This window comes from Aureobasidium pullulans, assembly GCF_000721785.1.
Source record: "Aureobasidium pullulans EXF-150 unplaced genomic scaffold scaffold_10, whole genome shotgun sequence".
NCBI lineage: Eukaryota > Fungi > Ascomycota > Dothideomycetes > Dothideales > Saccotheciaceae > Aureobasidium > Aureobasidium pullulans.
Genome location: NW_021941030.1, coordinates 4,996 through 504,880, shown reverse-complemented (window position 1 = coordinate 504,880; position 499,885 = coordinate 4,996). Strand labels below are relative to the sequence as shown.

Genomic DNA, 499,885 nt, shown 5'->3' with positions numbered 1-499,885 from the left:
ACTCAAGACTCTCCCCACACCAACAGGTATCTTCTCGTTGTTGCGCCACGAGCACAAGCGCACTTCGGTCAACCACAGCATCACTCTCAGCAGCGACTACCCTGCACCGCTCAAGTCAAAGGACGAGCTGATTATGCAATGCGGCCCTCGTCGCTTGATCATCAACCCCCTGTTCTCGCAAGCAGGCAACACACCCAACAACGTGCACAAGTTCGACCGCTACTTGCACCCCGGTCAAACAGGCATGGCCTCATTCATCGGTCCCCTGACCTGGGGCAACGTTCCTTGCTTGTACCTCAAGCGCACATCCACCATTCCTCCACCTCCCGCCGACTCAGATGACGAGGACAACGACAAGATGGAAGACGACACAGACGCCAACAAGCCTCTATACACCCTCATCGCCACCGGTACCTCAGTCGCCCCCAGCACCAATCGCATCATCGCCAAGCGCGCCATCCTCACCGGTCACCCTTACAAGATCCACAAGAAGCTCGTCACCATCCGCTACATGTTCTTCAACGAGGAAGATGTCGCCTGGTTCAAGGCCATCCAACTCTGGACCAAGCGTGGCCGCAGCGGTTACATCAAGGAGTCTCTTGGTACGCACGGTTACTTCAAAGCCACCTTCGATGGCAAGATCAACCCCATGGACGCTGTGGGTATGTCCTTGTACAAGCGCATGTGGCCTAGATGGGCAAGAGAGTGGAGACCTGGTATGGAAACCGCCACTCTGGAGAACGAGAAGGGTGATATGATTGCTTAGATGGTTTTATGCCTTTTTGCATATATGCATACAAAACATGATGGAATTGTTGATATTCAAATGGTGTTTTTTTGAGGGTCATGGAAATGAATAAAAGCTCTTTTTTGATTTATAGGTTATGCATGTAGATTTGTTCTATGACCATGCTAGTTTCTGACGACACACCAATGCCTCTTCTTCTGAGGATTACTCTTGCTCTCTTCGAATGACTTCTCCATCCGCTTTGTCTCTCAGATCGCGAGCCATTGCGAAAGATTCGATTTGACCAGAGCGTGTAGTTTAGCTTTGGCTCTCGCGTTTGCTGAACCGGAGGGACGTCTTTTTGAGGACGGCAGGGGCGAAGTATGATCCGCGGTTGGTTCCGCGGTGGCCTTGACGGTATCAGTCGATCATTCGCCTTCTTTCCGTGCGGATATTCGTAGCGCCTCCTTCGAAGGTAATTCCGAGGAAGGCCGAGTGTCCTGATCGAGCCTTGATGCTCGAGAGTGTCTTGCGTCTCTTGAAGTCTGGCTCTCCTTGCGCAGCCAGCCAGCGTGTCTGTCTTCTTCCTGTGTTCCTCGCATCCTCTTCCACATGCCATGACTGACGCTTCCTGGGTATATCCATGCTCTTCTTGCTCTTCTTCCCAAAATCTCCACTCTGCGGGTACATCCATGCTTTTCTTCCACTCTCCGTGACCCCATGCCATGACACTCAACTCCAATCCAACTCCAATCCATACTCTTATCATTCTGTCCCAGACCTCCTCAAGCAACCACACCCACCGCCTGCACTCCACCAGCATCCCCATCTTTCTCCAAGTCCTCAAGGTCGAAAATAACTCTGATCATCAGCGAACAAGACGGACACACGGCGATATCCTCGCCGTCCCTCAAGTCGTCAATGTTGATTTCGAATTTATCGCCGCAGGGGCATGGGTAGGTGTATAATTGTGTTATCGGGTCGTAGGTCATGTCCTGTGTTCGGATATGTTAATGAAAAAGTGAGGTAGAAGTGGGAGGGAGGGGAAAGGGCGCACTTCGATTTCTATCTCGTCGTAGATGTTGTCGGCCATTTTTGGAGGTGGGTGAGAGTGGTCGTGGAGGTGTGTTGGAGAGGTGTGTTGTAGATGGCTTTGAGTCGCGGATGGGCTGAGTGTGTGACAGCGAGAGTGAGGTTCAGGTCAAGCGTTTGGAGAGTCGAGTGTGTTGTTTGCGACACAGAGGGTGGAAAAAGATTGTATGGTCATCAAGGTTTTGGTGGCGTGGGGGAAGGCAGCGAAAAGTTCTGGACCCCCGGAAGCTCCGTGACTCGGAACAGCACCATGTCGATCCGTGGTGACCCTGGCTGTATCGTCCTCATCTTTCACATTTCACATATTCTACTTGTTCTCATTGACATCATTGAACACCCGTGCTAAAAACATATCGGATCAAGATTAGATGGAACGTGAGAAGGTATGTAGATCGTTCCACGAGTCCGGGTCTCGTCGTTGCGTTTCTGGTTTTTGTCGATACTGTAATTGTTTCTCATCTCATGTCGAGTGCAAGCATAGCTCCAGCCGCAACCTCGTTCTCAAACCCCCAACGACGCAAAGCTCTCATCATAACACACGTCATCAGGTCCTGCCATCCTCACCTCGCCACACACCCTGATCGGATAGCAGTTTGCTAGGATGGTCTCTTGAGCTTTCCACCTCCAATGCAAGTCTGGATTCATTGTTCAAACCATCAATCTCGCGACGTGCGTCTTCATCACCTCCTTCGGGATCATCAGTGTAGCGCTGGGAGGGGTACTCGATAACCCTGTTTGCTGCGTCGGACTCGTCCTGAAGCATACGTTGAGGGTGACGCATGCTTTGCTGTGCCCACGTCGGGTGCAAGGCAGGAGTCACAATAATTATGGCCTATTACGGTTGTTAGTCGGGAAGTCGTAAGCTCAAATAGGGATACGCACCACCCAGACAAAGACGCCCACAGCAACTCCAATCATAAGACCAGCCACAGTTCTCTCCTTGTCTCTCCAAGCTCCCTCACAGCCAACATGATATCCGTATTGCATCTCGCACGTATCGACAGCGATTCCATGGCCAGGGAACGGGAATGGCATGTCTCGCACGTTTCTGAAGCCGCAACACTTTAGTGCCTCCTGAATTGTACGAATTTTGCTGCCGCTTTTGTGTTGGAACATGGTCTGCCATTTCTCCCTCAAGGCACATCCAAGGCCACCTACAGGCGAGATGTGGGTGCCGCTGAGTGTTGCCACGACGGTGATGTAAACCAGCAATCCGAGAATGGTCAGGGTTGAAGGCAGCAGAACGGCAGGGAAATTGCGTGCGTGACGGTGTCGCAACTTCGGGTGCTGAGCTAGTGAGGATGCAAGTGCGGTGCTCGTTTCAATGCAGAGTCCTGCGAAGGGTGCTAGTGCCAATGTGAGAGTCGTGAGCGTTGACGGAATAGGTAGAGACAGCGTCGAGGTTTGATGTACAGCATAACTGTGTTTGAGTTATTAGTTGACGGAACCATGTCTATTGAGCAAGCAGGTTCGACGTACGCTGCCATTGCTGTCAAGGCTCCAAGATACTATCAAAATCAGCAAAGAACATGACAAGCGATCCGACACAGCTTACAAGAACACTCAGAATGACCGACACCTGGCGTCTGTTGAGCGACACCATCTTCGCTGTAGTTGTTGGGTTTTTCTTGTAAATTTGAAGGCTGATAAGACCAGGCAGCTCTGATTGCAGCGTGCTTTAATCTGGTTGATTGTCTGCAGCAAAGCAAGCAATGCGAGACGAGAAAGTGAGAGAGAGAGAGAGCAGGAGAAAGTGGATGGATCAAGATGAAAAGATTTCAAGAAAACACCTTCTTTCTCCGTTTGTCCCTATCATGAACATGAAACAAGGAAGTAGCCATCAATGATCAAGAGGATCAATGGCGTGAGTGTGTTGATGCATCCAATCGTCACTTCTCCGCATTTGTAGATCGCTCGGCAGCGCCAGCAAGGGTCCAACGGAGGCAGGAGGAACACCTTCCACCTTATCACATTTAACGCATTTCGCTTTAATTCACGCAGAAAGGCTGATGATTTGTTGGCTGAATGGAGGTGGTGTGTAGTATCTCGGTCTTTAAATTGATCGCGCACACTACAGATGGGCAGGTACTTTGGCATGTGAAAGGCCGTCACGCGCCCGGCGTGCATATCGTGTATCACGGCGCGATTTCTATCAAATGCCTCTGAGCTCTGAAGTATACATCTTTACACTACCAGAATACTGATCAGCATAACGAACACCACCCAACATGCCTGATAACAAGTCCACCTCAGCACTAGTCTCTGCGACTCTACGAGAACACACTACGCCATTGACCGAGCGGACTGATGCCATTATCGCCGCCTCAAAGTCGATAGCCGCACAGAAACAGACTTTGGTTCAGGATACTCGGAAGCTAGCTCGACAGGCCGAAGAACTTGAGAAGACGATAGGTCAGAGCGTCGACCAGCTCAAGGAGATGGGTGATCTTCAGAACTGGGCCGAGGTGGTGTTCCGAGACATATCTGTGATTGAGGAGACGTTGAGGATGGTAGAAGAGCAGGAAGCAGAGGGCGACCAGGGAGGTGATGGTACAGACAGCAGGACAACTTAGCCCTTGAAGTTGATGGAGCGGAGATTCTTGTATGATGCTTGCTTGTTAGATGCTCGATCTTGGGCAAAACAAGAGTGTGAATGGCAAGGAGAAGCTGATTCCCGAGTGACCCTCAGCCTTCTCTTTGAGCTTCTCTGCCACGTTGGCTGTGCTTCAGACTCTTCATGCTTAGTCTGGGTCTGCTCTTTCTAGCATTTGCTGTGGGGCTTTTCTTGCCGCCCAATAGCCAAGCGCTCATAGGGGGTCTGACACCGATGAATTTACCTTTGGGTGAGAACACTTCGACTGTGGGATGAGTGTCCTCTACGATGTGCTCCTCGGGTGTACCCAAAGGCTTCCAGGTTGTGGTATCAGAGTCTGAGAATGCAGACGATGTATCGTTGTCTAGAATCTTGTCCAGCGAGGGCGTGCAAGTGGGCTTCACCTTCTGCTTCCTGCGTACCTGAGCAACAAGTTCAACCCAACCAACACCTTCAACCAGGATGTCCGCTGAATATACAATGAAAGGCAGTTGATCGGCCTTGAGTTTGGCAGCGGATTTGGAGGTCAGTGGGCCTGCACGTTGCTTGGTGACATCCCATTCCAGCTTGAAAGTACCTGCAGATGCCATGTTCTCGCGAGCTTCCTTGGTCATGATTGTTTGCAATCCGGTCATTCTCTCGCCGCTCCCGATAGCCACAGCTTTATCGGTAGAAGTGATGTGTGAACTCAAGGGCAGGAAGGTATAAGAAAGGAAGACCAGATCCGAAGTAGTAGGAGTAATGCGAATAAGACCACCTCCCAGAACTAATGACTGGCCAGGCTTGATAGACATCTGCTCGGGGGTCACACGAGAACGCATGACAAGATCCTGTTGGTGCTCAGGTATGACAAACTCGTCCAGATTAGATCGAGCAACGCCAGGAAGATCGATAAGCTCACCCTTGCCACTACCGAAGGGCACGCGAATAGGTGAAGCAGTGGTTCCAGGCAAGGAGGAGATGACAGGCATCACAGGGTAGGGTACCTCGATCTGAGCTGGAGGTAGCAGCGAGCCTTCTTCTACATCAAAGACATCAGGCTCGTCCTGGGCAATAGTCTCTGGCTGGGTCCCGACCGCAGCATCACTCGAAGCAGTGGCCGTAGTGTCGACGGCGGTAGTAGCACCCATATACTGGAGATCAGGCAAATCCGAGAGAGACTCGCTTGATTTCGCAGGAGCGGACGGCGTGTCCGATTTCAAGTTTATGTCCATCCGTTGGGGTTTCGGAGGCTTCTCTTGTCCCCTGCCTTTGGGAAAGGCGACCTCAAACAAATTGCTCTTGCCCACGTTGACCTTGCCAACCATCCAAGCAGCGCCACCTCTTTCCCATATGTCTTCTTTAACCTGTTTGGTCCACCAGCCACGCTTGGAACTTACGCATCGCAAGCCTCCAAGTCTGACATTTCTTCCAGTGCGACCGAGAGCATCACGGAGGGTTTCGCGCAGATACGGCATCAAGCTGTCGACTTGTTCCTTGTTTGGGGCTAGGAGATCGGAGCGAGTGATGATGAACGAGACATCGGCGATACGGTCGCGCACGTATTTGCGATGCTTGGAGCGACGGTTTTGTGTACGCAGGGCTGGGAGATCGAGGCGGTTTAGGAGGTTGGGAATGAGCGACATGGGAAAGTCTGCGGCGTCGAGAATGTGATAGATGTGGTTGTTTTTGTGAGGCGAGTCCTCGATTATGCTACGGATGCTGTCGATCGAAGGGTGGAAGATGGGTACTCCGACGTGATGGTGCAGGAGATTGTGGCAGCGGTCGCAGATGGGAGTCTGCTTCTGTGGCTGTTCTTGAGCATCGAGGGCCTTGTTGTCCAGGCCTAGCTCTTGCAAGACGTTGCTGTCGACCTTGTCCAGAGTTGCCTGAAAGACGAGATCCTCCTGTTTGGCATCATCTTGAACGAACTTCTTGACAGCAGACCTACCCAAGCTGTAGAAGCCTGCTTCTTCGGGAGCTACTGTCTGACTGGGAGCACCGCATCCTGGACATGACAAGGGTAACTTTCTTGTCTTTTGTTTGATCTCGGACTGGAGGCGTTCGGTCAAGTCATGTTGGTCTTGTGCAGGGGCAGCCGCCTCGGTTGAAGAGAGGCGTTTCGCAGCGATGCTCAATGACAACAGCGACGAGCGCAGGTAGTATGGCGGAGCGTGTATAGAAGTCCGAGCTAACGGCTTCTTTAGCAGCGAATTGCGCGAGCGAATGACCACTCTGCTTAACATTTGGATGTTTTGGCAACTCTCGAAAAAGTTTCGACATCGAAACACGATTTGACATCATCGAGCGGCCAAAATGGTCGGCCCGAGCACTCCGTCCCTTGGTCTCAGTCATGCATGATGCGCCACCATTCCATACCACTCAATTGCTTTGTACCTACTCTGCAAGACTACTCATGTTGTCTACTTTGAAACACTACAACACCTCCAACATGTCGTCTCTCAACCTCGCGCGTCTTGCCGTTCGCTCCTGCTACTCCCCAGCTGCCCGCCGCGCCATCAGCACATCGCCCGCTTTCAGATCATCATGGTCGCCAGGCCCTTCGCCGCCACGCCTTCCCAAGGAGGAGCAAGAGGTCTTCGATAAGCTGATGAAGCAATCTACCGGCGCTTTCAGTACTCCTCAGCAAGCTCCTGAAGAGACCGTTGCCGAAGCCTCTACCTCCAAGCCCCAAGTCAACCAATCGCCCCAGATCAATCAGTCGCCTGCTCTCAAGGCCGACGGCAAGGGCGAAGAACTACACCCGAATGTCCGCCGCGGTGCTCCTCCAGAGTTCGAGGGCGATGTCAACCCTCAGACTGGCGAGGTCGGCGGTCCCAAGAACAACCCTTTGCGATGGGGTCACCAGAGCGATTGGAGTTATAACGGCCGTGTCACCGACTTCTAAGTCAATCCCTATCCACCTCTCTCCAACCGACCAACTTCCTCTTTGACCCTGGAAATCTCGTCCTTCATCCTTTCCATCTCCTCGACCGCCTCTTTGAGTCCTGCGACTCCTTCGAGCCTCTCCAGCCATTGCTCGCGATCCCTGAGTCGTCTGCGTAGTCCAGCACTTCGAGCTTCCAACTCTCCTTTCTTGCCCCTGAGCTGCTCCTCGGCTCGTTCGTCATAGACTTGTCCGGCTACCGTCTTCCTCGCAACCAGCAGGCGCTTCTCCAATCCTCGCGCGACTGTCGCGAGATGCTCTGCTCGTGCTCGGGTGTGTCGTCCTACGCTTCCGTGTACCACTTGCTCCAGTATCCGGATGGCCGTTTGTATCAGCTGAGCATTTGTCTTAAGAAGTTGCGTCAATGTTCCTGCCAACTCAATCCGTTTGGCACCGAGCTGCCACTTCGCCTCATCGACATCTGTCTGAAGAGCTTGAATTTGAGCTGGAAGTGTCGACGGGTCCGCCTGCTGCTGCGTTGGATCTGTATTTGTACATGAAATTAGCATCTCCATACTTTTCAATGATACCCTCTCCGTTCTTTTCATCCTCAAACGAACCTAATATCTGACAAAGCAACACCACATTTCGCTCCATATGACTCTCCACCGCCGTCCTGATGGTATCGATATTCTTCATGAACTCCTTCACTTCCACAGCAACAACGTCTTTGTCTTGGGGATCCAATTTCCCATCCAATTGCGCAGATACGATTTGAGCAGTTTCTCTCAACTATACCTCTCTGTCAGCAATCCAGTCCTCACCAATGTTCCCTCCCCATGTGCTAAGCTTTGTCCACGCATGAAGCTGTAGGAATGGACAATGTTTTTTGACATCAGCGCAGCCCTCTACGGAGAGCGTGAAAAGCCAGCGCTTCTCAGTAAGGCTGCAGCTGATATCATAAGGATCATGCATTCCCCCAACTCCATGCGTGACAAATAAGTTCAGCACACGGGGATGCTCTTATCTCAATCATCACTCACCTCCCCACTCAACCCTTCCTCCCCAAATGCAACATGCCTGACCGCATCCTCGAGCACTTCCCTCTCCGCAATTTCCACCCGTTTCTGCTTCAGCAATTCTCTGGTTTTCACTGTTCCTGCATCCAGAGCTACCGGTTTTGAAACACCGTTTCTTTGTATTTTTGTGGTCGTGAGATCTTTCCAGAGGGCTGCGAAGTGTGGGTTTGAAGATAGGGTTTGGGGGTCTGGTTGGGGTAGCATTGTTGTTGTTGTGTTTTTGTAAGAGTTTGCTTTTTTTGGGTTTCTGCAGTTTTGTTGGTGAGGTGGGTTTGTGTGCGATTGATGTTTTGTCTTTCGTGTTGCGTTGGGTTTGGTTTGGTTAATTGAGGAAGTCGGTATGTTTTTGTGTTTATGGATGGAGATGCAGATGGAGGATGGACGTGGATGACAACGGAGAGGTTGTGGAGCAGTGACCACCCAGCCCAATTTACTTGTTGCCAACATGGTCCATCGCGCTCCATGAGCTGAAGTTTGTCACGCTTCACTTGTGCTCTCTCTCCTCCCCATGTGCTAAACTTTGTAGGATTGCACGATTGTAACATTTTCAGAGGTAGCCTCCGTTGAGAGCGTAATAGTTAGCGCCTCTCTGGGGACGACTACCCCAATTCAAAAAAATTGTGTTTTGACAGACCGAATAACCCCAGGCATGGCAGCGGGAGATGGCTAGAAGTGACAGATTTTAGCACACGGGGAGGCTGGAAGGCGTGCTGCTACTCGATTATATCGTGCATTCTGACAGGTGAATCACTGAATCTAGAGCTGATGTGGTAAAGAGTGAATGCGATAAATCGTTCTTGTCTCAGAATCTGTTGTCATCAATTTGGAAGAAAGACGACTACGGATAGTATAAGCTGAGACAAGAGACAAAAAGTGCTATGGTACAAAGAATTTAAAAGGGGCGGCCTCCGTCTGCCGATTATCTTCACACCTCCTCATCCTTCAAGCAAAACTGCCCATCCTCCTGCACTCCTTCCTCTGGGTATCTCTTTTTGTGGGGGGGTGGTGGGGCAATGCGATCCTTGAGTAAGCATGTTTTTGGTGAAAGGACGACTGAGGTAGGTTGGTTGTGCGCACCACTACAAAGTGTTGCAGAGGTACGTCTTGTTCTTGTCATTCATCATCATCAATTTCGCCAGCTGCTTTGCTCGCTTCCTTGCATTCCGGGCTTTGGTCTCGTTATCATCCAACGCAATTAATGCAGAGTATTAGATATCACTTCTGCAACTGAGCAATTCGAGCTCAATCTGAGCAAATGATACGGTTCGAGGGGCGAGTTTATTCCTCCTCACTGCTCTCACTGTCGTCATCGTCGCTGCTGTCAGTACGGCGCGCAGCTGAAGGAGCTGCACCACCGCCATCGAGTGCGTCGGCCTTATCGCCCATAGCAGCCATCTGCTCCTTGAGTTGTCTGATGCGATCCTCCTGCTCGTGCTTCTTCATGGGCTTGTGCTTCTTCTTTGCAGCTCCTCCAGAACGGGCTGATGGCTTCTCGGGTTCGTAGTCATCGTCGATAGCGTTGGCATCCATCTCGACCGGCTCGGCCTTGGGGAAGATGCTGCGCACGTAGCGAAGCAGCTTATGCTGCACTTCGTTGGGCAGATCGTCAATCTCCAGCTCGACATCGTCACCGGCCATGTCCTTGTACTTAGCAACGTTTTCCGTGATGATGCTGGTAAGTCTCTCAACCTGCTCGGCACTCATATGTTCCGTGGCACTGCTGATTTCCTGCTTCTCATCATAGGTGACAAGACGTTGCTTCTTAGGCTTCGAAGTTGACTTGATGGTGGGACGAGAAGTGTTGGATACACCGCCGGACTTCTTGCTGGGCTTGCTCATGACACCGCTGCCACTCTTGCTCTTTTTCTTGCTACCAGAGGCCTTGGGGGATGCACGCTTGTTGCCAGAAATTGATGCGACCATATTCTGCATAGCGGCCAGCTGCTCCCTGAGAAGGGAGATTGTAGCCTCGTTGCTATCATGCTCGTCATCTTCATCGTGGGCATCATCGGAGTCATCACCATCGGATACGTCCGACACAGGACTAGCGCGTTGGGACTGAGGTGTGTGTCTCTTGATCCAGCTATCCTTCTTGGTCCATTCTCTCTCGAACTCGGTTTGGAAGTCTTTGCCCATCTGGTGGACAATGTTGTCAGAAGGATTGAATTTGAAGCAGTTCTGGAACATCAGGTCGAAATCATGCTTAAACTCGGCTGCGGTGGCATACTGTCCTCCCTTGAGTCTCTGAGTAATTGTAGAGATGTCCATGGGTTCCTTGATGACGCTGAAGTAGTTGGGGATGTTGAGGGCGACGGGGTCGACGGGAATGCGGAAAGGTGCAGCAAAGCGGTCCCACTTTGACTTGCGGAATTCCTCCAGGATGTGCTCGCAGAATTTCAGGCCGGTCTGAGCTTCCTTTCTCTTCGGCTTTGATGTCGAGTAGGGAAGATCGCGTGGAGCGGGAGGAATGACTGCACGCTTGGGTCTGCCAGCGGTCGAATCCCTGCGGATCATAGGGGTACCATCAGGTAGCAAAGCGAATGTTTCGTTGGCGGGAGACTTGGCAGGTGCAGCAGGCTTTGCTGGCTCAGGGCGTGGGATAGCAGCGGGCTTAGGCGATGCCTTTTTTGCGACAGGCTTGGACTTCGGCATAGCGGCTTCTCCGGTAGGGCACATTTGCATCTGCTTCATGAAATAGGCTCGGAGGTTCTGTGCCGATATAGAAGCAGCGTGGTTGATGCCATTGAAGGTGAAACAGTTGGTGACCATGAGCTCGAAATCAGAAACCAGATCGTCTACTGAGGAGTATTGATCGCTCTTCAATTTGTGCTCGATTGTGGTAAGATCCATAGGCTGTTTGACGACGGTGGGGTAGTGAGGAATGTTCAGTGCAACATAGTCGACGGGCTTGGTGAACCAGAAGGCTGACTTGACTTTCTTTGTGTTTTTCATCTTCTCGATCAAGAAAGCCTTTTGGTTCTTGGTGATAGGACCAGAGCTGATCTTGGGCGTGTGGTGTGGGCGTACAACACTGACAGCAATACCATTGGTGTTACCGGGGGTAGGAACTGGTGCAGATTGAGGTGCGATTGACGGGGTCTTGAATTCAACCTGAGCTTCTCCATCGAGATCGTCTCCAGTCTTTGTACGCTTTGCGGAAGGCTCACCAGTCGCATCGTCTTCTTCGCGCGCGCGCACAGTTCCAGCCGAGGGGGCATCTGACATTTCCTGGTCGTTGTCGACTGGGAGTGTCACGGATGCTTGCGCAGGAGGGGCGACCATGACGGGCTCACTGTTGCCGTTGGGTAGATCTGACTTGACCGTGATTTTCTCCGAGGCAGGCTCTGTGTTCTCTGAATTTGACACGTTGGCAACACCGTTGGTAAGATCTGTGGCGGGTTGATTTGCGTTGGGGCTGGTGGCAACAACACTGTCAGTGCCGACAGGCTTTAGATCTTCAGATGTCGGAGGCTCTGACACAGGGAGTGCGGGTTCACTTTCAGTTGCGAGTGAAGGCGCGTCAGTAAGCTCAATGTCCTCAGTAATGCGCGCTTCACCGTCACCAAGCGGCTCCGATGGTGAGACGAGAGGTCGTTCGAGGTTTGCGTCAGAGGGAAGGTATTTTGCGACACCTTCAATGCCAGAAGAATTTTCCGTCACTTGAGCAGCATCTGACGTGGGCTGCTCGACGGATTGTGAGTCGGCAGGGGTCGGCGGTCCATTTTCTGAGAGCTCCGTGACAGCAGGCACCGGCTTCGACGCCGCGACATCATCAACAACATCTTTGACGGGCTCTCCGGCGACATCGTTGGTAGGCTCCTTAACGACTGCATCGACAGACTCTCCTTGGACCTCTTCGCCAAATAAATCATCACTCTGACTTTGCTCAGTCGCGATAGGCAGGTCATTGGGTCTGTAATGGATTCTCAATATTTACATTCAATAATAGATGACGGGAGGGACGAGTGTAGGAAATGTATGAGAAGTGGAGGGAGCATGAAAGATGAGATGCGACAACGACAATGACGACAGTGACAACAATAAGGAACATCAGGGAAGAATAAAGAGTAAGACTCACCGGTCGACGTTTGCCATCTCCGGTTGTAGTCCTGATTCTGCTGACATCTGAGATGGTGATGAGTTGTGCAGTGTTGTAAAAAGAATAAAGATGGCACGTGAACGGCCGAACAGAGAACGGGAAACGACAATCAAGCGACAATTTAGAGAAATGGCCCGACGCGACGAAACTACAGTTGTATTGGAAAGAACAGGTCCAAGTTATTATGCGCGTCGTACAGATGAAAAATCCTGGAGCCGAGATGGACTTTGGTGTGGGATGGTGAAATAGCTGGCGAAGTTTTTGGAGACGTGTCGCGCGAATCGGAAAGCCGGACGGACGTGGAGCGTGTTTCGACGCGATTGGGACTCGCAAGATTATTTAACAAGTTCTGAAAGTCCGAAGATTTAAATCGGGGAAGGCAGGTGCGTTAGCGCCGCACGTGACCGATTTCTAGGCTACGCGCTGCGCCGAATCTGCCAGCATCAAACGCAGGGGTTGAGCAAGATTTCTGAGAGCACATGGTGCAAATTCGAGCAGGGAGCTACTACAACCCTCTCTCTTCAGATCTAGATCTACCTTGGAGATGTTCGTGCATTTTGATAGCTAAAGATGATGGTCCTGGTGGGCAGGAAGATGCTTCAACTCAACTGACGGAGTGTCGTACTTGCCATATTACTCAGCCAAAATGACTGAAGTCTTGGTTTGACAGTCGCCTCCAAACCGGTACGGATGCGAACGGGATGCGTGAGGCAACAGCATAGCAAAGAGGAGAACTTTGCAGAGGGCTGGAGGTATGGATACAGTTGTCGCATTCCGGATTGTAGAGTTAGCGGTTTTCATGTGGTCGAGCAAAGTCTTTGCAAAAAAGAGAGGAGATGCACAGGCATGTCCAAATTGCTCGACTGGTCCTTCTCAGCGAGCGGCGGATAATCGGGGCAGGTACACGGACCTCCGCTAGCAACTTTGGCAAGTGCTAGGACTTGGCGTTCCTAACTTTTTTCTCAAGAAAAGTGACGCCCTGGAAGGAACGAAGCAGCACACGACGAATTAGATTATATAATATCTCACAATGAGCACGGCAAAGCGAACACGAGCAAGACAGGCAGAGGCAGGAGCAGCACCATCGTTGCCTCCGTCAAAAAAGGCAAAGACTTCACAACAGGCAAGCTCTGGACTTGGCTTCTTGACCGATGAGAACCAGCGAGCTGGAAAGAAGTTGCGCGCAAACTACACCAATGGCATCAAGGACTCACGGGCAGACCGCGTCGACGAGTCCAAGGCCCAAGTCGAGCGACACGAGGCCGATGCACCCGAGGTAGTCGAGATCTCGAGTGGAGAGGAGTCGAGCGCATACAGCGGATCCGACGATGAGGAGGAACAAGACACAAAGCCCACAACCAACGGCACCCACGACGCTGATGCCGTCATGGCCGATGCCGACGAGGACATGGAGGAGGGCGCAGAAGGGCAGTCGTTTGGCGACATGCTGCAGGCAGCGCATCCCGAGACGATCGATGTCCAGTCCGCCTTCGCCGACCGCGAGCAAGGCACCCAAGCTCTGGTGCCCATGAACCAAGACCGCTCGCTCGCTGTACCTACCGCCACCTCTCTCGGCACCGTCCTCACCCAGGCCCTGCGCACCAACGATCGCGACCTCCTCGAGACTTGTTTCCAAATGACCGACATCCCCAGTATCCGCTCCACCATCCAAAGACTGCAATCACCACTCGTTGCTTCCCTTCTCCAGCGTCTGGCTGAGAGACTACACAAACGCCCCGGCCGTGCTGGAAACCTCATGGTCTGGGTTCAGTGGTCGCTCGTCTCACATGGTGGTTATCTTGCCAGCCAGCCTGATGTTCTCAAGAAGCTCAAGACCTTGTCGCGCGTTATCAAGGAGCGTGCCAATGGCCTCCAATCTCTCGTCACACTCAAGGGCAAGCTTGACATGCTTAGCGCTCAAATCGACCTCCGCAAGAGTATCCAAGAAACAAGAGACGGAAGATTCGACGATGCCGATAACGTAGACCAGGATGTCATCTATGTCGAAGGTGAGGACGACCAGTCTTCAGACAATGACGACGACCTCATCAGCAACGCTGTCGGAAGCGATCTCGGTGACCTCTCCATGGTCAATGGCGCCGACCAAGATTCATCTGACGTCGAGGAGGAAGAGGCTGGAGAGGGCATGTTCGACGAAGAAGCCGAAGAGACCTCTGATGATGAGGGTGAAGAGCTATCCGACGATGACGAGGAGAGTGATGAGGCCGAAGAGGAAGACGACGACGACGAGTCAAGCGACGACGAGGCACCGGCACCTGTTGTCAAGCCCTCAAGGACACAGCAACGCGCTGCTGGAAAGAGAAGATGAACGGCTGGTCAACGGCCGGTTCTCTTGTAGATACTACCCTCGAGACGAATAACCATCAGCAACGACCGCTACAGCGAAGAGGCTCGGTGCTTAGGCTGTTTGGTCCTCTCGAATCATCTGGTGGTTGCCGTGCGCATGAAGAGATGAGTGTACATGCATGCAAAGCCGCGACGGAGTCTGAATCAGGGGTTTATTGAATGTGGAGCAGGAGGCGTTCAAATAAGTGTTTTTTTCCATCTCTTTTCAATTGTTGGATCTTTGTTCCTTTTTCTGCATGGCGCGTACACTCAGGTCTTCTAGACAAATATGGCAATGGCATCACCTCATGATCCAAGACAACTTCTCGCTCTTCAGCTTCTGTGGTTCTCATACTTTTGACAAATTCGAAGCTTCGTTGCGCGGGGTCACCCTGCTCTTTCACTATGTCTCGCTCCAACGCAGCAACGATTCCTTCCTGTGTCTCGAAGTACACTCTGTATGTTCAGTAGTACCATGAGGACATCGCTATATTCGTATAATCTATTGTGAATGCCTGAATCTGTTTTGGGCCTCTGTGAAAGCCCCTCAAAGGTTTCGCACAAGAATCATACATCCTCATTCAAGCCTTCACAAAATGTAAGCAACATTTACTGAAAATGCAGGTGGACGCCGCAATGTCCTTCAAAAGCATACCAAACTCTCACACACTTACTAAAATTATACTAACAAGGGGTTAAAGGTAGAAACGACTCAGGGGTGTCAATATACGTCGTCGCATCACGATCTGACTCTAGAAATGCATTGCTACAGGTGTCACCCTGTCATGATGATCACGATTCCAAACGCGAGAAAATATCGCCAAGTCAATTGTCTTGTATTAGTTCGTAAGCAGACTCGTGACAACCAGATCAACAGAGCCTGACTGGATCTCAGAAAGTATCATGTACAGGAGTCAAGGCAGGATAGCGTCATCCACCCTCTGAACTGGCGAGGAAACGATATGGAACCAGCGCCATGAGAAGACAGTTTTCTAATCGACAGTTGTACATTTTTTGAGCAGAGAAGCTAGAGACCCACGACTCCGGAACTATGGAAGAACGTATAAGGAAAAAAAACAAAAAGCCTGAGCCCATATATGCAGTACTGTATCCACAAGCGCTGTCTGTTACAGTGCCAAAAGCTTTACCACCATCTATCCACAGCAGCCGCAGCTTCTGCAATCAGTGCATCTACCTCTCTCTTTTGTGCCTCGAGGTTATCACGCATCCAAATGGAGATCGGGTCGTTGGCTTGGGTGGCCTCGAGTTCCATAATGGAGGTGAGGAGTTCCGCACCATCTTGCTCCAACAAACGTACCAGGAAATCGCCGTCGACATGCATATCACTAGGTCTATGTTTCTTTGACCTTTTTACCAATTCTCCGTTTGCGCCAGCTTCAGAAGTGGTCGAATTGTCGAACCCAGCAGGCGGAAGCATCACTGGTAGCTCTTTGGTCATTCCGTTTTGAGTCACGGTTGGCGGATTGCTGTAGGTGAACGGACAAATATCAGGATTGCGCTGGCAGAGTCTCTGGACCCATCGGAGACGATTCGTGGTACGTTCGTCGAGAATGGCGAAACCGTAGACTGTACCGTCTACGGTGATGCCTACTAGATCATCCTTGAGCACGCCAGGAGCAGTCGCAGGCTTCCAGGGTGGTCTTATCTTGGCTTCGACGATGCGCATGACAGAGCGGGGGAGTTCCGCAGTGAAGAGCGTATCGTGAGTCGCGATCATGGGCGGCTGACTAGGATCTGGAATCCTCAGGCCAACTAGTTCACGTTCCAGGGTACTGGTGAGGTTGAGACTCATCGCAGTGTCCTGGTCGTGTGAGACGTCAATGGTCGTATGGCTGGCAGATTGTCGTGCTCCATCGCCTCTACCGACATTGTGCAGTCTTCTTGTGCCAGCATCGGCTGGACCGCCCATCAGCTGAAGTGTAAGAGTCGAGTCCCGCTCGGTCGTGATATGGACATGTGGAGGTGAAGTGGTTACACGAATGCCAGGGCTGTGCATGACGAAGTGACACACTTCATTGAATCTGTAGATTTGATCAGTCGATGGCCCTGTAATCGTACCAAATAGAGATGCAAATTGCGTACCTGGATGTCTGCGTATCATACTCGAGGAAATATGCCTTTGTTCCGGAGCACACCACAAGATCGGTTTCACCATAGGTCGAAATGGCGGTAACTGGAGATTCGAAAGGTTTCTTGTACGAAACCTCAACCTCAACCTCAAAACTCGTAGCTTTGTCCTTGTTATTGCGCACAAGTCGAAGCAGATATATCCATCCTGCGTGTGATCCGGCCGGTGTAAATCCATCCAATCGAACAGGTCGTCCAACGGCAACAGCGATGAAGACATGGGGCGCTGATTCGGGTGTTCTCCTGAAAGACCACTCGGTCATTGCATAAACCTTGAGACCGACATCCAAATCGTAAGTAGATCTCGCGTCAGGCAAGATGAACTGGATAACGTCATGTACGGTTCTGCTCGTTGCTGAACGCAGCCGTCCGTACGAAGATGCGCTGACGAAGCAGTTGAGTGGCTTGGATTCGATTAGGATGTGAGGCGAGCCTCGAACCTTGTTTTTCTTTGGTACGATGCCACGTTTCTCGGATATCGCCGTGATGTAACAGGAATCGTTTGAGAAGACGATGAGTGCTTCCGACAAGGGGGATGTCTCAGCATACGGAACCATTGACATGGCTGTCACTGATTCTTGCTGGAAGGCGCGTCCATCAGCACCTACCTCCGTCAGGTACACATCTGAGATGTTAAGAGCGCTAAGCTTAGGGCCAGTCAACTTCAGGCCGAAGAAGCCATCGCCGCAAGCCGCAAACGCAGACCAAGGGGTCTTTCCAGGCCTCAGCTTAGCCGTTGTCAAGCCCATGCTGAAGTGTTGATGCATCTTGATCTGAAGCGAAACTATATCAAGGTTAGTTGTCCGACTAGGAAATAACAACTAAACATATCAAACTTACAATCTTGCTTGACTTGAAGCTCAAGTGCATAGACAGATCCACCACGTAGACCACAAAGTACCACAAGGTCAACAGGGCCCTCTGGTCGCACTTGCTCACCAAGGATGAGAATGTCTTCGCATGCGTTCAAAGCCTCGAGATTGTTAGGATCCTGCGAAATATCATGCTCGAGATATAGTTCCAGACCGTTTTGTGGCGACACTCTGAATATGTGCAGTGTGCCGTCAGAAGTACCAGCAATAACAAAGACCAAAAATGAAGTGCGATAGATGGCCACAGATATGATCTCGGCATCAATCTGTACAGGCTTCCCGATTGGTGAAGAGGACACTGTTCCATCGTCTTCATCTTCATCAATCTTCAGCAGTTCGATTGCTGAATGCTCGTTCTTTCGTGATGCGATGACTGCACAGGGGATGGTGTCCTCGATGGCTGCTGCGGTGGCTCTAGACTCACTGGGCCACTTTGTGACCAGCAGACTGTCTTGAGGGCTGCGATAAGCGAATAAACCAGACTCTGTGATTTGGAGAATATAATGATCGTTGATCATGGTCGCTGCGAGGGTCGAGTGTTTTAGGTCGAGACCGACGGGTTCTATGACCTGGATGTGACTGGAATCACCGTCAGGCGATTGGGGTACTGACAAAACATGCGTCTGACCCGGGCTGGAAAGCAGGAAGAAGAACAAATCCTCTTGCTCGATCTGCAGGACCCACGCGTGTGATATATTCCCGAAAGGCAAGTGTTCTGAGAATTGGTGGCCGATCTGCGCTTCGAGGCCCATACGCAACTCTGTGACGTGACCGTAAGGTTGTCGACCGCTAGGCACGAACAGAGTGTCTCTTGAGTTCGGCAAGAGTCTCTTGCGCGAGGTTGGTTTTGCTACCAAATCCAAATTCTCGGACCAATTAGGTAATGCAGAAACGACAAATCCGTGCATGCCACCATTTGGCTCCGAATCAGAGGCAGGGGCTTGGCGACATTCGCTCTACAATCAGATATCAGTATCGTACAAGAAAAATGCAGTCGATGCCAGGGAACACTCACCATCCAGACACAACCTTCACTTGACGCACCCTGGACTATCAGGATGTCACCTTGGTCGGATCTTCCAAAAGGAGCACATGCCGAGTCCACGTGGCAGTTCACACTTCCTACATGGTTTATCAAAACACCTTCCGCAGGCAGATCCTGCTCGAAGACCATATAGTAGACATTGCCGTCCTCTGTTACCAGGTAAATGTAATCCTCTATCTGGTAATCACCATCTCTTCTTGGTCTTACCCAGCAAGCCCAGAGTGGTTTATGTGAGGAAGGTGGATAGTCTTTCGGTGGGTCTGCCCGATCAACACCTTGACGAGTCGACAAAATTGAGGTGGTTAAGATATGTTCAAAGATGGTTATGCCTCGTCTAGTGGTAAGTACAAATGCTGCATTGCCTTTGAGAGGTATCAAGAGATTCGGTAGTTCACCAGCTAACCTGATTAGTGATGTGAATTGGCTCAAAGTAAAGCGATGCTTACGTGAAAGGATTCGATGACATTGCTTGATGTCCGCAGACCTGACTTCATCACAATATGACCATTCGACCCAGGCTGGTCGCACGCTTCCTTGATGCAGCACTATCATGAGCAATATGACACGGTCTGGATCGTGTTTCGGCGGGAAGAGAAAGTCCAGGAGCAGAATTGTACCTGGCACACGGACAATACGGGAGCTAGAGACGGGAATGAACCCATCGTCCCATTTCTGGTTCCCTGAGCTCAAATACTCTGCTTGGTTCGCATAGCATATAAAAATCTCGCGCTCACCGGCAGCCACAGCTAGAGCTCGGGAGCGTGAATCAACTGCGATAGCGTTTCCGAGCAATCTGGATGGTCTAGTAAATTTTGGCATGGGTATGCAAGACACTCTGAACGTGATCTCACCGTCCTCAGTTTCCAAGGTCGTTAGAAAGAACAGCTGATCTGTGCCCTTGAGTGTGAACGTCAACATCTGTGGTCCCATGGGTTTCTCAGAAGATTCGCTGAGGTTGTCCCAATCGTCAGGATACTCCCTGAATTCACTCTCGTACGGATCGAAGTAGCCAATAGCATTGGCTGCACCGATCTCGCCATCAAAGTCGTTCTTTGTCGCGATGTGAGTGATGCGAACCTCGGACTCGATTTCGAAAAGCTGGATATAATCTTTGCCGACACAGACATAATCGTCTTTTGTCGATGATCGCATCCGTACTGGTATGATCTGTCGAAGGGTAGGAGTCGAAGCTAACGTCTTCGAAAGCAGACCGACTCGCTTCTGGAGCTCTTGCTGGCGAGCATCTGGACTGACTTGTTGTGGACCCATGGTAGGGTAGTAGTCTCAAGGTTGCGGTGTAGAAGAGAAGACAAGAGGAGGTGAGAGAAGTGGTGCAGGTGCTGGACGAAGGGATTCCGAGTTGTAATATATGTCGAGAGCCAACACGGGCAAGCTGGAAGAGCGCGATGTGCACACTTACTGTCCGCAATGCAAGGACGTAATACGACCTGTCGCCGTAGACATCAAGATAGGGGAGTTGTCTGAAGCTGATCCTGCATCGGGTGCTTACTGCATGCAATCACCACGAGCGTGCGCAGATGGCCTACATGTTGAATCAAATGAGTAAATGACGTGTGACAGGTCACGAACTAGCCAACTAGTTTCGTAGCGGGAAGAAGACTGACAAGGTAGAGAGGTCAAGGTTGATGGCAGTGAGGTCGATGGCACTGCCGGGCCGGCAAAAAGTGCTCGGCTCGGCAGCAGCGATCCCTGCGCTCGGTGTGCGCTGCATGCCACGATTGGCCGACCATGTTACCAACACAACATTGCTGTGGCACAATCACAACTAACGAAAACCCATGGCTAATTTCCAACCAACTTATAATTCCGAGCACTTTTACATCGCAGTATAACTGCAACAATAAGGGGACCTGTTGCACAGAAATTCACCGACAGCGCTGCCGCGGGAGCGTCCAGCACAGCACTACTACTGCACGGCGCTTGATGAGCCAACAAGCTGGAACCCAGACCGACATTCAGCGACCACTCTCCCTGACCGCGATATAGACATGTTGGAAGACAAGCCGCAACATGATGGCGAGGATTCTGGCCATGTGTCGCCAAACCACGACGCGTCTGAGAAATCAAGCTCTGGCCAACCGTTCTCCAATTCATGGCGAGACGAGCCTTTGACACCCACCGAATCAGCAAAGGTCACGCAAATTCTCAGAGCATGCGAGAACAAAGACACTCAACAGATTGTTGCTCTTGCCACAACCTCGGGTGGTCTCATCGAAGACCACGTTAGACGTGTCGCATGCACGTAATGACTCTGTCCTCATGCGACCTTACATCGCTAACACTGACCACAGGGCCCGTACTTTTAGGCGCATCTGAACAGAAGCCTGATCAGACGGTTAATTGGCAAGCATTGCCTGTGCATAGAGATGAGGAGCAAGTCAAACTGGACGTTCACCGTGCTTTTGTATACTACCCAACAGGCATGCAGCATATGGGATTGAGACACATGCATTGTGCTAACATTGGACAGGCGAATCTGAAAACCAGATTGAAGGCCGGAAACATGAATTGTCAAATCTCATCACTGGTCTGTTGCGTCAGCATCCGTGCCTGCATTACTTCCAGGGCTTCCACGACATTGCGCAAGTGCTGTTGCTCGTGTTGGGCGCCAACCAGGCTGCACCTCTTCTGGCCCGCTTGTCTCTTCTTCGGATCAGGGATTACATGCTTCCTACCTTCTCGGCCAGTGAATCACATGTACAGCTATTGCCTGCAATAGTGTATGCTACTGACCCGAAACTATGCCAGCATCTATCGGGGTTGCAGCCCTATTTTGCCATCGCTGCTACCCTGACGTTGTACGCACACGACATCGAGGAATACGGTGGAATATCTCGGTTGTTCGACTTTCTCCTGGCACATGAAGCTGTGGTGTCGGTGTACATGTATGCAACAGTAAGTCATGACGCCCAATAAGTCGGCGGAAACCGGGGCGACCCTCCCGGACGATCATATTGTTAACCAGGTTACAGATCATCATGCTGCGAAAAGACGAGCTCTTGGAGCTCGGCTCCGATGAAGAAGACATGATGTACGCAATCTTGTCTAAACTACCCAAGCCACTGGATATTGAGTCCCTCATCACGAGGACGACCTTGCTCTACTCTCAGCACCCGCCAGAGACACTGCCCTTCAGGGCATGGCGCCAGGTGTCAGGTTACAGCGTGCTCAAAACCACGCGTGATCCCAACGAACTCGCAAAGCAAACGCTTGAAGATGGAGAACAACTTTATGCAAAGCATGCGGCCCAGATTGAGCGCCAGCAAGCCCTCCAAAAAGCGATCGCTCAGTCGCGTTTATTGGCATACAGATACCGCAAGCCAGCAGGAGCATTGACTCTTGCAGTGGCCGTGGGGGTCCTCTCCTTGTATATCGGCAAAAGCGGGAACGGATCTTCCGTATCATCATCAGCCATCCTGCTTGACGCTAGACACAAGCTACTGTGGGTCATCAACAGGGCTTGGGCAGCTCTACGCCTGTGAGTGGTTGGAGTATTCTGGACAGTAATTCAACGAAATAGGTCTAGGCCGCACGAAATGCATGAGATTTATGATTTAGTTATGTGCACATTCACAAGTGACGACTTGTCGTTGTAGGAATGTGGATCATTCACTTCTCCTTGTAATACAACGTGTGATACAAGCATATAGAGATAGCACCAAACACAAAACTCACAACCTCCTTTGGGTCGGACCGGCCGCTGAACTAGCTATAGAAAGGCAAATTCTTGATGTTGGTGCAGTTCTCTAGGAAAGCACAAAAGAACACTCACCCGCTCTCAGTCGACTCAAATTCAATGGGAAATGTCATGCCTTTCGATACCTAGCTAGTCCTAGGAACACCCAGGAGGCTGTTATGGTTACTTCCGTCGAACAGATTCTCTGTTCAATATAACTGACATAGACAGGCAAGATGCTTTTGGACTTGGCACAGCAGTCCGATGAGAGTGTGAATTTTGACGCCCCCCTACACAGTCAAATTCAATCGAGAAGCATGGAGCGAAGTTGACCGTATCTCCCACAGGACAGGAGGAACCCGAGTACGGTACAATCTTTCTACAGCTACGTTCATATTAGTGATGCATAAGCTTCTTCGTGTTCAGCCTTCGAGAAAATTCCTCGAGTCAGGGCTGAAAGGGTGCTACTGCATAGGTTGTCAAAAACATTTGCATCACGCGAAGGACTAGAAGCTACAGAGAAGAACCCAAATTATGACCGATTCTCGTATCACGAAGAGAAATTTATCTTTTCACCCTTTGCACAGCTCTTGAGTTGTTGATTGTGTAATACGGAAAGGCCCGTCCGTCATTAGCTGCCTTCTCCCCGACCAACTGTCCATGATGCCGAAGTTTTTGTGGAGAAGAGCTTTGTCACTCTAACAGCCCTTTTCAACTTGGTGTGGAACTCGATTTCTGGCCGGACACGCTACATGTGACCCGTCTGATGCATGACAAGGATGCATCCTCTACTCAGAAGCCTCCCCCTTGCTAACCCTCTCGCAAACATCTTTCAAAATGTTACCCGCCCATTCCCAATCCTCCATGGTCAGGTAAACCTGCGCGCTGAGTCTGACCCACCAAGCACCCGCATGGAAAATGATGGCGATAAATGTGCTGTACTCATCGACCAACTTGTTCGCAATCCATTGGGCGATCTTCACGGCCTTTCCGGTTTCACCACCGGCAAGCATAGTGGAGTCTAGGGGTAGCTTGACGTTGGCGAAGTTGCAGTTGCCCAAAGTGCCTTCTGCGTTTTCCAGGACCTCGGTGTTCAGGATTTTAGCCACCAGCTTGCCTGCCTTCCGCGCCTGATCCTGCGTGTAGCTCATGATTGCGTCTTCACCGCTTTTACCCTGCCATGTTATGGCCTTCCTGAACTCGACGGCAGCAGGCAGGCTAGTGTACGGTGCATTGTCGACTGTTCCTACGAACTCGAAATTGACAACAAAAGCACTTTTTGTGCTGGGAGGCAAGGGGTTGTTGATCGGAGCCCCACCAGTAGGGAGGGGAACGAACCCATGGCTGGTTGGCAGAGTCGACCTGATGAGACCCTGGTTCCTTTCAGGCACATAGAGCAAGGCACAGCCCCTTGGCGTGTAGAGCCACTTATGGCAGTTCGAAACGAGAAAGTCAGGATCCAGCTGTGTCAGATCAAAGGGTATATGCCCGATGCCGTGAGCCGCGTCGACTAGCGACAAAATACCATGCTGACGGCAGGCAGAGATCAAGCGCTCGAAAGGAACGCGCACGCCAGGGAGCGAGACGATGGTATCGAATATGGCGATCCGAGGGTTCTGGCCGGCGGCTTTGACCTGAGAGACTGCCTTTTCAAAAGCTTCGCAAAGAGCGTCATCTGACACGGGATAGGTATAGTCGATTTTCAATGACTCAGCAGCAGTTGTCTCACAGATATGTGTAACGGTCTTTTCACATGCGCCATAGATCGTGGCAAAATACAAGATAATATCTCCCTTGGCGAAGGTGATATTTCGCAAGACGGTATTAATTCCAGTCGTGGCGTTAGGGACGAATACCACAGTCTGGACAGGGGCATTGACCAAACTTGCAACAGCCTCTCTGGCCACGTCTAACGCTTTTGGATAGGCGTAGCGAATGTAGGCATCAGGTCTTGCCTCGCATTCGTCTTGCGACTGTCGTAGAGCATCTCGCACCGAGCGAGGATACGTGCCAAAGCTGCCTAAAGAAAGTTGTCGGTCAGTACCGAGAATGAAATTGTCCTTCAAACGTTCTTCTAAAGAAGGTTGTGTGTGTGGAGATCCCGAGTATGATCATGATTGGTGTTCGTTTGATGTTCGAGAAGCACTGATGCTCTGGGAAGGGCTTGGTCACATACCGTGGTTCAAGTTGCGATAGGCAGGGTCGAAGAGAAACTGGTTTTTGAGCAGCTCACTCCCACATTCCATGCCAGTGGTCTTGTCGTAGGTCTCCAGCATGTTGATGGTAACAAAAAGACAAATCTTTGAACCGAATATGGATGCTATGAAGTCGAACTCGCGGCAGTTATATGGACTTCGGCATCGGTAATGGAAACGAGTATGCGCGCGCTTATGACTCAAATTGTGTCCGTGAGGATGACTCTTTCAAATCTTTATGACTCCAGGACGTTGGACGCCATGTGGTACTGGGTGGCTTGAGTCATCGGCACTGTTAGTAACGCAGGTTTCGCCGGGGCGTCAGCAACGCTTACTGATTGTGTTGCGTACAGCTGGGACTTCGGATGTCAACAGGTTCCAATGTTCCATGGTGGAATTGTTATCTACTCTCAGAGACGATAGATTCCGAGGGAAGTCCAGAAGTTGCACAGGAATGTTTGTAGGTTTGTAGACTCCAATCCTGGCTGGAAGCTAGGATGGCTGCTAAAGGATGTATTCGCGCTTGATCGACTTGCTGCAGCATGGAGAGATTGGGCATGTTGCAATCGGTGGAGATGGCCAGATCCGTGTATGCCATGAGAGAGGTCCATTAGGCACGTCTGAGTTCGGCTTCCGGGGAGTCACAAGATATCTGACAAGAAGGGAGATGGTATGGCGAGAGGTAAGAGACGCCGCAAGTTTCAGAAAGTACGAGTTGGAATCGGGTCTTGCTTGTACCGGGGGTCCGCCTACCTGCCCCCTTACCGTACGTACTATTGAGCAACTCCTGACATTTCGACGCACAATTTATTGAGAGTGCTCTATCTGGAGATATATGATCCTAACCGAACTACTCAAGTTCCAGAAATGCCAAGTGCCCTCAAAATCTCAGAGGTCCTGCTTGCAAGGCTCTCCCTGGAAACCAGAGTCCTCCAGTCCAAAAGAGTCGTGCATCTGTACAGAGAATGCGTGCGAAGGCTTCAGAGTGTTCCGTAACGCGGAGGTCTTCAATCTGGATTACCGTTCGAGAAGTATCCTTGTGAGTTGTGACCGTGTAGATGAAGCCGCAGACGTGTTGGAGAAACTACGAAGTACGCCCGCCCCAGGGGCCTCCGCCCTCGATGCCATGTTTCGTCTAACAAGTTCTCTGGTGACACGCGTAAAGTGTTGCTCGTGTGCCGCCTGCGTCATATCTGTTTCTCATGCGGAAGTGCTCGCCGTTTGACGGATGAGCTTATTCTCGTCCCACGAGCTTGCCCTCGACTTACTGCCCTTGGACAAAGCTTGGATGGTATCTATCGAATTTGGGAGGCGTGGAAGGGGATTTACGACTTTTCTTGACGCTTCACTACCTGCCATTCAGTAAGTGCTTACAATATGGCTAAAGGCAAGGCTCATTTGTAGAGGCGATTGCCTTGCCGTCATCGTATTCACCTCCGGCGAAGGACCGAATTCTCAGGCTCGTGCCATTGTGCGGGGGAAGGCACTAACTCCAACTTGTGTCTCCAGATCGACAGCCTTAGCTCCAATCCCATGCGATCACTGTTCGGGGACACTCTTGATACTGCATGAGTACGAAGAAGAGTATCTCCTTGAGTCGTTCTCTATGCTGCCATTGTGAGTAGGAAGGACGCGCTCTTGCCTGTTCTCAGTGTCAAGAGCTCTGTCCGGACTGAAAACATCTCCGGGCATTTAAACAACTCCTACATCTAGTTACGTGCGACTAGACCGTTGTTCTCGAAGACAGCCACGCGCGACGTCATGCATGGAAGGTGCGTCTGTGCCTTTGCTCCAAGCACCCGACTCATGGCAGGATCGAGCATTCTTTGGTCTGTATGAGACCGGAGGAACTGCTAGCGACCTCGTATATAAACATCTGACTTTCCCCTCGTCAAGATGCGTCTCCTCCAGATCTCCACACTCTTCCTCCACACCAATATCCTTCTGACAGCAAGATGTCTGAAAAGGCCATGACAAAACCAAAGTACTTTGGTATGACCGGTACTTGGTTGACAGTATGGGTCACTGTTGCCTGTGCCACTGATATGACCCTATTTGGTTACGACCAGGTGAGCAGAAACTGCCAGTCTAAGTGATGGGATACAACTAAGAGTTCAAACAGGGTGTTTTTGGTGGCGTTGTGGTTACCCAAGATTATATCAACCAGCTTAACCTTGCCGACAATGCAAGTCTGCTCTCAACCATCACCGCCATCTACGATATCGGATGTTTCTTCGGAGCCATTGCAGCAGTCATGATCGGCGACCCTCTTGGACGCAAGAACTCAATTCTACTAGGAACCACGATTATGTCTGTCGGAGCTCTTCTCCAATGTACAGCATTCGGAGTACCTCAAATGATCGTTGGCCGTATTGTCGCTGGTATTGGCAACGGTATCAACACATCAACTGCACCCGTATGGCAAGGAGAAACATCTAAGGCCTCGTGGCGTGGTAAATTGGTCATCATCGAGAGTGAGTTTCATTGGGTCCACCCTATTTTACCTCGCTGACAGCCTTATCGTGATTTTGAACATATTCGGTTTCATGTTAAGCAATTGGGTGACGTTTGGCTTCTCTTACCTTGACGGAGGCGTCTCATGGCGTGTTCCTCTTGCCTTCCAGTTCATCTTCATCGTCATCCTCTATGCAACTGTGCCATGGTTGCCCGAATCTCCTCGTTGGCTCATCAGCAAGGGCCGCGTCGAAGAAGCTAACCATATCCTGGCCGCCCTGGAGTCAGCTACCCACGATGATCCCTATATCATCACTGCAAGCAACGAGATTCAGTACGCGGTCGACTATGAACGCGAGAACTCACCTTCCTGGGGTGAGCTTCTTAGGGGCAAGACTGGCAAGGAGGGAGGCACCTGCACCATGCGTCGTCTCTTCTTGGGAATGGGTGCCCAAGCAATGCAGCAGCTGGGTGGTATCAACGTGACAAGTTACTACTTGCCTACTGTGTTGATCCAGTCTGTCGGTCTCACTGAGAAGCTGGCCCGTCTTCTCGCAGCTTGCAACTCGGTTTCCTACCTTCTTTTCTCATTCATATCGATCCCTAACGTGGAAAAGTGGGGTCGCCGCAATATGATGATTTATGCTTCGCTCGGTCAAGGGTGTTGTTATCTGTTGATTACCATCTTGCTGCGCTTCAACGAGATGGATGGCTATGCTCACAAGAACGAGGTCGCGTCTGCATCAATTGCCTTCTTCTTCCTCTACTACGTAAGTCCCCTGTTTCATATGTACTCACTTGGATCTCCGTGTTAATCGTAGTACAGGTCTTCTTCGGTATCGGATGGCAGGGAGTCCCTTGGCTGTATCCCACTGAGATTAACTCACTCTCAATGCGTACCAAAGGAGCTGCTCTTGGTACTGCCACTAATTGGATCATGAACTTGTGAGTCCTACCTCCTCTAGACTGATACGAGTTGTACTAACCATAAGCTTAGCATGGTTGTTGAAATCACCCCTATCGGAATCAACAGTATCCACTGGAAGTTCTACATCATCTGGACAGTTTTCAACTTCAGCTTTATCCCTGTCGTGTACCTGTGGTATCCGGAGACAGCTGATAGAACGCTTGAAGACATGGACCGCTTCTTCCGTGAGAACCACGATGTGTTCGTTTTCCGTCACAAGGACGCTATCAGCACTAAGCGTCCTTTGGCCTACATCGAGCGTGAGCAAGACGAGGTTAGACGTACTTCCTCTGTTCATGCTGGCATGGCCATGGACGCCGCTCGCAACAAGAGCAACGCTACTGAGTTTAACGAGAAGAGGGAAGGTACTGGCCGCAATGCTACTCTTAGCACTGATGGTAGCCACGATGAATTCAAGGAGGACGTCTAGATTGAACGTCTCCTCAAATGTCTATTCTAAGGGGGTTTGATATGGTATGCCGTTCTGACAGGCTTTGGTAGATAGGCTGTTAGTTCCGCACCGAGCCTTTACCCTGTTTTACATATATATACGATTTCATGATACCACACAATCTTTCAAGCACACCTAGTAGCTCAGACTACCTTCAAGCTGTTTTTCGTACTCGTCCAACCGTCCACTCTCCTTGTTGTTCGAAAGGCATGAACAGAAATTACACAGATACGTGGCTCTCCTCTTGACTGAGGCTCCCATCACTGTCGAAAGGCAAGAAGTTTTTAATGTTATCATGCCTGTCCAAAGAGAGCGCGTAAATTGCCTCTTTCGACAGATCCCTGTGGGAAGATCATGATCATCTTGATTGGTATCGGGCTGATGATAGACAGGGTCGCGGCCCATCTCTTGGCGGATATCGCGCGGAGTTGGAGACAGCAAGCTGGAGAAGCTCCACCACAACTCAGCAAGCAACCTGTACATTACAGCTCAACTCACACAACAAGATGATTGATCAATTGCTAGCACCTCCGACCCAAATCTCACACACCGAGTCGCTGCGACTCTCACAACTGGCGCCAAAATGGCTCCGTAGCCAAGCACCCAGCAGTCTCCCTTACCCGCTCTCTCTCCTCACGACTTCCGAATCGGCCGAGCAATGGCAAGCAAACGAGAACCTGCTTGTCGCCTGTCTACGCACCGGCGACGATGAAACCGCATACATCTGCCTTGAACAACTGTCCCAACGTTTTGGACCCGACAACGAGCGCGTCCAAGCATTACGTGGACTCTACGAGGAAGCAACCGCAGCAGACGACAAGGCACTGTTGAACGTGTTGAAGAGCTATGACGAGTTGCTTGAGGAGAAGCCTGCGAACATCCCGGTCTTGAAGAGAAAGGTTGCGCTGTTGAGAGGGTTGGGCAAGGTGGCCGATGCGACAAAGGCGTTGACCGAGTTGTTGGATAGCTCGCCTATTGATGCTGAGGCATGGGCTGAGTTGGCTGAGCTTTACTTCTTGCAGGGTGCGCATGCTCAGGCTGTCTTTTGCTTGGAAGAGGTGTTGCTCATCACGCCGAATGCTTGGAACGTTCGTACAACCTCCTCGAACATACGTGGATGTTCGGCCTGCTAACATATGCTAGATTCATGCTCGTCTGGGTGAACTCCTCTTCGTCTCTGCCAACGCAGCAGAGGATGCTGGAAGCAAGCTCAAGCTACTCGCAGATGCTCAACGCAGCTTCTGCCGTAGCATCGAACTGTGCGACGACTACCTCCGTGGCTACTACGGTCTCAAACTCGTACGTTTCACCCTTGGATCCTGCTCGCGTTAGTCAGTACTAATCCACAACAGACATCACAACGCCTCCTTGAAGCCTTGTCTCAAACGAGCAACAAGCCCCAAAAAGCACAATCATCAGACGCAACAGTCGGCGACCTGCCACCACCATCCGTCGCTTCGGTGGAGAAGCTGCGCGAGCTCTCGACCAAGAAGCTTTCGGAAATTGTCAGACGTAGCATGAGTGGTGAGAAAGGCTGGGATGGATACGACCAGGCCGAGCTCATCGCCGTGAAAGAGCTTCTCAATAGAGACACTCAGTCAGTCCAACGATGAGGCATGTCATCCTCTAATCCAACCCACCAGAAGCCATGTATAAAAGCAAGCGAGATACCCAATACAAATTCAGCAAATGCACAGTAGTGGTGGGAAATGTTCATTGATAGGGGTATTGCATGCGTCGTGACCGTCCTCTCCAAAAACCACGTGAGACCAAGCCAATTAACCAGTCATAAACTTCATGATATTACAGCCGCTCAGCTAATGGCGTGAGCGAAAACCTTGGTTGCCAGCTCGCTAAGCAGGCGCATCTTTGCTGGCTGGTCCAGTTCTTGGTAGACAGAGTATACACTCTTGCCTCTGTTGTCTCTGACAGCACCGAGTCTATTGCCGGCTACTGCGCCTGCAATGGCACCTGGAGCGTTGGCGATGATGAAACCCATTGCGCCTCCGCTGACTGCACCGATCATGGACCAGAATCTGCCAGTGGGTGAGTTGTTTTCGCCCTCAGCCATACCTTGCTCCCTGTGAAACTATTAGTATCAAGATACGAGCGAACTCAACAAACCGAAGAAGACGTACCTGAGCATCTCCTCAAAGACGTTGCCGAACTGTTCGCTGCTAAACTTGTTCGCATCTTCTTCCGTCTTTGCCTGGCCACCGAAACCAAAGGCGCTCCATGGGAAGCTGAAACCAGCTCCTTGCTGGCTACCAGGCTCTGGTCTAGGGATCTCCTCCTCTGGATCTCCGTATCCGCCTGGAGGAGCTGTGTTGGAGCTTGAGCCGCCACCGAAGCCCGAGCCAAATCCGGAACCGAATCCGTGGTAGCGTCTTGTGGCATCGTAGTCTCTTCGTCTTGTTGGGTCTGAGAGGGTGTAGTAGGCGTCGTTGATCTGTTGGAACTTTCTGGTGCGGGTTGTGCGCTCGGGAGAGTCGGCAGGGACACGATCGGGGTGGTGCTTCAGTGCTTGTCTGGAGGAGTGTCGTTAGTCGCATATTCTTGATTTAGAGGCAAGATAACGTACTTCTTGTAGGCGGTGCGGATTTGCTCCTGTGTTGCCTTGGGGTCAACCTCGAGGGCGGCATAGTAATCTACTGGCGGTGCTGGTCTTTTGTTAGAATGACACCTTCTTAGTCTGCCACATGTTCACTTACCGGACATGGTTGCGATTAGGTGCTATAACGTGTGAGTTTAGGACGAATGATCGATGTGTCCTGTCAAAGTGCTTTCTCCAGGTTCTCACAGATCCAAGGGTGTGGATGCTTTGGCTGGCTACGTCACAACGCGTTGGTGGTTGCGCACGAATCAGGGATCGATCTTGGTCCGGTAACCCACGCGACAGCTGCTCAAACCATCAATCAAACCTTCTCAACTCTGCGTGACTTCAGCCTCTCTACACAGAGCTCAGACGACCTCATCGCATCGCGTCAGGTGAAGACCTTCACTTTCTGTTGCTGCCATGGACCTGCCGCAGTGGTTTCTCATCGGATGTTCCCCTGAGCTCGACCCTCTGCTCATGTATCTTGCTGCAAGGCGTACTGCGGCTTTATATACCATCGACTGTTGACGTGTCATCCATTCTCTTGAATGCACTTTTAGGGATGCTCCTCTCAAGCCCCATCGCTAGCACTATTGTCTTACTGCATGCACCAGTATCTTCCACATGCTGCCGCCTTAGACTCGGAGATTGCATCTCGTAAAAATTTCTCAACCTTCTATGGGTCTCCAGCCTTCTGGCTTGAGGTTTGAGTAATGAGATTTGATTGTTGAAATCTCTGTATAACAATGCACTCTCGTACGCACGTAAGAGATGTGTTGACTCGAGCCTGAAAAACGCCAGTTATCACTATTGGGCCAGGAAGCTTCTGCTAGGTCACCGTCTGGACCTCCTCCGTTTGAAAGGAGGCATCAGCAGACTATTCGTTACGCAGCATTTGTTGAGTATTGAATAATGATGATAGACAGAAAGGTACTATACATGTACTGTAAATTGGACGGCATGAAATTGTATATATATTCCGAGAATATGTCTTGACGGGTTAATGAAGAGCGCGCGCTACTGCAATGCCGGCATGGCAGTCGGTGGAAACTGAAGGGTCGGTGGATGGTTTCCTCTCCCAACGGCAGCCCTCTGACAAGCCATTGCCGTCGCGGTACCGTGATGGTAGCGAAGTATCCAGGGCAAGAATCGACCCAGAAGTCCAGATGACAAACCGTCGTGGCTGTCATCGGGAAGAGTTGCGCCATTGCACTGGGCGCGAGTGATGGAGTGAGATTGTCTCAGATTGGAGAGGGCCTGCAGGCAACCTGGTTTCAGTCGAGATGCAGCAATCAGGTCAGCCACGGCGGACTTCGCTTGCGCGATGAGGCAGTTGAGGTTCAAACAGAGGGTTTGCGAACAGTTCCTCGTTCATTGATTGATGGCAATAATCGAGAATTGAGGTGGTTAGGATCCCCTGGAGATCAAGGCACGAGGATAAAGATGGCGCAACAACGGTCTGGAGGCATCCGATTCGTTCCCGGGCGGCCAAAAAGGTTTTCGGTACGCTCATTCGGTACAGGCTAACAGGCCCGAACCCAGCCTAGTGGCGGTTCTCTATCTTCTGACGACGAACCAAAAGATGATGGCGGGCGATCCAGGTCGAGTTCATCAAGGCTTGGACGCGCTGCTCCAGTATTCCTTCCTGTTCTTTTCTCCACTCTGCTTGAACAAGTGTCGCGATTGATCCTGTGCCTGCCTCGTGAGCCCCCGAGTTTGCTCTGTCCTCCCTGTTCGGCGTCTCAGAAAACACCCTCTCAAGTCACTCGCTCCCCGCGCTCCCGCCGCTATACATTCCTGTCCTCGATCGAGTCCGAGGCTAGACGCATCACTCGCAATCCGTGTATATCGGGTCCAAAGGCAACTTCCCTCTACAGCTTCTACTCGATATCTACACGCCCGTGTTCGCTTTCTCAAGGGCGCACATCCTGAAACGCACGGCCGCTGCAACGTGGGCGCTTTCTCTCCGGTTGGTGTAACGCGCGCGACTGCCATCTAGTCGATGCGCTCGTCTTGACACAGGCCCAAGACAAAGTCCTCCACACCGCAGCTCTCACTGCAATCTTCTACACCCCAATCTTCTGTGTTCCATCTCTCGGATCGACCCAGCCCTCTTCTTCAGGTCTCTTAGCCCTCTCCAAGCTCTAGTGCCCGCACTCCTGAGCTCCAATTGGTAGCCCATCTTGCACCGCAGGACGTCTCGAGATCAAATCACCGTTTGGCTACCACCACCATGGCTCAGACACAAAACCTCCCGCCCGCCTATGGCGGCCACCCAGGTTACCCCGGACCCCCTCATCCTCAGTACGATCACAGACAACAACTGTCAATGCAAGCAAACGGACAAGCAATGCAAGCAGCTCCACCGGTGACCCAGACTGCTCACATCATTTCTCAAACCAAGGACAATTTGAAATATTCTTTGGTTGTCGTGCAGCAGCCCATCCGAGCGCGCATGTGTGGCTTCGGAGACAAGGTAAGCAACCACACGCGTGGCACAGAATTTGGCCCATCTGAGACATTTGCAGGACCGAAGACCTATCACTCCTCCGCCATGTGTGCGCCTTGTCGTTACCGATACGCGGACACAGCAGGAGGTGCCAGCAGAGTATGTGCTTTCCAATCTTGTGTGCAGCAAGCTCGACTGAACTGACGCCTGCTACAGCCAGCTAGACCCCAGTTTTTTTATTCTCCAGGTCGACCTCTGGGACGAACATGGCCATGCCGAAAAGAACATTGTCAAAGCATCGACCAACTCTCCTGCCACGTCCATCTCGACAGCCACAACCACCTCGTACCCTCCGCCAGCCGAGCGCCCGACCTTGTATGCACCTCCTCAAGTCGCTTACCACGATCCTCGAACCGGCCAGATCACTGGCTATGGGCCCCCACCAGGTTACCCTCCGCAGTGGTATGGCCCACAACCTCACATGCCCATGTACATGTCTGCTCCTGCTCCTGCTCCTAGCCATTACGCACAGCCTCCGATGGGCCCCGCCTACGGTCAATACCCCGGTGCTCAGCCACAAATGTACCCTCCGCAACAATACCAGCCTCCCGTGCCGCAGCAACAGACAAATGGTGGCATGTTCACCCGCAATCTGATCGGCAGTCTTACTGTGAACGCCAACACGCTGCGTGATCCCCAAGGAAAAGAAGGCCACTGGTTTGTCTTGCAAGATTTATCCGTGCGCACCGAGGCGGTTTTCCGCCTTAAGATGAGCTTTTTCGACATTTCCGCCGGAAGAGACCAGACCAACAAGCTTGCCAATGGCTCGAAACCCGTTCTGGCCACCGTCTTCTCCGAGCCTTTCCAGGTCTTTTCAGCCAAGAAGTTCCCTGGTGTGATTGAGAGCACCGAACTCAGCAAATGCTTTGCCGGTCAAGGCATCAAGATTCCTATCAGAAAGGACGGCGGAAAGCACGAAGGCAAGGACGAAGACGAAGAGTAGAGTTGGGGATCTGAGTATATTGCTTCTGGTCAGCAAAGACTGGCTCAAAGTGCTATGACAAACGAGCTCGAGGACGAGGAACCAGAACCTCCGCTCGAACCCGAGGTATACAAACCGTTTTTCCTTTCTGTCACAGACTGGCAGCTAACAACGATCCTTTTGTAGAGCCGTCGGATATTTTCACGAACGCGAACCCTTCGCTCGCAGACACACTCGCCGGGACGTCCAATAATCAATTGTCGCAATCCACCGCCGGGATTCAAATACACACGTCGTCGTGGACCATCGGTCAATCCCAAACAAAGTCCAGGTCAAAAGGCTTTGACGAAGGATGTGGTTCGACGTGTCTTGGATCCCAAACAAGGAAGCCAGGCAGGAGGATCACACGACTCTATTGACGAAGCTCACTCGCACCAACCTTCTTGTTACACCCTTACACTCTTGCGCCCTTTTCTGTATCCTTCCGGCCTCCTTTTCCGTTTTATTTGTATCTTTCGATTTCTATCCCTTTTACAAATTCCCTTCTTTTTACACCATTAGGGGGGAAGTTGCTTTTGCAAAAGAACAAAAAGCAGTTACATGGGTTCAAACGTCAACGATACACATGAGTTATATACCCCTTTGACAAACACCGAAATGAGAGATAATTTTAATCCTTTGAATTTTCCTTCGAGGTGTCTACCATCATCAATATGTGAAATCAAATATTTACGTGTGGACACAAATGCATATTATGGGCAATGAACTAAATGTGAAGATCGATTCACGAGGACGATCGATTTCTCGAGAGATCTGCAAATAAGATGTGTCAAATATCATGTATTTGAAGCACTGTGAGTGTCCAAGCCCGGCAAACGCGCCTCTTTTTATACATGTTGAGCTGCAGGTAGGTTGAGCTGCAGGTCTCAAAATGGTGTCTGAAGGTATTTATTGCATTGCGTTTCGGGCCTTTGTATGTGGTCACAAAACAAGCTCATTAACCAATGCATCGGGCAAGATCGTCTTTCTACTTTTGCTTGAAGCAAGACAACATATGGCAGCAGGATATTGATCCAGATCCATGGCTTTCGGGTGCTAACACGTTGTGGAAACGATGTGCAAAGAGCTAGTCATGAGCTACTCAAGTCTTCACAAAACGCTTGCAAAGAGGATGATTGCAGAGGTAGAGGCGGCTGGATATTTCGTCAACGAGGAGGTGAGATGTAAGAGCGTGAAGTGGAACCAGGAGTGATGCACGACGTTGCGATAGAGAGGTGAGATTGTAGGAAGTCACGATTTATATTTCAGAGGCCGACTCAGGCCGCGGGAGCGTCCCCTTGCTCATCAAAGTTGATCTGCCTCTTCTTCTTCCGCTTCGTTTTGACAGTCGCGGCTTCTACCTCTGCACCTGCATCACCAGCTGCTTCTTCCACATTCTCCTCCTTGGCCTTCTTCTTTTTCTTCTTTTTGGCCGCTGTCGTACCTTCTGCATCGTCACCCGCCTTTTCACACTCTACAGGCTTTTCCTCTTCAGGGGCCTTTGGTTTCGTCTTCTTCTTTTTGCGCTTGACCAATGTGCCTTCTTCGGGGATATGTGTTGCTTCCACTCTTTCTTGTGCCCTTTGCATTTCCAGACGCGCGCGTTCGACTTCTTTGATTGCCTTTGCCATTTCTTCTTCCTCTTGTTGGCGGCGTTCAAAGTCTAGTTGTGTTTCGCGAGCAGTTGCATTCTCTGATAGCGAGAGGGACGAGAGACCACTGCTGTCGACATGCAGAAGAGACTTCTTGGGTCTGCTGAGTAGGGAGGCTTTGGTGGGAACTGCCGCCGCGGCAGGGGCGTCATCGTCTCCTATAGTCTCATCTTGAGCAATCTCAACACGTTTGTTACGAGACTTTTTGGATGCCTTGGACTTTCGTAGACGATCTGCTTCAGCTGCTGTGTTGTTGCTGTCGAGTTGCAGATCCATGATGGGAATCGAGTCGATGTCCAGTTCTTCGCCATTACTGCTCTTGAGAATATTATGCAGTGGTGTTGAGGTTCCTGATACTCGCTCCGAGTCGATGTAGAACGGATCATCTCTATAACGCTCGCGCCTTTCAGCCTTCTTCTTAGCAATGTCCTTTGGATCAATGTTGCGATCCTCGGATTGGTAAGATCCGGTCTGCGTGGCTTCCTTGGGTTCTAGATAATCAGCCGCAGTCGCTGGCTGGATTGCCACTGCTGATGGCTTCTCGAAGTAGAACTTGGAAACGTTATCCTCGTCTGGGAACGACATGTCGTCATAGTCCGCTTGTGATAGGAGTATTTGCAAGTTGTCGTTGATAGGCGTGTCAAGATCCAAGCCGTCAGTGAGTGGCACTTTGCTAAGAGCACCACTAGCAACAGGATTCAGCTCCTGGCCCATGAACAAGGAAGGTATAGCTTGGGTAAGTAGTAGCGGCGGGTCGACAAACCCGTCGTCTTCGCCCTCAACAGCATGAGCTTGAATCGCTTCGGATGTGACGCGCATCAACTCAAGATACTCGACGGCTCGCTCCTGGACTTCAAGATGTGGATGTTGTACAAGTGGCTCCAAGAAGTGGATGATTCTGGCCATGAGCAGATCGGATTGTGATTTCCTGGATGCAGTCCATGATCTTTCTTGGTTAGATGTCAGGCGTGCGAAAACTTTGGGAATAGCTTGGATGTAGATGGCAAGGATACTCGCAGGAAGTTGAGCGCTAGAGGTGTGAAGTAGCGAACTCAAGACCGCTTGCGGGTCGGGAAGCAGGTCAGGGTATTCACCAACCATCCAGGCTACGGAAGCCAGTACAGCCTGTGCTCCGTTTCCAGAAGCAGGGAACAGGTCTCTTCTGCGCTCTACAATGATCAATGACTGTGCTGCAGCAACTGCCTCTGGTCGTACACTCTTCACGCGAACGGCAACGTTCTGAAGTTCGAGACCAATGCTTTGGGCAACATTTGTTGTCGACTTGGTAGAAGAGCTGTCTGATGCTTGAGCGCCCACCGTCGGGCAGTGGCCAACAAGGTCAACCAAAATTCCAATGTACCATTCAAAGTCTGAAATGTTGGCGTACGTGTCTCTTGAACACATATCGAGTATGTTCTCAATGACACTCTGACGGTAGTCTTCAGGAAGAGGAAGGGCTTTTGACGAGCGCGCTTCTCTTCTTCGCAATGATTCGGCAGCCTCTTCATCGTCCGAGTCTCCTGAGGGAACAACACCGCCATGCATGCCTCTGTCGTTGATCGGATCGTCAGAAGCCGAAGCGGGAGTGGCCTCTCTAAGCTGTCGGAGAAGACGCTCGACGATTGGCATAAGGTTGCTTCCATCTACCATGCCAGAAACCAGTTCAAGAGCTCTTGTTCGAATCGAGATATCTGGATCATCGATACATTCAACAACAACATCTGAATGTAGAGCGACAAGCTGAGGATGGGAAGCTACAATCTTGGTGAAAGCGAGCAGAGCGACGTATTTCAGGTTCGGATCGCCTTCGACCACGAGCATCCCACGCAGTTTGCTAACACAGAGACGAGCAATCTCATCACCCTCAACAGTGCCTTCTGCTCCGTCCAGGATGCCACCTTGAATGATACCGTTGATACACTCGTATAACAAACTCATAGCCGGGGTTGTCTTAATCAAAGTGGTTAGTGGAGGCAGTAGCTTCTTGATTAACCTAGGCTCCAGGGGTACGAGAGTAGCGAAAAGCTTGATGATCTTGATAGCCATCCAGTTGTTGGAGCCCTGAACTAGTAGTTCAAACAGACGAGGAGCCAGAGGCAGGAAATCATGTGGTCTTCTCCAGCCAAGTTCACAAACGACGTTGATGATAGCAGCCGTGACACTCGAGTCTTCGTTCTCGTCGAGGAGACGTTCTTTGATCTTCGGCCATGCTGGACGGAGAGTTTCAGGATACACGAGGGCTAGACGGTAGAGGGTGACGATTGTCTTCTTGCGGATAGCGGGCGAGGAGTGGGTAAGGCGTGGCAGGAGATCGGTCAAGAGCGAGTTTGCCATGGAAGGGTTGACGACATGAGGGATGGTGACAAGCGGAAGGCCGATAGTAGGCAGTTGCGGCGAGTTCAAGTCCTTCTTGAGCAGGTTCTCGGCCAGCATGAGGACCTCGGTATCGGGACGGAAAGTCTGGACGGCAGCGAGGTAGCCGACACGCTTCTGCAGGTACTTCTGGCTGGACATGACCTCGAGGACGTTGAACGAGGCCCATGACATGTCGTGGCCGAACATCTCGAGGTAGACCAGCTTGAGCAGGGCGGTGGCCTTGTTGTCCATGTCGGGGCTCCGTACTTCGCGGCGGCATTCCTTCAGGCTGTTCTGGATGTATTCCTTCTCATTGCCCTTGTGGTTCCTCATGCCCCGAATAAGGGCATAGAGGTCTTTCTCGAACCTGGACCTGGTAAGCAGCCATCGCTATACCCATAGTCGCATCCTCTGAGGGGCATACATGATTGCGCTGCGGGCCTATGAGGCGCGAGGAGTGACGGGGTTGGGTCGCGGAGAATTCGTATGGTCGTATACCAATATCAACATTATATTTGCAGCATAGCGGATAGGTGCCGACGAGCGAGCTTGAAGATGGTGAAATGTGTTTGCTGATCAACACGCCCGGCCACCATTCGAACTGCGGGCGGGAGAGTCAACCACGAACCATCGACGAGAGCGTCATCGTGCATAACTAAGCAGCGAAGCTTGCAGTTATGCCGACCTTGTGCATGTAATCCACCATCAACTGTCGCAAGCCAATTCATTCATTAACCTTCTCTCTTCTATACCACGCCTCGCAATAATGTCGGTCGAATCGCTTCGCTCTCTCGAGCAGGTGCGCCAGCGCCTAAACACCCTCGCCAATAGCATAGGCAAACTCCTCCACGATCTAGACACCAACGATCCCCTCCCCTCGTGGTATGCGACAAAGCCAAACCGTAGCTTAGCAACTGCTCACTAATGCGCCAGCCCTTGAAAATAGGCCTTCACTGCAGAACTCGGCCACACTACTCTCACACAACATCGCCTCACTCCATCACACCCTCATCAATGCTCAGCCCCTCCTAGCAAACGCCCACGTCTACCCTCTGCCAGCATACCCCGGCCGCACCCAGGAAGACTTGCTCACTCAACTGCTGCGCAAGAAGTTACAGCCACAAGTTGAAGATTGGATCGCGAATGGAGAGCGACATGCTGCTGCCAGCACTGCCGATCCTAGTCAATCAAACGGCGCGGACGTGGACGGCCCTCAGCCCGCTTCACAGCCTCTCCAGGCCATGACCACTGCACAGTTGACCGACCTCTGGAATTGGGCCGGTCCAGAAGGTAACAGAGTCGCTCGCGATATGGGTAGCGATGCCTTCGACGACGTCTTCACCCTCGAAGAACACGAACTCGGCATCGAGAACGTCGTCACCGGTCTGCGCCGCAAGCTATGGGATAGCGATGACGAGGACGAAGACGACGAAGAAGGGGAAGGCGGCAAAAAGGCAGAAGCGAAACAGGAGAAGATGGATGTCGATATGGTAGACGTCGTGCCCGACCATGTCAGGAGACTACAAAGGCACAACCTCGACCCGTCAAAGCCGCCAATGAGCATCGAACACATATTGAGGTTCTCGCTCACGGCCAGGGAACCCCCGAACGTCGTGCAATGACCGCTCCACTCTGCTGCTCTGCTCTCTACCAGGCCAAGATCAAACTAGTCTTATGCTATTTGGAAGCAAGTCGAGTATCAGAAGGGGTGTCGGGAAAATCAAGGAACAAGACATCTGATGATGCGGACAGATCCTTAGATACGAAACGAAATCAAGCTTTGGTTTCAGCATCATGACACAAGAAGGTGGTTTAAAATAAAATAAAGTGACTTGACTGCCGGGTACCGCGCGTGCTATCGCCTAAAAAGAACCAAACTACCTAGCTACCCATTATTTCAAATGATCCAGGAACCCGTCGTACAGGATTGACTCGCATGTAGTTCATGTCCCTACCCGCCATTCCTGTTCCTGTCTTTCTTGTGTTCTCCGTATCTGCCCGTCTTCACCGCACATGTCCATTGACAAATAATTCCATCTTGCGCGAAAGGGGGAAAACGTGCGTTGGACGGGGAAAACATCCTCCAATCAAAAAAGGTCGCGGGAATCAAAAATCCAGATGTTCAGACGCGTGATCAAAGGGTTGGACAATTCCATTGTTGCAGAGCATGACTCTCGAAAGTTGACCCAAAAATATGGGCTATGATCGATCTTTGGAGGAGGCTCAAATGTTGGGTTACTTGAGATCTTTGAGCCACTGTTGATCGTAGATGCGTGTGTGACACACTGGAGTCTGATGTCGGTCGTTGATGCTCTATCCAGCAGGAAACATGCAGAGGGTTGGATGGTTACGATTGCTCAGTTTCGTTGTAGTTGTTGATATTGGTGCTGAGTGCCGGCTCATCGCCATTTGCGAGCATTAAGAGCGTCACGGGACGACGGCTCAGCGGGTCCGCGTTTCACGCCAGGACCGTAGTTATGAACCGTGGGCTTAGAGCTGGAAACTGGCGGCTTTCCACCAGAGGTGTTGGAGGAAGGCGTCTTGCCGCTGCCAGAGGACTTGGATGAAGATGTGTTGGAAGGCATCTTGAGTATGACTTGGATCGTTGGGTTGACTGAATAAGCTTGTACTGTCGTTGGACGCCGATGTTGATGTGGTTGGCTGTTGGTAGTTGGTATGCAGATGGTTGATTGTGAATTGGAGAGGGGAGGAAAGGTCAATATCTTGCGGCCCAAGTTGGTCTTTTATATTCAGAGAGGAAGCAACAAAGGAAGAAATCAAAGGGCCGGGGCTATGCCGCCAAGGCACTTCCACTGTCTCTGCGACGAGGTGTGCCACGAGGACGAAACAGAAAAGTAGAATCTACTACACAAGCAAACCTTCGGCTGCGCCCGATGCGTCCGCACAGTGGTGATGGAAGGGAGCCGGCTAACCCAAGGCAGAGACATCGTGACCATGCTCGGCCACCGACCTACCAGACACAGCCCCCCAACAGCGAAGAGTCATACTCGCAAGGCACCAGGCCAGTAAAAGCAAGGCCGAAAAGAATGCTGGCATGATTCCAAAGGCAGCGATTGAAGACTAGAGCGTTGAAGACTCAATGTTTCGACCGCGTCACACGGTCTAATAGGGTACCTGCAGTACTCCAGGCACAAGTCAATTGTCAACAATGACGATGCAAGGAACATTGGACCATGAAGAGAACCTATGGTTTAGGCTGCCGCCAACCCGCCCTCAGGTTAGTGGCTGCCTGTAATAGTGTCTCTTTCGTTGTACATTGCTTTGAGATACAACGGCGAGATGCGATGGCAGCATCATCACCATCATCACCGCCAGCACTGCGGTGATGTAGATTTCTCTTGGAGGCGGTGCTACACAATGGTAGAGGCGCAGTTGGATTAAAGGCCCAAGATGGGAAGTCCAAAGGATCTTGCAACCAGACGCCAAGTCACGTTGGTGTCCGTGCATGAGTGAGCACGCGGCCAACACGAAACCCTGTCAAGCCTGTTTCAACAAACCTCTCTGACAGAAGAATTTGATCAGAATAGACACGGGTCGACGTTCCTCTCCACTCGGAATCTGAGAACGCGTTGCACCTGAACGGCCATGCGTACCTGCATGCGTGTCTGGCATCTCATGTCCTCATTTTGCAAACACCTCGTCAGTACTTGTATAGTGCTTTCACATGTATGTAAGTGGACGCGAGCCTGACACGCGCAAGCAGAGACCGACACCGCTATCCAAAGTGCTACATGGGCTCTGGTCATTGAAGAGTGTTTTTAACAGACCTCCAGTTTGCGATACGCAAGTACTCTGCAACGGACAATATTAGACATGCTTGCTCATGTGCCTACTATCTTGTAACAGCTTTGCCATATCACGTATGTGTAGCGCTCCCACAGAGAGCTACTCCTGCCCTTCCAGCTCGCCTAGACATGTCTTCGCACACCCGCATCACCTTGATTTCATTGTTTTGTTTAGCTTCACGCCTGCTGATAGCCGGCCCACAAGAATATCGCAAGGGCGTACGAGGTTTATCAAATATTCAGTTTCGATCCTCATGATCGCAAGATCTGTAGATCCGGCTAGCTAACGTTGTACAAGCAAAACATGGTAGAAAGTACTTCAACTAGATCTTGAGCGCCGCCATGGCCTCCTCTGGATCGTGGTGTAGCTCTTCTCTCAGAATCTTGACCTGTTTCTTGAGCTGCTGCCACAACGGAAGCTTGTCAAGATCAGCATCATGGTGACCTTCCTCCTTGTCGCTAAGCGCAAGAGCTAGCAAAGATGCCACAAAGGCTTCTTGCATGTATGCGAAGGAGAAGCCATCAGTAATTGATGATACTGCCTCACAGAGCTTGTCCGGAAATTCAATGTCTTTATTTTCCTTTAGTTTACCCTGCCAAAACTGTGCGTACTTGACACGCTGCTCGTGATTCGGGTTGGGGAAATAGTATTTGCGGTCGAAGCGAGAGGGACGCTTGGAGATACCTGGGTCTAGGCGATCAAGGTGGTTGGTGGATCCGACCATGAAGATACCATCGTTTGAACGCACTCCGTCGACCTCATTCAGGAAGTAACTACGTGTTGAATCGGTAATTATCGAGTCAAGATCCTCGAAGATGAGGTAGCAAGGGGCATAACGGCGGGCTTCTTTGAAGATGGTACTGAGTGAGAACTCAGGGCCACCATAACTGTAGGTTGTCAGCTTTGTAACTTTGACATGGTAGGATAACATGACTTGCCCCGCCAGCGATTTTACGTAGAGTGTAGGAACGGGGTCCTTTCGCTTATAGAGTGTATGCATCAGAGCCTTGATGCTGATGGTTTTGCCGTTGCCGGGAGGTCCTAAAGCGAGGGTACGATTAGCATGATTCGCGGCAGGCACGAATGGTTGCTACAATGTACCATAGTAGATGACGCCGCGCTTCCATGGCACCTTCAGCTTCTGGTAAGTTTCTCTGCCGTCAAAGAAGTTGTCCACGTCCTTGATGAGAGCTGACTTCATATCCTCGTCAAGGATGACATTTTTCCATTCGGCCGACTGGATACTTTCCCACAGTTCATGGTTCTTCTGCCAGTAACCTTGGTCGTAGACAAGCACCACTCCTTCTAAGCTGCCTGTAAATCTTCCAGCCTCCAGTAGAAGTTTTTCAGTTGCCTGTACTGAGGACGACAAGATGTACTGATTGCGAACTTGTGGATAAGACATTACACCATCGCGACCCTCGGCAATGTAGACGACGTACTCTTTGCCGTCCCAGTCAATCAAGAACTTGCCAAACTTGACATCGTCCACAATGCGGCCGTTGCCTCCGTCAAGGCGTCTGGCAGGCGCCAAAAAGTGTCGGACATACAGCCGATCATTTTCCTTGTCGATAGGGGCAGCAGCAGCTTTTCCAGCGGCAGCGAATTGAAGAAGGTCACATGCGTATGTCGGTGTCACGGTAAGGTGAAGCTGAGGGTACTCTCGTCGGATTGCCTCGATCAGAACGGCATTGGTGTCCACACGAACGCCCGAAGAATGCTCGAAGTAGACGTTGGAAGTCTCGTTGGCGAAGCTCGGATTAGACACGAAGTCGCCGGTCATGTTGAGAAGATTGATCGTGATGTTGTTGATGGGAATGCGAGTTACAGTTGATGCCGGTCTTCGCAAGACACAGAGATAATGGTCAAGCGAAAGTGAATGATCCCAGTGAAGAAGCGATGTCACAACCTGATAGAAGCGTCTTGTCTTTTGAAGTGGATGGGAAGTAGGAAGATAAGAGGTGATAGCTAGGCAGACGCGGGGTATTTGAGGAAGGAGCTGTCGAAGGATGCAGCTTCACCTTCCTCCTTACGTCGATTGTGCAGGAAGATCTCCGTATCTTGATCCAGATCCTGCGATCTTTCTATTTTTACGCTTTTTGCCAGGCACCATATTTCGCGAGCCTCCTTCTTCCAGCCTCCGCGAACGTCAACGACGTCGTTGGTGGAGATGCAGGGTGGTGAACGCGTTGCATGGCTCGACCACAACGATAACCCACTTGACACAAGGTGCCTGTCCCCTGTACACACTCCTGGCTGAGAATTATCATACGTCAAGATTCACACGCGAAGGAACCCGAAACTCGAAGAAGAGCGACATTCACGCTCATGATCGAGCTTCAACTCTAGTATACGTAATTATGGCCAGGGTTGCCCTGTTGGCCAGGCAATGGGTCATGACGTAATGCTTCGGCCATGCCTCCACAGTGCACCGAGTCACAGCATTCAGGACCAGCAATGCACACCTTCCAGGTAGTAGCCAACACGTCGGGGCCCATACATTGAAGGTATATCATCAACGGCCGAGCGAGCAACGTCAAAATAGCTATTTTATTGGCTGGTTGGAAGAGAATCATGAATAAACTTGCGTGCTCGCGATTGTGAATGGCGAACAACGCATCGTCCCCCGCAATCGGGGGGCGTTCCATGCCTTTCTACGGTGCCGTAAGCAGACGAGGCCATGAAGTCCATTACACCACCACAGTGATTCTACGCCTCAATTCAAGAAACACATCATATTTCTCTCCACCAGCTACAAACCCCGGACGCCCAACACAATAACACGAGTACATTCAGCGCGAAACTTATTAACGAATAAACCATGTCGCCAGTCTTGTCGCTCGAAGGAAAGACCGCAATCGTCACTGGCGGTGCAGGTGGCCTAGGTCTCTCAATTACAGATCTCTTCCTGGAAGCAGGCGCAAACGTGGTCGCCATTGACATCAACACCGATCTGGTTCAGAAGTTCGAGTCTTCTCACGACTCGTCAAGGGCAATTGCCGTCGAGGCGAATGTAACCCTTGAGGAAGACCTAGAGGACCTGTTCAAAACGACGATCAAGAAATTTGGCAAGATCGATATTATCGTCAACAATGCTGGAGTCACTGATCGCCTAGGTATGTTTACAGAAGGCATTGGCATCGAATGAAGAATACCGTGGTGCCTAGCTCAAAGAGCTTGTCGGCGGCATGGCAGATGTCATGTATACTTGTACGAGAGAATTTTCGCTGACGATGTTTATCATCCAGATCCGGTCGGCACACTGGAAAAAGATCTCTGGGATCGCATCATTGCGGTCAACCTGACAGCTCCGATGATGGTCACTAAGCTCGGTGTTAATCACATGATGGAGAAGCAGATCAAGGGCTCGATAATCAACATCGGATCCGTTGCTGCTCTTCGTGGCTTTGCTGCCGGTAAGTAAAACCTGTTCTTGGAAATTTGTCGAGATGGTACTGATTGGCATTCCTATAGGTGCTGCGTATACCGCTTCCAAGCATGGTCTTGTAGGCTTGACGAAGAACACGGCAGCGTTCTACACAGACAAGGGAATTCGATGCAACGCTGTTCTTCCATCAGGAATGGAGACCAACATTTCGAAGACTCTTACCAAGGGTATTAACGACGAGGGATACTGCCATATGATGAAGGGACCTGTAACAATGGTCGACCCCAAGCAAGTGGCGCAAACCGTGTTGTTCCTGGCCTCCGACGCCTCGAACACCGTCAGTGGTTCCTGCATCGCCACTGATCTTGGTTATGCAGCTTCTTAATTAGTTCGTTCTCGAACGTAATGACAAACGAACAAAAGTTACTCAGCAATAACCTGTGCAGTGGTCGTAACTCAACGGCAAACTAATGGTGTGACCAAATCTAGCAGTATGGTACTGGCAGCCTCCTTGTTGCACAGCCTCAGCTTTCCCTGGTGCCCATATGGACGCGTTCGGTCAAGATCATTGGACCTCTCAACTATCAAGCCTGTGGTTGGAGAACGTGCGGCAAAAGAACTCGATCCATGGAACTGAAAACACCCCCGTGCCAGTGGCCAGTATCAAATCAGCGAGACAAGGGGGATGTGTCCCACTCGAGGCGTGGTCTGAATGTGAGCGTGCCTTACACGCCCATGATTTGAAAGTTGTTGCCAACTCTGTAGAAACCCCTGCCGTTAGACTCGCGATCTGGACTCGACACGGGTGTAGTTGAGCGCGTCTGTACGAGAGCACAATTTTAGGCAGGACACCCCAAGGGAAGCTGCAGTTGAAGACCTACACTGTTCTAGGTAGAATCCCCCTCGTACCTGAAACGGACTGCGATTCTGATTGTCTTCCTCAAAAAGGAGGAAACACTGGCTCGTTTGAGCTTGCTTAATGACCCGTGACATTGGATCCGGACGCGTGAGCACCCTGAAGATTGAGCTCGCGTAGATATCGTCCGTCTACCTCGCGCATGCATATGATGTGCGCTATATGTTGTTTCATAAGTGGTGAGAGGGATGCGGTAGGATTCAGGCATACAGGGATAGAGATGAGGACGCGGCACAGTGAGCAGCATCAAACCAGTTTGCGATGAAGAAAAATGTCTACTCGTCTTAGGTATGACAGTCATTTCCAGAAGAATGTTTACAAAGCCATAGCATCTGCGTTGACCGGTGACACAGGACTAAGTTCCAAGGCGGTTAACGGGCGTCTGCTGTCGGGTCCATATCCACACGGCTTCTCGGACAGACTGATGGGCGAGAACTCGTTGATCTGTCACCGTGCACGTTATCCACTGGTCTTCCGCTCCGCCGGCCCATTGTCGATCCATGCTGCCGAAAATTACTGAATTGGAAACACCAGCAAGACCCGAGGGCTTCAGACTACACGCGGCTCTCGAGTCCTCGCGGTTGAGACGTGTTCAAAAGAATAGCCGAGAGCCAGAGACGCGCGCAGACAACAAGCCTCTGGAGTCTGGACACAAGCCTACAAGGAGGTCTCGCGGCTCCGCAGTTGCCCTTTCTGTAACCGGCTCACGGCTATTGATCGACGGATAATGGTTCACAGACGGAGAAGATCAGTCGGACTAAGATGCTTGAGTGATTAGCCGAGAGCGAACCCCAGAGAGGAAACTGGATGTTCAGCAAATTGAGCACTTTACGAGCCGGCGCGATGTCGTGAACAATTTCTAGCTGACCGGCCTAAACAGAGGAAAGCTTCAGTTGGTTGAGATGAAGCCTTTGCACGCACAGATGGCGTTGCTTGGCCATCGAGAAGCAAGCAAATTGTCCACGTTTGGTGGCGTCCCGTTGATGCTTTGCTAAGCCAGAAAAGCCACCTGAGCAGACATCTGTCATTGATCTGTGAAGGCAGCGGAAAAGAGGAGATCGAAGACAAGCTCTCGCGATGGCGCACATCATTGACTGGATTCGAGGCGCAAAGGAGCAAAAAAGCATCACGCGGGGAATAGGGATGCCGCGGCTATACAGATCGTCGCCTGGGCTGACATCGTTGGCAACGTCCCAGCATATATGCAATCGTCGGAGAGCCATCTCGTTTCCATACAGCGAACGGACACCATGAGTCCGCGACACCCAAGGACATGGCTCATGCAGGGTATCGCGAGCGCCTAGCGGAGACGGCGGCTTGTCGGACTCATCTTCGAATCCTTCTGTCTACTGACAAGAAGAATGCGGCCAAAGTAGAGTAGGTACTTTTTCGATGTCATACCAAGGACGCCCAAGGACAAGTTTCAAGGGCTGATCGCGAATCGAACCATTTGATCTCAAAGTGACAAAGCAATTGTGCTGGGAAACGAGACAACGGTTCTGTTTTCAAATCAGCACAAGGGCCTCTCACACTAGCATGGAGCTAAACAAACTCCACGCGGAGCACGGCTCTTTCCCCCACACTCCCCATAAACATCGTGTCATCGTCATGAAGCTAGTGCCGAATATATTATGAGCATCCCCCTTGCCGTTCGAGTTTTTTCTATTTCTCCACATTGTCCGCTACCCTCTTGCCTTTCACCAATCTTAGGGAGGCAGTCTCTATCAATTCGCATCCTTACACCTTCGACTGAATCCATATCAACATGTCTACTGCTCAGGATCAGAACGCTATCAATGCCGATGGCTACGCCGGCATGAAGGAGACCAACGGTGTCAATGGTTACGACCACGCGCCGATCAACAATGGAGTCCCTCTCAAGCAGCGCAAGCCCTACGACTATGGCGGCAATCCTCTTGCTCACATCAACACTGGCGAGTCTGTCCGCCTTCCTGCCTTCGGTGGTGAATTCCAACCCGGTCTTTACAAGCCCATCAACGACCGCAAGTTTGCCAACCCTGCTCCCCTCGGTCTCAGCGCCTTCGCCTTGACCACCTTTGTCCTTTCTCTCATCAACCTTGGTACCCGCGGTATCGCTGAGCCCAACATCGTTGTTGGTGCTGCTTTCGCATACGGTGGTCTCGTCCAGCTCCTTGCCGGCATGTGGTACGTAGTATATGTTTCTCTGAACACGAAAGCATGGTCACTAACTGCGCTACAGGGAAATGGCTGTTGGAAACACTTTCGGTGCTACTGCTCTCTCTTCGTATGGTGGATTCTGGATTGGAACTGCCATTATTCTGACTCCTGGTGGCTTCGAAATCGCAAGCGCATATGAGGGTACTCAGTTCGACGACGTCTTTGGCTTCTATCTGATGGTAAGCGCATGATTCAAAATCAGCACTATTGCGGTCTGTTTACTGACTCACTTCTTAGGGCTGGTTTATCTTCACCTTCATCCTGCTCATCTGCACGCTCCGTTCGACTGTCGCCTTCTTCTTCCTCTTCTTCACACTCGATCTCGCATTCCTCATGCTTGGTATCTCATACCTCCAGCATGGCAACATCGCCTGTCTTAGAGCTGGTGGTGCCTTCGGTATTCTCGCCGCCTTCGCCGCTTGGTACAACGCTCTTGCCGGTATTGCCGACAGCAGCAACTCGTTCTTCATCATTCCTGTCGCCCACTTCCCCTGGTCTGACAAGGGTCGCGAGAGACGCGAGAAGGTCGACAACTCTGAGGCTCGTGCTGCTCAGGAGGTTTAAATGACAACTTTGACGAATCTTGTTATGGGTAGTTCGAGCTCACATCACTGAGAGTGATACCATGATCTCGGAATCAGGATGACTACTTTTCGTATGTTTTTGTTATTACTTGCAGGATACCCAGGCTTCACGAAGGATTGAGGGAGCCTCTCAATAGGATGATCCCAGACGGGTCTTTTCATTACCATCATCTCAATTACACTTTTTAATAATTCATTTCAACGTCCACTACAACACTTGAGTTTCATGTATCGTAGCTTTCGCTCACGAACCAACACAGAACGCATGCAAGATCTTGCCACAAGACCCCGATGCGAAGTTGATGTACGTTCATGCACACTTGCATGCAAGTCCAGATTAACATTCCTAGTCACGCCACGAGACCTCCACAATTGCAACCCCGCAGGCAAAGTTCCTTGGCCATGTCTTGTATTCCAGCCTTGTCAACCTCTCCCTCCGCGCCCTTCCATATTGCTCTTTTATTCACTTGGCGATATTCCAATGGAATGGTGTTGCTGTGACACCAGAAATTCGCTTCACAACTGTTCATCTTGTTGTTTTGGTTCGGACGTCCGGACCATGCACGGTTTGTCAAAATCACTAGCGCAATACTGATAAGAATAGCCATCTATCAACCGCGAATGGGAAACAGGCTAATTGTGAGCGAGCCCTAAGCAAAATCCTCCATCGTCGAGAATAGGCGCCTGCTGGTGAGAGAATTGCTTTCTGCAAACATCAATCTATGCTTTTCAGGAGGTTGTCCGGTGGGGGATCGCTACACCACTCCATTGCTTGTGGTTCCCCTTTGGCGGATAAACTTGACGGAAATTCTTCTCCTAAATTGATCGTGCCGCATGTGCTTATTGCCAACAATTTTGGATGCACGAATGGTGTTACTCAACAAGGATTATACGAAAGTGCATGTAGAAGGATCAAGCAATTTGGACGAACATGAGGACGCAGTAGGCCAACCACATCGCTTAAGGTGGTTGGACACATGTTGTTGACGATTTCAACATGTACATCGAAATCACACCAGCTTTATTGTGAACGGCACATGATACTCATTGATCCATTTACAATCTACTGAGAATAACGATGTCTACGGATGAGTCTTCGAGTGGTTGTGGCTCCTGTTTCCGTATGGCAACCTCTAACTAAACATTCTATTCTTTCCTCAGTCTGTCTCTGACTTTCATCTGCGCATTACCGAGCAAATTGGTGCCCCATTCGTTCTCTTTGCCCGCAGCCTCATCTCCCCGGAATCCAATACCCCAGTTCCGATCCGCAGGATTGGACTCTGCCAATATTCTGTCTCCAGTTGCCAACAGGGCTTCTCGACATTCAGCGACTTGGGAGAACTTCAACCAGTTTCCGGTCTCTGCCACCTCAGGTACGGTTCCACGCCACTTTTTCCCATCAAAGTTCTTGACCTGACGGCCAAGTTTCTGGGCTTCGCTGGGCGTGGATGCCACGAGTATCTTTTTGGCTGTTTCCTGGTCGTCGAAGCAGATGGCTTTGCGCCACATTATGTAATGCTCCATGGTCTGAAAGCGAGTGTTTGTGTCCTTGGGATCTGTGAAAGATGATGGATACCAGTTCTGGAGGCGAGCTTCTGGTAGTTGAAGTTCGTGTCCGTAGGTAAAGAGATGCTTGTCGGTGTACCAGACTGATGGACCGTACGCAACCTTTTCGTTTGTGCCGTCGTTTGACGTAAGTGTTTTTGTGACCTTGAATGACATCTTCCTGGATTGAACTGCTGTGACAGATTTCGAGATGGGTGTTGTTCTGGTGATTCGAGTGCAAAGGATCCGGCTCATGAGCTGAATGCGGTGAATAGGCTGCTGAAACGACGGAATCGATGCAGTAAGTTGGAGACGCTCTTAGGAACTCTTCGGACTGTTATTGGGACGACGAAGCATCGATCGAAAGTACTCCTATGTTGTCAAGTATGGAAACAGATTTTGATAGCTCTGTCTTCAATGCGAGTGGTGTGACGACTTGACTTTTGACACCTGAATACCGCATAGACAAGCGACATGGCTACGTCACCAAAAGTGGTCCGAATCTCACGAGGTCTCAGGTACGATCGAGCAAATCGTTACGATATCGTCCCCTCACCGCCCTGCCTACCTTCAAAGATTTTCTTGTAGTTTACAAGGTCAGGCTCGTTGGTCTTCTTATGGTTTCATGTTCATTGAGAATATAGAATCGATGGCTTCGGAATAGAAGGAGGCCTCCTTCTCGAAGCTGTGCGGTTGATGACCATTATAAGACACAGATCTGTTCGAAACAAATATCTGTCTACTCACTGAGAGCGACTTTACAGCTCTCGCTGATATTGTTATTCTGACCACGAAGCTGTGGTGACCTGCGATGAATACATGGCTGTTTCTACACCATTTCACACAGCTGAAATCTCGTTCCCAACCCGTGTCTTACACTGTTGCCAACATGCGCTGAAGATCCTTAGCCTTCAAAAGAGCTGCCCGTGGTTCTAGTGAGCAATTTTTCTCATATCGCGAGTTTTAAGAGTTATTATAGTCTTCGAGCCCCGCGTTTGAGTCATATGAGATAAGTTCGCGCTCTATAATGCTGTATGAAGGGCCATCGCTAGGATATATGTCTAGCTTTTCTACAGACGCGTAAAACACGTCAACCTGACACTCAGAAACCAACCATTTATCCTCAAAAATTGCGAAATGGCTGCCACAGCATCAAACCCCCCGGCTATGCCAGTCGCCGGAGACGACTATCTTGCCAAAGAAATCGAGATGCTTTCTACTGATTTACGAGAAGAATTTCGAACGTACCTCGACGAAATCACCGCCGCTGGCCAATTCGCGACCATGAGAAAGCTGGAAACCATAGTAAAACCAGAAGTCAAGCTGCTGGGAATGGAAGGTGCTCCTGATCAGGAAATCGCGACTCCGTTAGGCTAGAGAGACGCTTCCAAACTTATTGAAGCCGCACATCAAGCCCCATTCGGGAGGGGTGAAGAGACCATTGTGGATACATCCGTTCGAAAGTACGTATAATAAGGGATTGTGTTATCATACCATAGCATACAAGATTCTTTCGTAAGCTAGAACTTTTGCTAATATGACTGCTTACTTCAGCACCTGGGAGCTAAGTCCCGATCGCTTCTCATTGAGTGAGCACTGGCAGCCGTACGTGGACTCCTTAATGGCGCTGGTATGCGAGGAGCTAGGCGTCCGCGGAGATGGAATCCGTGCAGAGCTATACAAGATGCTTCTTTACGAAAAGGGAGCAATGTTCAAGCGTCACGCGGACTCGGAGAAAGTGCCTGGCATGTTTGGAACTTTGGTCATCAGTCTACCCTCAGCGCATTGGGGCGGTGCTGTTGTGGTTACTCATAATGGAAAAAAGTATTCTCTACAGACATACAACCACGAGTATCTTGCTTGGTAAGTGAGCAGTGTTTGTCGCTCGGATGGCGGACTGATATGTAGTAGGTACTCAGATGTGATTCATGAGGTATGAGTACAATTTGGCTGTCACAGCTCGGGGCACTATTGACAACACGCAGGTTCAAGAAGTTACTTCAGGCTATCGGTGGGTCTTGACGTACAACCTCGTTCAGACCGACTGTGAGCAATTCAACTCTGCTGCCAGCGCCGATCGGAAGCTGCGTGCCATACTCACCGAATGGAACAACACAATCGAAGAGGAAGGAGGTGAAAGTGACAAGATGATATACCAGCTAGATCACAAGTACACAGATGCCAGCATTCGTCTCAACTCGTTGAAAGGGGCAGACCTACTGAGAGCACAGCGGTTGTTCTCAGTCTGTGATCAAGTTGGATTCACTCTCTATCTGGCAAGCCTGGAGAAGCAAGTGCATGGATCTGCCGAGTCAAACAACAACGGATACTACGATCGTTATGACGACGATGAAGAGGGAAGTGACGGTGAATTCCACGCTATTGAAGACGTCATTGATGAAACACTCAAGTTGACTCGGGTGGTCGATACTGACGGCAATGTCATCGCGACTGATCTCGATATCGAAGAAGACGACATCGTTCAACCAGACCCTTACGAGGATCGTGACCCGGATGAAGATTCGTACGAAGGCTGGACAGGCAATGCTGGAGCAACTTCTACTCATTGGTACAAAGACTCGGTCCTGGTTTTAGTGCCTAATGACATGATTGCAAACGTCTTCTTAGGATCATATCGTGACTTCGGATACGGCGACGGCGGAGATGCGAAGGTCCTGGCAATCCTCAGGCATCTCGTAAAACGAGCTCAAGGTTTCCCGGGAGCTCAAGCTGACTCGCTCAGACAGAGTGTCGGACAGGTGGGCATCATGATCTCGGACAATCGGATCGATGCGAAACATGCAGGGATGAGAAGCTACAAATACACGGATACTACGGTCTCTGAAGCCATTGTGGCTTGCGCAGATTGCGGTCAGGTCGATGTGTTACGAAACTTGTCATCTGCGTTCAGAGACAACCTCTCCGAAGGTGCCCTCAAATCTTTGAGCGATCTAAGAGGTCGGACGGATTTGAGCATCGCAGAAGACCGCACGAGGCTTGAATATATGTGAGTACGATGAGTTCCGTAAAAGCAAAGTATGCTGATGTAGGTTAGATTCGGCCAGGTCGTGCTGAATTACAAGACCGTCTCGAAAAAGTATGAAACACTTTCTTTCCTTATAGGCGTTGAGGCTTTGACCGTAGCCAACCATGAAGACTGTATGCCCGAAATAAAAAATTGGGTGGTCCAAATGCTGGCCAAGATATTCTCGGACTTGGATGTGCTATCCAACGAGGACGGCGACGTGATTGCTAAAATTGCAACACTGGATACCAGCGAAGCTCTTCTGAGGGATCGGTATGTTTGCATTGACTCTGTGGAACCTATGCTCTAGCTAATCGCAAACTTACAGCATCATGCCCAGCATCCAACGTCAAATGCAAGGCGCAAGCCCGGAGAAGACCACGTTCATGATGAAGTTACTCTCGCAAGCCCTAGATTCTTCAAAGCCACTTACCGCAGAGTTGGTGTCCATCTATGAGCCACTTATGGAATCTGTGGTCCGTAATTTGTCTTTTCGCAAGGCTCAAGCTCCTCCCCCAGCACGCACTGCATCTATCTATGACAGGTCTGGAGCGAACACAGTTCAGCAAGATCCACGCAAGCCTGCATTGGACGGTCGGGTTTTATTGAGCATCCTGGAACACTGCCGAAACCTTGACTTGCATCAAAACGCTCTATTGCTGGAGACCAATATTGCGGCGCAAACTCTCACCATGGACCCTCAGGACTTTGCTAAAACATTGATGCCGTTCTTGAAAGGTATCATGGAACATCTGCGCGATGGGAAGGATGATATCAGCAGGCATCAGGTGCTTTTCCGTACGGGCCTCTCGCAATATATCCTGCGCTTCGTCGGGCAGGAACCCGTCCAAATAAATTGGTCTAGAAACCCGGTCAGGTGCAACTGTGCTGACTGCAAGACCCTCAACAACTTCCTACGCAGTCCAGTCGATCGCGTGAGTCGGATGAGTGTCGGCAAACAACGTCGACACCACTTGCACATACAGCTGGATGCACATACCGACTGCACTCATCTGACCGATCGCGGATACATGGAAACCCTTGTCATCACCAAACAAGGCAAAAGTTTCGAAGACAAGTTTAATGCTTGGAAGTTAAAGGCAGACTTGGCGACGGCTGCACTTCGATCTCTTGAGGACCTTGAAGGTCCAGCAAACCCAGAGAGCCATCTCGCTGCACTTCGATCTCTTGAGGACCTTGAAGGTCCAGCAAACCCAGAGAGCCATCTCAAAAAGCTTCTGGGAGACCAATATGAGGAAATCATGACATTGAAGAGAGTGAGAATTATGACTGCTGCTCAACAGCCATCTGCCAGGCAACCACAAACTAATGTCGCATCATCGGGTACTTCGGGTGCAACCACAGCTGGGGTATCGACCTTGGGCGCAAGACAGCCTCACCCGTCTCAGGTCATTGGGCAGAAGAGAAAGGCAGTCGTGATTGATCTGACTGATGATTGAGTTGCGGTTGGGAGTGGGCCGCTGCAACATGCTACCAAAGCTACCCTGTATATCTCATGCATAGTCAAACTAATGTCTCAATATCAAGACCTAACAGGTAACATGCGACAAAGATTGTATGATATGCCGCATAGCGTGCGTTGTCAAGACCCAGCAACAGAGACCGACATCGAGGGCAGATGCAGCTGTCTGATGCAGTAAGCATACTTTAGCATCAGAGTTGGAGTGGCTGCAGACAACTGAGTTGGAAGCAAACTCCCTTTTCCTGAAAAAAGAATTGAGTCGTGTCAAAATGCACGATGTGCTGTGAGACTAAAGCCGTGTCCAGCGAGAACGGCGTTTTCTCAATGGCCGAGTACATCAACATTATTATGCCTTCTGGAAGTCCTGTCTACTGGAATTGGTGCCGCGAGAGTGTTTGTGCCTTGTTGGCCAACGATACCATTGGGTTCCTTTAGCAGCTAAGAACAAATGAAGTGCTTCTTTGCAAAAGGTATCCGTCTTGGACGTCTACATACCTCTCAGTTTCGGATTGATATATACTCCACAGTTCATGCATTCATGCATGTTGGTGTGAGCATACCGAATTCCCGGGCCTACAGGGCTTCCCCGGCGGTCCGGTGCGTGAAGACCATTCATGGAACATTGCGACGGCGTTCTGGATGCGATAGACTGCGCGTCAGGGCAAGTATATCAGAGGAATGGCCAGGCGAATCACACCATGCCAGCGTGATGAGACCGGAGAATGGAAATGGTCTGTGTTGGCACGTCGGAGATGGTATACATATTCCGAAGTCTCTCTCTCCCAGATGATCAATAGCAATCAGAAAATCGACCAAACTTTCAATCCTCATAACAATAACTTGCAGCAATCAGAGAAAATGTGCACATTCGAATTGGTCAAATCTCTAAAGTGCGGCCATCTCGTCAAGCGTTGTTATCTCGAATGCCATGCGGCCAAGATATCTGGACAGAGATGCGAAGTATGGCCCGCTCAGAAAGAAAGGCCCTTGACAATCAAGGAACGAGGGCCAATGGCAGTACCGGATTATTGCGATCACTGTAAATCCGATGGCTTTCTGGCATGGTTCTGATCGAACTCATCCACGGCACAAGACCTCAAGATACACTGATCGAGCTTGAGAACGGGCTTTGATTTTTGACGCCGCTATTGGAAGATGGACGGAGCAACATGATGGCCGACTGCAGGTGCAAGCCTCGCCAAGATGGCCTCCGGAGTTATCGACCGAGGTACGGAGACCCGTCCACATTGACACACAAAACTATCTGGCATCATTGTTGAGACTGGGCGATCAAAGTAATAACATTGGCTTAAGATCAGAATCTTCCAAGCTGGCGATACCCTCAGAGTCCGTATTGCCTTCAGCTTAGAGCGAGGGTCACGAAGCATGGTAAATAGCTCCATCCTAGAGGGGTCGCGTTACCCCGGAGCAATTGAGCCTTTATGTCCGCCCTTGCTACAGCTCTGAGTCGCGCAAGCAATCCACAAAGCAACGGTCGAACCATACATCCGCGTCTCCTCTCAAAGTCGAGAAGCTATATCAGTGCTGACCGCCCTGCTCATCTTGGTCTTCATCACAACCATAACTTATCAAAATCTAACACGACATCAACTGTTCAAAGCCAAGACCATCTACCAACAGCATAGCTATGGACTACTCATCAATCCTCACCTTCCTCTACTCGCAGTTCTTCATTGTACCCGAGTATCCGGAGAAGTCATGTAAAGGACAAGTCTTCATCGTCACTGGAGCCAATGTCGGCCTTGGTCTCGAAGCATCTCGCCACTTGGTACGCCTAGGTGCAGACAAGGTCATTCTTGCATGCCGAAACCTGGAGAAAGGTGAAGCTGCCGTCAAGGACATCGAGCAAAGCACCAAGAGAACCGGAGTCGCAGAAGTATGGTCATTGGACCTGTCTTCCTTTGAAAGCGTCAAGGAGTTTGCCAAGAAGGTCGATACGCTTCCTCGAATTGACAGTATCGTTGAGAACGCAGGTACGTCCGATTGACAATCCATCAAGGAAGTACCAAGGAAATCTGACCATCATATAGGCATCTCCACCACAAAGTTCCAAGTGTTTGAGGGTAACGAGTCTACAATTACAGTGAATGTGATCTCAACATTGCTCCTCGCCCTTCTTGTCTTGCCCGCTCTGAAGCGTTCTGCTCAGAGACACAACATCCAACCTCGACTCACAATCGTCGCCTCCGAAGTCCACCACTGGACAAACATTCCAGAGCGCAACAAGAGGGACTCCATTTTCGAAGCTCTGGCTTCACCCGAAGACTCGGAAATGGGTATCAGATACCCCGTCAGCAAATTGCTCGATGTCTTCGGTACTCGCGCCCTTGTCGAACGCACACCTTCATCCTACCCCGTCACCATCAACACCATGAACCCTGGCTTCTGCTACAGTGAACTCTCCAGAGAATCTAGCGGCATCGGCTTCTGGCTCATGTACAAACTGCTGGCCAGAACTACCGAAGTCGGCGGCAGAACCCTTGTCGCCGCAGCTCTGGGCTCACCCGAAACCCACGGACAGTACATGAGCAACAGCAAAGTCGAGGAACCATCAAAATTCGTCAGGAGCGAAGAGGGCAAGAAGACGCAAGAGAGAGTTTGGGCAGAGCTCAGCGCAAAGCTCGAGCAGATCCAACCTGGTATTCTGCAGAACATCTGAGCTTGAGTGGGTTTGATCAGTTTCACAGTCTGATGTTTTTGCAAGAGTGTTGTGGCAGATGTTCATGTCAAGATGAATGTGGAGTCGGCCCGTTGCGTCAATTTTCTTATTACCAGGTTTTCGTTTTTTCAGCATCCATTAGGTTGTATAGTGTAATGGTTAGCACATCGGATTCTGATTCCGGTAATCCCAGTTCGATCCCGGGTACGACCTCTTCTTTTGCTCTATCCTGTGCATTGTTTCTGACCAGTGGTATGCAATGATTGTCTTTCACGAATTTGCGACTCGCACTTTTTTCTTTCGTGCGAGGGAAAGATCGGAGGACAGCCGGGACTTGGCAGTGATCGCCGTAATGGTGGAATTACACAACAATTTCCAAATTTAGGGCTTGATTGAAAGAGGAAACATGATGTAGCCGCTCTATCTGGATGACAAGCTGCTGCTTGGGGTTTTTGTACAATTCGGCGGATGATTGACCATGTTTCGCTGTGGTGAGAGCAGACTGCGGTGGTTTTGTGCTGAGCTCCACCGAGGCAAGAGAGATGAGACAATTATGCCGATATTGGCGAGGACTGCTAATTAGAGTGGGTGTCAGATACATGTCACATAGAGGCTGGTTGTCGACAATCTCTTAGGTCGAGTGAAAACTTATAGACCTGTCTATGTAGTCGACAGCGATTCACGAGCTCAGAGCAGGGTGTCCCTAATACCAAATAAGATTGAACGATTTTTTGAATGAGCTTCGTAACAACAGCGATGAGTTGGATATCAGGAGTAAGCCATGGAAAGCTTTGCGGTAATTAAGCTAACGTGCAGTAATAGATCATTTCAACAAGATCTGTCTGACGGTCTGCTGCATGTCCTTGGTAACACCACAACGAAGCAGATAGTCCTCGATAGAACCATACTTCTCACCGATGTGAGCCGACACGCTTTCTACCCATTGAGGATCACAGTCCGCAAAAGAGTCAGGCATACCGATGCTTCTGATCTCGACAATTCTGGCCTCGCGTTCAGAGACAAGCTCTTTTTGTGTTCGCATGTAATCGGAGTTGATGGCTTCTGTCTCGACATGCAGCAGCAAGAGAACAAGCAGGATAGTTAGGCCAGTGCGATCCTTGCCTTGTGTACAATGAACCACGACAGGATAGTTCTTCTTGTCTGTCAGAACGCGAAACACTGCGAGGACTTCAGAGGTACAATGAGCGAGCGAGTCGAAAGCTAGACCAACAAGTCCTCGCTCGGACATTACTTCTGTGCCTAGGATGCTGATGGCTTGAGTACGGTATCCTGCAGCCATAAGAGCGATGAGCTTGGCGGCAGACCAGTATCGCAATTGACGGATGAGCGCAAACGAGTACGAAGAGCCGTTGAAGTTGATTTCAGAATAGTTCAGCCCTGGAATCTTGACGGGTTCGGCGGCCTGATTGTTGGACGGAGCAACAGGTTCGGCTGAAGCTAGAGGGACGGATCGTTTCTGAGCTTGAACAATGTGTTCGGACTTTGTGCGTAGGTCGATGATGGTGTGTATCTTGTAGTCATCCTTCAGTCGTCTGCGGTCTTCGGTTGAGGCTTCATCAGGTCTAGCACTTCGAAACAGCAATCCGGACTTCAGCTTCCTGATAAAAGTGTTATGAGGCGTGACTATCAAGTATCTGCAAGAAGCTCACTTTGAGCCAGTCAGCTCGTTGACAAATGCACCGACATCACGAAAGTTCAGCAAGCGGTCAAACTTGTCAACATGTGCCATGCTGCTTCGTGTCGCTTAATTAAGCACTTTGCGTACGGTGCAGAAGAAGTTGAAACGGTCCGGTTGCGAGGTGCGAGGGGCTTTGATGAATTCGGATGATCAGAAGTTGTACACAAGGTGTTGATTGTATGTCTGATGTTGAGAGAGCAATCAATGAAGAGGATCGAAAGAGCTTGTCACGAAGCAAGTCACTGGAAACAAGGACGGACTGGGCTTGGGCCAAATCAGGTTCTGGACAAAGCTTGGGCTGCGAACCCCGGCGTCGATCAACTGGGGATCAAGAGTACCACAATTCATCAATCTTTGCTCATCAAGAAGCAGGGTCCTGGAGAGTGGAACATGGCAATGCTATGGTTCGACTCGAGAGAGGACATTCTGGTGGAGTTGACAAGATGTTCGCCGAGGCCAAAGGGTCGCACCGTTCCTTCCAAGTCATGGCGGTTGACGTAGTGTGGCAGGCTCGGCATGCAACGGCGGTGACGTAGGGGATATTGCTTCGAGGCAGAGGTTCACTGGTTCAGCATTCTTTGGGCGCATTATTGGCTGTCTTTGCATCATCTTACCGTCGCAAACCCTCTTCATTCCTAGCACCTGATGGAATCTGCTGAAGTCAAAAGCACTGGCGACACGACCTTCCTGCTCGAACAACATACCCCTGATCCGACCCCGATCGAAGAGAAGCAGGCGCCCATGAATGCGAGCAATCCCATTGAGAAAGCAAAATCCCAGATAACCGCTCCTTCGTCCACGCCAGACCCCACGCCATCGCGACCAACCGCGACAACCGACACGACGAGCATGACCGCCACACCTGGTCCTATCAAGACAACAACCAACGTCTACCCAGCCGAGTCTGACAGTCAGCCTTCTACTCAGTCGAGCGATAGGACAGCAACCGCTTCCGCTCCGATCAAGACGACAACTAACGTCTACCCGAGCGAGTCCATCAGCCAGCCTCCTACTTCTCAATCGACTCAGTCGACTCAACCGACCCAGTCAAGGACTGCAACCAGCGGCAAGCGCGATACCAGGAACTCAAACGCCGCCTCATCCGCGACCGCCGGAAACACAAAGTCCAACATGCAGAGCTCCAGCACTGCCCCACTGCCCTTGGCCGACTCCTCCGAGTATGCTCCGTCGACAACCACTAGCTTCATCGACAAGCACGACATTGTATGCCCGGACCCAACTGCCCACCGCGACACCAGACTCCAAGAGCAAGCCTCGACCGCTGCTTTGTACGTTACCAAGACTGGCAAGAACTCGAAGCAGAGAGACGACGTTCTTGATTCTAACAACAAGCTCTCATCACGCAGTAAGTACTGACATTATTGTAATCTAATTCCGCCAGTACTGACAAGCACCAGGTGCCGCAGCTTCGCTCAAGTATGCCAGCCCTCGCGATCTGCCCAGCTACCCCGTCGTCGGAATCGACACGACTAATTCTGCTCATTCCGCCGCCAACCTGGCAAATTCTGGCCACAAGCAATTCGAGCACTGGAAGCCAGACCCCTCCAAGAATGCTGGCATCGCAGCAATGGCAGCAAAGGATTACAAGATGGCTCCAATGTGGAAGCCCGAGCTGAGCGCTGCCGGTTCCAAGGCTGCTTTGCTTGCTCACAAGGACGGACCCAAGCTGAATCTCTGGCAGCCCGAGGCTTCAGCAGAGGGCAACTCTGCAGCAGGCATCGCAATGCGTAACAAGAACCTCGGTGTCAACCTCGATTATGGATACACTGAAGATGGCCATAAGAAGGCTCTCATGGCTGCTACTGGTGCTTTGGGCAAGTCGAGATCGACCAAACTCCCACCCGTCGAGCACCCTAGATATCCCGACTCTGCCAATTCGGCACACAATGCTCTCAATGCTGCTACCATGGCCCACAGACCAGCCACCAAGTCAGTTCCCCAAGACTCGAACAGCATCAGCTCCGACGCCATGCGCGCTGCTCGTGTACAAAACATGGGTAAAAACGTATCTCGTGATATGTTTGGTTCCGCACCTCCAGTCGACTTGGAGGTCGAAGAGAAGAAGAAGCAAGCCGCACTCCGCGCTTCAGCAATTTCCATGGCCAAGCAAATGTACACTCAGACCGAAAAGAGAAGGCGCGATGACGAGGCCGCCGAGGTTCAAGCACGCCTTGGAACCAGCGCCGCTACCGTCTCGCACAACCGCGTTCCTTCGGCCGCCTTGACCCAGCCCGACCTGCGTCAACAGGCTGTGCAGTACATCCATCTGCAAGAGGCTGCTCAGAAGCTTGCCAACGAGCGCCTTGCAAAGATGGACCCTGATGGCGCTGCTCGTTACCGTGCACACTACGGTTACGAACAACAATCACCACGTTCCCGCTTGTCTCTGCGTAATCGCCCTGGCAGAAACCGTGCCGAGAGCAACCCTAAGCCTGTTCAGAACGATGATGATTCATCTGACGACGAGTTCAGATCGCGAAGAATCCGTCATCAGATGTCTTCTCTGAACAACTCAGTCGCTCAGCAGGACGAGAAGCGAACTCAGGACCGCGCCGCTCTACTTGCTGCCGCTGAGAAAAAGGTGCAGGCTCAGATGCACACCATGGATGAGCAAGTCTTCCAGCAAACTGGCCAAGTCACACCTGCAATGATGGAGGAGTGGGAGGCCAAGGCTCGCGCTCGCGCTACAGTCGATAGTGAGAATAGGCAACGCAACTTCGGCAAGGTCAACATTGGCGGTGGCAAGTACATGGACCAGTCTGAGCTTGATGCCATTGCTCAAAGCAGACTCCAACCCACTCTCAATGAGATCAACGACAATGCGGAGAAGAAACGCGCCAGGGACGAAGAGATCCGTCTCGACCAAGAGGAAAGAAGACGCATTCAGATGAGCGAGAAAGAACGTGAAAAGGAAGTCAAAGCCGAATCGAAGCGCCTTAAAAGTAAGTGATTCCAAGCCGAGCTAGGTATACCTTTATACTGACAAAACGCAGATCAAGAAAAGGCCGAAGCAAAGGCCGCTAGACAGGCCGAGAGGGAACTCGAGAAGAGTCGCAAAGCCGAGGAGAAGCAAGCTCGCAAGGACGACAAACGCAGATCCAAGGAGGTCAAGAGAGAGACCGAGGAGGCTACCCAGACCTCTGTTGCTGCCCACGCCGCCGACAGACCCTCAACTTCTGGCGCTGTTGCGACCACTACTACGACTGATGCCCACTCCAGCATTAAGGATGAGGACAGAGATGTCGATGTTGATCGTACTCCTGCTGTCGATAACGAGACTGTTGCCGCTACCGATGGCGCACCTCTCGAGAAGAGCGATTCTCCTGACATGATGACTAGAATCGCTACCGGCGGTACAGTACACAGCACTAAGAGCGGCCTTCGTCCTGAGCTCGATCGTCACGTTTCCACTGTTGTTAGCTCCAGCTCTTCAAGCGCACGCAGCAGTCTCAGCCTTTCGAGCATTGACGAGGACGAGAACACCCACCCCGTGGCTGCTGCGACCGAGCCTGCACCCGTTGCTGAGACCACTGCTGTCACTCTACCTGAGTCAGAGCCCGTCGGTCTCACTTCTCCCGCAACCGCCAGCTCCGTGCCCTTCCAGCGCCGCAAGTCCAGTCGTATGAGTGGCTTCTTCTCACGCTTCAACCGCAAGTCGAAGCCCGCTGAGAAGACCCAGGAGCAGCCCAAAACTACCGCTGTGACCCTGCCACCCACTGAGGCCAAGAAGTCTCTCTCGACTTCTGAGCCCTCTACTACCGAGCCCACCAGTGTCACTGCTGTCGCACCTGTAACCAGCGATGTAGCCTCGGATTCCTCTTTCCGTCGCCACGACACCGACCTTCACAGCATCTCGTCGCTCTCGAGTGACGAGCAGCTCCCTACCACTCGTCCCTCAGCCCGTCGCGGACGCAGCAGCATCAGCGCCATCAGCGGCGAAGAGGATGAGTTCGAGGAGGCCCGCGACCACTTCGACGAGACCCTCGCTCCCCCACCCACTTTCGGCGGACAGCAAAAGAACCAGAGTCCCGCTCGCGAGACCAAATTCCAAGAGGAGTTTTAGCTTGACTGACTCGGAGTGATAAGTCTAGCTATATCAAGAGATAGCGTTGAGCAAGAGAAGGGGAAGGAGAATGAGAAAAGGAAGATCACGAGGACGATGATGCGTGTTGTTGTTTGGTTTCTTGACATACGTTGATGTTGACTGATGCTTAATGTCCTGGGAGTGTTTTCTCACCCCTACGTAATTAATACCTAGTACTTGTTTTGGAATTCTTCGTAGCTAGTCTTTCTGCTTTTATATGATATCCTCGAGTTTGCCATTTTTGCATTGTCTCTCTTCCTCCATATTTGCTTGAGCTCGGCAAGACGTGTGCTTGGTATCCCAACAACTGCAGGGCTTGTTTTTTTATCCAAGACACAAAATGCGGCTATGCTGTCTCATAGCCGGAGGCTGCTTTCTTTCCAGGTAGAACCGTGAAGGCTTTCTCCCGAGCATTTATGCAGTCACGCATCGCCCGGACACGGCACAGGAAGCAGGGCGAATCATGGCAGCGCTGGCCGTCAAGATTGTCGTGAAGACATCGATAGACATTGGACAACGCTAAACCAAATGTCGTTACAGACATTGGCAGCGTCGTTGATCGAAGGATACCTGTGCTGCGGAATGCCTGCGCATTGCTGTGAAAGTCTTGCTGGTCGAGTTCGTAATGTTGATGGGGACGACAAAAGTTTGGCTCAGCCTATCATAGAGCCAAAGTCGATCTTTCGAGCCACCTTGTCACCTCTGGTGTTGGGCAGCTCACCGCCACGTCTCTTTAGGTCTTCGCCCATGGTATCGAGACCACCTCCCTGACGGGGCAAATCCTCGAGGCGAGAAGGACGTGGATCGGAGGTCCAGTAGTGGTGCTCGAGGATCTGTGCTGCAGTTGGACGCTTACGAGGGTCAAGGGCAAACATGTTCATCAACAGATCTGCGCCAGCAGGACCAACAGTGCTGAAGTTGGTCTCCCAGTCGACACGCTTCTTTACAGGGTTGATGTCTTGCTTTGCGACAGGCACGTAGCCACGTAGCTTGCTGACGCCGGGCCAATTGTCTTCTGTAGGAGTACCCACCTGCTCACAGATTTTGGCAATCATTGCAAGATCTCCATCGGGATTTGAGTACAGAAAGGGCCAACGTTGGACGAGTTCGGCGAAAACGCAACCAACGGACCAGATATCGACAGCACCAGAGTAGAAGTTTGCCTGGTAGTAAAGCTCCGGGGGACGGTACCATTTAGTGATAGTGTTGTAGGTCATTGGGGCGTGAGGGTCGGCGAAACTGCGAGCGAGACCAAAATCAGCAAGCTTGACTTCACCATTGGCGGCGATCAACAAGTTGTTGGGTTTGATATCGCGATGGAGGACGAAGTTCTGGTGGCAGAACCAGATGGCGCGGCACAGCATGCCCATCCAAGCTTTGATGTCACTGGCGTTGTAGTTGATGTTGTTGGTATCCTGGATCAGCTTCAACAGATCTCCTTGGGGCAGTTGTTCGAGGACGAGATTGAGATTCTGGTTCTTTGTAGAAAAGACCGAGTATAGGCGGATGATATTAGGATGTGACAGCTCCTGGAGAAACTTGATTTCGCGTAGAGAATCGTGGGAGATGCCCCATTCTTGAACCTCGGGGCCGACCTTGATCTTCTTGATGGCGACGAGTTGTGTAGGGTCGGATACGAGGTGGGCGGAGAAGACATCGGCGTACTGACCAGAGCCAAGTTTCTTACCTATTGGAGGTGAGTGAGTGCAAGGATGGAATCGAGTCAAGGTCACATACCCTTAACGTATTTGCGACGCTCTTGATCATCCAGTTGTTCGGCAATGTTTGTGGCAGAAGCGGCTGGAGCTGCTTGCGCAGGGTGGAGGACTTGAGCAGCCATGCGGTTTGCTGCCTTGGAGTTGGCGCCATTTTCACCCTTGAACATGGCGGGCGATGCGGGTGAAAGACCCATGCCCATCTTGTTTGTGTTCCGCAATGTGCGAGTCGTTCTTGTTCCAAAGTGAAAGTGCAAGGAAGGAGCTTGAGAGGCATGATTGAATCATGGCGATGCGGAGCGGCTCTGCGGCACGGACCACGCGCAACAAGCAGCAGCAGCGACAGCGACTTTTTGGCAGGCGCGCTTCTCGCAATTCGACAACCAGAGAGGCTCTACGCCCACAACTTGACCTTCGCTCCTTCTCAACTCATCGCCGCCCTCACTCATCAACCACTTCAAGCCCTGCAATCCGGGCAACCACATCCCTCGGAGTCAACATGTTCGCCAGGCGGTCCCTCTCCGTCAAGGCTCTGCCTACCACAACCTCGTTTGTCCAGACTCAGCTACGATGCTTGCACGCCAAAGTCGACGCAAAGGACATACCGAAACCCACTCCCTTCGTCCCGGACTCCCAGACTTTCCTCACACTCATTGGCCGCAAAATGTCACAGCACGCCCAAAAGATCCCCGACTGGAACGCTCTCTTCTCCCTCTCATCACCACAACTACGCGAACTCGGCGTCGAACCCGCTCGTAGCCGCCGTTATCTACTCCATTGGCGCAACAAGTTCCGTCAAGGCTCCTTCGGAATTGGTGGTGATTTGACAGACGTCCAGGACGGCGTTGGCGAATTGAAGATTGTCGAGGTGCCCGCCGCTTCTGGTACTGCCACCCTCACCAGCTCTCCCGGCATGCGCAAGATCGTTGTCAACGTCCCTGCCGGTCAGGACAAGCCTTCGCTACCACTTGACAAGGTCAGACCCGTCCAAGGCACAAAAGTCATCAGATCAAACTTGATCAGTGGCCCCTACGTTGAGGCTATCAAGGAGAGGCCAGGTACTGCTAAGATTGTTGCAAAGGATGGTCTCTGGGAGATCAAGAGAGGTCACAAGATTGATGGTGGTGAGAGAAGAAAGGCTGAAGTGAGGTACAAGAGACGTGTAGAGGAGAGAAAGACCACCAGAGGTTAGATGTCATGTTGAGCTTCCTTGTAAAAATACCAATGTACCTTCTATCATGCCCTTTTCTGTATATATTCTTGTGGTCTATGCCTCCTCCTGTTCAATTTCTTAGCCATAGAGAGCGCAGAGCTTAGAAGGGAAATGATCGGCAAAAGCCCACTCTAGCATCATCATCGAATCTTTCCATCTCAACTTCAATCGCTGGTCGAGAAATTACCACTTCGAACGGCAAAGCCAGAAAACATGGATCTGGATGCTCCCACGAATTACCCGGGAGCCTTGATCTTCTGGGCATATATCGTGGCCGCTTTAGGCTTTACTGGAATCGTCTTGAACACAATCAGGCAATCCCATCAACAGAATAATGGCAGATCGAAGATACCTCTGGCCTTGATCATTTTGGCCGGGTCTAGTTTTTCTACACTATCCTACCACATGCTCAATGTTTTGATTCTTTCCTACAAACAATGGTCAACGAATCACAGCATCCCTCTAGGAGCCCTGATAGGTTCGAACAGAACGCCTCTGCACTTGTGGCAATGGTCAACAACCTCTTCGCTCTTCCAGGACTTCGGTGAAGCTATCGTAGCCACCAAACCTCGATATCTTCTGTCTTCATCTGGCTTGTGGTCTACCGTTGCGGTGGCGATCTACATGGGCATTGAAGGCCGAAGACGCAACGTCCCTAATCTCTGGGCCTTCTTTGGACTCCTCGAGATCCTGCCTACTTCTTTTGCCCAGTCGCTGTTCTACATCATGCTTTGCACAAAACCTCAGTCCGCAAACTCGAACCAAAAGCTACTGTCCTACTGGCCAGCCTGGTTCTCTATCCCACTCTTATATCTCTACTCCCTCAACTCAGCGCTCGAGTATGCCGGAGAGGGAGAAAAGCTCATCTATACTATTCTCGCTGCCCGCATTTTGCTCATACTTCCACTCATTCTACCTTTGAGTAGTGTGAGCACTCAACCCTCAGGCTCAACGCCTCAGATGTTCCAGCATGCGTCTACACTACGCCTGTTCACTTTCACGTTGGCGACCCAATTCTTGACCCAGAAAAGCATCGGGGGTTTGGGGTCGTGGGAAGAAATGCCTGTGGTTCTCTTGGAAGCTCTGAACAGTCATCCAGCGGTCCAAGCATTAAGCTATGACTTGATGCATAGTGTCGTTGCTTTTGGATATTGGATGTTGAGGGGCGAAAAGGCCGAGATGGTGGCAGACAAACAGGCACAAGAGTTGCCTGTGAAAGACCAATCTTCATCTTCACAAAAGCGGTCAAGAGGGAAGGCACGATGAACTCAAAGTACTGGAAGGCAGTCATGATGAAGCGAGGCGCAGTTCGTTCTTTCCCAACCTGCAAACTCGATCGACCGCTCTCTGCACAGAGGGGGGAACAGTCAAGAACGAAAGAACGATCTGGTCAATATCAACACAGTACACAATCAAATCTAGCCAAGACCAAAGTCAATAACAGACATATAAATACCAAAAGCCATCTCACTTTCCAGAGTTCGGTGATGTAGCCCAATTGGGTGACCATCACAAAACGCCTCGATTAAACCTCTCCCAAACTCGGAAGTGTAAATAGAATCCAGAGGTTCAGGGTTCAATCCTGACCTTGGTTGGTCGCTAGATGATGAGTTTGGTCATAGAAGATGTTTTCCCAAGAATTCACTTGGTTTTTTTGCTTCATTGCTGTAGTGAGAAAGGCGAGCTGCTTTTTGCTGAGGAGTGAGGGATAGTGGTGATCATGGCTGCACAGTGAAGGTGATGCTTGATGGGGGTGCTTGTTTTGGTGACGGATTGTTTTGTTCAAGAGTCGACCTTTACAGCTGTGTTGTTTTTGTTGTCGCCGTTACTTGGGTGCTCAACGTACATTTTCACCACGACACGAGCTTCCTGATTACCATCTCTTCCTTGAGTACTTTCCACCTCCAAGTCTTCTTGTTTACACCTTCACAATGGCTGTCACCAACCAGCCCCTGATCATCACCCCTCCTGAACAGAGCCGATCTAAACCATCAACACAAGACGTAAAATAACTTCTTCCAAACACATACATACACTCTCACAGTATACTGATCGGTGTTACCACAGTCTCCAGTCATGGCGTCAAAGACAGAGCCCCTGGTGGACTCTATCACAGACGATCTCTCCAACATCGCGCTCGCCACCAGTAATTCCGACAATTTCACAGAGAACCAGTCCAACGATCTCACCACTGAGGAGGTCTGTGTCATTGACCTCGACGATCTATGCGGCAGTTATCTTTCGACTGGAGAATCGAACTATGTCGCCGATAACAAGATCTCCGCTGCCAACAACGAAGATGTCTCCGAGACTAAGGCTTTCACTAACCAGTCTGACGACATCCTGGACACCAAAGTCACCTGGGCTAAGTCTGACAAGAAGAAGTGCACTAACTGCGGTGGCACGGCTCCGAAGTCACACTGCGCAGGCTGTCACCAAGCCCCCAACATTGACGGCACTCTTCACATCAGTGTCCAGTACTGCGGCAGAGAATGTCAGAAAGCCCACTGGTCCGTCCATCGCAAAGAGTGCAAAAACCTACAGGCCAGGAAGGCGTTGTTCAGAGCTGGTTCACTCTTACAGGAGATGTGGTACGCTGTTCGCAGAGAGTCCTTTGACAATGCAGTCGTCAGAGTCGAGGAGCTTGACGGTGCCCTCCTTGTGTATGAAGGTGACTACGATGTTGAGCCTGCCATGAGAGACGGTGGCTTTTATCGCAAATTCCCCGAGGCCATCTTTGAGAACAAAGAGGACGCAGAGTCATGCTTGAGTCTCTTGTTCTGCAACGATTCCTTGAATCACATGCATCAAGTCGTCGAGTGGCTCCTCAAAGGCAAGTGGGCTGCAAATCATTCCTCGAGTCCCATCTAATTTTTCATGATAGACATCTGCAAGAAGATCACAGATTGTCTGGTGAAGGTGATCACGCCTGTGCGCCCGACCCGTTACGCACGCGACGAATGGGACCTGGACTGGTTTCATCACATTTTCAAGGCTGTTCTGCCTTCAGGAGAAACTTACGCCATCGATCTGACTGGAGCACAATATGGCTGGTACGAGCCCATCATTCACTGGGCCAAGTACATGGAGAGGTGTAAGCAGGTCATCACCCCCACAAAGGAAGGAGCCCCACTCGGCAACATGGCTCATACTATGTTGTCTGCGACTTTCTCTGACGCAAGAGATGACCGTACCGACATGCAGCGCGCAATTCCTATGTGCGGTGAATGTCTCAAGCTCCAATTCAACCAGGCTTTTGCAGACGTCAGAGAACGTTACATTCCCGGTTACAATCTGCTTCGACTTCCTCAACCAGCCTTCAAAGAGACGGAGGAGGAGATCCTCTCGATGGCAAAGCGCATCACCAGAGATAGTGCTGAGAAAGTTGATGAGCTGTTCCCTGTGATTCTCGGCAATACACAGAACGCAAATCAGATGATGATTGAGCATCCTGAAATGCCCAAAGGCCAGTTACTTGCATACCACTTGATCCAGCTGGCTGCCGCATTCAATGGTGACTGGGAGAGGGATGCCATCACGGGTCGCCTGGTTCCGGTCACTATGAAGCGAATGGCGGAGGATAACGAGTATATCGACAAACTGAAGAGCGGAAAATTGCCTGAGCAAAAGGCTTGGAGTGACATGACTCTGTTGTATGAGTGAGAGTCACTCATCGACTGACCTACGTCTAAGTATTGGCTGGTGGTTCTCTGGGTTGAAGCGATCTATTGTTGATCAATCCGCGGCGATGGAGCAGCATCAACAGAATGTCAGACATGGGTGAGTCCTTGAAATGGCCTACAGAAAACGCGTTATGTGCTCGGCAGGAACATGGCTCGATGGAGCAGGAAGAGTTCAGGAAGAGCAGACGTGACGGGGTTGAATGCCAAGGGAGACCCCCGAGCCCACGAAGCGCAGCGCCACAAGTTTAGATTAGCTGCGCCACAAGAATTAAAGGCTGCGTAAGCGCTCAATACAAGAACATCTCAGACCCTGAATCTACCAGTATGCATCTGTAATTCTTAATTTCCACGTGAGAGATATGGCATCCAAAGAGGGACCCGCGACTCCCAGCCGCGAGCGACCCGCAGTCATAACAACACCAAGTGCGCCGACAAGCAACGGCAATGGACACCTCGAACTCGATGACATGCCGTCTTCGCCTATACACCCCATCCAGGAGGACTTGATGGCTTTGGCGAGACTGGGAGAGCTACGATCAATACAGAAACTCTTCGACAGCGGGAAAGCGTCAGCAACATCGGCAGATCCCCAAGGAATCACAGCACTACATGTAATACTCTCGGACTGAATGCGCCAGACGATGGGAGCGCTGACATTACACTGCAGTGGGCTGCTATCAACGGTCACTACGCTCTCTGCCATTACCTCCTTGAAGCCGGCGCAAACGTCAACGCAAAAGGCGGTGACGCCGAAGCAACCCCTGTGCTATGGGCCTCTAAGCGCTGCCATCTGGACGTCGTGAATCTGCTCCTCCAACACGGAGCCGATCCTCTCCTCACAGACGATCAAGGATACAATCTATTACACTCGGCTACTCTGGACGGCAATGTCTTCCAGCTTATCCTCCTCCTGCACCAAGCAGACGTACCGGTGGACATCGCCGATTCTCAAGGACACACCAGCCTCATGTGGGCTGCATACAAGGGGTTCCCGGCCTGTCTGGATGTTCTACTCAAATGGGGTGCCGATGTGCACGCAAGAGATGACCTGGGCTTCACCGCATTACATTGGGCTTTGGTTAAGGGCAGCTACAATTGCATTCAAAAACTCGTCGAATACGGTGCCGACCGCTTTGTTGCGAACAACGAAGGCAAAACTCCTGCTGTCACTGCAAAAGACATGAATTCAACACGCCAATGGCATCGTGCACTTGAAGACAGCGGATTTGATTCTTCTGGAAATCCACGAAATTTCCCCCTGACTTTTGTCAAGGACTCGAAAAAGTTCATTGAGCGATTCTTCTTCTGTTGGCCATTTGTTGTCATTGGAGTGACGTTGTACATTCTCTCGATTATGCCGGTATATTTCGGCCTACCGATATCCATGATCACCTCGTATTCTTTGCAACGGGCATCTCAGTTTTTGCTCAAATGGGCACCGAGCGACATGAAACATATGCACAATACTGTACGTATGGATCGACTGTTGTTGCCATTTCATCACTGACAACATGTCTCGAATAGCCATTCTTAGCTGGAGTCTTCGCATCAACTCTCACATGGGTGGGCGTCAGATACATCACCCACATTCTTCCAAGTAAGGCAGCCACGACCTCTACACTTCTACCGGTTGCTAACTTCCACAAGCCACATTCGCGAGCCATTTTTTCCTTAACTTTTTCTTCGTCGTCTCATATGGCCTTTGTGCATATTACTACATTACAGCCATGCGTATGGACCCGGGCTTCATCCCTCGCTCAGCATCCCGAGGACAACAAAAAGCAACCATTGAAGAACTCATCGACGCCAGAGCATTCGACGAACAACATTTCTGCACCATATGCATGATCAGAAAACCCCTCCGTAGCAAACACTGCAGACGCTGCAAACGCTGCGTCGCCCGCCACGATCACGACTGCCCATGGCTTAGAAACTGCGTGGGCGTAAACAACCACCGCGCCTTCGTCCTCTACATAATCTTCCTCCTCATCGGCATAATCTTCCTCATCCAACTCACCCTAGCCTATCTAACCCTTCTCCCCACACCACCGGCCTCGGCCATCCACTGCGAAGTCCTCAAACCAGAATTCTGCGCCCAATGGTCCAAAGATCCGTTTACGCTGCTCGTCAATGGCTGGGGAAGTGTTCAATTGACTTGGACCACCATGTTACTTTTCGTGCAACTCACGCAAATCGCCCGTGCGGTCACTACTTGGGAGGCTATGCGTAATAATCATCCCGGCCCGCTTACCACTGCCATAACCACTGGTTCCACTTCTGCGAATATGCAGACTTCGGGTGGTGGACCTGCTACTGGGACGTCCCCTCGTACAACACCTGAAGGTTGTTTTTCGCAATGGAAGCGTTTGTTGGGTGTGGACACTTTTGTCGCTACTGCTCTGCATGGCTCTCGCGCTCAGGAAGTGCTTGCCCAACGGAGGGAAAATCCCTTCACAAAGGGCATCGTGAGAAATTGCATGGACTTTTGGACTGATGGTGAGGGTTCGGGTGTGAAGTCCATGTTTGGCGGTAAGGAGCCTGGAATGGGGTTGTTGGGTGGTGTGAAGGTTGACTACAGGAAGTTGTTTGATTTGCCGAGGAATGAGGAGGTGTAGAGAGATGGAGGAGGGAATTTGTGTATATAGATGGATGGATGACATGGCTGTCTTGGGGGCAGACCAAGAGGTCTTTTGTGTATAGCATGGACGGATGGATGTATAATGATCAATAAATCTGGACTGTAGAACAGTTCTGTCCATCACTTGTCGACTGTCATTTTTGACTGTCAGAATGCATGGCACGTTCGGAAGTCAGATCCACATTCATTGAGATCGTCATTTCAAGACAGAGCACATGAAATGAATAGCAACTCGGGATGATCAGGCAGGAAAAATACTCTTTTATGCAACTACAAAGTCTGAGCCCAAGAATACTACTCCCTGACGACCAACCCTCTAGCCTCGGACTCGGAGAAGAAAACGACCATGCGCCATACTTTTCTCGCAAGACCTTCAGCTTCCTCATCAAGGGTGTCACTAAGCTCTTCCACAATCTCCTCAGGACGACCATGTCTGCGGACGACACCTTCGATGACCTCGACCAGCATGTCTTCCTGCACACCCAGCGATTCGAAAATCTTCTTTTGGACGTAAGGGCGCAGTTGCTCGCGGATGACCGAGTCGGGGAGGTGTGCCCATTTGACAGGCCAGCCGAAGAGATCGGTGAGGGATGTAGGGATGGATGCGGCGAGTGCGCGAGTGGCGGCTTGACGTTCGTCGTCGTTCATCTTTTCGCCGGCGGCAAGTGGTTTGAAATCGACTGCGCGCAGCAGTGCCTTCTTGCGATCTCCGCTTCCAAGAGTGTTGTCTTCTTCGTCGTCGAGCAGACCTTCCATCTCGGCCATGGTCTGCTGCTTCGCGACGCCCTTCTTCTGTTGCTCTTCCGGTTCCTCTGATTCCTCGCGAGCAGCATTGTTGGCACCGAGACTGCCCAGGTTGAGGGTGAAGGCTCTCGGTTGAGGTTTCGTGGCATTGCGCGACAGCTCTTGTCCAGTTTCGGCCAGGAAGTCGTCGGCCAAACCGCGAGCACCGTCCATCTTGCGCTGCTCGCGTGCACGTTCTTTTCTCTCATCATCGCGGTCCTTCTCGTCTCTTGAACGCTCGGCGTGCTTGAAGTCTCTGCGTGCGCGAATCCATGCCTTGCGATCGCGATAGAAGAGTTCGGTAGGTCTGCGCAACTCCTCCTCGTCATCAAATTCCCGGTATTTTTGTGCCAGAGATTCGCGACGCTGTTGGCGAGCGCTTTGTTCTGCCTCCTCTTCGGCATCAGCACGTGCGAGCGCCTGGATATGTCTTCTTTCCACGTTGAGCCAGCGTCTTTCTTGATCCAAGTAAACCTTCTCCAGTTCTGCATTCTTCTTTTCTTCGCGACGACGTTCGAGTTCCGAGTCAGAAGCCGGGTCATCGTCATCTTCTTGCTTTCCGTTGACAAAGTTGACGCCATCGACATAGTCCTTGGGCATCTGAGCTCCTCTGTAACCTTTGGGACCCGAAGGAGCTCCAGCAACGGTGCGATCGCGAGGACCAACGGGCACACCGTTGACACCTCCAGGACCTGAGGGGGCAGATGGAGGCGGGGAGGCAAGACGACTGGGTCTAGGGGCGGATCTGTTGCGTTCGGCGGCTTCCAGCTCTTCCTCCTTGCGCAAGCGCTCAAGATCACGCTGGATGCTGCGATCCCTGAAAGACTTGATCTCGGCAGCGACCGTCTCGCGCATCTCGGCAGGAATGTCGGATAACTCGTCTTCGGCAGAAACGGGAATAGTGATGACTTCAGCGCCATCTGGTTTGTGACCATCTTCCATGACAATATCTCCGTTCTTGTCTGCGCCATTAGTCAAAGAATCCTTGGAGGACAATTGAGCCAGAACACGATTTAGATCATCCTTTGCCGTGTCCAGGCGGAATTGCAACTCTTCAGCAGAAGGCTTGGACCACTTCTCGATGTATTCGAGCGAATTCTGATCGACAACAACCATGAGTGTAGCCTTCTTGACGTTTCCCTCTTCATCTTTCAGAAGTTTGCCCTTTTCGCGCAGAGGAACCTCGACGTCCTTGAAAATTTCCGTGGCGAGTTGTAGAGCACCAGCGTCCTCGTACTCGGCGAAACCAAAGCGGCAAGGCTTGCCGTCAGCATCTGTCACACGGGTCCAGCGGCGCAGCTTCACAGGACCTTGACCACCAGCACCCAAGATATCCTCAAGCTGGGCATCATCGGGGACACCTTCAACCAAGCCTCCGATGAAAATGGTTCTGCTAACTTCTTCCAAGGTAGGGGGGACGAGTTGAACGGTTTCGCGAGGCAATCTCTGGTCGGCGCCTAGACCTTGACGGGAGCGGTTACCGGAAGCATTATCGGGGGCGCGCGAATCATAGCCGTAGGGAGAGGGCTTGGAGTTGGACTGGCTGACACCGAGACGAATGACAGGAGCGTTGAAATTGATGTCGGGCAAGTTTTGCGGCGGAGCGAAGGGCGCAGCGACTGAGGAAGGACGGCCAGGAAGAGGGGTGGCAGCGGGGCTCATGCCTGGAGGAGGCGACATACCAGGTGCGGCACCTGAGGATACATAGTCAGCCCATGCAAACATGCAATTGAGTGAGGATTGAGGCGCACCCATGGCTGGCGGAGGGCCCATGTTAGGTGGGAAACCTCCATACGGCGGCCTGCCATACGATCCCGGCGCTGTGAATAATTAGCGTGTGCTAGACGGAGAACATGATTAGTTTGGAAGGACCATACGGGCATAGTTATTGTAAGCCATGGCGCACAAAGGACAAGTTGATGAAAAAGGAAGGAGCTTCCAAGGTTCTCTTGTTCGAGAGTCGAGACTGCCAAAGCGGTTTGTCAATGTCTCCCGCAACGCTTGGCATTCAGAAAAGTCGCGGGTCATGAGCAGCAGCGACACGGTGCTGTCCCTCGGTCCCTCTCAAATCACGCACCATGGAATTGTCACAGGCCGCCGCCCGGGCGCTGATGCGCTGCAGGCCACTATCATTATACTCGTCGCCGCTATACCGCTCGCAATCCGCTCCATTCGTCACCCGCTCCTTCACCACCAGCCGCCTGCTGCGTCAAGATCAGCCCGAGGCCTTCATACGCCAGCTCAGACAGGAAGAGAAAGAGACACGGTCCCACGACACTTCTGCTGCCGCTGGAGAAGACGCTGCCGCATCAGACGCCCCTGCTCCGGCTCCCGCACCTGCTCAACAACGCAATGAGACACCGTCCATGATCGATCTGATGGACAGTGTGCTCGATGGCTCAAAAGGCGTCCCCAATGTCGCTGAACAACGTACCTCCCGCTTCGCCACGCCCTCTGCTCAGGACAAAAATCGCGTCTCCCCTGCCAGAGAAAACAAGACCTCTATGGATGACTTTATCCTTGGTTTGAAAAACAGACCAAACGTAAACGACATGCTTTACAGACCCGAGATCAAGCCTGTCAGAGACCTTGACTTCACCCCTAGTCCTACTCTCGGCAAGACCGTCCTGGTCAAGAACGGCGGTGACGTTGGCCGCGCTTTCCGTCAGGTCGAAGCTTTGTGCGGCAGAAACAAGGTCCGCTCCGACTTCAACAAGCAACGTTTCCACGAGCGTCCGGGTCTCAAGAGGAAGCGTCTGCACTCTGAGCGCTGGCGTAGACGCTTCAAGGAGTCCTTCCGTGGCACTGTCAAGATGGTCAACAAGATGAGGAAGCAGGGCTGGTAATCGTCAGCAGCTCTTTGTTCATACCTTACCAATTTTCTCATTGTACAAACACCTTGGCTTTCTTTCATTCTCTCTACGGTACATGTCGATTTGGGTCTACAGTTGTCAACAATGGCGGAATTTGACACACAAAGAATGTCCATAACACCGCCGCATCGGGATCTGAGGTTCATCAGATCAAGCATATGTAAGAGTAAGGGGGCGCTTTTCATACCCATTAACGAAAATACTTTTCCAACTTTATCCCTGTCGGTCTGAACTTCTCCGTTGTCTACCCGCAGAGTTCACCTCCCTTTAGCATCTTGAGAACAGCAAATCACCATGCCGACTTCACGCAAAGTTCGATTCGTCAGCAGCAAAGACGACGACAGAAGACATCTTCAGAGACCCTTGCCGCTGGCAAATCATAAACCAGAACGTCGAGCAAGCAGAAGAAGAGGGCATAGTGATGAGGTACTTTGGTGGTTAGATGCTCGGGGTCAACCACAACATGCACCCTGGAATGAACGTGGTCGCAGATCCGAACAAACCACTCCCATTACCAAACGATTAGCTAGCAGAACCAAAACTAGGGTCAAGTCCAAGAAATCGGAGAGCAAAGAGTAGAAATCGCGTCCGATCATTTCCTTGCACGGATCGACGAAATCGCCTACCTCAAGAAGAGGACGACGAGAGCTTTTATGTGCCCATCCTTTTCTCTGGGCCGGCTCATCAGAGCAGCTAAACAATGTCACGCCCCAGGTTAGCAGAATCTATTCGGTGATCAATCACGTTCGGCTTCAACCATTGCTTTGTATGCGGGGTGACCCTGTTTTCTATTTATGATCAACAAACAGTAAGGGTCAAATCGTGCCGTGCGGCCCCGCTATATGACCACGATACGACGATATTACCATGTTTTGCCCAATATTCAGTCTTGTACTCTAGTCCCAATGCTCTGCAGCGCTTTATGGTGGACGTGGTTGATGCTCCTCGACTCATGTAAATTTGCAAGCCGGAGACGGCCACATTCGGATAGCATTCGGACCGAGCACAACGAATCAGACTGCCCGGTAACTTTACTTCCGTTCTCCAACGAGCAGTGTCATGTCATCAGGCACCGTGGCATGGAGCGAGAAAGATCTGAAAAGCTGCGTAGAACTAGTATAAAGCAATAGGAATCGCACTCAATGTACATCTCTACATCACAACCAAAGCTTCATTCTTACTAGATCTTGGAGAGATCCCATTTTGCCATCATGAAAGGAGCGATCACTTTCAAAGGACCAACCGTGAAGGTTATCGATGCACCAATTCCACGACCCCAGGCCGGTCAGGTTACTATCAAGGTTGCATACAGTGGGTGCAACCCGAAGGATTGGTAAGTGACATTTGAACCGAGTCAAACTCCTCGTGGTGTGTACTGACTGCTTGGTAGGAAACTTGCCGAGGGGATGGAAAGTACTACAACCGAGATCAATCAAGGAGATGATATTGCTGGTACCATCCATGAGGTCGGCGAAGGTGTCACTGATTTCAAAGCCGGCGATCGAGTCATTGCTTTCCACCAAATGATGACGACCGGAGGCTCTTATGCCGAGTATGCCATTGCGTGGGCTCACACCACTGCACGTATTTCCGAGAAGGTTAGCTTCCAGGAAGGCGCTGCTGTTCCTCTACCAGCTCTTACCTCGGTCGTGGGCCTGTATGCGCGACTGAACTTACCCCAGCCATGGCTGCCTCGACAAAATACCGAAAAACCTATGCCGCTCCTGATCTATGGCGCCTCCAGTACTGTCGGATACTATGCTCTGCAGCTCGCCATTCGATCCAATGTTCACCCGATCATCTGCATCGCCGGCCGTTCCTCATCACACGTCGAGAAGCTTCTTGACCGCAGCAAGGGCGACACTGTCATCGACTACCGCGGCGATGCAGTCGACAAGGACATTGAAACCGCACTCGGAGACAACAAGCTGTGCCATGCATATGATTGCATTGCCAACGAGACGTCCTACAACACCATTGGCAAAGTGATGCCGCCCGGTGGCCATATCGCGCTCGTCATGCAAGATATGAATGGGTTCAAGAATATTCCGGCTCATGTCGAGCATAGCACTGTCATGGTTGGGGATGTCCATGACCAGCTGAAGGATCTTGGGTGTGTTAGTCTTCGGTACATTGCCAAAGGACTGGAAGATGGATGGTTCCGGGCTCAGCCACAAGTGGTGGTTCGTGATGGGTTGAACGGTGTCCAACAGGCGTTAGTCGACTTGAAGGAAGGGAAGGCCAGTGCGGTGAGGTATGTCGTCAACATCGCCGACACACCTGGCTTGTAAAGGTACTCTGCCTCTGCTTTTAGCCCTGTAAAAGCAGTTCTCATGATGATGTCCCCATGTCGTGGAAGATTGGAAGTGAATCGATCTTTTGAGTGCCGCGACGTGTTTATCTTAGCCTCGGATCTAAGCGGCGTTAACCCTAAAGCGCCGTGAACATGTGCGAGTTGACACCTTTTCCAAATACTCACCGTACGACATAGTTTTCTCAACCTTTGTCCAGGGGCAGGTCACGTCAATGGATTCGAGCAACTGAGCCTGGAATCACCATCAATATGACTGGACAACTCAGCAACACCGAGGCGTGGTCATTACTGGCCTGCTCTGCAGCAAGCCTTGGCGTACTTTCTAACACCTGGAGCAGCGATGGAGCCCCTGTATTTGCATCGCTTGCATTGAGTGGTCTGGCTTTTTCTTCGTCGTATGCGATCATAAGATGGACTGGAGATGCTTTCATCCGAGCGGGGCGGAAAGGGAAGGACATGTCGAAGAAGCAGCCAATTGAGCTGTCAGTACCCTTCTCTTTCGATGATAATGATACCAACACTGATTCATGATACACAGTCCAGAGATGATGGGTTTGGTTAGTGCACTTGTATATTTGTTGTGCATCATTACCTTCCTACCTTTTGCTTTCAAGCACGATATCGTAGCAGCAACGTCAGGAGGCGGCAACAAGGAGATCGTACTTGAGGCTCAGATTGTCGAGACAGGTCGATTTTTGCATCGCTTCCCTCTCGAAAAGGTGAGAACAACAAGCCGTAATGTTTTCGACACAGACTGACCAAAATAGCTTGCATCATACGGCTTTGCTTATGGAACCCTTGCGACTGTTATCATCCTCGGCATTATCGATGACTTTTTCGACATCAGATGGAGACACAAGTTCTTCATTCCAGCTTTTGCGTCACTGCCTATCCTGGGATTGTACTTTGTTGACTTTGGTGTCACTCAAGTTGTGGTTCCCATTCCACTCAGGCCTTACCTTGGAGAGCTCGTGGACCTTGGCTCGTTGTATTACCTGTACATGTCTGCCATTTCCATCTTCTGTCCCAACAGCATCAACATCCTTGCCGGTATCAACGGCATTGAGGTCGCTCAGTCCATCGTTATCGCCATGCTCATTCTCTTGAATGACGCGTTTTATCTGGTTCCTTCAACTCCTACTCTACACCCTGCGACAGACTCTCACCTTTTCTCGGTCTACCTCTTGTTGCCATTCCTCGGAGTGTCCTTTGCGCTTCTCAAGCATAACTGGTTCCCTGCAAAGGTCTTTGTTGGTGATACATACTGCTACTTTGCTGGCATGGTCTTCGCTGTGGTCGGCATTATGGGTCACTTCAGCAAGACGTTGATCCTTTTGTTCATCCCTCAGGTTTTCAACTTCATCTACTCGGCCCCGCAACTCTTCCACATTGTACCCTGTCCTCGCCATCGATTGCCGCGATTCAACACTCGCACTGGTCTTCTGGAGCCATCAAAGGCCACGTTCACTGCCGAAAAGCCGTTGAACAAGTATGTCGGTGAAGTGTTGAAGATCTTGGATACTCTGAAGCTGTTGCGTGTCGAGACAGACGAGAAAGGAACTGTGGTGTCTACCACGAACTTGACCATTCTCAATCTTTGGCTTGTGTGGAGAGGGCCGAAGAGAGAGGATCGCCTCGCCGTCGAAATTTTGGCCATGCAGACCTTTGTAGGCCTCATTGGTCTAGCAGTCAGACATCGTCTTGCATTGGTCATTTTCTCACAGGACAACCTGTAGTCCTTGCCATATAATCCTTGTGCATACATTGAATACATACATGCAATTCACACGCGTGAACCTTTTTTTGTTTGAGTCATGGATCAGGAGTATCTCATTGTCTTGTTCGTAGTATCGCTGCATTCTTGCATGTGTAGAGCTCACGGCCAGACGCGCATTGCAGCGGCACTTCAAAAACACGCCCTAGGGCGGGGAGCTCGTAGGAGGAAATACTTGGAGTCCGTTTCGATGAGGTAAACTCTACACGACCATACGTAATCGCAGAAACCGGCAGTGAGATATTTTGCACCTTGTGCATTGCTCGAAAATCGATAGGCTTGCGAGATAGGCGAACGAGTGGTCAAGTCTCCAACAATAATTCTGGATACGAGTGTCCAGCTCCTGGATTCGGCAGGTGCGGAGTGACTCTCCTGATAATCTGTGAGTCAAGTTGGTGGTAAACAGATAACCATCACGACAATGTGAAGGTGGAGGGAGGGACGTGTGCGGTATCGGAGATGTGTGGTAGCTTTGCTGACCTTTGGTCCAGAATCGATGGCGAACGCAGAGCAGATTGTAGATAGCGCTGGTGTATTCTTCGGCAGAAACCGTCGTGGGGACGCTGATTAGAAGATGCAGAGCGTTCGATATTCATTCTTGACGCAAGGTTCAAGAAGGTGACGCTGCAGCCCGATCTCGGCAGCAGATCTCCGCAGGACGAAAGTGGCACAGTGGGGGACCGATGGGCCAATAGAGTGTGGCAATTTTGTCAGAGAGCTCTCCAGAGGCCGAAGATCGGAGGCTGGGTCATAGAGCGATCGCAGGAAACTAAGTACAAGTAACTAGAGCTGGAAGCGTTTGGAAGCATCTCCTCTGCCCCATTGCCCCTTCTTCTTCACCTTGATACCCCCATTTCTACGATCATTCAGTATTGACTCTATACGCTATACCTTCCATCCAACCAATTGATCTTAAAAAGCACTCCACAGCCAAAATGCCCGGCGTCGTGAAAGGACCCAGAACCTTGTACGACAAGGTCTTCCAAGATCACATCGTCAACGAGAGAGACGATGGCACAATCTTGCTCTACATCGACAGACATCTCGTCCACGAAGTCACATCGCCTCAGGCCTTCGAAGGCCTCAGAAACGCTAGCAGACAAGTGAGAAGACCCGACTGCACTCTTGTCACCACCGACCACAACGTCCCTACGTCATCAAGGAAAAACTTCAAGAATGCTGCAACATTCATCGAGGAGGACGACTCGAGGTTACAATGTACCACTCTCGAGGACAATGTGAAGGAGTTCAACCTCACATACTTCGGTATGGGAGACAAGAGACAGGGAATTGTTCATATCATCGGCCCCGAGCAGGGCTTCACCCTCCCTGGCACCACAGTCGTCTGCGGTGACAGTCATACCTCCACCCACGGTGCCTTTGGCTCCCTCGCTTTCGGTATTGGTACCAGTGAGGTTGAGCACGTGCTCGCTACCCAGACCCTCATCACCCAGCGCAGCAAGAACATGCGCGTCCAGGTCGATGGCCAGCTCGCACCCGGTGTCAGCAGTAAGGATATCGTCCTTTACGTTATTGGACAAATCGGTACTGCAGGCGGTACTGGCTGTGTCATTGAGTTCTGCGGTTCCGCCATCCGCAGTCTCTCCATGGAGGCCAGAATGTCCATTTGCAACATGTCCATTGAGGGAGGTGCCAGAGCTGGAATGATCGCACCCGATCAGATCACTTTCGACTACCTCAAGGGTAAGCCCCTTGCTCCCAAGGTTGACAGCCCCGAGTGGAAGAAGGCTGTCGCTTACTGGTCCTCGTTGAAGACCGACGAGGGTGCCAAGTTCGACTACGACATCTTCATCGATGCCAAGGACATCGCACCCACCGTCTCTTGGGGCACTTCTCCTCAGGACGTCATTCCCATCGACGGTGTTGTTCCCGGCCCCGATGACTTCCAGGATGAGAACAGAAAGAAGGCCTGCATCAGAGCTCTTGAGTACATGGGACTCACTGCCGGCACCCCCATGGAGGAGGTTGTTTTGGACAAGGTCTTCATCGGATCTTGCACCAACGCCCGTATTGAAGATCTTCGCACTGCCGCTGGTATTGTCAAGGGCAAGAAGGTCGCTTCCAACATCAAGCGCGCCATGGTTGTCCCTGGCTCCGGTCTGGTCAAGCAGCGTGCCGAGTCCGAGGGTCTCGATCAAATCTTCATCGATGCTGGATTCGAGTGGAGAGAGGCTGGCTGCTCCATGTGTCTCGGTATGAACCCTGATATTCTTTCTCCCAAGGAGCGTTGCGCCTCCACCTCCAACCGTAACTTCGAGGGTAGACAGGGTGCTCAGGGTCGTACTCACTTGATGTCTCCCGCCATGGCTGCCGCCTGTGCTCTTGTTGGCAAGCTCGCCGATGTTCGCAAGCTTGATGGCTACGAACAGGTCACTGGCAAGGCCCCTCGCGAGGTTTCTGCCGAGCCTGAGGTCGCAGCACCTGAGAGCGATGCCGACCTCGAGGAAATCATGGACCTCGACGAGACCTCTCAAGGCAACACTGTCTCTAGCGGTGCTCCTACCACATCAACTGGCATGCCCAAGTTCACCCAGCTCAAGGGTCTTGCTGCACCCCTCGACCGCTCCAACGTCGACACCGATGCTATCATCCCCAAGCAGTTCCTGAAGACAATCAAGCGTTCCGGTCTTGGCTCAGCTCTTTTCAACGACTGGCGCTATAACGAGGACAAGAGCGAGAACAAGGACTTCGTCCTCAACCAGGAGCCTTTCCGCAATGCAAAGATTCTTGTTGTACAGGGTCCCAACTTCGGTTGTGGTTCCAGCAGAGAGCACGCTCCCTGGGCCCTCCTCGACTTTGGAATCCTCTGCATTATCGCCCCTTCATTTGGTGACATCTTCTTCAACAACTGCTTCAAGAACGGCATGCTTCCCATCCGCATTGGTGACGAAGCAGTCCTCAAGAAGATCTTCGACGAAGCCAGCACAGGTTCCGACATTGAGGTCGACCTTGAGAACCAGCAGATCAAGAAGGCCGACGGTACTGTACTCTCTTCCTTCGACGTTGAGGAGTTCCGCAAGCACTGCCTTGTCAACGGTCTTGACGACATCGGTCTTACCATGCAAATGGACGACAAGATTGTCAAGTTCGAGCGCAGACGTACCGAGGAGACCCCTTGGCTCGACGGTTCTGGATTCCTTAAGCGCGACCGCAAGGGTCCCGTCAAGATTGAGGCAGCCCCGGTACCAAAGACCAACCGTGGTGAGGAGAAGAGCGAGCCTCTTGAGTGGTAGAGCTCTACGTCAATGCAACGAACATCTGCTTCATCGGAGTTTTACGTGATGCCATGGGGAAAAAGCGAAAGGGGGTTCTTTACCAGATAAGACCATCTGGATTTTGCTGTTGTTTTGATATCACCAGTGGCTATGCCACCTAGTTTTCAGTTCATGTATATCCATATCCTATTAGAGGAAAATCTACCAATGTATCTAAATTCTACGACATCTTCATCTATCTAAGTTCTATGAACGCGACAGTGAGTGTGATGTTTGGGTAGTTGGTGTCACTTGATCAGTGGCTGGAAGTTCTTGAGCCCGCTTAAATCCGAAGCTAAAACGAGCGCGAATCGCAGCACTTCGATGGTCACTTCCCATTACACTCTCAAAGACATGCAAACATCTTCGAACTTCTTCAGATCCAAGCTGTTGTAATTGCATCCAATCATATCAACGAACACCCGATCAAATCTGGATACGTGTTGTTGACGCGTCCACACTCTGGTGTCAACGAAGCGGGCCTGTGACAGTGTTTAGCATGGCTAATAACAGTTCTTTCCACCACTTCAGCCACGGACATCATGACCTTGTTCTGGCTGTAGATTACAACTTCTATGGTACTCGTATGGTGACTGCGTCTTCCGATCATCGCTTGAAGGTCTGGGACAGAAAAGACGATGGCTGGACAGTGACCGACGTTTGGAAAGCTCACGATGCGGAGGTGACAGATGTGAGTTTGCCCGCCGGATGCTGATCGTCAAGTCTATATCTGACTTCTAGGTAGGTAAAATGGAACGGTCCGTTTGTGGGCGAAATCATAGGAAGCATTGGAGAAGATGGCTTATTACGGATATGGCAAGAGGATGTGCTTGAAGCACCCCTCTCAGGCCGTCGCTTCAAGCGCATCTACCAACAACCTTCGGCGACAAGAGTGCCGTACATGTCTCTGGACTTCAAAAACATCGGCACTGAAACTTATCTGGCCATGATCTCTCGCGATGGACAGTTGACAGTTTGTGAGCCCGTGGATCATGACAACCTGTCTGAATGGCAGATCCTATGGCAAGACTACCTATGCAAAACACCACAGAGGACAGAAGAGACTGGTTTCCGATTGAGCTGGCATCACGAAAAACTGCCAGCCTGGCCTGCTATCATGGCTGGACTGGATCGCAAGAGTCTGTCATTGGCTGTCTCGGTAATGGATACCGTCAAGATATTCCGCACCGACAAAGACCGCAAGTTCTACACAGCTGCAGAGGTACGCGGATCAGACGCATTGATACGAGATGTCGCTTGGGCAAATGGCTCAATGCGTGGCTTCGACGTGATTGCGACTGCCAGCAAAGATGGAATCGTTCGCGTGTACGAATTGCACACTCCAGGCATATCAGAGACGTCGGCATCCGAGCCCAAGCGCACCAATGACCCCCATTCTGGTCTGAAGTCACCGACTTTTCCTAAGCCTCATCAATCAGGCATAGGCGCTGGACTAGCTGGAGGACCACGCGGCGGCAGAAATGAAGAACAGGATCGTCCTGGAAGGGTCAATCAGGAAGCAAAACTTGTAGCAGAGCTCTCTGCCCATAGTGGTGCAGTCTGGCGAGTTGGGTTCTCACAGATGGGTAAGTGTTCCTGAAAGAACCGTCGGGGGTGCATAAGCTGATTGCAATGAACAGGCGATCTACTAGTATCTACTGGCGACGATGGTCTTGTCCAGGTTTGGAAGAAAGCCAACAACGACCAATGGATGCAGTACGCGGAAGTCGATGCGATTGGGGACATATGAGGATCCGACAAGGCCGAAATTGCGACTCACAGAATTGCGACGCCTTCTCTAACGGTCCTCAAATTTAGAACTGTCACGTCACAAGTTCAAGTTTTGGAAGCTGCGATAGAAGATAGCAACGCGTCGGAAGGAGCTCCCCCACAGTCAGCTTGGGAATCCAGACCGTTGGCGGTTGCGATGTCAACCAAACCACATTCCTCCCATCCATGGAAGTTAGAAATACGGACATCGTCAGCCAGCGACTTCATCATTTGCTTGCTCGATTATCTGCTCAGAATTCCAATTCACTATCTTTGCAGAACCAAACTTCATCGACCAACACTTCCAAATCCCCAAACTCACACCTTCATACAGAAAGAAGAGCGTGGACAAGAAATACACTCCGCACTTCATCTAGAGTATCGCCTTTACACATTGCAGTTTCGGGCATGGGCATCAAGGGTACCGACGACTATCTCACAGCACGAGCGGCAAATCCTAGGACTGGCCTGTAAGTCAAGCAAGTGTACAAAGACTACAGTGGTCCAGCCTTGCCCATTCGACGAGTCGTGCCTTTGCATCGATTCACAATACTGATTGCACCTTCGCTTTAGAATCAGCCCAAGCGTCGTCACGAACTTGACTCCTCGAACACCCATATCCCCTGCCGAAGCGCTATCACTCTTCGGAGATGGACAAGCATACTCATCCGAGATCCCTACGAGAGTGAAGTCTCCAGGGCGCCGAAGCCCGGTAGTGAGCAGACCGAAACCTGCAGGACCAAGAGGCAGATGGCGTCAAGACTCGACAGGATGGAACATGGAACCAGACACAGAAGCGGGATCTCCGAATCTCAACACAGCCAACTCGTCGGCCACAAGAGCAGATTTTCACGCAAGCGAGGATAGCTTTGTGATACCTATGCCAACCGCCAAAGACCCACAACCATACCGTCAAGAAGATCAGGACAGAGCAGTACAATACTACAAAGACAAAGCACAGCGTCTTTCGCAGAAAGAAGGATTGAATGGAAGAATGCACAGTATCGGTGCCGGTCCTCGTAAGTTTGCTCAAGCGACAAAGGCACTTCGAGACTTTAGCAACCCTCGGTCTTCATCACCCGCTGAGCAACACACCACCGTAGGGCAAGACAAATCAGTTACATCTTCACCAACTCTATCCGAGTTTCCAGCATTCGAAAAGCCACACTCACCACAACTGTCTCGCAGACCTGTATGCTCGACTGCTCCTGGGTATGAGCGCAGAGATTCTGGTGTGGATGTGACGACACCAACATCTTCACACGAGAAGGAAGCTCATAGTCCGACCATGGGTGGCGCCGAACGCGGACGGGCCAACTCAAACACATCACGCTTCCAGGATCTGCGACAATTGCCTAGAGTTCGCGTCGTTCATCCTGATGGCTCGGTCAAGAAAGGACATCACTCGTCTGAGAAGACCGCACATAGCTCTCGCGAGTATACCGCTACACCGCCGCCTCCTTACCCGAGTGACCAGAGCACTCCCTCAATCTCTGGTACATCAGTAGCCGAATCGCTTTCCCCTCTCGAAACACAAGTCGTCGGCTTCCTAGCGTGGGCTATCAACCAAATCTTTTGCAGATCTGCACCTAGGCCTGATGGATCCTCAAAAAGCCATAGCATCGGTATCACACAGGCCATACACATACTCTCCGATTCGGCAACCAAACCTATCGAGCGCTGGCAAGCTATCAAGGCATTGGCGTTCACAGCATTGAGGGTAATCATGATATTATGCTGTATTGCCATTGTGGTTCGCATAGGTACGGCTGTGGGCAGAGTGTTGGCGATAATGCTTTGGCCTGTGAGCGTGGTGTGGACGATTGTGAAATGGATATTAGGGTTAGGGTAGGAGGGTGACGGTACAGTAGAGCATCTTAGGGCAGGGTGTGTGTTTTGGTATTACTAGCCTAGGTAGTGGTCTTGGTAGACATGTGTTATTCCCTCTCCACTTTCATATGATCCTTTCCTAGAGACGAATGAACTTAAGAGTCCCTGTGAACAGTAGATCGATGTTTTTTGTTGTCATCGATTAAGGTCGTTCGTAGATGGACACTTCGAGAGCTTAATGCCACGTCTTCCTCCAAACCATAATCGATGACCTAGTCCTCGATCCCTAGCTATACCACATCGTAGTTACCACTTGTTCGTTCTTGATCAATATGAAACCTTTCTATCCCCATCACTTTGGCATCCATCGTCCGAAAATAGCCATGATACCATGATCACCCACCGCAACACACCATTTTCCATCCGGACTCCACTCGACAGCTCTGCAGGCGAAATCGACCGGACACTGGACCACCGTCGTCTTATGAGCGGCGTGTCGGATGTAATTCTTCATGGCGTGGGTGCGAGGCGCGGTCGGGTCTGTAGCTTTGCCTTTGCCTTTTGCTGGATTTCTGGGAGCTGGGCCGGGCATGGCTGCGGAAGTGGGAGGCGGTGGTTTTGTAGGGGGAGGATTGGTGGAAGTTCTTGTGGAGGGTCTTGTTGAGTTGCGCAGGGAGAGGTCTGTGGAGTTGCGGAGGGCGAGTTCTGCTGAGTTGCGCATTGCCACGAACGCTAGAGATGGATGTTTAGGGGCCGAACGAGGGGCAGGCACTCGGATCGGGACTTGAGCTGGAGAGTCATGTCATTAGTATATCGTTCGAGGCGGATGTGAGGTGGGAGCGCAACTTACCTTTTGAATCACTGCTCCCTTGATCCCTTTCATTGATTGATAGAGTGGCGTTACCACGGGCTCGTATCCGTTTAATCAAGATCCTTTTAGCGAGAGATGTTTTCTTCTTCTCGTCCTTGGTGGCAGTAGCGGATTCTTTGCCAGCAGTCGCACGTTCCTCGAAGCGTTGAAGATCCCAAAAGGAATACCGGGCTCGGATGTTACCCATAACGAGCATAGGACGTTGACCTGGTCGTTTGAAGAGCCCGAATCGCATGTAGAATGGTTCTATGGCCACCATATCAAAGGTCAACAGACGTAAGAAGGTTCCACCAAAAGCCGAGCGCGTCAGATGGCCTTGTCCCGGCATAGGTGGATCTGGTGGGTGGTCGTCGGCAGATGAAAAGCCTTCAATCTTCCAGAGGATTATCTCTCCTCTCTTGACTTTGATGTTGTTTCCCGTGGAGGCTTTGGACATGACCAGATCGCCCCAGAACCTGACACTGTATGCTTGTTAGCCGACTTTAGCCACCGAGTCTTTAGAGTCTTGGTTCGCGATACCAGTCTACGTAGTCGGAATGCATTCCACTGCTAGCGAAATGGGGGTAGACCACAACCGTCGGGTTGTCTGTTCCGGCATTCTCGTCAGATATCTCTGGAACGGACCACTGCATGGGTAAGTAAAACTGCTGCACGTCCACAGTCAGGAAGTACTCACTAAACAAACCAGGGTATCTTGTCCGCCGCTCAAAAGCCATCTACCGTTTTCGTGGAAATCCTGCATTACCTGTCAGGTTTGTATAGAGTGCATGGGTAGGACCACATACGATAGAGAGAATGGCCTGTCTATGACCTTCCCCTGACAAGATGGCCGCGCAGGGCTGCTTGTGATATCTGGGATCCAAGTTCCATACTCTAATCGAGTAATCTGCCGAGCAAGAGGCTAACACATGTGGTGATGCTGGTGAGATGACCAAGTCATTGACATCCTTTTCCATGTCAGCTCAATCCGAGTCTCTATCTTTCGAGGTCACACTTACGCCGCCGTGTCCGTGAAGGTGCTGTTGTGAATACTCAGCATGTTAAATCCTCGCAAGCCATACAATGAGCTTACCCGAACCAGGTCCCCTGTGACCACGTTCCAGATGCTGATTCTCTTTGATCCAGACCCAGCGACGCAGACGAGAGATTCGTCAGTGTCGGTATCAAGCGACCATGCAACACTGTTCAGTGAGACGTTTTCCTGGATGTGTTCATAAGCATCGAACAAGACATGGACTATGCTGGCACTGCAAGTGTGTTGGAGACGTACATCAGGGTCTTCGATGACTCTCAGGGCTTCCAAATCGTATGTCTTCGAGGTGCTCGACTTGCAGACAGGCTTGCAGATGTAGATCTATTACGAGTCACTTGAGAGGTCCTATGCCGGAGTATATGGTTAGGGCTTACTTTTCTTCCTGCCACCGCGGCGAAAACGGGATCCTCATCCGGCTTCAAGTAGGGGCAGAACTTCACGTCGTAGATTGAGACTAGGATATCATCAGGTGAGACCGTCTACGTGAAGAGAGGAATGTTTGCCGACAGGGTTTGTGCGTACGTACGATTATTCTCCTCATCCTGTTAATATGTTTAGCGAATGCTTGAATTTTGTGCAGGATGTACACGAGATATAGGGAGAATAGACACGTACAGGAAGACGCAGCCATGCTTTCACTTGAGGAAACTCCATAGCTAAGGGCGATAACCAGGGCAGTGTGCTGGATTGAAGAGTTGGACAGGCTCGTTGGAAGTATCAATTAGAATAGAAGCTGCATCATGTCGGTCGGGTAGAGGCCGGATTGGGACAATGCACGTGTTACGCAAAAGATTGTTTGTGCCTCAGGGAGTGAAAGTGATTGATCAGTAATTCATCGATTATCGGCTGTCTGTGAGAAGGCAATTATGACTGGGATGCGGAGAGACGGGGCAGAGCGAGCGACTTCGCGTTTGCTGGTGGCAGGTGGCAGGTGTGAGTGGAAAGTGATTTTACGGAAGGCGCGCGGAGGGAGAGATCGCCAAATTGACAATCAACAAAGCGAATTCTCGCTTGTGTTTACTCTTTACAATCATGCGCATGCTGCATACCACGGACGCAGATAGGAAAGCAATTGTTTGATTTGTACGGATACAGAGACGCAGTGCGTAAGCAAGTAGTTGAGTAAGCCACCATTAAACAAGAAGCACAAGAATCAGCGATTCTAACACATTGGAATCGTCGATGAGAGGTCGTCCCAGCAGGGATGCCCAGCGCAGCTACCCAGTACTTAAGTATCCCTGGACCTTATTGGGCAACGGAGCCGAAAGCCGTGTCAAACTAGGGCAGCTGAAAGCGACTGCCGGGCTCTGATTGCTTGCACCACAGCACAAGTACAGCAGGCCTTTTTGGGTGCAGACGCACTTGGCCTTGACGCTGCGACTTAAATGCACATACAGTGAGTAGAGTAGGTTTTCATTCGACCGTTCCATCCATGCAATCTCCCCTACTCGGCATGCGAAGAGAGTTGGGCTCCAGTCGAGGATTGCAAGAAATCGAGACGCCAAGTACGTGGTAGTGTTCGTGTGACGTCGACGACAGTTGTGGAAAGGCAAGCCGCAAAGCGTGATCAGGCCGTGCAAGTGCCTTCTGCCTCTTCTCGGCCGCAATTTTCCCATTGTCTTGTACCATCGCATCGCAAGTCGTCCTCCAGCACTCGATTGTCATCGCTAGTACAGACAGCCGAGTATATCGTTGCGCAACTACGACCACATCCTGTCAGCACCGACACACTACCGCCGAGCCGGTCTCGCTATTGCTCGCATCTCGACTAGTCAGGCCAATATATAAGCCCGAGACCCATGCCTCTCTCAATCAAAGACGACTCTTGCCGCCTCGACAACTACTAGACTTCAACCTCTCCCGTTTCTTCTTCGCGAGGACACACCCTCTTATTTCTCCCGGTATCCACTCAGATTGTGCCGGAGCTTCCTCCAGGACCCTACTTTTGCATTGCAGAGCAGCCCCCCGGACGCTACCCAATACGTGCAGCAGCAGTATCATAGTGGCAACTTGCATATTCTGCTGCCGACGCTCTTAATCCACACGCCTGGTCGAAGCCGACACTTCAATCTCTTATCATCTTGTCCGCCGCCTCCTACCCCGCCAAAAACCGCCACCATGGACTTGACTTTCATCTCCATCCACGGTACCATTGCAAGACGCACAGCCTCAAAACGCAATCGCTAACACCTCTGACAGACCTTACTCCTGACGCTCGCGTCCTCTACTCCTCGGATTCCATTGTCGATGTCCTGGGCTGGACTCCAGATGAAGTCGTCAATCGCTCGTGCTGGGAGTTCTTCTCCGAAGACGAACTGCCATTCGCCCAAGCATTCCACAAGAAGGGTGTACAGATGGACAAGGCCGCTGTGCTATCATACTGCCGGGTGAAAAACAAGGAGGGCCAATGGACTGGTGTCGAATGTTGCTTCACCATTGTCTATGATGTTATGATCGTTTGCACCTCCATCTACCGAAGGGGGTCTCCAAGTCAAAGTAAGGCACGCTGGCCACCACGACGCCACCAATCAGCTAACCCTATTCTGTAGAACGAGCCGAAGAGGCACCCATCATTCGCCGTCTATTCTCGTCTTCACCACGAGACCCACGTTACCACATGTTGTCACACATCTCGGACAAGTTCAGAAGACCTGTCCAGAAGGAGAGGCACGAACCTCGAGCCGCCTTGTTTCTGAATCGTTTCACTCGCACCTTGACCATCATGTATGCGACAGCTGGCCTTGAGGAAATTCTAGGCATTCCTGCCGAATCCATGAGAGGTCGTAGTTTCTACTATTGCATCTCCGAAAACTGTCTCCAAGATGCTATTAAGTGTCTCGAGAACGCAAAGGCGAACGACTCGATAGCCTACCTCCGCTTCTGGTTCCGGGATCCTCGTATAGATGATGACGCCACGACGCCGATGGACGAGGAAAGTGATGATGAGATGACCGCCAGCAGTGTGGACCAGGAAGTTGGCGGTGGTGTTCACATCAACGGCTCCCATTCAGCCTCTGAAAGTATGGATGTTGATCCATCAGACTACATATCTAATTCCAGGACCACATCAGGGAACAGCACGGACGCACACGACACCCACTCGGCCATCTTTGGAGATTCTATGGCCGAGGAATCATCAGCCGCATCATCCGTCAGTTCACCGGATGGCAGCACTAGGCCTCAGATTAACCGCGAGCCGATCGAGCTCGAAGCCGTCATCTCATGTACATCCGATGGTCTCGTAGTGTGTCTACGACGGGCGCGTCCAATGCTTCCTACCTTGTCACGTACGAGACACAACAACGGCCTTTTTGCTGCTCCTTGGGCAACAGAGCCAATTCTTCCTCCAATGGAAGCACGCCCACAGCAAGCCTTTGCTACAAACTTTGCACCGTCTTTGGGACCATTCAGCGCTCATACAGACCATGTCAGAGCTGGTGGCCCTGCCCAGGACGACTTCATGAACTCAATCCGCGAGCAGGCTATTTTCGCATGGGCGCTCACTGGAATCAACGGTGCGCTTCACCAATATGGTGTCAACAAACCCCACGGAGAGTCTTTGCCACTTGAAGGTCTTGAAGTCTGGGAGTCTGATCCATATGCTCAGTCTGAGATATTTAGAAGTGACTCTGGCTCCGGGCTTGACGGCATGACAAAGAGTCATAGTCCGGCACACATGTTCGGCGATCCTGGCCTTGATGGCTACAGGAAGAAGTAGGAGAGCCGAATGCCTGCGCTGGAACATTCTTTTCTCTCTTCTTCTCTTAGGAATTTGGCGTTGCATGATTGGATTTGCTATTAGCGGGTGTTCTGGGTTGGAGAACGATGAAGCACATACGGGTGACGATTACGATGAGAGGGTCTGCATTATTTTCTTCAAACACTTGAGCGACACATTGCTGTAGTCGTAACTTTTCACAAATAGCAGATAATCAGTCGATCTGGCTTCTTGCTTCCTGTGCAATCTGATGTTGAACGCTCGATCACAATTTGTGACAGTGCTGTAGTGCTAATGCTCGCTCGCGAAGAGAAATAATGGTATAGTGAAAGAACCGCCTATTCTTCACGTACGGCCACAGTCAGCTGAAAACTGGGCATCCCGTCCGCTCTGCCATACATAAGCAGTTGAACGGCAGATTAGTACTACGGTGGGTGACCACGTGGGAATCCCTGCTGCTGTACGTTTTGTTCTTTTTGCTCACTGGCATCCATCAACGTGGTATTTTAGCAGTCCTTGTTCTAGCTCGATTGTGCGTTATCCCCTCCTCGATAGGCCTACACTCCATTTTAACCCCGAGGGTCTAGGACATATTTATATGGTTTATAGTCGAAGTCTACATTTATGCGACTCGCTGCAGGCATTCAAACGCGCCCGCTGCTTCGTCAGACCATGGATAACTTGTAGTCTTTTTAGACACTCTACGATTTTCTAGTGTTCGGAGTGAAAGCGGCTGGCGATAGAGCAATTACCCCGTCGATACGCGACAGAGAATCGATTTTCTCGGAAGCAATCAAGATGAAGCTCAACACTGGACTTTGATGCAGCTAGTACGCAGTACTGCTGTCTAGATGCACCAAAAGGGTCGAAAGAAGACACGAACTCTCTCAACACACGCCAAGGCGTCTAGATGCATGCCCATTTGCAGATCACTTCCCATGCCACTATTTTTCCACCCATTTTACAAGTAGAAGAGGATGCCCACCATGCATTGTTTCAAATAGTCTGCTCTACATTCTCTATTTCTCAAAAACCAATTTACGAAAGAAGATATCATCTTTGGCTTTTTTTCAACTGTTATGGCGACACGAATCAATTCTTTGGAATCGTGTGCTTTGTCTCCGGCAACTTCTCCATCTGATCAATCCCGCCGATCATCAACACCAGAACCTGCCATACCGACTTATAGAGGTCTCTCACCAAAGACCAAATCGCTCGCCAAACAAGTTTTTAACTCTGAGAACGACTTTCAAACCGATAGCTCTAGCACTTACGACGGCGGTCTGGACTGGCTCATGAATATGATTTCTCACACTGAAAAATTGGATACGACGGAATTGCGTAGAGGCAGCTTTGCCGAGAGTGTAAAGGCTGCTCATGCTATGTATGATGATATTGAAAGAAGCGCGAGCGAGAGCAGCAACAGCGGTAAAAACAAGAATAGCAGCGGCAGGAGATCGTGAGAGGTATTGGGACACAAAGGCTGTAGCCTTCGCCAGTCGCTAGGGGCTACTCAATTCGATGCCTCCTTCACCTTGGGCAAGTGGATGCACGACACCTCACAACTGCCCTCGAGACACTACGATAGAGGTAACACCTGGATGCTACAAAGTCCACTACAACATTGCGGCGTTCTCTGAGGCCCAGGAGAACGTAGCAGATCCACCAGCGGACGTTCGATCCAACATCACTTCGAAAGCACATTCCAATCTCAAGAAAGAAGAGGCAGTTCTGGTTCTTCATAAACAGTTTCCTCGCGTTGTCAAGGTCGACTATGGCAATGACAAGATTGCGTATGAGACGCTCGCGATCGGCTATAACGACAAGCCGATGCAGTCGGAAACTGGAGATGGTGGAATGTTTTACTGGTTGAATGTGGAAGGCATGACAGTTGGCTACTGCCTGACGGTTGAACTCATCCGAGATTCTCCAAAACATTGGCCTGCCCACAAGACTCCGCCTGTCGCAGAACTCTTCGAGCACTGGAAGGAGCAATTTCGATCAATGAGTTGGGTAGCACTTGCCTACCAAGGCGATGGCGGAGGGGTACTTCAACGCTGTTCGCAGTATTCACAGACATTGGCTCAATGCGCATCGCTGTCAGAGATGCCAGCAGACTTTGTTTCAATGGGACGAAGGGGCATCCTTTCGTACGGTCGTTGAAAATTATAACAGCGTCCTCCTTTTGACCAAGAGATAGTTGTCCTTGATGGCCTTTTTAGGCCCAAGAGGCTGAAGACAGACGCCGATGATCTGACTTTGCCTGAAGGAACGTGGACAAGACATAATTTCGATTGTAGTAGACATGGTTGGCTTGATTGCGGCGCTCTAGCAAGAGCATGGAAGGCGCGCAAATAATTGCAGCAAGATTCATGCAAGACGCGGCCTCGTGGGCAGGGCTTCGTAGAGACGATGAATATGCCATGGATGTCAACGGCACAGCCCAACTCTAAACAGCCACAATTCTTTTCAAGCTAGGAAAAAAATGCATTGCGCACTGAACAATCTGCTTCGGAAAGCATACTGCGAATTCAATTCCATATCTTTGTGTCGTTTGTGACTCCAAATCAATTTCGAGATTCCAGAGCCTTGCAGGGATCGACCGGGAAGGCGAGTCCTAGGCAACAGCGGAGTTGAGTCCGTCTCGCAAACATTACCTAAACAGGCAGAGCAACAAACCCAGTGCGTGCCTAATGCTGGCGTATCAACTGACCGCAAACTCATCTCTTGACAGTTTCCTCGATTTCTACCGACAGGGAGACGAACGCCGAGAGCAAGACGTCCGTTCTGTTGGGTTCGAAACCGCATACTTCCTTCGCAGCGCGGACTCGGACACTTGACCTGTTGATTGCATCCCAACCATTTTCGACCGACCCAATGGCTACCTAATCTTTCAAGGCAGTCGTTTGGAAGAAAGATTGCTCACTTAGCTTTTGCCTGGGATAATACCAGTGTCTGGATCCGTCCGCTGCTTTCTTGGATTGTCACAGCATCAAGTCTGACCACAATGGGGCCCTCAACTTCCGAATACATCTTCATTCGAGCCTGTATTACATTTCTTCACTGGATAGCTCCATTGAGCATCGCCCTCTCAGTCGCCACATTCTGCTACAGACCCAGCAGGTCAGAAGGATTCTCTCTGCAAGCCATCCTCATCATCTGGGCCCTTCTGGAAACCGCTTTCTACGTTGTCGTTTTCCTTCCACTCAGACGGCATCTCCAAAAACCTGCGTCGCATCCTAAGCTCGTGCCTTATGAACAACGGAGGCAAGAGTTCATACGTTGCATGGGAACCGTGCCTGACCTAGATCAATTCTTGTCGAAATGGTTCAGGGACAGTCCGCTCTCAGAAATCAAGAGGGAGAATGTCAAGGAGTTTCTGCGATGGGCGTTCCTAGACATAGATGATATTGACGAGACATACGAGGAAGAAGTCGAGGAATATGTCCAGATGATAGAGAAAACCCACCAAAGAAAGTTTGAACCAGGGCGTGGCAACGCAATGTGCATTCGATTGACCTTCGATGAAGTCAACTTGTTGCATCGGAGTCTTTTCTGGTACTTGGTAAGATATAAATTCTCTTCCAGATAGATTGCAGGAGATAAGATAGACTGACAATGCCATGCAGTGTGTGTTTGTCGTTGACTGTTCGACCTCGGTGCGATTGTTTTATCACGGATTTGACTACCATCGCACGCCTCTTCGTCGCTTCTTCTCGGTGTTTCCTCTCAGACCGCATAACGCTATTGCACTGAGAAACTCGACCTCTGACATCCTTACCTACTGGCATCGGCCGCACAACTCCAAGACTAGGCTGCCCATTGTCTTTGTCCATGGTATAGGGATTGGTTTATATCCTTACATGGACCTCCTCGGAGAGATCAACAAAGACCTCAAGGGCACAGATAGTGATGACGAAAGTGTGGGGATCATCGCCATTGAGATCATGCCCATCAGCTTTAGATTGACCGGACAAGCTTTGCTCAAGCAGGAAATGTGCGCCGAAATTGACAAAATTCTGAAGCTGCATGAGTGGGACAAATTCGTGCTAATATCTCATTCGTAAGTGGCCTCACATCTAGCATTTACACCCACCATGCTGATCAAACTTCCCTCTAGATATGGATCCGTGGTATCCACCCATCTCCTACACACCCCGCATATCGCCGCAAAGATTGGACCCATCATCCTCATCGACCCGGTGACCTTTCTACTACATCTCCCCGATGTAGCGTTCAATTTCGTAAGCCTTCACGCACCCTGATCTTAAGTGATGATACTTATTTTAAAACCTCACAGCTGCACCGCAAACCTAGAGACTCCAACGAACATCGCCTGCAATATTTCGCCTCCAACGACATCGGTGTAGCTCACACTTTGTCGCGCCGTTTCTTTTGGAAGGAGAATATTGTGTGGAAGGAAGATTTTGGTGATCGACCGGTCACTGTCGTGTTGTGCGGAAAGGATATGATCGTCAACACTGAGCATATTGGTGGTTATCTCGCCGGATCTGACGACGAACATTACGAGAAAGGAGCGTGGAAGTCTCAAGCATGGAAGGGAAAGGGATTGGATATTCTATGGTTTGAGAAACTCAATCATGCTGAGGTGTTTGATCAGAGGACGACTAGAGTCAAGATACTGAGAGTCATCCGGGAGTATTGTGTGAACCAATAGATTAGAAATGCCACAATGAATCATATTCAAGGAACCTAGAATCTTGTTCCTGCTCTTTACTACCTCCTCGTGTGCTAAACTTTGTCACGCGTACAACTATAGAACAGCACAGTTTCAGCATTGTCAAGGGTAGCATCCACTAAGAGCGTGATAGTTGGAGCCTCGCTGCGGACGCCTACATCGATCTGAAAAACATTGTACATTTTTACAGGCCAGACGACTCTAGGCGGGGCAGCAGGAGATGGCTAGAGTGACAAATTTTAGCACAAGGGGAGGTAAGAAATCATGCTTTTTGGATTCACGCAGTCTTTCAACAAACCAACTCAGCATGTCGGAGCACTGCTCATGTGCCTGTATCGATCGACTATCTGTGCGACCATTGTACCAATGGTTCTAGAAGCAGGAAACCTCTCACCCAGAACCGTGAACAGTTCGGTCGCGAGCTCCAGATCCTCCACTGCACGCAGACGCTCCAGTGAGGCAGCAAGGTTCTCTGGCTGTACTGTGACTGAGTACACCAAGGCTATGACAGCATTATAGATAGTAAGAAGTGTCAGCCAGTTGAAGGCTAAACGCTGTTGCAACCGCATACTGTTTGCATGTCGTATCGCCATGGCCGCAGCTTCAGTGAGGATGTTGACTCGGTCGACATCTAGTGTTGGGAATAGCGGTGATGGGCGATAAAGTGCCGTGAGGTGGGTATAGAAGTTCAGATCGTACCAGCTAGTGCACCCATGAGGCACCTTGGAGTGCAAATTTGGCAATGGAAAGGGTACGCTCTGCCGCCAGCTCACCAGATCTTGATGAAGTGCCGCTAGAATCTGCTGGCGTTCTGTCGTGGAGTAGCGTGAGACTATACGTTTGCAATACACTTTTGTAGCAATGTCATTGGCGATCTTTCGAAGACGTAGAATCTGTTCAGTGACTGCCATTGGCGGGTGACATAGAGTGCTCTGAGGTGCACCGGGATCGCGATCCAACTCGTCGCATGCTTCGATACTGAATGACTAGCCCTGGTCAGCATCTGCAAGTATCGCGAGAACGGGCGATTGTCGAGATAGACCCACGAAAATGTCAATGTCGTCTTCATGAATGGCGAACGGTCTTCCTAGCGTAATGGATACCAGCCTAGAGGTTCTCACGTTAGACTTGAATAAAAGACGAGTTTAGTATGTATAGCCTCACCGATCCATCATGTACACCGAGAAGAACAGTCTCTTGCGTCTTATAGCTTGAACTCTCGAAAGTGCTTGAGATGTCGAGTCACAATGGAGACCCATACCGAGTGCTAAACGTGCAGCAGTACCTACGAGAAACCACGTGTCTGGGTGATGGTCTGTCAGAGAAAACCTTATGCATGAGCCATCGAGATAAGTGTCGTACTTGGACCGAATTGGTTGAAGAAGGAATATGATACTTGCAGCATGATAGCTTCCAAGGCAACCTTTTACGTATTAGTGCCAAATAGAACTCGGCCAGTATATCTGGAGAACTTACGATATCACCATAGTCCATTGAGGCATCGAAATATGTCATGGCCTTCTCGTAGTATAATCTAGACGCGAACTCCTCGGTCAAAGTAATCGAAGCATGTGCAGTTGAACCAATAGCCAGTACCATCCATATGCGAAACATGCACGGCGGAGATCGTGTCAGGCGGCCATCCGGATCCAGCATGATTGAATGAATGTCCGACATGACTTCTTGTTGGTGGAGGATAGGATACAAAGTGTGTGAATGGTCGAAATAAAAGTTTGTAAGACGTAGCATCTCGGTCCGGTCTGGGAGCTGGATCGTCGTGTCCTGTGTTGGAGCATCTAATGTAGGCAGTCCTTCTGCGAGGAAAGAAAAGTCGATTGCTTGATCGGAATCGAAGTACACATTGTCCATTAGATCCAGATGAAGGATTGTGGCACCTTCGATGGGAACCGCATTTCCATCCACATGTTGGTTGAATACGAAGTCTCGACCATCTGGTGATAGCCTCCGTAGCACTGCTTGTGTTAATTTGGCGAATGTCAGACCAGAGATGGTGCCCAGATAAGGCTCTGCGACGGCCGCGAGTGACACATCCCTGAGATTCTGTGCAAGAGAATCTTGTCTTCGATGGTGGGGGCTCTGATTATCTTGAACTGATTGGGAAGCTGCCGCGGTGGGTGGTCTTTCAATGTTCGCATCGCCATTGCTTCTATGGCCCGATGTGTGCTGATCGGAGAAGCTTGAGGGAACATCTTCCAACAGGATCTCATCGGGCGTCTCGTTGAAGTTCAAGGTTGTATTCACAGCAAGCTGGGAAGCTCCTTCTTCAATCTGGGTCACTTGATGCGTCTCTGTGAATGACGCCAAGACATCTTGGTGTACTTCCAACTCGCGTACACGCCTCTCGAGGTTCTGAACAAATCTGTGCGTGGTCAGCCACAGCTAACATGTTGTACATATTTCTACTGGTGAAACCCTACGCAACCGGATACGTCGCAGTGTCGTGTGCTTCTTCCGCGAGACTGCATGAGTGATGCACAGATGCACAGTTTCCGCATGTGGGAAGGACGCGATCACATTTCTTCTTGCGCCGATGACACCGCGAGCAGGAGATTCGTGCCAACGCCGATATGCGCGACATACGAGGTGCACAAGGCATGTTGATGCTGAGGAAATATCGTAATAATCAATCGCAGACCACACTCGCAGTGAATCCATCGTTGCTTTGAACAGACTCGCATCAATCAGTCCCCGCAGTCATCCATACCCCGCACCTGATAGGCGTACGAAGATAGATAAGACCCAATCACACGGATTTGACATCCTCCTTGTAATGCTCCTCAGTCCGCTTGTACGCCGTTTGCATGCACTCTTCCATCGTCGCCTTGTCTCGTGGAATAAGTCTGACCTTGAAGTCGCGTGGAATCGCGACCAAAGCTGTCTTGAACTGGTTGTAGTCCACATAGTCTGTGTTGGGGGGCTCAGACTCAGACGCAACTATCTTGTAAGAAGACAGGACACGTATAAGAGCTGCGTAGAGCAAGCGTGTAGCAATCAATTGACCACTGCATGCTCTAGTGCCAGCGCCGAATGACAAGTGAGCTTGAGATGTCAGAACTCGTTCTCGGAAAGGACCCATGTCATTCTCTTTTGTTACGGGCTCAAGCCAGCGTTCAGGATTGAAGGTCCCTGCATCTGGTCCGAAGTGATCGATATCGTGGTTGCCGGCTTGCGCGTTCACGAGAATCATAGTCTTGGGTGGGATTATAGCACCGTTCCAATTGACTTCGGTCACTGTTCGACGTGGCAGACTCATAGAGCTCACAGTGTAGTATCGACCGGCTTCTTGGATGATCGCCTTGAGGTAAGGCACCTTTTCTTCTTGGTAACTGTTCTGCCATGCATCGCGGATGTCTGGATAGTAACGCTTGATGTCGGCGAAGGCGCGTTCCTGGAAAATCTGCCCTTCCGGCGTGCATAACGAACCAAGACACGAGGTCAAAGTTCCAGGAATGGTCTCGAACCCACCACTGACCAGAGACAGACAGATTGATGATACTTCGACGCCAGACAGTTTAGTTTCTTCATCCTTCAGAATAGCAGCACTGATGCATGGCTTGTCGACTCCTTTCTTGATCATCTCGCGGACTTTATCGAGCAATAGATTGAGATATGCATCTCGACGAGACCGGAGATCCTTGGAGCGAGCATCCTTCTTATTGTTGGGAAGATAGCGGAGTGCTGGAACATAATCCTGCAAGTTCTCTGAAGCACTACGCAAAAGAGATATAGCAGAGCCTACGTGCAGAATCTCACGAAGAAGCTCGTCGTAAGTATCGTCCATGCGTATCCCGTAACACAGTGTCAGAGTCGTGTTGAGAGCAAATCGTTGGATGTATGGTCTGATACTGATCTCCATGTTCGGATCAGAAAAGTTGGTGTCCTTGTGCATATCCCGAATGATGCAGAAACTCTCCAAATCGAACATAGGATGGTATTTACGCATGGCTGGCCTGGAGAGGGCGGTGCCAGCTGCTTTACGCTTGTTCTTACAGCTGGAGTCCCAAGGACTACTTCCAATCGTGAAACCCTGAGTGCTGCTGATCACTCCATGGAAAGTGTAAAGCTTGGGACGATCAATCACTGCGTTGTGGTGCTTGACCAGGATGTCGCGGCAAGCATCGAATGAGTTGAACACTACAGCTCGAGTATTTCCCAGCTTGATCTGGAAGACCGAATGATTGAGCTGCCGTGACCACTTTTCACAAGAGGAAGCGTGGTCGTCTCCAAGTTTCAGCAGATGACCGAAGACAGGAATCGCTCCCGGTACTTCGGGTATGCCTTTGATATGCTTGATATCGGTATCATATGCCCACTGTAACAAAATCAGTCGTCGCCGTGAGTTTGAATCGTTTAGCACACTGACCAAGATGAGCAGTAACACTATACCGACGATAATTCCCCCGATCAGATAGACTTGATTAGCGTGAAGAATCTCCGAGTACGGAAAGTAAAATAGCGACATGTTGTTCGACTTTGGGTAGTGAGGCAAGTTGTGATCATCTTACAGAAGGGAGCGTTTCCCAATATATGACAGTGACCTACAGAGCACAGATGAACCGATTGGTGAGAGTCCGCTTACAGTCTGCGACAACTCGGTGGACAGGCGGGATGTCCGACAACCGACTACTTGATTGAGCATTGTAAGGTAAGCTGTAGAGCCATGGACGGCCAACAGAGAGAGCTAGAGCTTGCGCTATCTTTCTTGCGTCGGACGTGCCGACAATGTGATTAGAAGCATCATGATAAGCAATGCGCAATGCCAGTTACTTGTACGGCAGCAACCACATGGAACCTGTCGATCATTTGCTGTTGAGTCGTTCGTGAGCGAGCATCGAATCCGCGAACATCTGATGGCTTCAATGCTTGCAGATGGTTAGCAAACAAAAGATAGTGTCGGGACTTGGGTAGGATCACGTGAGAATCAAATCAGCACGAGAAGCTCCGATATCGGTGTCACTGATGTCCTCCCGGTGTACGGAGCTTTGTCACGCGTATAGCTGTAGAAATGCACAATGTTTGTTTTTAAGATCAGTACAGCCCTCCACTAAGAGTGTGATAGTCAGCGGCTCTCTGCGGACGACTAAAGCGATTTGTGCATCTCTACAGACTAAACAACCCTAGGCATGGCCGTGGAAAATGGCTAGAAGTGACAGAATTTAGCACACGGGGAGGGTGAAGGCAACAAATTCATCCCACGTCCGCATGTGTCAATTCATGACAAGCTCTCTCCTCCAGCCGTGACTATGCAACTTCCTATTCCCCCAGTTCTATATAACCGTCGTTTGACTTCTTCATAGGCCTCTTGGGCATGGAACCATTGATCTTGTAAAGCAAGATCATTCAAAAACCTTGTTAAGCACTCTTCCGACTCGGCCAGGATCCCGTCGAACGAACGTAGTCTCATAGGCATCAATCTCCTCTCTCAGACCGCCTAGACTCAGATCCGCTAAGCCCGGTCTGATGTAGGTGCTATTGAAGACCAGCTTCCAGAAAAGAAACATGATGATGAAGAATCCGATCATCGCGTAGGTCAAGAAAAACCACATAACACTCCATCCGCCTTTGAGGAAGACATCATATCCTGCTGCGAGAAGCATGAAAAGAGTGCCTCCCATGGCCAAATAAGATGTGTATGGTTGAAAACGCCCCTTGTACGGAAGTGTGTCTCTGGAGATCCCTTGTTTCTTTAGCGCCGCAAAAAAGTGACGATAGGTCAATGCTGTGAATCCATAGTTGAGCATCTGACAGCAGGTAATGAGATCTACAAGATAGGTCATGACTACTGCAGATGAGCTTTTGACTTGTAGGAAGGCCAGTAAGCAGAAGCATAGTGAGAAGCAGAGAGCCCGTATTGGTACGCCCTTCTTAGTGCAATGAGCGAATATCCTCGGGGCATGGCCTTCGAGTGACATTCCGTGTAGTGTACGCGCAGCTGAGTACAGAAGACCATTGCCAGCACTGAAAATAGATGTCATGATAAGGGCATTGACCAGATGAGGCAGACCGGAGATCTTCAGCCTTTGCATTGCGATGACATAGGGGCTAATCTCACAGTCAGAAAACTTTCTCAAGATTGGGTATGCAGACTCACGATGCAGCGCCTGTGCCGCTTCCACCCATATCACCGCCGAGTATCGCCAGGAGCGTGGGATCGTTATAGGGGATGACAATTCCTATACAAAGTGCAGAACCCACGAAGAATACAAGTAGTCGCCAAACGAAAGACCTAAATGCGGGAGGTAGCACTTTCCGAGGATTCTCGGTCTCGGCTGCTACTATCGCTATATACTCGGGTCCGGTGATACTATAGATCATCAGTATTTGGACTGAAGAGAAGTGGAAAGAACGTGGTGAACGCTTACGAGAAACTTGCTTGATAAAGACAAGAAAGGACGCCTAGGAATTTTCCCGTTCCGCCAGGCGCCAAGTGCTCGACGAATGGGGTTTTCCAGTATCGGAAGCCGTACGCATCATGGAGAGGGTTTCCGCCGACCATAGTGACAAAGGTGAAGAGGAACAACCCGATCATCAGGAGCACTTTGAAGATGGACATGTAAAACTCCGAGATGCCGAAATATCGAACTGTTATCGTGTTCAGGAAGGCGTAAAGAACAATCATGGCCACGATGATCGCCTCGACAGGTACCTTGTCCGTCCAGAATGTGATCATGATGTTCATGGCTACAATTTCGAAAGGCACCAGGATCGCCATGTTGAGAAAAAAGTTCCATGCCATGGCGAATCCAAGCGCGCCGTCTACCCATTCGCTGCCAAATCGGATGAAGGGTGATGGTACCGGAAGGTAGGATACCATCTCGGCGAAGCACTCGTTCACGGCCCACATTACTCCTGCCCAGATTACAAAAGCGATGAAGAGTCCCGCAGGTCCACCTTTGGGTAGAGCAGAGCCCATCTGTACGTACAGTGCTTCAATGATGAAGATCAGCCATCTTTATATCAGATCCAGGTCGATTTGTGATTTTGAACACATACAGGTACCAATGGCTCCACCGATAGCAAAGAGTTGAACTTCTTTACCACGAAGACCTCTGTGCAACGATTGGGATCCTGAGGTGATGTCCGTGACTGAGCCCCTTACAAGGTCTTCGTCGCCCTGTAATACTGGACTAGCTTCCGTCGAGGGTTCTTGCTTGTCTTTCTCCATGTTTGTTCTGATTGTGTTGGTCCCGTTTTCGACGGCGAAGAAAGAGTTGAACTTCTACCGCATGGAGAATTGGTCTCTTCAAATAGACTTCGATTCGCAAGGCTACCCAAGCACGTACAAGCCTCTCGCACTACTGTCTACTGGCAGCTCGACGAATTGCGTCAACCCATGACAGGCTATGCAAGATAAGATGGCCCGTTGCATATACAAGAAGCAGTAGCAGATAGGCATATCGGTTGATAGAAGACGCCGGGCCTGGTCTAGTAGCGGGGAAGGATCGCCCCGTCGGAGATTCCGACGTTCTGTTTGATGAATACTCACGCAGCCATCTTGCGTAACTTCTCGCTCTTCCTCTACGATCAACGGCGAGAACACGGTCGGAGAGCGTCTTCCAGTCTACATCGACTGATTGATTCACCTGGTCATGTCAGCGCTCAGCATCGAAAGGCTTTTTGGAGTGAAAGGCTATGTAGCCGTAGTCACTGGAGGCAGTAGTGGACTGGGTTTCATGATAAGTAAGGTATGATTCTATTCCGACCCATCATGTCCCATCGCTTCCAAAGGAATGCTGTGACAAGAAGGGTTAAAAGTTGCTAATACGCAGATAATAGGGACTGGTCGCAAACGGCGTGAAGGTCTATGTCGTGGCTTTGCCGACTGAACCAATAAAAGAGAAAGTAGCTGAGCTTAATGACATTGGACGTTCTGTAGGCGGCTCGGCGCATGGGTAAGCAGGTTTATGGCTAATTCAGTCCGTGTCTGATGTGAACTTCACAGATTGTCTTGCGACGTTAGCAATAAAGACCAGATTGCAGAGCTAGCAGCAGCGATTAGCAGTCTGGAAGACCACATCGATGTCTTGGTTTCCAACGCTGGTGTAAGACGTGATCCTCCAATCCCTTGCGACGTCCTTTCAGCTCCATTGTCCGAGCTGCAAGCATCGATGTGGTCGTCGCGACATTCCGATTGGGCCGAAACATTCTGTGTGAATACCACCGCTCATTACTTCTTGTCCGTGGCAATGTTGCCTCTCCTGTCTGCAGCTTCGGAAGTCAAGTCGGAAGATGGACGGCTGGGCAGAGACGATGGTCGTGGAGCGATTGTGATGACAAGTTCTTGCGCAAGCATGCACAATGCGACAAACGTGGACCTGACTAGCTACGCTACAAGCAAAGCTGCAACCGACCATCTCGTCAGATTGCTAGCCGCTAAGTTCAGTCGATTCTACGTCCGAGTGGTGGGTATCAATCCTGGCTGTGAGTTGTGTATCCAATCTCTTGAAGGTATCATCAGGCTGATCAAGGCGGTAGTCGTTCCAAGTAACATGAACCCAGTGGGCAAAGCAGGAAACATGTTCAGCTCTCTGTTCGCTCGAGTCCCAGCCAAACGGGCTGGTCGGGACGAGGATATCGCTGGGGCCGTCATCTATCTTATCAGCAGAGCCGGGGTAGGTTTCCTTCTTTGCGGGAGTGTCTGCCTCCTATTGGGTCAATTTGTGCTAATCACCAAGCAGGCTTACATTGATGGAGTATCTATCTCTATTGATGGAGGTCGTGTTCTTGTTGCCAACGGACAAGAGTGAACCATCCATACTCCACGATATGTTGGAAGGAAGTCCACTAGACGGTCGATGAACATTGTTATCTGCTGCCAAGGCTTTGCCAAGACTCGCAATTGTGAATAAAATCGCATCTTGCTACAAGTGTTTCAATGCCTTCCATATATAGCCATCGAAATACAAGTTGTCGACGAGAGCATGAGATCCTCGCTAAGAACCCGAATTCTTTGGTCTCCCAGTGGAGCACTGTAGGATTTCAGCTCCCCCATCACTCTGTAACCTCGGCAATCGTGGGTCTTTTCCAAACCTTGTCGCACTGTCCGATAGTTGGAAACAGATATGCATTCCGCGAGCGATGATAGGCCAAGACTACCTGTATAAGACGGTCTTTACTAAACTCATCAGACACATGTATCGGAGCCATCAGTAAATCAACAGCTTCTTTACACGAACAACCTGTAGCTGCTTGTACCAGCTGTTGAAAGATGCTGATTCTCCTGGTTTTCTCAGCTATCCTGCTAGCAACAGCATATCATTTAGTCATCGAGCCCCTGTATCTGAACCCAAAGAGCAAGATTCCCGGACCAAAATCGTATGCTCTGACCAAATGGCGCTTGGCTCTGGAGGACTTCCAAGGAACCAGGACAGGAACCATCCATGCGCTCCATCAGAAATATGGCCCTATCGTACGCGTTGGTCCTAACGAGATTCATTTCAACAGTTTGAACGCTCTACGCACAATCTACGGAGCTGGCAGTGGTTTTGAAAGAACATGGTTCTACCGCATGTTTGACGCGTATGGCAGGCAAAACCTATTCACCTTCCATTCTGTGAAAGAGCATAGTGACCGCAAGAAGCTCGTCGCAAATGCTTACTCCAAGTCACTGATGCTTAAAGGACCAGCTGCTGCTATGGTCCAGGAAAAGGTCTCGCAGTACCTGGCATTGATTAAGGAGCAAGGAGACCAACCACACGAGATATTCAGCAGTCTTCATTATTTCTCTATCGACGCCATCACGCAGTTTCTCTATGGGAGTCAGGGCGGTACTTCTGCGTTGAAAGGCGATATTCAAGATCGGGCTCTGCTCAACGACATAATCGATCCGACTCGTCGCTATCTGAGCTGGTTCGCGGTACACCTTCCCACCTTGACTAAATGGCTGTACACTCGCCAAGGCCTGACAGAACGTCTCATCAGGCCGTTCTTGCCCATGCAGAAACCTACCACCTATACCGGAATTCGTAAGCACGCCTTAGAGGCCTCCCAACGCTTTCAAACAGCGGTAGAGGCCAAGTCCGATTTACGAACAGCAGAAACTATTATATCACGATTATGGGCTTCGCATGAGAGCGTCAAAGGCTCTGGCCGTCAAGCACTCGATTCCCTGGACATCGCATCTGAGTGTGCGGATCACTTATTGGCCGGCATCGACACAACAGCAGACACACTGCTGTTCCTTATTTGGGCACTCTCGCAGCCGCAGAACTTGTACATACAGAAGAGACTGATTGAGGAAGTGCGTACTATACCCCGGGATGCACTTGATAGTGGCACGCCTAGGCTTGACGCCATCGACAAATTACCGTATCTGCATGCTGTCATTCGAGAAACACTGCGACTCTACGCACCACTACCAGCTTCGGAGCCACGCTCACTAGGAGCTGACTGCGTCATCGACGGATACAAAATTCCTGCACGCACTGTAGTGAACATGTCGCCTTACTCTCTGCATCGCAACGCTGAAGTATTCGAAGATCCACTGAGATTCGACCCCGATCGATGGTTGGGTCAGACAGACAAGGTGGCACTGATGAACAGATGGTTCTGGGCCTTTTCAAGTGGTGGCAGAATGTGTATAGGATTGCAGTAAGCCTGGCATTACAGTAGCATTCCATGCCTCACCATGCTAACCTTTGACGCAGTTTGGCCATGGCAGAAATGACCGCATTGGTAGTTGCCGTCTATCGAGATTACAGCACATCCATTGCTCCGGGCTTCGAGGACAAGTCTCCCGCTATCACCTCACGATTCGAGCTGTTCTACGACGAAACCGTTCCAGAAATAGCAGTAAGTCCACATATGTAGCGTGAACAAATTTGGTATAAGAGGCTAACGGTTGCTAAGGAACACACATGCATGATTAAATTTACGAAAGCATGATTGTGGTGATGGTTAGCGACAGGTAGTCGTGGAACAACAGTCACTTCTATGGACCATACCATGCGCGCGAGGGGTATCGAGACAGAAGATGAGTTGAGACACACTTACAAGATGGACCAAATCAATCACGTGCTGCCATGCATCTGTCTCAACTCCTCTTTTGTCTCTATAACGCCTATATGCCTTGGCTGTGTCATCAAGAACAAGACTTTTCATACAAATACATTGTCGGCCAATCACACTATGTTGTTCTATAACCAGATCTCAAATTTGAGCACGTGGAAGTGAAAATAGCCGATTCTACTCAATGAGTTAGTTTCGGTAGCAGCCTCTTATCAGAGCATGAGATTCTCTTCGCCGACCTTCTGCTAGTCTCGCAACCTTGAAAGAATCATCAACTATCGGCGAGATGTCATCCTTTTTCTCGTCGCTCCCACTGGAGTTGAAACTGAATATCGCCGAACACGCATCACCAGGAGGCGCGGCTCTTCTCGCCCTCACGACCACAGACCTGTACTACAGTCCTAAGTTCAGTCGAGTATGGAGACCATATCAAGATACAAAAGCCTTCCACAGAGAACTGCTGAGTGTTTTGGCAAAGGACGTTCCAAGTCTTACTTATTGCGACTACTGCTGTCGATTCCATCCGCGAAGGAGTACACACAAGATCTGCATGGACCCATTCAGACATTCTTCTTGTCCCGGTAAGACCAGTGGAATGTGGCTGCACTATTTCCCCTGGCATTTCCATATCCAGTTCGAGGATGTGTATAAAGTCATGAGTCGACATCGCTGGGGGCCACAGCATGGAGAAGCTTTGGACTCGTTGACTGTACATACGGGTTGGCGGCCACTGCACATGCGCGTCGGGATTGGTTTGCAAAAACTTGATGTCACGCCTCTGATCATCGACGACTCGCTCGTACTCGAAACGACACAAAGGATATGGCACGATGGTCAACAAAAGCACATGCTTCGAACCAACCTTGCACGCCATCCATTCAGATGCTGTCAACATTGGAATGATGGTTGTCACTCGCCAACACAGGTTCCCTCCAACGCTTTCAGTGACTTCGTCGAGACCGAGATAATGCAGAAAAACCCACATCCATCTGCTCGTCGTACTCGATATCCGCAAAGATGTACCCGCTGTTTGACCGAATACACATTCAGTGCGTGGAACCACGGCGAGCGTGGTATCGAGATAGCAATGCAAACATGGTCCAACTTGGGACCTTGCGAAGAAAGAACCAGCATAGAATGGTCGATTGCAGCAAGCAATAGCAGCAACAACAACAACAACAACGATAGAGACAGGCGCCTGATTTTCGTCGCGCAAAGGCCCAGATACGTTAGTACTCTGACCAAGAACTATCTTACCAAAGAATGCGACACCGAGATGTATCAGCCGATACTGGGAGATGCTAGCAGGGAGTATGAGGCTTTGGTAACAAAGGGATGGGATCCTGTACAGCTCCAGAAACTACTGCCATTGTCTTGGCCATCCGTCGCAAAGATTAGACAACAAGTTCTGAGATCAATGAGTGGGCAATGGGCGGCGACTTGATGGTATGGTCTGTAACGTTTCGAATCCAAGACACACCCCAACTTGTGGATGAGCTCAGGTACTCGTGAGTACCAAAATCGTATGAGCGCAGTACCGGATAATTTATTCATAACTTTTCCTTATGCTTTGAGCTTTCCACTAGGACAACTGCCGAGAGCTGTAGATTCGATAAGACAGAACATAGCTCAAGCAGAGGGAATTATTTGAGATACGTTCACGATACTTAATAGTGAAATTCTGTAGACATCTTCCAAAGCACGACTGCACTGCCAACCCGTCTAGTCTTGAGGCGGCTGGAAAAGCCTATGTTCAGCATGGCGCGGGCGATCATTGCCTGCCAAAAGGTATGCCTCATTCATGTGAGGACAGAGACAAGTCTTCCATCGAGCACCACAGATATAGCAGAATTGTGCGCCACATCGACACCTAGACGATTGTCAGTTTTGTCACTCAGAGTCAAAGGGTGTGTGATACTTACGTGATATGATTACATCCAATCGTGAGGGCGACCACACGGTGGCACTTCGTGTTGTAGCAGCGCTGCCAGCCCTCCTTCTCGGCCATATCGAGTAAACTCTGCGTGTCTTCGTCTTTGGGACAATCACCACGGTGAGCTTTTTCTTTGCAGATTGTGCATGTACGCTTGCCGCAGTCAGAGCATGTTGCAACGTCGTTCTCGATGCTGCTTTCGGGTATGAACGTGTTGCACTTCAAGCCATGGCAATACGTTCTCTTCGTGGGCTCAGTGTCGTACTCGATCTTCTTCTTTTCGTATCTAGCAACGAGCTTGTCGTCGAGCAGTTTCCTCACGTTGTCCAGCGAGATCTCTATATCGCAGCATTTGGGTGGATAGAGCGATTCGTCTCCGATCGTGTACTCGAAGAAGTTTGCCAAGCATTCGAAACAGAAGAAGTGGCGGTCGCAAGGTGCTTTGAAGCTTTGGTGTCTGGTGAACCTGGAGTCGCAACCCGTACAGGTCAGAAGTGCTGCGTCGGCTTCGTGATGGAGGTTAGAGAGAGCCAGGGCGAGTTTGTAGTCACAGTCGAGTTGCCACAGCCACTTGATCGCAAATTGGTGGTCAGCGATGTCGGTTTCAACGATACTCAGCTCTTGGAGTTGGAGCTCAAGCGCGAAGCTAAGTGCCTCATCGTCCCTTGCAACCTCCCCGATATCCTCGCGTTGCAAGCGAATGATGAGGCCGGTTAGACCCACGTTTTCTGACTTGTAGAAAGAGTTCATATTGGTGCGTGGGATGAGAGAATGGTATGGAGAAGAAAGAATACGCTCATCGACCAGGGCACGGGTAGACATCTTATATCGCGTCCACATTAGCAAACGTCCTGCACACAAAGACAATGAGAACCGACCTTGAATCAACACTCGATCTGAGACTTCGAACAAAGGTCGTGTCTAAGACGACATGGTTGTTGCCCAGCCTCGAATTGAAACATATCTCAAAGGGATCGCGAATGTCCGGTGTCTATTTAGAAGCAAACGAGTAGCCGCACAGTATGCCGAGACGGCAGACGCAACGAGCGTGCTTGGTCGTGCCTTCCCTACCTTGACCGGAGATTACATTCATATTCCTGCTTTAATGTCGAAGGAAGAAACGCTTGTCGCATGCGGTACAACCAGCCTTGTGCCAATGTTTTGTGTCGAGCGTACCTTGTCGTAAGGTGGAGTCTTGAAGTCATACGGTGAGATCTGTGGCTACTGACTGGCTGACGCGAAACACGACTGAGGTGATAGGCAGTGGAACTATACGTGCACCAAATCAATACAGGTCTTTCTCTTTGCCTGTTGCTTGGTGTAAGGTTGAGAAGCTTCTGGCTCTGAAGCCTCATGACCACCAACCTCTCGCATCCCGGACAGGAGGAACTTCACGCTCCTCTGCTTGCTTCACCAAGGCGCGACAATGACTCTCACGCGAACTCACCCACACAAGCACCGGTATACGACCGCTGAATCTCCACGTCCCTTGCGCCCTGCGCGCCTTCCGAAGCTCCAACAGGCCCGATCACGGTATGGGTCGTAGTCCAGCAAAATGGAAAGCATGGGTCGCCCCTAAGTCCAAACTCGAGCTGTTTGGTGAGAGAGCGTTCCTTAGCGGGATGATGACGGCCGACCCCGCTGCTCGACTTCCTTGCCCCGCCAAAGACCGAGCCTCGGGAGCGTGAGTATAAAGGTAGAGCTGCTCTCTCTTTGACAAAGTCTAGAGATCATTGAGAGGACTGAGTGAACAATACCAAAATGTCGCAAACTATGAAAGCGGTCGTGTTCAAGGGACCTCACAAAGTGGTGATTGAAGATCGTATGCCTTGTGCTCCAAGAATCTCTTTGTTAAAGCTCACTAACGTTGCAAAGGTCCGGTTCCTAAGATCCAGGAAGATGGAGATATCATTGTCAAGGTGGAATACACAGCTCTTTGCGGCAGGTGAGTGACTGCTGATCATTACTATTGAATCTACTCAACTAACCACTCCTCAGTGAATTGCACGTCTTCCGTGGCCACCAGGCTTCAGAGACCGACTTCATCATGGGCCACGAATTCACCGGCAGAATCACAGAAGTTGGCAAGTCCGTAACCACATTCAAGAAGGGCGACTTGGTAGTCTCCCCCTTCACCACATCCTGCGGCGAATGCTTCTACTGCAAACACGGTTTCTCTTCCCGCTGCGAGAAATCATTGCTCTTCGGTTGCCCTAAACTGGATGGCGGTCAAGCCGAATACGTCCGCATTCCCACCGCAGAAGGCACCATTATGAAAGCACCCGAAGGCGTCGAAGAACAAGCCCTCGTCCTCATGGCCGACATCTTCCCCACCGGCATGTTCGCCGCCAAAAACGGATTCAAGGAATTGAGCAAAGAGGAAGCCGAGGAAAGTACCGTTGTGCTGCTCGGTCTGGGTCCCGTTGGTCTATGTGCTCTGGTCAACATTCTGGACTACAAGCCCAAGAATCTTCTCGCCGTTGACAGTGTGGACAGCAGATTGAAGCAAGCCAAAGACCTCGGAGCAGAGACTTGGAATTTCATGTCCGATAGAGAGGGTTTGGAGAAGAGAGTCAAGGTACTTACTAATGGCAGAGGTGCCGATGTCGTTATCGAAGTCGTGGGTCTGTCGCCTGCACTCAAACTCGGTTACGACCTTCTCAGACCTTGGGGTATTATTTCCAGTGTCGGTGTACACAATGCAGAGGTAAGCAGTTGAGTTGAGGCTTTGACTTTTGATGGCTTTACTGACATATTCTTAGATCCCATGGACGGGCAACCAGGCTTACAACAAGAACCTTCGTGTACAGATGGGTCGTTGCCCCGTCCGTTCGATCTTCGCAGAGGCACTGGAGAAGCTCAAGCAAAAGCAGCACTTGCTTGGATTCATGTTTGAGAAGGTCATGCCGCTCTCAGAGGCTCTCGAAGGCTATGATCTCTTCGACAAGATGAAGGTGCAGAAGGTTGTGTTTGAGCCTAGCAAGTAAGCAAGGGTAGTGGCCGGTGTTTGGGAGATACTTCTTGGATGAATTGGAAGGCTCGATAGCTTTGGCAATTGGCTGCCTGTGTGTATAGTTAGTTTTGGCGGATCATCAGCGAAGTGGCAGGGTGACAACTAATCGTGTGTTCCATTTGTTTTGTTAAATTGTTAAATTGTTATTCGAGCCGAGCAATAACAAGTACTGGCAGCAAAGAGCTCCTATCGTTTTGAGCAGCAAGCAAATTCCACCCAATCCCTAACACCGTACCAGACAAGCAAGCAAAACAGCAATCCATAACAGCTCCTAGCTTTGACACCGCAACTCCTTGCATTGTTCTCATAAATCCCATCCATAGTAAAACGCCTCGTTGACCTTCGTAAAGTGACGAAGTGCCATGCTCAGTTGACGTTGCAGAGCAGTTCTGCTTCCAGAATGTATTTGCCCTCCTTGTACTTTTCAGCAGGCTCGTACGCCTTGTCGTACTTCCACCCGACCGTCTCTTTGCATTGTCTGCAGCTGATGTCTCGTACGACATGTCTTCCAGTAGTCATGTTGCGCTCGCCAGCCTCGCCTTGGTTGATGTTTACGACGTTGTTAAAGAGGAAAGCCTTTCCATGCTGGCCACGGAAGTTCTGCAAACGTAAGCTTGGTGGAACCCAAAACGTATTGCACTCGCGAGGACGTACTCTGCTCACTATGTCATCGTGGTCGGCAAGATGAGTCTTGCATGACTTGCAGCCGTAGATGCGCTTGCAGTTGAGGTAAACGTTGTATGCCAGGCCCATGTTGCTATCAGCTGGGCGGCTGCGTGATTTGAACCGTATCTTGGGCGAACGGGAAGAGGCTTCTCGGGGTGGGTTTAGGTCTCGAGCGGACAGGCAGATTCGTCGTTCAAGATGTGGGAATACGGTGGAACGACGGTATTGAAGATGAGAATGGCACGTATATATGCACAAGTAAGCCCTTCGGGTAAAGGTACAAGTCGTGATTCCTCAGTGGTTTTGCTGGGCGAGCAGAGTGCTACGATGGGTGGGAAGAGTCTGGCCAGGACCCTTGGTTGTGGAGAGCGGCGGTAGACGGAGTTTAGAAAGTGGCAACAAACGGACGAGACGGGCGGTGAGGAGGGGTATGGCAGTGTTTTGACGTTTGACGGTGGTCCTGAATAGCTCGCTGAGATGTGGTAGGAAACACAGTACGAGCTTCAGATGAGACGAAGGCTATCAAGGCCAGTCGTTGCAGAAGGCGGGGCAGCGAGACAAGGTCGGAGCAGTCGTGATCAAATCACGTGTAGACGTCAGAAACACCCTCGTGGGTGGAAACCAGGTTGCCCAAAGAGGCAGGCACAGGACAGACTTGATTCTCAAATGCGATGTGAATCAATCATGTGTCTCTGAAAAGGCAACAGCAAATGTGTGATGGACAGGAGGCTCTCTACCCTGCATGCTTTCGTTAACGATATCGGGAGAAGGAGCGACCCCCGGCGGGCGGCGGCTTGATCAGCCCTGCGCGGCCGAGACACAGCCGTCTCATTCCCGCCCTGACGTCCACGTTGGTGACGCTTTCTCTTTGTTGTACACTTCGCAAGACTGCTCTTGCTGTCGCAACACTTGTCTACAGCCATCGCCACCGTCTCATCTTGCACACCTACAAGTCTCTGGAAATTCTACTCGCTCTGCGACCGCTGTCAAAGTCGCTTTCTCGATCCCATTCTTCCAGGCGCATCCAACGTGACCAATCTCTCTTTCCATCATGGCCTCGGAAACGATCAACTTTGGCCAGATATTCGCTGTTGCCGTCGTTGGCTTCCTCCTATATCGCTGGTTCTCCGGTCCTGCCTTACCTTCGTCAACATCCTCGGGCCGGAATGGTGGACGTCAAGTCAACCCTGAGCACGTCGAAGCGGTAGCACAGATGTACCCTCAACTGGACAGACGAGCAATCATATGGGATTTGCACCGAAACGGAGGCAGTGTCCAAGCGACTGTCGAGAGACTGCTTGGCGGAAGAAGCCTAGAGACAGTAAGTTCAAGTCCCTCGCTTGCTTGGACCGTCAAAGCTGACAGTAGAATTAGCCTCCTCCCTCTTTCCAGCCTCCGATACCTCGTGCTGCTGCCCCGCCAACTCCCAGCAGACCTGTCGTTGTAAACAAGCCCGCCCCTAATCTCATTGCCCGCTACAATCTATCTTCCCGCCTGGCTCCTCAAGAAAGTACTCAAGAGTCTGAAGCATCTGGCGCAAGCACTGGCACCAAGGGATGGTCCCAGAACAAGACAGAGCGATCTGAGATCCTCAAGCGAAGAAGAGAGGAGATGGTACTTGCTGCGAGGAGAAAGATGCAAGAAAAGGACCAAACCAAGGCTGCATAAAGCACATGGTTTTGGCGCGTCGTGTACATATATACCCGATCTCTTTTTATGAATCAGCTACTACTCCTTCACGACATGGAAAGCTTGCCTTTGACTCTTGTGAGTTGAAATGTTGTGAATTGTTGCTGGAAGGTCGTACTCTGAGTCTTTGATGTGAGGAGCAATCTGATTTCTTGTCATGTACTTGGATTTGATTGTGATGTCCTGGATGCCTACCTGGTCGCGTGAGATAGTTGATCGACGGTTATGTGGCTCAATATAGCTAGCGTCGGATCGGCCCTTCGGCACGACCTGTCCTTCGGAGACGAGGCCAACGCCAGCGATTGTAGACCTTCACAGAGCTGTACTCTAACAAACGCACATCTGTCATTGAACATCAACCTTTGACCCACGCCTTTCTATACCGCCGAAATGAATCGCTCAGGTATGCTGAACCGCCCAGTGCTGGATGCGACGAGCCGCATCTCCTTGTCGCCGAGTATGGGCATATTCTACAATGACTATGCGCGTCTCAGGCCAGACAATCGGAGCGGTTGCGCATGCAGACACAGCCAAAGCAGTACCCATGTATAGTATGAGACTGATGAACTGTTACAGCAAGTGGACAGCAACCACTGCGTCAAATGACGGGCAACGTTTTCCAGACACAACCGAGCGCGACTCGCACCACGCCGCTCGCATCGCAAAGAGGGGGACAGACGGCAAAGCTAGGTGCAGGGAACTCCAGTTGGGCTTTCGGTATGCCCATGGGAACGGCAGGAGCACCTGGACTCAGCAACAGCAGCACGACGCGCACACCTCTTGCCGGTTTTGCTCAAGCCATAGGTGGCTCGGCTTCGCAAGCTCCTCTTGATCTCTCGTACGTCAACCATCCTTTTCTAGCACCCGTATCGTTGCACAATTATATTCGTATCGAGCATGAATCCAGGGAGAGGTATCGAAAGAGGCAGAGGAAGAGGCAGGGGAAGGAAGAGATATATGAGTCTCAACCTCGAAAACGACCATGTCTACAACTCGAACGTGCTCGGCATCAGACCCGATCGCCGCACCACATCGGGCCACTATCTCGGGCAATCTCAGGCTGACAACGACGACAACAGAGACTTCCCCTCGCTCGGCCCGCAACCGCACCAGGCCAACAACGTTGCACAAGCGTGGAACAGCACCGCTCTGCGCACTCCTCAGCAGGCTCCCGCTCAGCAGCGTGCCGTATCTCAGCAACAACAGCAACCACCGCCGCAGCAACAGCAACAGCAGCAGCAGTCGCAGCAACCCACCCAGCCTCAGGTGCAGCAACAGCAACAGCAACAACAGTCGCGTTCTGTGTCTGCACAAACCCACGAGTCGCAACAGCAGGAGGCATCAAGTCTCGAGAGTCAGTACGACGGTCAATCGCCCACATCTGGTCGCGCTGGCAGCGAACAGCCTCAAGACGAATTCCCTCCTCTAAATAACCAGCCTCAGATGCAAATGAATGCCCGTGTCAACGGCTACGGCCACGAGGACGCCGCTTTTGGCTCAGAATCATCACGCCCCACAAGGCCCGCCGCTCCACCAGGCATCGAACACCAATTTGGCTTGCAACAGCCACCCATCGGCCAGTCCAGTACGCCGCAACAGCCGTCTCAGCACTCCAACTTCGCTCCTCAGATGGTCGACGCCCCCATTACCAACCAAGCAGCACCACAGCAGCTGAAGCCTTATGATGAGATGAGTGAAGCCGAGAAGTGGGGTCTGCCAGGCCTTCTGGCCAAGATTCGCAGTAATGATGCTGGTTCCGCCTTCACTATGGGTGTTGACATCAACTCGCTCGGTCTTGATCTTGACAGGTGAGGGTTCCTGTGCATCTAAATAAATGCTTGTGCCATGCTAATCCATGTCATCACAGCCCGGAGCCATTGTTCGCTACCTTCTCGACACCCTTTGCCGACAACAGATCGCGGCCCGTCATCCCTGAGTTCACGTTGCCCGGCGGCTACACAGTCACCAACGTTCCATCACTAGCTTCCCGCATGCCCGCCTTTTCGGACGAAACACTTTTCTTCGTCTTTTACCAAAACCCTAGAGATGTTGTTCAGGAACTGGCAGCCGGCGAGCTGTACAGCCGCGACTGGCGCTGGCACAAGGAGTTGCAGCAGTGGATGATGAAGGATGCACAGATGGCGGCACCGCTCCGTGTCAGTGAACGCAGCGAACGCGGTGTCTACATCTTCTTCGACGCTAACAACTGGAGACGCGAACGCAGAGAGTTTGTACTCAACTACGATCATCTGGACCAGAGACATGGCGCCACCCAGCCCCAGGCTGCACTTTAGGGAAGTGTTCTGGCCGCCGCCTCAACTTCCGAAGCTCGTTCTTCTGACATCAATGCTCGCGCCTCCTCCAACTCTTACATCCTTCGCCTTGAGAACACTCCTGCCTCGACTCAGCCTCATTCAGCCGTGTCTTCTATGCCTCGTCCTCCTCCAGCCTTGTTGTCCTCACCGTCTATCAACTATGCTCCGTCAAGCACATCGTCAGTCACCGATCTTTACACCTCTTCATCCTACTCGACCCCTACGCATCGTCCTGGCCCTCTTCCTATGTACCCTCCTGGTCTCCGTGCCAGCACCCCAGTTCCTCGCACTCGTGCCCCTAGAACTCCTCATGCTGTAACCAATCCTCCGCGCCCTGCATTACCTACTCCATCGCCTAGGACTTACAAAGGCTATGCGTTTGGCCACCTCGCCATCCCTTACATGCTGGACGAGATGAAGAGAAAGGATGCTGCAAGAAACAGCGATAATGGTCCCACCTACTGATCGTTGTCTCCTCTCACATCGGGCGGAATGGTTTGCTTTTCGCGATTACAGCGGTTCACCGAAAGACTCTTTCGCTAGTCATCACAAATACAGCTCAGCTTCGTAGCTTCAACTTTCATCATGGAGGGAACATCACATGAAATAACAGCCAGACAATCGCTTTTGCACGAGAAACATAGGACGGAAAAGAATACTGGCTAGAGGAGGCATATAACGTTTTCATCAATGATCACCCTAAGTTCACTTCATATTGTTGTTCCCACTCTGGTTGTGGAGTCCCTGATTTTCCATCGGAAGGCACTAGTTTTTGACATGAAGCGACTACGATCAATGGGGTTGTATTGAACAGCTAGCTTCTCTGTAGACATTGCTGGTGTCGTTTTACAGTACTTCTTTCTTGCATTGCGACAAATTTACTCTGATACTTGCTATCATGTAAACCTCACGACAAGGAAGAAGAGCTAGATCTGCTGTATAGGAGGAGATGGTCTGCTGCTCATTCAAGAAAGGTCATCAAAAGCACATTTTCTCCATCTGATCACACAAGTGCAGCCAACGCAGCCATGCAATGTAGTGTAGTATCATTCAGAACTGGATTTCAAAATTGTGGTTGTATTATCAGAGGATTGTTGAATGGGGTTTGTGATAACCTCTCCTGCTACTGTACCACTTTTCTTGTCTTGTTGAATACTTTGATCAAGTTCAAATAGCAGAATTTGTGCTTTTGGGTAAAATGAATGTGTGAGGTGGGTGTTAGAAACTGTGGAGGATCTACGACAGAGCTAGAGGATGCGGACTCGATGTAGTGGATGTCAAATATCGGATGTCTGGGTTGCGTCTCGAGGGATGGGCCGGTCTTACTTCAATGTGGTGGGAGCAATGAGTGCACTTTATAGAAACGTCCCTGACATGCTGATGTTGCAAGGGCTCTCGGCCAAGTCTTCTTTGCTCCAGCAGAAACAGACTAGACTCCATATATGCATGCATCCTCGGGTGACGTTCGAGTGGACAGCTCGTCTGCGTGTGGAAGTCTTGCGGATTGGAAGCAACATCTTCGATCATCGCAGTGGCGCTTCTAGCTCTACCGGTAGGTGTCCGGCCACTTCGTGCATTTTGACGGGAGTGGGAAGCTCATGTCTGCCAGAACTTCCATCATTGACTTCGAGCTCTGGCTTGTAGCCGTGCCATCCATCGGCTTCTTGCACAGCTGTATCTCCATGGTCGAGCTCCGAGATGCCTTGAGCAGCGGTGTTGTCCTTTTCGTCAGTGTCGTGACGTGTTTGCTCCGTAGAGATCTTGACCTTTCGGGTTGATCGCCGCTTGAACCAGATGGTGGCTGCGATGATTGAAACAAGTACCACGACGGCTGCACCGACTATACCGGCAATAGAACCGCCACTGAGGCCGTCGGGCCGATCATCTCCTGCTTTGTAATTGGGTGTATGGATGGCGACGATGTTTTGTTCAACATTGGTCTGAGGAAACAAAGCTTGCGAGACAGAAAAGTTGCGGTGGCCGTAGTCCGCGACAACGTAGGCCTCTTGCAGGAACACTCTACCGAGGGCGAACTGGCTCGAGTTTTGGGCCTGCTTGAGAGGAAAGTATCGCGTTTCGGTATTCACATACGGTTGCGTAATATTGAGATCGAATGCCGAGTATGGAAGCACGATGTCGACAGTACCGTCTGCACTGTTGCTGCCGTTGGCTATTGTGAATGTGAAAATCGGGTTGCGTGAGAGCAACGCGCTATGCGTGTCCTCGTCGAGAAGGTACAGTTCGGCAGTAGCGTTCCAGGTCAGGTTGAAGGCCTTCTCGAATTGCTGACAGACATTGACGGGAAGCCACATCTGTGTGACGGCAGAGTCTAGGAAAATGTCAATCTCAGATGTCAGCAGCGGTGGGCTCCCAAAAGTGTCATAACTGATGGATCGAAGCTTGACAAGAAGATCTCGTGAGAAGTCTGCTCCAAATGGGAAAGAGACATTGTTCGGCGTGAAGCGAGTTGTGTCGTATCCTCCAAGAGTTAGACTGCCCAACACCGGTGGGTTTTTGTACTGCGCGCCAGCTGTGTACGCCCAGGATAGACTGGGTATCAGACTCTGATTTCGAAGTGTACTCAGCAGGCTTGGTTGAGGATCGTCAAGATCCGTGAAGTTGAAAGGATACGGGCTGAGACCGAGAGTTCCAAGCCAAAAGTCATTGGTGCCAAAGCCAGCTATCACTTGTCCTTGTACAGTCGGTAGACCAGAACCTGTCAAGCCTAGATTTATTGTGTCGAAGCCATAGTATGCATTACCCGTGAGGCCGAGATAGCCTTCCACAAAGATGTTCAAGGAGTAAAGCCCTTCACCAAATAGACGTCGAGTGGACCAAGAAGATGATTCGTTCCGATGAAACAGATATCCACGTTCGTTGTTGCAATTTGTCAAGTTCGGATTGGCGACAGTGCAGCCTTCGTCGATGACGACCCAGGTGCTGCTTCCTGCGCTTGCCGAAGTCGAAGGAAGAAGCCGAACTGTTTGTCCTCCGACTTCAACGTGGAAAGTCGACCATCTTCCGTCAGGTCCATCCATCCCTGCAGAGTCGTCAGTCACGCCGCGAAAGGTTCTGAGATATACTTACCAGTAAGTGCTAGGTGGTATACTCAGCGGGGCGACTGAGTCGTTTCTAGCCTGCGATCGCACAACTACGCTGAAAGTCGTGATGGCGAAAAGCACGAGTGTGCGCATCCTCGAAGCAAAAAGCATGATGAACGTATTAGCAGCAGACGACCCGTTATTGAGTGCCTGAACGAACAGCGATAACCTGTTTACATTTAACTTGTGTGTTCAGAACATGCAGTCAAGCCGGGCGAAACGACTGGCCAAGATCGCATGGAATCTACAAAATATGCCTGCGGCCGCCCGTCTTGAGCGACATGAGGCTTGCAGACTGCTTACTCCAAACTCAGCATCTTCCTCGACTGACTGTATTCAGAGGCATCAGACGCGCGTAGCGATTATACCCTTTAGATGAGGCTGTGCCTGCTAGGTTTGTATCCAGCCTTGTCGGGTCAGCTGTGAATGCAGGCAGGAGGGTTGTTGGTTGTAGACAACCTTTGTACAGTAAGTCTATTGGTCTGTGTCTGCAACTTCTTGTGAAACCACACAAAGGACTGGCCAGCGCGTAATAGGAACGATGGGTCTCAGTCAGTGCGCTCGGACTACCCACAATCACCTATTACCGACATAGCATAAGCTCTCCATCGTATGAACCTTGCCAATGTTTCCGGTTCTATAAGGCCTCTGGCAGCTGCATCCGCCAACTTTGCTCAGATCTACCGTTGATTCCCGTTACCGACAATGAAGCAACAACTGTCACTCGTTACTGCCATTCTGAACTTGTTCTGGGTAGGCGCGTCAGCTGCAGTTTTCGAAAGCTACTGTATGTATCGCTGTCTTCAAACAGGAGGTCATAGACTGAGCGTCATTAGATCCAAACGCGACTACAAGCTTCTTCTCCTCTACAACAGGCCCATGGCTCGGTGTCAATAGCTACACATGGAGTCGATACATCTGGCCCACAACAGTCGGAACGATCGAGGTTATCATAAACACGGATACCAACAAGACGTTTACCACGACCAGAATGAATACCGGGTATTCTGCCAATGGCAGCCTTGCGATCCTCACACGAACGGATACAAATCTTGCTGGAACAGTCACGGGTATTGGGCAGGATCCTTATGGAGCCAAGATCACAGCGTATGCATGCCGCATAACTTCGGACCACTCACAATGATCATGACTAACCCAGACGACAGAGCATACCCAACACCGGTCTTAGCTCCAGCAACAGACTTCACTTGGGCTGCGATGCTTCCATCGGTATATCGCGGCTCTTCCTGCTGCTTTTTGCAAAGCACAAAATCCCTCACACCTTCTCACACACCTTTCGCATCGCCTACCGGTGCTACAGATACTGCCGATCCTTCAGGCTGGCTCTATACTCTGGTTGGTGTTTTGTTCAGCGATCCCGAGACCACTCTTCCATCAAATAACTTCTCGGCCATGTGGACCGGACAGTCGTTTGGATTCCCTTATTCCGGCTGTCCGTACACAATGTGTGATGATTTCACTCCAAGTGCCGCGGGTGCAACCGCTGTACAGAGTCAGGCTTATTTGTTCGCGGTTAGGATCATCACGACTTCTGGCGTCGACCTTTTGTCTCTAGCTAGTGGCATTCCTACATCATCTCCTTCTGTAACCTCTGGTGTTGAAGCCGATCCGACCAGTGCGGCCCCTACCAGCAACCCCGAAACCTCCTCGCTTCCAAGCTTTTCTTTGTTCATGCAGACTAGCTTGCCTCAATCCAGCACTGCAAATGCTCATCAGACTGTGTCGATGGCAGTAGAAACAGCCACGCTTATAACAAAGTCTACGGTGGACATGTCGTTGCCTCCGGGGATATTTGGGAGCCAAGTCGAGACAAAGCCATCAACATACGTGATCACCGAATCTGCTACCGGTGCAGCAACTACTGTTTCCGGGTCCGTGATCAGTCTTGGGAACGGAGCGACAGAGAATGTTTTTGGCACGAGTACAGAGAGTGAAGCTTCTCCGTCCGAACTGGGTGGTTACACCTTGAGCAAGGTGGGCGGCAGCAGTACGGTTCCGTCCAATCCTGACAGCGGCATCTTCCCGAACTCTAGTGCATCGTCTGTCTCTGCATCCGAAGTTGTTGCATTCTCGACCCCTGAGCCCTCCCGCCGGAGTGTCACGCCGATCACCAGTGATGGTGAAACTGCTACAGAGTTGGCGAGTTCCTCAGCTGAGACATTTAGTAGTTCCGATGCTGCGCAGCTAAGGAGTCAGTCTATGGGTTTGGCTGGTCTTAGCATCCTTGCTCTTAGTTTGTTTCTAATGTGATGGGCTCTGCATCATAGCTAGGAAGCTGTGGTGTAGTGTTGGCTTATGGAAATTTCCGAGGGACCTTAAGTAGGATGTCCAAAGGAGAAAAGAGCCACGCACGATATATGCGGAGTACCGGACACATGTAGAAATTGTGAGGCTTAGGTAGCCTTAACCAAAAAAACTGCTTCATCTAGGTCAGATTAGCAAGACCGTCGAATGCTTGACCTGATTCTCATTGAGCACCTTTTGAGCACAGGAATACTAATTTATACGTTCAAACGCGTCCACGGTCTTTAGTGCGCGTGAATCGCGTATGGTTGCTACGCCCGACTTAAGGAAACAGATACGCACAAGCAGCGAGACGTAGTCCTAGATCGTGTTGGTAAATGCCGTATCGTACTCAAGTATGTGGAAGTTTCTGTCGGGCAACAAGAATGTGCGACCTCTACTAGTAGAGGGAGTACAAGCTGACACCGTTCAGCGGAACATAATTTAGGGCCTTTAGGCTCTATCGGGAGCTGGCTCCGCTATGTATACAGTATGGCTGCTTTTTTCTATCATATTTTCTAACAGGCAAGTCTCGTGTTGTTTCTCATGTTGATACTCTACTTGCCCTTACACGAAGCGGGGCACAGACAGAGGTTACAAACAAGTGCTCTACTTCGCAGTCGTAACGGGTCACAAAACTGTTGCTGTTGAATCGAGTTTTTAGATCGAACGATATGCAGGCACGGTGCCACAGCCGAGGGGCCAATCTTCAAGGATCGAAGCTTGGCACAGTATGCTGAAACCGACGAGCGCCCAATAGCCCCTTCAATACCTGTTCATTACCTACACTCGCAGAACGAGATCAACATGACTAGCAGGTAACAGAAGATCAAGCTAATGAATTCTCTATTGCCAGAAACGCTGGCCGACTCTGGCTAAGAAGATGGTCATGGCAGTGTTGGAATAGGGATGGTGGTGGCATGGAATTTGCGGGGTGGCAGTTTTACGAGCGATGCACCGATGGCTCGATTTGCATCGAGATGGAAGACATGGATAGTTCGCGCCAGACGTCCGGTTCGCCAGTCCCATCGAGATGAAGTGAAAAGACGGCTTCACGGTCGCACCTGACTCCCTCCTTGTCCGAATCGACCGATAGCAAAATGGCGTCCTTCCATTGCCTCTTCTCCGAAGCCTGCTCGCTTTCGTCAAGCCACGCTCTCAAAATATCACAACTTCTACTGCTCGAATGTCGTTGACACAAAGTCGCGTTTTCCCTGTCAGCTCTCTGGTTCATATCAACTCGATTCCAATCTCCATCTGGCGTCGGCGCTCCGACGACACTACCCCCGCCCCCCTCTCTCCAACCGAAGCCCACAAGCAGCCCTCGATCTCGCAGAGAGACGACTCCAGCCGAACAAATGCTATCCAGAGCTATGGCGCTGCCATCGGCCTCCAGAAAACTCCAGATGGCAGTCTGTTGGTCTCGATGGCCAGTGACAACTCGAAGGCCATCCTTGGCTACTCCCCATCGCATCTGTTTGCTCTAAAAGACTTCTCGCATCTTCTCGAGAATTCAGAGTCGGATGCATTGCTCGACCATATGAGCGAGGCCCACGACCGCGCCGGCTACTCCAATACTCTCAACGTCTTCAACATGTCCCTCAAGGATTCAGCTGGTGCGACGAATTGTTTTTCATGTGTAATCCATGCCGATACCAATAGACCTTGTCTTTTCGTCTGCGAGTTCATTCCTCAACCCATCTTGCCTACTGCTCGTCCTTACCATTCTCAATCCCGGAGATTGAAGTCTCAAGGACAGAAGAACACACCGCGCCCTTCCATCTCTACAAGAAGCAGTGCTGCCGACACGCTCAACACAATGTCAAAAGCACAAGAGAAAATATCTTACGCTCCAACAATAGAGACCCTAATACAAGCTCTTGTCGTGTCTATCAGAATCGCCACAGAACATGAGGATATATCCGTCCATCGCTTCCATGGCCAACGGAAAGGTCGCCTCGTTGCGAAGAGCGATGATGAACATAATTACAGATATCTTGCCCATTCCTCAGGCCCGGAGTCTTTGACCCTGTCTCCTGAGTGCAAAAAGACATTTGAGACTCTGGAGGTGCAAGTGCACGCCAGTCATCAAGCTTGTACTGCCAGTCTGCTGCATCGACCCGGTGAGACATTCGAACATCATTTAGATGGCGCATGCTACCTGCGAGTCTTGCCTGAATTTTCCTTGCACGACGTTGATGAGAGGGGACTTCAGTCTCGTGTTCTGATCCCATTAATGATTTCTGGAAAACTCTGGGGCGTTGTTGATGCCCGCAGCTTTCAAAACCAAGCACCGATAACATTTCTCGACCGAGGTCTCTGTAGGCTGATAGCCGATTCGGTCTCGACTAAGATGGAGAACATTGTCGCCTCCGACATCTTGGACGCGCGAGGCCCTTTCTCGGCTAGTCAAGGTTCTAACAACGAATCTGGACTTGCCTTCTCGGCTCCGCGAGACCTACTAAATACTCTCAAGGCCGACTATGCTATTTCATATATCAATGACACAAAGGTTCTCATGGGATCTGCAAAAGAACCACAGGAGGGTCTGGCTCTGGTAGAATATTTACACTTTCGCAGACCGGATGAGAATATGATGTCTGTTGACATTGCAGCTGACTTCCCCGATCTACGATATTCGCCAGGGTTTCACTCCGTGAAGGGATTCTTATTCATCCCACTTTCTCCGGACGGCGAAGATTTTGTCGTCTACTTCCAGGAACAGAAAGCTGACCATCTTGGCCTTGGTATCAGCGGTTGGAGTGAAGCCGATCTTCGCAACGCAGCTATGATGCGTGTAGTTTACTGCAAATTTAGCTCGATATGGAGAGAGAGGGAAGATGCCTTGCAAAAAAGCCGCCTTTCCAGGCTCCTATTGTCCAACTCGAGCCATGAGTTCAGAACCCTACTCAACGCCATCACAAACTACATGGAGTTTGCAGGAGAAGGCAAACTCGATGCCAAAGGAACCGGACTATTGGATTTGGCCAGGAACACCTCGCAACAGCTGTTGCTTGCTGTCACAAAGCTGCTTGACTGTATTGAAAAGGGTCTTGCTCCTACCGCAGTGGTTGAGTGAAGAGCTCGTTTTCTTGGTCTCATCTAAATAACGGCGGAAGCCGGAGAATGACACGATCACATGTGCCTGTCAAAAGAGAATTGATGAATTGCTCAGTCTGCCTCGGAAAACCCGATGCCACGCCGCTGGTTGACTGTTCTTGAACTTCAGACCACTGGCTAGAGTACTGGAGATGTACCATGTCGAACGGCGATATCTTTATGGCGTACAGCGTCAAGTTCAACGCCGGGCACACCGTAATCATTTCCGAGCCCTCAGCATTTGGCAAGAAATATCCCGACAGGAGACGACCCGACATTGCGCTGTTGAATTCATGAATCTCTGAGCTCGCAGGGGATGCTCGGATCACCGCTCCTCTTGTTGCGACATCCGAGCATCAACAGCCCCCCTTGCGTTAGAACTTCTGTTTATATTGGCTTTGTCGTAGTCACTCTCTAACTCAAATTGCGCCCGCCCAAAGGCCTCGGAAGTTGCTATGAGCCAGTCTCGCGCGTTTGGTGATACGCGATGGATGAGGTTCTAGTACCACGTCTCTACGTTGTTTAAGCAGCCGCCGGATGTCCCTCGAGTGAAGAAGCTCGGTTGCTGGAATTGGGTGCTGTTTACAGAAACCAACATTTATGTGGCAATTGCGTTGGTGAGTCCTCCTCTGTGGGTCGAGATAAATTGGCATCTCCGTCACATGTGTTGGGAGGCCAAACGTGTAACTATGTTGGCGTGATGTGGTGGAACTCTGGCATAAAAAGGATGTGTGTTACTTAGTCTTGTAAGCGAAGGGGAAAGGAAAGCATGTTCACGTTCTCTTGTAGCTCAAATCACACCTCGCATCATTCGCCGATGACAGCTATATACCAGTGCATCTGCGGTTTTGATGATATCTTTCATCGATGAGTGGCAGACGGATTGATTGACAAGTTGCTTTGTTACGGAGTTTGAAACTTGTCTATCCTATCTCAGTAGAGAAGGTGCGATACATAATGCTAGAAATGTACGATGTAAGATGGAGGGACAGACCGGTGGACATTATCCTGATCTGGATTTCTCGCGCGCCACACGTTCGTCAGGTACGACTTGGTACATGCCTTCTTGTGCTTAGGATATTCGTGTATCGAACTTGCTAGCCAGATGGACTTAGGCCATATTTGCATAGTCCACACCGTACAGGCGCTTTGATACTGCAGACCGACTATTGATTCTAGTCTATTCGGGGAGCGCGGGATGGACATCCACTTCTGTTGTAGCAAACAAGTCGCCAAATCAGATGACCATGCTTCCTTGTCTGTCTGGATTGGTGAGGAATTGGTGAGGAATTGGTGCTTGTGTCTGGTATCTCGCGAGGTAGGAGAAGTGAGGCATGGCCTCGTGCTTCAATTCTTGAGTGAGATGAGAATACGCATATGTGGTAGACCATGCGCACTTTCTGGCCAATCTCGTCGGCCACTTCATATGCGGGATTCTTGAGGCCGATGGCTCAGCTTCCTCGACTCGATATGAGTGCTTGTTTGTATAGATTTCAGGCGAGGTCGTTGACATGCTTAACTGAAGGATCCGTTGCCGGACTTGCTGATCACAAGACTCGGGTATGATCATGGGCGGGCTCTTGTTCGGTGGTACACCTATAACCATGGTGCCGGAAAAGACATGATGGATCGGAAAGTCGAGGTGCCGTCGATCGAAGAGCTGCCGACCTGGGAAGCGTGAAAGACTCCTTAATGAAGCGCTGGTTGTAAGGCTTCACTACATTGAGGGGCATCTTCAAATGGCAGTCTTCCTCATTTGTGGTAGTGCCCAGATGTCAACGACTTCTTCCGCCATGGTATGTGTGTCCGGACCGTGTCCATCGCTCTTCTTTTCAGGGCTCGTCCCCTCGGATCCATCGTGTTTGTCGCATGCCGATTTCACGCTCTCGACAAGGCGCTCCCGGTCTGTTGCGAGCGGCTTTGGGTCTTCGCATTCAGTGACCGCACTCAATAGCCAGTCCATGCTGCGGCTGAATGGGTGGGAGGTATTGTTGGGCTCGAGGTTCTGGTCAGCATGAAGCACTTGTCTGGCGAGCAATTTCGTCTCTAGTGAGAGGCCTCTGGGGACTGTGGGGTCGATGTCTGGTGCTGATGCCGTCGATGTGCCAGTCGTGTGACTTGGCTGTTGTAACAGGTTGGGTCGAGCGGAAATCAGAGATGCGCCCAGCTTCGAAGCACTGCTTTGCGCTGCCATGGTGGATCGATGGAGGTTCGCTGTGATGGACCGAAAGAAACGAGTTCGCTGCCTACCTGGGGATGATTGAGACACATGATATTCTTATAATTCAAGTTGGCTACGGCCATATATTCGGTCTTCTTGAGAAATCGGCGATGGCATGTCGTCGATATTGACAGAAACCTGCGTCTAGACTTTGGGGTTTGCGTCCACCTCCGCGAATCAGAATTTCCCATATCAATCGTCGATTTTGTGCAGGTCTCGGCAAGCTTTCGGATCAGAAATTGTTCTTGACATCGACGTCTTCGCTTTGTCCGGCAAACCGATCTCAATTGTACCTGCAGCCCCCTGACTACCTACAGTCCAACCTCGCTATTGCGGTCCTCTCAATAACGGTATCCTCGCGATAACGGTCAACCCCGACCTCTGGAGCTTTTTTCTCATGTATGAACCGGTATTTCTCCCTACTCCGGTCACCGGCTCGAATCGGTCAGATTAGCGGTTGTTCGAGGGCACCAAAATCAGTATTTCCGCTTATATCCGGCTCCAAATTAGGAAATTTTACCGAGCTAAGATGTGGTTAAGACTATGACCCTGTCCGATTTGGTCGGGCTTGGCGCGAAGATACCGCACGTGACGCCTCAATACACCGATAATTCGATTGACCGGTCAGCCCGAGGGCCAACTCGTTCCTCCGTTGTATCGAGGTTGGACTGTAGATGATATTGCTGTGGAAGGTTGAAGCCTGGACGGTGTTCTTTCCTTCTGGATTCCTGCACTCAACATTCAAATCGGTGACTACTGCCAATTTGAGCCCCTTTCTTCAACAACAAATATCGAGTGAGGTCTAGCTCTATTGGCAAGAGCATCGTCTCAAATCGAAATGTGCTCTCTCCGAGTCGACAGCTCTCAAATCTCGATATCGAAACGACTCGAGAGTTACACCTTCGGAGCCAGGCCCTCCGCCGATGTAGCTGCTGCACGTCCGTCTTACGTCAACAATTCAAACGTCACACCAAACAGACCATCCAGTGCCTTGCAAAATCGCGATTGCATACGAAAATAGAACTCTCAATCGCTGACTTGAACAGGCTTGAAATTCGGAAAGCAAATTGATTGGTTTTGTGTGCTCTGAAGACTCACAGAGGTAATTCGTTTGAATGCTCTGCAAGGGACCAGCACTCCCGGCAGCCCAGACCGTCAGCATCGGCGATGCATCCACCGATATCAGGGTCTGCGTTGTGGTTCACCTCACCATCGATACATTCGCGTTGAATCGGTCCCAATCACATCGAGGTGGGCATATCGAGACCTCGTAGTCCGAGCCTGGAGAGAGCCAATCCTGTGCTCGGAGTAGCTGCCGAGTTGGAAAAGCTCAAACAAAGACCGTGACTGCTCCTTCCTTTGTGACCGAGTCTGCTCACTCAAAGACCTTGCGCATACTTCCACCAGATTTCTTGGCCTTGCATCTCAGAATTGCATCTATCCCGGCGAGAGCGGTCACAATTATCAGAGAAATACTGCTCACTGGATCCTCGAGCTGGTAGCGTGACCTTTTCGGTTTCTCCAGTCGTAGTCTTCAATCACAATTCCTAGACCATGTCTACTTCGGCCAATATCGTGGATGAGTTCAGACAACTTGCGTCACCCGAGGGATCTGAGCGCATGTCGTATATTCTCTCAGAGTTCCAGGAACGGATATCCAAGACTAATCGACTTGTGCTTGATCGTGTATTGGATATGATCGAAGCTACCGACGGCGATGAAAGCCTGCACCTGGACATGCTATCCAGCCACATGAGCAGATGCGACCCTACACACATGGAGTATTTCCCTTGGAAAAATGGATATGCTCTGTTCGACGGAACCTATATCAACTCGATGGACGACTACAGATATTGGTACAGCACGCAAGACGGTCTCTGGTCACACCCCAACACTCCCGATGGCCTGTTAGACAGAGAACACGAAAAGGCGCTTCAGCAATTCCTCGAAAGGCTACAGCTCGCTGTGGAAGACAATGCAGACGAAACTTGGTTCGGAGACACGTCCACTTTCTGGGAGCTACCTGCAGAATATTGCGAGCTTCTCAGACACGTCCGCGCTATCGGCTACGAAAACTGGGACAAGCAGATGTTCGTTCCCGACATCAATGGAGTCGACCTGAACAATGTCGAGAACTTGGCTCTTACGCCAGAGGAACTGTCCGACCTTACATGTACAGATGGCTTCGACGTCGTCGCTGGATGGACAGTCGGGGACAATGAGAATGGCTCGTGTATTTTCTACATACTATCACGACACAGCGACCAAGAAGAGCCATGGCGATGGAGGATTTTCGTCGAAGCAAACTTTCCCACCAACAAAATCTTCGACACTCTTGAAGAGTTTCTGTCTTGGTTATCAAGTGCTGATGACTGGATCGATTGGGAAGGTGTGGAAACTTCCATTGCGGAATTGCACATATTGTGTAGTAGTCATGGAGCACAGCAACAACAAGCATCCGATCAATTAATAAATCAACCAGGAGGCTTAGGACCCATGGACAGTCCGCAGGCTTATATGTCTCCAGGTTCAAGTATTTTGGCGAATTAACAATACTTTCTAGTGCGAACATTCTTTAGCACTACACAAATTACTCAAATTCACAAGGACTATCTTTCTTCTGCTTAACATCATAAACTGGGTAGCAAACGTTGTTTGAATATTACAAAATCTTTGCACAAAGATTAAGGTGGCGAGAGAAGAAGAAAAGAAATGACCAGAGGAAAGAAAGGTACGAGTGAATTTCTAGCCAATTAGGAGAAAAAAAAAAGAGACAATTCTATGATGATAGAGCCTCCCCCGTGCGCTAAACTTTGTCATTGCGTATAGCTACAGAATTACACGATTGTAACATTTTCGAAGGGAGCCTCTGTTAAGAGAGCGTGATAGTTAGCGCCTCTCTAAGGACTACTAGAGCGATCCTGAAAATATTGTGCATTTCTACAAACCAAACAGCCTTAGGCATGGCCCGTAGGAGATGGCTAGAAGTGACAGAATTTAGCACATGAGGGAGGAGAGAAAGAAGGGAAAGCAAAAAAAAAAAAAAGGTCAAAGGCCTAAATTGAGAAACCGCACTGCATGGGTATCAAGAAAACAAAAAATAGGAACGGCGACGAGGGAAGCAGCTACTGACAAAACAAGACAGAACAGTGAAACGAGAGAGAAGATGCCGCTTTTCATCAATTGATCATACATGCTCACCACTCAATTTTAATAAACCATAACCCCTGATAATGTCAAGACAACACAGCGGAGGAACAAGAACATTCTCTTAACAATACAATAAACACGAATGAATTTTGGTTTCGTTTGTCTCGGAAGCTACACAAAAAAAAACGACAGATTTCAAACCCTTTTCAAAAACCGACTTTTCACATCTCCTCTTTTGCTTACACGACATCGAAGAGGCCCTTGAGGTGCTTGGCGATCAGGTTCCACTCCTCCTTGGTGACCTCGTCACGGTAGAATTCCTTCAATGTGTCGATGGAAGCTCTGCTGATGTGTGAGTACAGGACCATCTTGTCTTCGAGTTGACGACCGTAGGTAGGTTGGTTGGAGCCTTCAATCTTGACGGCAACAGAGGGTTGTCCCTTTTTGCAAAGAGGGATTTGCTTGTGCTCGCGCTCGATGGAGGTGACTCTGCCCATGGGGATGACTTCCTTTGCGCCGGTGACGGGGTTGGTCTTGACGGCAGCGATGGGTGTGTTTACGCGGAGAGCGCCATCAATGACATCGACACCGACGACGATGGGGTTGGTCTTGTTGAAGACTTGGATGGGGTTGAGGATACAGGGGAAGACGGCCAACATCTTGGACTCCTCCTTCTTCTGTGCGGCGATCTCGGCCATGTGCTTGGTGAAGGCATCGAAGAGATGGTAAATGATGTCTGCGGTGAAGATCTTGACGCCAACCTCGTCGGCGTAAGCTTGGGCTTCCTTGTCGACCTTGACGTCGAAACAGAGCATTACGGCGTATTGCTTGTGCTTTTCCAACATGGTGGATGCTGTGATGACATCTCTTCTGTGTACGTTACCGATGGAGATGGATCCGACGGGAATCTTCATCTGCTTCAAGAACTCAAGCAGAGCCTCGAGGGAACCAAGGGTGGATGCTTGGACGGTGACACCACGACCAGATGTGGAAATCTTGCTGAGAAGGTTCTCGAGATCTGACATGACATCGTCCATGAGCTCTTCCTCATCGTCGTCTTCCTTAACCAACAGCAGACGAGAACCAGCGATGGCATTCTCGAGACCGTTGGCAGTAATCTTGACACCCAAAGCTGCCTTGACCTCCTTGTTGTGGACGTAGGCAGACTTGACACGCAATTCCTTCATCTCAGCCGGTGTAAGCAGGGCTCTGATGTTGGTTGCGATAGGTCCTTCTGTACCGCACAATACAATACGATCACCCTCCTTCAGACGACCGTTGGTGATGACAACGTCGATGGTGGTACCGAGACCCTCGATGACCTTGACTTCCAGAACAGTACACTCAACCTCGGTGATGTACATGAGCTGACCAGCCATTCTCTCCTGGGTAAGCTGAGTGATGAGCTTAAGCATATCAGGGATACCCTCTCCGGTGTGAGCGGAAGTGGGAACAAGGGAGACATTGCGGGCCATCGACTTGTTCTCGTAGAAGACCTCGGAGTTGAAACCTTGCTCAGCGAATGCGATCTTGGTCTTCTCAAGTCTGTCGGCAAACTCATTTTGAACACCCTTGTTCTGCATGGCAAGGGACTCGCGGAAACCGTTGTTAGCGATTTGCTTCCAGCCGTACAAACGATCAATCTTGTTGAGTGCGACAATGAAAGGAGTCTTGCGATCTCTCAACAATCTCATGGACTCGAGAGTTTGAGGCTCGAGACCGTGCATAATATCAACGACCAGGATGGCAATGTTACAGAGCGAAGAACCACGAGAGCGGAGGTTGGTGAAAGACTCGTGACCAGGGGTATCGATGACCAAGAGACCGGGAATCTTGAACTTGAAGGCGCCATCAGTGTTCACAACAGCGGTCTTCTTCTCCAGGGCTTCGACAGGGAAGTAGGTGGCACCAATTTGCTGGGTAATACCACCAGCTTCACCCTCCTGAACGTTGGTTTGACGAATCTTGTCCAAAAGCTTGGTCTTTCCGGTATCGACGTGACCAAGAATACAGCAAATAGGCGAACGCAGGTTGTCCTTGGAAGCGGCAGCTCTGGCGTCTGCAATGGTCTTTTGACGTCTCTCAGCGGCCTCCTTCTTACGCTGCGCAATGGCGCGAGCGTTTGCACTCTCCTCTGCGTCGGAAGATGAGTCCGAGTCGGAATCGGAATCAGAGTCGGAACCGGAATCGGAATCAGAGTCAGACTCTTCCTTGATGTCAGCCTTCTTGCCAGCGGCACCTTTCTGAACAGGCTTGCCGTTGACGACAGGCTTGACGATCTCGGTATCCTCATCGCCAGATTCGGCGTCCCAGCTGTCCTTGACGCCCTCGTTCTCCATCTTCTCAGCCTCGGCCTCCCAATCGTCAAGCTCATCATCGTCCTCGGCCTTCTTCTCAAGAGCATCGGCCTTGGCCTTCTCAGCGGCCTCCTCAGCGGCCTTCTTCTGCTCCTCGGCGATACGCAACTCCTCGAGCTTCTTCTGAGCCTCCTCCTCAGCCTTTGCAGCCTCGGCAGCAGCACGCTCTTCAGCAGCCTTGCGAGGGTTCTTCTTTCTGCGGTCTTTCTCCTTCTGTGCCTTCTTAGCGTCATCGCCTTCGCCAGAAATACCAGCGACAATGGCACCACCCTCAAGCATTTGCTGGAGACGGGCTTGTTGACGAGCCTCGGCCTCCTTTTGGGCCTTTGTCTTGTACTTGCCCTCCTTCTTGAGCTGCTCGATCTTCTCCTTTTCCTTTTGCTTCTTGAGGGCCTTGGCTTCTTCTCTAGCCTTTGCTTCCTCGGCAGCGTTCTTCTCATCTTCCTCGGCTCTGGCACGCTCCTCAGCCTCGAGGCGAGCGGCTTCCTCCTCTCTTGCCTTCAGCTCGGCTTGTTGTCTCTGGAGGGCGGCGAGAGCAGGGTTGAGCTTCTTCTTCTTACCACCAGCTGCAGGTTCGGGTGCTGCAGCGACGGGCTCAGCGACGGTCGGCGAAGGGGTGTCTCTGATGGGCTGGGGCTTGGGTGCAGCGGGTACGGCACCGCCTGCCTTCTTCTTGGCTGCGGCCTGTTTGGTGAAAGAGTGATTAGCTCCTATTCTTCCTAGCATGGTGTAATGCAGCTCACCTGTTCCTTCTTTCTCTGCTTCTCACGCTCCTTCTTCAGCTTTTCCTTCTCCTTCTTGGTCAAGACACGGCCACTGGCATCCATTTCGTCGTCGTCGTCGCCGTTCTGCTCGGGCTGGGCTTGCTGCTGCTGCTTGCCACCTTTGCCACCTTTTCCTTTCTTAGCGGGCTCGGGGTAAAGGTCCTCGTCGTCCATGGTGCCTTCTTCGGGTGCCTTGGCGGCGAGGTCGACGGGAGGGGTGGAGGTTCCATCTGCGTCGGCGGTGGGATCCTCACCAAGCTCGGCTTCCCAGCCGTTGTCCTGCTGCTTGCCCTTCTTGCCCTTCTTGTCCTTTCTGCGCTTGAGGGCAGCCATCAAACCGCCAGCGGCGCCGGATGATTCTTCCTCTTGAGCATCCTGGGCAGCGTCCTGAGCCTTTGCCTCCTCCTCGGCCTGGGCTATGGGGTCGACAGTCTCGCCGAGCTCGGCCTCCCAGTCGTCCTGCTGGGCCTTCTTGTTTCCCTTCTTCTTGGGCGCCATTTTGTCGGTTCGATGCGGGGACTCGAAAAGTGGTGTGGCGGGGTTTTGAGAAATGGGCGGTCGCACGGTCAGTAAAGTCGTGTAACCTCAAGTAGCATCTGACAGCGGATGGTCAGGTATGTTGGCGCACGTCGACAACAGGTGTGAGGGTGTGATGCGAAAGCGAGGCAAAGTCTAAATCCGAGCGGCGGCGTGTGAAGTGGCATGCGGAGTTCGACTGACGCAGCTTTCTTTTTTTTTCTTTTGCGCACAATCAATCAATCAATCAATCCAGCCCACCAAATCCACAAAGACAAAGCCATCACATGGACATTCTGGTGTCGAGTATATTAACTTAGATCTCATTGTCTCATCATCTAGACATCTGGGGATACACTATTCTACGTGCTTTTATAATATATAAACTGCTCATCGTCCGAATCCGAACCAACCCTTTTTCTTCTCTTCCTTTGGCTTCTCATCTGCTATCACATTGCTCACAGCAGCCTTTGCTTCTACCGCTTGCTTGCCACTTGTCGGATAGTCGATGTAATTCCATGCAACGTCGAAGAACAATGGCTTGACCGGGATAGGCTCTAGCTTGGGAGGATATGAGACCAGGTTTTTGAGATCGACATTAACACCGGGTGTGGGGAAGTCGCTAAGCCGTTGAACAAGAGGAGCTGCAGTAGACATATGCTTTGCTGCGGCGATGGATGCATTGTCGTGGAATTTGTGCACATCTACCAGAGCTTGGTGTCTGTAGACAAGCTGCTGAAGTTGCGTTTGGAGAGTGTCGGCCTGAGATTTGTGGATATCGAGCGTGGGTGCAGAGCTCGAGTCGGATGAGGTCGAGGGTATTGAGCTCGAGCATTGCTTTGCGAGTTCCAATGCGCGGGCCAGAAGAGCAAGAGCATTCACATGCTCGGACAAGAGGGCATGCGAGATTGCGATGTTGAGACATCTAAGCGCTTGGAAGTATGCACGTTTGCCATCAACCTCGCGCACGAAAGACTCGTCTCTCATGGCACCTCTGAGCTCCTTGATCGAGTCGATGCTCTGGATGGTTGAATCGTAAAGTACAACCCTCTCGCGAAGACGAGCAAGTTGACTGCCTCTGGGTTCCGATTTGTGCTGATCACGAGCACGTTTGCCTGACTTGGGCTTCTTCTCTTCAAACAGCCTACCGTCTTCAGATCCGATGAGAACACGATTTCTGCCTACGCGCCAGCTGACAAGGGCGTAGTTGACAGAAAGACTGGTAACACGCAGATCTTGCATTCTGTTGTCGCCCTCGTCCACCTTCTCCTTTTCCAACTCCTCGATGGCCCTTCGTGTGGCATCTGCGGCATCTTGACTAGCGATCAGTACCTCGTCATATGCGCTGGCACGATCTCTAGCGGGGGCAGAGGGGTTGGACTTGAGGTATGAGTTCAACTGAGGCTCAGCAGATGCGACAGCTGCAAGAGCCTGCCCGATCGATGCGTCTACAATGTTGGCATTCATGGATCGCCAAGCGACCGTGTTAGGGATGTTGGTTGTGCCGAGGTTCTGGGGAGCTAATAGATGGTGTCAGCATTCGGGTGTGCAGCTAGCAGCTGGTTTAGTACGCACTGGTCTCGGTGGTAATCTCGCTCAGAGCATTAGGGTCGAGTTGTTGCAGTAGATTAACCAGGGTAGAGTTGTCTTTGGAGAAGTAGCGCAGTGCGACCGTAGAGACGGGAATAGAGCGAGGAAGGCGAGCTTGGTAGGCGGCATAGCGAATAGCGGGATCAACGGCGCTGGCCAGGATCTCGCGAAAGAGGTCCTTGTTTCCTTGGGCGAAGAGAGTAGCGTAAATGATGCGAGCAGTAGAGTACTCGCGCAAGCATACGTCCCATCTTGAAGGGTTCTCGGTGTTTACGCGACCCTCGGCCTGTTTCTCAAAGTGCTCGGCGCCAGAGAGGGAGGCTCGGTAGGCTTCAGCTTCAAGCAAATCCTGGTGGGTGGTTTTGGAGGTGGATGGGTCCTTGAGGATATCGGTAAGATTCTGAGCGATGCGAGCGGCCTTGTGGAAGCGTGAGATGATGTGAGAGCGAGTGGTTCCAGTAATGCCATTTCCTTGGTTGTCCTCGGAGTGGATCGACTTGATGTGCATAGCATGGGCCCATGCGCGTTCGCAGCTGAGAAGCAGGAGATGAGCGGTTCTTTGAAGGGTCAGCTACATGGCACATGGTATGGGAGGTCGAAGAGCAGTACTGAGGGTTCTGAGCGACGTCTTCGGCAGTGACAGTCGACTTGTTGGAGTACTTCTGGCCCTTGTTGGTGGAGCGGCCTAGACGCTTGCGCAGGGCCAGCAATTGTCGCGAGAGCTGCTTGCGGTATGCATTGTAGTCGGCGATCAGCAGGGCGGCATCGCGATTGCCCACGGCGAAGGCGGTGATGTCCATGGTGGAAACTCTTGCGAGAGCGGTGTATTCTGTATTGAGTATTCTGCACAAGGGTGTCGAAGTGTCCAATTGGCGGCGGGGCAGCTGCTCTAGCCTCTCCCGAACAGCGCCAAGCCGATCTCCAGGTGATGTCTACGATTCTACGAATTGCTAGAGAAAGATTGCTAGAGCAAGAGCAGACTCGCCTTCATTCGCCGCCTCTGCTTCTGCTCCTTCCCTCCTCTCGCCCTCGCACTTTCCCCAGTCGTCTACTTCTTGAGTCGCCGTCCTACCGTCTCATTGGCCTTTCCTGATCAACTTTGTCGCCATCACGCCACACCATCTTCTCGCTTTCGTCTCGGGACCTGGCATGAACCATATTTCCCTCCGCTGCATGTGGTAGCGCCGTCGCTTGTGGCACCTATACAAGAGTCGTGGCATGCTAGAGCGCACGTCGGCATGTCTCGACACTGGAGTTCGCCTCTCATTGCGCCAGAAGAGTCTGTTCCCCAAGAGTCGGCGACTGCTGCATTCGTCCTTTTGGTCAACAACCGCTCCTGATGTCGATCACCTCTGCCTCCCGATAGCCTCTCCCTCCCCGTCTCCCTCGACTTTCTCCTCCTCCGCCGTCCCCGCCTCCTCCTACTCCGCCGATACCCACGATGCTCCCTTCCTCGACTTTCTCTACCCTGTCCCGACACAGGCCTTTATGACCCGTCTGTCTCAATGGGAAAGATGGTCCCGCAAGAACAACCGCCCCTCTGTCTTGAGGGGCTACTCGTCTTTGACCACTCCAAAAGATTCATCCTTCTCCTCCTCTTCTCGTCCTCACCAAGAGCTTCGCAATCTGCTCGAATCCTCCGACTCCGAAGAGTCCCTTGCATCTTTCCTCGACGTTGAACGTGTTTGGAATCTTTGTTCCCAAATCGCTCAATCGGAATCCGACCTGCTTCCACAGGCCATCATCTGGTTCTCCAAAAAAGATGACAAGGCCGCACACACCCACGCTGTCCATCTGTTCGCTGATCTGCCTGACAAGTTGAAATCCACTGCCACCTACAATGCTGCCATCTCCTCGAACCTATACCTCAATCGAGAGACGGATGCCATTGCCCTTCACCAAGCAGCCTCTTTACTTCCACTTGATGGCCCCATCGCTTCCAGCCTCATCATGGCTCGCGCCGTCTCTCAGATGGATTGGCCTTTGGCCATCTCTGTGTTACAAGAGTGGGAAACATACACTTCTACGTCAACTTCTCGAGCAGACAAGCCTAGGCTCTGGGATCATGCCACTCGCGATCTGGGTGATCTTCGCAGAAAGCTGGACACTCTTCGTAAACTGTGCCATGTGAAAATTGATCACCGTAGCTCGGATTCTGGCTTAGATGAACCCTCCAAACAGTTGCGTCGTCTTTACGGCATTATGTTGCAAGAGTTCGTCGCGCCTCAGTCGAGAAAGCCTGGTTACGTCAGGCCAGGATTTGTAGGCGATGAATTCCGTGGTCATGTCAAGCGCCAGATTGAGCTGGCATCTCGAAGCGACTTAATTTCCACCAAAGACTACGATTCGTTACTCACCATTCTGCTCACCTTACCCAGAGGCGCTACAAACTACAACTGCAGTGCTGTTGTTGCATTTGTGTATGATCTGTACCGCCGATCGAAACATTTCTCGCCATCAAGAGCGGTACTTATGCTGCTTACTAAACACTGGAGGGACCACAATCTTGCTTTCGCCGGGAAAGGTTCCAGTCGAACATTCATCGGTAAAGACCTGTTATTGCAGGATTGGACTGCTTGTCATGGGAAGCCAGATGATCTAGCCATTGTCGTCATCATGGACACCTTTGCTAGGCGCGGCCTGCATGGTGCTGTCAAAGAACATGCAGATCTATACAAGTCTCTACACCCCGAAGGCTTGACTACTTCCAATTATCTCTGGCCCCTTATATACGTTCATGCGATAAACATGAGACCAACGCAAGCTGCCGAACAACTCGACCGGTTTGAAGAAGAATATGGTGTCTCACCCGGACTTCGTCTTTGGAACATTGCTTTACATGCTTATGAACAGGCCGATGACCTAGTTGGAGCCGACAGTTTATTTCGCAAGATGCTGGAAGCGGATATTCAGCCCGATCGATACACTTACGGCTCATTGTTGAACCTGTATGCCAAGCGTGGAGACATCGATGGAGTGATCGACCTGTTGGATTTCGCAAAGTCGAATGGCGTGCCAAAACCGACTACCCACATGTTGAATAGCATGATTGTCTCCCTGACCAACAACCACGACAACGACAGTGCCCTGCGAGCGCTGAATCAGACCGTCCGAGCAGTGAAAGATGGCGAAGCAGAGGGCCCCCTGACGCTGTGTTTCAATACCTTGCTTGTCGCAAATGCGCACAAACGCGACCTTCAGGCTACTATGGCAACCTACCGTCGCATGAAAGAGGATGAGGTCCCACTTGACGAGCGGTCTTATGGAGCGCTCATGCAAGCTCTCTGCAGCTTTCGTCAATCGCCATCAGCACACAAAATTCTCAAGTCTGTCATGCCTGCCAGCAACATTCGCCCAATGGCCTTTCATTACAGTATCCTCATGGCTGGCTACATTAATCAAGAGATGTTCTCCGAGGCTATCGGGGTTGAGGCAGAGATGATAGAAGCGAGAGTGCGGCCGACGCCGAGCAGTCGTGCCATCGCGTTGAAAGCACGAGCTTTATATGAGCAGCACAAGAAACGAGGAGAAGTAGATGACTCTGGCAAGCAATTGCCTCTGGAACTTGCCATCGAGGACTACAAGAAGTTGCTTGGAGACAATCGCACCTACCGTCACGGAAAACAGCCCTCGCCTGGTTTCCGACATGAGTCGAGTGGAATCGATGTTCTGGACGCTGGCTATCTTATGTACATCCATGGCCAGCAAAGATCTTACGAAGCCGTGCAGCACTTGTTCCAGCTGTATCAGGACAAGCTCGCGCAACCTTCAGTTGATGCCAGCAGAGCTCCGATCATGCGTCTCCTCACGACCCTCATGTCTGCACACTGTCAGGCTGGCGAATTTGCCGAAGTCGACAAATACTGGGATCTTGTAAAGTCTCGAGTTGATGAAATACGTGTTTCGCATATTCCGGCAAGCGAGCTGGTGGCATCTGAGCGACCTGGTCCTAGTGGGAAGACGACACGAGATCCAGAGACTGCCCAGATACCCAAATCCTACCGCTTTATGCTATCGCGACCACTCGGGTACTATATCGAGTCTCAATTTGCGCAATCGTCACCAAGCAAGCTCCAAACCTTGATCATGAAGCTGCTATCACAGGGGTATGAGTTCGACAACAAGACCTGGAACAAATACATTGTGCATCTGTGTCAGACTAGTCCTCCACGCGCATTGCTCGCCTATAGCTTGGTTGAGAAGTTCATGATGAAAGACTGGCCAGGTTGGCTCCCACAACGGCACGGTCTGATAAGTGCCAGGGAGAATGTCTTCCTCAAGAAACAGGCCCGCAAAGAAGGACTCGAGTACATCAAGACGCGGTATCTCTCCCCGGGCCAACTCATTCCGCACTATCGCACTATGGTGTATCTGGCTAGCGCACTGCTGGAAGTTCGAGGCCTGGCAAGTAGCGGTTTGAGTGAGGATCAAGAACCGGGCGTCAGCATGCGCGACATGCGGAAGCAGGTGGGCACTATCCCAGACATTCGGGAAGAGGCGCCTTTGACATTACATGCTGTTCAGAGTATGCCAAGGATCGTGGACAAACTTCAAGCAAACCTGCTCGGAGCACAATAAGAAGCTCGATGTGGACAAGTATTGGGATGATATACGAATGATAGAGTTGGGATTGGAGTTTTCCTTTTTTTGTTCTTGATAGACGATAGCCAGCGCCTTGATGCTGCGCCCTGTGATATTATGTGTAAATATAGCTGTACATATAGGCATGTATGCGTGCGAGCGCCGTATGGGCGAGAATCGAACTGTACGTTTAGGAAGACCAACGTTTGTCTCGGTTCCACAATCCTTTTTGCACGTCAATGTGCATAAATGGTCTATTGTATCTCGGTCATGTCCGATGTCATCGCAAGGACGCCACAACGATCTGGAGAACCCAAGACGATTCACCGAGTGTTTGGTTCAACCACCAAGCTCACCGCCGATCACTGCTGCATACTGCACGACACATTCTGAGGCTCAAATTTCGACATATTTTTTCCTCTATCATTGGACCTGCAAGATATCTGTGTTATATTTTCCGGATACTCTCAGCACGACGCATCGTAGAAGCTCAGAAAAATGTCACTCTCCAACCGCACTAACCTGTTTTCTACAACCCACGCGGTGCTGGTAAGCTATGGAACCTAAATTCGGAGCTGGCCCTCGTCCTCTTTGTAAGTCTCCGAGCGACGAGAAACCCAGGACCGAACCATCGATTTTCCTCTCACCTCACTCGCTTTCTGATCCCGCACGATTGACCTCTGGCAGGAACGTAGATCGCGAGATTCACATTGGAAAAGAGCACGACGCTGCTGAGACGGATAGCGCGAACACTCCTTGGACCCCGCTAACACTCGGTCGCACCTCTCTACACACACGCGCGGAGGCGTGGGAATATGTTCATCTTCGCCAGAATCATTTAGCGAGACTCGGAATACTGCAATCTTGACAGCGGAGATCTCGGATCATGGAATCAACACCCGATATTGATGGCGTATTCTATCGTCGACTGAATCCCCAATGGAATCCCATCCTGATCGTGGCATCGATTGCCATTTCATTCTTGGGGGCGTTCACTTCGACACAACTCATGTGCCATGCCAGAATGTCACTCCGATTCCACAGCGTCTTCCTGTGGTGTTTGTTTGGGTCATTCGTGTTTGGAGGATGTTCTGTGTGGTGTCTCCATGAGGTGGCTATGCTGGCTTGCGAGTTCGATGTCAAGATGGGAGTCAACACGCCACTCACTGTGTTAAGTGCCTTTCTTCCAGTCTTCTTCACATTTCTGGCATTGGGATCTGAACTACTTTGGGATCGCTGGCACAATGGTCGAGGAAGGAAAAAGCGCAAGTCCAAGAAATCACGACAGAAAACTACTACCCTCAGTCCTATGGGTAAACACAGGATGACTATGCAGCCTACTTTGCCACTTCATCCGGTAGCGGAGGAGGACGAGGAGGAAGAGCTTCAGAGAGAAGATTACCAGGATGAGGAGATTGCGCCTGACCAACCACTACTACCACGGTCTTACCAATCGCCAGCTCGCCACTCCGACACTGCAAGCTGGGGCGGAAGACGAATGGACTTCAGCAGACCATCACAGGATGGAAGTGTAGCATCTTTTGACCAAAGTCTACTACCGCCGTCTCCAGGAGTTGGCATGTCACCAAAAGTCATGCCCCGAGATAGTGTTCGTCCTGTCGTCGTCAGGAGCGCTTCTGGAAGGAGTCTTCATAGTCTGAGGCTGGTCACGACGCAAAGTCTTCGTGATGACGCATCGACCGGGTTTCGCGACGATGCGTCTACGATCAGCTCTGGATCCGCCGGTCAATCATCTAGTGATGTGTCTGTCCTTCGTCGAGAGTCGTCTGCTGGATCGAGCACAAGTCTCGGTCTCAGCAGTGCTATGGGTCTTGCGTATCGAAGAGCCCCTGCCTCGACTGTAAATGCGTTTGTGGCGACGGCAAAAATTCTATACCATGGCATGACTCCAAGAAACATCATCAAAGGATTCCTATGGTCGATTGCGATAACCAGTATGCATTACTCAGGAATATACGGACTGGTAATCCCTCAAGGGAAGATCATTCTCAACCCTTGGATCGTTCTAGCTTCAGCCCTTATATCCTGGGTAGTGTGCATAGTTGGTTGTATATGCATGGCTGAGATGGAAGCTAGGCTTTCCCAACAACTACTCTTCTCGGTTGTGGCAACTACTGGAGTTGCTGCTATGCATTTCACCGGCATGCGAGCAGCTACTTTCTGGTCTGCAGCTCCTCCATCGGACGTAAGAGGATACCCGCCTGTGATAGCTGCAGCAGTAGTCTTAATCGCTTTCACTACTTGCATCGCTGCCAACGGATTGCTAGCTCATTCTGCGACAGTATCACGCAACAAGCTAGCCGAGATCATCTGGACACGAAGAGAGTTGTGGCGGACAATTGCTCAGAAGGAAAATGCAGAAGCAGCTGCTCTGGCAAGGAGTGAATTTATTGCAGCCGCATCGCATGAGATCAGAACACCACTTCACCATTTGCAAGGATATAGCGATCTTCTGTCACAGACACCATTGACGGAGGAAGGCCGAGCTCATTTGGCTGCTATACAAAGAGCCACCAAAACCTTGTCACTGATCACAAATAACGTGCTGGACTGGTCAAAGCTGGAGAAGGATGCCAAAGCGGTTTGCAAGCCCGTGTCATTGGATATCCGAACAGTCTGTGAGTCGATCATCATCCTGCTTCCGAACAAGGATGATGAAGCAGATGTCGAACTCTGCGTTGTGGTCTCTCCAGATGTTCCGACGTCTGTCTTTCTGGATGAGACATACATCCACCGTATCTTGATGAACTTGCTGTCGAACGCCTGCAAATTCACTCGATCAGGATACATCATCCTCTCTATCGAGGTCAATGGAGACCAACTAGTGGCTAGTGTCAAGGATACAGGCATTGGTCTCGACCCGACCTTCATCCCTGAAATGTTCGAGCCTTACAAACAAGGCGAGCAGAAAGGAAATCAACGAGGCACAGGTTTAGGCCTCAGCATCATAAAACAACTCATCCAAGCCATGAGTGGCACCATAACCGTCGACTCCAAATTCGCCTACTCGCAAGACGTGGGGCCAGACCAAAGCGGTAGCACATTTACAGTAACAGTACCACTTCAACCATCTTCTCTACCACCACAGTCTTCGGAAGGTCCAGCAGACAGACACGTAGCCATTCTGTCCGAGACGGACAACAGAGCACTCCAAGGCATCAAAGCCTCGTGGGAGAAGTTCAATCACGAAGTCACCATCGCGACAAATATTTCCGAACTCCCTGAGCGCGAGTGGAAGTACGTTTGGGCGGATATGCCTTACCTGCTAGCCAACAAGGACCAATTCCGCCGGCTCTTAAAGCAGCAGAATTGGTTAGTGCTAGTCCCCTACGATACACAGCGCTCCCTCGACAATCTCCCCGGCATCGTATCAGCGCCCAACTTCGTCCTGCTCCCCAAGCCATTGATCTGGCACTCCTTCGCCACAAGAGTAGACGCAGCAAACCGCCGCAGCCGTAGCGCCGCCGTATCACGCACCCTCCGCTTCGCCCCAGTAGTAGAAGTAATGACCGACATCGCACCCGCGGAACTCCAACAAATCACCGAGCAACAAGATCGTCAAGACCAGCAAAATCAAGTCTCTTCCTCCCCCGAACACACAGGCGTATCATCCCCACCGCTGGCAAAACCACAACCGCAAACTGTGTTGTTGGTGGAAGATAACCCCATCAATGCGAAATTGTTCCAGAAAATGCTGGTGAGCTTGAAACACACTGTCATTCTCGCTCCCGATGGTGTTGCTGCTGTGGAGAAAACACTTTTGCATGATGCGGAGATTGATATTATATTCATGGTGAGATTGCATTCCACTTGTCTCATATCTCTTCAACTTTTTCATTCTAACATGCGTTATAGGATCAATCCATGCCCCGTAAAGATGGCATAACAGCCACCACTGAAATCCGCGCCCTCGAAGCCTCCAACAAGCTCAAACGTAAACACATCATTGTTGCATTAACAGCGGTCGTGAATACAGAGTCCAGAGCTAGATTCAAAGAAGCCGGCGCCGATGATTTCTTGGCCAAGCCTTTGAGTCTAGGAGGACTAAGGGATGCTCTTGCTGTACATTGTGGATGTTAAGAATAGGAAATATCAAGGATATAAGGGAGAAAGGGGGATGTTTGTATGAAGGAATTAGGGCGAGGAGAGCATTTGCATGAGGGTAGGTGAAAGGAGGATGGGAGGAATTGTATCAATCATGTATGAATATCTGTTTGTGTGTTTCTGCTCGACACTGGACAGATATATATCTGTATATACGTGCTTCGAGCACTGTAATCATGGGTGTTGTTCAGACGACTGACTTTTGGATTGATGTATTCTCGTTTGTCAATATTACTGTAGCTAGTCTCACCATCTCGGCACATTTTGTCTTCCACAGCGTCAACCATGGCTTCTTCCTAACCACTGCTCTTCTGAGTCTTCAAAGCCATACAAAAGTGATTGATATCTGATCTCTCTAACTCGAAAACTTCGCAAACATCAAGATCATTCTCATCCCAGATGCAAAGCCAGGGTGACACTCTCACCCAATAATAGTTTGGTCAGAATCAACCATCACACTTATTATGATCACAAGACAGGTTCACAAGCATGTCTCCGCTATCCTATGGAATCAAAATGAGCTTGTCGCAAGACTTGATTGGCTTTGAGACCCAAATTCATGTCTAATAAGACGATCATCACCATCTTTCTTCCACAGCATCATCACCATCACCATTCCCTGACACTACTCAAAACCTCACGCGCTACAGGCCACAATGCTGTCGATACCTAAATCGCATCCGATGAAGATCAGCACTCTAAAAACCTACATAATTCTCCAAACATCCCATCCCAGAACATCAATATTCATATCTCATATCTCCCATTTGGGAGTAGGGAAGTGCAAGTAAAACAGCATCTCCCAGCCACAAGAATCAAGAGCGCAAAGATGCTTGTTTCAAAAACAGAGTGAATTCGAAAAGAAGGAGAAGGACCAGTGAGAATTGAACAAGATGCGCCACTGTTTGCGGATCAAGCTCCCGCTCTGAAAGATACGGTGTCATGCTGCAGCTCTATTCCAGACGGGGTTTGTTGATGGAAGAGCAATGTGAAAGTATGCATAGGAGAAATGAATGGTTTGATTGGTTACGAAATGACTGAAGACTATCTGAAAAGAATGTGTCAAATCCGCGAACGTCTGTGGTTGAAGATTCCTCGATCACGCCCTTGTGAACACATCAATCAATTCCTGAAGACCGGCCTTGAGTTCTTCACTTGATGTCCATTCGTAAAAGGTCTGAGGAAACTGTTTGGCCGTCGGGCGCCATTGACTAGTGGGATCATCCGTCCAGTCGATATAGCATATCTGGACTGGACATCGTCAAAGAGCAGCCATACAAGCTTCCAGTTATCCTGCTGCAGGTACTTCAGGAACTCAACCAGCTGCGAATAGTCATCCATATCCGCAACAATGAGCTTGACATTCCGAAATGCCAGTAAACGTGCCCGGAAGTTGGAGAGCTCACGCGGAGCAAATCATCGTGCAGATTTGACAATCCTCTATCAGCACATCTGCCACCCTTGTATATGGGAACCGGCCATGTAGGTCGACGCACCATCCCAAGAAGTTCGTCGTAGGAAACCAAAGCTTTGTGAAAGGGGCCTTCGTCACCATGCGTATGCGGAGATACAGATAGCTCGAGGACTCATCCGTACGTGCGACAGAGATCTCGCTGCAAGTTTGTTCAGAACACTTTCGCACACGAAAAGTGATCGGTATGCGTTGGTAGATATCAAACATCGTTTCCAAAGAGGACAATTGAGTCTCCCGGCTGGTACGGTCTGCCCACTTTTGAAAAATGCCGACAGCGTTTTTTTTTTGTAGAATCACCTGGCGGGTCGGGTCGATTGTGCAAAGGGAAACGACATGGACGGGAAGGCGTAGATGAGCAGGTGTACGTTTGGGAATGGAGATTTGGTCGAGTGCCCCCAACTGGGCATTTTCACATCACGACCCGGAGTCTCGGTCACTAGTTCGCATCACTCAATTCAGCGTGGAAGGGTGCAGTGTGAACAATGACAGCTTCGCTGAGCTCCTCAAGGCAGATCCTTTGCTCGACTTCCTCAATGTACACAAAAGTCGCACTGTCAGAGAAAAGAGCTTACGGAAAGCAAGAAGGCCCGGAAACATTTGAAATTGCGGGAGCTTGTCGACTTCTTTAAGCCGACGTATCTGCTTCCGAAGCAAAGAGCATAGCCAGAGCAAGCACCCAGGTCACTGTGAGCGGTGCTGTGGTATGTTATCTCCGTATCGGACTACAGCATTGAGGTGTGCGAATTGAAGTTACGCAGAGAGGTCCCCAGGCAAAGATGTACTTGTGAGAGCGCCTCCCCTTTTTGATCTCGCATCCGTGTCTGCAGTCATGAGCACCTAACACGTAACACAACAAAGGTTAGTAAAGTGAACAACACATTTCGACCCAATATCTTCCACTTAAGGAGTCCGACCTTCGAACGCTCCTCTACAAATCCTCATCACTTGCCATACTTCACCTAAAATATATGTCACGACAAAGAAACTCATGAGAGAAAGAAGCCTTACGGAACAGCACAAAGGCGCGAAAACACATAAAATCGCAAGATGGCTTGTCGATCTCTTCCGGCTGCATTCAACATTCTTCAGCTCTCACTGTGCCTAGGCACTGAGGGTGGTTGCATCTCTATAGTGGACTTGTGTGTTGAGATTTGGACATTGGAGTTATGCAGAAGGGGGGTGTTGAGCGAGTTGCATGGGTTTCGTTTCGGAGCACTGAAGTACTTTTTTTTTGGCTCTGGTGTGTTTGCGGGTATGAGCATGTGTTGCGAGGGACCCAACAAGAGTTCATAGACGGTGATTGCAGAGCAGTCTATCTCCTGAAGTTGAACGTTGATGTACGTGACTTGAAGTGATGCAGGATTAGATGGGATGACGAATTTGATCGTTGATATATGGTAGTTGAAGTGATGCAGAAATCTTTTCAAGGGACTGAGCGTGATCTTGGAAAGCGGCCATTTTATATGTTCTTTTACTGACCTGAAATGACATCTTCACCGCACTACACGATGTCATAGCATAATGACCAGATGTGCGGTGATCTTTTTTCGTAGGCCCTTCAATCGGGTTGAATAAGGGTTCATCACAATATACGGAGCTGAATTCGAAGAATGACCGCTTCTGCAGGACTGGGTTTAAAGTATTCGGCGCCACCTGATATCGCAACATCATCGATAACGACGACTACGTCCCCAACATTGTCATCCGCTCATACTGCTGGTGCGGCCCGGCCGACTGCTTAATTCAGTGGTACCGCAGTGCCAGGCTGTCGGCTTCAAAGAACCAGGCAAGGCGTTTCTTTACCTGCGACAGACAGCAGTGCATGGATTGAGACCGTTAGGTGAGTCTTCTTCAGCAAGGCTCGACTTCGAAGCCCGACACAAAGTCGACAACCGATAGTTCGAGTTCAAGTTCAAACGACTCCAGCTCGAGCAGCGACAGAGGAGAAGTTTGCAGCCTCTGGGTTGTGAACAAGGACAGCGAGACAGATCTGGCTGGATGTCGAGTGGTCGGGTCACTGTACTCGGTCAATATAGTGGCTCATCTCCGTATCAGACTTGAGCATCGAGCATGACATTGAAGCAATGCAGAATGGTGAGCATGACCCCGTAGAGCGTCTGCCTGGAGGCAAAGAAAGGGGTTGATGGACATCGAGGCTGTACGAAGGCTCCGACAGTACGCGTCTTCCAGGCAGCTGACGAATGTTGAAGGGATGCACATGGCACAGATCAATTGATTCGTGTTGTTGTAGTCATCGCCACTGGTTGGATTGAGCAACAAGGCGAAGCAGTGGAAACGGGCATGTTGTTCAACACAGACCATGAGAAATATACAGAGCCATAGTTAAGAAATGACAACTACAACAGAGGTGGAAAGAGGTCAGTAAGTCGGCATGAACAAATTCACTCACGGAGAGAACAGCGCCCGGACGATTCGGATAGGTGTACTCGTACAGGTACGATAGCAAGTGGTGTAACTTCACCTTCCTTCTTTGACAAGTAACATGTGCCTCTGTTGTGGGGAATAGGCGATTGGGGCTGAGCCGACTACCTCTACTGGAGCATGTCTGGGCAGCGGAAAGGTCACGATAGGGCGAGCAGAGGGGGCTGTGTAGAGCTGAAGTAGTTGAGCAGTTTCTCTTCCAAGCAAAAGCCCAGAGAATGGTCTGTGAGAAGCAAAAGCCGCGCTCGTGTGAATGATGTCGACGGGCAGGGATACCGTGGGGGGCGAACAGCGAGGCTTAGAGGGTTCAAAGGTCCATGCAGCAAGCAGTGCAAAAGAAGTCCATACAGCGGGTTAAGCGATTGTGCAAATGCTGGCCGAGTTCATTCCAGGCGTGCAGTCTTGACTCGGCGGATTTGGAAGGAGAGAGACCGGATAGGAACGAATTGCTGCGGCCGGTGTAAAAGATAAGACAGGCGCAACGGGAAGACAGGCGTGCACAGGCAAGACAGGCTCGAAGCTTCGGCGGCTGAGCGGTATATGCCCGACCACGTCCGTGCACAGTGATGGTGGTGAGGAGGCAGTGCAAAGGTCGCCAATGACCTTGATAAATACCTAGAGGCAGGCGCCTATCGCTGGCTATTAAGCACACAGACTCACCTATCAGTACCTACCGGCTACAGCACAAGTCCCTACAAGACAAAGGCTTTTGGAAGAAAGACGAATTGCTCGGTCATCCAATCTCAACCCCACACTTTCCACCGTCTATCTCCAAGAAAGTCCCGCCGCCGCCTCAGACACAATGGCCGCCATCACATCTCTACACACACCACCAATGTCTCCTCACAGCTCTACCGCTTCGTCGCCAGCAAAGCGCAGACACTCATCGCTCTCCCTCGACCTGAGCAACCTGCCGCAACTATCCGAACCCACTCCTCCTTCCAACACCTTGATCATCACCAACCTCAACGACGTCGCCATCTTCTCCGCCACAAACCTCGCAAGCATAAAGCAAGCACTCGACAGCCATGCCACAACCTACTCCTTTTCACCGCTGAAATCCTTCCGTCGCATTATCGCATCTTTCTACTCGGTCGAAGCCGCCATCGACATTCGCAGTAAACTCGACGGCGAGAATGTGCTCGGTCAACGCATCCGTGTCTACTTCGGCACAGAGACAAAGATTGCTTCGGCAGAGGACCAACACCTGAAGGCTCCCTCTACCGGAAAGCTGTTCTTCATCTCTCCTCCTCCTTCGCCACCTCACGGCTGGGAGTCCCGCCATGAGGACCCTCCTAACAAGGAGGTTCACGCTGAGGACTTGGCCGATGCTTTGCACAGATTGTCTTCTGTACCTGAGGATGAACAAGTACATGCCCAGCATGTCGAACAGATTGAGGAAAAGACCGCACCTGTCTCCGCAGCCGTCACAAGAAGCAGAGCCGACTCAATAACCATCGTCTACTCTCCTATCGAGCAAGGCCACTCGCCTCACTTGCCCGCTATCTCTGTCGAGGATACTAGCTGCGAGGCATCACCCACGGAAGAGAACTTTGGCGAAGATGCTCAGAAGCCAATCACACACACCGCCCGTCCCCCTGTTGAGCTCATGGAAGAGTAAGCCGCTTCACACATACATTATTATATTCTGTTCAAGGCGTTTCAGTTGGGCTAGGTCAGCGGTTCATTATGGTAAATCGGGGGGCAAGGGTACAAGCATTGGGTCAGGCGTATTCGAAACAGCGACAAATTTGTTCATCTCATCATCAGTATTCAGAAAGCAACAATCAGCAATGAAAAAAATCATAAACTTATCAATCACTCAATCGTGAAATCGTGATATCGTTCAACCGTGAAATCGTGAGATCGTGAAATCGTGAAATCGTGAAATCGTTGAATCATGTGCTTTTAACAATACAACCTCACCATGTGATTTCACCAACATCAGCGCCATCGCACTCACTTACCCTGCCGCACCCCGTTCGTCGAAGTATATATTCGACGCACCCTCGCCTCCTCCATTCCTCTCTTTCAACATCGACGACGGGTTCGAATCTCATTTGTGGGTTCGAAGCTCAAGACTTCAGCGAGTGCTTTGATTAGGTCTCCTGTTCGTTTCTTGATGTGTATCGGGGCGACATCAGGTCAGTGTATGTCTCTATGCATGTCGACTCTCTCGAGCGGATCACGTAGTTTCATTGACGAACATGAGGGAACGCATGATATGCTTTTGTCTCTGCATCCACAGAAGGTGGGGATCAGTTCTATCTTGTGCAGTCTCACCTTGTTTAGGAGTTCAGGAGTTCATCGCAGTGTTTGAGAAAAGATAGTTACGGGGTGGTTCCACTATAAACAAATAAACATGGTGTCTTGAGAAAGAAAAAGAGGCGCTGGGGGGGTGTACGCAAAAAAAGAGGCATGTCCTTCCTTCTCCAATAAAATCACAGCTTATTACACTTTTCTGCTCTCTTCCTTCCGTCTTGAACTCGTGGGTTCTCTGTTGTCCGCATTCTCTTGATGTACTTGTGATCCCTGCTGGCGGGGAAATGTTGAATGTCTGGTCCAAATTGATCGCTTACTGAGTGCGACCGGCGGGGGCAGCAGGTCTGGCGGCAGCACCACCCTGGGGACCCATTCTCTTGCTCCTGTTGTTGCGGTTAGTACAATGTTGTCAGAAGGTTCGGATCAGAAAACATACATGAAAGTTCTGGAGAAGAATGAAATGCCAATCATCAAAGCCCAGCTAGGCATGACAGAGAAACCGTAGACGACCCAACCGAAAGGAATGGCAAGACCGGTCTTGGCAAGAATGCCATCGAAGGGGTGGAAGAAGCCCTCGTAGGGAGTGCGCTCCTTGAAGAAGGCCTTCTCGGTAGCGATGGAAACAAAGTCCTGGGCGGAAACGGTGGTGCGGTTCAAGGGGAGGAAGTAGACGGTAGTGGCAGGGGTGGTTTGGTCGGGAAGAGGCTGGGGAAGCTGAATGTAGATGACACTGGGAGCACCGGCACCCCAAGCGTTGCACAATTGAGGCTCCTTCTCACAGTCCAGACGGGCGAGTTGAGGAGCGCTGGGGACGGCGGAGAGGAGAGGAACAGCCTTGATCCACTCTTCGTCGGCGCGGTTGCACATGCCGAAGCAAGTACGGTTGCCGCCAGTGGTGTAGACCATCCAATCCTCAATACCGGGGCTGGCGGTAGCGGCGCCAGGCTTCATGACCTGGAGGTAGTTCTCCTTGGTCAAGTCGGTGACGGTGAGCTGCTGAACCTTGCCGGCGGCGGCATAGGCGGGGTTGGGGACACCAGATGCAGCTGAAGCAGCTGCTGAGCTGGCAGAGTTGACGTTCGAGGTAGCGGCGCCGATGAAGTTGTTGAGCCAGCCCTTGGCCTGCTCGAGAAGAGGGACTTGCTGCTGGGCAGCTGCCATGGCAGGCAGTGCCAGAACGACGGGAGCGAAACGCATCGTGTATGTGTTTGTGAAGTGGACGGCTAGTTGGAAGGTAGGCAGAAGTCAGGGGCTGAGAGAGAATGTATTATTCCTGCTGCAACACGTCTATGTTAGCGATTTCGAAGCTTGGACGTCTTTTCTACCGATTTTCACTGACCTGCGACACTTGGATGTGGAATTTCTGAGCTCAAGTCTCGATGATTGATAGCCGTTGCGATGGACTCGGGCGCGGAGTCGCGATGATGCCAGAGTGCATGCTCAGTGCTTGGCACATCTTCGCGTCCAACTTCTTACACTATCGAGACTCGACCATTTTCATTTCTATCAAATCAGACAAGGTTTACCTTCTACTAATTGACGAACTCGGGCTCGAACTACTCCATCGATGCCTAACGACCCTCAAACTACAGCATACGACGTTTCACATATTCAGTATTTTGCTTCCAGCTGCCTACATCACGGCTCAAAATCTGGCATCGACACATAAGGCCAGATGTCCGTCGTGTCGAAAGGAAACAGAGCTTCCAAGTCAGTATTATCGTATGACAAGAAGTCCTGCACATTTGGCTGGAAGATGGCCATTTCGGTCGTCATCTCATCCATCCGCAGTGGATCCATGTTTGAGAGTTCTTGCGGTGTGACCCCAAGCAATTGCTCGGACTTCTCAGCTTCGAACCTGGATATGCATTCAAGCACAGCATCTAGATGCTGGCAGAACTCTCTTGCGGCGATGTTACCCAGACGATCGAGCTGCTTCATGAGGTGGTGTGCCGATTGAAATGTCTCCTTGTCGGCCATTGCATTAGATCCAACGCAGAGGTTGGCCACTGCAAGAATAGTTGCGGCAGCATAAAGATACTGAGCCGAGGAGTAATCCAGGGCTGGAAGTGCCGTCCAAGCTTGAGTGAGGAGGCGACAGGTATGTCTTGCTGTATGTACGCAAGTCTCGGCCAGCATGAATGTAGCTTGGGGGATCTCATCTCTTCGATTTGTACGATTCGTGACATGGAAGACTTGCAGTAAGGTTGGTCGAGTCGCAAGGATGACACACTGACAGCAATATTAGCCACGTTGATACTCCAGGTAACGTGGTTTGCATTCACGTTGTCTCGAGATACTGATTCAACATACCTGATTGAAAGAGAGATGCAAAGCAACAATATGCCAGCTCGCAGGTTTATCTGGCTGCATCCTCACATTCTCCGGTAGTGTTGCCGACCAATCTCGAAGACTTTTGAAAATGGCCTGTACTTTCTGAATGAATGGTCGATCGCTCTTCTTCCGGCTGTACAGTGTTGAAATTGTTTCGCCAGCAATACTTGCTAACCTCATACTTGCGCAGAGGTAGTCAGCACTGACCACATCACCCTTCTGTGCATCAGTGAGCCCGACATCAGAAGGTGGACTGACTTCTATGTCATCATCCAGAATGAAAGCAGAATGTCCGATCTTACTTGCGATGAAGCGATCTAGAGCGTAGACTGTCCACCATAGACGTGCTCTCATCTGTCTTGCTGCAAGGTCTGGTAATTGGGATTCTGCAATGTTGTGGTGTAGTCCCAAGGTCATAGCGAGTCGCATTGCAGACCCGATGTACCAATATGCCGAGTGTCGTCTGTTCATCGCTAAACAGTAAATTGTCTGGCTCTGTCAGCAATTGGATTGCACCGCACCTGCCTCGACTTTGACTTACGAAACATATCAGAATCTCTACATGATCGGCAGTAGCACGCTCCGGCAAAACAGGAAGTAGCGCTCTAGCTTTCGCAAAATACGGTAATCCTGGAAAGTGCGAGTCCTGCGACTCGGCTAGTCTAGGAGAGTAGACTTGGGCAAGTGCGAACAAGGCGAAAAGTTTGCATTGCTTCATCTGGCTTAGAGAAGCTCGGTCGGTATATGCTTTTTCGAGTATGGCTCGCACACTTGACAGAGAAGAAATGTGGTAGCATTGTCCGACAGTTGCGATCACAGACTCGACAAGCAGGTATGCTTGAGGTCGACTTGGCCATGATGCATTCTCATCTGCTGCTTGCACGATTTGGCTATCTTGGACGTAGTGTGTCCTGGCGATATGGATTTCTGCCTGCGTATGCAGTAGAAGTTGTCTTAGTCGCGACGAGAAAGCAGTGCATGCTGCCTCTCCGATGAAGATTGGGCTTTCATCAAGTGGAACAAACCAGGCATCGTTTCGTACTAACGGGTTGCCGGAATCCGTGTTACCGGAGGGATCCGGCGTATTGCTTTGGCTCTGTAATTGATGGTCGCTTTGTGGTGTGGAACCTTGTTGCTTTAAACGATCAATCTCCTTGAGTAGGTCATTGATATAGCTTCAAACGTGTTAGCTGTGTTATAGCTTGCTTTTCCTGTCAACAGCACACCTTTCTCTGACTGTCGTCTTCCTATCTTTGACAGGATAATCGCACTTCGAGTTATCAGCCACCTTGCAATTCTTACAAGGCTTTTGACCATCGCATTTGATTTTGTGTGAATGGCATCGCTGACAACTGTGTTCGGACATTTGATCAGTTTAACCGAGGCTCTATTGAAGGCGTCCAACGACATACGCGACACTCTTCCTCGGCTTCTTCGCTACCCTGTGCTCAGAAGACCTCGTAGCTCTTGCTGTTTCCATTGTGATCACTTGCAGTTTTTGATTGTTTTGCCGGAAAGAGAGTTGGAAAGGTTAGGAGAGGAATGGCAAGGTCGCGTGTCGTGTGTGACTCCGCCTCGGTGAAATGCTTCGTTTTGCCGAAGCAATTGGCAACGGGAATGAGGTACTATTCGCCTCCATTCTTTCGACATTACCAAAAATCACAGATGTGTCTCGGATCTGTGTAAGAACATTCTAACTCCCTGTGTAATGATACGGATATCTATGTCTAAATTGCAAGCTGCTGCCCATATATATATATATATATCAGGATCTATGCTCTTCTATGACTAGATGCAACTCCTATTGCTTCTGACGATCCAAAAATACTGCGATACGACACCACATCTCCAATGGGTTCGCATACATCGGCCAGTGTCCGCTGTGAGGTATCTCGGCCAGCTCCACTCCGTTGGCCTCGAGATGACCAAGATATGATAGAGAAGCATTCTGCTCTCCATACATGAACATGCGAGGAAAAGGCAAAGACAAAAACTTCGTCATGATATCCGCGTTGTCAGATAAATCGACCATTGATTCGAATATGCCGCGTACAGCACCGACTCGAACCTTGTGACGCAAGCTTGCAGAATACAATGAACTCGAGAATTCTTTTGAGCTGCGAACCCTCTGTACAAAGGCTTCGAAGAACACTTCCGGGTCGTCTGAGTGATATGTGATGACTTGTCGGCTGAGGAAGCAATCCTCAGGGGCGATATTTCCTTCAATGTCGATGAAGCTCACAACTCTTGACGGATCCTGATGCGCTAGCATCAATGCTGTCAGGCCGCCCATGGAATGGCCGCAAAGGTGGAATCTCTGAATGCCTGCCAGTTGGAGTACGGCCTTTGCTGTTTCCATCAAGAACGGTATCGACATCTTTGAGAGGTCGTTGCAAACAGTTTCTCCGCATCCAGGCGCATCATATGCGAGAAACGGTCTTCCAGAGAAAGACGGATGATGGACAATGTCGATGTAGTCTTCTTTTGTTGATCCAAAGCCATGCAGGAATACAATAGGGGCAAGGTCTGTAGTTGCTTCTCGCCGAGTGGCGGCGATTACGATGTCCACTCCATCAATTGTGAGGTCGTACTTTTCGTGAATGAGCTTGGTATCCATGTCTCTATTGGTCTCGGAAGTCGTAGCCATGATTTTGTGAGGAAGTCCCGATGACCCTTGATTCGAGAAATTTAAGACACAGTAGCAAATGAGAAAATGGAAATTTGGCGCTGGAGGAGCAAGAAGAAGAAGAAGACAGGAAGTGAGAGTTAAAGAAACGCTTTACCTTCAGCACAGTCACCACCTCTTGAACATACCAATTTCTTCTACCACCACGGGTGTCGGTCAAAATTGTCACCTTACCGACATATAACGACGTGCTTCTAGAGTGATGTGGACATGTTGGCTGTCTTTGCTGCAGTCATCCATGTTTTATGTTTTCGGCAAGAAGATCACTTTACCGAAAGCCCAGCCGAAATCAGCCATCGGCTTTGTCAACGTCACCTGTGCTGCTCGTTTGTATCGATATCAGGAGACCAGCCTGTTGATGCTGTTCTGTTTTATTTCAAACATCTTTGATCCACGCGCATGCTGCTTTTTTATATGAAGATATGGGGAATCCCATTTCAGAGGCCTACAACCTGACTGCGATTAGCTTCTCCTGGGCTTATATCTCTCAAACAATTCTCCGTAACACGAAACAGTATCCTAGACGACTCTCCTGGTGTTCAGTGGCTATGTACGCTTCTCCATCGCAGCATGACACAAAAGAAACGGTCCCTTTCAGCGTCCAGCAAGCCCCACATAAAAATTTGTACCTCAACCTCCTTTTTGTTTCTCCATCATCCACCCACCCTTCCTCCATCCTCTTCCTGCCCTCTACGAAGCAAAATGATGGTCAGTACGGAGGTCGAACCCGCGACCTTTTTACTTCTAGGAGGTTCGACATGGAAGAACGGAACCAAAAAGACAAGCCTTGAGTTTCGCTGTCGCTCATCTTAAAGCTTTTCTTTTTTTCGTTCCAGGAGGAAGCCCTGGGGTCGACCAACTACAAAACGACATCAAACCAAAAAAGATATTTAAGAATGGTCAGTACGGGCTGGAACATTGTTAGTTGATAGTCGGAAGTTTGAAAGTTCAAGTGTACTTACGGTCGAACCCGCGACCTTGGCGTGCCGTGTATCGAATGATATTAGCACCACGCTCTAACCAACTGAGCTAACCGACCTGTCAGAGGTAATTGCTTACCACGTGATGTGGCGATTTTCGTCAATCCAATCCATCATGCGCGGGACTGCAGTTAGGCTCGAGCACATGAGTTCATAGTAGAACCCTAAGACACGACCTATAATCGTGAAGAGGAGTTGCTAGAAGGAATTCAGCTGTTGATATTAGATAACCAGTCGCACGGCACTAACTAAATGTACCCTCATTTGGTACAATAGGCAGGTTATACTGCTTTAGATTTGCAGTAGATAAATGCAAAGGCCATTAAGACCGAAGCGGTACTTAGTCTATAAGGATACGTACGTCTTGTAATCTCAAAATACAAGCTAATACAACCTTTTGTATCATTGTAGCTCTGTCTTTCGAAACTTCTTAGTCAAACAGATTGAAATTAAGGTTCACTTGCTAAGTAAGAGTGTTGATTGTGCTTAACAGTTTTGGAAAATGAGTTGGTGGTACGGAGTCACATTCCGGGTCGTAAAGCCTGAAGCCTGAAGCCTCGAGGCTCGGATCTCGCCTATATTTGCCACAGACCCCCACCACCCTCGGACTCGAGGATACTCGACCAGAAAACTTTGAGGGATGAGGTTCTTTGATGTCGGAAAAATCTTGTGGTTGGCAGACTTCGCAAATCTCGACTCTGGCGGACACGAATCATCGTCGGGAGATTTCTGAAAACCCAGGCTTCACCCACTTTCTCTCGTGGTATCTTGCTCTTTCCTTCACGTATGATGAAACTAGTTACACTGATGGAAAGCTGCACCTTTCGGGCGTCCAGGAGACGTCTCGTCCTAAGGTCCTCCAGAATGCAACATTCAGGCCAAAATTTTGGTGATATATAATTTTGTTGCAAACCCTTCAACTTATCGGAGTAGGGATAGTAGTTTAGGGGCATAACATCTTTTTCGCATGTCTTCATGGTCTAGAGAAGGTCCTGGGTTCGATTCCCAGCTATTCCATCTTTTTGCTTGTCTAGGGGTCGTTGCTAGGGTCCAGGAAGCTCTAGGGAACTTTTGGTGGTCACCCGAAAACGTTGAAAATTTCCGGGTGACCCCGATTTTTGCTCGAGTCATCGTTGCTACTCAGCATCGAAGAGTACTAGACACGTACACTGTGCAAATTTCAGGACTATTGGTCCAGTGTTGGTTGAGATATCTCGAGTCCAAGTGGGAGGCTTCAAATCGCTCGCTACAGCTGTATCTGACGACAACAATGTCTCAACAATTCTCGCCATCAGAAATATCTGTTGGGACCATGCAAGAGTTATCTGTGAGCCGAATATCCATGAGCACTTGTCAGCATGCATCTTACTTGGGTGTCAAAGCAGAAGGGGCGGTATAGGCCAGGGCTTTTCGCAGACACTGACCTCAATGTTAAAGTACAATCCAAGAAAAGAAAACAGCTTCTGCCAGACGGTCTGTTTCATTTTCTTTGCAGATGACATTAACACTACCTTCTAAAACAATCGAGAAGCTCAGTGTCGGTCGTAAAAACATGACCATCCAATCACCATCCTCCAGAGCATTGAAGGACGAAGCCCGAACTGTAAACGCTCATGTGAGAGACCAAGAGGCTATGGTCAAAGCTTTATTGCAGTCTCTACTGGTGGAATGAGAATGTTTGTAATGCCTACTCAACCTTCTTCATACCGCATGGTCTAACAAAAGCATTCATGCAGTAGAGACAATACGAATCACACACCACTCCCGGGAGCAAGATGGTCACTAAGATTAGCTGCTTCATTGCATAATTTTTGAGTGACACGTCTATAGCCGTTGAGAGCTTGCAGAAGCTCAGTACATGAGGTGCTCTCAATGGAAAGGGTCTCTGATTGTGAAAGCATTGTGCATTGGGACCATAATGAACATGAGTTGGAATGACAACGGGCAGTGTAACGAAGTTGTATTTTCTGATCTAGTTCAAAAAGGTGCTACGTAATGGAAGGAAAAAAGAGCGTAGCAAGTTAACGCCTCTTGAGCTTGGACTTCTTGGGGGCCGATTTTCCACCTTCAGCATCCTCTGGGGTTTGCTCTGCCTTGCGCTTGCTGGGTTGACGTGGAGCGGTCGGTGCAGACGCAGCCGGTACAGCTGGTGCAGCTGGCGTAGCTGGCGTAGCATGTCCTGAAAAGAAAAAGTCTGCGGGAAAATCAGAGGGCGGCTGGTAAACGGAGTCGGCGTAAGAGGAAGTAGTCGGCTGAGTTGGAGGAGATTGAGCTAAGCTAGAAGCTGGGGGTTGCTTGGGTGAAGCTCTAGCATCATCCTCTGTCTTTCGCTTTGAAGACGTCTGGTATTGCCCCGGATGTGAGAGTGCGGTGTACGGAGCTCGAGTGGTAGTCTTCGATTGAGTCGTGCTGGTGGCAGTGCCTTTGAGTCCAGCCTTGGGTGTGGATTCCTTGCCTTTAGCTTTATTCGTAGTACCATGGTCTGCCGGTTCGGTGGCACCGTCGCTCTTCGGTTGTTTACCGGCTTTGGCGGCCTTGAATGTCTTCCCGGCAACTCCTCTTCCGCTTGCGCCAGGAAGGCATGACTGTCCATAGTCTTGGTCGAAAGGTTCATCCAATGCGGAACCTGGAGCACCAAGCTCCCAGAAGATCGGTCTCGAACCACCACCAAATGTCTTAAGTGTGGTGTGTCGAAGAATAGGAAGGTTCTTACTAAAGAGCGCAACGTTAGCTATCTTCTTGCCTTGCAGCTCGCCCTTCCAGAAATCACGGTAAGGGTGCTTGGCCCATTCCGGTGTGTCAAGCATCTCGAGGAACTGTTTCATGTTCTCAGTAGTCACTATTGCCTTGGATTTTGCATTAAGTCTTCGCTTGTCTTTGACTACTTCCTTGTCCGGCGTGTGATAGTAAAAGGTGCCCCCTTGAGGAAAGTAGATCTTGAGGTATTGGTCGAGTGGGTAGAGAGCGTCATTCTCTTCAGGAGGGCGATTTTGTGGCGGTTTCTCGGAAGTTGCAGAGTGGACGAGAGCAGCAACACCTTGCTTCTTGCCCCAATGTTTGGCTAGTGACTCGTCGAATTGAGTACCAAATGGTGGGACATTGTGACCATGTGCCAATCTGACTGCCGACCATAGGGGATAGAGCTTAGGATTGTGAAGCAGTTGATCCAAGGGGATTGTGGCTTGGCTTTGTTGGTCAAACCTGGTTCGGAATTCATCGCCGGTGCCGGAAACAACGTTGATGCCGTGCTCTGTGAAAAGCAAGGTTCTTGTTTCGAAGTCTGACTTGGAAATTGCAGAGACAACGTCGAGGATCGTGGTCTCAGTGATGCCGTCGGATCTAATCCACCGAATACGAGCCTTTCCATTGCTTTCGACAAACCCAACTTGATGACCATGAAGGTTCTTGGCGCTCACTGCGGCATCCGGAAACTGGACGGTGTATTTGCGATCCTCGTCCTTTCTGCGTGAGATCCAAAGTCCTCCTTGGACTTTCGCAATAGCAGAATCTCTCACCTCTTTTTTGTGTACCCAGGAATCGTTTGTCGCCCAAGTAGGGCGGACCGTGTCCAAGAGCTCAACGAGGTATCTGTCAGGGGGCAGTTGGGCAAGAACTGCCAGATAGAAGTACTGATCTTGGTGGAGTGGAAGAAAAATTGCCTTCCAATCATTCTTAAGGCTGTCTTCATGGCCAATGATTGTGTGCAGCTCTGGGAGGTTGAGTTCCCATATTGAATCGAGTTGTTTGTGCCGCTCGGTTGATTGAGGGTCTCCTTTGGCCACGCCCAAACTCTGAATGATTTGGCGACCAGCATGATCAAGGACTGGACGAACATCTTCAGAAGCGGTCTGGCTGAAGTTGATCCTGATGTAGGCGGCACAGTTATCTCGAGCAGATTTCAAAGCGGCCATGAAGGCACGATGAATGGGGTCGGTTTCTGACAACCTTTCCATACGAGCAATGATTGCTTTACACATGTCCAGACGATTGAGAGGCATGTTCGAGTTTTGCTCTGACAAAACTGCGCCAGCGGTATCGACCAAAAGGAAGACGTAGCGCATGCTCAGGTCGATAAGTCTTCTGATCTCAGGGCTATTGCTGCCGTACTTGTCGCGGCCCGGATCATAGAGTGGAACATTGATGAAGGCACTGTTGGCGTCATGCTTCTTAGCGTTGTCGTAATACTGAATACTTGGCTCGCAGACGACTGAAGTGTATGAGTTCATCTTGATACCATTGAGGCTGTCGAAATTTGCTCTTGTGACATTGTTGGTCACAAGGCCGAATGCGACGGCGATCAATGGACGAACAGTTGCAAGATAGCGCTGGAGGAATCGAGCGGCCGCCTCCAAGTCCTTATGAGCTAACCACTGCCACAGATCATAGAACACCCAAAAGCTGCGGTCCATACGGAACGAGTTAGGCACAACATCTCGCCCATTGGCAACAGTCTCGTCATCAACCAACCGATGGATGACGTCTCGTAGGAACTGACCAGCTTGGCCGATAGATCGCGGATTCAGATATGGTGTTGCGTTAATGTATGCACTTTCGGAGATATCCTTGCCGATAAACACGACGGGAGTCACGTTTTGGAAACAATGAGGCGTGGCTTGTCCCAAACTCATGTCTCGCAAATTGTCTGAAAACTCATACTTCCAAGTTCCGGTGAGGTCCGCGTTCTCGTTTGCATAGGATTGAATGTCATCAAATAGTGCTGTGAGGTTTGCAAGAGTTTCGTCTGGGCAGTTCAATCTGTTGTTCTTGTAACTACCCCATGCGTCGGTCCGAAGGTCCTTGAAGAGTTCGACATCTTCATAGAAGGGAACGTAAGATGTGAAGTAACCACCTCTCTGGCGATTAAGAAGAGATTGATGACCGAGAAGTTCGATCAACATGCGTTCTCTGTCCTCGGGGTCGGACATTGTCATGAGCACGTCGTGTTCGGCCACAGATGCGTTGCGAACAAGGAATATCTGAGCGGCTTGGCCGATGTGCGGAACGACTGTATCAACTGCGCGTGTGAATTCTGCAAGAATGCCTGAGGTACGGACGCCCAAGTCTTCCACATAACGATCGTAGGGCCTTCCGGGCCCTAAGACAGTGCCTGCATAACGAATAGTGAAGACGTCCGTTTTCTGACGGTAAAGTTTGGCCACATCAAGCCAGTTGGACACTTCAGGAAGGCGGGCACCGTCTGCACTCATGTGACTGCACAGCGCTGCTAGCTCACTATAAGTGAACGTCCAGGACCGGATGTAGAAGTGATGAAAGTTGTCTTCTGTAGCAGGAGAAGTCTCAGTAGAGAGTTCGAGGTCAAAGATTCGTCCAAGTTCGGCATTAGTGACGGTGATCGGCGTGGCGCGAAGAGCTTCGAAGATTGTGAGCTGATACTTTGTCGATGATCTGCCGGGGAGAAGGAATTCGAAATTCGATTGAATCATGCGTGATGTGTTGAGATTCAAAGACTTGAGGTTGGCTTTCATCTGATTGAACAACTGTTCGGCGTAGATCACGGGATCCTTGTTGGAGACGGTGCGCCGAGGCCCGTCACTTAGACCACGCTTGATGGTTTTTACAACCAGACTGGTGGTGACCGGGTCGACCGGATCAGATCTAGAAAAGACGGTTAGCTTGCTACAAGGGGAAGTGTCGACGATGTGACGCACCGTTGTCTGGAGACAGAGCTCTTCGAGATCGACAACGATGCCATGTTGCACTGATTGATGGTTGATCTATATGTTGCAAGGCTTGTCGAGTCGATGAACTTTCCGCCCAGTCGCGTTGCGCAATGAATCGGCAGCCAGGCTCTTTCCGAGGGAAGTTGCTTGTTGGACTTTGTCACGCGCACGCTTCAAAGATTCACAATGCTTTTGAGATCAGTGCAGCCCTTCACTGAGAGCTCTAAATTTCACACTCTCAATGGAAGGCTGCACTGATCTCAAAAACATCGTGCATTTCTTCAGCCCGGATGAGCTTATCACGAAGATCTCGGGACGTGGCTAAGAGTGACAAAATTCAGCATAGGGAGGTAGGAAAGAGCATTTCGTTCCTTCCCAACGAAGCAGCAACGATTTTGACACTTACCCACCCATATGTTGCTTCATATCGCACTCAGTCCTTCATCATCCAACATCTCCATGAAGTGCTGGTTTTCCGGTTTGGACCTGCAATCAACCCCCAGCTTCCGACTAGCCTTGATCAACTTGTAACGATACGGAGCATCATCAACTACTAACAGTATGAAAACCTTGTTTCCGAACAAAGCAACAGGGAAGGTACTCGAGTAGTGAAGATAGGACACCCCAGCATTCCGGAAGCTTAACGAGCGACACATGGTTTCTTACATGGCGCATGCCAAGTATGGCTCCCTCCGAGACCAGTGCACTCAATGGCACTGTCCATCAAAATGCACAATACTATTGAGAGCTCAGAGGGTGTCCAGTGAGAGGGCACATAACTTGAGCTCTCGAAGAAATCTCTCAAATTTCTCAATAACAATTTGCATTTGAACGGCTAAATTTTCCAAGAGTGTTTGGTGCCCGGAGTAGCACGCGCCGGATAAGCAAACTCCTTGCGCTTTATATCATCTCCTGGTGATCCGGGCTGGCGGCAACTCCCGTCTGCGACAAGGATCAGTCGCAGACGCTCGATTACACGAACCATTTTGCTTGAGATCAACATTGTGCTGAACAATGCCTCTATCTTCACACCAAAGCAAAATTGTGTTGTCATATTGCAAAGTCTTTACATGTCACCGCAGTATTCATTGGACGAGGTAACTTGAGTGGTGAATAATATGCATTAAAAAGGGTATTATTGTATATACAAAAACATGAAACTCGTAACAAGACAATCAAAACATCAAAACTTTCTAATCCGTGCAAGCAGGTGCGTTCTTAGCAGTCTTTGTAACAGTTGAAAAGACGGTGGAAGTGCTCTTCACAGTCGTCGTCTTGGTGGCAGGAGCAGGAGTGACAGTGACCTTAATTGTGCTTCCCTTGAGCGAGCTGGTCTTGTAGACAGTTGCTGTGGATGCAGGAAGTGTGGTCAGGATAGTAGTCGTCGAGTCTGCAGCGTTTGTGATGGTCACAGTTGATTGAGCAGCAGTAACGACAGTGGTGCTGGAAACGAGCTTGAGGCTGGTCACGGTGGCGGCATCAGCGGAAACTGTCTGTGTGGATTTCACAGTTGCGACGCTGTAGTAAGTGCTTGCAGGCAGAGAAACAGTGCTGTAAACGGTAGTGTACGCAAGATTTGTCACTGTCGAGCCAGCAGCAGTCACAGTAGTCGCCGAAGAAGACAGAATGACCGATGTGGTAGTTGCGGCGGCGGCACTCTCAGTGATGAGATCAGTCGAGGTTGCGTATGAAGTGCTCAAGATCGTAGAAGTAGCAGCCTTAAGAGTGCTGGTTCCACCGATAGTGCTGGTGCTCGTTACACTGGTGTAGATGGTTGATCCTGCGCTGGTGACCACCGAAGTCTTGATGTAGGAGGTCAGAGTAGTGCTAACAAATATGGTGGTTGTTCCAGCAGCACGAGCCTCGAGACCTCTTCTGAAGAGTCTAGCAGCAGCTGCAGTGGGGACACATGAAGCAGTGATAGTAGTTCCCTTGGTGGTTGTCTTGACCGAGTAGCTTGAAATAGTAACAGTTGAGGCCTTAAGAGTCGTCGAGCTGGTGACATCTGCGCCTTGAACTGTAGTCACACTGCTGACTGTTGCACCCTTCAATGTCGAAGTCTGGTAGACAGTTACGACAGAGCCAAGGTTCTCAGTGATTGTGACCGGCTTGGGAGAAGAAGTCGAAGTTGCAATGACAGTGCTAGTAGCCTTGACGCTCGAGGTCTTTCCAGCGACAGAAACAGTGAAATAGTCGGTTTCAGTGCTCTTGATAGTCGTATCCTTGCCAGAAACGGTGGTTTCACCCGAGACGGTCGAGATTTGCTGAACAGTGACATCCTTAGCAGAGGCAGTAACGGTGGCAATGACAACAGAAGTGGATTTCACAGTTGCGGTCTTGGCTGCCTTTGTAGTAGTCGAAGTCAGAACGCTGGTTGCCTTGATGATTGAAGTCTTCAAAACAGCCGGAGGAGTGACGGTGAGGCCATCATTCTCTGTGACATGAGTTACAGAAGTCGAAGTAATGTCTCCTTGAGTGAGTGTGGTGAATGTAGTTGCCTTCTGGATGATAGTGGTGGTGACCTGTGTGGTAACGAGGGGCAGAGTAACAGAGCTGCTGCTGGTGGAAGAGACCGTTGAGAGCATGGAGGAAGACGAGGAAGAAGAGCTGACACATGCAGCAGGAGCAGAACCAAACCCAGCAGTGAAAGGCTGGACATCAACAACGGAAAAGTCAATCCAGGATGTGGTAGGGAAGAAGTTGGCCAACTGGAACTGAGCAGCATCAGAATCAGACAACTGCTCTGAGAAACTGGCACGCTTGCAAGTACTGCTTCCAGGTCCGTAATTGTGGTACTCAGCAAAGGTCACACCATCAGTCTGAGGTGATGACTTGCTCCATTGAGTCCATCCAGCAGATCCAACTGATCCATCAAGGTAGCAGCCAGCATACAGAACACGGGCGAAATTGTTCCATGGACGTCCTAGCGAGACATTCTTGAACCCAGAAGATCCAGCAGCAGGTACGATTGTGCACTGATCGAAGACGAATCCTGCCGCTGTAGTGTTGGTTGCACGCTTAGCAGCGGTGATAGAATCACCGTCTTCATTGGGCGAGATGGTCGAGTTGAGGAAGTAGCCAGAGCCGGCACCGAAGATGAAATCGACGTTACCTTCGATGTAAGTCTTGAAGGTGAACATGTTTCCAGAGATGTACAAGGTATCCTGATTACCGTAGATCTGACAACCGTGCATGAAGGCATACTTGCTACTCTTGACTGCGAAACCCAAAGAAGCAATGTTCTGTTGTGTGCCGTTATTGTTTCTGAAGTTCACGTTGTACGCATAGAAGTAGTTTCCAGTGGCGTAGACCGTAGCAGCATCCACATCACTTCCAGTTCCTTGAGTGTCCTCACCGTAGGATTGCTGAATTGTGACCTGGTTCTTGCTGTAATCATCGGTCGAGTCAGAGTAGCCCATGAAGATGGTTGTGCCGCTCTTGTTGACAATCAACTGCTCGTTGTATGTACCGGGGTAGATGAAGATGGTAGCATTTGTCTTGCTCGAGGTGGGTGCAGCGTTGAGAGCAGCTTGGATTGTATCGTAGGTGGTCATACCATCAATGGCGTTCTTGGAAACGATGATAGCACCGGTAGGGGGAACGGTACCGTTGTAAGAGCTTGATCCTGAAACAGTGACATTGTTGGGAGCAGTAGTGTTGACGACAGCAGGCTCAGGAGTAACAATCGAGTTCCAGTAGGTAGAATCAATCCAAGCTGTGTTATCCATAACAGATGCAAGGGAGTAAGTGTCAGATGTCAAAAGAGTGGCATTACCAAAGGCTTGACGGGCTGCAACGTTGTTTTGCCAAGCGCCAGGACCAACATTGGCGAATTCAGCGAATGTAGTGTGGTCAGTACGAGGGTCAGTGGCTGACCAAACCTTCCAACCTGATGGGTTGATAATGTCATCAAGATAAGAGTTCTTGACAACAACCAGTGCGTAAGCAGAATAAGGACGACCCAGGTAGACAGTGCCTGTGAGATCGACTGTTGCATCTGTAGCAGAAGTGAAAAGTGTCTGATCAAAGATGTAGCCGCCAATAGCAGAAGCAGAAGCACGACTCTGAGCAGTCATGGCAGATTTGGCCTTCTTGGCACCAATAGTGCATCCCTTGAAGTAGGACTTGCTGTAACCCCAAATGAAGTCAATGGCACCTGAGATGTAGCAAGACTCGTAGTACTGATAGCCTGCAGTTGCGCCAGTCAGGAGAGTGTCCTGCCAACCCTCGAAGGCGCATCCGTAGAAACCAATATCATTGCCATAGATAGAGGCAGCCAATGTGACGTAACTTGCCTCCAGACCATCAAGGTTATCAGAGTTGATGAAGTTGATGTTGTAGAAGGAGATTCTGTTCGAGGCAGTTGCGAGGGTCGCAGTTTCTGCATCGCTGTGACCACTGGGTAGAGGAGAAACAGAGAGACCACGAGCAAAAGTGACAGTGACAGAGTTGTCTTTGTAGCTTTGTCCAGGATTGCCAGAGGTGTAACCAATAACACGAACAGCACCAGGGCGGTTGATTGAAGGGATCTGCTCGTTGTATGTACCAGCGTACAAGAAGATGGTCTGATTGGTGTTGTCATTGGGCAGGGCAGCAAGAGCGGCGGTCAAATTGGTGAACGAAGCATTGTGCTGACCATCTGCTGAGACAATGACTGCATACTGAGGAGGAACGGTGCCGCTGTCGGGGTGAGCATTGATAGAAGCAGTGCTGGTAGGACCAGAGACACCAGAAGAAGTGCTGCTGGTACCGCTAGTAGTAGTTGATGCAGGGAATTTCCAAGACGTCTCATAGTTCCAAGCAGCCTGATCAATGAAGCTAGTGTCTCCAACCCAGCTTGCAAGGCTGTAAGCTGCAACCTGATCATCGGTCATGTTGGTCGCAAATGAAGCACGAGCGGTTCCTGAGACCCATGCTCCTGGTCCAGTATTGTTATATTCTCCGAGGAAAACGTTCGACGTTTGAGGGTTACCTGTCGACCAAACTTGCCAACCAGCAGCGTTGATGTGCTTGTCGAGATAGCTGTTCTTGTACACAACGGTGGAGTAGTTGCTGTAAGGACGACCAAGGTAACTGGCTCCAAACGTGCTGCCATAGGTGGAGGTGTAGGTAATGTAAGACGAGTCGAAGATATATGCAGAATTCACTCCGACGGTACGGCCTTGAGCAGCAATACATGCACCCTTGGTGTTGGTGGCGATCACACACTTGTAGAAATAAGCTGTCGAGAAGCCCCACACGAAGTCAATAGATCCCTCGACGTACGAGTTCGAGAAAACTTGAACACCTTTATTGGCCAGAAGAGTATCCTGGAAGCCAATGAAAGAACATCCATAAGCAGCCATGTTGTTACCATAGAAATCAGCAGCAAGAGCAGCGGTATTGGCAGTTTGAGGGTACGAGTTGATGAAGTCAATGTTGTACATTGCCAGACCAGAGTTGTCATTGGTCTTCTTGGAGTTGATGACGGGAGTCTGCTCGTTCTGGCTCAATGAGGTGAGACGACCGCTCGAGAATTGAACTTTGACCTGGTTTTGACTGTAGTCGTTCTTGAAGTTGGTCTCACCAATAAGAGTGACTTTGCCGTTTCTGGTGATGCTGATCTGCTCATTATAGGTACCAGGCATGATGTAAATGGTGTAAGGCTTGCTATCGTTGGGAAGAGCAGCGATGGCAGCAGAGATGTTGCCGTACTGGCAAGCCGTGGCATTCTGAGAGACAATCAAAGTAGCCGAAGGAGTAGGTGTGGCACAAGTGCTCGAGCTGGAAACCGACAGGGTGCTGCTGGCAGAGACAAGGCCGCTGCTAGATACACTGCTGCTGGACGCGATGCTACTGCTGCCAGAGACGCTGATACTGCCAGAGACGACACTGCTGGTCGACAAGGATGATGCGGATGATACAGTTGATGAGACTGAAGAGGTGACAACAGAGCTCGAGACTGCTGCAACTTGAGCGGAGTCGGACTTCTGAATCACGCTCAGTACATCCGAGTCAACCCAGGTTGTGTCAAAGGAGTTGTAGCCTGCAAAAGTATACCCAAATACTTGATCAATAGTAAAGGCATTGGCCTGGTCGACAGTCATCTGAATGTCGCAAACCTTGGATCTGCTGATGGCGTTGGCCGAGTAAGAACTAGGTCCAACGTTGGAGAATTCACCGAAGAAATTGATGTATTTGCAAGAGGTGGGGTGGAAACCACTAGAAGCGACCAAGTTTCCAAGGTTGGTGTTACGGTAAACAACTTGTGTGAAGTTACCATTGGCTGCTGCAAGGAAGACGTTGGTGTTGACCAACCCAGCTTTCTGAGCCACTGAACTGGAATCGATAACCACAGTGGAGTTGCCAGCGTTCATCATACCGGCAGCCACACCCTTAGCATACACAATCAGAGCGCTGCTGTTGGTAGGCACAATGGTTGACCCATAGACGTAGACAGTGGGGAAGTTGGTAAAGAGCTTATCCACACCCTCGATGTAGGAGTTGGCAATGAGAGCAGTTCCATAGGAGGAGAAATAGACGCCAGTACTGCCGGAAATGAGGGCGCAGTTGTAGAATCCATGCTTGCTTCCTCTAATATAGACGGCAGGGGCGGTTCCATCGGTGGCAGCATTGGTCAAGTTCAAGTTCTTGAAAGTGACACCCTTGGTGCTAGATGTAGCGATGTTGACGACACCATTGCTGCCGCTGGCAATGACGTTGACCTGATTTTGGGCAACTGAGCTAGCGGAAGGTCCGACGACAGTCACCGTCTGGGTACCGCTGACGGCGATGGCCTCGGAATATGTACCCGCCTTTACGACAACAGTAGGGATGCCAGAGTTTTGAGCAGCAGAGATAGCAGCGTTGATAGCCGTGTACTGACCCGAAGCATCAGTAGCGACGGTCAAAGCAGTGACTGAAGAGGATGCGGAAGAAACGACTGTCGACGAGCTCGAGGAAACGAGAGAAGAGCTCGATGAACGTGACGTAACAAGAGAAGAGCTCGAGGAACTTGTTGCAACGAGGGAAGAGCTCGATGAATCTGATGTAGCGAGGGAAGAGCTCGATGAACTTGATGTGGCGAGAGAAGAACTCGATGAACTTGTTGCAACAAGCGAGCTGCTGGATGAAACATATGCTGAAGATGAGGTTGAGGAACCATCTGTTGAGCTTTGGCAGACTGCAAGAGCTGCAAGACCAGCAATGCTGGACAAGAATGAAGTCCTCATAACGAATGTGATCACCTCGAAAGAGGCAAGATCAAATGAGCGAATGTAAGATGAAGAGGAACTGCTTGATTGAGGTCCTTCTCACACATGGGCAGCATGCTTAATATATCATGTTTGGAAGAGCATATATCAAGGTGTACCGATATCACGGCATCCGGGATGGCCGAACCATGCGGCCCTACACTTGCCAGGCTGAACAATCGGCTAGCCTGATGGACCATGGACCGAGTCTAGTCACCTCGAGTACCAAGAAAGTGTAGAGGGTTGTTCCTGCTGCGGGAAGCGGCTGAGTGCACGTACGTACATTCTCCGGGGTGGAGGCAATCCAATGCAAGCCTCGCACACTAACCAAAAAATATAGTGATACAATCAGGCGCACAGAGATCCACTGTGACTGAGATTCGCACAACTTTGGACGACTGTTTCCTGCTCATCAATTGTCTATCTAAGCGATTAGAAGAAGTTGCTCACGAAGATTGATTTCATGAACAACAAGGCCAGCATGCGTCTCTGCAGTAGAAGTTTAGGTGGCGTATACCGGAGAGAATTCCAGAGAGGGTTCAGGCTGTTGGTTCATTTCTCGATATTTGCCGGCACTTTGCAGAAAGTATAAGCCTTTCCCAACTGGTTTAAGGGCGGCATTAAGGTTCTAGAGCTTTTACATGTTTAGCGAGCATGCGGCATCCTATCTGCAGGACGATTTGGTAAGGACCGTAAGGTGCAGAGGTGCTGCGCCGCGAAGTAGATCCACCTACAATGCATCTCCGAACAGAGACTCAGCTCTGGGGAGCCTGGCACTTCTGCTGTAGATCCATGCAAGAAGATCAATTTGCACCTGTCTCGACCTTGTGCTATGCCTAACACGGGAGGCCTAGCGGACTCGGTCCTTGAGTGACAGCAGAACACATGGTAGCCTTCGGTGGCTTCGACGGCTTTCGAATCTTCATCTGGTTCATTTGCGGAAGGATGCCCACAGCCGAAACTATGGATCGTGAAACCCACCACTGACGTGGAGATGAGAGTTGTGGAAAACGCGAACGCGAAGTGCGAACAAGAGGCGGAGAAATCTCCCGCTTGCGACTCTCGGCTGCGGTTGAAATTTTTGGTGGGCGAGAACATCTCTAGACCCACAATTCCCCAAATAGTCGTTAAGATCTCGAAAAGCATGGTCCACCAGAATGGAGAGCAGCTGAAAACAAGGAAGAACCTCTGATACGAACGGTGAAAAATGGGACGCATTGGTGATTTTTGAAGTCATCCGATGGTTGGAAGATGAGGCTGCTCTCGAGTAGGACGCAAAGCGTATCTGACGAGAATTGATTCAAGCTCTCACAGGGTCTCAAGACATGGAAGAGTACTTCTGACTCAAAGTCCCAAGTCTGACAGCTGCCAAAAAGTGAATCTGTCCAGCAGCTCGGGACATGCAGACAATCCTCCGCAATGCGCCGATCTTCTTGGGGATTGGTATTTCATATTCTGGAAGCACCTGCATGGGTCATGACCGCACACCGCAGTAGTGCCTAGTCACCTTGCGATGTGCGAAAGCGGTATCTTCACCAAAGCAGTCAGGAACGAAAGCATACCAAAACGGGCACGCATGCTCGCTTCCAAACAAGGGCTTTGTACATTGTACAGCTGACGGAAAAATTCCACGAGTCAGAGACGCGATATGGTCAAGGGTGGTGAATGTACCGCGGGTCAACCCGCCAAATCAATCATCCTTCCATGCAAGTCTACCAACAAGCTCAGGACCAAGGTCAAAAACAAGCATTTCTTTATCCATGCCTCTGGATAGGGCGGCAATTCTGGAAGGCGAAGCGAGTTTGCTGGAAAAGCAGAGCTGAATACTCGTAGTCCACCACATCTTCCTCGTCATTCTCTTGAAGACCAGATGTCAGAACAAGATGAATCGGCAGCTCCGGCTCATCGCCGTTGTACTTCCGAAAGATCTAAACGCTTTCCCCGGCTGCCGCTGGTCGCCGTTGTAAGGTGGAGGTCTCACTTTGGCACAGCTTCTGATACGGCAAGTTGATTTGGGGATTCAAAGCATTCGTATGAAGCAAAGGCCACTAAGCTTGACCTGTTGAGTGAAGCAAAGTACGCACCTGTCTCGGGACGCCGTGTCTCGGGAAACAGATGGCGCTATTACCGATCATGTTATGTACAGAGGTTGAACGGCTGGGCTACAAGCAGAGAGAAATCGATCACTGTTACATGCAACCACCTGGTGTTCCTCCGAATGCGTACGCGGTAAGTACGCGGAACGTAAACGAGCCTTCTTGTGGTTGTCACTGATCACCGGTCCTCAGTGGCGAGAGCAATTGTTCCGTCAAGCTGAACGAAATTAGGGCAGAGCCGCAACAGAGTGATCTGGCTGCGGTCGTCATTCATTCCCAGAACATTTCTACCGCTTGTGCTTGTGCTTGTCAGCACCGATCTCGCACCAAAAGGCTGGCGGCTCGGCATTTTCGCTTGATGTGTTGAAGGCTCATCGTCATGCGAGAGAACAAGATGAAATTGAAGAGTTGATTATTATTCAGAACATCTACTATCCGTAGCTAATCTACCAAACGGCCGTCCTGTATGCATAAGTGCGATATGAAATGACATAATCAAGCTAATTAGAATTTAGCAAATGCAAGTTCGAAGGCCAGACCAAGGGTCAGCTTTGCGTGCTGTAGCATATGATCAAAGTTGAGATATTCGATCTTATCCTCGGTGGTGTGAATCTTGTTGTCACTGTACTTGAAATCACTCTCGATCACCTGAAATTTGTCAGTCGTGTCTCGAGACCGTATAAGAAACCATGACTTACGAAAGCACTTGGGTACCCAGCCTTGCTAGCACTGGCATGATCAGAGCATGCGTAACCACACTTGGTAAGGACATAAGGAATGTCGCAGTAGGTGGTGACGACCTTCTTGATGAACTCGGTAAGGCCGGGATCAACGAAATCGGTAATGACGCCAACACTCTCGGGCTCTCCAGCGTCAAGAGTCTTCTGGACGTAACCGGTCATGTCTTGTTGCAGCATAGCCTTGACATCACGGCCAGTCTTCTCGTAGGTCTGGAAGATGGCTTGAGATCCAAGAAGACCACCCTCCTCAGCGCTGTACCAGTGGAATTCGACAGTGTTCTCTTGCTTGCCCTCGATGATATCCTGGTCAAGAAGCAGAACACGCAATGCCTCGAGAATAGTGACGGTACCGCTGCCATCGTCGTCGGCTCCAGGTCTGCAATAGGAAATATAATTAGCATGTTTCTCGAGTAGATAGTGGAGCGCCACATAGTCCCCACTAGTGGGAAGTGATCATTGGCTCGTCATGTTTTGAATGTACTTACGCTGCAAGGAGCGAAGGGAAGAAGAGGTTGATGCTGTCCTGGTGGGCACCGATAACAACCGTCTTGTTGGTCTTGCCGGGGAGTGTGGCAATGATCGAGTTCTGACCCCAAGCATGCTCGAAATGTTTGACACTTGCTCCATGCTTCAGAGCTCCTGCGTGTGCGAGGGTGTCATTGACCTGGCCCAACAGCCAGAATGATGACTTGGCGCCGTATTCACTCTTGTAGTAGCGTGTGTGGAAGGCGGTGAAGGTCTCGAGGTGATCGTGCATGTTCAATTTGGTCAAATTACGGGCAAGGCTCTTCACGGTCGAGTTGTAGTGGGTATGTTCCGGGAACTTGACTGCGGCATTGGACTTGAGCACGGAACCAAGGTCAGGCGTGTCGGTGATATCGAAGAATGAGATGCCTTCCTGTAGTCTGGTCAGCGTAGCCTTGGAGAGTGATTCTACTGTGGCATACTCTTCTCAGAGCCCACTTCTCGGCGTCTGTCACCCATTTGGTCTCGCCTGGGGCAAGTTCGATCAGGTACTGCTCAGGCGACATGAAGCCTTGGACTTGCTGGGCGGCATTTTGGGCGATTCTCGGGACACTGAATGCCTGTACGGCAAGGCCAGAAGCACAAGCTGCGAGAATGGCTGATGTCTTCATGATTGATGGTATAGATTGGAAGTAAGATGGCAGAGAGCAGATGGTCAGAGATGACTGCCTATCGCGGGGAGTTGACCGAACAACGCTTGTATCGAAGGCGCCAGGCACGTCATCACAAGCTTCGCATCGTGCATGTGATCATTGGGTTTCACTTGGTTTCGCAACTAATTCGAGTTCTGCAATTTTGAGCACGGGAAAAGTTTGCAGCATATCAAACGACAAACAGCAAGCTCGAACTGCCGGCTCGCATCACAAGGTTGTGAGGATTGGCTGTCGGCATCGATGCGCTGGGCTTCAAATTGTGCAGAGGATATGTGTGTTGTAGATCGACTTTCTTTCATAACCCGCCTCGATAGTATAACGGCTAGTACGAAGGTCTCATATCGGTCATCGAAATGACCAAGCATGGCTTGGGTAATCCTTAGATGGGAGTTCGATTCTCCCTCGAGGCAGTTCTTTTTGCTCTTTTTCTCATCCACCAAAACTTCGCGGCTGCCTCGCAGTCAAGAGCGCGTCGACAGCTTTCGACTACCTTTTGTTTGTCGCATGCGTACCTCACACATACCTGATAAGTACGTCTCCCTTGTGACTTGCGAAAGTCCAGACATTTTGCTCAATTTCGTCAAAGACACGTGAATTCGCGCCGCGCTGGAGTCGCCTCCTTCCAGAACGCGTCTTCCCAAATTCCAGCGAGCTTGATGCAACAAACTCCATGGATAAACTGCTCGATGGGCTGAATCGAGCCCAGAGGCTGGCAGTGACCTCGCCTTCACTTGCTTTGCAGGTTCTGGCACCGCCCGGATCTGGCAAAACCAAAACGCTCACTGCTCGTGTCTCTTACCTCATCACCGAACGGGGACTTCAACCATGGAATATCATTGTCTGCACTTTTACCGTCAAGGCGGCGAAAGAAATGAAGGAACGAATCAAGGGTCTTGTCGGAGATGGTCTGGAAAAGAAACTCATCCTAGGAACATTCCACTCGGTTGCTCGACGCTTTCTCGTCTCTTATGGCAATTTGATCGGGATTGAGAAGAATTTCGGTATTGCCGACATGTCCGACAGCAAGGCTATCATCACCCGTATCATCAAGCGTCAAGGCTTCTCTATCGAACCAGGAGCCGCAGGAGCCAGGATATCCAGTCTCAAAGCCAAGAGTATGAGCGCTGAACAGTACGCAATCACTCGCAAGGCCGCCGAGCAAGAATTCAGTGCTGTCTATTCTGAATACGAGGAAGCACTACGAACCTCCAACTTGCTGGACTATGACGACCTACTCCTTCGTTGTGCTCAGCTTCTTCGGGAACATCCTCAGTGTGTCTCGAACATCGAGGCTGTTCTCATTGACGAGTTTCAAGACACGAACAGCGTACAGTTTGAACTCATGTGCTTGTTTTCTCGATTCAAAAAGAATGTCACTATCGTTGGCGACCCCGATCAGAGTATCTATGGTTGGCGAAATGCTGAAATCAAGAACCTCGAACGCATGGAGAAACGATTCCCAGGAACGGACGTGATTCATTTGGAGGAAAATTACAGATCAGCAGGAGCAATTCTTCAATCGGCTCAAAAGGTCATTGAGCAAGATGAGAGCAGACCATCCAAGGCTCTCAAACCCACTTTCGGTATTGGAGACCGTCCGGTCCTTCGCAAACTTCCTACTGCAGATGCGGAAGCGAAATGGCTGGTTTCGGAGATCAGGAGAACGCAAGCTTTAAGTGCAGACTTGTTGAAGTTCAACGATTTTGCAGTCTTACTCCGTTCGGCAGCTGTCTCCAGACATATCGAATCAGCGCTCGGTAACTCTGGCATACCATATCGCATGGTTGGTGGAACTAAATTCTTTGATCGTATTGAGGTCAAGATGATATTGGACTACCTCCGCATCATCAATCAGCCAGATCATAACGATGCACTGCTGCGTGTCATCAACGTACCAACTCGCGGTGTTGGCGATGTCACAGTCAAAGGCTTGATGGACGAAGCAGAAAGGAAGCGCAGCAGTTTGTGGAAGATAGTCCTCGACAGCGTCCAAGGAAAAACACGATCAGATACTAAACTCTCCGCTCAGGCATCGAAGGGTCTGACAGATCTGGTCAACCTTGTTCTGACTGGCCAGAAAAAGCTCACTGGCAAGGATGATCAGCAAGCATCTCCGTTCGACTTGGTCGAATATCTCATCAAGAAGCTGGAACTCTCAAAATACCTGCAAAAAAGGTACCCAGACGATTACGAAACTCGATGGGCCAATATTGAAGAGCTCAAAGCACAAACGGCGGATTTGACGGCTGCCATGGCACAAGGCGAGGAGTTTGTTGAAGAGGAAGTTCTTCCAGAGATTGACGGCTTGGAACAGCGTCTTATCAACGCTAACGAGGATGCATTGACTCTCTTCCTTGCAAATATTGCGCTCTCAAGCGAAGTCCAACGCAAGCAAGATGAGAACCCTGATGAGACTCAACAACATGTTACTATCTCAACTATCCATGCAGCAAAGGGCCTTGAATGGCCTGTTGTATTCATCCCCGCCTGCTACGAAGGCTCAATACCTCACTCAAGAGCTGATGATATTGATGAGGAACGACGACTTCTATATGTCGGTATGACCAGAGCCCAAGCCCTGTTGTATCTGAGTTGTCCCAACAAGAACAGTCAGTCAGGAGAAACAACCATGTCTCACTTCCTCACACAAAGAGGAATAGAGGCTTTTTTCGAGACACAAGGACCTAAGCTCTATGACGATGCAGTCAACGAACTCGCCAGGACATTGAGAAGAGAAAAGCCTGACTTGAAACAGCTCATCGAGGCACGCAGTGGTTACGAAACACCCGAAGACACTCACTATCCATTGGACGGCACTTTCCCTAAGAGTGAAAATGCAAGATGGGACCAAGGAAAGAATATCGATTTCAAGGAAGGATTATACGCAAACAAACGACGCAGGACAGATGATCAGTCAGGCGGTCCTATGGTACCTGTAGCTGGATTTATGCCAGCCTCGAAAGTAACAATGCAGAACCCAGCAGGCTTCTCAACAGCCTCGATGTCAATACCACCGAAGATCACCACAGCTGCTTCACGAATGGAGGAATTGGAAGCAGCACAATCAGAAGCCAGACTCCGCGACATCGACGCACGAAAAGCGGCACCAGCACCGATCAAGAGGACCAAAGCCGCCCAAGGATCAGCTAACATAATGTCCTTCTTCGGCAAACCAAAGGTCGCGACGGATGCAGCACCACACCCAGCAACTCTGACCCGCACATCCAGCGTGCCAGAAACACAAATAGCGCCCAAACCACCAGCATCCATGCCCCGTTACGTTTCTAACCCATTAAACGACATCTCAAACGTGTCTTCACGAGACCCACAACGAAACGCAATACCACCAACAAAACCAATCCAACTCCCAAATTTCAAATTGCGCACCACACCTTTAACGACAAAACCCACAACTACAAAACGAGTTGAGCAAGACGTAACAACAGCACCTTCGTTTTCAAAACCGTATACGTTTCTCTCGAGCCCTCCACCACCGGAACCGCCATCTTCACCACCAGACCAAGAGGTGATACGTCCAGGAGGAGGAGGAGAACGAATAGAAACATTCAGACCGGCTACTACATTCCATGCGACCAGTGTTACGCAGGTGGGCAATAAGATTGGCACTGGACGTAGATTGGGTATGGGGAGGAGTTTCAAACCTTGGAGCGCTAGAGGCGGTCGAGGTGGATGATTGTGATGTGAAGGAAAGGTGTTTTGTTGCTTTGTGGCGTTGAAGAAGGCTTGTCTTGATGTTCGGATATGGGGCATGGGTATGCGTACAGGAGGGTGCCTAGGAAAGGTTGCATGCATTGCTTTGGGTATGGGTGGCTTGGTCACTCACGAATATGGTGGATAAGACTGCATTGTTTTGGGAAGGGGTTTGGTATTCTTTTTGATCAACGGCAATAGAATGTGCTTCATGCTGCTGCTTCTCTTTCGACCCCTGTGTCTTGTACTGATAACGTGATCAGGACCTTCTGAGATGAATGCTTCGTGTATGCACATGTATAGTGTTTGAGACCCATCTCAGACGTTCCAAGGCAACGTAGTTCGCTTCGTCTCGTCGCGCGTGCGGATAGCAGTAAGAATGGCTCTCGGTCGCCTAGGCGTGTCCTTCTCGCGATCGAGTCTTTTTCACTCATGATGCTCGTGCTGTCAGTTCTCTTCCTCCTCAATGGCGTGTATCTCGACCTCTTCAAGCCTCGGGCTGAGCAGCATATATCCTCACGGGATACAAGTCCTTAGGGAACCCCCTCTGCAACTCGGTAGACACAATCTTCAATCCCGCCTCCTTGAACAAGGCCCTAAACTTCTCATCCGTCCTCGTAACACTCGAATCCGTCTCATCATAAACATCCTCACCCAAGTGATTGTTGGACAGATTCTCCTTCAAGACAATCCAACCTCCAGGAGACAGATGTTTTTGCAATCTCGTAAAGAGGGCGTTGACTTGAGAATCCGTGCATTGGCCTAGACACCATTGTATCCAAATGACATCGTACGTATGCTCCGGCTCCCAAGCCTCCAATCCCACATTATAAATCTCGCCAATTTTGCCAGCCTCCCTCAACTCTTTAAATTCATGCCCTTCTGAAATCTGGTTTGTGAATTTTTGGACGGGTTCGACGATATCGGTGATGGAGGAGACTTTTGAGAGGAGGCCGAGGGTGATGCGACCGATTCCGGCGCCGCAGTCGACGATGCGGGAGAGTGGTGTTGAGGTGGGGTGGGATTTGGAGGTGCGGCGGAGTTTGGCGAGGAAGGTGGTGGATTGTTGGAGGTCGATGCGGGAGACTTGAGGGAAACCGCCGAGCATGCCTGTTACAGAGGGGTCGCAGGAGTTCCAGTAGCTGATTGCGGCGGTGGTGTCGATGTGCGAGTCTGGGGCCGCTTGGGCGCTTGTGTTGGAGGACATTGTTGCGGTTGTGACGTCTGTGTGAGACTGTGTTGGATGATTGAAAGGTGTAATCGAGGTCGAGAAACGGTTATGGCGCACGGTGGATTAATGCTTGATGTCGATGTCGATGTCGAAGTCGAGTTGGATCAGACGTGTCTCGAAGGCTGGCTGCGCGAAGAAGTTGCGGGAGACGCGTCGATCAACACATCACGTCAGAGGTTGCTTCACCGAGGGGAGGCGCGCATCTGATCATGACAGGAGACAGCGCAAACAGCATGGACAGAGGCGCTTCAACGATAGACACATTTGGTGGATGAGTGAAGTGATCTATTGCTACAGCTCACATGGCGTGCCTGCTACCAGCTCTCGTAGCCTCTCCATCCATCATTGACCGATATCAAAATGTCCCTCCATAGTCTGAACGCGCTCGAGCAGTCATGTCCTCTTCACTCACCACCAACCACCTCGATTCTTCTTCAACCTCCAGCCAACCAGCCAGAGCATCAATGAAAAAAGAGTAATAACAAATATGTTGTTGTTGTTGTGTTCCAAAAATTCCCATTCGACTTGCGCCAAATGGAGCAGTCAGTTGATAGTTTTCAACTAGCAAAAACACGATCTCGGACGAATCCTCACTGATGCGCGTAAAGCCCTTGCACTGAGAGAGAGTTAGCATTGGAAAATGGTATGGGTGATTTTGGGGGTACGAACCTTGGATGGTAGGTGAAGAGGGCGCGGGGGAGGGGAGATATTTATACTTGAAGCTTTCGGAGCGGCTGCTTACGTAAGCAGGCTTCTGGTCACTTCCGGTCAGGGTGTAATACTCAACCACGATTTCACTTCTCCGTCTCAATATTGTGCGGCAACCACGAGTTCTGTTCACTTTTTGCCTTGGTAGGAAGACATTCATTCTCCATAAGATTCGATATAAGCAATATAGATTTGGCTAAGTACGGCGGGTGGGCTGTAAAATGAATATATGCTTGACACAGACCAGCTTGTCTTGGAACCACCATATATCAGCAAGGAACCCGGCATGCTCTCTGTTCTTCATAAACAATGATCACATGGTTTACACATTTGTCACCAATAACTAGATGATGACAAGATGAGTTCAAGTTATACGTGATGGACATGCTCCAGAAGATTGTAGGGGTAGGAGAGCTCGCTATCATGATATTGAGCAGGTGTTTGACGTTTGGGTGGTCGAAGTTGTGGACCGGCTTGGCACGTCATGCACAAGACCTTGATCATCATGATTGCGACAAAAGTTTCCAAGATGAAGTTGCACATTCTAGGACCGGCATTTGGACTGCCCTCGATAGACGCAGAATGCATTGCGGCCGTAGCTCTGGTAGAGCGGTATACTCAGGGCAGTGGACAAGCATGGGCTCTGGTCGCAAGCCATGAAGCCGCGACGGGCACTCAACTGCCTTTTCTTCAGGTCGGCGACAAGACATACTCTGGCTTTGACAGGATAGCTCAGCACCTCATTGAGGTGTCCGGCGGTATAGTTCCTGGTCTGGCCACAAATCTCACAGCCGAACAACAAGCAGATGCGACAGCGTAAGCAAAGAGCGCAACCAGGCCAACCAAGCAGACACTGACGCGCAAACACAGCCTCTCCACATTCATCAAGTCCGAAGGTCAACTACTGCTCGATATCTCGCTATATGTCTCGTTCGAAAACTACCGCAACCGCACGCGCTCGGCCTTCACAAAGATCCTCCCATGGTACGCCAACTTTGTCATTCCTCCCCAACGCCGCGACGAAGCCAGACAACGCACACAGAATCTAGGAGTATCCAGCGTAGATGTTGATGATATTCACGAAGATGTTATCGATAAGCCATCGAGCATGCAGTCCGAGCAACAGAAAAAGCCTTTCGAGCACGAGACGGAGAAACACGCCAGGAGACTGCTGGGCCGCAGAGACACGGTCCGCACATTACTACAACAGCCAGAGCACGCTGCTGCTTTCAGGTTGAATGCTCTAGCCGACAACTTCTTTGAGCCGCTACAAGACTTGCTCAAGAAACAGTCAACCCTTCTGGGTACAGAGGATCCCGCCATTGTCGACTGTCTGGCATTCGGCTACCTGAGCTTGATGTTCTACCCCAAGATGCCCCAGAACTGGCTCGCTTCTACCATGCGACTCAAGTACCAGAAGCTTGTTGTCTACATTGGCTCCCTCAGAGATACCCTCCGAATCGACGCGCACCCCGACGAAGCCTTGAGTGCTGTTTCACAATCAGAAAAGGGCGCTGCCGAACTCCCCTGGGTGACCCCACAATGTTTCAGCCCCTTCGCTGTCATCAGCTATATTGGCCAAAGTCTCTTTAACCATCTTCCTCTGCCGAAGAGCAACGCTGGCTTGGAACAATTGCCAACCAACCGTCAGCCTAGTCTTCTTCAACAGTACCTTCCAGCAGTGCTCGGGTTGACTTCCACTTCTCTCGCCCTGCTAGGCTTCTGGGCATATAACAACCTTACATGGCCGCACGGCGAAGCCGTCCACTTCTTTGGCAGAAGAAAGTTTGTTGACTACGGTGCTGCTGGTGCCACCCTCTCCGCCCTTGGAAGCTTGGGCATGCACATGCAACAGCAACATCAACAAAGCCAATCTCCTGTACAGGTTGATGTAACTGTGGACGAACAGGTTTTGCCGTAGGGAAAGCGTGCTTGACACACTCCACTCAAAGTACACGTTCGTCAAAATGAAAACACTCACCTCGCAATTGGTCTCAGACAAATATGTGACCACTCTAGTATGTGTTCACTCCTCATGACAATTGACGTTATATTCGTGAGGAAGTAAGAAAGATGGTCTTCGATCGACTTCCAACAAAGAATTGAGCTCATGGAAAGAGCATACCTGTTTGTGAAGCGCCCCTCCTTCCATTCATGATCTTTCACATCGGCGACTTGCTAGTCCCCTTCTCACTTTAATTTTACTTGAACACTCCCAATTATTCAGTTCCCACACGCATTAATTACTTCCAAACGGACTTGCTCTTTCACTCTCACCTGCTTCGCGCATACCAATCTCCACAGCCTTCGCGCACAGCAACATTCGATCACAACAACCTTCACCACAGACCTCGTTATTATGGCACCAGGTAGAAAGGACTGTCCCGACTGCGCCATTCTGGAGGGAAAGTGTGCAAGGCACAAAAATGCGTATAGCAGGAGGAACTGCCTTGATTGCGCCGCAATGCCAGGAAGATGTGAAGCCCACAGAAGGTTAGGGAGAAATGCGCGTAAGAGAGAGGGGCATCTGAAAAATCAACGCAACCTCGATAAACAAGCTGCAGATGTTGATGACGAGGATGCCATGGATGTCGACGGTACGGTCCAACCCAACGTCAAGCTCAAGCTCGGTGTCGGTATACCTCTTCGCTATCCCTTGCCCCCGAAGCCGCCGACTCCTTTCAGTCATACAATCCACAAGCGAGCATGTGCAGTTCAAAAGCCCGTCGCTCGTGCCTCGACAACAGAGGCATTTCAGCGGTACGATTTAGTCATACACAACAAGGCGGTTCATAAACCGACATCGGCAGCTGCTCATAGCGACACTGCGACAACCACCATACCCAAGCAGGAAGAAGAAGAGATGCAAGAAAAGTTACCGTGGAAGCAGATAAATAAATTGCCCTTCCGAGGCCGTCAGACATGATTTCTTCCTCAAGTCGACAGACGTACAGCTCCTACAGAACCATCAGTCAACGTAATAGGGACCAGACATCCACACCATTACTTCCACCCGAGCCAGCAACCAAGTAGTCTCCATAGCTACAAGAAATTTCACAAATGGAATTGCGGATTGGATGCTTTAGGCACTATAATTCTCATGTGTGCCATACAATCATACGCTCATGGTTTTCGAGCGGTCAGGCGCGACTGTATATTCGTGCCGCCATTTGACAAGTGATTAGACGGCGTATCTCAATCGCATTGGCTGTCAAAACCAAAAACCCAATAACACTCAAACTTTTTATCTTTCCGTACTTTCGCAATGACGGCAGAAATCGACTCCTCCTCCTCTGCTGCTTTAAGCACGATAATCGTGACGGCTGTAGTAACGGCACCGACACCGATATCAACGGAATTGGTGACGTCGATTATTACCGCGACAACTATAGCTATAGCACCTGCTCTCACTACTACCACGGATCTGGAAACCTCTACACTTATGGCGACATCAATACCACCTACATCAAACTCTACAGCAGACTCCACACCATCACCCATCCGCACAGATCCCTCTGATATATCAGACAACTATGCTTCTCCTCCATGGCGCCCTGGCGCTGGTATAGGAGTGGTGATAGGATTCGTCGCTATTTTCGCCATCGCCGGAGTTGGGTTTTGGTTTTGGAGGAGGGGGAGATTAAGAAAGAGGAGAGAGAAGGGGGAGGGGAGTAGGAAGAAGAGAAAGGGGTGAGGGAGATGAGGGTGGGTGTATAGATGAGGTGGGTTGAGGTTTTAGTTTAGTGCAGGAGAAATAGCGGAGCGAGATGAAGGAACGAGCGAGGTTTGGTGTAATATCAACGGGCGTCCTCTATCTCCATGATCTGACAGTGGCTTGCGGTGCTCTTGTCCAAATGCACAAAAGTTTCCAGATCGGACGATAAAGGTCGAAGAAGGAGAGAAGAGCAAAGGGACAAGACGAGGTCAGTGTATGGCTGATTACATAAATTCTAAAACATCTCGAACTCGTGACTGGCAAAAATCATGAGGCCATGATCCTCCAAACAAGATGTGTGCTCTCAAGTGGGTCGATAAAATCTGTGAACCGCAGCAGGTTGGCCTCTAACGTCACCTGCAACAGACGGATGAGTATATTGAGGACACGTGCAAGTTCTCCAACGAGAACCACAAATATAGCAGAATTGTGCACCACAAACACATCTAAGAGAAAGAAAGTCAGTCAAAGTTCAGTACAAGGGTGGGAGGAACTTGATCATGCTTACGTTATATGGTTGCAACCAGATGAGAGCTCGACCACGCGATGACATTTTGCATTGTAGCAGCGTTGCCAGCCCCTGTTTTCGGCTAGCTCGAGCAACCTTTGTGTACCCTCATCGCTAGGACAGTCACCGTAGTGTGTTGCTCTTTTGCACATTGTGCAGGTGGTTCTACCACAATCGAGACAAAGTCCTGCCTCGTCCTCGATGAGATCTGCGTAGATGAAACTTCCACACGTAGTGTTATGGCAGTAGGTTCTGTTGTTAGGCTCGGTGTCGTATTCCATCTTCTTCTCTCTGTACCTTATTTGGAGCCTGTCGTTAAGAAGTCCTTGCACGCTCTCGAAGGGTATCTCCTGTCCACAACATCTAGGTGGGTAAAGTGCTTCATCGTCAATCGTCGCCTCGAAAAAGTCAGCTAGACAGTCAAAACAGAAGTCATGAGTGCATGGGGCCTTGAAACTTTGTTGATGAGGAATCTCATCTGTACAACGTAGACAAGTGCAGTTTGCAGGGGGCGCAGCTTGCTCATCCTTTGCCGGACCAGATACGCAGGTATGGTCTGCATTAGACTTCTCCTGCGAGTCCCCGTCAGACTCAATTTCCGCACCTTCGTCAAGCTTCAACTGCAAGGCTACCGCAAGATCATGGTCATCGTGCGAATGCTCAGCGATAGCCAATTCCCTAAATTGTAGGTCAAGCACAAGATCAATGCTGCGGGTTGTTCGCCCACTCCCGACGATCGATATCAGAACTTCGCTTTCTGTACGGATGTTGAACCTGGCCCTGTCCAAGTAGAGTAAGAAAGTCAAGATGTTTGGAATCAAGAGAAGTGAGAAAAAGAAAACGGGGAAGAGAATGAGGATGAATTGGACGACCTCGGACAAGTCCATTTTGTTGGGTAATATGATTGTTGTATGGTTAGAGAACACACAATCCGGAAACCGTGGTTGATATATCATAGCCAGAAGAGGTGATTCTCGTGTCAAAGTTCGTTGCGAGACCTTGTAACAAAGACGTGTCTAAGACAACTTCTGATAATAGCTTTTTGATCCAGTTTCAGCACCAGATACATCTAGGAGTCGAGACGAAACGGACTTCTTAAAGCAGCATGTTGTGTACTGTTGTTTGGGTGTACCGAGTTGATCGGTACTACTTTCTTCTGCCGTACGCGCTGCTTGTAAACCCATCTTTCAGACAAGTTAGTGGTTCTCTCTCCTTATCGCACAAAGTTTATTTGATCCACGCTTAAAGCGTGCTAGGTTGAAGTAAAGTTAATGTAACTCTCGAATTTACTTTAAAAGACTCTGAATCTTGAGAACTTCGAAGTAGAGCTCGACGTACTACAGGATGCGAAGTCTGAAGATGTGCGGCGAAGTCCAAATAAGAAGGTAGGTGCATGCAAATTTTCAAGAAATGGCGTACCGTGCTCGTCATCTGGTACCTATTTGGGACTGATCGTTAATCTTCCATGATTCTTGGCGCTTCATAATCTTAACATCGTGTCCCAAGCTATCACGTCCACAGCTCCACTTCATAAAGCTCCGATAACACTTCCGTGGTATATTCTTCTCAAGCCCTTCGCAAATTAGTCTCCCTGAAGTATGTCTCGTCTCTCATGAATATCTATCAGAATACGCGCCGGCTTGGAGATCAGGCTTGTGATCTATTGCGAGCGGTCGCTTCACGCTTCTGCCGCAAACGACTCTCGTAGTCAAAAAAAAAGAACAATAAAGACATGAGCGGGGTACATTGCATTTTCGAAATGTCAATCGACCTCCCTACTCCCGGCAGGGGCGACCGATGTGTGCTTGTCAAAATGCAAGATGATTTTGATATTAGGCAAATTGTCCACTGAGAGTCGTTACTTCCCATGCTCTCACTGGACATGCCTCTTTAACTGAAAACAATCGTGCAGTTTGACAGAGACATTCTCAACGGATGCGGCGAGCGTGGGATGTTTATGCAAAGCAAGAAGGCAGGGTAAGTGTACGATCGATCTGTCATACTATCTCACATTTCCTCGCAGGATCGATGGTTTATACATCAAAATGCACAGCGATTTCGAGATGCGTCGAATGGTCCATTGAGAGCCGCGATTTCTCGTGCTCTCACTGGACATGGCACTTGTTCTCAAAATCATCGTGCATTTTGACAGCCCCTTTTAACCTGGCACCGTGGTGACGGGAGTGCTACATCGCCGATTTGTAGTTCGATATGGAAGTCTCACTAAATGGCAAGAAAGAAGGAACGATCAGTCGAGTTTGGCATGTGAGACGATGAAAGGAGGACAAGAACGATGTCGATAAGGAGAGCTATATTTCTATCTGCTAACGAACATAAAGCCAGGATGCTTCGCGCCGAGTCCAGTGGCAATATCTTGAGCCTCTACGAGGAGTCGCGCAGTGACCATGTTAGCCAATCGTTCATGTCCACGATTCGACCACCGGCGGAGGTGACAGATCCGCGCCAGGCGGCAAAGGAAGGTATAACGGTGGAAAGAACGCCGGGCTGAAGGAACTTTACACCAGGGTCACCTTCGAGCCCAGGCGTCAGGAAATGTACCAGCAGATCGATCATGTTGTCAGACAGCCAAGCTGACATGTCTTCGTCTTTCAAGACCGGTTGGTGAGCAAAGATCTCCCTCAAGGTAATGTTCCTAAGGAGTACATCGCCATACATCTCAACCTGGGACACGTACTGCTTGGTAAGTCGCTTTTGTCGGTGTTCAAGTCGAAAGCGGCACTGAATTGTAGGAGGATGGCGGCGAAAGCACCCATTGGACTCTTTGTTCCTAGAGCACTCTCCAAAGTCCTCTGTGTACTGGTGATATCGCCCATGGCTCTTGTGATGGTGGTTTGTAGTCTCAAGTTGGCTGCTGTCTGCTCCTCTGCCGTTAACGGTGTCAACATCTCCACCTCGATGGAGTTGTCTTCACTGAGCATGTCGTTGTGGGTATCAGGAAATGACAGTGTATATTCTCCGAAGTCCTCAGAGCCGGAGTAGTCGAACTCTAAGTACTCATCCTCATCTTCTTCGTCATCTTCTTATTTGTCTTTAACAGATGTGTGGTCGTCTTGATCGCCAGAACCGGAGTCGTCGTCGTCGTCGTCCTCGTCGTCCGGCGGTCCGAGGTCAGAGGCAGAGGCAGCACCGGCGGAGGCATAGGAAGCTCCAGCAGAAGCATAGGCAGCACCAGCGGAGGCATAAGCGGCTCCAGCAGAGGAATAGGCAGCCCCTGCAGAGGCATAGGCAGAGGCAGAGACAGCTCCAGTGGATGTAGGGATAGCTCTAGCGGAGCTAGGGATGCGGGTCATTGGGTCTGCGTCGTCGAACGTCGGCTCCGTTCCGAGACCAGAAGCAGAGGCAGAGGCAGAGACATCGCCAGAGGGTGTAGAGATAGCTCTAGCGGAGCCAGGGCTGCGGGCTACCGGGTCTGCGTCGTCGAACGTCGGCTTCGTGTTTCCAATTGCTGTCGGCTTCACTCCGATAGATGAGGAGAACGAAAACTTGGACTGCGTTGTCGGGATCGAAGGAACAACCACAGAGGACGTAGCTTGTTGCCATGCAGGAGGCGGCGGCTTGGGTGGTAGAGGATAACGGGGTTTTACCACAGCAGACATGCTAGCATCGGCATTCTGTTTCTTCTCGGCTGCAAGCCTCTTGCGCTTGTTACGTCCTGGTTTACTGCCAGATGGCTTTCTCGGAGCCATGATGATGCAAGCAGAGAGGCGAAGGCCAGTGAGCAGTTGGGTGCAGAGAGGCGACGCGCAGAGAGGCGAAATGATCAGTCAGAAACTCTGGCGGATGGTGCGTGGTGAAAACAAAGCTTTGGTGAGAGCGAAGACGAAGCTCTCAAGAAAACTGAGTGAAAGCAATCTGTCGCTAGTCCGGTCGAGCAAGTGAAGCGAAAAGCAAGCGACGAAAGAGCGCTCAGCATTCAGCGTGTGATATGAAGAGCCACAGCGAAAAAATCAGCGGCAACAACAACAACAACAAAACAAAACAAATTCAAAGAGTAGTGGATGGTAATGGAACAGGTACGAAGTTGTTGTTTTAAATTAAATCCTCCACACACTCGTCTTCACAAGTGATTACCAAAACGCATGTGGAATCAGCAGCGATGAAGGTCGTCGTCCCTCACCGTCCGTCATACTGATATGCTCAATTCACTGTACCAGGAATTATCCTTCACTCAGGCCCCCACACCCACCAGATGCCTTGACGGCTTCATAATGCTAAGTGATGGATATTGCACAATCAGCCTGTCTTGTGTCTGTCCTTAGGGAGCCGAGGTCGTCGTGCTGTGTTCTACGACATTCATCTCTATTTTCAATCATCTCTTGCATCTCTGTTTATCTTTTGTTCAAAGTTCTCCTGATCGTAACTGGAAACCTGGACGATAGTCCGCACTGAAGCCATCACATTTTCACAGTCTGGCGATCTCACCTCTGACCTCTGACCTCTCAGCTCTCAGCTCTCACCTCTCACCTCTCACCTCTCACCCCTCACCTCTTGCCTCTCAGCTCTCAGCTCTCAGCTCTCACCTCTCACCTCTCGCCTCCCAGCTCTCAGCTCTCAAAGATAAACCCTCAAACAAGAGAGATCAAAAGCTGCGGACCTCAGGAGCAACAGACATGAAGTACATGCGTGATAGGCTGCTCGTAAACCGACGTCGGGTTGAGCACGGTCTCCCACCCAAGCACATCAACCAGTCCGACGTGGTCATTGAACGGCTACCTCGAATAGACAAGGAGCGAGACCAGGCTAGTGAAAACCATAGCAAAGAAGGAGAACTCGCCAAGCAGGCTGAGTGATTTCGACACCGGTAGAAATGCACAATGATTTTGACGGTGAGCTCTGTGCCCAGTGAGAGACTATCAAATCACTCCTCTCACTGGAAATCTTACAGGACTCGAATGAGATCTTGCATCTCGATAATGTTTTTTGCAAGGTATAATAGGCAGTCCGAGATATCACCTTGCGGCCTACCTTTTTGTGACCCCCTGTTGACCCTCCCTATACTTCTCACATCTCTGCTCTCAAGACTTCTGTTAGTTATGCATGATTCTGCCTTCCCTCAGGTAAATCAAAGCCATAGTCGTGCTATTTCAGTCCATGTCTGGCGTTCAGCCCATCATCTTCTCCGATAGATCGGTTGCTTTTAGATGTCGCCTTTCGCGAAGTCGACAAACCTCCCTACAACCAGTCTGGAATCACTCAGGAGACAAACAGTCTGCTTTAGAATGTCCTGACGATTCTTTGAATGAACAGATACAAGATTGAGAAATATGTATGGATCCCGACAGAGATACCTTAATCTTGACATAGCACTCCAAACCCGACAACAACATCTCGAACCCGACAACAACATCTCGAACCCGACAACAACATTTCGAACCCGACAACAACACTTACAACCCGACAACAGCATCTTAAACCCGACAGATACACCGTTAAATTTTTTGAAGCCGACAGACATATATATCTCTCTTTAGAACAGAAGATCCGCCTCCAATCCGACGGACAGATGTTAAAGCCGACAGATACACCTCTCTTCAAAGCGACCAAACGCAAATCCAATACCAAAGCCGACAAGACACATTAACGAAAGTCGACAGGCATTGACAGCACAATCGCTATTCTGTTCAAAAGCTTGTTCGTCGCAAGAAAGGTATTTCTGTTGCTTCATTAAGCAGGTTGACTAGTTTTTATAAGCTATCAAAATGCAAGAAGTTATTCAATTCATGTGAAATGTGCATTGAGGGTGATGGCATTACGCTCTTTCTCTGGCCAGGGCTCCATGTGTGAAAAGTATCTTGCATTTTGACAGGATCATCCAAAGGTAGGCTGGCTCTCTGAGAGATACTTGTTACTATGTGAGCCCCTGTGTAAACCCTGCTTATACCCACCTATGCTTCCCAGTTTCAAAGACCGAGCAGGTTTCATCAAGCCTGTCAGAATGCAAGATGAGATTGAAACTGTTTCGACTGTCTAGTGAGAGTGCCAATCTGATTTCATCACTCTGAACACTGCTATATTTGTGAAAAGCATCTTGCATTTTCATATATACTGACCCCATACTGACTCGGGAACAGTAGAGATTGGGCTTTTGTGCCTCTGTACTGCTGCCCCTAGTCGCACCTGTCCTTCTCTTCCAGTATCGAGCCCGAGAAACTTTCAGATCTGTCAGAACGCAAGATGTAATTCAATATCCAGAAGTCGCCCAGTGACGTTAGCAAACCCATATTATCTCTCTGGTCAGGAAACGAAAGAAAAAGTAGAAAAGTAGAAAAGAAAAAAAGAAAAAACCAAAGAAGAAATGCGTCATCACAACTTGATCTCCCAATTCGCCCTCCCCTCGACAAAACTTCCAGCATCCAATTCATACCTCGCCGGTGTAGGAAATTTGATCCTCAGCATCTCTTCCAACCCAACCATCTCTTCCAACTTTTGCTCCTCAGTCATTGCCAGCCCTCTCTCTTGATCTCCTTGCTGGTCACTCTTCTCTGATGCGGGTGAATTGTGATGAGTGGTTGATGAAGTGGTGGTGGTGGTGGTGGTGGTGGTAGTATTGGCAGAATGTCGACGTAATGCAATGTCTAGGCATGATCTCCTTCGGCGGATGAGTGGGATGAAGATGCAGCCGAGGGGGAAGAGAAGGGCAACGGTGCCACCGATTGCGCCGCCGATGATTGCTGCGGTAGAGTGGGAGCCTCTGGCGCCCGAGGAGGGTGTTGTTTCCAGAGGTGTCGGTGTTGCTGACATGGCTATTATGGTGGATGAAGCAGTTGGAGAGATGGAGAGGAGGGTGCTCATGGTTGTTGATGTTGAAGCTGAATCTAAGATTGTGTTGGCGATCGTCATGGTGTAGAGGTTGAAAGCCATGAGTATTGGTGAAAGACGACGGAAATTCATTCTGATGTATGACAGTGGACGAGAGAAGCGGAAGGCAGGAACGTTTTGAGTACATGCCAATACTTGAACTCTCGAGTCTACTCATCTACCCCTCCTGTTTGTAGCACAGGACGCCGAAAGCGACATATATTGGAAGGAACGACTCCAGTTCAGGCTTTCCTACGGCAAATAGCATGGATACCAACATATTCTAGTGTCGACCAAGATGATGGTATCGAAGAGACTCTTGTCGCAATAGCTCGAGCAGCGCATTTACCCACTTTTTTTGTGTTGTCAGAAACTTGTCGCGGAGATTATGCATGTGATGTGTTCGAAATATGTTGTGTTATGTGTGGAAGAATTGTTCCGCTGTTCGAATGTGCTGCTGACTGGAGAAGGTGTCTGTAAGCTTCTGTTGAGTCGATACCAAGGAGATGATCAAAGCTGCAATGCACCTACCCGTCTGCAAAAGAATCCCGCCCAAACTTCGCGATATGCAGGCAATTGATTATCCTTCGGGCCCGGCGAAATTGGCAAGCGCGTGCTCTTTGGTGACACATCTGATCGTTGTTAGTGCTTTTGGACAGGTGAGCCGAGCTCAAAATTACAGATGGGATAGACTGATGGAAATGTCTTATTGGGAATGTGGTCTAGCGCCTTCCTCATTCTATTGGGTGCTTACAGAATCATATTGACCATTACACAAACTGCTCTCTGATAAACTTCTGGGCCTTGATATCGCAAACAACCATGTAAAGTAATGGAGAGTATGATATAGCCAATGGTGGCAGGAAATGCGCAAGTGCGATTTGGTAAATTGCCAAAGGTCTTGACGAGTGGGCTTCCTGCCTATACAAGATAATCAGATCTTTTCCTGCACCCATGGATCTTCTGCTGCCACCTGAGTGGCAATGTCCTCTTGCTGTGTCTTCTGTGTATCCTCCTCTTCCTCGTCTTCGTCTTTGTTTGCTTTGTTGGCAGTCTCGACTTTGTCTCGAGGGAGTGGCGCGGGTTGAGCTTGACCTGTCCTGCCAAGCTCAGAGACGGTCGTGACAGCAGGCCTAGAATCCTCTGCCTCCCAGATCTGGGTAGGAGGCAGGGTTGCGGTTGTTGGCACGGCGGCATTGTTCTCGGGCTTCTGCCAGTTCTTGCGCTTTTCGGAAGCCCATGCTCCCCATGATGATAGATAGGCACCTGCGCGTGAAGATGCTGCTTGCACTGATGCCTGGGCTTGGACCACTGATATGGGTATTAGCAAGTGACTGACAGAGGACGGGCGATAGAAACTCACCCTTGGGAGCACTTTTCTCATCAGGTGCGGGAGGGTTGTTGGCAGCAGCAACAGCGGCAGCTGCCTTCTGCTCCTCGACGCGTTTGCGCTGGGCTTCGCGCATTACTTCGATGTCGGCCCAAAGCGTGTTGATAGCACCAGCGACGCGCTCGCGACCAGTAGATATATGTTTGCCCACAGCCTCCTTACTACCCCTCCAACGCTCATCCAAATGTAGTTCAGAGACCTGAGCAGCAAGTCTGCGTTGTACGTCCTCGATAGTCAGGCCACCAGCACAAGGGTGGCGCGGCTCAACAACATCGAACAGGTGCGAGTCTGTCGTCCGCTCGAAAAGAGCATAGTTCTCAGTCAAGGACCATTGATTCATGAACTCACTACCGAACTCCATAGCTGGATCACCTTCGACCTCTGAGAGTAGAGCCTTGGGGTCGCCTTTGTGGCTCGAGACGAACCGGCTGTATTTGGAGGCCGATAGCAAGGAAAGCAAATACTCCTCGAACTGGAGACGGATAAATTCCTCGCTACCAGCATAGCCCATATCCTTAGGCCTGCTGGGAATATTTTCGTCCCATGTGTCATGTACGGACTGGGTCAGGAAATCGATCCATCGCCTATCGGCTGTTGACAAAGCTAAGGCGTTACGCAGGGAAGGTGAGTGTATGTTGATAGTGTTATCATCAAGATTGACCAAAATATCTGCGTAGCGGTCCTTCTGCTGCAAGAGCAGCTGATTAGTAGAGCCAACAACATACGATTTGGTGTGTTGGTCAGCCAAAGTGTCTAGTTGTTGTAGTGGTGTGTACGGTCCGAATAGACTACCTTTGCCAAAGATCTGGAGAGGCACTCCCATGTAAGCCAGGAGTGAAGCTCGTTCACTTGTCTTTAGCGAAGTAGGCTTCTCTACGTGTGTAGCATAGTAGTCCATGCGAGGATCTGCACAATCGCGAAGATGACGCATGAGAGTGGGGATCAAGGATATGAGAGAGAACTGGACCAGGCACATCTTTTCACAGTTGGAGCCAAAGAAGAGCATCTAGGTCTTGGTTAGTACGTCACTCATCACAAACGCGTAGCAAACTTACCTTTGGCTGTAGCAGCAGACATTTGAACAGCACAAGTGTTTGCCATTTGAACTGGTGTATCAGCTCGCGCATCGACAAGCCTGTCAAAGAGATGTAAGCGGGCCATCACTTCAAACATTCTTCGAGGAGAGTCTCACCAAAGTAGAGGTCTCTATCGTCTTCCTGACTGCCGAAGCCTTTGTTGAGACTCTCTTGGAACCGCTAGCGCAAGGTGTCAGCAACCCTCCTGATGAAGACGGGAGTAAAGCCGAGCATACCTCTAGGATTTCGATATCGCCAAAGTCTCTGGACGAGCATCAGCCCCTGCATGTTTGTATTGCACTTTTTCGACACTCTTTCGGGGAAGCATACTTCTGTGCAAACCAAGCCTTTGTCACGACACTGAGCTTCTCTCTTATGGCGGTGAATGTTTGTGGATTCTCGGTAATGACGACGACTGCCTTCTGTACGGTGCTGCGAGTGACATCGGCGGGTCGGTTGAGCAGTTCTCTTGAGTCGAGTTGGCGAGTGCAGCTTATGCCGAATAGCGAGCGCTCCGGTGTGCTCTTCAAGACGAGCGTGAAATACGAAAAGTCCTCGGTCGCGCTGCAGGGTCGCTTGTTAGCCCGGTCTTGCTTCGAGTTGGTCGCAACCAGGGGGTGCTTGATTTACGCATGAGCTCCATCGGACAGGGCGAGGAAGGGCAGCAGCTGCCAGTCGTTGTCGATGGCGGGATCGTATCCTTCTTCTACTCCTACCCAGCGCTCCACTTCGGGTCCACTACACAAGGCGTGAGCTGACGTCTGACCGAGCTGGCTGTGGGAAGTACTACCGCTGGTGGTGGAAATCTACCACTGCTACTACGGGGCTATATGAGTCGGCCATGATATTATGTTATCGCCGAACTGTCATCTTGCGCCTCACAAATAAAACACTGTTTAGCCAATGCCCAGTGTCATGTGTCGGTCTGGGCCAATTGTCACTGGTCCACCTGTATGACATCTTCACGCGCTTCCACTCAATCGGCTTGGCAGATTACGAGCCTCTTGATTGCACCGGAAATTGATTTTCAACATGATGTCTGTTTTCGATTACGCTGATGGATGCTCCTCTGTGTTACCTCATTCTTTCTATGGTGACTCCTAGCTCCTCCAGCCATGCTTCTTCATGTCCCCCATGCTAACGCGCCGCCTTGTGCATGTGCATCCACCCTAGTCTCATCACTGCAGTCCAGATGTATAGCTAATAGCTGGAGCTTGAGTGAGCCAGTGTGAATGAAACATTGCGCTTTCGTCTTGTATAATCCATAAGTTGAAGGGTAATGCCGGTGCTCTCAAATCAAAACAATAAACCATTTCCATCGTTGCGGCCCAAGCTTGCGTGTCCTCGGGGTTTGTGCTGTATGCGCCTGCTCTTTCTGTATCATTGCAGAATGCCGGATCACGGGCGTCTGCCTCTTTCCTATGAAGTCACCGCGGCGACCTCTTCCTCGTTTTGTGAGTCCACGTTGTGGTAGTCCAAGATTTCAGAGTACCTAGACATTAGATTAGTCGAAATTCTCGTTACCGCTCGTACTTTTCACACGTACATCATGATCTTCCAGGTGTCAACAGGCAGGTCGGCGTCGTTGAACGACCAGTCAAACTTCTCCTCAGCTCCAGGCTCATCGGTAGGGTCGTGGTAAGGGGCGAGGTAAGGATCGGCCAGCGCGTCGGCGGCCTTGACACGGGTACGAGGGTCGAAGACAAGCATGCGTTCGAGCAGTTCAATGGCTGTTGAGAGTGTTAGTCCATATCACTCATCCATTTGTCCGTTCCACATACCTTGAGGGTCGGCGTTCTTGAACTTCTTGCTCAGAGGTTGGCGCTCGCGCTTGGGCAGAGATTGGACGAATCTAAGGGTCTGCAGAGTACAGGTCAGCGCAAGTCCTGCCATCCACTCGAACAGAGATGTCTTACGTTCTCGCTGCAGATGGTCTGAATAACATCATCCGGAGGAGTGCCAAGCAATTCAGTGATGATGGAGAACTGGTTGACGTGGTCCTTGCCAGGGAACAAAGGCTTGCCCTCGAGCATCTCGGCAAAGATACAGCCAACACTCCAGATATCGACCTCAACATCGTACTTTTGCCAGGTGAGCATGATCTCGGGGGCTCTGTAATATCTTGTCGAGACGTAACCGGTCATTTGAGGGTCTTGGATACGGGCCAGACCGAAGTCGCAAATCTTCAAATCGCAGTTCTCGTTGACCAGGATGTTGCTAGGCTTCAAATCGCGGTGGACGACACCAGCCGAGTGGACGTATTTCAATCCTCGCTAGAAACCTGATCAGTCGTGTTTTTATATGTCGAGCAGTTGGGAAGGACCCACCAGGATTTGGTAGAGGAAGTATTGGATGAACTGCTTCTCGAGCGGTCTCGAGGTCAGGAGGCGGTGGAGATCGGTGCCCAAAAGCTCGGTGACGAAATAGCTAAATTTGGAATCAGAGGCCGGGATTGATGTAAGGTAGAGGGGAGAGCACGAACATATCCTCGAGGGGGGAGATGAAGATGTCGCTGAGACTGATGACCTGCAGGATAAAGTTAGGTCAAGTCCTCGAGGCTTCTTTGGTACATATACATACGTTCTCATGCCTCAAATGCTTCAACAGCTTCAGCTCACGGTAGGTACGCTTGGAGAGCACCGGAGTACTGAAGGGCTTCATGATCTTCTTGACAGCAACAGCCTGGCTTGTCAACTGGTCCTTGGCCGAGCATACGAGACCAAACGCTCCCTAATCCTTTATTAGTAACTCTAGAAGACCACAAGGAGCCGTAGCACTCGCCATCCCAACTGGCTGTAGATCAGTGTATCTAGGGAGGGTGTCAGTAATGTTGTTGTAGGTATAGGAGGTGTAGAGGGGGCATGGGGGGAGAAAAAAAGAAAAAAAGGAGAAAAATTGGCGGCGACGACATTCGAGTCATCGCACAAACTGCGCTTACCGTGAGGTGATCTCAAACGTAGTACCGAAGATCTGAGCTCTTACGAATTCGGCCATGATGGATATGTGTGTGGTGTGTAGTTTGGTGAGGTTGAAGTTCGACGGTCTTGGAGGAAGTCGTGCGTGGAGCGCGGAGACTGTTTCTGAGTGGCCTGTGCGCCGTGACGTATGGTTGGCTAGGGGCTGTCAAGCGCAAAGCAGTTGGCGAATAATCAGAATAGAGTGAATGGGTGGCGACTCTGGATGGGAATGTATTTGTCGGTGTTGAGGCCTTGGGATTGTGAGGGTGATCGTCGCTGCGGATGGTGAAGGAGAAGAGAAAACACACAGGAAAGAAGAAAGGAGAATCGCCGGACAACAAATCACAACTTCCAAGTTGTTGCTCGGATCAGGATGGATCGAGCGATCGCTGTGTAAATGTGGCTGACGATGGTGATCCAAAACTTTTGCTAGACCGATGGGAGTCGATAGAAAACGCCGAGGCTTCACTAACCAACGCACGTGTCACTCCAACACTGCCAAAGTAAACTCACTTTGCCATACAATTGCACGAGGAAAAGAATATGTAGATGACATTCGATGATAGATATCATCTATTGAGTTCCTACAGGAAGCTGAGTATCCTGCGAAATCTTTATACTGATTCGGCGACCTGAATCGTAGCAACAACTGCGTTGAGGATAGCCCGCATTTGCTGTGTAACAAGTCTGATACGTTTGGTATCATAATACTCCCGATCCAATGATTTGGCACACAATCGGCGAACAGCTCCGTGTGTTGCCAGGCACGAAAGGATCCGAAACTGACCCCATACGCGTGGGAACAGTTCTGCAGACACATGCTGCGAATAATCATGCATGTACAATAAGTATGTCAATGCTCCTCAGGAAGAGAATGCAGTCGTTTCTTTCAAAATCTTTCACCTTGACCGCTCGTGTCCCCCAGATCCGGGAAGAGCAGATCCACCGGAACCGCCTGCCAAGCACGGAGTGGTCTCTCGATCAATAATCAGCCTCACAAAATACGGGCAAGCGAGTGCGGCTCTTGTGGGGGACCTGGCAGGCTGACTGGCTGCTTGCCTATCTCTCACCAAACGACAGTCGCATGTAACCAGTTCCAAGACATTCTCCATGTACCTGATTGTAGGCACGTGGGGGTGAGGTCGTTGTGTGCGTACGGAGACCTCATATATAAACCGTGAGAAAGTCCAGGTTTGGTACGTTGGACTATCAAAAGGCAAAGGGATTTTTGAATTGGTGGAGATCGTGGAGTTGTCGAATTGAAGCGGTTGTTCTTGCACTTTGCTGAACGTGTCTCTGACTTTCCAAGTGCCGTGAGTTTTGATGGCAACACTGATCAGGCAATGGGTCATGACTGCAGTTCAATCGCCATGCGGCTGTATACATGGCAGACTGCAGTTCAATCGCCATGCGGCTGTATACATGGCAGACTGCAGTTCAATTGCCATGCGGCTGCACCCATGGCAGACTGTAAAATCCGGACCACAAGCACTGTATATACTTTGTCGAGCGTTATGAACATGAGCTTTCAGATTGTTGTTGAAGCATCTTGTTAACAGACAAGGCCTGACCTGCGATTCGAGAGAAAGACAAGGCACATGAACAAAGTGATTCTCGGCAAGTTGTGATTCGACAAGAAGGATTGTACCGCGTGTTCCGCCGATATAATCTTTCGGCCGAGAGGTGGCTCTATCAAAGAAATACAGGTAGTCAAGCCGGTGAAGCTCCACTGCGTGATGGGATCGTAAGAGAGGAATCCCGGTTAGAGATGCTGTAGCTCAGCGGCGATTGCTGAATCTGTTATTCGGAGCTGGGTACGAAAAGAGAAGCAGGGCTATCCTACTGGCTAGAGCAGTCCATATTTGACAGCAATGATTAGGCGTCGGTGTTATTATTGATTCCTCATAGCTAGACGAACCACGCACCCTAGATCTCGATGGCAACGTTTCCACGAGGAAGCAAGTAGGAAGTGGTATGCGAATCGCTAACGTTAATTGACAGAAGACGGCCGAGACTAACCCTTGGGATCCGGATTGGGACAATTGTTGTAGACTGATATAGAACGGTTGTGTTAGCTCTCAGGGCAAAACGGTTGGTGCTCGGGTTTGACGGTGAGTGTGTACAGTTGGCGTTTCACAACGACAGGATATGCAGAGCAGGCCAGAGTTGTGCAGACGGTGGATGGCAACGGGCAGTCGACTGGCACAACGGGGACCATTGTGTGGCGCTTCGCGCAGCGGTTTAACAATTCCAATAGGAACGGGTCGTGATGGTGAGCGGATGGGCATGACATGACACCTACCTACCTGCTGTAGCTGCTTCCTTTCTGCCAATTTTCTTTTGATCTGCCTTTGCTCTCTCCTCGTGCTCACACTGCAAAGCAATCGAGCTCGCGGCGTGTTTCAGCAGACCTCTCAGGCATTGCAAGCGCCTGGAAAGATTAAAGGAAGGAAGTGTCATTTACCCAGTTTGTGGGGAGCGGCAAGCGTCGTCCCAAGGCAGCCCGCCCATCGACTCTTTGTCTCCACCTCGACAAGTCGCGCTTTCGAAGACGCCCGAGATCATCAATCAACATCATCAGCCCGCCCTAATCGTCCGCATTCCACGCACCCCATCGCCATCGCCATCCCCATCTCCAGCTCGGCTCCTGCAGCTCCATCTCTGAAGCTCGAATCCTCGCCCTCTCGCAGCTGAAACCGCAGCACAGCACTGCCCTTGTCCTTGGCCTTGTTGTGTTTGGCGTCGCTCTCGGATCCGGCATCAAAGCGAAGCCTTCTCCACCTTCCAGCCACAGCCCTCCATCCACCGACCTCGCCATTGTCCCGCCTTGTCGTTTGCAGCCAAACGCGCGCCCATTCTGTCCATCCCGAGCTGGACCAGCACCCGCTCTTTCTGTCCTGATATCTTGATCGAGCTTGCGACATCCGGCCGAGGCCGGTCCAAGCACTCGGAACTGTCACCATGGGTAACTGCATGAGTTCAAGAGGAGGTGACGATGAAGGCCAAAAGAAGAAGAGTCAGGCCATTGATCGCGGACTCGAGGAAGACTCGAAGAAGCTACGGCGCGAGTGCAAGATCCTGCTGCTCGGTATGTCAATCACTCCTCGAAGCTTGATGTTTCCACAACCTACTAACACGCCCTGCGCAAAGGTTCCGGTGAGAGCGGCAAGTCGACCATTGTAAAGCAGATGAAGATCATCCACCAGAATGGCTACAGTGTCGACGAATTGCGCCTGTACAGGCATACCATCTACAAGAACGTCATCGACTGCGCAAAAGCACTAATCGGCGCCATGCAACAATTCGACATCTCTCCAGAGGTCTCCGAGAATGTCCAACACTGCGAATTCATCATGCAGTTCACCGTGGATCCCGATCCGAACGCTCACCTCGACGCGAGATGCGCTACAGCCATCACTTCGATTTGGAAAGATCCGTGTATACCTAGAGTCCTCGACCACTCGAGCGAGTTCTACATGATGGATTCAGCATCATAGTGAGCACTGCGTACTCCTGATTCGGGGCAACTAGCGCTGACCTATAGCAGTTTCTTCGATGAAGTCCACCGAATAACCCAAGATGATTATTGTCCGACAGAGGCAGATGTTTTAAGAGCGAGAACAAAGACTACGGGTATCTACGAGACGAGATTCCAGATGGGGCAACTCAGCATACAGTAAGTGTCATGGCCAACGTCGACGTAGAACTTGTTTCTGACCAGCTTGCAGCATGTTCGATGTTGGTGGACAGCGAAGTGAGCGTAAGAAATGGATTCATTGTTTCGAGAATGTCACGTCCATCATCTTCTGCGTTGCTCTCAGCGAATACGATCAGGTGCTTTTAGAAGCCAGTGATCAGGTATGCATCACAACTCTCACTCGCGTGCTTCACATTTACTGACAATCCTTTGATAGAATCGCATGATGGAAAGTTTGGTCCTCTTCGACTCTGTCGTCAACTCGCGATGGTTCATGAGAACAAGTATCATCCTCTTCCTCAACAAGGTCGATTTGTTCAGGCAGAAGCTGGGCAAGTCACCACTCTCAAACTACTTCCCCGACTACTCGGGCGGCAACGACGTGAATCGTGCCGCAAAGTATCTGCTCTGGCGATTCAACCAGGTCAACAGGGCCCATCTCAACCTATACCCTCAGTAAGCCGAGCTCCATCTTTCTGTTTAGCCTTGCCGTACTGACCCGTTCACAGCCTCACCCAAGCGACTGATACATCAAACATTCGTCTAGTCTTCGCCGCAGTGAAAGAGACGATTTTGCAGAACGCGTTGAAGGATTCAGGAATCCTCTAAGACATGGCGAAGGTGCTTTCTGTCTGTCAGAAGCCCGCTAATATGCAACGCATCATGACGACCTTTCTACGTTTCTCGCATCGACACGCATCGTCCACAATCTCCTCCTTACACTGGCACATACGCCGTCACTAATACAATCGCGCAACATGTCGCGCGTATTATGAATTTGATTTCCAGCATAGGCGTTGTGGTGTAAGACTTTTGGCTATCAGGGGAGCGCTGGAAGCGACTCCCGCGTGGTTGGCAATGACCATGTGTGGTCACGAGGTTATTATTGTTTCCTTTCTCTCTGTCTTACTTTTCTTTTCAACAGCGGTGGTGCGCAGGATGCCAGCTATTCCGGCCGTCTCGTACGGAAGTTTCGACGAGCTCGTCTACGAGCAATTGTTCTTCTCGAGCAGAGGTGTGGTTGAAGTGAGCAATAAAAAGCAATGAACCGGCTTGGGGGTTTTTCTATGAGCAGCGAATCGACCTATTCTCGAGGCCGAGAAGGAGGAAAGAATCATATGTATTAATCTGTTTAACTTTATTTAATCCATTCGCGATTTCGCTGGATCGCCAGACCAACACCAAAGATATCGTGTTTTTTGACAGCGGAACGATGGGCGCCTCACCAAGCTAAGAATTATAATCACTCGTGTTTTTCTGTCTTCCTCCAGACCCTGTTTCACATACCAAAGTACCAATAATAGCCATATAGCCACATAGGCAAAGGGTGTCACGATAGAAGAAAGAGTCGAATCGGCTATCCAACATGACCAGGGTGCAACAGTCGCTTACGGTGCATTATGCTCAAAAAGCATTAGACGCATCATGTTGCAAGTTATATCCTGCATCCGAGTCGCCCGAATATGACCCGCAGCAGTAACAACGCAGAATGCTTTTGGTAGTCACATAAATGTCGGCTGAGAGCAGAATTTCTCTACAATTCCTTTTCGACCATTAGATCAATGCCACATTGTATCCGCGTGTCGTCTGTCAGCAGTCGAACAAGGCGCTTGGTCAGGCTGATCCCTAACCACTCATGCTTTGCCCCAGAATCTATACCACATATCAAAGTACCAATAATAACCGTAAATAGCCACATAGGCAAAGGGTGCCACGATAGAAGAAAGAGTCGAATCGGCTATCCAACATAACCAGGGTGCAACAGTCGCTTGCGGTGCATTATGCTCGAAAAGCATTAGACGCATCATGTTGTAAGTCATGTCCTGCATGCGAGTTGCTCGAACAAACATGTCCTCTTCGAAAGCCTTGACGTGAGACGAAAGTGTATGACTGGGTGAAGACGAGGCCGCATATTTAGTGATAGCTTTTGCAAGGTACAATGCATCAGCCATTCCAAGGTTTACCCCTTCTCCTATAATCAGACTGTCAGTTTCGTGTGTCTATTTGTTGGTATATTGCGAATGCCATTGCACCAGGGTTTGATATAGGAACACGTACCTGCAAACGGCGTTGCGAGATGTGCAGAGTCTCCAATCAAAGTGAATCCAGGTCGGTGTGTCCACTTATGACCAACAGGAAGCATGTCAAGATTGGCAATCCAAGGTGAGATGTCGCACGCCTCAATCCACTCCTTGTACAGCGGGTCCCAATCATCGAACTCAGACAACAGATGCGATTTTATCGATGGTACATCGGTACCGTTCCAAGGGTATTGCTTGATCCAATCCGTCGAGGACTCGGTGATCATCGCAGTAATGCTTATGCTGCCGTCGCCCATTTGCTGTGCAATTAGTCCCTTGCGATCACTGAATCCAAAGAAGGTGCCACGGTTTACGCGAGCATAGATTTCGGGAACAGCTTTCTCGGCATTATCGATGCTCAGACGTATACAGCCAACACCAGAAAAGAACGGCTTTTCGTCAGACAGAAGAGACCTCATGCGCGAAGAGGCGCCATCAGCCCCAACGATCAGATCAAAGCCGTTCAGAGAAGTGTGCTCAAACTCGAGGGCCGACTCCTTGGGATTGTCAGGGAAGTTGGTTGTGTTGATCCTCTCCAGTTTATGGCCCCATTTGACAGTCCCTTGTGGTAACCCGCTAAGAAGAATCTCGCGTAAGTTCTTGCGATCAATCTCAGGACGTCCTCTCGATTGTTTTGGGTCGCCTCCAGACAAGTTGATGTATCGTTTCATGTGCTTGTCAGCGAGGACGACAGCTTCGCCATCGAATCGGGCGTGCTTGAGGAATTCGTCATACAGACCGGCTTCTTTCAGGGCGAGAAGTCCCGTATTGGTGTGCAGATCTAGGGTACCACCCTGACCACGTGCGTCCAAAGAAACCTCGCGTTCGAAGACGGAGACTGAGATATCATGTTCGGATTTGAGAAGCAGGTGCGCAAGAGTGGTACCTGCAGGGCCTGCCCCAATGATGGCAATATTGAGAGAAGGCATATAGGGTGTTGTGATGAGCTGAGAAGTGAGAGATGGCAGATAGCGCGACTATATATATGGAAATGTATGATGTGATGCAAACACTACTGGCCGGCGAGGCTTTCACTATCAAAAGCCGTGAGGCTCGGAAACCGAGTACTTTCGCGAGTCGGACGGCTGTCGGCGCCGACACGTCCTGATCCGCTGTGCAAAGATGCGTAATGAGGTGGGCGCCTGTGCTTGTGTGATGATGAACTGAAAGAATACCGGCGTCTTATGCGAGGACTTGATTAGCTGCTGTCGTTGTCGAGCACCCTCCAATTAGACAAGGTAGCATGCTTTTGACTACAGATCTGCATGCAAAACTCATGTATGCTAAGCTGCCGTGCGTTCAACTATGAAAACACTGCTCTATCACGACGTTGTTGAGTGCTGCTCTATCATGGGGAGAAGGAGCAAATTTGCAGCTTTCACTGAGAGCGAGGCAAGGTAAAAGTAGGTAAGGTAGAGTAGGCAACAAGGTGTATGGAAGGAAAGAGCGGCTTGACGAGGACCGTCGTTTAGCCGGATAGCGGAGAGGGAGCGTGCGGCTTTGAACTGACGGACCTTTGAACTCGGGCAGTTCGAATGAAGTCGAAGCTGACTGCCGCAAGACTGCAATCATCTCTCCTCGCCATCCCTCTTTTTCTTTCTTCCCAGCGGTCATAATGCTTCGCACTCCGTTGATTCGGAGTCGGGCTCGCCTGTGCGCCTCGCGCGCCTCGCCCATTGTTTCGCGATCGCTGTTCAGCCGTTCCGTACGTCTTGTCCTCTGAAGCCTATCACATAGCCCAATTGACTGTCGCGTGCTGATTCTTCAACTCAGACTGCTTTTGCCGACATCCGTAGACCAGATGAGGCCGTACTGCCCGGCACACGCAGCGAGAATGCCCACGGTGACGTTCCTGAGCCGCCGAAGCTCGGCGCTGAGACTCCCGCTTCGCCAATTGATGCCGCTCCCATCGGCATTCCCAGAGTCCCTCCCACCCCCGAGGCTGTCGGCGCCACTCCTCCTCCTCCTACTCCTGTCGCTCCTACTGGCCCCAAGCTCGCTGCAGCTCCCCCGTCCAAGCCTAGACGCCGTGGCCGTTTCCGACGCTTCTTGACCACTCTCTTCCTCCTGTCTTCTCTCGGTTTCGCTGGCGGTGTCTACTACTCGCTTCTCTCGGACAACTTCCACGACTTCTTCACCGAGTACGTACCGTTTGGCGAGGACGCCGTCGCATACTTCGAGGAGCGCGAGTTCCGCAAGCGTTTCCCTAGTCGCAAGCTCGAGGACCGCCATTACCCTCAGGTCCGCGGCGAGAACAAGGTCAGCATTGGAAAGAGTAGTGGCTTGACAGCACAGGTCAGCGACGTCAAGTCCGACGATCGCCGCCATGTTAGCGCCCTCGAGCCTACCCGCCCTCTGCAACAGCCCTCAGAGGCCACCCCCGCCGAGCGCACTGCAGCTGTCGAGACAGCTGCTCAAAAAGATGGTAAGCCCCGCCACGATCTGGAGTCCAAGTCGCACCATCTCCTGCCAAAGGAAAATGCCAGTTCTGAACGCAATTCGCAAACAACAGCCTCCAAGCCCGCCCCTGCCGTCCAGGTCGTCCAAGCACCCACCTCCGCTGCCGCCCCTCTCGACCTGATGAGCATGCCCAATGCCGCCGAACCCGTTGTCCAGGATGTCGTCAAGATGCTCAACAACATCATCACTGTCATCAACGCCGACCCTTCTGCCGACAAGTACACATCAACCATGGCTGCCGCTAAGGGCCAGGTCGAGAAAATCGTCTCAGACATCTCCACTCTCAAGGCCCAAGCGGAGAAGCAGACCGCAGACGAGATCTCCAACGCCCACACCCTGTTCGACCATGCCGCCAAAGAGCTTGTCAGCCGTCTTCAATCGGAAATGCAAGAGCAGGAAGCCAAATGGCGCGAGGAGTACGAGAGTGAGCGCGAGAAGCTGTCTCAGTCATACCAGAACAAGCTCTCAACCGAGCTCGACGTTGTGCGCAAGGTTTCTGAGCAGCGCGCACGCAATGCCCTGGTCGAGCAAGAGATCGAGCTGCAGCGTCGCTTCGCAAAGAGTGTGCGTGACCGCGTCGAGGAGGAGCGCAATGGCCGTTTGGCCCGTCTCGATGAGCTTTCCAGCTCGGTCTCCGAGCTCGAGAAGCTCACTGGCGAGTGGAACAAGGTCGTCGACAGCAACCTGGCCACTCAGCACTTGCACGTCGCTCTGGAATCTGTCCGCCACGCCATCGCCAAGCACGACCACCCTACCCCCTTCATCAACGAGCTTGCCGCCCTCAAAGAGATTAGCAACAACAACGAGCTCGTTTCTGCTGCTATTGCCAGCATCCCTCCCACTGCCTACCAGCGCGGTGTCCCTAGCTCTGCTCACCTGATTGACCGTTTCCGCCGTGTCGCCTCTGAGGTCCGCAAGGCTGCCCTCCTCCCCGAGGATGCCGGTATTGCTTCCCACGCCGCCTCTGCCGTCCTTTCTCGTTTCATGTTCAACAAGCAAGGTGCCGGCATGCCTGAGGGTGATGATGTTGAGGCTATCTTGAGCCGTACCCAGGTCTTCCTCGAGGAGGGTGACATTGATGGTGCTGCCAGAGAGATGAACTCGCTCGGAGGTTGGGCTGGTGTCCTGAGCAAAGACTGGGTCGCTGAGTGCAGAAGAGTTCTGGAGACTAAGCAGGCTGTCGACGTGAGTTTTCTTGATTCCATCCCTTCTTTGGTGCCGTATACTGATTTATCCTACAGGTCATTGCTACCGAAGCCAGACTCCAGAGCCTTCTCGTCGACTAGATTATCAAAAAAGCTTCTTGGTGAATTTGTACATTTTTCTAGACTAGTTTTCTTTTCCCGCCAAGCTCAAAGCTGTACGATATCCATATCATTTCCTAGCATATCTTCACGAGCGAGTTGTGACTTGTGTTGTGGTAGTGAGAGGTGAGATGAGGTTAAACGGCTCCGCTCGGAACTTTGAGCGTAGCGCGAACAAAGCGCGGCTCTTCGCGGATATGGCTCGTCATAGTGGTGAGCGGTTTCGAAAAAACAGCAATCGATGAATCGTTAAGAGTGCTTTGAATCCTGTGCCAAACTCGTCCATACCCTGTTACAATCAAAGGCGAGGTCTTGCACAAAACACCGAGTCGAGTGGGCGCGTTGTTGTCTCGGTGATCAGGGAAGCTCCAACAAAAGCTTTCAAGGCTTCGATGCAACTACAACCACCCATCAACATGTCCGACGCGCTTTCTGTCAAGAGCTCGAGCAAGAGCGCCCGAAGTCTCAAAGACAGACTTCGTTCCGCCTTTGGTAGGAGGTCAGTCGATGACACGAATTCTCCTCGAAGAATCAGCAACGGCGAGAATGTCCTTCCAGGCCGCAAAAGCCTACAGAGATCTTCACTCGATTCAAGACAAGATTCTATCCAAGCCACCGCCTTCAAAACTCAAGCAGACCGAATCAGAGAAGCGAGAGAAAATGGACCCAAGATCGACAAGCAAACCGGAGAACGTCTCGACGACACGCTGGTGCTTCACAGTCTTGCTCACGACTCTTTCGACACAGTCACGGAAATCTTGAACAAGTATGAATTGGATCCCAACCGCCCACCTGGAGAAGCTCAGGTTGCGAGCTTGTCGCCTCAACTATGGAGCCGGATCGCAGAACATCTAAGCTTGGTTGATCGTGCTTGCCTTGCACTCGCATCCAAGACTTTGCTCGACCGCATGGGCTCTTCATATTCACAAATCATCAACCACCCCGACAACGCAGAATACAGATTCTCGCTCTTGCACAGGCTTGAGGATCAAATGCCGAATCACCTATTTTGTTTTGTATGCAATAAATATCATGTCCGGACTATGAAGGGCCAGGAGAAGCTCAAGCCCGCCAGCGTACTAAATCCTCTCTTCGATTGTCCGAACGCCACGAATAATCTCATGCCTCAACCGAGGCTTCGCATTGCTACGGGCCGAACACTTCCTTTCAACTTCGTTCAACTGGCACTAAAAGGCAAGAAGTACGGCTTGGATTATGGAATTGACGCAACAACGATGGCACGCCTTTGGAGAGAACAATACGAGCCCAGATGGATCCACAGCTCCCGTTACTTTATATTCAAGGGCCATCTTCTCATGCGCGTTCAGAGCACATGTTATACAAAGCCTGGATTAACGCCGGCCGCCGAGCGTATGCTGCTCTATAGCCGCGAGGATTACCAGCCTTACTTCTCAGTATGCGCTCATTGGCGAGATGGACTGTTGATGAACATCTGTAAATGTGCCTTGGGCCATCTGCCAGTTCCCGCAGAAAAGTCTCTCCATGAAGGTCTTGCAAAGGTGGCTGGCAGAAGAACATCGCACGGTGCAATCATCACACTCTGCTCGAACTGCCGTCCTATGCGTCGCTGCCCTCAGTGCCCTACTGAATACCTGGTCGAAGTCAAGTTGGCCGAAGATAGATCCGAGAAAGACCCAATGAAGCTGTTCAAGCATGCCATCGTGGTAACGCGTTGGAGCGACCTCGGTGATGGTTCCTCTCCGATGAGCCCAGAGTGGGCGGCTGTCACAGGCGCAATCGACACTTACGATTCCATCGCCACCATTGGCACACGAGCCGTTTCGGGCATTTTTGAAAGTCAGTCCGCTGATACTGGTCCTGGACAGAGGATCTTGAATCTCAACCCTAAGGATGAACACAAGGGAGAGGAAGGCAACGACTGGTACTAGAGCTAAAATCCGACAAGCTTATTTGCACTTTCTTACGAGGTCAAGCGTATCGGGAATACGCAAACGAACTCATTCTCGACTTGATATGTTAATACTACACAATTTAATAATTTCGACCTCAGATCTGAATGAATGTCTCTCAAACCTTTCGACCTGGTCTCACAATCACCATGGTGACAGGTGACTCGTATGCGTAGGACCTCACGCTTATTCCAGCCGTTCTATTCGTGTGGGTGTTTTGATTCTTCTTCTTGTTGTTAATCGAAGCGTACGATGTGTATACAGCCTCCAAGAAATTCGGATGGCCAACAGAGGGATTTTTGAACTTATGATTGCACATTCTCTCCAGTGATGAACGGAGCAACGTTGGACTTGAAAGTAATCTCTCTCTGGACGACGAGCCAACATCATCGTGCATTTTTGACAATCTATCATAGACCCTGCCGGTCAAAGATAGAGAAAACTAAAACCTAACCTAACCCGATCGACATGTATCCCAGACTCAACAATTCCCCAGCAACTACAAATCTGCATTGGAAACCCAGTGACCGCCACCCGCACAACGGTATCCATGCGACTGCTTAGTCCAGCGAAACCCCTGTGAGCACCTTCCAAGGTCCCGCAATTTTCTCTGCACAGCTTCCTCCTTTTGGTTTTCCTCGTTCCTTTCCTCACACTCCTTTCTGAGCCGCTCGAGCTTTTCTCGTTCCTTTTGTGCCAGACGTGATTTCTGTTTTTCTAGTCGAGCCAACTCGGCTAGGTTGGCTTGATGGGCTTTTTCTGCGAGAGCGGCTTGTGTTTTACTGTGGCTGAGATTGGCCCAAGTGTAGTCACTCACACCTAGGTCACGGGTGTCATGTCTAGGTGGTGATTTTGACAACTCATTTGATGGCGGTGGTGGTGGCAATTTCTCGGTTTGTGGGATGACAGGTTTGATTGCCTTGGGATTGTTCGTAGATATGGTGTTGCAGTTGAAGATGATTGGCGGGTCACCTGAATCCATTGCTTCTTGCGATTCGTCAGAAATCTTTTTGTCCTGCTTTGACGTGTTTGTCATTCGGCCGACACGCTCGGCAAGCATGTTGTCGACCACATGTGATATAAGTGGCATTGTCAAAGATAGCTGGCCGGATGACGAGTCTTCGCCTTGCATGAGTTGACGGAATACCGAATTGGCGAGAAACTTGACGTCGCGGGCATTGGCCCAGTTCACAGTGCCAGAGAGTTGCTCCAACCTTTTCAAGAGCCGTGCGGAATCACGAGATGACACGGAAGGAACTTCGATGTTAACCCGCTGTAGGAGATCTTGAATTTCATTGCCGAAGAGCTCGAGGCACTCGCTTGGGGTAAAATCTATGAGTGTTAGAGTTAGTGTGGTTCTTATAGAAATGAAAACAGAGTTTACTACCTCTAAAGTTCAGAGTATCAGGGAACCGGCTGGTCAGACCCGGATTCTGTAACATGAGTCGGTTGATGTCTTTGTCGTAGCCAGCCAGTATGACGATCAGACGTCGTTCAAACTGGGGTTTTGTCAAGCAATCAACCAGCTCGTCCAGTGCCTCTTGAGCGAATCTGCCCTCTCCCAGTCGATACGCCTCGTCAATCAAGAGTACCCTGCCCAAAGCTCTCTCAAGCAGCTTTTTGGTCTTCGGTCCAGTTTGTCCGATATACTCGCCGACCATGTCGGTCGCGGAAGCTTCGATAACCTCGGCTTTGGCAAGGAACCCCATGTCATAGTAAATCTGACCCATCTTCCTGGCAGTCGTTGTCTTTCCTGTGCCAGGTGGCCCACGAAATAGCATGTTGAAAGGGATGTAATCGCGAGGATCTAAACCGCGAGCCTTGACGTTGGCAGTTATTCTTTGATAGCCTGCAAACTTGGCGGCGGATTCGTCGCAGCCGACCAAGCCCTCGAACAACTGCCGCGTGTTGGTTGTGGCTTGTTGACCGCGGTCGAACTCAGGGTCCATATCAACGGCTTCCAACAGGGAGCCTTTAGTCGTCTTATTCTTGCTCATTCGCTGCTGATGCCGAAGTTTGGCACTGTTGAGAAGAATATCTACCTCGCCAGCATTGCCGAAGTTGGGACGATTACGTGTGCGATCAAGTACTCCCAAAGCAACCTTGATCGCCTGGTCTGTTGCATTGTAACCTTGCTGTACGAGCTTAGCTAGCAATATCTCCTCAAGCTGCTGAATGGTGAAATCCTCAAAGTCGAATGCATCTCCCAAAGGAAATCGTCGGCTTAAACCAGGATTGACGCATTGCAGCATATCTTCCATCTGATCCTTGTAGCCTATCAGAATAACACAGCGATCATCGCCAGGCATGCTCTGAACTTCAGCCACGATGGTGTCTATCACAGCGGTCTTGAAGCTGCCGGTGTTCGAGCCCGATGCTTTGGGATTCAAGGCATACGCCTCATCTATGACAAGCACCTTGCCAACGGTCGAGGCGATGATGCCTTTTGTCAACTTCTCAGACGCTCCTATAACATCGCCAATAAAGTCTGATGGGTTCTTGACCACGACTTCTCCATCCGAAAGGAAGCCAATGTCTACCAAAATCTGGCCGTAAAGTTTCGCTACCGTGGTCTTTCCGGTTCCAGGTGAGCCTAAGAAGACTTTGTTAAGGTTGAACTCCAGAATCGGCTTTTCTTCGAGCTCTCGGTGATAGTTGTATTGAGTCGTCTCGAGGAATGCCTTGACGGATTGCTTCACAGCATCCAGCCCAGTCATGCTGTCCAACTTCTTCCAGGCTGCGCTGTCTGCGAGAGCTCCGATCAGTTCAGGTCCGAGGAGATCAGATTGGGTGAGCATCATATCATCTGGCTGACCACCCTGGCGTCTGAGTAGCATCAACCTTTGGGCTTGTCGATCACGGATTCTGGAGAGAGCTATCTCAACAGCGCGTGCATTGCCGAAGCCTTCACGTCCACGACCGTAACCAATGTGACGTGCAACAACACGGCAGTAAAGTCCGTTAGGACCGCCCTCTACATTCATCCGACCACCAAAGAGCGTCCTAAGCTGCAACTTGAAGATATGCAGAAGTTCGGCATTTTCATAGTCCTGGAACTGAAATTGATGAGGAAAACGACTTTGAAAACCAGGGTTGTAAGCCATTAGCGTTTCCATCTGCTTCCGGTATCCGGCAAGGATAAAAACGACTTCCCCTCGTCGATTCACTACTTCCGGCAGAAGAAAGTCGAGTAATTTTTCACCTGAAGTGTTGCCGCTAGAAACTAGCTGATAAGCTTCGTCGATGAAGATTACCCCTCCGCCTTTGCGGCAGACTTTTTCGATGAGCGTCTCGAACCATTTGACACCTTCGGTGGCAAGGCGAGCGGCGGTGACCTCTTCAAATCTCGATCCGGGAAGTATCCTCAAAGATATCAAAAACTGGGCGTATAGTCGAGCAGCAGTTGTTTTTCCAGTTCCAGGGTTCCCGAGGAATACTGCCCCGAAGCTTTCATTCCGAAGGTTGACTCCCTGCCGAACACTCGTTTCTACTTTGGCCTTGATCCTCAAAAAATGTTTTTTGACCGCCTCGAGGCCAGCAGCTTCCATCATGTTGTCTAGGTGCACGTTGCTACCACCTTCATAAGCTTTCTGATACTGCCACTCTTCCCATGACGGCGATGTGATAATCCATGAGTTTTGTAATCTTTGCGTTGGTTGTGACATTGGAACGGACAGCGGCTGGGGCAAGGTATGTGGTTGTTCAATGCGAAAGTGTTTGCCTGTCGTTGTATACTCCGTAGAGGCATGCAGCGCCCACCAAAGGCTATGTCTAGACAGCGCAAGCCACAGATTTGTGCATTATTCCCTTGTCTAGCAATCAAAGCTTGCAGCGGGACAAGGGATATTTTGGGGCGTAGAATGGGGAACAGGGTAGTTGGGATGGGTCGGCGTGTAGGACTGATGGCTGGCCCAGAACATGACTTTTCCAAGCCTTCGGCTTTCACTGAGTCATCGTTTTGAGTGAAATAGTGTTAGATGAGAGTTGGTGCTTGAGGATTGTCTGTGCTGAGCTGAGACCTCCTCAGACAGCCCGCTCGAAGGACAAAGAAGATATGGATACTTTGAGTCGACACAACACATTATAGATCGTTCCAATATGATCCTCACGCTTGCCGCTGATGATTCGTAGATTCAATCGTGTCTTTCCGCAGGGGGGAACATACTCAGGGATGATCGGCCATTGTGAGACTCGCAATGGCTACCACGTGGCAAACCACCTCGACCGCGCTTTCCCAGAGTTGGAGCTCAAGGCTTGTCATCTACAGAAACTCGAAGCAATCACATGCGCAGCACTTGTTATGCTTTTTCATGGCCGCACGAACATTTTTAGTCGCGCGCCCCTTCCACCATAGTGTGTGCTTCGAAGAGCACTCTTGCCCAAGTATCAGAGATTCGAAATCGCATGCACAAGACCTTGCAAATTTCAAATGAGACGCCAGACTGGCAGCAGCGTTTTTGCAATGCTTCCTGGCCTGTCTCCGACCTCCGTCCGTGGTGAATGTCTGCTTACAGGTTGTGATGCAGTCCGGCTCAGCGCTTGGGTCGGAGTTGCTGTTAACGCCGTATTGCATCCATAACCTTCCATCATCGAAATTGACCTCACGACTCCAGTAAGGCTTTGATTTGCGATGGCGTTTCCAACCACTGTACGATGGCATGTCGGCGGAAGATGGCTGCCTGGTTGGAAAGTTGAAGCAGCCGCATGAGCAGAGCCGGTCGTGTCGATTCATTGCCAACCAGACGACTTCGGCACTTGCTCTCTTGCACCATTCAGAGCAGCACACGCCAGCCTGGCCCCGCGAATTGTTTCTGATGAATTCAAAGTCGCAAGTACATGATGGACTTTGCCACCTACTGCTGTACCGCTCATCGGCTCGATGGACTTTCAATTCTTCAACTACCCGCTCGCAGCAGGCTTGTATGCTGGCCAAATTTGTGTGCGTCTCTTCTGCTCTTGGAATCAACTTGCATATAAAAGAACAGTCGGGGCCATCGGTATTGGGGCCGCTACTGACGCCGTATTGCAGCCAGTAGAACCCTCTGGGGTGTTTGATGCGGCGGGCCCAATATGATTTGCATCCGTATCCTGGGTGATATTTCCAATTTGGTATAACTCTTGGTTGCATGGATGATTCAATAGTCAAAACAGCCGCATTGACATAGTTGATCGTGTTGTTGCATGCCTTTCCAGACCAACTTCGAGAAATATCTGCTTCCAGTGTGACAGGTGCCTGGCTTTCCTTGTGTATAAGTCCGGATGTGTTCAAAGTCGCACCGACAGAAATGATGATCGGACTCGCTTCGATGAGAATTGAGATCCTCAGTAATTCGCCAACAGCATTGTTCGATGTTGGACAGTGCATGCTCGTCTGAAACCTGGTTGGCGGTTGGCATCATTTTGCAGACGAATGAGCATTCTGGCCCTTGTGAGCTAAAGCTTCCACCAACACCACACTCCAGCCAGTAACTATCGTCGTGTTGAAGAACCCTACGGACTCGAGAGGACTTGGCGCCCTCAGAGGTGTTGCGCCTAGTAATAGGTCTTATCTCGGTTTGATCAGACGACACTACTGTCGGCGGCTTGTTCCAGTTGTTGTGGCCATTGCTATATTCATGGGGATTGACGGTCACACTGTCATTACGCTTCTCCGAGGTTTGTCGTTCAAACATGTCTACGGAGACGAGTGACGATGAGGAAATGCGAGTTTTGGCAACAGCTATTCGCATAGGCTGATCCTACAGACCACGGAAACGCGACGTGAGCGGCCATCTTATATGAGAGGTTCATCTTCAAGGTTATCGACCATTGACAATTGCGTGGGTTGGTGCCAAACTTTGTGTGAGCTCGTTCGCTCGGCGAGCAAGATTGACGCCATATTACTGGCTGAGGTTCAGCTAAGGTCATACGACGTCTTTCATAAACTTCTAGTGTCAGATTGTTTTACTGCTTTTAGGTCATCGATAGGCATTGCACAGGAGCGATGTAACGAGGAAGACGTGTTTGTTGTTCTTCGCGAAGAAGTGCGCCGAGGCATCGGCAGATGTTCGGAAAACGAATCGCGAAACGAGTCCCCATGGAGGGGTCTTCTGTGCTCTGCCACTCTTAATCTATCTTCGCTTTGCTTAATTGGATCATCATAAAACCGTTCGTCCCTCGCCTTCTGTGCGATCATTCTCGGATATCGAGTATGATACCTGAGGTGATGCACAATGTTGAAAATGACTCGCTAGAGTGGCCACTGCACAGACAAGGAAGGACAAGGACGCCTGACCGCGCACCGTCAAAAGCTTCGATACAAACAACAACAAGATGCCATTTTCTATGGGAGGTAGGAAGCTATAACAGATATGGGGCTTAGCTTCTATATCTCAAACACCGAGGGTTATCACCGAAACCGGACGTGACTCGGAGTAGAGTACCAGACTATATTACGCAGCTTAGCTCCAGACATTGAGATTCTTCGAGACTTCTTCACCCCAGCCAATCTGACCTCTTCTGAACGTCACACCTAGACCACACACACAATGTCTCTCCAGGATAAGATCGCGGTTGTCACCGGCGCTTCGCGTGGCATTGGCGCTGCCATTGCCAAAGCCTACGCCAAGGAAGGTGCTCATATCGCAATTGTCTATGCATCGCCCTCGAGCACGGAATCAGCAGAGGCTGTCAAGAAGGAAATCGAGCAGTTGGGTCGTAAGGCCATCTTGATTCAGACAGACCTGGTCAAGGCAGACTGCGGCGAAGTTGTTTTGCGCGAGACACTGAAAGGCTTCAACACTGAGAAGATTGACATTCTGGTCTCTAATGCTGGTATCTTCAAAGAGAACCACACACTAGAATTCGACGCAGATCTTTTCGACAGGTAAGTCGATTTTCGACGCTTGGCAGCTTTCGTGTGCTGACTTGAGATGGAAAGAACGATGGCGATCAATGTTCGCGCTCCGGCAGCGCTGGTCAAGTCGATTGCTCCGCACATGCCTCGAGGCGGTCGTGTTGTGGTCATCTCGTCCATGGCTTCCACATGGTTCAGTCCTAACATGGACATCTACTGCGCGAGCAAGGCAGCCGTTAACGCAATGATGAAGTGCTGGGCTGTTTCACTGGGCAAGTCCCACGGTATCACTGCCAACGCCATCAACCCTGGCTTCTTCCCTACCGACATCAACTCTCACTTCTCGGACGAGCTCCTGGAAATGTTCAAGAACAAGCAAGCTATTGACCACCGTCTGGCTCACACGGATGACTTGACTGGTCTGGCAGTGTTCTTGGCCAGCGAGCAGTCTAGATGGATAACCGGAGAGACGGTCGAGTGCTCTGGGGGTTCTTCTCTGGGATGAATATTTGCTTGTATCTCGAGCGAGTAATGCGGATGTAGAGGCATTAAACATCACAATAGAACCAGGATCCTCAAACGCAGACTGCTGGCATCGAATCAGCTATAAAAAGGCACAATGTTTTTGGTCGTGATCTAACTTTCCGCAGAGATCGCAAAGAAGTCTCGCTCTCAGTGGTCGTCCCAACCCTAAAAAGCAACTTGCCTTCTGACAGCTAATGGACAAGCAGTCTACATACGGAAGCCATAATTCCGGCGCGAATCCTATTACCTTGCATGATTTTTTTCAGCTGTCTAGATGGCAACCGCCAAGCAATTACCAACACCCGATAATGTCTTTCGAGCTCATCGCAACTGCCCTTTGACAATCTGGACAACGCCAATCTTACGAGACCAAGAATGAAGTGGAGAGGAATATGTACTTCTCAGAGCCAACGCCCATTGATCTCGACAAAGCATCACTGCGGTCTTCCAAGTCTATCTTATCCATCTGGGTGGTTTACAACTGAACTGTCTATTGTCACAAAGTACCTTCCAGAAGCACCCCCTTGTTGAATTCCTGCTTTCCCATTCATTGACGTGTTGTGAATGGAACCTTCTTGCTCCAAGATATCCATTCATACATAGTGCGGTTATCCTCTCGATACGATCTTGGATTTCCCCCAACACGCAGGCTTACATTCACAACCTCCTCAGTATGGGTAGTGGCAGAAAGAGCGGTCGCGTACCCACCCTGTTCAGACCAGATGCGCCCAGGAACTCAAAGACAAACGGCTCTGACAAATCGGATCCGGATGGAAACGACCATAATCAACGTAACAGGGATAGCTCTGTTAGGACGCCCGGAAGAAGTATCACAGGTGCCGACAAAGATGAGACTGACGACGAAGTCCGACTATTGTACAACTCGCCTACTGCACAGGAAGTCTGGCTGCTTGTCAGTGAGGTTCCTCCCAAAGCCGTCAAGGAGTGGATGCAGGGGCATCGTGATTCACAAAGTCAGTTGGTGACAAGGTGCCACCGTTCATCCACGACCTCGTCAGAGGCGACGACAACGAGATTTGGACGACATTCAGAAAAGGTGGCAAAGAAAGGAATGGTGAACTTCGGTCCTTTGTTGTGGTCCAAGCCACTACAGTGCCCTTTGATCTTCTTGAAGAATATGCCAAAAGGCAGAGAGTTGTTCTCGGAACGGCTCGAGGCCCTGGAGGCAAGGACATCATCACTCTCTCGCCTGTAGGCTGGGAAATCGTTCTTGCCAGGCAGGATGGTGATGGAAGTATACCTCCAGTCCGACCGGATTGCGAAAGCGTCTCTAACACACCATCATCTGAAGCCAAAGGTCATGCTTACATGCTCGCCCATAAGAACAATGTCGTGCCGCATTATCCCATCCCCACTACCATCAAAGGCAGATGCGACGATGCAACAAAGTCATTTGAGAACATCACCCACAACGACGATGTCGCTCGCTGTCAATCAGGCAAACACAAAGCCTCGAACCCTCATTACGTCTGCACAGACTGTCACCATGAAGACCCCGCCTACAACCTCACCAAACACGAAAGAAACCACATGATCCGCGACAAAGGTTTGTTCCCCCTCTGCACCAAATGTGTCGAACACATATCCGAACACTGGAATATCGAGATCGAAGAAGATCAAGAGTTGGATAATTGCACATGCTTGATCGGCCTTCCACAATGGCTTTGCGTAGATTGTTGGGTCGAATTGGCAAGACTGAGAAGTAACAAGCGTGGAGAAGGTGATAGATGCAGGTGTAATGGACGGACAGGGGGGAAGAGTAATAAGTGGGACTATGAGATCAGTGATACTGTACGTCAATGCTCTGGTTGTGATGAACTTGTCATCAGGAAATGGTGAATGCGGAGTTGGATACATTGCATATTGGCTCACCACATGAACGAAGGATTGACAAGCAGAAGCAAAATACAATGGAGTTCTTCGCACAGCTAGCCAAACAGGAAATGGGTCGCATCGGTAGAACGAATATGTATTGGAATTGAAATGAACTGTCTTTACTTATGATCAATGAGTGTAACAGAATGATGTTAGTGTTCAAAACTCTGCCCACTCGAGCCAGCCCTCAACAACACCCTTCAACAGACCCTTCTTATCACTACGAATGATCTTTTCAAACTCTTGCAGGTTCAACCTCCCACCACCGCCACGCAAGACAATTTCCTTTTTCTCTTCATCGAGTCGAGCAAGCTCTTTTAGTCTCTCTCTGGAGGGTATTCCGGACTGCCCCATCTTCTCAGACTGTCTATGGGCGAATGGAGGGAACACTGCTGACGTCAAGTCTGTGTTTGGAGTCGAGAATGGAGCTTGCAAGTGATTTGTCGAAGGAGAGAGACTGTCAGAATTCGTCGAGGACGCAGCATTCGGCGAATTGTTGCTCTCGCTGGAGGGCATGTCTTCCAACTCTGGCATGTCCGAGAACATATCGTCCAACCGGGCGTCATTCTCAATTTCCCTTGATAGGCGAGGTTCCTCTGCGAGTGACGTTGATGGCGAGTCTGGCCTAGGGCTGTCAAGTTGTGTTGTGGACGACGGATCGACGTCGCTTGAGGAGTCGATGATATATCCTGACTGTGCCAACAGATCATCCAGAGATTGCTCTCGAATATTTGTTTCCAGGTCTTCCAGATCATCGTTGAGTGTTTCGCTCTGTTGTGCAATGTGTTCCTGAAGGTCCATGGCAATCTCTCTTGGCGTGGGTAATCCCTCAATTTCATCAGTAGATTCCACATGCAGCAACGTATTGCCGAGGTCAACTTCATCATGCTCTTCCTCGATGTCAAAGTGCGCTTGGTCGTTCGCAGCATTCGCAATAGCCATAAGAGGGTCCACTTCAGAGCCGACGCTTAATTCTTTTCGATGCGCGTTCGCTTCTTGAACATACTCGTCAATTTCTTTTCGGAAGCGACGGCGCTCCTCTCGAGTTTTTCGTACACGCTCTGCCAATTTTTCTTTCTTCGCAAAGATAGGATCAATCAGCTCGTTGAGTCCTTCTTGGACGACCTGGAAGATTACTTCTGTACCGAAGTCTTTCTCTGCCACAGGGACGTCGTAGGCACGGCCTCTCTCGAGTATACCTTCAGATAGGTCGGGTATTAGATCTCCCTCAACCGTACATGCTCCTTGATCCGAATTTTGCGCTGCTGGAATCATTCCTTGAGCCATATCCATGAGATCTTGATGCCACCTTTTTTCTGGGTCCTCTAACGTAGTTTGGCCACGTGTTCGTCGAGAGTCGGTCTCAACCATGTATCGGTGTACTCCTTCAGTTTCTACACCGTCGACCGCCACACTATCGGATCGGTTGAGATTGTTGGTGAATTCTGTGAGGTACTCCAGGGGCAATGTATCGGTATGAGCTAAGCTTGGTGGCAGAGTACCAACACCATAACGATGAGCCACAGTGCTGACAAGACTTGAGTCTGGCAGTTCCAGCCCATCTGGCAACACTGCCGAATTAAATGGTCCCGCGTCTGGTCGTACTTGGTTCTCCCCAAAGCGATCAAGTATCTTCATGGTGGGCGCTCTCGTCTGTCCAGGGGGAACATCTTCCTGTGCGAAAGCTGCACTGATCGGTTGACTGGAATGAACGACTTTGGCGCCGTAGCTGACCATGTCGTACTCTGCAGCTCTGATCATGTCACCTACAATGTTTTTCTGAACAGCGTATTTCGCACTAAGCATACGCAAAAAATCTCGACGACTGATGTATCCGTCACCATCGACATCATAACCGAGGAATATTCGATCCATCGAGGTCCGCTTACTAGTGCGACGAAGGTAAGCCATGCCTAGTATGTATTCTTTGAAGCCGATGAGCCCATTGTTGTCAGTGTCGTAGAAGTTGAACATGCGGTCGTAGAGAAAACTAGGTTCGACAGGACGTTCCCAGGTCGGAGATGTCATGACCTTGTTAAAAGCATGTCGGTCGACAGCAAGGCCAATCTGCATTGGATCCTAAAGACAGTTAGAGAAAGGCAACTAGATTAGTGCGAACTGCACTGAGCAGAAGGCATCTCCTCTTAGCGTCTGGAGGTAGGAACGATTACATACCTCTGGATAGTGAACGTTGGCTTTGCATTCGAACTGATCATAGAATACTTGGATAGTCAAATCATCAAAGCCTGATTCAGTAGCCAATTCCCTCTTGAGCGAACTCTTCAAAGCTGGCCATTCTGTCATCGAGTCGCCAGGATACCAGGGTTCAGAGACCTGGTGGTTCTGGCCCAGATAAGAAAGAGGGACCTTAATTTTAGTGAAGAGATGAGTTTTGGGGTGCATCGGATGGGATTCGCATGTCGAGCAAAGGTCGAAGTCAGGACAGTTATTGCAGTGCCAGCGGACACCGAGTATAGGATACTGACCACATTGTTCACACCTGATACCAGTGTGGACATAAAGACGACGCATCGCCTCTTCCTGAGCTATGTTGTACACCAAGCTCTTGACTCTATTGCACAGTCAGCCTTTAGCACTTGGATGTGCTTTGATAATAGATACCCTTGAGCAGGCTCCCTGTCGTCCTGATGATCCGAATCAGCAGAGGTCTCACTAAGACCCCGTTCTGTATCGTCGGGGATCATTGGCAGACTTTCAAGGCCACAGATGTCAGCGAAGGCTCTGGCAACAGCCGCTTGATGGAATTTCCATGATCCTGAGCAGAGCATGTGGATCTTAGCAAGCAGCTCATCAATGTTAGGTTGCCGCAAAAGAGGGACCAGCTCCCGGAGATCCCTCGAGGCTTCCAACTGCTCAGTAGACAGACTCTCATCAGGCTGAATCAATATCGCAAAGATGGCCTTGAGAGCAGCCTCTTGAATTTTGATGGTCAGATCGAAAGCGCTTGAGTTTGGGATGTTCAAGGCTTCTTGAATCTCGACTACGGTAGGTGGCGCGGGCCCATTTGGAAATCTGACGAGAACTAGAGAGGTCAGTTATCAATTGTGAGTAATCGAATGAAGATACTTACGGCCTTCAAAATCAACATTCAACAGTCCGAAGGGAAGGGATGGTTCAGACGGGGATGAGGCCCATATCCTTGTGCGATCGCGTGTGTGATTACGAGCCCTAACAGCGCCACGTCGTCGTAGGTTGGCGGAGGTGTCTTCTAAAGGCCAATTTGACCAGATAATATAAGAGCTGTATGCCGCGATGAAGCCTGTAGTGACCAATACCCATGGGCGCGAAAATAACGATGGAGCATTAGAAGGCATGCTTGGAATGAGAAACGGACAATTAACAGAGCAAATCAGTGACCCTCCAACGATCAATCATATTTGATGTTTGTTGCCGAGCTGAGAAGAATGAAGAGGTGTCTGCAGTCGGGAAGGATGATGTGTTGCCTGCGATGTACGAAATCTCCAGCCGCGGTAGTCGCCGAGGAGCAATCAAGACGGCAGGTACTGAGGGAAAAGGCAGTCACAGCAACTCCGAACGCTATTGAACACACTTTCCCATCTTGTCGATGCTGAGTCTGGTATTGAAGAGCATTCGCCTGACCGAGGCCTCGCGCATCGGATGCTTGGCGGGCTTCGAGTCGACAAAATCACCATCACGCATGCGACAGACATTACAGAAAGTTTACAGATGATATAATACAGAGTGGTATATGTACAATTTTGTAGAATAGACAAGCCCAGATGGGACTCAAAGCCAGCCAACGCTCAAGCTCCAAACGCCGTAAGATGGTATGAGAAAAGATGATTATGACCTGGATTGCCACAGCTTCCTGGCAGCGTTCATGAGAGGGGAATCATATCTGCTTTCGCCAGCCTCCAAGACGCTGCGGACAATTCCTGATGTGTCGGACTGAATCTTGGCCTCAACAGCTCTGGCCTTCTCTTCGGACAGGCGCTTCTCTTCTGCGCCTCTGGCCTGGGCCAAACGCTTCTTCATAGCAGCAATCTCCTTCTCCTCATCGTCTCTAGCCTCGAGCTCCTTGATCCAAGCATCACGCTTGTCCTTCTTCTTCTTTTCATCAACCAAATCGTTGTACTCCTTGCGCTTGTTGCGATCTTTCTCCCAGTAAGCGGAACCAGCAACCATGGCGAGCAGAGTGAAACCCTGGGCGTAGATACGACGGCGGAACATGCGGTTCGTCTTTGCGTGGTCACCAGACTTCATTGACTTGGTAGCTTCGTAGAGAGCCCAGACGGTCAGACCGCAACCGAGCGGGATGAGAGGCTCTTCTACAATTCTGCGGCGCAGCTTCTGCCATCTACTCTCCTCGTAGAAGTCGCTGGTACTGGTCAGATACCAATGACGCACAGAAGCAGGCCATCTCTGGTGACTTACGCATCATTGTCAAAGGACGAAGGCGGCGGCGCACTGTTCATGATGGGCGGCGAGATTTCGGACGACTACAGTGGGCTGATACAAGATTCGGAGGGGTATATATGTACGCTTCTCCGTGGCCGGGCAGAGACAAGATGGAAGAGAGTGCTGGTCGATTGACGGTTAACTGTGTGTCGAGCTCGGCGTGATTGGCCAAAAGCTACAACCAAAAGTCGATGATGATGTTGACGGCCCGAGCGTTGCGGGACCTCCGACACCGCCTTCAGCCCTGTGGACTATCTGGAGCTGCTGCTGCCGTTTCCCAAAGAGTCATCCGAGCGACTTCCGCAGCTCATCTCTCACGCCATTCAATCGCTCCTTCCTCGTCGCAATTCCTCCTCCTCAATCCCGTAGCTTCCGTCTCGACAGACATGGCACAAAACGGAACGTCAGGCCAGGAGGCGCAGGAGCCTGTCACGCCCAAGCTCAACTCGCTCTCGTTGACCGAATACGCAACAAACCCATCTCCACCGTCGCAGGACCCCCGACAAAAGGCAATTGACGCTGGAGTGCCCGAGTCCTTCCTCTTGCCCAATGGCTATCCAGACTACCTCCGTCTCATCCTCACCTCGCGCGTCTACGATGTCATTGAGCAGACTCCCCTCACACATGCTGTCAACCTTAGCAATCGTCTCGAAAGCCAGGTCTTCCTCAAACGCGAGGACCTACTTCCCGTCTTCAGTTTCAAGCTGCGCGGAGCATACAACAAGATGGCTCATCTGAGTCCGCAAGAGAAGTGGAAGGGTGTCGTCGCTTGCTCGGCTGGCAACCACGCCCAGGGTGTCGCATATTCGGCGCGCAAGCTCAAGATGCCCGCAACCATCACCATGCCGCTTGGAACACCCGCTATCAAACACACAAATGTCTCGCGACTTGGTGGTGCCGTCGTTCTGCATGGAAACGATTTTGACGAGGCCAAGGCCGAATGCGCCCGTCTTGCTGAGGCCCACGGTCTGACCAACATCCCCCCCTTCGACGACCCTTATGTCATCGCTGGTCAAGGTACCATTGGTATGGAGATTGTACGTCAAGCCGATCTGACCAAACTTGAGGCTGTGTTTTGTTGTGTGGGTGGAGGAGGTCTGATCGCCGGTATCGGAGTCTACATCAAGAGAATTGCGCCTCACGTCAAGATCATCGGTGTCGAAACATACGATGCAAACGCCATGGTCCAGTCTCTGAAGCTGGGCAAGCGTGTCACTTTGAAGGAAGTCGGTCTGTTTGCCGACGGCGCTGCCGTCAAGACGGTCGGAGAGGAGACTTTCCGTCTGGCTAGCGAAGTTGTCGACGATGTCATCATGGTCACAACCGATGAGACATGCGCTGCCATCAAGGATGTCTTCAACGATACTCGGTCCATTCTTGAGCCTGCTGGTGCTCTTGCTCTTGCTGGTTTGAAGAAGTACGTTGCTCAGAACCCCAGCTCGGACGCCAAACGCCAGTTGGTTGCTACTGCTTCTGGTGCCAACATGGACTTTGATCGTCTGCGCTTTGTCGCCGAACGTGCTGCTATTGGTGAGAAGAAGGAGGCTTTGCTCATGGTCGCCATTCCGGAAAGGCCTGGTGCCTTTGCTGCTTTGGTCAAGGCTGTCCATCCCATGTCTGTCACTGAATTCTGCTACCGCTATGCTTCGCCAACCGAGGCCAACGTCCTCATCGGTATCAGTTTGAACGCCAACACTCGCGAGCACGATCTCGCCGATCTCATCCACCGTCTTTCCAAAGAAGGCAAGACTGCTGTTGATATCTCAGAGAACGAGACTGCCAAGTCTCACATCCGTTACCTCGTCGGTGGCCGTAGCAAGGCCTTGAACGAGCGCGTCTTCGCCTTCGAGTTCCCTGAGCGTCAAGGTGCTTTGTTCAAGTTCTTGACAACCTTGCAGCCAGGATTCAACATCTCTCTCTTCCATTACAGAAACCATGGTGGAGACATCGGCAAGGTCTTGGCCGGCATCCAATGCCCACAGGGCCAAGAGGAGAATCTGAACTCTTTCTTGACTGAGCTGGGCTACGGTTATGTCGAGGAGACCAACAACCCAGTCTTCAAGATGTTCATGACCGAGCCTTGATCAATCCGTCTTCCATCGACCGCTTGGCTTCTACTCAAAGCACCGGTCCAGCATACTTTGTGATTAATATGCGATTTGCTGCAGTGCACCACACACTTCTTCCGATACCCAGTCACGTTCACAACTTGTTCTGTTCATTTTCCTTGCTTTGTAAACTACACGATATGATTTCCTACTTCTCTCGCAAACACTATAGACTTGGCTTGCTTCTACCAGCGCACAGAGTTGGACCGGTATTGGGTGTACAAAGGTTTCGAGACCATCGGGTGTATGTTCCTTTCTCCTCATAAAATTTCGCGGATCACGCGCAATTAGAGTATGATTGTATGCATTGATTGATTGAACGAGTTACTCCATTGTCCTACTGTAAGGTGTGTCACCGCCAATTCAGTGCTGCTCAAAGTCCTCACCGCCGGTCTCTATTTCTGTGGAATGCCACGAAACCTTGGCACAATCACCACCTATAAATCATATCGTTCAGGTCTTAGAATAACAAGAGAGACGGATCTGTCAACAAGGTAACCATGAGATGAATGTAGGCAACACTGGAGCTATGAATAGCTGAACTTCTTGGCATCTCTAAGTCACACTTTATGTTCCTGCATGGAGGCGGGGAAGGACATGTGGGTCATCTCGTAACGAGGAGGTTCCTGACCGCATTCGGCTTCTCACCACTTGTCTATCGAGGCAATATGCTCTTCAAGCTCGCCGAGTTCAGCATCACACGTCGCAAGACATACAAGCCAAGACAGACGTACGACGACAGAATCTGTTCGCGGCAAAGCTGGCAGTAACATCGTTTGTTCATCGCGGCTGCCTCTCCTGCTTGTCTGACGCCGATCAGAGGGCAAGATCGTAGAAACGAAAAAAGGCGGGTGTCGACTTGAAGCTCCGTGATCAACATGTGGTCATGTTGCATGCATCCGGCGGTCAGGCCAGGCAGATTGTGACGATGTAATGTTTGCAGACCATCACCATACTTTTCGCTTGCAAGGTTGGTCCAGGATGCTGCAGACATAAAGAGCAATTCTCCAGACGCTTTCCATCGAACCTTCCACTTTGAACGGAGCAACAATTCCTCTCACATCTACAGGTTCGTTCAGAGACTTGTTGATCTTCAACATCATTTTGCTTCTTGTTTCGACGTCCCGACAAACTTATCAATCTGCAATCAACTCCTCCCGACACAGCCACCATGCAACTCCCTCTAGCTCTCGTGGCCGCTGCCGCGACTCTCCTGACTAGTGTCACGGCTCTCCCTCACCAGAAACGTCTGGCCGAAAGCGAGCCCTGGCATCTTTCAAGACTGGCCGTCTTTACAGGATTCAATGGTGCCAAGAACAGTTCCATTGCTTTCAATCTTGTCGACAACAATGCTGGTCTGCAGATGAACACAACCTGTTCGCGCTCTGTGCTTGGTTCGGTCGAAGATCCGAACAACTTCTTTCCTTGTGCCAATAGAGATCTCAACTTCAGATGGGATGGTACCACTCTGCGTCTCCAGAGATACTACAAAGATACGGCGTAGGAGATCACCCCTGGATATAACGAATGTGGATTACTGACGTAGTATAACAGCGTCGGACCATGCCCTCTGTATTGTACCGTCACCGCTTATGGCAACGGAACACCTAACCTCGTCCTCAATTATCTTGCTGAAGAGGGCAAAGGTGAGACATGATCTGCCTTACTCCACTCCTGCTACAGACGGTGCTAACGCTCTTCTGACAGGTACCCATCAAGATACTCTTGACATTCCCGTTACCGAAATGGTTGCCTAAATTCTCGGATTCCAATACGACTTTGTAATGACAAGCCAATGAGCAAAAGCGATAGTGACAGTGTACGGAGTAATGATGTATGTTATTGATTCGGTGGAGAAGGAAGCTATTACGGCCATGGGGTCTTTTCAACTACAGCAACGTAACATTGCGATACTTTTCTACTCGTCCAGTCGACCTGTATTCCCATGAATTTGCCTCGATACAAGACATACATATCCATTGGCTATCTGTCAATATCGCATATATCTCAAGCACAGAGCCATGTGGAGATATATTAGTCGTTTATTTTTAGCCCTTGAAGGATTCGCACAAGTGATCGTGGTCGTGGCAGAATCAACACACAGCTTGGCTCTCAAGGCACCAGGATAATATGCTATGGTATAAACAAGTCAACAGCAATCATGTGAGTAAGTATTATCGCACAGAATCAATTCACAACCGCAACACCCAGTCAATCCTACAGCATGAAGTTTACCACAGTCACCGCCGGTCTTTTGACCTTCTCTACTCTCGGTCAAGCAGCCATCAACTTAACTTGGACACCTGATGAGGTCGGCCGCATCCGTATTGGCGATGAAATCAGAGTCTCATGGGAAACCGATCGAACTTATGTGCGTCCCAATACCTCGCATCACTCTCCTGATATCAAACAAGATACTGACTATTCGATCCTCAGGATCTCGAGTTCAAATTCGTAAAATGGCAAAAAGACGGTTGGAAACCAATCACGACCTCCTTCCAGAATCTCAGACAGCCTGCCGGTGAAGGTGGATATGTATTCAATGTTCCAAAGGTGCCGCACAACAAGTAAGTTTATTTCCCGCTCTTGCAGTGAAAGAAGCATAGAAGACTGACTGGTTGTTGGAATAGGTTGTATGGGTTCTGGCTGGAAGGATCAGAGATTGATAAGAATGCCGGTCATGCTAATTTGACTTCTTGGTTCATGGTCAATAAGAAGGGGTATGGTGAACCTAGGGATCTTAAAGCATAGATGTAGGATCCTTGTCTCCTCAAACGGCCTTGGGATTCAGAAATGTACTGCCATGATTATGCAAACAAGCTGCTCTTCCTTCCTTCCTCATGCGCTTACCGATCTTGTATGGATTTGGGATGTCGTTTAGGAGTGAATGACCCCTCCCCCAAACTCCTACAAACGCGCGTTTCGATCCCCAACCTCGGCAATCGCACTCGATGTAGACGGATGAATTGGAAGCGGGCTTCAACCGTCTTTTCAAAAAGGTAGGAGGTATTGTTTATTGTCAAGGTTGAACTGCTCCAATTGGCCAGTCGGTTTACAACCTAGAATTTGCACGAGTCAAGATCCACAGATCTACAATGGAGATGGGTCCATAAATAGCTACATACCCCTCGAAGGATTCAACCGTCGTCATCACAACTTGTGCTACTGCTAGTTAAGACTATACAAGCCTCCTGAAGAGTGGTTACGACTACTTTGCTTGGCACCGGAATCAAGACGCAAGATAAAAAGCTACCAAACACCTTCAAGAATAGTCCAAGGATACCAATCTTTACCAATCATATACTCAAGAACATCATGAAGAACGCTGCGGTTTATGCAGGCCTCGTGGCCAGTGCCTTCTTCAACCTCGGTCAGGCAACGGTCAACCTTACTCTCGTTCCTGCTGTGAACACTGTACGCATCGGTGAACAGGTCAATCTCGAATGGACCACCGACCAAGACTACGTGCGTTTGACAAACTCAATCATCAGCAGCCGAATAAGCCATACTAACGCCTCACGCACAGAAACTCGAGTTGGAGTTCGTCCAGAAGTTCGACGGTGGCTGGTCCCCTGCCAAATACGTCTTCAAGAACCGTCGTTTCAAGGCTGGAGATGGCAACTACACTTTTACTATCCCCAAGGTCGAGCCTAACCGGTGAGTTGGCTCTACTGCTTTGTTATTGTTTGCGTTGTTGCTAGTTCGGAAGCTGACGCGGGTTTATAACAGCGAGTATGCTTTGTGGCTTTCTGGAGAGAACGTTAGTGGTTCTGGAGGTTATGCCAACCTTACCAACTGGTTTGTGGTCGAGAGCCAGTATGAGGATCTGAAGTAAAGTCATATGTTTGACCTCCGTCTCAGACGGAACTCACGCTCGTTTCGTGCTCCGGATTTCTGCATTGAATTGTTATCAGTGGCTCAGATAGATCGATTTTGACCACTCTTCTTGTCAAGTTGTAGTCGAAAGACTTTGAAATGTTGGCTAGTTTTGATACTGGCCTAAGCAAAAGTGCGAGAGCTCTTCTCAACGAGAAGCTAGCGTAGATGCGTGTAAAAGAAACCTGTACCAGAGTCGCTGGCCCCAAACGCAGACCGGATAACAAACCATGGCAGGAGGCAGTTTACTCAGAGCGGGTAATCCTTTGTGCTCTGTCTGTTGATGGCTTCTTGCAGAGACACCACAGCAGGCTGAGAGGTCGGCTTAGGTTACATTCCTAACCGCGGCGCTTAATCGTCAAGCAGTAAGCATGGTGTATGAACGAAATAGTTGAAGGGAGATTGGCCAGCGGATGCCACCGGTGGTGAGAGGATTGGCAGCTGCACAGACCATGCTGCGTTGGTTCCTCCCGCAAGCGCCCATCTGCAAATCAACCATTCTGCTTACCATAACGTTAACTTGCTGGTCTATGGATATGTTACCATTCGCTGACAGCCTGTTATTGATAAACTCGCAGGTCTCACGCATGGAGACACAGTATATGAACTCCTATTGACGAACAGTCGCGACCAGACCTCCGCATGTCCTTCAGCTGAGCGCAACGACCCGGCTAATTTGGTCAGCAGTAATCCATTGCTATACGACGAAATGATTCTCTGCATCTTGAGATATGCCTTGATTACAGCTGGAATTCTTAGTGCTCTATATTGTACACTTCTAGGTCTTCTCACGACATCACGGTTTCAAGCACATGTGGTATACTTGCACGCCATACAAATGACTTGGGGAAAGGACCTCGATGTCCCAGAAGTTTTTGGCTTCCTTCACAACCAGGTCACTCCGTTTGAGATCGAGTCTGCAAGCGGCAAGGCATTGTACGCCTGGCACGTCCTGCCTGTAGAACTGTACAGGCAACACGAGCAGAAACTTCGGACACAACCAACTGGGCTTTCACCAAACATCACATCTCAACTTGCGTTCCAATTGCTTCGCGATGACCCTGACGCTCTGCTGGTCATCCACTTTCACGGAGCTGGCGGTACCGTGGGATCAGGATATCGCTGCCCGAACTATCGAGCACTTTCAGCTGGTCGACCTGACAAGCTTCATGTTTTGACATTCGATTACCGTGGCTTCGGGCGAAGCGCTGGCATACCCACTGAAAGCGGGCTTATCGTTGATGCCTTGTCTGTCGTCGAATGGGCCATGAATGTAGCAAGAATTCCACCAGCACGCATACTCATATACAGCCAATCTATGGGTACAGCTGTCAATATGGCTGTCGCTGAACGTTTTGCCTTGCAAGAGCCACCGGTCGTATTTGCTGGGCACATTCTGACTGCTCCATTCGTCGACGTAATCACTCTCGTTTCTACCTATAGCGTAGCTGGAACCATCCCCATTCTCGGACCCATAGCCAAGGTTCCGGTACTCTTCAACTATCTCCGCAGATACATCTACGACAAATGGTCAACCAAAGACCGAATTGCCTCATATATCAAGGCCAACGAGGTCAACAGACGCAAATATTGTATCACCCTTATTCATGCCGAGGATGATTATGATATTCCTTGGACATACACTCCTCAACTATTCTGGCATGCTATCAGCGCGACCAGACCGACAGGCATCGGCTTTGGAGAGCTTGAGCTGCTCAAATCCAAAGCTCGGATTGACAATGGTCCCGCAGGCAGTGTTGTTGAATGGAAAACTGAATGTGGCATCATCAGAGAGGAGATATTGAAATATGGTCTGCATGATGTGATTATGGGTAACCCGATCATATCTTTGGCTGTCATGCGAATCTTCAACCCATAGAATCCGTAGATAGACATTTAACATAGACACGGTTAGGAAAAGACAATATGGTTTTTGGCAATCAGACACTAGCCACTGAGGGCAGCACCTTTTGTTCTTCCTCCACATTGATCAGAAAAACTTCTGTTCATATTGTCATTGAATACGGAAACAAACACATACGGCCACAGTCAGCTGAAAACTGGGCATCCCGTCCGCTCTGCCATACATAAGCAGTTGAACGGCAGATTAGTACTACGGTGGGTGACCACGTGGGAATCCCTGCTGCTGTATGTTTTCCATTTTGTTTTGCGGTTTCGCACCTTCCTCCTTCTCCATGGCCTTGTAGGGGAAGTCGATACATCCTCGATACATATCGACCCAGTTGTTATTTTGATCAGTCTTACCATAACTTGGTGAGCATTACATAAATCGACGTCGGACTATCTTGCTTAGCACACTTCAATGCTCATGTATGACAACGAGCTCTTGTTTTCTAATACTGATCAAAGCCTATAATAGCAGCCAATGTGTTTTAGTCATAGGTGCAAGATATTGTGCTGAGTATCAATGTCCGTGGACGGCATCGTGTCTTCCGTCGAAGCGATCCGCTCGGCTTTTGAATAAGCCGTCCGCCGCCTGAGGCACGCACTTCATCATCACGCCAGAAACAACGTGTTTTTGTCGCATCCCTCGATACTTTGTGCGGATTCTGATTTGATGATACCACTATACCGGAAGGCAGGTCTTTCTCACTTCTCTACGTGAATGTCTAGATTATATAAAGTCAGGTAACGATTGTGTTGTTGGTCCGTTGCATTCTACAGAGCTTCCTTCCATCCATACAACAATAACATCAACTCAACGGCAACAACCATGAGCACTATCCACACTGTCGCTAAGCTGATTGGCTTGACATCTGCTGCTTGGTTATCTGGTATGAATACACATTCCGTCCGCGCAGACACGCTATCATTCTAATCAGACCTAGGCAACATCTCAGCACTTTCCTTAATATCTGTTCCTGCTGTTGCCACTGTCAAAGCAGAGTCTAAACTCTCCAATGGTCTAGCCGTCAGGATTTGGGAGCAGAACTACGAACTCGGAAAATCGCAAAACCCTCTCATCGCACTCACATCAGCGACCTCTCTTGGCTTTTTGGCATGGTCGCTTCGCGGGCTTCGCTCAGTGAGCGTGGTTGGTCTGAGACCTACTCCCTTGTTTGCAATTGCGGCGCTTTCGACTTTTGGCTTGATGCCGTTCACTGTTGCCTTTATGATGGCGACGAATAATAAGCTGTTGAAATATGCTGAGAAGGCGAAGAAGGACGATCTTGCGGTGACCGAAACTGAAGACGTGGATGGATTGCTAAAGCGATGGACATTCCTCAACGGTATCAGGGGTCTGTTCCCTCTTGCTGGAGCGGTGGCCGCTGGCATTGCTATCGTTGCTTGACCTGGGATCTGAGTACAACCCGAAAATGACGACATCTGATCTCGGGTTTTGATTAAAAGCCTTGGATGTATTTACATAAGAACAGCATACCTTTATATTCTACCTTTCTGCTTACTTTTACTATCAACTCTCTTGACCTCACAAGTCACACAGGACTCGGTCAGTGCACTCATCCCAAGATGCCTTCCCGGATTGCTCTTCTCGGCGCCACAGGACAAACAGGTCGAGGAGTACTGCAAAATCTTCTCGAGCAAGATGTAGACATCAACATCTACGTCCGTTCAGAGAGCAGATTGATTGACATGTTCCCATCAATATCGTCCAACGCCAGAGCCACCATCTTCGAAGGCGTTATTTCAGACCAATCTCTGATCGTCAAACTCCTGACTGGTGTCGACACCATAATCTTCACCCTAGGCTGGAACGAAAACAGACTTGGCACTCATATCATCGAAGAAGGCGCCAGAGCCATCCTCACTGCTCTGCAAGGAATATCAAAGCAAAGCGAGCAAATATCAGCACCGCCCAGACTTATTTTCCTCTCCTCTGTCTCGTGGAATGAGAGATTGAATCCGATCGACAATCCACCGCTCATGACAAGAGTAATCAGACAAGCCTTTTACTACCCCTACCAAGACCTCCTCGCCGGCCAGAAAATACTCTGCTCACAGCCTCAGCTCGTCAATGTAACCTTGATACAACCAGGCGCTTTGATAGAGGAAGCAGCATCTGGTTACGACATCAGTATCGATAAAGTGGGTGTGGGCATCAGTTATACCGATCTATCAGCTGCAATGGTGGAAATCGCGATGGAAGGGAGATTTGCAGATATTCCTGCTGTTGTGGTGACGAGTAAAGCTGGATACGATTTTGGAAGGTATGCAGGAGTGATATTGCCGAAAGTTGTCAAGGGATTGGCTGCGTCATTTTTGCCTGGATTTTGGATGGTGAATGATTTGACGGCTAGATTTTGGTCGTAGATGCGCGGCGGAAAGAGCGATTCGGCTTTTGATGTGTAATTGTTGATGCAGTATTTTTCTACGTAGATTTTTTCATTTGCTTGCACAAAGACATGATAGCTCCTCATAGACATTGTACATAGCCACGTCGTGCTGCTGCCATCAGTATCGTCGAAGATATGGAAAACGATTCACCGAACAATTCTCTTCGGCTTTAGGAGATGCGCCAGAGTCCGAGGAACGATTGTTATCAACATCCGTCACCAAACCATGATACAGTCGTTAGAATGACGATTGATTCAAACTTTCCATACATCATATTGTCCCGAAATCCATACGATTATAAGTGCTATACTCGAGTAGAGTACACATAATCCGCTCCATCAAAAAAGGGAGAAAACAAGGACAACGCTTACACCAAATTCGCTACAATGAGCTCTCGACCATCTTCCATCAACAATTTAACCACAAACGATACTCTCATCACCTTGCTCTATGCAGCAAACATCCTCCTCCCAATCTTCATAGCCGGTACATCAACAGCCCTATCAACATGGGTGATCCCCATGATCCTCACCAACCCATCTTCCAAATCCGCCATCTACCAATTTAACACCACCGTAGCAAGAGGAGGCAGATTTCTCCAACCGCTGAGTCGCTTTCTCGCCGCTTCTTTCGCTGCTTCAAGATTGCTTGTCTCTCAACATCCAGATCAGTCGGTCGCTGCGCATTGGAAATATTGGGCTTTCGGGACCGTGGTGTTGGTGTCTAATGCCCCTTATGAGATTATTGCGGTGTTTCCTGTGAACGATCGAGTGGAGGCGTTGGGAAAGAGGAATAGGGATGGGGATGGGGATTTATCTGAAATTGAGAGGAAAGAGTTGGTCGCTTTGTTGAGGAGTTGGCAGAAGTGGAATATGGGAAGGGTGGCTCTTGTGTTTTTGGCCGGTGTGATTGCCCTTTGGACTACGTTTGATACGTTAGCGAGTAAGTGATGCGACAAACATGACCGAGGGGCTAGGTTTCCTCAGCAGTCGGTTTGACAAGAGTTGTCAAGGAGGTCGCCGGTTTCTTACTTGGATCCTTCTACAATACACAGTTTGAATTGAATGGTAGTCACATTGATTCCAAGGATGATGGGACACAAGGTACTGAAGATAAAGGAAGTGAATGACTTTCTGTATAGAGATCTATAGGTCGTAAATAAAAGAAAAGCTATGTACAGAGCATAGGCGTATGTAAATTAAGGTCCCGTACACATTAGGGATATGAATTAGAGATCATGAAAAATAAAAATGGAGCATCAGCTTAACGACGGCTGGGCATGGTGCCGTTGTTGATGTAAACCAGGATCTTGTTGGATCCACCACAGGCCTCGGTCTTGTTGCCAGTGCAAGGGTAGTTGCAGCCGGAGGTCAGGGGGTCAGAACCGGCGATCAGGCTGGCGCTAGGAGCAACTGAGCCACCGTAACACTCTTGGTAGTACTCGGCACCACAGACGCGAAGGCCGCTCTTGGCACAGGCGTCAAGGCAGTTGGCAATGGTGGCGTTGTTGGAGCCGCCAGTCATGCTCATGGTCTGAGGCAGAATACGACCGTTGCTGCCATCGGTGTAACAAGCCATCAGGTTCCAAGAACCATAGCTAGGACGAGCGCTGAACTTCTGGGTCCAGGTGTTGTCAACGTAGACGGAGAGACGGTTTCCGGCGCCGCAGGTCTGGGTCTTGTCACCGCTGCAGGCCATGTTGCAGTCAGTGGCCTTTGTGCTCGAAGTGGGGGCAGCGTTGGCACACCAACACTCGCTGCCGTATTCGGTTCCTGCGTACTTGTAGCCTAAGCTTTGGCAGGTAGAGGCACACTTGTAGGGAGTGTTGTCGCTCTTGGAGCCAGCAGAGTAGGCCAGGGCGCGAGGATTGCCATCAATGAAGCATCCGTACGAGGAGAAGCCGGTAGGAAGCGACAGAGCAGATGAAGTGGACGAGGTCGAAGACGATGTGAGCGTAGAGAGAGTTGTGGCCGAGGAGCTGCTTGTCTGGCTTGCTGAAGTTGAAGAAACGATCGAACTGCTTGAGCTGATTGTTTGGCTCGAAGAGGTCGACGAGACTATGCTTGAGCTGCTCGACTGGGTAGCCAAAATCGAGGTGGAGGAGGCCACGCTCGAACTGCTTGTCTGGCTTGCCGAGCTGGAGGAGATAACGCTCGAGCTGCTCGTCTGACTTGCTGAACTGCTTGATTGGCTAGCTGAGCTGGAAGAATCGCTGCTGGAGCTGCTCGACTGGCTTGCTGAGCTTGAGGAAGCGATGCTTGAGCTGGTTGTCTGGCTTGCCGAAGTGCTCGACTGGCTGGAAGAGCTGGAAGGAGCAGTGCTTGAGCTGCTGGTTTGGCTTGCTGAGCTTGAAGCAATGGTGCTTGAACTGCTAGACTGACTAGCGGAGCTTGAGAGATCAGTGCTCGAACTGCTGGACTGGCTAGCCGAGCTACTTGACTGGCTTGCTGAGCTGCTTGACGACGAGACCGAGCTGCTTGAAACCGAGCTGCTTGAAGCTGAGCTGCTTGAAGCTGAACTGCTTGGGACTGAAGACAAGACGTTTGACTTGGCAACCTTGACAGCAGAAATGACATTGTTGCTCGAGGCGGGGTAGTCAGCCATGCTCTGTTTGAGCCAACATGTGCCTGAGTTGAGGCCGTTGGCACCACCAACATAGGTGAATCCTTGACAGCCGGAGGAGGCAGCTGCGTCACAGGCTGCCATACAGTCAAGGTATGAAGTAGATGCCTGAGCGTTGGTGTACGAGCCCACTGAGTTATCAGCAGAGCAGGTGACATTGTAAAGATTGCCGTTCGAATCAGTAATGGTCTGGCCATTTGCTTGGGGGCAAAGGCTAGCGGAAGGAACTCCGGTAGAGGAGGAGACCGTGCTTGATGAAACTGAGCTCGATGAGACCGAGCTTGAAGATGCTGAGTTCGACGATGCCGAGCTCGAAAGAGCAGAAGTGACGGTACTTGACGAGCTTGTAACAGTCTGCTTCAAGAATCCAGAAATGTAGTTGTTACCACCTGCAGGGCTGGCGCTACCTAGGGCATTCTTGAGATAACAGGCTCCACTGCCCTGGCCGTTGGCACCTCCAACGTATGTGAAGGCCACGCATCCTGTGGTAGAGTCGCAAGCGGTCATGCAGTCAGCGTATGTGTTTACAGCCTGGGCATTTGCAAAGGATCCGATGGTGGTGTCTGAGCTGCACTTGATCGTGTAGATTTTTCCGTTCGAATCGGTAACATCCTGCGAGTCTACAGTTGGGCAAAGGTTGCTGGATGCTGAAGCGGTTGCTGCTGACGAGGTCGTCGAAGATACCGAGCTTGAAGATACAGCCACCGAAGAAGAAGCCGATCCACTCTGAGTCGAGCTGAGCGAAGACGATGATGAGGAAGAAGGCTGAGATGCAGCCATTCCAGCCACGTAATTAGAGCCAGTAGGGGTGAAGCTTCCCTTGCTGTTCTTCAAATAACAGGCACCGCTACCAAGACCATTTGTACCTCCAACATATGTCCATGCTTGACATCCAGTAGAAGCTGCGGCGTCACAAGCAGACATGCACTCGAGATAGGAGTTGGCGGCCTGAGCGTTTGCATAAGATCCGATGTTGGTATCCGAAGAGCAGCTGACAACGTAGCCCTTGACAGTTTGACCATTGGTGCTGGGGCAGAGACTGGCGGAAGGGATTCCTGTGCTGCTCGATGAAGTTGAAGTGGCAGTCGATCGGGACTTGACAGTGGCAAATGTCGTTCCAGGAGCAGATGACTTTGTGCTGGTGTCAATCGAACCGTAGAGTGTACAAGCAGAGCCATCGAATGCAGTTCCGACACAAGCGCTGTTTTGAGCGCAGGCGTTCAGGCAGTCACCAACAACAACAGCGGCTCGCTTCTGCGGCAACGATGAAGATACAAGTGTGCCTTGGTAGGTGACGTCGACCTCAATACCGTAGGTAACACCACCCACCGAAGGAGTCGAACCGTTTGCGTAGGTGGTCGCAGCAGGAGCGGCTGACGATGTTGTCGATGTAATAGTGTTCACAGAACCAGACGAGCTCTTGAAGCCCGAAACAAGGTTCGATGCTCCAGCGCTGAATGAGCCCTGGCTGTTCTTGAGGTAACAAGTTCCCGATCCCTGACCGTTGGTTCCTCCGACATATGTGAATGCAACGCAGTTGGTTGAAGCAGCATTATCACAAGCAACCATGCAGTCAAAGTAAGAGTTGACTGCCTGGGAGCTAGCATATGAGCCGATCGATGTGTCCGACGAGCATCCGACCAAGTAGGTAGCGTTGTTCGAGTCAGCAACGGTCTGTCCATTAGTGGCAGGGCAAAGACTGGCAGAGGGAAGACCAGATGCCGAGACGCCAGTGTTTGATGCAACAGGGGCAGCAGTAGTCGAGCCTTGAACAATGGTGGAAACAGGAGCATCAGAGTTGAGCTGGTAAACAGAAAGAGCGCCGGATCCACCACAAAGCTCGAGCGAGTTGCCCGTGCACAGCATAGAGCAAGTGCTATCAGCAACGATCGCACTGCCCGCACCGAAGTACGAACCACAGTAACATTCTCCGGCATACTCGATACCAAAGTACTTGTATCCATTGCAGAATGCTGCACAGCTCTCTAGGGTCATGTTCTTGCCATCAGAGTATGAAGGACCAGAGAGAGCACGGCCTGAAGAGGCTTCGCTGTGGCAACCAGAGAAGTAGTAGTTGCCCACGACTTCAGGGTTGGAAGGAGCCTGACGCTGGCTGGGAGCGCCGTTGGAGTAGAGTGACAGTCGGTTGGACTGACCACAAGTCTGGCTGGAATTGCCAGCGCAAGCCTGGCTACAACCAAGATCCAGGACTTTCTGGGCATCAGGACCGATCTGATTGTCACACCAGCACTGGGTGCCATATTCCATGCCTGCAACAGAGTACCCAGCATTGACACAAGCAGCAGTGCACATGTCGATCGTGTTCGAGGATGACTCGTAGATCATGGTGTTCAGCGTACGAGTACCAGAATCGGTGTAGCAGCCTGCAAAGGTCATGTTACCGGTGTAGACGGAGGTCTGAGAGTTTGTAGTTTCGTTGTAGGCCGGGTTAGGGAACGGATCGTCAACATTGGCTTGAATGCGAGGGTAACCAAAATCGTAAGATCTTGCACCGTCGCCATAGAAGTTATCGGTAAAGAGACGAGCCTGGCCAGCAGCGGAAGCCATCATACCACCACCATCGTGGCCCATAACAACCAAATCAATGGTGTCACAATGACCCGAAGCTGATGTTGGGGCCTCACAAGTAGGAGTCCACCAGTTGATGAAGTAGTAGAAGCGCTCATGACGGTTGCCGCCAGTGGTAAAAGGAGCGCAGCCAGATGAGTCGTCGCCCATGTCGAGTGTGCCACGAGCATAAGCCTTGTTCTTGGACTGGTAGTTGGCAAGCACGGCCGAGGTGCCAGAGGCGACTAGGCCGGTATTGTAGATGCTGGGGTAATCGGCATAAGCATTGAGACCATCACGCCAGTCATCGTAGCCTGCACAGCTAGCACTGGAAAGAGGACGAGATGAGTTCAACCAGACAAGACTGTTGGGGTTAGCAATCCAGTATGTGACAGGAACAGAGACCCCCATAGAACTGAGAGGCTTGCCAACAGTAGCATAGCGCTGGACTGTCTGAGCACCAAGAGAGTGACCAGCAATGACAACTTGGTTGACGTTGGGAAAGATCGACTTGTCGGAATAGTACTGAATCAGCTGATCAAGGACGTCGTAAGAAGAGACATTGGTGTTCTTGACAGGGTATTGGTTAGTACCACCGCCAGCCCACTGCGAACCCTTCCAGACCAGAGCGTTGGACCAAGATTGCGCGCCACCGCTAGCCTTCTTCTTAGCACCAGGAGGATAATCCCAGTATGGGTATGAAGCATTCTTGTCGTCGCCGTTGGGGAAACTGGGTGCATTGATGACAACGGAGTCTTGGTTGATGTTGCTATCGCTCGTGACCTGTGAGAGTGCACTGAGCATCTGGATTGTGGATCAGTCATTGCTCTCTCATGAACAATATGATGTCGACTCACATTACTCATATAAGTTGCAGCGTCACGATTGAGACCATGCACGATGATAACAGCACGCTTGATCTTTGAAGGCACAATACGCTTGCCGTTCGATCCAAGAGACTGGTAATTAACGAGAGTGAGGTTGTTGTTCTTTCCAGCAGGGTCTTTGACTCTGAAGTAGACGAGTTCTGAGCCAGGCACACCGGGGTATGTGACATTAGTGATAACATCTCCGAGGTACTGCTGGGCTGAGGCGTCCTGGAGAAGGAGTGCTGCCAGGAGGGCGATGGTCTTCCAGAAGGAGGCCAACATTATTAACGAGGGAAGCGGGTACGAAACCCTGGTGAACAAGAGGGTGAGAAAAACGAGTGACTAATTTGATAGCAACGGTAACGGCAGGAAGATGGCATATCTTATATATTCTACTCCTTCAGCTTTTGCATATTAACAGGATCCAAGCGGGGGTCGCCTTGGAGAATTCGGTTCCCAAACAAACCACAAGCGGCTGAACATTAGGGGCCGTCGCGATGGAGAAGCCAAAAAGCGTGTTTAAGCGTGCTAAATTCGAGCGCTTGGGATAGGACCAAAAGTGTAAAGCGACCTAAAGAGGAATTCGTGGCCGTGCACGCGAGCTCGGCATGCAGCTCAGCTAGCCATATGCACCTTAGACGAGCTAGTGATATGCGGACACCTGCATTAGTCAACGCCTCGAACGCCCCGGGCAGTCGCATGTGAGCGTCGAAGCATTCTTACCTTTTGTTCCTGCATGGAAGAAATCTCCGTTCAGACGCTCACCTGCCGGTTGTCCGATGACAGATGTTCATGGACATCTGGGCACACCTGCGCCGTCTTGGTGATTCATGCCGTTGAGAGTTGCCGGCACTGAACATAACGTGTGACGTTTGCCGGAAACGGTCAAGCGGAAAACGTTGAGCGCGCGACAGTGAAACCTGGCGAAGCGATCGAAGACATGGAGAGCCTTCGAGAAAACGATACGAATGTCTTGCTTGAAAACCAACATGTACCTTTTGTAAGCATGGCATCGGAGTAGAGATGCGCTCCATTACTGTTGCGCTAGAGACGGGGACACCGGTGGACCGCCGGGGACTACGCAAATTGTAAGCGACTGTGGCAGAGACAAGACGTGAAGGCTTGAAGGCAGAACGACGGGGCCCCCGACCATGTGGCTCGTGTCGGGTGCGCCTCTGACCATCAGGCTGCTATCAAGCCTTTCATGTGGCACGATGAGGAGATGCTCGTATCCTAACGAGATTGGCTGGGTCTGGATAAGGAAGATCACTCAGGCACAGCGCTGAAAGTAATCTCGAACAGCAGCTGAAGGCCACGAATTCGAGCAAGGCAGCTGAAGGGAATTAAGCGTCGACCTTGTTTTCCGCTCTTACCTTTTACGCCTTTGACTCTGATCGAAGCCGGCATTACGTCGATCTTCCGGCGCTAAGAGTCTTCTTCGTTGAGGGCAGTATCCATACCAGAAGCTGGTTCGGAAGCTTTTACTTAAGTTATGATGTTGAGTGGAAGGCGTACACGCTATCCACGCAGAGCTCAGGGGGTGGTGATTGGGCACCAGAGCATGACGTACTCCTGCAAGCACCTAATCGATATATTGATTGAGAAACATGTTATATGAATATAAGGATATAAAGCAAAATATAGATCAAGATGCTTGCAACTAGAGTGGACACGTGAGACAAAATCGAAGCAAGGAAGGGAAGGGAAGCTGTCTCCACACGATGTGAGTACAAGCTACGATTGAGCTCTGGGGTGTGGTGGTCATGGATGAGTTTGATCAGATTGTCGAGAAAAGCAGAGTCGGCAATTTTCAAAGTAACACATGAGTTTAGATGGATGGTCGATGGCTCTGAAGTCTCTTTGCTCGATGGTACTCGAGTACGGAGTACTTTGAAGAAAGACTTTGGACTTCGAAGAGCCGCCCGCAAGTGAACGGCCAAGAGTTGGAAATGTCAGTACTCGATGGGTTCTGTTGCCGGAAGCGTCCTAGTTGGTCAGACGACTGGACAGAAGTCGTTGTTGCACATGTTGACGACAGAAGTGTTGAGCATGTGAGAGTGCAAGAGCGATTCAGACCGAAAAGGTGTTTGGTGGATTGCAAGGTCTGTTCACAAGTGCATGCAGTGTCTTTGGCTGAAGCAGAAAGTCGAGGCAAGATGCAAATGACAACCGCGGGCTGTGCTCAATGAGTCAAGTCCAAGATGGCTCCAGTCTCCAGTCTCCAGAAATCCCAGCCGGGAGAAGCTTCAGATTTGGACAGCTTTCTGCCATCCGCTTGCATCATATTCATCAACAAATGCTCAAATAATCCTCCATCGCTTGCGCATCTGGCCATCCTGACTCTTCATGTGTGATTAGAGGCTTAATCGTGTATGAGTAGTAGCGACGTTGGTATAGAGGCCGCTATACCAAGCCAAGGCAGGGGCCCACACGACACGACCGTCGACCAATTCTAGCAGCCATCGCAAAGCATCGCAAAGCATCGCATCGCATCCTAGACAAGCGCCATCATGGATCTTCAAGCACTGATGAACGATGATGCCGGCCCGAAGCGCTCGTCGAGTCAGCAAGAGGGCAGCCAGCGAGGCAGCTTCCCTCCCCCAGCACTACAACAGCAGAGATCCTCGTCAGGCACGTACGGTTCCATCTCGCACCAACATCAGGGACAGCAGCAGCAGCAGTATATACAGCAGCACCATCAACAGCAGCAGGGCCAGCAGCATCCACAACAACCTCCTCCGCCGCAAGCATACTACCACCAACAACGACCACAGCCGCCATACCAGCACGAAGCCCGCCCTTCGAATCCCTCGCTGCCGTCGACTCCTATGGCTCTACAAACTCCGCAACAGCAATATCCCGCCAGCCAGTACCCTTTTCCTCCGCAGGCTCATCAACAACAGCAACAGCAGCAGCAACACAGCCCATCGCAGCCCTATCCGCACCTCACCCCCCGCCAGCAGAGCCAGCAGAGCCATCCACAATACCACCATTCCATGTCACCCACGCCTCCGAGCCATCAGCGCAGCTCTCATCCCTATCCAACTCAGCACTCGCAGCCTAGCACTCCCCTCGGTCCACCTATGCAGCCATACACGCGACAGCCCTCGCTCGTCCAAGTCCAGCATCATCGCACCACCTCCGGCGCATCTTATGCTCTACAACACCAGGTCAACCTGCCTTCACAATCTCCTGCCGCATCTGTGCACCCGCAATCTGCATATCCCTCCGAGTCGCCGCAAACTTATGCGAAGAGGCCGTCGATCGATTATCCTACCAACCTTTCGGAACGCGACCGGAGCCTTAGTGTCAGCCCAAAAACAAGAGTCGTGCTTCCGACGCGCCAGAATAGCACAGATTCGTCGTGGACCGCCAGAGAGAGATATCCTTCACACGAACCTCGCCCCGTCCATCGTAGCTCAATCGACCAGGCCATCTCTCCCATGACCACCACCAAGCAGTCAGCCAAGATTAGTCCTTCCCAGCCGCGCATTGGTAGTCAGACTCCCGGGGGCTTGCGCAATATCCTGAACGACGATCTCACTCACCAGTCACCCTTGCTGGTCTCTTCACCTGCTGCTGCAAGAGGTCAATCCATCCCCCCACAATTCGCTCAGCAGCCTCACTTGCACCACTCGCATTCGTCCTTGTCTAACGGTAGTCCCGTCCAGACCTTTGAGCCACGACCTGCCGCCAAGCAAGAGCCGTCTGCCACTCTCACTTCCGAGTCGCTACTGCAACAGCCCATCGCCCCGACTCAGGCCATGTCGCAATCCCCGACTATATCTTCACAGTCTCAGAGTGTCTCACAGTCTACCCTCAAACGCCCTGCAGAGTCTGAGCCCGATGCACCTCTCCCTATCAAAAAGACAAAGAAGCGATATGCAGAGCCTCCGGTCTGGGCCCGTTATGCGCCTTCCAATCCCCGCTACAACGCAGAAGTCGAAAGAGCACTTGGCCCACCGCCAGATCCCACTCAAGCAAGGCGCCCATCTCCTCGTCCGGCGTTACAGGTAGTCACACCACAGCAAAACTCGCAATTCACTCCTCAGCCACAACAACAGCCTCCTGCCCTGGCCCAGCCAAACGGTCATGGACCACCACCCACAGTGAACGGTCACGGCCCAGCCACTGCGGCCATGCATCCTTATCTAGGGCCGTGGGAATCTTGTATCAGAGGCAATATACACCAACCTGATGCATTCTTGACACAGATCGAGAAATATCTCTTCGACGAAATGCTCATTAGGCCTGATGTTGGCGTAGGAGATGCCACTAGCGGCGCATTGGAGATTGAAGCAAAGCTGGGCACTCTTATCGACAGAAATACCGAACAACGTGTCCAACTACCTGTCCTCACTCCGGTAGTACTCGATCGTAATATGTCCACTAGACTACGATTCGAGAGTATGATGACCGAGTTCCAGCACAAGCGCTTGAACGAGTATTTGAACCAAGCAGTTCAGGAGTCCGCATCGACAGCCGGGCGGCAAAGGCTCGATTACAAGCACCGATACGAGGTGGATTCGTTTGCACAACTCAGTGCAAGCGGATTCAATGCCCTGCCCCCAGCGGCCGCGAATTATATTGATCACACACGACAGCGTAACACGCGGCTCCGCACGACCATTGATGAACGGGCGCCGGCTGGCACGAATCCCGTCATTGCGCGCATAGTCAAGATTCGACTCGCCGATCTCGACATCTACGTCCCTGCTTCACCATTCGACTGCCGTATCAGCATTAACATCGAAGTGGACATGCTCAACAGACCTGACTTTGATGCAAGCTGGGTCATGCAGGGCGGAGATGTGGACGGCGGCGAGCGCAAGAAAGATAGACTCAGCTACAAGCACTTGGCGTACAGTGTCGACTTGACTCAGGTCAAGGATGCGGACGGGAAAAAGAGACACGAGCTTGAGATTGAGGTCGATGCCGTCAAGCTGCGTGAACAGGCCGAAAGGCAGTCTACGGGTCAGCCCAACGGATTCAGCGATATGGTTCAGGGGTTGATCAACAATGTCTTTACGATCATGAAGGTGTTGCCGAAGAACTAGAGAATGCGCGAGACCGATCACAGCAAGGTCGAGAGGGTCGAAAGACGAGATGAAGCGATGAGGATTTGGACTCTGACTTGGAAGGTGAAAGAGAGAAACCATCTATATTTCTTGCTTCTTTAGCGTAATGCCACCAACGTTTTAATTCTTCCTTCAACAGCACTGGACTATGCAGAGCGCCTGATATGCAACTACCAATGTATGATTATATATGATGATGTGGTTGATGGCGGGATGGGCGTCTTGGCGGAGGGCGGATGGTAGAAGTTCCGATGACGGGAGAGACAGACAAATTATTATCTTATCCATCACTTTGCTACGACCCTGGACCGAATATAGCAATAGCGGGCGCATTGAAATCTGGATTGGTACTAAATGGACTGAAAGAAGGCTCGACAATCTCAAGGACGGCTAGCTTGATTATTGATCGCGGCAGCACAGAACTACCTTAGCTACCGGGCTACTATGACACGGCTACGGTTACTCGGGTGGCCGCTGCTCACACCAGGACTGAGCGAGCAGTCATCGATATGCACACGCTGCGTCAGGAAGCTGGGAGAGAAGCAGACATTCACACAACGATTGGCGACATCGGCGACGGCGAGACGACACATTTCGGGCTCACGGACAGTCAGGCAGACGGCGCAAGAGTTGGACGGACGATACTTCCTGGCCAATGGCTTTGAATCGAGGATTGCTGGCATCCGCACGAATTGGACAGAGGCCAGGAAGGTGCAGACAGATAAGACGGCAGCGCCGGCAGAGAGCGTTTCAATAGAGACCAAGACGACGACGACGACGACGACAGATCAAACTCTCGACACGCCGTCACCACGTCCCAGGCGGCGACGACAATCAGGCACTGATGGCGTCGTCCCAGAGCTGCCGCAAGATGCATCAAGTGCCTTGTCGAGCATTGCTGCTTCGGCCGCACCCTTGTCTTTCCGCCGTCGCATGGCCACATACCTCGCCCTTACCAAGCCACGATTGGCCTTCCTCGTCGTCCTCACCACCACCGCCTCATACTCGCTTTACCCCGTGCCTTCCCTGCTCTCCACCGCAGCCACACATACCCCCTCGTTAAGCAGCTTGACCCTGTTGTTCCTCACGACTGGAACTTTCAGCACAATCGCATGCGCCAACACGTTGAACATGCTGTTCGAAAGCAATCACGATGCAAAAATGACGCGCACACGCAATAGACCGCTGGTCAGAGGACTGGTGAGCTCTCGTGCTGCTGCAGTGTTTGCACTGGCTGCCGGCGCTGTAGGTACTGGCATCTTGTGGTACGGTGTCAATCCGACCACGGCCATGTTGGGCGCTGCCAATGCCGTCCTGTACGCCTGCATATACACCCCACTCAAGCGCATACATCCCGTAAACACCTGGATAGGTGCCATAGTCGGCGGCATCCCACCATTAATGGGTTGGTGCGCAGCTGGTGGCCACTACATAACCTCTTCATCACCACAATCTCTGGCCGACGAAGCCTCGGCCCTCTTATTCAGTCCAGCATCAGCAGGAGGATGGCTACTAGCCGCTCTGCTCTTCGCCTGGCAATTCCCCCATTTCAACGCCCTCGCTCACCCTATCCGCCACGAGTACTTTGCCGCTGGTTACCGCATGTTGGTTTCTCTGAACCCGCGCATGAACACACGTGTCGCACTCCGCTACTCTCTCCTCATGTTCCCCATCTGCATCGGCCTCAGCTACGTCAATGTCACCGACCGCTATTTCGTCGTCACTTCATCCGCGATCAACGGCTGGATGGCCTACGAAGCTTTCCGCTTCTGGCGCAGTGGAGGTGGAGAAACAAAGACTGCGGTATTGACCGCGCGAGGTTTATTCTGGGCTTCGGTGTGGCATTTACCGCTGGTTCTTGTCTTGGCCATGGCGCACAAGAAGGGTCTTTGGGATGGCGTTTATAGGAGCGTCAAAGGCTTGTTGGGCTATCCCGATGATGAAGAAGATGAGTGGGAGTGGGTTGATGAGGATGAGAATTGAAAGCATCGCCTCTTTGTATTGTATGCTGTATTTTACGTAGCGGAATTTCTATGCGCTCCTGAAACATTCAGACTTTAGCAGGAATATCTCGTCTCATCTCATGCAACTCTTGACCATCATCAGACCTAGGTGGCTGCTTGTGAATCCGATTCGCATTCTTATCTTGGCAGGGACGATTTATGTCTGTACATGTGTTTGAGAAGACATTTATTTTTTCCAACCCCATTGATTTGACAGCACTTCATGAAACCTTGGTTATTGCTGTCATTTTGTACCAGCTTCTTCAAACACGCTTAATGATAACTCTTGAAAAATCGACATTGGCGTTCTTGTCTGATAGCACGAGTATGATTGATCCGCCCGGAGTCATGGTCATTTTCTCAATGTCAAGACATGGGAAATCTAGATATTGCGACATCTGCCGCCAACCTTGATAGAAAATTCCAAGACTTGGTTTACCGGCGGAACAAAACTCGTACGTCGGACGGAGATGATGATCATAATAATAGATTAGTATGTGCAGAAGATATATTATGATTTGTGTTGACAGTGCTTGTATGGGGTACGACCCTGTCTTTGAACCGGTTTATATCAAGATGTCATCAGATACGCATCAGGTCACCTATCAGGTGTTGACATCTCACAGCCTACACGAGGAGGTTCAATCTCGGAGCGATCTGATTGTGAATTGTATTTCCATTTGCGCCAGCGCTTGAAAAGTGTCCTCCAAACTCCAAATGTCACACGACTTAACTCGTGCTTCCGTGATATCTCCCGCTCATGACATGTTTTCTCGGCGGTATTGTTTCGACGCATGTCGAGGATGGATATCCTCAGATCGGTGTAACATGATATCGCATCTGACCATCTCTTTCGCCGTCCCCATGTGCTCCTAGACCTATCCTCAGTTCTTTCCGTTGCCCTCGGTATACTCGGGTTGTGTCGCATGATCGGGTTGATGGTCGTCTATCGCTTACGCTCGAACCAACCGCTCGAGCTCATGACGGCGACACTTTGATCCATGACGATTTCTCCAATGGCCAGGTAACGCACAATCCACGATTTTGCCGTCTCGTTGTCGGTGATTTTGTCTTCGCGGACACTGGGGCTGGGTTGTGATCAGTTTCAAGATTCTCTTTCTTGCTTGGATGTCTGGGGTGGATAGTGATGGTGGTGGGGGTGTTCCGGAAGGTAAAAGGAAGAGGCAAGAGCTCACGTAAGGCCTGTTGATCGCTTTACACCAGCGAGGAAGGCGGAGAGGAGGACGGCGTCAAAGGCGTAGTGGGTGAGACGACCGAGCTGGGATGGGTATGAGCTTGTGTCCTTGACATGGTGGATATTCGTTCACGTACAACCATGATGAAAGTCGCGTGCGAGGAGGGGAGAGTGTATGGCTTTCAGTTGCAAGATGCTATTATTGCTATCGTAGGGGCGAGTGAGACGGCTCTTAGGTGAAGCTCGGGATATTCGTAAGTTGTGGTTATTGCTATGTTGACTGTCTGGTGGTTGCCTTGGTGTCTGCTCTGTCTACTACGCAGGAGCTCGGACAGCGGCGAACCAGTCTCGGTCGCCAGGGTCTTCTGGGTCTTCTGACCGGAAAGCCGTGTGATTGGCCCGGGCATCTGAGCATCATCTTCGGCCCGGTCTGTCGCTCTTCGGCATCGCAATTACCTGACTCGGCGCGCTCCGACACGGCTATCATTCCGTCTTCTTCATGAGCATGAAGACAGCTGTTTAACGAGGCACTTTGCAAGAAGACAGTGCAAAGAGGGGGTTCTCCTCCAGCGCCGGTCTCGCCCAAGGAGAATGTCTGGGCGAAACACATCTACTCTGGCGTCCTCACACGTTTGCCCAATACTTGACCGCTGACCGTCTCTGAGTGGTACGATGAGAACCATTGTTCGCAGAAGTCATCGAGAAGCATCCCACTCCAAGCCTCCAACGTCTACCCCAAGGGTCCAGGTGTGGTATTTATGGCTGTTCTCAGACGCCGAGAAATACGATGCAAGCTAGCCGAGCGGTGGTTGAGGATGGTCATTTGGATGAGAAGACGGAACCGGTGAGATAAACCGGCCATTACGGTCGTGAGTTTCAGCTTCTGCCTCTTCTCACGATTGGAGCAAGTAAGAGAGAAGGCGAGAGGACACGAGAGATTATGTAGGTCCGACTTCCCATCTGGTGAGGATGGCAATGGTCTGATTTTGCAAGGCGAGGCTGGATATCAGACGGAGATGGCACAATTTTAGTAATTGGTGATGGATGCTTATCACGGAATTCACGGACCGAATGGTTGAGTGAGGGGCCGGTGGTTTACTGGACAGCTGTTTTGCATGTCCATGGCCGGTCTCTGGATGCTGACCAGACTGGTTTATATACGTGTTAGAGTAGCAGCAGGAGAGAAGATTCAGCTCTTGTCATGTCTTCCAATCAAACCATCACGTTCAGCAATCGCATGATGGTCTTGTCGCAAGAACAAAAAACAAAAGAAAGCTGATACACGGTGGTTTGTGCTCGCGGGCCAGGATTACCCCGCGCTAGCTAAAATATTCACAGCTTCTCTCAACAAGCGCCGCGTCTTCTCAGATTGTGGACTCCCTTGCCTTTCTCTCCTTCTCTCTCCCACCACCTCACATCTCTCTACTAGACATACAAGATGGCCGACGCAATCGCACACCTCCAGGCTGGCCGCACCAGAATTGAGTGGCTCTCGCAGCTCAACACTGAGTATGCTCCCAAGCGCCAGTTCCGCCGCAGTTCCATCATCTGCACCATTGGTCAGTCGAGCTGGACGACCTCGGACTGTGAAAGGAGCACGCGCTGACAAGATGCAGGTCCCAAGACCAACTCCCCCCAGGCCATCAACATGCTCAGAACTGGTGAGCTCAAGTCTTTCCCTCTTGACGTAATGCAAAACAAGTTAACAGCAACAAAGCCGGTCTGAACGTTGTCCGCATGAACTTCTCCCACGGTTCATACGAGTACCACCAGTCTGTCATTGACAACGCCCGTGAGGCCGAGAAGACCCAGGCTGGCCGTCCCGTTGCCATTGCTCTTGACACCGTAGGCTTCACCAGACAAGCAGCTCAAGACACCAAATGCTAACAACAGCGCAGAAAGGTCCTGAGATCAGAACCGGTAACACCGTCAACGACCAGGACTTCCCCATCAGCGCCGGTGCCGAGATCAACATCACCACCGACGAGAAGTATGCCACCGCCTGCGACGAGAAGAACATGTAAGACTCCAGCCTGGAACCCACTCCAAACCACCCAACTAATCCTTCTGAAGGTACCTCGACTACAAGAACATCACCAAGGTGATCGAGAAGGGCCGTATCATCTACGTCGACGACGGTGTCCTCGCTTTCGAGGTTCTCGAGGTTGTTGACGAGAAGAACATCCGCGCCAGAGCTGTCAACAACGGCAAGATCTCTTCCAAGAAGGGTGTCAACCTCCCCAAGACCGACGTCGACCTTCCTGCTCTTTCCGAGAAGGACAAGGCCGATCTCCGTTTCGGTGTCAAGAACAAGGTCGACATGGTCTTTGCTTCCTTCATCCGCTCCGGTGACGACGTCAAAGCCATCCGTGAGGTCCTCGGCGAGGACGGCAAGGACATCCAGATCATCTCCAAGGTCGAGAACCAGCAGGGTGTCAACAACTTCGACGACATTCTCAGAGAGACCGACGGTGTCATGGTCGCCCGTGGTGACTTGGGTATCGAGATCCCCCCTGCCCAGGTCTTCATCGCCCAGAAGATGATGATCACCAAGTGCAACATTGCCGGCAAGCCCGTCATTTGCGCCACCCAGATGCTCGAGTCCATGACTTACAACCCTCGCCCCACCCGTGCTGAGGTTTCCGACGTCGGTAACGCCATCCTTGACGGTGCCGACTGTGTCATGCTTTCAGGCGAGACCGCCAAGGGTAACTACCCCAAGGAGGCCGTCACTATCATGCACGAGACCTGCCTCCTCGCCGAGGTCGCCATCCCCTACGTCAACGCCTTCGACGAGCTCCGCAGACTCGCTCCCATCCCCGTCCCCACCACCGAGTCCTGCGCCATGGCCGCCGTCTCTACCTCGCTCGAGCAGAACGCCGGTGCCATCCTTGTCCTCTCCACCAGCGGTAACACCGCCCGTCTCATCTCCAAGTACAGACCCGTCTGCCCCATCATCATGGTCTCGCGTAACTCGCGTGCCACCCGCTACTCTCACCTCTACCGTGGTGTCTGGCCCTTCCACTACCCCGAGGAGAAGCCCGACTTCAAGGAGGTCTCATGGCAAGAGGATGTTGACAAGCGCCTGAAGTGGGGTATCAAGCACGCCATCGAGCTTGGTATCCTCACCAAGGGTGACCCCGTCGTCACTGTCCAAGGCTGGAGAGGCGGCATGGGTCACACCAACACCCTCCGCATTGTCCCCGCCGAGCCCGAAGACCTTGGCCTTGACCCCGAGGCTTAGAGCGCTAACGGTCAGTGTTGTTGATTTCTTTTACCTTGTTCGACTTTTTTTTTTTTTGGTTCGGGTTTTCTTTTTACGATTGTCAAATGGTGGAGGTTGTGTAGTGGACGAAAACTAGATATCCAGAGGGAATAAACTTCTCATCCAAACTTCAAAAATCATTCTCTTCGCATGTCCATTTTGACTGTCAATTGATCTTTGGCGGTGTTCCGTAGTTGTCAATCGATGTGTCTGTATTTTGCAGTCGTCAATCGAAGGTGTCTCTGTATTCTGCAGTGTGCAGTGTGTCAGTGTCAAAACTTGAGAAAGCAGGCAGCTTCGTGGTTCGATGGTTGTGGAAGGACAAGAGTTTGATTGTTGGAGTATATGAGAAGGTCTTAATCTGAAAAAAGGACTATGGCTCTCTCATTGCAATTGTATGGTCGTTTTATTTTATGTTAGGGAGGGTACGATGTGCTAAGATATATGAGCAGATTGTTGTTGTTCGACGTAGCTGTATAGATGCGACCTGCGGGTTGGAAAACAGTATCGCGTCTTTGTAAAGTGTGATTATGGTTATATATTCCAAAGAGATGATTCTGATCAATGTAAAAACGTGATCGTGCACCTTTGTCGGTCAACCATCAGTGTCTGTTATGGTAAAGCTGTTCTGTAATTACACCAGTGATCGCTGCAAGACAAAGCCACGAAGAGGCACAATCTCGTTTACGAAAGAGATCTCACGGGCGGGTGAGGAAGTTGTCGCTGATAGATAGCTCCTGCATATCCCAAGGGCAGCCGTCTATCGTGGTTGGTCAAGATATGAGGGTAGCATAATGTCGTTCTCTTCGCCGCATAAACTCCCTCATCCCAGCGATGCCGTATCGGAGGCTGTAGGAAGAAGTGTTGTTTCCAGAGGCGAGCTAAGTTTCGGGCTGTCTGCTGAACATATCTTTCAATTTTCCAATCCAGGGCTCAAATGAAAAGAGGGACTCTGCATCCAAGTTGACCGAAGTTTGGCATAGAAGAGCAAGATCGTGGTTGCAGGCGTTTCCTCGAGGTCTCATCGCAAGATGCGCTCGAAATATCCGAAGCCTAAGGATTCAAAAGCTAGCAGATCAGAGGCACAGGTAGTATGCAACAGCGGCGGAACGTGAGGACCGATCACTTTAGCATCTAGCCCCCCTTTCACCTCAAGCCGGCCACCCGAAGCGCCATACAGGTATCCAATAGATTGTCGAGGACCAGCGGTTGCTAGGATCATGTGGAACTCGATCGCATAACCAGCAAATGGTGCTCGGGTTAAATGATTCGCATGCATACGGGAGATACTTCCAGATTGCTTTTGTTGGGCAAACAGTCCACGACGGCGTAGTTGGCCCGAAGTCGGAAGGTTGCAGTTGCATACTCCGTGCGTTGTTGTGATCCTTCGATTTTTCCGATGCTTTGCTTTGATTCCGACGGCTTGGCCTCGAACAGCTATGGGAGCAATAAGTTGACGACGAGGGCTGCATTTGATGGCTAATGGCCAGGCTCGGAGGCTTTTGAAGGCCCATGTGTAGACTTATAGTGTCCCAGGACTTGTATTGTCGTGGTCTAGACCATCTGCAGATGGCATGCGCTCAATGTGCTCTGCAAAGTCTTGGATCAGCTGACTGACCATGAGTCAACATGTCGAAAGCCAAGTGAACGCGTGGTGCAATACTAGTCGTGAACCGTGTGGGATACGGCCTTACCATAAGCGAGATGTTTCCAATCGAGTTGTGCTGTCCAATGCATGGTTGGGGTTTTGTCTGGCTACGCGATGATCTGCTAGCAGACTATAAGAGCTGGCCCGAGCAAACCTGGAAGAATCCAAACAAGGCTCTTCGTCGAACATAATGTTGGAAAAGGCATGAGGTTTGTCTGTCTACCCGAGTCGCGTGGCAGGTCGATGACGAGGACACGGCGCTCTGCTCTTTGAAGATCATGTTTTGCGAAGCTGGTCCAGGCAATTGGTTAGCGAGGAAGAGCTTATGGATCCTTCTCCTTGTCGGATGATTCCAAGTGTCCTTCGCCGAGTGAACTGTACAATTTCTCCGGGAAAGTGATGAACCACTACTCGCCTATTTTCTTACAGTCAATGAGACTGATGACGAACGTGCATTAACTTATCCTGGCCCAGCAGACCGATGTGCATGATTCTGCACATAAATGACTGCTCGAGCCCGATTTTCGTGTTGCTAGGGTACCAACAGACTGGATGGAAATCAAACGCTGCAGCGGTTCTCTGCAGTGCGCCGCGTAGTAGTAATTTTGGGTGCAACCTCGACCCCGTACTGTCATTTACTTTCAGAGAGTTGATAGCTTTAGCGTGGTTCATTGAAACTTGTCGATGGTGTTGATGTTGCTGCAGGTGTGGAGCGAGAGGTGAAGAACTGAAGTTGTTCAACCGGAAAGTGCGAAGTGGATTTGTCCCCACATGACTCCATTTCAAAAGCAATTTATCCTTGAGATCGATCCAACTCGTCACTCGGCAATCGGACCCGGATGTTTGACATTATATTACACCTAACCATGGATTCCCACAAAATTCACTACCCATCGTCCCAGTGGAACAGAAGTTGAAGTGAGAAAACAATTGGCGGATAAATCAGATTGATACCACCAGATATTAGATTATCTTGTCTATGAGAATAGACATTCCTCAGAATATGTATATGGATGAATCGAAAGAGCGAGAGTGTTGGTTTCATGCAGGGCCATTGCAAGCATCACCCGTGCGATCCCTGTCGAAGAGGAGATTGCCGGCTGGAAACAAGCCCTGTTGGTTTGAATGATCGCTCTTGTCCAGTCGTTTGAGCCAAGTTGAAGTCAATGGCGAGCAACATTCTCTCAAGTAGACCGTTCAATCCCAATGCCGAAAGTCCGCCACGCATCTCAACAAACTGCCGTAAGCCACTCATGTGTGTCGTGAATGCATCAGCATCTCTCCAAAAGGCCTCGTATTGTGCCATGGTAGCCATGGTTGCTATCATGGAATCCTTGGTCGAAAGGCATTCGTTCATAGCCTGAATAGCCATGTCCTTCAGCTGGAAAAGATCAACAACCTGCGCGTGTGCAGCCATAGAGGATCGAAAGAGCGACGCAGCGAAGAGCAGAACAGCATGAAGCAATGCTAGATCGGTCATGACAAAGGGCATCCACACAGATCTCAAGAGGGTCATCGTGGATGCATCGTCTGATTGCAGTACTTCTTTGGCAGTGAACACTAGGTCTGTATTGCGAGCATGTCAGTATATAATGAACAAGAAAGAGAAAGATTGAGGACTAACAGTTCTCTAGTATCTGGTTGAGATACGGGAGCCAATGGGCCGGATAGATCTGAGACACGTCGATCATCGGATGTTGGGCCGTTGATGAGGACGCGGAGATTCCAACATCAGAACTGCTAGCCGGCGACACAGAGTTCTGTTGATCGGATGTAGCAGGTCTTGATAGCGGAAACGACGCGGCATGCGCACGACCTTGTTGAATCTGTGTCGATGAAGTGCCCAAGAGTTGCGGGTCACTGTTCGATCTTCGGGCCGCTGCGAGCTGCTCCGCCTTTTGGTGCTGTTGCTTTGTAACATGACTTCGAATGGCTCTTCGCACTTTCTGGTCCTTGGTATCGCTGGGATCCGTGAGGTTGACAAACTGAAAAGACATTGCTGGCTCGGAAGATCCTGGCGAAACAGGCGACGATGTTCCCGGCATTCTGTCGTAGACTTGAGTCGAGATATTAAGCAGAATGGAAAGATTGTAAGAGGCGGGCGGAACTAGAACGACAGGCTAAACGAGTGAGGCCGGCCGAGATGTATATACCGAATAGCTGGTAGATTAGATGCTGGTGCAGTCTGCAAGATTAGGTACGGCAGATTACTCGGATTGGCCACCAGGATATATAGATGTTGGGTTACTGGATCCAAGGTGCATAGTCACAAGCAATGGCCACCGTCATCCCGACGGCTATTCATGGCACTGCAGCAATGCAGATTTGGCTGCAGGTGTTCGTTGGCAGAACGTCTGGGCGTGACTCTAAAAGGGGTAATTATGTGCCCGTCGCAGTGGAAGCAGCGTAGAGGTTGCGCTCACAAGGTCTCGAAGACATTTGAGCAGTGGCTAAGACCATTGGCAAAGACCAGAAAACCAATACGGAATTCCATGCTTTCGGATGCACGTACGTTGTTGCATGCAAAGCCGAGAGTCGAAGTAGGTATTACATCCAGATGGAGCGGGGACAAGATCAAGCAGCCGCCTTGTCTGTCATGATCAACCACCTAGCTGAACGCCTGTCTTTGAACCCGCATGGGGCGTACTCATGATGGCGCCATCCAAGACCGCATTGGGCAGATAGAACCAGATTCGCACAGGCCACTCGGTCCATACCATGCTGTTTTGGATGTCCGCCACTTTCGCGAACAGGTTCCATGCAGGATGTAGTTGTCAAGTCCACACGGTTCTGGCCCAGAGACCGACAGAGATAGGTGGAAGCTTTGATGGGTTACCGGTACCTGGGTAGGTTGTGTTTGACAGATCTCACTGGAGAAAGCCACACCCGGTGGCCATCTATTCTTGCTCGACGGCGAGACACGGTCTCGGTCCAGAAGGGCAGCTGCATGAAGCCGTATCGATCAACGCGGGACCATGTGGGAGCAGTGCATCAGAAAGGAGCGAGCGGCCACTGGCATCTTGGTATTTTAAATTGTCTTCGACATGTGCCGAAGAAAGCAATGAATGGCATGCAGCTCTTGCTAGAGATAAAGGCGTTGGAAAAGTCGGACACGCCATGCACCAAGATGCTGCATGCACATGGCACAGGAAAGTCATAGCGAGCACATGGGACTTTTCATCCGACGCAACCCAAGCACTTGGTCAATCTCTGTCTGTGTCTACGTTGCAGCCAATGTTGGAATATAGCTTATCGATGGGATAAGAGTTAGCCATGACGAGGCATCTACAGGTAGGTCCTCAAGGGTTTGGCATTTGTTCACGTGTTCTTGATCAAGCAGCCATATGTCGAGAGGGCGTACTGTGCTGCTGTATAAAAAAGCCCCTGCGTTTGGAATCAGCTCTCTCAGCCGCACGCATACTCCGTAAACCGGGGGTCGGACCACGACAGACCCGAACTGAGATCAAGGTTCACCGAGACTTTGTTTCTGGGTTGACGTTCCTGGTGACAGGGTAGGCAAGACGGACTGTACAGCGAAGAGGTGGTGAGTAATCCGAGACGGTCAAGGGCGCTGAAGAAGCCGAACCCGAGCGGGCGGGTTACAGGAGATCCCGTGGTGCTTGGGAACTGCAAGCATACCGGGCGGATGGTCGTGGGGCCTACGTCACAGGTCCAAATACATACGAGAAACGGTTGTCAGAAAAGAACAAGCTGCAGCTTCTGTTCCCTCCATCTGACAGAGACTATTGAAAGAACACAGCACACTCGGACAAAACGACCATGCATTAGCAGCGCCACACAAATCTGCCCACGCTCTCCCCGGAACCTCGTCAGCCTCACGCACAAGGGCACCACCCTCCGCACAACCATGGAGACGCCGCAGAGGTCGAGCAGGCACAGGAAGAGAGATTCAGATCTGCTCGCAGAAGTGCCCGACCATGCCGTCCAGTTCGACCTCGAGCAACCATCTACCAAGGGCTCTGACAGTCTACTTTCACAGGTATGCTGACTTGGCGCGTCGCACATCTCATCAGCACGCGACTTACATCGCTATCTAGATCGTCCTAGGTCCTCTAACAATGATCTCGTTCCTCTTTTCTCTTTTGGTCGTGGACCGTCAACAACGTGCGTGGCGCGTTTCGCAGCACCAGCACGACAGCGGGCCATGGTGGAAGAAGCTATCGCCCTGGACGTGGTGGAACGCAGAACCCTATCAATCTCCCCAAGATTCTACATGGCAACATGTTGTACCCGCTACCACCACCTTGGACGGCGCAGATGGGACCGTTCCCGCTTCGGCGGTGAATACCGACCATTGGCACACTCGTAAAAAGCACAGGAAGATGGCTCGACTCACCCTCTCCGACGCAATCGACATGAGGGAAGGAATGGCCATCATGCTTGTCACGGCAGCCTTGCTGGGTCTAGTCGTCATGCTATGGCTCGCGAGACGTATATTCTCATCCATCGTGTGAGGTCGTACACCCACTGTGTTTCCTCAACACGTGCACACCTTGATGTCATGCCTTAGTGGCTAGTGATTTGAATCCACCACAGAGCAAGACCAGACCGGACGACAGTTCTGAAGCCCATATTGTCTTGAGAGAGCACATGGCATACGAGTAATGATGAAGTACAATCACTCAACATCTCACACTGGATTCTGGTCTGAGCTTTAATCATCAGTGGAGCCCTCTCACATTGGTTTCTCGGGTATTTCGATCCTGCGATTTTCCCTTGGATCAAGTAGCTTGGCTACCAACCGGACGTCCAGCTATCTCAGATGTCGTCTTCCGCCTCAACACACCAGGAAAATCCGACCACACGATTTTCCTCAAGAAAGAGCAGTTAGTGATCAGTTCAGACCGACTTCCAGCAGATGGAGGTTGTCAGGTCATCACACAGGATTTCCGGCCCCCAAACCACGAGATCAGGAGGTTCAAACTCCAGCACAAATCCCCGTGACCAAAAGTATCTCAGCGAGCAGTCCTGTGTGGTTTCATCGTGCTACTGGACCCCATTCAATCCGCCGCTGTCCAAAAACAAGCCATACAAGCTTTGAAACGATCCACGATCTCTCTATCAAGCTCAAATAGCAAGGTGCCGAACAAAGCACACATTGCATGACGAACAAGGGGGGAGTCAAGGTACCATAGTCGCCGAACATGCTACACATAAGCAAATAGCTCCATCAATACACGACATACAAAACAAATCATGACCAACCAATTTCGAAAAAATAATTCTCCCATCCTCACAGGTGTTTTATAAGTGACGGGCAGCCAAAGTGGTGCGAGACGGTCCACGCACTACAATCACCCTCTTGCACTGGTGGTTTGACGAGAGTCGTGAAGTCAGAAGCGATTATTGTCATACGATGAACGATAATACTAGCCATGACAACAGTTAATGGTGGTATAACGCCCAGCCAGAGCATCAGAGCATCAGAGAGCGGGATTGCCATGTCATATCATCAGCATCGATGGCGTGGGTCGACATTCCCCATGAAAAATTGCAGAGATCGATTTCGACCAAAGTCCCTTACACTGATGATCATGTACAGGATGTTAGGTAAGTATTTCGCAGTCCTCACGATCATGGTTGATAGGACTGACCAGATTCCGGAATAGTTTGGCAATATCCAATATTGCTCCGAGTACTGTACGGCTGCTACTAGAGAGGCGGCTCGGAAAACTCCTCACACGATTCAGTCCCAAGTTCACAAGGCTTACATTTGTTCCTAAGACGGGTGGGCGTGATGAGGGCATTCCCTGGACTCTTTGCCTCAAGAGCCCAATGGTTCGATGATTTAATGGATTTGGCAGATTTGTCGATAATGATGGATTTAGTTGGCAGATCAGGAATGATAGCAACTATGTAAACTAGTTGGTTGCTTGAGTGCAACTTGTCCGTCAGGCGGTGGGGCGTGGGTGAAACCACAAATTGTGGTCGAATTCCTGAGACTTTCCCCCAGTGCACGTCTTCCTGTACGACACTTCCTCATCTAGCAATGCTCTCCCTCAGAATGAACATGATAGCAGCATTTGTCATGACTGACAGGGATTTTAGAGCCCTTACGTGACGTAGGGGTTCTATCCGAGAATGCCATAGCGAGATCGACCAATGCCTCCTGCGGCCACTTCGCAAGATGATCCTTGTTGCAGGCTGCTCTGTGGACCTGCGAATCAATCACAAGTCTTCGGAGCGGGCTACCATCAATCGTCAGAGCGTAGATGTGAGTCATGATGCTGAAAGGCGACTTGTCGTACTCTGCCATTCTTTCCATCAAAGCATCGGCAGCCGCATTCTGGAGAGCGGGCACAAGGTGCTGCTCGCCAAATAACCAGAGACGAACCAACATGAAAGTCGAGAGGTCCTTGCCGATCACGCCATTCTTGTCGCGGAGTTGATTGGTGTAGACGAAGGCGTTAAAGATATCGAAAACATCCACATCCTCGTGAACGAGACACAGCTTTCTCACGACTGACTCTTTGAACGATCCATTGAACACGGCACGGAAGTAGTCGGAATAGTAACTGAGTAAATCCTTGTGAATGACGAAAGCTTTCTTTTCAGCGCCGACTTCGATGGTCACAACACCACCGAAACACGCACTGCACAAAGACAGTCAGTAGAGTTCGCCCCACGATTGATGGTATGCTGTCTCTTACTTGGACGGCTTCTTGGACAGAACGGAGACTGCTTTGGAGGGTATACGCGGGAGGGTTGGAGTAGATGTGTCAGATGCTAGAAGTGACATGTTGACGATCGTATCTGCCTAGAAAGAAAGGCGAGCTGAGAATTGTTGATGACGATGAAAACGAAGAGAAAGGTTCAATGCAATTCAGCGAGAGGAGAAGGGCCGGAAAAGAAGGCCTGTGAAAGTGAGACTTGGAAGAGATGAGTGATGGGTCAAAGTGGAAGTAAAAGCAAACGAGAGAGTAATCGATGGACTGAGTTGCGACTGCCGGATGAAGACTTTACTCATAGCCCGATGAGAGACATAGGCTATCAGCAAGATTAAGAAGTATCGAGGATGTTTGTGTGTTTTGTGAACGTATAGGTCAGTGATTGCCTCCCAGGTGAAGGGTGTCAAGATGCCATACGAACAAGAAAGTCAAGACTTGAGTGAATCAGCAGGTGGATATGAGGACAACGAAGAGCTTTTGCAGCATGTGTGATGATAGTACAGTAACGAAAGCTCCATAGCCAGCTCCCTCCTCAAGCAAAAATATGCGATACACACCTTCATGCAATGCCAACTAGTCCTCATCCATGTTGTCTTCATCCTCTTCTTCATCTTCAGTATCTGCCTCGCCAAGCAATTCTCTCTCATCGTCGTCCAACTCTGCACTCGGACCAATAGTGACATTGCCCTCGTCATGCATATCTTCATCATCAGCCTCGTTGTCTGCTCGTGCAGCAGAGAGTCTTGAATCGACTGGGGTTCCATCCTTGGTCTCTCCTGCCATCTTGCTTGCGCCGCCTTTTGACTTTCTGCTCGCACCTCCGCCTCCACCGCGACTCTTCCTGCCTTGTCTGGGTTTGACTATTGTAGCAGCAATCTCATCCATGGCTTGCAGCTCTCGCTCGTCTTCCATGTCGTCGACGGGTTTGAGAGGCGGTGAAGGAAGTAACAGGTGGCTGTCCTCATCATCATTCTCTTCGCGGTCGAGTTGGACCATTCCAAGCGAGAATGCTCGAGAGAAGTACAGAGCTTCTTCGCCAACATCATCCCTCGAAACGTTTGCAATGCTGTTCAATGGACGCTGCTTCTCTTGCTCAAGTTCCTTGTCCGTCAGTGGCAAGGCGAAACCACCAAGAATGCGAACACCACCCGCAGCACGACGGAGGGCTGCAGCAGCCTTTTCTTCCTCTTTTGACCTTCCCTTGGATGCACCACCATCATCCTTGTCCTTGTCTTTGGAGTCATCTTTACCTTTCTCGGCGGGGCCTTCATCCTCGCTGTCCCAGCCTGAGGGCAGCATGCGGATCCTCTTCCAGGCGCGCAACAATATGCCTTCTTCTTGTCGTTCGCGTTTAGCTGCGATATGGCGCCTTCTAATACCAGTATCGAGGATTTGGTTGATTCGCACACGGCGGTAATCGCTGACTGCTTTTTGGTGTGATGTCAGCGGACGGTTCCGTGTCTGGAGTAGGTACGGAGATGTCGGGAGGTGGTCCCGTTGGGAGTGCAGATAGACGCTATCCGGCATGGCATCAGGGGCAGGAGGGGAGGTGTGAACAGGATGGGGTAGCAGAAAAGGGTGGTGTATGTTGGTGGTCCAGTTACCTCGTCCGGCGCCTTTCTTTGGCAATGTTGCGGCTTGTGGCGTGCCAACCGAGGGCGAAGCCAGGTGGCGTAGCTCAGGATCCTTCTCATCGACCTCGGCCGGGAACGATCTTGATGTCGGAGGTTTAGAGATGGTATTGACAGCTTGGAAAGAGCTTGTGGGCGGCGACGGGGAACGTGTGTAGTCACTACCGGCATACGTCCTGCGCATTGAATCTGCATCGACATCAGCTACCAATATATATGGCATCCAAGCAAGAACATACCCTGAGGTGCTGGAGAGTCAAAGTCGCGGCTGGGGGTCTTGGTTCCAGCGTCCGAGTTCGCATCGTTACCGAGACCCGCCGCAAACAGACTGCGTTCTTTTTGTTCTCCCAAGTTAGCTTTTAGTCTCTCAGACATGGAAGCATAACATACCCTTTCTGGCTCGCTTAAGAGCCGTCATGGCAGGACTCGGCTCGCTGGCGACAATTGCGATTCTCTCCTTGCGCTTCTGTTCTCCATACTCCTTCTCTTCTTGGCTGTCAACGTTCTCCAAAGCAGCCTGTTCCTCGGTCAAGCTCTCGAGTGGAGGCACCTTGATGGGTCGACCGCCACCTTCAGGCTCACAGCCAGCCCCGAAGGGATTCCTGAGAGCGGATTCATCAGAGAAGTCGCTCTCGAGGTACCACCACATGAGCCAGAGGAAGGCGGTAGCTCTGCTCTTACTACTCAAGCTGGAGCGCATGACGAGATCGAAAAAGTCGCGAGGATGGTTGAAGTGTAATTCTGATATCTTAGGAGCATACTGTGACAAGACAAAGATCAGATTGACTGGGTTCGTTCGTGGTATCGAGGCGTGACGGATGTCTTCGATGGTGCCTGGCTGAGGTGTGTCTTCAGTAGCGCCCTTGAGGATGGATTTGAGACGAGGCGCATCTTGTAGCTGCTTGTATGCGTTCGGGTCTTGGTGAGCCTGCAGAGCAGGGATCGAGTGGTAGGTTCGTAGCTGGGCGCGCATCTCTGGGAAGAAGTTGAGAGTTGTATTCATGCGTCCAACGTTGACAAGGAGACAGACCATGGCCATGGTGATGGCCGAGTCGAGGTCTTCCTTGAGCTTCTCCTTGAGGATCTTGCTGCACTTGCTGCTCTTGGCCATGGCATCGACGTAGATCTCGGCAAACGTATGACCCTTCTCATTGTCCGAGTATCGCGTAAAGACGCGCTGTTCGTCCTTGAAGACAATGTCGAGGAAATCATACTGAATGTCCTTGCGCCACAGCGGTACACCGTCCTCCTTCTTCAAATGACGGATCTTGTTTCCTGAGTAGACTGATGATACGCTGCCGTTGGCATTGCGCCTGGTTGTTTGCGTCGTCGATGTGTATAGCGGAGTTTCGGCTTCATTTTCGTCGTCCTTGTCGCCTTTGAGGCCTGGTGATGACTCGTGATCGCCTGTCGCAGCTGCTGATGTGGCTCGCACTGCTGGTGCCGATGCTGGTGTCGCCGGTGGTGCTGGTCTTGGGCTCTGTTCGACGGGCTCGTCGGCGAGGATGTGTCGCAGACTACTGCGCGAATCCTGCTCCACCATGGCGCACTTCTATGAGATGCCGTTCGCGGGTGTATTGGTGATGTGATGGGAAAGAAGGTGACACTACTCGTCCTCTACTCCATCTCATACCAATCGCGGGTGGACCCGTCCGCTTTCCCTGTGACGTTCCGCTCTCCGGGGAAGCCATACAACCACCAAATCTCTCCAAGCATGCCCATACCGCTGACCGAAACACTCGAAGACCCAGAAGAACGCATTTGCAGCACAATCTTCCTAGATTCGACAATTGGGTTCAAACTGCCCATCATCACATTGCACAACACACAGAGGTAGGGAAGCTCAAAGAAAATGCCTTAATTTGCGCATCTAGATCGAAACTCGAAACATAAGAGGTAAGAGTAAGAAGTAACTTTTTTTTGGGATTGATCCTGCCGAACGACCAGCATATCCCTTGCAGGCAGCCATTTTGCCATGCCTGTTCCTTTCTGCCTCCAGATGAAAAAAGTCTATAAAGTTTGGGGTATCCATCCGAAAGCGAAAAAAGAGAAAGCTGCCCATGCCATATGCGACAGCCGTAACATCATCCATAGCCCAGCCTGGCCAAGCGTCCCATGAGAACGCCCATCCAGATGCCCAGAGCCTCGTGATGCAACATGAAATGCCAGGATCATTATTTGAAAAGGAAAAGAGTAAAACGTAGAAAAGCACAACTGGTATCGAAAAATGTCCGAATCCTCTGGAGCCTCATCTGCCCAGACCGGATACCACGCTCGTCGAGTGCATCGAGCGTTTCATATAAGAACGCTCAAGGCCGTGAAGAAAGTCGTAAACCGTGATGAGCGCCGTCTCCGTGCTGAGAATGAAGAAAAATCAACGCTGTCTATCATGCTGACTGGGGGTATGAGCAAGGACCGCGTCCATCGATCCGTGAGTGTTTCGACGTCCAGGGAAGGACCGCGGAACGAGAAAAAGCCGGGGAAATCAAAGATTGAAAGGAAAAGTTGTGACCAGAAGGTCGAGTGACCGAGAAATGCAGGTCGGTCGATCATTGGCGAGCTTTGGGAGTCTACCACCAAGAGTTGGCGCCAGGGCCCGAAGGACCGGAGGGGTTGCCGTAGCTACCGCCACCACCCATACCACCGCCGTAGCCAGCACCACCGCCCATGCCGCCACCGTAGCCACCAGCACCGCCAGAAGCGCCGCCGAAGCCACCACCGCCGCTGCCACCCCACTGGGATCCAGCGTATGCGGGACGAGAACCGCCGCCGAAGCTACGGACATCGCGAGTGGCAGTAGCACCACGGCCACGACCACCGCCTCCGCGGCCGCCACGGCCGCCGCCAAAGCCAGTGCCCTCACGAGCGACAGTCTCGAGGAAAGCGGGAACCTCCTGGTTGGCTTCCTTGAGAAGCTCGAGAAGGTCACGAACGACACCTCTATTGCCGCGGTTGAAGAAAGCAGTGGCGACACCAGTGTTTCCGGCACGACCAGTACGACCGATACGGTGGACGTAGTCGTCAATGTCGGTGGGAAGATCGTAGTTGACGACGTGCTTGACGTTGGGGATATCGAGACCACGGGCTGCGACAGCGGTGGCGACGAGAATGGGGCAACGAGCAGAGCGGAACATCTCGAGAGCACGCTCGCGCTCGCGCTGGGTACGATCACCGTGAATCGAGGTGGCAGGGAAGCCCTGGTTGATGAGGAAGTCGGAGAGCGAATCGGCCATACGCTTGGTCTCGACGAAGATCAAGGTAAGACCAGCGCCGTGGGTGTGGAGAATGTCGAGCAGAACGGAGCGCTTGTCAACGTCCTCGACGTACTCAATCTTCTGGGTGATGTTCTCGGAGGTGGAACCGACACGACCGACAGAGAGGAAGATATACTCCTTGAGGAAGTCACGGGCCAGCAACTGAATGTCACGGGGGAAGGTGGCCGAGAACATGAGAGTCTGGCGGCCAGTGGTAGGAGGCATGTCCTCACCCTCAACGATACGGCGGATCTGGGGCTCGAAACCCATGTCCAACATGCGGTCAGCCTCGTCGAGAACAAGGTACTTGATGTTCTGGAGCGAGATGCGACCACGTTCTATGAGGTCAACAAGACGACCGGGAGTAGCGACAAGGAGATCGCAGCCGCGTTCGATCTGACGGAGTTGCTGTCCAATATCGGCACCACCGTAAACGACGCAGGGGCGGACCCATGAACGGTAGGCGAACTTGCGGGCCTCATCGTAGATCTGGGAAACAAGCTCACGAGTGGGGGCGAGAATGAGCGAGGTAGGGTAGGCCTTGCGCTGGCGGGCCATGCCGGTTTGCATGGGAGCAGCGGTGGGACCGTTCTGGAATGCCTGCGAGAGGATGGGGAAGAGGAAACCACCGGTCTTTCCGGAACCAGTCTGGGCACAAGCCATCAAATCACGGCCACCCATGACGATGGGGATAGAGTACTTCTGGACGGGGGTAGGGACCTTGTAGCCAGAGAGCTCGATGTTGGTGATGAGGTGGTCATCGAGAGGAGGGTTGGCAAAGGTGGTAACAGGGTCGGGGACACCTTGACCGCTAGCCTCGACGGGGATGTCGTCGTACTTCTCGAAGTTGATACCGCTGTGCTGGACGTTGGGGTCGTTGGGGACACCGAACAGCTCGCGCTCGACACGAGGGTTGGCGGGTCCGGGAATGTGCTTGCCGTCTCTCCACTGACCGTCGCCGGAGCCACGGGCTTGTTGAGAACCGCCGCCGCCTGAGGCGGGGTTTCCGTAGGCGTTTCTGTCGAAGCCGCTGCTGCCGCCTCTGGGAGTGAAGGTGGGAGCACCACCCCAGCCGCCGCCGGCACCACCACCGCCGCGACCAGCGCCGTAGCCAGGTCTGCAGAACTTGTTAGTGAACTGGGCGTTTGCAGCCAGATTACGAAAGGACTCACCTAGGGCCATCGAAGTGACCGTTCATGGGAGGAGCGCCATCGAGAGGCACAGGTCCAGGGCCGGGGGCAGGACCTCTAGTGCTGCCTCTGGCGTGAGGAGGGATGTAGGCGGAGCGAACGAAGCCACCGTTGCCGTTCTGTCTGGGAGCGTGCTGAGACTCGCCCAGCGAGAGGTTGTTCATGTTGAGTTGATCGGCCATAATTGCAGTGGTGTTTCAAAGGTTGAAAGTGTCCGGATTATGGTATGTCGAGTGTTGGGATAAGGCGTGTAAAGACAGAAAAAGTCCTGATTACGTATGAAAGGTCTGACTCAAAAGAAGCAGAAGTCGTTGATCGGATGCGCAGATGAATAACTGCACAGACGAATAAAGCAAAGGAAAACACAAGTACTTTTGAGATGAAGTTGTTGTTTGTGAGGAGAGGAGAGTGATTGCGGCGAGCAAAGGCCTTGGGATCTCGCAGATGGGTTTTTCTGATCGCCGCCAGCCAGCCTTGGCGCTCACCTATCTGACTTTTGACCCTGGCTCGTCACCGACGCCCGAAACGATTAGCGTCCGCCCGCCTCCAATCATCTTCCATCCACTTCTTCTGTTGTCTGTCAAGCCAAGGGGGCGAAGTCATCTCAATCTTCCGTGTTTGTGCACTTGTCCATGTGCTGAAGTTTGTCACTTGCAATCCCGATTCTTCTAACGCAACAGCACTCTGTCACGTACCCATTGGAATACAGCACATCTTTCTGTACTGTATCTCGTCCATTGAGAGCGAGACTTTATTACCGTATTCCTTTGAACATGATAGGCACATTCGGCATGAAGTGGAAAGCGCTGGGAACCACATTAAGAGGCGCTGCATGAATTGCAAACACTTTCGTGCATTGTCATAGCTATAATTTCTCGTGTCGCGTGCCCGAAGACCTGCTGTACGAGGAACCTCATGCGCTTAGTATCACGTCACGTTCAGGGGCTAAGAAAATCTGAAGAGGAAATTTAGATATTCATAGGTCGTCGTATATACACCAATAACAACCTGAAAAGAAACCGAAATGCTTTTCGCCTAGAACGCCCTTTCATGTATGCATCTATGCAGTGCATGCTGTCCAAGAACCAAAATCAACAAATCAACATGCTAGAGCTATCATCACTCGGTGAAAGTGGCCTCGGCGCTGGTGAAGAAGTCCTCCCTGCGAATGCCACTGCGGTCGCACATACTGCGGAAGATACCTCCCTGGTCGTAAAGAGTGATGGGACGATCTAGCTCGGCAATCTGACCCTTGTCCATGACACAGATACGGTCGTAACCAATGATGGTCTTCAGACGATGGGCAATACACAAGAGAGTCTTGCCCTTGAAACCCTTTACAATGGTACGCTGAATCTTCTGATCGGTATCAAAGTCGACCGACGAAGTTGCCTCGTCACAAACAATGATGCGGCTACCACGTACGAGAGCACGTGCGAGAGCCATAAGTTGACGCTGGCCAAGAGAGAAGTTCAGGCCTTCTTCCTCAACAGGAGCGTCGAGGTGAATGCGTGAAGAAGAGTCAGCAATATCTTGCTGCTCGCCGACAAGATCAGCCTGGCGAAGTGCACCCCACAGCTCCATATCTGTGTGCTCGTTGAAAGGATCAAGGTTGCTGCGAATGGTACCCTTGAACAATGTGGGGTCCTGTGGAATGATCGAAAGACGGGATCTCAGATCCTTGAGACCAATCTTGGCGATATCGAGACCATCAACAGTAATGCTTCCGCCGCTAAGCTCCACAAGACGGAACAAGGTGGACATGATCGTCGACTTTCCTGCACCGGTACGGCCAACGACACCAATGCGCTCACCTGCATTGACATGCATGTTGAGTCCCTTGAGGACCAGAGGAAGACCCTCACGGTAGCGCATCTGGACGTTGTCGAAGACAATCTCACCCTTCTCGGGCCATGAAGGACGAACCTCAACGGTGTGGAGAGGTGCTTCTTCTTCGAGGTTATTGCCGTAGTAGTAGATACGTTCGGTCGAGTTCATGTTGTTCTCAACTTCAGCAAGCTGGCGCACAGTGAACTGAATCATCTGCACGACCGAGAGAATGTACGACAGAACCAGACCACCACTACTTGGGTTGACGGAGAAACTGGCAGTTACAACCAAGATACCGGTAACGAAAACCAAAAGAGTACCAATGGCGTCAAGACGAACGGACAACCAACGCTGGTTCGAGAATGTAAGGTAGTAGGCGCCGTTCATATTGTCGATTGCATCGCGAACAGATCTCGAAAACTGGTCCTGCAGGCCATAAGCACGAATAGTAGCGACACCAGACACTGCTTCACTGAAGCGAGAGAAGACGCTGCTACGAAGGACAGCCTCGTGTCGTTTGATCTCGCGAGCCGATGAGCGGTAGTAGCTTGCGGCGAACAAGAACATAATGAACAACGGACCCAAAGCGGCAGCAAAGTAGTAGTAATAGGCGATGATCAAAATGAACACGGCGATGATTTGGGCAAGTGTCATGAAGAACATACGGAAGGCATCGGTGAGAGCGTTGTCCATAGTGTCAACATCCTTGGAAAAACGGTTGGTGATTCTTCCTAGAGGAGTTGTGTCAAAGAAGGACATGGGTGCGCGGAGGACCCGGGTAACTGCGTTGTGTAGCAGAGTTGCACTGGCCCGGGTACCGCAGATGGTCAAGATACTGGAGAAGATGAACATGAGGACAGCTTGCGAAACACCAAGTCCGGCGTAGACTCCAATATATGCGCCTCTGCTGTAGCCGAACTTGTCCGAGGTCCACCACGACAGCCATAGACTGGTCGCAATGTTGGCACCTTGTGACAGAATAAGAGTCAGGAGAATCAGTGGTGCAACTGCGAGTGAGCCAGAAGCCTTGACGTAAGCCTTGTAGATGCCGAAAGAGACACTCTTGACGGCACGCTCTTCAGCCTGCATGAGTGCAGCAGCTGGTTTCTTTCCACCAGTTGTCTTCTTTACGTCCTTCTTCTCCTCTTCGACTTCATCTTCGTCAACAGGTTCTTCTTGCTCTTCCTTCTTCTCTTCGGAGGCAGTAGTAGCCATGAGTTTCTGGAAGTCAGCGTCGGTTGCCATGAGGTTGTCGAAAGTATCAATCTTGTATGCGGTGCCGTCTTGGACCCAGATAATTCTGTCGCAGCGATGAAGAACATGGAGTTGATGAGTTGCAAGAACACGAGCCTTGTTTCTCAGAAGTCCACAGATAGCATTGTCCATGATGTGTCTTCCAACGTGAGCATCAACAGCCGATAGCGGATCGTCCATGAGAACAATGTCGGCATTGAAGTAAATTGCTCTTGCAATGTTTAGACGTTGCTTCTGACCACCAGAGACAGTAATACCTCGCTCTCCGATTTCGGTAAGATCGCCGTTGGGGAGCATGTCGAGATCAGGTCGCAGTGCACATGCATCCACAACCGCATCATACCACTCTTGATCGAAAGGCTTTCCGAAAGTAATGTTCTCTTTGACAGTTGCGTTCTGAATCCAGGCATATTGAGGACAGTATGATCGAGAAGCGCCAAAGGTGACTTCACCTGAAGTCCTGCGCATCTCTCCACCGAGAGCAGCCAAGATAGAAGTCTTTCCAGAGCCAACACTTCCGATGACAGCAACAAGCTCGTCGCGGCCAATAGCGATGTTGAGTCCCTTGATTTGGAATGGCTGCTCACTTTCGTCGGCCAAAGTGGTGCTGCTGTCAGAAGTGTTCAGACCATCGCCGCCCTTTTCAGCGTTCTTCAGCGCATCCTTAGTAGCCTTCTTTGCATCTTTCTTAGCTTGCTTGTCGGCCTTCTTGTCGGCCTTCTTATCCGCTTTTCGAGCTGCCTTGGCTTGCTTGGATCCAGCAGGACCAACTGGTGCCTTCTCCGCGTCCTGAGTAGGCGTTCTTTCCCAGGTGAAGTCGGCGTCCTTCATAACAATGGCACTCTTGCCCTCGTAATCCCAGGTGGCCTCGTCCAGTGCTTCTTCGGCAAGCAAAAAGTCTTCGATTCTGCGGATTGATGCGGAGGCATCGACGGTCTGTCCGATGACCAGAGGCAAAAGGTTGAGAGGCAGTCTGAGACCGTTGAACAGAGCGAGAGATGAAAAGATCTTTCCGGCTTGGAGCCCATGGTCTGTCAGACTGTACGTGATGAAGGCCAGCATAGAGGCAAACACGGGCATGGACATCGAAACAGCCATGATACCGTTACGGATGTTCAACAAAAACTGAATTTTGCCAATTTCTCTGCGACGGATCTCCTTGAGGCGGTCGAGGAAACTGCTCTCCCACCCGAAATACTTGACGAATCTGACACCGGCAAGAATCTCCTGGGTAAGACCAACTCTTTGATCGGTGACTTTGTTGATGGCCTTTCTGCGGACGAACAAGCTCTTGATCGACCTTCCAAGTAGAGGCATAGCCAACATTAGCAGACCGAAACCGGCCAACGCACTGTATGTGATGTTTACAAGAAGCAAGACAAGCGTCAGGACGATTGATATTGGAGAGGCCCAGATCATGTGGAACATTCCTGATGCCTGGTCGATACGATAGGTGTCGGTCGACATCAGATTGACAATTCTGCCATTCGACCAGCCCTCTCCACTACCGGAAACACCCTTTTTGTCCTGGGCGTTGGCCTTTTCTTTCTTGAGCTTGGCCTTGAGCCACTTCTTCTCTTCTTTGCTGCCAGGCGTGATGCCGGGAGGAAGGCCGACAGGCTCGGTATTTGACTTACCACCAGCTCTAGCTCTTCCAGAAAGTCTCATGGCCTTTTCGAAGATGACGGCGATGGTGACTGCTCTTGCTTGTCCACCAACAGTCATACCGCGATACAGGAAATGATTTGTGCAAACACTTTGAATAACCTGCAGGATAGTCACCGCAAAGACAAGGCCAATACCATGGCCAATATCCGGCTTAGGCGATCCAGTTCTTTGTGAGACCCATGTCTCGGTGGAAAAGTTGATCAGGTAACGCAGAACGAAAGGAGCCAGAACCTGGACAACAGCTGCGATAAGTTCGCAGAAACCTCCTAGTAGAAACTCGTTCCGAAAAGTGTCGTAAAGCGCCCATTTGAGAGGATTCTCAGTTCCATTGTCGACTCTCTTTTTGAATGCTGCCTTCAATCTTGCAGACAAAACATCTACACTGCGGTCGGGATTGACTTTCCATAAATCGTTTAACTCAAGTGGTCGTTGATATCCAACCTAGTCGTTATTGTCAGAACTACGAAAGACGCGACAAGATACATAGCAGACTCACGCTCATGATAGGTGCCATCCATTGGAAGGTGAGATGACTGAAGAAGTTGGCTTTGTATTCCCTCGACTCTCCTTGCTCTGTCGGTATCGGAGGCTTGTGCTTGCTCTTTAATGGATTGATCTTTTCACTCCATGTCTGCTTCTCCTCCTTCTCTATGCTTCTTTGGCTCTTATCATCTGGCGTCTCATTGCTTGAAGACGTCCAATCACTTTGGTGGCGGTCCAGTGGTGATCGACCATGTTTCTCGGCTTGCTGCTCGGCTTCCTTTTGTTGCACATAATCCCGGTCTAGCACTTTCTCCTCATTCAGTTCCCTCTCTGTTCCGACTCTTTCCAATGGCTCGGTGGCTACAGAAGCATGTTGTGCAGTGTCGGCGGCCGGGGGAGGATTAGCGGCGTCGCCCGAAGTCCATACTGTATCTGGCACTGGGGCTGACATGTTCTGTCGGCGCTGGTAGGGTCGCTGGCTCAAACAAAAAGAGGAGAGAAATTAGGAACGAGCGACATCGATAACATATGAAGCGGCAGGCAGCAGGTTCATGACGCCTCCATATCGGTTGTCCGAGTCGGTGATAATATCTCCGTCCCGCTGGGTTCTTTGATGCATCATCTCGATTAGACGTTGCACTAAGAACCAACAGCCTTTTTGATACAGAGCATCGCTACAACCACGCATCGCCACGCCGCTGATGCACACCACTACATAGACATGGCATGGGAACACGTTCTGACTTTCATATCCATTCGAGGCACCAGATCAATCACTATACTTCGATCGAACAATTCATACCTCTAAAGTTCAAGCCAACAACATCATATAATGTGGCAGGTTTTCTTCTACTCGAGTCGGATGCAGCTATTGGTAAGCAAGCAACGTTCGCTAGGATGATTCCTTTGCGTCGGTTGGTCCTCCTCCACATTCCCGCTTTGGGTACGGCAAATCCGATCTGCAATTTTTCACCTAATCTCAGATCAGAGTTCAGCCTCTCAAGCTTATGTTTGCTGCTTGTCTTTGTCCGTCGGTGTCTACTTTGCCCGAAAGCCGTCAAACCAACCACGTTTGTTTCTACATTACCAACCAGACATAGCACAGCGTCGCAGCGTTGTCACGTCTGCTAAGAGATATCGATGACTCAAATTCGAGCTGCCTGATTCTGACTAGGTCCTAGGGAGTTGCCAATCATCCGTATCTGATTGCTGTTGACTCCTTGCGGTGGCTTGAAGGAAGCATGCCAACTGGTGCCGAGTTCCGTAGAGCGAAGCAGTCAACTCACCCGTCAACAACATGCAAGAAGTCGTCGATCGATATGGCAACAGTGAGCGAGGAGTCATCGTGTCGACTCGCTGATGCTGGCTGACACCATGGCCCTACAAGGCACGAGATTCTAACATTCCAAGTCAGAGAGTCAGCAGATAAAGATGGAAGGTGAGTTGGTGATGGAGCAGATCGGCTGTTCCAAAGTCCGACGTGCCTCGGCCAGCGTATCGCCGTATCCCGCATGACAGCAGTAGCATCCTCCGCTTCAACCATCATGATTGATCTTGTATACATGGGCAGTCACAATGTCAGAGTTCGTACATGACGACCAGACGACCTCCAGCACCAATGTCGCATTCCAATACCCGTTCGCGTCGGCCCCAGACATTATCCGATCACACCAGAAGGACGCCTATTTCCAGGGCGTGCTGCTAGAGCGCCTCTCGTCAGTGCTGCGTAACCTCTATGGCGCACGCTTTGCCCAAACACACATGACAGGCACGCGGACCTTTGCCGACCTACTCTACCTATCTTTGACCACACTGGTTGGCAATCGCACCCTGGGAGAAGAATACTGCGACATTGTTCAGGTAGAAGACGATACCTTACGCCTACCAAACAGCTTCAGAAGAGGAGGATACATACTGGCCAGCGTTCTGCTGCCATACGGCCTTACCAGATTGCTACCAGCCTTCCGGAGGAAGTTGCGCGCAAAGTTGGAGGCTTCTCTGCGGCGGCGGAACAGCAAGCCTGACAAGTCGTCCTCGTGGCTCACCACCCTGCAGTCATACGTCCTGCGTAATCTTGATACCATAACCTCGCCCTCGCCGATACACGCCCTCAGCCTGACAGCCTTCTACTTCACTGGCGCCTACTATCATCTAGCAAAGCGCCTCAGCGGCCTCCGATACATCTTCACTAGACGTCTAGACCCCAGCGAGCAGCGCATCGGCTACGAGGTCTTGGGTGTTCTTCTGGTCCTGCAATTGGGCGTTCAGGCCTACCTTCACGCCCACGAAACATACTCCTCTGTCCCCGCCATCAGTAACCCTGCAAGCTTGGGCGGAGGCAGCGCAGTCCTGGACAACGGTGTCGAAGTCTCTCTAGACCCAAACTCATACAGCTCAAACAATGCCTTGTTGTTTGAGGAGGGTGCTGCACAGCGTGATACGCCAGGCTTACACAGCAAGATCTCGAGGATGACGCATACGCCTCTGGCTCCAGCCGATTCAGAGGCCGCAATTTTGAACCTCGAAGATGAAGACAAGTTGAAGTGGATTGAAAGCAGTCAGCAGAGAAAGTGCACACTGTGTTTGGAACCGATGCGCGACCCGAGTGCCACAACTTGCGGTCATGTCTTTTGCTGGACTTGCATCTCCGATTGGGTCAGGGAGAAACCCGAGTGTCCGTTGTGTAGACAAGCTGTTTTGGGCCAGCATATCCTACCGCTTAGAGGTTGATATGGCGCTTATACAACAAACCATAATGAGAAACGACCACAAGAAAAAGAAGTATGCATGGTCACGCTCTGCTATGATAGACCAAGCAACCGGTATTCAATCAGCTTTGACGCCATTGTCATTGACCATCTTCTCCCTTTCAGCCAGAATGCATTTGTAGTCCTGTCAACACACATCCGTCAGCTCTCCCATATACACTCAACACAATAAAAACTCAACACTCACATCACAAGCCAACCTCACCGCATCCACAAAATCAACTCGTGGATAATATCCCAACACCCGTCTAGCTTTCTCATTGCTCGCGTATCTCGTTCCCACCGCATCCCTCACACTCCCTCTACTCAACGTACTCGCCTTTGCCCCAGTAACCCACGTCTTGATCTCCGCAGCCAACCCGGCAACCCAAGCCAAGGGCGTCGGCACCACGAGCTGGAAAGGCGGAACATGATCGAATTCTTTCCATATCGCCAACATGAAGTCGCGGAAATAGACCGGTTGTTGGTTTGACACGAATATTGCTTCTCCTGCTGCTGATGCAGGGATTGGGGTCGTCGAGAGCAGGTTATCGAGAGCGAGGAGATGGGCGTCGGCGATGTTTGTTATGTAGGCGAAATCGTACATGTTGTCGCCTGTGCCTATTATCCATGGTGTCTCACCTTTGGCGATGCAGGCGTGTATTGTTGCGATAACGCCGTAGGTGTCGCCAGGGCCGATGATGGTTGCTGGACGTAACGCACAGGTTTTGAAGGCGGGAGTGTTGGCGGCTAGGACGGCTAGTTCGGCGGGTGCTTTGCTGGCTCCGTAGGCTAGAGTGGCATGTCCGATTGGTATGTCCTCGGTCATGTTTGGGTATTCACGGTCCAGGTCGTCTGATACTACCGTGCAGCTGGATGTTTGTACAAAGGCCTTGCATTTCGTCTTCTGGGCCGCTGATAACACGTTCAAGGTTCCCTGATGGTTGATAGCAAACACCTTGTCTCGCAGTGCTTTCGAATTGCTGTATCGTAGACTGCCGTTTGGCACCCAGCCGGCTACATTGATAATGGCATCCGGATTGGCTTTACGTATAGCGAGATCTACTTCTGATTGCTGTGTTATATCTGCTTGGACATATGCGACTCCAGGTTGAGAAACCGGAGGCGGTCTTAGATCCAGATTCGTCAATGTCCAATCCGGATGTGCTTTTTGTATCGCTGTGAGAACTGCTCCGCCTAGAAATCCGGAAGCACCGGTAACGAGGATATGAGGCATTGTGGACGGAATATCTAAGCTGCTCAATATGTGACCTTGCATTCAATAAGAGAGGCACAGAAGTTGAGCAATTGAAAGGTGGATGTGGATATATCTGAAAAAGCAGCAATTCGAATGAACAGAATGACGCCACCAGATCTGATCATGATCGAAGGGGGTGTGCGATGCGTTAATCCAAGACCTACTAGCACAGACTACTGGGTCAATTTATACGCGTATAAGCTGGGCATTATACCTATCACTTTAAGAACACCAGCATGTGTGCAAGAAGGATAGGTTTAGATGAGGCACTCGAGGCCCTGTCAATGGTGAACCTTGAACGACTTGTCTTGGCAAAACGCGAGAGAAATTCAGCAAGCACACTTCTCCAACACTGATCGTCGCAAACACAAACCAAAAATGTTGCTTAACGAGCATACAGGTAAGAAGCTATCAATCGTCGGTATGTCTTTCATAATCTGAACGTATGGGCTTGCAGCTTTGGTGACATCGCAGATCTTGCTGTGTCCATACAGCGAGCATCATGTACCAACATATCATGAATGGATGAAAGACGAGGTAAGCGCAACATCATTCCATCGCATTTCTATTTCCTAGTCTTCCTTTCCATTCTTCCGCCTTCCTAATCATCATCCCCATCTCCATTTTCAAGACAGTATACAAACATGCGAGAAAAAAAAGGAACTCCAAGCCCTCACGGCCTCTGAACCCCTAAGCCTACCCGAAGAATACGACATGCAACGATCCTGGCGCCAGGACCCCGACAAACTAACCTTCATCGCCTGCCTCCCACCCACCTCCCCTGCAACCGCTTCCACAACAATTACACCAAAACAAGACGACGCACCTTCCCGCATGATTGGCGATATAAATCTCTTTCTCTTCGACGACGACGAAGACGACGAGGAAGAATCCTCCACCTCCACAACTTCAAAACAAATCATCGGCGAAATCGAACTCATGATAGCGCTAAAATCACATCACCGCAAAGGCCACGGTCGCGCCTCTCTTCTCGCTTTCCTCTCCTACATTCTCACAAACAGTGGCGCTATTCTATCCGAATACACTCAAGGCACTTCAGGAATCTTGAACTTCTTGCGTGTAAAGATCAACAAGGATAATGTCAAGAGTATTGCGCTGTTTGAGAGTGTAGGGTTTGAGAGGACGAGTGCGGAGGCTAATTATTTCGGAGAGGTGGAGTTGAGAATACAGGTGAAGGGGGAAGAGGAGGTTGCATTGAAGGAATTGGAGGGGGCGAAGGGATGGAACGGACGACCATTTGTTATTGGATATGGTGAGGTGTAATTCGCCGCTACCTATCATCTACTCTTGATCTTCCTAGCCACTTGGCCAGCCTGAGGCTCTGAAATCTTGACACCTTACAATCTTAGTCATAAACTCTCTCAATCCTCCTTAACCCTCCTCTCCTCCCGCCATCTCCCGCTTCGTCGACCTATCTGTACCTACCCTTTATATACGAAATTCTCAAGGTCCCTTTTAATAAGCGAAATCAGCCGTGGTAGTGTAGTGGTTCAACACACCCGTGGTCTTAACACGTGCGCAGTCATTCGTTGTTACTCAACGCCGTGTCAGTCTAGATCCGAGGAGGTCGGGGGTTCGATTCCTTCCCATGGTGCTTATTTCTTTTTTTTTTTCTTTTTGCCCAAGCTTTGGTATTAGTGTCGTCGTCGTCATCATCGTCGTCGCAGGTTCGGGCTTTATCCATCTTCTTTGCATACTACTCGAGTCAACAGCAGTACTTTTGGACGAGCCCCATTCATTGTGACAAATCTGCTCGTGTAGATGGTCACTTGCGCAGATAAATGGCCCTCGAACCTGGACTTGAAAATTGTTCTGCATTATGGTGAGCAAACATCCACAAATATCAAGGCAGCTGAGATTTATATTCCTCTGTTATCAAGATTATCTGCCTTTAGAAAAATCGAAGTCAAATAGTGTGTTTCTTGTGCTACATGGTCACCTGTTCTTGCTCCTTGATGCGTTGCTCACCAGCTGCAACCATATCTACCATATATCAGCGTCCGATCGTACACACCGAACTCGGGAATAAGAAGGACTCACCCATCCACCTGTTCTGGCCAGGATACCTGTCCCTTCTCACTCTGTCCACACTATCAAGCACCTCGCCGGCGTTTTCATTCATAACATCCTCGGCCCCTTCAAATGCCAAACTGGCGATCACGACTGCAAGCGTGGAACCCTGGGCAAACACTCTAGCCTGCACGAGCTTCTGAGCTCGACTGAGGAAAGGTTTGCGGTTGATCAAGGCCAGAGCGACTGCCATAGATACAACCCATGAGCTCAGCACAATGCGATAGCGGTTTTGCAGACCCCATTCTGAGACACGTTGAGATAGTGGTTTTGCAGTTTGCAATTGTTTCTTGAGGAGGATTTGAGAGGAAGTGTATGCACTGTCGGGGTTGTGTGTTGCTTCGTAGTTGCGCGAGTAGCGGTCTGCGTAGATGATTGCTGTTGGAGATCAGTGATGAGGTTAATGCTTGGGATGGATGGGGATGCTTGATACCTGCGAAACCTCCGGTGCCGGTTACCAGAAAGGCGTGGAAGGAAGGGTTGAGATGGCGAATGGCTGGGAATCTTCGTCCTAGGGTCCAGAGAATGCCTGTGCTGAGTGCTGTTCCGCCGATTAGACCTCCCCAGCCGCCTTTGAGGACGTTGCTAGATTGGGTCAGCATTGTCTACGCATTGAAGGATTGGGTTTGTTGTACGAGTAGTGCTCTCTTTCCTGTTCTGGAGTTAAGAGCTTCATGTTGGACTTTGCTTGATGGATTCTTGTCGAATAGGTGGTGGTTCGATGGTTCGGTGATAGCAAAAGGCAGAGAGAAGATGTTGAACGGTTCTTCCCACCCTCGACATCTTCAGCATATATACCTCTTCCCTCAGAGCACTCACCTCATTATAGTCCGGAGACCACCGATAGACTATCAAGTATATCATCATATCAAGGGGTAGATGTACACAGCAACTCATGCCACTTCACGAGATAACTGCGAGCAGACGTGACAGAGGCGTGTCGCGAAAGGAACACAAAGCGTCAATAAGCATATGATAGGCAAGACAAATGCTGCAGCCTCCCTCAACGTATGATTCTGGTGTTTGACGCAGACGTCCGTCCCTCGGTTTCATTCCGGTACCTCTTGAGATAGTTGTGCGACGTTGATCGTATGTCTTTCCTCGCAAGCTTCTGTGCATTTATCGTCATTGTTGCTGCTGGTTGAGTTGCAGATGCTAGCTTTGTCAGTAGAGAAGGCATATTCCTCGAAGACCCAGATTGTTTCGAAGCCCTTGGGTCGCTGCACGTATCCGCTCAAGCTGACTTGCATCGAACGCAACCACCTTCGGTTGCAGGAAATGCATGTAACCGTGTTTCCAAGCAGTTGAATGGGCTCAATTTGCGTTTCACAGGAGGCGTGTTTCGCGACACAGAAGCTCTGTTGTGTGAGCTTCGATATCGTGACATATCATGCCACTTTTCCAGCGCTTGCGTATCAGAAGCTTTGTGACGTGCATTTGTTGCAGTTCGATAGTTATGCATGTGGAGACTCTCATGAATCAGTTTCAGATAGCATTACTTTCCACATAGCTCGTAAATGTTCGTCAATTGTGGACTGATCTTTGAACACTACTCCACTTGTGTGATTTTGGTGTTCCGTCTCGTTGTAGAAATCATGCGATACCATGAAGTGCTTTGTGGATCCTTAGTGTTCGCATGAAGCATATGTAAGACGCGGTGGATTGCACAATGTCTCGAGGTTGGTTTCTCCTTCTTCGCAGACCCTGCCTAATCTTCGGGCAGTATGCAATGCGACGATTTACTTGCTTCCTCCATGGACAAAGCTTTCGTGGCCATCGAAGGCAAGAAGCAATTGCGGATTCGAGTCGATGCTCGCGGAACATCTGTATTACCCATCGTTAGTCACCTAGGTAGCAAATCATACAAGGAGGCCAGCGGAGAGTGGAAAATGAAGTTGCAGAGATGTTCAATGTTCTTGACATCAAACACCATATAGGTAGATGTGATTCTTTACTGTACAGAAAAATATAAATGCGGTCCTTCACAGAAAAGGAGGATGTATAACCTGAAGCGAGAACCTGATGCATCATTTGCCGTTCCTCATTATTCGACCAACCAGTTGTCGTCATCATCAGCTACATCGTAGTCCATCTCGGCTGCCGGTCTTGGAGGTGCGAAATCTTGTTGGGGCTCGTCCATGTTGACGTCCTTCGAAGTCTCGGTTCCTGACTGTGCAACCGCGACGGGTGTGCTAGGCGCTGGGTTTGCCATCCATGAAAGCTCAACCTTGCCGATATGCGGGATGTCGGTGCCATGGTTAAGGAACTTCTCGGCTTGGTAGCGTTCGTTAAAGGCCAACATGGCAGCATCTGAGCGTGAAGGATGTTGGCTGATCTGGGTAGCCTCCATGAGATCGCTCTGTGAATAATTAGTATGCTGCCTTGAAACATCCAGTCGGCTGTCATGACTTACAAATAGCAGATATTGCCTCAGGGCCTCGTCTTTTTGCGGGCTCATTTCTTCGTTATTTGCGAAAACGACAGCAACAGTTCTGGGTCTGTTGTCTAGTCGTCTCACAGCACCTCCACGGGGAGCGAAGGCACCTCTTCCACCTCGCCATGCGCCTCGTGGTTGAAATGCTCCACGTCCTCTGTAGCCACCACGACCACGAGGAGCGAAGCCTTGCCATTGCTGATCCTCATTCGGGTTTATGCCCATGCTCTCAGCTTCTTTCTCCAACTCGGCAAGCTTGGCTTTCAAAGCGTCGGTCTGCGAGGGTGTACTGTTGCCGTCGGCTCCATTGGCAGCAGCGCCGTTCTGGCCAGCAGCAGCAGCTTGATCTGGGGTACCAGACTTTCCTCTCTCTTTAGCGGCGAGTTTGGCAAGCAATCTACTGCGCTCCTCGGCCTGGGCCTTCATCTTCTGCTCCAGCTCCTGTCGTTGTGCCTCGGCCTCCTTGATCTTTTTCGTCTTCTCTTCATGTGCGCGCTGGGCTTCTTCTTGTCTCTTTGCGAATTCAACAGGGTCGATCTTATCCTCCTCCTGCATCTCCACATCACCATCGCCCTTGCCAAAACCGTTCTGATGGCGTTCTCGTGGCATCCTGTCGGGCTTGTACCAGTAAACCTTGACGAATCGGTTGTCGAAAATGACCTTGGGACTGTCGTATGCCTTCTTCGCGGTGTCGTAGTCCTCAAACTTGATGATAGCTAGACGCTTGTAATCTTGCAACTCGACAGACTCGATGGTACCAAATTCGGAGAAAAAGTCGCGGACGGATTGCTCGTTGAAGTTCTCCTCAGGAATTTGTTCAACAACAACCTGTGTTATAGAGCGATCATGGTTTGGTCCAGCAGATGAGAAATCGGCACGTCCACCGCGACCACCACGGAAGGCGCCTCTATCACCTCTACCGCGACCGCGACCACGTCCTCTGTCACCAAATGAACGACCCTGTGAGAGGGAAGCGTTCGAGGGATCGTATTCGTCTCCTTGTTGCTGGGGTACGACTACAGGGTCGTTGCCGTGCTCATGGGGGCATGAAGCGCCGAGCGCACAGAAGCCTTTGGTGTCATAATCGTGGCACCTCTGACCCGAGCGCGGTTGTTGCGCAGTGTTGCCAAAGCCACCAGGTGAAGCAGGGAAGGGCATTTGAGGCATTCCGGGCATACCTGACATACCAGGTAATTGGCCCATTGCTTGCTGCATTGCCATCAGAGCGGCCATGGGGTTGTTCGGATCGAATTGGGGCATGCCCTGAGGTGCGCCGGGCATTTGACCCATGAAGCCTCCTCTTTGACCGCCGCGTCCACCTCTTCGCATCTGCTTCATAGGGCGGTCTTGTTGGCGACCTTGAGCGTAGCTATCGAAGGCGTTGCTCTCGTTGAATTCGCGCTTCTTTGAGGCAGGACCTGAGGGAGGATTGAAGGCAGGATCGCTGGGTTGGAAGGCGGGCGCATTAGGCTGGAAAGCAGAGGCGGTGGGCTGTAGCGGCTTTGGAGGGGCGGCCGAGGCGTTTGAGAGATGGGCGAAAACATCGTTGACAAAGGTAGCGGTGCTGTCGTGCAAAAAGTCCTGTAGGTTGTCGAGGCAGTTCTGCTTGACGGCGTCGTCTGACTCCTCTGACTTGATCAGGGCGATGACATAGTCGGCGAGGACGTCCGAGTCGGCATCCGAGATGTCCTCTAGCCTCTTGACCACCCAGCCCTTCAGTTCGTCTGACGCGCTATCGTCGAGATGCATTGTTGTACAATTGCAAAGTAAAGTGAGAGACAGCTTCTTCGAGAACTTCGCTCTCGGCCTGAGAGAGCTTGGAATCCACCCTTCGCTACCCCAGCCTTGGCTGAAGTCATTTCATACTTTCACTCTTTCACAACTCCTGCTCTTTCACAACTCTTGCTCTTTCACAACTCCTGCAGCTTTCACAAGTCCATCTCACACGGGAACAGTGCTCAACCAACTCTGCAGTATTACTGTTTTGATGAGACACTCTTTGGCTACGCCATTGAACATCAAAACCATCTTGCAATTAGACAGTCCTTTTCAGCAACATCAAGCTCCAACGGGATCTCCTTCTCTGCATATACCACTGTCACATGCAACATTCGTTTGCAGAGCTGTAGGTATAAAAAAACCTGCCCACCCACTTACTGCTTCTCTCTCATCAACTACCAACAGGGTCGTACAGGAGCAGCTCCGGACCACAACGCCCTCTCCACTGCGTCCTATTCTCATCGTAGAGCCAGAGGTGGACGGTCAAGTCGAAACACGGGTTCCGAACGCGTCCAACTTACTCAAGGATCCCACATTCAGTCGTGAGTAATAGCGATACTTACGGAGGTGTTGCATGAGCAAGTACAACCTTTCTCGAGCTGGTTAACAAGAATATCTGCCCCAAAGTCTCCGTACACAAGGGGCTAGACGTACTTGGAACCTCTTATTTAGTTGTTTCGAGCACTTTAAAGTCCGGATGCATTGCACGAGGAGGCACGAATTCTCCCGAGCGCGTAGATGGGACCATCTGCTTACAATAAACTCTCCGTAAACAGGGACCAAGCTCACTCGGAACCTCGTAGCTAGTCAATTCCAGCGCTTAAGGCCCGGATGCATTGCATAGTAAGTATAACCTTCCTCTAGCGGGCAGGGAAGACGTTTTACTAAAACACAACGTGTATATGTTGCAGGTACGTAACCCTTGCTCGGAAGGTCGTAGTCAGTCGTCTCTAGAACCCAGAAGTACGGAAGTGTTGCACGAGTGTGCACAATCTCTTCTCGAGTGGATGGAGGGGGAAGGAAAAAAGGAAGTGTACGGCGGTGCCTGATGCAATCACTTAACAGGGTCACAAAGCGCTCTGTAAGTGTGGCTAACCTATTAAGTAGTAATGTACAAACCTGTTACTTTGAAGAGCTTCAGAATGACAAGAGGGTACTTAAGAGAGGTAGAAGTGATGGGAGAAGTTCTTCTTCAGTCCGAGCAGTCATCATTCATATGCAACATCCGAACCAAGCACAGTGATTGTACAAAGTAATCCTAGAACCGTGAGGATTGTTCGAAAGATCTAAGCATCTTGATGGGATAGACGACAATTGTGGTTGAAGCTTGGAAGTCGCGAGCAAGAGTAGATGGCGTAGCGCACAGACCACCCAAGGAGACGGCCTGATTGACGTAGGAGTCCAAGCCAACGACTGGCGGTCTTGTCAATCGGAGAGTTCAACAACCAGCTCGACAAGTTCTGCTGTACAGCAGCTAATCCCGACCTCTTTCGACACTCCTCCCCTCTACCTACTCCACAACCACCGCAAAGATGGCCGGAGAGGATTTCGCCGCCGACCCCAGGATGATGTCCATCCAGCCTCGCATCCGCTACAACACCATTGGTGGCATCAACGGTCCTCTGGTCATTCTGGACAATGTCAAGTTCCCTAGATTCAACGAGATTGTCTCCTTGACTCTGCCCGATGGAACCGAGAGATCTGGTCAGGTCCTCGAAGCTCGCGGTACGTTCAAGCCACGCTCAACATAATCTGGTAGCCACACACTGACCACTTTGTGTGCAGGCAACCGCGCCGTCGTCCAGGTACGTCGTATTCCGATCGCCACATGACTGCGACAACCGAACAACACGTCAAGAGCATGGAGCTTACACACGAAAATAGGTCTTCGAGGGAACTTCTGGTATCGATGTCAAGAAGGTGCGCGAAACAAGCTTGACACTAGCATGGAAGCATATGTGCTGATACATAACAGACTAAAGTCGAGTTCAGCGGTCACTCGCTCAAGCTCGGTGTGTCCGAGGACATGCTTGGTCGTGTCTTTGACGGTTCCGGTCGTGCTATCGACAAGGGCCCCAAGGTCTTGGCCGAGGACTACCTCGACATCAACGGTCAACCCATCAACCCTTACTCAAGAGTCAGTCGCCCTGGAATCCTCTCCTTGAATGCCCTGTATTGATATTTGCAGGAATACCCCGAGGAGATGATCTCCACCGGTATCTCGACCATCGACACCATGAACTCCATTGCCCGTGGTCAGAAGATTCCCATCTTCTCTGCCGCTGGTCTTCCTCACAACGAAATTGCCGCCCAGATCTGTAGACAGGCCAGTTTGGTTAAGCCTACCAAGGGTATTCACGATGACCACGAGGACAACTTCTCCATCGTCTTCGGTGCCATGGGTGTCAACTTGGAAACCAGCAGATTCTTCACTCGTGACTTCGAGGAGAACGGCAGTATGGAGAGAGTTACTCTGTTCTTGAACTTGGCCAACGACCCTACGTACGTCTTGTTCACGTCTTCTTTGCGCAGATCCAGGTTGCTGACATTCAACCAGTATCGAGCGTATCATTACTCCCCGTCTTGCTCTGACAACCGCCGAATACTACGCCTACCAGCTCGAGAAGCACGTCTTGGTCATTCTTACTGACCTTTCGTCCTACTGTGACGCTCTTCGTGAGGTTTCGGCCGCTAGAGAAGAAGTTCCCGGTCGTCGTGGTTACCCAGGTTACATGTACACTGATTTGTCCACCATTTACGAGCGTGCTGGTCGTGTTGCCGGCAGAAACGGATCTATTACTCAGATTCCTATTCTGACCATGCCTAACGATGGTATGTTCAAGTCCCTCAACCTATTGACAGGAACAGCATTAACTTAATCAACAGATATCACCCACCCTATCCCCGATTTGACTGGTTACATTACCGAGGGCCAGATCTTCATTGACCGTCAACTCTACAACAAGGGTATCTACCCCCCGATCAACGTTCTTCCCTCGCTCTCGCGTCTCATGAAGTCGGCCATCGGTGAGGGCATGACCCGTAAGGATCACTCCGATGTCTCGAACCAGCTGTACGCCAAGTACGCTATTGGTCGTGATGCAGCAGCCATGAAGGCAGTCGTTGGTGAGGAGGCTTTGTCAAGCGAAGACAAGCTTTCGCTCGAGTTCTTGGACAAGTTCGAAAAGACTTTCATCAACCAGGGTGCATACGAGAAGCGCAGCATTTTCGAGTCGCTCGACACTGCATGGGAGTTGCTCCGCATTTACCCCAAAGAGCTTCTCAACCGTATCCCCAAGAAGACCCTGGACGAGTGGTACACCCGCCGCCCATCAGACAAGAGCGCCAACAAGGACACCCGCGACAACCAGGACAAGCCCCAGGAGAGCGAGAACCTGATTGACGCATAATCGAGCGGATGTTTTTGACTGATATTTCCTTTTTCTTTTCCTTGTTGTAGATAGCGCCTGTGCTTATACCATACCGCAGTATATCAGATCCGAGTTTGTCACTGATTGGAGCATTGTCACTGAATCTTCACAATTGCCTCGCGTTTGAATAGTGTTGATGAAATAGAGAAAGTGAGGGTAAAAAGAACAAAAAGTCAAATCACGTGTTTTGTTGGGGCGTGCTTTCCGCGGTCGGAACGTCTGTTCGTGGCCCGGCGTTGGATGCAAGAGCTGCTGTGTGCTAATTGAAACCCCATCTCCGCTCATTGCATCTCGCCATAGCCTGCAAAATGTTGTCTGGTCGCATCGCCTCTCGCGCCGCCCGCGTGGCCGCCCCTCGCGCTCCCATTGCCGTCAGAACCTACGCCGCCGCTGCCTCGCCCGCTGCTTCCAAGCCTCCGGTCGCTCTCTTCGGTCTCGATGGCACCTACGCCAGCGCCCTCTACACTGCCGCCGTCAAGTCCGACTCTCTGGATTCCACCGCCAAGGGTCTCGAGACCCTCGCTGCCACCTTCAAGAGAGACGTCCAGCTCAAGACCATCCTTGAGGCCCCCTCCCTCAACACCGGCGACAAGGCACAGATCATTGCTGAGATCCAGAAGTCGCTCGGTGGCCAGGACAAGAACAACACCATCAAGCACTTCCTCGAGACTTTGGCCGAGAACAACAGACTCAACCAGCTTGAGGGTGTTGCCGAGAAGTTCGGCACCCTCATGAGCGCCTCTCGCGGTGAGGTTGAGTTGACCGTTGTCAGCGCTGCTGTACGTGAACGATGAAAGAGAAGATATACACAACAGCATCAGTTGCTGACATGTCGCATAATAGCCCCTCGACGCCAAGGTCCTCCGTCAGCTCGAGGCCTCCGTCTCCAAGTCCTCATACGTCGGCCAGGGCAAGAAGCTCAAGGTTGTCTCCAAGGTGCGTTATGATGCTCATATACATGTTTCCTACGTTCCTGACGGTTGTTCTAGGTCAACCCCGACATCCGTGGTGGACTTATCGTCGAGGTCGGTGACCGCACCATTGACCTCAGCGTTTCCTCCAAGATCGCCAAGATGAACAAGCTCCTCAGAGACACTCTGTAAATATTTGACTACGATTTCCCCCTCCTCGCCTTGTAGCAACAGAAGAAAAGAATTTATGGCGGTGTTGACTTAAGATATCGTCCTTTTCGAAAGACCCGAAATGAGCAAAATGCAGTGAACATAACATCTGATATCCTTATGGCTCCCTTTGCGGCATTCTGATCGGTAACACTTTTCACACAGAACGGGTCTTGCAATGGCTTGCCAATTTCTCACGCATTGTTTTGAATTGCGGCTTATTAACGATCGTGATTATTTAAAGGTCACACCCAGCAGCATCCAGAATCTTTACTCATCGAAATCCGACAATACCCCTCCTCAAACCATTCTCCGCGGCATACTTCATCTGGATTGTTGTTCCTTATTTGTGTACTTGACACCAACTTCGCAAGTGACTCAAGCCTCCAGAGATGCTCCTTCCCTGCACCTCAAGTCAACTCACCATCTATGCTGCTTCTCATTACACACCTCCTTCACACACCCGTCCGACCTCAAAGTCGCAAATCAAAGTCGCGAACAACCCAATTTCGAACAAGAATTGTTCCTTCCATCACAAATGACAAGCGATCATCAACCCTGCATTTCTTTCGCGAACCCCCCAGCATCAGACTCCATATCAACACACCAGACCAACCCCTCACCATGGAATCTCTACTCGCCAAACGCTTCGGCCTCTCCATCATGTCATACGCAATGACATTTATCAAACAGCACCTTCTCGATAATGCTACGCAACAATGGTCGCCGTTTAGACAATACGTTTTTGCGGCTTCAGTCGCTGTACATTTATTTTTTATTTTTTGTGCAATATTGTGTTGTGTGTGCTTGGCTTGTTTTTTCTTTGCACGTTTGTTTGGATGGTGCGGGTGCGTGATGTGGTTGCTGGTTTGCTTTTGGGGGTTATGGGTGTGGTTGGATGGGAGTGGTGTAGATTGTTGGGGGGTATTGGTGGTTGGTTGGGAGGGGGATTTGGAGTGTTCGAGACGAAGGCTTGTGGAGCAAACTTGGGAGAAGGACCTTTCGCTGACATTCATCAGAATTGACATGTCCGAGAGACACACAGCAACAGAAACAGAAAGTATCGAAGTAAAGGCGACATGAAGCGAAGAAGACAAAGGCAAACAAGCTATCATTAACATCATCACAACTCCTCAACTTCTCTACTGCGACCACGCCCTAATCTTAAACTCCCCATTATCCTCCGGCAACGGTGACACCGGCACCTGCTGAAACTGCGGCATCAGATAGAAAGCCAAATCCCTTCCTTCCAACTGATTAGTACTCCACCCATTCCCCAACCAAGCCATCTGATTGACCTCCTCAGCATATCCATACTCGAAATCCTCCCACCTCGGACTCCTCAACGCTTCTATACAATGTAACGTGCTACCAGGCCATAACCCAGTGACAATATCGCCCTTTCTGTACCAACTCTTGCATTCATCCATGAATACTGTGTTTTTGAAGTACGCGTCTGAGTAGGCTAGGAAGTCTGCTACGCGTGAGGATTTGACGACCATGGAGGATATGTTTTCTTTTTGGATTTTGCGGATGCATTTGATGACATAGTCGCCCACGCTTTCGATCATCATCGTCAGGGATCCGCTGCCGATGGCGGAATTCGGTCCCAGCATCATGAAGAGATTTGGGAAGCCGTCAGTGGCGAGGGAGAGGTAGGAAGTCGCGCGTTGGTCCCAATGTTGCGTCAATTCCACTCCATCGATTCCAGTCACAGGGAAGGGTGGGGGAGCTCCAGTGTGGAAACCAGTTGCGCAGACTAGCACGTCTATTGAGTGGAGTTTGCCATCTTCGGTCACTATGCCTTCATCGTCGATTCTGGCGATGCGATCGCGGATGAATGAGACGTTGTCTTCAACCAATGCTTCCAAGAAGCCAGGACCAGGGGTAAGGCGTCTGCACCCAGGAGCGAAATCCGGTTTTATCCATTCGTAAATCTCTGGTTTTTTGGCTAGTCGTTGCTTCATGTTTTCTTCAAAGTGTTTCTGGGCCCCCTTTTGCATTTCCGTGCCTTTTATCGTCAAGGCGTGGATTTCGTTTCCGCCTTCTTCTAACTTCATGCGGAAGGCGTGGAAATGGTCGGGGTCGGATTGGAACTTTTTGCGCTGTTCTTCGCTGAAGGTGAAGCCATCCATGCCTAGTTCGTCTTGGATGGCTTGGCCGAAGGGAGGGGATATCCAGGTGCGACTGCGGATGAAGCAGGATAATTGCGTCTTTGGCAGTCGTTGGAGGGAAGGGATTATTTGAATGGCTGAGGAGCCGCTGCCTATTACGCCGATGCGTTTGTCCGTGAAGTCGTAACTGTGGCGTTGAGGGTCAGTATCGCTCATTCCATCGAAAAACAGAAATGGCAGAAAGGGGAATATCTTACTCTTGATTCCAAGCCGCCGAATGCATAATCTCGCCTTTGAAACTCCTTAGTCCATCAATCTGTGGCCAGGCGATGTGGTTCAAGCCTCCTCTTGCCATGATAAGCACATCACTGGTATCCTCAAATTCCTCATCGGTGTCCAGCTTTTTGACCTTGACTTTCCATTTTGAAGTGTTGGCGTCCCAGTTGCAGCTTTTGATCTCGTGTTGCAGTTTTATGAAGCGGTCGACTGAGTACTTCTTCACGGTTGATGCGAGGTAGGCTTGGATTTCGGGGGCTGGGGAGTACATGCTGCTCCAGTTTGGATTCGGGTTGAAGGAGTATTGGTACGAGTGTGCTATAGATCCTTTTTGTCAGTCTTTTATTCACTACCTCTGTGATCTGGGCTGTGTAGGTCTATACTTACAAGGAATATCGCAAGCGCAACCTGGATATCTATTTTCAAACCAAGTTCCTCCCACTCCAGCATTCTTGTCGTAGATGGTCAAGTCGACATTGCGTAGACGTTCCGGGATGCGGATACCGTGGTAGATGCCGGAGTATCCTGCTCCCACTACGATCACTTTGAGGGGTCGTTGATTCTCAATCACTGTGTCGTGAAGTTTGAAGCCTGTGCTTGAGGCATTGTTTGAAGAGGCAGTGCTGAAGCCTGCTTGAGTAGGCGAATCTATGCGCTTTGTTTTCGGGAGGGCCTGATCAAGTACTGCATCGAGGTCGTGTTCGAGGGTGCCATTCTGGTGGATCGGCTCGGGGAGGTTAGGAACGGCGGACATGATGTTCGTGGCCAGGAGCGGTAGATCTCTCGAGTCTCGAACAGAGGATGGAGAAGGAAGGTTGGGCAAAGAGAAAGAATGCAAGTTACAGGAAACCTACGTGCCGACTCAAGCAAGACGCTTACCGCGGGCAAAAAACAGCAGGCGATGATCCCTCTTTATATACGTGCGAAAGGGTCTCTGCGGCGGAATTGAGGAGAGTGGGCAATGGTACCTTTTCCTTGTACCCGAAGCCCCAAATTCCGCACCATAACAGAAGTGGATCCTCTCCAACCCTGAGGGCGACCTAAGGAGCAAACCAACTGCCGTGGGCTTCATGTTTTCCGTGGGCACAAAAGGAACGAAGAGAGGCGGTCGCCCTGTGTTTCGATCAAGGTTGCGGCAAGAGTGGATACCTCGCAAGAGTGGATCCCTCGAACGGTGCGGGGTGCAAATGTGGGGCACGCGTATGGGGAATGGTCATGTTTTGGGAGGGTCCACTACTCGAGTGTTGCGGAGCCTCGGGAGTTTGTGCCTGGTGATGGATGAATCATTCAACTTGGATGGGTCATGGCAAATATTCGCGGCATGGAGAGTGGGTCGCGTAAATGTGGTGGGGTGATACAAGAACGTGACTGGTATATCATGGAGTGTGGACCGTATTTACGACGGACAGAGGATGTTGATTCATCTTCGTCGCTGCTCAATGAGGTAAGTGTTCCCCTGAAAGCGCTACGTCTTCGACGACTTCCATAGAATAGTGAGACGAAGACGGCATACTGTACATTGTATTGTGTTTTCCAGAGGTCGTTCTCTGAGGTCTCTCGGCAGACTAAGAGGAGCTGGATCCTGAGCAAGTCTGATATTCAATCCTGATATCCATGTTGCCTCTCTCCTGTTAAGAGCTGCTGCTCTTTGCTAGTCATCAAAAGACAAAATATTTTGGCGATCAGCTATATGCCCACTGAGAGCGGATCTTCTTTCGTGGGTGATTCGGACAATCAAGCAAAGATCAAAAACATCGTGCCTTGATGGTCAGGAGCCTTGGAGTGTAGGGTGAGTCCAATCTTGATACAATCAATTTCGTCTTTGTTGACGCCCATCTGATCGAGAAAGCGCGTTCACTTTGGTTGCTCCTTCACTTTTCGCTTCCAGTCCCACTTTCAATTTCACTGTCACTGTCACTTTCACTCTCTCATACTCTCTTCACTACATCACTTGTCATATCCGCTCTTCCGACTTTAGCTTTTTTGACTCCTTATTCCTCTCCTTCACAACATCTCCCTTCAACTCGATACTTGCGCAACACACCACCTCCACGAGTATGGCAGAAACCGCCGACAGGTAAGATCAACACTGCAACCCAATGGCGCCCTATTGACCGTCTTTCGTCTAGTGCACTGTTCCGCCTAATGGACCTGCCCAACGAACTTATCAAGCTAGTTTGCTCCAATGCAGACCTCAGTGTTTACGATCTGATGGCCCTTCGCCGCACATGCAAGCTCATCCGCGAATTCTCTTCGGACGAGTTCGCCGGAAGATGCTTCTTTAGCATTACCGTGTTGATGGCACGTTCTTCTCTCCGAGCCTTCATCGAGCTATCTCAGCATCCGCGCTTCGGTCCCTTTGTTAAAAGGATCAACATTTCTCCAACATCTGCATCCGCTGAAGGTTTGAGAGTCCTCCCCTCAGCAACAATACCTCTTGCGCATGAAACCCATCCAGGATTTGAGGACGTCGTCGACGCCTTCGTCCTTGGTGCACAGTCTCTGGACTTCATGAGGACCTACCTGAACAGATACCGAGAGGAAACTCAGCTGAAGACAGATGGAAGCGCAGAACAGATGCTGAACGTCGCCTTCAAAGCATTCGCAGAGCGTAAGCAAAAGATCTGTCTCACGTTTAACGATGAGGAGTTGAATATCGTTGGTGCCCAACATCTGCTACCCAACCTTCACTTTGCACAGCGCACAGTCTGGTATCTCGAATGGAAGGAGACGATTGCAAGAACCATCAGGGCGGCTTTCAAACAGGGTTGTACAATCGACAGAATTGAATTGTGCGAGACAGCTCGACAGGATGCTCGTAACATTTCAGCCTGCTGCACAGACGGCATTGAGCAAGAATTGACTTCTTTATGCTTCCAGCTGGACGCTCTCGACATCGAATTCAACCATCAGGACACTGAGACTACTGTAAGATCAGCTAAACGTATGGTTTTCGCAAGCCCTAGCTTGGAGAGCCTGTACGTATATTCAATTGGCGACTACAACAACGCAAACCAAGTCCACATCCCCGGCATCTTGAAATGTGTGGCATCAAAGTCCTTGAGAACGATTCACCTGGGAAATTTTCACATCTCTACATCAGATTTGACCAGCTTCCTGGCAAGGTACAGACACCTCTTGTATGACTTACAATTATCTTACGTATGTCTTGTCGATGGGGACTGCATGAGTCTGATCGCTTGGATCAAGGACAATCTCCCTCGTCTCAAAGAACTCTGTCTGGAAGGCATTTGCGACCACGTTGAAGATACGCTTTGCCAAAAATATTCTTCCTGCACGATTTGGGTGAATGGAGATGTGCAGACTGAGCTTGCCAAGATCCTCAAGGATGGGTTCCCGAAGAGAGTCGAAGAGGTTCAGGACCAGATTGATGGACCAGTCGAGACACAAGTTGATGGACAGGTAGAGACACAGGTTGATGGACAGGCCGAGACACAGGTTGATGGACAGGCCGAGACACAGGTGAATGAAGAGGTTGAGGATCAGTCAATGGTGATCGACGGCACTGAAGGTCATCAAACCAACAGTGGCGAGTGAAAAACAACCTCGGGGGAGATAAGCTCTGCGGAAGAATCGCAGAATGGTCGCAAATTCATTTCTCGAGTAATTAGCAAAGAATAGTGGGTCTCAGAGAGGACACATGTAATGCAACGAAGAATTCTCAATGATCTCTGTTATTCAACACATGAGTGATGAGAAAATCAATGCTCCTTCTGGCTGGCAAAGATTTCCAGATTTGGACTTGAGATGCACCCCTGAAGGCAATTATCATTCTTTCAATCGTATCACTCGACGATCAGACATCAAGGCCATTTGCTTGTCTTCTTCCATTTGTGAGAAATATCGTCTCCCCTCTTCTCCAACCATCATCCCCCCCCACTCGTCAATCTCCCACTTTATTCTTTCCCCTATCAATCTCCCCCAAACATCTCAGCCATCCCCTCCAACTGTGGACTCTGCTCCCTCTTGCCCCCTCCACTCTTCTCCTCAACCTGCATATACTGCATCATCAACGCCGACTTCTTACCCTTCCCATCCCTCCTATCAATCTTTCCCATTTCATGAATACTCACACCTCTAACCCCCTCCAGCAGTTCCAACACCAACACCCTTTGCGTGCGCTCACTGGCACTAGCCACGATTCTTTCGATCGCAGAATCCACTTTTTGGGAACTCATGTCTGGCAAAGAAAGCAAGATGTCGCGGGCGGTGGGGGTGAGAGGGGAGTACAGGGCTAGGATATTGGCGATCAGGTTTGCGAGGTCGCGTTGTATGTCTGCGAAGTAGGGTTCGTTGAGGGAGGTTATGCAAGCTTTGAGCACTTCCGTACTGATGAATTCGCGGACCTGAGGGGCTGGGGGTTCGTCTGCGGTGAAGGAAGGGAGGATGGAGCGGAGGATGCGGCAGATGAGTGTGCAGCAGCGAGAATCGCGCATGCGGAGGGCGTGGGTGCAGAAAAGGATTAGAGGTTCGAGGACAGAGGGTTCGGAGAGGATGAGTGTGCGCATTAGGAGGGCGGCTTGGGGGTGGGTGGAGGGTGTGGCGTCGGTGGGTCGTTGATCGAGGAGGGTGGAGGCGAAGGAGACGACGGCGTAGGTGGTGGCTCTTAGTACGCTTTCGGCTTTCATTTCGTCGCTGAGTTGATCTTCGCCTTCGACGGATTGGGTGCTTGATCTTTCGATGACTTCCCATTCTGCACTGATCTTCTTGTCTGTCTGGGAGAAGAAGAGGGATAGTATCGGAGGCATGAAATGTCTTCTGTGGTGGGGTGGACATCGCTGGACAAGTCGTTCGACTAGTGCAATGAGTCTTTGCAAGTGATGGGTTGACAGAGATGAAGCGTCCGTGAGCAAAGCCTCAGCCAGCGGTACGGGCAACTCCTTGAGGCCGAAAAACTCTTCCTCGAATCTTGTCATGCCGTAAATGATATGATAGCACCAATCACGGATTTGACGAGGGATACCGCGGATGGCGGATGCAAAGCCTTCATAAGTGTCTCCACTCTCGGCAATGCGAGCGTAAAACTCATCTCTGCTTTCGTTCGAAATTCCGGCCTGCCAGAATCTGTCGACCAGCATCTTTTGCATCACCATCTGCAATTCAGGGGGGAAGTTTGACCAGTTCTCGCGGTTAGGGAAGGACGTGGCATGTCTTGTCATCTGAAGGACATTGGAGAGCATGGCTTGCATTGCTTGACCCCAAACCTGGCTGCCGATCTGATACTCGCGAGACGACTCTTTCAGCTTCTCTGTGGTAGCCGCAAGGAGATTCTTGGTCGCGTTGAGGGGTAGGCGCATAACCTTCATCTGTACATCTGTCTGGCGTGCCTTACCTTCCTGATCCAGGGGTTGATTGGACCAATCTTGGACCGAGGCGTATCTCTGTGCGGTAAGGTACTCTGGTAGACCACCAAGTCCGACAACATTGCAGAAGCCAGAAAATGTCGATAATGCTTCGGTCAACTGAGGATCCTGCCATGTCTCAACAACAGGCTGAATGATCTGTTCGAGACGAGCGAGTCGAGCCTGTGAGTCTACTGCAGATGCTCGGTGCACAATGATGAATAGGAAGGATTGGAGGCCCCACTTGGTGCGTTCGTCGGAACCTTCGGCGGACATTAGAGTATTGACCCGCGCTTCCAAATCGGAGTAGACGTCCAAAAGATAATCCGGGAACGACATTGCAATACGCTGCATTTCACCCAAACGTGCTCCTTGAAAGTTCTTTACAGCGGCCGAGTAGTCTTTGTTGGAGCCATCATCGGGGTACTGCAAGCTCAAGCAGTAGTCAAGAATCTTAACAACCAATTCAGGCTGGCCTTGCAATGTCTTAACGAGGACATTAACCGCGATGTGCGTTGTAAGGCGGGCGATCTCAGGATGTTGTGGTCTCATGGTCATCAGCTTGTAGCAGAAGTCGCGCAGGCTTGTGAGGGTGACTCCATAAACGTTGTTCGTGGTGTGCTGGTCCGATTTCGAATCTGGTCGTGAAGCTTTGCCGTACCACTGGATGAAGCCATTCATGGTACTCCTAAGAACAGAGGCCTGCGATTCCAGTTGCAGCACGGGGATTGGTGTCTTTGCTGGTCCAGTGGAGGGGAAAGGTGGCCTGAACTCTTGACAAATTGTGTCAATCATCTGCACAGTTTGATCAAGAATATGGCCAACAGCTTCTTGTGGCATGTAGAAAGCGATACTCTCAATGACTGCAATGCAGTATCTTCGGTAGTTTCCGAGGAACGAATGCAGCTCAGGAGGATTCTCAAAGTCTTCGTTCAAGTATAAGATCACCGGAAGCTCTTCGTGCGATAGCGACTCGTACTTGATGAGACGTTGACTGCATGTTCCCAACAAAACGGCCACTCTCTGACCCATGGCACTCGAGATGGTCGGGTTTTTAGCGACCAGCAATTTTGTGAAGCTGTGCAGGACTGGGATGGAGACGAGGAGACTGTCGTGTTGGAAAGCGAGCATCATCACGTCAACCAATGCAGTGCAAGTCTCAGGTGTGGCCAATATCTCAGGATTGGATGCAGCCGCATCTCCCAAGATGGAAAGAACCTGCAAAAGTCAGCACACATGTATGAATCTCGGTCAACGTGGTCGCAAACCTCGGAAAGTTTCTTCTGCAATGTGTACTTGGGCTCGTCAATGTCGTCCGCAGAAGTGTTGCAACTGAGGTGAATGTTTCTCAGAAGCTCAATATGGTCAGGTTGCAAAACGGTATGCATGATTTCGGACCACGGTTCGTGGAAATGGGAGTTGTATGGGCGACTTAGAATGGCCTGTAGAACCTCGATTGTGGCCTGAAGACGACTTAGTCCTGATTGCGCATGTAAGGGGCAGCTACTATTCTTACCGTTTGGACAGCAGCATCACCGGCGGCGAGCATCTTGTATAGCGATTGAACACATTGCGATTCGGTCAAAGCTCTCAAGCTGAGCCATGTCACAGTTGGCCTCATTGCTTCGAGAGTCTTTGTGGCAGAAGTGACGACTCTTTGGTCGCCTTGGGAAATGACAGTCGAGCACTGGAACAGAAAGGCGCACATGTTCGCAAGCCAGCCGTCTTGGGTATGGCGCACGTTCTGCGAGCTGCCACGCGATTCGAGGTGGTCTTGGTACAACTGACTAGGGATGAAAATCTCATTCAAGGATTGGCCAAGTACTTCTTGACGCAGACCAGCGACGGGGTCTTCTCTGTTGCAAATGTCTTCGGACAGACACTCGAGTATATAGAGCACCATCTGTCTGTATACCAGCTGCTTGCTGTTGTCTGACGTGTCCCACAGGGCCATCAGAAGGGCGTCCATGTCCAACCAATCTGCGGCCCAGCATCTTTTGGCAACTTCAACCCACAGTGAAGCTACTTTGTTGCGGAAGTATTGAGGATCGGATTCGGATACGTTCTGGGCGAGGTTGAGGATCCAGCTGCGGAGGGTTTCGGCCTCGCTTTGACCGTATTCGTCCCATTTGTAGCGAAGGGCGAACTCAAGCAGGGATAGACCGAAGTGACGGATGGCAGGCTGCTGGGAAGCATCGCTAGCTAACGTGTAGCCATGCTGGGGCGCGTCTGGTTGCTTCTTGGCGCCATCGAGGAATTCAAGGGCCGCTCTTCGTGTGTCGTTGGTTGATCGTGCATCGTAAGTCGCTTCGAGAGCTTGAGTTATTTGAGATAGCCTGTCGCCATCAATCTGGGACGTCATGATTCCATATAGGGAATTTGTGTGGTTGGATGACGAACAGAGCTCAGGTTCGGAAGTTTTGTTTGTGTGGAGGAGATTGTTGACTGCCTACCTGCTGCTCTCACCACCCACCTTTGTTGAAATGTCACATGCTACCAAACGATCGTGTGAAAGTGATAGCGATACATTTTACTCAGTCGCAGTGACGACCTGACTGCTGTCACTACCGCGTTCGGCGACATGATCTATCGTGAAATTTACTGTCAGGGTCGCAACTGCTCCATCACCATATCACATGACTCTAATCTGTTCCTGATTAGGAAATTAGAGATTGCATTTTGATCGCTGCACGCTCGCTCAAAGCACTATGCCTACTACATAACAGTGCATGACTTGCCAGTCTCCTTGCACTGATCCAGGTATCCCGCTTCAGCTTCAGACCCAATCGCCGTGCCCTGTCGTCTCTTCAGACCCTTGACCGTCAACTTTTGCTCGCCTGCTGCATGCCACCATCTCAGCACTTGCTGCGACGCGCCTTGCGTCTCGTCTACACTGATCTTCCACTTTCCTCCTAGGACCTCTATCTCGGTCTTGCCTTGTGGGAAGTGATACTCTGGCAGGAAGATCTCGGTCGGTGCGTCCTCTGCCGTTGAACTTGGCGCAGATAGTGTCAGGTGGAAGACGCAGTTCTTTAGGTCGAAGCCGTGAGACACAACACGTCCATGTGTCGCTGTCTGAGTGGGTCGCACATAAGCCTCGGCTGCACGCATGCCAACACCCTCAGAGTTGACCGACGGTGTTCGTGAGGCGCTCATTCGATCTACAGACAATGTTCTCTTCAGTATTGATGGGCTGACTGATGCGTCTCCGGATGTTCTACCTTCAGAGTATGACGGCGATTCTGGGTTGTACGTTGCGCTGTCTACCTCGGGGGAGGTTGGTAGTTGTTTGTCGTCGGCCGAATAGATGGAGAGATCCTCGCCATTCCAGTTGTCACCCCAGTAGTGGGTGTTTGATGGCACGTAGGTCCATAAAGTAAATCCTGCCACTCCCGATCCCTCAAGCGCATAGTGGTTTGCATCCATTGCGAGCGTTTGGCTCGTGTAGTTGCCGGTCTTGTATGCATATTTATCGTCCATGTCGTAAGGGATACCAATCTCAGTAAAGACGGTGGGGCGAGCGCCCATCTTCTCCTCTCCTTCTTCGCGCAGGTATTTGAGCTGATCACGGAAACAGTTCCTGATAGCACTCTCTCCGATCTTGACCGCAAATGCAGGACTTAGGTACTTGCCACGCATAATGCCAACCACGTCGACGTTCCAGAATCGGTTCCTAAGATACACATCAGCTTAAGGCGGTTTGAAGATACTGTAGCGAACTTACCATTTCTTTGTTATAAGGGTGATACCATCATAGAAATGAGGAGCGAAAACCATCTGCGGATCGTCATCTTTGGTACCTTTGATTGAAGGTGGCACCTCAAATGGTGAGGACTGGCAGAACATGATCGTGTCAGGGAAGATGCTTCTGATCGTGTCTCTGTATGCTCGGTAATGACTCAACCAGAAGTTGTTGGTGTAGTACTCGTGTGTGATTGTCTCACCAGAGACTGGTACCTTGGAGAAGTAATCCTTTTTCAGAAGCTTGTCGTTCTTGGGATCCCAAACTCCATGCTGAGCCCATAGACACTGACCAAGCTTCCAATCAGGGTCTCTCTTCCAGCCGTAACGGGAATCGTCGTAGTCCACTGGTAGCCATGCGATTTCTCCCTTAGGATCAACAAGCTCACTGCCAGACTTGTAAGGACCAAAGTTGCCAAAGTCGAAAGTGTCTTGCTCCACAGCTCTACCAAGACCAGTCAGCATGGACTGGAAGGCTGTCGGTGCCGGACCCTTCTTCAAGTTCTGATCTGCTGGCCACTTGGAAAGATCCTCCCAACCAATGTAACCTCTGTTCGGTTCATTCATGCTTTCCCACCCAATAACAACGTCGTGTTCGAGGTCGCCAGCTTCTTTGATGCGCTGGGCCAGGATCTTATTGGCACCCATGAAATGGCCTTGGAGATAATCCTGAATGTTAACTCCGTCCAGAATAGCTTTGGGGGCGAATTCTTTGCCAGCAAAGAATAGTGTGAGAATAGTTTGACAGGCCAGACGTTGGTAATTGGTAGCCCAGACCATCTTAGGGAAATCGGCAGGGTTTGGCCATGTGTTTTGAACAAAGGCAGCCTGTGTTTGATGGAAAGCCTTAGGATTCAGACCACATGCGTAGATGGTCCACATGGGAGCACCGGAGCCGCCAGTATATCTCGACCAGACATCTTGGTGGGGGTCCATGAAGACGTAAAAACCGTACTCCTTGGCCAAGCGCAAAACCTTGATGGTGTGCTGGATCCACTCTTCATCGTACTTTCCCGGACCGGCATGTTCAATGGCTTCCCAGGTGTATATGTAACGAATTGTGTTGTATCCCCATCTCTTTAAGCGGTCGAAATGCGTATGGGCTTCTTCGAGGCTGAAAGGCCGGCCGACGAAAGAGACATCATCACCGTCGAAAAACTTCTCTTTGACGTGCGAGCATTGATCCGGATTCAGGGGGTATTTGGCATCGCCAGCTACGTTGATTCCGTGTAGCGTGACCTCGCGATTGTGGCCATCGCGAAAGACGGTTCCGTCGACTCGAAGACGGAGTGGCATGATGGGTGTAATTGTTCCTGGTCGATCGGTGTTGCGTTACTGTTTCCACGCAGCGTGAGTGTCGAGGACAGACGTATATATAACACGAATCACCGTATTCGAAGGATAGCAGGGGAGAAAATATGAGACGACTAGGTAGATCACGAACCATGTGCAGAGTGCCCAAGCCACGAAGGCGGTCGTACGCGGCTGGACAATGACGTACTTGTCTTCTTATCGCCGGCCGCCGCGGGTCATGCTATACGAGAATACGCAGGAGAGTCTGGAGTCCAGCCGGTAGAGAACGTTTGCTAGCGAACGCAGACGAGCCTGAACATCTGCGACAAGCTCGACTTTAGCAGCGAAGGGATGAATTGACATGGACTACATGTTGAAGCAGAATCGCAAACAAGCCCATACACTCGGGCGTAGGATTGATCTGACAGCCTCTTGTTTTCTAACTAGATCTGTGTTCGGGAGTGACCACGGTGGCCGGAACCACCTGGCTTTAGGAAACGTGGCATCTGTTCTCTATCAACAGTCCAACTGGCACTTTCACATGCTACACTTGTACTTTCCTATCAGCGGACAGTTGTTGATGTTTTGTCAACTTCGCAAACCATCGTCGCCATGATTCTTCCGCTGCAGACCCTGGCCCTGGGTGCCGCCCTTGCTCTCTCGAACCTCCCCCTTAGTCATGGCCTAAGTGCCAGCGACATTCCCGCCGATATTCCTGTCTCACAGTTGATCTCGTCTGCTACGGCCGCTCTCGCCCAGGGCAACGGCCAGGATGCCTTGACCTACTACGACGCTGCCATCACTCGTGATCCGCAAAACTACCTTACCATCTTCCGCCGAGGCGCTGCCTATCTTCAACTCGGAAAGAGTTCCCAGGCCAGCCACGACTTCGACCGCGTTCTCGCCATTAAACCCACTTTCGAAGGTGCTCTTGTCCAACGAGCAAAGATCAAGAGCAGGAACGGCGACTGGTCTGGTGCAAAGTCTGACTACGAAACGGCGGGCAAGAAAGATGGAGATGAGATCCGCGAGCTACTAGAGGCTCAGAATGCTGCCACTTTGGCACACAAGGCAGAACAAGACGGCCACTGGTCCGACTGCACCACTCAGGCAGATATCGCAGTCTTGGTCGCCGGAGGTGCAATGGATTTGAGACACACAAGAGCAAAATGTCGCTTCGAGAAAGGCGACATTGTCGAGGCTCTCAGTGACTTGCTGCACATAGCCCAGGTGTCTTCTGGCTCTAGCGAACACCTCCAGATTTCGGCCACATCCTTCTACGCTCTCAACGAACCCGTCTCTGGCATGGGCCAAGTCAAGAAATGCCTGCACTCTGACCCCGACTCCAAGCCTTGCAGAAAGCTCCTGAAAGCAGAGAAGGTCGTCGACAAGCAATTGAAGAAGGTGAAAGACGCCATGGAAAAGAGTCGTTACATCAACGCTGTCAACATATTGGTGCACACAAAAGATGACGAGGGTCTTCTCAAGACTGTCAAGGACTCCACTCAGCAATACCGTGACGAAGGCCTTATCCACAAGAACGCTCCGGATCGTCTGTACAACGACTTGATAGAGTTGACTTGCGAGGCATATACCGAGATGAACAACCTCAAGAAGGCCCAGCCTTACTGCGAGGAGGCTTTGACACACAACCCCAACTGTCTACCTGCCTTGATTGGCAAGGCCACGCGCCAGCTCGATGCCGACGAGTTCGAGCCCGCTATTCAAACCCTCAACCAAGCAAAGGAGCACCACCAAAACTCACAAAAAGTCCAGGAATTGCTGCAAAAAGCCCACACATTGCTGAAGAGATCCAAGCAAAAAGACTACTACAAGGTTCTCGGCGTCACAAGAGATTCTGAGGAAAGAGAAATCAAGAAAGCTTACCGCAAGCTCACCATTCTACACCACCCTGACAAGGCTGCTCAAAAGGGAACCAGCCCCGAGGAAGCACAGAAGAAGATGGCCGAGATCAATGAAGCATACGAAGTCCTATCTGACCCTGAACTCAAGGCCAGATTCGACCGTGGTGATGACCCCAACGACCAATCTCAACAAGGTAGTCCATTCCAGGGTCAACCATTCGGCTTCCCTGGCGGTGGTCAACAGCAATTCTTCCATCAACGACCAGGCGGTGGCCAAGGCTTCAAGTTCCAGCACCAGGGCGGTTTCCAATTCCCTGGCGGAGGCTTCCCGTTCTAGGAGACCATGCTTGCTCTACTATTATTCTGCATCTTTGGCGTTTCAGCGCTACTTAAATTTCGGAGGTAGAAGGCGTTATGGGGGGTTCGTGATGAACAAGACCACTGGGTATTCCTTGTTATTCCAGCTCTTGTTGGCTGTTCGATTACTTTCATTGTTCTAGTCGATAATTCGATAGATTCTCAAAGCGACATTCTTTGAACAAGCAGCTACAAAGTCTGACCACCAAAAGAACATTATGGAGGAACTGCCGCAATATCATATCGCTTCGAGAATTGTGTAGCTTTTTAACGGAGAGCGGCTAGCTTCTAGATGCTCGAAACACAACTCTCATGCTTGACATCGTTATGACTTTTGATAGCTATATGTTGGGCCCTGCTAATATGAGGCTCCGTGGTTAGACTTCCCGACATTGATGGGCAAAAGATCGGCAATCGACAACAGCAACAGCTCCGTGCATGAACCACCACGTAAACAAGTCCAGCCTTCCAACCTCTCCACCCGTGCTTGCGAATAGTTACATGCCCTAAAACAAGCATCATTTCTTCGGACTTTGGATCTCGCACTTCGGACTCTGATTTCCACTCCTTTGAGATAACTGGTGAGATTCGTAAGGTGTAGAAGCACGCTGACATCACGACTAGACAGGAGTCTCGGCGTGGGTGCCGCTTTTCTCGATGGGACGTCACCAGCCATCATTGATCCAAGCCGATGGCTTTTGGGGGATCGTCTGATCGGGATATATAAACAATGAGCTGCTGGAAGCTGGTTTTCATAGAGCTCTGCTAAACAATCAACAACCCTTTTCGAAAACACTTACGAACCACTATACAACATGCCTTCCGACGTCAAGCAGTCAGATATCACGGAGAAGAACGACCCCAGTGTCGCAAGACAGTGGGACAACAATGTCGACTTTGAGACCAAGTTTCAGGAATTCTACAAGATCGTTGATGGATTGAAGATTGGTCTGCTGGGCACTTATCGTCCTGGCATTGGCGTAAGCACCTTCCCTCCTAACCCACTCTCCCTTGCATCCAACCTGAACTTCCACTAACCACACAATCCACACACAGCCCGTCACCCGCTCCATGGCCCTAGCCAAACGCACCGGCCCGGACTTCCTCTTCCTCGCCAACGCGCACTCCCAAAAATTCAAGGATATCGAAGCCAACAAGGAAGTCAATGTTTCCTTCCAGGACACCAAGTCGCAAGATTGGATCTCCGTGTCTGGCACGGCCACCACTGCTTCCAACTCCGATCCTAGGATCAAGGAAGTTTGGAGCAGAGGCGCTGCCGCATGGTTCGGTGATGTCGGAGACGGCGTACACGACGGCAGTGCAGAGGACCCGAGAATGAGTTTGATCGAAGTAAAGGCCAAGTGTAAGTGCTCCCCTACGCAGTACCCTTACTATGCTGTCCTGAGGTGTGGATGGAAGAATCGAAAGCTGATTTGCAAAACCAGACATCTCGTACTACAAGACCAATGTTGGAGCTCTCGGATACCTCAAGGAGGTGGTCGCCGCTAACGTTACCGGTGGTGTTGCAAACACTGGTAGTCTTAGAGAGATGAAGGAGGATGAGATTACAAAGGCTAGAAGCCAGCATTCTAGCATGAGCTCGTAAATATTGCTCGCCCCTCCCACTCCTTCTGTAACGAAGATAATGAAATAATCAACAACTGAATTTTACAGTTCTTCGAAACTGTAGACATGTGTTGGGTGCTTGTTGTTGTCGACTTGGATGTAGCGATTGAGCATAGCAACCATCCCCGTGTGCCGGTGTGCCATTCATATGATCATTTGCATTGCCGACATGGTCCAACGACAAAAGGTCGAATCGTCTTCTCTGTGGACGAGTTGGGTATGATTGTGCATTGTGATGAGTTTAATGTGACGTATCTATCAAACTGAAGAATCGACGCAACAAGACCGAGTACAGAGAGATAAAGTGCCTAGATAGAGAACAAGAACTTGGGATTCTCGTCACCCAAATCAGCAATCTCTTCCTCACTCAAATCTTCAATCCTCGAATCTCGCTCGCCGTTGATTCTCTTCTTGTTCTCACGGCTGAAGAACCACCACATGAATGCATAGACAATCATGGCGAAAGAAACCATGCCCAACGAAACAGCGTGGCCTCTGATGAAACGAGGACCTTCTTCCTTTGGGTACAGGAAACTAGACATGATGCCAGCGCAGTTGCCGAACATGAGTTGCAGACCGGTTGCTGTAGTGCGCTTGCCGAAACGCGGGTTGTTGGCGAGAAGCCAGGCGATGGGAAGACCGACTGCGACGTAAAGGCCTAATGCGACGAGGAAGCAGCCTGCGTAGTGTACACCAGGTCCGCCGTCGGAGATCAACATTGCATAGCCGACGATTGAAACGATGCCAAACATGACAGTATAGACGCCGCGTTTCTGCGACCAGTCCGATATGCGAGCCATGATGAGGTAGCTGATGGCACCAACTGCGTAACAAGGAATTGTGAGGACCTGGACCAACGCGCTGGAGTAGGTGGGATCGATGTTCTTGATGATGGTGGGCAGGAAAGTCGAGTAGCCGTAAAGCATAGTATCAGCACCGAAGAGCGCGCAACAAAATGCCCACATCTTCCAGTCTTTGAGACCTGCGCGCACATCCTGCCAGGCAAACTCATCAGTCACGCCGATCTGCTGCAGACGACGGATCTCCATGAGCTTCTTTTCTTCGGAAGTCAAGAACCAAGCGGTTTCCGGGCCATCAGCTAGCCACCACCAACATGCGATTCCAAGGATAAAGGTCGGTATGCCTTCAATGATGAATATCCAACGCCATCCTGCTTGTCCAGCGACTCCATCCATGTGACCAATTCCATAAGCTAGCAAGCCTCCGAATGCACCAGCGAGTGCTGCGCTAACAAAAAGATAGCCAATGCGCAGTCCAATTTCTCTCTTAGTGTAGAAGAAGGAAAGATATACTGCCAGTCCAGGGAAAAGACCTGACTCAAAGAGACCGAGAAGTAAACGGCAAGCGACAAGGCCTCCGAAAGATTGAACGATGCCAGTCAAAGTCGCGATGATTCCCCAGCATACGGAAATGAATGCTATCCATCGTGATGGTCGACAGTAATGCTTCAGAATGATGTTTGACGGAACTTCGAAGAGTAGGTATGTGACGAAAAGTAATGAGACAGCTGTTTGGTATTTGTCCGATGATAAGTCAAGGTCCTCTTCCAGTCCATAGAGACGAGCATTGCCTATGTTGACACGATCCAGAAAGCTGAATAGGTATAATAGTGTGACTGGTGGGATGATTGAAAGATCGAGTTTGCGAACCAACTGCTTCTCTCTGACGGGATCAATTTCCAGCCGTTGAGTTGAAGTGCCAGCCGAAACAGCTTTGCGTTCTTTGAATTGACTGTCGCTGTCGTCCATGTTGAATTGTTCTCGTCTAGATAGACAATAATTGATGAGAGTTTCGTTAGGGCAATTGACTTTCTTCTACTCTTGTTCTCCCGCCTTCGGAAGTGAAGGATAACAGTCAGGCGAAGCCGAAAGAAAAATTTCTACCGCCTCTGTACGGAGCTAATCTCAAAACGCTTCAATGAACAAGATCGTTGATGGTTGCTTGGAAATCCAAGTCGTCTCGAGTCTTCGAAGGGGAAGATGGCATGATAAGATATTCGAGTGATGACTCCTCGTCGGCGCTATTACATTTGGGGTGGCACCGGTATTCTCGTGGATCGGGACATATCAACCACGCCATCATAGACTGCCAAAGGGATTTATGCCATTTTATGCAAGATGGTTGGCGGTGCTGTCTCACACAAGCCGACTCTTGGCTTGGCTTATCGTGTGCGCTCAAATGATGATGTGAGATGGGAGATGCTCAGCGACACGCCCTAGAGTAATAGGACCGGTAGAATCGAAGCGACGACATGGCAATTACAGAGCGCTGGTTGGTGGGTTTGGATTCTGGTACTTAATGAGGTTGGATAAAGTCGCTGCCTCCGGCGGAAGATACGAATGCAAGGAAAATGTCACGTGCTTTGAGTTCACTCGCGCTTGGGTCGATAGTCGAGAAAATATTTTCCAACCATCTTGAGGCAGTTTTTGGAAGAGACACTTGAAACTTCTGAACAATCGACAAAAAACAAAGCGCAGTACTGTAAAACGTATCACTAGACAAAATGAGCGATATCATCGAACAAGAGCAGATCGACGGCCAGGAGCATGCCGAAGGCACCGAAACCTCAGGTTCGGCAGTGCGCAGACGCTCTTCGTTCGAGGGCCGTGAGACAAAGAGACAGCGTCAGTCACTGCATTTTCTCCCATCGCAGCAACATCTCCACCACCACCACCACCACCACCTCCACCAGCCACAAGCAGCTCGTTCCCTTCCAACCCGCACACTTGTTGCTGCTCAACCTACACACAGTGTTTCCTCAAGAAGTTCTTCCAACAAGAACCTCGCCATGGCTGACATTAAACCTGAACTTCAAGGCACCCAGAGTCTTCCCCCTCCTTCCCTGCCTCAGCTTGTCGCTGAACAGCACGTTCCCATTGCAAACAACGACAAGGACTCACAGCGCCTGATCGTCGTTCTCTCCAATGCCAGTCTCGAGACATACAAGGCTTCGTCCGGTGGCCGTGGTGGTGCCAAGGACGACAAGTACTCGCTACTCAACAGTGACGAGCACATTGGTGTCATGCGCAAGATGAACCGCGACATCTCAGACGCCCGTCCCGATATCACCCACCAGGTTTGTTGTCTCTCTGTTCTCTCCTCCCTTCCCTTACCTAACCATCGCATAGTGCCTACTCACCCTCCTCGACTCACCTCTCAACAAGGCTGGTAAACTTCAAATCTACATTCACACAGCAAAAGGCGTCTTGATCGAGGTCAGCCCCACTGTCCGCATTCCTCGTACCTTCAAGCGCTTCGCTGGTTTGATGGTCCAACTCCTCCACAGACTCTCAATCCGTTCCACCACATCGCAAGAGAAGCTCCTCAAAGTCATCAAGAACCCCATCACCGACCACCTCCCTCCCAACTGCCGCAAGGTCACCCTCAGTTTCGATGCGTCCGTCGTTCGCGTGAGCGACTACATTGCCGAGCTCAAACCCAAGGAGAGCATTTGCGTCTTCGTTGGTGCCATGGCCAAGGGTAACGACACCTTCGCCGACGAGTTCAAGGACGACTCTATCAGTATCAGCAACTTCAGCTTGAGTGCCAGTGTTGCTTGCAGCAGATTTTGCCACGCCGCCGAGGAGGTCTGGGACGTCATCTAGGTCTACAAATCGTCGTCTTTCATGCTACAAAATAATGTCCCACACAAGAACACCAGAGCCCTCCCGCCCAAATATCATCAGGGTATGATAGCGGGCTTGGTTGTGTGGTATACGCCATTCTTGGACGGTTCCTGCCGTCATGTTCGTTGCAAGCCCATCGAAGCGCGTGTGCGCTCATCGCCTGCTGTCATCTTCTACAGCGCCAGTCAACACCTACCGACACGGTGCGCTTCGACGTAGGATTCTTGTTAGGATAGTCAATAGGTTCTGGAGAACGTTCCTAATGCACGCAGTCTGTTTTGGCTGATATATTGGACAAACAAAATAAGCTTCACAAATCACAATCCATTCAGGGTACTTTTCGACTCCTCCATGAGAATGTGCACTTTCAGTCACACAGCTAGCCGTTTACGCGTAATGTTGGGCAAAATACCATAAGCCCTTGGCTGTTTGCTCGTCTCTCGTTGGATGGAGCCTTTCGGATAATGTCTGAACAGAAGTTATTTGACACAACTCCTTCCATTATGGCATTTGCCGAGTGACAGCTTGTCGTCGTATTTAGCTTGCATGAAGCGCGCACTTTCGACGTGGCACGTCCACATGCGCATACCGCTCCTGATCTGCCGCCGCACAGACAATCGACTATATAGGCGATCGTGGCCGGGGTCCCTATTGGTGCTGGGGATCCTCTCCCGGCCGGACCCGCCTACTTTCTTTCTCCTGCTGCTCACCCTACCGAGGCGCACCTTCCGGCCGCAGGAACACTCCCTCATTAGTCGCGGATATATAGAGCGTGCAGTAGTCTGGACGCGAACTCAACGTGTCCATGATCGAGTCGATGTGACAGCTCGGCGGACTAATCATGTAAGTACTCGTGAGACTTGATAGTAGATACCGACAGGTAATATATCTGTCTTCACGTTCCTGCTCTTTTGTTCTCGCCATCACCTGTACACGCCCTGCCATGCCAGTATCACACGTTGGCTTAACCGTCTCTCACGTACCTTCTGCCTGCTCCTTCTTCCTATCGGCGCTCCAGCCTCTTGGATACAGATACGTTGGCAATCAGGGCGACTCGGTTGGTTTCGGGACGGACGATGCTGATTTCTTCCTGAGTCCGGAAGTGCCTGGGTAAGACTTTACTACAAGGAAGGTGCGATCTTATTCTTGGCTGACCAAGACTGCCACAGTGTCAATCGCAGCAATGCACATGTGGCATTTTCCGCGACCAGCAAATCGGCGGTGAGGGACTTCTATGCGGCTGCGCTGACCGCTGGCGGTCAACCCAACGGATCTCCCGCCTTCAGAGGATGCAACGATTGTATCTTCAATGCTGCAGTCCTCGATCTTGATGGTAATAGCATTGAGGTCATCTACCATCAGATTGAAGACGACGACGCATATACCACTGTCTCGGGAGGCAGCCGAGTCCTGACATGGAGAAGAGGCATCGTGAACGTCCTCGGAGATGAAGACAGGTCCACTTTCATCTCAACTAGTCCCAATCCTGCACCCAGCACTGCCCAGTCAACACCACAGTCCAAAGCTCCAAGTGTCGTCAGAACTGCATCGGCACCAGCAGTTACTACCTCGTCGCAAACCTCGAGTTCCGACAATGGCTTTCAGATCACTGGCAAAGCAATCATAGGCACTATACTCGGAGCTGCAGCTGGTGCAGCAGTCGCTTACGCCATGGTCAGAAGCGAGCAAGATGGCGCACAACAGGAAGCAGAGTTTGCCGAGGCGATTAGCAGGAAAGCTGCGTCTAGCAGGGCATCAAGTAAGGCACCCAGCAAAGCTACTCCGAGTCAAGCTCAAACTAGCAAGGCGAAGACCGTATACAACTCCGCGCCAATGAGCAAGGCAGCACCAGCGAGTAGGATCTCTGAGATAAAGGAGAGTACGGAAATTCGACCAAGGACAAGGGCGCATCGCAACTACAGCACTACCGAATCTGTGATTGCATCCAGGGTGATGGAGCAATTTAGTGACGATGAACCGGAGCTGGTGCTTCGACCACGAAAAGCACACTCTGTACGAGCCATTGAAGCTGCTCCAGAACCTCAATCACTGGAAGAGGTTGACGCAAAGAGCTACCACAGTCCCACCTATGTTTCTCTGGCACCTACTCCGAGGGCCGCAAAGAAGTCCGAAGCGATATACATACCCGCTTCTCAGATCGTCTCCAGAGCTCCCTCGAGAGCTCCCTCAGGTCCACCGTCGGTAGCGCCAACGGAACGTCAGATCGAATACATCCCAGCTTCATTGGCCACTCAGCGGCCCTCTATCGTATCTCGTCGGGCTGTCACATCACCTCCTTCCATCTGCCACACCGACCGTCAGATCGAGGATGTTCCGGCCCAAACCAACGACTGGACCTCACAAGATCTCGTAGTAGCGCGTCGAGACAGTGCAATGAGTATGTATTCGACACACTCGAGCAAGAGCAAGCACAGCAAACATCCGCACAAAGAGTCATCCAGGAGTCACCACAGCGAGAAAAGAGAAGTATCTCCTGACAGAGTCAGTAGACATTCCCATCGCTCGAGCAAACACCGAGATCCATCAGTCGTGAGTCGTCGGAGCGAAAGAGAATACTCAGTAGATCGACCGAGCAAACACCGCGACTCTTCCAGCCATCATTCGAAAACTTCAAAAAGGTCGTCAAAGCATCGATCTAGCGCTCACAGAGATGCATCGCCTTACGATGGCTCTGATGTGAGTACAATCAAAGCCAGCCGGATCAACGGCTCTTATCACTCCGCTGCCGGTATACCACTGCCTGGTTCCCGTAAATCTTCCGTCGTTTCGGTGGCAGATCTGCCTTTGCCAATATCCAGGAAAACATCGATCATCTCTGCGGCAGATTATGCTCTGCCAGGCTCTAGGACGACTTCCATCGTCTCAGGTGCAGATATGCCTTTACCGATATCCAGACGACCCTCCCTAGTCTCAGCAATGGAAAGACCTCTGCCAATCTCCAGAGCAGTATCAACGACCTCAGGCCACCAAATCCCACTTCCCGAATCACGCTCAGGAAGTATAATCGGCAGTATTCTTGGCCGACCAACCGCAGAGCACGAAACTTTTGCCGCAGGAGTCCCGCTTCCGGAGTCACGCAAAACAAGCCTCGTGGGCAGTCTCGGTCTTCTCGCCAATGATCCTATCCCTCGTATCGACGATCTCGAGACCGTAGCTCCAGATGATAGTATTTCCTGTGTTGCTTCCCGCCACACCCGCCACTCTCGTGAAGAATCTCGCCATGGCGACTGCAGTCACGACGGTGAGAGTAGGAAATCCGGCTCGAGCAAGAAACATAGGCATAGATCGTTACATGGTGAAGGCTCGAGAAGATCGAGTAGGCGTGCGGAGGCTGAGAGTGAAGCTACCGTTAAGCTCGAGAAGAGCAGTAAATATAGTGCTGTGAGTCTGCCTTTACATGCTAGAAGCAGAACGGGCATTGAGAAGGATGAGAAGAGGGGGCAGAGGAGTTTCGTTAGTGTTGCTTTTGGAGGTCGATGATTGTCTAGAGAAGAATTTCCATTCATGAGAATGTTGTGGAATGGATCTTTCTCATTCGATATATCATTAATCCGGGTTCCTGTGATAGCCTAGCTACTCAAGACCGTACGCAAACTAAGAGTCAACACCCTTGACCTTTTCATCAACAACATTGATCACTTCATTGCTCGTAACCTCCAACCCTTCGACCACTCGCTCGTCACCAAATCTGACTGCGATTTCTTCCAAGTTCAACCCTTTAGTTTCCACAAAGAAGAAGAACACGAAGACGAGGAACATGATATCCCAAGATGCGTTGATGAGGTAAAACTTCTAGCCCAAATCGGACATTGCAAAAGACATGGCGAAGGATGCCATAAGACTAGTTTCAGTACTGTCAGCAGCTTTCCGAATCAGGTGAACAAGATCTCATCGACTTACCCGCAGCCACTGTCGAGCAGTCTAAAGATGGCAGTACCTGCTGTTCGGAGCTTGTATTGACAGATCTCGGTGGGATACAGACTGGTCATTGGTGTGATTGAGAAGGCATAGAAGCCTTGGAATAAGAATATTACAGCTAGCGTTCCATAAATACCTGATGTGTCAGTACTCTCGCCATAGTCTGTCCGAGTCAGTCAATTGCGGTGTTGGAAATGGACGTGAGCTTACGTTTGATGAGGCCACCAATCATGTACAGGGTGATAATCATGCCAGATAGTCCGACGAGGGTTTGCAATCGTCGGCCCATGATATCCAGCATAAAGCTGCCGAGTATGGCTATGGCGAACGACCAACAAGAGAGAATAATGTTGATTTGTGTCTGCTTGTATGTCTCTTGTATACCAGCTTGATCAAGGATCTTAGATAGATAGAAACTAGATATTTGTTAGACAACAGTGTTGAAACTCATATACAGAGCACTTACGAGACGATGAAGTTTCCCAGTGTATTTATCATGGCTCCGAAGACGACCAAGAGTAGAAGTCGCCTTCTGTTAGCGGGGCCTGACAAAATCTCTCGCCATGCGTTACGAGGATACGCAGTCTCTTCGTTGGCGATTACCAAACGGATCTCTTGTGCAGCTACCGCTGCCTTATCGAGGTCTTCGTCTCCATTCATTATTGCCAGAACTTCCTGAGCATGTGCCTCTTCTCCATGCACGATGAGCCATCGTGGTGATTCGGGAATAAAAGGCAGAAATATGGCGGCGACCACGCTAGGTAGAAGCTGTAACAATGATGGAAGCCTCCAAGACCAGGTAGATTGTATGTTTTGACTACCGTAGTTGATAACCGCAGACAAGAGGCTTCCAACATAAAAGCAGGAAAAGAAGAGCCCGAGCATGAAACTTCGACTTCGAGGGGGAAGCAGTTCTCCCAGAAGCGGCGGTGCAGATACGTTGCTCAAGCAGGCTCCAGCTCCAATGATCATTCGACCCACGACGAACATGGCTATGCTCTGTGCCGAGGCTTGCAAGATGATACCGACAATGGTTATGCCGGTTGCAATCAGGATTGCTTTCTTTCTACCGTATCGGTCCGGAATAATTTGCATAATCGGAGTTGCGATGATCTCTCCGATCCATACTGCTGCGTTGTTGAGCCCAATCGTGGCGTCAGTCAGATGGAAGTACTCAGTGTACGACGGTAGAATCAACAGTCCGTTCATGACCGAGCTGTCGTAACCTAGAGTCTTCTTTGGCTCAGTACGGTTCAGTGGCGGATGGTTATGGAGAACATACCGCAGAATTGACCACTGCAACAGCCAGCAGGACTGCTGTAAGGATACGAGGGTTCGAAGGTACTAGACTCGAGACGTGCTGACGGTGTGGGGACCCCATGATCAAAGTTGACGAGATGATGAGATGTAGTCGATGATTCGAGTGAAGTAGATGTAGGGCGAAGTGGTCTTTATAAGTATGCCTTGATTACTTTATCTCTTCTTCGACGTGTGTGGTACTCGTCAGCTTCTGGCAGAGGGATGGGAGTCGGGACTGGATTTGGTCCTCGACGGCTCAGCAAAAGAGTCGATAGGTACCATCGCATATGTTTGGCGAGAGCTGAAAGCCAGTCGAACCGAGAAGTGTTCAGATGTCGCGAGGAAACAACGACTAATGGGCGAGATAAGCTTCGGCTAAGCTCGGTAAACTCGCCAAAGCTCGCTCAACGTCTACGCTCCTTCCCATTATTCCAGGTTATGTGTAACTACACCGGAGTCGATTGATGAGCTCTTAAAAAGTGTCAAACCTGAACTCGGAAACCTCTCATCCTCTCTGCGCCTTCCTCTTTTAATTCCCAAAATCTCCACCCCAAATCCAACCATGCCTGGCAGAGTTCGACAGTGGCCTTGGGACGAATACCCTCAAAAAAATATCAACGATGAGGACTTTCGCAAAGCCAAAGAAGCTATCATCCGCGAACACGGAGCTGAAGCTCTTCGAAAGAGCTGGATTGAAGTCTGTGGTCGGCTGTCGTTGATCACGGAGGATATCTCGGTGAATGGCAACAAGCTCATACCCATCGTTCCAGCAGACATTGTCCTCGAAGAGGGATTCTCGCCCGAGGTGGAACAACGCATCCGAGAAACAGGCTGTGTTGTTGTCCGTGGTGTCATACCAGAGCCAACAGCTCGCCAGCTATATTCGGACCTCAAGCAATATGTGTCCGACAACCGCAGTCAGATCAAAGGTTGGCCCGAGGAAAGCCCTTCAATGCTCCAGCTCTACAATTCGCCGACTCAGCACGCTGTCAGATCACACCCCAACCAACTTCGACTCCAATGTCTGTTGAACGAACTCTGGCATGATCACACTGAAAGGACTTCTTCGGAGCCCTTGGTCTACCTCGACGGTGTTCGAGACAGACCCCCACAGCAACCATTCCTCGGATTGGGTCCGCATGTCGATGCTGGAAGTTTGAGTCGTTGGTTAGATCCTGCATACCGCCGGTCCTACTCGGCTGTCTTCGGGGGTAAGAGCGGAGAGTGGGACTGTTGGGATCTGAGTGTGCGTCAAGACGCTGTTCAAGATCTTTTCAAAGCTCCTGCCCACTCCAGCGTTTTTAGAGCGTTCCAAGGGTGGACCGCACTAACACCATCTGGACCACACAGAGGGTCTATTCTTCTTTATCCCAATGTCAGCGCGGTGATGGCTTATGTGTTGCTCAGACCATTCTTCTGCCCACCAGAGGACCCTATGGAGGTGATGGATGCGAGCAAATGGTCTTTCGACGAAACCGGTTGCTCTTTCCCAGGTACCATGAAGGATCAAAGTCAGCGATTGAGTCGCACCTCACACCCACATCTACGCCTAGAAGAATGTCTTGTCCATGTTCCGGAGATCATGCCAGGTGATACTGTGTGGTGGCATAGTGATGTAAGTCTTTGCTCTTTCCTAAACCAGTAATCGCTTTTCGCTGACCAAACTCGTGCAGGTCTGTCATGCCGTGGATCCAGAACACGAAGGTTCAGAGAATGCCTCTGTTGTTTATGTCGCTGCCTGTCCTACCACACCCACAACAAAAGAGTACGTCAAACAGCAGTTGGCAGATACACTGGCTGGCTTCCAGCCAAAAGATGCCAATGGTGACTTGAAGGAGTCAATGTTGGCGGGATACCAGGGACATGCATCTTTGAGCGAAGAAGCACGCAAAGCTTTTGGATATTACCTGTAGAATCTGACAAGTCGTGAAGCTTACAACTTTATTGTATTCAAGGGCAACTTAATAAAGATGCCTGAATTGTATCTGCGGCCCTTCCTGCGTATTCGTTCCATTGCCGTATTTCCTCGAGATAAGTAACACACTTGGCGATCTCATCTTTCCAATCGCCATCGAATAGTGTGATGGGTATACGTCCGTGCTTGGCTTCTTGTATGAGCATATTTGCCGCCTTGAACAAGTCCATAGAGTGTGCCCTGGTCCACTTTAGCGAAGAACTGCAGTATGCAACAACAAACCAAACTTACCACTGTCTGCGGTAGTAAGTGGGCAAATTCCAATTCTGGTTGATCCAGAGGATATCCTTTGCAGACTGCAGACATACAGACTTTGCCCATTGGAAGTTGTCCGGATCATTACGCCAATTGGCGGAAAGTGTCGAATAGATGAGAAGACGATGAGTAAGAAGGACCAACGTGACATTCACACGCTGCCAACGCACCCACGGATGCTGTTCTTCGAGAAGTGAAACAGCAGCTCCACGCTCACCACTCTCCGGCTCAAGATGTTCTGGTAAGGTCGTGATGACTTGAGCCAGCTGTTCATCGGCCTGTCTTACGGTCTCTCCCTTTGTTTGGAAACCTTTTTGAAGAGCATTGTGGAAGTTGTGGTACACAACTGCAGTGCGAGCCATGAATTCGTGATAGCGTACCGAAGAGAGCATCTTGCCATCTTGCTCGGCATACAAGTCATCTACGTGAGGAGCGGGAAGACGACACCTGACTTCACGCTCGTTGATTAGAGGCGTGTATCCTGGGAATGGGAGCCTATCATGCTGTCAGTCTCAAAGCCAACGGACATGTGCAGCCATCACACGGAAGCAGTGAGATTTTCTTTGACTCACCAATCGCAAATGACTATGGTCCACCAAAGCCGGAGGCAGTGTTCTGAAGGGAATGGCAGCGGAGCCTTCATGTTTTCTGGTCGGTTCAAACCAATCTTGAGAGCAATCCTAATTGCACATGCCCACATCATTTGTCGCAGATCGTGGTCTCCCAGATTATGGAAACATATTCCCAGGATTGCGATAGCCTGAACTGTCCGTGCATGTGGCCGTCGCATGAACTCTGCCATCTCCAGACAGAACAGTGCTGCATCGTACCAGTTGCGTATCAACTTAGGGTGATCAGCCAAGGGAAGGTCCGAAGTAGCAGCCTTGTCTTCTCCCATAGTCAGGAGTGAAGCCTAGAACATAGGTCAGTCGACATGGCCCGAATGTGAGTCCGGGGTAGTGGCTAACAGCAAGAACGGAAAAGTAGATGGCTAACCATGAGGGATCGCTCGAGGACACCGGCTTCCCGCAGCGACGCATCATCAGGAAGTTGTCATGTTCTTTCTCAAATTGAGGATAGTAGATTGCTTGATGCACCCAGGAATTCCAGAGTTTGTCATGGGCTACAAGGACTTTACTAGCCGCACTGCTTGGTAGGATAATATCGTTCCATGTAAATCTTTCTTTAGGGCGCGGCGGAGTTTGTGCGAGTAAGACTGTATGGTCGTCGTCTTCCTGTTCGAGACTTTGTGGACGCCGATTTCCTACGGCTTCGGGTTCTGCTCCAGCGAAGTTGGTAGGAGAGTTTAGCCGACCCAATGCATGATCTTCGATGATAGTGTTTTCTCCAGAGATACTCTTTTCGGCTCTCTTACGTTTCCGCGCAGAGCTGCCAGAGTTGCCATTTGCACGATCCACCTCCGGTGTACAAAGATGATCCTCTCCGCGACGCTTGCAGTTCGTACATGGCGTCGCTCGGTCGCACTTGACTTTGCGAGATTGACAAATTCCACAAGGCCGCGGCCAACGCTGTCTCGTATGTTTCTCAGCTTTATCGGCCTTCTCGGCGTATTCTTGAATACCTTGCAGCATCGAAAATCGTTGTTGTGATTGTCGCTCCGAGGATGTTTAATCGCAGACGAGCGACATGTGTGCGCTCTACCGAGCTTAGCCGAGCTGACAGAGGCTGGAGAACGTTTTGTTTGGACGTTCTCTACTCAGGCCTGTCTTGCAAACAAATCAGAATGCTCGAGCACTCATTGTGTTCGATAAATATTCACCGCTCTGTAACATGCTGCTACCAGCCTCGTACTCTTGCCCTTGCTCGACAGCATCACGATAAGCCAGTCTTCATAAGACCTCGACATGTCCCTTGCTGCTCATGATGTAGATGCCCTATTTTTTGCATCGTCGACATGAATCACGTGCAGATTTTTGTCGGGTCTGTCGTACATTCGCTTTCTCTACAACATCTCGAGATAATAGATGATGCACTTCTCATTGTACGCGATGGTCGCATCATCGCACTAGGCCAGGCAGCAAGCGAACAAGATATTCTCCAATCATTCGGCATTGTCGACTACGATGTACATCAGCTCCCTCCTGGTGACTTCCTCATGCCCGGCTTTGTCGACACGCACAATCACGCACCCCAATATGCTCAACGAGGTCTGGGACAAGGCATGCACATCCTTGATTGGCTGGACAAGATCACCTTCCCGAACGAAGCCAAATTTGAGGATTCAGCTCATGCTCGTCGGATATATCCAGGATGCGTCGCAGGCTTCCTTCGCCAAGGCATCACTACTGCTAGCTACTATGGCTCGCGCCATGCGTCAGCAACCAAGATACTAGCAGACGAATGTCTGCGTCAGGGCCAGAGAGCACTCGTCGGCAATTGCAACATGAACCGTAATGCACCCGACTTCTACCGTGATGAGTCGGTCGAGGCTTCAGTTGAGGAGACGGAAGACTGCATTGCCCACCTGAAGTCCATCGACCCTGCCGGAGACCTGGTTCGGTACGTCGTCACTCCTAGATTCGCGATCATCTGCGACAACGATTTGCTGGCTCGATTAGGCGCTATTGCAAAACGGGACAATCTCGCTATTCAGACGCATTTCAATGAAGCAGAGCAAGAGATGGAAGCAACACGCGATTTGTTTCCTGAGTTCGACTGCGAAGCGGATCTGTATGAACACTTTCAACTTCTCAACAATCGCTCCATTCTCGCTCACTGCTGCTTCATGAGCGAGTACGAGCTGGACAAATTGTCTGTGCATGATGCTGGAGTAGCACATTGTCCTATAGCTAACATGACAGTGGGCGGCGGATTCATGACAGCCCCGGTACGCGCTTTTCTTCGCAAGGGTATCAAGGTCGGACTCGGCACTGATAGCGGTGGTGGCTTCTCTTCCAGCATCCTGGATGCCATGTGTCAAGCTCTTATTGCATCAAACGCTCGAGAAGTCGCTACTGATGGTACTGATAAGGGCTTGTCACTCGAAGAGCTGTTCTATATGGCCACTCTAGGCGGTGCCAGAGTTTGCAACTTTGATGCTAAGATTGGAAATTTCGAAGTGGGCAAAGAGTTCGACGCACTATGGATCTCTGGCAACGCGTCTGGTGTCATGGCTCCTTGTGAGCCCGAGGACAGCACACGCACGATTTTTAATAAATTTCTCATGACTGGCGATGATCGTAACATAAACAAGGTTTATGTGCGGGGTAGGGTAGTGAAGCAATGATAAGTCGGACCAGGTTTGTAGGTCGCATCGATAAGTATATGATCACATTAGCAGAACTTTTGTCTATAGCTTTGAACTCGTTAATCTAGTCTTGCCCTCTACCCAGGTAGTAATTCTTGCTACCAATGCCTCGACTTCTTCCTTTGTGTTTCCTGCATGCAAGCACACTCGGATACGCTCGGAACCTAAAGGCACAGTCGGTGGTACAATAGGTCTGACCACAAAATTCTTCTCCTGACAAAATTTCGCAAGACCGCGTGGGTCCGAACTGAGGACCGAGAATATCGGTGATGGTGGGCATTCTTCTAATACTTGAAGAAGGTGACGTTGATGTTGTGGTAAGCTCGAGGTAAGCACGAATAATCTTTCGTGTAAAAGAGTGATGAGGCCGAAGAGGTGTGCAGCGAGTGCGGTGGTGTTGTCGGTGGACAAGAATGTGTAAGCAGCTCGGATAGCAGCGAGTGCTGGGAAGGATAAAAAGGTCGTGTAAATAAGTGGCCGAGCGTAGTTGATAAGGTAGTGCTTTATCAGCGGACTACAGAGGATGATGGCTAGAACCGTTCGTCAGTACCAACAGATGTGATTTCAAAGTACAGCGAAGAGAACTTACCACCATTGCAAGCCATCGCCTTGCCGAATGTATGTAACCGGATGGTGATTCTGTCCTCGAGGCCAAGTGCAGAGACTAAGCCTCTGCCTTGAGGACCCAACACACCTGTAGAGTGTGCTTCGTCTACGATGATATGTCCATTACCATTGGGTAACAACTCGGTTACTGCCTCAACAATTCCCTTTAACGGTGCAACGTCACCGTCCATGCTGTAAATTGCCTCGACTGCAATAAAAATGTTACGATGACCAGATCTGAACTTCTCATCGGATTTGATACACCTCTCTAGCACCGATCGCAGATCCGTAATTGAGTTGTGTACAAAAGCAAAGTTGGCTCCTGCACGGCTTCCCCTCATGCCATCGTGTACACTGGCGTGGATATAGCTATCGTAGACCACGATGTCACCGGGTTGTGCTAGAACCGAGAACAGTCCTGCATTTGCGTCGAAGCCGGAATTACACAACAAGCCGTCTTCTGCGCCGTGGAAGGCTGCAATGTCTCTCTCCAGTGCTTCGGCATATTTGCTGTTGCCGTCGAGTAGCCTTGAGCCGCCACTGCCGAGAGGAAAGTCAGGGCGAGCAGTCAATTCGCGAAGATAGAGATTTCGTAAGGCAGAAGAGCTGGAGAGCGAGAGAAAGTCGTTTGAGCTGAAGTCGATGGCATTGGAAGAGGGAAGTGTCAGATTGCGAAGTGTTGAAGCTTGTCGACGCCGTGATAAGGCGAGGGCAAGGCTGTTTTCCAGATGAGACCGCGGCGGGCTTGACACAAAGCCTTTGGAGGCTGTTTTCTTTTCCACGTCCATCGAAGAATTGGCGAACGTAGAGATATTTTTGGTTTCCGGGCAATTCCTTCCAGTCGTAGTTTCCAAATTATGCTAGCGGTGGATTTTGTTTCTCCAAGGCGACCTCGAGTCCAGGATCAATGACAAGTAGGGAAAGTACAACTCCAGACTATGCTCATTCATGAAAGGAAGAAAGCTGTTTCTAGCTCATGATCATGCTGACAATCGCTACTGCCACACCGATGAGTCGTGTGTTCCCTCACCCGCGAAGGTGGTTGGGCTTGAGGCTTAAAGCCTCGGCCCGATCGACGTTTTCCTATTCCCCGAAGACGGCACCCCTAGCTCTCCGAACATGTGTTGCACCATATCTTTAGGAGGCTAATACGACATTCTTGCAATAGAGATGTACCATTGTTCACCCTCTCCTGTCAGCACATCTGAAGTATGCTTTTCAGTAGTGTTTTCTCGAAAAGCTGGAGTCTCACCAGAGTTCGCTAAGCACTTTTCGAGATTGCTATCGACATCTTCATTCCTATCACTTAGAGTCACACTTTCTATAACCATCAATTGCAAATGGCCGCAAGATACAGGTCTGCTTTCTTCGCAGGTATCGTACTTTCGAGAGCCATACCAACAGTCTATCAAACGAGAGGAAGTGAAGAGCGAGGAAAGATCCAAAGGTTCAAATAAGCTCGGTCCGATCGGCAATCAATTCCCCGAAGAGGGTGTCCGATACGCCGAAGACGGCTCTAGCGTGTATCCCATCAACTTTGCCGTGTCCTTTGGCCAGACCATTAACCAACTTAGTGAATCATCGTCGTCGTCGTCTTTCTTTGTCCGTTTCATCAGCTGCTTCTCTTCATGCTGCTATAACATTCAAAAGTAAATCTGCTCGCTGCACTCCTTCAACATGCGCCAAGTCGGGTCTGCTCTTTGGCCGAGGCTCAGAACTGTACAGGTATATGGAGCCAATACTGGTGTAGGAAAGACGGTCGTCAGCACATTGCTCTGCAAAGCCCTGCGGAAGAGACTGCCAGACTATAACGTACATTACTTGAAGCCTATCTCTACGGGGCCGCTGGAAGACCAAGACAACCGGTATGTCCATCCAAGAACATGGTCCGGAGAACACTAGTAATTGTATGGCAGCCATATAACACGATACTCGAAGGATATCACGTCAAAGACACTGCTCCAATTCGACGACCCCGTCAGCCCGCATATCGCGGCTAGGATCTCAAAGGAGCCAATTGATGATCAAAGCATCCTAACTCGTGTCCACGATGAATTGCTGAGCTACGCTACCGGAAAGGATGCTGTAGCAGTTGTAGAGACTGCTGGTGGTGTGCTTTCCCCTGCACCTTCTGGAAATGTGCAAGCGGATCTCTACAGACCATTGAGATTACCAACTCTCCTCGTAGGTGATCATCGTTTAGGCGGTATTGGCTCGACCATCTCATCTTGGGAGTCACTTCACGTTCGTGGATACGATGTCAACTCTGTATTGCTATTTGAGGAATCAAGATATGACAACCACACGTATCTGAGAGAATACTTCAAAGAGAGGGGTATCTTGACGCTTTCGTTGCCCCCACCTCCTGAAGCCAAATCCTCACAGGCAGAAGACGAACAATCAATGAAGCAATACTACGACTCCGCAAGCCACTCGTCCAGCTTGGAGCAATGCATCGACAATATCATCAGAACTCACGATCAAAGATTGTCTAGTCTGCAATCACTGCCAAAGAGGGCGGACAGCAGTATCTGGCATCCATTCATGCAGCACACCGAACGTTCAGAGCAAAACATTTTAGCCATCGATTCTGCTTACGGCGATTACTTCCAAACACACAACTCTACAGGCTCTGGCTCGAAAGAGGGCAACCAACTCAAGCCTGCATTCGATGGCTCGGCATCCTGGTGGACACAAGGTTTGGGCCACGGTAACCCCGCTCTGGCTCTCACTGCTGCTCACGCCGCTGGTCGTTATGGCCATGTCATGTTTGCCGGAGCTGCACATGAGCCTGCTGTATCGCTTTCCGAAACACTGCTCCAAAACATTGGTAACCCTCGTCTTTCCAAAGTCTTCTTCTCCGATAATGGAAGTACTGGCATGGAAGTTGCTGTCAAGATGGCGCTCAAGGCAGCAAGCAAGCGCTATGGCTGGTCACCAGACGACGAAGTCCTCATCCTCGGCCTCAAGGGCAGTTACCACGGTGACACCATCGGCACAATGGACCTGTCAGAACCCTCAACCTACAACAAGAAAGTTGAGTGGTACTCAGGCCGTGGCCACTGGTTCGATTTCCCACTCGTCAAGATGCAGCAAGGCAAATGGATTGTCGAACCTCCAGCAGGCATGGAAGAAGAATTTGGCCCCACCCGCGCTTTCTCAAGCTTGGACGAGGTGTTTGCTCTTTCTGGCAGAAAGGCTGATGCCGATCGCTACGAAGCTTACATCCAGACATCCCTTGAAGCTTTGACTGCGGAAGGTAAGAAGTTCGGTGCTCTTATCATGGAGCCAGTCATTCTCGGTGCTGGCGGTATGCTGTTCAGCGATCCTCTGTTCCAACACATTTTGGTCAAGGTCACACGCGAGCAATGTCCAGAACTTTACGGGAACGCTGAAGCCACGCCAGACTCGGAGCTCGGATGGAAGGGTGTCCCTGTCGTCTTCGACGAAGTCTTCACTGGCCTCTACCGTCTCGGTCGCTTCAGCAGTTCCTCCTTCGTCGACGTCCAGCCCGATATCTCTGTCCACGCTAAACTGCTCACCGGTGGCCTTCTCCCCCTCTGCACCACTCTCGCCAGCGAAAGCATCTTCGAGGCTTTCTTGAGTCCTGAGAAATCTGACGCTTTGCTCCATGGTCACAGTTACACTGCCCACGCAGTTGGCTGCGATATCGCAAAATATTCTCTCAAGACCATGCAAGAGATGGACGAAGGCTCCACCTGGACCAGTTTCAAATCCGCCTGGAAGCAGGAAGAGGGTGATGGCAAGCAGAATCTCTGGAGCATGTGGTCGCAAGACTTTGTGCGTGAGCTTTCGCTCAGACCTAATGTCGAGAGTGTGTTTGCTCTTGGCTCTGTTTTGGCAATCTCGCTCAAGGATCCGGCTGGGTCGGGGTATACTTCTACTGCGGCGACTGGGTTGAGGGATACGCTGCTGCATGATTCGTCCGAGGAGAATGCTATTCATTCGCGTGTGTTGGGCAATGTGCTGTATCTTATGGCCAGCATGACCACGACACCGGAGACTATTGCGAGCATTCAGAGAAAAGTGCAGGCAGCGATTTGATAGCGAAGACTCTCTGTATATATGCCGGGTATTATGTATCCTTTGAAATGGTAGAATAGTAGCCATTTGTATAAAAGTAACCAATCTAGTTCTGTTTTTCAACACCTTACACCCTGCTCTTTTGCGACTCTGTAGATCTCCGTGCATATCTTGTCGACGTCCGTCTTCTTCAGCGGCACGCGATGTGTACCGTCCCACTCAACCAGCGTAACAGCATCAGGATGGCAGTATTTCCTCATCAAATCCCTATGCAGATGCAAGCCCGCATCATTCAAGCCATGCACATGTATCGTCGGCAACCTCAACACATGCTCATTAGGTCCCTCATACCTGAATCCCTCACTGATCTCTCCAGCCCCCAGCGTGGCCGGCCCGACCGAATACTCAGACAACTGCATCAAAGGCTGTCTCCCAGCCAACAGCACCGCAAATTTATACGCCGTCTCCGCCACGCCAATCTTTTCCTCTCTTACCTGCTGATCATACAGCAAACTCGCTGCAAGCTTGGCTCCCTGACTAAACCCCATCAAGCCCACCCAAGGCCCCGTGCCGGGATCACCACGCTTGCAAGTCTCGATCGCATACATGACTTCCTCGATTGCGGCTTCGTCGTCTATGTCGGCGTGTTCGGGGAGCCAGCGCAGCCAGCGGCGGAAAGGGCCGTAGTCTTCGTAGACGGGGACGATGCCCGGGCCTGGGGGGCAGTAGAAGGGGCCGTCGGCGAAGATGAGGCGGAAGGTGGGGAGGGCTTTTATCAGGCTGCGGGCTTGGAGTTGGAAGATTTCTGCTGTTACGCCGCCGCCGTGGAGGCAGAGGATTCGGGGGAGGGAGAGGTCGGTTGGGTTGGGTGGTGTGTTTGTCATTGTGGGTGTGGGTGTGGGTGTGTTGCCTCGAAGACCGAGTGTGTGTGGGTTCGATCGGCGGTGGAAAATGCTCGTGGGCTCGTTTGATATGTCTGGTTCGTTGGTGGTGGTGGTGGTGGTGAGTGTGCTCGGGGAGCTGGCAGTCGTGAGTTGACCAAGATGGCGGTGGTGAGGTTCGAGCGATGGAGGACTAGAGATGAGTAGAGAGAAAACAACAATACGGTAGAAGCTACAGTACAAGTGTGCTACTCCAAAGCACTCGGAGGTCGCGAATGCATCGGATGCGCATGTTTCACTGCTCACCTCATCTACCCGGACCGGCTCTCCATGTCCCTTACCGCCATTGCCCAATCCCGACACCTGCGCGCATGCCACATATAGAAATTCTCCGACAATCAGTGATGATGGTTTCGGAGACTTTACAACCGAATGCCGCTTGCGACGTGTTGAGGGTTGCAATGTGCTGGTTGTATCTGTCGAAGAGAGGCACAAGTTGGCTTGACATGTTGAGCTTGGACCATCCAAGCTCTACCATATTCGCATTCGACCATCTGCTACTCTACATGATCAAGCATGTTCCCTTGATCTTCGAGAACTTCTTCTTCGCTCTATCTCTGTACCCGTCTCTACCCTTGCTACTGAACGTCTAGTCGATAACGTCGTCTCTCAGATCAAACAGTTGTCTGATGACCTCGTCTGCCTTGCTGCGAATTGCATTGTGGTACATGACATTGGTCGTGAAGGTCTTGCAACCCTTGATCTTCTCAGCCGTCTCGCGAGAGTAGTCGTAGTCGACGTACATCTATGAAAGTCACAGTCAGAAATAGACAAGTTTTCACATTGCAATCAGACTTACATCTTCCTGGTACACGGCTGCGTACACAGGCACTTCATTCTTGCTGAGCTGCTCTTCGTCGAACAACGCTGGCCAATCTGCGTCTGCTGCTACTCGGTTGGCGACATCCTGAATTTTGCGCAGCTCGCTGTAGTCCTCAAACATCCAGCTGAAGACCTGGTTCGTGTCAGTCAAGCTTCCATATCACAATACATGGATAGTGCATACCATCTCTCCAGTGAAGTAGATTGGTCCATCAGAAGTAATCTCAAACTCGGGGAACTCGTTACGCATGCGTTCAGCTGACCAGTTGGGTGCTTTGCTATAGACGTGTCAGAATTGCATCGATCAAAGAAGTCTTGCGTACATACCCCTCGCAGTAAATCTGCTCGTGCAAGATGGCATAGATGGGTGCTTCGTCAAAGGACAGGATTGAGTCAATAGCAGAGAGCGCGCCTCTTGTCAAGTGACCAAATGCCTCGATATCATAGGCAGCACGCAGCACAATCTCGTGCACCGAGTCGATGCCACCATGCATTCCGAACATGATACCTATCTGCTGAAAGCGTCTTGCAGTCAAGTGACCTTCAGAGGGCAATTTGATAGTACCGTCACCGAAACGTTGGATGTACTTTACTATCGTCTTGACTCTGTCGATATCCTCGGGATATTTGCTGTAGTAGTTCTGGTTGCGTTTGGCCACTCTCTTGTACAGTGCTCTGTATACTGGGTCGGGTTGCTTGACTAGCGGTTGGAGGCCACCATAGATGAACGCCTCGCGGAGTCCTTGTGGATAGAACGAGAGATACGTGATGCTGCAGAAGCCACCGAAACTCTGGCCCATGATGGACCACTTTTGCTTCTCAGGAGGGTAGTCTGCTGTGAGAGATTGTCGAATGGCCTCACAATCTCTTACAATACTATCGGCTCTGAAAAGCTTGAGATATCTTGCCTGTACATCATTCTCTCCACGCAGGCCTAGAGTGCTGGGTGTGATTGGCGTACTGAGGCCAGTGCCTCTCTGATCGAGGTACAGCATTTGGTATCCTTTGTCCAGAATGGTCCATGTGAAGGGATAAGCGTTTGGATGCCGACAAGCTCCTCCTGGGCCACCGTTCAGGAAGACCATCCACGGCAGTTGGCTCTTCTTGTCGTCATGATCACTGGGATCCGCTGGAGACTCATGCTTTCGGACACTGCGAGCAAAGATGCGAATTGTGCCAGAACTTGGTTTCGAGTAGTCTTTGGGAACATCAAAGAAATGTTCAGTGACCTTCAGTTTACCTGTAGCGTATTGAGCGTCAACATGTCTGAGTCGTAGATAAGCATCCTTTGCTCGAATGTTGTGAATCGCATCGAAGAACACGATAACCACTGACCAGATATCTGATGAGTTCTCTGCTCCACTATCTTCGCCGCAGTGACTTTGATCGAGGTAGCCATTTTGTGTGTGATAGGCAGACAAGTGATGGTGAGGGGCTGAATGTTGGGTTGACTATAGAGCGATTAATGACGCCCCAGACTTGGACGCTCCTGCCTGTTGTGATGCGCGGCTTGTTGTCAACAACAAGCAAAGCCGACTCATGAGGATCAGAGAATCCAATCGAACATCTATAGCGCTAAACAGGCTCTAAGAGCTCGTCAAATTCACGCTTCCCAGTTTATTCTTGACACATTCGACTTCTTGTCAAAATAGAGGGGAGGGGGTCTGGATAGCTGAGGATTTGGCTACCCGCACAGCTCGGACTCTGCTACGCCGACGATCCTCCACCGCCAGCAAGATTTGTTCACAAGAGATATATTTACAGCATTGCATCAAAACATTTTAGCGACTCTTCAGACAAAATCGACATCTGAACAGCCATGGCTAAGAAAGACAAGGGCAAGAAGGAAGCCAAGAAGGCGCGTGTAGCTGCAAAACAGGAGAAGGTTGCCAAAAAGACAGAAAAGAAGGCCAAGAACAAGAAGGATGCCGACGACAGCGATGTTGAAGAAGCCGATCTTGACGCGATCTTGGCCGAATACGCAAAGAAGCAAGAGCAATTCCTAAAGGTCACCGAGGACACCGTTTCCGGGCCATCGCCGAGAAGTGCTTCCACCTTCATCGCCTCACCTTCAGATGGCAGAGAACTTTTCCTTTTCGGAGGCGAACATTACAACGGAGCCATTGCAAATTTCTTCAATGATTTGTACATCTACAGGATCAATTCGGATGAGTGGCGCAAGGTAACGAGTCCTAACTCTCCCCTTCCTCGAAGTGGACATGCCATGTGCAGAGGCGGCAACACTGGAGGCATCTACATGTTTGGTGGAGAATTTAGTTCGCCGAAACAAGGAACATTTTACCACTACAACGATTTCTGGAGTCTGGAGCCATCGACTAGAGAGTGGACCAAGATTGAAACCAAGGGACCATCTCCGTCCGCACGCAGTGGTCATCGCATGGTAGCTTTCAAGCGTTACATCATCCTTTTTGGAGGTTTCCAGGACACATCTCAACAAACAAAATACTTGAACGATCTATACATCTACGATTGTCAGACTTTCCAATGGCATATTCCTGTCCTCCCACCTGCAGCCATGCGCCCGGATCCCAGATCATCATTCTCCTTCCTTCCGCACGAAACTGGTGCAGTCGTGTATGGTGGATATTCAAGAATCAAGACTTCGACCTCAGCTGGAAAATCAAAGGGAGGCAGACAAGCTTCTCGTGTCATCATGAAGCCTATGGTCCATCAAGATACCTGGTTCCTTCGTATCACACCACCTCCCCCGGAAGCTCCAATGAACACATTGCCGACAGTCCGTTGGGAGAAGAGAAAGAAGCCGGTCAATTCGCCTAACCCAGCTCGCGCCGGCGCCACCATGGTGCATCACAAGGGAAGAGGCATTGCATTCGGTGGTGTACACGATGTCGAGGAAGACGAAGAAGGTATCGACAGCGAATTCTTCAACCAGCTATTGGCATTCAACATCGACCGCAACCGTTTCTTCCAGCTGAGTCTCAGAAAGCCGCGCGCCCAAGCAGCCAAAAAGCAAGGTGGTGGAAACGAACGTGGTGGTAGACGTGGCAGAGGCAAAGCAGACGAAGAGGAACTTTTGCGCAACCTTGCCTTGATCGAAGGCAAAGGCTCCTTGGACGATGGCGAGCTTCCCCTCAAGCGCGATGACGACTCAGATGACGACGATGTCAAGATTGAGAAACCCGTGCAATACGAGATGCCTCATCCTCGCTTCAACGCACAACTCGCAGTGCAAGATGATACACTCTACATCTATGGTGGCACATTCGAAAAGGGTGATCGCGAATTCACGTTTGACGAGATGCACAGTATCGATCTAGGCAAGTTGGACGGTGCCAAGGAGATCTTCCGTCGTGAGCTCGAAGATTGGCAAGGTAGTGATGACGAGGATAGCGACGAAGATGACGAGGATGAGGAGGATGATGAAGATGACAGTGAAGATGAAACAGCCGGCACTGCCACTCCTGCCACCTCTGTTGCGCCTGAAGAGATTGCCAAGCCAGAAGATGTGGCCAAGAAGCAAGCAGCAGAGGATGAAGAGCCCGAAGACGAACCCGCCACCGAGAAGTCCGACGGCCTTCCTGGCCCGCGTCCCTTCGAGTCTCTGCGTGAGTTCTTCTCCCGCACAAATCATCAATGGCAAGACATCATCCTGGAGGAGCACAAGTTCAAGCACGCAACCCAGATCACCGAGAGATCGGTCAAGGAGATCCGAAAGAGTGCGTTCGAACGCGCAGAGCAGAAATGGTGGGATGTCAGAGAGGAAATGCAAGTCTTGGAAGACGAGCAGGAAGCTGCTGGTATTGGCGAGGTTGTCGCACTCGAGTCACGTGGCGAAGGTGCTGGTGGCGGCGGTGGCGCTGGTAGGAGAAGATAGGCACGCTACGTTCATTGTCGTACTAGTCTCGCTCACCTCCTGAACTATAGATACAAGCATTGTACGGGGACAGAAAATACAATATAGTCAATCTCCCAGCCTGCCGAAGTTGGCCATTAAAAGGCGCGATGTTTTTTATATCGGCATAATGGTTGACACAAGAGTGTGTGAGATTGCTAGTCTCCTGAAATCGGCCCGTGACAGAACACTGTCCGTTCTAGCTGAGGAGGGAGCATCTACAACACGACCACACAAAATCGTCATAAAAAGATGTTTAAGAGCATGGCCATCTCCATACATTGGACTAAAGTCACAGCCTATGTATTATATCTGGCTAAAGAGCGTGAGGTATTTCGTCAAAGAACCAATCTCGCACAATCGACAAAGTTCGCAACTTGAAGCCTTCAAAAAATACTCAACCCGAAGACGGACCCGACCCCCTTGAATAGAAGTGGGTAAGAAACGAAACCCATCAAGGTACACTGCACAGCAGCAACACCATCACAAGCACCATCAACCCCTCATGCACTCTACTTAGTCTGAACATAAATATCAGAAGAACCACTGCTCTGGTAGCCTTCAGTAGCAACGATCTGGTAGTAGTGAGTTCCAAGGTTGAGTCCATTCTTCTGCCACGCGTTGAAGTGGTTCTGCATGGTCACGGTTCCGCCGACACGCTTGCTGGTGCGGACGGACCAGTATTGCTGGAAGGTGCGAGTGCCATCGATGGAGGGTTGGTTGGTGCGGGTGGAGACGTAGACGTTGTAGGTGCCGCCGTCGGTGGAGAAGCTGCCTTTGAATTGGGCGCCCTGGCTGGGGTTGTAGGTTCCGTAGGATTCGATCACGTAGTATTCGACCTATTTGGGGAGTTAGTATGATAGGTTTGGTTCAGGAGGGAAGACACCGAGTTAATTACAAGCGGGTTGCGGGTCCATCCGTATACAGCGAGGTAGCCATTGCCACTCGGGCTGAAGCTTCCACCGTAGTTGATGGTGCTTGAGGTATTGTCAGTGAAGTTGGATCAACAGAAGCACTTTCGTCAACTTACCGGCCGGTACCGGGGTTCCAGCCCTTTCCACCGACGAAGTTGCCAGTGTTGGTCCACTTGACAGAGTAGCGACTGCCCTCACCCAGAGTGAACTGAGCAGAACCGCCGCCGTCAGTCCACCAGGAGTAGAAGTAGCCGTTGTGAGTACCCTCAGCACTGGGGGTGCTCTGACGCTTGGCGAGAGTTGCGTTTCCATCAACCTCGTCGGTAAGGAAGTCGAAAGGGGCGGCCAGCACCGAAGTAGCGGCCATCAAGGCGCAGAAGAAAGACTTGAAAGAGACCATGATGAAGGATGCAAGACCAGGATTGATCTTAGAACTGTGTTTGTTGGATTTGATGATAGTACATTTCCCTCGTCAGCATCGTGCTTCTTATACCCCTTCTCTTCGACACAGGTTCGCGATATCACTGATTGAGCCTAAACATAATTCAGTAAGCAAGTAGCACCGACTGATCAACGTCTCGAGGTGACGCTGACTCCAGACTCTCGCCTATGCAAGAAGTTGAGTAGAGTCTGCTCTATTTCTCTTGGACTCTTGGCTCGACAAGCTATTTGAACGGTATGCCAATGTTGTCTTATATATCCGGCATACGGCCGCACACCGGCTAAAGGAAATAGTACCTGCCAAGGCAATCTTAGCATGCGAGAGTCTTCCTATTATTGATCACGAGCGGCCTGATCAGCATGGTTATTTGGCTATAACATGGCAAGAGTGAAAGGAGGAGAAGCTTGTCAGCGCGGGAACATGGAAGACACAGCCTTGTCGCCAAGCGAACTATTGTATCAGATCAAGCGAGCCGAAGAGCCACTCTCTCCCCAGATCAACCTAATCACATAACTAGCCCAGTGCAGTGTATAGTGCAAGACGACATGGTGGGAGGACGTATTGCCACCACGCGCACGTTTGAGCTTCAAAGCCTCTACATGTTCAGGCTGTTCGGAAGCGTACATGGATTTTCCTTCTACACGCGCCGATCCGGTGATCCATGGCGACACAGGCCTGGAATGAAGGCCTTATTCGGTGAAGGCGTCTTCTGAAACAAACAACAGCAACCACAGAGCACAACACCGGTGCCACCGCGAAGGCTTGCTGCTTGTTGGATGGCGGCCACAGACAACTCACCCGCTCTGGTCCGTCACGACAAGAACTCTGGAGCGAGCGGGTTAATCAAAGATGGTGATCTGCATTGATGTCGTGCTATATCCAGCGGCAACAGCGCTTTTCGTGGAGGTGCAGTAGCGAGCAGAGTGGAAGAAACCTTGAAAACTCGTAAGAAACATGGCAGAAACGTTCACCGCCTCGGGAGATGAAGGGTAGATCCGATCGATAAGATGGGTTGTCTTTCGGCTATTTTTGTACGGTCCGATGACAGTCGCGACTGCCACAATATTCATGGACGCAAGTACTTGGGAAATACAGATCGAAATCTAGTGGGAACACAAGCTCGCACTGTCAATGTTTTATCAACTACATTGATGCTCTTCCTTAGATGCTCTCACGCATACACTACCAAAATTTACACGCCGAAGTGCGACAGAAGGACCTATGCCATGTACGACAGAATTGTCGTCGTTGGCCTTTATCCGCAAGACACGACTTCTCGAGACGAATGGACTTTTGCAACGTTCATGAATAGCTTCAACTTTGACACATACAAGTGGGGTGGTATGGACAGTTCTCCTTTATCCCACTCCGCACCCCTCACGGCTAATACCTGGAATGGCCAAGACTGGCAACAACTGACGAGACTGGGTGCTGGAATATTGGCGATTCACGCGGTTTAAGCATCCATGGAATCTAGAGCGAGCTGAATCGCGTATTCCTATTGGGTATCTTATACGAGTTGACTAGATGGTAGTCACGCCCTGACGCTTCGTAAGGATAGATTCGAAGCATTGATCAAGGATTCGGAGGCCCTCCTCGATCTCGTCGGCTGTGACGGTGACTGGCGGGGCTAAACGGAATACACCACCCATGCCTGGAAGATTGACGACATTGCAAGAAAGACCAGAGGCCATGGCCAGTTCAGATACAGCCTGACCGAGATCTGCGCCAGGTGCTTTGGTTGTGGCGTCCGAGATGATCTCGATACCCTGAAGGAGGCCTTTACCACGGATATCGCCAATACACCAGTACTTTTGCTGGAGTTTTTCTAGACCAGCACGTAGCTGCTGACCACGTTCTGTAGCCTTTTGGCATACGTTGTCGCGCTTGACTATCTCGAGAACCTTCGCTCCGACCGCTGCAGTCAGAGGGTCATTGAGGTGAGTAGTGAGCCATAGGAATCCTGCCTCTTTGCAGCCACGCTCTATCTCGGCAGTGGTTGTTACGGAAGCAAGAGGAAGACCACAACCTAGGGTCTTGGAAAGAGCAAGAATGTCAGGGACAAATTCCTCCTCATGCTCATACGCGAACATCTTGCCAGTACGTCCAACACCAGTCTGTGCTTCATCCAGAATCAGAAGCATGCCACGCTTCTTGCATTCTTCGCTCATACGCTTGAGGTAGCCCTTTGGCGGCTCCAGAATACCACCGGTCGAAAGAATTGGCTCCATTATGAAGGCAGCAAGCGATCCGACGCTCTGTCTATCGATCATAGACCAGCCGAACTCGAGCTCCGTCTCCCAGTCGTAAGAGCCATCTGCCTTCTTGAATGGCGAGCGATATGCGTAAGGTGCAGGGAAAGCCAGCTGGCCAGGCATTGATGGTCCGCCATTCTTTCTACCGGCCGAGTAGGTTGCTGAGCCCGAACCTTGAGTGAGACCGTGGTAACTCGCTGAGAAGGCGACAATTTCGAATTTGCCAGTATAGCATTTGGCCATCTTAATAGCAGCTTCCGTTGTCTCAGAGCCAGTGTTCAGGAAGAATGACTTGCTCAAGTGTTCTGGTAGAAAACTAGCAAGGCGTTCTGCGAGGTCGATCACAGGATCCGTCAACATGTTACTGAGCAGATGGTCAAGTTCGGCGACATAATGTTGCACAACTTCAACAATCTCTGGGTGAGAGTGTCCAAGTAGAGAGCTCATCTGACCAGACGTGAAATCCAGAATTTCTCGGCCATTTGCATCGTAAAGCCGTGTGCCTTTCGCCTTGACAATTCTCATAGGTGATGGAGGTACACCTGTGTACATGAGATACTTATTGGCCCGCTGCCAGAACGGGTCAATATGTGTGGTTTGTGCTGCAGCTGTGATCGTGGTTGTGGTTGTGGTCGTCATGTTGGCCGAATATTCGAGTGTGTTGATGGTGGAATTGGTTTGCAAAGATGGTAAGGATTTTGGGAGAAAGCAATGAGGGACTCGACATGTTATATACACACGAACTCAACATGGTAATACGTGGAGTCGTGGACGACCTCGACCTCCTGGGAGGACGGTGGACACGATACGGCAAACTACCAGGGCGGGAAAGTCAAGTCCGGGAAACTTTTCCGCGCTATCAGCACCATCGGGGAACTCAATGCACGGAAGACTTTCTCCCGGTACGATAACAAGATAGCAGGGGTACATGCCGAATGATTCCAATGGATAAAATCATGTCTGAGAATTACTACTGCCGCTTCGTGGCAAGTACAGCGCTGAGATGCTTGAAATGTTGACTCAACATGCGTTGGCAGAAAACCAGACACGGAGAAGAAATCATCCAAGAGCACTACAATAGCAAAGCTGTTTGCTTTTTGGTTATCCACACCATTCGGGTAAAGATGGAATGCTTAGGTCGAACGTTGGTTTGGTAATCGCGGTTCCTCTTACATTGACGGATTACCATTGCGACTTCCTCCTCACCGTGCTTGTCTTTGGGAGCCAAGCGATTAGCTAGTCGAGAAGGAACACGAAGCCACGAATGACTCGACAAGGAACGACACATAGAATAGTTATGCTGGGATAGAGGTTTGTTGTTCTTCCACGCGTGTCTGGTGACTTCGTATCAGTTCTGTCATTAAACTCATGCTCATGTCATTACACTCTCTGCGTATCCTGCACAGGGGTGATCTCATCTTTATCCTGGCTACCGGAGCTCTTCCCCTCATCCTCGCGGTCTTTCATCTCTCGGAGAGGGTTCTCGCCATCCTCTGCTCCTAGCATTTCAATGCCTTTCTCGACCGGATGGCCTTCGTTGACGCGTTCCTGTTGCGTCTCACCCTTTTCTGGATCTTGAGCCACGTCATGCTTGGACTCGATAACTCCCATGGTTTGTTTCTCATCAGCTTTTCCATCAGCGCTGTGGGCACTTTTCTTGTAGACGCTCCAACCGCCACCCCATCCGAACCATCCTTCCGCCCACGGTCCACGAGCAAAACAGCAAATTAGTGCAGCGCCGATGCTGGCTACGCTGTAGCTACCGCTGACGATCCATCCACCTCTCGCATACAGATGGTTGCCGGCTGCCGTGCCAACAAGCTGACCGCAGAACGTCGCAACCATGAATGCCGTGTTTACTCTATTGCGTGCTTTTGGCGCGATACTGTAGATGGCACTTCTGTTGGCGATCTGCGCTGTTTGCAATCCGAAGTCGTTGAAGAAAGCCTGGATCACCGGACCAGCGATTGTGATGCGTCCGGTATAGGTGCCGATACAAATGCCCAGCATACACCAGAGTTCGCCTAGTATTACAGAGAACAGAGGTACGAAGCGATCGATGACATATTTGGCCCAGAAAGGCCCAGTGAACATACTCGCAATGCCGATGAGAGAAAAGAGACCGATGGTCAGAGAGTCGTAGTTATAAGGTGAGCCCGCGAGAAGAAAGGTCAATGTTGTCCAGAAGCAGGTAAAGGTTGCTGCTGTGAAGAAGGTAACAAAACAAGCTTGTACCAAGACTGGCTCTTTGAAGAGCATCTCGAGAATCGACCATAAGATCTTGAAGTAATTGATGCCGCCAGGGTTGGTAGAGGGATAATCTGGCATGAATAGCCAGAGAAGGACAAAGATGGCATATTGCAGACCAAGCGCTAGCCAGTAGATGTTACGCCATGCTATGTGGATGCTGTCAGCACGGCATGCGAGCGGAACATTCAGGCTTTTACTTACAGGTAAAGTTGGTCAATACGCCGGACAGGAGTCGAGCAATCAGCATACCCAACAAAAGGCCAGACGTGACGATGGACAAAGATGCAGCCCTTTTATTAGGAGGTGCAAGGTCACCAACCAGCGGGAGCATAAGCTGTGGTGTAACGGTAGTGACAGCCGTAACGAAAGAGATAGCAGTAAACGCAGCCAAGTCCTTGGTCACACAAACGCCGATCCTAGACAAGACACATGAGCAACAAGATCCTCTTAACCATCCGGCAGACTTACCACATAGTTGCCGTGAAAAACACAAGACTCAAAACAAATGGTCTTCGCGGTAGCAAATCTCCCAACGGACATAGAAACAGCAGTCCCGCCGCATACCCAGCCTGCATCACAGTAGGAATCTGCGACACCTTCTCATACGGTACATTGAATTCTTCCGCCAGAATATTAAGGATGGGATGACTGTAGTAGAGATTCGCGACCGTGAAAGCACCAGCGAAGCCGAATAGGACATTCAGTGGCATACTGAACACGGGCGGTTTTTCCGGGTCCCAGCGACATCGCGGGGGTGTGTAGGTTATAGTGTTGTAGATGCGCTTCCATATCGAGGTATTATTCTTTATCTCCTTCTCTTGTATTTGCTGGCCGTCCGATCCTGAGGAGTATCCTTGGTCCAGCGATAGGTTTGAGGGTGAGTTGTGCTTTGCATCATCTTGCGCCATTCTACGTTATCGCGCTGCAGTCGCGCTTCAACAAGTCCTGTCGCAACAGTAATTGCGAGGGATGCGAAGTGGTAGTCAAGAGGCAAAGAAGATGCAGAAATGACATTGACACGGGTAACACGACATCTATGTACCTAGTCGAGGGAGTGCATCGCCTGTCACTGGTCTACGAGCCGCAATCCCGATGAGATCTTTGACTGGTGCCAGTGTTGATCACCGTTCGGCCCTCCGCCTCCGCATTTTCGAAGAAAGATAAAGGCATCAACTCCGTTAGATCCGTCTTGGAAAGGAATACATGAGTGCATGGCTGGCATGTGTCAGCCTTGGAGGAAACCGTTCGAGTAGTACTTGCTCGTCTCTGGAGAGATTTTCCGCTTGATAGTGCTGATCAGATGTGCGAGTCTGACCAAGAGGTAGCCATAGCTGATGATGAGATGTCGGATAAAATGCCGTAAATACTGAGGTTTGACAGGACGTGGAGTTGAGATAAGAACGCCAGCCGTGCCAAGATGTATCTCGAACAGGCTAGAGCATGCCCAAAGCTCGAGACTTGTCCCAAAACGGCAATCTTCCACATCATGAAAAAAAAACTTTCTTCTCAACCTAATCAAAGCCATCTATGGAGTGCTTTACAACAATAAGAGCCGCTCAATGATGGCACAGCGATGGTGGTCAGTACGGGGCTCCAAGTCACTGTCAGTGCCATGAGTTCTCTGCTTAACTTCCCAAAACTTCACCAATACCAAAATGACATTCTATCCCACCACAAAAAGAGTCCTGTATCTCTTCCGCACGCAAAAGGATGATGTAATGGTCAGTACGGGGGTCGAACCCGCGACCTTGGCGTGCCATGTATCGAGGGATATTAGCACCACGCTCTAACCAACTGAGCTAACCGACCAGGTTGATGAGTGAAAGTTCTTCCCTGCTAAATTAAGATGCACGCGAGCAACAGCGAACCTCTTCACGTGCTCCAGCGTCCTTGTTGGCCTCGGCCTCCTTGATCTCCTTCTGCCTTCCATCCTTGAGTATCTCGTTGATCCTGGCTTTCATATCCTCACCGGGCACGATCTTGATGAGCGGGCCTCTCTGAACCCATCCGGCAACGTCGTCGAGGCGATCCCAGACACCATCCATCTCAAGGTGATCAAGCTTAGGCAGGTGATCTCTGACCCAAACAGCCAATGACTCCCAGCTTCCCTGTAACCGGCAGTTCCTCAGAGTGATCCCTCGTATCGCTGCTTGATGCTTGGCAAGGAATCGCATCAGGTCTAGTTGGTTGATCGCAAATGCCAAAAGACTGACGCTTTCGATGGATGGTGATGGTATGCAATCAAGGACCTGATATTTAGTGAGGCTATGAAAGTCGTCGCTCACGGCGCCAAGATTAATATGTTTCAGATTGGTTGCTGCCGACAATATGCGCCTGGCGCAAAACAAGGTAGCCTTGATATCACCAAAGTCGAAGTTGATAGTGATAGATTCGAGCTGACGGCCTACAGTTGCTAGTTCGGCTTCGATCTCATCGGGGCAAAGAGTTGATTCCCAACGATAGCTTCCCAGTTGAACGCCTTCGATCGAAAGTCCATTTATGTTGCATCCTTGCTGATGAATCGCTTTGATCGTTGTATGAATTGTCTCTTTCCATGAGAGTGCCCAGATCCTATCATCGTTACCGAATTCATTGGAATATCTGTGGTATAGATACCCCTTGGCACCAACAGGATTGGACTCACCAACGTCGAAGGCAACCCCAAGATGCTGATCTCGCTTTGCGAGCACGGCAAAGGCTGCACCAAGCATCCACTTAGCGTCACGGTCGCTTAATCTTTTCTCTGCAAAATACCTGTTTGTGTAGAAGCAAACCTCCTTGGGGCCGGGCTCACACTTTTCCTTTTTCTGGTCTGTTTCCATCAGAACTGGGGTCAGGTTCCGTACCAACGCTGCGAGACCCTCTGAAAAAGCGTAGACAGGCGAGATATTGACCGTATGTACATAGCGACTGAAGCGGGGGTGTCTTGATATATCGATGAATGCTTGTATAGACGAGCGTGTCATGACGACAGTAAAGGACTCCAGATAGAACTCTGCGAATGAGTCTGACGCAAAGTCAGATATGTGCTTGTTTACGAGACGCAGTGACTTGAGATCTTTTCCCTTAAGGCCATCATCAAAACAGATTGCTCTGATGAGCTCATTAGGGAGGTCCATAAGGCGGAACGGCGCGGTTGAATTACAGGTTAGATATCAGTATGGGTCTCAATTGAGTTGCGCGTAGTCATCATACGTTTTTGGGATGTCTACCATGGTTGACGTGATTTGTTGCGTGCTGATATGTGTTGATGTATGTTGACGTGCCGGCACGAATAATGTGGAAGTGACAAGTGATGTGTTGCGCAATGGCGTGGATTGCTCTTTCTCAATCGAGCGACGTCGACAAAGAATCGTGTTCTTCCTCGATGGAAGCCGCGGGCAATTGGACGCTTCGAAGCAAGTCACATTCGACGAAGCTGCGGGATGTTGCACTTGAGTACGTGGAAGATCAACAGAGTGCTTGATTCTCTGTGATATATGGGACTAGCTACGACTATATAACTAGCCATCAAACAAAGAACTGCAGCTATAGGCAAACAGCAAAGCTCTGGACCAAAGATATCAAAGCTTATGAGACATGCATGGGTAGGCATAATCAAGTGTTGCCCCTAATTGTTCGACCTCCTACTTCCACGGTGTTCCTCCTTTGCTAAGAGAGATTAGTCGGTTTTGCAACTGAAAAAATGCAAGATGCCGTTGACGATCTTCTATTTGGCCATCAAGAGCAAGGTCCAAGTAAGCTCTCACTGAACAGACCGCCGTCCGACAACAATACTGTGCATTTTGATGTAATTATCATCGAGGGCCTAGCGGATGAGAGCCTTGTATGTATGCACAATTACTTCTGATTCCAGGGGGTTCCTACCTATGTTGCTGGAGTTCACCATGCAGAAACACACGACGATACTCTTTGATATGAGAGGTAGGTATGATTGAAACTGCCAGGCGGATGGCTGCAGAGAAAAAAATATCTTAGATGGCTTTCTATAACACAACTATGTATGCACGTCTATTGTTCATCTTTTACAACTCATCCTTGACAATCTCTGCCTTCTTGAGAGCCTCGCAGACAGCAGGTGAACCGACTTCCATGCGGTAGACACACTTCTCCTCCTCAAATACCTTCCAGATCTCGTCTTGCTCGGCACAAGCAAGAATAACAGTGGTGCTACGGTTAGGTCCGTTCCAGCAGTGTTGGCCGTTCTCGTGTCTCATAGCGATGCGCTCACCAGAGCCGAGACCCTTGCCATCGGCCGAAACCTCTTCGTCGACGGTGATCTTGTCGAAGCGGACGAAGTTGCCCATGCGTGTGTTGCTGCCACCCTTCTTGGACTTTTGGGTCGTGTGCTCCATGAAGCACAGCTCGTAGGTGTACTCGCCAGAGTCGACGGAAATGCATTGGCCTTTGAGGGCGCGGAAGACACCATCAGGACCGTACTCCTTGTTCAAGTCTTCGTTGTGTGATTCGAGGTCCTTACGCTGAGAATTCACGGCGTCCTGGGCAGACTTGAGGCGGTTCTTTGCGTCGTTGACAGCAGATGACTCGCCACCTTCTGCTGAAAGGTCGGCGAGAATGCCGTTCTCGATGAGCATGATGCGGAGGTCACGAAGCTTCTGGTCGACCCAGTCGCGGAGAGGCTTAGGGAGGTAGTTTTCGATCTCGTACACTGCAGGCTGTTAGTGGACATCAGGCTGGAGAGTCACAGGTCGAAACTTACAAACTTCGACATCCTCGCCCTCGGTCTGGAGATATGACTCCCAGTCGAGACCGTTGTCCGCGTCAGTCTTGGTAATCTCGTTGAGGTCTCTGTCGTGTGCAGAAGTGTCATCCCCAGACTTGTCGCGAGCAGCATAGTCTTCCCAAGCACGTACAGCTCTCTTGACACCCTCATCGTTGAAGTTGGGGTTGTACTCCTCCTTGAAGGTTGACAAGATAGCCTCGAGCTCCTTGACACGGTCTTTCGAAGTGTCACGTTCCTGACGGACGCGGACGAGGTGGTCTCTCAACTCCTCAGTCCTCTGCTTGGCAAGTCCCACGAGGACACCCATCTTGCCTTGCTTGGCTCCCTGGCTCTTGACAACCTTGCCCTTCTCGCGACGCTCGACTTCAGCAAGCTCTTTCTCCATGTCTGTGACGTGAATCTCCGAAGCCTTGAGTTGGGTGTGCAGGGTATTGATTCTGTCCTCGACTTCCTTTCTCAAACGCTGGGCCTCGTTGGTGTACTCCTTTCTCTTCTTGTTGGCATTGGTGAGAGCACGCTGGCGTGACTCGTTCTTCTTCCTCCATTCCTTGCCAATTTCGTCGCACTTGTTCTGGCACTTGACACCGCCAACTCCAGCCCATTCTTCACTGCCATCACAGCAGAGGTCGTAGTCGCAGAAGCCGTCGTTGACGCTGGTGTAGGGGACGTAGCTAGGCTGATGCCCCTTGTTCTTGCAGTAGAATCCAGGCAGGACTTGTGTGACATTTATCTGGTCCTTGTTGGTCGTATCCGAACGAGTCGAGGGTGAGAGTGGGGAGAGGTAGGAGCAAGCAGAGGTTCCAGGTTCATCGGAGCCGTCAGGACAATCGCAGTAGTCGTCGTTGACCTGGGAGAAAGGGATCTTGATGGACGGATTCGAAATGCAAGTAAATGATTCAGCATCCTTGAAGAACTTGGCGACTAAGAAAGTAGAAGGTCGTGTCAATTTAGATGTCTTCCAATAAAGCTACAATGGTAAACTTACACTCTGGGCCAACACCGCGAGGCCGCGAGGGCTCTGAAGCAGCAGACGCAATTGATGCGGCTGCAATGATCCAGGCTGCAGCCGTCTTCATGTTGACTGTCTTGCCGCAAAAGATAAAACACAAAGTTTGGTTTTTGTGGCACAAAACACAATTCTTGAGCTCATTTACTTGCTCACCATCTCCCCGGGCCAAGTTCGACACCTTTACCATCAGAAGTGTCCGTGCGCTTATCGCAACTTCTTATCGGAGCCATGCTTTGGGGAAGCATCATCATCTCCACACTTTTTGTGTCTCCTGCTCCCTCGTCTTCTTGCCACAAGGACATCAAACACCAGAATATCCAATTTGATTCATGATCTCCGAGGATGAGATCGCCAATTACGAAGACTTTCGAGACTGCGTGTCCGAAGTGTTGATTTCGAGACTTTCGGGTACTGCAGACAAGAAGAAGAAGAAGGCCACCAAAGGCCGCAAGAATGAGATCAAGCCAGTGAGCAAGCCAGAGCAAGATCAAGAGAACAGCGATGCTCTGGTTGCTGATCTGGGTGAAACGATAGAGGTATGTTTGAGCGCATTGCTTCCTTTCATACTCGTATGCTGACTCAATCGGTATTTCAGTATCTCGCCTCTGAGATATTCCCTTCATTGCCCGACGACTTACGAGTCTTGTCGTATAGTGATGTCCAAAATGATAAACAGCTAGCTGAAAAGTACAGCGTGCCTCTCGACTCGGATGTTTACGAGGATCTGTTACAGCCAATGCCATTGTCTGTGTCAGATTCGTTGACCTCGTATGGTCTACTCTCTGATTCTACAGACCTGCCACGGTTACTGGAACCTGTGTTCACGTCCTACATTACGAGTAGAACCACTGCACCGCCAGAGTTTGCACCAGCCAGTCGAGCCACCGAGTGTGAAATCTGCGAGAGGGAGCATCTGCCACTCACCTATCATCATCTGATCCCAAGAGCTGTGCATGCAAAGGTTGTCAAACGTGGCTGGCATGCTAGCTGGGAGTTGAACAAGGTTGCTTGGCTTTGTCGAGCGTGTCACAGCTTCGTACATCGCCTTGCAACGAACGAAGAATTGGCTAAGGAGTGGTATAGCATCGAGCTTTTGTTGGAAAGAGACGATGTTCAGAAGTGGGCAATTTGGGTCAGCAAAGTCCGATGGAAAGCCAAGTAGTAGTTCAAAAGAATATACATTGCTCATGCTACTTTCAGCAATCAAACTTCCTGTGCAGTAATGACACGCTATGCTTATGTACATCATTAGATCGTGTCCGCTCATGCTTCGCCAAAGTTCATGTGCCCTGTCTGCTTGGCATGCTCTGTGGCACCCTGCTCTCCCTTACCAGTCCAGCCGCAAATGTTACACTTGATGGTGAAGCCATGCGTATCGGTGAAGTAGTGTCTCTGCTGCAAGACCTGACACAGCTCTCTAGCAGCCTGCAAAGCTCCACCATCTTCGCCTTCCATACCCTCGATCTGTGCGACCTCGAAGACTTTTCTATCGAATTCGGGGCTCGTGCCTTGACCAGGTGAGACGGCAACAACATCGTAGTGGATACCAGAATAGATCAAGATGCAGCGTCTCGATTTGCCTTCGTTGAAACGGTCAATGCGCAAGTCCTGTACGTTGATGCTGCAGATCTCGATGTCGAACTGTTGGGACAGGATCGCGAGCTCAATACCGCCTCCCCATGAGTCCTCACGCTGGATCCAACGGCAGTAGTCATCCGGTGCTTTCTCGAGCATACCAGCCGTGTACAGATCAGGATTGGACTGGATTGTCTGAGCCACCATCGAGCGCAACTATATTCGTATGTTAGTTGAGAACGTGATAGTCAATCACTGCTGAACATACCTCGTTCATACTATCGAGCGCGTCACCCAGGACAGCGCTACCTAGAGCTCTGAACATACAGCTGTTGTCATCCGGCATAACACGAAGAACGAGAACACCTTCAAGGCCAGGCACAGGCACCTCGGGTGGGTCACTCTCCACATCGTTGGGCTTCCTTTGGAGTGAAAGTGCGGCTTGTTCTGCTTTTGTCGAGCTAGAAGGAAAGTCGCCAACATTGTGCTTAGGAGGTTGGATATTCTTCAAGGAAGGCAAGGTTCCATGATTTAGAGGATCCACGTGGCCGGACATGGGGTTATGCAACGACTGCTGAACATCGCGTGGCATGATGATGAGTTGTTCGCCATCCAGCTTGATGCCAACATCGGTCAGTTTTGTTTCGTTGTCAATGCTTGTTGTGTCCAGATTTTGTGGTGGGTATCCGTACTTGACATCGAAGTCGCCGACTGATGTCTTTGAAGATATCTCATGCTTGAGTTCTCCCCATGTTGCTGTCTCCGGCATGCTAACCTGGGACATGCCCGAAGGACCACGAATTCGAATGCGCATGGTACCCGTCTGGTTTTGATGTTCGATGTGTAGGTGTCAAGGTGATTTGTGGTATGCGATATACGGTGTTGTGTTCGGTGGATTGTTCGACGTGGCGGTGTCTTGAGTGATAGTGACAGCCGAGGCGATACGTCATCCCCAGGGTCACCCCCTCGGTAACATGATCCATGCATGTGAAAACATCCTCTCAATTTAATGTGTATATTGCGATGCGTGTGCTGATTGGGAGAGAGGAGCTTGTTTTTCTGGCTGTAGGTTTCATGCTATCGGATGGCCTCTCACACGCTCAGTCAGCAGAGCGTTTTCCACAAGAATGCAAAGTACTACTTGTGTCTTGAGGACTGTCCCACTCAGGCAAAACACCATCAGAATTCTGCCTGAAGGAGGGTGATATGCATGGACATATTCTTGCATTTTGATGAATGTCAGTCGACGGCATCATTGCAGAAGAAGCAAAGAGCTTCTAGGCACTCGACTGTTATCCTCTTCGATGTGACATGGGCTCAAGATACCTTCGTCAAGATACACAATAGTATCTGGATTACCAGTAGTAGAAACCTAGATCCAACGCAAGACGACATCCCAGCGGACAGATCAGGGTACACAAATGCTTTTATGCATTGCGATGGACAGTTGACAAGAGGTCTCCCGTCGCCGTGGCCACTACCATCGAGGTGACTTGTAACATCCGTGCGGAAGGTCCGGGCCGCCAAAAAGCGCGCTAGTATGAGTACCTTCTTGCCAAGACGCGCGTATACAGCTGAAGCCTTATTGATGCGTCGCGCAGTTCTCGCGCCCCGTCTCATCGAAAGGCATTGCCCGTGTCGAAGAAGAAGCCTCCTGAGGCAACAGCACCGAGCCACTGCTCTCTGAACTCGGCACCATGGCCGACACTACGATGAGCCAAGGCACGACTCCTGTTCCCTCGACCGAGGGCGGCGCCCAGAGCGTGTCGGAGGCCGAGCTCGATGCCATGCAGAGCATCCTCGACTTCATCTACGACTACAGAACACCTGAGTATGTGCATAGTGTTCGAACCACCTCCGCGACCCCTAACTAACTTGTGCGTCAGCGGCCATGACCCGTCCAAGGTCTTCCAGAGAATGGTCAACAAGCGTCTCCTCCCGGTCTACTACGATATCATCCAGGAGCCCATGGCAATGAGCACGATAAAGAGCAAGATCAACAACAAGAACTACCGGGGCTTCGCTGAGTACGTGCGCGACTGGGCCCTCATTATTCACAACGCACAACTCTTCAATCGACCCGATGCAGGTGCCTACCAAGACGCCTTGGTCCTTCGCGACGTCGTCGGTGCCGAACTCAAGAAGCTTGTCGACCTCAAGGTCATCTCTGAAGAAATCTCACAATTTCCATACCTCGGTGAAATTCCTCCTCCCGACGACTTTCCTCTCGAAGAGGAAGACGACGAGGACGACGAGGAAGATGAGGAGGATGATGAGATTGACGCCGAAGACTCAGACGACGACGGCGGCAAGCGCAAGAAGAAACGCGGTCGTCCTTCAAAGCGTGACCGTGACATGGACAGAGACAACGACCCGGACACTCGCAAGAAGCGCGGCAGACCACCAAAGGTGCTCACACCAATCGAAGCCCGCATCCAGGCTGTCCTCAAGGGCATCAGAAAGCCCAAAGGTCCTGGCGGACTCAAAATCGCATCATTCGAACGTCTTCCCGACAAGGCTGTTATGCCCGAGTACTACACGGAGATTCTCAATCCCATGGCCTTCGACATGCTTAAGCGCAAGCTGAAGAGAAAGAAGTACCAGTCGCTCGAGCAGTTTATGAGAGACGTGGATCTCATGTTCGAAAACGCGAAGAAATACAACGAGGATGAGAGCCAGATTTACAAGGACGCTGTTGAATTACAAGCTGAGGCGCACCGTCTAGCCAACGAGGAGCGCAACAAGCCCGACACGGACTATGTCATGGACGAAGGAAGGATTCCCCTGCCTACTGGTATCCTGTACAATGGCGAGCTGTACAAGGTTGGCGACTGGGTGCACGTCCAGAACGCGAACGACTTGACGAAACCCATCCCCTGCCAGATCTACCGCACCTGGCAAGACCCGCAAGGCGGCCAGTGGGTCAACGTCTGCTGGTACTACCGTCCCGAGCAAACAGTGCACCGCTTCGACAAGCACTTCTTGGAGAACGAGGTTGTCAAGACGGGCCAGTACAGAGACCATCGCGTCGACGAAATTGTCGGCAGATGTTTCATCATGTTCACGACACGCTACTACAAGGGCCGTCCTCGCCGTCTGCCCGCCGACATGGACATCTACGTCTGTGAGGCTCGTTACAACGAGGAGAAGCTCACCTTCAACAAGATCAAGACTTGGGCCAGCTGCCTGCCAGACGAAGTGCGCGACAAGGACTACGAGATGGATCTCTTCGACATGCCCCGCAAGATGAAGAAGATGCCCAGCCCGATTGCATACCTCCTGAAGGACAGCGACAAGGAGACAGACGATCTGCCCAAGCCCGAGTGGGGAGCTGAGAACGCGCCCCCTAAAATCGGCGCCGTCCACAGACGCCCGCGCGACGCCAGAGACTCTCCTCCGCCTGAGCCGACTCCCTCACCTCCACCTCAACCTCTCGTCGCGCCTCCCCAAGCCCGCCAATCATCACACATGTCTCCGTCCATGCCGGCACCTGCCATGCAAGCCTACTCGCCCATGCAGACTCAGATGACTCCCATGCAGCCGACTCCTGCGCCTACTCGTCCTATGCAACCGCTGCCTCGTAGCTCGCACACTCCCGCTCCCGCTCAGCACTACATGCAGCAGCAATCTGCTTCACCCGCTCCCATGCCTAGCTTGCACCGCGCCGCCTCAACCCAGCCTGGTCAATTCGCTCCCGCCACCCCTCAGCCAATGACCGGTCTTCCTATGCCTCGCACCTCCAGCTTCCAGCAGTCGGCATCTACCATCCCACCCGCTCCCACCACCGGCCGCTCATCCTACCGCGACCCCGCTCCTATCGAGGTCTGGACTCTACCTGATGCTGCCAACGCCAGCATTCCACCCGAGATCCGCAACATGTACCAGACTGACGACCAAGGTCGCGTCCTCTTCTTCGCCAATCCTCCCGTCGTCCTCGCCGACGAGCCCAACGACCCCAACAAGAACCTCGGTCATAGTCTCGCCTACCTCGCCGAAAAATCCCGCCGCTCCGCCAAAACCCAGGACATTGTCGCCAGACGCAAGGCCTACGAACAAGGCAAGCTCGAGCTAGCAGCCAAGAAGAAGCGCCATCGCGAACATGACGAGGAGATGAGACAGGGCGACTACGAGACCCAGGTCAACAGAGCTCTCAATATGTTCAACCAACACCTTGCCCGCAACACTGCGTCGGAGTTAAAGGCCATGTACGGCGAAGAGGGCTGGGAGGAAGGCATGGAAGCCATGCTCTCCAACGTCGAGCAGCAACAAAAGCTCGCCGCTCAACGCAAGGTTCTCATGGAGAAGAATGCAGCCCAACGCGCTTCCGAACAGGTCTCTCTCAAGTCCAACGGTGTCATGTTCGACATCGTCGGGGATGATGGTCCCTCCTACTAAGCAAGCTTTGCTGTCTCAAGCCCACACCGCCATCTCCTTCGACAGCTTTGAGGCAAATTGACGGAAGAAGAGAAGATCGAGCATGGAATGGGCGTTTGTTTTTTCTGCATTGTGGGCTTTCTTTTTCCCTTTGGCGCTCGCGGTTTACTGTTTTGATTGCTTACCTGATGATACCCCTCCACTGCCCGAGGAAATGCAACGAAGACGAAAGAAGAGAAAGAAAAAGGAAAGGAACGGCAGACTGTCCCTTTTCAACGTATAAAGGTAGCTGGATTCGTGGTTTACGGATCGTGAGAAAATGATACACGATTGATTCAAATGAGATATCTTCTCTGTACTGTGTCGTGGATACCATTGGATGTCTGGTGAAGTGTTGTCAGATCTTCTGATACTGAGTGATGCAGTATGTCGTCGTGCTTTTCTCATGCAGGTGGTCAGTCAGCTATGACGGTGCAATGAAGACGGAAGAGGAGAATGCAAACATACGCAATGCTACAGCAACTATGGTGATAGAATGAGCACCATGATCTTCACAATGCATATACGAAGAGTGATATCTCTACACACTACTCATATGCACAATTACCACGTGTGAGACTCAAGGCCATGGCATCGGGTCAGCCGGTGGTTGAGCAAAGTAACACAACATCGGACGTTTTGCAATCAAGAGCCTCATTCCGTCAAAACTCTGGCTCGGTTGTATCATGCGATCCACGCTTTGAATCTTCCTATACAAAACAAGTATCTACTACTACATACAGAAAGTCCCCTGCTCTGCCATGCAGACGGAGCTTGGCGATCAAAAGTGGCCGATGGGAATGAGGCTCTGTCTCTGCATCTATGACTATGGCTTCCGTCGTGATATCACGACGAAATACACAGCGATACCGACACCGATGGCATCGAGACCGAGGGCAAGACACCAAGCTCCTCGGATCCCCCACAAGGGCCCGTGTTTCTGGCTCACGTATCGCTCAACGGTACCTGCGATACCTAAGCCGATACTGATAGAGTAGTTGACCACAGTGGACACCAAGCTAGCAGAGATGCCTTGATGTTCCTTGGCCATGGCGTTGCTGAGCAGAATGGTGCCGGATGGGAAGCTCCAGTTCATGCCGATGGGCATGACGACGACACTCCAGAAGGTGAGGACCCAGTATGTTTGGTGTACGGGCACGAAGGCGAGGAACAAGGAGCCGATGAAGAAGCCGAGCATAGCGCACAGCATGAGATACGATGTCTTGAACTTTCGCGCTAGCCAGCCGGCGGACATGGCGAAGCCGACGCCGGTGATGGCGACTGGAGAGATCTGGGCAGCGGCAGCAATGGCACTGGATCCACGGAATCGCTGCACAAATTGGAAGAGGTAGAAGAGCCAGATACCGTGGCTGCTCCAACCAGCAGCGATGCATGAGAGCGCCAGAACAGCCTCTTTGCTGAGACCACGAACAGGCACCAGGGCTTGCTTTGCATGGTTCATCTCGAGGTAAACGAAGGCAATCAGTAGCATCACCCCAATGCCCAACGTAAACGGGATGTAGGTCTTGTTCCATCCTACCACAGGAGCTTGGTTGAGTGCGAAGTTGAACAAGACAAGCCCAGAAACGCCAGTGCAAGCGCCTGCAAAGTCGAAGGTTGAGTTGTTCACTGCTCGCGGAACCGGAGCTGGTATGACCATGAAGGACAACACCGCCATGCAGACACAGATTATGGCAAGCACCCAGAATGACCAAGGCCACCCTTCCTACGTCAGCTTGCATTTGCCAAATAAGATTGAGAGCAAGAACTTACATGCAAACTGCGACAATAGAGCAGAAAAGATTGCTCCGAATACGAAACCAGTGGGACCGCAGGCACCGAACGCCGAGAAGACCATATTGCGCTTCAGCCCCATAGGAAATGTGGTACCTACGAGCGCCATGGCATTGGGCACCAGAATCGCGGGTCCGATCCCCTGAAAGCCGCGTGTGACGCTGAGCATGATAGATCCATTCGTCTTTGGAGCATAGCTGAAGCCAACGATGATTGACGTCAAGGCATACCATATCCAGCCTATGATGAAAACACGTTTGTGCCCGTACATATCTCCTAAACGACCTGAATCGAGTTAGTCTCTCGTTGGGAACACAGATCGAGTAGAAAGCCTCACCAGCGGGCAGGATGAATGCACCAACTGTCAAACTGAATGCTGCAGTGTACCAACTCATCGTTCCAAGATCGGTTGGAGCAACACCCAAGTCCTTGCCAATGATGAAAAGCGGTGCAACAGATTGGCCAAGTCCGCCAAGTGTGAGAAATTGAGCCATACAGACGGTTATGATGAAGAGAAGCTCGCGAGCATTTATCTTGGCCTTTGGCGGCGTTTCTGGTACTGGGGGGACCGCTGTCGGATCGCTCTTCTCAACGCGAGGTTCGCGATTGATGGGTGTGATGGCTTCATCTGAGGCACGGCCGTGAAGTGTCGGCACCTTGCTCGTGCTCACCGAGAGATTGTTGAGATCAAAGTCGAAAGAAACGGCCTGGCCGATGGGCGTTTGAGGATAATTAGAGACCTGCCCGAGAGTCGTTTCGGATCGAGCAAAATCCGTCCTCGAGGGATGGTTCTCGTCGAAAGAGAACGCCTCGCTAGAAGAGTCTGCGAGCATCCGCTCTGCATGGTGCAGATTGTCCACCATGTGTCGCGGGTAAGGCGAGTGTCCACCCATGGTGCGTGTCTTGGATATATTGGTACTTCCTTGGTAGTATACCTGTTGGATGTCTCGTTTCTGCGAAACGGCGCAAGTGCAGCCAAGTCCAGTGATATATAAGATATACTCGGCGGCTTTACAGCTGTAGACGGCCTTCAAATGCGTGTCGCTTGGTCGGTAATTGAACACGACGATTGGTACGGCTGCGACCTACTATTTCCATATTTTCTTTGTCGTAGCCTCGCAGTCGGCAAGAATTCAAGTCAGCGTTATGGTGGGCTAAGAAACCGCGATAATTCAGGTCAGTCCAGGGTACCAAGCTAAGGTGCATATTGGAGGTACGACGAAGGTACGCAGTGAGCTTAGGCTACTCGGCCTTCTCTTGTTTTGGATGGTCAGCAAATAAGGTGTTCCAGTGAGTCGAAAAAAGAAACAAGCAAGGCTCATAAGCTGTTGGGTCACAATGTCGAAAGTTGGTCGGAGCATCGTGATCCTGCTGGCTGCGGGCTCCGAGAGATGGTACCTACTGTACATGCGACTGTGTCGCACAGCTTACCCGTTCCTTAGTGATCGTGGTGTATATTCTTAGCAACCACAAGGATGAGAGCGATTTCCAGCGCTGGTCTTACTGGATGTAAGAAGGTACCCATAGATGACGATGGTATCACTGTGTGGTAGAGCTGACGAGGTGCCTCGACACCAGAGACTAGGGGTTACCTTTCTGGAAACAGGTCTCGCGTGATTAGCTAATTCGTATGATGCATTGTTGTGTGTAGACAGTGGCTGTGAGTCCCAAGGATAGGTAGTGTGCAAGACAAAAGCTTGTCCACGAAGCCAAGTGCAAGGTACTCGAGTAGAGGTCGTGAAGTCTAGGAAGGTAGTAAGGAAGGCAGGGCCTGCCGTGCTCGGCGCTCGGCCTTGCAAAACTCCGATCTCGGGCCATTCTTTCGTCCCCCATCGCTCCTGCTTCCCATCGTGACTCCCCCTCAAGATCCCAGGCAACAATGAGCGCAATTTACTCTGCATCTGTATTGCAACATAACCATGGTTGCAGTATATTCTACAAGTTTCCTAGCAAACACAACCATGCTTCGGCTAACGCCAGCATAAATCGGTCAATGTTCAGATATCGTGACTCTCTATTTCTCTCTTGCATTTCCGAACTCGTCTGAATTCTTGTATATTCACCACCAGAATTTCGGCACTGGTGTTCAGAGGAACTTCTGACTCCGAATAAGCCAGCAATTGTAGTGAGTAGGCCATCGAGTAGTCAGACTTCCTTTTCCGGCCTTTCAGATATCGTCTGTGGGATTTCGTCAGTGCAGCGCAGCGTGCAGGCTTACTGCACTTCCAACTATACCTCGTGGCCTCGAGATCTCTGCACAGACCTTAGTACAACATCACTTCGCCCGAAGCCATGCGCGTGGAAGATCGACATGGTCGGTACTAAGCCTCGCTCTACACTGGTCTTGATCCGTTTGTCTAACACGAGCTAGCACTCGTTGCCTCAATTGGTACAGGGATCTGGTACTTTCTTGAATGCCATCTAGTCAGACGAGAATAGCCTCCTGTCAAGTTTACTTTTTGCGTACTAAAACTTTACGGCTCTGCGGCACCAGAGATGACAAGCCTGTTTATGGATCATCACAACACTGTCAACTAATGATTTCATTGTGCCTAGCGAGATTGTTCAGGACCGCCAACCAACCTTCCAAGCCTCGACCGGTATGTAGTATATACTGCGGGCTGTCCTCACCTTCATTCACTCCTTTGCTACAAGCTTAGCAGATGTGCAACCTCTCATTAAAAGGCAGCGAGCACTCTTGAGTCTCAACCCACTTAGTGTGTCTCGGCGTCTAACTCTTGTTTTCTTGTTCTACGTTGGCAATGTTTTCTACCAGTTCATTGGCTTTTGGCCTCGTTTGGGTCACTCTGACACGACACGTTGCGGCTGGAGGCTCAAATCCAAACCTTCCATGGGGACACCCATATGGAGGTTATCCCAACGGCTATTCAGACAACTCCAAGTCTTCATCTACCTGGCAGGACTCAAAGTCTTCGACCCCATCCTCCAGCGCGATTGCTGCTTCCTCCGTCAACTCAATCGACTCTGATTTTTCTACTTGGCAAAGCACATCAGCATCATCCTGGTCCACTGCAGTAACCGTTGCTACTACCAGCTCTTCTATCGAGTCTTCATCTACATGCACCACTATCATTTCTTCGGCACCTTATGCCTCAGCAAACTCAAGTAGCACCCATCACTCCGCATCTCCCTCAAAGACAGGGTCCGCACTCACCAGCCATGCTTCATCAACAACCGGCAACACCGTAACCTACGATTGGAACATTGAATGGGTGGTTGCCGCACCGGACGGAATTGCTCGTCCTGTCATTGGCGTCAACGGTCAATGGTACGTTCATACATGATTCTATTGTTCGCTCGTTACTAAACGGTTATAGGCCTTGTCCTTCTATTGACGTGATGCAAGGAGACCGCGTGGTCATCAACGTCTACAACGGTCTCGGTAACCAGAGTACAGCACTCCACTGGCATGGAATCCACCAACGAGGTACGAACCATATGGATGGCGCTACTGGCACGACTCAATGCCCAATTGCCCCCGGTCAGAGCTTCCAATACGAGTGGATTGTAAGTTCGGTACCTAGCCATTACTGGCAACCAAAACTGATTTAGTTCCAACAGGCCGACCAAGCAGGGACATACTGGTGGCACTCACATAACATGGGGCAGTATCCTGATGGACTTTGGGGCCCTCTCATCGTACGAGATCCTAACCCGCCCTTCGAATACGATGAAGAACTCATTATTACCCTTTCGGATTGGTACAACGACCAAATGCCCTATCTCATTCACCAATACCAATCCGCAGAGGGGTCAGCAGAAGATGGTACTCCCGACCCGTCGGGCGGAGCTTTGATCAATTCCGGAAAGAACGTCTCAATCCATATCAAGCCTAGCACAACATACTTGGTCCGAATTATCTGCCCTGCTGCTTTCACTGGCCACGGCTGGGTCTTTGATGGGCACAATCAAACGACAGTTGAGGTAGACGGAGTGTATACGGTACCTGTAGTGGCCACAGCCGGGGGCAAGAATGTCCGTGTTGCTCCCGGACAGAGGCAATCATTCCTCATGAGAACGAAAGATGATACAAGCAAGAACTATGCGATTCTTGACTTCCAGGATCCAAACATGCTGTTCATCAACAAAGGCCTCACACCGGACCCAGTCTATCCTCTCAACGCTACCGCCTGGCTGGTGTACAATACAAGCGCGGATTATCCAGCACCACCCGTTCTCTACAATCTGGGAAACGACGACTTCTTCGACGATCTCAACTATGTTCCGCTGGACAGGGAACCCCTTCTCGAACCTGTCGACCGACAGTTGGTCATCGACATGTCTATGGAAAATATCACTGGTATCTCAAGGTTCGTATCTCGTAACATTTCCCGTGCTCAACCCAAGACTAACAACAACACCAGATATATCCTGAACGGCCACACATATCTCGGTGCCAAAGTGCCTACTTTGTACTCATCGCTGACTGTAGATGAGACTGACGTTTCAGACCCGACGGTCTACGGCAATGTCAATCCATATGTTCTCAAGTATGGTGAGGTGGTGGAAGTTGTCATGAATAACTTGCACACGAACCTGGTACGTTTTGCACAAGATGTGCCGTTGTAGCGCATGCTGACAGGACCATCCATAGCACCCAATGCATATCCACGGCCATCAGTTCCAGATCATTGAGAGATCGGATCCAAAGGGTGGTTCATGGAGTGGGTCATACTCTAACTTGCCAGCTACCCCTATCAGAAGAGATACAGTCATGGTTCAAAATGAAGGCTATGCAGTCGTGAGATTCAGAGCCGACAACCCAGGTCAGTATCTACCCGCGAACCAAGGTGTACGAAACTACTGACACGTCAAAGGTATATGGTTGTTCCACTGCCACATCGAGCTCCATGTCGAGGCGGGATTCTCAGCTGCTTTCATCGAGGCTCCAGAGATGCTCGCTGCCAGCGACTTTACTCTTCCAGAAGACCACATCAATGCCTGTAAAACATATCCCATGGATTATGTAGGCAATGCTGCTGGCAATGACTACAACGCTTTAAACTTGACCGGTGCTCCCGACACGGTGCCAAAAGATTCTTGGGGGTGAGTTCCTCCAACCTTGACTAGATAGAATTGAGAGGCTAACATCTCACCAGTGCCATCTACCCGCCTGTTGGAGAAGCGGCACACAGTTAGATCTTTGTTTGTTAGAGTCGTAAATCCAGTGGCTGGGCGGATGTATATGGGTGATGCCGTTTTGCAATTTCTGTCTGGACTTGAAGCGAGGGTTTGTGTCCTTTCTCGTGTCGTTCTCAGCGAGTTTTAAACTGCACGGATTGTACATAAGTACTTCTTAATAACACTGCCGTTGCGGTCCTTTCTTAGTACAAAGTGGTCTTAGAGAAGCCCGTTTCCAGACAACCTCATCATTCATTGCAATCAGCAGCCCCATGACGAAGACTTCATCAAACAGCCAACTTTCATCCACACTTTATTGTGTTCAAGAAAATAAACAAAGAGGTTGGCAGGTGGTTGGCAAAAACTCTTCGGAGATTGGTGAAACGCGACTGCCGATGACGTACTGTACACATTTGCGTCGCGACCGCGGCAAGCATGCGACTCTCATGCCAATGATTCTCGCGGGTCGATTCGATATTTCATAGTGTCGACGACTCAGAGTGAGGTGTTGAAGCATGTCACAGTGTCAACAGCGTCCGCCCAAATCGCAACTGGAGAACAGGCAGGCGGCCAACAGGACCACGGCGGTTATTGTTCCGGCTCTGTTGATCGGGATTGTCGGTTATGCCACTTGGATCGTGGTCGTCCTTATAGGTGGTGAGTCTTTTATTGTGATAACCTTTCTATGTTTATGAGAATGCCATAGACGATGTGTGGCCAAATTGTTTGAGAAGGAGCAAACACCTTGTTCGAGACTGGCCTGCTTTGGGACGACTCTGGAAAATAGTAGCTAACTTCTCTCAGCCAACTATCTCATCAAGCATCAAAGTCGCAATGGCGCGGGCATCGCTGTCATTGTCCTGTATTTTATCTTTCTGTTTCCCATGGCCGCAAGCTATCTGCGACTGCTCATGACCGTACCGCATCCTGGATATGTGGAAAGGGGAAGCCCTACTGCTGCAACTCCAGTCAAACCACCTCAAGAAACACCACCTCAGCATAATGTCCAGGCTTCATGTACGAGTACCAAAGTTCAGGACGGTACGAACCAAAATAACACGAAACCACGACCTGCCGCTCCTCAAGAACCGTCTGTCACTGTGTTGGACACCAAGGCCATTCTTAGTGGGGAGTTGCCACCACCGCCTGGAACAGAATGTTTCTACTCAAAAGAAGTCTTTGCTTGCGACCAAAACGGACTTCCTATCTGGTGCGGAACCTGCAATAACTGGAAGCCGGATCGCTCTCATCATGGCAGTGATTTGGGTAGATGCGTCTTGAAGATGGACCACTTCTGTCCGGTAATGATGTGTCCACATCCTTTCTGGGAGAGCCTGTGCTGATTCATATTGTTGTTTTAGTGGGTAGGAGGAGTCGTTGGAGAGCAAAACTTCAACTTCTTTATTCAATTCTGCTCGTATGCTGGAGTTTATGCTCTGTTTGTCATGATAGTCATGGCTGTGTTCATTTCTGAAGCCAGGAGTAGAGTAAGTGCTTCTTTGATCCCATCACAATTGCTCCACTTCCGAATCATGAATGCTGACTTCGTGGCAGGGCAACCCGCTGGGCGGCAACTGGATCGCTGGAATAACCCTCGGAGCCGTCTTCACCCTATTCGCAGGCGGCATGTCGCTGACCAGCATCTCACTTGGGTTGAAGAACCTGACTACCATTGACAACATCGGCCACCAAAGACGAGTCATGCACATCGCAGTACTCATCGATCCCATGCAACAACGCCAACCTAGACCCATGTCGACAGATCACGTTAAGCACACTCATGGATCGGAAGAGAGCGAGGATCCATGGCAAGGAACAATCACATATCCACTGAATGCCATGCCGGATGCATCTTCAGAGACCACTTTACCACCTCGTACATCATCTGCGTCTAGGACGTTTGCTATATTGCGCACACATCCTGGCATGAATCCTTGGAACCTCGGAGCATTCCGCAACTTCGAATCTATCATGGGTGATCACTGGTACGACTGGTTTTTGCCGCTACGACACTCGCCTTGTTGTAATCATGATCGCGGAGACAGCATGTACGAGCTCGGCCCGGACGTTGAACGACTGAAGGTAGATGCGGGCTTATCGTCCTCGAGTAAGAGCCGTGCATCAAGCAGACGAAGACATAGAAAACATAGACATCACAGGGAAGATTCCGAAGATATGGATATCATGGGGTCGACGCTTGCGAATGTCAATGGCGTTACAGGGAGAGAGCGAAACAGTTTCGAGTCCGTGTAGTCAATCGTCTCGTGCTTGGCTGCATGCTCTCACACACTTACATAATTTGATACCCCTTCTTAGCAACAACATGTATAATATGATTCACCATATCAACAAAGTTAAGAGTACCAGAGAGAGTGCAGAACCATAATATCAATAACTTCTACAGTCCCCATACAAGAAGAAACGCAATTCTCAAGGCTCAAGCCATCTTCGAAAGTCTAAGCTCCCACTCCTCAGCCCTTCTCAATTCCTCCTGCGCAAGCCGAATAGCCTTCTCCATCGACGCTCTCAACCTCCCCTCAATCTCCTCAACCGGCGTCTCACAATTCATCAACCCAATAAACTTGCCCAGCTTACGTCTCTTAATAGCAACTCTTTCCCCATCAGTCAAGCCCTCCGCAAACTGCACACTAGGCCTCCTCTTCCCACCCACCACCACCACTTTATGCTCCTCCTCCTCAGCCGCCAACAATTCCTCCCACCACGCATTACTCTCCACCTGACTCGCACGACGTAAATGTTGCGCCACGCTAGCTCTACGCTTTGCCAACATCTCTTTATCCCAATTCATGCATGCTGGGTATTGGTGTGTCCAGATGCTCGGGGTGGATTGGTGGTAGTAGGATGCTATGCCGTCGAGTTGTTCTTCGGTGAGGAGGTGGTAGTCGAGCAGTGTTTTTGGGAAGTCTGGGTGGGGGGAGCCGGTTGGGAGGGGCACTAAGGGGGCGAGGCGGAGTTTTAGGTGGGCTATGCGGGCGGCGAGTTGGTCTTTTTTGGTTGCCATTGTGGGTGGTTGGTAGAGTGGATTGGTGTTGGTGGTTGCTGTGAGATGGAAGGATTTGTGATCAATGTCTTTGTTATTTTTTTCGACCAGCGAAAAGTGTCGGAGAGTTGAGATTGAAGTGTGCAACACAGATGGCAGAGGAGGAAAAGGTGGCAATGGATTGTGAACAAGGTCGAGGACGAATGGGTACTTATCGTCGAGAATTACCGCGTCTTTGAAGACATGTCTTTTGTTTCTCGAGATGCGGAGAGACAGTAAGCCACCAAGACACGCTTCTGTGTGAGACAAAGGATGAGCTGAGATTAGACATGCGTCGCTGCTTTGTCTGAGATTTGAGATGCTGTGTCAGGCGCAGTATCTTTCATTGTCTCTAGGCGTCGAGACTCGACGAGAAAGCGGTTTGCTTATGGGTCGATCTCAATCTGCTATTACAACATTGAGTTGATAGACGATGAGTTCAGAGACGCGCTTGTGATGGTCGAGGAAGGCGCAATCCGAACAATTTTACCCCTGACTTGGAAGAGAAGTATTGACAAGTTCACTAGGCGCAAACATAGGATCATATGGAATGAGGGCTGCCATTAATCCATCGAACCGGTGGTATGGTGCAGTTGGCAGCTCGTGACTCCCCAAAGCAACCCTTGGCCACTGGTTCGATCCTCCGCGTGGCTAGAGGTCCCAGTAATCCTCATCCGACAACAATTACGACGAAAGCTTGCTTTCTCTCCCCTCCAGAGCTAGTCACCTGGGGGGTTTCTGTTTTGTCAAATTCTGAGAAGAATTACTTGTGTTCTCTTTTCGTACATGGCGGGTTGGGTTGGTGTTTACGCGCTTGTTCGTGAGGTGGTAAAAAGGGATGAGACCAAGTATACATTGTAGTCACAACACAAAAGCACACCACAAGGTTCATGACCAATCCCATTGATGATCATAGAATAGGTAGTAGTTCATTTATGTATACATCGCAAAGTAATCATGACTTTTTTTGCGCAAAATGGCTCGATCCCTAAAGCCATTCCCCATCTTTGCGCGGCGCCGGAGGGAAACCTCCGACCGGAACCATTTTTATAGTCTTCTTGAGATCTTCCCTCCGTTTATTGGCCTTGCTCTCACGTTTGTGGTCTTTGATGCCGGCGAAAATACTCGGTCTCTTCTTTGCCGCATGAGATGGTCCAGAAGACATTGCTTGCAATCTCGCCGGATCATATGCTTCGGCGGCTGATATCGGTTGCGGTGCACTGATTACAGGGAAAGATGGCCTCCGCTGCTTGAACTTGTCGACTAAATTTGACAAGCCTTCAATCGATGTGACAGAAGATCTACGAGCATGGTTGCCGAATACTGAAGTCACGGCTGCGAGCCCCTTATGCGTGAAAGACTTCAGGGGCGCTCGTGAGCCTTTTGAAGAGGCACCGCTGCTGATCCCGCTGTCATAAGACGCCTTCCTTCGATTGAAGGACGACTCTTGGGATGATTTGGTAGTCTCTTCTGACGGATGTGAGAAGATAGTGGGAAGTGTGTTCATTTCGAATGTGACTTTGCTGCCAGGCTTGTTGTACTCCTTAGCCAGCTGCTCTGCATCCGCATTTATACGCTGATAGAATGCCGAGAAACTGTCCGAGTCGTCAATGCTCTGTTTCCTTTGTACAGGCGACGGCAACTCCTTTGCCTTTGTTGCTTCCGGAACGTGTCCTGGAAACGGTGGTGAAATTGGTATGCTACCACTTGTGCTGCGTCGACGGCTCAAGCCTGTAGATTCTGGTGTGAGAGAAAGTTTGTATGGAAAGTTGAGCGCGCGCTCCTTTGTCTTTGGACCGTTCCGCTGTTCGCGGGTAACGACTCGTGAGTCGGGCGATTTGCTTGCAGCGGGTGAGAAGCCCTTGTTGCGTGCTTTCTGGTACTCTAGTTCACGCTGTCTAGAGATTTGCCTTGGGTTGAAGAACAGCGGTTGTGGCACAAGCTTCATGTTTTCTTTGATACTATTAGAAGAAGCGCTATGCTTGCGGAAACCAGGGTTCTTAGCATCCTGCTTGAACAGAGCATGGTATTCGTTCGCCAGTCGCTTGGCTTCGTCGATCAGACTTTCATTTGAGGATGGATCCATACTCCTGTCTTCATATGCGTCAATTACATTGCTCTCATAATCATTGAGTCTTCTGCTGGAGCCTGTTCTCGACTGTTGACGAGGTCTACCACGCGGCTCGTAGTCTTGTGCAGGGGGGTCCATCGGACGAGTGACTGAGATCTCAATCGGGCTCTTCAGCTGTTTCTCAACAGGTGACATTGACATCCGTTTTTCCTTGTTCATCCCGAAATACCCATCAGACAGTTTCGACCCGTTTTTATCAGAATACGTGTTTGCTGGCAATGGCCAATCATAAGGAGTTGGTGACGGAAGCGTTGGACTAGGATTGACTGGAGACAAGACGGGACTTCTGAGAGGTACAATACCCTCGAAAGATCTGCTAACTCGCATGATGTGTTGTTGGTTTGCCTTCTTGGTGGCAGCCAATGCTCTCATCTCTTCAGGCAGAAGTTGTTGTACTCCCGGGGAACGTAGGGCAGCCTTCGCTTTGTCTAATGATACTGTTCTGATATGCTGAGTCGTTATGCGCAACATTTGCGGTGAGGGAGGCAAGAGCCTTTCACGTAAATGGGCCGGAGGTGGTGACGGTGTTGAGGTACGACTCGGACTCGGAGACGGACTGGTAATTAGTGGCGCGTACGGTCTCGGTGGGATCTCTAATTTCGGCGTATCTCCCAGTGTGAGCTCTGGAGTGCTCAAACTATACACTGACGGCTGTAGGAAGAAGGTTGGCATCAAATGTTCTTCGTCCCTCCAAGATTCCGGAGTCGGTGCATACTGCGAGACAGTGCGACTATAGATGCTTGAAGTGCGACGTGTAGATATTGGAGAAGAGTCGGCTGTCTCGATGATCGGAACTGGCGGAAGAGGTTTCTCTTGATTCGGCGTTGGGGTCTTCCTCACGAATGATTGGAATGATGGGACTGAGTTTTCGAACCCATTCAAATTGAGGGATGACGATGAATTGTTTAAAGCTGCTGGTGGCCGCCGCAGCTGTGCTTTGGGATGTTCCATCTCAGCAAAAGAGCTCCTCGAGCTATGTGAGCCACCTGAGAATAGAGATGTCGGTTTCGAGTCGATGAACATGGTTTAGGTTCTGCGCTACAAGGTGAGACTGAACAGTGGCAGGCAATTGCCTGAGACACAAAGAAGTACATATTGCAGGTTGATGTGAGGTTCGAAGAGGTCGCGAGACAATGATGATGCATGAAACAAAGAAGAATCATGGAAGTTCCTGCTTCCGGGTTGAACGATGGGAAAATAGTTCTTTGATCTTGAAGCCGGAAATCAAACCTCGGCAAGAGCAGTCCACATTCCTCATGCGACCTCAGCCAAAAGAGAATCTCTACTGCCAAATGCGACCGCCATTGCCTCAATCAGAGATCATGTTTTACACATTAAAGGCTCCGTTCCATACGACAACGGCAGATATGCTTTCGCTACTCGGAGTGTGGTGACAAAAGCCATTCACCTTGTGTGTAGTTTGTGACTGGGAAGTTCGTGCCTTCTATTCCATCCGTCGTCCCTTCTATCATCGGATCATGAAATCGTATTTTTGGTCATTATTCGTGAGGTGCTTGGTTGTGCGACGTTACTTTGCATGATCGACAACCTGCTGGTAAAGGTCCTCTGGCAATTTTCGAACAAAGCTGATAGCCATGGGCTTTATCTTTGATGCCTGTAGAGGTGGGAACGACCTTAGGATCTGGTTCGGGCTGCGTGTTTGATGGTCAACAGGATGCATGCAACATGACAGACAAGCGACATACCTTGGACTGCTCAGGAGCTGGTCGCGAATCAGAACTAACTGAGCGACAATGCATAGCAGGTTCAAGTGTGGCCCGTAAGCGAAGCAGAAATCCCACAGTTGGAGAACTTCTGGCAGAGGAGGGGTACAGGCACACATGGTCAGTACACTGGCAAAGGCATAGATTCTGGCCTCCATGCCTTTGCTCGCCAGGTAGGCAGAGAGCTTGGGGTCCACAATGGCCAGGATTCTGTCTACTAGAGCTAGGCCTCTGTGAACACCATCCATTGAGCCCCTCACATAGCCTGGGCACTCGACTGTGATGAAGCGGTCGAAGGCAGCAAAGGCTTCAGCCTCGCTACGAGCGGCGTACAGGAAAGGAGCGGCCATGACATTCATGCCCTGAACATAACCAACTTGGGAGGCGCCATCGCCAGCCTCGGAGCCTTCGGTGCCAGTGATGGAGGCGCGGTGTCTGGAGGTGGGCGAAGTGACTTGATCCGACTGGCCGTCGATGCTCCTGGGTACAGACAAAGTGGGTGGTGACATCCATCCGTTCACGCGGGCCTCGTGGGCATCGTGCAGCTTCCAGGCAATGGCGTTCAAAACCCGGGTAAGACTATTCTCGGTGACGCGACGACGGAACAAAGGATCTGTTGTCAAGGTGCGGAATGTGTCGTTGCGGATCTTGGTGTAGGCGGGTGAAGCACCCTGTCGCACGAGATCGAGGTAGGCATCGGTGCGGAGAGGAGGTACGTTGAGCAGGATGAGCCAGACGTACATGCGCAACTCGGACTAGATGGCAGTTGTTTGTTAGACGTTGCTGTGTTGGCTTGTTTACATCGAGACCCCTCACCATGCCATCGCTGTTGCTGGCTATACCATCTGACAAGACTGTGTAGCGCAACTGTTCCAAGCCTGCCTCTGCGTCACCCCCGGGCCCCTTGAGAACGAGTGTTTCAAGACTCGTCATGTTGATACGAATGAGAAGTCGTCGTCGCCGTCTCTCCAATCCACGAATGTTGCTGCGCCTGTACCGCGCCAACGCGCATCGCGATTAAGCTTTCCAGAGCGGCTGCTCCCGCTCTTCTGCTTTGGTAATTCACGTGACGTAGCTTTGTCTTCCGAAACTGCCGGGGCAGGCACCGGAAGGCGTGGCGTTGGCTCCTTGTGCTTGCGTCTACCGAACTCTTTTCGACAGCATTATCGTCTGTCTCCGCGGTGCGCTCAAGCCTCTCCCTGTGGGGACATGGAGTGAGAGCCCACATCCTGACATACCACAAGACCGACCTGCTTCTCGAGACTTGTGGAAACGTGAAGAGGCTTGCTTTCGTCCAGGGCTTGGAGACAGTCTTCGCACCGTGTTACGCGTTGTCAATTTCAGGAGCACAAGAGAGCCACCAGCATGAATTTTTGCCCCCCTGGACCCAGTTTCCACGATAATTGTTCTTCGCTTGCGCCGCGGTCTGCTGGCCGGTGCGGCTCTTGAGTCCTGACGTTCGCCGAGGTCGTCAAGCATAACGACAATGCTTTGTCTACTGCTTCTGTCCATCACAGGGCCGTTTCTCAGCCTTGTACTTCCATGTGGTTGGCTTCTAGATTTTGCTTGTTGCAAGCCCCTGCGCCGTCTCACAGCAACATGTGGCAGTACTTGGGAGCTTTTCTCAAGGCTTGCCCTGTCTTTGCGGTGCTTGAGCGTGAGAAATATCGATCTTGTGGAATGTCGTCAAACCTCAACAAAGCACGCCATGACAGGCGTTTATGATTGGGTCTAAAATCAGCGGGGATCGGTACAAAAGCGAAACAACTAACCCCAAACTGGCATCACCTCAATCACATCATGCCCATGCACTCTGGGCGGCCCACTATGCCCATACGACGACGAAAGCTCGACGTCGACTCAAAGCTTGATGGCTGCCGGTTGAGATCTGGATCTCTATGACCTCGTCGTGTCTACCGCACTTCTGTCCCAAAATTGCCTTTTCTCAATCGCATCTCTGCACCTTTCCTTCTTTCTCGTGCAGCATCGCCCTTCCGGACTCCTTCGTTGTTTTCGTGATTCGCCAAACCCGTTCGGCTTACGACCGTTCACCCAGTTCTGGCCCGAGTGTTCACCAATCCTCGTTGAGTTCTTTTCCTTTGGCTTGCAGCCCTTGCCTCATCCAAATACGCCTCCCACACTCTTTGGAGAGGATCATTTCCAGACCCCGGATTGCTCATCCAAGCCCTCAATTGGATAATAAACGGCGATTCAGAAGCAAGCGAGGCGGCTGGTCTATAAACCCTCTTGTTGTCTCTTCATAATCCCCTCCACTGTTCATATTCCCATTCCATATCCATCAACCCGGACTTTGGTGTGTTGATCAACACTACCTACACACTCCTTCGATATGCCTTCCAAGGGGTCTCAACTTGGTCATGGCCTGGCCAAGGTCCTAGGTATCAAGCTTGATTACCGCCAGGAGATGGAAGCCGAGAAGATCACCAGAGGTGAATCAGTCTTCTCTGTTTCCAGCGCCGACACCTTCGTCGAAGCCGAACCTACTGTCTATGAATGGTTCAGCGAGATCACTCCGAGTCGTTCGGACATGATGAACTATACTCGCAACCTCTTCCCTTTCACCCGCTGGATCGGTCGTTACAACCTACAATGGCTTGCTGGAGATCTGGTCGCCGGTATTACTATTGGTGCTGTCGTCGTTCCTCAGGGTATGGCTTATGCCAAACTGGCTGAGCTTCCTGTCGAATATGGTCTCTACTCCTCCTTCATGGGCGTCTTGATCTACTGGTTCTTCGCTACTTCAAAGGATATTACCATTGGTGTAAGTCTCATCGTTCCCACTCTCAGTAATATCATGCTTACATTGCTATAGCCTGTCGCTGTCATGTCCACCATCGTCGGAAACGTCGTTCTTAAGGCTCAGAAAAGCAACCCTGAACTCGATGCTCACGTTATTGCATCTGCACTCGCCATTATTTGCGGTGCGATCGTCTGTTTCTTGGGTCTCGCTCGTCTCGGTTGGATCGTCGACTTCATCTCGCTCACTTCCATCTCGGCCTTCATGACTGGCTCTGCTATCAACATTTGCGTTGGTCAGATCCCTACCATGATGGGCATCACTGGTTTCTCGACCCGCGACTCGACATACCTTGTTGTCATTCATATTCTGCAACATCTTGGAAGATCGAAGCTCGACGCAGCAATGGGTCTTACTGCCCTTGTGTTCCTTTACGTCTTGCGTTTCGGCTTCCAGTACCTTGGAAACAAGTTCCCCAAGCATCGCAAGCTTTTGTTCTTCATGTCGACCCTCCGCACTGTCTTCATCATCCTTCTGTACACCATGATCAGTTGGTTGGTCAACCGCAACATCCCAAGAATCCACAAGAAGAACAGCTTGTCCAAGTTCAAGCTTCTGGGAACCGTTCCTCGTGGTTTCAAGCACGCTGCCGTGCCTACCATCACAACCGAAATCATCAAGGTGTTTGCCAGCGAGATCCCTGCCTCTGTCATTGTCTTGCTTATTGAGCACATTTCTATCGCCAAGTCCTTCGGCAGAGTCAACAACTATGCCATCGACCCTTCTCAGGAGCTTGTAGCCATTGGCGTCTCTAACCTTCTCGGTCCCTTCCTTGGTGGTTACCCTGTGACCGGTTCCTTCTCGCGTACCGCCATCAAATCCAAGGCTGGTGTGCGTACACCTTTCGCTGGTGTCATTACTGCCGTCATCGTCCTGCTGGCCATCTACGCCCTGCCAGCAGTCTTCTTCTACATTCCCAACTCAGTCCTGTCGGCTGTCATCATCCACGCTGTTGGTGATCTCATTACCCCTCCTAACACTGTCTACCAATTCTGGAAGATCTCACCCATCGAGGTCCTTATCTTCTTTGCTGGTGTGCTCGTCACCGTCTTCTCTTCCATTGAGAACGGTATCTACACCACAATCTGTGTGTCGATCGCCCTCCTCCTCTTCCGTGTTGTCAAGGCTCGTGGTCGCTTCCTCGGAAAGGTCCAAGTTCACTCTGTCATTGGAGACCATCTCCTCGAGGACAAGGATAAGCCTTCGAACGGTTACGGTCACGAAAAGGCCGACCGTAGCATCTTCTTGCCTCTTGAACACAACGACGGTTCAAACCCTATGATCGATGCAAAGTCTCCTTACCCTGGTATCTTCATCTACAGATTCTCAGAAGGCTACAACTACCCCAACGCCAACCACTATCTCGACTACATGGTGCAATCTATCTTCCAGCAGACTCGTCGCACTAACCCCAACGCATATGGTAGACCTGGTGACCGTCCCTGGAATGACCCTGGCCCGCGCCGTGGAAAGACTGTTGACGTTGACTACGATAAACCAACTCTCAAGGCTGTCATTCTCGATTTCTCTTCTGTCAACAACGTTGATGTCACATCAGTACAACATCTCATCGATGTCCGCAACCAACTTGATCGTTACAGTTCTCCTGAGAAGGTTCAATGGCACTTTGCTCACATCAACAACCGCTGGACTAGACGAGCTCTTGCATCTGCTGGTTTCGGTTACCCCACTGAAGACGCCGAGGAGTTCAAGCGCTGGAAGCCCATTTTCAGTGTCGCTGAGCTTGGTGGTACTTCGAGTGCTGCTGCCGATGCTGAGTATGCCATGAACCACGCCGAGCACAAGAAGCACCGTGATCTCGAGATCGGACGCTCTCAGAGCAGAGAGATTACCGGCGAGAGCAGCGAAACTTCCAGCGACATCAACCAGACTATTCACAACAGCAAGGCATATGGCGCGCAAACCAGCCAGAAGAAGATTGTTGTGCACGGCCTTAACAGACCCTTCTTCCACATCGATCTGACGAGTGCTCTGCAAAGCGCCATTGCCAACATTCACGACCCCTCAGCTACTGCCGATGTTGTCCAGGATGACGACAAACTCGCATGAGGATTAATATCTTCCTAATCTGCCTTCATGTTTTGTGCTTTTTTTGATATCATGATGAGCGATTTGTTTTTCGGATTGGGTCCAAGGAGGGAGAGGTTTTCAAAAAGCATTGGATTGTAGATACGTGCTTTAGATTTTGCATCCTACTGGCTTGTACTTTGTTTGTTGCATGATGTTTTTCATGATGTAGATGCGCCCCGGGTTATACTGTACATATTGCGCTCACTACCGACGTTTTTCACCACCTCAAAATCGTTCACACCTCTCCCATTCAGTGATGTGCTCTCTCGTGCTATGTGCTACAGGACGTCGTCATCAATGGTCAGCATCATCCTGTGTCGCGGTGCCATCTCTGGGGCCCCAGGTTGCTTATCTGGTGTCCCTGTCGCAGTTTCCTGCATCCAGATCGTACCTGACTATCTTTTTAACGCTTGCAGCTCACCTCGTGGCCTACTAGACATCTCTCAAGAATATCGTTGGAATTCGCATTCGACTCTTGCTTCCACACATTGCATAGCGACGAGGCACACATTCGAACTGCCGATATCGCCACCTCGTCAAAACACACGTCAAAGAATTTGTTAATAATCATGAGGCAGGCTGGCTGACTTTCACACCACTTTTGTCACGCAACCATTAAACAACACTTTTTGACACACGACTCAGGCGCCCATCGCGAATCGCGATCCTCCAATGCGTTTTTTTAAAGGCTCATTTTTCTCAACAAAGCAAAACCGTGCCGAGTGGACGCCGGTTCTAAGCGTCTTCTTGGTATTTGGTACATAATAGCATATCCACATATTATTGGCATTCCTTTCGCTTGCTTGCTGCACATGTGCAAGAAAAAAAGTTGGTTAAACCATGGCAGTTTTTCATGCTGTCATCATAAGAAGCAGAGTGACGATGTGACGGGTGCGTTTTTATTGGAAATGTGGAAAGTTTATCTTTGGATTGAGAGAGCGTGGAGACGAGGAAAGCAGCGGAGCGGGACACCGTCGTAGGGGGGAGAGTTGATCCCCGAGACATGGCCGGAGAGGTTTTTTCCTTCGGTTTTCGGATGGGGGATGCTTCCGATGACGAGGCTGGTATTGTTGTGGGCGGATGTTTGGAGGAAGAAGGAATCATTGACTGGGTTTACGGATCGGGCAATTGCTTGCTGAGGTCTCGGGTAGTATGTGACGTTGGTATAGCGATGGGTTCGGTCGTGAAAGGAGAATGTGAATTCGAGTGTGAGAAAAGTGACGATGGTCTGGGCTTGGCATTGATCGATCACAGATGCCAGATGGTGAGTCTTCACAAACTCGTCTACCAACATCACATTAAAAATCTGGTCAAATATAAATCACCTGTATAACCATCACGGAAGCTCGTGTCTTTGTGACATTTACGACATTTACGACCATCTAAAAATCAAGTCGTCCGAGAGAGAACAATAATGCCGGTACCAAATATCAGCCAAGTAGTACCAGGCGCAGCCGTCTCCATCGTCCTCAAAGCAGACCAACCCACCGGCCGTCAAGTCCAAGGCACAGTCCAAAATGTCCTGACCAGCGGTAATCACCCCCGAGGCATCAAAGTGCGTCTAAGCGACGGTAGAGTCGGGCGCGTACAAAGAATGCACACTGGCGATATACCCGCCCAAGAAGCATCAACAATACCCAGCTCTGTATCAAGTTCTGGATCAAGAAACACAAGACCGCCTAGGGAAAGAGATAACCGTCGCTCCAAGTTCCAGTCGAGGGATATCAGGTTGGATGAGGATGGTGAGGCGCCGGCGGAGGAGATTGATCTGTTTGCGTATGTCAAGCCGGCTAAGCAGAAGAAGAAGGGAGGAGCGAAGGTGCAAGAACCAGTGGAGGAAGAGGAACCAGTTGTGGAAGCTGCAACTACGGCTACTTGCCCTGTCTGTGGTAACTTTGAAGGAGACGAAACTGCTGTGGCTCATCACGTCGAGTCGCATTTCAGCTGAGCCCACGTCACCGACTACGAAAAGTTCCACAACCCAGCGACTCTTCAAGATATTGATACAGTCTGCCTGCATCTTTCTGGACGAATCCTCCGTGCGACAACTTCTCTCATGGTCTTTTCAGTAAAATCTTGGCCTAGAATCACACCTGGCCAAGGCAGCGATCCAGATATCCTCTTGTGGAACATTTACCCTTACACATTCCGAGTCGAGGAATTCGTTTCTTCCTCTTCCAGCTTCCTAGTCGGCACAAAGCCAGGAGGGGTCTGGGTGGAAGTGATATGGCCTGTGAAGCTTTGTTGCCAAACTGTCTTGCAAGACAGCACTCCACACAATGGCCAGAAAGGCATCGATGTCGAGATGTTGCAGTGCGAGAGAAATTAGACTACTTTGTGTCAACCGGAGAGATCGATGTTGACATCATCGGCGATTGGGAAACACACTTGGACATCAATCACCATGTCTGAGTGCCATCAGTGAAGAAGAATTTGGAACAGCATTTGGACGACGAAAGAACCACAAACACCGACGATATGACTTCCAAGACGAACGTACCATATACACCTCAAGACCAAACTTACTCAGTGTACACTTGAACAATGTTGGAGAACAATGTGTGAGGATGGAAGGATGGTATATTTCGAGCAGGGTCACCCAAGCAACAGACATGACCACTGTAATTGCCAAAAAGAACTTGATCATCGAACTCATACCACCATCACAATCACCAGTAAGTCATTCCTAAAGTCCAAACGACAGCAGTCCAAGCCGCGCAAATGCAGAATCAAACCAATCTGCAGCGAGGAATCTACCTGCTTTACCTAAAGCGGAAGCGACAAGTTTAGGAGACGATTCGACAAGATGGATGGAGTGGCTAGGTATGAATTTAGAGAGGTAGTAAGCGGTAGAGACACGAATGATACCTGCTCCTATAATTACAGTAGATTCAGATGTGCTCATCGTGGAAGGTGGTGGTGTCTAGGGATAGTGTGATATAGAATTGTTCTTGTTATGGCATGTAGACCTCCAGTGCAGATATGGTTTTTGAAATTAGTAAAACCGAGTCTCACGAATAAGCATTCAAGTAACTCGGAGATATGTCAAGGACTGTAAGTAGAACCTCTCTGCGTTTACATGAGTAGACAAGGCAACATGGGATACAGAAGCGAAAGAGGCAAGAGGAAGGGACGCTGTGTGACGTGTGCGGGGGTGGGGCTCTCTCAAGGACAATTCATCCGAAGTTTTCTTGTCCGCCCAAAACACAGCTTCTTGTATCAACAACCGAAACAGCATCATCATGGCCGCAGACAAAGTTATCATTCTGACCGGAGCATCACGAGGTAGGCAGTACGAGCATACGTGGAAAGAGGATAGGAGTTGATGAGAAAGCCAGGCATTGGTCTTGCTATTGCGCACTATCTGCTTAAACAATCATGTCGCGTGGTGACTGTCGCAAGAAGCAGACAGCCCATGGACAGCCTGAGCAAGCAATACCCCGGACAGGTCGAAGTGCTCGCTGGTGATCTTTCAGACCTTTCACTCGGACAAAAGGCAGCAGATCTCGCCAAGTCAAAGTGGAACCGTCTGGACGGTGTGATTGTCAACCACGGCATCCTCGACCCTGTCAAGAGAGTCGCCAACGTTGAGGCAGAAGAGTGGAGAAACTTGTTCGATGTGAATGTCTTCTCAGCCATCGCCTTGGTCAGTTGATCTTCACTGTTGAGGTAGAAGACCATCATGACTGACTGTTGACATAGGTCAAGGCAAGTTTGCCAGCACTCCGCGAGTCTAAGGGCAACATCATCCTCTGCTCTTCAGGCGCTGCCGCCGGTGCCTACTCCACATGGGGAGCGTATGGTGCGTCCAAGGCTGTGTTGAACCACCTTGCTATGACTCTTGCTGTCGAAGAACCTGATGTGACCACCCTCTCTATCCGCCCTGGTGTCGTGGACACAGACATGCAAGTCTCTATCCGTGAGACCCACAACACCAGCATGGATGCAAAGGATGCCGCCAAGTTCAAGGAACTGAAGGAGACTGGAGGTCTGCTCAAGCCTGAGCAGCCCGGTCATGTCATGGCCAAATTGGCATTGGATGCGCCTAAGGACTTGAACGGCAAGTTCTTGAGTTGGAACGACGAGAAGCTCGCAGCTTTCCAGGAATGATGGGCTGGAGGACTATCTAGACTTTTTGATTCGTTAGCCGAATGTACTTCAAAGAGACTTTCAGTAGTGAAGGTGGATTAAAGAAGTGCAGTCAGTTGAAAGATGAAAAGCAATACATTTTGATCACCATAAGGCTTAAGCCTTCAGGTTTAGCATGGAATGATTTTGTTCATCACGCAAGGGGAGTGGAGGGTGGAGTTGAGGATGTACTAACCTTACGACGTGCATGGGTTGAAAATGGTGGGTGTTGTTGATTGCTTTACTGATACCTAAAACATGTGTTGGTAAACATGAAATTGAGACAATCGTTGAAAAGTGAAAGGAGAGAAGAAGTTTTTTTTCAGGTAATCGAACCATTATTTTATTCCTCAAGGATAATAGGTGGTGTTGTATATAACATAATTTTCTCATCATGTAAGAAGGAAGAGATGATGCTCGATCATTACTAACCTTGAATGTTCCAGCTGAGTGCCGCTCCATGCGCACACTCAGCGCGCGCAACCAAATGCTTCCACCCAGGCCAATGCGTTCGTAAGGTGCATGATATGAGCAGAGCTTGAGCGAAGCAAGAGTGTTGTGAAGATCTGTCTGGATTGCAATGTTAGCCAACATTCAAGCAAGAAGGTCTTGAGAAATGAGCGGGTTGTGCAAGATAATTATCAGAGAGTCCGTTTGGTTGAGACAGGTAAATCACCACGTAAAGGTAAGATAGGGGCGACACGAATGTTCATCCTTGAATGTGCAGGAGGGAGATAGAAGAGGAGAGCAATCAAATACCTTTTGCGCTGTTGTTTGTTGAAAGGAGAAGGCAGAAGGAAAAAAGTCGCGTTCGAAGAAATAGCAGTGAAGCTCGGACGCGTCGGTGACGGAAGCGGTGCTGCGGCATGTGCCGGGGCCCGGAGGTGTTGGTTCCTGTGAGACTTAAAGCTGCTGCATTCCCCCATCGCCGCGCGCTGCTGTGGTAGAATGTTGATTGAGACACTTCTTTGGCCGAACCGTTGATTTCACGACAGTCAGCAGCACCACAAAATCACTAAACATGTCGGACAAAGAGTTCGCTGGTTCGTAGTTCATACAAAATCCAAAACTCTCTTTGCGACCGAAGCATGCTAACTGTTTTACAGGCAGTGACGAGCTCACTCTGCCCAGAGGTATGCGCCAATCCGACGACAAAACAATCGATGCACGCGACTGACAAGGTCACAACAGCAACCGTTCAAAAGATCATCACCGAAGTACTGGCCAACGACCAGGGAATGTCCTTCGCCAAGGAGACGCGAGACCTGCTCATAGAATGCTGCGTCGAGTTCATCACCATGATATCCTCCGAAGCCAACGAGATTGCCGAAAAGGACGCGAAAAAGACGATTGCATGCGAACACATTGTCAAGGCATTGGAAGAGCTTGGGTTCAACGAATACGTACCGGACTTGCTCGAGGTCGCACAGCAGTTCAAGTCACAACAGGCAGTGAGTTGGGAACAGACACGAAAGAAAGAGGACATGACACTGACGTGCCGTCAACAGAGCCGCGAAAAGAAGCAAAGCAAGATTGAGCAGTCAGGAATGAGCGAGGAGGAATTGCTCAGACAGCAAGAAGAGTTGTTCAGATCAGCGAACGAGAAGTTCAACGCTGGACCTGCAGAGCCAGCTGCCGAGCCTGCAGCGTGAAGAGAAGTGGAATGAGAGAGACACAGCAATGGGACCAGGCGTCCAGGGCATTAGGGCGATACGATTCTTCTTTTGATACCCCATCTCTACTGGTTATGTTAGATTATATGGCGCAACATGGCATGAAAGCAATGACACAGAATGCATTATTACTTGTTTAATGTCTACATCTATCAACTTGAACTCTGACGGGAATGAATGCATGTGACAGTGACGAAAGAGCACGATCTGGCCAAGACCCCACACTCTCGTCGGCCTCGGCCGCTATCCATCATCATCAATCAACCAGAGCAACTGCCACATCTTCCACCGAACACGATCATCTATATGCCCTTCCAGTCTCACCGCTAACACACAACAACCATGTCCGGCCTCGAAAAAGCTCTCTTCAACTTGAAGGTACGCGCTTCACACCCACCTTCCACACCCGCATCCGTATCTACACAATCTCTGTGGAGCCCCACTAACACAACATCTCCCAGTTCACAGCCAAACAACTGAACCGCCAATCCGCCAAAGCTGGCAAGGACGAGAATGCCGAGAAAGCAAAATTGAAGAAGGCTATCCAACAAAACCACGGCGATATCGCCAAAATCTACGCTCAAAACGCCATTCGCAAGCAGAACGAGAAGCTCAACCTGTTACGCCTGGCTTCAAGAATCGATGCTGTCGCTAGCAGGGTACAGACGGCTGTGACGATGCGTCAAGTCACGGGCAGTATGGCGAATGTGGTGAAAGGCATGGACGGAGCTATGAAGGCTATGGATCTAGAAAAGGTGAGATGCGCTACTGCCTTGTCGCTGCTAGGACAGACAGTTTGAGAAAGAAGCATTGGCTGATACGAGAGGATACAGATTTCAGCAGTCATGGACCGATTCGAGACACAATTCGAGGACCTGGACGTCGCAACCGGATACTATGAGAATGCTACCTCCAGCGCCACCGCTGTGGGCACACCCCAAGAAGACGTCGACAGATTGATGTCCCAAGTCGCCGACGAAGCTGGTGTCGAACTGAACCAAGAAATGGCCGGCGCAACACCAGCACAGGGTATCAAGGCCCCTGCCAACCCCACTGAAGTCGAGGAAGATAATCTGGGCGAGAGACTGAGAGCTCTGAGAAGCTGAGCGAAAAAAAGAGACAAAAGGAAACTAGAAGATCTGAAATATCTCCGAAATCAGTGGCTTGGAGTTTGGGCGTCTCTTTTGACACTGCTTCTGGGACGGCGCGAGATTCGATCGTACAGATGCATGACCTACTGACTGTGTATACAATGACATTGTTCAAACCCTCTCTCACCGGCCAACGTAAGGCGTGCTCCTGAATACATTCGAATTGTGATACAATAACAGCCTGCTGGCACCATGTTTCTACTGACGTTCTCTAGAGGAAAGCATCTCTCAATAACTGACAGGCCACTGACTGTGTGACCATCTGACGAAGCAACATCAGCAAACACGTTCACAGTCTAGCCGAACAATATCAAAGTTCCGATGCATTAGGTTTTTCATTTCTATCTTGGCCATCATCAAGCCTCATTCTATCGTGTCGCGGAAAAGAAGATCCTCATTACATGTATACATAAGCAGAAGGAATGGACGATCAACCATCCCTCCTTCCATGGAAAACGCAAAATCAAAGAACGAGCGTGTCATCATCCAATCTTCAAGAATCCTTCATTTTTGTCCCACCCGTGTGGCAGAAACACACATCAAAGACGAGTGGTAGGTGTTACCGCATACCGATGACGTGGTGCGGTCTAAGCAAACTTGCCATTGGCACCGCCCTTCATTCTCACAGATCCAGATGCGAGACGAGTGGCCTCGGGTCTTTGGTTTGGGGGAGCGCCGGATTTCAATGCGAGCCATTTGTCTTCGGGAATGGTCAAGCAGTTGATACCCAAGTAGTTGCAAATGCTATTGCAGACATAGACGGCCCAGCGAGCATACACAATGGTAGCGAATGCGAAGTAACCTCTCAAGAACCAGAGCTCGGTGGTTGCGGACAGACCGGGGAGACCGATATAGGGCAAGTTGACGAGAACGCTGCCGGTGATGAGGGGAGCCAGCATGACAGTCCACATGGGGAAATCCTGGCGAGTGAGATGGGCGAGGATGATTTTGGTTGTCATGCGACCGAATGCAGGTGAAAGGGTGAAGCAGAGCAGAGACAGGTGGTTATCCTTGAGCAAATGCGAGTAAGGTGATCCCAGCCATGCGCACAAAGAACCAGTGAAGATGAAGATGGGAGCCCACTCCAGCAATGTGGGTATCAAGGGTTGACTTCTGCCTCTTCTGGCCTGGTATACGTTGTTGACGCAATCAGGGATATGTGCCAGGCAGAGTCCAAGCAACAGAATAGGACCCCAGAGATCGAGGAAGCTGGTCTTGCCCAGGAATTGTTCGTGGCCGAAGAGAGACGCAAGCGGAGATGTCCAGAGGGTAGGGCCGTAGTAGCCGGAGAGAATCATGATGAGCGCAGCGATGATCAGGCCTTCGGTAGGACCATTGAAGTAGCCGAGGAACAGGGTGTGGGTGTGGTATGTCTCCCAGGTCGAGAAGAACATGGGCAGTGTGGGGATGAGCGCGGTGAGAGCACCAAGGCGTGTTGAGCCGAGACCCATGGCTGATGTTTCGAGGAGGGATGCGAGGGTGCAGTTGAGACTGTCAATGCCGTGACTATGTGATTCACTCTTGTCAGTAGTGCTCTTCCTGCTAGACTGATGCAAAAGGTGAGGTAGCACTCACTCGAAGAGCTCGCCCAGAGGAGACGAAGTGCCAGTACGACGGGCTTGCTTGCCATCAATGTTGTCCATGGTGCTGTACGACCAGATGCCGAGGGCGTAGCTGTAGTAGACCCATGACGGAGCCAGGCCGGTCAAAGCAGGGTCATAGATGAGCATGAGGATGACATTGCTGAGGATGCAGAAGAAGCCCAGCAGGGTGACCATGTTTGGTGCCAGCCATAGCGGCAGGAATTCGACGCATGCGTTCCACTATTCATCAACAATCCAATGTCAGCCCATCTTGTCTCTTTGCGTATCCAATGTCTGCTTGTATGCAGGGTTCCGTCATGCCCTTTCCCCATGCTCTTCCTTCGTATGTGTGTGTTTGTTGCAATCTTGCTGGAGAGACCGATGATAGAGGTGCGCAATCAACGTACATAGTGTTTCAGGACATAGCGCGAGGTGAAAGACTTGTCTACAGACGAGTACTTGTAGAGCTTGAGGTTGGCCAAGGCGTCTTCTGAGAGAGGACCCTCGAGCGTGGACGAATCTTGTCCCGTCAGTCTCTTGTACTCAAGTTCGAGCAATGCGTCCATTGATGAGAGGAATAAGACTTACTGGAACTCATTTCCAACCGGCAGCACTAAAATAAAAGAATAAACTTAGTCAAGCAACAACAAGGAACCGTCCGGACCGCGACTTGACCGAGAAGCCCGCACTGTTCGCAATCCTCTCCTGAACCGGATACGCTGTTGTACGTTGCGGGGTGCCAATCATCCACCACCACGTCCACCTTCACTCATCGTTTACCCCTAATGACGGTCATTGATTGTTTGCTATATCAATCATGTCCCAGTTTAGACTAGCCTATCAATTCAGCTGTCAAAATGCAAGATGTTTTTGTAAAACCTCAGACGTCCAGAGAGAGCGTGACTAGTTCTCGCTCTCTTTGGAAGCTGTTCAATCCGGAAAACATCGTGCATCACGACAGCTTTGAAGTCTTAACAGTGATATCGAGAAGTCATCTTGCAAGTCTTTCTATGTTGGTGACAAACATCCGCACTTCGAGAATCCGTGGTACATAGAGGGAACATTGTGGAGATCTCATGTTGAGTTGTAGGAATCAACAATGACATTACAATTACGACAAGGACTTCGCTCTTGACATCACATAGTCACAATGCATCGGAATAACATGTTCTTTTGACATCGATTGTTCATTGAAGTTTTTGACTGCTTTTCGGTTTTGATCTCGCAAAGAGCAAGTCAGCAACACCTCAAAACTGCCTGCTGAAGATGCCCGCTTCCATGCTAGCGGCACCTGCATCTCATAAAGAAAAAACATGCATAGCTTTTTGAACCCAGCTGTACCAATCTAAAACACTAGAAGAAAGAAGAACGCCCATTAAACCGTCATACGATGCAAGACGTTTATCTTGTGGACATGGCCTTGGTAACGACACGCTTGAGGGCCAACTCCTTCTTCTTGAGGTCATCGGCAGAGGAGTCCTCGATCTCGAGCTGGGCCATGGCGTCGCTGAGAGCAGACTCAATCTTCTCCTTCTGGTTGCGCTTGAGCTTGAGGGAGAGAGTGGGGTCCGAGACGATCTCCTCGACACGGGAGATGTAGGACTCGAGCTGCTGGCGGGACTCGAACTTCTTGGTGAAGGCCTCGTCGGAGGACTTGAACTTGGCGGCATCCTCAACCATCTTGTCGATCTCGGCGGAGCTGAGCTTACCGACAGAGTTGGAGATGGTGATGTTAGCACTGCGTCCAGAGGTCTTCTCAGTGGCGGTGACCTTCAGAATACCGTTGACGTCGACCTCGAAGACACACTCGAGAACGGCCTCACCGGCGCGCATGTGGGGGATGGGAGCAAGAGTGAATTCACTGAAAGACATTGTTAGCACATTGTTTCAAACTTCGACTGGACATGTACAAACCCAAGACTGGTGTTGTGGGCGCACTCGGAACGCTCTCCTTGATAAACAGGGAATTGTACCTATAAGGATAGTCAGTAAAGTATTCGAAACAGTTGTGAGATGTTGGTGAATGATGTGGTGGAGAATTGATGGATGAGTGAAAAGTGTGGGGTAAACTCGGATCTCAGTGGAGCGATGCCAAGCTTTTCCACTTGCAGAAGTGCAGAATGGAATCTGATTCAGAGAGAGCCTCCAGTGAGAGTCATAAAGATACGACCTCTCAGTGGAGGCCTTCTCGATTCAGAAAACATCGTGCATTTTGGCAGCAAGAACAGGGGCTCGCATGTCCAGTGAGAGCCCGAAACATTCTCACTGGACACGATAACCACCGTAACATGATTTGTGCGTGTGATGAACGAAATGGACATGGAAGTGATTCAGGGAGTCTTACGGTAGTCTGGCCGTCGGCGACGGTGGTGAAGGTACGCTTCTTGATGGCTGTAGAAAGTGATTAGAAGATGTTCTTGAGGCAGAAATGTTATTGTTTGACTTACTGGGAACGGTGGTACCGCGGGGAACGACGGGGGCGAAGATGTTACCCTCCATGGCAACACCGAGGGAGAGAGGGCAGACATCGAGGAGGAGGAGGTCGGCGGTGTCGGCAGAGGTGGCCTTTCCGGAGAGGATACCGGCCTGGACGGCGGCACCGTAGGCAACAGCCTCATCGGGGTTGATGCTCTTCTCGAGCTTCTTGCCGTTGAAGAAGTCGGAAAGGAGCTTCTGGATGCGGGGAATACGGGTGGAACCACCAACAAGGACGATCTCGTCAACCTTTGACTTCTCAATGTTGGCGTCCTTGAGGACCTGCTCAACGGGCTGGATGGTGCCGTTGAAGGCCTTGGCGTTGATGTCCTCGAAACGAGCACGGGTGATGTTGGCGTTGAAGTCCTCGCCGTCGAAGAGGGAGTCGATCTCGACAGTAGCCTGGGTACCGTTGGATAGAGTACGCTTGGCACGCTCGCAAGCAGTTCTCAGACGACGGAGAGCACGGGCGTCACCGGACAGATCCTTCTTGGTTTTTCTGGTGAATTCCTTCTTGAAGTGGTCAAGGAGGTTGGTGTCGAAGTCCTGGCCACCCAAGTGGGTGTCACCAGCGGTGGCCTTGACAGTGAAGACACCACCCTGGATGTGGAGGAGGGAAACATCGAAAGTACCACCACCGAGATCGTAGATGAGGACGTTGCGCTCCTTCTCGGACTTGCCGGAACCGAGACCGTAGGCAATGGCGGCAGCGGTGGGCTCGTTGATGATACGGAGAACGTTGAGGCCAGAGATGGCACCGGCGTCCTTGGTGGCTTGACGCTGGTTGTCGTTGAAGTAGGCGGGGACGGTGACGACGGCCTTAGCGACCTTCTTGCCGAGCTTGGTCTCAGCGACCTCCTTCATCTTCAGGAGGACCATGGAGGAGATCTCCTGGGGGGAGAAAGTCTTGGTCTCGCCGAGGTACTCGACCTGGACCATGGGGGAACCGTTGTTGTCGGTGATCTTGAAGGGCCACGACTCGATATCCTTCTTGACGGTGGGGTCATCGAATCTACGACCGATCAAACGCTTAACATCGAAGACGGTGTTGGCGGGGTTCATGGCGGCCTGGTTCTTGGCGGCCTCACCGATCAGACGCTCCTCAGCAGTGAAGGAGACGAAAGAAGGGGTGGTGAAAGAACCCTGCTCGTTGGCGACTAAAAGACATGCGAGTCAGAATCATGCGCTGGATCCAATGGTGGGCTGCAAAATGCTCCAGAGTGATAACGTACTGATCTCGACATTGTTACCGTCGTAGTTGGCAACGCAAGAGTAGGTGGTACCTGAAGCTCTGTTAGCAATTTTGGTCTTGTGGGTTTGCGCTTCGGCAATGGGATTGGGCGCAAAAACTCACCAAGATCGATACCGATGGCACCGTCGTAAACCTCGTCGCTCATGATGAAGGATATAGAGGGGTATAAAAAGGGAAAAAAGATGGGGGGAGATGGAAGGAGGAAGAGGTGAGAGGTGCTGGGAGCTTAAGAAAAGGCTTGCGGGTAGGCGATTTTCGATTTTCGCGGTCTGTGCATCTCATCTTTTTTTCACTTCCCCATTTCGTCCGAGGTCTGGACGCCAAGCCCTATCCATTCTCACACCCCAGCAACATGTTGTGACCCTTTGTCGGTTGATGCGGGTCTTGCAGAGTGTCTTGTTCGGAGAATTGCTGCGTTGGGCCGAGATGATATTGGTCCGAGTAAGGCAGCTTCCTCTCTTGTCGAGTGCACCTTCCTAGAAACAATTGATCTGAAGAGGCAACCACGAGTTCCTTCCTCGCTTAGCTCACCACGACCACAGCTCATCAACCATGGCAGCTTCGATACATCAACCACACATCAATGATTGATGAGTCTTTCAAAGTTGTGTTGTTGTAGGAAGGTGCTACGAATGGTAAGTTTTTATGTTGATTGTGTGTTAATCCTGACTGAAGTAAACGAGCGTGCTGTCACTGCAAGAGTGAGTATGCACGGTTTGGCTCCTTGTTTCCTTGTTTTCCTGCAGTCCTGCTATCTTCGTAGTATCATGTCGATATCAGTCGAGATCATAATCATCACAAAGTCAGCTCAGATTTTGAAACAGCCAACCATGTTGTAACGTGTTTCCGGCTGCCACTTCTGCTCGGTGTTGGCTGCTTCATGAACTTCATATCGGCTCATGGCTTCAGGCCCGAAGAAAGACATTGATACTCAACGCACAGCACTCAAAAGCCAGACAACTACTGCATCTACAACCATCTTCGACAAAGCAAAGAACGGAATCTATCAACAAACACATAATCAGCTCTCGTCACACCAGATTCACACGGCTCCCCCATTACGTTTGTCTGTCACCCCTCACTTGATTGATCTTTCATATGCCTCCTCCACACTATCCCACCAGCTATAAGTATCTTCCCCAACCAGGACCTCTCCTTCCCTTCCAACCACCCTTCTACTTCTACTCGATCGTGCAGAAGACGTCCTGCTCGTCTCGAAGCCTCGTCCTTCACGGACTAACCGCGACGGGCGAACCGCGACCACAGATCGATGTATGCTTGGACTGGACAAGGAGATCGCAGCTCTCCGACCGAGTATCGTGCGTCAAACGTTGCCTTGTTTCCGTTCGGAAAGATGCTATCGGACGAGGAGAGGCCTTGTTCGTACCTACCCCTATGAGTCTTTGTTGGTCGGACCGGTATGTGTTTATGTCGAAACGAGGCATCGCAGCTCCCCGATTAATCATCATGCGTCAAACGTTGCCTTACTTCCGTTCGAAACGAGGTCGACCGACGAGGAGAGGCTTTATTCGTACCTACCGCTGCAATCATCGAAGGCCGAGTCGGTGTACATCCAAGTTAGATTGAGGGATCGCAACTTCCCGCTCGAGCAAGAGTCATCATACGTTGCCTTGCTTCCGTTCGGAACGAGGTTGACCGACAAGGAAGGAGGCTCTGTTTGTGTCCACCGCTGCGGTTCTTATTGCCCGGGCTGGTTTGTGTTCAAGCTTGAACGAGGTATCGCACACTTCTTGGAAAAATGTTATTAGGCGAGGAGTATGGTCTAGTTCTGCCCATAGCCGCGGGTGATCGGATGCCGGGTCGGTGTACGTTTAAGTTAGAACGAGGTATTACAGCTTCTCGATGGTGCATCATTCACTACGCCTTGTCTTGTTCCCATTTGGAAGACGTCGGCGCGTAAGGAGAAGGCCTATTTGTGTCTACTGCTACAGCTGTTCGATGCCTGAGCATGCACTCCCAGCGGAGAATCACCCAAGGATCAAAATCATCATGCCTTTTGATAGCTAGATTCGGCACCACTGGCTGAGATTTGAGATCACAATTCGGTTGCGTTGATATTGAACACTCAAGACTTTTGAAGAATATTGTAATACAAGCATCATCTCCTTCAATGCTAATCCATTCTTTGCACAATTACCTATCTATTTGAATCCTCCCAGTGTGACCCCTTCCCCAATTTCCAAACGCCTTTGAAACATGGCAGTGTGACAAGTACATGCTCAATCAGGTTTGTCTATCTAATCCTGTTGAGCTTGATTCTGTTCATGGCGATCTGATCGTCGACGGTCTCAGTCTGTGGAGGTTGTTAGTATCCAGCAAGGACAGATGGAAAAGGGAAGAAAACGCTTACCTTTCCGATGATACGGCCAATGTGCTTATTCTGCTCATCGAGCTCATCGCCCATAGCGTTGCCCAATGCATGCAGCGTCTTTGCACTCCTGTGGATGATATCCAAATTCTCCTCAATCTCACCTTCCATGGCTTCATCCTCGCTGTCGGCTTCGAATTGGTACTTGGCTCTGTTGGCCAGAGTGGCTTTGTCGTGCGTCTTGCCATTGCCACGCATGGTCTTTTCTTGACCGGCGTGACGTTGTGTAGTGGAGTAGGCGTTCTGTCTCGTGTCTTCTGCGCGCTCTCTTTCCACTCTGTGTTTCTCCAGGGCGATGGCGTTGGCGGCCTCCTCGCGCTTCTTTGCGGTGAAAGGGTTGGAGACGTGCATGGCGAACATGCTTCTGTTCAGTGTCTTGAGTTCGCGGGCTTTTTCTTCGGCGAGCCGGTTTTGGTGTTGTGCCATGTCGAGATTACGCTCGGTGTTATGGATGCGCTCGCCTTGGACACCTAGTCTGGCTAGGGTCTCACGACCTGTGGCTTCTGCTTGCTCGGCGATGCGGCGGGCGTTGCGGGTGGACGAAACGTCCTGCTGTTTGATGAACTTGATTTCGTCCTTGGAGGCCTTGACATCTTCCTCTTCTTGCTCTTCGGCAGTCAGGTAGCGATCGGGCTGACCGTAGAGTTCGCTGGAGCTGCCTCCGTAACCACCGGACATACCACTGTTTGCGTAGCTGTTGTCTGCTGAGGGCTCTTCGGCAGCCTGAGTAGCTTGAAGTTGTTGTTGTTGCTGTCTCTGAGGGGCATCGCCGAACAGAGCGGCTCTTCCAACATCGGTGCTCACGGTCTCCTGGCTGGCTCGTCGTCCGAGACCGCCGTAGCCGCCAGTACGGGCAGCCTGTGGTTGTTCACTGCCGTATGGGTTGCTGCCGTATCCTCCTTGCTGTGCGTAGTTGCTGGATCCGCCGAATCGTGGTGTGCTGCCGCCATAACCACCGGGTGGTACAGGCGACTTCTCACGCATGGCAGGCGAGGCAGAGCGGCCATCGTAAGCGGGAGGAGCACCGAGGTTTTGAGGTTTGGCGCCATAAGGATCGGGAGTAGATTGTGCGGCGTAGGGGTTTGACTCTGGTGCTGCTGCCTTGTCCTTGCCCTTGGAGCGTGAGAACAATGACGAGCGGGAGGCCTTCTCCTCGGCCGCCTCCTTATCTTTCTTTCCCATTCCAAAAGGCATCGTTGCGGAGTATGTTCAAGGGTTGATTGAAGAAAGGAAAAATCACAATTTCGAGTGGATAGAGGGGAAGTTGTTAGGAGGGTCTGATGCCCAATATAGATGAGGCTGTACTTCAGCGACTCCGCCCCCGGACTTTTGTGAAACCGCCGTTGACTGGCCGCCTCTGGAACCACCTCCTCCAGAAACACCTCAAAAAGACGACAAGGTCACAAAGAAGACCGATGTTTGTTTTTGAACAACAAATGCAATAAGCTTTTGCAAGCAATAGCTACGACTCGGCAGCATGACCCAACCATCTTCTTCCTATTGTACAATGAAAATTCTTGCTTTTGCATGCCAAAGACGTCTCGGAAAGAGTCCGTCGCAAATTTGCCAATAACTACCAGGTATCAAATTGCCGTAATTTACCATGCGTTAACATCAAAGTATTCCTGGAACATATATTAGCATGTGACATCAGTCAGATAGGGAGGGGTTATCACGAACCTCGCCGAAGAAGGTGACGACGACAGTGCGGTCAGCGAACTTTCTGCCTGCCAGGGCACGCAGGGCCTTGGAAGCCGACTCGTTGTTGTCGTATTTGACGTAGATCTTGCCAACACCGGTGGACTGTCTGCTACCTCCGGAAGGACGGGGGACCTTCATCTCGAGTACGTGTCCGTACTTGCTGCATTCCTCTTTGACGTCTTCGACGATTTCTGAACAACTGTTAGCCACTTGTATCATGTGATGGTCAAAACATCCCGGCTCACCTTCGTATTCATCATTGTCCAGCAACTCCTCTGCCGTAACCATGTTCAGCAAACAGAGCACGCGACCTTGCTCAACGTCTGCGCTTGTGGTACCAGCAAGCATGCTCATGGCGTTCACACTCATGTCACCACCAACCTGCTGCACACCGACAGCGGCTCTTGCAGCTCTTAGCGCGCCATCGCCCAATTCGATGCCATTCAAGCCTGTAACAGCTTCATCAGTCTTGGTGGGATCCATGTACTCGAAGAAGGCAAATCCACGGCTTGCGCCAGACGATGTGTCCTTGGCAAGGACGAAAGACTTGAGCTCGCCAAAAGTGGTGAGCAATTCTCTGACTTGTGCATCCTCGATGAATGTGGGAATGTTGGTCATTCTGAGCTTGTTTTGGGTGTCGGGAACATTCTCAGAGACAACGCCTTCTGTCTGTTCACTCTCGTCGGTGACGGCAGGAACGATGTAGTCCTTTGGACGACGGATCTGCAGACCAGCAGGTCTTCCATTGGCTGAGCCATTGGCAGAGTCCTCCATGGTGATGCCATCGAAGGCCAAAGCGGTTGTTGCGTCCTCGGGTGTCTTGAACTCGGTCAAAGCGAAGTCGTGCTCGGGGGAGATCTGGGCAGACACACAGGGATCCATGCCCTTGACAATGTTGAGGCCATTGAGTTGAAGGTTGAAGAAATCGATGATGTTGTCCTCTGTAGAAGTAGGAGGAATGCCGTGAACAAACAGACGTTTTGACTGGCGAGCGTTGGAGGGCTTGAGAGCGGTGTTTGCGCCAGCGTTAGCAGGTTGGTTCATGAAAGCCTGCAGTCTCGTAGGGTCCATAGGTTGTTGGCGAGGAGCACCAGGAAGAGGGAACATGCCCGAGAGCTTGGCCTGCTCAGCTGTGACATTCTCATAGCCAGGAGGCTTGATGTCCCATTGTGTGAGGCGACGTTTGCGCTCGAGGATGGGTACGATGTCGGTAAGATCGGGAGTAGGCTCCTTGGGCTTTCTCGGAGGGCTGGGACTGCGCTTTTGGTCGATGGATTGTTGAGGGGCGCGTCCACTGTCACGGTCACGGCCTCCTCTACCACCACCTCTGCGGTCGTCAAAGAGATCGCCACGGTCACCGCGCTCTCTAGCACCTCCGCGCGGGTCGTCACGGCGGTCTCGTCGCTCAGCACCACGGTCACCTCTGTCCCAGTCGCGGCCTCCTCCACGTCTGTCTCTACCAGCGTATCTGTCTTCTCTTTCGCGCTCCCTGTAGTCGCGGCTCGACGAGTATGTGTCTCCCTGGAACTCTTCTCTGCGCGGGCGGTGGCCGGGTGAGCGCGAACGTCTGCGTGGTCTCTCTCTCTCGCGCTCTCTGTCCCCACCACGATCGCGATCACGGCGGTCGTCTCTGGATGACTGGGATAGCGTCAGTTGCCTGTACGAGCAAACACATGTACAATACTCACATAGTGGTCGCGCGAAGACGCGTGTCTACCACTAGGACGATCTGTTCATGAAAAGTTAGAAAGCGGTTAGATGATTGTGCGCGAGCGCATTACCGCGGCTGGAATATGAATCACCGTTCATTCTGGCGGACTGTATAGCGCAAAGTCGGCAATCAAGGTCCAATGAATGGACTTAGTCGGAGGTATCAAAGGCGATGGATTGTGTCGATGGTCCCTTGAGCTTCGTTCGGTTGCGCGCTGCTCAGCCAGAGGCTCAGAGCGTCTAGAAGGAGGCCAAGCCGCTACTCCCGAAGTGGAAGCATGATTGATTATCACATCAACCATGTCTACCGCGTCAAGGTCGTGAATCACTGTCTCAGACTCGATCTCAAGCAAGACAACAATGTTGAATCTCCAAGAGTGGCAGAAGCTCCCAATTGGTCTCGGCGAACTCTGCATCAACACAACTCTCCGCTGTGGGCAATGTTTCCGGTGGCGCAAATCAGATGAAGGTGTCTGGTCAATGGCCCTCCACGGCCGCATTCTGGCACTGCATCAAGACCCTGAATACCTCTATTACCGTTCAATCATTCCGACAAAACAATCACCAGACTCAAAGGCTCAACCCGACGATGATACTCTACCCCTTCTCAGGCATTACCTCAATCTTGGTCCCAATCTCACCCAACTGTACGCCGAATGGTCCTCCGCCGACGCGAACTTCAATCGCAAAGCTCCCAAATTTACCGGTATTCGCATTCTGAAGCAAGATGCTTGGGAAGCTCTTGTTGGCTTTATCTGCAGTTCCAACAACAACATTGCCCGAATTTCCCAGATGGTCGAGAAGCTATGCACAAATTATGGTCCATTGATCGGCCAGTTCGAGAACAAGGACTACTACGACTTTCCCACTCCATCATCTTTGGCCAAGCCAGGTGTAGAGCAAAAGCTGAGAGAATTGGGCTTTGGATACAGAGCAAAATACCTGTACAAGACAGCATGCATGGTTACAGAGAAAGAGGATGGTTGGCTGGACCATTTACGCAATCCTGAAAGTCCCGTGCTAGGCATAAAGCCTGAGCCAGCTGGCGAGTGGGCAAATGAGGGAAGAGAAGGTTACAGACATGCACATGAACAACTGCTCGAACTTCAAGGTGTAGGGCCGAAGGTCGCTGACTGCGTCTGCCTCATGGGACTTGGCTGGGGCGAGGCTGTCCCAGTCGATACTCATGGTATGTTGAATCATCCTCTACTCCTGATAGGTAGTGGCTGACCATCTCTTAGTTTGGCAAATCGCTGTTCGTGACTACAAATTCGGCAAGGGCAAGCACGCAAGTCTAACAAAAGCCACGTATGATGCTGTTGCAAACAAGTTCCGCAGTCTATGGGGCCAAGAAGCTGGCTGGGCACATTCTGTTCTCTTCACTGCTGATCTCAAAGCCTTCTCGGAGCGACTAGTCGCCAAAACGGAAGTCAAAGAGGAGGTCAAGGAAATCAAGACAGAAGACGGTGAGCCTGTTGAAGAGACCATTGTCGAGGAAGACAAGACTCTCGTCAAAGGCATCAAAAGAGAAGCTGACGAGGACGAACAAAAACTGGTCGAGACGAAACACAATGTCGTCAAAAAAGCAAAGAGAAGAAAGAAGGCATCATATTGAGCACGCTATATCAACAGTTGACCACCGATCTTTCCTTTGACCGGACCCGAGGAAACAATCTGCTATTTAATGTTGGTGTGTGACATGAATCTCTCTGGTACCAGCATTCTGGTCTGAAGACACGGAAATTATTCGCGGTGGGACGGACACCCCTATCTTCAATCGCCGTATGGTGTCAAAGGAAAACATGCTGGGCCGCGGCAGTTTCACCACTCTTACAGAAGCTGAGCGCGGTGAGGAATGGCTTTTCAGCTTCCAGTATTCACGATTCTACATGTCTGGCGTGGCCTCTGAGCAGGATTTCCCGCGCAGTGGCTGTTCTTGTATGAGTTCAAACTTATCAGCACTGATTGCGATCAGCTCGCAGTGGCAGGCTTTTGGAAACGGCCTTGCATCCAGCAGCGATACATCTTCAGCTTTCTCTGTCTGTTGACAAGCATTCTGTTGTCAACTCCGAGGTTCGTAATCTCAAATGCGGGCATCTTGTTGTCTTCTGAGATTTCGGTAGTCTGCAGCCTTTCGGCCAGTTCATCTTCATCGCCCTTCTGTTCAGAGGCGTCAATCTGGAAACTGTTTGCGGGAAGCTTGCCAGACCAAATGTCTGCAAGTTCGTCTCTCTCGAAGAAGTAGACACGAGTGCCATCTCCACGGATGTAGAAGTTCTCCTCCAGGTAGCGACCCTTCTTGAAGCGGACCTGGGCCAAGTCACCACGGCCGTAGTCGCGGAACAGAACAAGACCACCAGGCTTGAGGACATTCCACACGTTCTTCACGGCCTGTGCCCATTGTCTCGGTGACAGTGCTGAGAAGATGAAAATCATGACAACCACATCAACACTGCCAGCTTCCAGACCAGGAGGAAGAGCCTGTTCTCCAGTTCCTGCTGCATCCCAGACATCTGCCTGCAGAGTGGTCTGGTTCTGGTATGCCTCTTGTGTACGGATAATCTCGATAGCCTTCTTTGAGTAATCGCAAGCGTGGATCTTCAACAGCGGGTTCTTGTTCAAGTTCAAGACAGGGTATGCCGTGTTTCCTGCACCTGCACCAACCTCCAACATGGTCGCAGCGCCGTAGTCCTCCTTTGTAATTTCTCCCAAGACAGGGAACTCCTGAGCCAGCCATTTGCGATCCTTGAAGAAATTTGCGCGGTTGTTGCTGTAGAATTTATCCCACCACTTCTCAGGATGTTGGTTGAAGCGCTTCTTGTCGAAATCGGTCACGGGAGCAGATCTCTGGAATTCTTCTTGGGACTTGATGAACTCCTTGTATGTGTCGTCGGTCTCGACGTGGTCCCAGGCATTGTGGGCGAAGATGTTGTCGCCTTCTTCGAGGTAGCGTGTGCCGAATTGGAAGGGATCGGTACGTTTCTGATCGTTGTTTGCGGAGTCGGTCTGGGGCTTTCTGACGGGTTGAATCGATGCGGGCACACCATATGCTGCTTCCTCTTCGACATGGGCGGCCGTGTCGGTCGGAGGGGTCGATGGAGCGTCCTGAACAGTGACCCATTCGCGCATGTGCTCCATACCCTTGGAGAGCTGCTGCTTGGGAGTCTTCTTGCGGTCTACGCCATCGGGCTGCATGATGTCGTTCTCGGCCATGATTTCGTTTGCTCGTTATGTCTGACCAAAATCCGAAGGCTGGAAAAAGTTCAAAGTCCGACAACCTTGAGGGGTTTGGCAGTAAACTCACCGCCTCGATCGGATCGGCCCGCAGCCAGGCACAGGTGGGGTCTCGATCTCTCTCCGATTCTCCACAGCCTGTCAGCGCGTCATGCAGTTTGCTGTTGAAAGTCAGAATATCAGGGTTCCATTGACCAGTCGCTTGTCAGGTCTGGCTCATTTCTAAGCATTCGAAGGTCCAATTCTCCTTTTACCACTTCTACGACACATCCTCAATCCTTGTCTACCACCAATTCACCACATACGGAATTCAACATGAAGTCAATTCGCACCAGCTCTGCACTGGCATCTCAGTTCTCGGCCACGACATGTTCACGAGCAGCAATTGCATCCCGCAACTCCACCTCTCCGCAAACCCGCTCATTCTTCCCGAATCCCTTTGCATCCCAAAGCCTCCAAACGTTAACAGCATCTCGCATCCTCCCTTACGACGCAAAAACTCTCTACGCAATCGTCGCCGACATCCAAAGCTACCACAAGTTCCTCCCCTTCTGCATCTCGTCCAATGTCACCAAGCAATCCTCCCCGGATGCAGAAGGAAAGACATGGCCTGAAGAAGCAGAGCTAGTCGTCGGCTACAAAGACGTCATGCGCGAGTCCTTCTACAGCCGCGTTTACTGCGCCCCCGAAGACTTCATCGTCGAGTCCGTGAGCGGAGAAACCGATACCACCGTCCCTTCTGCCAGCATCAAACACCACAGCACCCGTCCCTCGCCCGACCAAGATCCCGCTCGCAATGCTACTATCCTTACGCATCTCCGCTCTCGCTGGACATTGAGTCCTTTCCCGTACAAACCTGGTCCCATGGGTGATGAGAGGCCTCAAGAAGTCACTTCGGATATCCCGCCGAGGATGCAGACCGAGGTTAATCTGTCCATTGACTATCAATTCGCAAATCCGCTTTACACTACGCTGAGCGCGGCTGCTGCGCCAAAGGTTGCGGAGAAGATGATTGAGGCTTTCGAATTGAGAGCGAGGGAGATGTTGGATCGTCCTGCTACCAGCAAGACTGCCAAATTCAAGGGTGCCATGGGTATTCCTAGCGTTGGTGAGAAGGCAAAGGCTTAGTCTGGTTGCACAAAATCAAGAAGACGATATGTAAGATATTCATTGTATGAGTAGCTAGCTACCTTTGGGAAAATAACCGATATAATATCAATAACAGAGCATTGAAACTTGCATCCACGTACAGTCAACAGATATAACACAGCGCATAGAAAAAAATTCACAACTTCTCACAAAACCCGACACACAAAACCAATCTTCCTGGTGTTGAGGTACTCATCATCACAAAGGCTATACCACTCCACCAACGTGTGAGTGTTGAAGCAAGAAGATACAGTGTAATTTTGTCAGCAATAATTGCAACAAGGCGGACGAACGGCGAAATTCGCCAATTAGGTCGATGTATGGGTCCTCAGTTGCGACTCGCCTCGGCGGTAAGATACAGAAGGTGGTGTTGTTTACGGACGACAGGCAGGGATAAGGGTGTTTACACCAGCGCGAGGAGGGGAGTACGTTGATGAGGCTGCTTCTTGCCGGGGTCAGTGATTGAAGACAGAGGAGATGTGCAGCACTCGCGATCATGGTATCGGACACGAAAGAAGTCGAAACAATGCTGTGAACCCGATCGCTCCTGATCGACGAGCCTTATATTAGCTCCGTCATCACTTCAAAAGCAATCCAATGTTCTATACCCAATCCGAGAACCCTTCCCACTATTCACAATTCCTACTTGTCAACACCACACTTACATCCCAGGCAACCACACAACATCCACCTCACTCAATCCCGCATTGACCCACCCAATATCCCACTCAAACGTATCATTCTCCTCCTCCCATCTCTCCTGCTCCTCCTCATCCCCCATATCCTCCGGCCGCGCCGCCCCACTCCCACCAAAACACCATATCCTCTGCTGCCTATCCTCAACCTCGACCCCCAAATCCACAGGTTTCAACCCTTCCTCCGCGACCCCCAAAAATTTGATGCGATGATACCAAGCATCCCCATAACAGTCATACGTATAAAACATGTCCAACTTCCTGACTCGAGGTACTTGATGTTTACCCCAAATATCCATGAGGCGTATCTTTTTCGAATCCAAATCTTTGCGGAAATCATTGGTGCCTAGATTGTGCAAGCCCATCATGTCTTTTATATCCGTGACTTTGTAGCGAGGATGTGGAAATATGTCTTTGGGTGTTGTGGTGGTGGTGGTGGTGGTGGTGATTTGTGGAGGGGTTTGAAGGTCGAATTTCCAGAGATGGTCGCCTTCCCAGTCAAAGGCTAGTTGGATGGCGGAGGAGAATTGTTCGAAGAGTAGAGTAGATGGGAGGTGAAGTAGGCGGGTCACGGGTACTTTTGCTGATGGAAGCACCAGATGGATTTGGATTAGGAAGTTTATGTTTTTGGCGGAAGAGTTTGTTGTTAGATTTTGGGAAATGTGGATTTTGTTGATTGTGTCCTGGGTGTTGTTGGTTGTGGTGGTGTTGGTCGTGGTATTGAGGGCTGGTGCATGTTGGTTTTCGAGGTCGTAGTCATTTTCTTCCTCTTCCTCTTCGTCGAACTCTTCGTCTTCTTCATCCTCATCGAATTCTTCCTCTGGATCTTGATTTTCTTGATCAAATTCTTCTTCTTCATCAGAAGAGATTGTTTTGTGAGTGCCGGTTAGATAGTCTTCAAACGACGTGTCTCCAGATGGTCCTCCTAGACTGAAGCGCTGACGTTTTGGTTTTCTTTCTTGTGCCATATTTGAATCTAAGTCGTAAATCTAGACTCTTTTTGATGATGTTGATGTGGCTTCAGATAAATATGCACTTTGTTGTTTGAATGAAAGAGTTGTGGTCGAGACACGTGCCGTATACCTTAAGATTTGGAGGATCAATATATGAGACGTCATCGGCACACTGAATAATCTGTGTTTACTTTCAATAGGAACACTTCGTTCTCAGCCGACAACCTTCACCCTCTTGTAACCATCAATGTTCATCAACAATCATCGATACTCAGTGAGAGTATGGCTAAGCCCGATAATCCATCAGTAAAGCGCGTCGACGACATCGAGTCTCGCTTGCTCGGCCAGCGTCTTTCGAAATACCGTCTTGTCAGCAAATATCGCAATTACATTGCAACACGTCAATTTCACGAAACCTGGGATGGACATGCCGAGTTCATATTCACTGAGCACAGCCTCCGGATCCTATTCAAACTCACGGAGTCTCGCCGATGGGCCTCCAGGGTTAGGCGTATCAGCTTCAGCGCATTGCTTCTTGACTGGGACAAGATGTCCTTGCAGAGAGCCTCACGCGATCACAGTGACCAAGCTCAACACAATGATAATCCAGACGATACAACAGGTTTGCGAATGACTTTTCTTTAAAATTGCATCCTACAAAAGAGCGTAGGACTAACGGCGATCTGGCCAAATCAAGAGGTACCGGTCAAAAAAAGTGCCTGGCCTCTGATAATCTACAAAGCTCATTTTAGAGACTGGCTTTCCCTTTTGTTTCAAGCAAGATTCCTCAAAGATCGCCTCATAGCATACCTCTTCCCCTGGGTGATAAAATATACAGTGTAGAAGATTCTCAAATCTGGCATTTCAGACTCTTAACCCATGACCATACCCTTGAGGCCGGACATGTCGCCCTCCTTGGCAGCGATCTCGAAGTAAGAGTAGATGATGCTGGGATAGTTGTTAGCTGATGGTTTGTCTTGTCTGATTGAGGGCAGATCCAAACTTACGTGACAGCCATGAGGATACCAGTACCGCTACCAAGAGCGCCAACAAGATCACTGACAACGGAAAGGGCACCAATGCAGGCACCACCGAAGGCAGCAGCGGTGGGGATGACGCGCTTGAGTTCACGGTACATGGACTCATCACGGTGACCGGCCATAACGAGACCCTGCTCCTTGAGCTGCTTGGCAACATCGCGAGGGCTGGAACCAGAGACCTCAATCCAGGTCTTGGAGAAGGCGGCACAAGCAATGAGCATGTAGGCGATGAAGAGAGCGGTGTGGACGGGGTCAAGAAGGGCATCCTTGAAGTTGAGGGGAGGGGACCTGGGTGGGAGTGTTAGTAATTGCGCTGGAGACAAGAGACTCGAGCGATTCTAAACTTACATGTAGTAGACAAGACCAGAGATGGGAAGCATCTGAGAAGAGCCCTCACGAGCCTCCCAGACTCCGATCATCTTGACCAAAAGGTTGTCGCTGAAGCGAGAGTAGAGCATCTGACTGACGAGGAAGACGTTGGAGGACAGAGCCGACTGGAGCATGATGGGCATGTTGGAGGTGTAGAAGAGACGGACGGGGTAAGAACCGCGCATACCACGCTGGCGCGAGGACTTGACGGGAATCTCGACGCGGAAACCTTGGAGGTAGATGACAGCGGCGAAGACGGCAATAGTAGCGATCAAGTTCATAACGTTGGGCAGGTTCTGGCGGTAGAAAGCCTCCTTGAGGGCGAGCTGCTTGTTGGGCCAGGTGACCAAAAGGTGAACAAGGGCGATGATGGCACCCTCGAATTCAGGACCTCTGCCAGTGTTGACGGTGGTAGGCGAGAAAGCCTTCCAGACGATCGACTCGCAAATGTTGGTAGCGATGAAGAGCGAAATACCACTGCCGAGACCGTAGCCCTTCTGGAGGAGCTCGTCGAGGAGAATGACGATCAGAGCAGCGGTGAGGAGCTGGAGAACGAGGAGAACGCAGATACCGGCACCGAGGTCAGAAGGCTGGCCGTAAAGACCGGTCAGGACGTAAACGCAGGCTTGGCCGAAGGACAGGATGATGGCGAGGAGCTGCGCAAGTCAGTGCTGGCTCATCTTGACACGTAATTTCTGGATATCCTCACCTTCTGAGCAGTCTGGTAGAGCTCACGGTCGGCCTTGAGGTCAAGGTTGACGTCGATGAGGTGGGTACCAGCGAGAAGCTACCGAGTTTGTCAGATCCAAATATCCTATAGAGTTGTAGACTGCGGACATCTCTTGCGCACCTGGAAAACCATGCCGGAGGAGATGATAGGGGTGATACCCAACTCCATGAGGGTACCTCTGTTACTGGCCATCATCATTCTGAGCCAGTAGAGCGGGTCGGCGGTATCTGGGCTGCGTCAGTATCACTGTCGTGTGCGAGTTGACTTGATAGCTGCTCACCAGAGGACACAATGCCGTAGAGGGGCATCTGACCCATGACCAGGGTGATGAGCAGACATACTGCTGTCCAGATCAAGCGCTGCTGGAAGGGAGTCTTGGTCTCGGGGACGGCGATCTCGGGGATGAGGGGGGTGAAAGGCTTCACCAAGTCGAGGAATCGTACTGTGAGAGCGATAAGTTAGTCGTCATGCGACAGACGTGTCAGTTCAAGTGCTCCGCTGCGCCAGTATTGTCCGTCTCGCGATGGACCAGAGCCATTGCCGCAGAGCATCTTGTAGGGTGTAGACTCACGACCGCTCATGATGACAGTCTCTCTTTTCGAATCGTGGGGAGTGACGACGAATAGAGATGGATCAATGGGAGGAGAGAGTCAATTACCTGGCTGTTCTCCTAAAGCTCCAAGAGTGAGGCCAGCTGGCGACCGACATGCGGCTGGACCCGCAAATCTTGGCGAATCTCAGCCCTCCTCCCTCCATCAACCCCTCGATCAATCTGTCTCGCTTCCATGTTTCATGCTGAAGTCGCTGCCATCTACATGCAATTCACATGGAGGGCTACTCTCAATCATAGAGGAACACACAGGTCATATTGTATATCTAGGAGCAAAGTTGCTCCGGTCTAGGATACTTCGACCAGACTCGAGGACATTCGACCGCCATCTCAGGGCCATCGCCAAACCACCTAATCCGCGTAGTGCTTTCTGTAATACTTCTTGTGCTGTTCCAAGAAGAGGAATGTCGCAACAGTATGAGGCCCAAGTCGGATGAAAGCAGGGAGCCATCCACGGAACATCCATCTCGGTCCTTCAACTCTGTGCACCTTCTTGACTGTATGCCACATGCCGAGACGTTCATTCTGGGCCATGATCTGCGTCTTCAACACGTCAAATGGATTGCACAGTGTTGTTGCGACAAGACCTGCAAGAGTACTGGCTGCGATGTGTGTCATGGTGCCGTCTTGCATCTCAGTATGGGCCAAGATCTTGATCTTGAACACATCGTATCCGGCGAGCTGTCCTGCTGTCATCAAAACACCTCTTCCTAGATTGGGGACCATGCCTCTGAAGACACTTTGCTTCCAGCCTTCCTCTCGGACGATGGTGATGAATCCACGAACGGCATTTCCATAGTTGCGGCGATCAGCAGGGACCAAAGCAGCGTCATTTTGCATGCGGACGTTCAAGATGTCCGCTGGATTTCCAACAAGACCACCAACTAATCCAGAAATTGCAGCAAGCCCGACGAGCAGAGTATGAGGAGCTTTGACGCCGTCGTTCTCGGCCATGTATTTGAGCTTTTCGTAGGTTGCGAAGCGTGCAGTGGAATATGTGAGTTGACGCAGGAGCGATGCCGATATGCCACGGTACAGTCCAGTAATGCCTTCACTTCTGTAGACATGCTGAAATGTCTCAGCCATGTCAAGAGCTCCGTGATGGTGTTGTGCTTGTAGTCGGACCTTGACTATATCGCGTTAGTAACAGCATGCTTGCATCTGTATCAGGTACATGCCTAAGTCGAGCGGATGAGAGAACAGCGCTGCGAGAGCGGATGAAGTGCCACCGAACCAGAGAGGATACTTGATGGGACCATTGCCATAATCATTGCTTTTCACGATAGCTTTGGTGATGCCCTGATTGTCTGCCGGAAAGATAGTCATGGCTTTGGTAGCTGCTTCTGAACAATGATCGACGAAATTCGAAGAATAGTGATGATGGGTGATGGAGAGAAATTCTGCCACAAAACAACCGAGTCACTCAATCTGGACATATAGATCGTCCCACGAAGCATGTATTGTTCATCGTACCTGCGTTGTTTGACATAATATTTGGGGAAGGAGGAAAAGGCTCCTGCAAACGGGGTAACCCTGACTGAATCGTGCACTGACCGCCTCCACGCTTTCTGCCAGCCTCCAGCTTTGGTGTAACAAAGTCGCCGAGCATCGCATACCCAGACGGCACTCGAACCAAAACTTCCTATCGGGAAAGATGGTTAACCTCAGACCGCTTGGAACACTTGTTCCGGCATGCGTTAGATGCTCGAATGTCGCAAGTAAAACTCCAATTGTGTCTTGGACAATTTCGCGGCGACACAACAGCTCGGGTTAGTGGACAAACTTCTCATTTCAATGATTGCACCAAACACATCAAGATATGCTACTGTAAAAGCATCACAATTATTGTCAAAACCTCTCAGAGCATCCTCAAGGTTGCTGGTCTTAGCTGACTTTGTGCTTTCCTTTGAGCATGCAATATCAGCAAAGAATGCTCCACAATGTCTAAGACGACCGTCGTTATGATGACACTGACAGCAAATCATAGATTCCAGAGCAAAAGAGCTTACGATACATGGGAAAGTCTACCAAACAGACTCGTGGACAAATGTGCCGAGTACTATCCTGGAGTCCGTCTCACGAAAGCTGCATCAACAGGACAACCATCCAATTTCAATCACAAGAAAATTGATTGAGTCTCGTTTTCCGGGATACCGACATCATAATGAATTCTTTCCGGTTGTAACCGTGGGCCAAAATTTCGACTCCTTGGGCTTCCCAGTCGATCACCCTGGACGTAGCCGAACGGACACCTACTACATCAACAAGGATACTGTGCTGCGTACACACACATCTGCACACCAAGCTGATGTCTTCCGCGCGAACACAAGCGCAGGCTTCACCATCTCGGCCGATGTCTACCGTAGAGATGCTATCGACCGCTCACACTACCCTGTCTTCCACCAGATGGAGGGAGCCATGACATGGGACCGCAACACTGTACCCGAAGGCAAGACTCTCGCACAACAGATCTGGGAAGATGTTGAAAAGCTGCCCAAGCCCGACATTGTTGTTGAAGATCCTAATCCGACTACTCACCCCGAACGTAACCCTTTGCAGACACCGCACACTCAGGAAGAGGCAGAAGCTGTCGCTGCTCACCTGAAGCGTTCTCTGGAGAATGTGGTTGTTGAAATCTTCTCAAAGGCCAAGGAAGCCGCTGCCGCATCCACTGTTGATGAAATCCGTAACCAAGCTCAATCACAAGAACCTCTCAAAGTCCGCTGGATCGAGGCCTACTTCCCTTTCACCTCGCCTTCATGGGAGCTCGAGATCTTCTGGCAAGGCGACTGGCTTGAAGTCCTCGGCTGCGGTGTCATCTCTCAACCTCTTCTCGACAATGCCGATGCACCATCAAAAATTGGCTGGGCTTTCGGTATTGGTCTTGAGAGAATTGCTATGCTGCTCTACGAAATCCCTGACATCCGTCTCTTCTGGAGCAAGGACTCTCGTTTCTTGTCTCAGTTCGACGAGAAGAAGATTCGTCGTTTCGCACCTTTCTCCAAGTACCCCGCTGCACCCCGCGACGTCGCTTTCTGGCTGCCCAAGAGTGCGCCTCAAGATGAGGTTGTCACATCCACCGCTTCGAACACTTCTACATCACCTTCTCCTGCCGGTGGTCTTGCTTCCGAGGCAGCTGCACCTGCCCTTGCCTTCCACGAGAACGACATTATGGAGATTGTCCGTAGCGCTGCTGGAGACTCTGTCGAAGATGTCACTTTGGTCGATGAATTCACTCACCCCAAGACTGGCCGTAGAAGTTTGTGCTACAGAATCAACTACCGCAGTCTTGAAAGCACTTTGACCAAGGAGCAAGCAAACGACATGCATGAGAAGATCCGTGGAGAACTTGTCAGCAAATTCGGCGTCGAGTTGAGATAGGCAGAGTTGCTCGGAGAGAAACAATGTGTCGAGGTGATGAGAAGTCTTGTAAATTAGTGTATCACATATTTGATTTGGATTATCGCAATGCTCGTGCAATGCTACAATTCATCCAGAGTATCTTGTGTTGGGGATACCTATTATCTCACCCTTTAATAAGGGGTAATGCAGTGACATAGGAGAAGTACTATCGGAAACCTCTTCCATCTCAGCCTCCCAGCAGAGCGTCAAAATATGTGTCAAAAGGCAAGAAGTTATTTGGATTAGAATAAATGTCCGAAGAGAGTATGGGGAGTTCCTGCTCTCTGTGGACAAAGACTCAGATCTGGAAAACATGTTGCCTTTTTACAGAGGAATTCATCGGGAAGACTCGTGTTCGGAAAACAAGGCAAGCATGTATCTTTGATCCGTTTGTGTTCGCATTATCATTGGTTGATCTAGCGAGTAAATTCGCATGGAAAGTTGAAGCCGAAATATTTCAGAAGCGGACCATCCTTTCTCAGTCCGAGATTGTGCTCCTCATCGACTTTGTGTGTCAAAAACTTTTTGCCCCTCTCCAAAGATCTCCCGGAGGCATAGTATGTTGTGCGCTCTTCATGTTCTTCGCACGGGCTGAACCTTTTCAATCGTTGAGAACCAAAGCAGATCATGTTGTGTGTTTGTGAACGAACGAGACCGGTGGTCAGAGTTGCTTGTCGATGCTGCTTCTGTTGAGAGCTTCTGACAACTCGGGTCTGTCCTTCAACAAGACGATAGCCTCCTTATAGCCCATCCACCTTCTCTTGCGCTTGTGCTTTTCTGGCCACTCCTCCTTGACCTCGTCGACGGTGGCTTCGAAGAACTGGTAGGCGGCCTTGGGAGCTTGTGTCGTAAGCTGCTCCGGTTTCCGCTTCTCGGGGATCTTGCCTAGGTCGGCGTGGATCCTGCAGACAGCACCAGCTTCTTCCCAGGCCTCGCGGCAGGCAGCTTCTTCGACTGTCTCATCGACTTCCCAGCCGCCTTTGGGGAGGACCCAGCCGCCACGGCGCATGGACTGAATCAGAAGAACTGACTTGCGGTCGTTCGAGAGGGGCACAATGCCGGCTACGAGGCGCTCTCCTAGGGAACCGTAACCTTTTAAACAAGTTAGTAAAGTGGATCATTGTTGGTGAGGTTGTAGTTGTACGTACGCTGATTCTCCCTGCCGGTACGAGCCTCCATGGGCCTCTCGACACTCAGATCTTGAGTCATGGTTGCTACCGAAGCTCCTTCTTGGATGTCGATGTAATGTACGAGGCGACGACGACTGTCGGGAGTCGATTTAAAGCGCTCACGTGTCGGGTCAAATAAAGTCTAGGGCGATCAACAAAGCGGACTCGGAGGTGACGGCGGAGTGAGAGTCTGTTGTGAAAGACGGCGACAAGTAACGAGATTTGAGTCTCAGACCCGTTCGCGACGGGACTGGATTGAGGACCGGTTCAGGCTGGGAAGGCCAAAGAGACACATATTATTGAGGGTTCGAGCGAAGTGCAATGGCAACATTGTGGAGTTTTGGGGAAATTCGTCGAGACCATCCCACCCGTGGTCGCCGCCAAGTCTCTCCTTTGACCACCATCTATTAAACTATTGTCCCCCTGATTCTTCTTTGAAAGACACTTTGGACTTACCAGGTACTTACACGTCGGAAAATACTGTATCTATCTTGCCGATGTCTATAGGCTACCACATTGGTGGGATGAATTGGCATGATTCGCTGTCCGAGGATACTCCACCGTCACTGTCCAGAACTCCATAGACTTTCCATGCTCTCACATGTCTTGACCACCTATCACTTCAATCTATTTATTCTACCTCAGTTCCTTCTGTCCCCTCATCTGCCTCTCACCTGTATCGTCCGACACACCACGGTCACGCGTCTCTGCCACCTTCACTTTTTGCTTAGCCACCGACGCAGCCGCAATGCCCGCTGCCGCGACTCTCCTCAGACCAATTGGTAGGTACAGCAAAGCAATCCAATTACAAGAGCGTATCAAAACATGTGCTTTTTCGACTCCCAACAACCGGGCTCCACATAATGCAGCCTCCACTCTTGTATATTGGGCTGACATAGAAATTGTTGTAGGATACCAGCCAGGTGACATATTTTGAGGCCAACAACATCTCGGTACTGAGCTGACCATCGAACACAAAGGCGACTGTGGCTACTGCAAAAAAGATGATTCAAGTCAGAGAACCCCCAATTCTCGTGCGTATCGATCATTTGATGGGCAGCCCGCTTCATCATTCATCGTCGCCTCTTTACGCTGTCACATGCATGTATTCTGACACTCGCAGGTGGCTCGTACTACATGATCACAAAAATTCTAAGCGCCCAAGTTTACCAAGACTTGATTGACCGAGGATGGAGAAGGTAAGCTGCTGCACGTGTTCATTGTCCTGGAAGATACAGCTCGAGAGCATGAAATTCGAGATATACAAATATTTCGCTTCTCGCTTCCCAGGATATACTGTACAGTTACAAGCAGAGGACTTGTGCTGACAATTGTGAAGATCTGGTAACCTCCTATACAAACCCGATGTCTGTCGATCATGTTGCCCTCATTACACAATCAGGTGTGTATACATGTTGTTGATTCAACCCGATCTTACTGATGGATGATATAGATTGCCCGCCGACTCGCTTGTGGCAAGGAATGATCAACGAAAAGCCTTGAATAGCTGGAACAAATTTGTACTAGGGGAAGAGTACATCAAAGAGACCGCCAAGCGCTTTCCCAAGACAAAAGAGTAAAGGGAGATCATCTCAGTATCTAATCAGTTCGATTGTACTGACAGTGATGTTTTAGAGAGAAAGCTCGACAGAGAAATGGGTTCGATCTGCTTCAAACGGTTCACGAAGCAGAAAATGACAAGCTGAAGCCTGTTGAACCCGCTCACCGCTTTGAAGTCACCTTGGAACCCGACGACTGTACAGAAGAGAAGTTTCAACTCTACAAGAACTACCAGATTCACGTTCATCACGATGAGCCTGGTGAAGTCACCAAGAAAGGATTCGAACGCTTCCTCTGCAAATCGCCAATCATCAGAGAGACAGTGAAGAAGAACAGCAAAGAGCAACGCCTCGGATCATACCACCAGTGTTATCGCCTCGATGGCAGATTGATCGCTATCGGCGTATTAGATCTCCTACCACACGCAGTCAGTGGTGTCTACTTCATCTACCACCAAGACTTCGAAAAGTGGAGTTTCGGGAAACTCAGCGCGATGAGAGAGGCAGCACTGGCTCTGGAAGGTGGCTATGAATTCTACTACATGGGCTTCTACATCCACAACTGCATCAAAATGCGCTACAAGGGCGACTACAAGCCTCAATACGTGCTCGATCCGGAGACCAACGAATGGAACCCACTGGAAGGAGAACTGCGCGAGTTGATGGACAAGCAGAAATATGTCTCATTGTCTCGCGAGCATATAGACAAAGAAGAAGACAAGAGGTCTTATTTATTGGAAACCTCAGTGGAGGTATTCAAGAGCAAAGAAACTTTGTTCAAGTTGGGCATGCCTGGCATGATGAGTCCTGAAGAAGTGGAAGCACAGGTGGATCTCAGCAGAATGCGTATTCACCTGAGCAAAGGAATTACCGTGGACACAGAGGTGAATACATACTGACCCAACACAATCTGAAAGATGCTAACATAAATCAAGGATCTTGTGGCATGGGAGAGCGGAGACATCACTGACCCTAGATCAATCAAGGGCATCGTCGGCGAGTTTGCTGCATTAGTGGGACCTAGAGTCGCCGCAGCGGCCACCATGGACTTCTCTCAAGATTGATATTTGACCGTAATCAGACAACCGAAAGTGTACCAACTTCACCACAAATATTCCACTTTTTGAGAGGCCCAATGTGCAACGATGGACGATTGCGGATGTGTGTGATCCGCTGTGTCGTAGAAGTATCCGGCGTTCGTTCACGACAAGACGCAGACGAACTTTCGGCAGTAGCTACTGTCTCAGTCCTTTCCTTTCCACCTACGGAAGTCACGACACAAAGCCGACAAGCCTGGCGTTGTCTTCTCTCGCATTTGACAACGAATATCCCAATTGCTACTATTGCGGCATCGTCCTTATCATCAACTGCCTTGCATCTTCAGCCCACTACATCAACAGACGTATCATATCACCATCAACATCATCAACGATGGCTCCAGGAATTCCGAACAACTACTACGACGTGGACGAGGACATGGATACAGAAGAAAGCAACGTCCGGAACCAACCTCATCCTCCTCTCAACAGTCCTGTTCACCAAGCATTACCCATCAATGGAGGCGCCAACGGAGGCACCCAGCAAGGACAACCCGCCGATGCAGTCACCCAGCAATTCGATCCACTTGCCTCCGTTCCTCACTCAGAGTCCATCAACCAAGCCCTGTACCAGGCTTATCAGCTTCCACCACATACACCTGCCAACCAACCCCAGCCCGCAAACCATCAGGCTCCGGCCTTCACACCTTTCGGCCAACTCCAGTCTCAAGCTCATCAGCTTCCTCCGTCCCGAAATCCCGGCGTCTATGTACCCTCCACAGTCAGCAGTGGCATTGGCAGTTATACAGCACACGGAAGTGCGAATGCACAGCCACATGACAGCAGCGGTCAGTCGTCGGACATGATACTACATCCCGTTCATTCTGGACCGGCTCGTCGAGAGACACAGGCTCAACAGAACGACTTGGTGGGAACGATGGATGACATGAGTCTGGATCCTCCCACTCAAGATCCCAAATGAGGTGTTGATGAGACCAGCACTTCCTGTCAATGCTTACGCGGGTTCGAAGGAGTCTGTGTCATCTCATACTCAAACAGTCATTACGGTCATGTGCATCTCTGGTGAAGGTCTTGGTGCAAGCAGGAAACAGATGATGTCGCGTGCTCATACAAACAACCTCCTAGGACACATGCATGTCGCTCGAGGAGTCTTGAGAGGTCTGCCTCATCCAAAACACAATCTCTCAATGAGTCACAATCTTTTGCAAACGAAGCTGTATTTTGTTTTGGAGGTCTTCTTTCTTTTGATATGCAGAGTTGACTCATGAGGCTCTGAGAAGTTGGAAGTCTCGATCCAGGGACCAAGGGATCAACATGAAAGCACGGACAGAGCGGAGTTAAGGGACAAAGGTGGAGAAAACATCCGATGCAGCATTCAGTTTGGTCATTCAATCGAGCTCTACTCTAGTACATAGGACAAGGAAAACATATCCCACATGAGTAGCTCAATAGCAAGTTGCAATGTGTACAGCTCGACAGACCAATCGCCATACGATAGTGATGACTGCAGAAGGTTTCACGGGACAAACTACTGAATACCAGAGCAACGCGCGGAGAACGCCGTCTTGGTGACGTACGTGTACCTCAACTCTTTTGCGAGCCAATGGATTAGCGAATTTTGCTTGTCACAAGTGCTCGTCAATGAGATACAAGGATGTGAAGAAGTCTGAGGAAACTGATTGTAAACAAGAAGCATTTAGAGAATTGAGAACCCGTGTAGTGATGTAGATAGACGTGCAGTGTTTCGAGCAAATTTTCCAGACGACATGAAGTGAAAAGTTGCTGACCAGAAGCGACAAAGCGATCTCGGCGATCCCCACCACCGAATAACGGACCAAGGAGGACACAAAGATGAATCATAATCGCACGGACACCATTCTCCAGCTTCTTACAAAAAAGCGTCGGCACTCACATACCTATCCTGTCAAATCACCAACATCTCCATATACACCCATACAACATGTGTCCCACAGTCGACGACGGCGCTCCTGCCACCAACGGTGTTCAAGCCAATGGCTGTAAGTGATTGAAGGCCTGTATCACACTTTTCCTTCACTAACAGGCTGCACAGCTCACGATGGCTTCACCAAGTTCGAGAGCGAGAAGGTCGCAAAGCACACAGTCAACAAGAACCCCTACCAGCCCGTAGGAGACTTCTTGTCAAACGTGTCAAACTTCAAGATCATTGAGTCGACGCTGCGTGAGGGAGAGCAGTTTGCCAATGCCTACTTCGACACCGAGACCAAGATCAAGATCGCTAAGGCTCTGGATGAGTTCGGCGTTGACTGCATCGAGCTCACTTCACCGTGTGCTTCCGAGCAATCGCGTCTTGATTGCGAGGCTATCTGCAAGCTGGGTCTCAAGGCTAAGATCTTGACTCACGTTCGCTGTCACATGGACGATGTCAAGGTTGCTGTTGAGACTGGTGTCGACGGTGTCGATGTCGTCATTGGTACCAGCTCTTTCTTGAGAGAGCACTCTCACGGCAAGGACATGACCTACATCAAGGTGAGCGGTGATGCCTGAGTTGCAATCTGTTCTTCGGCCGCTGACTTTGTTTCTCAGAATGCCGCCATTGAGGTTATCCAATTCGTCAAGTCCAAGGGACTCGAGATCAGATTCTCGTCAGAGGACTCGTTCAGATCCGACTTGGTCGACCTTCTGTCGCTGTACGCTGCCGTCGACAAGGTCGGCGTGAACAGAGTCGGTATTGCTGACACCGTCGTACGTACATGGGAAAGAGCCACGACTGCGAAAATTTACTGACAAACGTCATCAGGGCTGCGCTTCCCCCAGACAAGTCTACGACCTCGTGAGAACTCTCCGTGGTGTCGTCAGCTGCGATATTGAGTGCCATTTCCACAACGACTCTGGCTGCGCTATTGCCAACGCATACTGTGCCCTCGAGGCCGGTGCCACTCACATCGACACCTCAGTCATCGGTATCGGTGAGCGTAACGGTATCACCCCTCTCGGTGGTCTCATGGCCCGCATGATCGTCGCCGACCGCGACTACGTCAAGGGCAAGTACGACCTGCACAAGCTCAAGGCTATTGAGGACTTGGTCGCCGACTCGGTCGAGATCAACATCCCCTTCAACAACTACATCACCGGTTTCTCCGCCTTCACCCACAAGGCCGGTATCCACGCCAAGGCCATTCTCGCCAACCCCTCTACCTACGAGATCATTGACCCTGCCGACGTATGTTTTGTCCACTGTCTGTACCCTGACTAAGCCTATACTAACCTTCCCCCTCTAGTTCGGCATGAAGCGCTACGTCCACTTCGCCTCCCGCCTGACCGGCTGGAACGCAATCAAGTCCCGTGTCGAGCAACTCTCCCTCACAATGACAGACGCCCAAGTCAAGCTCTGCACAGCCAAGATCAAGGCCCTCGCCGACGTCCGCCCCATCGCCATCGACGACGCCGACTCCATCATCCGTACCTTCTACTCCAACCTGCACAAGGAGACCGAGGAACCCCTCCTCCCCAACATGACCGAAGAGGAGAAGAAGAAGTTTGAGCAGAAGCAAAGGGAACTCGCCGGTGTTCCCGAGAAGCGCGAGCTCGAGGACAAGGTCGACGCCGAGGCCGAGGTTCCTCAGGCCAAGAAGACCAAGACTGATGCTGGTGCATAGATGTGCTTTGCTGGCGATTGATGATCTTTACTGATCATTGACCTCTTGCTTGTCACTCTTCTCCAACACCATCTCATCCCGCCCTGAGAGGGACTTTTGGTAGCCGCCAATCCACATTGGAAGGGCGAAAAAGAAAAAAAAAGGCGTTTTGCTGCTTTTCCTTTTCTTTCATCTCATATATTTATCACGAAGGTCATGGGACACATCCGAAGGGGGAGTTTTTTCCTTTATGCGTTTTTGTTATATCACGCCCCACCAGCTTTGTACTTTTTTCTTTTCTTTTTTTTTGCATCTAGATCTTATCTTGCACCCATCTTCTTGTGAATAGAGAGGGTCGAATATGAAAATGAAATTTGCAAAAATACTCTTCCCTAGTTGTATCAAACTGTTACTGTCATGATTGTCGCTAGTTTCACCAAAGCATGCCTCCCAGAACCGCTGCACAATGTATTCGAAGATGAGGAAGAATAACTTTAGGATTCAACAATGTGCGACTGCCTAGGAGGTGAAGTAAAATACAAAAACAACGAAACCCAAGCCCAAACTTCTTTCTTCCAGTAAAGAACAACTGAAGCCTACCGAATGACCATGGCAGACTCCTTCTCCGCTCCGTGCAATCCCTCAAGAATGTCGCTCCCTCCAAGACTGCCCATAAGACTGATGCTTACTCCCACAGGCGTCAGTGGTCCATTGCGATCTGACGTCGGATCCTCGCTCCAGACCTCATGGAACTTGATGCTCGCCTCGCTCGAGGCTATGACCAGGCAGCCTTCTGCACTTGTCCGTCTTGCATACCATGGTGTGCCTTCTCTTGCTGATGACCCTCCAGTTCCTTCGACATTCATTGATGCATCTGGTCCGCCTGGAAATCCAATGGCCCAAAGAGCACGTTCTTCATTTTGCTAAGGAATCCGAACGATACATTCACATGTCGGCCATGAGAAGACCGCCACACGGATAAGATGATCCGGCTGTGTGAATCCAAAGGTAGCAGCAATTTCCCGACGAGTACGACTCCAGATCAAGCTCGTCACTTGTGCCGAACAATCAATGGTTGCAAGTTTTGCTCCTGATGTGGTGTGGTAAAAGTGAATGCAACGGTCATTACTACCACCACCCGCTGCCAGTAACGATGGCTGCCACGGACAGAATGCCAATGCTTTTACTGCCGCATTCAGCAAGTAGCGGTGGTTTTCTCGGCCGGGCAAGATTCGTAATGCTTCGTCTTGACCTGACGGCGAGTTGTAGACATAATCGTGATGCACCATGATCAGAGGTGTTGTCTTTGGATCTTCGTAATGCAGAATCCGTCGTGTTTCGAAGATGAACATTGCGTTATCATTACCACCCGATGCAAAGTATTGGCCGTCAAGACTCCAGGCCAGTCCACAGATCTGTTGCGTGTGAACATCAAAGCGGGCAAGAACAGTCATGCTGCCAGACCAAGCAAAAATATCCACATCATTCTCGGGTGGCCACTCCACTGAATACAGGTAGACATGGCCATCTTCATCACCGACGAGAAGATACTCGGCCTGCACACTGGTTCTTGGATGCCTGGCGGATGCTCTACGGAAGGTCCGAGGGCTGAAGCAGACACACGATATTGCCGAGCGATGAGTGTAATCGAGTCGTGGGCCCAGTTCCGATGGAGACCAGAGTGATATGTGCCCATCGGCTCGACCAACAGCTAATATGGACTTTCCACCTTCTGTTGACGAGAACGAAAGCGATGTGACATGCCCAGAGAATGGTGGTGACAGGTTGTCCGGGGTCTCGACTCCTCGACTCTCGGACCAAGTATACACCTGCGTTCCGAGACCGACGGCAAGACACTTTGCAGTATCCGAGTATGCCAAGAGAGAACAGTAATAGTCGTCGCGGAGAGCCGGCGCATCTAGGACTGTGTGGTAGGTCAGCATTGATGAGAAGTCAGGTACAGACGGGTAAACATATCTGAAAGGAATGATCGGAACAGTCTTCTTTGGTCTGGTGCGTGGACGGTGCACTATGTCCAGCATGGGTCAGCTATGGCTTGCGTGAAGCAGCGAACGACTCACGTGGAGGAGAACCAGGTTTCGTCCATGCATTGTCCCGCCAGATAGTCGGGCCAAAGCGAGCAGTGTCGATGTTGGGTGAGCTTACAGGAGATCTTGGACCAGATCCATGGTCCAGTACTCGGTTGGCTTGATCAAAGTCCATCGCAGCACCCACACGTTTTCCATGCATGTGTAGCCAATCAGGATTGTCCTGCACGTTGTCGGAGAAATCGCATCTGACCATAGGCGCGTTCGTCCCGCTGGTGGTGTGACCACCTCTACCGTTGCTCGTACTTCGAACTCCGTCCGTTGGCATTGCTGAAGATGGCCCTGCAATATTCCATGCACCACCTTGACCCATCTCCCGAACAGGGTCAAAAGGATCGACACGGCTAGTCATGAACGAGGTCGGAGCCCGAAAGAGTCTGGGAACATCTGGTGATGCAGGTTCTGGTCGAGTGACCTTTGTTCTTGCTCCGAAGGCATCAAGGGCATGAGATTCTCGACGATTCCATCTCTCATGGAAGCTCAATTCTTGCGGTGGACTGGAGGTTATGTAGCGTTCTCGAGCGTGGAAATTGGGATCTCTAGCGAAAATAAAGCGATCGGGTGCTTTCGAAGGCCTGACATTCGGGCGATATTGATGCATGCGTAGAGAGGGCCGACAAACGAGTGGATCGACTGGCTGAGGTGTGTAGACGACATCTTCCATAGGGTCACTTTCTGGAAGGTCATGGTCGATATCAATATCCATGTCATCATTACATCCATCTAGAAAGGGGCAGACAGGTGGTAGAGGTGCTGGCTTGACAGAGATCGGAGAGACGCGACGGTCCGAACGACGAGTGGCCAGCCATGAGCCTGGAGCCGGTTTCGAAGGTTGCTAAGTCTTTGAAGCGGGCTGAGCACCGAGTCTGATGTTCTCACTGGACCTCTGCTGAGATGGGAACATGATGCGACCATTTGCAGAGGGTTGAGCGTTTGAGAGGGCGACGGGGACGGAAAGAGGATAAGGCATGGTCAAGGCAGATGAAACCAACGGCGCTTGGGAGTGGTCTCGGGAGGAATAGTGCGGTGAGAAGCAGAAGTCCTGCGTTGGTTGGAAGAAATATCAATGGGATGAGATGGGATGTGGAAGGGCTTTTGCTTTTGCTTTTGCTTTTGCTTGGATGGATGCAGAGTGAAATGTAAAGACAGGTGCTTGAAGAAGGTGCGAACAGGATAACGCGCTTTCACTCTCACGGTGAATGGACCGACTTTGACGTCCTGATTCGACTCAAAGAAGCGACGATGTTTCGTTCGAGGCTTCTTGGGAGGTGGATTCTTGGGATGTCGAAAGTGGTGGCTCCGGTTTGAAGCATCCGCCTTCGCGCGCATGAAATAAGCTAGACTTTATTGCTACACCAAGCAACCACACATATCAAGATACTAATAGGAATATGAGTGTAAGTGACAGTGAATGAGCGAGAGGGCGAAGGTGGGAGCTGATGAATGTTCAGCACGGCGTGCCCCGCGTCGCGGTCGGCGAGAAGACGGAAGCCTCGCGCAGGAAGGAGCTGAAGCAGATTGAAGCGTACCAGGGCCTGGTCGACAATGTACAAGCAAAGGTGATTATCTTGTCCCTGATATTCAGCTATATCCCAGATCTCTGACCATGTCGGCGACAGATCAAGGCAGAGGAATACACGGCCGAAACGCTGAGCTTGACGTCTGCGCTGCTCAGCCAGAACCCCGAATACTACACCATCTGGAACCACCGCCGACTCGTCCTTCAACATGTCTTTGCCAAAGAGATCCACTCACCGCCAGCTGAAGATGCTGAGTCGAAGCCACCGCCAGGCCTGACGCCAGCCCAACACGAAATTACTCTCCTGATCCGCGAAGACCTCGCTTTCCTCCTCCCGTTGCTCAAGCAATTCCCCAAATGCTACTGGGTCTGGAACCATCGCGCATGGCTCCTTCAACAAGCCTCGCAGTACCTGCCTGTCACATCAGCCAAGCGCCTGTGGCTTGAAGAGATGGCCCTGGTCAGCAAAATGCTCAGCTACGACTCGCGCAACTTCCACGGTTGGACCTACCGCAGAGAAGTCGTCAAGTCCATAGAGCTTCTCTCCGCCCAGGAACAACTATCGGCCCTTGAGCTTGACGACAAGACAGAAGAGAAGAAAGAGAAGAAGCCAGATCAGTCAATGACCGAGTCCGAGTTTGCATATACCACTAAGATGATCAACACGAATCTGTCAAACTTCTCCGCCTGGCACAACAGACTACAGCTGATACCCAAGCTCTTGAAAGAGAGAAACGCAGATCCTGCTGCGCGCAGGAAGTTCCTGGACGACGAGTTCGAACTCATCATCACTGCTCTTTACACCGATCCTGTTGACCAAAGTCTATGGTTCTACTACAACTACCTCATGACGAATCTGTCTCCCAAGACGTCTCCTGAGTTGAGAATCGTCGCTGATCTGACAAACAAACATCGCATCGACTATCTTGACACACAGTTCGATCTGCTGAAAGACATGCTCGAGGACAACAAGGACTGCAAGTGGATCTATCTAGCTCTGGTCACATACACGCCCGAGTACCTCGAAATCGACGCTGGCAACAAGAAGATCACTACACTCGAACTGTCAGACTGGCTCGACCAACTCGATCAACTAGATCCTTTGCGAAAGGGTAGATGGTTGGACCTGAGAAAGTCGTTGAATCTATAATGCCTCTAGATACCTTTGATCATGCAACTTTAACTTATATACACGAAAAGTTTTGAGCACTACTTGCTCGCTCAAGCCTTCCATCTGAGCATCGTGACCGAGTGCTTGGGGAAAGTGAACTCGCCCTTGCTGTCCCATTTGGTTTCCTTGATGACAACCTCCTCCTCGTTGCCGTTCGTGTTGGCAACCATGGGGTGCTCACCAGTGACAGTGTAAACAGTGACTGAGTCGCTGCTGACACCCTCAAGCTTGGTAGAAAAGTCCTTGCTATCGCTGACGTTGACGACAGCCATACTGACAATGCCCTCCTCATTGATGGTAGCAGAAACATCCAACCAGGGAGTCTCGATAGTACCACGGATCCAGCTGGGCTCGGTCTCGCCCTCGTACTCGCCACAGCGAACATTGACAGCCACGGTCCAGCCGCGCATGTACTTTGAGAACAACAGTAGAGGCCACCAAGTCGTCTGCTTGAGAATACCCTCCTTGGTGGTCATCAGAGGAGAAATGACATTGACACTCTGAGCAATGTTTGCCATGCCAATGTACTTGGCTTGACGAATGAAGACGTTCAACCAGACTCCGACAGCCAGAGCATCAGAAAGCGTATACTTCTCCTCAGCACCAATGTCACCAGGGGCACGAACAGGGTCCCAAACATTCCACTCGTCAAAGCAGATGGTAGGTGCGGGAACCGTATACGGTACCTTGTTCTCGATTCTCACCAGATCAATCAAGCCTCCAGTAATCTCAATAGCACGCTCAGCACTACGCGGCGCTGTTGCGTTCTTCAAGTGGTCGTTTGAAGCTGTGTAGATGTGGATACTGTGCATGTCGATGAGAGAGGCTGTTGTGCTGCCGCCCAGAGTGTGAGTATCCCATTTCACGCATTCCTTGAGGACGTAGCTGTCCCAGGTGCTGTAGCCGGTTTCTCCGCAGAGGATGAGGATTACACTCGGGTCTAGCAGTTTCATGGCTTTGGCCCATTGGTAGGCCTTGTCTGCGTATGCTTCCTTGGTCATTTGACCGACTTGCCAGGGTCCCCACATCTCGTTTCCGAGAGCCCAGTATTTGACCTGGACAGAGTCAGAATTGAAGGGTTTCAGCTCAACAAGTTCCACTCACGTTGTATGGCTTGTCGCGGCCATTCTTGCGTCTAAGATTGGCGTAGTAGGTGTTCTTGTCAGAGTTGCAGTACTCCAACCAGCCGAGAGCTTCGTCAAGTGTACCAGTGCCGAAGTTGAGAGCAAAGTAAGGCTCGGTGCCAACAACCTCGCACCACTTCAGAAACTCATCAGTTCCGAACTCGTTGCTCTCCTCGCCAAGCCAAGCAAGTTCAGGTCTACGATGGTCAACTTCGTCCGAACAATCTAGTAACTGATTGCATCTCACCTAACAGGTCTTTGGTCCTTAGGGCCAACACCATCGAGCCAGTGGTATGTGGCTACAAAGTTGCCACCGGGATATCTGACAACGGGGCAGTTGAGGTCCTTGAAGGCTTCAATGACATCCTTGCGGAAGCCATTCTCGTCTGAAAGAGGGCTACCAGGTTCGTAAATACCGCCGTAGATACAGCGTCCCATGTGCCTTTGGAGATGTCAGATGTATTTCTTGATATCACACGTAACCAGATTTGGGACATGGTGAACGATTCAAGTTCATGGGAATTTACATACTCTGTGAAACCTCCATAGACATTGTCATTGATCTTTGCGATCTTGTTAAGGTGGTTAACCGAAACCACAGGGGTCTCAGTATCCGGGATCTTGGTAAAGGTGGCCATATTGAAAGACGGGAAGGGACGATCAGGTGGTTTGCAATATTCCGTCCGCTTTCAAAAGTCCTCTGGTCTTCAACAAGGAAACAAAGCAAGCCAAAGGAGGTACGGAGAAAAGATACCTACTGAATTCCAGGAAAGCTTCAGTCCTAAATCGTCCTCCCTATTCACCACATGATCACAAGTACAAGGAGGAGCAAATTAATCGTGGCCCACAGTTTCACCTCAGGGCTTCGGCATCTCTGCTATTCAGGCGTGTAGCGAAAGGGCCGAGTCGCTGCGAGAACTCTGATGCTGCAGGATGCATGTTACAACTCGCCAATAGAGTTGCTGCTTTACTCGTAATTAACCGCGATGGCGCTTCGTCGTGCGGTTAATGGTCTGGTGATCGTCTATATTCAAACGGTACTGACTATCAGATGTTCAAGTCGTTCGCCAAGGCGCGAGATCCTCCATGGCTCCTTCTCGAGATGAGATGGGACAACTTGGCAGGTACGCGGTGCCGAAAATGACCGGAAGATTTGGCTGATGGTCGGTAGATACGGTTGATGTGCACAGCCTTACCCAAGAGCAGCTCTGATACCGAACTGTTCAGCCTTCGAAAGTTGATATGCTGATTAGGGTTTCACGGCATGATAGAGTTCTGTGTGGAGTTTCTCCGGCCGGCGCCTTTACCGACTCCATGTTTTCTCCTCCACTCTCCACGCGACCTGCACCACACTACCCCACATCACCGTCTACTTGACCTCGATCTAAGCCGTTATGGAAGCTCTAGGTTCGAATAGGCGACACAAACCGACTGTTAGATGTATGGGGAGTCCCGCCGGGGAGGCGTCTCCCAGATGTTTGTAGCGCCACCCACGAGACCTAACCACTGCATCGAGCTGATGAGATGTGAGTCTTGTTGCAATAGCGGCATCAATATCTGCCGTAGACAAGGAATGCGTCCGGTTGGACGGAATGGCAGCCTACTGTTTAGATCGCCCATGAGTTATATATCAGAGCAACAAGCCCCCCATGGGGACTGACTCTTTGATCATCATCCCTTCTCCACTGTTTGTTTCTCTATACTCACATACAGTCATGGCTCTTCCACCAAAGTGGTATCAGTTCCTCGTCTCAGTCTTTGCCTCCTTGGGCTCAGTACTTTACGGTTATGATCTCGGTGTCATCGCTGGAGCCATTGGCTCCAAGTCCTTCAACTGGGAATTCAACCCCAATGCCAACGAGACTGGTGCTGTCGTCAGTGTGTTCACTGGTGGTGCCTTCTTCGGCGCATTCTTCGCCGGCCCCATTGGTGACAAGCTTGGTAGAAAGATGACTATCTTGATCGGTTCCATTGTTTTCCTCGTTGGTGGAGCCCTCCAAACTGCTGCACAAAATCTCCATTACCTCTATGCTGGTCGTGCCATCGCTGGTCTTGGGTGAGTTACTTCGAAAACAAGGGCCTCATCGAATAGTCACTAACCTCGTTATAGTGTCGGCATGCTTGTCATGATCATCCCCCTGTACCAAGCCGAATTGGCTCACCCCAGTATTCGTGGCCGTGTTACATCGCTGCAACAGTTCATGTTGGGTATCGGTGCTTTCGTTGCATCCTGGGCCGCCTTCGGTTGCTACACCTCATACGGAGACCGCGATAGCAGGCAATGGAGAATTCCCTTGGGTATCCAGATGCTCCCCGCCGTTTTGCTCGCAGCCCTTATCCTGTTCTTCCCTGAATCTCCCAGAGTACGTATCTCGTCTTCGTAAAGTACGACATTCCTCTAACATACAACAGTGGCTTCTTTCCAACGGACACACCGAGAAGGGTCTCCAGACTCTCGCCAAGCTCCACTCCCACGGCAACACTCAAGATCCCTGGGTCGTCGCTGAGTTCGAGTCTATTCAAGATGCTGTTACCTACGAGAAAGAGCACGAGGCCAAGTCATACGCAGAGCTCTTCACCAACAAGTCAAGCTTCCGTCGCTTGTTTATTGCCGTCGCTCTCCAGGCTTCAGTCCAGATGACCGGTGTATCCGTCATTCAGTACTACAGTGTTGAGATCTTCGCACAGATCGGTATCTCCGGAGACGACACCCTCAAGTACCAGGCCATCTCTTCCCTTATCGCTCTGCTGGCACAGTTCTGCTGTCTGATGCTCATCGACAAATTCGGTCGTCGCTGGCCTCTTATCCTCGGTAACATCGGTAACGCTCTCTGCTTCATCGTCGCTACCTGCCTCCTCGCCAAGTTCCCTCCGGATGCCGAGAACCCATCAAACTCCAACAAGGGCGCCGGCTGGGGCTTCATCGTCGTCGGATGTTGGTTGTACAACTTCTCCTTCTCGGCCACCTGTGGTCCTCTGTCGTGGATCATCCCTGCCGAGATCTTCGACACCAGAACACGTTCCAAGGGTGTCTCCATCGCCACCATGGTCTCCTTCGCCTTCAACACCATGATCGGTCAAACCACCTCTGTCGCCATCAAGGCCATCGGCTGGCAATGGTACATTGTCTTCATCGTGTGTAACTTCACCAACGCCCTTTTCTTCTGGGCCATCCTTCCCGAGACCGCCGGCCGCCCTCTCGAGGAGATGAACTTCCTCTTCACAGAAGCTCCTCTGTTTGTTCCTGGAACTGCTGCTGCTGGTCGCAAGGGCTTCGCTACTGGCGAGCTCGAGAGACGTGTCGAGGAGGTCGAGAGAAAGGGTTCTATTACCATTCATCATGAGGAGACCGAGAAGGTTTAGGAGGTCTTTTGGTGTGATGTTCTAGAGCCTACGTGTTTATTACACTGGCTAGATAATTTGGACGCATGAATGAAGATATGAGTTGTTAATTATGCATTGATCCTTCTTCTATTTATGCCCCTCGTGACGTCTGGTATGCGCGGTCATCTGTAGCCGTAAATTTGACTCATGCATGAAGTCTTTATTTCATTCAAGACTTTGCGATAACAACTTTCTGGAGGTCGCGACTATATCGCTCTCAGCTCCAACGCGGCCTCTTGAATCAGCTGTCGAGAGGCAGGATGATTTTGGTAAGTAACAGGACTTGTGTCCAGAGAGAGCGCGCAAAGGATATGCTCTCTACGGACAATCTGAACAACAAGAACACTCTGTGCCTTTCATCAACTGTGTCCAAAACCTTGCTTGCTAGATAGAAGAGATCAAAATCATTTACAAAGCGTGTGTATACATAATATTCTATCGTCAAATGTGTGATCTGTATAAAACTGCGAGCACCCCGGCTGTTCAACCCAGATATCGTGTCTAGCTTTTGCTTTCCTAGCCCGATGATGTAAATTTCTCGCTAAGAGTCGATGCTCAGAATAGAGGTGATGGTGTTCTCAAAGGCGATTTCAAATTGGTTATGCGTGGTGCGCCAGGCGCTGAGAGTTGTGCGGAAGAGGATGGGATGGGCGAGTCGAATTTATGAGATGGTGGCGATGTAAAGGCGCAAGGTGGTGTCGAGGGGCGATATTGGGCCAGGGATGCAGGATAGGGTGCGGATGATTGCGAGGGCTCGGAGTAGAGTACAAAATCGTGTCCGGGATGCTCGATGCTTTGGCGAATTGTTGAATCGCTATGATATTGTTCTTGGCCGCTGTTTCTTTGAGAGTTTTCGGCAGTATTTTGTGTATATGCCTGTGGACCGGATTCCTTTTTTACTGGTCTCGACGGATCGCATTCAGACAAGAAAGTTGTGAGCTCATAGAGCGACTGCTCGATCACGCATGCCTCTGAGGTAAGCTGTTCCGGCCAGTATGACTCAAACGCGTCCCAGAGCTGAGTAGCTATTTTTTTGTGACGATTTCTTTCATGCCATTCGGGAATTGCATTACCGAGCATTGTATGGCATTTGACAGCGTACAAGCAAGGCAGGAGCGGCTCTTTCAGTAAGCTGCGTGTCTCTTGAACACACTCTGCAAAAGCGTCTCTCTGGTAAAGATCATCTAAATTCTTCAGCCGATTGCTCCACTCAGCGCTGGTGGTTGCTGCCATCTTTGTTATAGGCTACAAAAAACTGTGGAATATGCTGTTAAGCAACTCCAGCAGCAGTTTTGACGCAGAGGACAGGATGACTCTAAATTACACTGGTGGCTCTGTGATGAACTCGGGGTTCGGATCGACTGGATAGTTCGAGGCGATAAAGCGAAGGTGGGTGCGACGAGCGCAATACGGTGGTGGGAAAATCGCTGATGGGATATGTAATGAACGCTGATGGAAGAGACTGTGCGACTGCTTTTTATTTCGAAAAACCCGTCTTGTGAGTCAAGCTATTCGGTCTGCTTGCCATGTGCTTCACGGTGTATTGAGCGTGGCCGTATGCGCATATTTGGTCATTTGTCTCAGATTTCCTGATGGAACTGCCAAAACCGGAGCGTCTGTAGGTCGACCACTGCCATCAGCACCCTTATAAAGCGTTAGCACTCGTGAAAATGGCCATCGCACATGGTGTACCCTTTGTATACTACAACTATCATGTTTGGCGTCATGAGTGCCATGATGTGCTCTTTCGCGCTGTCTTTGCAACGCAACAACGATAGTAAAACGAACCAGCCATGAGATTTATCCAAGACATTCCGGGCAAGGATTGTCGATGGGACACTGTATGACATGTCTTGTCAATATCATCCTCGTTGTGCCATCGATGGCAGGAGCGAACGCATCGAACGCGCACGTGATGGGGACTGTAAGCTGGAACACACTCAGCGGGGAACAGTGTCTGTCACTTACTGAATGCATCGGATGGTAGATCGAAATTACTCTCTGTGTGCTTATATGCGAGCTCAAATTGCTCGTGTAGAATGGCAAGGCATCAGACAAATAACTGACGACGCTGGGCAGGATGGAAGAAGACTCCAGCACAGATTGCTTGAGCGGTCGGTCAGGCTGTGCCTTGGTTCTGAAGGGCTATTTCTTATGGACGTCAATCATAGAGGAAGACATAGCAACATAGTTAGCGGCTTGGAAGGGATATCCGAGAACAAATCATTGTAAGGCCAAGGGATGTCGAAACCCAGCATTTGTTTGTCGAAGGTGATCCCCAGCTCTTTGTGGCCTAGTATGGATATCTGACGGCGATTTACTGTTGTGCGTCTCTTGTGCATCGTAGCAAGATCATTTGTTGTTGCTTCTGTCAGAAGCTCTTTAAGCAGAGCGAAGAAGTCACTCAGCAGATCATTATTTCCATGCTCTCATCGGCCCGTGTTAGGGTGGACGTTGCTTCACGAGGCCACCGAGTTGATAATCGAATCTATCACGCAAGCAAGTGATGTTGGTCGTTCGGCGAATGTGTCCAATCTGACAAAAAACGTCCTCGTCGCTCAACCCGTCATTTCCCGACCAGCCGCGAACCTTGCGGGGTGGCTGGGGATTCTTGACACACGCTCACGTGCACACTTTAATCGAAGCCTCCCGTCTTGAGGAAGCAGCGGCTCAAGTCTTGCGACTGCATCTCTTGAACATGCTTCGCTTCACTTCGACGCCCTGCAAGACTGCGTCTCGATTCTTACCTGCATATTAACAGCATGTCGAGAGCATGGCAAAATCTTCACCATCGCCTCGGCTATCTGTCACGCCAGTAGCAAAACTCTCTTATCACTTGGCAAGGCATACCAAGACTGGCAGTGCATGTTGCCCAGAGAGTCGGTTCGCGGATCCCCCCTCAACAGCACCAATCGTTGTGAAACTTTTGTTTCCCTCCGAGTTAATCCTGATAAGCTGGCAGAGTTTGAACGGTCTCGGCCACTTTTTCGAGTAAATGGTCACATTTCAGCGTCACATCAATGCCTTCCGTGAAAATTCGCCGTCGACAGACTTCGCGGTAGGGCGTCCACGGCGTGACAGGGCGCATTCCTGGCTTGCAAGTACATCCTTGGCGCTTACAAGTAACAATGTGATAACACTTTGGGGTCATGGAAAAGGAACATCTTCAATAGTCCACCGGGTGACCTCTCCTTTGGCTGATAAGAAGAAATATCTCTTCAAGAAAAGCCATGGCGCTCTGGGCAAAGATATCAACGTAGACTCAATTGCTTCTAATAACCTCTTTGTATCCCTTTCGTCAAGTGCTCCTCCCTCTCTCCTCTCATCCTTCAGCGCACTAGAGATTTTCCATTAGTGAGAGATTGCTCTTTCTGGCGGAAATCCTGGTCCCCACGTTGACCAATTGCTGGGCATCTTGCTTTTCATCCTTTTCCGTACGTAATACCTCCTCATTCTCCAACGTACCGGTCCTGCTTTAAAAGAACCCCAGATCTGATCACATTTCTTCTCCAGATTCCCCACAAACCCCACATCTTGAGCATCTGGTAGTACCATCTTCATCATGGCTTCCTACGAGAAAGGAGGCGCCGATCCTGAGATCGCGAAGGGCGGCTATGAGTATGACAACCAAGACATTACTGCCGTCAAGGAGGGAACTACGAACGAGATTCCTGGAGAGCAGCTCCAGCGTGGTCTTCATTCTCGTCAAGTCTCTATGATTGCTATCGGTAAGACAGAGTGACCCTCTGGAACGCGACGTAAACTGATCAGACATAGGTGGTGCACTCGGTACTGGTCTCATTATCGGAACTGGCAAGGCTCTTGCCCAAGCTGGTCCCGGATCTATCTTGATCGCGTACAGCTTCGTAGGACTTCTTGTTTGGATCGTCATGGCCGCAGTGGTATGCTACCTTCTTTGCTATTTTAATGAGATTATTCAAGCTAATAAAATCTCAGGGTGAAATGGCTGCTTGGATTCCTGTTGCCGGTGGTTTCTCTCCTTTCGCTACTCGTTTCTGCGACCCTGCTCTCGGCTTTGCTCTCGGTTGGACGTACTGGTTCAAATACATCATCGTCACACCCAATCAGTTAACGGCTGCGGCACTGGTCATATCGTATTGGGTCGACGCAGACAAAGTCAATCCGGGTGTCTGGATTACGATCTTCTTGATTGCTATCGTTGCGATCAACTATCTGGGCATCCGCTTCTTCGGTGAATTCGAATTCTGGCTCTCGTCTATCAAAGTACTGGTAGTTTGCGGCATGATCATCCTTTCCCTCGTCCTCGCTCTTGGAGGCGGTCCAGACGGCGACAGGAAGGGCTTTAGATATTGGAAAAACCCTGGTGCATTTAAAGAGTACAAGGGTGAGGGTGCAACTGGTCGTTTCCTCGGATTATGGAGTTCGATGGTCACAGCCGTTTTCGCGTACCTTGGAACCGAATTGGTCGGTGTCACAGTTGGTGAAGCAGAGAACCCTCGCAAGACCATCCCTAGAGTCAGTAAAAGCCTGCCATGTTACTGCGATCAAGTCACTAACCATATTCGCAATACAGGCCATCAGATTGACCTTCTTCCGTATTGTCTTCTTCTACATCTTGTCCGTCCTTCTGGTCGGTATGATCGTTCCCTACAACAGCCCTCAGCTTGCCTTTGCTACCAAGCAATCCAACTCTGCCGCTGCCTCGCCTTTCGTTGTCGCCATCCAGCTTGCTGGTATCAAGGGATTGCCTGGATTCCTGAACGCCTGTATCTTGCTTTTCGTCTTCAGTGCTTGCAACTCTGATCTGTACATTGCCAGTCGTACTCTCCACGGTCTCGCTCTCCGTGGTCAAGCCCCTAAGTTCCTGGCCAAGACCGACAAGCGTGGTGTTCCTTACTACGCCCTTGGTCTTTCGACCTGTTTCTGTCTTTTGGCCTACATGAACGTCTCCGCAAGCAGCAAGGAGGTCTTCGGTTACTTCGTGAACTTGACTACCATCTTTGGTCTGCTCACCTGGATTTCCATCCTCGTCACCCACATCTACTTCCGCCGCGCATGCAAGGCCCAAGGTGTCACCCCCAAGCAATTGCCTTACGCGGCTCCCCTAGGAGCATGGGGTTCCTATTTCTCGCTTTTCTGGTGCTGCTTGATTGCCCTGACCAAGAACTTTGCCGCCTTTACTCGCGACCCCAAGACCTACGGCAACTTCGACTACAAGAACTTCATCACCGGGTACTTGGGCATTCCCCTTTACCTCATCCTCCTCTTCGGCTACAAGTTTGTGAAGAAGACTAAGGGTATCAAGCCCCACGAAGCTGATCTGTTCACTGGTAAGGATGTCTTTGATCGTGACGAGGAGTATTGGAAGGCTGTTGAGTATGAGAAGGATGCCAAGCGTGATGGAAGCTGGTTCTACAGAACTTTCCTCTCTTGGCTGTTCTGAGCTATTCGCTTTGTTAATGATTGGACGCGGAAGGGAGATGAGGTTGATTTCCTTGTTACGAAATGTTCATCTCATAGGTCACGATATTGTACACTTTTAGTCTAAAAACTCGAATCTCAAACGTTGTTATGATCACGCTACTTTAATATCGAGCATCGAATCCAAAAGTTTTCATGACACAATCGGATCCCCGCGGCTGGTGAGGCCACAATTAAGCCTGTAAAAAGGCACGAAGTTTTTGGTACTATCTATGTTGTCCAGAGAGAGCACAGAAAATACACGCTCTCTCTGGACGAGTCTTCGTTACGAAAAACATTCTGCATTTTGACAGCTGGATCAGAAAGGGGCTAAAGAGGCTGAGAGCTCGGTTGTAGCAACATGTGCCCCTGAATCCAGGTCATTATCAATCATAGAACTTCTGATGTACTCCGGCAATAATCTCGCCTTCTCTTCTTTCATCAAGACCCGTTCTGAATCTATGATCTTTGGCAATTCTCGCTCTGGCCCACTCTATGTGCACTCATTAGCAAGCAGCTCATTAGAAAATTGTTAGAGGATGTCATTACCTTCAGCAGTGACGCCTCTTGGCACATCTTCGGTGCTAGATTGTAAACCTAGACGCTGCAATAGAGGGCTCTCTACAGGTGCAAGCTCTACGTCGGCTTCAGGGCGTGCGAAATATATCAGACCTAGTCTAGGCTTATCGGCCTGATCAGGTGGAGGGCGGATAACTCGGTGGACGGTCGACTTTAGATAACCGCCACTTAGGAACTCCAGTGCATCTCTAAAGGGAAGGTAGAATTAGCAAAGTCCTTTAAACGAGTGAGATGCGGTACTTGTTCAACAAGCTGGCCCACACATTAAGTTCGACATCAACGAGACATTGTCCTAGACCCCGTCTCATCGATGCTAATCAATTTTGCAAGGCCAACTCGCTGTCTTTGTACCCTCAGCTTACGTACGCAACATTCACAATGATGGTGTCTTCGAAAGACTTGACGTACTTCCAGCCCTCAGGCGTCTGTACCTGGAGTCCCGAAACGGGCTGATGGAAGAGGAAGGTCAAGGTATTGTAGTCCGTATGACCCTTTGCCCAGATGTTGTTGACGGCGGCATCTTCTGCTTCAGTGCGTGGAAAGTATTTCATGTAGCGTAGGTATTCCAGGCCCCTAGCTTCGTACCTATGTCGACTGGCGAAGTAACTCTCATCGATCTCCAAAACATAGGCAAACAGGCGTAGTAGAGGCAACAGCACTTGATTATGCACATGCTGAATGCTGTCAGTGCTATGCGTATATAGGGCCAGTAACAAGTCTTACCAACGAGAACTCCTTGATTTCATCAAAATGGTCTTGAATCAGTTTGGGATGGGACCTCTCGTGCTCAGGCGTAAATTTGGGGATGTTGTATCTCTCATCATTGTCTCTTGCTCCAAGTTCACCTGTTGAGCGAGGCTTGTATCCGCGGAAGTCGCCAGCTTCAGTGTTTGCGATACATCGTAATTTCTCCTCGAGTGGAAGGTTGAAGAGCTCTCTTCCAATACTGTATTGTCGCTTGATCTGGTCTCCGGTCAAGCCATGCCCTTTGACGTAAAAAAATCCTGATGCTGTTAATACAGATTTCGATAGATCATCGTTGGTGCGATACCATTTTTGTTGACAAACGAGAGCACTTGGGATGCGAGCTCCTGCTTGCCCTGAGGGTCGTTCAGACGCGAGATATCAAGAGCATCAAGATCGGCATATTCCACTATGTTCCATCAGCGACATAGGACGCAGAGGCGTAGAGTCTTGACCAGAACCGAGCTCTCAGCCTGCCGAGGTACCACTGTCACTAGCCATCAAAAGGCACGATGTTTTTGATATCGACACGATCGTCCAGAAGCGCTTACGAGTATAGCTCTCAGTGGACATTTTTTGAGTATCAGAAAGCATCTTGCCTTTATGCAACTAGATCAGAGACCCTCAACGGGCGATGGGGCGTGATCTGGTGCTGTCTCTCTACAGCGACCCAGGCCTACGAATAGCTTACATTGATGTTCTGTTCCCAGAGGATACTGATACTGCGGAAGATCTGCGGTTGATTGCGCCATGGAGCGACGGGACGTCTTTCGAGCTTCGGAGGAAGGGGCTTTTCTGTTTATTACTCGAGCAACAGAAAGACCAACTTTTGTACAATTGTTCCAGCTGGGAGGAAGAACAGCTTACATAGATGGTGAAATATCACGCTCTCAGGCCGCCCTAATAAGGAAGCAATTTCCTGGCCGCATCTATGGCAGATATGCGAGCATGCGCATCCTTCATTGCACAATTGCGGAGTCCGAATGTCGTGATCGAACGAACACCCAATGATAAACGACCAATATTCTCGCCGACACCGCAAACACAATGTAAATGGCTTTTGGGTATCCATAAGTAGGCATGTTCATGATTCAGGCTGTTGAAACCTAATGTAGACATGGCTCAACAGTTCATAGTCAGTAGTATCTGCCGTGATTTTATGCGATAAGAAGGACCATTAGTATACCTTGCGCACCTGCTGAATTCTTAGCAAACTTGGTTACCTGGAAATTTGAAGACAAAGCTGAACAAAGATGGCAGCTCTCGAGAAATCAGATGCGAAGATCGCAGCTTCGGTTCTGCCAACATCATCGTTTGAGGTCCATAGCACACCGGACACACAAGAAGAGAGGCGTTCACTACGACACCGCTTCCGAGAGGTCATCTGGGATAGCTGGGATAGATCACCCGAGGAACGAAAGTTCGTCTCAAAGATTGATTTCTTCATCTTGTAAACATATATTCATCAAGTCAGCATGAACACCCGCTGACCGGACCAACAAGGACATGGGCAGGTTTTACTTACTTCTCGAAGAATCTCAACCAGAACAACCTCTGTAAGTGACAATTGCCTTTGTCGAATTGCTCGAAGTTCTAATAGCGGGTGTATAGCCAACGCATATGTGTCTGGGATGAAAGAAGAGATCAATGTAGTCGGTAACCAGTACCAGACATTCACCACTATGTGGACAATGTAAGCAGAACAACATATACTACAAGCCCATCGCTGAACAAAGGCAGTGGTTATGTGATTTCTCAAATCCCAAGTCAGATGATTACCACACGCGTCAGGCTCTCTTGGTGGTGTCCATCCTGGGAGCTGTTTTGGGTCATCGTCACCTTCGCGACTGCCGCTGTCAAGACGCCCCACCAAGTTTACGCATGTCGATTCCTCGTTGGCTTTGCGGAAGGAACGTTTTATCCGGTACGTCATGTTGTCACTTCCATCTACCAGATCAAAATATTAACGTCCGCTCAGGCAGTGCATACTGTGCTCGGAGGCTGGTACGTATTCAGGGCGTACAAATATTCTGTAGACTAGAGGAACACCACCAGTATCAAACTCCTGTCGCCGGGCAGGGGCGGCTTTACACCCATCAAAAGGCACAATGCTTTTCGGACCAGCTTGCTCATCCACTGAGAGCGACCAATACATATGCTCTCTTTGGACAGAGCCGTGTATCTGAAAAGCATCGTGCCTTCTGATGGAGGTGTGGCCGCCTCTGCTGGAGAACGGAGTGGGATGCTGACACGATTCCTTAGTGTCACCCTGTGGCAAGGTTGCATCGTTATATCAGGGATATACTGACTGTGCCCATTCAGGTACACGAAGCAGGAGCTAGCCAAGCGAGCATGCATATTTTTTGCTTCCGCGTTCGTCGGCTCGATGTTCTCAGGTTATCTCCAAGCCGCACTTTATACGGGGATGGATGGAGTTCATGGTCTCTCTGGCTGGCGTTGGCTGTTCATTTTCGACGGCGTGATCACGTTCCCAATGGCGCTTTGGGGTAAGCATTCTCGAGCTGGCTGGAGTATGTACGGTGCTGATTTAAGTCGTAGGATACTATGCCTTGCCGGACTTACCAAGTAATACCAGGGTAAATTGGCTGACACCTGCTGAGAAAGAGCTTGCCCTATTGCGGATGAAAAATGCCGGGAAACAGCTCGATGAACCGATTACTTGGGTTGGTGTTGCAAGAGTCCTCAAGAAGTGGCACTTCTGGGTGTATACCGCCTATTACACGTAAGCAAAGGCCGCCAATCTGGGACAACCAAGGCTAACACGACACGTAGCTTCTTCATCTGCAGTGAGAACATCGGAGGGTACATGAACCTCTGGTTAAAAAGCCTTGATCGGTGAGTGAACTTGGCGTGGCCGACATAAAACGACCCTAGCAAGCACAGCAGCTGACACTTCTCGTAGTTACTCTGTCCCACCGATCAACACATACCCGACTGTAACTAATGCCGTAACCATAGTGACAACACTATGTTATGGTTGGGTCAGCGATGGCATAGGCTTGCGATCTCCTATCGTGTACTTCTCGCTCACGGTCTGCTTTTTCGCTGCCATGAATCTAGCAGTATGGGACGGTGTGCCATTCGGACTTAAATGGGCGTCCTTCTACCTGACGGGCTTTGCCCAAGGCTCAGGGCCAGTCTTCCTCGTAAGTTGTCTAGTGCATAGCCAGTGACATTAGTACTGATCCGATGCTACAGACAATGGTGAACGAGATCTGCGCGGGCGACAGTCTCGAGCGAAAGCTCATCCTCGGGTCGACGAATTCCATCGCATATGCTTTTAATGCTTGGATACCTCTGATAACATACGACACCAACTATGCGCCCAGATTTTTGATTGGTAATTCTGTTACGGTCGGATTGATTGTGTGTGCGGCTTGTACATTGAGTCTCGCTCTCTACCTGCAGAGACGTGATGCTGCAAGAAGCAAGAGGGCGATGGTGTAGATGAAACCTCGTCGTTATCTCTTATGCCTGCGTCTACCATGACCATACCTTTAGAAATGCACGATGGTTTTCAGATAGGAGTCAATCAAATCTTCGCGCAAGGCGTGTCTCTTTGGACCAATGCATTGATCTCAAAAAGACCTCGTGCATTTCTGCAGCCTAGATTCGGTGGTGAGACGGGCCAATGAGGAAGCATGAACAAGATATGAATGCAGAGGGTGAACAACGATATAGTGACTGGACAATTAGTCGAAGAGGATTGAAGAGAACCACACCATCTTCTTCATGTATTTGCATGATCCGATTGGCATTCACATCTGCGGCAGTAAAAGATGAGAGTCAAGCTTGTGGCTTCCGGCGGCGGTCGCTAATTCTAGTCACGTGGTCAAAGCTTCGCACCCACGGATTAGCCGGAGTGCGAAATGCCAGCCAGCAAAGTTCGATTCTCTTTTGCTCTGGATAGCGCAGCGACCTCCGACGACGACAATCTCGACAAATAGTAAGATCTACCCTCATGCTGATGGTATGAGGACGGGCTCTGTGGTATGGGTGATATGGCTTGCGACAATCTTCTGGCACTCGACGGCATCTACGGCTACGACGACAATCACGGCGCCTGCAGACACGTCTTGCACACGACTCGATCGATCATTCGCGACTGCGCGCACGCTGCATCAATCCATTGAGAGCATGACTGTTGCAGCGAACGCAACATGAGATGGAAATATATGTCCTCGTTGGCTTGAAAATTCTCTGCGCTGCCACCGCGCACACCACAAAACGACGCCGAAAAAAACACACCCCCTCCGTCCCGCACACGACACAAAAAGCCCTCTCAACAACCAGAAGATTAGCGCAGCCATTTCGCACAACCTACAGCCCGCCCGAATGCCAATCAGCACTCACTTCTTCAGACCTCTCATACTGACCATCGCCTTAGAGCCACCATGAAGCTTAACATTTCGTACCCCGCCAACGGCTCGCAGAAGCTCATCGAGATTGAGGATGAGCGCCGTCTCCGTGTCTTCATGGACCGCCGCATGGGCCAGGAGGTTCCCGGTGACTCCGTCGGTGACGAGTGGAAGGGTTACGTCTTCAAGATCACCGGTGGCAACGACAAGCAGGGTTTCCCCATGAAGCAGGGTGTCATGCACCCCACTCGTGTCCGTCTCCTCCTCGCTGACGGCCACTCTTGCTACCGCCCCCGCCGTACCGGTGAGCGCAAGCGCAAGTCCGTCCGCGGCTGCATCGTTGCCATGGACCTGTCCGTCCTTGCCCTCGCTGTTGTCAAGCAGGGTGAGAACGACGTCCCCGGCCTTACCGACGTTGTCCACCCCAAGCGTCTCGGCCCCAAGCGTGCCACCAAGATCCGCCGCTTCTTCGGTCTCAGCAAGGATGATGATGTGGGTACCCCCCTTTCCATCGTCGCCGGTCCAGAGATTTACTTCTTCTTGGACCGAGTCTGAGTGTGAATGTATGTTGACTGTGTTGTGATATAGGTCCGCAAGTTCGTCATCCGCCGCGAGGTCCAGCCCAAGAAGGAGGGTGCCAAGCCCTACACCAAGGCTCCCCGTATCCAGCGCCTCGTTACTCCCCAGCGTCTCCAGCACAAGCGTCACCGCATGGCCCTCAAGCGCCGCAACGCCGAGGCTTCCAAGGACGCCGCCGTATGTTTCTCTCTTTGCTCTGTTCAACTCTCGATCCCCACTAATACACTCTCAGGCCGAGTACGCCAACATCCTCCACAAGCGTGTTGCCGAGGCCAAGAGCCAGCAGCAGGAGATGAAGAAGCGCCGTGCTTCTTCCATGCGCAAGTAAACTTGCCATCTCACCGCAAAATAGGATGGGTTAAGCACAAGGCACAACAACCGACAAGGCAAAAGACGTCAAGTCTAGCCATGTCAAGGTCAAGAGTCATGTCCACTGCAATTCGGCTTCGTGGGAGTCGGGAAATGGTCGTCACTGGAATGTGCAACGAACAAGAAAGAGGGCATCATAAAAGCGTTTGGGAGTTCGTTTTTTTACAATGCTCTTATGAACATTCCAAAGGTCTCTCAAAAAACTTCGAAAATTTTCTTCATCAATGTTCAAAAACTCCCCTGGAATTATGTCGCTCGATACCACCAACTGGGTTTCTTTTGTGTAACAACCTCGATCTACCTCTGCCTTTGTATGTGATGTGATCTGTAGCTACATGGATTGCTCGAAGTATTTCGACAGATTTGGCACAATCTTTCTCATCTTCTCGCTTTCATCTCTTTGTCCTGTCGCTTTATTCACGTATCCAATTCCTCATTGTCGTCGATCTCTCCGCTCTTGTCCCCTGACGTCGTAAGCATGGTGATATCGCTATCTCACCAGCACGGGATACTGTGGGAAGGGTCATCAAAAGGCAAGATACTTTCAAGGTTGGTTGCCAGTAGATAGTGCCTGTTAGTCTCACGGCAGCTACTGAAAAATATCGGCAAGGGAAGAAGAGACACATTTTCAAGCTACATTCGCCTACTCTGTAACGCCCTCGATGCATCCCTACTCTCCTCCACCTTCACACACCCCACCTCTAAAACGTCTCAGCACCCTCCTCAACAGGCACCAAATCCCCCTTCCCCTTGAACGACTCCAAAATATCCGCCTGCTCACTCAACATAAACCTCTCCACCTGCGACCCCTGCTTCGCCAAACCCCTCCACCTCCCAAAAACCTCTGCATCCCTCTTATCCCCTCTGGCTTGCTCGGCATTCTCCCAATGCCCCTTTGAAAACGCAATCAATGTGGTTATTTTGCTATTCTTGATATCGTAGACCAGAGAGCAGATTGTACCTGTTTCTTCCAGCCAGTTGCATTGCCAGAGTTCGTGGGGGCGGATGCATTGGTATGTGCAGGTTTGATAGTTTATGCGTCCTTTCATGGGGCCGCCGTGGATTGCCTGTTGTTTTGGGGAAGAGATGTTAGAAAAGAAGGTGGGATGTGAGGGTTTGGCAGGCAAGGGAGAGGAGGTGTGTACGGACGTAGTTTATACGGTTGGAGGATTGGAACCACATCTCATAGCGCCATTTTTCTGGTTTGCCGTCGGGGGATTGGGCGGCGTAGTCGTAGATTAGATGGACGTCTTTGATGTCGGCATCGAAAGAGGGGTGGAGGTCGGTGTTTGTGAGGAAAGTGGGCAAGCTGTTCGAGTCCGACATGATTGGTTCTCTACTCTTGAATGTGTTCTTGAAGACGATGATTGGTATAGAAATTGAAAGATGGTTGTTGGGGTGCAGTGCGGTCGAAATACAGACTACGAAAACGGTCCTTACCTCGGAGCCTACTTATAAGCTGCACAAGTGCTGAACTATTGAACTGCCGTTTGATCATGCCATGAGGCTCTTTCTGAGACTTTTCGAGTACTTGCTCCCATGACGTCTCGAACTGTGCAGTTCTTGCTCTGAACATGTTCGGATGGACCGGCTTGTCAACGGGTGAGCTGCGATGGTGGTCTGCTCGTGGTCCCGAGAGCTCGGGCCGAGGGATTCACCATTGGCACTGATAACCGGTACTTGCACGAGCAAAACAAACCACACTCGAGTCGGAGTAGGAATGGACAAAATAACCAGTATGTCTCGTAGGTCTCAAGAGAAGACGTTCCTCCAGTAATACTGAAGGTCGTCATCATGTGCATCGTCAAGGGATCTTCGGGAGGAAGTCACTTTACAAACAATACATTTCAAAGCTTCAACTGTAACACTCCTTTCTGATACTGCTGATGCATCACCACCGAGCCCTTCGGCCGATAATCTGGGTCCTCTCTACATGGCAGTCTTGTCAACAGAACTGTCATCCTTCTCATGCTGCACACCAACCACAACCTCCGCCTCAGCAATAGGACCGACATAAAACTTCCTTCCACCCAGCACCCAATAAACCCCAGCGCAAACGAAGATAGCCGCCAAAATAACAATAGCATAATTCATATTCTCCGCCGTAACCGGGTACAAAGTCGGGAATAAGAAAATGATACTGACAAAAGCCGTCCAAGCAACTGCGTAGCAATTGACAAAGGTGCTCGCTTTACCCATATACCAAGGTCCGGGGGTGAATCTGCCATAGACGAGCTTGCAGATGATGGGGATGCAGTAGGACCAGTCCATTGCGATGGCGCAGACGTTGAAGATGGCGTTGATGGTTTCGGGAGATCCTAAGGCGATGAGGTTGATTGCTGCACACCAGAAGACGCTGAACCAAACAGCCAAGATGGGTGTATCGGTGCGCTTATCGACCTTCTTCCAGAGCCTGGCGCCAGGGATGAGTTGGTCGCGGGAAAAGGCGAACACGGTGCGGGCGAGAGAGTGAATGGCTGTCAGGCAGACGGTGTTCAGGATCAGGAAAGCGCAGACGGCATAGAAGATTGCTCCTGCCTTTCCAAGATTGTTGTAGTAGATCTGAATGACAGGTTGTCCGTACTCGCTGGCGAGTGCGTCAGCAGGATCGCCCATGGTGAAGGCAAGGACGATGGTGAAGAGCCAGCCAAGAACATAAGTCAGAGCCATGGCGATGAAGATTGCCCAAGGTGCTTTGCGTGCCGGGTCATCTATTTCCTCCGTAATATGAGCTGTCGCATCGTAGTCCGTCATTGCTGCACGTGGGATAGTCAGTAGAGTTCTTGAGCAGGAAGTCATGTGGATACGTACTCCACGAGACGGAAAGGAAGCCAAACAGGAATGAGAAACCAATTGGTGTCCATCCTGAAGCGCTTGTGACATCGGTAAAGACGTAGCTCGCATTGTGGCGGTTGTCGCAGCAAGCAAGCAATGCAATGGCACAGGTAACCAGAACGGCGCCGTGAAAGACGATGTAAGAAGTTGTGATCTTAGCCAACCATTTGGTGTTGAGCGAGTTGACAAGACCGTGGAAGACACACAAGGCAGCTTGTACGCCGACGTAATGACTGGCAGTGGGCTTGTAAGTGCCATCCGATCCGATGGAGACAGCTGCGAGAAGAATCTGGGCAGCACCGTATTCAGATGAAGCAACACCACAAATTTGTCCGACAAGGTTGAGCCAGCCAGTGATCCTGTCATATCATGAGCGTTGTGCTTATGTATCTCTTTTGCTTCGGCTACATACCAGCTGATGGAAGGAACCCATTCGGGAGGAGCGAGGCGGCTAACGCAGGTGTAAAGACCGCCCGAGGTCGGGTAGGAAGAAACGAGCTCAGCAACTGAAGCCTGATTCTTATGTCAGCTCTCCTATCTGCATCATGGAATTCACAACTAAACTTACAGCAATACACATACATCCAGCGCCGGAGATGAGCCAACACCAAACAGCTGTACATTGTCAGCTCCATTCTGACCATCCAAAGAAGCTATTATGTAACAAGTCTGTGGGGTAGCATACCTGAAGCAGCACCACCAGCCTCGAGAGGATAGAGGAAAGTGGTCGTGACCGTAGCGAAACAGCCAGAGATACTAGCTGCAAAGGATAATGTAGCAAAGAAGCCAAAGTCTCGCTTGAACACCTTCACATTTTAAGTTAGCTAAACAGATTCAATGATGATATATGTCGCTTGTGGGAAGTGTCTGAGAGCTCCTGGTCCATGTGTTCGGAAGATCGTGCCGTGGTGCGTGGAGGCGGCCCGTGGGGTCTGGATGATCGATGTATGACCATAGCTTCTATCAACGGTTCGAAATTATGGTGTAGTGACCGTAGCTGCGTCGTGAATGGGCGTGGCATCGCAGGCTCCCAAGACTGTTCTTCGAGCCGTTGGGGTGAGATATGGTTTTCAAGTATGTAGTTTCCGAATGGTCAACGTAGGTCGCGTTGGAAGTCAGGACTTCATGCCGTTCTGCTCGCGCGGCAATTGTAGAGTTGTCTCTAGGTTTGTTGCTAAGGCAAGGGTTTGTCGCGTGGAATCTCGCTATAACCTGGGGTGTCGCTTTGGATTGTCGCTTCAGGATTGTTGCTTTGGCCAGGATGGACGTTGTTGCAGGGGATTGTATGTGGAGAGCACCCACGGATGTGAAAAGGCTGGAAGGACAGGGGAAAGCGCAAGGAAATGCTGTTAGAAAGTACCGGAGTGTAACCAAACTGTGCTGCTAGAGCAGCGTCCTCCTGATTCAATTGAGTAATGTCGACGACATTACGAGTCTCTTCGGTGCCAACCACAGCGGAAGATTTCCGTCGAAGGTCGGCCCCATGAGTAGTGTCTGTTGCAGTGGTAGACATGGTAAGATAGTCACAACTGGCCACAGAAACAAGGAAGGCTCGAGATAGTTTGTGTCAAGAGAAGACTTCGAGCTCGGGGCACAACGAAGATATAAGGGCTGTCGCTGACACGGAAATGGAAATTCGGTGAGAAAAAAGTTTGTGATATTAGTCGTGAAGCAATGGGCCGCTATTTATTAGCAGTCCAAAGTCCATGCACTAAGCAAGACGACTTGTATGGACATGTATACAAAGCCATTGCAGCTGATAGGCGTCTCCTACATATTGATCTTATCTCTACCCTCTATCAGAGTCTGTAGACGCTGTCATAAAGGTTTCGGGCAAACATGTTTGGATGTGTTGCACAAAACAGGTGCGCCTGTTGCACCACTGACCAGAAAAAGAAAGACAGTCCCTTCGAGTCAATGATGGACTCTGAGAAGCATAGACGAGGACCCTGCACTCTTGATAAGGTTCTCGGACACCAAGGATCGATCCTCGTCAAAGCTTGGAAAGCTTCGCGAAAAAGCTTGGCCAATTAAATGGGCTACAGAAACACCAGGTACGATCCATGGCAAGTCTGGCCGAGGGGGAACGAGCAGGAGTCTGAGGCGCTGCAGCGTGAGACGAGAGAGAACCGGAATCGTTCGAGAAACGGCTCAACAATTCGAAGCCACAAAGCCAAAGCCCTAATCTTTGACGCGCGGACGCTCAAAAGTCGCTTCTCGTCCCTATAACAAAAATCAAGGTGTCTTAACAAAGTGTTTTGAAGATCACTGGGATGCTGTCCATTGCTGTGAGATCACGTCTTTTTCCGGCCTTCTGTCAGGTAGGTGGTGCACCTGGTGATCCAATGCTGTGCCTAGGTAAAGAGCAGTTCGCGATTTACCATTGAGTGTTTTCAGATATGATAGTCATGAGTCAAGGCATTGATATCATGCCCGTCCCACAAAAGATACTGCCAGTTTAGGACATGAGTTCCGCGAGAGAGAGCGCAGTCAGATGACTTCCTCGTGTGCCGAGATGTGTCAGCATGTAGTCGTAGACTTCAACATACCCTTGAAACAGGTAGAGACGCCCTCAGAGAACGGTCGCTTGACACGGTCTCCTTGTAAGCGATCTTCGTTTCAAAAGGTTCATGCAGTTTCACGGCTTATGCATCGTTGAGACGATGATAGGAGAAGTGCATGAATGTCGACCATGGGTTCTCGTGTCAATTGTCACTAGTTGACTAGAGCTTCAGGAGGTAATTCTCAAGAAGCCAAAGGTGAGGTTGACCAGGAGCCCACTAAGCACGGAAATCTGCATGCGTCTTGTCCAGACACCTTCCTCACGCATCAGCCAGCAAGCAGCAGCGATAGGCCAGAAGAAGCCCATAAGGTTACCCCAAAGCATATCTTCCAAGCCGCCTTCTTCGTCGGTTCCTGCGCCTCCACCAGCGGCGGCATTGGCAGGGTCGTTCTCGAGCCATCTTTCTTCCAGCGAACGCAGGTCGTCACCTGTCGGCATAGTATCCGGGGTATGGGTATGTGCCTGGATGGCCATGAACTGAGCGCGGAGGTTGGCTACATCGGCAGGCGAGAAGCCTGCAGAGAGGAGACGGTCGAAGCCACGAGGAGCGGGTGTGGACGAAGTTGTTGTGGGATTCTGGGTCTGGTCTGGAGCGGGCACAGCTTGCACATCTAACAAGAGTGCTTTGTCGGCAGCTTCTGCGGCGTCTGCTTCAGATGCGATGTCTCCAGGGGTGAGAGTGTCGCCAATGGAACAATGGATGTAGACTCGAGGGACGGTGGTCTCAGCGGGAGCCTTGCCCTTGGCTTTGTTTTTGTTTTTGTTTTTGTCTTTCGAGGCAGCTGAATCAATTTTCGAGCGCGGAGGTGGTGGAGGGATGTTTATACATTTCGAAAGGGCTGTCGCGTCAGGGAGCACCTTTCCTGCCGAGATCAGACGTAGACGATTCGAGGCGAACGAGGCAGGCAGCTGCGCTCTGATCTGTTGTCGAAGAGCCAGAGGTGTTGTGAGCTTCGCCGAGGGCACTCGTATAACTGCATCTGGTATCGCGGCGGTGAACCGAATGACCAGATCGACTGGCTGGTCGTGTGGTGAGCTGCTCATTGCGTCTTCTGATGTGTGTGTGTGTCGGTGGAGAATGTGTCGAGTTCGCGTCGCGCCTATGAAACGCGCTGTTCATCTCTCTAGCATGACTGAATAGTAAGAGTGTGCTTGAAAATGCCTTGTACCAAGCTCATTCGCAGCTAGTATGAGAGAGAGAACATCTCCAATGCTCGGACAATCCATTGCCGAGGGACGGACGTCATCCATGCATGCAGAGCACGGGTCCGACTGACTTATAACCCCTCCAGCCCTCTCCTCCTCTTCGGTATACACATTCAGAATCACTGAATTTATCTTCCAGGATGCCTATTGTACACGTTGTCTTGTTCAAGTTCAAGGAGGGTATCGAGCCATCGGTGGTAAAAGACGTATGTGAAGCTTGTCTATCCTCGTGTACCTGTTGGATATCTACTCACGGTGACCCCAGATGTGTGACAGAGTGATCGCACTCAAGAATACTTGTATCCATCCCGAGACACAAAAGCCCTATATGAAGTCATATGGCGGTGGAAAGAACAACAGCCCTGAGGGAGCAGCAGTGAGTGTGACAATGTCAGTCAGGGTGGCCCGACTAACAAGATCAGGGTGGCCTCCAATATGGTTTCGTGTCCGAATTTGAGTCGGAGGCCGATAGAGACTACTACCTGACCAAAGACCCTTCTCATCTCAAGCTTGTAGAGGATGTGGGGAAGATTGTCGAAAAGGCCACTGTCGTTGATTTCGAGCCTGGCGTTTTGTCGTAGATGACATGGCTATGTTCACCGAGAAGCGGAGACAAGATGGACAGTGTCGAAACCGAGAGCAAGTATATGACTGTCTTGAAAAGAAGGAATTTTGGACACATGAGAGCAAACATATCACAATCGAACGGTAACACAATGAGAATGTCGCAAGCAAGAATGGTCTCATGAACAAAACGAGCGAGGGCAACAAGTGACCATGTTGACATCAGCTGTTGGCAACATTTACGCTCTTGGCAGCGTCTGAAATCGGTATGCACTTTTGGTGACATTCTTGATTCGAGACGACGACCTGCCGGGCGCAACTTTCTCCGCCTGATCACCTCTGAAATCTTTTTCGACTGGGCGCAAACTGGCTACTTAATCAAAACATATCAACAACACCACAATGTTCGCCTCGCTCCGGCCTCAGTGCCTCCACGCCGCGCCTGCCGCCCGTACCTTCACAACCAGCGCAAGCCTCGCCTGGAAATCACACAAGAATGCACTGGAGGAGTTGCACGCCAATGTACCGCCATACCCATACGGTCGCTCTCTGTGGTTCAAGCAATCCGACAAGGGTCTCTACGGCGGTCAGCGCATCCAATTCGGCAACAATGTATCACGCAAGACCGAGATCAAGACACGAAGGAGCTGGTATCCCAACATCAAGCGCAAGGCCCTCTTCTCAAAGGCGCTGAACCGTCGCATTCGTGTTCGTGTTAGCACCAGAGTCATGCGCACAATCGACAAGGTCGGAGGACTGGACGAATACCTGCTGGGCGAGAAGTCGGCACGCATCAAGACGCTAGGCATGGAGGGTTGGAGATTGCGCTGCATGATCATGGCCACAAAGTCTGTGCAGGACCGCTTCAACCAGCAAAGACGTGCTCTGGGTCTGCCGGAGTTGGACTACGACCTTCTGGCCAGCGAGCTCAACCAGCTTCCTGCCGAATTACTCGATGCTGAGGCATCAGGCGAGCCTCTTGAGTTTGGTGTTGAGGAAGAACAAGCAGATGAGGAGGCAGTGGTGTCTGTGCTCGGCGGTACTGAGCCAACTGGCAGCAGACAAGAGCAATTCCAACAAAGGGTGGACCAAGCGCTTTCCAACAACTGGGAGCAGGCAAGATAAAGAAGTCATGGATATTGGCGTTTCTTTCATGTACATTAAGGATGGAGCAAAAGACTGTACAATTTTTATCGTTCTGGAAATCATTGATAAACGGATACAAGAGTACTTCGGAGGTGCCGTGTATATACACATCTAAGGTTCTGTTCACCCTTGACGACGATAGAATTGTCCAGAGATTGAAGCATGCGTACTGCATGGTATTGTCAGATATAGACCAGGACAGGGTGACTGCGGAGAAGATGGTCACCCCCGAAGCGCCAATTCGGCCCAAGCTCCCCATGACGCGGCTGCTTGCCAGGAGAGGGTCAGTTTCTCTAGCAAACGGATTGAATGACTGGACGGGGAGTCGCGAAGGACGACGCATGAATTGACACGAATTGAACGAAACCCTCTTGCTCAGAATGGCCCCGCGCACGCTCAATCCGTGCTCATACCTGCCCCGGCGGTTGCAGATAGTGAGCAGCCTGGCACTGTTCATCCTCTTCTGCATCATCATCTTCGGCCAGTCGACCGTCGACGTCCCTTATCGCGACGAAGTCAACGAAGGCGCTCGACGAGTGACGGCATACCTACCGAAAACACCTGGCCTACCGTCCGGCCTCAACCCTTTCAGGACACCAGCACATTCACCACCACCCGAACAAGCCAACAGCACTAGCGGCGAGGCACGATGGTTCTCGGACTGGAAGTGGATGAATCCCTTCTCATCTTCGATAACGCTCGACGAGAACAGAGCCGTACTTCCCCCGTTGGCAAAAAGACCGCCGGTATACACCTACTTCGACGCCGAATGGTACAAAGACGAAACGTCGCTCGAGTCGGTCCACCACCTTCTCCTGATTTGGAGACGCGCCTGGTGGGCCCAAGGCTTCAAGCCTGTTGTGCTGGGGCGTCCTGAGGCTATGAACAACCCGCTGTATGCAAAGATGGCCCAGTTGGAGCTAGAAGATGACCTGAAGACGGACGTGATGCGCTGGCTCGCATGGGGCAACATGGGCACCGGAATCATGGCCAACTACGTCGCATTACCCATGGCGCCACACAACGACCCTGTACTGTCTTACCTACGTCGCGGCGAGTACCCTCAGCTCAACCGATACGAGGGCTTGGAGAGCGGTCTCTTTGATGGCCCCAAGGATCAGATCAACAAGGCCATTGAGCAAGTCCTTAGCGCGAAGAAGCCTATCAAGGCCAAGTCCGTCATCGACATGCTGCCTAAAGACACCTTCCACGTCGATACCAATCAGAAAGCCATTGCCTTCTACTCGAGCAAGAACATCAACAAATATTACAAGACCATCGCTGAGAAGCTGGCATCCGACGACAAGGATGTGAGCCGCGAAGGCCTGCGTCTCCTGCCTCAGCTCATCATCTCACACTTACACACCACCTGGCAGAACTCGTTCACCAGCGGCATCGCCATTTTGAAGCCACTGCCAGATCACATGTTCACTCTGGTCAAGCCAGCAATCGATCTCGCCCGTAACTTGTCCCAGTGCACAGAATCACCCGCACCATCTTCTTGTCCGCCAAATCGCGAGAAGTGCGTTCCCTGTGTAAGCAGCCATCCAATGCGCATCAGTCAGCCTATGATGTTCCGCAACACCTCCGATCTCTTCACTATCGGCACCGTACCTCATCCTTACACCATGACATCTTTGCAACATCAAACCGACTCCCTGACTGTGCGGTTCATCCGCCGTACAACCAAACGCGACGAGTGGGTGTTGGCATCAACGAAAGAGTTCTTGGGCACAGGCATGAGCAGTTTTGCTCGCATTCCTCACCTCAAGGACGCCGTCGCCTCCGACTATGGTAGTGCTCGATCGCTCTGGCTTACACCTGAGAACTTGTCTGACGAGAACAATGCCCTACTACGCCTCGATCTTGCCTGGTCTCTGGGTTTCCCCATCCCAACGATCGAGTCCACTCTTGATAACGGCCGCTCAGAAACACCCGTTCCAGGTCCCGAACGCCGTCCTCCTGCACCTAAACCCGAGGGTAGAATTCCCGATCCGGTCGAACTCGTGCACGAAGGCACCTTGCTAGAAAAGGCAAGAGCGGTCCTGAAGGGTAAAGGCCCTCGCAACAGTATACCCATCCGCGATGCAGTCGAGGCTTGGAACTTGGCCGATACAGAAGTGTGGAGATTCGTGAGAGCATGGAATGCACGACGAAGCGTCGAGAGAAAAAAGTGGGAAGCTGAAGAAAGAGCCTTTGCAGGCACTGAAGGCAGTAAAGGAAGCTGGAGTCGATGGTTCGACAGGGAATAAAGAGCGAGCATATAGCAGCAGCAGCACAGGATTTGTAGAATAGCGTTATAGCGGAGTATCTTTGGAATACGAACAAATTTGTATAAATCACTCGAATGCGTCGATGCGCGAAGCAGCAACCAAATGTACTGTATATCGTTCGTGAGTAATCCGAAGACGATCAAGGTGATTCAGAACACATTACAATGCTATACGTAGGGAAGTTCGACCATGCCCAACCTCCATGATCATCTAGCCAAAAAAAAAAAAAAGAGATACACAGACAAGTGCGAGTATAGTACATGGGCAAAAAGGACAAGCACCATGGGAAGGAATCGAACCCCCGACCTCCTCGGATCTAGACTGACACGGCGTTGAGTAACAACGAATGACTGCGCACGTGTTAAGACCACCGGTGTGTTATAACCACTACACCACCACGGCTGATTTTGCTTATTAAAAGGGACCTAAAGAACTTGGTATATAAAGGTTGATGCGAAGAGGCGGCAGGGAGGTCGGTGGCGGGAAGGGAAGTTTGATTGAGTTGATTTTGGTTGGTTGGCGGCTTCCCCCCTGAGGACTGAGGCAGCAAGGCTTCGGCTTTGTGCTTTGAGGTACTCGTCCTACTATCGATGTTGACGGTGTACTTCGTGTCTCCTGCCGATGTTCGAGCGCTGTTTGTGATCTTACAATGTTACGGCAATGGAAAGCAATAGTCCCATCATTGAATACCCCATCGCTACACTCTTCCATCCACCAGGATAGCGCGCGACGCCCGAGTTTTCAGACGTCATATTGTTCGCCGCGCTCGAATCGTCTGTCGTTCCGTTGTCTTTCGCGCCAGAGTCGTCTGTCGTGCTGTTGACCGGCCAAGAGCATGACCAAGGCCTAACAGCACCAGTGAACTTGACACAGCTCATCCAGTCATCGATCGTCATGTTTCCCATTGAGCAATAGGATCCTTCGTAGAGATGATAGGGGTGTTCCTTGCCGTCTGCAGAGTAGGGCACAACAGGGTTGTCACGGCAGCAGTACTGCATGATTGCTGAGTTGTTGCCACAAACGGGCATAGAGCAAGAGTTTGCGGTGCCGGAGATATAAAAGGGAGTGGATCCGCTGCAGAGTGGAATCTCGTCCAGATGGTCTGATGTGCCATTGTTTGACGTGTTCGAGTCCAGTGCTGTTCCATTGTTCTGGATGTTCGAGTCCTCTGTAGTCTCATTCTTCGGAGCGCTCTCCATGGTCTTGTTCAGGTTGATTTCGCTATCTCCAAGTGGCCCTTGACATTTGAAGGGCGCCTCGGCTCCCAACCTTAACACGCAGTCGATCCAATCGTTGGCTCCTTTGTCACCCAATTGGCACCAAGCTCCTCCACGAGTGTAGTTTCCTGGCTCATCGAGAGGGTGGGTGTAGGGGATTATCGGGTGACCATCGCAGCATGCTTTCATGATGTTGGTGTTGTTGCCGCACATGGGCATGGTGCAGGATTGTTCTGGGTTCCTAGAGTAGAACTGCGCGCTGGGGTCGCATTGTCCAAGGGTTATCTTGTGGAGAGCCATGCCGGTGGGTTTGTTGACCAAGTGTCAACTTCAAGTAAGCTGACGATACGAGTTGATAGAAAGAGCTGATTGTGGTTATTTCACTTGAGGGGAGCAAGTTTTTATCTACCTTGTGAGGAGCAGAAGGATTGTATCTCGAACAATTACCGAGTCCATATCGTTGTTGGATCTAACTTGGTGGCCTAGGTCTGATCCTTTCATGCACGCATTGGCTAAACCCGCTGCCTGGATCTATTGCTAGGATATAAGGCGATCTTGGCTACCGGATGAGAAAGGTCGAGCAGTGGAGTTTCTTGCCAGATCAGTCAGATGTCGCAAAGACGATCAAGTCAGGTTAAGCGTAGGATGAACATTAAGTGGAAGGAACACCTCAAAACACAGCCGAGCACTCCGATTTCTCCGAGTGCCATTAGGATATGTTACTAAATTATATGTGAAACAACCCAGCACAGTGGAAACTTGAGTCAGTGGCACGTAAAGATGGTGGTTCAAGTTGTTCCTTGCAATTCGGCGCCTTGCCGTCTGGATGATCTTCGGTGATTTTCTGGACGATCTTGAACCTCGAAGTCTGAATTGATACCAAGCAGACTACATTCGATTGTATACATTCTTTTCTACGGTACGGGCATTCATATATGCTCTACGTCTTTAAGTCTCGAGGTCGCTCCTATCTTGAAAGATTTGATAATGGGTTATCTTCAGGCATGTCGGACCAAGTCTTAAGAAATGGTAGCACACTGATCGCAAGCAACAAAAATCACTTTTACATTCTGCTACGGTCACCCAGCCGATACTGCTACGTGTCAGGATCTAGTAGACTCTCAAGAAATCTCATGTATGTAATTCAGACCATGTAAAGTGGTGGTACGACAAACACAAGGTAGACATATCAAAGCCGTCAGGGTCATCCCCAAACATGACAGACTTGATTATCATACTAACACTGTGCTCCCTCTCCCGTGCAAGGCCCCTAACAAATATATCAAAATGCAACATCCTTTTCACAACCAGGTGCATGTCTACTGAGAGTGTGATCCCGAGCGCGCTCTCTATCGACATTCACGCTGACTTCAAAACCATCGCGCATTTTGGCAGTCATTCCAGCTGGCACCTCGAAGACTGGAAGCTTGGAGTAAGTTTTTGATGATGCTCCACATACTGGTTGGGCTTGGAGTAAGTTTTTGATGATGCTCCACATACTGGTTGGTCGGCAAAACAGCAATCGAGGATGAGAATGCAGGTCCGATCAGGGAAGAGGAGAGAGGCACCACTTCCCAAAATTTGAGAATACAGTGGCGCAAGGATGGAAGGCACAATCATTGTCCGTCAGGCAAATGCTGTTGATGAGAGAAGATGAGCGTGGCAGGTTGAAATAGGCAGGCACCACCAAAGTCAACAAGGAGGCATGCGACCGATCGAAAACAGAAGAACCGGTTACACATATGTGATAGGAAATATGCATGGGATGCTTGAGAAGAAATCATGGGAATATTGAACAAACTTTCGCTTTTAGAAACTCTATACACCAGACCAAACATACTCTAGATGTTCGAGAAGAAGAAAGTAGGGTTACTGTCAATAAGTTGTTAGCATCATTTCGTCAAAATCATTATGAAATTCAAGGAAAACTTACGCAGGAACAGCGTTCTCAGCCTGAGGGGCGAGGTCAGACTTCTCCTCACCCTTGGCAGCAGCAGCATCACCGATGCTAGCAACAACCTTTCCGCTCTTGCCACCTTGCTCGACAGAAATGACCTCAATGCATACACATCTTTGGACAGTGCTCATCAAGCCAGGAACCATTTGAGTGAGAACATCAACCTCGTTGTAAGCGAGCTTACGCTCGAACACGGTGTTTGCGTCGATGCCGCCCTCGAGGCTCTTCTTGAGGGCTTGGATGAAGGGCATGGCCTTCTTGCTGTCGGCCTTGTTGACCTTCTTGCTGATTGACTTCATGTCAATGGTCATGCCGTCGAAAGCCTCGCGGACGAGATCGATAACGTTGGCTTGCCATGAAGGGTATTCGGAAGCCATGAAGATGGTGAGCTTCTTGGGCTGCTTGGGATCGTAGTTGGTGGCTTTACCCTTGGCCATTCGCTTCATCTGAGCACCCTCGGCGGATGTGATGTTACCACTAGTTTGACGGACATACTCGCGGGCGGCGGTCAGCTCGGGCTTGGTCTCGGGTACTTGAGGGAAGAGCTCGTTCTGGACAGTGGTGGGCTTTCCAAGAACCTCGAGCCAGACGTACTCTGCCCAATGAGGAGCAGTGACAGTGATCATCAAAGCCTGGAGCTCAACGTACTTGCGGACAAGATCCTGGTGCATGCCGATACCGGAAGACTTGGTGATCTCACGGTAGAAGTCACGGGCGCTAGTGAAGTCGTAGAATCCAGACTTGAGGGCGGACTTGTAGTTTGTGGCAGTGTAGTGCTCTCTTGTCTCACGGACCAGGCCATTGAGCTCGTTCTCAAAGACGTCGTCCCAGAAGGATCTCTCGCCAGTACGCTGAACAGAGTCGTTGTTCTTCAGGCGTTCATTCTTGTTGACCTCGACATAGTTCTCGCCATCCTTGAGTACGCGGGCATCCCTGACAGTCTCCTCACACCACTTCTTCAACTCGAAGAGCTTCAGAATGATAGCGTTAGCGACACTCTCCTCAAAGTTGGCGTCTTCGATCGAATCTCCGGCATCGGCAAGAGATACACGGGTGGCGTCTGCACCGAACTTCTTGGTAGAATCGTACAGGGTAAGGAAGTTACCGGTACTCTTGCTCATCTTCTCACCGTTCAAGAGAAGATGACCGTTGGCACGGATACCGCGGGGCCAGTACTCCTTGGGGAAGAGAGCAACGTGAATGTAGAGGAAGAAGGTCAAGTGGTTCTGGATAAGATCCTTGCCGGAAACACGAATATCCAGGGGGTACCAGTACTCAAACTCTCTGCGCATAGCCTGGAGGGTTTCCTTGGGAATGTCACTCTCAACGTCCTCGCGGCGAGTGAAGACGTAGTCCCAAACCTCATCGGTCATCTGGTCAGCTGAGATCTTGCCACTACCTTGAGTATCGCCAAATTTGTCTGAAGAGAGCAGATTGTACACAGTATAGAAACTCATGTACACCGTGCTGTCACTCAGAGACTCGACCAAGAACTGTTTATCCCATGGAAGCTTCGAACCAAGACCGTAAGAACGAGCGCAAGCCCACTGACCCAGCCAGTCGAGACTTTGCTCGAAGGCATTCTTGGCCTCACCCGAGAAAGTGTTGAGTTCGCCATTAACGTGGCGGAGAACCTCCTCTTGCCATTCGGGATCTTCCTGCTTGCCATATGCAAGGTACCACTGGTCGAGATGAGCGGCGACACAAGAATCACCCGAACGAGACATGACCTCTCCATCGGGTTCAGCGTAGTTGAAAGCGTCGCCAGCGTCGATGAGAGCTTGTCTAACAAGAGGCTTGGCTTGCTCGACAGATTTGCCCTTGTGCTCGCCGTAGCACATGGTACCCTTGTAGAAGCCCTCCTTATATGCAAGATCCTTGGCCTCGGCAAGCGGCTTGGTGTCCTTGGGAGAGGCGATCTTCATGTCCTCGACTAGCTTCTTGGCAGTCAAATTTCCGTAAGTGGGTGTCTCGATGATGGGAAGAATCTCAAGGTCGGCCCATTCCTTCTTGATGCCGTAGTAATCGGCCTTCTTGACCAAGTCGAGGATGGTGATGTAATCGTCAGGTGAGTCGGAAGGTACACAACTGACAACACCAGTACCCTTTGAAGCCTTGACGGTCTCCATGGGCAAAATACGAATGTTCTTGTAGACTGAAAGAGGAGCATTCACGATAGTTCCAACAACATCGGAACCCTGCAAGTCAGCAACCTTGGGGGATTCGCCCCATTTAGGGAACATGCCTTGGAAAGACATGTTGCGAGCAGCTCTCTCCGAGATGAAGTAGTACTCGTCGTCAGAGACCTTCCACACGCCGTATGTGATCTTGGGGCCCACGAAGCATGAAGTCTGGCCGTACATGGTCTCGGGACGGAGAGTGGCAGGGACGAAGTAGACCTTAGCGTTCTCAGGAAGCTTCCCTGCGAGAGCCTTCTGTGCGGGCTCAGCCCATTCTTCAACCTTGAGCTTCATGGCAGTGTATTCTTGAACTCCGACACCTTCTCCACTGCTTCTGTCGTGATCCATGCAGGCCTGACCATCCTTAGGAGAGTAGACGGTAAAGCGTTTGCCGAACTTGATCTTGCCCAACTCCTTCAAGCGGTTCATTTGCCATCGTACCTAGAGAGAAGGGGTTAGCACGGTCCTGTGCGAGCACGAACAGGCGCATTACAAAGCTGTCATAGTACGGGTTTCGATCAGTGGTCACGAAACTTCTTCTCCAGTCGATTCTAGCACCGATATTTGTGAGGTCGCGCTCGCAAAGCGGGGGGAAGTGGTCGATCCAGTGGTTGGGATCGGCGAATTTGTGGATCTCCTCCTTCTCAAGGCCAAGAGCGCCCATGATTTGGAACTGGTACTTCATGGCGACGTTCTTGGCAGCGGCCTTGCTCTTCTTCGCTCCGAACTTGAGGACGTCGGTCTTGGTGGTCTCCTGGGTGGGTGCGGGTACAGCGTCCTCCTCGGCATCCTCCTCCTTGTAGTTCTCGAAGTTCTTGCCAAACATCTCCATCTCGCGAGCCAGCTTGTCGGCGCAAGACTTGATGGGCATACCGGTGCAGTGGTATCCTTGGGGGAAGAGGGCTCTCTTGCCCTCCATGCGGGCCCAACCGGTAGCGAATTCGACCTTGGAAGCAGTAAAGGCCTAACCCAGAAATACAGTTAGCGTGGTTCTGGGGCGTGTAACAAGAGATCCACGAACGTGACCGGCGTGAAGAATTCCGTTCATGTCTAGTAGACAATTAGCAAGGCTCTGTGAAGTAAGGAATACAATCATTGCTCAGCGAACTAGACTTCGCAGGTTGTGTTCCGTGTGAACAGGACCAGGACGACACGCAGAGCTGGCTCGCTGAGTTCGTATTTTGGACGTGAATCACATACAAGGATATGCCATAGTTCCAAAGAACTTGGGTTGTTGCTCGCGGAGCTCGGCGGGGCTGATCGAGTGGAAGGGAACATCCTGGAGCGAAGGTGCGTTTTGTTCGAAGATCTTGTCTTGCTTCCACTGTTGCTGGTACTTCTTCTCGATAGCAATAAGGGTATCACGCTTGTCAGTCTGCGCAATATGTTGTTAGTGGTTTGTGGTGGAGTGAACGAAAGCGCATATGCGCAGAAGTGACTCACGTTCTCAATCTTGAGAGTACCCTGGGTATCCTGAGGAGCGGCCATGGTGAAAGAGCGGTATTGAAGTGGCCTCACACGCAATACACGCAAAGGGCGCAAAGAAAAGTTAAGCAACGACGTGGTGGGCGAGTGCTTTGCTCGTCAAGGATGTTGTGAATGACTGGCCGCTCTCCCAAAAGTTTCCCCAGACGCACTTTTCGGTGCTTTGGAGCTTGTTTCACGCCGCCTGTTTGCTCTGTTTGCAGTCCTGGTGCGTTGCGAATCTATCCACGAGGGTGCTTGCAACTTTTGGACTTGACAATTGAAAGCATATCAACATGTTCCAAACATTAATGCGGAGGGCTGCTGCTGCTCCTAAATTCGATTTCGCGAGGAATCCGTACAAGTCGAAACGTACTTGGCCGCCGGACTTTACCAAGCTCTCACAAAAACATCAATTCCGCCTGGAACGCCGATACCGAAGAAGGGCAAAGCTGAAGTGGGCAAGACCGACATGGACCAAGTTTGTCAAGCTGTCTACATGGGCTACTATTTCATGTATGTATGATCGGAGTCATGCTGTGGACCCCTGCTGACTCCATGCCTAGTTGTCGTCGTCTATGGTGTACTGTTCATGGAGACGGATGAACGAGGCACTGTCTTTGACACTGTACGTCATCCCTTCTGCATGAACTGATATGTTACTGACACGCTTATCAAGATCCGAGACTACTATGCAAGAGCGACCAAGGACATGTTCGGCACACCGAGAAGAGAGCCACCAACCAAGCCACGTGCTACGTCTGAAGAGCAGTCTGTGTGATTTCTGGTTTCAAGAGGATACGATGCGACACAAAGGATACAGACATCCCTGCCACCACACGAGATCGAACATGGTCGGCCAGCTGCATTGGACCATGTCTCGAGAAGGAAGATGATCGAGTGAAGCACATGGGGCAACTGTGACCAACGAGCAAATGCTCGTTTAAGGTCAAGACCCTGGCGAGCAAAGTGCCAAAGTTGTGGGACAAGATATCAAAGAACTGGCACAAGTCCAAACTTGAGTTTGGTGCTGTTTGATTATGATAGCTAGCCAGGGAGAGGCTCAACCAGAGATCGTAATTAGTGTATACATGCCGCCAAGCTGGGCGTACGGTGCAAATGAACATTCAATTCGGCGGAGCCGTAGCCGCCAATCTCCTTGCCGTGCGTTGCTGCAGAGAATGACTTGAAACATTCTCGACGAAATGTGGCTGGTTTCAGTCGACCTCTGGAATGCAGTCCACGCCTTCGAGACTTGGTGTATCCACATGGCTGACCAGGAGACACGGCTTCGTTCCTGGGCCGTTTCGCCATTGGAAGATGGTAATCAGGGCGCATGCCATTGTATGAAAGATCATCATCTGCCGGCCCAGATACCTGGTCCAAGGCCGCCAGTACGGCTGCCCTCGTTCACAGGCCTCTTAGCCACCTTTCCTTGTGCCTTGACTCCTTGTACCACTCTGCAGAAGGTTAGCACTGAGCACGAGAAGATAGATTAGATACGTACTTGTCCAAAGCTGTCTCAATAACCACACCGCCGACGATCATCTCGCCCAGTACAGCATGTAACGTTTCGAAGTTGAAGATGAGATCGAGTTCACAAACATTCTCAAAGAGCCTGTCCAGAGCCTCGACAAAGACTTGGATCAGGTCGAGCAGAGCTAGCGGAGACTCGGTACTAGTACTGATAACAATGAAATAGAGAGTCGCATAATGGCGGTACGTGACCAGGGATGGGACATCGTTGTGAGAATCCGAGACTGCCGAGGACTGCGCGGGAGCAAGAAGAGGCGGTAGAGGTAGGAAGTTGCATGATGAAGACGGCCGAGCAGAGACAAGAGTGAAAATCTCGGAGATCAGACGTTGTTGAACAGCGGTGTCCTACAAGACATGTTCAGCAAGATGATAATATGGACCTAGATGTTTATCGCACCAGCTGTGTGTAGAATTTGGTCAAACGTGGTTGCCCATTGTTGTTAAAAACCAGAACGGCGTTGATCATGGTTGCTGTCTATGAATTTTGTACTCTTTAGGAGAAAAAATCAAGCAGTCGGCACGGGTTATGAGTACAGTTTTCTGACCCTTGAAGTTGAGGTGTTTGATGTGTGGAAGGCACGTGGTTGGATGGTTTCAGGAACAGGTCGGGGTCCAGATTGGAGAAGATTGTCAAGCTTCGTGCGGGGCGCGCGTCATTGTTCGAGCTTCACGAATCGCTTCTTGGATTGAACAACTTCATCTCATCCACTACATTGAAGCCATTGCCAATTGACTATCGACACCACTTGAGCGCCTCTACCTTCCACTGAGACCTATAACTTCGACTCAGCAACCACCACCATGTCGGCTCCTAGATCAGCTCGCTGCTTGCGCCAAGCTGTCCGCAGCCTCTCGACTCGTCCTGCAGCTCCCAGATACCTGTCAAGATCAGCTCGTTGCGCCTCGACTCCTCAGAATGCTATCCGCTGCTTCTCCAATGTATCGCGCAACTTCAAGGGCATCCTGCCCGACACCGACGAGCCCACAATGAAGGAGAGAGAGCCTCTTCATACCGTCAACGACCCCACGCCTATTGAGATCGAAGAGTACCACGAGAGAGCAGACCAATACTTGGAAGAGCTTGTTTCCAGAGCCGAGGAGCTCGCTGAAGAGAAGCAGGATGTTGACGTCGAGTTCTCTGTAAGTCAAGACTGTTATTGTCGCCATCACACGAGCCTTCGTTGCTGACCTATGACCAAGGCCGGTGTGCTCTCCATCACCTACCCTCCCAATGGCACCTACGTTATCAACAAGCAGCCCCCTACCAAGCAAATTTGGCTCAGCTCCCCCATCAGCGGCCCCAAGAGATTTGACTGGGTCGTCCTGGGCGAGTCACAGCAACAGAAGGAAGGCGCTGCCTCTGGTGACTGGATCTATCTCAGAGATAAGACCAGCCTGACCACTCTGTTGAGAAAGGAGCTAGGTATCACTGTCGGTGAAGAGTCCAACCGTCCTTGATCCTTGATTCGTTTCCACACAACTGTCGCGCAGCTATTCTATAGGTCCAGACTAAGCCTGCCATATCGCATACTCAATCTCAACCTTCATGCAAGGACAATGTCCGACCTAATGCGATTGAATGTAGGCTCTCATTTCTGCTTCAAACGCACCTACAGTGGGGAAATCACCTTGACCATCCGCCGTTGCCACGTCGCGACTGTTTCAACCACTCCTCTTGCCGTCACCAGAGTTCCCATGTTTGTTTGCCCCGCGAACAGTAATGAAACCGGTTACACACGGTTGCAACTTGAACTGTAGCTGGCATCCCTTGCCGGAGATTTGTTCTGTACATCCACATCTGCGCTATCAAAATTATTCATTGACAGGTAGGGTACACTACTACACTCATCAACGAGTGATAGCCTTGTGTCACTCCTGCACTCCGCACTTTACTCTCGTATCCAACCTCTTTACCCTCGTCTCCTCACTTGTCAGACTGCAGTAGTATTAGGTTACTCCCTTACGATCGCCGTTACCACCGGCACATTGTCAACAGTACTTTCAAGAAACTCTGCCTTTCTGACAACAAGGCTTGTATTGCATGCATGCAAGTTTAGGCAGATACGGAAGTCCAAGGTAGGATGAGGCTTGAAAGGCGTTGTTCATGCGGGGCCCCTTCACCGCAATGAGTTCGTCAACGGTCTCACATCCCATGGCCTCATACTGTAAACAATCACTCTTCTCGTCAACTGAGACATATCTCATACTCAGAACGGGCTTACGAGTTGATGGCTAGTCATACATGCGCGGCACGACCATGTGACCTTGTTCGTATTGGCTCAACCATTCCGGTATGAAATGCTCACCCAGCCACCATAATGGAGATCTTGGATCTCCCCACCTCTTGGTTTGTTGTCCTTGCCACAGGATCTACTTTTATGCATGTCATCTAACAGGTATATCGTACCGCGCATATACTCATCTCGCGAGCCGGTGGCGGATGTAAGCAGCACTGGCTCCGCCATGGCATCACATAGAGCAGCACCGTTCATATCATGCGGCCGTTAAGCGTTGGCTGGTAGGAGATCGCAAAACGTAACTTACATCAACATTGGTTGCCGGCTAGCCGAAACGTCCTTGCTCAACTGCTCAGGAACAGAAACACCAAGCAAATGATGCAAAACAAATCGGTATGGAGCGAACAAATCGATGCCGCTTACAGTCGAAGAAGTCATCAACCGCGGAGGGTCTGATATGGAGCAATTAGGCTTTTGTCATGATGCGTCGATCATTGCCGATGGCACGGCTAGTCCTCCAACTCTGTTTCTTTACGGTCAAGGCAAGTTCGGAATCCAGCGATGCCGCAAACTCTACCTCGCATCCCCAGCATAGCCCCTACGTCAAAGAAGGCTGGATTTGATTTTGAGGTCGCACGTGAGGTGTTTTGAAGACGAAATAACATGAAACGAGCACAAGTGGTGACGATGCAGCCATGGTATGCACATCCAGAGTCGTCGTATGCATGAACAAGGTGCGGTGGGGTGCATTCCCTTGCCGTACCTAGCTCTTGGGGCTTGGCCGCAAATCCTACCAACCCTAGATGGGTCCATCGACTTCATCGAGTCTATCGAGTGCATTGTTGCTCGGCGAGCAGCTCTCTCAACAAGCAAGGAGACAAACCCCCCAGCCTGTACAACAATCAATTCACTTGCAAGCGAGAGTCTCGATCAATGCCTCCAGCTGAAGCTGAAGCTGTAGAACCTTCATCCTCAACGTCCTTCATACTAATACTAACAGGGCTGACTGGCTCCTTATTCGCGCGTGGGGGAGGCGTGCGGCGCGCACTTTGCGGAGTCAAGACCCCGCTCTTTCAAATGCATACGAGTGCTCTCGATGGGCTGCGAAATAGGTGATCGAAAGGTGATTATGTTCAGGATGGCTGGGCGCGGCACACGCTATGCGAGCATACGAATGCAGCGGTCATGGAAGGTTGTCAAGCGGAGGCAAGATGGTTGGTGAGGTTGCTTGATTTCTATTCCTGTCATGTACACTTGACTTTCTGAGCAGGGATTGGCATGACTCCGGAGTTTAAAGATCTTCAAGCATCATTCTCAACAGAGTTCGCAGTCAATGTGCAATAGCCCGACGGGATCACGACGTCACGAATTCTTCAAGGCTTCTCTCGCAAGGGAGAGTTTTGTGAATGCTGCTTGCAGGTTGCCGATGAGACGACTAGAACAAAGACATGCATGCAGCTGCGGGTGATTGGTGCGCTTGACTGCCTCCCGCCTGTCTCTTCCCGCCACGGCTGAAGCAGATCCTGGGCTCGTCTCCTCGTCACGCAGTACAACCAGCCAGAGCCGCATTGCTTGGTTGATACTTGGTTGCTGTTTGGAGAGGGTGTAGGTTTGATCAAATGGCCGGTTTCGTAGTTCATCTACCAAATGATTGGCACGACATGGAGCCGCCGAGCCGGTTTCTTGTCCAAAGCCAGCCGCTAAACTCCCAAGGCACGTCCGTTCCAACCTCTGGCCGTTGATCGCAAGCGGCCAACGGTAGGTACGTAAGTGCAAATGGCGCTACAGGCCGTCTTCACTTGAGCCAAGCGCTGGAACCAAATCCGGTGCAGTTGAGAGACTAACGCCGGGGGCTGGCAACCCCTCCCTGGCATTCCACAGGTTAATGAGCTCGGGATATAAGAAGGAAGCAGCATTCCTCTCATTGTTGCCTTCTGTTTACACATCAATTCGACTCGACACCTTTAAGAAGTCACTCACAAGCCCGACCTTTGCACTTTCCTCAGGTCACAGACTCACTTTCGCTGCCATTTATCATCACATCTGTCACCCAACTCTGTCGTTAACATCAACATCCATTCTTCTCTGCACATAATCATCGACGCATCTTCTCATCAGCCAACAACTACTTTACCATCAACATCATCATCACCATCAATATGAAGTCCTTCGCCATTGCCGCTGCCTTTGCCGGTGCCGCCGTTGCCCTCCCCCAAGGTGTCAACGAGGCCATTGCTCCCCAAGAGGCCACTCCTCAGGGCTGCTCGACCAGCTTCAACGGTCCCTTCTCCATCTCGATTGCTAACGTCACCACCAACGCCAAGCGTGATCTTGAGAGACGTCAGGACAAGGTCCTCACCATCACCCTCGCCAACGGTGTCTTGACTGACGATGAGGGCCGTACCGGTTACATTGCTGCCAACAACCAGTTCCAGTTCGACAAGCCCGCTCAGACTGGTGCTATCTACACCTCTGGCTTCTCCGTCTGCAGCAACGGCACCCTTGCCATCGGCAACTCTGCCATCTTCTACCAATGCTTGAGCGGCGACTTCTACAACCTGTACGACGAGTCCACTGGCAACCAGTGCTCTCCCATCTACATCAACGTCCTCGCTGCCGGTGGTTCTTCCGCCTCTGCTGTTGCCAGTGCTAGCGGTGCCGCCACCCAGATTGGCGATGGTCAGCTCCAGGCCCCCACCTCCACCCGCCCTGTCACTCAGATCTCTGATGGTCAGATCCAAGCATCCACTGGCGCTCCTGTCACCCAGATCTCCGATGGCCAGATTCAGGCCTCTACTGGCGGCGTTCCCGTCACTCAGATCTCCGACGGCCAGATCCAGGCTCCTACCTCCACCGCCGTCAAGGTCACCCAGATCTCCGACGGTCAGATCCAGGCACCCACCACCGGTGCTCCCGTCACTCAGATCTCTGACGGCCAGATCCAGGCTCCTACTGCCACTGGTGTCAAGGTCACTCAGATCTCCGACGGTCAGATCCAGGCCCCTACTGGTGGTGCCACCACTCGTGCTTCCAACGGCACCCAGGTGAACGCTGCCACCGCTTCGCCCATCGTCTCCTACACTGGCGCTGCTGCCATTCCCACCTTCGCCGCCGAGATGGTCATCGCTGCTGGTGCCTTCGCCGTCGCCTTCCTGTAAGCGCCTTTTTGCTTGCATGGACACTTTTCTTTTTACAACCATTCTCACGACTACTCGCTTCCGCCATGATATTCATGTTGATAATGGGCATTTTGGGCTTATCGGGAGGGGGTTTGTTCATTCTTGACGTCCCTCGTCGGTGAGACAAGGGTCAATACGAGGTTGAGGTTTGGGCAATAGGACTACGCCTACTAATGTTTGATCGGAGCGAGGAATGAGGTGCTCCCGACAGGGAGGTAATAAAGGCGTACATCGTCTTGGAAAACTGTTTTCCGCATTTTCTTATTTGCATTTTCTGGTTGGCATGATACCTTCTTGCATCCCGGAGTCTGCTTTCTTTGTCATTCCTTGTGCATATAGCCATTACTCTTTTTTCTTTCGGATAGACACCTTTGTCTGTCAATGATCAAGTCTTCTACCATTACGTTTCTGTCTTGCTTCCTCTCGCCTGTGACAACTGTCCTATTCCATTCTGTACAATGACAGGTTTCGTATTGGGAATTGCGCTCGACACTCAACGGAAAAAACAAAAGTGACTTGTGATTCGTATGCATTCGTACCTCTTGTGGAGCAAGTGTGGTGAGTCCTGCCGGAGCGAGCGAGCAGCCAAAGTCAGCCCAGCCCGTCCGCTCGTTCACCCGCGCCCGTTGATCCTCATTCAATGAATACGCTGCCTTTTATATCTCCACTTTACCTTGGTAAATACTTGGAAGTTGGAAGAGAATTGGAAAATGTCACTCACCTGTTCACATCGATTAAATCCCTCTCCCCAACAAACAATGGCGATGTGTAGGGTTGGGTTTCATACCAGACCCTCTTTTCGTGGTCTCACCAGCCAGGTGTCAGGACCCTTTTGAGATCATCCAATGTCTTATCTTCTACCCTCGATCTTCATGCAGGAACAATCGCGAGAACCTGCAGAGTACCACGTAGCGAAAAAGCAGCCGAGCGAGAGAGAGAGAGAGACGACCGAACTCAAAATGTTTGATGACAACTATTCAAAAAGAACAGTAGGTGGACTTGGCAAGCGACGTCTTTGCTTGGGAGTTGCATGGCCGCATGATTGATAGCGATGTCCACACCGAGCGGACTCTTTTCTCTGGACTGCGCTGTGCTCATCCTTGATAACTTCCACATCTCCTACAGCCTTCACGGCATCTTCAGTTGTGAACTTGTCGCTACGACACGCGTGCGGACTGTCGTACTCGGAAGCTTTTCTCTTCCCCAACAAAAAAAGATGGGGAGAGGGAAAAAGAAGGCTTGCGGCATTCCCGCTGTAGCTCGAGTTGGGCTTTTTTGATGGTGCGACGGGCTTGGTGGATTGCGCAACTGCTTTGCTTGCTGCGGCAAGTGACGGCTTGCGGGAGGATTTTTTGGAATTGCTTGGGTTTGTTTTGGCGGTTTATGATACACGACAGGTTGGTTTTGACAGGCTGGTATTATGGATGACATGCTTTGACAGGTTTGGTGCTATGACTATGGGACACGACGGCTTTGACAGATTGGTGGTATTTGTGAGATGTTGTGTTATCCTGGGTGTTTGCATGATAATTGTGGACGTGGAAGAATGCTGTGCCGCATCAATGTGAAGATATTGGTTTCTCAATTCCTATGCTACAAGATCGACCTTATTTCATCAGATCATCGCGGGAAGACAACCAGAGCGGTACGACAGACGCAGTAGAAGTCTTGTATGAGAATAGCTCGCATTATGGACTGACAAAGATCACGATATAAACCTGGGCAGGGTGATCCTGCGGACAAGCATTTTTTTTTTCGAATCTCGAAATATCATGCAAAGGAACACAAGGCACTTTGAGTTTCCTAGCCTCCACGCAAGATACATGCAAGGCACTCTAGTCTAGCAGAGACTTCCTTCGACTCTAGTGTTTGAGGATACGACAAGCGCCGCACCACATACCCGCCTCTGGCGTGGAAAGAAAGCGACCGAATGGGGAAACGTCCGGAAAGTGTGTGGACCTTGAAGCTGCCGTAAACAAGTGTTGTCATGGGAAGAGATAACAAGCTACTCAGCTCATGCGTTGTTTGCGATCAGGGCAAGAAGAAATTTGAACGTAGAAGGAGATTTAGCATGCAGTAGTTTGGCTGCAACCAGGAAACGAAGTCGCTGCAAGGCAGATTAGATGTGAAAGTGATCAGCTGCAGGATGCTTCTTTGCCCAGGATCTACCCGGCAGGAAGGAGATCTCTTGCGCATCCGGGTCGTTGGATCATAACGTGTGATGATGTTGATGATAGACATAAGACACGGAGAACAGGATGACACGTGAAAGACAACCGTTGAACATGTTCACATGATAGCAAGAGGAAGCAAAGTGAGATTGATGAGAATAATTTCATTACAACTATGGAGAGAAGAAGTGATACCATGGATCTGTGTCTTTGGGTTGGTCAGCAAAAGGTTCTTGCGAAGCATTGTTGATCAAGAATGTGAAGTGTGGAAAATTGAATCAGACATCCAAGGAAGATTGGACGCTCAACGACCGTCTAAGATAGGTTCTAGGCGACGGCTAGCGTGAAAACTGCGAATGTGGTATGGGTTTCATCATAAAAAGGGAGTGGTGTTGTTGTGCAGAGTGTAGAAGAAGCGAAGAGCGACTGACCATTATCGTGATAGGGCGCCAATGCTGTTGCAAAGCTGTCGACACCCAGAGTGTATTCCCATGTCCCATCTCTTGATTGTTGTCGAAGCGATTTGCAGTTCCTATTCTTCAGCGCATGTTAGCACGATGTTCCACAAATGCATGTTGCAAAACGAGGTAGTGGTGAATGAGGTGTCAGACAAAAATATACTGGCAAGTATACAGGCTGCCAGCGACGGCTGCCCGAACAGATAGTTTTCGTCAAGGTCGATTCTGTTGGGAAAAGAAGACATGATTGTAAAAGTTGTCATCATTCGGAGGAGGGGGTGGAAGAGTGTGCGCGCGAAGAAGAGAAGATACTCACAAATGATACAGCAGCCGTCGAGTGTCGCGCAGACAGGCATAGTAGATGCGCGAGGGTCTGACAGCAACAAACGACGGCAGTGTTTGGTGATGAAGATGGATGGATTTGCTTGCAGAGAAAAAAGATTTGAGCTTGGCCAAATAAATACTCAGCTTGACGCGCACGGTAGAACCTCGCGCCTGCCAAGAGGAGATCACGCCCGTGCATCTGATATCGGGTGCTTCAGCCCTTTCTATCCAACAACTATTTTGCTCGAGGATGAATCATTATGGTACACCGCATACCCAAATCCATAGAAATGATCCCTGACCGAGATGCTGTCAGCTTCGAACACCAACAGCTCTTGGAAGATGGTATCGAGATCAGGTCTAGATGCACGAAACTGATGGGCATGATCTTGGCAGTGTTGGATAGCAAGTAGCGTGTGCTCGTTAGTCACGCACGAGCCCCGTCAGCGGACAAATCACAAGGTCCGCTGGGATAGGACAGAAAGTGCGGTGATGGGAAACAACGACCCTCTTGTCAGGCATCTTGTGACAGGGCAACTCTGTCTTCGCATACAATCGTGCAACTCTGAAAACCGAGAGAGTCAAAAACTCTGCAGACGGCACACAGATCTGTGCATGAATCAGTGGAATATTTTTGGTGGGAAAAGAGGAGCACTGCTTGACCGTTGTTGGCCGAGTAAAGCGCGCTTGACCCTCGAGAAGGCTTTCGGCCGCTTGAGCATCCCAGACCCGGACGACGGAGAGGAACGCGCCGTGTCGCCCTAACACCCCGGTCCCTTCACTACGAGTGACCATCCTCTACCTGGTACCTGTCCTTCCCTCTCGCATTCTTCCTCCTGAAGTGATCGATCGTCCCGGTCCTCGACAACCCTTGACGCCCACGCACACGGCACTGCCTTGTACAGTCCGCTGTCGCTTGTTCAGGCTCGAAGGCGCGTCGATCTCGATCCACACCTCTTGCGCTTCAGAGCAACAGCACAAGCCGTTCCAAGTCGTGTCCCTACATGCATTTGAGCGCACCCATTGTCGCGCCATAATCTTCTCGCTCCGAACGACGCGCTTCGGGTACTCGACAAGTCCTCGTCGTCGTCTGATCCCACGCGTCTCGCTTGTCCACCTCCAAGCATTATGATGCAAGGCATGTCCTTTCCTCCGCACCCAGCGGGCATGCAACCTGGTGTGCCCCATGGTCATCCCGGAATGCCTCCCAATGGCCAGCATATGGGCCAACCCATGCAAATGCCTGGTGTCTCAGGACCTGGTGGTCCTCAGATGGGCCAACAAACCATGATGGGTATGCAACCTGGCCAGCAGAACATGCATCCCGGTATGGGACCCGGTCCGGGCGGTGGCATGCAGATGCCGCAGCAGTCGATGGGCGGACCCGGTGCAAACGCCATGGCCATGAGCCATCTCAATCCTCAGACCCATATGATGCAGCAACAGCACCACCAAATGCAGCAAGCCAGTACGTCTTTCTCTTCTGGCAATTAATTTCTCTTCCAATGCTGACCTGTGTCGCTATAGTGGCTGCAAACCCTCAATTGATGTTACAACAGCAGCAACACATGGCCCGTCAGCGACAGATCATGGCGCAACATCAGGCCCAGCAACAGCAGCAACAACAGCAGCAGATGAATGGTATGGGCATGTCAATGGGCATGAACGGGCAACCGGGCATGAGCCCTCAGCAATTCGCCCAGATGCAGAACAATCCCAACTTCCAAAATGCTCAAATGGCGAACCTACCACCCCAGCACATGATACAGATTCAACAGATGCGTCAACAACAGGCAATGGCTGCTCAGCAGGCACAGCAGCAACAGCAAGCCCAGCAACAACAGCAGCAGCAACAGCAGCAAACTCCGCATCCCCAAGGCCCTCAGGCTCCGGCAACACCGCAGATGACCCAACAGGCAATGGCTCAGCATATGGCAATGCAACATGCCAACTCCCAGGCTTCGCACCAGAGTGCCCAACCGAACAGCCAACCTCCCCCTCAGCAACCGCCATCAGCTCAGATGAGGAGTCAGTCACAGATTCCATCTGGGCCTGAAAGTCAGGGTCAAGCTCCTCAGCATATCCAGCCCCCTCAGCCTCAACAGCCTCAGGGCCCTCAAGGACAAGCTCAGCAGCAGCAACCCCAACAACCGCCTCAGCCTCCCAGCGCTCATCCCACGCCGCAGATGCAAGCACAACCATTGCCTCAGCAGCCTAGTGCTTCGCAGCCTCAACAGCCTAACCAGCAAACACCCCAGCAGCCAAATCCTGCTCAGGCTCAGAACCAGGCACAAAATGCTCAACAGCAACAACAGCAGGCGCAGCAACAAGCGCAGCAGCAGATGCAGCAGGCCGCCCAACAACAGCGCCAGCAAGCCATGAACATGAACGGCATGAACATGATGCGTCAGCAGCAGGCGATGGCTGCTCAGCAGCAGCAGCAACAACAGGCGCAGCAGCAGGGCCGCCCAAGCGGTGGGCAGTTCATACTCAAGTTGGTCCAATTCTCAGACCACCTGAGTATGTTCAACGCCAACGTAAGTCTATACCCCGTGAATGCTAAACGTAGAAATCTCGACTGATCAGAGTTTAGGCGCCACATTCAAGTACGCCTGAGCACTGGAATGCGTTCGTCAACCAGTTCTGGATGCCCGACGGCAAATTGGTGCAACACATCCTCGACAATACATCATCGTCGACTAAACAGTTCGCCATCAACGCCTCCTCGCTTGCACGATACTACTGGACCTATTTCGATAGCGGCGTACAGAACATCCAGCTCCAGCTCGAGGGTGTGAGAGAAAGCGCCCTTCCCAACGGCGGTGGCTCCATCGTACATTGCAACCGCGCTCGCTACATCTTCTGGTTCGAGAACAACACTCAAGTAAGTAGGCTCTCTCGGCAGTCGTGTATACTTTGGCTGACGTGTCTTGTAGTTGATCTGGCAAGGCAGACTATCGGCCACATTCCCTCCTGGCTCAGACAAATTCGACACGCTCGAATTCGAAGTGTCCAAGACGGAGGAGTTTGTCTCCCGCTCGGAAATCGCACGTATCGTCGCGCAGGGCTCGCCCCTCATGAACAAAAGTCCCAAGATGAGCAGAACACCGGCTAAGAAGGCCATGCAAAAGGCTCAGGGTGCCCTTCAGCTCGAAGACTTCCCGGCAGCCCCAGTCAACTCATATGCCGTAACCCCCGCCGTCATGCAATATCTTGAGGTAGATACGGTTGATACACAGTTCCAGTTTTTCGACCACCTGAACTGACCTGGGGACAGGTAGCGGAAACCATCTTCTTCATGAAGGATCTGATGGACTATTCCCAGAAGAACGAGCTCCGACCCCACGACGCCATGAACCAGATGGTCGCTCAGATCGAGGAGCAGCAACAGAACCAGTTCCAGCAGCCACAAAACATGGTCCCGAATCCCATGCAGCCCAACCACGCCCAGATGGCTCTGCAGAGGAACGGAATCGTTCAGCCTCTGCCCCAGGGTAGTGGTACCCCCAACCAGTCCCATATGCAGTTGCCTGGCCAGACGCCCAACTTCTCTTCGCCGTCAGTCCCCCATATGAACTTGCCGATGCAGCACCTGAACGGGCAACAGATGATGGCTATGAATGGCTCTCCCCACATTGCTCACCCGGGCTTGCCGGGTGCCTCCTTGATGGCCCCGAACCACATGATGGGGCAGATGCATCACTCCCCTAGCCCAAACATGGGTCCGCCGATGATGGTACCTCAGCACTCTCAGCAAGGCAACCCGAACAGTGCTCAGCAATCCGCATCGACGAGCCCGAACCTGAGCAGCAAGCGCCGGCGCTCACAAGTCAAGCTTGAGGGTGATGAAGGACTGGACGGACCGCCTTCACAACGCATGAAGCCCAGTCCTGGCCTCAAGAAGAAGTGAAGTCCGGGTAAGCTTGCTCAGTCACGACTCGACTGACATGTGCATTCCATTCTTGATAATCTTGTTTTTAGCCTGGTGCTCTCTTTCGACAAATCCAGAGGAGCTGGGTACTGGGCACGGCGTTTGATTCTTTCCGATATGAGTTGATCTTCTGCGAAAAAGGGGCGCGGGGCTCGCGAGACCACGAGGGGGCGTTCATGCTTCTCTCTCATCTACTGTGCATTTTCTCTCTCTTACCATCTCATTTTTCATCATCCATTTTTTACAATGAGGAAGAGCTACGGCGTAGCAAGGGATTCTACGTTCCCGTCGCGAAGGAGGGTCATTTCCTCTTGTTGACTTCCAAGGAGTACCAGTTTGCCTTGTTCTCTTTTCCTGGGTTCATTTCAACGAGATCAAAGGACAATGCTTTTATATGTCGCTACGGGGAAACGTCTATACTTGCCTTTGGGTGTGAATGTACATTATTTGGCTACCTTGCTTCTAAAATTCTTCTTTTTTTCCCTTGTCGTGAGGACTCAATGTTATGCACCGTGAACGTATGGGCAAGGTCACCGTCCAGAAAGGACGAGAAATTTGCTTCATGAATCGAGTCGAGTCTTTGGAATACGGTAGGTGTCGTCAGCATATCGCTGTTCGAGTCCACACTCTTGTCGAACAGCTCGACACCCAAAAGCACCATGACTTTTGAGGAACCGATTGGCAGAGCCCTGCGAAGAGAGTAGTTATATACCTCGTTCCATCTTCCTCTGCATGCCAGATGAGATCTTAGCCATGAACTACCAACCATGTATAGAAAACTCCAACACGCCGCAATATCAATCGTGTGGATCGTCTCCAATAAGTGATTGACATTCGACGCACATGAAGGGGTGCATGATACCGAACATTCAGCTCTCTGTCACTTGGACTGGATTCTCAGCATGACTGGAGGGATGACACCTTTGCGTTTCGAGATTGAGCATCGCGGGTCTGGCCAGGGGACGATGGAAGCGAACTGCACAGATGGAGTATAATCTTTTTGATGCAGGTCATTGATCGTGGTTTCTGAATTCGTTCGCATCGCATTCCACATGCAGAAACTTTTATAGCCAGGAGCGATCTCGTGGATGCTTGAAGGAATAAAATGTACGGTAGACACTGTCTGAGAGGAACATTGGGTCGATTGTATCCAGGTTAGCTATGTGGAGGAGGTCTTTGCACGGATGTCTTACAGATGCTAATAATGATACATTATCATATAAGGAGGAAAAAAAAAATGAGACTCTGCCCTGGCCCCCCTTGAAACTCTTCAACATTATATCGTTACTTCATTCATCCGTTCCTCTTCATGCGCCAATACCTGTCACACGTGTAGCGATCGAAATTCACGATGAGTTTCGAGCCAGAGTCGAGTCCGGTGAGATTGCATCCAATAGCTCATTTACCGTGGACGGCTCCGGTGAAACGAAAAGCATCGTGCATATCCACAGCCCGGACTTAACTGAAGATGATCGCAGGAGGGAACATCAGCCCCTTATCCGCACTAGTACCTGTCCTCGTCCCTCCTACCTCTTCTCTCCTTTCCACCTCCTTCGCTACCATGTCTGGCCTCCCACTTGACTTTCGCCTCTCTCTGTTCCTCTTTCATCTCTTCTCGATATATCCTGACCCTGTTCTCGAGTATATTCGCTCCTATTCCGCCGATGATGGCCCCCAGAGCCGTACTTCGCTTTTGATGGCGATGGTTGTCACTAGTTTCGCGGCCAATGTAGCCGCCGAGCAGGGCACCCGCTAGACCTGCGCCTAGGCCTAGAGGGGTGCGGTCGAGTGCCATCAGAGGGGAGTCGGTGAAGTCGCGGGATCGGGATGTGGAGCGAGAGCGCGAGCGAGATGAAGAAGGAGAGCGGCGGCGACGATGCCGTGATGGTGAGCGGCTTTTGGGTCGGGAGTATCGTGCTAGTTCATTGCGTTGGGGGCCGCGGGATGAGGATGTGGGTGTGTAGTCGCGGGATGAGGGGCGGGATGAATCATTGTAATACGGAGGGTTTGGTGGTACGGTGTCCTTTTGCCTTGTGTTTCCTGGTTGGTAGGCTGCGTGTGGTTGGTACGGTTGATATTGGGGTTGCGCATCTGGTGCGCGAGGATGGTAGCTTTGGCCTGGAGGGGAGTATCGTCGTGGTTTTCTATCCTCGTCTCGGTCGTCGCGGTCATCACGATCGTTGTATTGTCGTGGTTTCTTGTCATCGCGATCGTCTCTTTGAGGGCGTCTCCGTCTTGGACGTTCATTGTAACTGTCGTCTGAATCGTTGTCGTAGCCACGATCACGTCCTTGTGGGTCACTCATATTGTCTTTGCCGTTGCTGTCTCTCTGACGGTCGTCGTCTCTATGTCTGTGTTTATGCAATCTGTCGTATCCTTTATCGAAGTACTTGTCGGCTGTCTTGTCAAAGCCTTCCAGCCCGAGTTCCTTTGATCCAGAAAGTGTCAGGTCAATGAATTTATGGTATTCTGTTCGAGTCTCCAAGAACGAGTTTTGGCCTTGTCAGGTAGAAGGTGGGGAACAACATAGACGATTGAAGACAAAAAGGCAGCAGGAAACCTACAACAAAGTCGGCCATGGCGGAAGCCTTGGGTCAGACGAGCGTGATACCACCAAGCCCTCAGCAGAATGCGCCTCTACGTAATGAGCTTCCTTGGCCCAGATACCGGAATATTTTAAGCTTCTTGTGCGAAGTGACAAGGATGGTGAGAGTCGGTAGAATGCCGATCGGAGAAAAACACAAGGGTGTTGGAAGAGAGTTCGCAAAGAGAAATACACAAGAGACGGCACAGACAAACCTCATGTATATTTCAAGCAAACACCTTGCACTGAACCGAGATCTTACCCATGACGCATGTTGGTGGAGGCTGGTCTCAATATTGCCAGCGCTTCGATGCAGGTTGCCAGAGTGGACTGGGTTGAGAGAATCCTTGTGACGTCCTGACATGCAGGGATCGTTCGGCACGCGAGACTTGCTTGGCTGGTGAGCTTGTCCTTAGTTCTTAAGGAGTTGATATCAAGCGCCTGAGGATTTCTTACACAACATAGACCAAGTTCACTCTCCTTGCCTGGGAAGATTACTATTAGTAGCTATTACAATGCATAGTGTCACTGAAAACTTAAAGACAGTACATTGAGAGCTTGACTGTTTCATCCTTTCCTTAGACATTCTCCATATTCGCAAACAAACCATGCTTCGCTCTAGAGTGGTTGATGCGTTCTATAACAAGACCTTAGTATTCGCTCTTATATCTCACTTACAGCCTTCACAAGCAGGACTTTTTTTACGACGTACGACTCTGTGCCATTGATCGTGAGCTACTCACGATTACTTTGTAGAGAGTGGCGCTGTATATGAAGTGTATAGGGTGTTTGTATTCTCATTTTCCACCACCGAAGATTAAGCGCCATACTAAAAGGCTTGCAGACCAGACATCTTCCTGTAACCCGTCTGCAAGCAGCAAGCGGCTACCACCATGCTCAGAATATCAAACAGGGCCAGCGCTTTTTCTTCGCTATGCGGAGCGACCGGAAAATTGAAAGCAAAATCTTGGTTTCATTCAACAACACCACCCTTCTCTGCCTCTTCTGTCAACCACGTTCCTTCCAAGCCTCCAGAGGATTTACTGAGATGGACAAAATATCGAGAATATCGAGAGCGTCAGAACAAACGTTACCGAACCGATCCTGAATTTAGGAGGAAGGAATTTGAGAGAGTAGAACGATGGTTCAAGAGGCGGATGGAAGCTGATCCCGATTGGTGAATGAATCATTTAGCCTCGCGAAGAGCCAGGGCAGCAGAGACGCCTATTAATCCGCGCCTGGCCGCGAACAAAAGCCTGCGCAGGTGGATAACGAGTTGGCCCTGGTTTCGCGAACTCTGCTGGAAAGAACACATACCCGTTGTGTATCCCCATAGGGTACTTCATCATTGTAGCAGCTGCCAGCTCACGAGAGGGGCTGGCGTGAAGTCATGGTGGCTTCGTAAAGGCTCGGAGCATTCAGATCAACCGGAGCAATGGGTCTGTTCTGGATGTTTTGTCAAGGAGAACTGGCCAAACCTCATGCCCATTGGTTATGAGGGTCTCACGAATGCGAAGGAACTGTATGCACGACGAGCAGAACTGGAGATGGCCGCAGCTCGAGACCGTAGCAGAGATGAGAGTAGTCGTTGAAAGATGGGGTCTGAGTGGGAAGGAGTGAGAGAGCAAAGAGAAGCGACATTGCCAGTCAAGAACCTCTTGAGAAAGCATAAGCTGAGCGTGGTCATGTCAGCAAGGATGTGTGGGAAGATGGACAGAAGATGGATGGGTGACATGTGAAGTGTTTCAAGGAAGGAGCGAGAGCTCATAATTAAAAACTTCAAAGACATGATGATGAATGGCACGTGAAAGTAAATGTTGAGATATTACCAGACTAGGAAAGAAGGCTGGAAGGTCGGTCAGAGCACGGGCCACCTCAGGCTCACTCGCTAAACTTTTCGCGACAGCGACGCAGCAGCAAGGCCGGACGAGAGTGATAGCGCAACAACCCCTCTACCACACATCACATATCCTTCAACATGTCCAACCAACCAGGACGCACCGACTGGGCCGAAGACGACGAGCCCGATCTTGCCACCGCCCTCCCCGCTCCCCAGCACACCAAGAACAAGGACGGCACCGAAACCATTGTCACCATTTTCCTGAACGATGACGGCAAGAAGGTCAAGCGCACACAACGCATCCGCACCGTCGTGAAGCGAAAATACGAGAAGCCCGGTGTCGCTGAGCGCCGTGCATGGCCCAAGATGGGCCTTGAGGCAGGCCGCCCCGCTGGCCCCCAACCCGATACCACCACTCTCGGAGAGAACATCATCTTCCGCCCCCAGGTCGGCTTCAAGTCCGGCGCCGCCGAGCAGCCCACCGCCGAGGAGGACCAAAAGCAGCAGCAACTCAAGCAGATGAAGATCAAGTGTCGTATTTGTTCCGGCGAGCATTTCACCACAAAGTGTCCCTTCAAGAACACCATGGCCCCCGAGGGCGAGGCCGGCGCTGGTCTCGCAGACCTCGACGGTGATGTTGGTGCCGCCACTCTCCAGAACCTGGCTGCAGGCGGTCCCGCGGCAGGCGCTTCCGGTCCCGGTGGCTCTTCCTACGTGCCCCCGCATTTGCGCAAGGGTGGTGCTGCTACTGGCGAGAGAATGGGCGGCAAGTTCGAGAGAGACGACCTCGCTACCCTGCGTGTTACCAACGTGAGTCTTTGCTCATCTACCTACTACAAACAACAACAACCACCTGACATGTTCGACTCTAGGTTTCCGAATTCGCCGAAGAAGACGAGCTCCGCGCCCTGTTCGAGCGCTTCGGTCGTGTCACCCGTGTCTTCCTCGCAAAGGACAGAGAAACAGGCAAGGCCAAGGGCTTCGCTTTCGTCAGTTTCGTCGACCGATCAGATGCCGCCGTTGCATGCGAGAAGATGGAAGGCTACGGTTACGGCCATCTTATCCTGCGCGTCGAGTTCGCCAAGAAGGCCACCTAGGAGTACCCCAACAACACCTTTTAGCAGAAGAAGGGCCGGAAGGGTCAAGGGTGGAGATGACGGACCAGGCAAGAACGAAAGATGGGCAAGGGAGCCACAAAGGACGCACCAAAAGTTGTACAATTGCACGACCCCCTTTTTTCATCCTTTTTTTCAGACACACGTTTTGGCGCTTTTATGGGACATGATGGTTTCTTTATATCACGTATTCTTTCGTTCTTCTCTTTTTACTTTGTGCAACGCAAAAGCACACCAAAAAGAGCTGGGCCGAAGAGAGGTTAGAGGTTTTGGGAGACGATGAGAGAATACAATCTTGTTATATACCCCTGATTCTTGTCATCCTGTGACTTTTATCACTGTTGTCTGTATGCCACAACAGCAGCTACTCTCTGTCCCTGACCGTTCCAGAGCCTGTAGCAAGGCACAATGGTAGGTTGTCTCTCCTTGACCCATGCTCCGGGCAAGATCTGAGTTGTGTAGACAGTGCAGACGTATGATGCTGGCACTTCCACCTTTTCCAAAGCATCAACGCTGTTCACAGCAATCCAACCAGCAATCTCCACTTCCTCAAGTCCAGACTTGATGTTCAAAGTCTGCCTCGTACAAACATCTTCCACAATTTCTGCATCTTTGTCAGTTATGATCCCTTCGCGACCATCGTGATGTGACAACGTACCTTTAACCTCGATTTCACCAGCATATCTCACACCAGTACTAGCCCACTCGACAGGCGCATCCCTAGGCAAACTCTCCACCTCCGCCACAAAACAAGGAGGTACACTTTCCCCCTTTGCTCCGATATCTTTTCTTTGCGTATATGTCGTCGCCGCACTGCCATTGCCGAATTGTTGGCCATGCACGCGATCCCAGAGATCGATATCAGCCGATTCCTCATCTTCGTCCTGGTCATCGACTGCAGGTTTCTCATGTGCGAGATTCCACGCTTTGATAGCGGTATGGACGCGAGAGGAAGCGGAGACTGGAGAGGAAGCAGAGATGAACGCTACAGCGCCTAGGAAATCAGAGACGTGCATGATTTGTCCGATGCGCCAGAGATGTTGGAGTGCTAGGATCGCTTGGGTGGTAAAGTGTTTTGCTGGACTCATGTCTCCTTGGGTGGGGAATTCCATGGTAGGTGCGTGTAGGGGAATTTGACCTGCGATGTGGATTTGTTGCGGGAGGCTTGAGGGAGCAGAGGATGGCATGACGATGGCTTGGGAATAAGGACCGATGTTTGCTGGGGCCCAGTAGGAGCGTGATTGCACGTGGAGACCTTGCTTCTGACTGGCGACTTCATCGTTGAGGATGATGGTTGAGAGAGAAACGTGTGTGTTGTTGGGGAGACTGCTGCCACATGCTATTGTTACTCGGGCCGGTGGGTTGGGTGTTGTAAAGTGGGAGCCGTAGGCTTGGTTCACGGAGCCGAAGGTAGACATGTCGCGGAGGAGGATTGTGGTGAAGGCGATCGAGGAGGGGTTGATTTTGCGGTCTTTGGTTAGGCGTGTCATGATATTAGACATCTGTTCTCCCGCTGTAGCTCCTTCTGCCATGGCGTTCGAGATGATTGTGCTGGTATCTGTTTTCTGAATTATCCATCCCGATGTTGTGCTGAGTGCCTCGGTTCCCACTGCCAGTTCGTCGGAAGTCGATTTGTGCTCGGTGGTGTCGTCTATCTGTGATCCCAGAGTCGCAAACTTATCATCCAGAGTTGTTGGTTTTCGCAATTGCTCGTATGAGAAATCCGAGGACGGCTCCTTCGGCACCAGACTCGCAGTCTTGATCTTCAAAGACGCAGCACCCGCCTCTCCTGTAACGACCAATCTATCCTCGTCCTCAATTTGGATCGAGTTCTTCCATAGCGGCCAAGGTCCGTCTACAGCAAGCGTCTCAAATTCTCCTCCCTCGCCAAGCGCAGCACCGTCACCAATGATACCGAACCTCTCCATTGCTCTCACAAGTTTAGTCTTAGTGCGGAAGCTAGCCACATTTTCCCATAAGAAGCTGTCATCAAGACCTCCAGAGGCTACTTTGATGATACGGGCATCCTGTCCTGCAGCAGCCATATCATCAAGCAGGGAAGTCTCGGCATATGGAGGCAAGAATGGATATTGCCAAAGGTAGGATAAAGGCACGAGACCGAGACGAATAGCCACAGATTCCACTCTGGTACGTTGATAGTCTGATAGAATAGCTCCAGTACTGACGGCATTGACCTCTGGGTGCTCAGCCATAACCTTTCTCAACAGCGGTACCAGACTCTCCGTCTCATCCTGCTCCACAGATTGAGCAGTATTCGGTGAGGCATAGCTTTTGTTCTGATCCACGGCTTCACCCCAAATTTCCTGTCTGTAGAGTGGGAGTCCAAGTGCTTGTTCGTAAAGCGGAATGACGGTGTGGCCTATAGTTTGGTACATGTAGCTGTCGATATCCTCGGAGCGCTCGCCATCCTGGGCTGGCGGATGCAAGTTTGCAAGAGCGACGACTTCGTGGCCATTGGCGTGGCAGTGGAGGATTGAGAAGAAAGAATCTTTGCCCCCTGAGATCAGAGCAACAACTTTCAGTCCTGGCATGTTTGGTGTGTTATTGTTATTCATGTACAGAATTTTGGATAGAAGTTTTTTGGTTTCAAAGTTGGCTAGTCACAGGGTCGCAGAGCGAGTTGAGTTCTGAGGAAAAGGCACTTCACGGTCATCAGAGCACTGGAGAGAGAATGTTTGTAATGAAAGTAATTGATATTTGCTATTCCTGTAACAGTAGTCGATGTTGCGCAAAGGTTGCCCGCGCTGTTCGCAAACTCAGAAGACCTTCCGCAGACGCAGTCCCCAATATCAGAACTTTATCGCGGTCCGCAAGGATATTCTCAGAGCATTGCACAGAGCACTTGCTCCCTCGAAACTCCATCGCAACACAACAAATTACACAAAGCACGAAAGAGATGTCCAGCCATCAGCACACCAACAGAGCCAATCGTATAGGCTCCGTCGGAAGTGGCTGATAAGACTAGGTATGCAATATTTTTATTCTGTGTCCACGGGTTGACGCCAGCCTCTCATATACGTTTAACAATGAAGTTAGGAAAGACCAGCAACAGGGGAAACTGTATAATACCCGGACGCCGCACGAATTAGAAAACAGAGGGTGGAAGGGTGGAAAGCCTTTATATACCTCCACACGGAGAATTTTTCGGAAAGCTTTGGCCATAACTCTGAGTCTTGGCAGCAAGTGTTTGATCAAGTGTTTTGGCCAGTTTGTTGGAAGCTTGGACTTTTGCGTTGTGCTCTCTTCTTTTCTTTGAAGCTGGGAATTTTTTCTTCCCTTTCTTCTTCCTACGGCCGTTGATGAACGATGCTCAGGCATCTTTATTATAATAGGAAGAGAATGATTCCCGCTGGGAACTTGATCTCAACATGACACATTTCTGAGGCCAGTCACCAAAAAGCATCTTTTTGCTATTTTGCTCGAGGGAAGGGAGTGCAAAGTTCTGACGGAGCATGTCTCGATATGTTAGACATGTACCACAGAATCTCGCCTGATCTTGAAGAGCTCGAGTATTTGATCGAAGGGAAATGGATTGCGCGATGTATGTACTGTAGACGTATGTGCAATGAAATCCAAGATCCCGTTCAATCTACTGTCGAGTTGCGCGGTCCCAAGAACGTAGCCAGGCTCTACATGCTGTCCTCCTTCCATCTACTTCTGACCTTTGCAAAGTTGTCCTTTTCTTGCTTGCCTCCCTTGTGCTCAAGACCCATTCCTCTCTCCACCCACATTTGCGAGCCCATCTCAGAAAGACGAGACAAGGCACGCGCGAATGCAAAGGCCTCTTCATCGCCGGAGAAGAAGTTGGACTTCTTCAACATGTTCATGTTCATGCCTAGGTCATCCATCATCTGACGCATCACGTCGTCAACATCTGATCCGTCGTTCAAGGCAGCCTTCGCATTGGCGTCACCCTTCTTGGCTGCTTGCTTGATTGCTGCGTCGACTTCCTCACGAGAGAGGAAGAGCTCGGTCAAAGGTACGGCTGTGGTGAGGACGAGTTTGGCGTGAGACTCGTAGACTGCATCGATAAATGTGATGAAGCGACGAGCTCTATCACGACTACGGTGGTCCATCTGCGGCACATTGCTCACGATGAAAGCATCGTAGTTGCGCATCAACTCAATGTAATCAGCTGCGCCAGTCGCGCGACCGATCAACTCATCAAAGTCGAAATGTGCGGCCTTTCCACTGGCCTGGGGGACCTGAATTGGACGGCCCCAAACATGACATTCGGCCGGGTGCGGAGGGTCCTTCTCGAAATCGCCGAGGTACTTGAACCAATGTGATATATGCGTGCTCGCAGCCTTGTTCAGGGGGAAATGATATACACCTGACGGAGGGCGAGGGATCTTGCGGTAGTCGGTTGGCGAATCGAGGTTCAGAACACGCAATTGGCGCTGAAGAAGGTTGATACAGGGCACGAAGGACTCGCGCTGGACACCGTTCTTGTAGAGTTCTGTGGGATGACGGTTGCTGGTGGTTACAATGACAGTGCCATGGTGCATGAGAGACTCGACCAATCGTCTCAAGATCATGGCATCTGCCACGTCGGTGCATTGGAACTCATCGAAGCAGAGCACGCTGCTACGTTTGGCGATGTGAGCGGCCACGAAAGGAATGGCATCAATGTCGGTGCCATACTGCATCTTGACCTTGTGCAGGTCACGGTGGACCTCCTGCATGAAATTGTGGAAGTGGATGCGTGTAGCTCTCTTGATGTTTCCGGGCAATGTGTCGTAGAAAAGATCCATCATCATGGTCTTGCCGCTGCCAACATCGCCATACATGTACAAGCCTTTAGGCAGGTCGCTAGGTAATTCCAGACTCGATTGCATTTTCTGGCTGCCGAAAATAGCGGCAAAGAAACTCTTTTTGGGCTGCAGCGATTCTATCGTTGGTTCTTGCACTGTCGGGGGGTTGTAGTTGGCCAGCATATCGTGCAGATCTTGGAGCGATTCGATAATGGCTACAGCAGATCAGTCTAGTTCACCTCGTATGGTGTCGCTGAACTTACTTCTCTGATGTTGATCATCTCTGAGGACGCCAGCATTGACACGGCGATCGTATTCGGCCACGGGGCCATATTCACCTTGAAGACGCGGGCTGTTACTGACTGAAGTCGGTCGTGTCCAGGGAGCCCGTTGTTCACCTACTCTTTCTATAATCCGCCATGGAGACTGTCGAGTTGGAAGTCGCATAGGTTCGCTTCTTCACTTGGTGAGCTCCCCACTGTCCTCTGACCCTGCGGTCGCTCCAGGATCCCATGCATCGTTGCGATTGTGTCTGAGTTTGGAATGGGTTGATGTTTTGTGTTCTTGCTATCCTTGGCCGAAGAGAGGGCTTTCCAGCACTGCGAGCAGCTCTAGTCACCCCTCTCAAGCCGCCCATACACATCTGCCCGCTCATGGTGCTCTACCAGTAGCGGGGCTCGAGATGATCAGTTCCAAGTCGTAGAGATTGAAAAAGTTATCGTACGGTCGTGGTCAACTCTGTTCGGAGAGCGAACAGATCAGACAAAAGAGGGTCCAGACTTTCAAGTTATAACCAGGTCGAAGAGCAGAGTGAAAGTTGGAAGTATCAGGTAGCCCATTCGCAATCGCTGCCCGGTGACGCCGGTCTTGATTGCCGCATCGCCGAGATGCGGGCCACGCGCCTCGGCTTTCGTTCGGCTTTTGCACATGTCAAGCACGAGGTTTGATCTGTCTGCATATAAAATGCTTCATTGATGCCAGACCCAGCGATCTGTCTGTTCCTGCGTCTAAGGTGCTATATAAATATCATAATTCGTTCCGCTGATGGGTATTATCTGGCAACAGCAAGCCTCAAGCTAAAGGCTTTCTCAATTTCATCCCTTTGCAATCCATCCCGACCAGACGAAGAAGTCGAACAGTTTCCCTGCCTTCGTCGTATCGATCCTGCAGACCTCTTTGACATTCTTGCGTTTCAGACAACCGTTGGATCGAAGCGCCTCCTTCAATACAGCATCCTTCATCACCAAGTATGCCTTGGGCTGAACCCGAACCACTTTGCACATCTCTTGCTCGTTCTCAGTCAAAAGATGTGCATCTTGGCTGTTGTAGCCATATAGATCCATCTTGGAGACACCTGTGATTGCTTGCAGGGGGAATCGTGGTGGAGGGTTGGTACTAGGATTTGGTGATGTCGCTTCAGGTGGTGTTTGTAAACCGCTGGTATTCGGTTTTGGTGGCAGCTCTGGTCCGATCAACGCAGATGCTGCTGATGGAGGCTCTTGAGCGCTAGGCTTGTGAACTCTACCAGGCAGTGAGAAGCGATCCGCCGTCGCAGCAGCTCGAGCCTGCCGTGCGGCTTTTTCAACTTCGTACTTTTCTCCCGTTTTTAGGTCGCTGATCTGCATGCGGCGCCAGTCTTGCAACTGCTTGATGGCTTGACGTAAACTGTGTTCATACTCTATTCCTGTCGTGAAGGTTTCGAAGTCGGAGTGGTTCATCATGCGGGCGAAGGGCTTCATCTTGTTGCTCAAGTCACGCTCATCCTTAGTCCGCTTCTTGTCAACTGCAGTGTTCTTGCGATATTCCAGTAAGTTGTGCTCGAATAAGACCTTCTTTCTCTCCACACGAGCGGTGAGACGGTGGTTATAGATATCCATGACTGTCACCTTGAGATCCATTTCTGGTTCAAGTTCACCAGTAGTAGGATTGATGCCATCGCCGGGCTCGAATTGCATATGCTGTACGGCTTCTTCAGCCTCGTTGAAATATTCCGTCTCAAATTCGAGACGACCAGGCATGAAACCTTGGACTTCATGACATGAGGGAACACTCGAAGTCGGCTTCTGCTTGGAGTCGATTATAGCTTGGTTCTTGGCGGCCTCTTTTCGCTCTTCTATCCTTCGCTTCTTGCGAGCCTGGAACTCATCTCTAGGAATAGACTCGGAGAGAGTGGTGTCGGCAGGACTGGCTCGTTCCGGCAAGGGGAACTTGGAGCTGTTTATGTATGTTTCGATGTAGTGTTCGCGCACTTCGTCTTTTGTCCGGTAACCTCCAATGTGATCGGCAATGTCGGCCCATGATCCTAGTCCATAGGTCTCTGCGCCTTCTAGCAGCAGCAGTTCCTCGTCGGCGCCCCAGTCTTCGACATAAATGGGTATCGAATGTTGTTCTATGACTTGGAACGAATGTGTGGCAGGGTCGTGTTTGCCGGAGGATTTACCCTCGGAGAAACAGGGAACACAGAGATCGTAGTTGGAGCACTCATCGTCGGCGCATCTGATGCGAACCTAGGACGGTCATGTCAACATATAGCGCACAGACCAAGAGGTAGTGAAAGTGAAAGTGGAAGGAAAGCGAGAGTGAAAGTGGGCTACAAGACGTACAGTGGCAGTGATGTCTGCTGAACAGATGTCGCAAATATATTTAATGCCACCTTCAGTAGTCCGGACGGCCGTCTTCTTCTTGATGAGGCCCATGGCGGGTCAAGTACGAAGGTGGGGCTGAGGGATTGCACAAGGGGATGCGCGTTGAGAGCAGCCGGCGTGGGGGGTTGGAGGGCTCAATGTGGTCGCATAGCACGCGCGAACAAGGACCAGGGGCTGACGAGATGCGTGTAGATGAAATGGCGCGAGGGCGTTGCTTGATGGATGACTCGAGCGCGACAGCGAGACGTCGTGGTTACGAGATACGAGTTATCGCAGCTCCACGTCCAATGTCTTGGCAAAAGCTAAACTTAGGAAGAGCACCTTGAACAACAATAGTACGACACTGACAATCTGCATCAAAACATCTCCGTTATTTCACTGCCCGTAGCTAGACGGGTTCTCTTGAGAGACTGAAATCGACGAGCGATTTTGCTCATATCTGATTCGATCCTCTGACGTTTCAGACTGTGGACGTCTAGCCTACTCGTCCCCTTTTGCGGCCCACGGTCCACCGTTGTCTTTCCAGACCCCCACTCGCTGCCAACAGCCCTACGGAGTCTATTCATATACTTCGACTTCGACAGTGACCTCGACATCCCACACAACTGAATATCTGTCCGCCATGTCGTGGAAGCTCACAAAGAGTGCGTTCTCTCCGTCCGCCTGCTGCCCCTCATGACCGTCCATCGCTGACCGCCTCAGAACTCAAGGAGACGCATCTGGCGCCCTTGGCCAACACCTTCAGCCGTTCGTCTTCCACCTCGACCATCACTCCCGAGCCTGCACCCAAGCCGCCAAACAGCCCTCTCGCCTCGTCCACCACCGTCAACGACCCCAATGGAATCGGTACAAGACATGCCGCTGCCTTTCCTGACATATCGCCGCTGACACTGCACAGCCGCTTCTGAAGCCAATTCCTCGCCTCCTGCCCCACCTCTCAAGCCCGGTATCTTGATCCTCACCTTCCACGAAGGTCGTGGCTTCTCTCTGCCTGCCGGCGCCGAACAGATCTTCCAGCCTCGCCACGGCGCCTCTCTGTCCAGCGGCAGTGGCTTCTCAGTTGCCGGTGCTCGCCCTGGCTCCGTAGGCGGTGCAGGCTATGGCTCATATGCCCCTGGACGTCCACAATCCTCGCAAGGAGGCATCAATGCCGCCCCCTCGGTCCACGGTCGCTACTCTTCCAAGTATCTGCCCTACGCTCTCGTTGATTTCGACAAGCAACAAGTCTTCGTAAACTCTGTATCGGGCACACCAGAGAAGCCCGTTTGGGCTGGCGAAAACACCCAGTACAAGTTCGATGTGTCTCGCGCTTGCGACCTGAACCTGTCCATCTACATCAGAAACCCCAACGCTCCTCCCAACGCTGGCAGAAACGACGACATCTTCCTGGGAACCTGCAGAATCAACCCTCGCTTTGAGGAAGTCCACCCCTACGAGGAAGACCCCAAGCTGGGCAGAAAGGACAGAGAAAAGGCCGCTTTCGCTCACGCCGAAAAGGCAAAGACTCAAGGCCAATCGGGTACGGAATGGGTTGAGCTTCAATACGGAACCGGCTCGATCAAGTGTGGTGTCAAGTTTGTCGAAAACAGGCAAAGGTCGCTCAAGATAGAAGACTTCGAGCTGCTCAAGGTTGTCGGCAAGGGTAGTTTCGGAAAGGTCATGCAAGTACAGTGAGTATTTGCCCAAGCCTGTTTTGTCGCGCCTTTGAACTAACCAGTGGCCCAATTCTAGGAAGCGCGATACTCGCCGAATCTACGCCCTCAAGACGATCAGAAAAGCACACATCATTTCCCGCTCAGAAGTCGCCCACACGCTGGCCGAGCGCTCCGTGCTGGCCCAGATCAACAACCCTTTCATTGTTCCTATGAAGTTCTCCTTCCAGTCACCAGAGAAGCTCTACATTGTCTTGGCCTTCGTCAACGGTGGTGAGCTCTTCCACCACCTACAAAAAGAGCAGCGTTTCGACATCAACCGATCGCGTTTCTACGCAGCTGAACTTCTGTGTGCTCTCGAGTGCCTGCACGGCTTCAACGTCATTTACAGAGACTTGAAGCCCGAGAACATCTTGCTCGATTACACTGGTCACATTGCCCTGTGCGATTTCGGTTTGTGCAAGCTTGACATGAAGGATGAGGACAAGACCAATAGTGCGTATTATCTATTCAGGCTCCAGCAGAACAACACTGACAGACAATGTAGCATTCTGCGGAACGCCGGAATATCTTGCACCCGAGCTGCTTCACGGTACCGGTTACACCAAGACGGTCGACTGGTGGACACTTGGTGTTCTTCTTTACGAGATGCTTACAGGATTGCCGCCGTTCTATGACGAAAACACCAACGACATGTACCGCAAGATTCTGGCAGAGCCTCTACACTTCCCCGGACCCGAGATTGTACCTCCTGCAGCACGCGACTTGTTGCAGAAGCTGCTCGATAGGGACCCGACCAAGAGACTCGGTGTCAACGGCGCGGCAGAAATCAAGGCACATCCCTTCTTCCACAGCATTGACTGGAGAAAGCTTTTGGATCGCAAGTACGAGCCCAGCTTCAAGCCCAATGTGGTAAGTCTTAATTATTGCGGTGCGAAACTTCAAGATGTGCTGACGAAGATCTAGCTCGATGACAGAGATACTGCCAACTTCGACCGCGAATTCACGTCAGAAGCACCTACAGATTCATACGTAGAAGGACCCATGCTTTCATCAACGATGCAACAACAGTTCGCAGGTTGGTCGTACAACCGCCCAGTCGAGGGATTGGGTGATGCAGGAGGTAGCATCAAGGACCCGTCGTTCATGACTCACTGATTGACGAGATGAGATGGGATGACAAAGCGAATTTGCAATAGAGGGCCGGTCTGATCGTGTACATTTGCTCGTCGAGCAGCGGGACTGCTTGAAGAGGCGGCCGAAAAGCAGCAAGAAAGAATGACAGCAACCTGGCTAGGTAGATTTTGGGCTGGACGATATGGAAGTTTCGCGTAACAGCAGTATCTGAAACAACAGTCAATCAAGTTCTACTGAGTACAATCGAGGGGAGTCAAGTTCTACAATCGAGGGGAGTCAACAGCAGACCCAGGCATGCCATGGTGGCACTGCTTGTTCAAAGGCCGAAGAACGGCAGCTTCAGGCGTGGCTTGTGCACGTTCGTCCGAGTATGCCCCGCCCGAGCGCTTCGTCATACGGTGCTGTTTATCCGGAGCTCATCGGCCTCCCCATCACGTCAATTCAAATTGTGACTTGACACCGCCGCGTCTTTTTTGCTTCCATACGTTTCTCCTATCATTCCATCACCTAGTCCCTGTACGTGCCTGTTATATATCCACCGTCTCACTGCTCGCTCGACCTCCTGCTAACCTCGTTGCTCGCACGTGTAGTTCACGCATCACCCCACCTTTTCCCAACAAACATCAAGATGCCTGGTTTCGCCCAAGCAAGTGATCTGTCGGCATGGAAGTCGCTGCAGAAGCACCACCAAGAGCTTGGTCGCTCCATTGTCCTTAAGGAGGCCTTTGCCCAAGACCCCCAGCGCTACGAGAAGTTCTCGCGCACCTTCACCAACGACGTTGACAAGTCCGAGACCATCTTCGATTTCTCAAAGAACTTCATCACCGATGAGACTCTCCAGCTCCTGTGCCAGCTCGCTCGCGAGGCCAAGGTCGAGGAGCTCCGTGATGACATGTTCAAGGGCGAGAAGATCAACTTCACCGAGAAGCGCGCTGTCTACCACGTCGCTCTCCGCAACACCGAGAACTGGCCCATGCAGGTTGACGGCAAGAGCGTCGTCGAGGAGGTCAACTCTGTCCTTGAGCACATGAAGGAGTTCTCTGAGGAAGTCCGCAGCGGCAAGTGGGTCGGTTACACCGGCAAGGCCATCAACACCATTGTCAACATTGGTATCGGTGGTTCTGACCTGTAAGTGTCATTCTACCTCTTCAAATCGCCATCTTCGAGTCTGACATTTCACAGCGGCCCCGTCATGGTTTCTGAGGCCCTCAAGCCTTACGGCAAGCGCGACATGAAGCTTCACTTCGTCTCCAACATTGACGGTACCCACATGGCCGAGGCTCTCCGCGACTCTGACCCTGAGACCACTCTCTTCCTTGTCGCCTCCAAGACCTTCACCACTGCCGAGACCACCACCAACGCCAACACCGCCAAGAAGTGGTTCCTCGGACACGCAAAGGACGAGTCTGCCATTGCCAAGCACTTCGTCGCTCTCTCGACCAACGAGGAGGAGGTCACCAAGTTCGGTATTGACAAGAAGAACATGTTCGGATTCGCTGACTGGGTCGGTGGCCGTTACTCCGTCTGGAGTGCCATTGGTCTCTCCGTCTGCCTGTACATTGGCTACGACAACTTCCACGACTTCCTTGCTGGTGGCCACGCTATGGACAAGCACTTCAAGGAGACTCCCCTCGAGCAGAACATTCCCGTTCTTGGTGGTCTTTTGAGCGTCTGGTACTCTGACTTCTTCGGCGCCCAAACCCACCTTGTTTCTCCCTTCGACCAGTACTTGCACCGTTTCCCCGCATACCTCCAGCAGCTTTCCATGGAGTCCAACGGAAAGGCCATCACTCGCAGCGGCGACTACGTAAAGTACACCACTGGTGCCATCCTTTTCGGTGAGCCCGCCACCAACGCCCAGCACTCTTTCTACCAGCTCTTGCACCAGGGCACCAAGCTCATTCCTACCGACTTCATCCTGGCCGCCGAGTCGCACAACCCCATCGAGGACAACAAGCACCAAAAGATGCTTGCCTCCAACTACTTCGCTCAGGCCGAGGCCCTCATGATTGGCAAGACCCCTGAGGATGTCCGCGCCGAGGGTGCCGCTGATGAGCTTGTTCCCCACAAGACCTTCTTGGGCAACCGTCCTACCACCTCTATCCTCGCACAGAAGATCACCCCCGCCACTTTGGGTGCTCTGATCGCCTACTACGAGCACATGACTTTCACTGAGGGTGCCATCTGGAACATCAACTCCTTCGACCAGTGGGGTGTCGAGCTCGGCAAGTCCCTGGCCAAGAAGATCCAGGCTGAACTTGAGAGCTCTGGTGAGGTTTCTGGCCACGACGCCAGCACATCTGGCCTCATCAACGCCTTCAAGAAGAAGGCTGGTATCAACTGAATCCATGATCGGGATATCAAAGATAAAGAGAAGAGCAGGCTTTGAAATGTCACGTTCGAAAGCATATCTAATCGGATGATGGCCAGCATATGTTGATGTTTGTTTGATTTTCTGTAATTACCCAAGATGACGAAACGCAATGAGAACCAAAATATTATTCTTATCATAGTGCAGAACATTTGTTCTGAGATTGACCTGCACCGAACTTCCTTACCCCTATAAGACTTCCAAACTAGCTGTATAAAGGCAGAAAGCTTTTGACGACCAAGCACATGTCCGCTGAGAGCGGGCTTCTCCCTGATCTCCTTGGACAACCACGTCACAACTAAAAGCATCGTGCCTTCCGACGGCTGTTCTGTAAGGTACCTCGCCAAATGGAGGGCTCGGTGCTCATGCGATTGCTATGCCCCAAGATCGCCAAGTTTGCATGTGAAGATGCCAGCATCAACCGCGACTTCCCCAGGGCTTCACCTCCTCTTCTCCTCCATCACAACACAGTCAACAATCACGAAATTGACCGTAACATTATCTCACCTGAAATCCGAGACCCGATTCACTGCTTACAATGTGCTCTAACAAAAGCTCCGAAGCCGATGCCCAGGCTAAAGCCGACAAAGGCGGATGCTGTTTCTCCGCGGCTAAAGAAGTCGTTGTCAATGCCGACATCGAAAGAGACGATGTCGAAGTCAGTGGCTGCTGCAAGCCGGCGGGCGGCAAAGAATGTTTTGTCAAGGCTGAAATCAATCCCGAAGTCAAGGTCCAGGCGACCGGGGATTGTTCTGCTGCCACTGCCCAGTCTGCGACCGATGGCATCGGTCAGGGTAAGAAAGAGGACCGTTGCTCTGGAAGGGACGAGCACCCTATCCTTACTCCTAAAAGACCAGACGGATGCTGTTCGTCTACCGACCACCCAGCTCAAAAGCCGGATGTCCAGACCGAGGTGAAGCTTGGTGATTGCTGCGCTTCCAAGTCCAACGCGGATGGCATCATGGCCCCGATGCACGGCGGCAACGTCAACCAGCTTTCCGGCCAGGATGAAATGGCCAACAACCTCTCTGATAAAGACAAGAATGCTATCGGACTTGCTGAAGTCGTGCCCCCTTGTTGCGAAGGCATCGCAAGCAACTGCTGCGACGGTAGGCATCTTGATCTCAAGCTCAACTGTGAACCTTTACTGATTATGTGTACAGAGACGTGTCTGGATGAGCTGGCTTTCCGTGAGTGTGACAAAGACGGCTGCGTTGAGAATGTCCACGAGATTGGCTCCACCACAGGCTTTACTAGACGCAAGGGCATCGCTTGCGACAACCATGTCAAGTCTATTCGTCAGCGTTGGGCAACCAAACTCGAGACTCTGGGATGTCTCTGCCGTTCGTTGTTGGCCATGAATCAGAGCACCTGCTGCACCTCCCTGCGTAAGCAACGCCCGACTGGAAGCACAATTGTCTCAAGAGAAAGCTCTGCTGGTTGCCCCCAGAAGAAGGTCCCATACAATCGCTCAATTTCTACAGGAGGTACCTCTAGTTCGGCTTCCCAGAAGGGACAGTCCATGGGACCTAACAAGAAGGCTTGCTGCACCGGCAAGATCAGCACTGCTTGCCGTGACGAAAGAGTTGTTCTCGATGAAGCTCTAATCATCTCTCCAATGTGCACCAAGACGCGCAGGGCTAGTTGCTGCGCAGATAAGGTCGTCTCTCCAATGATCGTCGAGACTGTGGATCCTGAACAGGGCACTTCTACCACTGAACATGTCGTTATCGGCATCTCAGGCATGACATGCACCGGCTGCGAGACTAAGCTGAACAGAACACTTGGGAACCTGCCAATTTCGAACCTCAAGACCAGCCTGGTTCTTGGTCGTGCCGAGTTTGATCTGAATCCTAGAGTGATGTCCGCCACTGATATCGTGCTCCATCTCGAGAGGACTACCGAGTTCAAATGCACAGAGCTGACAACTCGTGGATCTGAACTGCATGTCATTCCTGAGTCCGACATGAAGACTTTCTTGAGACAGGACTGGCCAGAGGGAGTAACGGCTATGGAGAAGACCAGCAAATCAACTGTTCGTATATGCTTCGATGCGAAGATTGTCGGTGCACGTCATTTGTTACAGGGGCTCCAGCCTTCTGCTAAGCTCGCACCACAGGACGGAGATTCCAGTCTGTCGGCAGGCAGCAAGCATGTCCGCCATGTTGGCCTGACGACTCTGCTGTCCGCTGCCTTGACTATCCCTGTCTTGATACTATCTTGGGCTCCGCTTGCCCCGAGACCTGTTGTCCATGGCTCGGTATCTTTAGCCTTGGCCTCTCTCGTCCAAATCGTTATTGCAGGCCCCTTCTATTCAAATGCACTGAAGGCATTGTTTTTCTCACGCATCGTTGAGATGGACTTACTCATTGTTCTGAGTACGAGCGCTGCCTACATATTCTCCGTCGTCTCTTTCGCTTACATCTTGCGTGGCAATCCTCTTTCCACTGGAGAATTCTTCGAGACGAGTACACTTTTGGTCACGCTCATCATGGTAGGCCGCTATGTCAGCGCTCTGGCTCGACAAAAGGCTGTCGAGTCGGTTGCGATGAGATCACTCCAGGACTCAAAGGCAATACTCGTTACGGAAGACCCCAATACGGAGGTTGAGATTGATGCCAGGCTTCTCCATTACGATGATGTCTTCAAAGTCATGCCAGACAGTCGGGTCGTGACAGATGGTGTCGTGATCTCAGGCGTGTCTGAGGCAAACGAAGCTATGGTGACAGGCGAATCCAACCCAGTCGAAAAATCACCTGGGTCTACTGTGATTGCAGGCTCAGTCAATGGCTTTGGAACCTTACTCATCCGCACTACACGTCTGACCGGAGAAAACACAATCTCATCTATCGCTGATATGATCGATGAGGCCAAACTCTCGAAGCCCAAGCTGCAAGATATCGCTGACAAGGTTGCATCCTACTTCGTGCCTGTGATCATCGCCTTGAGCATCATCACCTTTTGCATATGGATTGCCATTGGCACCGCGGTCCGTGGACAGTCTGCTTCTGAGGCAACTGTGCAAGCCATTACCTATGCCATCACGGTCTTGATCGTCTCATGTCCTTGTGCCATCGGTCTAGCAGTACCGATGGTTGTTGTCATTGCCAATGGAGTTGCTGCAGAGCGAGGCGTGGTCTTCAAATCCGCTCATGTCGTTGAGCTCGGGTGCAAGGTCACTCATGTTATCTTTGACAAGACAGGTACACTGACCACAGGCGAGCCTGCCGTCGTGGCGGAAGAATACCTTACTGGTGATCCCGAGGTGGTGCGATCCCAACTTCTTGGACTAGTCTCTGGCATCAAGCATCCCGTGGCTGTCGCTATTGCTTCTCATCTTGTCGAAAACGAGGTTGCTGCCGTTCAGATCGCAAATGTGCGATCAGTGGCTGGTAAAGGCGTTGAGGCTGCAGTCAGCGAAGACACTACTATTAGGGCAGGCAACTCGCGATGGCTCGGTATCGAAACTCACCCTCGAGTCCACAATCTGCTCAGTCAAGGATATACCGTCTTCTGTGTCGAAATTGGTGGCAGTTTATGCGCCGTTTTCGGTCTACAAGACCAACCAAGAGCTGAAGCCGTCACTGTCATCAAGACTCTACAAGAGCGAGGTATAGTCGTGTCGATTGTCAGCGGCGACGACAAGGAAGCAGTCGCGACCACCGCATCACTTTTGGGCATCAGCACCTTCCGCGCCCAGTGCAGTCCAGCCAACAAACGGGACTTCCTCCGATCCATCGCAAACGCACCTACAAACGGGAAGAAGTCCGTCACGCTCTTCGTCGGTGACGGTGCAAACGACGGACCAGCACTAGCCCAAGCGACCATCGGCGTCCACATCTCCCCTGCCTCATCGACCTCAGACATCGCCTCCGATGCCGCACGTGCTGCTGCAGACGCCGTTCTTCTTCGCCCCACTCTTGAAGGGCTCTTGCTGTTGACCGCCATCTCGAAAGCCGCCGTCCGAAGAATCGCATTCAACTTCCTTTGGAGTTTCGTGTACAACCTGTTTGCTGTCCTGTTGGCTGCTGGGGCCTTTGTCAGTGTGAGAATCCCGCCCGAATATGCTGGGCTGGGCGAGCTGGTTAGTGTGGTGCCTGTTGTGGCCGTTGCCGTGATGCTCAAGTGGGTGAAGTTTTGAACCTGAGAATAGGTAAAGCGGTTGCCTGTCAAAAAGCACGATCTTGTGTGGAAGTAGAGATGGGTCCAGTGAGAGAGTGGATAGTCTCGTCTCAATGGACCTGCCTGCCGATTACAAATATCTTGTGCCTTTTGACAGGTGTTTTGCGTAGGACTCTGTGTTCGTGGGACTCAGGTGGATGATGAATTTATGAGTACACTGATATCTATGCTTCATTGCTTCTCAGATTTGTGTGTCGTTCCTTCTCCTTTTTGCTAACGTGATTGCGCTTTCTTCCACCTTTGCCTTCATACCTTGTTTAGACGATGATTTGCACCATTCCATTTCGTCTGTGGACTACCTGTCATGTTGTTTCGCACCTTCTATGTTTATCTATTGAGTTGTTTCTCTATAAATGGTTCAGATGTAGCTACCTTACTTCCCATATCTGTAAGACTAAGTTGGATCGCTCCTTTCCTTTCTGCCAACTTTGTTCGCTATTTTTTCCCTTTCTGTCGAAACTTTTGTCACTTCGACTCTCAAGGCCGCGAGCGATGCGCATGTTCCACCCATCAAAATGCAAAATAATGTTGAGCAGTAGCACGTCGGCCACAGAGAGCGACTATCTAATACCCCTCCCCTTGGACCTAGCTCTATTTTCGAAAGTCATCGTGCGTTTTTACAGTAGTGTCAGTGACAGGTTTAATCTACCACCGAATCGTTTTGCTGGAAGTCTAGAGGCAGTGGAAGCAAGGTATTTAAGCGAGAGTGATGAAGGAACCCTAGTTTCTTGCCCGTCTCTTCCAAGTGGACTTACAGAATCGTCAGGATACGATTGTCTTCGTTGCTTCCATTAGCGACGAGAGCGAATATATGGAAAGGCATTGCGATATGAGATAAAAATGTCTTCGATAGATCGTAGGAGGTAGTAGGTCCGAATTCCGATTTTGCTGGCATGACTGGTTTGATATCAAGCTCGCTATGGTGGGTGTTTGTTGACTCCATCGTGCCTTCCTGTTTTGTCGACTGGATCGTTGTTTGCTATTCTCGTTGACTGCCTTGTTCCTTCCTTTATAGCTGACAATTTTTTCCATCCAGTGTGTATTTCTTCCCCCTCCTGACTCAATGTTGTCGTGCAGTTGCGAGAACTTCATGCTCTTGAGGTCATAAGAAACAAAGATGTTTCAGCGTTGAGTGGTCATCTCAGATTGTAGAGATAGGGTGTTCCCATCGATGAACAATTTGATCGCTGCGGCCAAAATGCTTAAGCTAGCTGTGCAATGTAGCAAATTCTCTCTTGATAGCTAAACACAGATGGTTGCACTGTAGAGGCATTCGGACGTCCAGACCGCATAAGAGCAAAAGATCAATACGAGAGATGATGATGGAAGAGCAAAAAGCAAAACGTACAGCAGCAGGGATTCCCACGTGGTCACCCACCGTAGTACTAATCTGCCGTTCAACTGCTTATGTATGGCAGAGCGGACGGGATGCCCAGTTTTCAGCTGACTGTGGCCGTACGTGGAAGCGTGGCTGTCAAGTGCCAATAACAAATCGTTTTCGGAGGAGCCGTCACCACGATACGGATCAGCAGGTCACTCGACATCGGTGGCTGTGGACAGAAGGATTGAGACGGACAATCGTTATGAGAGTCAGTGACAATCGAGATTTCATAACAGAATCCGATATTCTCGAGTCTACGACTCTCGAGGTTATTGTGCCTTCTGATGGACGAATGATAGGTCCCGAAGATGCCCAGATGTTCCATCTCAGGGCACTCTGAAATTGAGTTCATGCTAGCATATTTCGAGCTCCAGGAGAGGCGAGTTCGTTGTTGAATCTGCCTAATGATCAAGCATTGTATTGTGCTGGTCCGGGATGATGTCTGTCGTTGGGGACCGGACAAAGATGCTCCGTAGACACACGCTGTCTGGCAAGTCGTCAAGTCTAAGGGCCAGAAAAGCTAGACTCTGCTCGCTGTGCTTTGTACCGAGATGACATGGTCGAGATCAGGTCTTCGATCATTTCGATCATGATCGCCCAGGCTGTGAGAAAGATGTTGCTTCTTCAGCCCAGCACGGAAGGCAAGAATAGACGTGACCAGGATTGAAACAAGCTTCTGCCCAGGCATGGCCGGCTGCGAAGATCACCCACCTCTCACAAGTCCCGTGAGGCTTGTTGTCGCTGACGAGAGTCATCATGTCTCACCAGTATCCGCAGAATGATGTGATCGCCATTCCGCTGGGTCTCGAATGGTAACAAACAGAGCTAGTCAGAGCGCCTGGATTCTCCACGCTCTTCTCTGACCTCTGCCTCGGTGTTCAGACCCCAAAAAGATGATCCCTTGCTGAACCCAAACTCAAAGATGGCTCGCAAGCAGTTGCCTACCATCAATGTCAAACCCTTCTCAGAACCGTGGCACGTCAAGATTGGACTTTGATAAAAGCCCCAACGGTGAGGTAGCGTTGTGCTGTATGGCGAACGAACCATGCTTCGACAACGATAGTCTGTACCTACAATCTCAGCGGTACGTGCACATGCACGTGCAGCCTTGACAGTCAACAGATGGGTCCGCGGATGGACCATGCTCCATCATCTCTAATGGGGTTTGACTTTGGGAGCTTAACGGATGGGAGCATTTGACTGTGTCTCGGCACGAATGTCAACGACATCCAAGATTGATCGCATGGGTTGTTGAAAAAACATCTGCCGGTCTTGTCCAACCGATCGATCGAATGCTGGCGGGCGAGCGCGGGAGAAGACCATCGTCCAGAGAATTGCCGGGTAAGATGGCAGTAGCTAATCGAGTAGAACCACATCCGATACGTGCGCAGCGACCGTCAATGATCATTGCTGTCATCCTGATGGCAAGTCGATCTGTTAGTACGTACATGCAGGTGTAGCGGGAGGTCCTGTAAGGCTACAAGGGTCTTTGGTGATCTTCAGGACGGGTCCCCGGACGAATGCTTCCATTGTCGATGATGGCCTGTAGTTCTTGAATGAACTATGCCGCTTTGGGAGAGCTTGTAGGGCAGCGAGAAGAATTCGTGAGGGCACAACGGTCGGGACTTATCCATCGAAGCCGAAGAGATGGGAAATTGCCGAGACCGAGAAACATTTTCTACAGAGCAGGAGTCATGGCGAAAAATCCCATGAGCAATTTCACAGCGCAACCCCCGAAACGGGTATTTGAAGTTGGGGCAGGGAAGTCAACGAGAAGTGCTAAGAGAGAAGTAGGAAGGAAGTAGGGCTGAGCTGGTCTGTGCTCATCCAAGCTTCAGGCGTGGACCTGGTTAAACTTTTGCTCAACTGTCAAGCCAGAATTTTGGCAGAAGGTCGAAGAACACCGCCCCTGGTCATGAGTCGATTGTGCTTCTCCTGCCGGCACAGCATGGAGTTTCCAGACCGTTTCTCGTCATAGCCGTTGTGCTTGCTGTAAGGCACAGACTCTAGCCACCCAGCGAGCGGGCAACCGGGAGCGGAACGAGCGACACATGCTTGTCTGCAATCAAGCTTGACCATATGTCTATGAAGATTTGATAGACTTCGACGTAGGTAGTGAACAGTATAAGTAGACCTGTGTATTCCTCCCAAGTAGCAGTATCATCATCCTACCAGCTTCTTCAGCTTCTACCTTCGTTTCTCACATCTACTCTCATTACATCGCCACAATGCGTGTTTCGGCTGCTATCGCTGCCACCATCCTGGCTGGCTCTGCCACTGCCGCACCTACTCCCAGTCTCTTGAGCAGCATTCTCGGTCTACTCACCAACGACTTGAACTCCCTTCTCAACTCCTTGGGCATCAAGTTGCAGACCAACGCCAACATCCACGGTGCTACCGTCAACTACCAGCAGCAGTGCCCCTTCACCATCGACACTTCGGTCTCTGTCTCTACCAACGTGTTCAGCCACGACATTACCTGGCCCCTCGGTGTCAACGGCGGCAACTACATCGACTGGAAGACCTTCAAGGCCAACGGTGCCAACCTCGGTGGATGGCTGGAGAAGGAGCGAACTCACGACCCCATCTGGTGGTCCCAGGTCGGCGGTGACAGCGCTCCCGATGAGTGGACTTTGTGCCAGACTCTTGGGTCTCAGTGTGGTCCCATTCTCGAGGCTCGCTACGCCTCGTTCCTGAACACCACCACCATCGATCAGCTCGCCAGTGTTGGTGTTAACACCCTCCGTATCCCTACCACCTACGCCGCTTGGGTCAAGGTCCCTGGCTCCCAGTTGTACTCTGGTAACCAGCAAAAGTGGCTCAAGATCATTACCGACTATGCAGTCCGCAAGTACAACATGCACATCATTGTTGGCCTCCACTCTCTGCCCGGTGGTGTCAACAACCTCGATATCGGCGAGGCCCTCTTCCACGATGACTGGTTCTACAACGCCACCAACCTCGACTACAGTTTCCAGGCTATCGACGGTGTCTTGAACTTCATCAAGTCATCTGGCTACCAGAACGCCTTCACCATTGCCCCTATCAACGAGGCTTCTGACAACCTCTCCGGCTTCGGTTCCGCTGCTGGTCTTTCTGACAACGCCACCAACTGGATCAACACCTACATCAACGGTGTCCTCAAGAAGATTGCTGTTGTTGACAAGCGTATTCCTCTCCAGCTCCAGGACTGCTTCAAGGGCGCTAGCTTCTGGGCTCCTTTCTACGATGCCAGCACCAACATTGTCATGGATTCCCACGTCTACTACTTCGCCGCTGCCGGAACCTACGCCAACTACGTCAACCCTGCTGTCTGTGGCCAGGCCCAGTACATTGCTCAGGAAACCAAGTTCCCTGTCTTCATCGGCGAATGGTCTCTTCAGGTATGTTTTTTCATTTTTTCCTCTTTTTGATTGAACACGCACTAACTTTGGACATAGGCTATGTACAACAACACCCTGGATGTAACTACCCGCAAGACCTTGTTCGATACTCAGCGCTACGCATGGCAGAAGTATGTTGCCGGCGGATCCTTCTGGACTGCTGTTTCCTACTCCACTGCCACCGTTGATGGTGAGGGCACACAGAGAGATTATTGGTCATACATCGACCTGATCAGACAAGGCGTAATTACTAAGCAGACCAACGCCTCTTACTGCTAGAGAATAGTAAAAATATCGAAGCAAGAAGAGCTGAGGATTTTGGCCGGACACACAGAGCAACGGCCACAGATGGAAGATAAAAGGAAAGACATTACGAACGCAATTTGATTCTGTAGCACTGTACATATTTCACCAAAAGCAAAAAGGGATATCCCCTGATTTCAGAAACACTCTTTGTTCATCTGAACCTTGTATATCCAGATCAACATCAAAAGTCGGGAATCTAGCGTCAAGAAGCACAACCACAAAGTTTCTCACCGTCTATCCCATTTGTCATGACTATAATGATTCCACGGCCCCGCCTCAGAAGCAATATCGTCAAGACAACTGCATCGATTAGAACGAGGTTGTGAAGATCTTCTGGTTGTTGCACAAATCAAGGGTGGTGATCGCTTTGTATTTTTACGGTTACAGGAAGTAGTCACCACAATCACATACATTACTGCTTTTACACATGGCCAATTCCGTGAGAAGTACAGCCACAACATCATAAAAATCAGTGTGATCCCTCCAGCGATGTATCCAACGAAGAAGACAAAGGCTAAAGTAAGGTCAAGAGGACCAACTGCTGCGAGGACAAGGAGAAAGTCAGACACCTTGAGCGTCTTGATCGTCACGTACTCAAAGCCACAGGTTCCTGACCGCCCGGCCAACAATCACATCTCCTGGAGCCATCACACCGCTTTCTTGCCAAAAGCTGAAGAGCGACACAAACTATGGCTTCATGATCAGTAGAGAAGGGGGACCTAGTCCAAAAACAAGAAAGATATGGACCTGTTGACGACTGTTCGGATTGACGTACTCGGAAGTTTGCGCACATTAGCTCTGGATCTGGGTTCTGTGTTGAGCGTGTATTCCTCACAGGCGACCTCGGTGGGTTTGGAAACACTCGACGATGCTGGCAACTAAAGAAGACAGGGGCAGGGTCAATAAAGTGATATCCCGAGTGCAAACATTGAACCTGACTTATCTCAACACTTCGGGGGATAGAGACGAATCAGGGAAATTCAGGATTGTGTCACTTCGATGGGTAGGGGTATCATAACTTTTCATCTAGATTTTGCCTGTTACTTTTAAGGGCACACCGATGTCTATCCAGCAGCCAAGTCGACGTGAGGCTTCTCGTCTGACTTTGAAGTCTCGAGATCTTCTTGTTGCTCGTCATAGTGCTTCTTTTCGGCCTGCTCAATACATGTCGTGTTTGCCTTGAGCTTGTTGATGGTCTCGATATACTCGTCATAGGGGTCAGAGTCGAAGACGATACCGCCACCAGCTTGCAAATATGCCACACCGTCCTTGATCAACATCGTGCGCAGAGCAATACATGTGTCCATGGCACCCTCAGTTTCCTGTCCGGTGGTGAGATCTATGCTGCTGTAACCGAAGTATCCGACAGCACCGGCATATACACCACGCTTCTCACCCTCGCACTCCGCGATCAGCTCCATAGCCTTGACCTTGGGAGCACCAGATACAGTACCAGCAGGGAAGATACTGCGGAAGGCGTCAAATCGGGTCTTGTCAGGACGCAAGACTCCACTGACTTCCGAAACCAGATGTTGAACATGAGAGAACTTTTGTACAACCATGAGCTTGTCAACGCGGGTGCTCAAGGGGTCGCAAACCCGGTTCACATCGTTACGAGCCAAGTCGACCAGCATAACGTGCTCTGCGCGGTCCTTGAGGGAGTCACGCAGTGTTTGTGCAAGCTTCTCATCTTCTTCGGCTGTGGGACCGCGCTTAACAGTGCCGGCGATAGGATGGGTGTAGATACGACCGTTCTCGGCCTTGACGAGGAGCTCAGGTGAAGCACCGACAATGTGGAAGTCTTCGCAGTCAAGGAAAAAGAGGTATGGCGAGGGGTTGACGGTACGGAGGTGGCGGTAGATGTTGAAGGGGTGTAGTGAGGTTGGGCGGGCCATGCGTTGAGATGGAACTGCCTGGATGATATCTCCAGAGCTGATGTGCTCCTTCAATGTGTGGACGTGCTTCTCGTAACCCTCCTGACCAATGTTGGAAGTATATTCGTTGCCCAGTTTGACGGGATCTTGTGTGGGCAACACAGCCTCGGTCTTCTTCAAAACTTGCAGCATGCGGTTGACAGTCTGCTTTGCTTCATCGTAGGCGGCATCCAGGTTATCAAGGCTCTCGGGCACCTTGACATATGTGACCACCATGACCTTTTGGAAGAAGTGGTCCAGTACAACGATCGTGTCGTACAGCATGAAAAGCGATTCGGGGACCTTGAGGATATCCTTCATAGGGCGACGGGTCTTGGGCTCAAAGTATTTGACACAGTCGTAGCCAACATATCCAACAGCACCACCGGTCATGGGAGGGAGCTTGAGAGTGGGGATCTCAGCGACACGGCATTTTGAGAGTTCCTGGTCCAGGATGGGCAAAGGGTCTGTCTCTGGTCCATGGCCTTCTCCAGTCTTGAGCATGTGTCGCGGGTCGGCACCAACAAAACTATAGCGGCCGATGGTCTCTGTTGTAGCAGCACTCTCGAAGAGGAATGAGTGTTTCGATTTGGCACTGTAAGGTGACTCAATGAGCTATTGTCATGGTTGCGCCGGACGGAGCGGGACTGACTTTGCCGATACCTTGAGGTATATCGATGAGGGAGTCAAGAACTCGGACGAGATGGAAGCGCATAGTGGGACGAGGTTCGGAGGGTTGGGCAGCTTAATTGCTTCTTGCAACAATTGGCGCACTTCGGGGAGGGTGGGTTGTACACCTGCCTGTGTTGGATGAATCAGCCGCTGTGTACTTTTCACGCAGAAGGAACCATGCAATGTGTGCCTACCATATTGTGTGTGATGCTCGAATATAGGACGTCTAGGAAGGAACACGAGTGAAACAGTCACAGTGGAGGAGGGAAGGAGCAACAATAAAGTTGAGTCAATTGTCAATCGTCAATAATTATGCAAGGCGCATCCGGCAGGCGCGAACCATGACCCGAGCCAAGCTTTTCCTCCCGCGACCTCTTTGGTAACCAACCCCTCGGCTTATGCAGTTGATGCCGTCTGTCAAGCAGCTCTCTGTTTGCGCCTCGTTACAGAACAACTTCAAAATATATGACTTCACTTTTGCAGTTGATCATTATCAGCCTTCACATATTAAGGAAATAACCCTTCACGATTTCATCATCTTGAAACCGCAATAAAACGGCAGAAGTGGCAGGGGTCCCATTACCAAGACTCTCCCAGCCACGCTTATGTGCTCATTTCAAAAGCTGGAGTATCGCAAAGCTTCCAAACGTTCCCTCGATAACGCGCCAACCTTGATAACTTCACCACATTTTTCCCACATGGCCATGTCGACGAGCTTCTCGTCGTCAGTGTCGAGCCAGACCTCACAGGGCTCCCAGTCGGCCTCGACCACTCCCTCGGGCCCACCTTCTGGAGCGCCGCGCACAAAATCATGGCATGTTCCCGGCCCCTCGACGCGTTACCACAAGAGCGAACACGCCAGACCGAAACCCACGGCACGATCCAGCACTCAGCAGCACATCCGTAATCAGTCTTCACTCTCAGCCCGCTCCTCGTACACGGAAGCTTCTGGCACAGCTTCACCTCTGGCGCGTCTCAATTTCACGCGCGACTCGCCCAAGGACTATTCCCACAACCCCAATGACACCATCAAGGCCCGCAACAACCCCGCTACGCCTTTGCGCTCGCCTCACCTGGCCAGCAACAACTTCAACAATCTACGCTTCCAAGGTTCCCCGTTCTCCGACTACTTTACAGACGATACGAGATCCGTAGACCACAATGCCCCTTACCACCCCTCGGACCCTGGCCAGAAGCTGGTCCTACGCCTGAACAATCTCGGTGCCGACATCATGCGCCTTGGTCTTCAAGAAGATTCCGTCTCGGATTTTAACGAAAAGCTGTGTACTCTCGAAGCAATGGTCAACGATGGCGCATTCAGCGATGCAGGCTCTCTGACCGAAGAAAGAGACCGTCGATATTCGTTCCCTGGACGTCTCTCAGAGGACCACTCTCAGGGCCACGAAGCTCGCGAGCGCAATCTTCTCTCGCCTGAACATTCAAACAAGTCACGCTTGTCTGACGTCTGGATGGCTGATGCCTGCGAGTATGCTGATACCTTCACTCAGACCGAGGATGAGTCTCAGCGTGGCCTAGCTATCGCATATGCCACTTCAACCACTCAAACCGAAGAAGAAGCTCCCAAGGATATGGCCGAGTCTGCAGTTTGGGTCAACGACTACACAGATGTCTCAACCCAGACCACCAACGACCGTCTTGTTGCTGATCTGCAGGAGGTTGTTGAGCGTCTGGCCAAGGCAAACGACTCTCTCCGTCATCGCTACGATCAGAGCAAGGACGTCTGCGACACTCAGGCCGTGCAGATTGAAGAGTTGACCACTCAATTGATGATTGTCAAGTCTGAGAATGACAGCCTCAAGCAGGACTTGGGCTTCGACCACTCAGAACTTTTGTTCCTCAAGCTGCAGCTGCAGGCTCTGGAAGTCCAAAAGGAGAACTACGATCACAACAACCACGTCTTGCTTGCCGAAGACTTTGCCCAGTGGAAGGCAGATTGGGACAGTGTTGATGCTCGTCTGCGCTCAAGAAGACAAAAGAACCGCGTCACTTCAGCAGACATCAAGGATCTGCCCAGCCTGGATACTGAGACCCCTGTTAACCCCGAAGATCAAGGCAATTGGCAGCTTGAGACTCGCAAGCACCGCCACGGACGCGTCCACTCCATCACCCTTAAGCGTGTTGATGAGCCAGAGGCTGAAGAAGAGGACGCTCCCCTGATTGACTCGCACTTCGACATTCCTGCTTCGCCTGTTGTCAAGATTGTCTACAGCGAGCAATCAACCCAGACCGAGGAAGCACCTTCCGAGGTTCAAAGCACCCAGACTGAGGAGCCATCTGCCATAACTCAAGGCACTCAGACCGATATCGCCCTCCCCTTCGCCAGAACCGAGATCAAAGCACAACATACAGAGCCTATCGAGGCATTTGAACCTGAAGACGAGATCGAGGACGAGTCAGAAGAAGAGGCTGAAGACGAGATCGAAGACGAGAAAGTCATCAGCCAGCCTCAGTCCCCGCCTACCCAATCACCTTGCTGCGAGAAAGAGCATCTGTGCACAGCTTGTGGCGATAAGATCGACTACTCGTCTGAAGATGAAGCAGACACCAAGACCCCATGGCGAGAGCTTTGCGACGGCCTCGTCGCTTTCGCCGGTATGCAACGTGATTGATCTAAATCACACTTGCACATACTTCCCCCTTCCGCGTTTTCGTTTGTTTCTTGAACACATTGCGCTTTGAAGATCACCAATCTTCCACCCATACCCCTCTCACCGCATTAGCGTCAATCCTGCATTTCCGAATCCTTTCCGCCTTTTGAATTTTCTGCTTCTTTGCACATTCGAATTGTTGTTTTTTGGTTGAGCCTGCGTTGTTTCCTCCTTTTTCTCGTTTGTTTCCATAATGATACCCACCCACAATCACACACCACACACTCATCGAACTGCTTTATCAGAAAGACAGACAGCAGAATTGTATATAGTCCATACCGAATCCGTTCAATTAATCATCATGCTTATATGATCTTGTTTGCACTTGCTTGTCACCTTGCGTGTTTTGAAACCCCATCTTTTTACCCGCTCACAACCTTACTCTTTTGGAAATTGTCGGCGGACTAGTTATTAGTATCTTGTGCCTCCTTCTCATTCTGCCATGAAGGCTTTCTTTTTGTTCCAGCACATCACCGAGCAGAGAAGGTCTTTTCGAGAATTGGTATTGAAGCCTCTATAGTGTTTTGTCCGTTCTACTCTGTCATATGGCCAACTGACTGCGTTCGGGGTTTGACCCATGCCAACCGTTTATATTCATGTCCTTGCATTGGGAGTAAATCGTATAATTTCAAGAGGCGAAACCTCAACTCCTTGAACGTGGCTTCCTGAAGATCAAGGAACTTGGGAGCCGAACCCTCGAGTCGGCGGATCAACTGATATTGAAGAGGACGTTAGGTATGATCAGTGCTCAATTTCAAGCACCCGCGTACTCGGCCAATAGCGACTGCATCCTGGGTATCAAATCCGGTATCCTGAATGGTTTCGTCACCACGGTATCCATTCCTGCATCCATCGCGATATTAATCTGCTCGCTTCGAGCATTGGCGGTGATGGCGATGACGGGCACATGGCCAACAATCTGGCCTGCCTGTTCGTATTCTCTGATTCTGCGCACACATGTCAAGCCATCCATTACGGGCATCTGTGAAATGTCAGCATCATGTTAGACATTCAACGAGGTGGTGTTGATGCACTGACCTCCAAATCCATGAGAACTATGGAAAGTGGCACATTCTGAGATCCAGGGGTGAAGGTTGTTGTTTGCAAAAAGTCAAGGCAATCTTGACCGTGATCTGCTGTATGGACTACGCATCCTAGCTTCTTGAGCTGTTGTGCCATCACGCGTTGGTTGATCGCATTGTCCTCTACTATGAGGATGTGGATCCGATTGGGAGGGATGTCTGTAATTGGCGATGGCAAAGTCTCGAGTGAGCCCTCACTGACATTGGCTCGCCTTGCCTCGGATGATGTATGTGGGAGAATGACCGGACTGGTGACGGTAGGGGCGGAGAAGCTAATCTGTCGTGGCTTTGGCTCTTCGACACAGCGTCTGGCTTTGATGTAGAACATGAAGATGCTTCCAACACCGGCTTCGCTGTGTACACCAATCTGCCCCCCTTGAAGTTCGGTCAATTCGCGCGAGATGAACAAGCCGAGTCCGCTTCCGCCGTACTGTTTCACGCACAGATGAGCAAATGTTACTGGTATAGTGGTAAAGTAATATAACTCACCTGTTTGTAAGTTTTCGGGTTCGCTTGGCTGAAGCGTTGCCATAGAAGTTTCATCTCGTCTTCGGTGAGTCCTTTTCCTGTATCTTGCACCGCAAACTGAATGTAGACTTCACCACCAGCGCCCCATTCCGGCGACGTGGATAGACTTGATTGTCGTGGGCGAGGTTCGATAAACGTTACACGACGGTCGCCTCCTTGTGGTGGTTTCTCAAATGCTGACAAAAACACCGAGATCTTCCTCGTTGGACAATCTCGAGTGAATTTTATTCCGTTTGTCAGGAGGTTGATTATCACTTGGAGTACTCTGCTGGGATCAAGCATGACGTAGTTGAGTCGTGCATCAAGATAGCTCTGCTCGATTACCAGATTCGCCTTGATGTCTGCTCTGGCAAGCTCAGCATCGTACATTTTGAGGGACTTCTCGATGAGTGTTGGCGGATGAACTCGATCGGGAGTGATGACAAGTAAGGATGAGTCCAGTTTGGACAAAGTCAAGATATCATCGACCTATGAGTAGACGATTAGTAAGGTACTTCCAATTGAATCTGAGGTTCGCATGATAGCGATACAAGAATGGTTGCGCGAAGAGGATGATTCATCCGACTTACAATGCATTTCTGATGTTGAGCACAAAGTGTCTGCATTGATAGTCAGTATCGAGGCATTTGCAATTCTTGCAGCACAACTTACAATCGTCTCGGCTGCGTCGACCATCATGTTTATAGTGTCGGCTGGCAAAGTTACGGCGTTTTGTGTGGTTGTGGTTTCGAGAGAGCCGAGGATACCATCCGCAAGCTGTAGAATGGCTGACAACGGGTTACGCATCTCATGCGACACCATGTCGATGAAGTTCTCCGATGCTCTTCGAGTTTCTAGGGCATCTTCTAGACGTTGCGCCATGAGGGTTTCCAGGCGCTTGCGAGGAGAAACGTCTATAAGCCAACCTTGCACTGTGACAACACGGCCACTTTCATCGACCTCTGGGAATGAGATTGTCTCGAGTGCTCGCACGCCAGGTTTCTCACCAGGCTTTGTTGGAGCAACCTTGACTCGGTACTCGGAAGTAAATGGTGTCTTAGAATCCCTGATTCGAGCCCATATATCTGTTGCCAGGTCGATATCCTCTTCGTAGATAGTATCTTGCCATGCAAGTCCACGAGATGCAGCTTGTTCGAACACTTCACGTTCAAGACCAATCAATCGAAGATAAGCGTCGTTGACATACTTTGGGTTGCCATCACAATCAAACATATACCTGTGCCTCGGTCAGCAGTTGACATCATAAACACGATCTTCCACCTCCCCGTGTGCTGAGTTTTGTCACTTCTAGCCACCTCCCACGTATTTCTACATCATGCGCGTGAGAGTCCAGCACACAGGGATGACAGAAGAAACATTACTTACATTCCGAAAGGCGCATTCTGTGCCATACGAGTAAATGTCTCCTCATTTTTCTCGGCTTTCAACGCAATAATCTGTAGCTGCTGAGAAAGCGCAAGGTTTATTTGTTCAAATTTCTCTTGGTCGCGTCTTTGTTCTTCGGGAAGAGCAATCAGAGCAGCGGCTTTGGATATCAAGTCGCACATGTGGCTGATAAAGACACGAGACTCATCGTTGAACAATCTTCTTGGGTTCATACCCAGAACAATGAAGGCGATCTGCTGTCCGGATACGCTTGTTATTGGTAAAATACAAGCGGTCGTCACGAAGCCGCGATCCGGTATGAGTAAAGCCAGCTCAGGTGGAAGGTTTTCTTGCTTCTCTTGCAATACAACGACCTGTTGGGTTCTGCGGGCTTCGGCGAAGGCGGGTCCAAGTGAAGGCCTGAGGAATCGGTCGCCAGGATGGACGACTGGTTCGAACCCTTGTGATGACACTCCTGACGTAATCTGTAATTCGAGTTGGAAAGTATCAACTCGATTTATGGCATGTGCTTCGCTGGGCTCGTTGACTGCTGTATATATCAGGGAGTATGCTGCATCGTGGAGGTTGTTTCGCAACTCCGATGCTACTGACGTCCACAAGTCGGGAAAGTTGTCGACAGTGGGTATAATGGCTTGAACCTTATCGATGAGCTTGCGCCGTTGGTTCTGGAAAACAGAAGACGTGCATTCTTGGTACGTATTCAAGACAGCCACCATCCGACCGTCCGGTCCACTGCAGGGCTGCAGAACGACATCCCAGTATGTCTCTTCAATGAAACCGTTACGCTCTAGTACTGCTTCCATCTCTTTGGCTTCAGCCACTTGTCCTCGGTCAAGGGCTGCTCTTATCATCTTCATGTGTTTGTCGTGTATCTCGGGGCCCCAAACGTCGACGAAGCGGTTTCCCAAGGCGAAGCTGGGGTGTTTGGATCCTAGTAATGATGCAGCTGCCTCATTGTAAAGAATGGCCTGCTCCGAACCCCAGTAGACCATTCTTGGGGCTGGAGAGGACATGATCTGCACAGCCAGTCGTCGCAAGTCGTCTGACCATCGCGATATGGGCCCGAGGTATGTGTTTTCGAAGGGGTACGTCTTGATGAAGTCTATCCATGTCGATTGTCGTACTCTCTGTGGAAATCGGGTCCAGTCAATAATCTTCTGCTGCGCGTCATGCCAGGGTGAATGCTCATGCTCATGTGGAGCATCATGCTCTGATGATAGGCCTGTCATGTGTGTGTCGTCGCTTGGGGTATGTGTCTCGGTGCGTGCCTCGGCCACGCTACCCAGTCGTCTGTCGTCCTCCCACTGGCTGCAATAAATGACCCTCCAGGCATTGCGAAAACGTTTGCTTGACCAAGCTCTTCCACCGAAGGATTTCACGGGTCGGTTACTAGGTATGGCGACACTTGTGGATAGAGATCGAAGCCAATCATCATATGAGTCCCTGGTGACGGTTCGTTCGAGGAAAGAGGTGAAAGCTGCATTCTGAAACACGACACGAGGTATATGAGGGACGGCAACATTCGAAGATAGGACCTCGATCAGGAAGGTAGGTCGGTCATCGTCGCTGAGGAACTCCAGCAGAGAGTTGATGTCGGTTAGACTGCTGAAGAGTGATCCGCTACATGATTGCGAAGAGGTCGAATTGGGCGACATCAGCCCACGGTGAGGGCTCTGCGACCGGAAAGACGAGGCCTGTGATCTTGACGGGTCTACCATGATGATGGCACGGTGGCAGGCTCTCCCATGTTGATGCAACTCGTAATGCTGTTATCCCTTCCCCAGTCTCATCTGCAGGCGAAAACCATTTCACGTTCTCTTCTCCGGTCACCGCGGCATAGCTATTTGTCAATGACGTAGAATAGCTTGTGAAACCGTTTGGCCAGACCTTTTTGAGCCAAAAAGTAGACGATCGCAGGATATTTGTTATCCAGCGTTGGAGATTTGAGCAGTCACAAATTGGATACAGAAATCACCGTGTTGAATGCGACTTTCATCAAAGTCTGGACAAATTTTGAGATACATTTTCAATCTCTCAAAGTAGCCTTGCTTCGCGCTTTGCTTCTGTGGAATATCGACGATCGACGCTGTACGTACTAAATAGGCAGGCGCATGGCATGTGTTGAATAATAAAGTACCTCCGTTTGCTAAGGACTCCTGACGATCGCTGACTCGGAGAGATTGAGGCTCAAATTAAGCACCGACGTTCATCGCAACACATGATATACTTGTAGAAGCGCGTGATGGATATTCGAAATTGCATACGTGCCTGCGCAAGAACGGTGCATGATCCATCTCGTGGACGCGAAATCATGCAGCGAAAGGGGCCATGCCCTCTGATGGCCGTTCTTCTTGCCTAGCGACCAGTATTGATGTCTGATGCTTTCGGAGATCGAGGCTCATGTTCCAGGCATGAGGTCAAGAGACGAGCTTAGAACGGTGGTACCTGCATAGAAGAATAACTTCGTTGTTTACTCTACAGCTGGCAGACAGGTGCGATGGGTCCGAATCGAGAATGACAGCAAATCGGTGACTTTTCAACATGCATCTCCTTTTGCTTACCAAGGCTTCACCACAATCGACCAGTATCATGTAAGAAAGATATCATATACAAGACACCGATCACGATGCCTCAACAATCGCAGTATTACAGCCATCAGGATGCAAAAGTGTGGAGTCTCAGTCTGTAAAAATATCAACCATTCTTTGCTGCGATCGCTTTGCGTCATACATATATCATGACGTCTTTATTTGTCTTTCCAAAGCATATATGTACCTTTCTCTCGAGCAACCATTTTCTTTCTCACACAATCCAATCCAACCCAATTCAAACTTCCATACACAACCCTCGAAACCCTCAAATCACAATGCCTCACACTAAGACCCCCGGTGGCTCTGGCATGTCCGAGAAGGAGCAGAAGAAGCAAGCCCAGAGTACGTTTCGACCTCTGTTGAATCTGTAGCTTCGAATAACACAAGCTGACAACTGTAATAGCCCACGGTACTGGTGCTGACAACGCCCCAGGCCACACTGAGCTCAAGGCCCCCGGCGAGGCCCCTGTCGCCTCTGACTCTGGTGTCACCCGCGTCGGCATCGACAACGGTACCAACCAGCCCGGAGAGAAGGGCATTGGCGGTGTTCCCGTCTCGAACGAGTCCACCACCAACGCCAACATGAAGTAAACTGCAACTTTGCAACATATCCGTATGCATTGAGGAGGGAACATACGTTGCAAGCTGTCTGAAAGAGGGCAGCTTGTGAAGCCAAGGGCTGGTCCCTTCTGTACAAAACATGTTACGAGGCCACGACCTTTTTACTGTACTATAGTCATGCTATGAAGACAAAAAGCATTGAACCTTTACCATCCACAATACCGCTCACGCCTTGAGTTTCGTGATTCGAGCTCGAGACGTTGACATCAAACCGTGTATTTACCAAATGTTTATTCTGTTAGACATCGGATGTAGCTTCTGCCAGGAGTCGGAATACTGTTCTGCGAGCTTGAGACAATTCAAGATAGATGGGTCGCAGCAGCTTCAGAGGGAGGTCTCTTGCCTCAGTGCACCCAGACTGGCAGCACGTGACCGGAATTCGGGAATTCTGCTGCGCAGTCTGGGCCAAAACCTGGGGTCTTTGCGTAGCAAACTAGACGATTTGTTAGTAGCAACATTATCTACTGTCTCCTACCTGCGCTATTAATAGCAGCGACTCGTCACTTTAGTAGGGAAATACTGTGCTTCTACGCTTCCATACGATACTAATTTAAGGCTAGCGACGCGTCCTTATAAATACTACTATGTCGTTAACGGTAGGGCCTACTTTACTACCCTCCTCCGTCTAATCGCCTATTTAGATCGAGTAAAGAAGGCTAGACTTAAGCCCGCGTTAGAAAGCGGACGACATTACCTACTATATTCGTAAACGGCATAACCTTAGTCCTAGGGACTTCGTCGTACTTCGCATAACCGCTAAACCGGAAGAGCTAGGGCCTAGGGTATTAAGCGCACGGCAGTAGAACAAACGCGTCTATATACGGCTATTAGAGTCTCTTAATATCTAAGAGTCCTTTGCCCAGGCCGGCATTCCTCTAGACGGCATTACTATTAAGTAAGCTCGTAGCGAGATAAAGGCCTTAATAGCTAATTCTCCTTTCTTTAGGAAGTAGGACTATACGATCCGGCCGGATATTCGTACCGCTATCTAATACGTTAAAAGTATACGCTATACGCTATTCGACTTCTTATCCGCTATTATAGCACCCTTCTATAGTAAGTCCACAAAAACGAGCTAGGAAAGGCGTGTTATAATTCTAATTAGCAACCTATATAACATGGCCGCTCGTAATACTTCGAATTACTTTATATACCTTATAGGCAACAACATAGCGTACTATAGACTTGTTAAGCGAGGCTAGGAATTTCTCTGCTCGATTAGATATACTGCCTCCTANAGGATAGGCCACTAAATATGCTTAGTTAGCGACGTTAACATATATAAGTTCTATTAACTTATAGATAGCCTTAATTACGTCTCTAGTCTCGCGCGGATCGTTACCGTTAGTAAGGTCTACGAGTTTGTTATATAGCTCGCGGGGGCTAAGATCTTAAGCGGTAAAGTAATCGGCAGAGTAATTAGCGCGTAATAACATTTTAAAGGATAGTAATNTAGGATTCGCTTCGGCGGCAGTAACACGTTATACGCGTTAGCGAAGAAGGAAGGAAGGAAGGAAGGGAGGAAGGGTAATAGAGCTTAAGGTTAGTGAAGTTTAGGCAAAAGTAAAGATCTTTAAGTAAGAGAGCAAAGGCGTCGCGTAAGTTAATAAGATGCGCGCCGCTTATAGATAATATAAAGAGAATAAGAGTAAGTCGGTGTCTTATAATGTAGGAGTATTAAGTAAGGTGCAAGTATAAGGGAAGGCTAGTTATAGATCCGAGAAGTTCTATAATTAATGTTAATGTTAATGTTAATGTAATAGGGAAGGACCTAAACCATTAAAAGCTCGGGTTTTTATGACTTAGTCTTAAGTTAACTAACAGTAATAATTGCCTTATAAAAGACATATTTACATGTAGTAAACCTTCTCGACGATCATTAATAAAGACGGTTAAGGCGGCTATAGAAGAGCCGTCGAGGCCGGGAGTAGCGTACGACACGGTAGTAAGTAGCGTACGATACGATATAAGCATATGCGTTATGTAAGCATAGCTAGCTAGTAACATATGTTATTTCCTAAGCATATTACCCTCTGCTACATTAAACCCGGCAGAAACGATAACTAGATCCAGATCGAAGTCCTATGTAATTAGCATTATAATCTTCTAGAAAGCGAGCATATAATCTACGTCCGTTATGCCTACGGTTCTCTAGGGAATGTTAATGTTCTTACCTAGGCTAGGCCCTTTACTATAGTAAAGATGGTCGCCCTTTAGTCTAGTAGGGTAGAATTTGCCCCCTTAGTAGACATAAAGGGAGATATATAGCACGTTAGGGTCGTTATAGAATGCCTATCGTACGCCGTTACTATAATCTATATCCTAGTCGAGAATAAGGACTTTACGACATATATCTCTAAACTCGTTCTAGTAGGCTTTAACTGCGATAGGTACGTTATTAAATAGATAGAAGCCTATCGGTTCCTTATGTTCGGCATAGTAACTAGGAGGTCGGATTACTATAATCGCGTTCTTAACATGTCTATTAAGAATACCCCGATAAGCCTCGATCGCACCTCTAGCCGATAGCCTTACGTACATTAGAGAATTCTTAGATAGATAGATACTATCTATTTAAGAACCGCCGTCGTAAAGATCTTCGTTCTCCTATAGTTCTAGACTAATAACGAACTCCTAGTGTCGCTCTAAGTGCACCGCGTAGACCTCCTATTTAGTGACGAACCTTGTCGGGATTCTTATAAGTACCGAGGGTGCTAGACTAACTATGCTTAGATCGTCGACTAAGCCCGCATTAACTAGTTCCTTATATATTACGTAGATCCGCCGTAGGTCTTCTAGATGCACGCCCTAGTTAACTTCTAGACGAACCTCTATATTAAACCGTATACGGACATCGTACACGAGGCTAGTCTAAGAGGTTAAATAAGGCAGCTACTCTAAAGCTAGCTTTGCTCTAGTCGTCATTATTTCTTAACGAAGCGAAGGTGTAACCTCTAGTGTTAGTGCCGGTCTATCTCGAGATAACACCGTTTTCTAGCGTTAGGGCGCCTAGGAATAATATAAGCAGGCCTTATTGTTTTATTCCCTATGCCTAAAATTTTGGTACTAGTAAGTCTTAACCCCTACGATATAGGTTACGCTGTCGATATAAACAGTTCGTCTAGGATGTTTAATAGCTAGTTCTCGTAAGAAGCATAGCTAGTATCTATCCTTTCTTCCGTATCCTAGCCCTAACGGTAGTAATAAGCAGTAAAGCATATCTTATCGAGGCAACTATATGCACTCTATATGTCTATTACATCCGAAATCGGTATCTCCTACTACTCTTTTAGGGATAATAGATAGCTACTAGCTAGTATAGGACGCCGCGGCGGCGGCGGCGGCGGCGGCGGCGGACATTAATCTTGTTTCTATTCTTAAGGTTAATAGCGACGTCGTGATTTACTAATAGGCTAGCTGTTACGTTATAATTCAAATCTAATGTCGTCTAAAGTGCTTAGTTCTGTTCTAGTAAGCGGGTAGTAAGAAATCTGTTTAGTTTTGATAGTAGTAAGATCGCTACGACTTATAATAAGATTAAAGGTACCTCGTCTCTTAAGATCCGACCGGTCTTCGATAGAGCTCTACTAGTAGCGTTCGATAAAGGCTCTTAAAACTATACGTAAAAATTAGTCGTATGTTATCGAAGTCGATATAATCTACGCGACTATCTATAACGACTAACGGCTACGATATTTACTATCTTAGAGCTTAAAAAGAGGGTAGTTATGTTATAAGCTAACCTCTAGCTATGCCTTCTTAATCCGACGGATAGCTAGTTCCTTTAGTACTAACATATCTGTTAAGATAATTTAGCCGCGACGCCCGTAATAGGGTAACTTTACGTAGCCGTAGTTTAAAATGACATCCGAGACCTCCTTACTCTATAATCTACGAGATTTAAGGTTACGGCATACGGCATAATTTAGCCGCGACGCCCGTAATAGGGTAACCCTACGTAACTACAGGTCGAAATAATATCTACTATCCCCTTACTCTATCGACTACGAGATAAATATAATGTTAGAGTACGACTAGATTTTAGTAGGTATAGATCGAGGAAGAACTATAGCTATGTTACATTTAACTACAAATATATGTATTTATTAATGAAAGTAAAGGCGACGGTAGTTCTATCTAACTAAAGAAAAAAAGAAAAGAGAAGAACTAAAAAAAGCTAGAGGTTATATTCGACCTCTTGCATATAGAAGTAAAGGAGAAAAGAGGAAAGAGGAAAGAGGAAAGAGGAAAGAGGAAAGAGGCTAACTATATCTATATCGATGTCCCTTCCTATATTCGTCATCCTTTACTATTGCCGTTATTTCTATTAGTGCTATAATTAGATAGGGTTGTTAAAGATGTAGTCGGTCTAGCCTAAGGCTCTTCTAAAGAAAAGTCTATAGAGCCTATCTAGTACGGCTACGATAAGATCCTAAGACTTAATTAGAGAAGCTAAGTCTTTATCGTTACTATAGTAAGGCTCGAAGAGCACCGAAGACTAGTTACGGACGACATCGAAGCGCTTTACTATATGCTCCTAGAATGCTTGTCTATCTACGTCCTATAGAGTAATTATTAACATAGGGCTTATAGACTAAGACTCTACGAGTCTTTCGTCGAGTAGTACGTATCCGAACGTAGCGAGTACTATACGGCTATCCTTAACGCTAGCGACTACATATCCGTATTCCTAGAGTTCTTCGGGGCTAGGTATAGTCTAGTGTTCTATTAATGCATGCTAGTAGGGTTTGTCTTGCTTAGATCTTCGACGAGTAAGGTAGGCTAAATCGATAGCTAGTCTATTATCGGAGGGGAGGGGCAAGGATCGGCGATATTCGACGTCGCGAGGCTATCTAACGCGGGTTATATTAGTAGAAGTACTTATAGTTACCTACGTTAATCTATTAGTTTTACTCGGATATCTACGGACGCTCTAATAACTTACTAGGTGTTGCTTAAAATCGTAGGTCTCTTCGGTTTATAAGATCTCTAAGTAAATTGCAAGAATCGTAGTAACTAAGATTACGGTATGTTAGTAATGCTCGTAAACTAGCTTATATAGCGTAATAGGCGCGGCGCGCCGGTAGGGAAATAATAAAAGGCGTAACCTACAAAGTTAATTTAGCTAAGAGGCTAATACGGTACTAGTCGAGGGACAGAGCATTAATTAATGTTTATATAAAGAAGAGAGAGGGAAAGGTAGGAAGAGGGCTAGCTTTAGTAAACTTTAGAGTTCGGTTAAGTAATAATTAGTTACGCTGTTAGAAGCAATAAGTGAGAGTTTAGCATGTGAATCTGCTCCTATAGCATGACAAGAGCTTAATTTTAAGTAGCACCTATAGTTAGATGTTAGTCGTATGCTTATTTACTTAGTCGTGTACTTATTTACTTAGTCGTATGCTTATAGGGGAGAGTCTATACTACGAACTTTATCCTCTTCCTTTTACACACTTACTGTTCTTATCTTACGCGTCTTACCTTATTAATACCCTAAATACGACGTCGCTCTCGTTCACTCTTACCTTATTACCTATAGACATTAAGTATAATAACGCCTTCCTTTCTCGCTTCGCTCTCGTAGGTGCTAACTCCCGCTTTAGATAATATAGCCGACTAACTCCGAACTACCATTTAAGGCATTTATAATGTAGCCGATGCCCTCGACTATAATTCCTTAAGCTCTAATACCGTTAAGCTCCTTACTTAACTCCGCGACGTAGTCGACCGCTTTATTAAAGACTTAAGCCCTTCGGCCGCCTAGAAGAATCCGCTTTCGATATATCCCTTTAACGTATCCTTCTCTACCGGTAAATCTAGAGACACCTACTATAACATAAAGCTAGATAGCGATCTACCGGCCGGCACTAGTTAGAAGGAGTAGGTTGCCTATATCGAGAAAGAGAAGAACTTAAATAAGACCCTACTCGAATAGAGGCAGTATAGCGACGGCAAGAAGAGCGGGCCTACTATATGCATTATGTATATAGAGATAGAAAACAATACCGTAGATAAATAGCATGCTACTATAGTTATTATATTCTCTTCACAATTTTAGGTCTTCGACTTAGAATTTAATAGCGTAGGAGGTAGTGTCTCGGTTTAAAAGAATAGCAATAAGAGCGTCTAGGCCCCTTAACTATAAGGTATTCGCATAATTTAGGGCCTTGCTACGGCGGGTCTAAACGACTATAAATACTAAGAGGGTCGGTATACGATTAAGCTAGACCGCTAGTCCTAGTTAATCGCTAGCCCTCGTAGTAGCCTAGTAGGTAACGTAAAGTGCATCTCCTCGGCTGTTAAAGCACTTGCTATAGCTATCTTAACATACATAATCGGGGATTTCGAGGATAAAGCCGAGTTCGGGGCCGCCTAGGCTAAAATAGATAGGGGTATAGGNATAAGCGANTTTGTCGAGATGCGGAAATGAGCTAGTTATATGTAGTCTATATAGCTCGGAGATAGCGGACGAGCGCGTAAAAGTACGTAGCTATAAGGATTAGAGATAGCAGAAGAGTACGTAAAAGTACGTAGCTAGGTCTTATAACAATTTATAGGAGCGNTATTAAAGATGCTCTCGTCGTATATAGAGTATTACTATGCCGGAGGTCGAGGAGGAGGAGAGCTTTAATCTAGAACTATAGTAGCATCGAAGGTTATAACGCTACTCCTAAAGCTACTACTAAACCTAGAATCTTAGAACGGTGTCGTAGGTACGCTTTAAGCATTATCTATAGCTCCGTGTTCCTCTTATAGAGGTGTAGTCGCTTAGCGCTCTCTAGAAGCTAGCGAGCCTAATCGGCGATACTAGAGCTCGAATAAGAGCCGTTCTGCTCGTATAGCTAGCGGCATACTTAGAGTGCGTTCCTCGCCTATACTACGAGACCTCGAGAGACTACGATTACTCCTTATCCGTACGTCTCTTACTACGTTACGTTTCTATACTCTTGCTTAGACAACTAAGTGCGTATAGGTAACTATAAGGCCCTTCTACTTAATAAGTCCTTAACTATATCGATTAAGTTTGTCCTAGACATATGCTAGGTAGTTAGCAGTACTAGTAAGTAGTACTTCTCTAAGCTCGTTAACCGATAACTAACTATAAAGCCTTAAGCAAAGGTACCGAAGCTACCATTAGCTAATAAACGTATCTACATCTAGACGCTATAGAAGGTCGTTAAATGCTGTAGTAGTCTATTATTTACACTAAGATTCAAGATATGAAAAACACGCCTTTTGCTAATCTCGACTGTTCTTTAATAGGTCGGAGCGAAGTAGATCGGGCTTATCTAGTAGTATAAAGAGCCGAAACAATTAAGGGTTATAGCTATTATAACAAAGTTGCTTATTATAAGCATGTAGAGGGATACGCTTATACTCTACTAGGTCCTCTTCATATTCCATTAGTATTATGCGACGTGTACATTAACTAGAGGCGGCTGCTTAGATAGTCTTAACTAAAATAGGCTAGACTGCTTTAACTACATTCTTAGGTCNTTCGGATNGATTCGTTCTCGCTAATTNCGTTTAAGACCGACCTTAAGGATT

At 50.5% G+C, this 499,885-nt stretch overlaps 212 protein-coding genes across 212 annotated transcripts in view; 113 read left to right on the top strand and 99 right to left on the bottom strand.

Moving 5' to 3' along the window:
- Positions 1-766, top strand: part of M438DRAFT_274559 (putative pre-rRNA processing protein Tsr1) — a gene marked incomplete at both ends in the record, with an annotated part of 2,523 nt that extends 1,757 nt beyond the window's left edge. The window contains one exon of the mRNA XM_029900722.1: positions 1-766. This exon is cut by the window's left edge and continues 1,609 nt beyond it. Within this exon, the coding sequence (XP_029760104.1) occupies positions 1-766 (766 nt within the window).
- A 746-nt stretch (positions 767-1,512) lies between these two features.
- Positions 1,513-1,820, bottom strand: M438DRAFT_335644 (zf-CSL-domain-containing protein; the record flags this gene model as incomplete). The annotated part of the gene is made up of 2 exons (XM_029903823.1): positions 1,513-1,722; positions 1,785-1,820. 2 exons carry the CDS (start codon positions 1,818-1,820, stop codon positions 1,513-1,515), a joined length of 246 nt encoding a protein of 81 aa, XP_029760103.1.
- A 333-nt stretch (positions 1,821-2,153) lies between these two features.
- M438DRAFT_365744 (uncharacterized protein) lies at positions 2,154-3,842 on the bottom strand. Its single transcript, XM_029907816.1, has 4 exons — positions 3,375-3,842; positions 3,299-3,327; positions 2,702-3,239; positions 2,154-2,651 (listed from the first exon to the last, which is right to left on the bottom strand). The coding sequence occupies exons 1-4, from the start codon at positions 3,420-3,422 to the stop codon at positions 2,364-2,366; spliced, it is 903 nt and encodes a 300-aa protein (XP_029760102.1). The 5' UTR covers positions 3,423-3,842; the 3' UTR covers positions 2,154-2,363.
- A 205-nt stretch (positions 3,843-4,047) lies between these two features.
- Positions 4,048-4,392, top strand: M438DRAFT_374908 (uncharacterized protein; the record flags this gene model as incomplete). Its single annotated transcript, XM_029908533.1, has 1 exon — positions 4,048-4,392. The coding sequence occupies one exon, from the start codon at positions 4,048-4,050 to the stop codon at positions 4,390-4,392; it is 345 nt and encodes a 114-aa protein (XP_029760101.1).
- A 139-nt stretch (positions 4,393-4,531) lies between these two features.
- Positions 4,532-6,436, bottom strand: M438DRAFT_240847 (uncharacterized protein; the record flags this gene model as incomplete). The annotated part of the gene is made up of 1 exon (XM_029899533.1): positions 4,532-6,436. A coding segment is annotated over one exon (1,905 nt), but the record flags the coding sequence as incomplete, so codon positions are not given.
- A 407-nt stretch (positions 6,437-6,843) lies between these two features.
- M438DRAFT_335640 (DUF1674-domain-containing protein) lies at positions 6,844-7,299 on the top strand (the record flags this gene model as incomplete). Its single annotated transcript, XM_029903822.1, has 1 exon — positions 6,844-7,299. One exon carries the CDS (start codon positions 6,844-6,846, stop codon positions 7,297-7,299), a length of 456 nt encoding a protein of 151 aa, XP_029760099.1.
- Positions 7,300-7,518: 219 nt separating this feature from the next.
- Positions 7,519-8,561, bottom strand: M438DRAFT_374905 (uncharacterized protein; the record flags this gene model as incomplete). Its single annotated transcript, XM_029908532.1, has 4 exons — positions 7,519-7,545; positions 7,608-7,822; positions 7,899-8,070; positions 8,322-8,561. The coding sequence occupies 4 exons, from the start codon at positions 8,559-8,561 to the stop codon at positions 7,519-7,521; spliced, it is 654 nt and encodes a 217-aa protein (XP_029760098.1).
- Positions 8,562-9,635: 1,074 nt separating this feature from the next.
- Positions 9,636-11,582, bottom strand: M438DRAFT_274484 (Bromodomain-domain-containing protein; the record flags this gene model as incomplete). Its single annotated transcript, XM_029900715.1, has 1 exon — positions 9,636-11,582. One exon carries the CDS (start codon positions 11,580-11,582, stop codon positions 9,636-9,638), a length of 1,947 nt encoding a protein of 648 aa, XP_029760097.1.
- Positions 11,583-13,486: 1,904 nt separating this feature from the next.
- M438DRAFT_374903 (NUC189-domain-containing protein) lies at positions 13,487-14,785 on the top strand (the record flags this gene model as incomplete). The annotated part of the gene is made up of 1 exon (XM_029908531.1): positions 13,487-14,785. One exon carries the CDS (start codon positions 13,487-13,489, stop codon positions 14,783-14,785), a length of 1,299 nt encoding a protein of 432 aa, XP_029760096.1.
- A 1,011-nt stretch (positions 14,786-15,796) lies between these two features.
- Positions 15,797-20,503, bottom strand: M438DRAFT_406023 (uncharacterized protein). The gene is made up of 6 exons (XM_029909814.1): positions 20,493-20,503; positions 19,314-20,410; positions 18,838-19,265; positions 17,791-18,778; positions 16,906-17,734; positions 15,797-16,844 (listed from the first exon to the last, which is right to left on the bottom strand). The coding sequence occupies exons 2-6, from the start codon at positions 20,134-20,136 to the stop codon at positions 15,947-15,949; spliced, it is 3,966 nt and encodes a 1,321-aa protein (XP_029760095.1). The 5' UTR covers positions 20,137-20,410; positions 20,493-20,503; the 3' UTR covers positions 15,797-15,946.
- A 137-nt stretch (positions 20,504-20,640) lies between these two features.
- On the top strand, positions 20,641-22,445 carry M438DRAFT_346002 (uncharacterized protein). The gene is made up of 4 exons (XM_029905573.1): positions 20,641-21,126; positions 21,180-21,308; positions 21,359-21,783; positions 21,861-22,445. Exons 1-4 carry the CDS (start codon positions 20,877-20,879, stop codon positions 22,368-22,370), a joined length of 1,314 nt encoding a protein of 437 aa, XP_029760094.1. The 5' UTR covers positions 20,641-20,876; the 3' UTR covers positions 22,371-22,445.
- A 907-nt stretch (positions 22,446-23,352) lies between these two features.
- On the bottom strand, positions 23,353-24,840 carry M438DRAFT_355747 (PLP-dependent transferase; the record flags this gene model as incomplete). The annotated part of the gene is made up of 2 exons (XM_029907057.1): positions 23,353-24,584; positions 24,741-24,840. The coding sequence occupies 2 exons, from the start codon at positions 24,838-24,840 to the stop codon at positions 23,353-23,355; spliced, it is 1,332 nt and encodes a 443-aa protein (XP_029760093.1).
- Positions 24,841-26,729: 1,889 nt separating this feature from the next.
- Positions 26,730-28,610, top strand: M438DRAFT_274447 (general substrate transporter; the record flags this gene model as incomplete). Its single annotated transcript, XM_029900713.1, has 5 exons — positions 26,730-26,828; positions 26,882-27,237; positions 27,275-27,983; positions 28,040-28,158; positions 28,211-28,610. 5 exons carry the CDS (start codon positions 26,730-26,732, stop codon positions 28,608-28,610), a joined length of 1,683 nt encoding a protein of 560 aa, XP_029760092.1.
- Positions 28,611-29,091: 481 nt separating this feature from the next.
- M438DRAFT_319707 (uncharacterized protein) lies at positions 29,092-30,304 on the top strand. The gene is made up of 3 exons (XM_029902848.1): positions 29,092-29,719; positions 29,775-29,930; positions 29,984-30,304. Exons 1-3 carry the CDS (start codon positions 29,138-29,140, stop codon positions 30,242-30,244), a joined length of 999 nt encoding a protein of 332 aa, XP_029760091.1. The 5' UTR covers positions 29,092-29,137; the 3' UTR covers positions 30,245-30,304.
- A 40-nt stretch (positions 30,305-30,344) lies between these two features.
- Positions 30,345-31,541, bottom strand: M438DRAFT_24825 (DnaJ-domain-containing protein). The gene is made up of 4 exons (XM_029899613.1): positions 31,343-31,541; positions 31,213-31,291; positions 30,770-31,159; positions 30,345-30,712 (listed from the first exon to the last, which is right to left on the bottom strand). The coding sequence occupies exons 1-4, from the start codon at positions 31,347-31,349 to the stop codon at positions 30,445-30,447; spliced, it is 744 nt and encodes a 247-aa protein (XP_029760090.1). The 5' UTR covers positions 31,350-31,541; the 3' UTR covers positions 30,345-30,444.
- A 708-nt stretch (positions 31,542-32,249) lies between these two features.
- Positions 32,250-32,629, top strand: M438DRAFT_345997 (uncharacterized protein; the record flags this gene model as incomplete). The annotated part of the gene is made up of 1 exon (XM_029905572.1): positions 32,250-32,629. One exon carries the CDS (start codon positions 32,253-32,255, stop codon positions 32,451-32,453), a length of 201 nt encoding a protein of 66 aa, XP_029760089.1. The 3' UTR covers positions 32,454-32,629.
- Positions 32,630-33,460: 831 nt separating this feature from the next.
- M438DRAFT_355744 (uncharacterized protein) lies at positions 33,461-34,679 on the top strand (the record flags this gene model as incomplete). The annotated part of the gene is made up of 3 exons (XM_029907056.1): positions 33,461-33,703; positions 33,756-33,835; positions 33,893-34,679. 3 exons carry the CDS (start codon positions 33,461-33,463, stop codon positions 34,677-34,679), a joined length of 1,110 nt encoding a protein of 369 aa, XP_029760088.1.
- Positions 34,680-35,974: 1,295 nt separating this feature from the next.
- M438DRAFT_274519 (Adaptor protein complex AP-3 delta subunit) lies at positions 35,975-39,070 on the bottom strand (the record flags this gene model as incomplete). Its single annotated transcript, XM_029900718.1, has 1 exon — positions 35,975-39,070. A coding segment is annotated over one exon (3,096 nt), but the record flags the coding sequence as incomplete, so codon positions are not given.
- A 393-nt stretch (positions 39,071-39,463) lies between these two features.
- On the top strand, positions 39,464-40,495 carry M438DRAFT_345994 (uncharacterized protein). Its single transcript, XM_029905571.1, has 2 exons — positions 39,464-39,586; positions 39,651-40,495. The coding sequence occupies exons 1-2, from the start codon at positions 39,471-39,473 to the stop codon at positions 40,324-40,326; spliced, it is 792 nt and encodes a 263-aa protein (XP_029760086.1). The 5' UTR covers positions 39,464-39,470; the 3' UTR covers positions 40,327-40,495.
- Positions 40,496-42,524: 2,029 nt separating this feature from the next.
- Positions 42,525-44,603, bottom strand: M438DRAFT_297717 (P-loop containing nucleoside triphosphate hydrolase protein). Its single transcript, XM_029901965.1, has 3 exons — positions 43,613-44,603; positions 43,450-43,552; positions 42,525-43,398 (listed from the first exon to the last, which is right to left on the bottom strand). The coding sequence occupies exons 1-3, from the start codon at positions 44,292-44,294 to the stop codon at positions 42,834-42,836; spliced, it is 1,350 nt and encodes a 449-aa protein (XP_029760085.1). The 5' UTR covers positions 44,295-44,603; the 3' UTR covers positions 42,525-42,833.
- Positions 44,604-45,055: 452 nt separating this feature from the next.
- On the top strand, positions 45,056-46,333 carry M438DRAFT_345990 (NAD(P)-binding protein). The gene is made up of 3 exons (XM_029905570.1): positions 45,056-45,627; positions 45,760-45,927; positions 45,986-46,333. The coding sequence occupies exons 1-3, from the start codon at positions 45,333-45,335 to the stop codon at positions 46,282-46,284; spliced, it is 762 nt and encodes a 253-aa protein (XP_029760084.1). The 5' UTR covers positions 45,056-45,332; the 3' UTR covers positions 46,285-46,333.
- A 2,159-nt stretch (positions 46,334-48,492) lies between these two features.
- Positions 48,493-49,807, top strand: M438DRAFT_297712 (uncharacterized protein). Its single transcript, XM_029901964.1, has 3 exons — positions 48,493-48,981; positions 49,037-49,193; positions 49,252-49,807. Exons 1-3 carry the CDS (start codon positions 48,581-48,583, stop codon positions 49,576-49,578), a joined length of 885 nt encoding a protein of 294 aa, XP_029760083.1. The 5' UTR covers positions 48,493-48,580; the 3' UTR covers positions 49,579-49,807.
- Positions 49,808-50,630: 823 nt separating this feature from the next.
- On the bottom strand, positions 50,631-51,567 carry M438DRAFT_345987 (DUF1768-domain-containing protein). Its single transcript, XM_029905569.1, has one exon. It carries the CDS (start codon positions 51,318-51,320, stop codon positions 50,745-50,747), a length of 576 nt encoding a protein of 191 aa, XP_029760082.1. The 5' UTR covers positions 51,321-51,567; the 3' UTR covers positions 50,631-50,744.
- A 1,113-nt stretch (positions 51,568-52,680) lies between these two features.
- Positions 52,681-55,628, top strand: M438DRAFT_355737 (uncharacterized protein; the record flags this gene model as incomplete). The annotated part of the gene is made up of 5 exons (XM_029907055.1): positions 52,681-53,006; positions 53,055-53,076; positions 53,129-54,150; positions 54,199-54,441; positions 54,497-55,628. The coding sequence occupies 5 exons, from the start codon at positions 52,681-52,683 to the stop codon at positions 55,626-55,628; spliced, it is 2,745 nt and encodes a 914-aa protein (XP_029760081.1).
- Positions 55,629-57,151: 1,523 nt separating this feature from the next.
- Positions 57,152-58,537, top strand: M438DRAFT_319685 (NAD(P)-binding protein). Its single transcript, XM_029902847.1, has 2 exons — positions 57,152-57,645; positions 57,703-58,537. The coding sequence occupies exons 1-2, from the start codon at positions 57,300-57,302 to the stop codon at positions 58,329-58,331; spliced, it is 975 nt and encodes a 324-aa protein (XP_029760080.1). The 5' UTR covers positions 57,152-57,299; the 3' UTR covers positions 58,332-58,537.
- Positions 58,538-59,033: 496 nt separating this feature from the next.
- On the bottom strand, positions 59,034-60,343 carry M438DRAFT_319682 (uncharacterized protein). The gene is made up of 2 exons (XM_029902846.1): positions 60,002-60,343; positions 59,034-59,950 (listed from the first exon to the last, which is right to left on the bottom strand). The coding sequence occupies exons 1-2, from the start codon at positions 60,079-60,081 to the stop codon at positions 59,155-59,157; spliced, it is 876 nt and encodes a 291-aa protein (XP_029760079.1). The 5' UTR covers positions 60,082-60,343; the 3' UTR covers positions 59,034-59,154.
- A 428-nt stretch (positions 60,344-60,771) lies between these two features.
- Positions 60,772-64,114, top strand: M438DRAFT_355734 (uncharacterized protein; the record flags this gene model as incomplete). The annotated part of the gene is made up of 3 exons (XM_029907054.1): positions 60,772-61,396; positions 61,449-62,993; positions 63,045-64,114. The coding sequence occupies 3 exons, from the start codon at positions 60,772-60,774 to the stop codon at positions 64,112-64,114; spliced, it is 3,240 nt and encodes a 1,079-aa protein (XP_029760078.1).
- A 674-nt stretch (positions 64,115-64,788) lies between these two features.
- Positions 64,789-65,975, bottom strand: M438DRAFT_274316 (serine/threonine protein kinase, CMGC family, CDC2/CDK subfamily; the record flags this gene model as incomplete). The annotated part of the gene is made up of 2 exons (XM_029900705.1): positions 64,789-65,822; positions 65,873-65,975. 2 exons carry the CDS (start codon positions 65,973-65,975, stop codon positions 64,789-64,791), a joined length of 1,137 nt encoding a protein of 378 aa, XP_029760077.1.
- Positions 65,976-66,251: 276 nt separating this feature from the next.
- Positions 66,252-67,094, top strand: M438DRAFT_345981 (uncharacterized protein). The gene has a single exon (XM_029905568.1). The coding sequence runs from the start codon at positions 66,350-66,352 to the stop codon at positions 67,040-67,042; it is 693 nt and encodes a 230-aa protein (XP_029760076.1). The 5' UTR covers positions 66,252-66,349; the 3' UTR covers positions 67,043-67,094.
- Positions 67,095-67,276: 182 nt separating this feature from the next.
- M438DRAFT_335617 (uncharacterized protein) lies at positions 67,277-68,329 on the top strand (the record flags this gene model as incomplete). Its single annotated transcript, XM_029903821.1, has 1 exon — positions 67,277-68,329. One exon carries the CDS (start codon positions 67,277-67,279, stop codon positions 68,327-68,329), a length of 1,053 nt encoding a protein of 350 aa, XP_029760075.1.
- Positions 68,330-68,662: 333 nt separating this feature from the next.
- M438DRAFT_24533 (uncharacterized protein) lies at positions 68,663-71,031 on the top strand. The gene is made up of 3 exons (XM_029899582.1): positions 68,663-69,066; positions 69,131-69,896; positions 69,948-71,031. The coding sequence occupies exons 1-3, from the start codon at positions 68,995-68,997 to the stop codon at positions 70,724-70,726; spliced, it is 1,617 nt and encodes a 538-aa protein (XP_029760074.1). The 5' UTR covers positions 68,663-68,994; the 3' UTR covers positions 70,727-71,031.
- On the top strand, positions 70,640-73,541 carry M438DRAFT_345978 (Palmitoyltransferase akr1, ankyrin repeat-containing protein akr1). The gene is made up of 4 exons (XM_029905567.1): positions 70,640-71,357; positions 71,414-72,214; positions 72,271-72,343; positions 72,394-73,541. The coding sequence occupies exons 1-4, from the start codon at positions 71,106-71,108 to the stop codon at positions 73,359-73,361; spliced, it is 2,094 nt and encodes a 697-aa protein (XP_029760073.1). The 5' UTR covers positions 70,640-71,105; the 3' UTR covers positions 73,362-73,541.
- Positions 73,542-73,678: 137 nt separating this feature from the next.
- On the bottom strand, positions 73,679-76,066 carry M438DRAFT_335614 (uncharacterized protein; the record flags this gene model as incomplete). Its single annotated transcript, XM_029903820.1, has 3 exons — positions 73,679-75,861; positions 75,919-75,987; positions 76,045-76,066. The coding sequence occupies 3 exons, from the start codon at positions 76,064-76,066 to the stop codon at positions 73,679-73,681; spliced, it is 2,274 nt and encodes a 757-aa protein (XP_029760072.1).
- A 212-nt stretch (positions 76,067-76,278) lies between these two features.
- On the top strand, positions 76,279-77,013 carry M438DRAFT_335613 (uncharacterized protein; the record flags this gene model as incomplete). Its single annotated transcript, XM_029903819.1, has 1 exon — positions 76,279-77,013. The coding sequence occupies one exon, from the start codon at positions 76,279-76,281 to the stop codon at positions 77,011-77,013; it is 735 nt and encodes a 244-aa protein (XP_029760071.1).
- Positions 77,014-78,175: 1,162 nt separating this feature from the next.
- M438DRAFT_345975 (GroES-like protein) lies at positions 78,176-79,829 on the top strand. Its single transcript, XM_029905566.1, has 2 exons — positions 78,176-78,373; positions 78,431-79,829. The coding sequence occupies exons 1-2, from the start codon at positions 78,252-78,254 to the stop codon at positions 79,329-79,331; spliced, it is 1,023 nt and encodes a 340-aa protein (XP_029760070.1). The 5' UTR covers positions 78,176-78,251; the 3' UTR covers positions 79,332-79,829.
- On the top strand, positions 79,604-81,090 carry M438DRAFT_274857 (UDP-N-acetylglucosamine:dolichyl phosphate N-acetylglucosamine-1-phosphate transferase-like protein; the record flags this gene model as incomplete). The annotated part of the gene is made up of 3 exons (XM_029900744.1): positions 79,604-79,836; positions 79,893-80,073; positions 80,122-81,090. The coding sequence occupies 3 exons, from the start codon at positions 79,604-79,606 to the stop codon at positions 81,088-81,090; spliced, it is 1,383 nt and encodes a 460-aa protein (XP_029760069.1).
- An 832-nt stretch (positions 81,091-81,922) lies between these two features.
- M438DRAFT_345973 (uncharacterized protein) lies at positions 81,923-84,623 on the top strand. Its single transcript, XM_029905565.1, has one exon. It carries the CDS (start codon positions 82,064-82,066, stop codon positions 84,380-84,382), a length of 2,319 nt encoding a protein of 772 aa, XP_029760068.1. The 5' UTR covers positions 81,923-82,063; the 3' UTR covers positions 84,383-84,623.
- Positions 84,624-84,744: 121 nt separating this feature from the next.
- M438DRAFT_297678 (WD40 repeat-like protein) lies at positions 84,745-86,141 on the top strand (the record flags this gene model as incomplete). Its single annotated transcript, XM_029901963.1, has 3 exons — positions 84,745-85,094; positions 85,149-85,989; positions 86,044-86,141. Coding segments are annotated over exons 1-3 (1,131 nt in total), but the record flags the coding sequence as incomplete, so codon positions are not given.
- Positions 86,142-86,256: 115 nt separating this feature from the next.
- Positions 86,257-87,526, top strand: M438DRAFT_24274 (uncharacterized protein). The gene is made up of 3 exons (XM_029899561.1): positions 86,257-86,643; positions 86,753-87,192; positions 87,362-87,526. The coding sequence occupies exons 1-3, from the start codon at positions 86,360-86,362 to the stop codon at positions 87,415-87,417; spliced, it is 780 nt and encodes a 259-aa protein (XP_029760066.1). The 5' UTR covers positions 86,257-86,359; the 3' UTR covers positions 87,418-87,526.
- Positions 87,527-88,190: 664 nt separating this feature from the next.
- Positions 88,191-90,842, bottom strand: M438DRAFT_24197 (WD40 repeat-like protein). The gene is made up of 11 exons (XM_029899551.1): positions 90,523-90,842; positions 90,434-90,449; positions 90,282-90,361; positions 90,145-90,228; positions 89,947-90,075; positions 89,873-89,893; positions 89,660-89,821; positions 89,551-89,610; positions 89,394-89,500; positions 88,854-89,335; positions 88,191-88,792 (listed from the first exon to the last, which is right to left on the bottom strand). The coding sequence occupies exons 1-11, from the start codon at positions 90,559-90,561 to the stop codon at positions 88,356-88,358; spliced, it is 1,617 nt and encodes a 538-aa protein (XP_029760065.1). The 5' UTR covers positions 90,562-90,842; the 3' UTR covers positions 88,191-88,355.
- A 1,183-nt stretch (positions 90,843-92,025) lies between these two features.
- Positions 92,026-93,625, top strand: M438DRAFT_274935 (uncharacterized protein; the record flags this gene model as incomplete). The annotated part of the gene is made up of 3 exons (XM_029900749.1): positions 92,026-92,053; positions 92,107-92,403; positions 92,457-93,625. The coding sequence occupies 3 exons, from the start codon at positions 92,026-92,028 to the stop codon at positions 93,623-93,625; spliced, it is 1,494 nt and encodes a 497-aa protein (XP_029760064.1).
- Positions 93,626-95,087: 1,462 nt separating this feature from the next.
- Positions 95,088-95,967, top strand: M438DRAFT_345967 (uncharacterized protein). Its single transcript, XM_029905564.1, has one exon. The coding sequence runs from the start codon at positions 95,147-95,149 to the stop codon at positions 95,786-95,788; it is 642 nt and encodes a 213-aa protein (XP_029760063.1). The 5' UTR covers positions 95,088-95,146; the 3' UTR covers positions 95,789-95,967.
- A 322-nt stretch (positions 95,968-96,289) lies between these two features.
- Positions 96,290-98,342, top strand: M438DRAFT_365706 (uncharacterized protein). Its single transcript, XM_029907815.1, has 5 exons — positions 96,290-96,307; positions 96,360-97,190; positions 97,255-97,688; positions 97,746-97,869; positions 97,926-98,342. Exons 2-5 carry the CDS (start codon positions 96,633-96,635, stop codon positions 98,301-98,303), a joined length of 1,494 nt encoding a protein of 497 aa, XP_029760062.1. The 5' UTR covers positions 96,290-96,307; positions 96,360-96,632; the 3' UTR covers positions 98,304-98,342.
- Positions 98,343-98,626: 284 nt separating this feature from the next.
- Positions 98,627-100,941, bottom strand: M438DRAFT_274255 (uncharacterized protein; the record flags this gene model as incomplete). Its single annotated transcript, XM_029900699.1, has 6 exons — positions 98,627-99,310; positions 99,371-99,431; positions 99,489-99,627; positions 99,687-99,747; positions 99,801-100,704; positions 100,763-100,941. 6 exons carry the CDS (start codon positions 100,939-100,941, stop codon positions 98,627-98,629), a joined length of 2,028 nt encoding a protein of 675 aa, XP_029760061.1.
- Positions 100,811-102,807, bottom strand: M438DRAFT_319644 (cytochrome P450; the record flags this gene model as incomplete). The annotated part of the gene is made up of 2 exons (XM_029902845.1): positions 100,811-102,657; positions 102,709-102,807. 2 exons carry the CDS (start codon positions 102,805-102,807, stop codon positions 101,089-101,091), a joined length of 1,668 nt encoding a protein of 555 aa, XP_029760060.1. The 3' UTR covers positions 100,811-101,088.
- Positions 102,808-103,393: 586 nt separating this feature from the next.
- M438DRAFT_319643 (amino acid permease) lies at positions 103,394-105,510 on the bottom strand (the record flags this gene model as incomplete). Its single annotated transcript, XM_029902844.1, has 4 exons — positions 103,394-104,387; positions 104,437-104,649; positions 104,708-105,272; positions 105,339-105,510. 4 exons carry the CDS (start codon positions 105,508-105,510, stop codon positions 103,682-103,684), a joined length of 1,656 nt encoding a protein of 551 aa, XP_029760059.1. The 3' UTR covers positions 103,394-103,681.
- A 424-nt stretch (positions 105,511-105,934) lies between these two features.
- On the top strand, positions 105,935-107,165 carry M438DRAFT_397444 (NAD(P)-binding protein; the record flags this gene model as incomplete). Its single annotated transcript, XM_029909309.1, has 5 exons — positions 105,935-106,030; positions 106,122-106,237; positions 106,288-106,766; positions 106,821-106,957; positions 107,024-107,165. 5 exons carry the CDS (start codon positions 105,935-105,937, stop codon positions 107,090-107,092), a joined length of 897 nt encoding a protein of 298 aa, XP_029760058.1. The 3' UTR covers positions 107,093-107,165.
- A 388-nt stretch (positions 107,166-107,553) lies between these two features.
- On the top strand, positions 107,554-109,229 carry M438DRAFT_274552 (putative P450 monooxygenase; the record flags this gene model as incomplete). Its single annotated transcript, XM_029900721.1, has 3 exons — positions 107,554-108,935; positions 108,992-109,136; positions 109,194-109,229. The coding sequence occupies 3 exons, from the start codon at positions 107,554-107,556 to the stop codon at positions 109,227-109,229; spliced, it is 1,563 nt and encodes a 520-aa protein (XP_029760057.1).
- A 312-nt stretch (positions 109,230-109,541) lies between these two features.
- M438DRAFT_24123 (uncharacterized protein) lies at positions 109,542-110,978 on the top strand. Its single transcript, XM_029899541.1, has one exon. The coding sequence runs from the start codon at positions 109,639-109,641 to the stop codon at positions 110,794-110,796; it is 1,158 nt and encodes a 385-aa protein (XP_029760056.1). The 5' UTR covers positions 109,542-109,638; the 3' UTR covers positions 110,797-110,978.
- Positions 110,979-111,074: 96 nt separating this feature from the next.
- Positions 111,075-112,107, bottom strand: M438DRAFT_274183 (uncharacterized protein; the record flags this gene model as incomplete). The annotated part of the gene is made up of 2 exons (XM_029900693.1): positions 111,075-111,222; positions 111,275-112,107. The coding sequence occupies 2 exons, from the start codon at positions 112,105-112,107 to the stop codon at positions 111,075-111,077; spliced, it is 981 nt and encodes a 326-aa protein (XP_029760055.1).
- A 951-nt stretch (positions 112,108-113,058) lies between these two features.
- M438DRAFT_297654 (alcohol dehydrogenase) lies at positions 113,059-114,526 on the top strand (the record flags this gene model as incomplete). Its single annotated transcript, XM_029901962.1, has 4 exons — positions 113,059-113,107; positions 113,161-113,230; positions 113,284-113,992; positions 114,048-114,526. 4 exons carry the CDS (start codon positions 113,059-113,061, stop codon positions 114,270-114,272), a joined length of 1,053 nt encoding a protein of 350 aa, XP_029760054.1. The 3' UTR covers positions 114,273-114,526.
- A 64-nt stretch (positions 114,527-114,590) lies between these two features.
- Positions 114,591-115,094, bottom strand: M438DRAFT_345959 (yippee-like protein). The gene is made up of 2 exons (XM_029905563.1): positions 114,953-115,094; positions 114,591-114,898 (listed from the first exon to the last, which is right to left on the bottom strand). Exons 1-2 carry the CDS (start codon positions 115,049-115,051, stop codon positions 114,665-114,667), a joined length of 333 nt encoding a protein of 110 aa, XP_029760053.1. The 5' UTR covers positions 115,052-115,094; the 3' UTR covers positions 114,591-114,664.
- Positions 115,095-115,807: 713 nt separating this feature from the next.
- On the top strand, positions 115,808-116,703 carry M438DRAFT_345956 (AMFR protein-like protein). The gene is made up of 2 exons (XM_029905562.1): positions 115,808-116,285; positions 116,339-116,703. The coding sequence occupies exons 1-2, from the start codon at positions 116,016-116,018 to the stop codon at positions 116,630-116,632; spliced, it is 564 nt and encodes a 187-aa protein (XP_029760052.1). The 5' UTR covers positions 115,808-116,015; the 3' UTR covers positions 116,633-116,703.
- Positions 116,704-117,043: 340 nt separating this feature from the next.
- On the top strand, positions 117,044-119,433 carry M438DRAFT_335595 (uncharacterized protein; the record flags this gene model as incomplete). The annotated part of the gene is made up of 5 exons (XM_029903818.1): positions 117,044-117,056; positions 117,230-117,491; positions 117,550-118,461; positions 118,521-118,880; positions 118,953-119,433. The coding sequence occupies 5 exons, from the start codon at positions 117,044-117,046 to the stop codon at positions 119,431-119,433; spliced, it is 2,028 nt and encodes a 675-aa protein (XP_029760051.1).
- A 1,058-nt stretch (positions 119,434-120,491) lies between these two features.
- M438DRAFT_405987 (acid protease) lies at positions 120,492-122,006 on the bottom strand (the record flags this gene model as incomplete). The annotated part of the gene is made up of 1 exon (XM_029909813.1): positions 120,492-122,006. The coding sequence occupies one exon, from the start codon at positions 122,004-122,006 to the stop codon at positions 120,492-120,494; it is 1,515 nt and encodes a 504-aa protein (XP_029760050.1).
- A 3,041-nt stretch (positions 122,007-125,047) lies between these two features.
- M438DRAFT_374870 (uncharacterized protein) lies at positions 125,048-127,452 on the top strand (the record flags this gene model as incomplete). Its single annotated transcript, XM_029908530.1, has 3 exons — positions 125,048-125,104; positions 125,524-126,714; positions 126,886-127,452. 3 exons carry the CDS (start codon positions 125,048-125,050, stop codon positions 127,450-127,452), a joined length of 1,815 nt encoding a protein of 604 aa, XP_029760049.1.
- Positions 127,453-129,207: 1,755 nt separating this feature from the next.
- M438DRAFT_335591 (uncharacterized protein) lies at positions 129,208-129,666 on the bottom strand (the record flags this gene model as incomplete). Its single annotated transcript, XM_029903817.1, has 1 exon — positions 129,208-129,666. One exon carries the CDS (start codon positions 129,664-129,666, stop codon positions 129,208-129,210), a length of 459 nt encoding a protein of 152 aa, XP_029760048.1.
- A 1,581-nt stretch (positions 129,667-131,247) lies between these two features.
- M438DRAFT_274940 (uncharacterized protein) lies at positions 131,248-132,243 on the top strand (the record flags this gene model as incomplete). Its single annotated transcript, XM_029900751.1, has 1 exon — positions 131,248-132,243. One exon carries the CDS (start codon positions 131,248-131,250, stop codon positions 132,241-132,243), a length of 996 nt encoding a protein of 331 aa, XP_029760047.1.
- Positions 132,244-133,011: 768 nt separating this feature from the next.
- M438DRAFT_297642 (uncharacterized protein) lies at positions 133,012-136,522 on the bottom strand. Its single transcript, XM_029901961.1, has 2 exons — positions 135,944-136,522; positions 133,012-135,884 (listed from the first exon to the last, which is right to left on the bottom strand). The coding sequence occupies exons 1-2, from the start codon at positions 136,460-136,462 to the stop codon at positions 133,083-133,085; spliced, it is 3,321 nt and encodes a 1,106-aa protein (XP_029760046.1). The 5' UTR covers positions 136,463-136,522; the 3' UTR covers positions 133,012-133,082.
- Positions 136,523-136,870: 348 nt separating this feature from the next.
- M438DRAFT_274148 (uncharacterized protein) lies at positions 136,871-138,870 on the bottom strand (the record flags this gene model as incomplete). The annotated part of the gene is made up of 3 exons (XM_029900690.1): positions 136,871-138,000; positions 138,056-138,627; positions 138,680-138,870. 3 exons carry the CDS (start codon positions 138,868-138,870, stop codon positions 136,871-136,873), a joined length of 1,893 nt encoding a protein of 630 aa, XP_029760045.1.
- Positions 138,871-140,558: 1,688 nt separating this feature from the next.
- Positions 140,559-142,718, top strand: M438DRAFT_345947 (uncharacterized protein). The gene has a single exon (XM_029905561.1). It carries the CDS (start codon positions 140,687-140,689, stop codon positions 142,646-142,648), a length of 1,962 nt encoding a protein of 653 aa, XP_029760044.1. The 5' UTR covers positions 140,559-140,686; the 3' UTR covers positions 142,649-142,718.
- A 544-nt stretch (positions 142,719-143,262) lies between these two features.
- Positions 143,263-147,024, top strand: M438DRAFT_319614 (uncharacterized protein). Its single transcript, XM_029902843.1, has 2 exons — positions 143,263-146,465; positions 146,528-147,024. Exons 1-2 carry the CDS (start codon positions 143,538-143,540, stop codon positions 146,750-146,752), a joined length of 3,153 nt encoding a protein of 1,050 aa, XP_029760043.1. The 5' UTR covers positions 143,263-143,537; the 3' UTR covers positions 146,753-147,024.
- Positions 147,025-151,321: 4,297 nt separating this feature from the next.
- On the top strand, positions 151,322-152,514 carry M438DRAFT_345944 (Calcipressin). The gene has a single exon (XM_029905560.1). It carries the CDS (start codon positions 151,495-151,497, stop codon positions 152,311-152,313), a length of 819 nt encoding a protein of 272 aa, XP_029760042.1. The 5' UTR covers positions 151,322-151,494; the 3' UTR covers positions 152,314-152,514.
- Positions 152,515-153,267: 753 nt separating this feature from the next.
- M438DRAFT_335584 (uncharacterized protein) lies at positions 153,268-154,151 on the bottom strand (the record flags this gene model as incomplete). The annotated part of the gene is made up of 2 exons (XM_029903816.1): positions 153,268-153,337; positions 153,391-154,151. 2 exons carry the CDS (start codon positions 154,149-154,151, stop codon positions 153,268-153,270), a joined length of 831 nt encoding a protein of 276 aa, XP_029760041.1.
- A 277-nt stretch (positions 154,152-154,428) lies between these two features.
- Positions 154,429-156,789, bottom strand: M438DRAFT_397429 (putative fungal-specific transcription factor). The gene is made up of 5 exons (XM_029909308.1): positions 156,701-156,789; positions 156,515-156,640; positions 155,830-156,463; positions 155,268-155,777; positions 154,429-155,186 (listed from the first exon to the last, which is right to left on the bottom strand). Exons 1-5 carry the CDS (start codon positions 156,766-156,768, stop codon positions 154,593-154,595), a joined length of 1,932 nt encoding a protein of 643 aa, XP_029760040.1. The 5' UTR covers positions 156,769-156,789; the 3' UTR covers positions 154,429-154,592.
- A 196-nt stretch (positions 156,790-156,985) lies between these two features.
- On the bottom strand, positions 156,986-158,065 carry M438DRAFT_345940 (putative hydrolase or acyltransferase of alpha/beta superfamily). The gene has a single exon (XM_029905559.1). It carries the CDS (start codon positions 157,933-157,935, stop codon positions 157,090-157,092), a length of 846 nt encoding a protein of 281 aa, XP_029760039.1. The 5' UTR covers positions 157,936-158,065; the 3' UTR covers positions 156,986-157,089.
- A 300-nt stretch (positions 158,066-158,365) lies between these two features.
- M438DRAFT_345939 (uncharacterized protein) lies at positions 158,366-158,879 on the top strand. The gene has a single exon (XM_029905558.1). The coding sequence runs from the start codon at positions 158,397-158,399 to the stop codon at positions 158,763-158,765; it is 369 nt and encodes a 122-aa protein (XP_029760038.1). The 5' UTR covers positions 158,366-158,396; the 3' UTR covers positions 158,766-158,879.
- Positions 158,880-160,975: 2,096 nt separating this feature from the next.
- Positions 160,976-164,667, bottom strand: M438DRAFT_355700 (uncharacterized protein; the record flags this gene model as incomplete). Its single annotated transcript, XM_029907053.1, has 2 exons — positions 160,976-164,570; positions 164,624-164,667. The coding sequence occupies 2 exons, from the start codon at positions 164,665-164,667 to the stop codon at positions 160,976-160,978; spliced, it is 3,639 nt and encodes a 1,212-aa protein (XP_029760037.1).
- A 152-nt stretch (positions 164,668-164,819) lies between these two features.
- Positions 164,820-165,358, bottom strand: M438DRAFT_23681 (uncharacterized protein). Its single transcript, XM_029899469.1, has 2 exons — positions 165,042-165,358; positions 164,820-164,956 (listed from the first exon to the last, which is right to left on the bottom strand). The coding sequence occupies exon 1, from the start codon at positions 165,289-165,291 to the stop codon at positions 165,058-165,060; it is 234 nt and encodes a 77-aa protein (XP_029760036.1). The 5' UTR covers positions 165,292-165,358; the 3' UTR covers positions 164,820-164,956; positions 165,042-165,057.
- A 470-nt stretch (positions 165,359-165,828) lies between these two features.
- Positions 165,829-171,846, bottom strand: M438DRAFT_319604 (pectin lyase-like protein; the record flags this gene model as incomplete). Its single annotated transcript, XM_029902842.1, has 5 exons — positions 165,829-166,578; positions 166,705-170,485; positions 170,675-170,681; positions 170,835-171,659; positions 171,777-171,846. The coding sequence occupies 5 exons, from the start codon at positions 171,844-171,846 to the stop codon at positions 165,829-165,831; spliced, it is 5,433 nt and encodes a 1,810-aa protein (XP_029760035.1).
- Positions 171,847-174,359: 2,513 nt separating this feature from the next.
- Positions 174,360-176,049, bottom strand: M438DRAFT_319601 (Zn-dependent exopeptidase). Its single transcript, XM_029902841.1, has 4 exons — positions 175,651-176,049; positions 175,189-175,601; positions 174,662-175,079; positions 174,360-174,611 (listed from the first exon to the last, which is right to left on the bottom strand). The coding sequence occupies exons 1-4, from the start codon at positions 175,837-175,839 to the stop codon at positions 174,468-174,470; spliced, it is 1,164 nt and encodes a 387-aa protein (XP_029760034.1). The 5' UTR covers positions 175,840-176,049; the 3' UTR covers positions 174,360-174,467.
- Positions 176,050-176,331: 282 nt separating this feature from the next.
- M438DRAFT_23647 (UvrD-helicase-domain-containing protein) lies at positions 176,332-179,842 on the top strand. The gene is made up of 2 exons (XM_029899468.1): positions 176,332-176,411; positions 176,468-179,842. The coding sequence occupies exon 2, from the start codon at positions 176,552-176,554 to the stop codon at positions 179,573-179,575; it is 3,024 nt and encodes a 1,007-aa protein (XP_029760033.1). The 5' UTR covers positions 176,332-176,411; positions 176,468-176,551; the 3' UTR covers positions 179,576-179,842.
- A 237-nt stretch (positions 179,843-180,079) lies between these two features.
- Positions 180,080-180,799, bottom strand: M438DRAFT_274859 (uncharacterized protein; the record flags this gene model as incomplete). The annotated part of the gene is made up of 1 exon (XM_029900745.1): positions 180,080-180,799. One exon carries the CDS (start codon positions 180,797-180,799, stop codon positions 180,080-180,082), a length of 720 nt encoding a protein of 239 aa, XP_029760032.1.
- Positions 180,800-182,060: 1,261 nt separating this feature from the next.
- On the top strand, positions 182,061-183,452 carry M438DRAFT_374850 (uncharacterized protein; the record flags this gene model as incomplete). Its single annotated transcript, XM_029908529.1, has 2 exons — positions 182,061-182,347; positions 182,402-183,452. The coding sequence occupies 2 exons, from the start codon at positions 182,061-182,063 to the stop codon at positions 183,450-183,452; spliced, it is 1,338 nt and encodes a 445-aa protein (XP_029760031.1).
- Positions 183,453-183,671: 219 nt separating this feature from the next.
- M438DRAFT_23634 (uncharacterized protein) lies at positions 183,672-184,627 on the top strand. Its single transcript, XM_029899466.1, has one exon. It carries the CDS (start codon positions 183,891-183,893, stop codon positions 184,455-184,457), a length of 567 nt encoding a protein of 188 aa, XP_029760030.1. The 5' UTR covers positions 183,672-183,890; the 3' UTR covers positions 184,458-184,627.
- On the top strand, positions 184,628-185,541 carry M438DRAFT_23635 (uncharacterized protein). Its single transcript, XM_029899467.1, has one exon. It carries the CDS (start codon positions 184,797-184,799, stop codon positions 185,223-185,225), a length of 429 nt encoding a protein of 142 aa, XP_029760029.1. The 5' UTR covers positions 184,628-184,796; the 3' UTR covers positions 185,226-185,541.
- Positions 185,542-185,550: 9 nt separating this feature from the next.
- M438DRAFT_380466 (uncharacterized protein) lies at positions 185,551-186,641 on the bottom strand (the record flags this gene model as incomplete). The annotated part of the gene is made up of 3 exons (XM_029908885.1): positions 185,551-185,692; positions 185,755-186,310; positions 186,359-186,641. The coding sequence occupies 3 exons, from the start codon at positions 186,639-186,641 to the stop codon at positions 185,551-185,553; spliced, it is 981 nt and encodes a 326-aa protein (XP_029760028.1).
- Positions 186,642-188,570: 1,929 nt separating this feature from the next.
- On the bottom strand, positions 188,571-189,617 carry M438DRAFT_23624 (uncharacterized protein). Its single transcript, XM_029899465.1, has one exon. It carries the CDS (start codon positions 189,459-189,461, stop codon positions 188,796-188,798), a length of 666 nt encoding a protein of 221 aa, XP_029760027.1. The 5' UTR covers positions 189,462-189,617; the 3' UTR covers positions 188,571-188,795.
- A 2,228-nt stretch (positions 189,618-191,845) lies between these two features.
- M438DRAFT_345930 (uncharacterized protein) lies at positions 191,846-192,832 on the bottom strand. Its single transcript, XM_029905557.1, has one exon. The coding sequence runs from the start codon at positions 192,664-192,666 to the stop codon at positions 192,079-192,081; it is 588 nt and encodes a 195-aa protein (XP_029760026.1). The 5' UTR covers positions 192,667-192,832; the 3' UTR covers positions 191,846-192,078.
- A 430-nt stretch (positions 192,833-193,262) lies between these two features.
- Positions 193,263-195,882, bottom strand: M438DRAFT_397423 (uncharacterized protein; the record flags this gene model as incomplete). The annotated part of the gene is made up of 8 exons (XM_029909307.1): positions 193,263-193,884; positions 193,937-194,969; positions 195,019-195,098; positions 195,156-195,219; positions 195,276-195,303; positions 195,370-195,603; positions 195,670-195,777; positions 195,830-195,882. The coding sequence occupies 8 exons, from the start codon at positions 195,880-195,882 to the stop codon at positions 193,508-193,510; spliced, it is 1,977 nt and encodes a 658-aa protein (XP_029760025.1). The 3' UTR covers positions 193,263-193,507.
- Positions 195,883-196,063: 181 nt separating this feature from the next.
- M438DRAFT_345928 (Hog1-like MAP kinase protein) lies at positions 196,064-198,219 on the bottom strand. The gene is made up of 9 exons (XM_029905556.1): positions 197,978-198,219; positions 197,821-197,848; positions 197,620-197,769; positions 197,522-197,565; positions 197,367-197,466; positions 196,956-197,312; positions 196,821-196,899; positions 196,586-196,769; positions 196,064-196,531 (listed from the first exon to the last, which is right to left on the bottom strand). Exons 1-9 carry the CDS (start codon positions 198,031-198,033, stop codon positions 196,459-196,461), a joined length of 1,071 nt encoding a protein of 356 aa, XP_029760024.1. The 5' UTR covers positions 198,034-198,219; the 3' UTR covers positions 196,064-196,458.
- Positions 198,220-198,727: 508 nt separating this feature from the next.
- Positions 198,728-199,535, bottom strand: M438DRAFT_23444 (uncharacterized protein). The gene has a single exon (XM_029899463.1). The coding sequence runs from the start codon at positions 199,346-199,348 to the stop codon at positions 198,896-198,898; it is 453 nt and encodes a 150-aa protein (XP_029760023.1). The 5' UTR covers positions 199,349-199,535; the 3' UTR covers positions 198,728-198,895.
- Positions 199,536-200,957: 1,422 nt separating this feature from the next.
- M438DRAFT_355687 (G-protein alpha subunit) lies at positions 200,958-202,302 on the top strand (the record flags this gene model as incomplete). The annotated part of the gene is made up of 6 exons (XM_029907052.1): positions 200,958-201,084; positions 201,147-201,492; positions 201,544-201,672; positions 201,725-201,854; positions 201,911-202,149; positions 202,203-202,302. 6 exons carry the CDS (start codon positions 200,958-200,960, stop codon positions 202,300-202,302), a joined length of 1,071 nt encoding a protein of 356 aa, XP_029760022.1.
- Positions 202,303-203,327: 1,025 nt separating this feature from the next.
- Positions 203,328-204,703, bottom strand: M438DRAFT_397420 (putative oligopeptide transporter; the record flags this gene model as incomplete). The annotated part of the gene is made up of 2 exons (XM_029909306.1): positions 203,328-203,665; positions 203,752-204,703. 2 exons carry the CDS (start codon positions 204,701-204,703, stop codon positions 203,328-203,330), a joined length of 1,290 nt encoding a protein of 429 aa, XP_029760021.1.
- Positions 204,704-205,358: 655 nt separating this feature from the next.
- On the top strand, positions 205,359-207,620 carry M438DRAFT_365671 (uncharacterized protein). The gene is made up of 3 exons (XM_029907814.1): positions 205,359-205,479; positions 205,548-207,419; positions 207,476-207,620. The coding sequence occupies exons 1-3, from the start codon at positions 205,390-205,392 to the stop codon at positions 207,518-207,520; spliced, it is 2,007 nt and encodes a 668-aa protein (XP_029760020.1). The 5' UTR covers positions 205,359-205,389; the 3' UTR covers positions 207,521-207,620.
- Positions 207,621-208,209: 589 nt separating this feature from the next.
- M438DRAFT_240799 (uncharacterized protein) lies at positions 208,210-209,448 on the top strand (the record flags this gene model as incomplete). Its single annotated transcript, XM_029899532.1, has 1 exon — positions 208,210-209,448. A coding segment is annotated over one exon (1,239 nt), but the record flags the coding sequence as incomplete, so codon positions are not given.
- A 520-nt stretch (positions 209,449-209,968) lies between these two features.
- Positions 209,969-213,134, bottom strand: M438DRAFT_355683 (P-loop containing nucleoside triphosphate hydrolase protein; the record flags this gene model as incomplete). Its single annotated transcript, XM_029907051.1, has 2 exons — positions 209,969-210,801; positions 210,857-213,134. 2 exons carry the CDS (start codon positions 213,132-213,134, stop codon positions 209,969-209,971), a joined length of 3,111 nt encoding a protein of 1,036 aa, XP_029760018.1.
- Positions 213,135-213,730: 596 nt separating this feature from the next.
- On the bottom strand, positions 213,731-215,141 carry M438DRAFT_355682 (uncharacterized protein; the record flags this gene model as incomplete). The annotated part of the gene is made up of 2 exons (XM_029907050.1): positions 213,731-214,840; positions 214,968-215,141. The coding sequence occupies 2 exons, from the start codon at positions 215,139-215,141 to the stop codon at positions 213,731-213,733; spliced, it is 1,284 nt and encodes a 427-aa protein (XP_029760017.1).
- A 455-nt stretch (positions 215,142-215,596) lies between these two features.
- Positions 215,597-217,109, top strand: M438DRAFT_297597 (NAD(P)-binding protein). Its single transcript, XM_029901960.1, has 2 exons — positions 215,597-216,334; positions 216,389-217,109. The coding sequence occupies exons 1-2, from the start codon at positions 215,997-215,999 to the stop codon at positions 216,807-216,809; spliced, it is 759 nt and encodes a 252-aa protein (XP_029760016.1). The 5' UTR covers positions 215,597-215,996; the 3' UTR covers positions 216,810-217,109.
- Positions 217,110-217,502: 393 nt separating this feature from the next.
- Positions 217,503-218,751, top strand: M438DRAFT_365668 (uncharacterized protein; the record flags this gene model as incomplete). The annotated part of the gene is made up of 2 exons (XM_029907813.1): positions 217,503-217,746; positions 217,809-218,751. The coding sequence occupies 2 exons, from the start codon at positions 217,503-217,505 to the stop codon at positions 218,687-218,689; spliced, it is 1,125 nt and encodes a 374-aa protein (XP_029760015.1). The 3' UTR covers positions 218,690-218,751.
- A 50-nt stretch (positions 218,752-218,801) lies between these two features.
- M438DRAFT_397417 (uncharacterized protein) lies at positions 218,802-222,308 on the bottom strand. Its single transcript, XM_029909305.1, has 4 exons — positions 221,817-222,308; positions 221,348-221,768; positions 220,901-221,297; positions 218,802-220,804 (listed from the first exon to the last, which is right to left on the bottom strand). The coding sequence occupies exons 1-4, from the start codon at positions 222,058-222,060 to the stop codon at positions 218,885-218,887; spliced, it is 2,982 nt and encodes a 993-aa protein (XP_029760014.1). The 5' UTR covers positions 222,061-222,308; the 3' UTR covers positions 218,802-218,884.
- Positions 222,309-222,522: 214 nt separating this feature from the next.
- On the bottom strand, positions 222,523-223,269 carry M438DRAFT_345919 (uncharacterized protein). Its single transcript, XM_029905555.1, has 2 exons — positions 223,142-223,269; positions 222,523-223,085 (listed from the first exon to the last, which is right to left on the bottom strand). Exons 1-2 carry the CDS (start codon positions 223,180-223,182, stop codon positions 222,551-222,553), a joined length of 576 nt encoding a protein of 191 aa, XP_029760013.1. The 5' UTR covers positions 223,183-223,269; the 3' UTR covers positions 222,523-222,550.
- A 14-nt stretch (positions 223,270-223,283) lies between these two features.
- Positions 223,284-225,612, top strand: M438DRAFT_345918 (threonine dehydratase I). The gene has a single exon (XM_029905554.1). It carries the CDS (start codon positions 223,357-223,359, stop codon positions 225,247-225,249), a length of 1,893 nt encoding a protein of 630 aa, XP_029760012.1. The 5' UTR covers positions 223,284-223,356; the 3' UTR covers positions 225,250-225,612.
- Positions 225,613-226,444: 832 nt separating this feature from the next.
- M438DRAFT_374839 (uncharacterized protein) lies at positions 226,445-227,030 on the top strand (the record flags this gene model as incomplete). The annotated part of the gene is made up of 3 exons (XM_029908528.1): positions 226,445-226,773; positions 226,828-226,919; positions 226,981-227,030. The coding sequence occupies 3 exons, from the start codon at positions 226,445-226,447 to the stop codon at positions 227,028-227,030; spliced, it is 471 nt and encodes a 156-aa protein (XP_029760011.1).
- A 428-nt stretch (positions 227,031-227,458) lies between these two features.
- Positions 227,459-228,333, top strand: M438DRAFT_365663 (uncharacterized protein). Its single transcript, XM_029907812.1, has 3 exons — positions 227,459-227,644; positions 227,710-227,840; positions 227,904-228,333. The coding sequence occupies exons 1-3, from the start codon at positions 227,498-227,500 to the stop codon at positions 228,022-228,024; spliced, it is 399 nt and encodes a 132-aa protein (XP_029760010.1). The 5' UTR covers positions 227,459-227,497; the 3' UTR covers positions 228,025-228,333.
- A 158-nt stretch (positions 228,334-228,491) lies between these two features.
- On the top strand, positions 228,492-229,409 carry M438DRAFT_297588 (uncharacterized protein). Its single transcript, XM_029901959.1, has 3 exons — positions 228,492-228,738; positions 228,800-228,930; positions 229,003-229,409. Exons 1-3 carry the CDS (start codon positions 228,589-228,591, stop codon positions 229,106-229,108), a joined length of 387 nt encoding a protein of 128 aa, XP_029760009.1. The 5' UTR covers positions 228,492-228,588; the 3' UTR covers positions 229,109-229,409.
- A 271-nt stretch (positions 229,410-229,680) lies between these two features.
- On the top strand, positions 229,681-231,072 carry M438DRAFT_345914 (alpha/beta-hydrolase). The gene has a single exon (XM_029905553.1). The coding sequence runs from the start codon at positions 229,859-229,861 to the stop codon at positions 231,026-231,028; it is 1,170 nt and encodes a 389-aa protein (XP_029760008.1). The 5' UTR covers positions 229,681-229,858; the 3' UTR covers positions 231,029-231,072.
- A 126-nt stretch (positions 231,073-231,198) lies between these two features.
- On the bottom strand, positions 231,199-231,417 carry M438DRAFT_274682 (uncharacterized protein; the record flags this gene model as incomplete). The annotated part of the gene is made up of 1 exon (XM_029900730.1): positions 231,199-231,417. One exon carries the CDS (start codon positions 231,415-231,417, stop codon positions 231,199-231,201), a length of 219 nt encoding a protein of 72 aa, XP_029760007.1.
- A 301-nt stretch (positions 231,418-231,718) lies between these two features.
- Positions 231,719-232,575, top strand: M438DRAFT_319566 (DUF1772-domain-containing protein). Its single transcript, XM_029902840.1, has 2 exons — positions 231,719-231,944; positions 231,999-232,575. The coding sequence occupies exons 1-2, from the start codon at positions 231,884-231,886 to the stop codon at positions 232,460-232,462; spliced, it is 525 nt and encodes a 174-aa protein (XP_029760006.1). The 5' UTR covers positions 231,719-231,883; the 3' UTR covers positions 232,463-232,575.
- Positions 232,576-233,035: 460 nt separating this feature from the next.
- Positions 233,036-233,545, top strand: M438DRAFT_345912 (uncharacterized protein). Its single transcript, XM_029905552.1, has one exon. It carries the CDS (start codon positions 233,056-233,058, stop codon positions 233,440-233,442), a length of 387 nt encoding a protein of 128 aa, XP_029760005.1. The 5' UTR covers positions 233,036-233,055; the 3' UTR covers positions 233,443-233,545.
- A 163-nt stretch (positions 233,546-233,708) lies between these two features.
- On the top strand, positions 233,709-234,573 carry M438DRAFT_23260 (uncharacterized protein). The gene has a single exon (XM_029899461.1). It carries the CDS (start codon positions 233,853-233,855, stop codon positions 234,414-234,416), a length of 564 nt encoding a protein of 187 aa, XP_029760004.1. The 5' UTR covers positions 233,709-233,852; the 3' UTR covers positions 234,417-234,573.
- A 26-nt stretch (positions 234,574-234,599) lies between these two features.
- M438DRAFT_365658 (uncharacterized protein) lies at positions 234,600-239,853 on the bottom strand. The gene is made up of 2 exons (XM_029907811.1): positions 239,514-239,853; positions 234,600-239,460 (listed from the first exon to the last, which is right to left on the bottom strand). The coding sequence occupies exons 1-2, from the start codon at positions 239,805-239,807 to the stop codon at positions 234,730-234,732; spliced, it is 5,025 nt and encodes a 1,674-aa protein (XP_029760396.1). The 5' UTR covers positions 239,808-239,853; the 3' UTR covers positions 234,600-234,729.
- Positions 239,854-243,664: 3,811 nt separating this feature from the next.
- On the top strand, positions 243,665-244,582 carry M438DRAFT_274581 (mRNA triphosphatase CET1; the record flags this gene model as incomplete). The annotated part of the gene is made up of 1 exon (XM_029900726.1): positions 243,665-244,582. One exon carries the CDS (start codon positions 243,665-243,667, stop codon positions 244,580-244,582), a length of 918 nt encoding a protein of 305 aa, XP_029760003.1.
- Positions 244,583-245,734: 1,152 nt separating this feature from the next.
- On the top strand, positions 245,735-246,929 carry M438DRAFT_319556 (UbiA prenyltransferase; the record flags this gene model as incomplete). The annotated part of the gene is made up of 2 exons (XM_029902839.1): positions 245,735-246,023; positions 246,096-246,929. The coding sequence occupies 2 exons, from the start codon at positions 245,735-245,737 to the stop codon at positions 246,584-246,586; spliced, it is 780 nt and encodes a 259-aa protein (XP_029760002.1). The 3' UTR covers positions 246,587-246,929.
- M438DRAFT_22927 (uncharacterized protein) lies at positions 246,676-247,112 on the top strand. The gene has a single exon (XM_029899460.1). It carries the CDS (start codon positions 246,766-246,768, stop codon positions 247,018-247,020), a length of 255 nt encoding a protein of 84 aa, XP_029760001.1. The 5' UTR covers positions 246,676-246,765; the 3' UTR covers positions 247,021-247,112.
- A 440-nt stretch (positions 247,113-247,552) lies between these two features.
- On the bottom strand, positions 247,553-247,944 carry M438DRAFT_335552 (DUF1748-domain-containing protein; the record flags this gene model as incomplete). Its single annotated transcript, XM_029903815.1, has 3 exons — positions 247,553-247,694; positions 247,803-247,885; positions 247,939-247,944. The coding sequence occupies 3 exons, from the start codon at positions 247,942-247,944 to the stop codon at positions 247,553-247,555; spliced, it is 231 nt and encodes a 76-aa protein (XP_029760000.1).
- A 1,207-nt stretch (positions 247,945-249,151) lies between these two features.
- M438DRAFT_345907 (pyruvate kinase) lies at positions 249,152-251,203 on the top strand. Its single transcript, XM_029905551.1, has 5 exons — positions 249,152-249,360; positions 249,418-249,462; positions 249,519-249,646; positions 249,700-249,821; positions 249,875-251,203. Exons 1-5 carry the CDS (start codon positions 249,240-249,242, stop codon positions 251,043-251,045), a joined length of 1,587 nt encoding a protein of 528 aa, XP_029759999.1. The 5' UTR covers positions 249,152-249,239; the 3' UTR covers positions 251,046-251,203.
- A 2,574-nt stretch (positions 251,204-253,777) lies between these two features.
- Positions 253,778-254,759, bottom strand: M438DRAFT_355667 (uncharacterized protein; the record flags this gene model as incomplete). Its single annotated transcript, XM_029907049.1, has 2 exons — positions 253,778-254,280; positions 254,339-254,759. 2 exons carry the CDS (start codon positions 254,757-254,759, stop codon positions 253,778-253,780), a joined length of 924 nt encoding a protein of 307 aa, XP_029759998.1.
- A 1,823-nt stretch (positions 254,760-256,582) lies between these two features.
- On the top strand, positions 256,583-257,189 carry M438DRAFT_355666 (uncharacterized protein; the record flags this gene model as incomplete). The annotated part of the gene is made up of 2 exons (XM_029907048.1): positions 256,583-256,714; positions 256,773-257,189. 2 exons carry the CDS (start codon positions 256,583-256,585, stop codon positions 257,187-257,189), a joined length of 549 nt encoding a protein of 182 aa, XP_029759997.1.
- Positions 257,190-258,448: 1,259 nt separating this feature from the next.
- M438DRAFT_22874 (uncharacterized protein) lies at positions 258,449-259,663 on the bottom strand. Its single transcript, XM_029899458.1, has 2 exons — positions 259,386-259,663; positions 258,449-259,328 (listed from the first exon to the last, which is right to left on the bottom strand). The coding sequence occupies exons 1-2, from the start codon at positions 259,472-259,474 to the stop codon at positions 258,719-258,721; spliced, it is 699 nt and encodes a 232-aa protein (XP_029759996.1). The 5' UTR covers positions 259,475-259,663; the 3' UTR covers positions 258,449-258,718.
- Positions 259,664-259,976: 313 nt separating this feature from the next.
- Positions 259,977-262,577, bottom strand: M438DRAFT_335547 (uncharacterized protein; the record flags this gene model as incomplete). Its single annotated transcript, XM_029903814.1, has 3 exons — positions 259,977-261,223; positions 261,274-261,369; positions 261,425-262,577. 3 exons carry the CDS (start codon positions 262,575-262,577, stop codon positions 259,977-259,979), a joined length of 2,496 nt encoding a protein of 831 aa, XP_029759995.1.
- Positions 262,578-263,604: 1,027 nt separating this feature from the next.
- Positions 263,605-265,660, bottom strand: M438DRAFT_274246 (DEAD-domain-containing protein; the record flags this gene model as incomplete). The annotated part of the gene is made up of 2 exons (XM_029900698.1): positions 263,605-265,405; positions 265,461-265,660. 2 exons carry the CDS (start codon positions 265,658-265,660, stop codon positions 263,605-263,607), a joined length of 2,001 nt encoding a protein of 666 aa, XP_029759994.1.
- Positions 265,661-266,428: 768 nt separating this feature from the next.
- On the bottom strand, positions 266,429-271,282 carry M438DRAFT_365648 (ABC multidrug transporter-like protein). Its single transcript, XM_029907810.1, has 2 exons — positions 270,727-271,282; positions 266,429-270,671 (listed from the first exon to the last, which is right to left on the bottom strand). Exons 1-2 carry the CDS (start codon positions 271,162-271,164, stop codon positions 266,598-266,600), a joined length of 4,512 nt encoding a protein of 1,503 aa, XP_029759993.1. The 5' UTR covers positions 271,165-271,282; the 3' UTR covers positions 266,429-266,597.
- Positions 271,283-271,994: 712 nt separating this feature from the next.
- Positions 271,995-273,542, top strand: M438DRAFT_22608 (uncharacterized protein). The gene is made up of 2 exons (XM_029899457.1): positions 271,995-272,151; positions 272,284-273,542. The coding sequence occupies exons 1-2, from the start codon at positions 272,145-272,147 to the stop codon at positions 273,441-273,443; spliced, it is 1,167 nt and encodes a 388-aa protein (XP_029759992.1). The 5' UTR covers positions 271,995-272,144; the 3' UTR covers positions 273,444-273,542.
- Positions 273,540-274,697, bottom strand: M438DRAFT_274897 (NAD(P)-binding protein; the record flags this gene model as incomplete). The annotated part of the gene is made up of 2 exons (XM_029900748.1): positions 273,540-273,605; positions 273,669-274,697. 2 exons carry the CDS (start codon positions 274,695-274,697, stop codon positions 273,540-273,542), a joined length of 1,095 nt encoding a protein of 364 aa, XP_029759991.1.
- Positions 274,698-274,972: 275 nt separating this feature from the next.
- Positions 274,973-276,120, top strand: M438DRAFT_345899 (uncharacterized protein). The gene is made up of 3 exons (XM_029905550.1): positions 274,973-275,118; positions 275,176-275,255; positions 275,379-276,120. Exons 1-3 carry the CDS (start codon positions 275,097-275,099, stop codon positions 276,000-276,002), a joined length of 726 nt encoding a protein of 241 aa, XP_029759990.1. The 5' UTR covers positions 274,973-275,096; the 3' UTR covers positions 276,003-276,120.
- Positions 276,121-276,585: 465 nt separating this feature from the next.
- M438DRAFT_345897 (uncharacterized protein) lies at positions 276,586-277,541 on the bottom strand. The gene is made up of 4 exons (XM_029905549.1): positions 277,445-277,541; positions 277,243-277,394; positions 276,780-277,187; positions 276,586-276,722 (listed from the first exon to the last, which is right to left on the bottom strand). Exons 1-4 carry the CDS (start codon positions 277,483-277,485, stop codon positions 276,667-276,669), a joined length of 657 nt encoding a protein of 218 aa, XP_029759989.1. The 5' UTR covers positions 277,486-277,541; the 3' UTR covers positions 276,586-276,666.
- A 1,159-nt stretch (positions 277,542-278,700) lies between these two features.
- On the bottom strand, positions 278,701-281,016 carry M438DRAFT_405935 (uncharacterized protein). The gene is made up of 2 exons (XM_029909812.1): positions 279,223-281,016; positions 278,701-279,168 (listed from the first exon to the last, which is right to left on the bottom strand). The coding sequence occupies exons 1-2, from the start codon at positions 280,990-280,992 to the stop codon at positions 278,854-278,856; spliced, it is 2,085 nt and encodes a 694-aa protein (XP_029759988.1). The 5' UTR covers positions 280,993-281,016; the 3' UTR covers positions 278,701-278,853.
- Positions 281,017-282,518: 1,502 nt separating this feature from the next.
- Positions 282,519-284,494, top strand: M438DRAFT_345895 (B subunit of putative V-type ATPase). Its single transcript, XM_029905548.1, has 7 exons — positions 282,519-282,747; positions 282,808-282,827; positions 282,907-282,942; positions 282,998-283,159; positions 283,211-283,524; positions 283,580-283,854; positions 283,909-284,494. Exons 1-7 carry the CDS (start codon positions 282,555-282,557, stop codon positions 284,430-284,432), a joined length of 1,524 nt encoding a protein of 507 aa, XP_029759987.1. The 5' UTR covers positions 282,519-282,554; the 3' UTR covers positions 284,433-284,494.
- Positions 284,495-284,742: 248 nt separating this feature from the next.
- M438DRAFT_297544 (OSCP-domain-containing protein) lies at positions 284,743-285,679 on the top strand. The gene is made up of 3 exons (XM_029901958.1): positions 284,743-285,232; positions 285,297-285,389; positions 285,443-285,679. The coding sequence occupies exons 1-3, from the start codon at positions 284,762-284,764 to the stop codon at positions 285,554-285,556; spliced, it is 678 nt and encodes a 225-aa protein (XP_029759986.1). The 5' UTR covers positions 284,743-284,761; the 3' UTR covers positions 285,557-285,679.
- A 791-nt stretch (positions 285,680-286,470) lies between these two features.
- Positions 286,471-288,940, bottom strand: M438DRAFT_405932 (FAD/NAD(P)-binding domain-containing protein). Its single transcript, XM_029909811.1, has 3 exons — positions 288,352-288,940; positions 287,946-288,282; positions 286,471-287,875 (listed from the first exon to the last, which is right to left on the bottom strand). Exons 1-3 carry the CDS (start codon positions 288,716-288,718, stop codon positions 286,717-286,719), a joined length of 1,863 nt encoding a protein of 620 aa, XP_029759985.1. The 5' UTR covers positions 288,719-288,940; the 3' UTR covers positions 286,471-286,716.
- A 1,003-nt stretch (positions 288,941-289,943) lies between these two features.
- M438DRAFT_365639 (uncharacterized protein) lies at positions 289,944-291,609 on the top strand. The gene is made up of 2 exons (XM_029907809.1): positions 289,944-290,041; positions 290,094-291,609. The coding sequence occupies exons 1-2, from the start codon at positions 290,022-290,024 to the stop codon at positions 291,520-291,522; spliced, it is 1,449 nt and encodes a 482-aa protein (XP_029759984.1). The 5' UTR covers positions 289,944-290,021; the 3' UTR covers positions 291,523-291,609.
- Positions 291,541-295,768, bottom strand: M438DRAFT_297537 (uncharacterized protein). The gene is made up of 3 exons (XM_029901957.1): positions 294,844-295,768; positions 294,596-294,790; positions 291,541-294,545 (listed from the first exon to the last, which is right to left on the bottom strand). Exons 1-3 carry the CDS (start codon positions 295,687-295,689, stop codon positions 291,897-291,899), a joined length of 3,690 nt encoding a protein of 1,229 aa, XP_029759983.1. The 5' UTR covers positions 295,690-295,768; the 3' UTR covers positions 291,541-291,896.
- Positions 295,769-296,042: 274 nt separating this feature from the next.
- Positions 296,043-298,364, bottom strand: M438DRAFT_274275 (glycoside hydrolase; the record flags this gene model as incomplete). The annotated part of the gene is made up of 2 exons (XM_029900701.1): positions 296,043-297,000; positions 297,052-298,364. 2 exons carry the CDS (start codon positions 298,362-298,364, stop codon positions 296,043-296,045), a joined length of 2,271 nt encoding a protein of 756 aa, XP_029759982.1.
- Positions 298,365-298,973: 609 nt separating this feature from the next.
- M438DRAFT_335533 (DNAJ domain-containing protein) lies at positions 298,974-300,563 on the top strand (the record flags this gene model as incomplete). Its single annotated transcript, XM_029903813.1, has 1 exon — positions 298,974-300,563. The coding sequence occupies one exon, from the start codon at positions 298,974-298,976 to the stop codon at positions 300,561-300,563; it is 1,590 nt and encodes a 529-aa protein (XP_029759981.1).
- Positions 300,564-301,398: 835 nt separating this feature from the next.
- Positions 301,399-302,189, top strand: M438DRAFT_274579 (blue light-inducible protein-like protein Bli-3; the record flags this gene model as incomplete). Its single annotated transcript, XM_029900725.1, has 3 exons — positions 301,399-301,563; positions 301,640-301,946; positions 302,029-302,189. The coding sequence occupies 3 exons, from the start codon at positions 301,399-301,401 to the stop codon at positions 302,187-302,189; spliced, it is 633 nt and encodes a 210-aa protein (XP_029759980.1).
- Positions 302,190-302,353: 164 nt separating this feature from the next.
- M438DRAFT_22386 (MFS general substrate transporter) lies at positions 302,354-304,071 on the bottom strand. The gene has a single exon (XM_029899456.1). It carries the CDS (start codon positions 303,976-303,978, stop codon positions 302,518-302,520), a length of 1,461 nt encoding a protein of 486 aa, XP_029759979.1. The 5' UTR covers positions 303,979-304,071; the 3' UTR covers positions 302,354-302,517.
- A 947-nt stretch (positions 304,072-305,018) lies between these two features.
- M438DRAFT_274841 (Nep1-domain-containing protein) lies at positions 305,019-305,835 on the top strand (the record flags this gene model as incomplete). Its single annotated transcript, XM_029900742.1, has 2 exons — positions 305,019-305,306; positions 305,359-305,835. The coding sequence occupies 2 exons, from the start codon at positions 305,019-305,021 to the stop codon at positions 305,833-305,835; spliced, it is 765 nt and encodes a 254-aa protein (XP_029759978.1).
- Positions 305,836-306,612: 777 nt separating this feature from the next.
- M438DRAFT_397389 (uncharacterized protein) lies at positions 306,613-309,625 on the top strand. Its single transcript, XM_029909304.1, has 2 exons — positions 306,613-306,966; positions 307,026-309,625. Exons 1-2 carry the CDS (start codon positions 306,800-306,802, stop codon positions 309,355-309,357), a joined length of 2,499 nt encoding a protein of 832 aa, XP_029759977.1. The 5' UTR covers positions 306,613-306,799; the 3' UTR covers positions 309,358-309,625.
- Positions 309,626-309,669: 44 nt separating this feature from the next.
- Positions 309,670-311,176, bottom strand: M438DRAFT_335528 (MFS general substrate transporter; the record flags this gene model as incomplete). Its single annotated transcript, XM_029903812.1, has 5 exons — positions 309,670-309,718; positions 309,778-309,958; positions 310,006-310,211; positions 310,262-311,028; positions 311,078-311,176. 5 exons carry the CDS (start codon positions 311,174-311,176, stop codon positions 309,670-309,672), a joined length of 1,302 nt encoding a protein of 433 aa, XP_029759976.1.
- Positions 311,177-311,656: 480 nt separating this feature from the next.
- On the top strand, positions 311,657-313,007 carry M438DRAFT_374811 (DUF1479-domain-containing protein; the record flags this gene model as incomplete). Its single annotated transcript, XM_029908527.1, has 2 exons — positions 311,657-312,709; positions 312,768-313,007. 2 exons carry the CDS (start codon positions 311,657-311,659, stop codon positions 313,005-313,007), a joined length of 1,293 nt encoding a protein of 430 aa, XP_029759975.1.
- Positions 313,008-313,044: 37 nt separating this feature from the next.
- Positions 313,045-314,916, bottom strand: M438DRAFT_335526 (uncharacterized protein; the record flags this gene model as incomplete). The annotated part of the gene is made up of 4 exons (XM_029903811.1): positions 313,045-313,249; positions 313,301-313,819; positions 313,897-314,237; positions 314,293-314,916. The coding sequence occupies 4 exons, from the start codon at positions 314,914-314,916 to the stop codon at positions 313,045-313,047; spliced, it is 1,689 nt and encodes a 562-aa protein (XP_029759974.1).
- A 262-nt stretch (positions 314,917-315,178) lies between these two features.
- Positions 315,179-316,698, top strand: M438DRAFT_345885 (Metallo-dependent hydrolase). Its single transcript, XM_029905547.1, has one exon. The coding sequence runs from the start codon at positions 315,240-315,242 to the stop codon at positions 316,569-316,571; it is 1,332 nt and encodes a 443-aa protein (XP_029759973.1). The 5' UTR covers positions 315,179-315,239; the 3' UTR covers positions 316,572-316,698.
- M438DRAFT_274999 (PLP-dependent transferase) lies at positions 316,635-317,986 on the bottom strand (the record flags this gene model as incomplete). Its single annotated transcript, XM_029900755.1, has 2 exons — positions 316,635-317,122; positions 317,182-317,986. 2 exons carry the CDS (start codon positions 317,984-317,986, stop codon positions 316,635-316,637), a joined length of 1,293 nt encoding a protein of 430 aa, XP_029759972.1.
- Positions 317,987-318,875: 889 nt separating this feature from the next.
- Positions 318,876-321,263, top strand: M438DRAFT_275038 (PLP-dependent transferase; the record flags this gene model as incomplete). Its single annotated transcript, XM_029900759.1, has 2 exons — positions 318,876-319,063; positions 319,115-321,263. 2 exons carry the CDS (start codon positions 318,876-318,878, stop codon positions 321,261-321,263), a joined length of 2,337 nt encoding a protein of 778 aa, XP_029759971.1.
- Positions 321,264-321,361: 98 nt separating this feature from the next.
- M438DRAFT_274831 (uncharacterized protein) lies at positions 321,362-322,126 on the bottom strand (the record flags this gene model as incomplete). The annotated part of the gene is made up of 1 exon (XM_029900741.1): positions 321,362-322,126. The coding sequence occupies one exon, from the start codon at positions 322,124-322,126 to the stop codon at positions 321,362-321,364; it is 765 nt and encodes a 254-aa protein (XP_029759970.1).
- A 500-nt stretch (positions 322,127-322,626) lies between these two features.
- Positions 322,627-324,628, bottom strand: M438DRAFT_319495 (alpha/beta-hydrolase). The gene is made up of 5 exons (XM_029902838.1): positions 324,341-324,628; positions 323,333-324,245; positions 323,190-323,283; positions 322,983-323,138; positions 322,627-322,928 (listed from the first exon to the last, which is right to left on the bottom strand). The coding sequence occupies exons 1-5, from the start codon at positions 324,402-324,404 to the stop codon at positions 322,773-322,775; spliced, it is 1,383 nt and encodes a 460-aa protein (XP_029759969.1). The 5' UTR covers positions 324,405-324,628; the 3' UTR covers positions 322,627-322,772.
- A 130-nt stretch (positions 324,629-324,758) lies between these two features.
- M438DRAFT_345881 (galactose oxidase) lies at positions 324,759-327,235 on the top strand. Its single transcript, XM_029905546.1, has one exon. It carries the CDS (start codon positions 324,825-324,827, stop codon positions 326,859-326,861), a length of 2,037 nt encoding a protein of 678 aa, XP_029759968.1. The 5' UTR covers positions 324,759-324,824; the 3' UTR covers positions 326,862-327,235.
- M438DRAFT_345880 (endo-1,4-beta-xylanase 1) lies at positions 327,147-328,255 on the bottom strand. Its single transcript, XM_029905545.1, has 3 exons — positions 327,910-328,255; positions 327,778-327,856; positions 327,147-327,718 (listed from the first exon to the last, which is right to left on the bottom strand). The coding sequence occupies exons 1-3, from the start codon at positions 328,191-328,193 to the stop codon at positions 327,392-327,394; spliced, it is 690 nt and encodes a 229-aa protein (XP_029759967.1). The 5' UTR covers positions 328,194-328,255; the 3' UTR covers positions 327,147-327,391.
- A 642-nt stretch (positions 328,256-328,897) lies between these two features.
- On the top strand, positions 328,898-329,726 carry M438DRAFT_22160 (uncharacterized protein). Its single transcript, XM_029899454.1, has one exon. The coding sequence runs from the start codon at positions 329,243-329,245 to the stop codon at positions 329,693-329,695; it is 453 nt and encodes a 150-aa protein (XP_029759966.1). The 5' UTR covers positions 328,898-329,242; the 3' UTR covers positions 329,696-329,726.
- Positions 329,306-331,240, bottom strand: M438DRAFT_345878 (uncharacterized protein). The gene has a single exon (XM_029905544.1). It carries the CDS (start codon positions 331,127-331,129, stop codon positions 329,759-329,761), a length of 1,371 nt encoding a protein of 456 aa, XP_029759965.1. The 5' UTR covers positions 331,130-331,240; the 3' UTR covers positions 329,306-329,758.
- Positions 331,241-331,846: 606 nt separating this feature from the next.
- On the bottom strand, positions 331,847-334,072 carry M438DRAFT_297501 (MFS general substrate transporter). Its single transcript, XM_029901956.1, has 3 exons — positions 333,209-334,072; positions 332,942-333,156; positions 331,847-332,886 (listed from the first exon to the last, which is right to left on the bottom strand). The coding sequence occupies exons 1-3, from the start codon at positions 333,646-333,648 to the stop codon at positions 331,871-331,873; spliced, it is 1,671 nt and encodes a 556-aa protein (XP_029759964.1). The 5' UTR covers positions 333,649-334,072; the 3' UTR covers positions 331,847-331,870.
- Positions 334,073-334,581: 509 nt separating this feature from the next.
- Positions 334,582-335,859, bottom strand: M438DRAFT_365622 (uncharacterized protein; the record flags this gene model as incomplete). The annotated part of the gene is made up of 1 exon (XM_029907808.1): positions 334,582-335,859. One exon carries the CDS (start codon positions 335,857-335,859, stop codon positions 334,582-334,584), a length of 1,278 nt encoding a protein of 425 aa, XP_029759963.1.
- Positions 335,860-336,695: 836 nt separating this feature from the next.
- On the bottom strand, positions 336,696-338,612 carry M438DRAFT_365621 (uncharacterized protein). Its single transcript, XM_029907807.1, has 3 exons — positions 338,470-338,612; positions 337,461-338,405; positions 336,696-337,409 (listed from the first exon to the last, which is right to left on the bottom strand). The coding sequence occupies exons 1-3, from the start codon at positions 338,558-338,560 to the stop codon at positions 336,766-336,768; spliced, it is 1,680 nt and encodes a 559-aa protein (XP_029759962.1). The 5' UTR covers positions 338,561-338,612; the 3' UTR covers positions 336,696-336,765.
- A 152-nt stretch (positions 338,613-338,764) lies between these two features.
- M438DRAFT_297493 (uncharacterized protein) lies at positions 338,765-339,703 on the top strand. The gene is made up of 2 exons (XM_029901955.1): positions 338,765-339,029; positions 339,089-339,703. The coding sequence occupies exons 1-2, from the start codon at positions 338,823-338,825 to the stop codon at positions 339,653-339,655; spliced, it is 774 nt and encodes a 257-aa protein (XP_029759961.1). The 5' UTR covers positions 338,765-338,822; the 3' UTR covers positions 339,656-339,703.
- A 53-nt stretch (positions 339,704-339,756) lies between these two features.
- Positions 339,757-340,882, bottom strand: M438DRAFT_374799 (OTU-domain-containing protein; the record flags this gene model as incomplete). The annotated part of the gene is made up of 2 exons (XM_029908526.1): positions 339,757-340,284; positions 340,337-340,882. The coding sequence occupies 2 exons, from the start codon at positions 340,880-340,882 to the stop codon at positions 339,757-339,759; spliced, it is 1,074 nt and encodes a 357-aa protein (XP_029759960.1).
- An 898-nt stretch (positions 340,883-341,780) lies between these two features.
- On the top strand, positions 341,781-344,463 carry M438DRAFT_274192 (uncharacterized protein; the record flags this gene model as incomplete). The annotated part of the gene is made up of 2 exons (XM_029900694.1): positions 341,781-341,899; positions 341,955-344,463. 2 exons carry the CDS (start codon positions 341,781-341,783, stop codon positions 344,461-344,463), a joined length of 2,628 nt encoding a protein of 875 aa, XP_029759959.1.
- Positions 344,464-345,235: 772 nt separating this feature from the next.
- On the bottom strand, positions 345,236-347,055 carry M438DRAFT_297485 (YOR378W-like protein). The gene is made up of 3 exons (XM_029901954.1): positions 346,613-347,055; positions 346,255-346,560; positions 345,236-346,203 (listed from the first exon to the last, which is right to left on the bottom strand). Exons 1-3 carry the CDS (start codon positions 346,767-346,769, stop codon positions 345,308-345,310), a joined length of 1,359 nt encoding a protein of 452 aa, XP_029759958.1. The 5' UTR covers positions 346,770-347,055; the 3' UTR covers positions 345,236-345,307.
- A 1,953-nt stretch (positions 347,056-349,008) lies between these two features.
- Positions 349,009-351,435, top strand: M438DRAFT_405909 (uncharacterized protein; the record flags this gene model as incomplete). The annotated part of the gene is made up of 7 exons (XM_029909810.1): positions 349,009-349,564; positions 349,614-349,803; positions 349,858-350,606; positions 350,661-350,835; positions 350,891-351,062; positions 351,114-351,342; positions 351,396-351,435. Exons 1-7 carry the CDS (start codon positions 349,038-349,040, stop codon positions 351,433-351,435), a joined length of 2,082 nt encoding a protein of 693 aa, XP_029759957.1. The 5' UTR covers positions 349,009-349,037.
- A 419-nt stretch (positions 351,436-351,854) lies between these two features.
- Positions 351,855-353,828, top strand: M438DRAFT_297480 (zf-DHHC-domain-containing protein). Its single transcript, XM_029901953.1, has 4 exons — positions 351,855-352,074; positions 352,222-352,718; positions 352,779-352,904; positions 352,972-353,828. Exons 1-4 carry the CDS (start codon positions 351,933-351,935, stop codon positions 353,668-353,670), a joined length of 1,464 nt encoding a protein of 487 aa, XP_029759956.1. The 5' UTR covers positions 351,855-351,932; the 3' UTR covers positions 353,671-353,828.
- Positions 353,829-353,854: 26 nt separating this feature from the next.
- On the bottom strand, positions 353,855-354,478 carry M438DRAFT_319460 (uncharacterized protein; the record flags this gene model as incomplete). Its single annotated transcript, XM_029902837.1, has 1 exon — positions 353,855-354,478. The coding sequence occupies exon 1, from the start codon at positions 354,437-354,439 to the stop codon at positions 353,855-353,857; it is 585 nt and encodes a 194-aa protein (XP_029759955.1). The 5' UTR covers positions 354,440-354,478.
- Positions 354,479-355,445: 967 nt separating this feature from the next.
- M438DRAFT_335509 (uncharacterized protein) lies at positions 355,446-356,960 on the bottom strand (the record flags this gene model as incomplete). Its single annotated transcript, XM_029903810.1, has 1 exon — positions 355,446-356,960. One exon carries the CDS (start codon positions 356,958-356,960, stop codon positions 355,446-355,448), a length of 1,515 nt encoding a protein of 504 aa, XP_029759954.1.
- A 1,156-nt stretch (positions 356,961-358,116) lies between these two features.
- On the bottom strand, positions 358,117-359,245 carry M438DRAFT_275051 (TBC-domain-containing protein; the record flags this gene model as incomplete). The annotated part of the gene is made up of 3 exons (XM_029900760.1): positions 358,117-358,240; positions 358,295-359,067; positions 359,129-359,245. 3 exons carry the CDS (start codon positions 359,243-359,245, stop codon positions 358,117-358,119), a joined length of 1,014 nt encoding a protein of 337 aa, XP_029759953.1.
- A 1,417-nt stretch (positions 359,246-360,662) lies between these two features.
- M438DRAFT_355626 (sulfate permease) lies at positions 360,663-363,200 on the top strand (the record flags this gene model as incomplete). The annotated part of the gene is made up of 2 exons (XM_029907047.1): positions 360,663-361,094; positions 361,146-363,200. The coding sequence occupies 2 exons, from the start codon at positions 360,663-360,665 to the stop codon at positions 363,198-363,200; spliced, it is 2,487 nt and encodes an 828-aa protein (XP_029759952.1).
- Positions 363,201-364,635: 1,435 nt separating this feature from the next.
- Positions 364,636-365,169, top strand: M438DRAFT_374790 (uncharacterized protein; the record flags this gene model as incomplete). The annotated part of the gene is made up of 1 exon (XM_029908525.1): positions 364,636-365,169. The coding sequence occupies one exon, from the start codon at positions 364,636-364,638 to the stop codon at positions 365,167-365,169; it is 534 nt and encodes a 177-aa protein (XP_029759951.1).
- A 1,260-nt stretch (positions 365,170-366,429) lies between these two features.
- Positions 366,430-367,490, top strand: M438DRAFT_345863 (NAD(P)-binding protein). The gene is made up of 3 exons (XM_029905543.1): positions 366,430-366,506; positions 366,560-366,867; positions 366,924-367,490. Exons 1-3 carry the CDS (start codon positions 366,464-366,466, stop codon positions 367,329-367,331), a joined length of 759 nt encoding a protein of 252 aa, XP_029759950.1. The 5' UTR covers positions 366,430-366,463; the 3' UTR covers positions 367,332-367,490.
- A 783-nt stretch (positions 367,491-368,273) lies between these two features.
- M438DRAFT_345860 (histone-fold-containing protein) lies at positions 368,274-369,110 on the top strand. The gene is made up of 4 exons (XM_029905542.1): positions 368,274-368,392; positions 368,456-368,482; positions 368,541-368,800; positions 368,858-369,110. The coding sequence occupies exons 1-4, from the start codon at positions 368,371-368,373 to the stop codon at positions 368,999-369,001; spliced, it is 453 nt and encodes a 150-aa protein (XP_029759949.1). The 5' UTR covers positions 368,274-368,370; the 3' UTR covers positions 369,002-369,110.
- Positions 369,111-369,286: 176 nt separating this feature from the next.
- Positions 369,287-370,304, top strand: M438DRAFT_319447 (uncharacterized protein). The gene is made up of 3 exons (XM_029902836.1): positions 369,287-369,400; positions 369,484-369,777; positions 369,856-370,304. Exons 1-3 carry the CDS (start codon positions 369,365-369,367, stop codon positions 370,126-370,128), a joined length of 603 nt encoding a protein of 200 aa, XP_029759948.1. The 5' UTR covers positions 369,287-369,364; the 3' UTR covers positions 370,129-370,304.
- Positions 370,305-370,389: 85 nt separating this feature from the next.
- Positions 370,390-372,263, bottom strand: M438DRAFT_297461 (CDP-alcohol phosphatidyltransferase). The gene is made up of 2 exons (XM_029901952.1): positions 371,749-372,263; positions 370,390-371,679 (listed from the first exon to the last, which is right to left on the bottom strand). Exons 1-2 carry the CDS (start codon positions 371,949-371,951, stop codon positions 370,761-370,763), a joined length of 1,122 nt encoding a protein of 373 aa, XP_029759947.1. The 5' UTR covers positions 371,952-372,263; the 3' UTR covers positions 370,390-370,760.
- Positions 372,264-373,032: 769 nt separating this feature from the next.
- Positions 373,033-375,628, bottom strand: M438DRAFT_365607 (heat shock protein 70; the record flags this gene model as incomplete). Its single annotated transcript, XM_029907806.1, has 6 exons — positions 373,033-373,617; positions 373,671-373,729; positions 374,101-374,147; positions 374,204-375,388; positions 375,464-375,514; positions 375,586-375,628. 6 exons carry the CDS (start codon positions 375,626-375,628, stop codon positions 373,158-373,160), a joined length of 1,845 nt encoding a protein of 614 aa, XP_029759946.1. The 3' UTR covers positions 373,033-373,157.
- M438DRAFT_21762 (uncharacterized protein) lies at positions 375,583-376,058 on the top strand. Its single transcript, XM_029899449.1, has one exon. The coding sequence runs from the start codon at positions 375,676-375,678 to the stop codon at positions 375,961-375,963; it is 288 nt and encodes a 95-aa protein (XP_029759945.1). The 5' UTR covers positions 375,583-375,675; the 3' UTR covers positions 375,964-376,058.
- Positions 376,059-377,606: 1,548 nt separating this feature from the next.
- Positions 377,607-379,054, bottom strand: M438DRAFT_319437 (plasma membrane snare protein-like protein; the record flags this gene model as incomplete). The annotated part of the gene is made up of 2 exons (XM_029902835.1): positions 377,607-377,797; positions 377,855-379,054. The coding sequence occupies 2 exons, from the start codon at positions 379,052-379,054 to the stop codon at positions 377,738-377,740; spliced, it is 1,260 nt and encodes a 419-aa protein (XP_029759944.1). The 3' UTR covers positions 377,607-377,737.
- A 120-nt stretch (positions 379,055-379,174) lies between these two features.
- M438DRAFT_380369 (uncharacterized protein) lies at positions 379,175-381,382 on the bottom strand (the record flags this gene model as incomplete). Its single annotated transcript, XM_029908884.1, has 5 exons — positions 379,175-379,497; positions 379,553-379,764; positions 379,819-381,211; positions 381,262-381,302; positions 381,355-381,382. 5 exons carry the CDS (start codon positions 381,380-381,382, stop codon positions 379,471-379,473), a joined length of 1,701 nt encoding a protein of 566 aa, XP_029759943.1. The 3' UTR covers positions 379,175-379,470.
- A 261-nt stretch (positions 381,383-381,643) lies between these two features.
- M438DRAFT_335498 (DNA glycosylase) lies at positions 381,644-382,898 on the top strand (the record flags this gene model as incomplete). The annotated part of the gene is made up of 2 exons (XM_029903809.1): positions 381,644-382,472; positions 382,525-382,898. The coding sequence occupies 2 exons, from the start codon at positions 381,644-381,646 to the stop codon at positions 382,896-382,898; spliced, it is 1,203 nt and encodes a 400-aa protein (XP_029759942.1).
- A 356-nt stretch (positions 382,899-383,254) lies between these two features.
- Positions 383,255-384,412, bottom strand: M438DRAFT_274499 (methyltransferase; the record flags this gene model as incomplete). Its single annotated transcript, XM_029900716.1, has 1 exon — positions 383,255-384,412. The coding sequence occupies one exon, from the start codon at positions 384,410-384,412 to the stop codon at positions 383,255-383,257; it is 1,158 nt and encodes a 385-aa protein (XP_029759941.1).
- Positions 384,413-384,643: 231 nt separating this feature from the next.
- M438DRAFT_345854 (uncharacterized protein) lies at positions 384,644-385,703 on the top strand. Its single transcript, XM_029905541.1, has one exon. The coding sequence runs from the start codon at positions 384,833-384,835 to the stop codon at positions 385,643-385,645; it is 813 nt and encodes a 270-aa protein (XP_029759940.1). The 5' UTR covers positions 384,644-384,832; the 3' UTR covers positions 385,646-385,703.
- Positions 385,704-385,759: 56 nt separating this feature from the next.
- On the bottom strand, positions 385,760-386,246 carry M438DRAFT_21369 (uncharacterized protein). Its single transcript, XM_029899431.1, has one exon. It carries the CDS (start codon positions 386,162-386,164, stop codon positions 385,874-385,876), a length of 291 nt encoding a protein of 96 aa, XP_029759939.1. The 5' UTR covers positions 386,165-386,246; the 3' UTR covers positions 385,760-385,873.
- Positions 385,987-387,424, bottom strand: M438DRAFT_21296 (uncharacterized protein). Its single transcript, XM_029899425.1, has one exon. The coding sequence runs from the start codon at positions 387,327-387,329 to the stop codon at positions 386,328-386,330; it is 1,002 nt and encodes a 333-aa protein (XP_029759938.1). The 5' UTR covers positions 387,330-387,424; the 3' UTR covers positions 385,987-386,327.
- Positions 387,425-387,926: 502 nt separating this feature from the next.
- M438DRAFT_345851 (SecY protein) lies at positions 387,927-390,082 on the bottom strand. Its single transcript, XM_029905540.1, has 7 exons — positions 390,025-390,082; positions 389,734-389,895; positions 389,574-389,680; positions 389,433-389,510; positions 388,703-389,379; positions 388,322-388,642; positions 387,927-388,262 (listed from the first exon to the last, which is right to left on the bottom strand). The coding sequence occupies exons 1-7, from the start codon at positions 390,032-390,034 to the stop codon at positions 388,187-388,189; spliced, it is 1,431 nt and encodes a 476-aa protein (XP_029759937.1). The 5' UTR covers positions 390,035-390,082; the 3' UTR covers positions 387,927-388,186.
- A 193-nt stretch (positions 390,083-390,275) lies between these two features.
- M438DRAFT_397356 (mitochondrial carrier) lies at positions 390,276-391,389 on the bottom strand (the record flags this gene model as incomplete). Its single annotated transcript, XM_029909303.1, has 2 exons — positions 390,276-391,193; positions 391,242-391,389. 2 exons carry the CDS (start codon positions 391,387-391,389, stop codon positions 390,415-390,417), a joined length of 927 nt encoding a protein of 308 aa, XP_029759936.1. The 3' UTR covers positions 390,276-390,414.
- A 383-nt stretch (positions 391,390-391,772) lies between these two features.
- On the top strand, positions 391,773-393,444 carry M438DRAFT_355611 (phenylalanyl-tRNA synthetase; the record flags this gene model as incomplete). Its single annotated transcript, XM_029907046.1, has 2 exons — positions 391,773-391,832; positions 392,041-393,444. 2 exons carry the CDS (start codon positions 391,773-391,775, stop codon positions 393,442-393,444), a joined length of 1,464 nt encoding a protein of 487 aa, XP_029759935.1.
- Positions 393,445-394,126: 682 nt separating this feature from the next.
- Positions 394,127-394,674, bottom strand: M438DRAFT_355610 (uncharacterized protein; the record flags this gene model as incomplete). The annotated part of the gene is made up of 2 exons (XM_029907045.1): positions 394,127-394,557; positions 394,614-394,674. 2 exons carry the CDS (start codon positions 394,672-394,674, stop codon positions 394,127-394,129), a joined length of 492 nt encoding a protein of 163 aa, XP_029759934.1.
- Positions 394,675-395,382: 708 nt separating this feature from the next.
- M438DRAFT_374774 (arginine-tRNA-protein transferase 1) lies at positions 395,383-397,257 on the top strand (the record flags this gene model as incomplete). Its single annotated transcript, XM_029908524.1, has 7 exons — positions 395,383-395,416; positions 395,615-395,647; positions 395,758-395,833; positions 395,974-396,036; positions 396,088-396,210; positions 396,270-397,077; positions 397,129-397,257. The coding sequence occupies 7 exons, from the start codon at positions 395,383-395,385 to the stop codon at positions 397,255-397,257; spliced, it is 1,266 nt and encodes a 421-aa protein (XP_029759933.1).
- Positions 397,114-398,197, top strand: M438DRAFT_21171 (uncharacterized protein). Its single transcript, XM_029899416.1, has one exon. It carries the CDS (start codon positions 397,329-397,331, stop codon positions 398,094-398,096), a length of 768 nt encoding a protein of 255 aa, XP_029759932.1. The 5' UTR covers positions 397,114-397,328; the 3' UTR covers positions 398,097-398,197.
- Positions 398,198-399,201: 1,004 nt separating this feature from the next.
- On the top strand, positions 399,202-401,103 carry M438DRAFT_319415 (homocitrate synthase). Its single transcript, XM_029902834.1, has 5 exons — positions 399,202-399,269; positions 399,323-399,759; positions 399,817-399,975; positions 400,031-400,453; positions 400,512-401,103. Exons 1-5 carry the CDS (start codon positions 399,212-399,214, stop codon positions 400,887-400,889), a joined length of 1,455 nt encoding a protein of 484 aa, XP_029759931.1. The 5' UTR covers positions 399,202-399,211; the 3' UTR covers positions 400,890-401,103.
- A 488-nt stretch (positions 401,104-401,591) lies between these two features.
- M438DRAFT_21110 (WD40 repeat-like protein) lies at positions 401,592-403,997 on the bottom strand. Its single transcript, XM_029899409.1, has 3 exons — positions 402,950-403,997; positions 402,846-402,897; positions 401,592-402,794 (listed from the first exon to the last, which is right to left on the bottom strand). The coding sequence occupies exons 1-3, from the start codon at positions 403,680-403,682 to the stop codon at positions 401,792-401,794; spliced, it is 1,788 nt and encodes a 595-aa protein (XP_029759930.1). The 5' UTR covers positions 403,683-403,997; the 3' UTR covers positions 401,592-401,791.
- Positions 403,998-404,311: 314 nt separating this feature from the next.
- M438DRAFT_297428 (protein prenylyltransferase) lies at positions 404,312-406,005 on the top strand. Its single transcript, XM_029901951.1, has 3 exons — positions 404,312-404,373; positions 404,428-404,535; positions 404,596-406,005. Exons 1-3 carry the CDS (start codon positions 404,368-404,370, stop codon positions 405,643-405,645), a joined length of 1,164 nt encoding a protein of 387 aa, XP_029759929.1. The 5' UTR covers positions 404,312-404,367; the 3' UTR covers positions 405,646-406,005.
- On the bottom strand, positions 405,717-407,428 carry M438DRAFT_365593 (family 51 glycoside hydrolase; the record flags this gene model as incomplete). Its single annotated transcript, XM_029907805.1, has 4 exons — positions 405,717-406,721; positions 406,771-406,987; positions 407,038-407,232; positions 407,322-407,428. The coding sequence occupies 4 exons, from the start codon at positions 407,426-407,428 to the stop codon at positions 405,717-405,719; spliced, it is 1,524 nt and encodes a 507-aa protein (XP_029759928.1).
- A 1,077-nt stretch (positions 407,429-408,505) lies between these two features.
- On the top strand, positions 408,506-410,217 carry M438DRAFT_297422 (general substrate transporter; the record flags this gene model as incomplete). The annotated part of the gene is made up of 3 exons (XM_029901950.1): positions 408,506-408,846; positions 408,901-409,153; positions 409,203-410,217. 3 exons carry the CDS (start codon positions 408,506-408,508, stop codon positions 410,151-410,153), a joined length of 1,545 nt encoding a protein of 514 aa, XP_029759927.1. The 3' UTR covers positions 410,154-410,217.
- Positions 410,218-413,418: 3,201 nt separating this feature from the next.
- Positions 413,419-415,738, top strand: M438DRAFT_319402 (dicarboxylic amino acid permease). The gene is made up of 5 exons (XM_029902833.1): positions 413,419-413,608; positions 413,688-413,902; positions 413,952-414,076; positions 414,132-414,671; positions 414,730-415,738. Exons 2-5 carry the CDS (start codon positions 413,737-413,739, stop codon positions 415,597-415,599), a joined length of 1,701 nt encoding a protein of 566 aa, XP_029759926.1. The 5' UTR covers positions 413,419-413,608; positions 413,688-413,736; the 3' UTR covers positions 415,600-415,738.
- Positions 415,739-415,929: 191 nt separating this feature from the next.
- M438DRAFT_365590 (putative 1-aminocyclopropane-1-carboxylate oxidase) lies at positions 415,930-417,512 on the bottom strand (the record flags this gene model as incomplete). The annotated part of the gene is made up of 6 exons (XM_029907804.1): positions 415,930-416,109; positions 416,166-416,383; positions 416,562-416,869; positions 416,919-417,199; positions 417,247-417,348; positions 417,491-417,512. 6 exons carry the CDS (start codon positions 417,510-417,512, stop codon positions 416,003-416,005), a joined length of 1,038 nt encoding a protein of 345 aa, XP_029759925.1. The 3' UTR covers positions 415,930-416,002.
- A 680-nt stretch (positions 417,513-418,192) lies between these two features.
- M438DRAFT_274755 (putative pantothenate transporter) lies at positions 418,193-420,407 on the top strand (the record flags this gene model as incomplete). Its single annotated transcript, XM_029900737.1, has 10 exons — positions 418,193-418,389; positions 418,443-418,495; positions 418,551-418,632; positions 418,680-418,863; positions 418,918-418,943; positions 419,262-419,446; positions 419,499-419,682; positions 419,733-419,795; positions 419,839-420,106; positions 420,159-420,407. 10 exons carry the CDS (start codon positions 418,193-418,195, stop codon positions 420,405-420,407), a joined length of 1,491 nt encoding a protein of 496 aa, XP_029759924.1.
- A 467-nt stretch (positions 420,408-420,874) lies between these two features.
- On the top strand, positions 420,875-422,722 carry M438DRAFT_345837 (ribosomal protein S6e). The gene is made up of 4 exons (XM_029905539.1): positions 420,875-420,906; positions 421,348-421,810; positions 421,907-422,074; positions 422,130-422,722. Exons 2-4 carry the CDS (start codon positions 421,355-421,357, stop codon positions 422,223-422,225), a joined length of 720 nt encoding a protein of 239 aa, XP_029759923.1. The 5' UTR covers positions 420,875-420,906; positions 421,348-421,354; the 3' UTR covers positions 422,226-422,722.
- M438DRAFT_20977 (putative phenol acid carboxylase) lies at positions 422,597-423,784 on the bottom strand. The gene is made up of 3 exons (XM_029899401.1): positions 423,707-423,784; positions 423,416-423,619; positions 422,597-423,333 (listed from the first exon to the last, which is right to left on the bottom strand). Exons 2-3 carry the CDS (start codon positions 423,590-423,592, stop codon positions 422,968-422,970), a joined length of 543 nt encoding a protein of 180 aa, XP_029759922.1. The 5' UTR covers positions 423,593-423,619; positions 423,707-423,784; the 3' UTR covers positions 422,597-422,967.
- Positions 423,785-424,119: 335 nt separating this feature from the next.
- Positions 424,120-426,656, bottom strand: M438DRAFT_345834 (amino acid transporter). Its single transcript, XM_029905538.1, has 6 exons — positions 426,462-426,656; positions 425,787-425,907; positions 425,670-425,716; positions 425,514-425,614; positions 425,078-425,460; positions 424,120-425,022 (listed from the first exon to the last, which is right to left on the bottom strand). Exons 1-6 carry the CDS (start codon positions 426,612-426,614, stop codon positions 424,196-424,198), a joined length of 1,632 nt encoding a protein of 543 aa, XP_029759921.1. The 5' UTR covers positions 426,615-426,656; the 3' UTR covers positions 424,120-424,195.
- Positions 426,657-427,832: 1,176 nt separating this feature from the next.
- Positions 427,833-428,708, bottom strand: M438DRAFT_374762 (uncharacterized protein; the record flags this gene model as incomplete). The annotated part of the gene is made up of 1 exon (XM_029908523.1): positions 427,833-428,708. The coding sequence occupies one exon, from the start codon at positions 428,706-428,708 to the stop codon at positions 427,833-427,835; it is 876 nt and encodes a 291-aa protein (XP_029759920.1).
- A 302-nt stretch (positions 428,709-429,010) lies between these two features.
- On the top strand, positions 429,011-429,451 carry M438DRAFT_274225 (dabb-domain-containing protein; the record flags this gene model as incomplete). Its single annotated transcript, XM_029900696.1, has 3 exons — positions 429,011-429,076; positions 429,136-429,246; positions 429,293-429,451. The coding sequence occupies 3 exons, from the start codon at positions 429,011-429,013 to the stop codon at positions 429,449-429,451; spliced, it is 336 nt and encodes a 111-aa protein (XP_029759919.1).
- A 385-nt stretch (positions 429,452-429,836) lies between these two features.
- Positions 429,837-430,559, top strand: M438DRAFT_355597 (uncharacterized protein; the record flags this gene model as incomplete). Its single annotated transcript, XM_029907044.1, has 1 exon — positions 429,837-430,559. One exon carries the CDS (start codon positions 429,837-429,839, stop codon positions 430,557-430,559), a length of 723 nt encoding a protein of 240 aa, XP_029759918.1.
- Positions 430,560-430,859: 300 nt separating this feature from the next.
- On the top strand, positions 430,860-432,864 carry M438DRAFT_345830 (uncharacterized protein; the record flags this gene model as incomplete). Its single annotated transcript, XM_029905537.1, has 1 exon — positions 430,860-432,864. A coding segment is annotated over exon 1 (1,805 nt), but the record flags the coding sequence as incomplete, so codon positions are not given.
- Positions 432,865-433,325: 461 nt separating this feature from the next.
- On the bottom strand, positions 433,326-434,370 carry M438DRAFT_365582 (uncharacterized protein; the record flags this gene model as incomplete). The annotated part of the gene is made up of 1 exon (XM_029907803.1): positions 433,326-434,370. The coding sequence occupies one exon, from the start codon at positions 434,368-434,370 to the stop codon at positions 433,498-433,500; it is 873 nt and encodes a 290-aa protein (XP_029759916.1). The 3' UTR covers positions 433,326-433,497.
- Positions 434,371-435,911: 1,541 nt separating this feature from the next.
- On the bottom strand, positions 435,912-439,695 carry M438DRAFT_335473 (leucyl-tRNA synthetase; the record flags this gene model as incomplete). The annotated part of the gene is made up of 6 exons (XM_029903808.1): positions 435,912-435,942; positions 436,004-438,648; positions 438,701-439,171; positions 439,229-439,257; positions 439,408-439,582; positions 439,651-439,695. The coding sequence occupies 6 exons, from the start codon at positions 439,693-439,695 to the stop codon at positions 435,912-435,914; spliced, it is 3,396 nt and encodes a 1,131-aa protein (XP_029759915.1).
- Positions 439,696-439,967: 272 nt separating this feature from the next.
- M438DRAFT_374757 (uncharacterized protein) lies at positions 439,968-440,452 on the top strand (the record flags this gene model as incomplete). The annotated part of the gene is made up of 3 exons (XM_029908522.1): positions 439,968-440,187; positions 440,238-440,299; positions 440,351-440,452. The coding sequence occupies 3 exons, from the start codon at positions 439,968-439,970 to the stop codon at positions 440,450-440,452; spliced, it is 384 nt and encodes a 127-aa protein (XP_029759914.1).
- Positions 440,453-441,028: 576 nt separating this feature from the next.
- On the bottom strand, positions 441,029-441,673 carry M438DRAFT_274408 (Adaptor protein complex sigma subunit; the record flags this gene model as incomplete). The annotated part of the gene is made up of 3 exons (XM_029900709.1): positions 441,029-441,131; positions 441,179-441,552; positions 441,605-441,673. 3 exons carry the CDS (start codon positions 441,671-441,673, stop codon positions 441,029-441,031), a joined length of 546 nt encoding a protein of 181 aa, XP_029759913.1.
- Positions 441,674-441,898: 225 nt separating this feature from the next.
- Positions 441,899-443,113, top strand: M438DRAFT_405872 (frataxin). Its single transcript, XM_029909809.1, has 2 exons — positions 441,899-442,347; positions 442,408-443,113. Exons 1-2 carry the CDS (start codon positions 442,009-442,011, stop codon positions 442,663-442,665), a joined length of 597 nt encoding a protein of 198 aa, XP_029759912.1. The 5' UTR covers positions 441,899-442,008; the 3' UTR covers positions 442,666-443,113.
- A 2,361-nt stretch (positions 443,114-445,474) lies between these two features.
- On the top strand, positions 445,475-447,056 carry M438DRAFT_20672 (uncharacterized protein). Its single transcript, XM_029899383.1, has 2 exons — positions 445,475-446,123; positions 446,187-447,056. Exons 1-2 carry the CDS (start codon positions 445,604-445,606, stop codon positions 446,600-446,602), a joined length of 936 nt encoding a protein of 311 aa, XP_029759911.1. The 5' UTR covers positions 445,475-445,603; the 3' UTR covers positions 446,603-447,056.
- A 614-nt stretch (positions 447,057-447,670) lies between these two features.
- On the bottom strand, positions 447,671-448,243 carry M438DRAFT_20639 (uncharacterized protein). The gene has a single exon (XM_029899378.1). It carries the CDS (start codon positions 448,052-448,054, stop codon positions 447,752-447,754), a length of 303 nt encoding a protein of 100 aa, XP_029759910.1. The 5' UTR covers positions 448,055-448,243; the 3' UTR covers positions 447,671-447,751.
- A 2,295-nt stretch (positions 448,244-450,538) lies between these two features.
- On the top strand, positions 450,539-453,585 carry M438DRAFT_20574 (uncharacterized protein). The gene is made up of 5 exons (XM_029899373.1): positions 450,539-451,044; positions 451,104-452,113; positions 452,170-452,460; positions 452,513-452,803; positions 452,854-453,585. The coding sequence occupies exons 1-5, from the start codon at positions 450,705-450,707 to the stop codon at positions 453,484-453,486; spliced, it is 2,565 nt and encodes an 854-aa protein (XP_029759909.1). The 5' UTR covers positions 450,539-450,704; the 3' UTR covers positions 453,487-453,585.
- A 1,089-nt stretch (positions 453,586-454,674) lies between these two features.
- M438DRAFT_345822 (uncharacterized protein) lies at positions 454,675-456,074 on the bottom strand. The gene has a single exon (XM_029905536.1). The coding sequence runs from the start codon at positions 455,810-455,812 to the stop codon at positions 455,012-455,014; it is 801 nt and encodes a 266-aa protein (XP_029759908.1). The 5' UTR covers positions 455,813-456,074; the 3' UTR covers positions 454,675-455,011.
- Positions 456,075-458,036: 1,962 nt separating this feature from the next.
- Positions 458,037-459,236, top strand: M438DRAFT_345817 (translation initiation factor 3, RNA-binding subunit). Its single transcript, XM_029905535.1, has 2 exons — positions 458,037-458,741; positions 458,804-459,236. The coding sequence occupies exons 1-2, from the start codon at positions 458,070-458,072 to the stop codon at positions 459,026-459,028; spliced, it is 897 nt and encodes a 298-aa protein (XP_029759907.1). The 5' UTR covers positions 458,037-458,069; the 3' UTR covers positions 459,029-459,236.
- Positions 459,237-459,292: 56 nt separating this feature from the next.
- On the bottom strand, positions 459,293-461,695 carry M438DRAFT_365573 (adenine nucleotide alpha hydrolases-like protein). The gene is made up of 2 exons (XM_029907802.1): positions 459,705-461,695; positions 459,293-459,650 (listed from the first exon to the last, which is right to left on the bottom strand). The coding sequence occupies exons 1-2, from the start codon at positions 461,620-461,622 to the stop codon at positions 459,382-459,384; spliced, it is 2,187 nt and encodes a 728-aa protein (XP_029759906.1). The 5' UTR covers positions 461,623-461,695; the 3' UTR covers positions 459,293-459,381.
- Positions 461,696-462,223: 528 nt separating this feature from the next.
- M438DRAFT_345812 (uncharacterized protein) lies at positions 462,224-464,632 on the bottom strand. Its single transcript, XM_029905534.1, has 3 exons — positions 464,224-464,632; positions 464,085-464,159; positions 462,224-464,036 (listed from the first exon to the last, which is right to left on the bottom strand). The coding sequence occupies exons 1-3, from the start codon at positions 464,474-464,476 to the stop codon at positions 462,697-462,699; spliced, it is 1,668 nt and encodes a 555-aa protein (XP_029759905.1). The 5' UTR covers positions 464,477-464,632; the 3' UTR covers positions 462,224-462,696.
- Positions 464,633-464,766: 134 nt separating this feature from the next.
- On the bottom strand, positions 464,767-466,812 carry M438DRAFT_345811 (transcriptional adaptor-like protein). Its single transcript, XM_029905533.1, has 2 exons — positions 466,425-466,812; positions 464,767-466,328 (listed from the first exon to the last, which is right to left on the bottom strand). Exons 1-2 carry the CDS (start codon positions 466,515-466,517, stop codon positions 464,916-464,918), a joined length of 1,506 nt encoding a protein of 501 aa, XP_029759904.1. The 5' UTR covers positions 466,518-466,812; the 3' UTR covers positions 464,767-464,915.
- Positions 466,813-466,972: 160 nt separating this feature from the next.
- M438DRAFT_345810 (serine/threonine-protein kinase gad8) lies at positions 466,973-469,499 on the top strand. Its single transcript, XM_029905532.1, has 6 exons — positions 466,973-467,110; positions 467,169-467,312; positions 467,365-468,136; positions 468,198-468,613; positions 468,666-469,030; positions 469,085-469,499. The coding sequence occupies exons 1-6, from the start codon at positions 467,089-467,091 to the stop codon at positions 469,274-469,276; spliced, it is 1,911 nt and encodes a 636-aa protein (XP_029759903.1). The 5' UTR covers positions 466,973-467,088; the 3' UTR covers positions 469,277-469,499.
- A 359-nt stretch (positions 469,500-469,858) lies between these two features.
- M438DRAFT_297371 (glucose-6-phosphate isomeras-like protein) lies at positions 469,859-471,761 on the top strand. Its single transcript, XM_029901949.1, has 2 exons — positions 469,859-470,383; positions 470,438-471,761. The coding sequence occupies exons 1-2, from the start codon at positions 469,884-469,886 to the stop codon at positions 471,597-471,599; spliced, it is 1,662 nt and encodes a 553-aa protein (XP_029759902.1). The 5' UTR covers positions 469,859-469,883; the 3' UTR covers positions 471,600-471,761.
- An 877-nt stretch (positions 471,762-472,638) lies between these two features.
- M438DRAFT_274609 (heavy metal translocatin) lies at positions 472,639-475,767 on the top strand (the record flags this gene model as incomplete). Its single annotated transcript, XM_029900729.1, has 2 exons — positions 472,639-472,735; positions 472,790-475,767. 2 exons carry the CDS (start codon positions 472,639-472,641, stop codon positions 475,765-475,767), a joined length of 3,075 nt encoding a protein of 1,024 aa, XP_029759901.1.
- A 153-nt stretch (positions 475,768-475,920) lies between these two features.
- On the top strand, positions 475,921-476,864 carry M438DRAFT_20111 (uncharacterized protein). Its single transcript, XM_029899338.1, has one exon. It carries the CDS (start codon positions 476,073-476,075, stop codon positions 476,601-476,603), a length of 531 nt encoding a protein of 176 aa, XP_029759900.1. The 5' UTR covers positions 475,921-476,072; the 3' UTR covers positions 476,604-476,864.
- On the top strand, positions 476,864-477,771 carry M438DRAFT_20124 (uncharacterized protein). The gene has a single exon (XM_029899339.1). The coding sequence runs from the start codon at positions 477,125-477,127 to the stop codon at positions 477,527-477,529; it is 405 nt and encodes a 134-aa protein (XP_029759899.1). The 5' UTR covers positions 476,864-477,124; the 3' UTR covers positions 477,530-477,771.
- A 1,592-nt stretch (positions 477,772-479,363) lies between these two features.
- On the top strand, positions 479,364-480,984 carry M438DRAFT_297364 (glycoside hydrolase). Its single transcript, XM_029901948.1, has 2 exons — positions 479,364-480,572; positions 480,630-480,984. Exons 1-2 carry the CDS (start codon positions 479,418-479,420, stop codon positions 480,849-480,851), a joined length of 1,377 nt encoding a protein of 458 aa, XP_029759898.1. The 5' UTR covers positions 479,364-479,417; the 3' UTR covers positions 480,852-480,984.
- A 958-nt stretch (positions 480,985-481,942) lies between these two features.
- On the bottom strand, positions 481,943-483,660 carry M438DRAFT_335458 (anthranilate synthase-like protein component I; the record flags this gene model as incomplete). The annotated part of the gene is made up of 3 exons (XM_029903807.1): positions 481,943-483,386; positions 483,444-483,592; positions 483,640-483,660. The coding sequence occupies 3 exons, from the start codon at positions 483,658-483,660 to the stop codon at positions 481,943-481,945; spliced, it is 1,614 nt and encodes a 537-aa protein (XP_029759897.1).
- A 455-nt stretch (positions 483,661-484,115) lies between these two features.
- Positions 484,116-486,438, top strand: M438DRAFT_297360 (uncharacterized protein). The gene has a single exon (XM_029901947.1). The coding sequence runs from the start codon at positions 484,162-484,164 to the stop codon at positions 486,091-486,093; it is 1,932 nt and encodes a 643-aa protein (XP_029759896.1). The 5' UTR covers positions 484,116-484,161; the 3' UTR covers positions 486,094-486,438.
- Positions 486,439-486,528: 90 nt separating this feature from the next.
- M438DRAFT_345804 (uncharacterized protein) lies at positions 486,529-491,037 on the bottom strand. Its single transcript, XM_029905531.1, has 6 exons — positions 489,108-491,037; positions 488,394-488,958; positions 488,312-488,341; positions 487,704-488,210; positions 487,171-487,644; positions 486,529-487,114 (listed from the first exon to the last, which is right to left on the bottom strand). The coding sequence occupies exons 1-6, from the start codon at positions 490,844-490,846 to the stop codon at positions 486,887-486,889; spliced, it is 3,543 nt and encodes a 1,180-aa protein (XP_029759895.1). The 5' UTR covers positions 490,847-491,037; the 3' UTR covers positions 486,529-486,886.
- A 957-nt stretch (positions 491,038-491,994) lies between these two features.
- M438DRAFT_335455 (uncharacterized protein) lies at positions 491,995-492,310 on the top strand (the record flags this gene model as incomplete). The annotated part of the gene is made up of 2 exons (XM_029903806.1): positions 491,995-492,061; positions 492,123-492,310. The coding sequence occupies 2 exons, from the start codon at positions 491,995-491,997 to the stop codon at positions 492,308-492,310; spliced, it is 255 nt and encodes an 84-aa protein (XP_029759894.1).
- Positions 492,311-499,885: the final 7,575 nt, after the last annotated feature.

Bases quoted from the DNA above. Each gene is read 5' to 3' on its own strand.
- M438DRAFT_365744 (XM_029907816.1), bottom strand. From the start codon at position 3,422: ATGGTGTCGCTCAACAGACGCCAGGTGTCGGTCATTCTGAGTGTTCTT. The intron at 3,328-3,374 runs GTAAGCTGTGTC...TGATTTTGATAG, and splicing joins CGGTCATTCTGAGTGTTCTT to TATCTTGGAGCCTTGACAGC. The intron at 2,652-2,701 runs GTGCGTATCCCT...CAACCGTAATAG, and splicing joins TGGGCGTCTTTGTCTGGGTG to GCCATAATTATTGTGACTCC.
- M438DRAFT_406023 (XM_029909814.1), bottom strand. From the start codon at position 20,136: ATGGGTCCACAACAAGTCAGTCCAGATGCTCGCCAGCAAGAGCTCCAG. The intron at 17,735-17,790 runs GTAAGTTTGATA...ACCTTGATATAG, and splicing joins GCTTCAAGTCAAGCAAGATT to TTTCGCTTCAGATCAAGATG. The intron at 16,845-16,905 runs GTACGCAATTTG...TCAAATCTACAG, and splicing joins TATGATACGCAGACATCCAG to ATTCAATGAAGTGTGTCACT.
- M438DRAFT_346002 (XM_029905573.1), top strand. From the start codon at position 20,877: ATGTTGGAAGACAAGCCGCAACATGATGGCGAGGATTCTGGCCATGTG. The intron at 21,309-21,358 runs GCATGCAGCATA...AACATTGGACAG, and splicing joins TTTTGTATACTACCCAACAG to GCGAATCTGAAAACCAGATT. The intron at 21,784-21,860 runs GTAAGTCATGAC...ACCAGGTTACAG, and splicing joins CGGTGTACATGTATGCAACA to ATCATCATGCTGCGAAAAGA.
- M438DRAFT_319707 (XM_029902848.1), top strand. From the start codon at position 29,138: ATGATTGATCAATTGCTAGCACCTCCGACCCAAATCTCACACACCGAG. The intron at 29,720-29,774 runs GTTCGTACAACC...AACATATGCTAG, and splicing joins TCACGCCGAATGCTTGGAAC to ATTCATGCTCGTCTGGGTGA. The intron at 29,931-29,983 runs GTACGTTTCACC...AATCCACAACAG, and splicing joins GCTACTACGGTCTCAAACTC to ACATCACAACGCCTCCTTGA.
- M438DRAFT_24825 (XM_029899613.1), bottom strand. The intron at 31,160-31,212 runs GTACGTTATCTT...ACACTCCTCCAG, and splicing joins ATCCGCACCGCCTACAAGAA to ACAAGCACTGAAGCACCACC. The intron at 30,713-30,769 runs GTACGTCTTCTT...ATAGTTTCACAG, and splicing joins GTCTTTGAGGAGATGCTCAG to GGAGCAAGGTATGGCTGAGG.
- M438DRAFT_345994 (XM_029905571.1), top strand. From the start codon at position 39,471: ATGTCGGTCGAATCGCTTCGCTCTCTCGAGCAGGTGCGCCAGCGCCTA. The intron at 39,587-39,650 runs GTATGCGACAAA...CCTTGAAAATAG, and splicing joins AACGATCCCCTCCCCTCGTG to GCCTTCACTGCAGAACTCGG.
- M438DRAFT_297717 (XM_029901965.1), bottom strand. From the start codon at position 44,294: ATGACCGGCGACTTCGTGTCTAATCCGAGCTTCGCCAACGAGACTTCC. The intron at 43,553-43,612 runs GTACATTGTAGC...CCCTCGCTTTAG, and splicing joins GCGCGGCGTCATCTACTATG to GACCTCCCGGCAACGGCAAA. The intron at 43,399-43,449 runs GCAAGTCATGTT...GACAACCTACAG, and splicing joins TACGTAAAATCGCTGGCGGG to TTATGGTGGCCCTGAGTTCT.
- M438DRAFT_345990 (XM_029905570.1), top strand. From the start codon at position 45,333: ATGTCGCCAGTCTTGTCGCTCGAAGGAAAGACCGCAATCGTCACTGGC. The intron at 45,628-45,759 runs GTATGTTTACAG...TTTATCATCCAG, and splicing joins TGGAGTCACTGATCGCCTAG to ATCCGGTCGGCACACTGGAA. The intron at 45,928-45,985 runs GTAAGTAAAACC...GCATTCCTATAG, and splicing joins TCTTCGTGGCTTTGCTGCCG to GTGCTGCGTATACCGCTTCC.
- M438DRAFT_297712 (XM_029901964.1), top strand. From the start codon at position 48,581: ATGTCTACTGCTCAGGATCAGAACGCTATCAATGCCGATGGCTACGCC. The intron at 48,982-49,036 runs GTACGTAGTATA...ACTGCGCTACAG, and splicing joins CAGCTCCTTGCCGGCATGTG to GGAAATGGCTGTTGGAAACA. The intron at 49,194-49,251 runs GTAAGCGCATGA...CTCACTTCTTAG, and splicing joins TCTTTGGCTTCTATCTGATG to GGCTGGTTTATCTTCACCTT.
- M438DRAFT_345987 (XM_029905569.1), bottom strand. From the start codon at position 51,320: ATGTCATTCAAGGTCACAAAAACACTTACGTCAAACGACGGCACAAAC.
- M438DRAFT_319685 (XM_029902847.1), top strand. From the start codon at position 57,300: ATGGACTACTCATCAATCCTCACCTTCCTCTACTCGCAGTTCTTCATT. The intron at 57,646-57,702 runs GTACGTCCGATT...ACCATCATATAG, and splicing joins CAGTATCGTTGAGAACGCAG to GCATCTCCACCACAAAGTTC.
- M438DRAFT_319682 (XM_029902846.1), bottom strand. From the start codon at position 60,081: ATGGCACATGTTGACAAGTTTGACCGCTTGCTGAACTTTCGTGATGTC. The intron at 59,951-60,001 runs GTGAGCTTCTTG...CACTTTTATCAG, and splicing joins AACGAGCTGACTGGCTCAAA to GAAGCTGAAGTCCGGATTGC.
- M438DRAFT_345981 (XM_029905568.1), top strand. From the start codon at position 66,350: ATGTTCGCCAGGCGGTCCCTCTCCGTCAAGGCTCTGCCTACCACAACC.
- M438DRAFT_24533 (XM_029899582.1), top strand. From the start codon at position 68,995: ATGGCTGTCACCAACCAGCCCCTGATCATCACCCCTCCTGAACAGAGC. The intron at 69,067-69,130 runs GTAAAATAACTT...GTGTTACCACAG, and splicing joins CTAAACCATCAACACAAGAC to TCTCCAGTCATGGCGTCAAA. The intron at 69,897-69,947 runs GCAAGTGGGCTG...TTTTCATGATAG, and splicing joins CGTCGAGTGGCTCCTCAAAG to ACATCTGCAAGAAGATCACA.
- M438DRAFT_345978 (XM_029905567.1), top strand. From the start codon at position 71,106: ATGGCATCCAAAGAGGGACCCGCGACTCCCAGCCGCGAGCGACCCGCA. The intron at 72,215-72,270 runs GTACGTATGGAT...TGTCTCGAATAG, and splicing joins TGAAACATATGCACAATACT to CCATTCTTAGCTGGAGTCTT. The intron at 72,344-72,393 runs GTAAGGCAGCCA...AACTTCCACAAG, and splicing joins CATCACCCACATTCTTCCAA to CCACATTCGCGAGCCATTTT.
- M438DRAFT_345975 (XM_029905566.1), top strand. From the start codon at position 78,252: ATGAAAGGAGCGATCACTTTCAAAGGACCAACCGTGAAGGTTATCGAT. The intron at 78,374-78,430 runs GTAAGTGACATT...ACTGCTTGGTAG, and splicing joins GGGTGCAACCCGAAGGATTG to GAAACTTGCCGAGGGGATGG.
- M438DRAFT_345973 (XM_029905565.1), top strand. From the start codon at position 82,064: ATGCCCGGCGTCGTGAAAGGACCCAGAACCTTGTACGACAAGGTCTTC.
- M438DRAFT_24274 (XM_029899561.1), top strand. From the start codon at position 86,360: ATGGAAGTTAGAAATACGGACATCGTCAGCCAGCGACTTCATCATTTG. The intron at 86,644-86,752 runs GTAAGTCAAGCA...CTTTAGAATCAG, and splicing joins GCAAATCCTAGGACTGGCCT to CCCAAGCGTCGTCACGAACT. The intron at 87,193-87,361 runs GTAAGTTTGCTC...ACTGTCTCGCAG, and splicing joins CAGTATCGGTGCCGGTCCTC to ACCTGTATGCTCGACTGCTC.
- M438DRAFT_24197 (XM_029899551.1), bottom strand. From the start codon at position 90,561: ATGGAGTTTCCTCAAGTGAAAGCATGGCTGCGTCTTCCT. The intron at 89,501-89,550 runs GTGAGTACTTCC...TTACCCATGCAG, and splicing joins AAGATACCCTGGTTTGTTTA to TGGTCCGTTCCAGAGATATC. The intron at 88,793-88,853 runs GTAAGTTGCGCT...ATGACTCTCCAG, and splicing joins AGGGAGCAGTGATTCAAAAG to CTCAAGTCCCGATCCGAGTG.
- M438DRAFT_345967 (XM_029905564.1), top strand. From the start codon at position 95,147: ATGCCTCCTTCACCTTGGGCAAGTGGATGCACGACACCTCACAACTGC.
- M438DRAFT_365706 (XM_029907815.1), top strand. From the start codon at position 96,633: ATGGGGCCCTCAACTTCCGAATACATCTTCATTCGAGCCTGTATTACA. The intron at 97,689-97,745 runs GTAAGTGGCCTC...ACTTCCCTCTAG, and splicing joins TTCGTGCTAATATCTCATTC to ATATGGATCCGTGGTATCCA. The intron at 97,870-97,925 runs GTAAGCCTTCAC...AAAACCTCACAG, and splicing joins CCGATGTAGCGTTCAATTTC to CTGCACCGCAAACCTAGAGA.
- M438DRAFT_24123 (XM_029899541.1), top strand. From the start codon at position 109,639: ATGTCATCCTTTTTCTCGTCGCTCCCACTGGAGTTGAAACTGAATATC.
- M438DRAFT_345959 (XM_029905563.1), bottom strand. From the start codon at position 115,051: ATGGGCCTGGCATACAACGTTTACCTCAACTGCAAGCGCATCTACGGC. The intron at 114,899-114,952 runs GTACGTCCTCGC...TTACGTTTGCAG, and splicing joins ACGATGACATAGTGAGCAGA to AACTTCCGTGGCCAGCATGG.
- M438DRAFT_345956 (XM_029905562.1), top strand. From the start codon at position 116,016: ATGGCCTCGGAAACGATCAACTTTGGCCAGATATTCGCTGTTGCCGTC. The intron at 116,286-116,338 runs GTAAGTTCAAGT...CAGTAGAATTAG, and splicing joins GCGGAAGAAGCCTAGAGACA to CCTCCTCCCTCTTTCCAGCC.
- M438DRAFT_297642 (XM_029901961.1), bottom strand. From the start codon at position 136,462: ATGGCGCCCAAGAAGAAGGGAAACAAGAAGGCCCAGCAGGACGACTGG. The intron at 135,885-135,943 runs GTGAGCTGCATT...TTCACCAAACAG, and splicing joins AGCAGAGAAAGAAGGAACAG to GCCGCAGCCAAGAAGAAGGC.
- M438DRAFT_345947 (XM_029905561.1), top strand. From the start codon at position 140,687: ATGGACACCTTTGCTAGGCGCGGCCTGCATGGTGCTGTCAAAGAACAT.
- M438DRAFT_319614 (XM_029902843.1), top strand. From the start codon at position 143,538: ATGGAATCAACACCCGATATTGATGGCGTATTCTATCGTCGACTGAAT. The intron at 146,466-146,527 runs GTGAGATTGCAT...CATGCGTTATAG, and splicing joins AGATTGATATTATATTCATG to GATCAATCCATGCCCCGTAA.
- M438DRAFT_345944 (XM_029905560.1), top strand. From the start codon at position 151,495: ATGGCCGCCATCACATCTCTACACACACCACCAATGTCTCCTCACAGC.
- M438DRAFT_397429 (XM_029909308.1), bottom strand. From the start codon at position 156,768: ATGGAAACAGCAAGAGCTACGAGGTCTTCTGAGCACAGGGTAGCGAAG. The intron at 156,641-156,700 runs GTATGTCGTTGG...GTCCGAACACAG, and splicing joins AAGCCGAGGAAGAGTGTCGC to TTGTCAGCGATGCCATTCAC. The intron at 155,778-155,829 runs GTAAGTCAAAGT...TGACAGAGCCAG, and splicing joins TAGAGATTCTGATATGTTTC to ACAATTTACTGTTTAGCGAT.
- M438DRAFT_345940 (XM_029905559.1), bottom strand. From the start codon at position 157,935: ATGGCTACGACTTCCGAGACCAATAGAGACATGGATACCAAGCTCATT.
- M438DRAFT_345939 (XM_029905558.1), top strand. From the start codon at position 158,397: ATGGGGAATCCCATTTCAGAGGCCTACAACCTGACTGCGATTAGCTTC.
- M438DRAFT_23681 (XM_029899469.1), bottom strand. From the start codon at position 165,291: ATGTGTCGCTCGTTAAGCTTCCGGAATGCTGGGGTGTCCTATCTTCAC.
- M438DRAFT_319601 (XM_029902841.1), bottom strand. From the start codon at position 175,839: ATGAAGACATCAGCCATTCTCGCAGCTTGTGCTTCTGGCCTTGCCGTA. The intron at 175,602-175,650 runs GTATGCCACAGT...ACCAGACTACAG, and splicing joins AGAAGTGGGCTCTGAGAAGA to GAAGGCATCTCATTCTTCGA. The intron at 175,080-175,188 runs GTAAGTACATTC...TTCCTATTGCAG, and splicing joins TTCCCTTCGCTCCTTGCAGC to ACCTGGAGCCGACGACGATG.
- M438DRAFT_23647 (XM_029899468.1), top strand. From the start codon at position 176,552: ATGGATAAACTGCTCGATGGGCTGAATCGAGCCCAGAGGCTGGCAGTG.
- M438DRAFT_23634 (XM_029899466.1), top strand. From the start codon at position 183,891: ATGGCACCAGGTAGAAAGGACTGTCCCGACTGCGCCATTCTGGAGGGA.
- M438DRAFT_23635 (XM_029899467.1), top strand. From the start codon at position 184,797: ATGACGGCAGAAATCGACTCCTCCTCCTCTGCTGCTTTAAGCACGATA.
- M438DRAFT_23624 (XM_029899465.1), bottom strand. From the start codon at position 189,461: ATGGCTCCGAGAAAGCCATCTGGCAGTAAACCAGGACGTAACAAGCGC.
- M438DRAFT_345930 (XM_029905557.1), bottom strand. From the start codon at position 192,666: ATGAATTTCCGTCGTCTTTCACCAATACTCATGGCTTTCAACCTCTAC.
- M438DRAFT_345928 (XM_029905556.1), bottom strand. From the start codon at position 198,033: ATGGCCGAATTCGTAAGAGCTCAGATCTTCGGTACTACGTTTGAGATC. The intron at 197,770-197,820 runs GCGAGTGCTACG...ATAAAGGATTAG, and splicing joins ATCTACAGCCAGTTGGGATG to GGAGCGTTTGGTCTCGTATG. The intron at 196,900-196,955 runs GTAAGACATCTC...TGTACTCTGCAG, and splicing joins AGACCATCTGCAGCGAGAAC to ACCCTTAGATTCGTCCAATC.
- M438DRAFT_23444 (XM_029899463.1), bottom strand. From the start codon at position 199,348: ATGACCCATTGCCTGATCAGTGTTGCCATCAAAACTCACGGCACTTGG.
- M438DRAFT_365671 (XM_029907814.1), top strand. From the start codon at position 205,390: ATGCTTCGCACTCCGTTGATTCGGAGTCGGGCTCGCCTGTGCGCCTCG. The intron at 205,480-205,547 runs GTACGTCTTGTC...TCTTCAACTCAG, and splicing joins GATCGCTGTTCAGCCGTTCC to ACTGCTTTTGCCGACATCCG. The intron at 207,420-207,475 runs GTGAGTTTTCTT...TTTATCCTACAG, and splicing joins AGACTAAGCAGGCTGTCGAC to GTCATTGCTACCGAAGCCAG.
- M438DRAFT_297597 (XM_029901960.1), top strand. From the start codon at position 215,997: ATGTCTCTCCAGGATAAGATCGCGGTTGTCACCGGCGCTTCGCGTGGC. The intron at 216,335-216,388 runs GTAAGTCGATTT...TGAGATGGAAAG, and splicing joins GACGCAGATCTTTTCGACAG to AACGATGGCGATCAATGTTC.
- M438DRAFT_397417 (XM_029909305.1), bottom strand. From the start codon at position 222,060: ATGCCTTCTAATGCTCCATCGTTATTTTCGCGCCCATGGGTATTGGTC. The intron at 221,769-221,816 runs GTAAGTATCTTC...TGACCTCTCTAG, and splicing joins GAATGTTGATTTTGAAGGCC to TTCTCGTCAGATTTCCAAAT. The intron at 221,298-221,347 runs GTATCTATTATC...ACTGTGCAATAG, and splicing joins GACAGGGAGCCTGCTCAAGG to AGTCAAGAGCTTGGTGTACA.
- M438DRAFT_345919 (XM_029905555.1), bottom strand. From the start codon at position 223,182: ATGAACAGTGCGCCGCCGCCTTCGTCCTTTGACAATGATGC. The intron at 223,086-223,141 runs GTAAGTCACCAG...GACCAGTACCAG, and splicing joins TCGTCCTTTGACAATGATGC to CGACTTCTACGAGGAGAGTA.
- M438DRAFT_345918 (XM_029905554.1), top strand. From the start codon at position 223,357: ATGATGATGTTGACGGCCCGAGCGTTGCGGGACCTCCGACACCGCCTT.
- M438DRAFT_365663 (XM_029907812.1), top strand. From the start codon at position 227,498: ATGAAGTTTACCACAGTCACCGCCGGTCTTTTGACCTTCTCTACTCTC. The intron at 227,645-227,709 runs GTGCGTCCCAAT...TTCGATCCTCAG, and splicing joins GGGAAACCGATCGAACTTAT to GATCTCGAGTTCAAATTCGT. The intron at 227,841-227,903 runs GTAAGTTTATTT...TTGTTGGAATAG, and splicing joins CCAAAGGTGCCGCACAACAA to GTTGTATGGGTTCTGGCTGG.
- M438DRAFT_297588 (XM_029901959.1), top strand. From the start codon at position 228,589: ATGAAGAACGCTGCGGTTTATGCAGGCCTCGTGGCCAGTGCCTTCTTC. The intron at 228,739-228,799 runs GTGCGTTTGACA...CCTCACGCACAG, and splicing joins GGACCACCGACCAAGACTAC to AAACTCGAGTTGGAGTTCGT. The intron at 228,931-229,002 runs GTGAGTTGGCTC...GGTTTATAACAG, and splicing joins CCCAAGGTCGAGCCTAACCG to CGAGTATGCTTTGTGGCTTT.
- M438DRAFT_345914 (XM_029905553.1), top strand. From the start codon at position 229,859: ATGATTCTCTGCATCTTGAGATATGCCTTGATTACAGCTGGAATTCTT.
- M438DRAFT_319566 (XM_029902840.1), top strand. From the start codon at position 231,884: ATGAGCACTATCCACACTGTCGCTAAGCTGATTGGCTTGACATCTGCT. The intron at 231,945-231,998 runs GTATGAATACAC...AATCAGACCTAG, and splicing joins ATCTGCTGCTTGGTTATCTG to GCAACATCTCAGCACTTTCC.
- M438DRAFT_345912 (XM_029905552.1), top strand. From the start codon at position 233,056: ATGACAAGAGTAATCAGACAAGCCTTTTACTACCCCTACCAAGACCTC.
- M438DRAFT_23260 (XM_029899461.1), top strand. From the start codon at position 233,853: ATGAGCTCTCGACCATCTTCCATCAACAATTTAACCACAAACGATACT.
- M438DRAFT_365658 (XM_029907811.1), bottom strand. From the start codon at position 239,807: ATGTTGGCCTCCTTCTGGAAGACCATCGCCCTCCTGGCAGCACTCCTT. The intron at 239,461-239,513 runs GTGAGTCGACAT...TCCACAATCCAG, and splicing joins CTGCAACTTATATGAGTAAT to ATGCTCAGTGCACTCTCACA.
- M438DRAFT_22927 (XM_029899460.1), top strand. From the start codon at position 246,766: ATGTCTGTACATGTGTTTGAGAAGACATTTATTTTTTCCAACCCCATT.
- M438DRAFT_345907 (XM_029905551.1), top strand. From the start codon at position 249,240: ATGGCCGACGCAATCGCACACCTCCAGGCTGGCCGCACCAGAATTGAG. The intron at 249,361-249,417 runs GTCAGTCGAGCT...GACAAGATGCAG, and splicing joins TTCCATCATCTGCACCATTG to GTCCCAAGACCAACTCCCCC. The intron at 249,647-249,699 runs GTAGGCTTCACC...ACAACAGCGCAG, and splicing joins TTGCCATTGCTCTTGACACC to AAAGGTCCTGAGATCAGAAC.
- M438DRAFT_22874 (XM_029899458.1), bottom strand. From the start codon at position 259,474: ATGTCACTTCTAGCATCTGACACATCTACTCCAACCCTCCCGCGTATA. The intron at 259,329-259,385 runs GTAAGAGACAGC...GTCTTTGTGCAG, and splicing joins CTGTCCAAGAAGCCGTCCAA to TGCGTGTTTCGGTGGTGTTG.
- M438DRAFT_365648 (XM_029907810.1), bottom strand. From the start codon at position 271,164: ATGTCAGCCCCAGTGCCAGATACAGTATGGACTTCGGGCGACGCCGCT. The intron at 270,672-270,726 runs GTGAGTCTGCTA...AATAACGACTAG, and splicing joins GGATGGCACCTATCATGAGC to GTTGGATATCAACGACCACT.
- M438DRAFT_345899 (XM_029905550.1), top strand. From the start codon at position 275,097: ATGTTGCTTAACGAGCATACAG. The intron at 275,119-275,175 runs GTAAGAAGCTAT...ATGGGCTTGCAG, and splicing joins GTTGCTTAACGAGCATACAG to CTTTGGTGACATCGCAGATC. The intron at 275,256-275,378 runs GTAAGCGCAACA...GAGAAAAAAAAG, and splicing joins ATGAATGGATGAAAGACGAG to GAACTCCAAGCCCTCACGGC.
- M438DRAFT_345897 (XM_029905549.1), bottom strand. From the start codon at position 277,485: ATGAAGCTCTTAACTCCAGAACAGGAAAGAGAGCACTACTC. The intron at 277,395-277,444 runs GTACAACAAACC...GACCCAATCTAG, and splicing joins CAGGAAAGAGAGCACTACTC to CAACGTCCTCAAAGGCGGCT. The intron at 277,188-277,242 runs GTATCAAGCATC...GATCTCCAACAG, and splicing joins CGGCACCGGAGGTTTCGCAG to CAATCATCTACGCAGACCGC.
- M438DRAFT_405935 (XM_029909812.1), bottom strand. From the start codon at position 280,992: ATGCATCTCGACGATAGCGCGTCAGACGAACTGAAGGGCTGGGTGGTC. The intron at 279,169-279,222 runs GTAAGTCATGAC...AATTATTCACAG, and splicing joins TGAGGCAATATCTGCTATTT to AGCGATCTCATGGAGGCTAC.
- M438DRAFT_345895 (XM_029905548.1), top strand. From the start codon at position 282,555: ATGGCCGGAGAGGATTTCGCCGCCGACCCCAGGATGATGTCCATCCAG. The intron at 282,943-282,997 runs GTGCGCGAAACA...GATACATAACAG, and splicing joins CTGGTATCGATGTCAAGAAG to ACTAAAGTCGAGTTCAGCGG. The intron at 283,160-283,210 runs GTCAGTCGCCCT...TGATATTTGCAG, and splicing joins CCATCAACCCTTACTCAAGA to GAATACCCCGAGGAGATGAT.
- M438DRAFT_297544 (XM_029901958.1), top strand. From the start codon at position 284,762: ATGTTGTCTGGTCGCATCGCCTCTCGCGCCGCCCGCGTGGCCGCCCCT. The intron at 285,233-285,296 runs GTACGTGAACGA...GTCGCATAATAG, and splicing joins TGACCGTTGTCAGCGCTGCT to CCCCTCGACGCCAAGGTCCT. The intron at 285,390-285,442 runs GTGCGTTATGAT...CGGTTGTTCTAG, and splicing joins AGCTCAAGGTTGTCTCCAAG to GTCAACCCCGACATCCGTGG.
- M438DRAFT_405932 (XM_029909811.1), bottom strand. From the start codon at position 288,718: ATGTCCGCCGTTCCTAACCTCCCCGAGCCGATCCACCAGAATGGCACC. The intron at 288,283-288,351 runs GTAAGTATAGAC...AAGGATCTATAG, and splicing joins TTGCGCTTGCGATATTCCTT to CACACTCGTACCAATACTCC. The intron at 287,876-287,945 runs GTAAGATATTCC...TCAACGCCACAG, and splicing joins TCGGCGGCTTGGAATCAAGA to TTACGACTTCACGGACAAAC.
- M438DRAFT_365639 (XM_029907809.1), top strand. From the start codon at position 290,022: ATGGCAGAAACCGCCGACAG. The intron at 290,042-290,093 runs GTAAGATCAACA...TCTTTCGTCTAG, and splicing joins ATGGCAGAAACCGCCGACAG to TGCACTGTTCCGCCTAATGG.
- M438DRAFT_297537 (XM_029901957.1), bottom strand. From the start codon at position 295,689: ATGACGTCCCAGATTGATGGCGACAGGCTATCTCAAATAACTCAAGCT. The intron at 294,791-294,843 runs GTAAGAATAGTA...AGTCGTCTTCAG, and splicing joins GTGATGCTGCTGTCCAAACG to GCCACAATCGAGGTTCTACA. The intron at 294,546-294,595 runs GTTTGCGACCAC...TGACTTTTGCAG, and splicing joins TGCAGAAGAAACTTTCCGAG to GTTCTTTCCATCTTGGGAGA.
- M438DRAFT_22386 (XM_029899456.1), bottom strand. From the start codon at position 303,978: ATGGACGACAGCGACAGTCAATTCAAAGAACGCAAAGCTGTTTCGGCT.
- M438DRAFT_397389 (XM_029909304.1), top strand. From the start codon at position 306,800: ATGCCAGTATCACACGTTGGCTTAACCGTCTCTCACGTACCTTCTGCC. The intron at 306,967-307,025 runs GTAAGACTTTAC...AGACTGCCACAG, and splicing joins CTGAGTCCGGAAGTGCCTGG to TGTCAATCGCAGCAATGCAC.
- M438DRAFT_345885 (XM_029905547.1), top strand. From the start codon at position 315,240: ATGAATCACGTGCAGATTTTTGTCGGGTCTGTCGTACATTCGCTTTCT.
- M438DRAFT_319495 (XM_029902838.1), bottom strand. From the start codon at position 324,404: ATGGCTACCTCGATCAAAGTCACTGCGGCGAAGATAGTGGAGCAGAGA. The intron at 323,139-323,189 runs GTATGCACTATC...GACACGAACCAG, and splicing joins TCTACTTCACTGGAGAGATG to GTCTTCAGCTGGATGTTTGA. The intron at 322,929-322,982 runs GTAAGTCTGATT...TGACTTTCATAG, and splicing joins CAGCCGTGTACCAGGAAGAT to ATGTACGTCGACTACGACTA.
- M438DRAFT_345881 (XM_029905546.1), top strand. From the start codon at position 324,825: ATGGCTAAGAAAGACAAGGGCAAGAAGGAAGCCAAGAAGGCGCGTGTA.
- M438DRAFT_345880 (XM_029905545.1), bottom strand. From the start codon at position 328,193: ATGGTCTCTTTCAAGTCTTTCTTCTGCGCCTTGATGGCCGCTACTTCG. The intron at 327,857-327,909 runs GTAAGTTGACGA...CAATACCTCAAG, and splicing joins TGGAACCCCGGTACCGGCCG to CACCATCAACTACGGTGGAA. The intron at 327,719-327,777 runs GTAATTAACTCG...CTCCCCAAATAG, and splicing joins GATGGACCCGCAACCCGCTT to GTCGAATACTACGTGATCGA.
- M438DRAFT_22160 (XM_029899454.1), top strand. From the start codon at position 329,243: ATGGGTTGTCTTTCGGCTATTTTTGTACGGTCCGATGACAGTCGCGAC.
- M438DRAFT_345878 (XM_029905544.1), bottom strand. From the start codon at position 331,129: ATGACGACCACAACCACAACCACGATCACAGCTGCAGCACAAACCACA.
- M438DRAFT_297501 (XM_029901956.1), bottom strand. From the start codon at position 333,648: ATGGCGCAAGATGATGCAAAGCACAACTCACCCTCAAACCTATCGCTG. The intron at 333,157-333,208 runs GTAAGTCTGCCG...TGTCTTGTCTAG, and splicing joins TTTTTCACGGCAACTATGTG to GATCGGCGTTTGTGTGACCA. The intron at 332,887-332,941 runs GTAAGTAAAAGC...GCATCCACATAG, and splicing joins CGTATTGACCAACTTTACCT to CATGGCGTAACATCTACTGG.
- M438DRAFT_365621 (XM_029907807.1), bottom strand. From the start codon at position 338,560: ATGAAGACGGCTGCAGCCTGGATCATTGCAGCCGCATCAATTGCGTCT. The intron at 338,406-338,469 runs GTAAGTTTACCA...CTACTTTCTTAG, and splicing joins TCGCGGTGTTGGCCCAGAGT to TCGCCAAGTTCTTCAAGGAT. The intron at 337,410-337,460 runs GTAAGTTTCGAC...AACAGCCTGCAG, and splicing joins GGGCGAGGATGTCGAAGTTT to TGTACGAGATCGAAAACTAC.
- M438DRAFT_297493 (XM_029901955.1), top strand. From the start codon at position 338,823: ATGATCTCCGAGGATGAGATCGCCAATTACGAAGACTTTCGAGACTGC. The intron at 339,030-339,088 runs GTATGTTTGAGC...TCGGTATTTCAG, and splicing joins ATCTGGGTGAAACGATAGAG to TATCTCGCCTCTGAGATATT.
- M438DRAFT_297485 (XM_029901954.1), bottom strand. From the start codon at position 346,769: ATGGCTCAATTTCTCACACTTGGCGGACTTGGCCAATCTGTTGCACCG. The intron at 346,561-346,612 runs GTGAGGCTTTCT...AACTCGATTCAG, and splicing joins TGCATTCATCCTGCCCGCTG to GTCGTTTAGGAGATATGTAC. The intron at 346,204-346,254 runs GTAAGTTCTTGC...TGACGTAGGAAG, and splicing joins TCTATTGTCGCAGTTTGCAT to GGTGGCCTTGGTCATTCTGG.
- M438DRAFT_297480 (XM_029901953.1), top strand. From the start codon at position 351,933: ATGTCACAGTGTCAACAGCGTCCGCCCAAATCGCAACTGGAGAACAGG. The intron at 352,075-352,221 runs GTGAGTCTTTTA...AACTTCTCTCAG, and splicing joins CGTGGTCGTCCTTATAGGTG to CCAACTATCTCATCAAGCAT. The intron at 352,719-352,778 runs GTAATGATGTGT...TTGTTGTTTTAG, and splicing joins AGATGGACCACTTCTGTCCG to TGGGTAGGAGGAGTCGTTGG.
- M438DRAFT_345863 (XM_029905543.1), top strand. From the start codon at position 366,464: ATGGCCGCAGACAAAGTTATCATTCTGACCGGAGCATCACGAG. The intron at 366,507-366,559 runs GTAGGCAGTACG...TGAGAAAGCCAG, and splicing joins TCTGACCGGAGCATCACGAG to GCATTGGTCTTGCTATTGCG. The intron at 366,868-366,923 runs GTCAGTTGATCT...CTGTTGACATAG, and splicing joins TCTTCTCAGCCATCGCCTTG to GTCAAGGCAAGTTTGCCAGC.
- M438DRAFT_345860 (XM_029905542.1), top strand. From the start codon at position 368,371: ATGTCGGACAAAGAGTTCGCTG. The intron at 368,393-368,455 runs GTTCGTAGTTCA...ACTGTTTTACAG, and splicing joins GTCGGACAAAGAGTTCGCTG to GCAGTGACGAGCTCACTCTG. The intron at 368,801-368,857 runs GTGAGTTGGGAA...TGCCGTCAACAG, and splicing joins AGTTCAAGTCACAACAGGCA to AGCCGCGAAAAGAAGCAAAG.
- M438DRAFT_319447 (XM_029902836.1), top strand. From the start codon at position 369,365: ATGTCCGGCCTCGAAAAAGCTCTCTTCAACTTGAAG. The intron at 369,401-369,483 runs GTACGCGCTTCA...AACATCTCCCAG, and splicing joins AAGCTCTCTTCAACTTGAAG to TTCACAGCCAAACAACTGAA. The intron at 369,778-369,855 runs GTGAGATGCGCT...GAGAGGATACAG, and splicing joins AGGCTATGGATCTAGAAAAG to ATTTCAGCAGTCATGGACCG.
- M438DRAFT_297461 (XM_029901952.1), bottom strand. From the start codon at position 371,951: ATGGTCACCCTGCTGGGCTTCTTCTGCATCCTCAGCAATGTCATCCTC. The intron at 371,680-371,748 runs GTGAGTGCTACC...TGAATCACATAG, and splicing joins CCTCTGGGCGAGCTCTTCGA to TCACGGCATTGACAGTCTCA.
- M438DRAFT_21762 (XM_029899449.1), top strand. From the start codon at position 375,676: ATGGAAGGAGGAAGAGGTGAGAGGTGCTGGGAGCTTAAGAAAAGGCTT.
- M438DRAFT_345854 (XM_029905541.1), top strand. From the start codon at position 384,833: ATGAAGTCAATTCGCACCAGCTCTGCACTGGCATCTCAGTTCTCGGCC.
- M438DRAFT_21369 (XM_029899431.1), bottom strand. From the start codon at position 386,164: ATGATCGCGAGTGCTGCACATCTCCTCTGTCTTCAATCACTGACCCCG.
- M438DRAFT_21296 (XM_029899425.1), bottom strand. From the start codon at position 387,329: ATGGCACAAGAAAGAAAACCAAAACGTCAGCGCTTCAGTCTAGGAGGA.
- M438DRAFT_345851 (XM_029905540.1), bottom strand. The intron at 389,511-389,573 runs GTGCGCAAGAGA...CAAACTCGGTAG, and splicing joins CCTCCGGCATGGTTTTCCAG to CTTCTCGCTGGTACCCACCT. The intron at 388,643-388,702 runs GTAAGTTTAGAA...ACTCCCACCCAG, and splicing joins TCTGGTCTTGTCTACTACAT to GTCCCCTCCCCTCAACTTCA.
- M438DRAFT_21171 (XM_029899416.1), top strand. From the start codon at position 397,329: ATGTGCAACGATGGACGATTGCGGATGTGTGTGATCCGCTGTGTCGTA.
- M438DRAFT_319415 (XM_029902834.1), top strand. From the start codon at position 399,212: ATGTGTCCCACAGTCGACGACGGCGCTCCTGCCACCAACGGTGTTCAA. The intron at 399,270-399,322 runs GTAAGTGATTGA...CAGGCTGCACAG, and splicing joins CGGTGTTCAAGCCAATGGCT to CTCACGATGGCTTCACCAAG. The intron at 399,760-399,816 runs GTGAGCGGTGAT...TTTGTTTCTCAG, and splicing joins AGGACATGACCTACATCAAG to AATGCCGCCATTGAGGTTAT.
- M438DRAFT_21110 (XM_029899409.1), bottom strand. From the start codon at position 403,682: ATGGATATTGATATCGACCATGACCTTCCAGAAAGTGACCCTATGGAA. The intron at 402,898-402,949 runs GTGAGTCGTTCG...TGCTGGACATAG, and splicing joins GAAACCTGGTTCTCCTCCAC to TGCACCGTCCACGCACCAGA. The intron at 402,795-402,845 runs ATATGTTTACCC...GACCTACCACAC, and splicing joins GTTCCGATCATTCCTTTCAG to AGTCCTAGATGCGCCGGCTC.
- M438DRAFT_297428 (XM_029901951.1), top strand. The intron at 404,536-404,595 runs GTGATTATCTTG...TGTCGGCGACAG, and splicing joins TCGACAATGTACAAGCAAAG to ATCAAGGCAGAGGAATACAC.
- M438DRAFT_319402 (XM_029902833.1), top strand. From the start codon at position 413,737: ATGGCTTCCTACGAGAAAGGAGGCGCCGATCCTGAGATCGCGAAGGGC. The intron at 413,903-413,951 runs GTAAGACAGAGT...GATCAGACATAG, and splicing joins AGTCTCTATGATTGCTATCG to GTGGTGCACTCGGTACTGGT. The intron at 414,077-414,131 runs GTATGCTACCTT...ATAAAATCTCAG, and splicing joins GGATCGTCATGGCCGCAGTG to GGTGAAATGGCTGCTTGGAT.
- M438DRAFT_345837 (XM_029905539.1), top strand. From the start codon at position 421,355: ATGAAGCTTAACATTTCGTACCCCGCCAACGGCTCGCAGAAGCTCATC. The intron at 421,811-421,906 runs GTGGGTACCCCC...GTTGTGATATAG, and splicing joins GTCTCAGCAAGGATGATGAT to GTCCGCAAGTTCGTCATCCG. The intron at 422,075-422,129 runs GTATGTTTCTCT...ATACACTCTCAG, and splicing joins AGGCTTCCAAGGACGCCGCC to GCCGAGTACGCCAACATCCT.
- M438DRAFT_20977 (XM_029899401.1), bottom strand. From the start codon at position 423,592: ATGTCGGACTCGAACAGCTTGCCCACTTTCCTCACAAACACCGACCTC. The intron at 423,334-423,415 runs GTCCGTACACAC...CCAAAACAACAG, and splicing joins CCTCCAACCGTATAAACTAC to GCAATCCACGGCGGCCCCAT.
- M438DRAFT_345834 (XM_029905538.1), bottom strand. From the start codon at position 426,614: ATGTCTACCACTGCAACAGACACTACTCATGGGGCCGACCTTCGACGG. The intron at 425,908-426,461 runs GTACTTTCTAAC...TAAAATGTGAAG, and splicing joins CACAGTTTGGTTACACTCCG to GTGTTCAAGCGAGACTTTGG. The intron at 425,023-425,077 runs GTACGTATCCAC...TCCCACGTGCAG, and splicing joins CTTCCTTTCCGTCTCGTGGA to CAATGACGGACTACGATGCG.
- M438DRAFT_405872 (XM_029909809.1), top strand. From the start codon at position 442,009: ATGTCGGCTCCTAGATCAGCTCGCTGCTTGCGCCAAGCTGTCCGCAGC. The intron at 442,348-442,407 runs GTAAGTCAAGAC...CCTATGACCAAG, and splicing joins ATGTTGACGTCGAGTTCTCT to GCCGGTGTGCTCTCCATCAC.
- M438DRAFT_20672 (XM_029899383.1), top strand. From the start codon at position 445,604: ATGAAGTCCTTCGCCATTGCCGCTGCCTTTGCCGGTGCCGCCGTTGCC. The intron at 446,124-446,186 runs GTCAGCTCCAGG...GTCAGATCCAAG, and splicing joins CGCCACCCAGATTGGCGATG to CATCCACTGGCGCTCCTGTC.
- M438DRAFT_20639 (XM_029899378.1), bottom strand. From the start codon at position 448,054: ATGTCATCCATAATACCAGCCTGTCAAAACCAACCTGTCGTGTATCAT.
- M438DRAFT_20574 (XM_029899373.1), top strand. From the start codon at position 450,705: ATGATGCAAGGCATGTCCTTTCCTCCGCACCCAGCGGGCATGCAACCT. The intron at 451,045-451,103 runs GTACGTCTTTCT...GTGTCGCTATAG, and splicing joins CCACCAAATGCAGCAAGCCA to TGGCTGCAAACCCTCAATTG. The intron at 452,804-452,853 runs GTTGATACACAG...ACCTGGGGACAG, and splicing joins AATATCTTGAGGTAGATACG to GTAGCGGAAACCATCTTCTT.
- M438DRAFT_345822 (XM_029905536.1), bottom strand. From the start codon at position 455,812: ATGAGTGACCCACAAGGACGTGATCGTGGCTACGACAACGATTCAGAC.
- M438DRAFT_345817 (XM_029905535.1), top strand. From the start codon at position 458,070: ATGTCCAACCAACCAGGACGCACCGACTGGGCCGAAGACGACGAGCCC. The intron at 458,742-458,803 runs GTGAGTCTTTGC...GTTCGACTCTAG, and splicing joins CTACCCTGCGTGTTACCAAC to GTTTCCGAATTCGCCGAAGA.
- M438DRAFT_365573 (XM_029907802.1), bottom strand. From the start codon at position 461,622: ATGAATAACAATAACACACCAAACATGCCAGGACTGAAAGTTGTTGCT. The intron at 459,651-459,704 runs GTACGTTGTCAC...ACAAAGATGCAG, and splicing joins TGGTGAAATCGAGGTTAAAG to AAATTGTGGAAGATGTTTGT.
- M438DRAFT_345812 (XM_029905534.1), bottom strand. From the start codon at position 464,476: ATGAGCGGGCAGATGTGTATGGGCGGCTTGAGAGGGGTGACTAGAGCT. The intron at 464,160-464,223 runs GTAGGTGAACAA...CGCGTCTTCAAG, and splicing joins CATGGCGGATTATAGAAAGA to GTGAATATGGCCCCGTGGCC. The intron at 464,037-464,084 runs GTAAGTTCAGCG...GATCTGCTGTAG, and splicing joins AGATGATCAACATCAGAGAA to CCATTATCGAATCGCTCCAA.
- M438DRAFT_345811 (XM_029905533.1), bottom strand. From the start codon at position 466,517: ATGGGCCTCATCAAGAAGAAGACGGCCGTCCGGACTACTGAAGGTGGC. The intron at 466,329-466,424 runs GTACGTCTTGTA...TGACCGTCCTAG, and splicing joins CAGCAGACATCACTGCCACT to GTTCGCATCAGATGCGCCGA.
- M438DRAFT_345810 (XM_029905532.1), top strand. From the start codon at position 467,089: ATGTCGTGGAAGCTCACAAAGA. The intron at 467,313-467,364 runs GTACAAGACATG...GACACTGCACAG, and splicing joins CAACGACCCCAATGGAATCG to CCGCTTCTGAAGCCAATTCC. The intron at 468,137-468,197 runs GTGAGTATTTGC...GCCCAATTCTAG, and splicing joins GGAAAGGTCATGCAAGTACA to GAAGCGCGATACTCGCCGAA.
- M438DRAFT_297371 (XM_029901949.1), top strand. From the start codon at position 469,884: ATGCCTGGTTTCGCCCAAGCAAGTGATCTGTCGGCATGGAAGTCGCTG. The intron at 470,384-470,437 runs GTAAGTGTCATT...GACATTTCACAG, and splicing joins GGTATCGGTGGTTCTGACCT to CGGCCCCGTCATGGTTTCTG.
- M438DRAFT_20111 (XM_029899338.1), top strand. From the start codon at position 476,073: ATGATTTGCACCATTCCATTTCGTCTGTGGACTACCTGTCATGTTGTT.
- M438DRAFT_20124 (XM_029899339.1), top strand. From the start codon at position 477,125: ATGATGATGGAAGAGCAAAAAGCAAAACGTACAGCAGCAGGGATTCCC.
- M438DRAFT_297364 (XM_029901948.1), top strand. From the start codon at position 479,418: ATGCGTGTTTCGGCTGCTATCGCTGCCACCATCCTGGCTGGCTCTGCC. The intron at 480,573-480,629 runs GTATGTTTTTTC...CTTTGGACATAG, and splicing joins TCGGCGAATGGTCTCTTCAG to GCTATGTACAACAACACCCT.
- M438DRAFT_297360 (XM_029901947.1), top strand. From the start codon at position 484,162: ATGGCCATGTCGACGAGCTTCTCGTCGTCAGTGTCGAGCCAGACCTCA.
- M438DRAFT_345804 (XM_029905531.1), bottom strand. From the start codon at position 490,846: ATGGTAGACCCGTCAAGATCACAGGCCTCGTCTTTCCGGTCGCAGAGC. The intron at 488,211-488,311 runs GTAAGTCGGATG...GTCTACTCATAG, and splicing joins CTCAACATCAGAAATGCATT to GTCGATGATATCTTGACTTT. The intron at 487,115-487,170 runs GTCAGTGCATCA...GACATTTCACAG, and splicing joins TAGTTCTCATGGATTTGGAG to ATGCCCGTAATGGATGGCTT.